Genomic DNA, 547,958 nt, shown 5'->3' on the forward strand with positions numbered 1-547,958 from the left:
CATTTTAACATTTTTAGATCTTTCTATATGTTTATAATATATAACTAAACTATTGTTGTATGTAAAGCAAATAAGGTTTTTAAAATGTTTAAGAAGCTTCATTTAAAATTAAATTAAAATGCAGAGACCCCCGAACCAGTGGCCAGGACCTGGGCAGTGTGAGTGCCACTGCAAAATCAGCTCATGTGTCGCCTTTGGCATGCGTGCCATAGGTTGCCTACCTCTGCGCTACACTAATACAAATAACCATCAAAATAAGCACAAGATACAGAGTATTGTACCTATTTCTTTTTTTTATTAACAATAGTAATACAAATCAGTTGGATTAGCATGATAATGAATACAAAATGACTAAAATACATTTCATGAACATTTAAAGAAATGTTTGTGCAACATCTGAGAGCAAAGCTTTTCTTGATCTACAGAAGAAAAGTAGAACTTACACTGTGTAGCACAACATACATAATTTAAAAAGGCAATTTCTTTTTAATCCTTCCTGTCATTAGTATCACTTCATTATGGTAAACATCTCTCTTGGGGCTCCAATAAAAAGGATAAGCTTTCCTTTTTCACCCCAAAATTAACTCCCACTATTTCTGTGCAGTCTGAAGTTTGCAGTGGAAGTGCTATTAGAATGGACCATAGGACTGAACCTTGATTTAAAAGCCCAACAAACTATGTAACAGAATCAAGTCCCATAAATCAATTGCTATTATTAAAAAACAAACAAACCACACCTCACTTTCCTCACTGCTTTAATGTGTGGGGTAATTTTAATACCCAAGGTTATTTTAATTTGATTCCATTCTAAAATGCATAGCAAACAGCTTTACAAGCTAGAACTGGAACTTGAATTGGGTGCCATTGAAGTCATTCCAACGTATAATGCCCAGTAAATATGTAGGTGTGCTTCTTCCCACAGATTCAAACAAACCCCATGTGAATTTATTCAGGGCGCTCTCATATGTTGGATTAACATATCTGATATGCATCCAACCACAGAACAAGTATGTAATGCATAACAGTGAAAGCTTCTCTCCATACTGTCTCATCAATGTATCTCAACCTGACCTGGAGAGATCCCTTCAAAGGATGAGAGGTCAGGTCAGTTTCCATACACTTAATTCTTGGCACCTTTCAGAGACAGGATCCAAGGGTGCTGGTGGGTTGCCTCGTGGATAACCATCTACACAGGCTAGAAATGAAACCTCTGACATGGTAGGCAGCCTTCAGAGTGTAACCATGTTCTCTAATGAAGTGGACTGTATTGGGACCATTAGCAAAGGAAAGAGATTGTGTATCCCCATTCCCATGCCATCGAGTTACCCCCCAATTTTAATATTTAAATCACATTTTCCAATAGCAGTATACTCAAGTTCTTCTGCCATTCTAGTCCTGCATGACTATCAGGCTCTCATCGATTTCATAAATACTTGTTCTATGCATCCATATTTTAAGAAGAGCAGATAATCACTGGAAAGCTCTGTCATTCTAAAATCTGATGGGAAAGTTTTTCTGTGATCCCAACCCTGCTAAAACCTAACCTTCAAAACCTGCAGGTGTACAGCCTTCAATTTACACAGGTAGGAGGATACACTTGTTTGCTTCCCTACCAAGTTCTCTTCACTTTCCACACTTGAATTATGATTGCCCATCTAGACTAGGAAGAGTTCAGAAATTAAAGTTTCCTTCAGCCCCTTCTTAAAGCCCCACGACAAGAAGCCATATTTCTTTCATCCATTACTACTGCAGTCTCAACAATCCCCTGTTGAGTCAATGTACCTCCAGCCAAGCAGAAAAGGAAATCACTTGAGACCACTCTGGTACTCCCTCTGCTTGCAGAGAACAGCTGAAGTGTAAGGCACTTCCAGAGACAAGGGGTTGAATGCATCACCTCCACGCAACTTCCAGGCCAGGGGTACAGTTTATTGCCTGGCTGGTATATTAAAATCAGACTAGTAATTCTTCACACAAGTATTTCTGAACAGAAATGTTGCTCACTTATGAAATTTTGTTTGAGTCAAGGTAGCTACCTTGTTCACAGCCACTGAACTGAGAAGAGACTTCCACGAAAGTTCTCTTTTCTGCATTTGTCATAACTGAAAGGTAAAACTGAAAAGCTGCCATATCAAGTTCTCAAGTGACTTTTTGATTTTGGAAGAGAGAACACATTGAAAGCTCTAACAGAATGTGCTCTCAAGCCTTCTGCCCCACTGATGCAAATGCTGTGATATTTAGGAAAAAAAAAGCGTTAATGAGTAGTGAGTAAAGAATATAAAACTGCTAAGCAACTTCCTCACAAGCAAGTCTAACTCAAAAGGACAAAATCATTTCTTACTACTGTTGAAAGTCACCTGGAGTGCCCTGTCCTCATTCTACATTAAGAATAAGTGCTACTCTCTCCCCAGTGAGTCTGATGGGGGATTACAACACACACAAGTATCCCTTGTGCAATAACAATTCATCTGTTTTGTTTTTAAAAGTCTCTCCTATCAAATCCTGCAAAATTTCTAAAAAAGATTCATGGGATCTTTGGGTATTAGCTCAACATACATACTCGTTTCTACATCAGTTCTAAGTGAGCTGCCTGTTTGAGACCCTTGCCGAGTGCACTCTGATTTGTGAACAACTTAAATTTCTTTTTAGTTAACTCTTACACTCCAGTAAACCTTGATTAGGCATATTTTATGCGCTTGTTTTTCTCTCAATGCTATTCAAGAAAACCAGAGGTCAGCATGATACATTCTTACAAGTTTAAGTGCAGCTAAGATTTTAAAGTGAGGTTAGGAAGAGATATTTGGACCAAAAATACATAGGTTAGTGAAACAGCTTACCAATACCAGTGTTTGCATCAATCTTTCTAAAACCCCAGTGAGAACAATTTATTCCAAGAATGAAGATTTATCTGCTATATTTTCAGTACAAACACAGAAACACTGTGCTTACCCATGAGAATTTCAAAGGGACTTGTATAGAGACACTATATACTGAAGTAAAATTGACTCTCCTATATCTATTTTTTCAGATCAAGAAATGCAAAGCGTGGACAGTCAATGAAAAAGTCAGACTATTAAAAATATGAGAAATGTAAGCATTAACACACTGAGTGACACTATAAAGAAATGTTATAAACATCTCACCCAACTGCATCCCTTTAGTTATGTAACATCTAACTGCACCCAGTGCTCTTGCACAGGGTTTAGATAAAAAACCCACCTTGTTTATAGATACTTTAAGAGCCAAATGGCTCCTACATTTTCATGTTTCTATGCTCTATAATCAAGCTAGCTTTGTAATGCCATTCTGACCCTTACTGTCCAGTTCTAACGGCTAACATTTTCAAACGTATGGCTAGAAAAAATGGTTGCCTAAAAATAAATATGAATTTAACCTGACAATAAAAAGGGATTACAGCAACCTTGATTTAATACATATTCTCCCACTCCGAGATGTCGCTTGACAAGAAATAAAATCAAGATGTGGAAGACAATGAATTAATGGGATAGGAAACTCAGAAGTCCATGCAGGACCTCAGCCTCCTAAGATCCACTGCATATTGAACTTTATTTTCCTTTTCAAATCTCTAAGTGGAATGCACTAGAGCAGCAATCTAGCACATTTGATAAGAATATGTTTTGGTAATCCTAGATATTAGTTATGTTCAGGCTTGGAAGAATTAGATTTTTATTGGTAAAATGTCACGACACAAGCACAAACAAATGAAAAAATATTTCCACTGATGATCATCAAAATTTACAGAGAAGCGGCCAAAGAAAAATGCTGCTTGAGAAATTATTAGAATGTGACATAAGGATATTTAATTTGTAAATTTTAACATGTGATGTTGATAATTTGTATCGTCTGGTTAAAAAACTAATTTTTTAATCTTAGTGTCACTAAACTAGTGCCTGACCCCATCCCCATAAATTCCAGCAACTGTGAAAATTTAAAATCAATAAAAATAAAAAAAAAAATGCTTATGAATAATTGATGTCAAAATTTTAAAAAAATCTGCCAAGCCTAGATACTTGATTAAATTTTGAATTAAGCCCTTCCTATCTCTGCACTGCTCCCACCCATTTAATGATTGAGCTAACAATACTAGTTTGTTTAAACACCCTTCACTATACTGCTCCTTTCTATATCTTATTCCTTTCTCATAGTAGCTGTATTTGAAGTCACAAAACAGATGACAAGTTGAAAAATGATTAGTTTTCAGATAATATATTAGTCTACTTTTCAAAAATTCAAAAATGAGTTTTTCTAGGATTCACTGGGAAACTGTACAAAATGTATTCCAGAAGCAGGGTAATTATAAAGGTTGATAATCTCTACTACAGCAACAAGATGGAAATACATATTTTTGGCAACGGTACTTGATTGACACCCTTAAGTTGAAAAAGGTATTTAAGTGAAATACATCTGACACAGAGACAAGAACTGCTAAATATTGATGTTTCCCATATATTTCCCCCATTTCTATTCGACTGTAGCTGATTGTTCAGGACTGTAACTTCAACTGCAGCTTTGACAGCAAAACTCAGCAAAAATGTTTCCATATTTTAGATAAATGTGCAGAAGAATAGTACAGTAAAAATTAACAGGAAATAACTATGACAGTTGCCTAACTTCATTTCAGCTTTGTTTCTGACATTTAGCAACTTACAGTTACTTGGCTAGTAAGTGTCAAGTTGCAAGGTAGCACAAAAGCCTCTCACTGGTTCCACTTGAATAGTTTTGTAATCAGTGGCCTACGTTCTCTCTCAAAAAGAAATAAGTTTATCTTAAACAAAATGGAAAGCAGAGATGCAGTAGTTTTCACATCTCCATGACATGAATACATGTATTACAATATAACAAAATAGACAATCTGCACTTTAAACAGTTAAGATAATGATTTTGAGGAAGGGGAGTAAGCAGATGAAATAGAAGCAACTGTATTAGTCTAGCCTCAATATAGAATACTACAAATTTTGGGTTTTTTTTTTAAATCAGTGCCAATTTGTTTCCTTTTTTAAAAAAATAAACAGTAATGCTTTAGGTCACTTCCCCACCCAAAAAATAATTGTATTGTTTTGTTTTTAAAATACATGAGAGGAAACAAGCCAATTGAGAATACAACTAACCAGTATTTAAATACTAAATATTGCATTACCAAACGAAGTCTGATTTCAGTCGGTAGGCTTGATTCATGAACACTGCATTGACTAATAATCAAACAGACACAGTTAATTTGCTTTTGAGTGACAACTTCCAAATCTTCAAAATGTTGGAATTCAGGTAGACTTCTAACAGTCTGAGAAAATATCAACTGTCACTTAGACTGTGAGAACTTCAAAAAGTCTTGCCAGATATTGGTTTGTCTATAATTATTATTAATACAAAAATGACAAAGTCAATGAGTACACAGAGACTGAAAAATGTGGTTGACCTTAAAAGACCACCAGAGATGTTTGGTGAGGCCAATACAGGTGTTTTTTGGGGAAGGAGGGGGAGATCAAATTTGAAAAGACATCAAGAAGCTACTACTTTGAAACTGACATGGGATTATTTCCTGCAATCAGACAAATAAAATGCTCAAAGAACCACATTTGCTGGTAGAATTCTAGCTTTGAAAGTTGCTGGCAAGGTGAGTCCATTTCAGTGTACAGGGGCTCACATTTCTCTTGACTAATGGTTCACAAATTAGATTTTTTCATTTTAAAAAGGCAAAGTGAATACAAATATCATAAGGGAGTCAATACAAACTTCCTTTCATGAATCCAGCCCTATATCCTTAGTAGTAAGTCTTACTCATTCCATCTGTAGGTATTTACAGGTCCTAAGGATCACAGTAAACAACATCTTTCTTTAAAACTTTTCTTGTTCTTGCCACTTTTCTTCCCATTCTTGTCTTTGTTTTCTGACATTTTCTTTGCTCTGATTTCCCTCATTAGATCAAAGAATACCTGGAAAGTTAAACATATGGGAGATTAAAACAACAGTTCTGCCAGCAAAACAAACTGTTATATTGATGAATAAACTAGAATATTTAGCAAACATAAATGTAACACAAGAACAAAGCACTTAATAAAATAAAAATGAATCATCTAAACAGATCCCAATGCTACAAATTCAACACCTGTGTTTATGCAGTACACGAATCAGGGGAAGGGAGACGGACTTACCTAGCTACTAAGTCATTCGGCAGCCTGTTTCAAAATGATAAAAGCCTTTTTTAATGAGTATCACTATTAATTGTAGCAAAGCAATATGCAGTGGCATGCAGGGTTTTTATAGGGATCTATGAGATTTATACTAGGAGAACGTTTACAATTAACTCATGAAAAATGAAACCAGGAGACAATAAAGGCCTTGGTGTAGCACCTTCAACACATTAATGAATTAATACAACTTCACCAGGAAATATTAACCTTATTTTATGGAAGGAAGAAGTTAAGTGCAGAGAATTTAAGTGAATAAACAAAGGTCACATGTCAAGTAGAATCCACTTCTCCCAACTCCTAAGCCTAAAACCCACATGGGATCCGGAAAAAAACATCCTTCCTCAACTAAAATCAGAGCACAGAAGGGAAAAAACAACAACATTTTAAAAGATTGCCAGGGTCAAACTTGTTTTTTTTCCCTCCACTGTGTACTAAAAATTCTAGATACGCAAGAATATACTTTTTAACAAAGTGTAATTTACTTAATTCCAATGTTTACATGGACAATAAAAATACCAGCTGAACTGTTAGACCAGTCATAGGCCAGCTTTTATCGCTTATAGCTAGGAAAATGGAATTCTCAGGATTATAGAAGTCTATTGATATAATCCTTAAGAGTTAAGATGTGTGTGATAGGCAGCTCTTGTACTTCCGAGAAGTAGATATTTTATTGGATTTAATAGACAAGGAAGAAAGTAATTGAGACATAGCAAAAACAAGGCCTTCAGATACTGCATCTGGAAAGCACAAGTACAAGATCTTCTCTAAAAGAAGAAGAAAATGCTTCACACTGCTCCGGACGAGGAGAGGTAAATAAGCCCTAGCGATTCCTAACCTGCACGTGTTGCCACTGACACATTTCAAAGATGTTCTTTATGTGGCAAATATAAAACTTTAGATTTAAGCCACTGCTGCTGCAGGAGTGCCCCTAATTTGAATGGATTTTGGAGGGAATAGATTTGGGTTGTCTGCACAGAGGTCATTTTCCATCTGGATAGAGAGTAGTAACAAGTAACATGGCCAACACATGCCTATTTTCAGACGATACAGATGCCGAAAGATACCAATAGCGTGTATGGAGAAAGTTAAGACTTAAAAATTAAGATCCAGGGTGAATTTACAGGGTAAGTACAGTGTGCTAGGCACTTTCCAAACACAGACGAGTCTCTGACCCAAACCGCTTAAAATCTGCGATATTAACTCTCTCATTTGACAGATTAGAAAACTGAAACACACAGGCCATGCTGCAAGTCAGAGCTGGTCTTAGAATCCAGATTTCTTGGCTTGCCTTCCCATGCTCTAACTGTGTTGCTGCCTTGATAACTAGACCATTGTTAAACCAAACTAGGAAGATATGGATTATTTTAGCTTGCGCATCAAGAAATCTGAAAACATTACCTAGTGAGTGCAGGGTCGCCGGAGGGCGAGGGGGAGAAAATGGGGCAATTTGCCCCAGGCCCTGCAGGGGCCCCCAGGAGTATATAATATTCTATAGTTTTGCAATTTTTTATGGAAGGGGCCCCCAAAATTGCTTTGTCCCAGGCTCCCTGAATTGTCTGGGAGAACCCTGAGCAAGTGTATATGTATTTGGATAGGAATGTTAATTTAGTCTAAAAAGCTATAGTACAGATGCTGCTAAAGTGAATATGCCTCATGATTTATATGGACTTTCTAACAGACTGAACAGGAAGCAGTTTACTGAACATAAAAGTTAAAACCAGCCCTCAGATACAATTAAGCTTCAAAACGTTCACCCCTAGAAAAGAGCCATAGAAGATTTGTTTTCAGACTGTAGATTGTAAGCAATTCAACTAAAATTCAAACACTATGTATCCACTAACTGTCCTTTATTATATTTGTTCAAACTTCTCTCAACATCGCAAGTCATCTTCTGTGGATGTGTAAGGGGGTGCATATTTTCATATTCTCCCCAGAAAAAGGAGGAGAATCCCAATATCCAAGACACTTCAGGAAGCACATATGTATGTTAACTTGCTACAAGGGTTTTCAGAAATTGAAAAGCAATTTCAATCCAAAAACACTACAAGTGACATCAAGCTGGAGAATACTGAGTCTTCGGAAAGGCAGGTATAGAGGGTGGGGGGAATCACATTATAGGATAGGTATGCAGTAAAAAAATGCATATCCGTTTTTCAGAAACAGAAGATAATCTCAATGATCAGAAAGCAAAGAACTGAGAGTTTGTCAGAGTTTGGGCAGATATTTAACAAAATATCAGCTGCACCACATGTGAACTGAGGAGACAAAAGAGAGAAGAACCAAATTTCAGAAGTGCTAGAATCATCCTCATTTTAATTGTTTTATGATGGGCTGAACTACAGTTAGTATATATCACTACTAAGCATTTCAAGCTATAATTTAAATCAAACCCTGCACTTCAGTGAATTCTCAGAGCTAATAAATCTACTATACTTCAAACCATCACCTGAAAGATTGCCATTATACAAAGACTCACACTTGTATATATAATAAAGTAAATTAATGGGATTTTCTTGACATGTTACATAGACGACAACAAAAACCAAATGTTTGCTTTAATTTGCAAGATATTCATTAACTGAAACATTCAAACCTTACAAGTGTAGACTATTGTAAGAGGAACAAAAACCCAACCATGAATTGTACTTGTTCCAGAAAGTAGTAAGTATTAGTCAGTCATTCTCAGTACTGAATGACAGATTCTACTGCAGTCAAGATTTAAGCTAGTTGCCTTACCTTATCTACATTTGCTCTAGTTTTGGCAGAAGTTTCTACATACTGCACACCCCACTCCTCTGCTTTACTTCTGGCTTCCTCTACAGGCACCTGCCTCCGCTCTTCCAGGTCAGATTTATTTCCCACCACAAGCAAAGGGATTTTGTCCTCTTCAGCCTTCACACGCAGAATCTGTTCCCTAATTCATCAGATATTAAAAACAGAACAGCTGAGTTAGCTTCCTGAAAGCATCAAAAATAAAACACTTGACACCAGGAATAAGCAAGCAGCCTTCACACTATGCCAAGGAGTATCGTATTGTACTTCTAAAAAGCCATTTCAGGATGGCCTCATGCCATCACTAATGGGTAAAGGATTCCAAATTTAGAGTGGTAACATTGCAAGCTCAGAGCCAATACTGCCCAATGAATATAGGAATGCAAGTTGTAAGTTACAGGAAATGGAGGTTACTTACTTGTAATTGGAATTTCTTTCAGATGTGTGATCCAAATGTGTATTCCATATGCAAGATGTGCATGTGGACTACATGACAGACTGGAAATTCTTGCAAGTATTGTCTGTTTGCCTGGGCCTGTGCCCTGGATCTCCTTGTGCTCAGTACCGAGGACGTAACGGGAGATGCAGACTGACTGCATCTACCGCAAATCCAGTCATGAGGCAAACCAGAGGGGAAGGTGGTCACGTAGTAGAATTCAGATACGGACCACACATCTCAAAAAATCTCCAGTTACAGCTAAGTAGCCTCCATTAGTACTTTGAGTTCTATTCCCGGTGTGCATTCCACATATGGGTGAATGTCAAGCAGTGATCAGATGGGGGCTGCGGATGGATGCAGGTGGTATTGATCTCTAACACTGCAATTTCAAAGGCTGTGCTGACAGAAGAGACTTGGACTAAAGCATAGTGCTTCATAAAAGTACAGATAGTGCTCCAGGTTGCCATCTTACAAGTGTCCAGCATAGGCACTTCCTGAAGAGATGCTACTGATGTTGCCAGTGCTCTAGCAGAATGGGCCCTCACCCCATTTGGGGGAGGGAAATACACTAATGGATAGCAAAGGAGGATTAAGCCAGGAATCCACTTAGAGAGCCCGAGCACATATCGTTTGTCCTCATGTTTGCTCTACTATAGCAACAAATAGTCTTTGCAGGTAGAATGGCAATGCTCATCTGACACTGACAGAGTGAAGTTTCCTCTTCTTGCTGGAGACAGAAGGCTCTGGAAGGAACCTGGAGTGAATAAGTGCAGGTAAGTGAATTGATTGGCTTATGTGGAACTTGGAAGATACCTTTGCAATGAATTTTGGGTGGAGTGAAGGGATACCTTCTCTTTATGAAATGTAGTGTATGATGAGTCTGCCACAAAGGCTTTTCCTTCACCCACCTTCCTGGCCAATGTAACAACAACCAGGAAGACGGTCTTCATGGACAAATGAAACATTGAACACATGATGAATGGTTCAAAAGGTGGCCCTGTAATGTTGAAAGTATGAGGATTAAGGTCTCACTGTGGCATTGGCTTTGCTACTAGTGGGAAGGTCCTAGTCAGACCACTTACAAAACTGGTTGTTACTGGGTGAACAACAGAACATCCATCTCTGAGAAGGTGAACACACTGATTGCTGCTAGGTGGACCTGTAGAGAGCTACTAGAAAGACCCGATGTTTTGAGAGTGAGGAAGTAAGTTTAAGGCAGCAGGAATACTTGCTGGTCCTGATAACTGAGGTGCCCTGGTAGAGAAATGCTTCAGTTTGACTAGGTAACATTTTCTGGTAGAACCTTTCCTGCTGTGATTAAAAATAGTTTGAATGGCCTCTGAACATGAATGCTCTAGGTCTGACACCCATCCAAATACCAAGGCATAAGGTGAAGTGAGTCCAGGCTGGGATGTCGGATCCTGCCAGTCTCCTGAATTAGCAATTCTGGGAAGGACTGAATGCCGACAGGTTGGTGGGTTGAAATTTGTAAGAGGGTCCAGAAACCAGAATTGCCTGGGCTAATTGGGTCAGATGAGAATGATTTGTGTTTTGTTGTGACAAATCTTCTATAAAATCTAGGGTAATAATGAGAATCATAGAATATTAGAGGGAAGGCCTCTCTCATGTGGCCTGTCCAGAACAGGAGAAGGGCATCGTGCCTGGAGTCCAGACCTTGAACTGCTCTGGTACAACGTACATTGAGCTTCTTGTTTTTCTGTGAGACAAATAGCTCCCAAGATGGTGTTCCCCACGGAGGAGAAAATGCTGCCTGGCACTGAATTATGTAAATCCCATTCATGATTGGTGAAAAAGTGTCCGAGCACCAGGTAGGTATGTTACAGTTATTTTGGATACACCAATTCCATAAATTGACCACCTCTAGGCACAGTGGGAGGAGCCTTGCCCCACCTTGTTTATTTATATAGAAGACAGTCATGTTATCTACATTATCTGAACATTAGAGAGAGACGGTGGGTGAGATCTCCTCCTCCATCCAGTAGTATCCTCTTCTGGGGTTAGAACGTTCCTCGGAAGAACTGAGTCTGAAAGTAAAGGAGATTGTGGGTCTGGGAAGATGATATCCCCTTGGGGTAGCATATGTCTCAGCCTGTCCCAGATTATTAGGGGTCCTGGTTACGCCAGATTCTGTGCCACAATAACTTAAGTTGTTGGCAGATCCTTATGGGGCCGAGCCAGTAGCATTAGAGAGAGTCCTTCCTGGAGCTTTTGGCTGTCAACAGTGGATGCTGATCCTTCTCCTTGGCAGAAATCCCGGTTGGCACTGGTGTCAGTATGGGGGCCGGAACTGTTGGAGCTTTGCTCCTACATGCTCTCTGCTTTTTTTTTTTTTTTTTTTTTTTTTTTTTGGGTGGTTGGGAGGCTTAGGTAGACCTAAGTCCTTGGGGCTTGTATGTGAAGACTCATCCAACTTGCATGGTGTCAGAGAGGGAAACCTTTTCTTGGAAGCAGACTTATAAGGGAATCAGTTTGTGTGTCTGAGAGCGTTCCTTACTCTCAAGAGAAGCCAGAGGTAACTGGTCTTTGTCTCCTCTGGCCTCTGCTCCAGAGCTCGTGCTCACAGTCACACTGCTAGAGGTTTGCGGCCAGTATACAGGAGGGACTCCCAGCTTTCTCCATGAGGTACTTTCTCATTCAGAACTCTCATCCCTCTTGGGCCTGGGGTGAGCAGGAGTGAGGACAGGAGATGCAGGGTTTAAATCCTGGGTTTCCAGGAAAAGTCCTTCTCCTGAAAGCAGGGACAGAGATGATCCCTGGGGAGGAGAAACTAAGCTAACTCTGCAGATGCTATAAAAACACTATGAAAAACTAAAACTATAAAATTATATTTACAGAGATGAAGACAATGCAGGGATAACTCCGGACACAGAGGATTTCAACTCAGCACATGCAGTGGCAAGAAGGAATTGGAGAGGCAGTCCGCCCGCACCTCATTATATACGCTTGGCAGCAAGCCCAACGAGATCAGGAGTGGACCAAAAGACACTATCTGCAAGAATTTCCAGGCTCAGTTGCATGATGCACGTGTACTAAGCATAGGAAGCAGCTCTTGGAAAAGGTTACATTTTGCTGTGTGTTGCTGAACACTGTATCTGTCACTTCATCTGACTCCAATAAAGGAGAGCTTTTATAGTGCAGTACAAATGGCTTTTGAAACAAAAAAGTCTTGTACAATATATTTATACTCATTTCATTGATAAATCGAAGGGCTCGTCCACACAGCAACTCAGTGCGCAGCAGACTAGAGCACTGTAGATTTACACCCCAGCTTGCTGTGCACTGTCTCTGTATAGACAAGTGCTAAACAAAAAAGTTTGGATAAATAAAAATACTATCACTACTACACAAATAGAATAAATTAAACTTTAAAAAAAACATTGTACATTTCTATAGCCCCTTCCACTGCAGGATCTCAGAAGGCTTTATAAATAGGTAAGTCTCCCTATAAATTGGGTAGTACCCTCATTTTACAGAAGGGAAAACAGATTGGGGGAAGTTCAAGGATTTGTGGAAGGTCACATTGTGACAAAGCAAAACCCTGCTCCCTGGCTCCAGCACCTGTGACCTAACCACACAGCTATCCCTTCCTTCACATGGATGTATCTTTGCTTCTACTAAAAGACAGACTAGAGCACTTTAAAGCCCAATGAAATATGTTTGGAAGGTTACAGTTTGATATCTGAAGGCATCTTTTACCACTACTTCAAGCTGATTTACTTTAAGAAAAACCTAACCTTTTTAATTAATAAAAAGAAGAGTTTAAGACAATAGCAAGCAGCATAATTTTCAAAAGTATGTGTAACATTCAGGAAACTAGTTAGTTACTCAATTTGCAGTCTCTTTATTCTTCTAAGAAATGAAGTGTATACTTCTTTTTAGCTCATTTTTCATATCATTTCCTTATGTGATGAAACAATATATAATAAAAATCTGCAAAAGTGTTTTTCATGCAATCAAATTAATACAATATCCAATCTATCAATCTAGGCAGAGAAACTAGTACAAGTAGCTGTTTGCAGTTTATTTCCCATTAATAGCTGATTGTATTTAACAGATGCTCCAATTAGGGTCACTTCAAGTGTACAATGTTATACAAAACTGAAAAATTATGCACTTGAACACAACCAGCTATTAGAATCACAAGATACTAATGGTTCGCTTTTGTGAGTCAAACAGGCAGGTAAAACAACAAAACAGCAAATATACATATTAACTATCAAAATCTGAATATTAGCAGGATTTCTAGCCTGACTTAAAATAGCTATGATAAACAATTGGATTACAGAAAATCTAATAATTGTTTAAGTGAATTTTGTCATGTCAGTGTTTTTCTATACAATTTGCAAAAACTCAAAAGATTAAAGAAGTCAAGCAGTTGTCAGGCTAAGATTTAAATTAGTGTTTTGTCCAGTGAGATGGGTAGGTAATCCATCTTTCCAATAGTGAAACGGGAAAACGCCCATATTTTCAAATTGAGGGAGTTACTAGAATCTTTCAGTTACCAGCCCAATTAAACACTACCATTACCTAAGTTCATAATTTGCCTGATCCGACTCCTATTGAAGGTCAACGGATCTCCCGATAACATTTGATAGAACATGTCTCTGGGTCTTGGCTCATCTCCAGCCCTGTTTTTTTTACGCTTAATCCTATCCCCAAGCCTCCACAATAAAACAGCCGTTTCTCTGGCTAAGGGGAAGACTGGATGCACCTCCTCCAAAAGCGCAGTCTTCAGTCAGATGGGGAGGTCTCTCTCTGTTGCACCTAAGCAGCTTGTCAAAATTTTACCTTTCCCCTAAGACAAGAAATGCACTGCCTGAATAATGTTCTCAAAGTGTTGGGTCGTGGAGCAAGTACAAGAAACAACTGGAAAGAGGTGCAACAGAAAAAACGGACCAATAGTCCTTCCTGACTCAGAGCTCATTAAAGAAAGGACCATAAGCAAATCTGAATGACAGCAACTCCACTTGGAGACTTCTCTGTAGTGGAATTCCAACAATGCTGAATGCTGTCTGGATAGATGAACCTTGTAAGTTCCCTCAAGGTATCCATCTCATTGCTGGGCACCTTTCTTCTAACTTGAAAAGCAGGAGGGTACAGGGGTTGCAGGTTCTCTTGATTATGGATTAATTCCAAGTTGAAAATCCATTTCTCTTTCCCCAGGAAGCACAAGGAGAAGGACAGATTAAACAATAAACAAACCCCAAGAGCCCCACTTTTATCATAGGTTGATGAGGCAGTCAAATTTTCAAAGTTTGTCATCAGAATGCACTAGAGTTTTACTACTAGCTAGATTCAGGGCTAGTGTTTTGGTTTATTTCTTTGTACTGGAATGTTGATGTAACAATTGCACACACAAAAAAATCACAGTAGGATAGCAAGGTTTGTGAGGGGCTATGTTTGAGTTTTTATTCAGATAAGCACTCCTGTTGACATAAAGCTTTCTACACCAGGGGTTAGGTCAGAGTAATTATGTCACTCAGGGGTATAGATTTTTGTTTACCCCTTGAGCAATGCAGTTACACCAGTATAAGTTTGTAGTGTAGACCTGACCTCAGAAAGCAGATTCAGTATTTTTGTAGTTCTCGAGTATTTCTGTTAAGAATCAAAGGGTCCTGTATCTTATTCCAAGTTATTGATACTTTGCTTATTGCATATATGTACACAATTCCCATTACAGATTGTTAACATTGTTATACACAAGGCTTTTTCATTGTATACAATATAAATATTGGGTTTCAGCTATCTTATTTGCTGCAGAAATACCACTTTGACCTGTAAGCAGTTATTTTTAAGTAACTATTTGAGAGAACCAAAAAATAAGATTCTATTCTCTTTCCTGACTCAGCAATCAGAGATATTGTCATTTCAAAATATCGGGTGTTAAGACTATAAATTGAAGATGTTCCATAAAAGTGAGAGAAGCTCTAGGGATGATATTCCAATGGAAGACAAAAGTCAGATCAATATCAAAATATACCACTGGCATTTTAAAAATGAGGTAAAAATACGAACACCTGAAGCATTTAAAGGATTATTTTTACCAATAAGAAAAAAAAATGAATCGACCAACTCACTAGTAAAAAGTTACCTAGGAGCACTGTCAAGGTTTCAGACTAAGACGCCTAAATTACTAGCTCCAAACTAGAAAACAGATTTTTTGTTTTCCTTCTCAGCTGGGAATATCCAAGTGTCACTCCAACTTCTGCAATGCTCAGAAGAAATAATGGGTCCACACACCTTAAAGAAATGCTGACATCAGGGTTTCTTATGCACAGACTAAAAGGTTTTGCCATACAAGACAAAATTATCTATGTTAAATAGGAATATTTTGGGATTTGCAGTTACTCTCAGATGATCTACACCAGTGCAGATGCTTGTGTTTCAGATAAAAAGATTGCTCATCTTAGTCGTCCATCTGCTCATTGAGAGGAAGACTTGGTGGGCCACTTTTGTTCATGAACATTAGCCAGCAACTTAGACCCAAATATTCCCATTCCTTCTTTCCAACCGAACCCAACCCACAATTAATCCACTAGGTCAAACATGCTTTACATTTCTCTAGTGCTTCCTCGGCCTCTAATCAATTCTTTATCCTATTTTGGAATCTGCTTGGGTTTTTCTTGGTCCTTAGCATATGAGGAACAGTCTCTAAAAGCCAAGCTTTGCCACTCCTTTTAAGTGAGCTCCTAGTGCTATGTAGGCATCCAAGCAACTAGGTCTACGCTCCTTTGCAGTTTCTGGGGACTGGACAGAAAGTGGGCAGGGCAACTTTCCATTCTACAATGAAAAACAGAGGATATCCTTGGGGTGATTTCTGGAAAGGTTCTTAAGAACAAACTTCATCTTTATGAAAATCATATAAAGCTCTCTCTCAGACTACCTTTAGCTCTTCAAGCCTTCTGATCAATCATTTTGTGATTAGACACAAATTCTGTAATAAAAAAATGCAACATAATCCTTTTCCTAGGCTCAGCTGGAACTGAAAGGGTGCAGCTCCAGCAGCAGGGGCTCTCAGCCTTGCAGCGAGAGATGGAAACACTTGCGAAGAGTAGGGAAGACATGCAAGGGGCAGAGGAAGAGCGAGGAGCAGCTGGGGAGGAGAATGGCTCTTCTCGCCAAAAGCAGCAGCAGGGGTGGGGGGGAAGGCAGCGGCGAAGGCAAATTCCATTTTTTTTCCCCCTCTTCCCTTTGGCAGCGCTCCAGTCTTTTTTTTCCTCTCTTTTTGCGCTTCCACAGCGCTCTGGCCGCTTTTGTTTTTTTTATTATTTGCGCGCTTGGGGCTGCCGGAGCCACCTCATGATCACGTTATATCTGAATTCGCGTTACTGCAGGGCGCGTTATATAGGGGTTTCCCTGTACTTCATAAACTTCGCATACAATTCAACAGGAATTAAGGTTCAACCGATCAAGACTTCTTAAATACCACCTCTCAAGGCATACATTGTTCAAAACATATCATAATCATATCACAGTGGTGAATATATTTTGAGGAACAGTATCTGTGTATGTACATTTTACAGGTCCGTGGATAAGAGGAACTTGCTTGAATTCACTGTTTGTTAACGGACTTGCAAGCAAGGGCAAGAAAACTTGCAAATAGACTAAGAGGGATGCATAGGATGTCAGTGACTTCAACACTGAAGGGTAAGAGTAACTGATTGTTCAAAAAGGGAGAGCCAGGTACCAAAACCCAGAGACGGTGGATAGGAAGGAGTTAGGAGGGCTATCATGGGTGCATTGGGGTGAGAGAGTTAGAGTCTGAAGGAGTGCTGTTCAAAGGAGGAATGGAAAGAAATGCTTGAAAGTGGCATGAGGAGTCCTTCCTCGGAATGATACTATGGTTGACCTCTTGCCTTGAATGGACAACTCAAGGGAAGCCCCTTCTTCAGAGCCTACAGCACTACAGTTTGTGGGAAAAGTGCCAGGCCCCACTGCATCTGAACAAGTCTACCCCAGCATGGGACCCAGCTCTGAATCTCTTGACAAAGCCACTGGCACTTCATGCATGCACAGACATGTGCAAAGACTACTAGGCCTGTTTTGCTTTCTTTTGGGCAGAGCGCCTTCAGGATACACCTGACATCAGAGGTAGCTGTACCTCTTTTGTAGTGTATGTATGTGGGGAATGGGGAAAAAGAGTGGCAAATAGAGATGGAACAATAAATGATCTGCTGGCTGTGAAAATTAACCCAAGTAACTGAACTAGTACAGAAGACTAAAGAAAAACATTTTCAAGCTACTTGGCAGGGGAAAATGGAGAATTACACAAACCAAAATTAAAGAATTGTGAAGAATTGCTTACTGTCCTAATATATAAACTGAACTTTAATAGGGAAAATGGGTTGGCTCAGATACAAGATTTCTGATGTCTTACACTCAATGTTCTGTTTGTTTATGCAAATCAGGAGCAGCAAGTTTACCTTTTCATCCTTTACCCATTACTGAGCTTCAAACAAACATTCCATATTCATGTTATCAAACCTACTCAGATCTATGTAAATACATGCAAAATATCAAAAAGCAGCTTGAGGAATCTTTTTCCCCCCCTCCATCCAACTACTGTGCTTACCTTAACTCTGCTGTTGCTGTAAAGGATTCGTATTCGGTTATTGAGAAGACAAGGAGAAACCCCTCCCCACTGCGGAAGTAGTTGTCTCGAATAGCTGCATAATCCTCCTGTCCCGCTGTATCCAAAATGTCTATCTGGAATTCATCCCCATCCAGAACTACTTTCTTTCTATAACTGTCAGCCTTCGTAGGTTCATAGTCTTCTACAAACTGAGGAACATAAGAAGCAGGGGGGAAAAGAATAAAATCAACAATACTCCTGACTTTTTCAGATGTGGCACTCCTCCCTTTGGATATTTGCTTCAGTGCATTCCTCTCCACTTTTAACGGCCGTTGTCAGCTGTATATATGCTCCCGAAGGGCCTTTTCATTTTAATCATTGTCAACTATTTAATGCCAGTTTTATGGCTTTAGTATTTTTAACTATGAGAGCGCGTGAGAGGACTTGTAATTTTATACCATTGAGCCAATTCAGAGTCTGCATGCCAACAGAATGTAGCCAACAGAAGAAGCCATAGCTACATGGTAACTGGTAAACTATGAGTTTACTCCAGAATAATCTCAGGGCTAGATGCTCAGCCAGTGTAAACTGATACAGCTCAAGAAGTTCTGACCTTCTCTCAGATGTAGACACTGGCACGGTTATAGTCTTTGTCACCTCATAGTTAGAATGCTGAAGTGCCGTCTGCATGGAGATACACCTTAAATCAATTCAGAAGCTGAAGCAGGTGCAGAACACAGCAGCTCAACTATGAAGTGATGCACATTGTTTTGAGTACGTACATCAGTGCTCTGTAATCTGCACTAAATGGCGAATGAATTCTAGGTGGGGTTTACGGTATTGGTTCCAACCTACACAAACATAAGCAACTCAGATACGCAGTGCCAGGCAACCATACTGTTCCAGGCACATCTTTGTACCAGCTGTGGTTGAGGTGCTCCAGCTGGGGTCCCTACATATAAAGAAAGAGGAAGAGTTGCCACCAGAATGTTTACTATGAGAGTAGCTTGATTCTGGAACTTACTCCCCTAATTTGGTACAAAATAGTCCACATCTGTTGATCTTTAGGACAGACTCCCAATACCATCCATTGAGATACCTCTTGGGGGTTTTTAGTGGGGTGTATTTTAGTGTGTGTTTTTTCTTTTAATGACTGTTATCACAGAGTTTCAGAGTGCCTAGAGTAGGGCATAGGCTATTTAAAACAAAACTATAGATTGCATTTTTCACATATTCACTGGAGTTGTGATCCTGCCTTTTAAACAGATGCACATGACTTCCCTGAGTACACTTGCAAAATTAGCTACAGAACTTAAACTGATTTACAAGACACCCATCTGCAACCTGAAAGCAGGCTTGAGCTCAGTATATTAGTACTAAAGAACTAGCATAAAGAGAGCCTGTAATCTTTTGTATTGTTTCTTCATCAACATCTGCCTCAAAAACAGGTAAGAAGAAGAATGCTTACTTCTACTTGAATCCTAACTTGTTTCAAAAAAACCTCACAGTTTAACTGCACCAACAACACTTGAGACAGTGTGGTGGACTGAAATGGCTGCTTCAATATCCTGCATTCCCTATTCAACGCACTCTTCGCACGTTGTCTTTAAAAGTTACGGAAACTGCATTTAATCCCTGGATAGACAGCATCAGACTTTCCTGATGTGCCAAACATCTTTAGAAGAATTTTACTCATTGCACAAGGAAAATCCAGCAGAATGACTGTCAATTATTCATGGAGCTTAACAAGAAATTTGTGCTAACTCTTCTTACCTCATCATACATGAACTGAAGTGTAAGTGCTGATTTGCCCACACCTCCACTGCCAACCATGATTACTTTGTGCAGGGCCATAGAACTCTGGTTCTTGTTCTTGTTGGCAGCCATCGTCTTGGTTATCTACAGTTGTCAAGTGCCAACAGCTAATTTAAGAGCTGCAGGAAAAAAGACAGAAGTAGTCACATAAATGAAGTATACAATCTTTAGTAAGTTTGTACATGGAATATAACAGCATCTTTGGTGTTACAGAGACAAAAACACTGCTAAACACTTCTAGCAATCAAAAAAAAGAAGTTATCACATTGGAAGCGTCTGCACATGGTATGGCTGAAGCAGTTTGCATGTTTTCTTACTACACTACATTTAATTTAGGATAACCCATTCCATTTATTATAAGCATACGTTTTAACTGTGTTGTCAGAAATAGGAACCAGTATTATAGGCCTGTTGATAACAAACAGACTCAAAGTCTGAAAAGAACAACTTTCAAGAAGTGGTGATAAAGTCTCAATTCAAAAGAATTTAATCCAAAAAATCCTAAAACCTAAAAACACAACCTTATCTTCTGGACAGGGACTACACATGAGAAATTTTCTGTGGAGAGGAGACTTCTGCCTCTTCCCCTTCCACCTAAAAGGTAGAAGAATGGTCAAGATCATGCTTATAATAAACTATAAAGATACTGTGACACTATTAACACCTTCCTAAAGTATTTCTTCTCAATATTTTGCTCTTTACAACCTATAATCTGACAGTAGTGCTATGCCTTAGAGCTCCTTAAAAATAACGGGATTACTTTTGCTGTTATTATCTACAGACAAATTAAAAGCAGCCAAAGATCAATAGCAAATCTTTGCAGACAAGACAGAAAAATACATTTAACTGAACATCTCTATTAGTTATGACATAACACTATTTGTTTTATGTAGTTCTGCCTTTGCTTTTTGATAATCTCTTTGCTTGTTTGATGTTGCAAGTGTAGTTCTTCATTCCCAGGTCTCTCTTGTAAACAACAAGGAGGAAGTGCTAATCACAATGTGTGTTCCTTTTCTGAAGTGGCTGGCTACAATAAACCAACAAATGTCCATACTTGAACGTGGAAAAAGTTACCCAGACACAAAACTACAAGCAAAGTAAGCACTGTGTGTAGTGCAAACTGGATGTTTAAGACTTTCACTTGTGACAGATGTTCTTTCAATTAATCCTATTCTATCACAGATTAGCCGGAGGAAGGGAAGAAACTAAGTCCCACTATCTCCTGACTCAGATGTGCCAGAAGGTTACCATGGGGCAAAGGTGGTGGTGGTTGGGGGGAGGGGAGAAGGGAGAGAGAGATAAGGTTTAGTGGTTCCATTTTCTTAAACAGGATGTAACCATCATCATCAGCTTCATGAAAATGCAGGGATCTGATGGCAGGCCCAACGACAGCGTACAGATACAGCTCAGAAAATCCTAGATATTTCTGGCATTGCCTGTCGGCCTGTGGAACTAAGCATCTCGTAAGTCTGCTGACAAAAATCACAGTTCTGATAGACTCCACTCTGAACCGTTTGGGAGACAGGAACATGCTGATTTAGAGTCCAGGATGAAGAAGTTGCTCCCAAACTAGGAACCAACAGGTTAATGGAATAAATATTTATATGGTCCAAAAGACATACAGTGCAATACAGGTATACAAGGACAACAGTGCCCTTATCATAAGGACTTTAAAATTAAGGGCTTGATCCTTGAAGTCAACGAAATCACTCACTTGAGTAGTGCTGCAAGGCCAAGCCCTAAGTGAAAAGACATAAGCAATGGCATACGATGGAAGGAAGGAAGGGAGAAAAAGAATATTAACAGAGAAGGTAGATTTCAATGAAAAGTAGCTTCACCAAAATGAGGCTGGTGTAGCCAACTTCATTCCAAGAAGTTTGGAAACACAGCTTTTGCGAGAAGTAGGACAAATCTCCAACCAGATAAAAGTCACTAACCAAACAATTTCAGACTGTAGTATAATGAGGTCCAAGAAGACCAGCATGCAGCAAAATAGCATGTAAAGGGACAGACTATCAAACTTTATGTTAATGCAATAGGAAATTGGGATTAATTGTTATATTTCAAGGCATTTTCATTGTTATAAAACACTCAGGGATGTTCTGCTATGTGATCAAATTACCGGACAGACTGAAGAACTCTAACCTTAGAATAAGGAGTAAGTTATTACACGCTATGAAGCCAACTGCCTTATGTTGTTTAAGAAACTAAAGATAAGTCTTGCTTTTAAATAAACAATTAGTTTGTATATCAGTTCCCTTATAAAACTGTACAACATGTAGTGTCTTGAAGATACTTCTAGATTCACTTTTAGAATGGGACAGCTGGTAGTAACTCCATACAGTGTATTCCACTAACACCCTATTCATTGTACTGTTATGGTTCTGTTTGGTACAACAGATATGAAGTCACTGGAAGAGAAGCCTGTTCCAGGAGAAACATCTCAGCTTCCATTCACCAGTACAAGACACCCTGCAACATCACCATTTTCCTTTCATAGTCTTTTACAGCAATATGTTCAAAACAGAACAGTATATCTTCACAAACAGCCAGTCCCCTGAACTTGTGGAAGGCCCAGGACTCAGCAAAGGCAGGACACAGGGGGAGAGAAGGTGTAGGCGAGCTAATGAAGGCACACTCACTGTCCCATCATGCTGTTATGGTCTCTCTCATACCCTATACCCAGGGCATTTTGGGACACAGTGAATTTACAGCTATTTGGAACCACCCACCATTGACTAACAGAAAAATCTGATGGAGGACACAGTATCTAACAGTGACTCAGCTCTGCATGACAATGTTGACGTTTCTTCAGGATGCTGAGGACTTAGAGTCACCTTTTTACCCCCTTGCCTCCAACGAAAGGAAGATCTGCTTGTGTTCCACTTGATGTCAGCTCTCTCACACCACCAGTCTGTTTGCTACCCAAAAGATCTCCTCTGTGCTCTGCCAGCCCTTACTTTGCCTTGCATGACAACAATAGGTGCACTTCAATCCCCGAGCTGCCTTGAAGCATTTCCCTGCAGTGTCAAGACCTTAACCATCGATCACTCTCAGAAATTACAAGGTAAGCTGTCCCCAAAGGAACAGTGCATACACCAGCTTATTTGAGCCTACTAAAGCTTAGTGCCAATATAACATTATAGCACTGAGATATATCTACAGTGAATACAATCATAAAATTATCATCAAAAGCTAAGATTTAAGAGGTCATGAATAAGGATAATGATAGGAACAAATTCTTACATATAAAACAAAAAAGTATGAAGTGCTTCCCAGATTCTAAACTTTAACATGCTAAAACCTTTGTGTAAAGTAGCTTCTCACCTAAAGCAGTCACCCAGAGTCTCCAGCCAACAAAGTTGGGATTCCTCTTACTGCATTCATGAAAGTGCTGTCCTTTTTGCTTCCTCGGTGAAGCACATAGAAGTGTTCTTTTCCCTCATTGTTTCCCCAGAGTTAGTTAATTTTGTCCCTAGGGTCAAGGGGCAGGGATAGCTCAGTGGTTTGAGCATTGGCCTGCTAAACCCAGGGTGGTGAGTTCAATCCTTGAGGGGGCCATTTAGGGATATAGGGCAAAAATCTGCCTGGAGATTGGTCCTGCTCTGAGTAGGGGGTTGGATTATATGACCACCTGAGGTCCCTTCCAAACCTGATATTCTATGAGATGACCCCTGTGGTTTATTCCCTGGGGTGCTGACCAGTGTTCTCTCAAATTCCCCCCCACATGTGTAATGAATTTTATGTGCACCAATATGAAGGTGAAGTGTGAGGGCTGGGGTACAAGGGGTGAGAGCTCTAGCTGGGGGTGGGGCCAGGACTGAGGGGTTCAGGGCTGGGGCAGAGATTTGGGGCGGGGCTCAGAGCTGGGGCTGCAGGCTCTGGGGTGGGGCCAGGGATGAGGGGTTTGGGATGCCAGAGGGGGCTCCTGTGGGAAGAAAGGACTCCCCCCAGCTCTCTCTCCCTGCAGCAGCACCTGGGGGTGGGGAAGGAAGAGAGAAAGAGGTGCCTCTCCCCATTGCAGCAGCTCTGGGGCTGGGGCCCCGGGAGAGGCACCCCTTCCCCTGGCCTGTCTAGGCTGGCGGAGGGGCAACCAGCCTGCAGCAGGTCCAGGCTGTGGCTGGGTTCAGGCTGCTCCCTTCCTGGCAGGTTCTGGCCGGACGGGTTCCCTGAGTGTCTGCGTGGTGCTAAATAGGCTGCTGCATGGCCACACAGCTTACAGGGAACTTAGGTGCTGATTTCATGCTGCCTTCATATGTTCATGCTGACATCATATGCAAATAGGCTTACAATCCTTATTTTACATGTCAACCAAGGCATACGGGTGAATATGCATCCTTTATCTGGTTAAAACCTCCGTATCAACTGTGCTTTGATTCAGACTTTAAAACATACTTTCCTATACACACATATATACACACACACCCACACACACACGCACTCACCCCTCCTTAAATGTTATCCGTACATACATCTCACAATGATTATGAGAATCAGTATGACAAGTTTTTATTAGAGCTCTCACGTGACCCTCTTTGGATAAATACTATGAAAGAAATGTATTGGGTGTAGTGAGTTTGTCACCTATCAGGAGTCACTGTTACCAAACAGTGAACCCTTTGCCAGCTGGCACTGAGGAATTCTTAGGGTCACAAATGCAAAGAAAATCTCTTGCACACCACATTTGTATGGCTTGTGTAGGGGAAAGAATTTATATTATGCAGTATACAGTGGTTTGTTTAGATGTTTTTACATATGCCTACATTAGATATGAGGAAGAAAGAAGCTAGTTGTACAATGTGTGAGAGAAAACAGGAAAGAATGGGCAGTAAACAATGGCCCTTATTTGAAAGTGTTCCAACAGAAGAAGTCTTAAAGAATTTCCTTTTGCCTAATTACAGGAGTTAATTAGGCTTTCAATAAATACTGAATACTAGAAAGGAAGGCAGCTTTTATAAAAAAATCCATATTTTTAATCAGAGTTTAACATACAGTCACGAATGTGAGAGACTGTTAAATGCCAGTGCACCTGTGCTATTTCTGCAGTAAGGTACCACACATTACATCCTTATAGGAGATATAAATTTTTTAAAGTTGCTCAGCACTAGAGAAGAGTCCTCCTCTGCACAAAACTAAAAATACAACCATGTGTAAGTATAAATGACATTTTAATACTTAATGAGTAAGAGAAGGGTTCATTAAAATGTTTGCTCAATTAACATGGCAATTTATGCTAAGAAAAGTGTCAAATAAGATTTTGGATTTCACATATTCTCAAGGCACGCTCCAATATCCAGTACATGCAGCTCTAAAACAGGGCAGTGTGAGCCAAGACGACGCATCATATTACAGCTTCACTGAGATGTACAACTAAATCCCTCCTATCCCTGCTTGCCCATCTCAAGCAAGTCACACAGGCTTTTAAGAAGTGTATTCCTATACTGTGCATGTAAACTGGGTGATTACAAGTGGCCAGTAAGATGAGTAACTGGTTATTTACAATCAACATATTTATTGCCACAGATGTTTGCACATTGCATACATCTGCCCACACAATTATGTGCATGTTACTTACGAAAGCCAATTATTAGGAGCCAGTGTATGTATGGCTCTTTATACCCAAATATGAATACTGGGTCCTTGCCCACAGGGCTTAGACCACCACAAAGATATACAAAAGTGGAAATACTGCTCTTTCTGCAGAAAACTGTACTCCCAAAGGTGGCAGCAAATGTCATTTGCTTTGCAATTTCCTCTTTTTTAATGCAATACATCATTTTGTTCCACCCTCAATAATGCTCCATCCCAAACAGCAGATTAATGTTGAAAGGCTTAGCAGAATTCAAACTGCCACAGATACTGTGACAGCACATGTGCAGAGTCAGTTAAAACAAGACTGCATAACACGCTGCAAGTTGTGCAACAGGAAGCTATCCTTTAGTGGACAGGAGACAGAAGGTTCTCTCCTCACCCCTCTTTAATTTGTCTGGGGCAATTTGTTTTGTTTCAAAATCTCTACTCACTTTATCATTTGGTTGAAGTGTTGGGGAATGTCAGCAGCCTCCCTCATGAGAAACATTTGTACTTACAGACAAGATCTTTGGATTGTTGTCTTAAAAACTTCTTTGACTCTAGGTTAAGGCCATAAGAATTAGAAAAAGCAGATTCTGAACTCCTTTCATAAAAAAAATTAAACCTCCAATTCTCTGTTTTAATAAAACATTTGCTAGAGTAGACAGCTTAAGAGACCTTTGCCTGAAGCAGTTTAACACATCGTCCAACCTGCATGGTTATCACAAAGTCTAGCATTAACCTCTTGTGCTATTAGTGTAATTTCTCCCCAATACTGTTAAGTTTCTAATCTAATAACATATAAACAGGTTTTGCTTTGTTAAAGAGTAAAAACAAACATACTAAAAGCATTTACTACAGTAACAGGGTTTCTGAATTGCTTACACTCCAAGATGACAACACCTTAGAAAAAAGATAAATGAAGTCATAGGAACCAAATCAGATATAGAGCACAAATGCAAGAGCCATTTCACGAAACAATATACACATGAGTGAAAAGCAGTGTTCTCTAAAACACATTCTGAAAAGCAATTAAATCAAACTCCCCTGGAAGAGGGGGAAATCAGCACAGCATCCTCAGGAAGCACTTGCATTGGTCCAGAACCTTGCAGTTTAAGTCATCTGCCAAGAAATTTGTCTTGCTAAGAGGGTAAAGAATGGTATTAAGGGCACTATTCTAAATGACTATTCCCACAAACCATCCTCTAGTGAGAACAAATCCTGTCACTCCTTGCTGGGTTGGATAGTACCTACCAGCCATGTTTTCCCATAAGCAAATGAAGGTTCTTTTAGTGCAGGGTTTCCCAACAGGGGTTGCAGCTTGTGTAGGGAAAGCCCCTGGCGGGCCGGGCCGGTGTGTTCACCTGCCCTGTTCGCAGGTCCGGCTGATCGCGGCTCTCACTGGCTGTGGATTGCTGCTCCGGGCTAACGGGAGCTGCTGGAAGCACTGCCTGTTTGAGAAACCCTACTTTAGTGACTGAGTAGAGGATTACTCTTATGGGTATACCTGTCCATTGATTTGGGGACAGCTAACTAAGTATATTGTGAAGTATGGACCACTAAATAAGTGAGTCTCTGATAGACCCAAAGGTACTTAAGAGAAACTTACGTTCACTGCAAGTACATTTCAGGTTGATCTCAGTTTACCTTTAACCCAATGCTCTGAAATACAGCAAACGACATGTAGAGCTTAAATTGCACGCAAAGAGAAAACCTCTTTGAATAACCAATTGTTAGGTAAGGAAAGACTAACCATCTGTGAGCAGAAGTAAATAGGCAGGTAAAAAAATTTTCTGTGATGATCTGAAGCTTTTCATTTGAAAACTCCGATTAAATTACAGTAGGTAGCACAAACAAGACTTTGCCCAGGAAAAGGACCCTGAGGGGCCTCTCCCACTTGCTTCCCTGCTCTGAAAATAAAAGAGCTGTTCAAACAAAAGACCACCAAAGGGAGTGCTGGTCCATAGGGGACATTATAGTCTCACATGAAATTTCTGGCTTGTCTATACTTCTGGCTGAATTGGCACTGCTGCAATGAATACAGTGGTGTCGATTTAGCGAGTCTGGTGAAGACAAGCTAAGTCGATGGCAGAACACTCTCCCGTCAAAATCTGTAGTCCACCTCCCCGAGAGGTGGAAGGTAAGTTGGCAGGAAAGCATCTTCCGTTGACGTAGCTCAGTGTAGACACCACTGTAAATCGACCTAAGTTATATTGACCTCAGATATGTAATTTTCGTAATTGAACTGGCATAACTTAGGTCACCTTACAGCTTTAGGCCTGGTCTACAGTGGGGGGGTGTCAACATAAGATATGCAACTTCAGCTATGGGAATAGCGTAGCTGAAGTTGACGTATCTTATTTTGACTTATCTCCTGTCCTCACAGCATGGGATCGACAGCCGTGGCTTCACCATCGACTCCGCTTCCGCTGCTCACCCTGGTGGAGTTCCGGATTCGACGGGAGTGCGTTCGGGGATTGATATATCACGTCTAGACGAGACGCGATATATATCGATCCCCAATAGATCGATCACTACCAGCCGATTTGGCGGGTAGTCTAGATGTACCCTTAGTGCAGAGCAGCCCATAGTGCTTGCTGCACAAGATCTACTGGATTCCATTACTGATCTTCTGAAAACTCTTGCCAGATCACTTTTTTCAATGTAAGTTAGCCTCCCAATGATTGCCTAGTTGGTTTAATATTCCAAGACTGCTCACAGAGTTTCCTAAACCCAACCCTAAGGAGTAAAACAAAAACAAAACAAAAAACCTACAAATCACAGAACTACCGTGACACTTGCAAACCATCCCTCTGGTCATAAATTACACTTCTTTCTGTACCCTTTGTCTTGTAAACTCTTCAGGGTAAGGCCTGTCTATTACTCATCTTTGTACAGAACCTAGCACAACAGGGCTCCACTCTAGGATGCCTCCTAAGAACTACTGTAATGTAAACAACAGCAGAAAGAAAAAATGAGGGCAGTGTCATAAACAGAGTATTAAGGGTTAATTTCTCTTATACCTGTAAAGGGTTACAAGCAGGAAACTGGACACATGACCAGAAGACCAATCACAAGACAAGATACTTTCAAATTCGGGTGGAGGGAAGTTTGGGTGTGAGTTCTTTGTTCTTCTCTAGGAGGGTCTGAGAGAGACCAGATATTACTACAGGCTCTCTAAGTCTCTTTTCAAGTAGTGAGTAAAAAACAGGCGGTTTAGGGTTTTTTTTAAATTGTTTTACTCTATTTGCAATTGTGGATCTGGCTGGTTAACTTTTATATGTGTAGTTGCTGGGAATATTTTGATTTGTATTGGTACTGGGGGGAAGTCTCTTTCTGGTATCTGTAAGCTATAGGACCCTGTATATTGACATCTTGACGTTACAGAGATAATTCTTTACTTTTTCCTTTCTTTTATTAAAAGATTTCTTTTTAGAGAACCTGATTGATTGTTTTTTGTCTGTTTCCCTTGTTTTATCCCAGGGGATTGGGATAACTCACCAGGACGGGTGGGGAGATGGGAGGGGAAGAGATAAAATCTCTCTCTGTTTTCCTTGAATCTGTTTGCCTCTTTGTGGAAGGGAAGGGAGATGCTTCTCTGTATGGTGATTTAAGAGGTTAGATCAGTATCTCAGGATAGCCCAGGGAGGGAAGTTCTGAGAGGGGGAAGGTGGGGGAATGGTTTATTTCTCCTTGTTTTAAGAACCCAAGGGGTCTGGGTTCTTGGGGTCCCCAGGGAAGGTTGGGGAGGTCAGAGTGCCCCAAAACACTATATTTTTGGGTGGTGGCAGCCTATCAGATCTAAGCTGGTAATTAAGCTTAGGGAAATTCATGCTAATATCTCATTTTCTGAACTCTAAGGTTCAGACCTGAGAAAGAATGCTATGACAGGCAGTTACAGGAGTAAGGCCTTTTACAACAGTTGTTAGAACACCAGATCCGCAGACTAGAGAACAAGTTTTTCCCCAAAATGATTAAATGACTTCAGAGTGGCTCTTGGATTGTGAGGCACAGCATTCAGTTCAGCTCCTACTGTATAGATCTGCAGAGACCTTTTTGTGAGAGCCTACATTTTGAGCCAGATTTTAACATGCATCATCCCTTTTAGTTCATCTTTACTGAAAGACTCACATACTGTTTCATAAACATTAAAAAACCTTCCAGAAATACAAAAGCTTCTCTTTTCACCAGAAGTGTTCACAATACAACTGCAAAATATTTTCTTCTCAAATACTTAGCAAAAAATAAGATGAGTACAAAAAAAGGATACTGCAAGCATCAACAACTGTTACAGTACTTGCCCTATGTTTTACTGGATAAGGAATTTACACCACAGACCATTTTAAATACTTTTATAGCCTCACTAAAATAAATCTTAGCTTTTGTTCATTTTAACTTTTCTTTTGTGACTTAAGTCCATATATTCATATAAATACACCAAAATAGTTTGAACAGACAAGAAAAAAATTAGAATTTTGCAAGTAGAACAAAAACTTGGGTAAAGCTCTAAAATTCTACTTTTAGCCTCTGAATGCAGTGGGAGAAACTGTCAAGGTTAATCTTGTTCTTGTTTTCTTGCTGTGCAACTAATACCCTTGAATGTTTCTTTTTGTTGCTACTCTGCAACTGAAAGCAGCTATTCTATGGTTTTTGGTTTTTTTAAAATGGGAATCCGGAATTGCATGGCCATTGACTGAACAGAAGTGCTTTGTTAAATCCTTCCAATACCTGCATCTCCTATTTGAAGATAGGATGTTTAACCCATTAGCTCCAAGAATAAAGATTTCATGACATCAAAAGCAAGTGCAGCAAGAAATCTTCACTTTCCACTACTAGAATGTTTCAGTGATCAGACCTTGGCAGCAATTATAATACTTAGGCCCTGTCTACACAGGCAAGTTTCTGTGCAGTAAAGCAGCTGTCTGTGCTGTAACTCCCGAGGTATACACACTGCCCAGCCACTCAGTGTGCAGAAACAGTGCAGTTGTAGTGTTTTAAAAAAAATAAACCCACCCCACCGAGAGGTGTACAGCTTTCTGCGCTGGGGCTACAGCGCTGAGGTGCCAGTGTAGACACCGGGGTCGATTACACCTCCGGGAGGTGTCCCACAATACCTGTTCTCACCTCTCTGGTCATTGGTGTGAATTCTGCTGCACTGCCCTCAGGTGAACAACCACCATTCCCACCCGATAAATTCCTTTGGAATTTTGAAAGTCCCCAAACTCTTTGGTGATGCGTGCAGTAGTCTCAGCGCATCTTTCCAGGTGGCCAGGCCTGCTCCACGCAACAGGCAATCCCCCGCTTGGAGCAATGTCGAGTTGCTAGACCTCATCAACACTTGGGGAGAGGAGACTGTCCAGTCCCAGCTGCGCTCCAACCGTAGGAATGATGATACCTACAGACAGATTTCATGAGGTATGCCAGAAAGGGGCCATAAGAACATGCCACAATGAAGTCATGGAGCAGCTCCTAAAGGTTATGGAGTGCCAAGCAGACATGCTCCAGGCTCTAGCTCTTCAAACGGAGCAGCTGCGCACTCGCCCTCCCCTACAGCCGCTGTCACAAAGCTCTTTCCCATGCTCCCTCCAGACACTATCTGGCTCCAGTCCCCCCTCAAAGTCCAGTGCTGCCGACTCCCACTACCCACTGCAATCAACACCCATCCCTCTCCAGTTTGGCCCTGCTGAAGTATAGTATCGGCTGCACTGTACTCCAAAGGAGAAGGTTGGATATGATCCCTGAACATACACAAATCTTTAGCCACCCTGAGACCCCACCTCCTCCTGAGACCTTCCCTTCCACCATCCCACTCAGTGCTTATGGGGTTGACTCTCTCCTCTGTGGTGGTGGTTGTTTTTTTTTAAGAAAAATAATAATTAAAGAATTGTGTTGCTTTGAAAGCAATCTTTATTCTATTAATTGAAAGCAAACAGAGCCCTGCACAGCAACAGATAATTCTGTTAAACCTTCATATTGCATCATCTGCACCAATCACAATCACCTCTGAGCATTAAAAGCACTGCACTCCCAAGCATAGCAACAAATATTAGTGGCTTTCAGCTTCAAATTGCTGCCTCAAAGCATCCCTGACCCTTAAGACCTCACGCTGCACCCCTCTAATAGCCCTGGTTCTCTGGCTGTTCAAACTCAGCCTCCAGGCGCTCAGTCTCTGCGGTCCAGCCCTGAGTGAAGCTTTCACCTTTCCCTTCACAAATATTATAGAGCGTACAGCACGCAGCTATAAGCATAGGAATACTGTCATCGGCCAGGTACAACTTCCCATACAGGCAGCGCCAGCAGGCTTTTAAACGGCCAAATGCACACTCCACAGTCATTCTGCACTTACTCAGCCTGTTGTTGAACCGCTTCTTGCTGCTGTCAAGTTGCCCCGTGTATGGCTTCATAAGCCTTGTCATTAAGGGGTACGCAGGGTCTCCCAGGATCACAATAGGCATTTCAACTTCCCCTATGGTGATCTTCTGGTCCGGGAAGAAAGACCCTGCTTGCAGCTTGGTGAACAGACCAGTGTTCCAAAAGATTCATGCATCATGCATCTTTCTGGACCAGCCTGCATTAATGTCTGTGAAATGCCCACAGTGATCCACAAGCACCTGGAGAACCATTGAGAAATACCCCTTGCGATTAATGTACTCGGTGGGTAGGTGGTCTGGTGTCAGAATTGGAATATGCATGCCATCTATCACCCCTCTGCAGTTACTGAAGCCCATTTGTGCAAAGCCATCTACGTCTCGCACGTTGCCCAGAGCCCTGGTCTTTCAGAGTAGGATGCAATTAATGGCCCTGATGACTTCCATCAACATGAGTCCAACGGTAGACTTTCCCCACTCTGAACTGGTTAGTGACCAATTGATAGCAGTCTGGAGTAACCAGCTTCCACAGTGCAATCGCTACACACTTTTCCAACGGCAGGGCAGCTCCCATCCTCGTATCCTTGCGCCACAGGGCTGGGGCAAGCTCATCACACAGTCCTATGAACGTGGCTTTCCTCATCTGAAAGTTCTGCAGCCACTGCTTGCCATCTCAGACGTGTATCACGATGTGATCCCACCACTCAGTGCTTATTTCCCAAGCCCAAAAGTGGCTACTCCAAGCAATCTCGTGTCGTAGCTACTACGCTTGGCGACATCAATGTCACACTCCTCTTGCCTTTGTAGTTTAAGGAATAACTCCACTGCCACTTGTGACGTGTTGGTCAGAGCAAGCAGCATACTGGTCAACAGTTCAGGATCCATTCCTGCAGCCCAAAGAGGCAGAGTGTGCAGTACACAAACGATTGAAAGATCACACCAAATGTGGACAGAAGCACAGGGATTGCTGGGATGTGAAGCAATGCATCATGGGGCACTGGGACAGGACCCAGGATGCCCCGCAACCCGCTCTGCCTTCCCACAACTCTTAGTGGCAGAAGAGAAAGAGGTGCTCTGTGGGATAGCTGCTAAGAGTGCACCGCTCCGAATACTGCTGCCAGTGCCCCAAGTGTGTACACGTTATTGCGCAGGCAGCTGACAGTGTGAACACACAACAGCCATTTCCCTTCAACACTCTCTGAGCAGCGCTGTAACTCCTGGTGCTGTAACTCTGCCAGCATAGACATGCCCTTAGTTACATTAGAGTAATCAGACTGTGTAGTACCTCCAGTTGGTGGGTCATTCATAGGTTAAGTATGCCAAAAGCTGTAACTCAATGCACACTCTTAATGAGACACACACAAGTCTTGACTTTGCATGAAGCACAAGCCCAAAGCTGAAATGCCTCTACCATACAGGAATTACCTATATGCCCTGCAATCAATGCACAGTGCATTCTAAAGCGGTTTTAGAACATGCCTGAAGAAGTTAACTTTACATGTTAGGCAGATATCTTTTGTACCATGAGACATTGTTTACAGCAGAAGGATAGAACATACAAACTGTCAGAAAGCTATAGTTTAGGATTTATGCTTTAATCAACTTAGTTCATTAAAGTAGATGCTGGTTCAAAAGGAATGATTATAAAAATGTCATTAAAGGAAAGTATCAGCACAGCCCAAGTTAAAGTATTCAATCTTTTTTTTAAAAAAAAAAAAAGAAAACAAAAGCTATGTACATTAATACTTCTAAAATATTTTATATAAGTTCATGGTCTTATCACTATAGTGGTCTCACTACGATCAAATGGGATTCTCTCTGTTCTATCTTGCTGTCCTGCAGACTCCATTTTATAGATATCTTTTTTTTAATTTATCCACATATATTCCATCAGTGATTTGGAATCTTAAGCAGATATACAGAAATTCAGTACTCCTTTAAGGGTGAACTCAATCTCCTGTGTCAGACTCTAGAACTAACATCTTTGTAAGACAGTCACCAACATGAATTCTGTTGTCTGACAGTTAGATGGCATCCAGTTTCTCTTTCCATAATATTGTTGATTATTATTGTTGAAACCAGCTAGGAATCCTTCAGAGACAGCCGCTATCAAAAGACTTCCCACTAACATCAATATATGTCCTGCTCAATGGCAAATATGCAAGCTAAGCCAATTATCCTCAGGGCCCTTGTCTCCATACCTATATTTTAACAGTATACAGTAGGAGATAGTAAGTTCCATTGCTTTTTATAGCCATATAGCAACTGTGACAGTCCCAGATGACTCATGGATTCCAAGATGCTGCTTTCCTTATATCTTATTCTACATCAGATTGTTATACTGGCAGCTCTCTCTTTGATAATTACGATACTTGAAAAAACTTATGAAAGAGTTCAGAAAGAGCTTCATTACATGGATACAACAGATAATCTTAATTAGCCAACATGGATCCTCAAATTTGGGTCATGAAAGAAAACTTCCTTTAAGTACAGGCATTAAAATGCTGGGACATGTAGGTAACATCTACCCTTGACACAGGGCCTGTTCCAGCTTTTTTTGCTGCCCCAAACAGCGAAGCCAAAAAAAAAAGTTACAGCCGTGAATGCCGGCACTTCGGTGGCAGCTCAACCGTGCCGCTTCATTCTTCAGCAGCAAGTCCTTTGCTCTGACAGGGACTGAGGGACCCACTGCCGAACTGCCATCGAAGACCCGGACCTGCCGCCACTTTCCATTGGCCACCCCAAGCACCTGCTTCATTCGCTGGTGCCTGGAGCCGGCCCTACTTTGACAGACTGAAAGTAAATTTTCTTTATCTAGTCAAGAAATTTACAACACAGTTAATGAATAGACTACACTGTTTTACTTTTTACCCAGCTCTTGAATTTTACTGGAACTATTCCATGATTGCATCCAAAATTAGATCAGTTATTTTACACTTTCTGCATTAAACTGGAGCATTAAAAAGCATGCACTATATATTCAGTCAGTGCATTTCCCCACCCTGAATGCAAAACAGATTTCTTTAGAAATCATGTGCTGAAATACAAATGACTAAATCTTTCTCTAAGCAGAGGTGCCATTAAAATTAAACAAAATATAGAACTGATAACAGCAGGCATTTACTTATGGAAACAGATTCATAAGCAATCAAAACACTAGAAAATCTTCCATTCCCTCTGTTATAATAGTTAATCATCCAAGACATCAAATAATAGATGTGACTAAGTTATGAGCAGCAGTTTCCGAGTATAATCTTGAAAGGAAATTACAACAACAGCCTATGAAAACTACAGTCATACAAAGTATCCAGAATAGATTTGATACAGGTCTGAAGGAGAGTTCCATATCTAAGCATCAATTCAGACTTTATTAGCATAGTCACCAGAGGTATTTTTAGGATCTGTTTGTCATCTCACACAGTCTTTAATATGAGCAATTCTAAGTCGCTGTTCTTTGATCTGCTTTCTTGGATCTGGAAGTGAATCTTTATGTTGTATGAATTATGTAACAGATGTACAAACATCCTTTTGTAATCTTCAAGAGTCACATCTGAGGAATGTCTGAATTCAATACTACTAAACTTTCATTTAGCTTCTCACTCACAGACGACAAAGTAATTTACAAAAGGAGGGCAAGTACAATTAGCCCCATTTTACAGATGGAGAAACTCGGTCCCCTGACCACCTCCCATAAGTTCTCCTTGCTGAAGTACTCTCTCTCCAGACTCGTCCTTTAGTGGAGGTGATAGAATTGACGTTGTACGAGTCCCTTTTGGAACAGCAATGAAGCCAGACTTCCAGCACCCGGTATTCCAGGTGATCTGCATAGGACCACGTGCTTGGAGGCTCTGCGCCTTGACATCAATTCCTGAACCCCCTTCCTCCTTACAGCTCTCTAGCATCTTAGCCATAATAGAGCCTTGTTACCACCAACTTCCCAAATTACAGATGTACATAGACTGGTGCTATGAGAATGTAATGTGTACTTCAAAGATGTGGTTTCAATCAAACGAGATTTTATAAAAACTCTTGGAATTTCACTTTAATAACCCTACATCTATAGGTGCACATCAGAGTAATTTGTTTTCATTAGCTTAAAAAGCCCTAAGAGTTGCGTGTTGGTGACTTCTAGATTTTCTATATGTATTCGTATTATAACATAAATTGAGTTGAGAATATAGTTGCAGATATTCAGTGGATTGTATATGTCTGTAAGAAGCACTGGGACATTGTCATTAACATGTTGACTAACGACAATTTACCAGGTCACTCCAAATTCAGTTACATTTTCCCCCACCCACACGGAAGTTACAAAACAAATTTTAATGACTGATATACTGCAATTACTCTTCCAAGTACAGTTAATTTATCACGGTCTCAGTAAACAGAGCTGCCATTAATTTACAAGTCAAGAATTGGTGATTAGTAGCCTTATCAACACTTGATAATGACCTGTTCTGTTCATTCCCTCCAGGGCACCTGGCACTGGCCACTATCGGAAGACAGGATACTGGGCTAGATGGACCTTTGGTCTGACCCAGTATGGCTGCTCTTATCACTTAAATAGAAATGAGAGACACCCTAGTTCTTGAAGTGTAACATTTCTGATTTGATATGTTGTACTGTGATTATTCAAGATTATATAGATAGATAGATATAGATAGATAGATAGTGAAAGCTACTAAAATTCAATGGGGGTCTTGATGCCTGCATTATTTTAGCATGCGAGGGTGCCTGGTATTGATCCCCATTTATTTAAATCTTATTTTAGTGAATGGATATTCAGAGAAGTTCAATAGCTATTAGCCAAGATAGTTAGGGACACAACCCCTAAACCTCCAACTGCCAGATGCTTCTACCTGACAACAGGGGATGGATCATTCCATAATTGCCCTGTTCTGTTCATTCCCTCTGAAGCATTTGGCTGCCAGAAGACATGATACTGAGCTAGACTGACAATCAGTCTGACCCAGTATCATAATTTTTAAGTTCTTAGACATATTCAGACAGACAAAAAATACTTAGACAAGTTAGAGGTCTTCAAGTCACCAGGGCCTAATGAAATACATCCTAGACTGATTGACTGATAAGGTATCTGAGCCATTAGCGATTATTTTTGAAAAGTCATGTATGGTGGGAGAGATTCCAGAGGCCTGGGAAAGGGCAAATACAGTGACCATCCATAAAAAGGGAAATAAGGACAACCTGGGAAACTACACACCAGTCAGCTTAACTTCATTACCAGGGAAGATAATGAAACAAATACTTCAGCAATCAATTTGCAAACACCTAAAAGATAAAGTGTAAGTAACAGTCAGCATAGATTTGTCAAGAACAAATCATGTCAAACCAACTTAACAGCTCTCTTTGACAAGGTAACAAGCCTTGTGAATAAGGGAGGGAAGCAGTAGATGTGGTATATCTTGATTTTAGTAAGGCTTTTGATGCTGTCTCGCATAACCCTCTCAAACAAACTAGGGAAATACAAACTAGATGGAGATACTATAAGAAGGATGTATACCTGATTGGAAAACCGTTCCCAGAAAATAGTTTTCAGCCATTCACAGTCAAGTTGGAAAGGCATATTGAGTGCAGTCCCATAGGGATCAGTTCTGGGTCCGGTTCTGTTCAAAGTCTATCTCAATTATTTAGATAATAGGATAGAGAATACACTTATAAAGTTTGAAGACAATACCAAGTTATGCTTGGAGGACAGGATAAAATTCAAAATGATCTGAACAAACTGGAGAAATGGTCTGAAAAAAAAAAACAAACAGGATGAAATTCAATATGGACAAATGCAAAGTACTCCACTTAGGAATGAACAATTAATTGCACACATACAAAATGGGAGATGATGACCTAGGAAGGAGTACTACAGGAAGGGATCTGGGGGTCATAGTGTATCACCAACTATATATGAGGCAACAGCATAACACTGTCAAACCCCCCACCACCACCATTCTGGGATGTATTAGCAGGAGTGTTGTAAGCAAGACACAAGTAGTAATTCTTCCACTCTACTCTGCGCTGAATCGGACTCAGCTGGAGTACTGTCTCCATTTCTGGGTGCCACATTTCAGGAAAGATGTGGACAAATTCCAGAAAGTTTAGAGAAGAGCAACAAACATGATTCAAGGTCGAAAAAAACAAGACCTAAGAGGGAAGACTGAAAAAAATTGGCTTTGTTTAGTATGGAGAAGAAAAGAAGGGGACCGGGGGTGGGGGGGAGGGAAGAGGCCAGGATAACACTTTTCAAGTACATAAAAGGTTGGTACAAGGAGGAGGGAGAAAAATTATACTCCTTAACCTCTGAGGATAGGATAAGAAGCAATGGGCTTAAATTGCAGCCAAGGCAGTTTAGGTTGGACATTAGGAAAAAAACCTTCCGGTCAGGATGGATAAGCACTGGAATACAGGAAGGTTGTGGAATCTCTATCACTGGACATTTTTAAGAGCAGGTTAGACAACACCTCTCAGGGATGGTCTAGATAATACTTAGTCCTGCCATGAGTGCAGGGGACTGGACTAGATGACATTTTGAGGTCCCTTCCAGTCTTACAATTCTATGATTCTAATGATAGTTTTGCAATTTTAACCTAATACCTGTAGAATAAGTCATTCACATAACTTCTCTCTCAATTCCATGATATTTATCAACATTAAATGACTTGAGCACGATTCACTCACTCTACTACTGATTGTGGGACTTGAGACAAATCACCGTCTCTACCTCAGTCACCCTATCTGTGAAACGGGGATAACAGAGGTGATGCAAGGTTAGTGATTATTTCAAAGGTCTTGAACCACAAATAGCACTGGTATTATGGGGCAAGATTCTCTAGTTCATTCTAGAAGTAAAAATGGGCCAGAAAGCAGACATATGTAATCTGCTAAGGATTCCTTTGGCATGGGGGAGATTTCTGCTGATGGTCCCAGCACACCAAGTTTCTACATCACCCTCCGCTTCTCACACACACACACACACACACACACACACACACACCCCAGACCTGGGTGCAGCACAAGGGACATTTTGGGGTGGTAGAAGCAGGCTACTGTCTAGGTATCCTCAACTGGCACAGTCCCCTGGGGACCACTGCCAGCTGCCACAGCTTACATTCACAAGTCTGCCCTAAGAATCACAGAGTGGGACCAAGCTCCCTGATGGGCCTACCTCATGCTCCACTGCGTCAAGCAGAAACTCAACGCAGCATCAAATGCTGGCTATCATCTTACTCTGCAGACATACTTGGATTTATTTTTCGTCCAACCAATGCAAAGGAAACACTTTCATGTAAATGTTCTAAACTAAAAAAACCTGAAACATTAAATATTAACCAAAATCTATGTTCACTCTGTCACATTATTTGGCTGCAATGTTTTTTAAGTTATCCGTTCAGAAGCATATTAAATGGAACACTGGGAACTGCTTTTAAACAGCTCAGGAACACTGTTAAACACCTACTCAGACCTACCTATTGCATGGAGCTTTTGTTATTTAAGTCCCACCATCCAGTGGTAATATGTATTCATGCTGTGTATTTCCAAGCTATTCCTTCCATATTACTTTCCAGGAGAACATGATCATGGAAAACTGAATGTTTCCACTTTTTAAAACACAGATTTTTGAAGTTAGAGTCCTATTACATCTGTCACTTCTGATATACATCTTCTTCAGATAATCAAGAAGGGTAAATTTAGTAAATTACCTAAAGCTAAATTGAACAAATGCATTTGAAATCTCATTTTTCTACCTTGGAATTTGCCCAACTTAACTGACTCCTATTTGTTTTATGGGAAGTAAAGTACACCGCTACCTCGATATAACACAAATTTGGATATAATGCCGTAAAGCAGTGCTCCGGGGGGGAGGGCAGGGCTGCACACTCTGGTGGATCAAAAGCAAGTTCAATATAACACGGTTTCACCTATAATGCGCTAAGATTTTTTGGCTCCCAAGGACAGTGTTATATTGAGGTAGAGGTGTATTAAGATTTCCAGTTTGAATATTGCTACAAAAGTATCAAGTTTACTTAGGGATAGTATCAGTGAAATATAAAATCACCAAATAATAATCTCCTGCTGCTAAATAAAACCAAGAGTGATTTAGAGTCATTATAGTTTCACAGTAAATGCAAATCATGGATTTAGGTGAGCACTCATTACATTGCATTAGTTAAATCCATATTTTGGGGTATGCACTCTTTTGGAAATGCTGCTGTTTTAAACCTCAAAGGCTCTGATACATTCTATATGAAAAAAAATCAATTTTTAACAGAGCTAAAGATCACTGGATTAACGTTTATGCACTAAAATTATAAAAAGTCATACACACTTTATTTGTATTAAATGCATTTTTGGAAGTGGGCTGGTGGTGTACTTGGGGTGCATGGAAAGTGGGAGGGAAGGGTTCTTTAAAAAGTAGCTGTAGGTAGTCTTCAAAGCTTTTATCTAAGTTTCTACGCAGAGCAATATTTTACATCAGTGCTAAGTTTTTGAAATCTAACATGCATGGTTATAATATTAAAACCCCCAAACTAATGCATCATGACCAACATTATTCTAATAAAGACACTTGGAACACAGGTGGCACTTCGGAGGTAAAAAAGTTTGGAACTGATATTCCTATAAAGTTTCACAGATTGTTACTCCCTGAATACTTCTACCTGCACAATACAATGGCTTTGTGACAGTAATCCAGTGAGATACAATATTAAACATCAAGGAAGACTATATACCTCAAGTAGAGATTTTACCATAAAATCAACAAGTGCATGACAACAATATCTTAATAGAAGTTACTTCATAAGTTCTCTATCCTTCCAAGTTAAATTATAAGGGCACATACCACTATGGTTTCCTTACACTAGATTTCTCATGTAACTAAGGTCAAAAAGTGGAACAACCAACTGAATCGGCTTTTAATGACCAGTGTTTTTTCTACTAGATACCAGAGTTGATTAAGCATTTGATCTCTACCTAAAAAGCCACAAGAGAAAGGTTCCCAAGATACTATGAGAAGGGCACAAAGATGAAGGGCAAAACTGCTCACTTTACTCACATGATTGTCCAAAGGTGATCAATGGGACTACTCGTGCAAGTAAAGTGAGCAGTATTAGGCCTAAATTGTGCTCCCATAAGCACGAGCCTTCTAGCTCCATGCTACTTAGCCCCCTAAAGCTTCCCACCTATCTGTACAGGCTCAAAAGTCGTATATTTTGTTAGAAAATCTAGTTTGGTTAAAAGGCAGTCTGAAACAAATAGGAGAGATCAGATGGAGCATAGTGCCTTAGAGTGGAAGAGAAAAACAAAGCAATGTCCCATCAATATTATGCTTTTGGAAGAGGCATTTCTGGTAATCCCATAAGGGTACATACTCAGCCAAAGTATTTGACTACGTAATAAACAAGAGAGTGAAGTTGCTGGGAGAATCAACCAACCATCAAAATGTCCTGTTGTTGGGGTAACTGGATAAGTGAGGAATTCTCATTAACTTAGAGTGGGCTCTTGCAGTAAGCTAAAAGCTGAACAGCAGCAAAATAGGACAGTGGGGAAGAGTCTCTTGCTGTAGCAGAAATACTCATAGGAAGCCAGTTTTAAAAGAGAGGGGGGGATGAACATATTTCCAAAGGGCTTCATTATAAAAATATTTGTTAAGAGATAACCTGAAAGCATCTTACCTATCTCCATCATCACAATGAAGTGACATTATTGAAATCTTGATTTCTTGTTAGTGTACATGGTCACATCAGACCACATTGTACACTGACATCCCAAGTAATGCCACTGCAGCCTGCACTTGACAGAGTTTTCCCTTAGTGTAGCAGATTCCACCTGCTTATACTTTCTAATTCCATCCCTGAAAATTTACCCCACTTTTCAATTTGGTCTGAAACAGCAGCAGATAAATAAATAAATAAAATAAAAAAACAAAACGGTCATTTTTATGATTCTTCACCAAAACCTCATATTTGGGGAGCAATGAAATCAATTCCTGCTTAGTCTCTATTCTTCCTTAAAATCTTGGGGAGGAAGCTCCTTCTTCAGATCACTGGAAGTGAGAGTTTAAAGTCACAGAAGTACACTGAATTACACTGTATTTTGATGAATAATCTGTTTTCAGACTGATGGGCTTACTCTGATTTACATCAGAGAGGCATTTAGCCCCATTTTTTTAACTTACCACCACCTTAGTGTCAATCATGTAGTCATGTTATTAGTGGAGACTGATGATATACTATGTGCTGTACATATGTGCATTTTGGAAGGTTACTGAAAGCCCAGCCTGGGACCTAAAATCTGCAATGAATCAATCCATTTTTTTTCCTCCCCAACCACCAAAGTATCTCATAACCCACTAACCTGAATCCTGAAAACTGTACTGGGACTGTGACCTCTATTATACAAGATAAAATCCTGGTTTACTGCAACACACACACGAGTGTGGAGTTTAAAGCAAGATTAAGATTAAATTGGTGTGGTTATATTGGATTGCTGCTATTCTCTAGTTACGTTTGGAAATCAGTTGTATTTTTAGTTAATATCAAAGGCACTTAAAGATTCCCTATCCATGTGCTCTTGACATTTAAATCCAAATAAAAAATACTCAACTCATTTAATACTAGAATTATTTCTGTCACTTATGTACTGTACTTCTATATAGTTTTGATTTTTGAGTTACTAGCTTTTATGGATCCAGGTTCAGATACAATGTTCTCAACCACACACTAGAGGAGATTTTTGGGGGTTGTTTTGGTAACATTCCCTAGCATAGACATTTCCCTTAGAGAGGGAGGAACTTTCCTGTGTTTAACATCAGTAGTTTTCAATTTAGTGCTTTTTATAAGCATTTCATTCACTGCCACTCCATCCCCCAAAAGCCCTTATATTCCATTTCTTTAACCCTGCAAAAGCCAAAGGCCTATAAGAGAAAAAGATATTTGAGGAGGATCACAAGTTTGACACAGAAACTGGTTTGATGAAAACTAGTTATTAGGCAATCATTTATTAGTTTCAAAAGCACCTCTATCTGACCTTTGTTAGTACAAGTCTAGCTCTGCCTTAGGCAGGTAGGACACAGAACCAGGGAAATCACAATGTGTTTCATCAAAACAAGCAATCTGAGAATCACTGAGTAACTCAGTAATACTGTTATATTTAAGGATCCAAAAAAGTTTTTTATTGAAACCCTAATATTTAGGAGATTACTATTCTGCAACATATGGTCCAAAATTCAGTAGAGTCAGCACAAGAACTGTCTGAAAATCTTTGATTCTTATGTTTTAAGCTACCATCCCAAATTTCCTTTAATTCAGATATGAGGTGGATTGGTTTCAGCACATTTACCAGTGGACACGTGTTCCCATTCAAAAGCCATCTCAACTGCCCGCCTTGTTCGCAGATTCATATATGCCAAGATCTGAATCGACATGGAACCTGAACTATGCTCTCACCCCTGGAAGCTGTTCTTACTGGTCAAGATTGAGGCACAATAACATTACAGTATTTAACGTTTAGTGCTCAAAAATGTTTACAGCCTTCTCTCTCTTAGCTCACAACACCCATATGAAATAGATGTTGTTATTCCCATTTAATAGTAGTGTAAGATCATATGCTTCACCAAATGCCACAGAGGACATTAGAACCAGGATTAGAATTCTATTCTCCGTCTGTTTTTTTCAGTTATTAGACCACTCTGTATCCTGTTTGCACAGCATCTCCTCTGCATTGTCTGGCTAGAGTGTAAGTCTCACAAAGAAGGGACAATTTTTATGCAGCATTTCACACAGCAATGAGACCACAGACTCTCAAACAAATGATTGCAGCATATTGCTTTCACTTGAAAGACTGGTCTCTTCACAAAGTCAAAGTACAATGTAGATAGCAGAATCAACATTTCAGACATGAAATGCCACTTAGATGTATATGTAAGTAGCCATCCATTGAGATATACCAGTTCATTACTGCCTTGCATAGAATTGAAGTGCCTGTAGCTGACTGTTCTTTTAAGCACCCAGTACAGTAACTCCACACTTAACGTTGTAGTTATGGTCCTGAAAAATGCAACAAAGTTTTAAACAAACAAGTTAATACTGGTACCCAGTGATGATGATTGTGAAGCTTCATTGAAGTAGAGTCAGAGGGTGGGCTATTTCCCTTACTGCTAAAGGATGAACTAGCAACTGGCTGAGCCCTCAAGGGTTAACTCTCTCACTCTGCAAGGCAGCAGGAAGGGAGGGAGATATGCACATTTCCCTCAAGTACACTGCCTTGTTAATTAGATCAGCTTGCTGAGATTCCATTCTTGCAACCGTGAGCATTTCATAGACTGTCAGGGTTGGAAGGGACCTCAGGAGGTCATCTAGTCCAACCCTCTGCTCAACACACGACTGATCCCCAACTAAATCCCCAAATGGCCCCCTCAAGGGTTGAACTCACAACCCTGAGTTAAGCAGGCCAATGCTCAAACCACTGAGCTATCCTGAGCCCTGCTCTATGGAAGATGGGGTAAGCTGGGTACAGGAGCAGGGGGGGACACCCTGACATTAGCCCCCCTCTTCCTTCCCTCCCCCCGGCACAGAAAGCAGGAGTCTCGGGGAGCAGCTCCAAGGCAGAGAGCAGGAGCAGCACATGGCAGTGGGTGGAGGGACACTGCTGAACTGCAGGCAGTTGCTGCACAAGGAACTTAGGGGAGCGAGGAGCTAATAGGGAGAGCTGACAGGGGGCTGATGGTCCACCCTGGTTCCAAGCACCCACCAGCTAGTTGCAAGGGGCTGCTCTTCCTTCAAGCAGTAGACAAAGCAGGTGGTTGCCAAACAACATTAGAAGGGAGCATTACACAACTTTAAACAAGCATATTACCTAATTCATCAGCAATGTAACAACGAAACAACGTTAACCAGGACAACTTTAAGTGAGGAGTTACTGTACACCTGAACTGATATTAAGTCTGACATATCAATTAGCAAATGAAATACACAAAAAAAGGTACTGTAAGGTCAAATTATGCTCCAAACTGGGATTTTGTAAAAATAATCTTTTACAAAAACCAAGACTAGTAGAAATGCAAATTTTTTATTCCCATAGAAAATATTTTAAGAAATTCCCCTGCTGTATGCAGGAAACAAACATGCTATTGTATGAGAAATTTAAGTCGATAAGATAATATTTAGAGGGAAAAGTGTGAAACTGACCTATTTTCATTGTAAAAGAAATGTAGAAAGTATTAGAAACTAATAACAAAGGGTAAATTAGATTTAATTAGTTTAAATAGTCCAAGGTATTATTTGTAATACAGGTAAGCAAATATTCAGTCAACTCTCATTAAATATTTAAAAACAATAAGAAGAGGCAAGCAACTGTCTTTACAGGAATTTATGTCATAAATGCCTTGTTTGTGCTAATGATTCCCTTTATGATCGTGATAGATGATCATGATTCAGGATTACAAATTGTTTACTTCAATGCTGTCCTTGACCAATCCAGCACAAATGAATAAAGTGGAAAGTAAATATTGTCTTCCTTATGCTATTATCATAAGGAACACAGATTTGGAATTGTTGCACTTCAGTCTTCTAACACCATTATTTAGGGCCGGTCCACACTAACACTGTAAATCGATCTAAGCTACGCTAGTTCTATAGTATGAGACAATATATTCATGTAATGTTTAAGAAAAGGTTTGTAAATGAGTTCCAATATAGTTCATGGATTAGGAACCCAATCTTACGTGGTTCCAGGGGCTTCTGTATAGATTATTTAGGTTAATCTTTCTATCCACCCAATGGGACTCAGTGCTCAGTCAAGAAGATACCATCAGAGAAGCTTAGTTTTGCAGTTCTCAATCTGTGGAATTTGTGTCTCCAGAGATAACGTGCTTGTTATTTAAAAACATTTTTGCTGTTAAAGAAATAAATATATAGAGGTGAGAAATAACAGACCTCAACCCTACTGTCCCTCTGCAAAGTCAATTCCTTACCCCTCTCTAAAAGTGCAAAGTTTCAAAAAGCTCAATGAATAGAAGATTGTTGGGGATGGAATAGATCTTGACAAGGAGAAGAAGTCTGGACACAAATGTGAGAAGGGAGGGACAGGCAGTAGAAACAAAAGTTAAACTGTTTGAGCACCATATTCCATAAGTCTTGAGGTCTTTCTGAGTGTAGCCTTCATTGATGTGAGATCTATCATTCCATTCTCTCACTAGAAGGAAAACCTTATAATGGCAGCAAGCCGTAAAAGAGAGCTATTTTGGGAATAAGAATTATTCAAGAAATATATGTTTGCTAATGATGTTTTAAAGAAAGTCACATCAATGAACTGGTGGAAGTCACTTAAGCACTTCAGACTGTTGAAGTAATACTCTCACTTTAACAGCAGTAGCTTCTTCTGCCAGTGTACAAAGAATATTTTCTTCTTTTGGACAAATTCATTCCAAACTGAGAAACTGTTTGGGACCTGAAAAAGCAGGAAAGCTTGTTTTTCTCTTCCAGATTATGAACAAACAGGAAAATGAATGTGAAGACGACTGAGTCAGCTGAATAATCCAGTATTTTAAGTTTTAAGCTGTTGAGGCTGACAGTGATTTTTAAAAAAAAATTTCATTTAACTATTTTAGTTAAAAACAATTTAATAAAAACAAACCTGATTTTAAAAAACTAGAATGTTTAACTAAATTCAACTATTCATATGCATGTTTTATTAAAATATTATAGGTTTGCTGTTGAAGAAAAAAATCCAGAATACCTAATGTTGTTATTTTAGTTAAATAAAACAATTTAAATGTCTGTCTGGTGATATTCTCCTCCTGATACAGCATGGGAAGAAAATCCTTCAAATGTTAATGATTAACCTGTTGAATTGGAGATAGTTCACCTCCCAGTAACTTCATAAATATCTGCTTCAATTACTAAACAATCATTCATTTTCTGATAAAGCTGTAAAAGTAATCTGAAAAGTTTTCAGAATAAATCACTTAAAATATACAGTGTGTACCTTCTAAAAATAAAACCATCTATTTCTGAGTTGTGAAGAATATGTATTAAGGTTATAACAACCAACAAAAATGCACTTTTATGTAGAACACCATGATTAAATCAAGTCTTTCTGACTAGTGATTTAAATAATTTAAATCATTAATCTGATTTAAATCAAATCCACTCTGGCTAGTTCAGTTACATAAATTACATAACTGAAGTCCATGTAACTTAGTGTGGCGTAGACACTGCTGTAAGTCAACTTATATTGACGGGAGACACTCTCCTGTCAACATAGCTTCTGCCACTCAGGGAAGTAGAGTATAGACATCAACAGGAGAGGACTCCCCCATCAATTTAGCATGTCTTCAGCAGACCCACTAAATCGACACCGCTGCATTGATCCCAGCAATGCAAATTTAGCCGGTAATGTAGACAGCCTCATTTATCAGCTAAGAAAGGTAGTCAATCCATCTACAGAAATATCTACAATTACAATCCAGTCTGCACCTCTTAGTCCCTCCTACAGCTTTAACTACCGATATATTGAAAATTTAAGAGAACATCAGACAGTGTGCTTTCTGAATACAGTCAATCTCCAAATTTTCAGAATACTAGTCACACAACTTCCCAAACTTCTGGTGAAGGGGAATAAATTAGGCCTTTCTCACAGTAGCAAATGCTTAAGGAGCAGGAAATATTAAATATTACCAAGGTTTTATTAAACAAAACCCCCACGTGACCTTTGTGCATATTTGCAGTAAGAATCTAAAATCTGGGCTTTAAATTAGAAAGATCGGGGATGGTCCTAAACACTTGTTGAATGTGTATGCCCCCCCTTCCACCACCCAAACATACATGACCCAAAAAGGAAGCAGGGCACAGATGTCAACTTTCCAAAGTTCCAGGGGGTGCTTGACCCCTGGTTCTGCCCCAGACCCTGTCCCTCCTCCACCCCTTCCTCCAATGCTCCATCCCCACCCACCTTTTACTGCCCCTGGTCGACCCAGCCCTGCCACTTCCCACCCAGTTCTGCCCCCTCCACCAAGTGCACTGCATCTTCACTCCTCCTCCAGCCTCCTGCACACTGCCAAACAGCTAATTGCAGTGGGTGGAAGGCACAAGAAAGGAGGGGGAGGTGCTGATCTGTAGGGCCTGCTGGTAGGTGGGAAGCAGGGTGACCAGATGTCCCGATTTTATAGGACAGTCCCACTATTTTCTTATATGGGCACCTATTACCCCCGACACCCTGTCCCAATTTTTCATACTTGCTGTCTGGTCACTCTAGTAGGAAGTGCTGTGGGGGCAGGTGGGAGGTGATAAGAGAGCTGGTGGTAGTTGCTCAGCACCCACCATTTTTTTCCCATGTGGGCAGCTCCAGCCCCAGAGCACCCACAGAATCGGTGCCTATTAAGCGGGGCTTGACTATATTTTAATTCTTGCAAGTGGCCCCTTCCCTTGGAAAAAAGGTAAAAATCTAGCCTAACCTCCCCCTTAAATTGCGTAATTTTGCTGGTTAGTTTGCCCCATATCTCACTCTCCCCTTTATAGTAACACTACATTTGGGCACTGCCTTTTCCTCTTTCAACATCTATACTCAAAGATTTCAGAGAGAAAGAAAGCATATTTACAAATCTGCAACAGGTAAAGAGAACCCAGCCATGTAAGACAAGATACTTCAGGGATGTCCAACTCAGGCAAGGACAATACCATCTCAAACTCCCACATCTTGCCCAGTTGCCCAACAAGTGTTTTCTCTTACCTACCCACAGTAGTTTGGGAAAAATAAAGACTTCTGCACACATCAGGGTGGGAGTGGCAGCCTAAAACACAATGCACAATTCCCAGGGGACTCAAATGAAGCAGCATCAGTCATTAAAGCGCCAAGTCGTATTCATAAACATGTGGCGGAAAGACAACCTCACCCCAAATTCTGAATTTCATACAGGCCCAAGGGACACAGGTTCTCTGAATTAAACTGAGGGTGCAATCTCCTATACATGCACAAAGGTCATCCCCACCTGAATTCCAGACAGGGTATGGCAGTGGTTTTCAAACTTTTGTACTGGTGACCCTTTTCACATAGCAAGCCTCTGAGTGTGACCTCACCCTTATAAATTAAAAACAAACACTTTTTTATATATATGTAACACCATCATAAATGCTGAAGGCAAAGCAGAGTTTGGGGTGGAGGCTGACTGCTCGCATCCCCCCCATGTAATCACCTCACGACCCCCTCGGGGGTCCCACCCCTGGGGTATGGTATCAAAGGGCCCCATTCCAAAGCACAGGGACAGCCACAAACACACATGCGGGGGGAGGAATTTGCAGCCAATGACTTCTCCAAAGGTGCCTGTGTTATACAGGAGAACAGAGCAGATGATCACAATGGTCCTGTCTGGCGCTGGACTCTATGAAACTGAATCTTCGGAAGCACACCCTTCCTTACAGCCCCCTTCAACTCCGGCTGGCTGGGCAGACTGTCCCGACGCTCTTTCCAGCCCGGCATGGGCCCGTACCCCAGAGCACAGCTGGGGCCCCTTCCCCCGGGCCGCTCTGCAGGCAGGGGAAGCCAGCCTCCCCCGAGGGGGAAGGGGGACCCCCACTTGCGGGCAGCCAATGAGAGGCGGTGGCGGGCTCAGGAACTCTATGTGAGAGGGAGCAAGAGATCCCCCCTCCCCACACACACAGGAGGGGGGGCCGGGGCCAGACCCGGCAAGGGGGGTCCCCCTAGCCCCCGCGGGGAGAAGCCGCTGGGTCCGGAGCTCCCAGCCCCTGGGGAGCGACAGGATCCCGGACCCCAGGGAAGCCCCGGCTCCCACGGGCGGGGGGCCAGTCCTGACCCGCCCCTTACCTGGGGCTGACACCCGGCTCCGTCCAGGCTCCGAGCGCCTCCCCTCCCTCGCATTGGGGTTCCGCGGCGCGCTCCCGCCGCGGGGCACTTCCGGCCGCGCGCAGCCCTCTCCCCTCTCAGCCGCTCCGCCCAGTGCGTGGAGGCGGGCCCGCTTCCGGGTCACGTGGCGCCCTCTGGTCAATCGCAATGCAGCTGCTGGAAAGGGCGGGGCCTGTGGGGGGCTCGGGAGAGCCGCGGAAGGAGACGGGAGGTAGGTGTGGGAGGGCTGCGCTGGGGTGGGGGAGGGGTGGTTTGTATAGGGAGGTGGCTGAGGGAGGGCGGGTGTTGGAATGAAGGGGCGGGGTGATATTAGGAGGGGTGGGATGGCCGTGGGGGAGGCTGGAGTTGGGATGGCAGGGGGAGGGGGAAGGTTGTTGCTGGGAGGGGGAGGGGGAGGGGGAGAGATGGTGCTGGGATAGGTAAGGGGGTGGTGGTGTTGGGATGACAGAGGTGGGGTGGAGGAGGCTGGTGTTGGGATGAAGGGGAGGAGTGGTGTTGGGATGACAGGAAGGCGAGGGCTGGTGTTGGGATGGCAGGGGGAGGGGGAAGGTTGTTGCTGGGATGGGGGGGAGGGGGAGAGATGGTGCTGGGATAGGTAAGGGGGTGGTGGTGTTGGGATGACAGAGGTGGGGTGGAGGAGGCTGGTGTTGGGATGACAGGAAGGCGAGGGCTGGTGTTGGGATGGCAGGGGGAGGGGAAAGGTTGTTGCTGGGATAGGTGGGGGGGTAGCTTTGGGATGACGGGTGGGATGGTGTTGGGAAGGTTGGGGTGGTGAGGAAGGGGTGAGGGAGACTGGTGTTGGAATGGCAGGGGGAGGGGGAAGGTTGTTGCTGGGCTAGGTGGGGGTGGGGGGAGGGATGGTGCTGGGGGAGGGGCTGACAGCAGGGGTGATGTGGTGTTGGGATAGTGGGGAAGGCTCCTGTTGGGATGGCAGGGGGAGTGGTAGTGCTAGGATAAGTGAGAGAGGGAGGGCTGGTGTTGGGAAGGGAAGGAGTTGGCAAGAAGAAGGAGGGGAAGGGAATTTTTGGATCCAGCATGCTGAAGATTAAAACCCAGAGATACTTTTTACTTCACCATTTGAGATATCAAGGAGTGCGACATGAACTCTCCCTCAGACTGTCCCAGTTAAAAGACACTCTACAACTAAGGAAGAAAAATGTGCGGGGTGGAGGAGCAGAGAAAGGTAGCAGCAATACCACTGCTTAGCATAGCAGCCAGCTGCCCATCAGGAATGGAGAGGGGGATCAAACACTCAATAAGCTATAAAGCTTTGTCTTGGGCCAATGCTGGATGATGCTGACACGCACCCTGAGTTTTTTTCTCTCTCTCTCACTCGTATTTATTGTAAGATGCCTATAAAATATATTTTATTTGAATTAGGGTAGTAAGAGGATAGGGATGGATGGGTGATGAGATGGGAGGAGATGGTTTTGTTGTGAGGGGACACAGTTGCTAAAGGTCCAAAGTTCTCTCTTTAGGAATCCCATCCTCACCTAATGAATCAGATAAGCAGCCAGAGAGCAGCTTGCAAAGTTTTTCAATGCACGCTGCAGCTGCCTGCATATTTAATCCCAAATTGCCACCTATGGAAATAATTTGCAGCATGTCACACTGGCTTAACCTCAGCATCACCTGCCTTGTGGAGACTTCAGGTGTGTCTGCATTCCAGCTGGGATCAAGTCTTCCAGCCTGGGTAGACTGGGACTAGCTGCTAAAAATAGTAGTGTGGACATTGCAGCTTAGGCTCTCAAACTCACCCGACCCCTGATATTGGAGTGCTGGTGACTAGCCCCACTCTCTATCAGAATTACAACATCCACACTGCTATTTTTACATGCTAGTGTGACCTTTAACAACATCTATCCTCTATTTATTGGACACTGGTGAAGGGGAAATCTAGACTTGTAAAGTAATCCAGGCATGTCAAAGCATATTGTTTGATATAATTATTTGAATCAGCATGCCCTGTGACCAGTATTATGTGCATGGTTACCATAGACATTATAGGGTGTGTTTTTGCCTCAGTACTTCAGGAAGGAATTTTACACATCAATTTAGAGGAGATTAAGTTCCTTTGTATTGTATCAGGGGGTAGCCATGTTAGTCTGGATCTGTAAAAGCAGTAGAGAGTCTTGTTTTACCTTATAGACTAACAGATATATTGGAGCATGAGCTTTCGTGGGTGAATACATGCATCCAACAAAGTGGGTATTCACCCACGAAAGCTCATGCTCTAATACGTCTGTTAGTCTATAAGGTGCCACAGGACTCTCTGCGTCCTTTGTATTATTATTTGCATTGTACCAACTGTATCCCAGATGCTTTACAGACAGTAAGAGGACAAATTCCCTGCCTCAGAGGGGTTAAAATCATAGATAACAGTCAAACAGATGGAGGTTTATTTATTTCCAACTGTTCTCTCTCATCATATGTTTAGATTGTGAGTTCCTTGTGGCAGGGACTGTATTTCTTATAGATGCTACACTATCTAGCATAATGGGAACCTGACTGGGCGCTTTTTGTGCTACAGCAATAATTATTAACAACAATATCCTGTGTGAGTGAGCAGTAAAAGTTTGTGGGGGGGTTTTTTTTGTTTGTTTTTTAAGGAAGAGTAAGATATATAGACAACTTGGAACAACAGCTACATTTTATAAGTGTAAATAAACTAAAATCTGGGGAGAATATCAACTGGCATGAAGGAACTTAGAAATCTTGGTGATGAACATGATAGGTAAGTTAGATTTGCTACTAGTGAAATGAGTTGACCAAAAGAAGTGAGTTTTAAGTAGAGATTTGAAGGAGAGATTGGGTAGCACATGGGTTCAGGGAGGATGTTCCAGGTAGAGGAGGCAGAATGAGAAGGGACATTATATTGAGCCTGATTCTCCACTGCCTTACTCTCCTCACCCAGTGTTGTCATTTACACTTGCGGAAAAAGGGCATGAAATTTCAGCACCCATGTGACTGGAGAATTCTGATTTGGCCATGTTTTACACCCCTTTGGCCAAGTGCAAATGACTACACAAGGAGACCGTAAGTGGACAATCAAGTCCATTGGCTTCAATGGGCGTGCCACCCGCTCATACTAGTTCTCAATTTGGGCCATTGTGTTTAATACAGAACTCCTTACATGCAGAGTTTAATGATAACGTTATATAGTGTTGAGAATTAATGCCCTTCTGTCTCATTCCAGTTTTTCTTCGCTAGCTGGGATCGTCTGGAATTATCCCTTATAGTGGAATACCAGCAATACTGAATACTGGTTGGGTGGATCAATGCTGCAAGGTCCCTCGGAAAACTTCCTTCCGTATTTCCATTTATTGCTGTTGCTGACATATCTTAAAAGCCATTATTAGTTTTTGGTTTGTGGAACTTGGGATTTTGTACAAATAGATCAGTTATGATACGAACAGCTCATATGACATTTTGAAGAGAGCATATTCATACCAAAGGCTTCCACCTAGAAAGTTTAGAAACAACTGTCCTTCCAACAGTTAAATTCTTGAGTGCCACAGAGAGGTATTGGGGTTTTCCTGATGTTCTTGGCTTGGATCTAAACTTCATTCTGAAGCTCCAGCTCAGATAAAAATCCCAGTGATATCTGTAGGAGTTTGCCAACATAAGGGCTTCAGGATTCATCCTCTCTTTGACTATGAACAAATTTTTGCCACTGTTTCCACTGAAGATTAAACAGGTTAGGAAGAATGAGTTTGTAATTGTCCTTGCCTTGAGTATCATCAGTGTAGTTGCCAGCTAAGCAGGAACTGCAAAACCTTTATAATTGAGGAAGTTTGATTTGCAGAGCCTAGTTGTAGTTTGTGGCACCGGAAGTTAGAAAACCAGAGCAAGATTCTTTCCTCTGCTGAGATCTGCTCTGTGCAAGGGACAGCAGGCTGTGGGAGTCCGTTGCAACTCCCTGATTCTCCACCTTGCACAACTCCAGCCCTAACCCTGGCATAGGGTAGAATGACCTAGGGGCTGCTCTGACCTATGCTAGCTGGCAACAATTCCTAAGGGACTACAGGACATCTGAGAAATGAAGGAACACAGCTAGCTGTGATCCGTCTACATTCGCAGGATGTCCTCTACACTGGAGTTGAGGTAGGGGTGTGGCTGTAGGAGTGTTGTCTATACGTGCAGAGAGTTTCCTTCCACTCACTGAGAGTATTCACAATTGGCCATGTGTGGTCAATGTTCTGCAGTACCTGAGTGGCACAAAGGGGTGGATCAGGGGAGAGAATCAGGCCCATAACTTTTTATTTATTTATTAGCAAAAGTCATAGCCTTGTTCTGATCCCACATCAGAACGCGGCTGTAAGTCAAGGAAGTTAAACTAGTATAGAACTGGTGAGACCAGAATGAAGTGGATTGATAAAGAATACATTTGGGATCCCATTTATTTTTTAGCAGAATCACTTTTCAGAATAGAACTGTGCTGCATGTGGCTATGAAACTTTGATGCCCTTTGTTTTCAGAGTATTAGACCTTATTTAAAAGCACACCTCCCATGTGCAGAGTTTGTCAGCCAGTTTATTCTCAGATACTGTGACGACGAGAGACACATACAGTGTGTTCACTCACACAAACTTTTGTTCTTTCTTACTTTGTTGTTCTTCTCAATGTAAAACAAACACAAAGATCTGTTTGGTCTTTGTGCACGGAGAAGCATAACAACAACCCCCCTGTAAAGATGATTTTGGACCTTTAAAAGGTTGGGACTGGCTCTGTCATGCTCTATGAACTTCAAGATTCAAAAAACCCAGGTGGAGTAAACTGAAATAGTGGCTACATGTGGGAAACAACTCATAGTATATGAAATATAACTGTTTTTGACCTCGTAGGAGTTAATGGCAGTTTGATTTCCTCAGCCATATCCTCTTTGCCACAGACAGCAGAAGTCATCATGGTGAAACAGACTTTCAATGGAAAATCATCCTGCAGCTTCAGCTAAAGCAGAGATTTGTGACAGGATAAAACCCCAAGGTAATTTTTAAGAGGAAGATTCTTAATGACCTCTCCCAGCTTGTGAGGCAAAGGATTTCACGTTCCAAGTGGTTTATGAGTCTTGCACCTGCAGGCCAGCATAGTAATCAGTAGCATGACAAATGTAGGGCTGGATCTTGCAACCTCACATGAGCTATCTTTACTCATACTTGCAGTCCCACTGAGCCTGATCCTAATCCCCTTAATCAGGGCCTGATTCTGATCCCATTGAAGCCAAATAGCTTAGCTATCGATTTCCATGAAAATGGGGCTTGCTTAGGAAAAACTCCTGTAGAAGGCAGGGAGAATTTTTCCTCAGTAACGGTGCAGCAGACAATATTGAGAATATGGCTTACTGAGTTAATTGGTACAACTCAGTTGAGTAAGGGATGTAGGATAGGGATTTGAACCAGTATGGAAAATGTTGCATGCTGGGAGAGGATCAAATCTCAATTGTCACTTATTCATAAGTCTCCACAATAAGGAACTAAAATTACATTGTCCAGATCACATTATTGATGTATGTATCAGTTAATAACATGAGTAACTGGATGTGATAGCAACCAGACATCTAATATGAGGTGATCAATATTTCAAAATGAAGCCTTGTCAATGCAAAATACATTAAGAAATCTCAAAGTATCTGTTTCTGTATATATAGTATTTAATTAAACTGATTTATTCTCTTACAAAGAGACCAGGTCAATATCCTCATCTAGAAATAAAAACCATAGCTTGTTATGCATTAAAAAGAGACCTGCATATTTGGCTCTAATGTCATTTCTCTTTTTAATGTTATAAACAGGTATTGCAAATATTGTGAGGCCTGGAAGCCTTTTATCCAATTAAACTGAGTAGGACTTTTCTCCAAGCACTGTATTTTGCACAAGATAGATTTTTGGATCTAAATTTAGTTAGTTACTCTCATTGTATTATTCACGTCTCATTATAATACTTCATAGAGTTACTCTGACAGTGCCTGAAAGCATATATGATGTATACAACTCTTTTAAAAGTCAAAAGAAAGCAAGGGGACGAGGTGGACGAGGCTGTCTTCAGGCAACTAACAAAAGTTACTAGATCACAGGCCCTAGTTCTCATGGGGGACTTCAATCACCCCGATATCTGCTGGGAGAACAATACAGCAGTGCACAGACAATCCAGGAAGTTTTTGGAAAGTGTAGAGGACAATTTCCTGGTGCAAGTGCTGGAGGAACCAGCTAGGGGCAGAGCACTTCTTGACCTGCTGCTCACAAACAGGGAATAGTAGGGGAAGCAAAAATTGATGGGAACCTTGGAGGCAGTGACCATGAGCTGATCGAGTTCAGAATCCTGACAGAAGGAAGAAAGGAGAGCAGCAAAATATGGACCCTGGACTTCAGAAAAGCAGACTTTGACTTTCTCAGGGAACTGATGGGCAGGATCCCCTGGGAGAACAACATGAGGGGGAAAGAAGTCCAGGATAGCTGGCCGTATTTTAAAGACTTCTTATTGAGGTTGCAGGAACAAACCATCTCAATGTGTAGAAAGAATAGTAAATATGGCAGGCGACCAGCTTGGCCTAACAGTGAAATCCTTGCTGATCATAAACACAAAAAAGAAGCTTACAAGAAGTGGAAGATTGGACAGATCACCAGAGAGGAGTATAAAAATATTGCTCGGGCATGCAAGAGTGAAATCAGGAGGGCCAAATCACACTTGGAGTTGCAGCTAGCAAGGGATGTTAAGAGTAACAAGAAGGGTTTCTACAGGCATGTTAGCAACAAGATGATGATCAAGGAAAGTGTGGGCCCCTTACTGAATAGGGGAGGCAACCTACTGACAGAGGATGTGGAAAAAGCTAATGGACTCAATGATTTTTTTTGCCTTTGTCTTCGCGAACATGGTCAGCTCCCAGACTATTGTACCGGGCAGCACAGTATAGGGAGAAGGTGACCAGCCCTCTGTGGAGAAAGAAGTGGTTCAGGACTATTCAGAAAAGTTGGATGAGCACAAGTCCATGGGGCCGGATGCACTGCATCCGAGGGTGCTAAAGGAGTTGGTGGATGTGATTGCAGAGCCATTGGCCATTATTTTTGAAAAGTCAAGGTGATCAGGGGAGGTCCTGGATGACTGGAAAAAGGCTAATGTAGTGCCCATTTTTTAAAAAGGGAAGGAGGAGGATCCGGGGAACTACAGGCCAGTCAGCCTCACCTCAGTCCCTGGAAAAATCATGGAGCAGGTCCTCAAGGAATCAGTTTTGAAGCACTTAGAGGAGAGGAACAGTCAGCATGGATTCACCAAGGGAAAGTCATGCCTGACTAACCTAATTGCCTTCTATGATGAGATAACTGGCTCTGTGGGTGAGGGGAAAAGCAGTGGATGTGTTATTTCTTGACTTAAGCAAAGCTTTTGATACAGTCTCCCACAGTATTCTTGCCAACAAGTTAAAGAAGTATCAGCTGGATGAATGGACTTTAAGGTGGATAGTAAGTTGGCTAGATCATGGGGCTCAACAGGTAGTGATCAATGGCGCCATATCTAGTTGGCAGCCAGTATCAAGCAGAGTGTCCCAAGGGTTGGTCCTGGGGCCGGTTTTGTTTAATATTTTCATTAATGATCTGGAGGATGGTGTTGATTGCACCCTCAGCAAGTTTGCAGATGACACTAAACTGGTAGGAGTGATAGATATGTGGCAGGTAGGGATAGGATACAGAGGGACCTAGACAAATTAGAGGATTGGGCCAAAAGAAATCTGATGAGGTTCAACAAGAACAAGTGCACTTAAGACGGAAGAATCCCATGCACTGCTACAGACTAGGGACCAAGTGGCTAGGCAGCAGTTCTGCAGAAAAGGACCTAAGGATTACAGTGGACGAGAAGCTGGATATGAGTCAACAGTTTGCCCTTATTGCCAAGTAGGCTAATGACATTTTGGGATGTGTAAGTAGGAGCATTGCCAGCAGATCGAGGGATGTGATGATTCCCCTGTATTTGGCATTAGTGAGGCCTCATCTGGAGCAGTGTGTCCAGTTTTGGGCCCCACACTACAAGAAGGATGTGGAAAAATTGGAAAGTCCAGCAGAGGGCAACAAAAATGATTAGGGGGCTGGAGCATATGATTTATGAGGAGAGGCTGAGGGAACTGGGGTTATTTAGTCTGCAGAAGAGAAGAATGAGGGGGGATTTGATAACTGCTTTCAACTCCCTGAAAGTGGGGGGGGCTCCAAAAAGGATGGATCTAGAGTGTTCTCAGTGGCAGCAGATTACAGAACAAGGAGTAATGGTCTCAAGTTGCAGTGGGACAGGTTGGTTTAGGTTGGATATTAAGAAAAAACTTTTTCACCAGGAGAGAGGTAACTGGAATGGGTTACCGGGGGGGGGGGAGTGGGGGTGGAATCTCCTTCCTTAAAGGTTTTTAAGGTCAGGCTTGACAAAGCCCTGGCTGGAATGATTTAGTTGGGGACTGGTCCTGCTTTGAGCAGGGGTTTGGACTAGATTACCTCCTGAGGTCCCTTCCAACCCTGATATTCTGTGATTCAGTAGCTTTCACTGCACCAGCAACAATACCACTCTGGACTATGATATTATTAAATCTCCTAGTCTAAGGGTTGGTCAATATTTGACTGGGGAAGCTCCCCTGAAAATCCAGATGCGGCAGGAAGTGATTGTGGTGATTAAGTAAATGATATGCTTTTCTCTTACGTCATTTCTGAATCATCGTCCCAACAAGATTTCAAGAAAGCACCATACTCCCAACTATGCAGCCTTTTGTATGAGTTGTGAATCCAAGTACCAGTAAGATGTAGTCCTTAAATATCCCATGGCACTTTTACCAAGGGTAAAAGCGTTAACTCATGTGTACTGAGCAAATTCCAGTTTATATAGTTATATTTTTCATACTTAAATTCCTCCTGTAAATTCGCTTTGGTATAGATTCTTCCCTTCATAAGCTTGTGTAATGTGTTGTGCACTGTTAATCAGCTGTTGCATTTCACCCCAGAGGTGACAGCCCTTCAGCAATGGGTAACGTTCCTTTCTGTAGTTTGTCCAATTAGTAAAGTTGATAAAGAGATCCAAGTAGCTGAAAGGTGCTACACAAATGTAGTATTATTATGACATGATTTCTGTTTATCTTAAATCATTCAGTTGTTCAAAGTAGTACTGGAGAAACAACCTGCATGATAATCTTCTGGGCTTCCGAACATCTTTACTACAGAGGGGACATTTACCAGTAATGCTGTTCAGTGTTCATTTACACAGTATTCTTCTATAGAAACAACATGTTTCTTGTGGTAGGGAAGCCAATATACCTACAGACAGTTCCTCATTTCCCTTTGACTAAAATGATTAAAAAGAATGATATACTTTAGGTTTGATAGTTAAGGAAAGTGATTTAAAAATGAATGTACTGTGTACCACAACAGTATTGTACAACAGCTGTTCTAGTGTCCCTATCTTCTCAATCAACTATAGCCTACAGTTACGGGCCTGTCAAAAGGAGTTGAAGTTAACTTTTCATTACAACCCTAACGACTAGAAGCTAATTATGTTAGTATAAATTACTAGTGCTCCTCCTGCTTATACAGGCCTTACTTGTCCTATTAATTAGCTCAGATAATGAATGAATACTTAAGTGCCTGTGGTTACAAAATATATATCTAAGTGACATCTCTTATTTCTGCTTTATTCCTCTGATGTATCTCCTGCAACTATATTGAGATACCATTAAAACTCAGGGATGATATTCCTTTAAAAAAGCATGGAATGGATTATTGAACTTCTGTGTCACAGTCCTCAGCCTCCATGTGGCATGGAAATAAAAAATAATTTGAGTACAGCAGGACACTCACTCACTCTCTCCAGTCCTGAAATGTAATGCTTTCCAGATTTCCATAATGGATTTTTTTTTTGCATAAACATAAAAATGTAAAGCACAAAAGCATAAAATTCTGCATTAAAATACTATTGAAGGAGGAACAATTAACAAGAGCCAGGGAATTCTCAGTAAGAACTTATTAAACCATAAATGATTCTTAGCCCAGGGCTAGCGCATAATGTTACACACAACGTACAATGTGATTGATTCTTAGGCACCAAAGAAGAAGTCAGGAACTTTCACTCTAGGTAATATGTCTGTATTTTGCATTGAATAGGGTTCTGTATTTGATTTAGTGAGGGCGGTAAGTTTTATTAGGAGACATTAATACCCAAGTTAATTAGAACAGAAATATGCTGACAAGTTGTTTCAAATTACACTTTAAATTGAAGTAGAGGTGCCTAAATTTTGCAATCCTGAGGACTGCTGATGGGGTTCACCTAACTTGTATACACTGTACTGTGTAGGACCAGTTCTTTAGCTGGTGTAATTCAGCATAGCACCGTTGACGTCAGTGGAGCTACATTGATTTACAGCAGCTGAGGATCTGGCTTTATATGTTAACAATTTTTTTCAAAAATAAATGCCAGTAATCCTAAATTTGTCTGATTTGTAGTATAACACATCTGGGCTTGCAGATCTTGTCCTTTCCCTGGAATTAACATTTTAGGACTGCCCAGCATCCCTTGGCCTCTTTGGCCATTCTTTGATCAAACCAAGTTTAAAGTCTTGATGGTAACCATGGGCCAGAATCCAATCTCCATTTTAGCCCATTGACATTATTCCAAATTTACCCTAGTATAACTAAGGCCAGAATCTGGCCCCATGTATCTGTACTGAAGACTGCCAACAAATTCCTTTAGGAGCTGCTGTCTGTTCACCTAAATGGAAAAAAACGTGTTCAAGACATGTCTGTACCTGTTAAGAGGTTTGAGAACTATGATTTTACTTTAATCGTGCAATCACCGTTGTACGACTTTGGGATCATGTTTATTTGGGTAGCTTTACACAAGCTTTTAGGGGACAATTAATCAAAATTTGACATTTCTGATTGTCAATAGCTCAAATCTATTCAGACCTGAAATTCATCCTCAAGCCACATTTTGTGAAGGACTATTCTAGAAACTTTGGCTTCATTTGTCTGATCAGACTATTAATACCAGAACACTAATGCATCTGAACTGTCACATATAGCTACATTCCTTTCATAACCCAAACAAGGGCTTTACCCTTTACATATGCCTCTCTAATAGTTTTAGTAGGATTAAAGCCAAGCATCTGAACACACATGACCTGTCTTTCTGCTGCCTTGCATCTTTTGTAGTCTTTTATATCTGCAGAAGTGGATGTGTAATGCTACCAGATCAAAATGATACCTTGTACTGGTGAAAATGACATAGAAAGTGCAAGACAGTGGGGAATTGGGGCCATAATGTATGCATGAAGCTCTACAGACTGATCCAAAGTTCATTAAAGTCAAGCCAGAAAATTCAAATGTAGCCCAGAAGTGGTTAATTAATGTGCAGCATCCAAACACGTCCGTATTAGTGAGAGTGCTAGATTTTCAGTCAGTTTTACTTGCAGTAATCTATATTTACACTTCATTCTAATGTGCTGGTATCTTCTGACAATCAAATTGGCATTACTTTTTTGATAAAAAAATGAGTGAAAGGGTACCTCTCTTCAAAAGTGGAATGATGGCCCAGGAAGGAGAATCTAGAGGTCTTCAACACTAGCTGATAATGCTGAACCCAGCACAGTAGTGACCAAAAATCATTACCAATAGGTGTTTGGTGGCACATAGCAAATGTTGGTCTCGGGCTGCTTCCCATTGGAAGCTTAGTGGGGATATGAATAGGGGCAGATATTCCAGGCATACTGGATGGCTCAGAAGTATGTACATAGTTCGGAATGGGCAAAAGAGGCAGATAGGTAGACCCATATTTTAAAAGATGGATGGATTTTTTCTTAGTGTACTAACTCATCAGGTTACTCCCTTGTAAGTTCAGAAAGGGTCTTTAAATAAAACAAGTCTGAGAGCTTATTGCTGAGTGGAGGCAGCTGTCACTTCCTTCCCCACAAGGTGTGTCCTCACATGCACTTTGGAAACCAAATTTTTGCCAATGTGGCATGAGACATGCAGGCAAATGCCAAATGGAGTAACCATGTCACATCCCTGCAAACCCATCTTTTTCACTTTTCTTTGCAGAGCTTAACCATGTACATCACCCCAGCTTGATGCAATCCCACCTTTTTAACTTTCTCTTTGCAAAGCCTAAGCAATGTGACCACCCGCTGTTGCAGCTCTCTTTTGATTAGCTTGTAAAGAATGCTTTGCTTGAATCAGCTGGGGATCCTCAGAGTCCTCCAGACAAAAGACTCAAGCAATGATTGGGATTGTGGTTTTCTTAAAACTTCTCAGGGGATTTTTTGGGGAGGTTTCAATTCAGCAGGCAATGGATATAAATTCAGTTGAATTTTTAAAAAATGAGTTTGTATTTTATTCATCTTTGGCTGATATTAGCAGAGATGGGCCTGATGTCCCAGTATGATCTTTCCTGTATTGTGGCGGGAAGCAGTGAAGACCCAGTGTTTTGGTTCTGCCCATTATAAAAATAGGGGACCATTTGCAAAATTCAAACTTACTTAAAGTTCAGGGCTGTTCAGATTTGGGAGTATGCCTCACGTTCATCTTTGATATTTAGTTGACGTTGAGTTGATATTTACAGTTCTTTCCAGAATGCTTTGTTCAGCAAGACGCCTAGTTCTTACTAACTTCTTCACTATATGGATAAATCACATTCAAGTTTTCCCACTCCGTGCTTTCAAGCATCATCTTGCTGCGACCTTCGTTTAAAAAAAAAAAAAAAGGCCAATACGCTACTTTGCATGAAAGTTAAAAATAAAAACAGGTAAATATAACATTTTGGAAGAAATAGAAAAACCTTAGGATTTGAAAACTGAAACATGGGGAAATTTTTGGCAATAGAAATAAAAAGTTTGAGCCTCTTGTCTATAGCTCAGACTGTTTTCTGCATCCTCAAAAATCATCTGTATAAATTAAAATATAAACATCGTTTTATAAATTCTTGAATCTGTGTTGGTCATGCATTCTTATTACAGTTCCAGCATATGTGTCCTGACACAACCTCAGTTATGCTACCGTGTTCTGGTTAAATGAGAATGAGATTGATTTCCTAGCTGTGGGAAACAAACTCTCCTCTACCTGCAGAGCTTTCCAAGTTGATTTAAAGCTGTCTGCATCCTCATGCGATTATTACACATGCAACAAGTTCACTGTACCTCATGATTGAACTGTTGATCCTTGACACAGCTATCACATGGCACAGGTGAACTTTCCTATAATTACTAAGTCTTGTTTCTCTGTAGCAAGTATAAATTAAAAGGAATTTGTCCTGTCAGTTCACAGAAGCTCCAAGTGTCAAAACAAGTAGATGTGATTGATGTGGTTTTGGCCTTAATTGCTGTACCTACAACCTACTGCATCAGTTTCACCGATTTCTTTCTTCTCCCTCCAGTAGAAAAATCCCCAAGCTGTAGAATAACCTCTTTCCTTCACCTCCTCACCTCACCTCCTCTTGCAAGAGCTGATAGCAAGATCGCCAAGCCAAGGCAGTTGTAATAAATCTTTGGCTGTAAAGACTTCAGTCATAAGCAGGCACCACATGGCCTCATGGGCATCAAGGTCACAAGTTGGGTATGGGGGTGGGCAGGGCAATAGACAGTGCAAGTTTTCTCTCCAAGGGACAGGCCCCTGACCACTTGTGCTAAAAATATGCCTCTGCTGGCTGCTGGGGTAATAGTTAGGTTTATTATTTACAGACCAGCCACTAGAGGGTGACACACATTTCATGCAGTATAGGGCCATGCAGTGCTCAAAGTGTGGGGTGGGAGGGAGAGAGGGAAGGGAAAGTGCTGCAAGGAGTCACAGACCCAGCAAAAAAACATTTACTGGGAGCCAGGTTGCCAAGGGGCACACTTAAACACTGTCTTACTGAAGCTGCTGCTCTCAGATTATGACAGGCCCTCACTTTTTTCAGACTGCTTTAAGCACTGGGACCATGCTGCACAGATACACCAACCTGAACATTACAGACAAATTTATATCTGTCCCTTCTTTTCTATCTACATAATCCCACCTCGCCTAGCAAAATTCCAGCAGCCACACTTGCTGCTCTTCCCCTGCAGATTTGGAGGGGTAGCTTCCCAGATCACTGTCATGCTCTGCAATAGCTGCTTCAGCTGATGTGAAAATGCATTCTCCCAGACCCATGAGGTGTTCCCAGCTGGACAGCAAGACATATGAGGTGGCACCAAATCTCTGGCTACTAGTATGCAATACAGACCAGTCCATCAGGGAAGTGGTTATTGGCTCGGTTCTGGTTCAAACCTAGCCCAGGACAGTAGTGGCTGGAAGTTGTTACCATAACAAAAACTACAAATGCAACTGACACCTTGGCAATCTCAGCAGAAGCAAAGTATTGAATGGGCTCTGGAAACTGAACAACGCTCTCTGCTCTCAGGTCAGAATTAAAGCATATTGGCATGGCATAGTGGGGGAAGTTTACACTGCTACTGCCTATTCTATGGATAAATATAGGCTTTCGATTTCCAAGCACTGCCAAAACTCAATATACTTCAAATTAACAAACAGAATGCAGCAGCTGTTTAACAGTGGGCAAAAACTCTCTACTGTACCTTTCTAGAAAAGGAAGTAAGGACTAACTTCTTCAGTTGAGGCATTTTGTGGAGGCAGGACAATAATTATGCAAGTTGGAATTTGCCCAGGACACCCTGGCTAACAACCCTGTACCTGTACTGTGGGATCTCTGATGAACATAAGTGGTCAAAACCTCAGTTTTGCATCTCCTCTGAATAGAGGAGCCATTCCCAGAAAAATTAGAATGAAGCATTGCACATCTTTTTGTAACAGCACTGCTTCCATTTTCTGGCAGGTGCTGCCCATGCGCCTACCTCAATGAGGAAGGTACATGCACTTTTTCCACAACTAATTCTAGCCTTGCCTTGCTGATTGATTAGCATGAGTGGAAAGGATGCCCACTCTTTCCTCTAGGGTAGCTATGAAGCAACAGGATGCACTCTCTTCCTTCCATGGTCTCAGTTTGCTGCCTCCACAACAACCCCTACCTTTGCTGGCAAGATATCCCAACCAAATTCCAGTGCAAGTAATTATACTCTGCCTGCCTGAAAATTTCCCTGCAGTTTCAGATGGATACAGTAGTCTTACAACTTCCCTCTCACAAGCTGTTGTGGAGTGCTATTAAACAACTGCCATGTTTCATCCCAGCAGTGGATGCATTTCAATTGTAGGAGAAGTGATCACCTTATAATTTTATTATGTTGATTATGATGGCACCTAAGCATGCTGGGCACCTATAATAGTTTATAAAGTGCTTTGGCACCTTTTGGCTTGGAAGGAGCTATGTTAATGTAAGATATTTTCTTAATTTTTATTACTAACACAGTGTGTGCTTACAATTTTTGTTGTTGTTGTTGTTTTTTTACCCCAGTTGTGATACAGGTACGTCTGGCCTCTATAGCTATGAACATTTTCTCCTACTGATTAAGAGAAAATGGAGTCTTCACCCAACCTTTTACAAACTCTAAACATTGCTATTAGGTGAAAAACATGCATGCTCCTTACGCATGACAGTTCTTAGCACCATACTGCAGGAGGCGGTATAGGGGCAGCGTAATCTAATAGATTGAACACCAGGCTAAAATCCTGCAGTATTCATCCTGGTTCTGACAGTAACTCACTCTTTGGCCTGACTCGGCATTCAATAACTCAGCTTCCCAATCTGTAAAATGAGGAAAGCGTTTACTTTTCTATTTCACAGGGTGTTGTCCTGATTATTTAACATTTGTACAGCACTTCTAAGATATAAAATGCTAAGTATTGTTACAATAGGCACATACATGTGGCAGAGAGGGCATTACTGTGCTCGCCATTAACATCTTCTCTGTATCGAGACTCACGGTCATGTTCTGCTCTGGATTTACACCTGTATAACCAAGAGCGGAATTTGCCAGCTGTTCCTGTAAGGCTCATTTGCATTAAGACAAGACAGGCCCTACTGGGTCAGACCAAAGATCTATCTAGCCCAATATCCTGTCTTCCAACAGTGGCCAGTGCCAGGTGTCCCAAAGGGAATGAACAGACCAGGTAATCATGAAGTGATCCGTTCATTCATTCCCAGCTTCTGGCAAACAGAGGCTAGGGAAACCATTCCTGCCTATCCTGGCTAATAGCTATTGATGAAACTGTCCTCAACTGTAAGGGAGCCTTTTTGTTTCCTGCTTCTTTTTTATTGATTTGCATCAAATCATTGCATCAAATCTAGGCACCAAGACCTGCATGGTGCCTAGAGGTGCAGAAAAATACACGGCCCTTCCCTGTGATGATTACAATAAAAAAATGAATAAATGCACAGCAAAAAGAACAGCGGATGCCAATGAGCAAGGGAATCCAGCCCAGGGAGTGTGCTTTTCTAAAGACCTGACTGAACATGCATTAGTAACTCATCATCTGTAACTGAACAGAGGTACGTTTTTTTTGTGTTTTTTTTTAAGAAGTAGATAGTAATGCCTGATGGAGGCATTTGAAGGAGGGATTTGAATGAAGACAGAAAGGTGTATTTGTTCAGAAAGACTTCTCTGTAAAGATTTACCCCAGATAAAATAACTTACAGTCTTTTACACCAAAAGTTACTTCCTGAGGAATGAGGGTATAAGAAATAAAGCAGCTTTTCCTATAGTATATTTTTATTATCATCAAAGAGTACTCTTAGACACAGTGCCTGGAGTGACATTAACAAACTCTGGCTGCAGTTTCATGACAGGATTACCTTCAGAAAATCCCCTGCCATTATCAGACACGCTGTCAAAACCAGAAGCATGTTCTTCGTCCAAAGAGGAAAAATGTAATTAGCTCCCATCCATCTAAGCAAGGAGATGAGCTTCATAACAGAGCTTTTGTAGCTTTCCACTGTGTGTTAACTGGCTGCCTGCATGGAAACTGAGCCAATGATGAATCCAGTAATTGTGCTTAAGCAGGAGTTTCAGGTGAAACTCCATCCATCTCAATCAATTAACAAAAGAGTTTCCCTGAAGATAAAGTAATTGTTTCAACTTGTATTTCTGTGACTATGTTCTGTTTGGTAATGTATACCTAAATCGTAATAAGATTTACACTGCTAGTTCAATTAATATTCTTCTCAACAACTCTTTTAATTTTTGGACTAGCTCAGGATGTGCAGTAATTTATACCTGATCCTGGTCCAAGTGGCATCAATTAGAGCTTTGCCATAAATTTCAATGGGAACAAGCTCTAGCCTTGCTCACCTCTCCCCACTGCTCTGCCTTTATTATCAACAATACACATGGCCCAAACCCATTGAAACTGATGAGATTATTCATAAAGTAAACGGTTTGCAGAATCAATCCATAGTCTGATCCTGCAGACCATGCATATGCAAGATTTCCATTTATTTTCATGGGAGTTATGTATTCATAATTACTGCAGGCGTGTGTGGAAAGCAGGTACATGCAAAAAGAAAGAAAAGGAAAAGGAAAGGAAGGAACATCTGTTGTCCTGAAAGTATGCTGCAGATTTTGTTTTCTCACTGAGTGATACTGAAGGGAACAGTAATTTTATTAACTAAAAGTCGAGGGTGGAATTTTCAAAAGCAGTCAGCATTGGCCTAATTACTGCAGATTCAGGGATCAGATTTAGGCCAATATTTGAAAATCCCATCCTAAATCACTACATAAAGGTTTTATTCGAACCTCAAACTTTATGCGATCCTCCCATCATCAGTGGGAAATCCACTGTTGGTAGAGGAGCTTACATGAGCCTAGCTTTGTAATGACAATGGGCAATTAAAAAAACGTTATTGACTCTTGCCCAGAATGGGTTAACACCCCTGGTCTACATGATGCTGGAGCGATTGGCCTCCAGTAAAACCCAAAGGAGGTCAGTCAGAACCATCTGAAGATTTGTAATGCAAACTTTCAATCTGGCAATTAAGTTTAATCTGTTATCTTATTCCTCAGTTATCAGAAGAAATCAAATTTGTTATTATGACTATATGCTAAAACATAGGCCAAGCAGCCAGAGTACAGAACTAGAAGCCAAGAACTAAATTCCAATCTTAGCACTGCTGATAATTTACACTGCGGGCATGTCTATAATTAAAATGCTACAGCTGCAGTATAGACACTCGCTATGCTGATGGGAGGGGTTCAAGTAGGTAAACCACCTCCCCGAGAAGTTCTTCCGTTGACTTCGCACTGTCTACACCAGGGGTTAGCGCGGCTTAACTACGTCATTCAGGAGTAGATTTTTCATGTCCCTGAGCGATGTAGATAGGTTGACCTAACTTTAGAGCATCAGAGGGGTAGCCGTGTTAGTCTGGATCTGTAAAAGCAGCAAAGAGTCCTGTGGCACCTTATAGACTAACAGATGTATTGGAGCATGAGCTTTCATGGGTGAATACCCACTTTGCTGGATGCATCCGATCTTGCATCCGACGAAGTGGGTATTCATCCATGAAAGCTCATGCTCCAATACGTCTGTTAGTCTATAAGGTGCCACAGAACTCTTTGTAACTTTTTAGAGTATAGTAGGCCTGTCACTTAACCTCTCAATTTATCCATCTATAGAAAGGGGATAATATTTTTTTACCTAATCCTCAGGGATCTTGTGAGGATTCACAAATTAATGGTTGTAGAGCACTATGGAGAAATAACTACTTAGTATTATTACTAATAGTAGGCTTGCCACCTTTCTAATTGCTGGTAACCGAAACCCTAAGGCCTGTGCCATCTCACCTCTTTCCCCAAGGCCCTGCCCCTGCTCCACCTCTTTCTTCGAGACCCCACCCCCATTGCACACACGCCTCCCCACATCCATTGCTGGATCATCTCAAGGAGCCTGCCTGCAGATAAGAGGTGGTCTCGGCTGAGCAGGAGCTGGTGCAGCTTAATAAACTGGCACCTCATATTACCCTGCAGTAACCTGACTTTTGGTTCGAGTGCCATTTAGGGTTGCCAGGTCCCCTTTCTGACCAGACCTTCCAGTTGAAAATTGGGCACCTGGCAACCCTAAAGGGCACCCACACACAGAAGCCAAAACCCAGACTGTCTCAGTAAAACCCAGACAGGTGGCAACCCTAACTAATAGGCATATCTCCAGGGAACTGCCATGGTTAAACACAAACAAATATATTAACATTACTAGTAGTGTTATTGGATGTATAGAATGTGTCTAGGTTTATTACTATGACAACCGTCTTTCCTTAAACATTCCTTGATACTGCCAGAATGTCTGCTACTTCAGAGATAAAGGTTAATTAACACATCCGCCCATTAAAGCAAGGTGCAAACACTGCTCTGTGGCCCAAAGCTAGTCTTCTAAACTGTCAGTGTTGAAACCCAGCCGTAGTTGAAAACAGAAGCTAGTCCTCAAGCAAAATAGTTTCCCTTGAAACTCATTTCTGCAACAAACACAAAAGGCTTTTCCCCAAGATTAATAGTTTCATCTTGTATTTGTCTAAGTGAGCCCAGTTTCTGGAAGAAACATTCCTATTGGTATTTGTATGTTGAAAGAGTCATAGATTCATAGACTCTAGGATTGGAAGAGACCTCGAGAGGTCATCGAGTCCAGTCCCCTGCCCTCACGGCAGGACCAAATACTGTCTAGACCATCCCTGATAGACATTTATCTAACCTACTCTTAAATATCTCCAGAGATGGAGATTCCACAACCTCCCTAGGCAATTTATTCCAGTGTTTAACTACCCTGACAGTTAGGAACTTTTTCCTAACGTCCAACCTAAATCTCCCTTGCTGCAGTTTAAGCCCATTGCTTCTTGTTCTATCATTAGAGGCTAAGGTGAACAAGTTTTCTCCCTCCTCCTGATAGCAGCAAAGAATCCTGCGGCACCTTATAGACTAACAGACCTTTTGGAGCATGATGCAGATTAACACGGCTACCTCTCTGATACTCCTGATGACACCCTTTTAGATACCTGAAAACTGCTATCATGTCCCTGCTCAGTCTTCTCTTTTCCAAACTAAATAAACCCAGTTCTTTCAGCCTTCCTTCATAGGTCATGTTCTCAAGACCTTTAATCATTCTTGTTGCTCTTCTCTGGATCCTCTCCAATTTCTCCACATCTTTCTTGAAATGCAGTGCCCAGAATTGGACACAATACTCCAATTGAGGCCTAACCAGTGCAGAGTAGAGCAGAAGAATGACTTCTCGTATCTTGTTTACAACACACCTGTTAATGCATCCCAGAATCACGTTTGCTTTTTTTGTAACTATCACACTGTTGACTCATATTTAGCCTGTGGTCCACTATGACCCCTAGATCTCTTTCTGCCATACTTCTTCCTAGACAGTCTCTTCCCATTCTGTATGTGTGAAAGTGATTGTTCCTTCCTAAGTGGAGCACTTTGCATTTGTCTTTATTGAACTTCATCCAGTTTACCTCAGACCATTTCTCCAGTTTGTCCAGATCATTTTGAATTTTGACCCTGTCCTCCAAAGCAGTTGCAATCCCTCCCAGTTTGGTATCGTCTGCAAACTTAATAAGCATACTTTCTATGCCAACATCTAAATCGTTGATGAAGATATTGAACAGAGCCGGTCCCAAAACAGACCCCTGCAGAACCCCACTTGTTATACCTTTCCAGCAGGATTGGGAGCAATTAATAACTACTCTCTGAGTATGGTTATCCAGCCAGTTATGCACTCACCTTATAGTAGCCTCATCTAAATTGTATTTGCCTAGTTTATTGATAAGGATATCATGCGAGACCATATCAAATGCCTTACTAAAGTCTAGGTATACCACATCCACCGCTTCTTCCTTATCCACAAGACTCGTTATCCTATCAAAGAAAACTATCAGATTGGTTTGACACGATTTGTTCTTTACAAATCCATGCTGGCTATTCCCTATCACCTTACCACCTTCCAAGTGTTTGCAAATGATTTCTTTAATTACTTGCTCCATTATCTTCCCTGGCACAGAAGTTAAACTAACTGGTCTGTAGTTTCCTGGGTTGTTTTTATTTCCCTTTTTATAGATGGGCACTATATTTGCCCTCTTCCAGTCTTCTGGAATCTCTCCCGTCTCCCATGACTTTCCAAAGATAATAGCTAGAGGCTCAGATACCTCCTCTATTAACTCCTTGAGTATTCTAGGATGCATGTCATCAGGCCCTGGTGACTTGCAGGCATCTCACTTTTCTAAGTGATTTTTAACTTGCTCTTTTTTTATTTTATCTTCTAAACCTACCCCCTTCCCATAAGCATTCACTAGGTTAGACATTCCTTCAGACTTCTTAGTGAAGACTGAAACAAAGAAGTCATTAAGCATCTCTGCCGTTTCCAAGTTTCCTTTTACTGTTTCTCCCTCCTCACTGAGCAGTGGGCCTACCCGGTCCTTGATCTTCCTCTTGCTTCTAATGTATTGATAAAAAGTCTTCTTGTTTCCCTTTATTCCCATAGCTAGTTTGAGCTCATTTTGTGCCTTTGCCTTTCCAATCTTGCCCCTGCATTCCTGTGTTGTTTGCCTGTATTCATCCTTTGTAATCTGACCTAGTTTCCATTTTGTATATGACTGCTTTTTATTTTGTAGGTCATGCAAGATCTCGTGGTTAAGCCAAGGTCGTCTTTTGCCACATTTTCTATCTTTCCTATCCATCAGAATAACTTGCTTTTGGGCCCTTAATAGTGTCCCTTTGAAAAACTGCCAACTCTCCTCAGGTGTTTTTCCCCTCAGTCTTGATTCCCATGGGACCTTACCTATCAGCTCTCTGAGCTTACCAAAATCCACCTTCCTGAAATCCATTGTCTCTATTTTGCTGTACTCCCTTCTACCCTTCCTTAGAATTGCAAACTCTATGATTTCATGATCACTTTCACCCAAGTGTCCTTCTACTTTCAAATTCTCAACGAGTTCCTCCCTATTTGTTAAAATCAAGTCTAGAATAGCTTCCCCCCGGCAGCTTTTTCAACCTTCTGAAATAAAAAGTTGTCTGCAATTGGATAGTCTGTGCCCTGCGGTGTTATTTTCCAAACATATATCTGGCTAGTTGAAGTCCCCCATCACCACCAAATCTTGGGCTTTGGATGATTTTGTTAGTTGTTTAAAAAAAGCCTCATCCACCTGGTTAGGTGGCCTGTAGTAGACTCCCTTGTTTTTTACCCCTTTTATCCTAACTAGAGACTCTCAACACTTCCGTCTCCTATGTCCATCTCCACCTCAGTCCAAGTGTGTACATTTTTGATATATAAGGCAACACCTCTTCCCTTTTTACCCTGTCTATCCTTCCTGAGCAAACAATACCCATCCACACCAACATTCCAATCGTGTATTATCCCACTAAGTTTCAGTGATGCCAACAATGTCATAGTTGTATTTATTTATTAGCACTTCCAGTTCTTCCTGCTTATTACCCATACTTCTCACATCTGTATATAGGCATCTAAGATACTTGTTTGATCTTGCCTCCCAGTTTTGCCCTGACCCTCTTTTCTCTGTGCCATTATAGCCCACGCTCCCTCGTTTCCGACCCATCTCCCAGGTCTTCATGTTCCCCACTTACCTGTGGGCTTTGCTTACCTGTCCCCGTCGAACCTAGTTTAAAGTCAAGATATTTTAAAATCTTTCCTTATTGTGCTGTGATTAGCACATGATGATGGAATGCTGGGGAGAAATTGTACCTTGCCTTCATTGCAAACACCACATTAGATAATTAATATAATTTAAGATAATGAGAATTCATTTTTCAACATCTGTTTGTTTACTTTGTGCCTTTCACTCAACTTGCACAATGAAAACAAACCAGTCGATTCACTTTAATTTATTCTCTGTTTCTTCTCAATTTCACTTTCTGTTTCTGAGGCACTAGCAACACAGTGTTGTATTTGCATTCTTAATTCTGCAGAGAGAGTTCAAGGACCCTTTCTTCAAGCCTTGAATGATGAATACTTTGGCTTACCTTCTCTAAGCAAAGATGTGACTGTACCTCAGTTTCTTGCTCACTCTCCAACAGGGGGAGAGGGATCTCTTGTCTATCCTTTTCCCAGCATGCACTGCTTCCATGTCTACAACTCCCATCACTTCTAGGAACTACTGTCCCCTGAATGCTTCCCTTCTGTGCTGAAACTATAACAAGACTGTTCAGGACCTATTTAAAAACATCAACTAGTAATGGGACAAGCTACATGAATATAGATTACTTGAGTTTTCATTGTACATTTTTAAAATAAATTTGAGGATTAAAGTGAAGTGACATGACGTCTTAGTCATAGAAGCTTGTAGGTTATCCACTCCCTAACTCTGTTCCCCAAAAGATGAGAATATCCATCAGTTCCACTGCTTCCAGGACAAAAATATGAGCCCCATCTCTTTGCCAGAGCTTTCTCCACCTAATAACAACACCCTTCCTGCTCATTCAGACTGTCCATGGGCAATTTTCTCAAATTCATTATTCAAAGATATTTGCTGAATAGTTTTGGTGAATATATTTCTATAGACTCTTCATGCATAGCTCTTTGTGAATATTCAGTTGTCAACATTCTAGCTGTTCTCATTAGTTTTTATCAGACATATCAGCCACATGTTATTTCCATTTCTGGATTAGATGAGTAACTCAGACCTGGGTTTCTGTCAGAATGCTCACATTTATGATTCCCAAGTTTGCTTTGCACAAATATTCTTAAGTGATTAAAATTTGCAGTTTCCACAAACATTCCTGCTGGTAAACTTGTTTGCTAGATTGCTGATAGCAACTGTACACACAGGGAACATAGTGAATATTAATGAATTTTTTTTAGTTATTTACTCAGCTTTATTTGCATCTGATCCAAATTCCACTAAAGTCAAAAGGAGTCTTTCCATTGAGTTCAATGGGCTTTGGATCAGGCCATTAAATATCATCTTCCCAGTAATGAGCATTGGACAATAGAGCCCATCATCTCCAAAAGACAGAACCTCTAACCACTATTAGATGCATGTCTCTGTAGTACTGCCTTGCGTACTGTCATCATTTGGCATCAGACCATTTTCTAGATTCTGATTCAACACTGAAGTCTGTGAAAAGACTCCCCTGGACTTTAATGGTAGCTCGATCAGACCCCTGGTGCAGTACATGAACCAATGATTTTCTCACCCAAAGGTGAGTGCTGTTGACTAAGCCATAATGATGCATGCAGAATATGCTCATTGTTAAAATTTGAAAGGCCGGGTAAAACCATTCAGGAAAAAAAGGGGTTAGATATGTTAACTCAAAGGAGGAGACGGAATGGGACATTAGCTTTCTGATGTAACTTCCCCTCACCAGAACTGAATGAACCACTTGAATGCTGCTTGGCTTTACCTAACCTCCTATACATGGGATAAAATACACCTCCGCTTCTGCATTATATTCATAATATGGTGAGTTCCTTTTGAATTGCCTACATACCATGGAATGCCGAATCTTAAAAGAACATCTCTGAATGCCTCCACCACACAGGATCTGAATTGCATTCAGTGGTGAAGCAGCTAAACTTCTAGTTTATTTTTCTGATTTACTTACAGTTAGTTTAGCAGGTTGTTTGCAAAGCCTTGCTCTGCCTGTGTGATGTTATATACACCTTTTGGGGGGGAAGTCAAGAGGTATTTTGGCTTGTATTGGTGTCCTGTAGGTTAACACAGCTGTTGTTGATAACAGCCTTGGTGCCATCTGCCTTGCACTGAATTCCACATCACAGGCACACCTCATGATACTCAGTGCTATGCAGGGCCATTGATTACACCAGTATAACTGAAAGCAGAGTCCTATACCTAGTAAGACATGTGCTTGGCACTTAATATTAATTGAGCAACCAAAGTATTCAAATTAGTTCTGATTCAGGCAAGCATGTTCAGTCTAACAGCTTCCACAGTCTCCGGGGCTTGGGAGCATGCCATGGTGACACTATTCCCTTCCTGCACCCCAACCTAAACATGTTTTTGGCCCATTTATTCTTCCTGCTATTAGACAACAAAGTGAAGTATGAAATCTCTTATTAGCAGTGTGATAGGAAAGTCTATGGATCACATGAACCCAGACAAATATGCGGAGTATGCTCAGTACATCTATAAAGCTTGTTGTGACTTGCTATAAGCCTGTACCTAGGCAGTATTAAGTTAAACATGTTTTCAAAGATTGTATCTCTTTGTGCACTGTTTTTATTCAGAGATGACAACACATAATACAGAATTGCACATCCAAGCAGGTACTTCTTAAAGATGCAATTATTCTCACGTGCCTAAGGCTACATTTTCATTTAGAGAGGAGAACATAGCCAGCAGCAAGATCTTTTAGGCACCAGGGGGCAATAACATTGTTATGCTCTATTTGTTAAAGTTATGTGCATTATTATGTGTAACTGCTGCAGAGCATGAAAAAGGGCATTGCCATGTTGTCAATAAAGAGACCAAAATGTGTTTTAAGTGTGTCCCTTGTTTTTCAGCAGAGATTTCTTTGAGAACAGTTATCTGGGGACGGTCAGTGCTACTATGAGCAAAATATGGCAAACTGATAAATAAAAATGACTTAACTGAGCAAACAAAAACAAAACACCAACCAACCATGTTGCTAAAATTTCTCCGTACTTAGGAGAAAATAAAATATAATAATCAAGCATGCAATTTCAAAACAATTGTTTTTGTCTTAGAGATCTGTCTTGAGCTATATAGGGGATAAGTGTGGTCTGTTGAGTAGAGCACAGGACAGGGAGATGAGACTGGATTCCAATTGCAGTTCTGGCACTTACTGTGATGTTGGGCAAATCTTAATTGTGCCTCAGTTTCCCCATGCCACTCTGTAAAATGGGGGATGGGGAAATGATACTGACCTACCTCACAAGTTCTTTGTGAGACTTAATTAATTAATGTTTATGACACACATATAGGTTCTTGGATGGAAGGCACTGCAGAAATTATTAAACACAGAGATGAACATGATATTATAGAGTCACACCAGCACGACATCTGTAAAGGAAAGTCAGCTCTCTCCAATCTATTAGACAATAAAATAGTGCACAACAGGAGAACTAGTCAACAAAGGCTCTCAGAAAAGACTATTTAAAAGAAACTTGGCAGTCATGGCTAGGCTATAGCAAATAGAGTAAGGATGAATGGTATAAGAAGGTAAAATGAGTTGTCCTCTCTAGTTATTCAGAAACAAGGTGATATCCAATGCAATTGAAAGGCATCAAGTTTAAATCTGGTAATATGAAATTGTTTTTATCAAAATCATAATCTTTGGAACTCAGTCACAAGATTACTGGCCTAGTGAACAGAGGAGAAACAGTAGATACCGAACACATCACCGGACACCGCCAATACCAAACCGAGTAACCGGGACAGTTGACCAGGGAAATAACCCACATCCTTCCCTGACGGACCAAGGGACACACCCCACCCATTTACCTATCCGCTCCACCAATACTGACTTGGACTCCTTATTCATTCAATGGGTGGCGTATCCGAGCCCTCTTATCCACTGACACTTTAAAAACCCTTGCACCCCAATCTGGGTCTATGCTGGTTATGTGATATGTATGTATCTTTTCATCCCTGCAAACGATATCTGTAACCCTCCATAACCCAAGCCTGACCCCAAATGTACAGTACCTTCTCCCTCAACCTATGTATATTTCATTTCAAACATTCACTTTAGTAACATTTTTAAATCTGTTCTTATCTCAATTTAGTAAGGCTTTTGACAGTCTCCACATGACATTTTCATAAACAAACTATGGAAATGCATTCTACATGAATTTACTAGAAGGTGGATGCACAGCTGGTTCAAAGACCATACTTAGACAGTTGTTATCAATGGTTTGGATCAAGAGGTGTCCCACAGATGTCAGTCCTGGGTCCGATACTAGTCAATATTTTCATTAATGCCTTGGATAATGGACTGGAGAGTATGCTTATAAAGTTTACAGATAACACCAAACTGGGAGGGGTTGCAAGCACTTTGGAGGACAGGATTAGACTTCATAAGGCCATGATAAATTAGACAATAGATCTGAATTCAGTAAGATGAAATTCAATAAAGATAAGATCCAAGTACTTAGGAAGGAAAAATCAAATCTACAACTAAAAAATGGGGAATAACTGGCTAGGTAGTAGTGCTGTTGAAAAGCATTTGGGGGTGAATCACAAAAATGTGATGTAGTTGCAAAAAAGGCTAAATATTCTGGGGTGTATTATCGGGAGTGTTGTATGTAAGACGTGGGAGGAAACTGTCCTGCTCTGCTCAGCACTGGTGAGGCCTCAGTAGCGTGTCCAATTCTGGGTGCCAAACTTTAGGAAAGATATGGACAAACTGGAGAGTGTCCAAAGAACAGCAACAAAAATTGTAAAAGGTTTAGAAAACCTGATTTATGAGGAAAGGCCAAAAAAAACTGGGCATAGTTACTCTTGAGAAAGGAAGATTGAGGGGGGACTTAAATATGTTAAGGGCTGTTATAAAGACAAGTGTGATCAATTGTTCTCCATGTCCACTGAAGGTAGGACAGGAAGTAATGGGCTTAATCTGCAGCAAGGCAGATTTAGGTTAGCTATTAGGAAAAGCTTTCTAACTATGAGGATAGTTAAATATTGGAATAGGTTACCAAGAAGGTTATGCAATCCCCATCATTGGAGGGTTTGAAGAACAGGTTGGACAAACACCTGTTAGGGATGGTCTAAGTTTACTTGGTCCTGCCTCAGTTTACGGGGCTGGAGATGACTTCTCAAGGTCCCTTCCCTCCTGCATTCTATGATAAAATATCACTGAGACTAAGAGCTTAGCAGGATTCAAAAAAGGGACTGAACATGAATATGGTAATGAGAATATCCACAGTTACATCAGATGAGCTAAAAGGGATAAAAATCCTCACGCGCCCAGGACATAAGTCAGCCAGTAACACATGGATATTAGAGAGAATGAACAATTTATTCCATACATTTTCCACTACAGGATTTCTTGCATTTTCCTCTGAAGCATCCGATACAGGATTCTGCACTAGATGGACCACTGATTTGATCTGGTACAACTACTCCTATATTCCTAAGTCTAGATCCAGCAGCACATAGGAAGACATTAGACAGACAGACACATGGAACTGGATGCACCTTGCTCCCACATCTTTACCAGCATGCTTTGTTTCATGCAGAGAAGTTTTTTTTTTTTCCTCCTGGGTTTCTTTCCACTGGTATCCTAGCTGCACTGGAAAAGTAGGTCTTTCTGAGTGAAGAACAAGCATGTAAGAGGTATCTCTCTCCTTCTGAATCTGAGTGGAACTATCAAAATGGAGGAGGAGCCAGAGAAATAACCACTTGCAATGGATGAGTGTCCAGCAGTCAGCTGCCTTTAACTTCCAAGACAATTCTAAACCCGTTACCTTCCAAATCTTCACTGGAAAACTCATAAGACAGATGAGATAACAGTAGACAAAGATGATCTTCTCTATTGGTCTCCTGCTCAGGCACCCCTATAAAACTGCTGATAAAACTGCAGTAAGCAGAGAAAAGGTGGATAAGCAGCACAACAGGAAGGTATTGGCGGCTGGGGCGGCTCCAGGCACCAGCACGCCAAGCACGTGCCTGGGGTGGCAAGCCACAGGGTGGCGCTCTGCTGGTCGCCGTGAGGGCGGCAGGCAGGTTGCCTTCGGCGGCATGCCTGCGGAGGGTCCGCTGGTCCCACAGCTTCGGCTGACCTCCCGCAGTCATACCGCCAAATCTGCAGGACTGGGGACCTCCCGCAGGCAAGCCGCCGAAGGCAGCCTGCCTGCCGTGCTTGGGGCAGCAAAATACCTAGAGCCTCCCCTGATCGGCGGATGCACTCAGGCACCACATAATGAAAGATGTGCAGCTCCTGCTAAACTCTGATAGGCTAAACTATGCCTATATTGTTAGCAAGTTATTGGTCCCTTCCTTTCATTCCCAGAAATCCCACCATGCTATCTGTAGGTCCAACTCAAAATGAAGTGCATGCATGTAAACCACAGTCAAAGCATGTTACTGGCTTCGTGTGTGTCTTATAGAAAGTGTAACTATTTTTTTGTTTTGACAGGAACACTTTGGAATCACACTGGCATTTGCTACTATAACAGCATGTCTTTTGCAAGCAGCTAGGCTGGGGGTTGCTTCATGAACTAGATATGGGGATTGATTTGAGTATTTTATATGGCAGTTATAAATTTTATACTGAATGTTGATATTTTACATTTTGTGAAGTGTATGAGTGACAAAATCTAAGGGTCAGATTCTGCCACTCTTATCGAGTAGTACCTTATTCTGCAAGCAGTCCCATTAAAGTCAGAATAAGGTAATACTCAATGTGAGTAAAGAGTGGCAGAATCTGGGGCTGTGTTTAAGAGGCTGTTAAAGTAAGTGAAATGTGAAATTGGACAGTATCCTTTTAAAATAAATCAGCTTTCTGTGTTAATGAATAACTTAGCTTGTATCTACAGAACCACATTGCAAAAGGCAAGCGGAAGATTTGTCTTCACTATAAAACTCCTTATACTGGAATTGGCTGCACATTGTACTTCTAAGATATTCTAGCATTACACAGACATCTAATACAAGAAGGTCCAGTCCTTGCACCACGAAGAATAGTACAACTCTTTACATTTAGATCTTCCTTTGCTCTAAATTACAGAGCTAGAAACAGATATAGATTAATGCAGAAGGAGCAATAACATTTGGTAGTTATGCTAAGGCGTATCAATGACTCACTCTAGATAAGTTTGCTCAGTCTGTGAGCTTAAGGGATGAACCGAGATTAGCAAAGGAAAATGGTCGTTTGATTCCCTTTATATTAAGTTTACTGCCATCTAGTACTGTGAAGCTCATTTAAGTCAAAGGAGATGCAGCAAAAGTAAGAGGTGCTCGTCATACAACATTATTGCAATGTCAAGTTTCCATTCACAGTCACATGTAAACAAAGTAGTAGTTTTTTCCCCATATCTCCGAAGTGAGTGCTACATTGCCTCATACAATGAATATGCCTCGGTTTCTCCCCTGCCACTGGCACCCACCAATGATCTAATTTCTGTACACTAGACAGCCCATCCGCTGCCCCTTTCACTCCAGCTATATCAGGAAATTCAGCTGTTCCTTGTTTGCTTCACTGATGGAAAGTGAAAGTGGGGTGTTGTCCTTTGGGTTTTATTAACTGTCCCAGGGTGCACACACAGGTTTCTTGATACTGCTTTCTGATTTAGAGAAATTGTTGGCTTAATTAGCTGATACTCACTGTGCTCAGAAGGGCTGTTAGTCTTCTAGCTGCTATTTCTTAGACAGCACGCATGAAGCAGGCAGTCAGTGGCAAAAGCAGCCCCACACAATCAGCTACAGTGTTCCAGGCCAGTTCACACAGTGACTGCGGCTGGACTCCTCCTAGTGCTTCACAGGGCAAGGAGAAAGGGGAAGGGCTCAGGATGTGATGTGATATACACCCGTTCTAAACACCAGGAAACAGAACTGAAATGTCAACTTTTCTGAGCCACGGGCTGGACAGTCTCTCTGGCCCTCCTCCCCCTCTCAATAAAAGTTACAATAAACAGACATGACTACTTATAAGACAATATTTAAGATATCAACAGCCCAGCAACATCATGGACTTGTTGCTAAGGTCTTTGTCCTTTCCTGCTTCCTTTGTTTGTTGCCTTCATTCATCATTTTATGAGGAGTAGGCCCTGATCTTGTGATCAGACCATGCAGGGAGATCCTTGTACTTGCACAGGGCTCCATTGACTCTGGCAGAGCTCATGCAGGCACAGAGTCCACTTGCATAGATCCAATAGCAGGACCAGGACCTTATCTTTTAAATTCTTCAGTGAAGAAACCATGGGTACAATTTTCAAAAGTACCTCAGTAACTGGGGAGGCTAAACCCCATTTTCAGAAGTGTCTTAGGTACTTGGGTTCCTAAATTTCATTGAAAGTTAATGTGCAAGTTCAGATCCACACTTTGTGCAGGTTCGGATCCAGCTCCAGACTTTGTGTCTCAAGATAATCTCTAACTGTAATCCCTTGTGAAAATAATCCAGGCCATGTCATTATAATCTGTTTCTCAGATTACCATTTATATTCTTTAAAATAGGAATGAGGATGTCTTTGGAGCAAAGCAGATGTTCTAAATTAACTGTTTCATTTTTCTCCCTCACATTGTCAGGATACCCCTTGTTTATAGAATTACATCAAATAGCAGTCAAGAAAAGGCAATATAATTTCATTACACAATCTTCACATAAAAATGTTTTCCATGCTGTTTGCTGTGGCCAACTATTGTGTCACTGCATTGCACATGCCTTCCAAATCTCCTTCCCAAGTTTACAATTCCCCATTTGCTGGACTTCCTCTCTAGCTGGTCTCCTGGCTTCAGCTCATTCAGGATTCACCATCGAGGCTGCTCACCGGGACTGGGCCTCCACAGCAAACAACACAGTAACTCCTATTTCCGTACTCTTGTATCAGCCTTCGGTCGCAATCTGTGTTGATTTTTAGAACCTGGCTTATGACTTTCAAGGCATTTCAGTAGCTGGGTCCTTGAGATATTTCAGATTTGTTAAAAAAAACCTCCACTCTGATCCGCACAGCAGTGTTGCTTTTTCAGTTCCAGTGTTTATACAAGTCTTTAGTTGCCAGTGTTCTTATTCTGCTTGTGCTCTTTGCCAGTGGACGTCACAGCCTTTCACTTTCAGGAACTAGTCTATGTTATTTAAGAAGAGAATAAAGAATAATAGTTTACAGCCGAATAGCAGCAGCTGGTAAAACGCTTATTTATCAAATGTTAAGATTCCCAAAGAAACCTCCCAAAAGAGCAAACAACCAACAGAATAAGTTGAAAAACACAAACATCTTGGTTTTAACGCTTTTATGGTCACATTTTGGGGCTTTTCTAATTGATTTCACTTCAGAATGGATGGTTAAACATCTCCAATTACTGTGGGGGCTTTGAGCTGTGGTGGCTGGTGGCATCTGAAATTGGGCAGACAAATCTGATGAAGTCAGGCCCTCCGATACTAGGGTGGTGAGTATGGTGTAGAAACCTAGATCAATAGACACACGCATCTCTTCATGGAGACTATGAAGTTTCCCCCCACAAAAAACACACACAAATTTTTGTTTCTCTTTCCTTCACCTTGATTTTTAATAGTACGGTGAAACCTCTACAAGAGATAACCCTATTAAGCAACCTCCTATCTTAAGAAGCTGCCCCAGAGTAGCTTCAAACAAACTGGACCCAATTCTGTTCTCAGTTACACACTGATTTGTCACCTCTGGGTGTTTGACCTGATTGACCCCAGTGTAAACATGATTATAATAAGACCTACAACGTAAAATTCTGCTCCACTTTTATTAAGCTACCTTTGTTATGCTACCAATTTCTGCTTGTCCCTGGCATGGATTCCTTGGGGGCTCTCATGCTCTTTTCTCTGTCAGAAAGGCCTCCTTCTCCTAAATGTTTGCAATTTTCTTTGATTCTCAAAGGCTCAGTCCCTTGAGCTCTGCCTATCCAGGGCCTCAATCTTAAGAGCTGGACCTTGCCTTAATTAGGAGCTAAGTTTCATTTAACCTTCTGACTCCTTCATTGTAAAGCGCTGAGGCACCGCATGGATTTGACGTATTGTGTTGTCATTTATATGGCACTACAGGTACGTGAGAAGCTGCTTCCTATGTAGTGATTCAAGAGTGTTTGAGGCCAGTTCATATAAAAAGAGCCTCCCTTTTCTGGATTCAGGGTGTCTTCTCTCATTATCAGACAGTGAACATTGATCTTGATACTCTGGGAAGTGATGGGTCTTAGGTGCTGGAGAAGGCCATGAGAGGGAACCACAGCTGCTGAGAATGGAAGAAAGGAGACTTTAGTGTTGTGGAGGGCAGCGGGAGAGAGCAATGGTGAGTAGGAGGTAGAGGGAAATGATCATGGGAGGGAGGAAGCCTTCATGGAGACAAGAAGGAAGGAGATTCTCAGGAGTTGGGGACAGACAGCGAGTGGCATCAGGAAATCACCTCGAGGCAACAGGACTATAATTAAAACATCCACTCCCCGCTCCCACTCACGCCCATCTCAGACATGCCCTCAGCCTGCTTCCATCAAATCCCCTCTTTGCCTTTACCACAGGGGTGGGGGAAGCAGTTGGTAAAAGAGTGTCAGGTATTCTTAGCTCCTAATTCTGTGGTCAGCTTGCCATCAATGGATATTCCCTTTACACAGGGGAAATTTCTCTGGTCCAAATCTGCAGCAGCTTTAAATTCACATTGTGCTGTCCTAAGTAATCAGTCATCTGGCCCTAAGTAGCCAGGGCCATGCAGAGCCCAAGCCTGGTATAGATTTCAGGAGTTCCTTAGCTCCTAACCCCGTGGTCAGTTATAAGACCATGTTGCCTTTCTGACTGTTAACTGTAAGGCCAACATCAACTAACTAACATGGTCACTGCTGCACTGGTTTTGCCAAAAGGCATTCCCCAAATCTCTTTAGTTGAAATAATTTGATTACTTCACAATTAAAACAAACCCAATCCGACTTCTTCCTGTACTGGTAACTCTGTAGTTTGACTGTTGTTCTGCCAGTCAGAAAGAGGATTTTGTAATTTCGGTGCACAGAGGGTAATGAAACCGCAAGTGAGAGGCCACAAAAGAAAAGCCTGTCTGGAAACTCCCTTCACTGTAATTTCCTTTTAATTTATTTATTTTTGGCACGGTGTTGTATCAAATCCATGGACACCTAAGATGTCCCCGTACCACACACCGTGGCCCCTCAGAACTCATGATGACCGCAATGAATACATATTTTACAGCCTCCTGCTCCAAAAGCACTTTTGCTAAAGGAGAATCTCCACTGACTTTTAACAGTATAGGCACTATGACATACAGCTGTTCAGTTCTGAATGTATCCAGTACTGTTAAAATAGTCCTTTCTCCCAACTTGCCTTGCTGAAACCCTAGACCACAACTCTTGTCATGCCCTCAGTGCTGAGAGGGAGGGTAGTTTCAACCACCATGTATTTTGGGGCACTAGTCTTGAGCCTCAGACAAAAGTTAACGGCCGAGGTTCACTCCCAGACAACCAACTACCATCGGAGACCATCCTGATACTGTGCCAGTAGATGAGGTGCACAGAGACTGTCTGGGCATTGAGAAGATATTAGCTAGCTCAGGAAAGAAGGAGGCAGAGAAAACGTAGGGTGGGCTGCTGCAGTGTTTGGCACACTCAGGGCAATTTAGTGCAAGCGAAGACAATATTCACCAAAAAACCCTCGGTATCTCAACTATCCCATTCCAAAGCACTCACTGATAATAATACTCTGTATATATATATAGTATCTGACTTCAGAGGAGCTTAAAGTGCTGCACACCAATCAGGAGCTAATGCTCACGCTACCCTGTGAGAGGCAGAGCAGGTCTTATTTAATTAAAGCATATATTGTAACCATGATCTTGAATGGGGCAGTGTATTGGCCATACCAGTACAAATCTGAAGTAGTTACATCTCACGGGCCAAGAATGAAAGGCTCTGACCACTCACACTGGTGGAGGATAGAAACAACACCACTGAAGTCAATGGAGTTACTCTGATATTACTGAGAAGAGAATCTCTCCCAAAGACATTAAATAACCAATAATCAAGCCAACCCGTTTATTCCCTCGGGAAAAGACTTTACAGGGATTTAATTCAAAAGGGATCAAACTCTCAGCACGTAAACAAGCAGGGTCAGGAAACTCCTTGCCGCTGCCAACAGGCAGCCTGACTCCCTTTTCCCTTCCAGCACTCTATCTGCATTCAGCAAGCTTCCTCTATGCATGCACACCTGACCTTTAGGAAATTTACAGCCAAACCCATCAGCATTTTCCAGGGCCCTGCTATGTAAAATGCTGAGTCACTGCTTCCATTTCGGAAATTCTTTCCCAGATTAGGAGCCACTTCCTCCCTGTTTGACATGAATGGATCAGGAAGGAAAAGATCACAGCTTAAAAAAAAACAAACAACAAAACCCAGACAAATGCTACTCCCCAATCACACTGGCTTTTCAGTAACACTGAACAAACTCAGGGCCTGATCCTGCAACTACATGTGTACAGTGGGATCCCTGTGCCTGTATGGAATCAGTAGGATTCCATATGGGTGCAAGGGCCTGCTTGAGGGATTCCTGTTATAGAATCAGGGCCTCAGTAGCCTACTACTCTGACCAAAATACTCAGGGAAAGATGATAAGCATTCTTTTGCCCCATTTTCCCCAGATTGTTCCTGAGAGATTGGGTTTGCCACCACACCTCATAGTACAAACAAGGGATTCTGCCCCTTCAACACTGCTGATCCCCCAGAGCTACAAGGACACCAGGAAACTGAGGACCAAAAAAACTAAGTGATTTGCACAAGGTCACACAAACAGTCTGGGCAGAGCTAAGAACTGAATCCAGATCGCCTGAGTCCCACTCCAGCACCTTAACCACACGACTATTTAATCTAATGTAGCCATGCTGTAGTATCTAGGCACCAGCACATGTACCTTTGGTGTATGAACTGCACTGGACAAATGAATGAGTTGTAGGTGTGTTAAAGGTGTAGAGGCTCCATAAGAAAAAAACAAACAACAACAACAAAAAAGAGTGAAATGCATGGCACTGCTGAAGCCTTGAGCATTACAGCAAGAAATTTCCACTGTCCCATTCCTAGAATACTTTGGAAATGTATAAATTCCTGGGATCCACATTTTGTAATTTTCAGTGCAAAATGGAACAACATCTGTAAAATGGGACCAAGGACCATCTGTTTTTTCCATTCCCAAAACACTGAGCTAAACCAGCCTTTTTCCTGCCAGCTCTGGCGCAGAGTTAAAGCAGTTCATCAACAGGTCATTCTGCTCTCTCCATTTGTCAGCTTCCCATGAAAAAGATGGCAAACAATAATAGTAAGAAGAAGTGGAGTGAAGCTGCTATGTAATGTAAATATATTTCCAAGGGAAACAAAACAGTTAACTATAGGCCAAAGAGTCTGAAAACTCATCTGAGCTGGCTTATTGAGCACTAGGAAGAATACTGTTGAGTGCAGGAAGACAGGAGATTTAGAGCCCAATGGTACTTCCTCTTACATCAGCAGGAATAAACAACCTGATCCAAAGCCCACTGAAGTCAGTGGAAAGACTCCCATTGGCTTTAGTGGGTTTTGGATTTGGCCTTAAATGGTGGGAGAACTAGCGCAGGGTAGGTGCCAGGGTATTAATCACTGTGTTTTCTAACCCTTCTCAGAGTAGGTCTAGAAGACACAGTGATTGGAGAGCCAGGGGCTGCTGGCGCATTGTGTACACTATTGCTCCCAAAAGTGCTACCACCTGGAACTCAACTGATGATAGCAATAATGGGAAATTGTAGCAGTGGAAGAAGGCCTAGAGTAGAAAAGGCTACAGATTAAGCATCAGTACTGGGAATACAAAGCAGGAACCCTGACTCAAAGTCTTCTACTTCAACTTGTAATTCATTTGCCCTCAGTTCCCCATCTGTACAATGAGGATACCACCACCTCCTTTATCTGCCTTATCTATTCAGCTTGTAAACTCTTCAGGGCAGTGAATGTCTCTGACTATGTGTATGTACAAGGCCTAGCACGAAGAGGCCTTAGCTGAAATCAAGGCCCCAAGACGCTACTGTAAAGAAGTAATAAAAACGAGTTCACTACCAGTTATTCAGGTGGTGGTGGAAACAGCGTAAAGAGCTGTAAGAGCCCCTTGATGAACTGGATGAGAGGAGAACTCCCCTGGCAGAGTCACTGGGTAAGTCAGCTGCAGATTGCCCTATAAGCCTCCCAACCCTGTAAGCCCCAATGTAAGGGGTGGGACTGCAGGAATCTAAGGGGAGTGTTTGGAGCAGGGTCCTAGCTTCCAATGCTTACGCCATTCTAAGTAAATCTAAGATGCAGAGCTATTCATATGCAGTCCACGCAAATCTCCCAGAGCTGCTCTAAATTATGTAGGGGCCATTCTGATCCCCAAAGCAGCCCAGAATCAGGAGGGCACCGAAGCTGGCTTTAAGGGGCTACAAGTTCTGTTCTGTGCTTCTATAAGCATGCAGCACTTACAGACATTAAATAATCAAGCACCATAGAACTCATGAGGTTTGCAAATATTATCAAACCTATACTCATTCTACAAATAGATACGCGGAGGAACAGAAAAATGGCAGTAAATCAGAGATATCCAGGAACAGAACCCAAACTCTTGGATCAGCACAGCCGACTTCTCCTGAGATTTACCATACTTTCTGCTACTGGTAGGCAGAAAGATCACGAAAACAACTTCTCACACAGTGCTTGGGCTCTTCAACTCGGAAGTAAAGAAACAGCCATAAAATGGAAAAAAAAAAACCAAGTTTTTTTTCAGTGAGTGTGGTGAAGGAGTCCCTGTACTGATTCAGCCATCCGTGATCTTCAGGCTGCCCTATGGACTGGTTAGCAGAGGAGGGCAGCCATGCTCATAAGATTGAAAGGAATTCCACCACCCTGTCCACCACCACCATAAGAAAAGGAAAAGAATCATAACATGGCGTAATGTTACTTCCCTGTTCTTCAAATATATCTACAGAACATCTCTTCCATATCCCATACTGATACTGTACACATGCAGGTGTGTTAATCAGAATAGGTTCACATGAACAAAAAATTGTTATATACATGATTCTATTTTTCACCCTACTAGAGATCAAAGCTGGTCAAAGATTTTTGAATTAAAAGTTTCATCTGAAATTCACCTCTTATTTGAAAATGAAATCTTTGTGGAAAAAATACCCACACATTTTGGGTGAAAAACATCATGCCAACTTTTCAATTTCTTAATCAAAAACATTATCAAAAATTTTCATTGGTAAATGTAAAACTTCATTAATGTTTTCCATAAAAAATTCAAATAATGATTTAAAAAAAGAAAGATGAGTCTGTTTTAAACACTTCTCATGAAAAACAACTTCAAAAATAGGATTCTTTTGTTGTTATGAAAATAGTTTCTTGCTTTTCAACCAGCCGTAGAAAAGATTTTTTTTTTTGTAATAGAATGCTGTATGTAATTGATTTCATAGCGCCAGTGGTCTAAAGGGTAAATAATTGTGATTACCTAAAAAAATGTTTGCGAGTTCCAGCCCCATCTTGGTGAAATTATTAGATTCATTGTAAGGATTAGTATTTATCACCATGGATGGAGTTGGGACTGGATGTTCTCTGTCTTTTGCACCTATTCCTATGACTGTTGTGTATATTTAAGGTGCACATATTATGTTTCTATAAACATTATTGACAAAAAAATCCAAAATATTGCTTTCCATCATCTGGTTCAAATTCTGCTCTTAGTATACTGGTGTAAATCTAAAATAACATCACTGCCTTTGATTAAATTACTTCAAATTTATGATGTATACAAAAGATGAAGTTGGTCTTTTGTCTTTAAAGGAACTCTATATTTACAGCCAAATAAAATCACATGCAATTGTATACTCTATAGCACAACAGTGCCATCCAGTGGCTATTCCAAAATGTGGATTACAGAAATCGTCCCAAGGGAAGTTATCAGTAGCAAAGATTGCTCTTTAAAGCTGGCAGTCAGAATTAATCTGGGCATCTACTGCCTGGGTCAAGATGATCATCTTGGGCAAAGGTAACTGTTTTTAGTCATTTTTCCATAATGAAGTGGCTTAGACACAAAATGTAAATTTTCCATTTGTTTAAAAATAACTATGAAGATTAGAAATGGGTGAAGCAAAAGGCTCAGAGTTTGGATTCAGTGGAATTGTTATCCTGATGTATAAATGCTGTTCTGAGAATAATCTGAATTTATTTGGTCTGCAAAACTGGACAGGAAGTCCCACGAGAACAAGCCTGGGTATGAGATTCCTGATCTTTCTGCTTCTAGTGCTGGCCAGAAAACAAATGCGAAGAAACATTTATCTGAAAATGTGAGAACCTCAAAAAAGTCAGTGCAAATTCCCCTTTAAATAGCTGACATTTCAGAGGGCAAGAGAAAACATAATGTTTCTCTTAACTACCCGTCCTTCCCTGTTAAAGTTATTGCCCTACATTTTAAAAATGAAGGAGCTCCATTACTGCAGGTGCACATTTTTCTTCTGTACTTGCGCATAAATCCTAAATTGTGACAAAGAATGGCACTCTGCACTCATTTACATGCCCAACTACTCGATTTGCAAACTTTTATTAAGTACCATCACAGGGTACAACAGAGGGCCATTGGTTCCAGTTCCTCCCTGTTGGAACTCCATTTGAGACAACAGAGTTCCTCCATCAATGTGAATTTGGTCTGTTAAAGTAAGTTTGCCCAGCTTCCAACAATTCTGGTAATAGCCACTCATTTGACGTGGGAAGGTAATGAGCCACTTAAATTTTTCTCTCCAGTCTGTAATGCTTCCCTTTGTAGTTATTGGCATCTCATGCAGTACAGCTGCATTAAAATGATTCATGGATTTGTTTGGCCTGATTGCACACTGATTAAATCATTTTGTGCAGTGTTCCTATTAGTGTTCCACATTCATCTTAGTTTGAACTGGAATTCAATTACCTGCGGTTCTGAGGTCAGAGCTGCAGATAATCCTTGTAGGGCAGAGAGACCAAAAGCTTCTGCAGAGGACTCTCTCAGTAGCTAGAAAAAGCTGGTGAAAGTGGAGTCTTACATCTCTGTAAAACCTATTTTATTTTCTGCACTGGATAATAATTCAGTTTGGAACCCCGCAGACAAGGCTCCCACCAGCTTCAAAATGATGGCATTTTTGCCAGAATTCAGTGGGAACAGGATCATAGTCTGAGAGAGGAATTTAGCTGGTTGTGTTTGAGCACTTGTATGTTTCTCATGACTGGCAGGGCCCCAGATTTCTCAGCATCACATTTTACTCTGTTCTAGAGGATGCCGAATTATGCACCAAATTACACTAAAATTGTTTGATCGTATTTTAACTAGAGTTAGTTCCAAACTAAATTCTCATATCCAAACCTCTCTAAAATGCTGGGAGGGTTAAAAAAAATACATTCTCCATGGAAGAACAAGTATTTTGAACACTGAAAATTGGTTTAGTTTCTCTGGACTAAAATTAATACAATCTGACCTAAGCATGATAGCATAGTATAATCAATTTGATTTACTGCACAGTATGATCAATAGGTTAGCTCTTTGTACGTTTCCTGGGACTCTGTGCGCCTATTACAGTAAAAAACAAAACAAAACTTCTTTTAAATCAATGCAGACATTACTAATGGGAGGCTCAGACTCAAGCTATGCTCATGCAAACTGCAGTGAAACCCATGATTTTTTCAAAACTTCAGAAAAATCACATTTAGTCTCAAGCTTAAAAAAGTAAAATCTATTACACTAATTCCCAAGACAACTTGATGTTTGATCAGAAGAATTGAAACTAACTACATTACATCTGTCTAAGAAAGCCCCAGTCCTGCAAATCCTTACTCAGGTGAATATCCCTCGTCTAGATGAGTTTATTAGACTAAGCCCTTAAATAGAGGACCAAACTGATGCCCTATGTGACATCTCTTCTGAAATGCAGATATTCTGTTGCAGCTGAGAGACTGCAGTGGCTCGCAGTGGAGACAGGGTTAATGTTTTTTTCAGAAGGAGCTTTGGAGCACAGATTGGTGATAGAGAAAACCAAGCTGCTCTGCCTGAAATTTTACTTGGTGATTATGATCTTCTAAACCCAGCTAATGCTTAATGTTTAGAAATAAAAATAAAATCTTGCTGCATAGAGGCCCAACTTTGAGGGTAAGAAACACAGAATCTGTACAGAAGCAGGAAATAGTCCTGCGGCCCCTTATAGACTAACAGACGTTTTGGAGCATGAGCTTTCGTGGGTGAATACCCACTTCGTCGGATGCAACGGACGAAGTGGGTATTCACCCACGAAAGCTCATGCTCCAAAATGTCTGTTAGTCTATAAGGTGCCACAGGATTCTTTGCTGCTTTTACAGATCCAGACTAACACGGCTACCCCTCTGATACTTGAATCTTTACAGAGTCCACAAAAAGGCCTGTCAGTCAGTAATGCATCAGTTCAGGACACTTGGCTCAGCCCATACAGAATAGCAGAGGTGCTCAACTCCCACAGTGACGTGGTACGTAGCTGGACCGATTTAACAGTCACCTTCTGTTTCTAGTGAGGGCAATGTAGCATCCCATCAAGATGATTGTAACTATCATTTAGTCTTATTTAAATAAAGTGTTTAAGGAATGGTAAAAATAAATACTGATTAATCAATAGCAAGAAAAGCCTAGTTATCATACAGCAAATGGCTCACCCAAGGTCATTCAGCAGGCCAGTGGCAGAGCCTGGACAGGTCTCTTGAGTCTCAGTTCAGTCCAGTCCTCTATCCACTGGGGCCATGTAGTGTCCCCTCACATGCATGGTCATATTGCTAATACCTTCTGAGGCGGCTTCTGCTTTAGCATCTTGCCTAAAGGACTGCTGCTGCCACTAAAGTCAGTGGGCGTTTGGCCAGAGTTAGGAGTCCTCCATGAATGATGAGTTGAGGGCTTCCCTCATGTTATCAAATGGCCTCAGAATTCCCTCTGTGTGAGGAATGGTTTGTTGTTTTGAACCAATAGCAGGAAGCCAGGCAGAGGGTCAGGTGAAGGTTCTGGGGTGACATTCTAGAGTGAAACAGAGAGAGAGACACACAGATGGTAGGTTTAGCAGTAACATTGCTACACCCTCTTGGCCCGCTACCCTTCATGTTTTGATCTGCAACCCACAAGATGGCCATAAAAAGTCACCTCATATTCTACAGTTCCTTTCAGATATGTCAGTTCCTGTAGTGCATGGTGAGGAGTAGGAAGATTTTTCCAGCCCTTTTGTGTGCTGTAGACTAGAACATGTCAAGAACCACCAGTCTAGAGTGTGGGGCATGACAAAGGACATGCCGGTTTGTCTGCATAGGTGAGGACCAACAGAACTGGACTTAGCTCATGTGTGTTTTATTGAACAATTTAAATGAACAGAAGGGAGGGTGCTAGGGTGCGTAGTTAGTGGCTAGATCTCAGCCTGGGGTCATGACCAGCGGATTGAGACCATTCTCCTTTTCTTTATAGCTAAACAGGAAGGGGGTTCCTAAACTTTTTAACATAAGGTCACAGTAAAGAAAAGCTTGAAAATCACCTGAGATAGTCATAGTCTTTGCTGGGATGGGGAAGGAAATAGCTGAAGCAGGCAGGCAGGTTTGCAAACCCTATTTTCCTTAGCTGTCAGACCAGTATCATAAAATGCTTTCCAAATTGCCTTGTGCGGGAGTGACAATAACGGAGACACACAATGAAGCAAAACTACTGTAACCTATTAGAAGGGAGGTAAGTCAATTTACTTACCAATTCTGTGCTACAGAGTTCTTCTCTCTGACTTCAAGCATTTGCACAGACCGAGAATTTCTATCCTTGCAAGAGATTACAAGGATTTTTTGTAGGCTCCTTTCCAAATACTAGAAGTGGAAATTATAATAGGATTCATTTTCTCTCTCTTCCTAGGAATCCTGTATCAGTCTTTACCATAAGACAGTTACCCATTCACAAGTAGTAATTTCAAATTTCTTTTACGAATAACATGCCAAAGATCAACCGCTACATCACAGCAGTTACAATGTACCCTAGTTAGACTAACATCACTAACTAAAGATTTGTTATTTTTCCTTTAAAATAAAGGATATAACACAGGCCCCAAACCCTTAATATAACACCATACAAAATCAACATCGGGATTGGCATTTCTGACAATCAGAGAGATTCTGCTTTCACATAGTCGCACACTGGGTATTATACTGACAATTAAATAAAACATTTAGCTGTTCTGCATAATCAGTTGTTTCGGCAGCCACATAATTAAGGATGTATGCAACTTCAAAGTAGAAAAAAAAACCTTTACACTGACTGTAGCTGTTATGCTCACACACAGTCTCTGGTTCAGTCATGTGGTACACCTCCCAAAGACATTTGGCCTCTAGTCTGTAATTGCTTCTTTATGGTGTTTTCTCTGTCTCAGTTCCACCGAATTCTGTAAAATTACAGGAAACTGCTGCGATCCAACCCACACATCAGTCTGGATTACCCGTGGCAGCTATGTCTTCTCCCGGTAGGAATGGGCTAGATGTGTCTGGTGCTTTACTAGTCATGGCACCAGGGCCGGTGTTTCCATTTAGGCGACCTAGGAGGTCGCCCAGGGCACCAGGATTTGGGGGGGTGGCATTTTGCCATCCTTGGCGGCAATTCGGTGGCGGGGGGGGGGGGGTCCTTTCGTGCTCCGGGTCTTCGGCGGCAATTCTGCGGCAGGTTCTTCACTCGCTCCAGGACCCGTCGCTGAAGTGCCCCGAAGACTGGGAGCACAGAAGGACACCCCTCCCCCCCGCCTCAGAATTGCCGCCAATGACCAGGAGCGCGGAAGAACCCCTGCCTAGGGCGCCAAAAGCCCTGGCGCCGCTCCTGCATGGCACAGGGCCATACCTTGCAGCTCAACCACAGCTATAGTCACACAAAGGTAATTGCCCTACTTACTTGATTCTAAGCATACTACTTGGAGTAACCAGAACAGGGTAGCAGCCTTTTAGGCAAGTAGCAAACTTCCTTATCCCTTAACTACAATCCACAGCTATATAAAAAAATACTTATTTTCCTTCTTGGGACTAAAGACGGTACAGACACCTTAACATATAACTGCTGCAGACCAATGATGTCCAACTAATTTGTAAAATTACAGATTGAGATTCACTTCTCAAATCAGTCTGGATTACCCCTGGCAGCTCCTATCTTCTCCATGCAAACTGGGATTGATCTGACCAGTGCTCAGTCTGGCTGCCGGTTTTGTACCCCTGACAGAACGCTACTGATTGCCCAGGAGCTTCCAGCTTCTGACTAGGTGGTGGGGAGTTACACGTATACCTGCAGGAATGTCTGCCCTTAATAAAGCCTTCTACATCAGCTTCAAAACTAGGGTTGCCAACTTTCTAACTGCAGAAAACCAAACATCCTTGCCCCACTGCCTGCCCCCCAGGCCCCGCCCACTCACTCCACCCCCCCTTCGTCCATCGCTCGCTCTCCCTCACCTTCGCTCATTTTCACCAGGCTAGGGTATGGGGTGGGGGTGAGAGCTCCGGGATGGGGCTGGGGGACTCCAGGTTGGGGCCGAGGGGTTCAGAGTGTGGGAGGGGGCTCCGGGCTGAACTGTGGGAGGGGGTATGGGCTCTGGGCTGGGGCCAGAAATAAGGGGTTTGGAGTGTGGGATTGGGCTCCAGGCTGAGGCCGTGTGTTGGGATGTGGGAGGAGGGGAGGGAGGTGAGAAATGCGGGGGGGGGGGAGCTCTTATGTGGGGCTGGGGATGAGGCATTAAGGGTGCAGAAGGGGGCTCCGGAGTGTGGATGGGGGTGCAGGCTCTGGGAGGGAGTTTGGGTGGAGGAGGGGATGTGGGCTCCAGGAGGGAGTTTGGGTGCAGGAGGGGGATCAGGGCTGCGATTGGGGGTTAGGGTGCGTGGTGCGATGTCTAGGCAGCGCTTACCTCAGGCGGCTTCCGGAAGTGGTGGCATATCCCTCTGGCGGCTGCTAAGCAGAGCTGCGGCCAAACAGCTCTACACCCCACCCTCGCAGCTCCCACTGGCTGCAGTTCTCAGCCAATGGGAGCTGCGGAGCCAGGGGCAGCACGTGGAGTCCCCTGGCTGCCCCTGCACCTAGGAGCTACAGGAAGCCTGCCTTGGCCTTGATGTGCCACCAACTAGACTTTTAGAGGCCAGGTCCCTTTTTGACTAGACATTCTGGTTGAAAACCAGTAGGATGACCAGACAGCAAATGTGAAAAATCGGGACGAGGGTAGGGGGTAATAGGAGCCTCTATAAGAAAAAGACCCCAAAATCAGGACTGTCCCTATAAAATCGGGACACCTGGCACCCCTATTCCAAATAGCTATTGAGCATGGTTCCCCACTTTCTCTACTGTGCTGACATAGCAACTCCTTTTTTTTTGCAGTCACTCAACGCTCTATACCAGTGGTTCTCAGCCAGTGTTACACATACCCCAGGGAGTATGCAGAGGTCTCCTAGGGAGTACATTGACTCATCTAGATATTTGCCTGGTTTTACAATGGGCTACATAAAAAGTACTAGCAAAGACAGTACAAACTAAAAATTCATATGGACAATGACTTGTTTATACTGCTCTATATACCATACACTGAAATGTAAGTCCAATATTTATATTCCAATGGATTTATTTTATAATTATATGATAAAAATGAAAAAGTAAGCAATTTTTCAAAAATAGTGTGCTGTGACACTTCTGTATTTTTGTCTGATTTTGTAAGCAAGCAGTTTTTAAGTGAGGTGAAACTTGGGGGTACACAAGACAAATCACACTCCTGAAAGTGGTACAGTAGTCTGAAAAGGTGGAGAGCCACTGCTCTGTACTGCCACCTTTTCTGAGAGCAGGTAGAAACAGCAGCTGTAATTGCAGCAAGTAAGGTTTTTGGCTGACCACTAGGAAATAAAAAAAAAGAAATTGGGGTTATACTGTCATAAGTCAAAGCAGCGAGCAGAGGTGTGAGACTAGTAGAGCCCTGCAAATCTGCAGAGATCTGTTTTATATCTGCGGACCATGCCTGTGGATCAGCTGTGGATACAAATTTTGAATCTGCGCAGCGCTGTAGTGATTGGAAATATTGTTCTAGCATTTTATTAATCAGACTGATTATTACATCACTGCAGGCACAATTACAGCTGCTCTGTTGGGTTTCTCATTCTAGCATTTAATTATTGATTACAAGATTATGGAATGCACCATTACAGCCCCTCTATTGGCTCCACTGTTTGATTATCAACGATGATAAATTTACTGCACACCTTACCGCCATACTACTGGCTTATTGTTCCAGCATCTGATTATGAATGATGATTTTCACTTTATCGCATGCACTATTACAGCTGCTCTGAGGTTTATCATTCTAGCAGCATTTGACTATTAATGATTATAACACAATTGCATGCACTATTACAGCTGCTATTGGGTTCATTGTTCCAACGTTTGATTATTAATGATGAGTTTGACATTATTGCACACACTATTACAGAAGCTGTCAGGGTTATCATTTTACCAGTTGATTATTAATGATTGTAACATTACAGCATGCACCTTAAAGCCACACCATTGGGCTTATCAGTTCAGGGTTGAATTATTATTGACAATGATAAGGTTACTGCATTGCACTATTGCAGCCACACTATCAGGGCTGTATTTTCCAGCATTTGTTTGCTAGCGAGGATTAAAATGTTAACAGCTGTACTAGTATATCGCTGTAGATTTATTAATTCATCCCTACTTATTACACCCTGCACTGGTTACATTCATTATAGCATATGCCTTGCAAACCTCTCCGGCATGCGCTACCACGTTCACTTCCATCCCCGATAGGTAGGAGGGCCCCTGCCTGCCCCATGTGCCTAGTTGCTCACCTGAGGTGAGCCGTGCTCCGGCCAGGTGTGCGCCTTCCACCTGCAGGCACACGCCGCCTGCCCTGCAGTTCCCACACTCACGGCTGCGTCGGGTTTACCCTTCCCCAGAGGGGAGCTGATGCCCAGAGTCTGATGGGAAGCGAGGGGGCCCCAGGGCTGGGGTGCACGTTGTCCCATGGCGAGTGTTCCAGAGCTGTTATGCAGGGGTGGGGACCGTCCCGTGTGTGAGGGTGCGTGCGCGGGGTGGGGGCTGTTCCCGGCTGTTAGTTGAGGCTGCTGTCTCACCCCACTGCTGTCTGTTTGGGGGAGCTTTGATCCCCCCCTTTCCCACAGCTGTGGGTGAGGGAGGGGCCTCTGTCCCTCCCTCTCCTTCTTCCCCCCACTGGGTAGGTTGGGGAGGGGGCTTTGCCTCCTTCCACCCCCGTTCTGTGGTGTGTGCTCTGCTCCTAACCTGCTCCCCGCCCCAGTGTTTCTGTGAAGGGGGCTCAGTCCCTGGCCATCTCTGCCCCCTGCCCCCCCAGTGTGTCTGTTCAGAGTGGGCTCTGTCCCAGCCTCTCAGTGGATGTGTAGATTTGAGGGGGCATTTTCTCTCTGTCTAGTCCCTCCAGTGTATTTTTTTATGGGCACTGTGTGAGGTGGGTAGAGACTGAGGCTCCAGTTTGTGTGCAGTGGAAAGCTCCACCACCTGTGTGTAACCCCTTTGGGGTTGAGAGAGCATGGCCCTTTAAATCTTTGTCCTGGGGGGGGGAGGAGGAAGTGCAGGGGGGAGGGGGAAGAGCGACAGGGTGTGCGTCTGGAGCTCCAGGCAGAAGGGCTGCAGCCAGCGGGAGCGAAGCTGCCCAGAGTCTGCGAGGGACAAAGCAGCGACGCACGGGGACAGCCCAGGACAGGAGCAGCACTGGGGACAGACCGGAGCTGGACCCAGTAGCACGGCTGCCCAGAGCTGCATGGGGCTGTGAGTACTGGAGCTTGTGGCCTTGCACTGGGGATAAGGAGGGAGGCTGTAGCTAGTTAAGTGGGGAGGGGGTCTCTCTGTGGGGCTTTGCAGACAGCGGCAGAAGAGGGCCCCGGAGGGGTTTGCTGAGGGAAAGTTCACTAGCGCCGAAGACGACCAGGAACACCCAAGACTCACCACCGGACTGGAACTTTGCCCAGGACTCCTGAACTCTGAGTGCAGACGCACTGCTCAGTGTCTGCCCTTCCAGACTGTGCTACCACTGGGCCTGTGGGGCCCTGCGTTGCATGCAAGTCTGTTTTACCGCTCTCCCTGTCTTTCCCGTTGTTATTTTTCTCCATTCATCCCTCTGTGAATAAATATTTCCCTTTCCTATAGTCACTGTACTATTCCAGTATGTGTTCACTCAGGGGGGTTTGGAACAGATGTCCCTAGGGTGGAAGGGATTTTTCCTGCTGCATTCCTGCACGCGCCTTCTCTTGGCCAGAGCTGTCTGCAGAGCAGAGTCCATCTTGGCCAAAAGTTACACATGTCTGTGGGCACTGGAATCTTTGACTTTGGGGGATGGGGTTGGATCCCCTGCTTTGAGGATGTGTTTTGGGAGAGAGCCAGTTTGTGCTATGGGGGTGTTGCCGACTGTCATAAACAGATAGCTAAGGGTTAACGTCTCTGTCACCTGGAAAGAAGTAATCTGAAACACCTGACCAGAGGACCAATCAGGAAACAGGACTTTTTCAAATCTGGGTGGAGGGAAGTTTGTGTCTGAGTCCTTTGTTCTGGTCTTCTGTCTGATTTTAAACTAGACTATTCTATAAAAATATTAAACACAACAATTCTGGCCACAAGACAAACACTACAAGACAGAACATAGAACACAGAACATAATTCCTATTGTGCCAGTAAATGCATGGTATGTTGAATGCTGTTCAGCTGGCATCAGTTTTCTCTGGTTATCTGAAAGACAAAAAAACAGAGGTCTGCCCCTTCTGGGCAGATAATCATCGCTTAAAATATACAAATACCCTTGTTGACTTCAGGCAAAACAGAGGAATTACCCCATATTTTCTTGTATTTGTTTCATAGGCAGCCCAGGTTTTCAATGACATAACACTGTATACATTCTTCAGCTAATTCAACTAAATTGTTCATAGCCAAACCAAATGATTGCAATCCAATAACTTCTTTGCCTGAATTTATTTACAAACATTTCACAGACACCAAGAACTTTCTTCTTTAGCATTTTTACAAAGTTCAACTGCTGTTCCCTCCAACAACTACAGTTAACTTCTCACTCTCCCTTAAATCACTTGCTATCTCCCAATAGCCACTTTTATCAACCTAACTCACCATTCCAAGTCAGTCCTGGGTATTTGAAATCCCCATGCTTACACTTACTGACTCCTTCCTTCCACTACACCCTTAAAGTTTTCCAATCTCTCTGTTGCCTGCCCGCCTGGGCCCGATCCTGCTTTTCTTGCTGAACCATCCCTTCCATGGGCACCAACTTGTTCCACTACCAGTTTAGCTAGGAGGGTGGGCTTCTCAACTAGTCCCCACCCCTCCTGGTCTCTTCCCTTAAACATTTTTACTCACAAGACTACCCGAGTCCTCCCTCGTGAGGCTTGTCACCTGGACAAAAACACATGGCCCATTGGGCAAAGGCCATTTACTTAACATATAATCCAACCCCCTTTAGAGGGTTTACCCAGAGACCCATCCATCTGTCTGCTGACACTTAAACAGAAAAGAGAATTACACAGAGAGCAGAGGAAATTGTAGTCTAAGCCAGGTTTTTCCACTTCTATACACTGACCGCTACAGGGGACGGGACAGAAGGATCTCAATTCGACCTCAGAGCTTCCTCGCACGCATGGCTTCCACTCCGAGGAATTACGAAAAAGAGGTTCAGTTCTGCCCACGCTTCTAACGCCCAAATGAACAGAGCAGAAAAACAACAGTAACCGGTTAAACAGAACAGAACCAGAACCAGATAGCGTTTCCTTATCCTATTAGGGCTCACTTTTACTCATGCAGTTCTCAACATATAACACCAACAGTACCAAGCAAAGCAAACATAAAATAACAAGGGTAAAACAAATAGATGGTGTAAATTCTGCAGGGCTCCCCCCTTCTTAATTGCTCACCAAACTGTGACAAATTTTTGTTACCAGTCTATCCCTCATGTCAGGTGATCAGGCTGACACTACAGGATCATTGGGGGAAGATAAAGAAAACACACCATATAACTGAATTTTTAAAGCTCCATTAATAAAATAATAAAACAACAGAGTGTTGGGAACGCTCCCACATCACTCAGGAAAACATTAATGCCCCAAGCCCCTTTCATACACACGTACGTCCAGACTGGCCTCTTCTGTGTATAATGTTCAGAGAAGGGGGAGAGGTGGACGGGAGATTATCCTGTATACAGCTTGTCCAGAATTTCCAACATGCTTCCGCTCTTGGGAGGGCTGTTCTTTTACATCCTGGAATCTCCTGCAGCGTCTTTCAGAAATTCCAGTCCAGGTCGGCTGCCTGTGGCTTCTTTGGTGTCACCAAGCCACACCGGCTCCGGGGTCACAAAGGCACACTGTTGTCTCTTACTGGACAGTTAAGCTTTGCAAATGTAATCTCAGTTCTGTAATTTATATTGCCTTTGGTTCGCCTCTGTCAATTTTCCTTTTTCCACAGCCAGCTGGGGCCGAAAGCAGTTTTTCTTTGTACTTAGCATAGTCTGTGTTGATTCTTGACTTTGAATGCAGAGCAACTTTCTTTTTATCCCTGGTCCAAGCCGAATTTCAAATTAACCTGTTCCTTTCCTCAATAGACAAATTTGCTCACTCTGTGTCAGGGCTTTTTGGTGATTAAACACTCCTCTTAGATGTATTTGCAAGTGTGATTTAGTGGAACCAAATCTCTGTAGGGACTGTCAATTCTAAATAGGTGGGGGTTTTTTTAAGGGTAATACTTCCTAATCCCCCTTGCAAACCAATGTTCATAGTGTCATCCTCTCTCATGCAAAGAACCCAACAGCAATATTTGCATGAATAAGACTATTCACTGGAGAAAGGGCTTGCAGCACAAGTTCTCTCATGAGATTCACCAAAAGCTGTCATGTATATATACACTTCTAAACCGTGCCACTAGTATAACATCTGGCTGCCCAATGTGAAAAAACACACAAACAATACCATTTGCAATGGGAGTTCTGAGTGGAAAGGCTTCAGGATTGCATGCATAAGATGTTGAACATTATTTAAAAAATAACAAGTATGAAAAACAAACATGTTGGGATGAGAAATTGCTACAATTCTAAAGCTTTTGATTCTCTTAAAATCTGAAACTTTTCTGAAGAGCATATTAAAACCAGGAAAATTAATCAGATCGGTGCTGGGAAATCAGATTGTATAGTTCAATTAATTAATACTTTATTACAGGAAACCTGAGCTTCTGATCTGCTTGAGAAATCATGTTCTAGTAAATATACAAATCGCTATTTAATGATCATGTAATATGCATTTCCTGAAATTATTTATTTCCTCCTGTATTTCCTGAAATTGTTTCTTAATTTTTCTATTATGAAATACCAATGGGGCACCATTAATCCAAAAGTGTATTCTGTGCTATGGTCAACACTTTGTATTATTGCCTTCTAGGGAGAAAGCTCCTCTTCCCACACTCCAAGCTGTCTAACTCGCAGTTAGATTGTGGGGTAGGTATTGAGAATGAAGAGGCAAAAGGGCTCTAAAAAAAGCAGACATTTTTTGTTCTTTACTCCTGCTTTGGAAACAGTCATTTGGAAAGACTCTGAATTTATTTTTTTACTTAGGTAAAAAAGGGTGCACTTCCTTTTGGAGAGATTTTATGCAGATTTGCATGTGCATTCTGTGCATGGTTAACCTGTTGCCAACTGCAAGTATGTCTGGTTTTGGGTTTTTGTTTTTTTTTTTACTTGAATAATCTTCTGCTATTTAGAGATGGGAGAGTATCAGAAGTAAGTTGTATAGGTCTCTCTTTCCTTCTTTCAAATAATAACCAACATTTAGCTCAGCAGGTTTTGTTATCCAGATTTATTTAGGAGGAGAAGTGAGCATTTACACAAAGGTAAAACGGAGATCAGTATTTAATCCTGGGAACAATAACTGTTGCTCAGCAATGTTTCCACTATAGCCATTAATTTCAGAACTATAGCAGTTTTCCTTTGGAAGCAGCACTCAAAATGGAGATTATTAAGCACTCGTGATGGGCACAGTGCAAAGGCACACTTGCAGACAATGCATGCCCAAGAAGTTTACAGTTTAAAATGCAGACACTGATAAGGTAGTACTCACTGGGAGACCCAGAAGAGAAGGTGGTTAGAGCATTACATATATTTTCTAATCAAACTTTCTTTTCCTTCTTACACTCTTCCTTAAAAATCATGGGACGGAGAGCTCAGTTAACTGCTTGTGGGCCTGTCATCAGAGTCCTCAGAAATTATTTGAATTAGGAGATTAAGGGACCCTGATGCACTGAGACTGCAAGGTCATTTAGCAGCGGTGCCCCCAACCTTACTACGTGACAGGTCCACATAATCGTAAGCACAACCTTGTTTGGATCAAACAGATTCTACATATTTTAGTAAGATTTGAAGTCACCTGTACTGATTTATATTTTAAGTTCAACCTGTCTAAATATATACAAAACAGGCTGTTTCTATGTACAGTGTTGTCTATTTAAAAAACAAAGAAATCAGTGAATAAAATGTGTACCAGGATGACAGAAATCAGGAATAAACCAGTAAAGAACAAATTACAGTCTCCCTAATCACAAACAAAGAGTGCACTTTCTGAGTTAGTGAGCAGTCCAAAGTGGTTTCTCAGCAACCAGTTTGTTGAAGTTTGGCTCAAAGTCAGACACACTCACCTGAAGTACAGCATGCAGGTGGTAGTCTGTTAGGAGGTACCGCAGCTTAGACTTATTCTGCTTCATAACTGAGGAAAATTTGTTCGCAGATGTATGTGCTGCCAAAAATTGTACACATTCATCTAGCAAACTTGTGTAGCTTTTGAAAATTATCATTGGGCAACAGTGAGGAAAACTCCACCAGTTTCTTTTTGTGAAACATGTCTTTTAAATAGAAGTTAAATTGCAGTTCAGTCAATTTCATTTGCAGAGAGACAAGGACATTATCCACGTTAGGAACAAAACAGTTTTCAAACAGACGGATGTCACTTGCATATGATTTGAATTTGGAAAATCTGACCTCAAAATTCTCATCTGAGAGGTCTAGTAATTTTACCATTTGGGCACGTGGAACCGGAACACTAACCTTTTTCATCTTGAGTTCTTCATAAGAAGGAACGTTGAGATAGTGTCCCCTCTCTGAGGGTTTGTCACACGAGTTTCAGTTTTGCTTGAAAGTCTTTCACATCCGAGTACAACTGGGAAACAAGCCTTTCTTTACTTGCAACTTCAAATCTGAGATTGGTCAAATGGCATGTTAAATCTGTTAGAATTGCCAAATCTTACAACCACATTGGATCTGAGTCTTGAGGTACATTTTTAGACTTTTCATTCATGAACATATTGATTTAATTCAGCAAGGCAAAGAAATGTTTGAGCTCATTTCCATGACTAACCCAACATACCTCATTATATTGAATCAGTTTCCTTCAGGAATGCTTGAAAAGAGTGGTGAGTCAACCCATGTGCCCTGATCAAGTTTACAGTGGCCACCACAGTTTTCATTACATTTTCCAAGTTTAGAACTTTGCCTCACAGAGCAGGTTGGTGATTAATACCATGCAACACCACTGGCCTTTCAGCATTGCACAAATCAATCTCTTTATGCACCAGCCCAGTCAGTCCAGTCTTGTGGCCTACATGTTGATTCTAAGACAGACCAAGTTCCCTAATAGTGTTGGCAAATCTCCAAAACAAGTCTTCACCTGTAGTTTTTCCATGAAGAGTCTGGAACGCTGCAAGCTCCTCAGTGATTTGAAATGCCTCGTCTATTTCATGAATGAAAATTTAGCAGCTAAGCACTGTCAGTGATGTCATTGCTTTCATGCAAAGCCACTGAAAACATTTTTCAAAAATCGCAGAGCTGTTCTTTTAAATCTGCACCAATACCATCTTCAAGTAATGATCTGGTGAGATGGACTTACTGCTTCCATACGTTTCCTTTTGTCAGGACACATTTCCTCCATGACCACAGACACTTCTTTATGAACTCCGTCAGAAAAAGATTTACACTTAGTAAATAAGCAACACAGTAGCTTGCCTGCACTGCTGCTGCATTTTCTTCTTAGCATTTGCTGTAAACTTCCAACTTCTTTTTTTCCCAAAGATGCGATCTTTGCATTTTGGTGTGCACCTTTGTATTCATTATACTTTTCCTGTGTTTCATGTTGTAGTGTCTCTTGATGTTATATTCCTTCCATACTGCAGCTGTTTCTTTCTTTACAAATCAGACCTACTGATTTGTCTTGATGGGGCACAAAAAAGAATTAATCGGTTCACTTACCTTGAAAAACACAACATTCAATGTCCATGTTCTGTTTTTTGTTGGAGGCATTTTTGCATCCACCCATCAAATGTATTGTATCTGGGACAGGCTATCGCTAATCTGCTCATTTCCAAAGGCGTCCTCCTGAATTTTTATAGCAACAATCACTAAGGAAGTATTGGTCTGGTTAGCCTAACTCTGAGCTGCGAACAGAGTTATTATTTACAGGTTTGCGCTTATATGAAATGTGACAACACTTTTTTTTAATTAAACCCATTCTTTATCACATTTTCTGATACTTCCTTGTGTAAACTACAATGATGTAAACATGACAACAAAACGCTAATGAATTGACTGTTAGTATACTGTATTGAAGCAAGCTGCGGGCCTTATGAAATGCTCTGGCGGGCTGTGTACGGCCCGCAGGCTGTTGGTTGGGCACCCCTGAAATAGTGCACAAGAAACAAAATTGTAGAAGGCATGAATTCAGTTCAGCCCCCGTTTTCCATTTTTAGCCTTACTTTATTGACCATGTAGGTACTGGGATGTCTTCCTGTCTGAATGTTTGCACTAACATATGGAACAAATGTAGGTCTCATATAGCATTTTTCATCAGTAGATCTCAACACAATTTGCAAAATAGGTAAGTATAACTGTCCCAATTTTAAAGACACGTGAACTGATGCATAGAGAGGCAAAGGGACTTGCCCAAGGTTACCCAAAAGCCAGTAGCCAAGCCAGGAATAGAACTCAGGTCTCCTGAACGCCAATTCAGTGCTTTAGCCAGTAGGCCACATTACACCATAAAACATTAGGAACTCCAAACAAGCATCCAGTTGGTTAGTCCTTCAAAGTGAAACCTGATGGTCTTGCTAGAAAGAAAAGACACACTCATTCTTAAGCAGCGTCCTTAAACTTTGTGTTCGAGGAGTGTTTAAAAATGTTAATAAGGAAATTAAATTGCAATGTAGCTATACAATTCAGCGTACTTTGTCTAAAACAGACTAGCACATTCTAATAACCAGCTATCAAAATTGCATTTACAGTAGTGGTGAGTTTAGTCCCCTGGACTGCAGAGGGGTTCTTTAATGGGCAGCACTATGCTCACTAGTATAGTAGTTCAGGGCCCTACACTACACTACACTGCTAGTTTTTGTTGCAAATAGATTATTAAAAAAATCAATACGTAGGCAATAATCTGAGCATGAGCTATTGTCATCTCCAGAGTCCTGGTAATGCCTTATGCTGTACTGCATAGCTTCACTTTGTGCACCATACTTGTTACAAACTGTATCCTGAACTTTTTTTACATGTGAAGGTATGGAGAGAGATCAGTAACAGCAGAGGAAGAGAGAGATTGACATATAGGCAAAGGAGGAAAACCTTTTTTTTAATTTGAAATGTAAGGCAAGATGGATGGTTGATGTGAGTTGAAGAGATATAGGAAGGTGGTAACAGGAGCTGCAGAGAAGGAAGCTATTGCGCTAAGAGTGAAAAGATTGTATGAAGGGGCAAAGAAGAAGGTAGTGCTTAATGAGTAGAGGGAAGGAGCAGAACGAAGTAAAGATAAATAAGGGCCACGAGGTTTCCTGGAATAAATCCATGGAGGTTTTTTAAAACCAGGACAGACATTTTTAATGGGTTTGGGAAATGAATAGGGGACCCAATGTTTGAAAAAGTCTAATTGTAATGTTCCATGTGTGAGACGCTCTCTGAACGAGGGAGGCTGGCAGACAGTGATTAAATACTCAGAACTCTGCTAAACAAGAGCTTGGGTTCCAACATGGCAGTGAAATCTAAGATATTCTGTAGCATTTCAGAGGCGAAAACAAACAGGGTAGGTTGATTATAGGAGGTTGTAAGAACGAACAAAGGATTAAGCAAGTGGATCATTCCTGTCCGCTATTACTCAGCCAACGTGTTTACGAACATAGAAAGCCAGTCTTATAGGATCCTTCTGTGATCAGGATTTTCTTGTGTATTAAAGAGTTCACTAATCCTTGAACCTACTGCAGCATCAGTTTTCCTTTATTAACAGCGTAGGAACAAATGGCAACTTAACAGAGGTCCAAGTTTGTAGTTTCTGTGTCATTGTATGGCCCGCATCCTGTAATCAGAGTTATGGGAGCAGACCTGTGTGCCTGTGCAGAGCCTCATTGACTTAAGTATGGCTAAATATGGTTTTAAATCCTGAACTTCAGGTACCTATGTTATACTATGTGGATGAGCATGATAGAAATACCTAAATGTAGGTCTGAGAAACTGGCCCTTTAGAATCTAATCACTGTGCTTGCAAAGTGCCATCTTGGCCAGAGGAAGCTCAGTTGATCTTCTGCAGCAATCAAATCCTGTTCTGGAAAGCGGCTTCTAATAAAAAAAATTGTGTGTAACAATGTGTTGCTACTTGCATTGTGTCCTTGTGACCTCACCTGCATGGATGAAACTTCCTGTCTATATATGATAATAGTTGAACAGAAAGCTGATATTAAGAGAAGATACCTTGCTTCCCTGACACAAAGTATTTTTTTTGGAACAGATCCTCACAAGCCTCATTCCACTTCAAAAGATGGCTCATCCCAAGTTTAGGAGAGAAATAAATCTAAAGAAGAAATTCTTGCAATTTGCGGTAATTTGGATAAATACATTGACAGCTTTATCACTGCTCTGATTGAAAGAGGAATTTAATATGGTTTGTCCTTTGGGAAAATATTTTTTTAAATGGCAAACTTACCTGTTATTTTCACTTTGCTTGTTATGGGATTTTCCTGAAGCCTCTAGTAGAATTGTAGCTAATAACACATGAGCCTGTTTGATTATGTTGCCTGTGAAGCAATACTGAATGCCTCTGTTAGTTCTGCAAACAGAAAGATATAAAGAATAAGTCCTATTGCTAAAATGATCTTGAATGATACTACTACAGCTGTATAGTTTGAGTGAGGCTCAAAAACTTACTGAGCAGGTTTGAAAAACTTACTAAGCATCTATTAGCTAGAGCAGTGTTTCTGTGGCCATCAAGGGCTTTTTTTGTAGCCACGTTCTGCTGAGCAGTGATTGGGGGGGGGGACGGGACAAATCAGTGGCCCCTCCCCTGGGGCTGCCAGCAGGGGTTGGGCCCTGCTCCCCTTTGGAGACAAACAGCAGAGGAGCAGGCAGCCAGTGAGTTTCCCACTTTCCAGGGGCAGCAGGGTCAGGCTTCAGCCCTGGAGTGATGAGTGGCAGGCTCCACTGCATGGCAGTGGGCTCTGTCCCCGAGTTCACCACTCCTCCCCATCACCCCTGGCCCCCGCTGCCTCCTCCAGCCTTGGGCTGTGGCCGCCCAGCAGCAGGCTTTGGCTTTGACCCTGGGCTCACTGCCTCTTCCCCCGCATTGCCTCTAGCCCAGCTGGCTAAGCAAATCTACTGTGCAAATCTGATATTTGTATGCTGGTTAATACCACTTTTCACAGCAGAGTTAGTAGCTAGCTAGGAGGCTGTGAAAAGTTATATTAATAGACAAGTATCACTTTCCACAGCAGCAGACTTACTAGCTAGCAAGTGTAAAAAAAGCAAAAGAAACCACAACAAAAAAGAGAAGACTGCGCAAAGCACCTTATTTGTGCTGCTATTCTGTTTAGGTCCAGTAAAGAATAGAGACATCTTTGCATTATTTTTACTACTGAGTCTGCAAGAAACATTACAGAAATGAATTGCAATGATTTGGACCTGTATACGTGCATATCTATTTGTTTTTCCTAAAGTTAATTAAATATTTTAGGAAAAATTGTCAGAGCGGCCACCAGCAAAAGTTGCTAGCTGGACTTTCAGGCCATCAACATTTTTTTTGCAATAGCCCCATAGCTAGAGAACTAAATCACTGAGCTAGAAGTAGATGTGCAATTCCAGTACCTGCTTTTCCTACTGTTTGCTGCCATGCATAAGACTGATGGGTTTAGTGACAGTTTCACTACTGGACACAGAGTTATGAATACACCTCTACCTCAATACAACACTGTCCTTGGGAGCCAAAAAATCTTATTGCGTTATAGGTGAAACCGCGTTATATCGAACTTGCTTTGATCCACCAGAGTGGGCAGCCCCGCCCCTTAGGAGCACTGCTTTACTGCGTTATATCCAAATTCGTGTTATATTGGGTCACGTTATATAGGGGTAGAGGTGCAGTTCCATTGAAAGTTTCCACTCTTGTTAATTTCATTTTGCTGCCACTTAGTAAAGCTGTGAGCAGCAACAGAGGCAATGGAGCTTTCTGGCTACAGACTCAGATGATGTAATTGCTTTATATGCAAACCACATTCAGATTTAAATTGCCCCTCTGCTCTATTAGGATGCCAAAGGGCTTCATATATTGTACCTGGGAATAGCCTCTCTCACCACTAAGGTGCAGGACCTGTTTCACAGCACACAGTAACAGCATACACTAATAGTGGACAGTAAGTGAAGTATAGCCACAGTCCCTTAAGACTCTAAGGAGGATGTGAGATTAGCAGCATGTACTATTAATAAGAGCTGTCCTTTAGCAAAACACTACTGTTTTTCTACTTTTTTTTTTAAACCTTGCCAGGATAATTTTCAGGAGCAGAAGTGGTCAGAAATATGGCTAGTATCTTCCTGTCTACAGGATAGTACAGAATACCCGTGTCCACAGAAGCAGTAGTATAACACAAGGTTATTTATAGCATCACAACACACATTCAGTTCCTCAAAGTGTGAAGTGATAAATCCAAGAATATCCACAACATAACAGTAGTTGAAAGTCCAAAAATTATCCACATAAATGAGCTTCACCAGGCCCCTGCCTACTTTTGCCATGGATTCTGCTGTCTTTATCTCTCAACCAAGCAGACATCTCCTCCCTACAACACTATCAAGGAGAAGAATCTATATTTTAAGGGTAGGGTGACCAGATGTCCCGATTTTATAGGACAGTCCCGATTTTTGGGTCTTTTTCTTATATAGGCTCCTATTACCCTCCCCCCGTCCCGATTTTTCACATTTGCTGTCTGGTCATGCTATTTAAGGGCCCTTGACTCCTCCTCTTTCTCAACACGCTTTGCCCTGGAGAGTGACAGTCAGACCTTTTCTTCTTCCTCTGGTAACAGTGGGTGTCCTTCCTTTTTTGCTCTAGGAGCAGGTCCACTAGCATCATGTCCTGAGATCAAGAGGTTAAAACTTTCCAGAATCTGCTTTCTATTCCTTTGCTTCATCCTTAAACTGAACCATTCTAGTCTTCTAGCACTGAAGAAGACAGGTAGCTCTGACCGCATTTTCTCAGATGTCCAACCTTGGCACCATTAACAAAACATAGACTGGGAGAACTAGCATCTTATTAACCACTGACTTACTCCTTCCAAAGATTTTTCTTTTTCTGTAGTGGCAGCTCGCCTCTTCCATAATCCTTTACTTTCCACTTAGATTTAACGTAAACGTAAGGGCAAACTTTTGCATATGAGCGGGGGTTTTCTTTGTTTTTGGATTGGCATGTTTATCTTGGCAAACGAAGGGTTTCAGACCCATTCATCTAGTTAGCTTAAGGATATTTCCAGATCTTCAGTCACTGAAGAGAGTGATAACACATCCTCTTTTTTGCTTTGTAAGTATTCTAGTCAAAGCAGATGCCCTAAGAGTAGATTTCATTTAGTCCTGCAGCAGGTCAGATGGTTCCCTAGAGCACTAGCTATTTAGTATGCCTGCACACCTCTGACTACTGACTGATATTTTCAAATGTGCTTTGCCTGCTAGTCTGTAATCTGTAACCTTAGATTTCCACCTTGCCACTTTCTCAATTCTTGTCATTCTGGACTCTGGCCAACACCAAGAGTGTTGAAAAAGGCACAGTCAGTTTCACAATGGTGTGTCTTTTAAAACTGAACGGCTGCCACTATTAAAATTATCTGTGCTATCATAAAATAAGCAGCCTTAAGCATTAGCCATGCCCCAACAAGAAAAGGGTTAAAGCTTAAAAAAAAAAGGTAGATGAATGCTGTTGCTGTTGCTGTCTTTGCACTGAATACAGTGACATCTTGTGGCAAATTAGGTTAAAAGGATTATTTTGTTTTCACCAGGTCTACCTTGACTCCAGATGCCTTTGAATGTGGCAGTCTAAATTCAGTCTGGGTTACTTCTTGTGCGCCACTTTCATCTCTATATTTTATCCTTCCAATTTGGTATCAGACACAGATTACAAGAGGATGTAAAACAGACCTACCCACAGTCCCTGTGGTTTTATTTCTGTAACCTTTCCCAGACTAAGCCCATTGTCTGTTATTGCCCTTTATTTGCAATCTTCCAACCACTTTTCAATTCACAGAAGTCTTAAATTCAAACAGTGGTTTTAAAACTTTTTTTCTGGGGACCCAGTTGAAGAAAATTGTTGATGTCTGCAACCCAGTGGAGCTGGGGCATAGGGGTTTGGGGTGCGGGAGGGGGCTGTGGACTGGGGCAGAAGATTGGGGTGTGGGCTGCGAGGTGGGGCTGGGAATGAGGGATTCAGGGCGTGGGAGGGGGCTCTGGGCTGGGGCACGGGGTTGAGGTGTGGGAGGGGGTCAGGGCTCTGGGCTGGGGCTGAGAATGAGGGTTTGGGGTACAGGAAGGGGCTCTGGGTTTGGGGGGACTCAGGACTGGGGCAGGGGATTGAGGCTCAGACTTACTTCTGGTGGATCCCAGTCAGCGGCGCAGCCAGGGTGCTAAGGCAGGCTTCCTGCCTCTCCTGGCACCACAGACCGCACTATGCCCTAGAAGCAGCCAGCAGCAGGTCTGGCTCCTAGGCTGAAGCGTGCAAGCAGCTCTGGGTGTCTCTCACTCACAGGTACGCACCCCCCCAGCTCCCATTGGCCGGTTCCCAGCCAATGGGAATGCGGAGCCGGTGCTCAGGGCAGGGGCAACACGCAGAGCCCTGTAGCCCCCCTGCCTGGAAGCTGGACCCGCTGCTGGCTGCTTCCGAGGCGCAGTGTGGTGTTGGAACAGGTAGGCACTAGCCTGCCTTAGCTAGGCAGCACCACCTATGGGACTTTTAATATCCCAGTCAGCAGTGCTGACCAGAGCCGCTGAGGTCCCTGGGTGCTGAGAAAGGGGACCCAGTGCCTTACATGCCACGATCCAATACTGCGTCGCAGCCCGAACTTTGAAAAACACTGGGTTAGGAAAGGAAGATTTTGTGAGTCAATATATCAAATGCTTTACTGAAGTCCAAATGTATTATAATCAGTGTATTACCCCCTGTCATAAACAGATAGTTCAGGGTTAGCAGAACAGGAGTACTTCATGTCTCTTTTGACTGTAAAGGGTTAACAAGTGCAGTGAGCCTGGCTGTCACCTGACCAGAGGACCAATCAGGGGACAGGATACTTTCAAATCTTGAGGGAGGGAAGTTTTTGTGTGTGCTGTTAGTGTTTGGTTGTTGTTCACTCTAGGGGCTCAGAGGGACCAGATGTGAACCAGGTTTCTCTCCAATCTCTCCTATACAGGCTCTTATAAGTTCAGAATAGTGAGTACTAGGTAGATAAGGCGAGTTAGGCTTATGTTTGTTTTCTTTATTTGCAAACGTATGTTTGACTGGGAGGAGTTCAAATGTGTATTTGGCTGGAAGGATTTTAATTTGTACTTGTACACTCAGGCTGGGAGGGTATTCCCAGTGTCTATAGCTGAAAGACCCTGTAACATATTCCATTTTAAATTTACAAAGATAATTTTTACTGTTTTTTCTCTCTTTAATTAAAAGTTTCTTGTTTAAGAACCTGATTGTTTTTTTATTCTGGTGTGAGAGCCCAGGGGACGGGGTCTGGATTCACCAGGGAATTGGTGGGGAGAAAGGAGGGAAGGGGGAGAGAGAGGCTAATTTCTCTCTGTGTTAGGATTACTGTCTCTCTCAGGGAGAGTCTGGGAGGGGGAGAGAGGAGGGGGAAGGTGAGTTTTCCTCTCTGTTTTAAGATTCAAGGAGTTTGAATCACAGTGATCTTCCAGGGTAACCCAGGGAGGGGAAGCCTGGGAGAGGCAACGGTGAGGGAAAGGTTTACTTTCCTTGTGTTAAGATCCAGAGGGTCTGGGTCTTGGGGGTCCCCTGGCAAGGTTTTGGGGGGACCAGAGTGTACCAGGCACTGGAATTCCTGGTTGGTGGCAGTGCTGCAAGTACGAAGCTGGTAATTGAGCTTAGAGGAATTCATGCTGGTACCCCATCTCTTGGACGCTAAGGTTCAGAGTGGGGAATTATACCATGATACCCCTAATTGATCAAAGAAGTGGTGTTGCTGTGGAGTTCATTGACTGACATAATTTAAACAGTGTAAGTTTTGATGGGACAGGAAGAAATCAGGAACATTTTGTATCATAGGGCTGCATCAAAGTTCTGACACTATTTTAAATCCTCACTCTCATTCACAGACCCTACCAAGATGAGATTGGGTCCCTGACTTTTTGGGGGCCTCTCCCTAGTACTGCTGCCCTTTATAGAAGACAATGGATTTGGCAAGAACCCAGATGTAGGGATGAAAAGGAACACTGCAAAGTACCTATGGAAACCTGTACCACAGAGCAAGCCTCTTCCATGCGATCGGTTCAAACATGCTTGCAGCATCTGCAGAGGGTTTGTTTATCTTTACGGGGGTCGATGCAACAGCAGCCTAAGTGACTTCTGGCGGTACAATATAGGTAAGCCTGTCCCTCCACTGTATGCTTTGATGCAGAGTCACACATGGATCCTTGTGAAATCGGAGCGACTCCATGGCATAAGAAGTCTCTAGGCCACCGGCTCCCAAAGTTTAATGGTTCACCTGCTACCTTCTTAAATTGTAAAGTGAATAGATGGAATATCAAGTTCACATTCCACAGTTTAGGAATGGCAGGATTTGCCATATTGATTCATCGAAGCTGGTGTTCTGCTTCTTGCAAGTGGCAACGCTGAATGGTTGTGACGTAGGTGAAAAGCCCATAGTGCACCTAGATAATTATGCAATGGGGTGCGCATATGTTGCTGTTGTCATGACACACCGAAGCATAGGATTTGTTTTCCCTTCGTTATTTTAAGTCAAAAATAATGCTTTCCTTATAATACTCTGCTTCAAGTTACATATATTAAAATGCAGATAATGACTGCAACATTTTAGTACAGTAACAGAAATAGCTGGATATTGTAAGGCTGAATTATCAAATTTGCACCTTCCATTACAAAGAAATTAAAACAAACACTTTTTTTGTGAAATTCATTTAACACCCCAGTTTTGTGCTCCCCATTCTCGCCCAGATAGTATCAGTTAACTAGCATGAATCCCAGTGTTATGCTGACATGGATGCTTGTGGGATATCAAGGCTTTGGTGTACAATATATAAAAAACAGTAACAATTTTAATTCTGTTCAAACCAAGAGAGAGATACAATTGTTTGCCAAATAGAAAAGTACAAACCTATTTTGTGGGAGGAACTAATTCAACCTTCCATGCTAATAGGAAAAAAAATGGAGAATAAACAATTCAGTTAAAGTTGTTTACATTTTCACCTTCCCACACCAGTCAAGGGGAAAACTGTGTTTGATCCCAATATCAACTGTGTCTAATTTTGGAAGTGCGGGCAGAACCAAAGATGCCTCCTTCAAAGCATCTCATTTTCACTCTGCTGACTTCCATGTGGTTTGTGTGTATCCAGTTTGGCTCTCCTTTTGTTTCCTAGCAAGCAACGAATGGGAACAACTGGATTGTTCAAAAGATGGCCCAGAAGAACTGGAAGAACATTCAATGGTGGCTTATCAGGTGAGTTTAGATTAGTCCTGCTCCTAATAGATGTTTTTCTTTGGTGCTTGGCACAAACTGTTGAGGAGTGTTGCTATGCCCTGTGAAATAGTTGTCACCTTTCCCCCAAGATGTGGCTGCATTTCAGCGGTGATATCTGTATGTCGTTTGTAAAATGTTTTGAGGAAGGTGATAAATAAGAATTACTATATTATCACTGGATGATTTTTTTGCTACCCTTATACAGCACTCAAATAATAAAAAAATTGCTTAGTGGCACTCCTGTTCATTGGTTAAGACTGGCTGTGCATTTTGGGGTACTTTATTTGGTGATGGGGGCTTTGTCCTTTTAAAATTATTTTTAGATTTTTGTACTGCACTTGGCCGCCTCTGGATGATACACTAATATCATTGTGCTTGCAGGACATCCTCTATATTTTCGGTGGGATGGTGGATTCTGCTTTTATGCAGGCGAAGATCCCTCTCTGGATTTATGACATTGGTATGGAACAAGATAACCAGTTTTCTTCCAAGAGGCAGCAAAACAGGCTTGTTCAAATACACAGTAATTCCACAGAGGGTAATAAATAGTAAGGGTCTAGTTGTGTCCTCTGATATACATGTATGTACACATGCTCACATTTCCCTTTGGCTTCATTGGGAGTTTTATACACAAAACCACAGAGAGAATTTGTCTTAAAAATTAGGCTGTGAAACTGCCAAACAATCAATTTTTCTTTCCATTGGGAAATATTTTGTAGCAACATTTCTGTACTCGAGGTTCTCAGCATTTTCATCAGACTCCTTACTTTTAGAGTTTTATAAGTTGATCTTTAAGAAATTCTTTAGCAGTGAAATAGCAGGCTTAGAGATGAGGAGATTTTTTTTCTAAATTATGTCCAATGGTGAAGAAAACTCACAAATGTTTATCTGTTATGGGAGGAAAATAGTAACGTATTTTGCACTCTGAGGAACACATAGAAAGGCTGGCACTAGGGACTTGTCTTCACTACAGGGGTAAGTTGACCTAAGTTTTGCAACTCCAGCTAAGTGAATAACGTAGCTGGAGTTGATGTAGCTTAGGTCAACTTATGGTGGTGTCTACACCGCACTGTGTCGACGGGAGATGCTCTTCCGTCAACTTACTTACGTTTCTCATTCCGGTGGAGTACTGGAGTCGACGGGAGAATGACCTGCGGTCTATTTAGCGGGTATTCACTAGACCTGCTAAATCAACCTCCAGTGCATTGATCGCAACAGCATTGATCCCTGGTAAGTGTAGACATGCCCTAAAATGATCAAATAAGGTAGAAAACGACTTGAGATGAAGGGAAAATTGAAAACAGCATTTCTTAAAATTTTTCCTGACCGTCTTTAAAGATCAAATTTTTGTTTGTTTTATCACTGATTTAGCTCTAATAAAGGCAATGGGTCATTAATATTATATCCAATAATATTTTATATATTTCCCTTGGGAAATATTACAGTATTTAATTTTACATGCTGTTAAATAGTTTACTATTAATATTTCAATGTAACATTACATAAGCATATTATAATATATATTATATTATATATGTTAGTCTATAAGGTGCCACAGGATTCTTTGCTGCTTTTACAAATCCAGACTAACACGGCTACCTCTCTGATATGTATTATATATAGTTTCCCATGAAGTGCAGCATGGTACAGGCGAAAACTGGGAGTGAAGCCTCCTTGCTATTATTCTCTCCTGATTTCACTATGTGATCTTAGGCAAGTTCTTGCTTACCTCTGCCTCAGTTTCCCATCTGTAAAGTAGAAATACTCACTCACTTGGCTGAATTAATCAATGTTGAGATCCTCGGATGAAAACTCCTATCGAAGTGGAAAGCATCACATGAAATAGGCTTCCCTGAGTCATAGTACTAAATTGTCCATCAGTAAAAATTGGACTCTATAGAGTACTAGTTAAAGATTGACCTTTTTTTTAGAATTCCCCTTATTAAAAATATTCACTACCAAGATCTCAAGGAAAATGGAACTTTTGCGCATTTAGGTCTGGGCTACACTAGCGGGGGGTGGGGCGTGTTCGAACTAAGATACACAACTTCAGCTACGCGTTGAAGTATCTTAGTTCGACTTACCTGGCCGTCTTCACAGCGGCGAGTCAACTGCCCCGACAACTCTGCTTACTCCTGCTGAAGTGCAGTATGGGCATCAATTCAGGGATTGATTTATCGTGTCCAGACAAGACGCAATCAATTGATCCCCGATACATTGAACACTACTCACCCATCCGGCAGAAAGTATAGACATACCCTAAGACTACATTACAATGTTACAAAAGAAGAGCATTCCCCAGCAGAAAACTCAGACTTTTTATGTATAACATACAGAATTGCCAATGGTGATATTTACATTGACAAACCTTGGTGTAGGAAGTAGGGTGACCAGACAGCAAATGAGAAAAATCAGGACAGGGGGTGGGAAGTAATAGGAGCCTATATAAAAAAAAGACCCAAAATTGGGACTGTCTCTATAAAATCGGGGCATCTGGTCAGTAGTAGGAAGTATATAATACAGTCTAATATTTTCTTAGCTCAGAAAATGAAAAGACAACTAAGAGAAAGGCAATTACAATATGCCCTTTGGTAGCTCACGATATTGCTATGTTAGTGTTTCCTCCTTGCTATATGGTAAATATACCAGGATGCCACTTTTTAAATTGCTATTCAGATTTTTTTTTACGCAACAGTGTCCTCTTGTGGTCTTAGATATAAACTACACTTCGTTAAAACAATCTTTTTAGATTCAGCGAGATGGAGTGAGTGCCGGCACACAGCAGTGGAGATTGAGGTAAGGGGAGCTAGGGAATGGGTGAATCAAATGCATGTTGATTGCTTTAAAATGTGTTCCCCAAAACAGTTCCAGTCTAGACTCTTCAGGGATATGTTGCTGTAAAGTACACTGCTTTCTTTCCCTGCAATTTCAATAGCTGAGGTTTCCCCCGTCTGAAAAACCTGGATACTACCTACCTTTGCGAAACACTTTGATCCTAGGATGTAAATGCTGAATGTTATTACCTCTACTGTTCTTTTAACACTCAATCAAGAGGGCCAATATTAAGCCTGGGTTGCCACTTTACAAGAGGCTTATTCTCTTAAAACTAGGATTGTTTAAAAATATTGACGATATTCATAAACCTCCAAGTTTGATGTGTGCTGTTTTCACAAAAATCTGGCAATTTTTTCATTTCTTCACTCTAAATTAGAGACTTCTTTGGAAAAAAGTGAATCAGTACACACAAACAAAAAACCCACTCCTGTTTTTGAATGAAAACCTCAAAATGTAAACATTGACTTTTTGTTCAGCTATGGGATCAGTTTTCACATCAGCACATCTGAAGATTTGAATTTTCATGTTTTAGTGCAAAAATTAATATTTCATAAAATTCCGACCATGGAATCACTCAAATCAAAATTGCTAAGATTTTCACCCAGATATCACTAGATTTTCTTTTCTTAAATTGGGGGCAGAAAGTGGTGCTGAGATAAACCTACATAAATCCAGGATGTCTATGGCAAAGTTTGTTAAAGTGATTTTTCATTTCATTACTAAAATGTTTTCAGAGCATTGCTCCAGCTAACAGAAAGGGCCACAGCGCAGTAGTGTACAATTCCAGCATGTACATCTATGGGGGATACTTCGACATCAAAGGGATTTCACAAGAGTTTTGGGCTTTACATTTTGGTAAGTTAAAACTTCTCTTAAGATCTGATCCAATGCCCAGTGAAGTTAATGGAGAGCCTCCATCATGACTTCAGTGGGATGTGGATCGGCCTCTTAAGAAACCCCTTATCAGCAGGGATTGTATAGAAACCTGTGTAAATCCTCAGATTTTGCTGTGGCGGGCAGAATTTAATCTTTCATTTTAATAATTTTTTTCCCCTCACATTCTGATTGCAGAGAAAACCCATTTTAGGCTGGAATTAATGCTAGCAGGGCACCATAGTTCTGAAGGAGTCTGCCTGTTCTGCACTAGTCCTTTGGCTGAGGTCTCCAACACAATTTCAGAGAGTCCACTGTACAGAGATCAGCTGATAGCTTTTGCTGTCTGCTGTCATATTTTTCAAGTTTTCAAACAGGACTACTAAAAACCTTAAACCTCAGCTACAATGGTGACCTTCCCTGATTCCACGATTCAGTGGTCACTCTCCACTATAACTGCACTCATTCAAACTTCTCATGTAGACTGGGTAAGTTGCAAGTTGCATTCATCTTATCCCTGTTTCAGTGGCTTTGTGTGTCTACATTAGGGGTTTGTAGAGGTGCAGCAATACCAATGGCTTGTTACTGGTGTTAATATCCAGGGCAAGGCCTCAATGCTTGTTAGAAGTGAATCCATCTTTTGAAGGCCTTATCTACATCCCTATAAACATCCACTCTGTAAACAGAATTCAATTCCTGAATTAGAACCCTACTTTTAATCTGCCACTCTTCTCTGTAAATTGGTGCTGTTGCAACTGGCTTTTCAACTGGAGTCGTAAACTGCAAAGAAAGACAGCTATTCTCAATCTTGTGTCTCAAAGCTGTTCAACAGACAGGGTCTGCTCTGACAAAGTGTGTTCTACTGCAGAATTTTAAGCATCTCTAATTGCTCAGACTCAGTATAAAATACCACAGGGACCAAAATCCTGCATTGGCAGGGGATGGTTTCCATCTGCACATTTCATCACCAGCGTCTATTATCCTGGTTTGCAAACCAGAAAATCCCAGGCTCAGAGTGACTGAAAGCATGTGTCATCTAATGGCTGTTCAATGGCTTGTTCGGAATCAGTTGGTGTATCTGCATCATCCTGTGTTCCTCCAACCCATTGCCAGCAGAGGCACTAATGAGTAAGTGTGCATGACGACTGACATACCCTCTCATCCCTGGAAAGCAAAGCAGTCTTTCCAGGTCAGAGTTGAAGCGCAGGGCAGGGCAGGGCAGTGTTAGGAAGCCTGCAGTACCTGCTCTGTAAATAAATGCCTCCAGCGTTGCCCATCTGGAACTTTCATTAACACTTACACTTCAGAATAGGTTTTGGGTTTTTTTAACCACCATACTTTAGATTTAATATATTACCATGGCATCTCATGCCGGATTAACTTTAGGGAATGGAGAGGAAATGAAACCATCCTCACAGCTACATGTTGCTTTGTTCTTTAAATACGGTTGTTCTCAGTTATCAAGCATTCTTGATATCTCTGTAATGTTACCTTCTACTTTCAGATACAGGAGAGTGGTCAAAGGTATCTCCACTGTCTTGTGATGCTGGTCCAGGACCCCGGCATGGTCACACTGCTGTGGTTTACGGCACGGGCATGTACCTGTTCGGAGGACTGATGGGGCTGAGTGAACAGAGGGACCTATGGAAGTGGGACTTTACAAGCTGCAAGTGGTCGACTATCAGAACAAGGTAAACCTCATTCATTGTCATAGTAAATAAATTAGCGAGAGAAGAGTGAGGCCCCACCCATGGCACTGTATCCAGGCAAACGGCGCTTAAAGTAGAGGAAGTATTTGAATCTTTGAAAATGAGACAGAGGACTACGGAATAGAACACCTGGAACAATTGTTCACCCTTGTAACACACAAGAAGATCTTTGCAATTTCTATGATTTCTTAGGGATTTAAGCTAACTGCGTTGGATCAGGTTTCACTGTTCCTTGGATTTGAGTTTGAGACAGAGGGAAATAGAGCAAGGATGGAAAAGGTGTGGCTTCTGGTTGCCCTTATCTTTAATAGGAAGAGGCAGGCTGCAGAGACTACTGGGCCCAGGATGAGATCTTGGGATTTTAATCTAAGTAAAAACTGTCCAGATTGAGGGGGAGCATTGCATCCTGGGACCTCTTGTCTCTGTGGATCACCCTTCCATATCAAAAGATGAAAGTGGCTGCAGTCTGCTGCATTTTATATCAGGAAAATATCCTGGATCTTTGGGCAAGTTGCCAAGGCAGCTCTGAGCTGGACAAAGTTTTGATGCCCCAGGGCAGGCAGAAGTGTTCTGACCATCTCCTTTTCCAACTGAAATAATGAATATTCTTCTTGTTTTTATAAGCACTAAACGTTGCCTGTCCTTGTGTTTAGCCAAGGTCCTCCAAAAGTGGTGGGACACTCTTCTGTGGTCTTTCAAGACTCCATGCTGACTTTTGGCGGAGGGATTTCAAACTCTAGGCCTAACAACAGCCTGTGGAAGTACCATTTCAGTTCCCAGATATGGGAAAAACTGGCTAGTACAACAGAGGTAATTCTTTCTTCTAAAAGGTATCACCGCATCCTGGGAATTGGTGTTGGTTTCCAACTGATGCCAGGTTTCTCTGGGGCATCCCCCATCAATCACTGGTGTCCAAAAGGGAAAGAGCCTCAAAAGTTGGTGGCGGTCTCAAAGCAGAATGCCCATTTTCATGGCTACTTTCGCCAGCAGCCAGTACACCAACCATTCAGCAACGATGGTGGCAACGAGATAGAAATGAAGACCTTTAGCCAGCCTCTGGAGCCATTGGGCTTTTGCTCATTCCAAACCTCTTCAGAGGCAGAACTGTGTGCAGACAAAGCACAGAGCATATTTTCCAAAAATGAGCATTTCTCCCACCTCATCGCTTCCCAAGAACAAGCTCTCACTGCTGCTGAAGTTACAAAAAACAGGAGAGGAACTGACTGTCAGCCTGAGAGACCTACGAGCATGGCAGTTACCAACCATCCTGATATGCTGCTCCTGATTGGGGGCAAGCCCCTGTCCAGTCTCTGTGAAATCTCACTCTGGCAAATGGAGCTGAACAGCATTTAAATGACACATACATAAGAGAAACATTCCCACCTGCTTCTCAGCAGAGCTAACCAGGAAGTATTATATCCAGTGGCCTGCTTCAAATTTTGGGTGAAAAACAGTCTTCCTAATAACTGACCTGAACTTCTTTTTACACAATCTCGGTTCATGCTCTTGGTTTTGTGCGGTGGAGAGATTCCTACCCAGATCCTTGTGGGAGCCTCTTTTAACCCAAAATTACAGTAGATCCTTGCAACCCTCTCCCTAAGAACAACCGATTGAGCTCCTGATTCCACCCTTCTCTATAGTTGCCTTGTCTTCTGGTCACTTTCTAAGTCTTTTTCAAGTTGGTGGCCAATCCTGTGTACAGTCATGGAACCCTTTAGGTTAGAAGGGTCCTCTGAGTGGGACCTTCTAGGCCTTACAAGCACTATTTGTAGAATACAATGTGCCAATTCTGCCTTGACTTACACCAAGGCAACCCCATCAACATCATCGTAAATGGGTCAAAAGTTGGTCCTCTTGATAAATTAAGATTATGGTATTGGCTAATGCACAATTTTGAACACTATTTGGATGTATTTAAACATGCTACCGCCACAATATATTTGATTCATTTAGGGGACAGATTGCAGATGGCAAACACAGGTCAGCGTAGACAACTGTCCAAGAGTCAGACTGGAACAAAGGAAGAACATATTGTGAATGCAGTGTTATGCTGGAAGCTGTATTAATGGCTACCATCAGCAGGTCTGTGATCTGTAAACAATCACAGACCAGGTTTAAGCTCATGCATGTTACTTTCAGGCTAAATGGAAGGAGGAATTAGATCCTTCTTTACGTAGTGATAGCTAGAAGCAATAGGAGAATAGTGCATAGGACACTGGGCCATATGGTAAAGTCTGAGCAGGTCTGAGGGTTTCCCTAAGGGGCCCTCTTGCAAACACAGTGTCTAGAGATTATTTGGCAAGCTTTGTATGTGTTCAAAAGGAAAGTGAGGAGAGCCCAGAGAGGGAGAAGTGACAGAGCATGCTGCAGAGGAAGACTTGGGAATTGTTAATAAAGGAACTGCCTGTTTATTTCTACTGTGTTCAGGGAAACAGGACTTTGTGTTCAGTCTCTGTAATGAAACAAGATTGCATCAAAAAATATTCCTGACTCATATTACCAATTTATCTTTCTAACTGAAACAAACCTCAAGGTCCTGAATATGAGCTAATTGTCTGGGCCAAGTGGGCAGCAGTATTATGCTATCTAAATGGAAGATTTTGGGGTTTTGGATATAGAGACAGACCAGCATACAGCAGCCATAAAATGAGCAAATGAGGTCTTGAGTTGTATTAACATAGGGACTGACGATAACACCAAAGGAATTATATTGTTAGGCCCTGGTGGTACTTAGACCCCAGTTGAATACTTAGTGATGTACTGATCACCATGCTGCAGGAAGCATAGGTGGCCATGGAGAAGCTATAACATAGTGCTGCAAGATAGATCCTAGGACATGATCAAAACCTTGGACATTTTTTCTGGAAAAAGAGAGAGCTTTTAACTGAGCTTTTTGGTTCAACTAAACGGAGTGAGAAACTTCATGCTGACAGAGCTCAAAAATTGGGGCCAGAGTCAAGGGGAAATGCTACTTCCTTTCTAATTTCTGCTTTAATCCTTCAGCTCTGTCATTTTTAAAAAACTGTTTTCACATGCCTTAAAATAGCAAAGTGCATATCACACATTTCCCTTCTATAGCGAATGCAGAGAAAAAAAAAAAAAGCATCTCCATAGAATTCACTAGTGGCTCTCCTGCAAATGCTGGGAAAAGTTGAAAGGTAAAAGTACTGAATGTACATGCACAAGCTACTGCAATTTTTTTTGCTAGATGCTGCCATCTCATGGCCTGATCCTGAGGAGTTTAGAGCACCCTCAATTACCACCGAAGAATATTCAGCACTTTTCAGGAGATTCAGTACCTGGCAAGTTCAGCTATTTTTTCTCAGTTTCATGACGTTTTTAATAATGTATTTTTATGACCCGAAACGTGTACCTTGTAATGAAGGCCAAATGTAGCATAAATGAATGAGGTTCAGATATATGGCAAAAGTGTTTGGGCCCTCCTTTTATTTAGGATTTATTTTAGTATGTTTTAAAAAATCCCCCTCCATCTAGTTTCATTAATCAGATGTATCACTTTTTAAAATAGCGTCACAAAACTTCTGCCTTTATTATATCATGTATTTGTCAGCCTAGCCCACAGAACTATTTGATATTTCCATATAAATTAACTACGGAGTTATTTAACTTAATGGTTAATCTTTAGCTTCTCTTATTACTGCAGTCAAACTTTTAATGATACTGGCAGCAGTGTTATTTTAATACCGGCTACTTAATCCAAATACTGGTTTAAGGAGGATAATACGTTGAGAAACCATGGAATTATTTCAGATTGCTGTGAAGGCAGCTGAGGTGTACATTAATTCCTACATCTGGAAAAGGAACAGTTCTAACTACACCATCAGAGTACAGGAGAACCTCAGTGTTACAAACACCTCGGGAATGGAAGTTGTTTGTAACTCTGAACAAAACGTTATGGCTGTTCTTTCAAAAGTTTACAACTGAACAATGACTTAATACAACTTTGAAACTTTACTATGCAGAAGACAAATGCTGCTTTCCCTTTATTTTTTTAGTAGTTTATGTTTAACAGAATACTGTACCTGCTTTTCGTCTGCTGTTGCCTGAGTATGTTCTTTCCAACCGAGGCATGGGGTTGAAAGGTCTGCTCGTAATTGAAGTTCTACTGTACTAAGCCTGCATTACTTTTCTACAAAGGGGTTTCTAGTCTCAATCACGGACTTATTTTTACACATTATAAATATCAAACAAGGAATTTACCTCTTTTGACACAGACAGGCATGTTTCCAACCACTGATTAGACAGTGGAGGTTCCAGGAGCCTCTAGGATTGCCTAGACCCACAAAACAGTCTCAAATCTTCAGTAGAAATGTATATATGTGCTATCTTTTGGGCTGGTGTGAAGTGACTGGTTACAGTGCAGGCTCTGACTGAACGCAGCTCCCTAACAATTCGGCTCAGTGACATCAGAGTTAAGCATAGGCAGAGCACATCAGATGCATGTTTTTCCCTGGCTTACTGATGGGTCTGTTTTTATGTCAGCCAGAGTGAGCTGTATGGCCCCAATTGACTTTTATCTTCTCTAGGATTGTTTGGGGAGAGAAAGGGTATGTAGCTGCAAAGGGCAGCTGTAGATCACCCCTAGATGCCAGCAGAGACTTTTCATTCGCTGTCTGACTTACTTCTAAGTCTTTAAAAACAAATCTGATTTGATACTGGAATGGAGGTTTTGAAATTCAAAGAGATCAGCCTTGTGTGTGTCAGTCACTTATAGACAGGAGCTCTCCTCTGCCTTTTTGCCATGAATGTTTGTATTCCTAGCCTGCTGCCATAGCAAGCTGCCAACAGCTTGAACTGAGCCCTCAGTAAGCAATATTTGCTTTCAGCACTGCATTACTATCAACTGGAGCAGCTTCCATTTCAGTGCTTTAGTAACAGTTACTGTAGTTAATGGCTGCGGTAATGTTTTCCAGAAACCCTGAATAGCATCACCCTTCCCCTTGCTTGGTACCTAGTAAGATTTTTAATGAAAATGTTTATTTCTAAAAGGAGGGGAAAAGTTAGCCAACTTGAACAAAATGCTCCATAACCTCGTTACAGCTGCTCACCCTATCTATATATGCCTTGGCAAGGATTCAGGAATTGTTATTAGTTTAACCCTGGCCCAAGTTAGTAATCACCAAAAGTCATTACCATCTGGTGGCACTGCAGTGGTCTGTGTGAAATAATCAGTGGATTAGCTCCAGTTAGTAGCTATCACCACCATTAGCATCTTTGTTGGCAAGTTGGGTGAAGGGACTCATTCCTCTACTAGGGCTGCTCACTTAAGCACAGGGAGCAGGCCAGCATGGCAGAAGCTTGCACTGCTGCCATCTGTCCTGTACCTCTTCACTGCCTAAACATACTATTTTCCAATGCTTGAAACATTTCATAAGCAGTACATTCACTTCATAAAGTGAAAGGGTATAACCAGGCTATTTGTATTAACCTGTTCTGGAACTGCAAATGTATTGTTACAGCTTGAAAAGTGAGACTAGACTATTTTAAAGTCTAGTATATTTATAGAATTAAGATACAAGAACAAATCTGATCTTATTGATTTAATAACTTTTTTTTAAGACACAGTAAATCTACATTAGGTCAGAATATTCTGATTCTTTGTTTACCATTGGCTACTCCTGAGCAACAGAAGAAACTGTAAAAGCGGCAAAGATGCATCCGACGAAGTGGATGTTCACCCACGGAAGCTCATGCTCCAATACGTCTGTTAGTCTATAAGGTGCTACAGGATTCTTTGCCGCTTTTACAGATCCAGACTAACACGGCTACCCCTCTGATAGAAGAAACTGTGTTTATCAATATCGAGGGCAGGGCAGTTAGCTGCAAAATGGATGTTTTATTGTGAATGATGAGGCAAAAGTAAATTTACTTTTTCTAATTCAATAAAAGAATGTTAAGTCAACCTGTTTCATGATTTTGTTATAAACTTTAGAAGCAGGTTTGAAAAATATAGTTGAGTTAGAGGACGTGGAAACTTTGCAGCCTTTGCTAGAGCTCTTCACTTCCTTCTGATTTAACTCACTCTTCCCTTTCATTACATGGCTAAAGGACAATTTTGACCTGCTCAGCTCTCACATTTTTCCAGTAAGGGGTAAGCAGGAGCGCCTTCTTGGGAGTCATGTTCTTAAATGGATATAGCTGTGAAAGGGGGAGAGAGCACGAGTAAAAAATCATCCCATTTATTTTGACACTTTCCTGAATTTAATTAGCAATAATTGGCCTATGTTTGTTTCTACAAACAGGTCTTTCAGCTCCCCAAGTCTCAACCCCTCCCTTTTTTTTTTTTTTTTGGATGTCTCCAATTCTTTACTTGGGCTATAAAAATAGATACATTATAAACCGCCAACTAAGCTATACGTTTAGGGACTGTAATGGGGTGTCTAACCCACACAAGACTGGAAGGGGTTAAGATGGCCAAGTGGGCTAATTAATTCCACAGGCTGCACCTGGAGGAGCAGCCAGGGAGCTGAGAATTGTTTGGGAGCAGACTCAGTAGGACAGAAACAGGAGGGGCTTGTATAAAGCCCAGGAGCTAGCAATAGAAAGGGGCAGCAGGGAGGTAGGCTGCAGTCACTCCCTGGGAAGAGGGAGCAGGGAGGCTGGCGAACCCAGAAAGGTAGGAGAGGCTCAGGGGGAAAGCAGCAAAGCATGGCCCTGCAGCAAAGCATGGCTGCTGACGGAAGGGCCCCTGAGCTGGAACCTGGAACAGAGGCAAGCCCAGGTTCCCCTACCAGCCACTGGGCATGTGGCATTGACAGGCAGAAGACAATGGACTGCCTGATACACTGTGGAAAGACTTTGGGTAACACCCTCCCTCCCCCCGGAAATGGAAACCACACAGTGACCTGGCTGGAGGGATGAGTCACGAAGAGGAGGGTCCGCAGGGCTAGAGGATGCCAGGAGGGACACTGCCTGAGGAGGGCACAACACCTGAGTTAATCTCCAGTGCGATCTGGAGGAAGCACCACCAGCGGTGAGTGCATCCTGTGACAGAGGTTTCAAACGTGTTCAAGCTCCCATTTACACACATAAATAGCCAGTTTTCCACAAGTGTTCTGCCAATAGCCCCCATTAAAAAATCTGGCACTTAATACTCTGAGTTATCTACATGTTTTAATATATCTTACTTACATTGCATTTTAGTCACAAACGGTCACAGACAAGTCTGTGATAGGGGTCAGAGTCTTAACCTATTTAGCCGAGTATGGGTTAAAAGTCTTTCCATGAACAGAGTCTCTCCAGCAACACTATTTCAAGCAAGAGGCTGCCAGCAAACCTTAACTTTTGGGGAGAAACATGTGGCTTGTATTGGCTGGGGCTAAAGCTTTATTATAGATGACACACGAACTATAACACAGATAGTGTGTTTACCGGTCACATCGTTTACCTGCAAAAAGCTCTTTTGCTTTGGTTTCACTGGGGGAGTCTTTTGACCTCCGATAGTTAATTTCCTACACTGACTCTTGGCTAGCCTGCCCTGCTAAAGTCACGTTAGCTGCCGTACAATTTTGTGGAAGTGACGCTGGAAGGAAAGATGACGCTGGGAGACCGTTTTGCACAGATGTGGTATATTTAAGAGAAAACTACAATAAAAACAATTCATAATTGATTCTGAGTGGACTACAAATCACAGTTCTTGTTCCCATGTACAGACTCAACACGAAGCTCAGTGCAATGCCTCTCATACAGTTGATACATTGGCTGTAGTCGTGAAGCAGGAGGGTGAACTTTATAAAAACCAAACAAATAAATTATACGCTGAGCTACTGTCAAGCTTTACATATAAAACGTAAAAATACAGTAGCTAGTGTGATGTTTAACAAAACTGCCTCGCTAAAAAATATTCTTACATACTTTGAAATAAGTTTGTCCAGTTAAGTGTAATTAGTTGTGTGTGTGGGAGGAAACCAGAGAAGTGAAGTGCTCAGCCAGAAAGTAAAATGGCTGGGAACATCACATTAGACTCCTGTCTTCCTCCCGCATTGTGCAATACCCGCTCCCTACCGCGAACAGTTCCATGGGGCTTCAGCACTTGAGCTGAAGGGGAGCATCCTGATGCCCAGTGTCAAATGCTAATACCAAGTGCTCCAGATCACAGGTCTCAAATGCAGACTCTTCAAACTGCCTGGATTTCGCTCTCTAATCATAAAAACCTAGTGTGCTTATAAAAGTCATTTAATTTTAATGCATTGGAGTAGGGGACCTGCACTATTTCTAAAGTCCTATGAAAGATTCAGGTAAAATGAGGACTGCTCTGGGCCAGAAAAAACTCCCAGAGCTTAGCAGACCATAATGTATCTCCCAGCTTTTCCCATTTTCAACTGGCTGTTCTGTTATAGGAATTTTTAAACATGCCTCTGATGAGTCTTCTTGTGCAACCCATGCTCTCTGCTACTCTGTGTTAAACTGGGTTACATTTGTATCATTAAAAGGCCATTAAAGACAAGGATTTTTTAAATAAAAATGTACTGTTGTCCAGCTATTTGTGAAAAGTCTTGGATGTGACAGAGTGTAGGGCTAACAGAGTTTGCTGCTAATCCAAGAAGTTCTGATAAGACATCTCACATGACAAGGTGCTGGGCTGATAGTTGGTCAAGAGACACAGCTGCTAGATGAATGCCCTAATATAGGAGGTGTGCTTTCTAGCAGCGCATGTTTAGTACTTGACAACATAGCCCCATGCTGCTTGTGAAGGGGAAGGATGATTGCGTAGTACAGCATCTCCTGCAAGAGGCAGGAATGTGCTGAAGACAAAAAGTGAGGTGTGGGGCAGGGGAGAGATTGGGAAACAAAACAAGACTGAAAAGAAGAGGTTTGTGGAAAGAAATCCAAATTTGAACTGAGCTATTATCCAGAGTTTCTTTCCTAGAGCAGCAAGTTTTTCCTTCCCAGAGTTATTTGTTCAGAAAACAGTCCAAACTAAAGTCCTACTGTGCTACCCAGGCTAATGCTCAGATTTGAAGAAATTCTTATTTACGTATGTACTTCAACTGGCTAATGTATAAGTACTGCTTTAAACTGCCTGTCTTATTAGCAGAGCCATATTCCTTTAGTTAAAGTGGTAAAGAGGCCTGTGGTTTTGGTCTCCAAGATCCTGCACGCTAATTCTGATGCCCCATGTATATGGCATAAGTGAACATATGATGTAAGTAGCTATGGAATTTATTACATAAACATTTCAATGGAAATTATTACTCACGGAGTTTAGACTCTCCAGCCTGCTGCTGTTAGGCTCATCGGATGAGATCGATGCTGGAGCTTTAAGAGCCATCACTTCCATGAGATTAATAAGGTAAATTAGTTTCTATTTACATTTCCATAACCAAGGTGGTCACGTGGTCCAGCCACCCTTCTGCAATGTGTTTACAATAGTCACATTTTAATTCCAGACATAAGAAAGTATTTTACTAATCCCTGTTTGATATCTAGAAACTAAACACCAACACAGTAAAAGAGGAAGAGGCAAAATGCAACATTAAATTACTATAAACTGGAATAAGCATCAGTAAAGTAGGGTGATAGTTTCGTAATTCAAATGGAGATTAACTCCTTTGTTCTGGGAGCTGAGTTTTTCCCCTCTTTGAATGCCACATATTGGGTGGTACAAATTGCCTATTTCTCACTCTTTTCAAATTTTAAAAGGGCTGTTTTGCTGTATTTTGTAACTGTTCAATGTCATCAAATGTCCCAACAACAAATTCAAAACCTGGATGACAGAATTTTATAGATGAAGCACTCAAATTAAAATAACTAAATGCCAGTGGGCAACATTTTACAGGTCAGCTGGGCCTTCTACACAGTCAGTAAATAACAGGAAATGATAAGAAATGCCCCCTTCCGAGTGGACGAAAGGCAGTAATTGATACTCTATAGGTGTCACGGTTCCTGTATTTTTCTTTGTATTGGTAAATATGGGTCCTCTGTAATATACAATATGGATTCAGCAGCCAATCAGGCTACTGCACTTACATCTGCCATTTTGTAAGTAACATTTTAGTAAAACAAAATTATAAGCGTCAGATCATCATTGGAACAGAATAGGATTTACAGGTTACAATTTTCCAGAGTGACTGACAATTGTGGGTGCCCAACTGGATATTTAAAAGGCCCTAATTTTCAGACAGTGGGACGCACTCACCCTCTGCAAATTAGTGGTAAACTCCTTGCCCCCCTTTAAGTCATTAAGAGTTTGCCATTGACGTCAATGGGGCCAAGGTTTCATCCCAAATATCTGAAGCTGGGCACCAAAGATCCAGACATCTAAAATCACTAGTTACTTTGGAAAAATCCTGGCCATAGTTCTAAGGGATTAAAAAGATCACACTAATTAATTCAGCATTAACTATTTAGATTTTAGGGGCACAATATTTTCATCACCATGCATAATTTATTGGACACAGATGATCACTGAGAAGAGGACTGGGGAGGGACTGCACATACTATGCTTAATTATTTTATTTTGTTAAGAGGCTCCTGTGGCCAGTGCACGGTTCACCTCAACCTGCTGTATCGACTAACAAACTTGTTTTAAATTAAAATTCTACTGTCTTCGGTCTGTTGACAAAACCAACAAATCTCTCTGGCAGGTGATGCTGCTGAGCAAACAGGTTAACAGGAAGTGCCAAGTTTCTCCATCATAGTAATGGCTTTGTTCCTGCACCTATAGCTTCCCATTCCTGAAGCAACCTTTTTGGGCAAACGTACTAACCCAGACTAAGGTATGAGCCAGGACGCCATATCCATCCTAACCTGCAACAAAGCTTGGACGTGACGAGTAAACAATCCAGACCTCTACTACAGTGGATACAGCTGAATGGGGAGTGAGCAGAACCACCACATCTGGCCTATAACAGAAGTTCACTTTGAGGATGAGAAGTGCTGGAGTCAGTGAGGACTTGGGCTGCTCAGTTTCTCTCACAGTGCATAGAGAGTGTGGGAGAACCTGTGGTACCAGTCACAAATCCCTACCACTGGTTCCTGTAGCAGTGCCTGGGAACCACTATCCACACACAGTCACGGGCCAGTCTACCAAGCCCCACTGCTACTTATGTTTTCTATTCTTCCCTATGTAAGGCTTTGTTTATTTTATTTTGGGGGGGGCTGGTGTGGGGGGAGAAGGGACTGAAGAGTGACAGTTGGCTATGTACGATAAGCCATTCCTTCCTTAACATCACTCTCAATAAGCATCTTGCCCCTGACAGACCCAGCCACATTCAGCAGCAGCAAACTCTGTTATGCTGAGGAAAAAAACAGCCCAAAACTAACCCATTCTCTCTCATCACCACAGTGGTTCAGTCCAGTTTTTATTTTCCACATTTAGAAATGTGCAGATTTTAAGCGAGCAGGAGTGAAAATGGGCAAAAGTTTAAGAATGTTCTTTAAAAGTGTTTCTGCCAACATGAACTAACTGCATGTAAATATTTATAAAATACAGCACTATGCAGAGACCAGTTTCTGGCCCCAGTCACAAACACAGAAACTACCTCCCTTGCTATTTCGACCAGGCATTTCTGTTAGGACACAGTCATGATAAAGGACATCAAATTATTGTCCAACTGGGCTTCCATTTTTCTCCTTCCTTTGACCTTTTGTTAAAGTTTTCAATAGCACTCACCACCATCGTATCTAAAGGCTCATCGGTGTGGTTTCTGCTGGGGACCCTATTGCCTGCAGCCCTAATGGTCTCTTCAAGCTGGCCTACTGTCTGTATCCAATCCTCCTTAGTACGTGGTAGCGAACATGTTTGCCATTAGTACAGGAAGGTCAGCACTCTGCAGTGTGTAGTCTGATCACCACTCTTGCACAAATGCTCCTACCTTCCACCTACCCAAATGGGTGAATTGCCATTAGGAGACATTTGACCCTTGATCCTTGATCCTCTTTCTGTCCCCAGCTGACCTCTTTCCACTCTCAGTCCCACCTGATATTGAAGTTTGGAACTGAATGCATGTGGGATATTAACTGTTCTGTTTGTACACTTGTGCCATTAACCAGCTAGTCTTGTGTTCTTAAACAACAGAAGCTGGAAACACCCACAGAACCAAGATCAACAGTGAAAAGTCCCTCCTAGCCCTAAAAAAAATAACAACCGAGACTAGCCTTTGGCAAGTCCCTGTGTTCACGCCCTTCATCCTTAGGTCTTGCTTTCACATCCAAACTAGGATGCATCTCTATGGCTTAAAACACATCTAAACATGTTTGTTAAGTCGTCTAGGAAATGAAGATGTCTGGGACAAAATGTGAGACCTCTCTACCTTTCTCTAGGAATGCTAAGATGTTTGGCAGAAGAATTCTTCCTTTCTCTGCTTATGAAGAGCAGCTTAAATCCAGTTACTGGGGTAAATGGGCACCCATGGGCTGGATTTTCATTTCTTTCCCTGTGCTGTAAAGAGAAGGTGCAAAAGACTACAAAGAGGGTTAAGGCCAAGAAGGCTTGTCCATGTTGGTACAAAGGAAAACAGAGAAGGGACATTCACACAGAAAAGAATGGCCTTGATTGTATAAAATTACCATTAATCGCTATTAGTCATCATTTATATTCATAACCAGCTGCTGGCCTAGAAGTTCTTCTAATTTCTCCCAGTGTCAAGTTATGAAGCTCTGGCCCACAACTTTTCACAAAGTGAGTGGGCTGATATCAGAGCGAACACTTTCCATCTATGAAGCAGTAAAGGTAAAGAGACTAAGTCAAATAGGGATGAAACTCTCCTAGATTTAGTTATTCATGCCCAGAACTAGTTCCAGCGTGTGCTTCATCTCTCATGCATCCTTGGAGCTTTACATCCTAGTTTATATTATAGTTCTAGCTGAACTGCAACAAAGATGAAAATTTCCCTCCAGATTCTCAGCAAAGCAGCTGGTCGTTTGTGGCCACATTCAGCAAGAGCTTAATCCCAGGTAGGTCCTTCCAAAGGGCTCCTTGAAGATGCTAGAAGGTTTGAGTTTTCAGCAGATTGGAAGCACTGAAGCTCCCTCCTCTCAGAGTTCAGTGGTGAGTAAACATTTCGGTTTTATCGCAGGCTCCTCCGTGACGGGGCTAAAGAGAGGAAAGCAAAGCAAAGACTCTGTAAATATGCTCTTCAATAGAACCAGATGCTGGGAGAAGTGCAAAACGCTACTACTGGGGCAAAGACCATGAGTTTAGCTGTGCTCCAACAACCCTATGGAAAGCTGGCACTGACTGGAGGGTAAGTTCAGCAGTTCAGTCTCCATAACTTCTCCTCTGAGATTCCAACAAACTTCAATAAGGGCCTATGTTTGGGGTGTAGATACCTGCCCATTAGGGATTGTGTTATTTCTGAGAGCAGGCAATGTCGGACATAGTTCTCTTTCAAGGAGAAGTGAACAATGAATGTTAGCAGCTTCTGTGGTAATGCAGCAAACCTCTAAGATCCAGATTTGTGTTGGCTGTTTTCAGTGGTTGTGTTCCCTTTGTGTTATAACTGAGAGAAGGAACATACCTTCCTATTTTCTCTAAAAGGGACCAGCTGCAGAAGGACAAGTTGGAATGGATTTTGCCTTGTGCGTCAGCAACAACACTGCCAGCTGAGACCTGGTTGCAGAATCTTTATTGGTAGTAAAAGTACAAAACAGAAGAAAAACCCACTGAGCTGAAATTCACAGTGGGACTGCCATGCTGAAAGTCACAGAAAGCCCTGCTACTCCAGGTACCCAACTGGCATGTGATCCATGGGGGAGAAGTGTCACCTACCAATGGCTCCTGTTGTCTGCCTTCCAGCTAGTAGCACCCTCCCTGGCATCAGAGGAGTTAACCATGTCAAGGAGAGAAACATACTCATTGTTTTTGGTGTTGGAGGTTTGGTGGCCTTGTTTGCATAGCAATACTGAAATCCTTGCTCTCAGAAACTGAAATCTGACCCACGTGTTGAGGCCAGTTATGAGGTTTTCTTTCTCCCCAGGATTTTTGCCTACAGTGATGTTTCCATTTCGGGAGTGTGAATAGAAACCTTTATAAATGAATGGCCTGAGAGATAGAGGGAAGGATTTTCTGCTGGGTATCTGTAACAGTACTGCTCCCTGTAATAACTGCCATCTGTGCTTGACAGACATTTTATGTACAGTTCCTCTTTTGGGGTCTGTTAGTAGTTGCCTGATTTTTATATTTTGGGCAATAATAATTATAGCTATTACATCACCTAAAGGTGTCAGAAGAATGAAGTAATGCTAAGTTTGCTTGGACACTTAACTCTCATCATGAACCCATAACTCAGGTACAGATGTGGTTATTTCTCTGCATCAACCCCTCTCCCACCCCATTCCTGAGCCAATGAATGTGTAATAGCATTCTGTTAGTGAATGCAAGCATTTCTGATTTGGATGTTCCTATGAGTGCTGTTAAAACCTCAAAGACCCCTCAAGCAATTAGCTTATTTCAATAATAATACACAATACTTAGTCCTTGTATTGAGTTTTACATCTATAGATCTCAAAGTGCTTAGAGATAAAGTCTGATTCTTAAAATGCCACAAACTGTTAATGTGGAGATCAAAGAGAGAGACAGATGTAGATTCAAAATCATGTAAAGAGGAAATCTTGTTACATTCTGAAACTAATTAATCTACATCACTCGTAGGATTCCATACACAGGTTCATGTGAACCTGCATCGCAAGGGAGAGAGGTCTGTAAATCTCATAACAAACGTACATAACACAGAAGCTGCACCTGTCTGTGTATGGGTGCAGGGGTACATCCGCCCAGAACAGCTGACAGAATTGGGGCCCAGATTATTTCTTCCTTTAAATTGGACATGATATGTCCAACACTGAATCTGTTAGGTCCTTTCATGTTGAAGGGGTCTCTGATCAGTGCTCTAAGCAAACTTTTTTGTTCGTTAATTCTGTCCTTTTCCTCCATAGAGGGAAAAAAAACATGTTATATTGTTAATTTGGAGTCAAAGGAGTATTCTTTGGCTTAAAAAAATAAACACATTTCCTGCTATAATCAGAGTTACTTCTGATCAGAGGAAAATGTTCACTTCATTACAAAACAGTTTCAAGAGTGGGTGGGTCGACATTATCAGGAGTGGTATGCCGAAATAGAAATTATTTTTTTTAAAGATCAAAAGCGTGGGGCTTTTACAACTTTGATGATACTCAGCACATTTTATTGGCTTGCAAAGTGAATTGGGGAAAAAAATGAAGGCAAGGGCTGGAGATTGTATAAACTCAGTTGAAGAATTTCTGGCAACAGTTCTGACCAAATATCTAATTATGAGATTTATATTTGTCATCATTTACAACATGCTTTTAAATCTGAAATGAACCAAACTGTATCATAGAATCTCTATGGATAGTAATTCAATGCTCAAATAATAAAAATCTAGCAGTAGGGCTATATTACCGACCACCTGACCAGGATGGTGATAATGACTGTGAAATGCTCAGGGAGATTAGAGAGGCTATTAAAAAAAACCTTCAATAATAATGGGGGATTTCCAACTATCCCCATATTGACTGGGTACATGTCACCTCAGGATGGGATGCAGAGAGAAAGTTTCTTGACATCTTAAATGACTGCTTCTTGGAGTACTAGTCCTGGAACCTACAAGAGGAGAGGCAATTCTTGATTTAGTCCTAAGTGGAGCACAGGATCAGGTCCAAGAGGTGAATATAGCTGGACGTCTTGGTAATAGTGACCATAATATAATTAAATTTAACATCCCAGTGGCGGGGAAAACACCACAGTGGCCCAACACTGTAGCATTTAATTTCAGAAAGGGGAACTATACAAAAATGAGGATAGTTACACAGAAGTTAAAAGTTACAGTGCCAAAAGTGAAATCCCAGAAAGCTGCATGGAAACTGTTTAAAGACACCATAGCAGAGGCTCAACTTAAATGTCTACCCCAAATTTAAAAAACATAGGAAGAGAACCAAAAAAGAGCCACCGTGGCTAACAACGAAGTAAAAGAAGCAGTGAGAGGCAAAAAGGCATCATTTAAAAAGTGGAAGTTAAATCTTAGTGAGGAAAATAGAAAGGAGCATAAACTCGGCAAATGAAGTGTAAAAATATAATTAGGAAAGCCAAAAGAAAATTTGAAGAACAGCTAGCCAAAGACTCAAAAAGTAATAGCAATTTTTTTTTTAAAGTATATCAGAAGCAGGAAGCCTGCTAAAGAACCAGGGGGGGCCAATGGATAATCGAGGTGCTAAAGGACAATAGTGGAGAAACTAAATGAATTATTTGCATCGATCTTCACAGTTGAGGATGTGAGTGAGATTCCCAAACTTGAGCCATTCTTTTTAGCTGACAAATCTGAGGAGATTGAGGTGTCATTAGAGGAGGTTTTGGAACAAACTGATAAACTAAACAGTAGTAAGTCGCCAGGACGAGATGGTATTCACCCAAGAGTTCTGAAGGAACTCAAAAGTGAAATCGCAGGACTATTAACTGTAGTCTGTAACCTATCATTTAAATCAGCTTCTGTTCCAAATTACTGGAGGATAGATAATATAATGCCAATTTTTAAAAAGGGCTCCAGAGGTGACCCCAGCAATTACAGGCCAGTAAGCCTGACTCCAGTACCAGGCAAACTGGTTGAAACAACAGTAAAGAACAAAATTGTCAGACACATAGATGAACATAATTTGTTGGGGAATTGTCAAAATGGTTTTTGTAAAGGGAAATCATACCTCACCAATCTACTAGAATTCTTTGAGGGGGTCAATAAGCATGTGGACAAGGGGGAATCCAGTGGATATAGTGTATTTAGATTTTCAGAAAACCTTTGACAAGGTTCCTCACCAAGGCTCTTAAGCAAAGTAAGCAGTTATGGGAAAACATAATCCCAACTATACATATACGATGGGGTCTAAATTAGCTGTTACCACTCAAGAAAGAGATCTTGGAGTCACTGTGGATAGTTCTCGGAAAACATCCACTCAATGTGCAGCGGCAGTCAAAAAAGCAAACAATGTTGGGAATCATTAAGAAAGAGATAGATAGTAAGACAGAAAATATCATATTGCCACCATATAAATCTGTGGTATGCCCACACCTTGAATACTGGTGCAGATGCAGTTGCTCCATCTCAAAAAAGATATATTAGACTTGGAAAAGGTTCAGAAAAGGGCAACAAAAAATGATTAGGGGTATGGAACGGCTGCTGTATGAGGAGACATTAATAAGACTGGGACTCTTTAGCTTGGAAAAGAGACGACTAAGGGACAATATGATAGATATCTATAAAATCATGACTGGTGTTGAGAAAGTAAATAAGGAAGTGTTTACTCTTCCCATAAACAGAAGAACTAGGGGTACCAAATGAAACTAATAGGCAAGTTTAAAACAAACAAAAGGAAGTATTTTTTTATACAACATACACTCAACCTGTGGAACTCCTTGCTAGAGGATATTGTGAAGGCCAAGACTAACAGGGTTCAAAAAAGAACTAGATAATTCATGGAGGATAGGTCCATGCATGGCTATTTGTCAGGACAGGCAGGGATGGTGTCCCTAGCCTCTGTTTGCCAGAAGCTGGGAATGGGCGATGGGATGGATCACTTGATGATGATCTGTTCTGTTCATTCCCTCTGGGGCACCTTGCATTGGCCACTGTCAGAAGACAGGATACTGAGCTAGATGGATCTTTGGTCTGACCCAGTATGGCTGTTCTTATGCTTATTTGGTATTTCATCTCTTTTTCAATGTGGGATCAGTTTCAAAGGTTGTACTTGTAAATGATGATGTGCCTGTTTCTCGATGTCTTAAGTTTTTAAACCTGCTGGATATTGTTTTATATTGCTCCAGTGGGGTGTGGAAGAGATTTCCAGAAATTCACTTGTTTCCTTTTCTTTTTCATACACAGCTGACTAAATTGCTTTGTTATTGGCAGACTTTATGGGGACAGATTTACCTCTGAACTCTACAGCTGCATTTGTATTGTTCATTGTACTTCCTTTTCATTGTCTGTTAACATCTTTTTTTTTTTAATAAAAAAGCTGTGTTTTTTATACAGTGCTTTTCATCACTTGCTCTATCTACTGATATACAAACTGTACAATTACTTAAACACTGCAAATGAAACCACTGTACCCCCACAGTACACGGAAGCTTAGGCAAGGAAGCGAAGCATACTACACTCAACTGCAGGAATGGACAGAATGTAACCACTCAGGCTGGAATTTGGGCAGGACACCATTCTTCCCAACCGTCACCCAGTGCATCAGATAGCTGGGAAAGAGCCCTTACCTTGCAAGGATTTCAGCTGACTGCTGTGATGATAGAGATCCAGCTGGAAGCGACAATGCTTCAGCGCTGCCTTTCACTGCCTTTAGAGCTAAAACAACATCATTCCCCAAAGGCCCATTGGAAATCTGCCCACTCTGAATTAGGGAGAATGAAACAGAAAACTGGGGTCAAAAGCACTGTTGAGAGGGGACAAGTACATTTGTCAGTAGGTTGGAAGTCACAATGTCAGAGGAAACTAACATGCTCCTAGAGGATGGGAAGGGGTGTCAACCAAATGGAAATCATTAAAGAAACTTTACAGAAAATAACTCAAACAGAAGACTGTGAATATGAAATTTATCTTCTTAAACAGAAATAATCCCACATCTGAGCATTACTAGTCATGGCCAGAAGACGTTTCAAATGTGTTATTCAAGTTGTCACCCTAATGAAACTGTTTCTTGCCGGTTTCATTGCTATTGGGATCCAGGCACAATACTGTCGTATATGGCTTTCGAACAGCAAAGAGGAATGATTACATCTAAAAATCCACTGGCACAGATTTTTTTTAAAAATCCCATAAAAATAGCTACCTGAATAAAATGTAACACAAAACTAAACTATTTTTGAGAACATCCCATTAAATCTCCACTCTGAATTATAAATAAATAAGAATGATTGAACTACTCACTGGCACGATCCACCTGGGTGTAATTGTGGGCTGGGAAGACACCTGCCAAAGGAAAACAAAGATGATGGAAAAGTTTCAATGAAATGCAAAATGCTTTAGAAACATTATTTCCTCAAAACAATTTGACTCAAAAGTTAATTTGTTGCTAGCAGCACTATCACATTATTTATATCTTGTCAGCCTGCACCATTGCTAAGGTCCCATCCAACACTATGGCTTTGAATCAAGTTGCTTGTAACAGTGACTGACTTTAAACATGATTTGTGTCTGAACATCACATAGCTAATAACTGATTAGTACAGTGGTCAGCTGACTGGGTTTTAGCACATAGCTGTCTTCCAGTAACCATTTTTTGGGAGTTTTTTGCAGTGTGTATCGGACCCCTTTTCTGCAACTGGTTTGTCAGGTCCTCTCCCCCCCCTCCCCAGCTCTCTGTGCAGTAAAGACACTCCAGAGCATACTGTCATCAGTGCTGCTTTGGGTGCATGCCTTCCAAGTACTCCCTATCCCCGCTGACGTGCTTGGGGCAGCTGTCCAGATTTTTCCAGAATGCACCCATAAGCCGTGTGGTATTCGTGGGGAGGGCAGAAAACTGCTCCACACTAAACTATGATACTTGTAACCAATTCAGGTGACCTCACTTCTGGTTCAGAGCCATAATGTGGTGAGCACCCATATAGTGCCCCAACAAATCAGAGTGGTAATCTAAGGCACATGTGGATTATCAAACCAGCAACCATGCTATTACTGCATATCAGACACAAATCCGATGGACAGATACCAAATGACAGACATCTAGAAATAGATTACATTTCCTTTTATAAATAGTCAATAGTTAAATCAAATCTGTATGCATGAAGGAGGCTCCCTTTAAGCAACTGGTTTTTAAACATAGTTACCTGAGGAATGGTTTCTGTAAAGTCAATTAGATTCTCCGTCAGCGATGTTAACAAAACATCAAGATCATCTGGACTGCTCTGTAAAATAAATCAGTTATTAATTAAATCCCCATTAGTCTGCAGATGGAGTATTTTAGTGGTTTCTTGATTTCTGAGTGTCCTCATCAATTTACTGTTCCATTGCCAGGCCTGGTCTTTGTTAATCTTTTAAACAAAAGCGAGTATTATCAGATCTTTATTATCAAGCCCTTCTGTTCTCATCTCCCCAGCCTAGGCTTTGTGCTAGAAGATTTTACACCAACATTGCTCTGTAGGAGTAAAATCATTCACTACACATATGGATGATACAATTGTTTAAGTGGAGTCTCTGGATTGAAGATCTAAACTTGGGAAAAGTGGATATAGCTGTGCACTGGAATCAGCAGCATAAAATCGGTTAGAGGTGCAGCAGCTAAGAAGCCTTCTCTTTTGGGGATCCAGAATCATACACGGAACCCTTTAGCCTAGTGAAATATCACAGGAGTTCCACATTACTGTCATTTAATTGTCTGGAGATGGACACAGAGATGCTGACCATGTCACATGCACATAAAACATCTATATTTGTGCTCACTGGTGCCCCCATGGAGAACACACTATCTTTGAATCAGAATCAAAATCTAAGCAACACAATAAAAACTTCAGGATCAAACCCTGCCCCTGCTATTGACTTCAGTGGGAACTGCACCCGTGCAGTCAAGTGGCAGAATTTCATTCTTAGAATCTGTTCCTGAGACATCAAAACTGTGGGATAAAGCAGATTCATCCACACGCTAGTTCAGAAAATCCTATGCTCTAGGTTGCCATCCTGGAGCATTTGTTGGACAGACAACACAAAGGGACATACCCCAGAGTGGGGTTTAAAATGGGGTCATATGATATTTGCATACAGCAGAAATCATGACTTGGTTAATGTGTGGCTATAACAAGTACGCTGCTGTAAAGTTTATTATGTGCACAGAGCTATTCCTCTTGTATTAAAATGACAGTGTCAGTGTCTCAGTGTGAAATGAAGAGCCTTGCACACAAACAGGTGGTGTGTACCTTTAAAACAGCAGTCTCCTCTGCTGGAGCCAGAATAGCTGGAACCAGTGATTCTTCAGGGCCAGAGGCGGCATTATCCTCTCCTAACACATTACTGAAAGAAGAAAACATTCTCACCACACTGCAGAGGCCGTGTGAAATAACCAGGGCTGCTTTTATGACAGCTTAGCCTAGAAACACAACAACAAATCAATATAGGGCAAGAAGGAGATTCATGCTTATGAAGAAGAAAGATGCTGATGTGATTGCCAAGTACCTGTAGCCCTCTCAGCACCTGCCACTGCACTGTACTGCAGACATCCCAGGCAGTGAACAATGTCAACATCTTCATCCCAGAGAGGATTTTTTACAGCACTTGTCTCAAACTTGTGTATGGAGAAGTAGTAGTTACTCACCTTGTGCAGTAACGATAGTTCTTCAAGGTGTCCCCTCCCCATGGGTGTTCCACTGTAGGTGTGTTTGTGTTCCTGTGCTGCTGATCGGAGAATTTTGGTAGCAGGGTCCTGTCCCTATCTTGTGCTCTGCACAACGCTAACCAGTGTTAACGCAGGTAAACCCTCCTCAGTTCCTTCTCTACCACAGAGTTTATGATGAGAACTCCAAAGCAGAGGAAAGGAGGGTGGGTTGTGGAGCACCCATAAGGGGACACACCTCAAAGAACCATTGGTACTGCACCAGGGGAGTAACTTCCTCTTCTTCTTCAAGTATGTCCCTATGAGTGCTCCACTGTCGGTGACTCCTGAGCAGCATCCTCTACAAGTGACTGGGGCCTCCAAGTCGAGTCTGTTATGGAGGAAAGTACTGGGGTGCCCAGTCTGGCGTCTGCAGCGGAGTCCCCCAGGATGGCATAGTGTTCTGAAAAGGTATGTGCAGATGCCCAGGTAGCTGCTCTGCAGATTTCTGATATAGAGATACCCTTGAAGAATGCGAGAGGTGAGGGATTCTATGTTGCAAAGTGCATAAGGATTATGGATGGAGGCGCTAAATTACAAATCCGATAACAGAGTTTGATACAGTTTGAGACCCATTTGGAGAGTCTTTGAGCTGAAATCGCTGTGCCTTTAGACCTATCCCCAGTGGGGAGGAAGAGCCTAGGAGATTTTCTAAAAACTTTTGTCCTGTCCAAACAGAAGGCCAAGGCTCTCCCTTAGATGTAGAGGGTTGCGATGAGGATTCTCAATGTGTGAAGTCTTGGCACTGGTCTGAGGGTGGTTGGAGGGCCGCTTCCATTAGAAGAAGCTTAAGTCTCGGCTCTCTATCTTTTCTAGATTTAGGTTTCAACTGCTGGCATAAACCATGCTTCTGGGGAATGTGGTTTTCTCCCAGACGGTGGACACACAAAGAATGTCCATCAGTCACTTGGATAGATTCTTTGCAGCTGAGACACTTCTTGAAGCGTGATGAACCGGGCATATGTCCAGAGGCATCCTCACATGCGGGGGGGAAGAATTGAGGAGAGGTTGAACAAAAACAAAATTTTAAGATTAAAAAAATAAATAAAAGACCAAAAGAACGTAAAGGAAACTCTAAGAAGTACTGTACTTAAAGTATGGAAAACGATTAGCAAGCCTGTAGAAGTTAATCTGTTAATGGACAGCCAGAGCGCTGCCTCTAGCCAGGAACAGTTCAGAAGGAATGGAGGAGGGTTTGCCCATGCAATGCTGGTTAGCCTTGTGGCAGAGCACAAGGGAAGGAACAACACATGTGCGGGCCGAATGGACACCGCTACGAAAATTCTCCAATCAGCCGCACAGGGATGCGAGCACACCTACAGTGGAGCATCCATAGGGGCACGACTTGAAGAAGAATTGGAACTTTCATGGCTCCCTCCTTCTCACCTGTGCTCCCTGCATCTTTAGGGGCAAAGCTGGAGAATGCCAGGTATTTCAGATTTCTCAGAGAGAGCATGGCAATCTCAGAAAGAGCCAGAAGATTCCCCTTCTGCTCTGTAATGCGTGTATGCTCACACTCAGGCCAAGCCTATATGCAGAAATTGTACAACTTTAACTAAAGGCATACCATTAAACTCATTTAGTTAAACTGGTTCAGCTGTGTGTGTGGACACTCTTACATTGGTTTAGTCAGAGCTTACACTTGTTTAGTTTGCGCATATACTTGAAACCAAGGTAAAAGTGCCCATAACACAAAGTGGCATCAGTTTAACATCACATCTTTCATTTAACCTGTGTAATTTCTGTATGTATACAAGTCCTCTGCATTCTCCAGTGTTTTTTAATATATTCATTAATTACAGCAGAACCCAGAGTTACGAACACCAGAGTTATGAAATGACTGGTCAACCACACATTTCATTTGGAACTCGAAGTAGGCAATCAGACAGCAGCAGAGACAAAGGAGGAAAAAGCAAATACAGTACATTACTGTGTTAAACAAACTACAAAAAAATAAATAAAGGGAATGTTTAAATAAACATTTGACAAGGCAAGGAAACTGTTTCTGTGCTTGTTTCATTTAAATGAAGATGGTTAAAAGCAGTATTTTTATCAGCACAGAAAAGTTTCAAAGCTGTATGAAGTCAATGTTCAGTTGTAAACTTTTGGAAGAATCACCATAACATTTTGTTCAGAGTTATGAAAAACTGAACTCTGAGGTTCTACTGATCTGGAAATGGGGGTTGGCTGTGAGGTAGAAAAATCTGCAGATGGCTAACCTAGATAACTGTGTCAAGTCTAGAGAAGACTGTCAGAAACTTCAGAAACTTCAGGCAAATGGGCAACTCTGATGGCAAATGAAGCCCGATGTTGATAAACGCGAACTAATTCACATTAAAAGGGACAAGATTATATACTTTTACTCCTTACAGGGTTCTAAATTAACTGTATCAACTCAGGAAAGAGACTTTGATATCACTCTGAACAACTCAATGAAGACCTCAGCCTATGATGATAAAAAAAAGCAAGCGAGGTCAGGATGCACAACTAGTAGCATGGAGAATAAGGAAAATATTATAATACAATTATATAAATCAATTCCATCTCAAATTATATGGCCTTATTTAGATTACAGTGTGAAGTACTGGTCACCCCATCTCACAAAGGGTACTGCAGAATTAGAGGGTTCACAGAAGCGGCCACGAGAATGATCAAGGACACGGATAGACACTCTTATGAGGGAGAGTGAAAAGACAGATTGTTTACCTTACAAAGGACCAAATAAAAGGGGATGTGATAAAACAAAGAATAGTCTAGAAGACGGATCAGAAACTTCAGTTCTCACTGTTTCACAACACAAAAGAACAACAGGAGTTAATGAAACGGAAAGACAACAAATTCCAAAATGATAAAAGGCAATACTTTTTCGCACCACATGTAATGATTATGGAACTTAATGCCACAGGATGCCACTGAGGTAAAGAATTTAGTAGGGTTCAAAGAGGGATTGGACATTTATGTGGACAACAAGAATTCCCAGAGTTGTTACAGCTAATGCTAAGAAAAATTTTAGAACGGATATAACCCATGCGCCTACAGAGTTTCAGCCAGTCTCAAACTAAGGGATCAGGATGCGACCTTCATAGGGGGATATTAGCCTATATCTACCGACTGTGGGGTTCTTCCACCTTTCTCTGAAAAATCTGGTGCTGGCCACTAACAGAGACAGGATATTGGGCTAGACGAACCATGTGTCTGATCCAGCCTAGCAATTAATGTGTTCCTACTTAACAGGAGTTATTTGTACAAAGAGAATGCAGACAAATTTATTTAAGTATAGGAACGAAGACAACAAATCATCCCTTGTTCTCTATGGAAATCTCACGATTATCTGCCTCTCTCTTTCCGATGTGTGATGCTGCTGACCTCACTTCAGCCAGCTGCCAAAACACTCATCAACTCTTCATGTTTATATTTGAAACAGCTGGAAAAACCCCTTAGAAATGAAGACACTACAAGCAGTAAATCACAAAAAATCCTCACTTCTACCGGGGAATAGATTAAGCAAATGAGGAACCACATGGATACACATTTCCCACCACAAACACATGTGTAATTATAGTATTTAGTCTATGCACAAGGAAAGTCTAGCATCAAGGTCAGCAGCTCAAGAAATAATGTTACAAACTACTGAAAATCTTCATTAACACACTGATTTCCATGGAGGTTGTAGAGATGTGACTAGAATGAAGCTGGTGTACTAATGTGTCTCAGCATATCAACAGAATCATTTAAAAAAAGGACACTAGGGCCCAAATGCTGATCTTGGTTACACCCCTATTTTGAGAGCTGGATGCAGATCCATCTAAGTGGGGAAGAAACACTTACACATATCACTAAAAGCTAATGCACCTTTTCCATGATTTATGCTGCTTACTATTTTGCATTCCACTCAGCCAGGATAGTTAAACTAGTGATTACTTAGCACAGGTGATGCTCTCTAGGCACTGGAGGACCAACGACTGTCAGAGTTTAACTTAAGTCTACTGGAAGAAAAAGGTTATGTGGTTTAGGCACTGGACCGGGAATTTGTGTTCTCATCCCACTCATTTACAGACATCCTGTCTGATCATGAGTAGGACACTCACTCTCTCTCTCTCTGAGCCTAGGTACCTCATCTATAAAATGGGAATAATACTTCCTTGGCTTCACAGGTGGGTTGTGAGGATAAATTAATTTGACTGAGTGGCTCACATGCTACAGAGCCGAGTGCCAGAGAAAGGCCTGCAAATAAAACCAGTAATGACCATTTTTAGCCCTTTTCATCCATAGATCTCTAAGTACTTTTTTATGGCGGGTAAGCATTAATCCCCATTTTACAGATGGGAACATTGAGGCATGATTCCTTCAAAGCCATTCAGTGAGTCACTGTCAGAGCAGGAATAGAATCCAGGCCTCCTAACTCCAGGGCTGGTGCTCGTTCCTAGCTTGCTTAATTTCACTCTCTTTCCCAATCAGTTCTCAGGCACTGCTTTTGTGTTTAGATACATATGGGGATGTTTACTCTAAAAATACCCTGCTCTCACTGCAATCTAAAAAACCTCAAACACACTTGTATTTCCTATTCTCTTTTGGTATGTTTTTGACTGCACTTCCTTGATCAAATTCCTTTTAGCTATTTATTTGATTTTAAAAATTTTAACAGGCAAATTACACAAGCATAAAAGAGAATATTAAGAACAACAATTTCTGCATATCCCTGCTGCATCATTCTGCTCTGTTGCCATTTATTTTCATGCACTCTGAAGACCATAGTGAGTGTGTGATAAAGAAAAGTCAGCAGATGAAGCCAGCCTAGCTTTTCTCCTCCTCCCCCCATTGGTGAAGAAGTGTTCATCCTGCTAGCTAACAGCTGTTTCTCATCTTTCCCAGGGTAATTGCTGAGCTGTTTCCTTATCCCAGTAACATTCCTTCCCAGAGCACTTACGGAAGGAAGGCATTTGAGGCAGGGATTTCTTTCAGCACTTCTCTTGATTCCTGAAATAGTGGGTTGGTTGCCAGGAGGCTGGTCTGTGCTTTCCCTGAGATCAGGATGACACTGCAAAAAGGAACAGGTACAACTCCTCATTGCCGGTTCTTTATCCATCCTCAGGAGAAAGACATTTTCTTCCCTGCTAAACCAACCTCTTTTCAGTTACTTGCCTATGCAAATGTTTTGGGGCCTGCCACATGATTCTCTCAGATAACTTGTCACCAAGTTATTGCTTTAACCTCTATGTACCTAGTCAAATCCAGCCAGCCCCAGCAATGACTTGTGTGAAATGAGTTGTCAGTGCTAGTTTTTTGCACACACGTGTTCGCTTTATATAAACTCCATTGTAAGTGATCCCATTGCTGGCACTCTAAGCAGTGTGGCCAAAAAGTAAGCAATGGAGACTAAATTACCCTCTGTACCCTAGGACAGAGCTGAAATACTCTAGTGGGGCAATGTTCTGTGTAGCAGGATATGACTTCAGTGCCTCAAACTGCCCAGGTAGCAACTTTCACCATGCTAAATTACCTAAAAAAAGGTAATGCCATTAATGGGTTAAGGAAAAAAAGATGGAAAGCTCAGATTGAGTATCTGAATTATCTTGTACATAACAAACAACACTTAGCAAGTACACTGCATAGTGATGTTTTGCTTTGAAGTGCTTTACACATATTAAAGAATTAAACCTTATAAGATGCTAAATTAACAGATGTGGAAACTTAAATTGTCCTCTTTTCATAGGTGGACCTCAATCACTTGTTCTAAATCACTGGTAAGAATCATTATCAGGAGTATGCCTCCAGCACCCCAGACTCCCAGTTCTGTGCTCAGGTCACGTGAGCATGCTGCTTCTTTCCTCCAGCCTATGCAGTACCTGGCAGTGGCATCGTGAATACTGGCTTTCTTGTTGTCCAACATGCTATCCTCTCTCGTGATCTAAAAGGAAATGAACACGAAAATAAGTTTCCAAAATTTAACTCCATCTTTGTGTCACTTTAGACACTCATGGAAAAGTCTGAAGTTTCCCTTCCCAACGGGAGAGTGAGCCATGTGTCTGCTATTCAAACAAAGCACAGTCAATTATTTTTTTCTTATGAAAACCTCAGTGCTAATGTAAAACAATCCAGCCAGGTCCTCCAAGGAACAATTAACACTTCTTAATACATCTGCTAGCAGTGCAAGCACCAAACTTATTTAGATCCTTATCTCTGTTGAAAGGAAAAGCTGGAATATGCTGAGAGGGACCCCATTAAGGGCCAAGGCCGGCAGAGTGGTCAGTGTATCTCCCTCTGAAGGTCAGAGGGCAGTTCCACTCTGCCACTGTTTCACCCCCTAGTTACACAGAGCCTTCATACCTAAAGACTAGTCCCATACAGCAGCCTCTCCAGGACAGAAGAGTATCAAGAGAGTCAAACTCAAGCAGAGGGTTAATTGAGGCTTCTTGATGGTGTACCATCTAGCCAGTCCTAAGGGGAACACCTGAGAATGGCATAATCTTTCTGAGCAAAGTATGTACCTTGTGCACTGCCTCTGCCTGGGCCTTCAGGATGTTGCTCTTTATGTCTGCAGGAAGACGCTCTGATGTTGTTACTGGGCTCTCAATTGTGTTATTGAGACATTTATCTGTCAACTTCACCACCTCATCCTAGAAATGGAAAATGTTCATTAGGAGCATCCCCTCCATGAGAAAACCTGGGCTGGGCTGAGTCCAAAAACATCAACACCCAACGTTAAACAGCAAGGCTTCAGTGTGTAAAAAAAATCAGAAAAGGCAAATATTCAAACAACAGAGAAACAATTTCTGACGTGGTTTTGAAACGTGATTGTAAAGTAGTAGTTAAAGGGTTAACTAGCAGGGATCTGATCCTACACAGCACAGGGGTTGAGGGTTGCATTTAAAGCCAGGCAAGATGCAGTATGCAAAAGGCGGACAGCATGGGAGACTGATCCTGTAATAATGAGCATACTGCTGCAAGGCCACATAGTTACACCTCCTGACTAATAACAGCAGTGAGACTTCGGGGGAGCACTGAGTGAAGTTCTTCATTACCATGTTGAGAAACATGTTTCAGCCCATGTCTCCTTAGTCATTTGTTAGCCCCACCCAGCTCTTCTCCACCTTGCATAAGTGAATAAGGGAGTAGGTGCACAATGGGAGTGTTAGACTCACCCACTGCTCAGTGCAGAGGATTGTGCCTGGTGCTTAACCTTACTTGTATTATGTGCAGCGTCTGTTTGCCTTGTGGAGCAGAGCCCTTGTGCACAATACTGGACAATACACAAGGACATGCAGGATCAAGGCCTTGGTGCTTACAAAATACTCTCAATATGAAATGTGCTAACCATTCTAAAGCCTATCATGAGAAAAATGATGTGTTTTACTAATAGCATCTTGGCACAGATCTGTTTCTACAACCCTGTGCACATAATGCTTTGTACAAATATAAAGGCTTTTGAAAACCAGGAGCTAAGAATTAACATGAGCAATGCACAACTTTCCACATTATGTCACTCTGGTGAGTGGAACCATATGGAATTACTCACCTAGCAACTGGATGGGGTTTTTAATTCAGTTTTAAATCCTATTAATGTAAATAAGGTACCTACCATCTTAAATCAATTTATCCTAAGTAGGCAGCTGAACATTTGCTCCCAAATGCAGCTTCAAGAGATTTTTTTCCTTAGACTCCAGTAGTATATTAGACTAACCAGACAGACAGACAAGGCTATCACAATACTTTTCTCACTAAATTACTTCAGAAGTAAAGTACTAGTCAGACACACACTGAGATCAGTCAAAATCTACAATATCTATTCTACAACAGTTTTTTTGATTATATGTACTATTTTTCTTAATTGCAAAGTGTTAATCAAGTTTTCAATCTGCTAACTGCTATTTGATTAGTGACAGATGCTAATCAACTGAGTGGAAACTAAACCTTATGACCCTTCTCTTCAGGATGCGACTCAGCGGGGGAAGTTCCAGAGCCCTATGTTCCTCATCATATATTTAGTCACTTGATAAGCAAGACTGATTCTTCGTTAGGCAAATCTTCTCCCCCTACAGTGCTCAACATATTGCCAAAATACTGCAGGCCTTAAACACAGGAGAAATCCCACTGAAGCCAGAGGAGCTGTTGGTGTGCATAGAAAGAGCAGTATTTTAGCTTATCAGCTTGTATGCAGATAGCATTTTTTTTTAAACTATGCATGCTCATCACCAAAGACAACAAGAGAAGGGTAACCTCTTCACTGCTGACTGACATCCCTCCTTCACTCTTAGCCTTGTCAATTAACTGGAATTACAAACGAAGATTTTCAGTGAGAGCTGCTGGATGTTCAGTTCTTTTGAGAATCAGACCACTTATTTAGGTGTCCAAGTATGGATTTATAAGCCTTACTTTAGGCACACAGATTTAAAAATATTGGCCTAAGTCAGCAATCCCCAAAGGCAAAAGTTGGTCCAACCTTACAGGGCTACTGTCAATGTAAAATAGGGTGTTTTTAATTGTTGCCAATAATTATGGGCAAAAGAAATTTTTTTTTTGGGGGGGGGGGAGACACATTCACACTAAATATATGAAATGCTATTAAAATATTTAGTGGATAGTTTATAACTTTATGGAATAGTTTAACAAAACCAAGCTTTTATATTGTAACAAATCATTAACCTTCCCCATTAATTCTCCCCATATCCTTGAGATCTATCCTTCTCTCCTCAGTCTCTCTCTCTATATCTTCCCTACTGCCCACTCTTGCTGAGTGCTAAGTGGAGGGCCAAAGGGAAAAAAAGTTAAAATATTCAGATATTTGCAGCATCTTTACATAATTTTCCAGCCCTAGTTAGACTGTTTTGTGGATACAATGGTCAATATTTGCCAGAAGCAGCAAGTAAAATAATCACATATATGGTCGTCGTACTGATTCCTTCACTGCTTTGATTTCAACAGAATAAAGTCTCTAATAAATGTCATTCCAACCTTATTGCTATGGAATATCCTTACAAATTAATCCAACCACACTGGGTTTCAGAATTAACATCACACTCAAAAGAACAGGAGACATTTCTGATCTCTCTGAGCTAACAATTAAGGGCCAAATTTTCTAAAGTGCATATCATCCACAAATGGGGCGAGAAGTTCTAACATGCTCAGCATCCAGCAGCTCCTATTGTTTTTAGTGGGAGCTGCCTCATGTTCAGCACTCATAATGCTTAAATCAGAGTTGAGCTCTTTTCAAAATCTGACCCCAAGTATGTCTGCAGACTCACTACATCTTCTCTGCACTGGTTCACATTTAAAAGGTTATTGCTGCAACCAGATTGTTTTATAAACGAAAGATTTACATTCTGCAGGAAACATTGGAATTACAAAAAATCTAGAGACTCTCAATCGGTATTATAGTATGGAATTTCTACAATTCATTTTCCAGTGGTGCTACAATAACTTTGATTATTAAAACTAAATATATATATATATAAACACATATTATTTACTTTTCACTATTCTGTGGTTTATTTTTGTTGCAGTTTCCTCAGTATGGACAGTGAATCTAGCCCAGTCACTTTCGGGTTCTCATGCAGTAGCATGTGTTTAGGTTCCCAACATTGTTGGGGAAATATTTAAATGAAAACTTGTTGTTGATTTTCTTTTAATGCCACGAAACTATTTCTATTCAGATTAACAGACATCTCCCTGCACCAGTTTTATTCTGTGTTTAACGAAATGGTGGGGGATAAGTATTTGGCACATGACACTTAATTTGGGTAGTTGGCAAAGACACCTAACTCTGCAGGTTTGTAAATATCCCAGGTCCATGGCAGTTCTCATTGTTCCTGCCTACTGGAATACGCTTAGACTAACTGTTTGTTCATTAGTGGGTATCTGTTCTATAAATTGTATCTATAATACATCAAATTACATCTGAAGACTATACAAACACTGCAGTGTAATGACAGAGGGGGTGATCTTCAAAGGCACAAATTAGAATTAGGAAACTAAATCCCATTGACTCTGAATGAGAGCTTGGCACTTATTTGCTTTTGGTACCTTTGAAAAAATCTCCCAGAGTCTGGTACGTCCACACTGTCAAATAACTTTTCCACTTTTTTTTATGATAGTTTAAGTAGCACAAGACTAAGAAACCCCAAAAAACCACCTCGGGAATAAACACATTACTCAGGAACTAGGGCTAGGTTTCACTATTCATTTCATTCTAGAAGCTGATGAAAGTGTATTGAAGAACTAATTGCTCTCCTTTGTTAGGCTCCTGAGATTTGTCCAATGTGCTAGTCAAAAGCTTGGGAATGACAGTTATGTGCTTCCATTCAAACAAAGTTTGGCAGCGAGCAGCTATGAAACTCCAGCAACTGGCTTGGAAGAATAAAGCCATTCATTCCACATTTGCAAATTTTTATTCCAGATAGATTCTGCCCTTTCTAAGGGGACCGATTGAGAAGTAGATATTTCCCTACCAAAGAACCAATCAAGAGTGGATGTAAATCTGGAATTGTCTAGAGATGATACTCAGAGACAAGCTCTGATCTTTAGAAGAGAACGTTCAAGTTTTTCAGCTAACAGCTGATGAACAATTCACTGGCATTTGGTGAAGTACCTTTGCTCACTGGTACAAGACACTGCTTTGCTTTCACAAGCAGAGAACTACTGACCCATTCTGTTGACAATGCAATTTGTCATGCTTCTTACAATCTCTTGCCTGCTACATTCCAGCAAGCTAAAACAAAACTGGAGATATTTTACATATTATTACAAAGATAAAATGACACAGCATGCTGAAATCAGCAAGCAAAAAACACAGAAAGAGAAATAGCTGGGATAATGAAAGAATAAAAAATAAAGTTAGCTTTAAGATTTTAGTTTAATTATTTCTCTTTATAGTAATACACTGTGGCAGTTTATAACTAGTCTGACAGGAACAGGTACCGCAACTCTTTATCACATGAGCAGAGTAGATGATAACAATGGGACTGCTTGCAGGATCAGGTCCATTATTTGTACATATGCATTTTGTAATACATTTTATGTATTAGAGATACACAGGATTTTTTGAAATAGCTTTCAAAAACAGTAGGTTTAAAACCAAGAGGGGGCAAGTCCCAAACTGGTTTTAACTATTGTTCTTAGGTCACCATTTTGGGAATCATTTCATGAGAAACATTTGATCTATGAGCTGTGACCCTCTAAGTGACCTTGCAATTTCTGTCCAGCTCAAAATTGACCACCTCAAACAATCTCTAGCTCTTTTTGTTTTTAACCATCATTCTCAAATTACCACTTGCTTAGAGTCAGCATAGCTTGAAAAGCTTTAGCCAAACAACTTTCTCCTTTTCTACTAGAGGAAAAATACTGATTCAAATAGAGTTTACATCCTACAATTTCACAATGATCAGTTTTAGAAGGTCATCCGCAGGTCCTTACTGATAGGAGTCTTTGCTTACAAAACTAAGTAGTCGTAGTATAATTCATCCTTAATTATCTAGACCTCAGGTGTGCAAAACTCCATTATCTAAACAGCAATATATTGCCCAGTAACTATTAAACTGAAAATTATTTTGATTATCCAGAACTTCCATTATCCAAAGTTATTCAGTGTCCTCTGTGACATATGCATAATCAGGGCTGTACGGTACAGGCATCTGTTTGTTAGACTAACTCATCATATGAGTCTCAGTGTGTTTAGTTTACCATAGCCACAATTTAACACTATGAACAGAGGGTTTCATTCTATTCTCTCTTGATTTAATCTACGGAATTGTTTCCCTCTTTGTTTAAAGCCAACAGGGAGATGAACAAATCACGATATTCTGAAATAAATTGTGTTCATTTGCCTTTGTTTACATTCGGCATAATAAGATCCACAGCTACCCACTAATCTTCTTAGAGATTTGGTAATCTTTGTAATGCAGTCGCCAAACAGAAAGGTACCCAAGGCATCCCAGTTGTCAGCCCTTAAAGGAGACATATGAACACAATACTCGGTAGCTATGAGCATACAGAAGCAACAGACGTTTCTCAAAAATGGGAAGAAACGTAGAAATGGGCTCAGCAGTCACGCAATTCAACCTACACATGTACTTCTCTAAATCTTTTAACAGATTCTGAGCCAACTTAACTGAAAGAGAAAACCCCACGGACTTCAATGGGAGGTAGATCAAACCTTTAGCCCTCCTGGGCTAATTCTGTGGTGTAGTGTGTGTTGTTTTGCCTTCTCTTCCTATTCAAAATACAGCGAGTATCTTGGGTTTGTAACACAAGGGGGAGAAGGCTGAGTTGCTTTTAATCAGATTGCTTTGTAGGAGCATCTGAAGGGAAAACTAACCCAAATTCTTGGGAAATCCCAATGGGCCTGTGGGACTGTTATGGGCAAAGGATGTCACCAGACATGTCACATTTTATTCTAGGTGATCTGTCTGTTTATAAATACTTTTTATTAGGCTAATGCTTTACACACCATGGCCCCATGCCCTGCCCCCCATAGCACCTTTTCTCATATTTGCTCTGAGGGCATTATTGATATTAATGAATTAAGATGCACAACTCTCCTGTAAAGAAAATAAGCACAGTGAAACCTGCACTAAATATCCATTCAAAGGACTGATAAATATACGTTATTTAACAGAAGTGATCTCCCATCAAAGATCAAGTTATTGTTCCCACATAATAAAAAAATAATATTTTGCTAATGGTGAACATGAGGTGCAGGGAGTGAAATCCTGACCCTACTGAAATCAATATGAGTTTTTTCAAGGAATTTAAGTAACTCTTGTTATAGTGTATGCTTTGTTGTGTATTGGATTGAGAAGTATAATGGAAACAATAAAATAGACTAAAAGGTAAAAAAAAACTAACTCTCTCCCTCCACTCAGTCCTTGTATGAAATTGAGAAGTGGACTAGATTGTGCACAATTTGCATACACAGTTAGGTGTCTAGGCACTTTTGATAATCCCACTAGGCATCTATCTACATATTTAGGCATTTACAAAACCTTTGCAAATCTAGTCCTTAGCTAATTTCCAGCAGAAATTATTCACTTATCTTGCAAAACAGTCTATAAAACAAAGTATATGCATTTGATTTTCTTGTGTCTCCATCACTTACAGACATTTTCAAACAAGTGGGACACATTAACCAGAAAGCAAAAGGGTTCTCAAAACCATCACAACACACTCAGCAACTTTCAGGAATGCAACCTGAGTACCTGTTTATTGATATTGATGTTTATGCTGGAGCAGGGCGCTGGCACTGGGCTGGGTTCCGTCTCCAGATGTTTCAGTTTCAACGTGTCTTCGAATGCTGAAAAAGATGGCAGAGACAACCCAAGGCCCTGTTAGTGCAGCTATGGGGTTATCTGGCATTTTACCTTTACCCCTGCTGACCGCAAATTATCAGAAGATCAAGCTATCTGGGCCAGTATGAAATAAAGCTACCTGTTTACACTTGAACAATTTAACTTCCATGGACTGGTCTGTATGCGCTGAATCGAAAAGAGAGGGAGTCTCGTACTAGCACAAAGTTCAGTGCAAGTGTGGGAAGGTAAGTGAATCTGTGTCTCAAGAATTATTTGCAAGTACAAAAGTAGCGCCTCAGAAGAGAGAGTTTATTTATACCATTTATGGGTTATCTCACATGTTCTGTAAAGAACCATTATACTTTCTCTTAGTTCTGCACTCATACATACTTGATTTGAGAAATAAATTGCTCCCAGCCAAAACCACTGACTCTCAAGCTCAGCAGATCCAGGTTCAAACTCCCTTCTCAGCCAGACTTCCTGTGAAACCTTGGACAAGTCATTTAATCTGTTTGTGCCTCAGTTCCCTATCTGTAAAACAGGCATAACAGCACTTCTCTACCTCACAGGGGTTTTGTGATGATAAATACATTGAAAATGTGAGGCACTGAGACACTAAGGTAATGGGAGCTATTTAAGTACCTAAGGAAGACAGATACACCAGTAGGAATACCATGATTCTAGTAATGACATCTTGGATCACGTACGATCAGGATTATAAATCCTGATGCAATCAGCACACAATATGGTTGGAAATGCAGGGTGTGGTAAACATACCAGTAGTATTTTTGCTGTGTCTGAATCTTGAAATGTATTTTTTACTGGAATCATCAATATAGCTATACAGCATGTTCTATCTACCAAGACCTTTCGCCACTATTGTCAGTGATACTTAAATTTTTGTTTCTGAACTACAGTACAATATTGCTGTGTACTATTAAAACAGTCCCTATATTATATTCAGGAGGTGGCTGTATTTCAGTGCTGAGCAAAGTGATCCCTATATATGTAGTTTGTCATATCTGCAGTCTCTTTTGGGATTTTGGAGGAAATGTTCTCAGTCATCGCAATAATTCCATCAGTGTCTCTGTATGGGATGATAATGGCAATAATTCAGGAAGTTTCCTTACCAGCAGGATCTATTTTTTCAGCAGCTGTCTCCTTTGTGCCAGGAGGAACAAAGCTAAGATCTGCCTCTTCTGGAACTCCTGCTGTCAAACTAGCAACAGGCTCATCAATGCAAGTCTCCAGCAACTCCTTGCTGTCTAGCAAATCAACAATCAGAGGCATGCTGCAAAAGTAGGAAGATGGACAGAGATAGGTAGAATCATTTCAGAAAAGTGACAACACAAGGCAAGGATTTAAAATATGCAACCTCAGGTAAAAAAAAGCAGGTCACTTTCCTTTGCTTGTTTTCAAGCACCCATGCGCATTCTTTAAAAATTGTTTCAGATAAGTTTACCCTGGCTTTCAAGGGAATTTAAAATCTAGAAGGTAGATACCTTGAAGAACGAGCTTCAAAACTCAGGACAGGTCCATATATTATCTTCACTTCTTCTGCTATATGAAAAATCAGTTCATAGTAGAGGAAAAATTCTCTGTGGAGCGTGATCATCAGCACAGCATGACCATACTGGAAGCAAAAAGTGTCTTCAATCTCACTGAAGTCTTTTATATGGAGTTTGCATGCAAACATAGCAAAAGAGAATGGCTGCGCTGTGCAACACTTTTACTTCTTATAATACTCAAACAGCTAATCCAAATCCTTCCCAGCTATGAGGAAGTTGAAACCTGAATCAAGATCTGGATCCAAGCTTTGAAAAGCAGATCTATCCATTGTTGTAAAAGTGGACAAGCAACTATGTAAATTTAGCTTTGGTCAAATCCTTCAGTACTTTTTAATCAAAATTTAAAACTAAGATGGAATGTATCCCTTTGCAAAAAAAAACCTTCCCCCTTTTTAATATTATTTACAAAGAGTTATAGAGCTGCATGGCACTTTACAGAACAAAGATGGGTTCCCCTCCCCAGAAGAGCTCAGAATCTAAGTTAAGGCCAGAACAACACAGGGAGAGGATGAGGAAAGGGTAAGACAAGGGCAAAGGCAGTAAGACTACTCTCTATGTCCAAGGATCTAAAGGCGCTCTGGTTGGACTCTCAGCACCCTGCAAGGTAGATATTATTTATTCTCATTTTGCAGATGGGTAAGGAGATCAGAGCCTGATTTTCAAAGACAGGCATGTACAATTGTGTGTTCCTAATCTGTGTGTGGAAGGACCACATCTGCTCATGGAAATCAAATCTGCACTCACGTGGCCAGTTAGATGCATAGTGGTTGCCATAAAAGAGTAAATATTTGCAACAGATACCACACCTTGGGATCCGAGGAACCTCAGATTGCCTTATGCTTTTAATTGGAAATAACGGTGGCATCTCAGATGCCAGATGTAACATCCGGTCTTTGTCTTCGTCTTTGATTCCCATCCATTAACTCTAAAGTGATGACGGGGCCAAATTAAGTCTATCCATCCCTTTTGATCTTTTGCCAGTTTCAGTTCCATTCATCTTTAAACCTTTTTTTTCTATGCCATTCTTCAATTACATTCAAAGAATCCTTGGTCTTCCTCTATTTCTAGTTCCTTGCACTCTGGTATGTATCACCAAGTATAGTATCATCTCTGGGTCCACTCTTGACACACTTCCAAACAATTGCAGTAATCTTTCTTGAATCTTTGGTAAGTGTTAAGTTGCCCTAGCCATTTCCTAACTCTCAGGTGTCCCCTGAGCCAGTTCATTTCTGCTGTCAAACTTTTTCATTCCTTGCCTTTCCTCACATTCCAGCATTCCAACTCACACATTAGTAGTGGCATGACAGTTGTCTCATATACACTAATTTTTGTTTTTCTCAATGTCTTTATTCTTCCCGAGCTTTCTGAATTTTTCCAATGGAATAGCAGCTACTCTGACTCCTCCTCTTATGTCATCTTCACCATTTTCATTCTTCGATACTAGCCCTCCAAAGTACAAACGTTTTTTCCACTTGTTCTTGTCGTCTCAGAGTTTGATCTTTACCTCCTTCTCTTGTCTTCCAAAGGCCACGTTTTTGTCTTCCCCATGCTGATCTTCAAGCTAAATTTTCTACTTTCCTGGTCTACCTCGTCATCATTCTCTGTAAATCCTTCTTGGTCAATATCATCTATGAATCTCAGATTATGCATGGTCTTACCCCATAACGTCACTCCTCCCATTTCCATCTTAGTGCTACAGCCATTATTGGTTCTAGTACCAAGCCAAACAAATCTGGTAATAGTGTGCATCCTTGTCTCACTCCTACAGTTGTCCTGACCACTCCCTCAGTTTTCTACTCCCATTGTACTCACTGACTTACAGTAGATGTTTTCTATCACCTTAATCAATTTTTCAGGAACACCATTCTGACACTGCACTCCATATGCTTTATAAAAACGTTTTATATGTAACTGGAATATGCTTTATGCAAAAGGTCTCCTGTAAGGTATCATTACAAAGCTTACAATTGAGTGTGTTCATCCTGTTTGTATGAATGTATCATTCTTGTATCTGAAACTAGGAATATGAGGTATAACTCTGAGGTCCTATTCTAATTATGCAAAGTGTGGGCAATTATGTGTGGTTTAGAATCTTGATGGCTCCCACTGACTAGGGCAACTGACAGTAAATGGCTCTGTTTACCTGCAAGCCTCCACTGTATACGTGCAGGCCAGCCCTGGAAGAATGGACGGGGTCTCACAGGACGTGTGGACATATCACATGATACTGGAATCCATCTTAAACCTGGTGCTTTTCCATTTAGAAGGAGGGGTGGGAACCCAGAGCGAGACAAATGATTCCTGGCTTGAACCAAAGCTATAAAAGGGGGTGGAACAGAACAAAGGACACTTCTAGTCATGAGCAAACCCCTAGTTTCCACCTAAGATGTCTGCTGGAACTGATGAGGACTGTACCAGGGAAAGGACTGGGCCCAGACTTGGAAGGAGTCCAGTCTGTGAAAGCAGCTTATGGGAACAGCTCTGAGGGTGAAATATTATCTGTAATCAGTTTTCTAACGTATTGGGCTTAGACTTGTGTTTTGTTTTGTTTGGTGACTTACTTTGTGCTGTTTGTCATTACTTGGAACTATTTAAATCCTACTTTTTATATTTAATAAAGTCACTTTCGTTTATTGATAAATCCTGAGTAAGTTGATTAATACCTAGGGGAGCAAACAGCTGTGCATCTCTAGCAGTGTTATAGAGGGCGGACAATTTAGGAGTATACCCTGTATAAGCTTTATACAGAGTAAAACAGATTTATTTGGGGTTTGGATCCCATTGGGAACTGGGTATCTGAGTGCTGGAGACAGGTGACCTGCTGTGCAGTTTTTGGTTAAAGACTACAGCTTTGGGGGCGTATTTCAGACCCTGGGGTTGTGCTGCAGCAGGCTAGCATGTCTGACTCAACAAGCCAGGGTTCTGGAGTCGCAAGCTGGCAGGGGAAACGGGCTCAGAGGTAATCTCAGCATATCAAGTGACATTCCCAAGGGGGTCTCTGTGACCGAACCTGTCACAATCATACATTATCATAGCATTTGGCAGGAAGGATTATAGCAAGTTATCAAGAGCCTGATGGTTTAGTTCTCATATCATGCGATAAAACCCAGGTCAAATTTCTCTTCACATATTCTTCTGCTTATTTACACTGTTTGCTTCTCCAGTTGTTCCTAGGTCTCTTTGCTTTCCATTTTATTTCTATTGAACTCAGCTTTTTCATCCTCCTTTTTATTATCCTTCAGCTTCCTACACGTGCTGCTTGACAGGAGCACTTCATCTGTTACCACCTTGATTTTTTTGTTTTGACTTTGTTGCCCAACACAATTTCAGTCACTCATATAATCCCATTTTTTAAACACTTCTCCACATCTCTTCAGTGTTCATTTCTTTTTTCATGATGTTTTTCCACATGGCTTCTTTTTAGTCTTTTCTGGTATCTGCTCTTTCAACTTTTCCACATCACAGATCTTAGTTCTTTGGCACTACTTCAACTGCTTTCAGCCACAGCAGTAACTCATGGTCTTCTCCGATATCAGCCGCAACTGATCTCCACAACAACACACTTGATTTCTATCTGCAGTTCTCAGATACAAAATCTCTTTGTTTGCCCATCAGGTGATATCCATGTCTACTTCCTCTTTGGCTTAGTGTGTTATCACCAGGTTATTACTTAGGATACTAAATTTCTGCCTCTCTCCTTTTTCATGTTCTCCACCTAGTCCAAATCTGCAGATTACTCCAGTTTAGGAAATCTAATCTGATCATAATGTCACATTAAAGTCTCCTATCGCCAATAACATGTCCTATCCAGGAGTATTGGTTGTAGCGTTCCGTATTCCTCGTTGCCTGTTAAATGTACTGATAGCAATGTATGCCACAAAATATACAAAGTTTGTAATGTAACTAAAAGAACGTTAGCGAGAACCTTGGCTTTTGAAATGTCCTGATCCTGTTTGATTTCTCAACAGTCACACCAAAAGGATGGCCATCCCCTTTAAAGCAAATCTGGTTCAATTATCAGACCCAACTAGGATGGGTTCAGATCCCTATAAAGGGCTGAGAGCTCAAATGAGAGGAGGTGCAGGAAGGAGATGGGTTCCAGCAGTAGTCTCTGAAGCAGGGGGATTGAAGGAAGGTCCTTCTTTTAGCACTGAAGGGGAAAAGCCCAAGGGAGTTATAGCCCAAAGTGGGCAAAGGGACTGTTTTTGGTTTTGGACTTTTTCGTTTTAGGAATTGAACTATGCTCAGAAAGAGACATGAGCATGGCAGTTAATCCTTCCTGGGATGCTCAGGAGATACAACCTGACTGAATAAACTGAGAACATAGCTAGCCTGAAGCCAGACCAGGTAGGTAGCACTGTTGCACACTGCAAAACACTAGCATTAATGCAACTTACCAAAATGATTAACTAAACTCAAACATTCTGAGGCCAGGCTTATGCCAGAGCTGCAGCTGCTGCTGGGAAGTAACTGGGAACTGACAGTGCACTTATAGCAGGAGTGGAGAAAAAGATGGGACTGGGTTCCCTACCTCCTCTGGACCCAGCACATAGGCCAGGCTGGGGTGCTGAGCCCAGCAGCCCATTTCTCTCTTCTCCCTGAAGTGGCACCAGATGAGGATGGAGTTCTCTTAATTTTTTATGAAGGGGGGTGGGGAAGTGTATGAGAGTACACTAGGCAAGACTTCCCCTAATAACTGAACCCTACCCCACAAGCAATCCGTTCATAGGCTCCTTCCGATTAACAACAGCTAAGACTCAGCTCTTCATTACCCCACTGGAAAAACAGCTCTCTTGATGCCAGCTGATGTAGTTAGTTCTGTAATGCAAGAGGAAGCTGGCTGTGCTGTGGTACTCAAGTTCAAACCGTGATGATGTGAGAGGGGTGGGTTGTTAGAGTTGTATACAACAGAATGTTTGGTTTTTTAACATTTTCCCTTTAAGAAATCATGGGAAATAACATGCAAAAATGTTAAAAGAACATTATTTAGATTGCACAGTCAAGCACTTGAAAGTCAAGAACTGCCAGATTTGCTGTGGCTTAATTCAGCCCTCTTGGGGGTCCTGCCTATGCACTGAAAGAGATGCTGTGGAAAAACTATTATGTCAATGCGCAATTACCAACTGGATCATAATGCATATGCACAAGTGAGCCAAATTTAGGTTGCACACACAACCTTAATTCTGACATTGCTTAGCTTCGGTGTGCTTGACTTCACAACTTAAATAATGTTCTTTTAATGTCATTTTTGTATATAATGCAATAAGAGATTGAGTATCTTCTTTACTTCTTTCATTTTGGGTTATTAGAAGTTGGCCTGCAAAAGGAAGGAGGAGAAAGTAGGTTTGTGACCTTTTTAAAGTTTCTACAAAGAAATGGAAAGCGTTTAGAAAAACTTAGAAGGCCATTCTTAGCATTCCTAGATTTCTAAAGTGAAAGCAGAAAAAGTGCTTGGAAACATGTAGTTTCAAATGTGGATTGTAAGCTCTCTGTTATTTAACAGGTAGGGTCACACAATCGTTAAGACTTCTTTTTCACCCATGTGTTTGTAGAGGGACTGACAAAATCTGAACTTTTCTGGAGGCAACTCCCAAGCTGTTTTAACATTACGAAACATTAATTATTTCCAATACTGACTGCTGAACGTTTGCACTTCCCATTGCAGTCAATGACAAACATTGCACTTGCCAGACTGAATCAGACCTGCACGACTGTCTGAGCCCTTTATCCAGTCTGACAACGGACAGCACCAGATGATTCAGAAGAAGGTGGAAGAAACTCTGCAGCAGGTTATAAATGTCTGATTGTTTGTCCCCCATGAGATTCTCCTCTTACTCCCTCATAGCGAGGCTGGCTTAAACTGATGTCTGAGGTTTCTTCTCTCATCCAAACCATCTTTTGTTTTAGCATTTATTGTAACAATTCTGGATATTCTTGCAGCAGATTCTCAGCCCCTTCGAAAAAATCAGGCTATGTGTTACCACCATTTAAAGTGGCCAATATGACCACTAATGGTCTTCAGTTCTCAGTCTGCTAGCTTGAGTCCTCAATCTTCTGTCACTTACCCTCATGGAAATCAGGAGTAACTCCACTGAATTGCACCAGTGTAAATACAGTGACAGAGGAGCATTAGATCCTTAGGAAGAAAGTGAGATTCAAACCCAGCTGGCAATAATATGTAACATATACAGTGCCAAAAATAAATTTATTTCCAGGCTAGTCCATTCCAGGATAACTGTTAGTCTGAGTTGACTTTTCACAATTGAATGAGCTGAGCTGTCCTTCCTCACCAAGGTTTATCTAATGAATATGCCAAGCAAACTTTAATGATAGAGCTGCGGTAACACAATAGCCACCCAATGTGCATTATACCCCAGCCCACTAGAAGAGGTAGCTAATTTCTTCATTCCACCGAGTGCCTCTCTGCCATCTGGATTTCAGTCAGTATCTGCAGTAAACTAAACCACCACCATGTTTATCTTGGAGCTAAACACAGGCTCTTGTATAATATATAGAATAAGCATAAAGCCATTATGAACTTTTTAATAAAATAAGTATTTATCATTATGAAAAATATCCAAAAATACTTAAAAAAAAAAAAAAAGTGGGATGTTTTGCCATGCCATTCCATTCCATACACACAAAAACACTCTCCCCCCTTCTCTCCAGTGAGTTCTCTCTCTCTCTCACTCATGGAATATTTAGCTGGTAGGTAGACTGCTGTACCTGCTTGGTACAATAGATTTCATTTTTAAGTTCTTCTAGCACTTCTGAAATACAAAAACTAACATAGAAAAGTAGTACTATTTGTGTTAGTAAGAAAACTTTTGTCTGAACGTACTATCCACTACCACTAAAAGCCTGCACAAATAAAACTAACTAAAAGGAGTCTGAAGCTACTCTAGACACCTCTGCTCACCTTATGGATCATTTATACACAGCGATCCTATCCTTTTTTAATACAATGGTAAATGGAAACTTAAATTTCATAAGTAATCTGATTTTATCTCCCCTTCTACACTGCTGCCAAAATATCTATAGAGAAATTTCAATTATGCCCTGACTACACCTACTCTGTTAGCACCTTCCATGTGCAAAACACTTTAAAGGCAAAATTTCCTTTTCAAACAGATTAAATTTGCAATTAGCAATTTGAAAAATATTCACAGAACAATATCGATCAAACACGTTCAGCAACACGGACACTTTCTACTCTTAAAGCTGAATGGTGGAGAATTTTTAAACAACCTTTTTACCCATTTTTCCATTTGGTTTTGGACAGGAGATAGAAAGCATTACTGTTCTTAAAAGACCTAACTTGAGAGAGTTCCCCTACAAGAATTGTAGCCTTTGACCCAACAGTCATCTCCATGAATCATTCGGTAGAATGGGTGGCCTTCAGGCAGCCTGCTCCATCCCATCTGGAGCACAGCAGCAGGGACCGGACAAAAGCACAGAGGAAACAGTGTCACAGCTTTGCATTTTGATACATGTTTTAGAGAAGTTACAGTTTAGCCTGGAAAAAGATTAAGTTTGATGGTCAGTAACACTTATTTGAAGCCTGGGACCAGTCTGTCAGTTCTTAAATACCTGAGTGGTTTCTGACTCTGGATAGAGTCAATGAGACCACGTGCATGAGGAAAGGGGCCAGTATCAGGTCCTCATGGCTGCAAGTCACACAATTCTATTACTGTTTTCAGGTTTGGTGGAGGTGGAGAAACACGTTTAATAATACATATTGTTTCTGTAAACCCAGATGAGTTTGGGTTACACTCCACAGATTTTCTGGAAATATTCACACACCCTTGAAGCTAAAATCATTATCTGAAAAGGTCTAGTGCAGGGGTGGGCAAACTATGGCCGGCGGGACTGTCCTGCCCGGCCCTCGAGCTCCTGGCCTGGGAGGCTTGCCCCCAACCCCTCTCCTGCTGTTCCCCCTCACCCACAGCCTCAGTTTGCTCGCTCTGCTGCTGGTGCAATGCTCTGGGATACCAGGCTGTGAGTTCCTGGGGCAGCACAGCTGCAGAGCCCAGCCTGACTCGGCCTCTGTGCTGAGTGGTGGCAGCAGCGGTGTGGCTGTAGCACTGCCAGCCACTGGTGCTCTAGGCAGCGCAGTAAGGGAGCAGGGAGCCAATGGGGTGGGAGGGAGGTTGGAGAGGGGGCAGGGGAGTTCGGGGTGGTGGTCAGGGTGCAGGGTGTGGATGGTGATCCAGGAGGAAACAGGGGGTTGAATGGGTGCAGGGGTTCCGCTGGCGGAGGTTGGATGGGGCGGCAGGGGTTCCAGAGGCAGTAAGGAGACAGGGAGTGGGGGTGTGTGGATGGGGCAGGGGTCCCAGAGGGGCAGTCAGGGAATAGGGGGATTGGACAAGGCAGATGTCCCGGGGAGGGGGGCAGATAGGAGGTGGGGGCCGGGCCACGACCCCCTCCCCTAACCGGCCCTCCATACAATTTATAAAGCCCAATGCGGCCCTCAGGCCAAAAAGTTTGCCCACTCCTGGTCTAGTGTGAATTCTGAGACTCCAAACTGCAGAATCATCTGGCCATAAAACCAACAAAGTTAGAGCAGGCTCAAGATTCTCACTAAGCCAGTGAACTGGGTTATTGGTTCAGATGTCAGTAAGTGACTTTTTAAGAAGTGTATTTCCTAATTGCAAGACCACAAACAATAGAAGGTCCATTGCAATTTTTAAGGGGGAAAATGTCCTTTTTCGGCAGAATGGAGAACAATGAGGCATCTATAGACCTTGTAGTTTGGCAAACTCCCTTTAGCCCATGTATGGCATGACATTCAGAGCCCATAGATCCTATTCCTAAATCAGGTGAGAGGGACCATGTAGCAGACTTGTGGGTAGAGACAATGGCCAAAAAAGGGAAGAAAATCTGTGATCCAACGTGATAGTAAATTGTATTGATGACTACGAATGAGGAGCAAGTTTACATGTATAGCGCTGCAGCATGTAATAAGGACATAACCTACACCACCAGGAGAGCTTCTCCCATTGGCATAGGTACTCCACTTCCCCAAGGGGCAGTAGCTCTGTTGACAGGAGCAGCACTCCCATTGACACATTGCTGTCTACATCAAGATTTCAGTCGGTACAACTGTATCTCTCAGGGCTGTGGATTTTTCACACCTCTGAGTGACTCGGTTATACCAACGTAAGTCTGTGTGTAGACCAACCCTAAGATCTTTCTCTCACTCTCTCTCCCTCACATACGTGCACATTTCTTACTTCAGACTGTTCAAAATGTTTCCATTTATGAGGTAAACTTACCCTGACAATTACAGAGACTACAATGGTATTTTCCCAGAGTTAGACCATTTTCCAAACTATTGCTTCATACCAATTATTTTAGTTACAATAACCAAAATACTACAGAGCTAAAAAACTCATGGCAAACTGTTTTCTGGAGTAGCAGTAATAGTGTTTATTCAAACTGGGGTGGAGTGTTGCCAGGAGGACACTGACAACAGGAATAGGATCAAGCCTATGGTTCAGTGTATTAGGAACTGAGCTATTCTTAAGTGTAAATATAGATATGGACTGAGCTGTTCCACTAATAGAAAAAAAGTCTTAAAACCTTTCCTACAGTGAAAACCGGGGAAGAAACATGGTTTTCCTATACAAGCAGTTAAGACATCCTTCAAAAATATACTCTCCCTGCCCGCCCCCAATTCAACTCTGTACCTTTTCCGGGGCTCTGATTAGCGTTTATTTTTTTAAAATAAAATAATTTCATTTAATTTCCAAGAAACATGCTTTTTAAAACAAACAATTATGGTGCAAGAGGAAGGGCAGTTATACATAATGATGGTCCTCTGATTTAGTTCAATTCCTGAAATCACACTTAATACCACAGGTGCAATACCCAACTTTGTTACAGACGCAAATTCCTGCAGGGGTCCGCAGAGTTACAACCAGCTAAAATCCTTTAATCGTTAAGAAAAATCTTAACACAATTAAAAAGATACATACTCTTTTCAGTACAAGAATACTTGGGGTAACAGACTAGTAGTGTATATGCTAATTTTTCTTTAAAAGATTCAATACAACAGCACCATATGAAGGGGCCTTGGCACAAAGTCTGGGTTTTCCTAATCAGCTCTGTGTCCATTGTCCTTATCTTAGAGACAACTCAGAAAAGGTAACATTCCAGACTGTATTACAGAACAGCCTCAAGCTCCAAAAAGGCCAATGTCTCATAGATCGGTCATGGTAGTTTGGACAGCATAACCAATGGCATCACTATGAATTCCTGCATTCTTCACATTGCGGTCATGGACAAAATCAGTGTAGTGTCTATCCGCAGACTGGGTCGAGGGCGGGGCCCATGCGTTCCATACACTTCCACCACGTTGACGGCAGTCAGCAGCATCAAAGGGCCTGGATCATTGGGGATTGGGAGGGGGCACAGTTAGTAATTAGCAACGGAAAGGGAAGCAGGTGGAAGACGGTAGGAGGTGAGAGGAAAGGAGGGAAGAATGATGTGAAAAAAAGAGTAATAAGGAAGAACTAAATTGCTGAATGTCAAACAGCTAATAAAGGAAGTGTGCAAGGATATACACAGAATAAAATAGCTGTAATGTCAAATTAACCCTTCATTGCTGCTGCCAGATTGTATATGTAGTTCTGCAAAAGTTTCAAAATGGAAAATTAAGGCATCCCATGTATGTAACGCTTGTAACTTACAATGTGCTTTTCATCTATAGATTCCAAAGCATTTTACAAAGCTAAGTGTTATCCCCATTTCACAGATGAGAAAACAGGCAAAGACATGAAGGAATATACTTCCCTGACAGAGTGCTTTACATGTTTAGCAGCATTAAAGGATTTGAATGACATGTCTCAATGCACAGTGGAAACAAGCTACTACATGCAACAGCAAGGTTCAAAGCTACCAAAGAAGGCAGGTTCTCAAGGCAAATGAAAAGAGGGGAAAAGAAGGAAAGAGGACATCATAAAAACAAGCATTATAGTCAAACAAGGGATCACTACAGCACATCTCTCACATTTCATTAGCAGAATTCACTAAAGAACTAGACTTTACTGAAGAACCTGATCATAGCTGTACTCGATTACCTTGAATATGAGAATATGACTGGAGGTGGATTATTTTAGGAAAAGGCCAAACATAGTAATACAAAAGTGACTATACATAACCAGTGCAAATGCATTCCACACTGGGAATAAAGTCCTCAAGGGGTTAGGAAGACTAACAGGATACTGTACGATTCATGTATAAAGCACTGTCCTGACATTAATATATTTATGCAAGTGCCAAGTAATTCTTATGTGGTAAGCAATAAGGCCTTGGGATAATTAACTTGCTCCACTGAAACAGACACCTGCATAATTTGATTTTAGAATTTTTAAGCGTTTTCTTATAAGAAGGCTCAAGATGGAAAAAAATGAACCAACATGTAGCGACTACTCCAGCCTTTTCTCTATCCGACTTGGAATCCTGCATTAGAATGGTTTGTGTGAGCCTGAAGTACACTTCTGTAAGACATGCTCACAAAAAACCCAAGCTCTCTCTCTAAGCTATTCAAGGGATCAAATTCCTAAAATATCCTCCTTTAAACAGGTTAATTTTAGAGTCAGTCATTTAGTTTAACCATAAACAAGTCAGTGGATCATCAGATACAGCTACAAAGTGTTCCTATTTCATCAGTTCTCATGCCCCAGTAAGTTCAGTTTAATACTTTTAACCACACCAATACAATTGAGCAGGCAGGACATTAGCTAAAAGATCACATTAACCAGGGAAGCAGAAAAGACATGCAGGATTCACAACAGGGGTAAATGATTAGACAGTCCTCCTTTAGAAAGGAGAGAAGATTTGCATGACGTTCACCCACAGGTGCTCAGAATTTTTTTCTTTGCAATTCATATTGTGAAGAAATGGCATATGAGGTCCAAAAGTTAAAACAGCCATCAAATGGTTTGTTTGTAAATTATTCTCTAATTTTCATAATTTAAGAAACCAAATTAAAAGCTGCTCACAGTAGGAGGTAGTAAGACCTCTGCGTGCTTCCTGACACGGAAATAGACTTGCTAACCTGCTATTGCTTCCTCCCCTATTTTATCCCAGAAGCAACTCTTTTAGTCCAGCACAAAATCAGAAAGATGCTGTTTGTGTTTGGGGACCTCCAGTTTTGCAGCTAATACCTCACGTTGTTTGTTCGTTACATTTTGATTTGTATGGCCAAAATGGTGCAGAAACCTCTTCTGTACAGAGGAATTTAAACAATGGAGCAGAGGATTTCAAAATCAGAGAACAAAAAGACTGAAAATCCTTCTTATGAGCTGGCTTATTTTTGATGACACCTGCAGCATTCCAGTTTTAAATTAAAGGAAGGGCTGTAATGTAGCCAGCAAAGAACAATACCCAGAAATTGATAGGTTAGATCCTTAACCCTAATCCCTTCACCACAACCACTGCTATAAAAAAATAACCTGAAATATTTCAGTGTTTTCAGCTATCCATGGACATTATCTTTCAAAAAGGAGGACTGTTTTTCTGTGACAGAAGCCAAAGCCAATTCATGCGGAAATAGGCCAATTAAAGGCAGAGGGCAGTTTAGGAAAAAACCCATTAGCTGCAACAAGACACTAAGATATCAACGCATGTAAGTCACAGCCCTTCAAATAGACACATACGTTCCGGCAATGCATCCACCTAACCCCATTTCCAGCCTGTGAAACTTGAATGCAGCACACGTAGTTGACAACACAGCTCCAAACTGTTCTTTATTTCCCCATTTTAAGGCTAGATTTATCCCTTACCACACCGGGCAGAACAGCTGCTAGCAAACCATGTTAAAACCACATTACCAGAAATAAAACTGGCTCCATGAGTTACTACTCTCTCTCTCTCTCTCTCTATGTTTTATAAACACAGAGAAAGTTTTATTTCCTTCTGAGTGAACATATTAAAACTGTGTCAAGAAAGAATGGATGTTTTCTGGGGTATGTTACATTAGGTAACACAGATAATTTTATATTCAGCCACCCTCTTCTACAGACAAACTTCCTTCTGCAGCTGAATCTAGCAAAGAAGCCTAGATTTCCTGATAAGGTCTGTCAGCAGCACAGGTTCAGGCTCTTAATCCTAACCTAGGCACACTGGGATCAAAACTGCCATAGATGAGCCTGTAAATTCTATCAGCTTCTGGACAGAAGTAATGGAACTTTAAAGTAGAACAGAAACCTTACTACTGCTACATAACAATATTGCTACCACCATAGAACACCTATGTAGAGCTGTTTGGAGCTGGAGTCAAATGTTCTGAACAAAGACGTTATCAGATTCTAGCAAGCACCTTGCAGTTAGACTGAGTAAATACAAAACAAAATCATACTGAGAAGGCTGAAAGAATAAAGATACAACCACCTTTCACCCACCACCACCACCAGGGAAGGAATCGACCGATCAACGAGATCACCACAGACAACCCAGAGATTTCAGATACTAGGCAAATCAAGGGCAAAAGAAAAAGAGAAAGCACCATTTCATCAAATGTTTTGCAGCAGAATTACAATGCAGCAAATACAGAGCAGAATTACTCTCCCTCTTTAAATCCAAGATCGAGTATATTTAAAAAAAACACTTAATATGTAATTAGTTAGATTTGTATAATGCATTTCTTTACACCATTACTGTCAGGTATTAACCATATTTACATAGTTTTGTCTTTAAGAGACATACAAGCAAAAGAGAATCAGATTCTAGCCAAATGGAGGACCTTGTCTTTTGAGGATTGAAATTGCATAGGATAAGAGCTTTAAATCCACTGTATCCCCATCGCAGCTGTTCCTCAAAGCCTAACAAATCAGAGTTCCACTTCTGAGATTATTGCATCCCCATTTGAAGTCACAACCCATGCTACAGCATACAATGGGTTAAAAGGATAAGAGCTACTCCCTCAATCTCACCCAAATGTTGGAGTGCCAAGAGCAGACACTTTAATTAAATGAAATCAAGCTCTTATCCTTCAACCATTTCAGTTTCCGCAAACAAACTCCTCCTCTCTTTGCACTGTACAGTCAGTTTACCCATTGCATAAGATTTCTGGGAGCCATCCAGAAAGAACTTGATCTATGATTGGCACGTTTTCCCCAGGATCTAACAGGACAAATCTGCTCCTGGGCTGCATGCCTCCAGGCACTGGGTTACAGAGACTAGGGCTTGGCTACACTGGAGAGTTGCAGCGCTGGTAATGGGGTTACAGCCCTGCAACTCACTCTGTGTCCACACTTGCAAAGCATGGCCAGCGCTGCAACTCCCTGCTTGCAGCGCTGGCTGTACACCTGGTCTGCTTGGGGAGTAGCTATTCCAGCACTGGTGATGCAGCGCTGGTCATCAAGTGTGGCCACCAAAAGTGCTGTTATTGGCCTCCAGGGTATTAGGAGGTATCCCAGAATTCCTGTCCACAACAAACCGGAAGAATGGCTGAACTCCAATCTCCCCATAGCTACTTAGCTAAAAAACAAATACAGCTGCGCTTTGCTCCAGCGAGCGAGCGAGCAGAGGCAGGGGAATTGCTTTGGAATGTTCACAGCTGTTTGCTTGAGGAGAGAGGGGAGGGGCTGCTGAGCAGCTGCTTATGTGGTCTAAAGGCTATTTAGGAGTGCATAATTTGCATTTAGTGAATAAGAGACAAGTGGGGGAAAGGTCAAAACTTTTAAAATGATTGAAGGTAGGCACTGTGTATCTTCCAGTCCTTAGAACTTGCAAGGCAGGGAGCTGAGAACAGTGTCAGCTCCAAAAATCCAATCTCTCTGTCTCCCCCACACTCCCTGTCACACTCCACCCCCCCCTCTTGAAAAGCACGTTGCAGCCACTTGAACGCTGGGATAGCTGCCCACAGTGCACCACTCCCAACAGCGCTGCAAATGCTTCAAATGTGGCCACACTGCAGCGCTGGTAGCTGTCAGTGTGGCCACACTGCAGCGCTTTCCCTACACAGCTGTACGAACACAGCTGTAACTCCCAGCGCTGCACATCTCCAAGTGTAGCCATACCCTCTGTTGGCTGTAGAAGATGGAACAACTCCCATCAGAGCTAGAAAATGCTGCAGCAGATTCCTCCATAGGAATAGCAGCAAAGACTCCCTCAGAAGCTGAGCAGGTTGCCTCTGCAGCACTCCCAGCCTGGTCTCAAAGCACTGATCCAGCTTTATCACCACTAACCTGACTCAATTTATTCTCCTCAAAAAGACAATACAAGTAGTTTAACAGCAGATTAACTATAAAAAGAAAGGCATTTGGACTGTACATAAGCAAATGACCTTTCCCTTTCAATCAAAGAAAAACTAGCAAGGGTCTGGAGAACGCACCATTTCGTGTCTTGCTGGCTGGCTCCAGGGCTCCTAGGAAGGTTTTCTATTTCCACTAAGACTGGGCCAGATGGAACTGTCATTATGACAGGCAGGGTCGGCTTTGCGGTCCAGCTCTTGGGAAACAAAACAAAAATAAGCAAGTCATCTTAACCACTTTACTGCATGACAATGACACATGGAAAAACACAACTCTTACTCCTGCCCAAACATGAGTCCTGACAAGATTTCTCCCATAGATACGTCCCCTCATTGGAGATGAATGTCCCACTTTTCAAGTGCTGGTAACAGTACCAGGGTCATACTGCATACAGCTCTGCTCTTGGATTTGCAGGTAACAGCTGCAGCGCCCTTTTTCATTCATGGTTTGACCTGGATGCAGCCTGTTCTCCTCTGTGACTAGCTCTGCAACAGTGATCTACAACTTTGTAACCTAAAAGCTAGATTACTGCAATTCATCTACCCCTGAATAGCATCCGGAAGCATCAACTGGTGCTGAATAAAGCAGCTCACCTTTCAAGTAGAGTAAGTGGTTATGAATACAGAGCACCAGCACATCTGTTTGCTTCCAGATGAGGCTGAAGGGATTATACTTTTAATGGCCTAGAAGGACACCACTAGGGGGGTGATATATCTGTGGTCCTCTGCTCTGTTGCACTTACTGTCTGCCCCTTTATTTGACATACTCCAGAATGGGTAGCGGGGCATTCTCATCGAATAGTCCATGCCTTTGTAACCTGACCCCTCTGGTGTATCATTCTAATAACTCTGGAGGGAGGTGGTTATGTTTTGGTAATGGTTGTTTTCAGTGACACAAAGCACCTACCATGCACAGACGCTGAGGGGATGAATGCATCAAAACTTTTCTTAAAAACACACAAAAAAATTGGTTTTTGCCAGTAATTTAGCCTTGATGTAGCAGAAGTATGCCCCTTTAAAAATACCAGAGCAGTAGCCCAGAACACTAGTAAGAGATAAAAGAAAGACTGCCGGCAGGCTCTGCCCTTCTCTTGTATATGCAGTTTAACATACAGAGCATTAGTACAATTTTGCAGGTTATTATAGTACTCAAAGATCACATATAGCTAAACAATTTATGCATCATTTAATATGTTTACTTGTTGGAGGAGGTGGGGAGTCTCCCTCTCCAGCTAGTTAGCTAAAATCCTCCATGCCAAGTTAACCATTGATCCGACTTGTCACTTAGTAGCTGAAATAAAAGTCTAGTTTAATGTGTAACTCTAGAATTGACAGTCAGAGTCCAAGGAAGCCACTGCGTTTAAAAAGGTTAGCATAAGGTCCCAACTCCTGAAACCTGTGAAGACCAATGAAGCTTTAGTGTTTAGGGGAACAGTCTCAGAAATGAATGACTTAGAGGTTGCCTTACTTGTTGTGATCCATTGTTCTGATGTAAGACATTGTTCGGAATGCTGAAAAGCAAGAAAAATTTAAATCAGAATCTTTCAGGGATCAAGATATGTGTTTATAAATTTTGTGGGGGACCAAAAACAGATAGGTTTCAAGTTGAATGCCAATTTACCAGAGGTCTTTCTACCCCTATTTAATCTAAAAATCACTATCCAAATGATGTTAAAAACCTTACGCTTGTGGTCAGCAACCTCATTCCAATGAGAGCAGGGCCAGCAGACTCCCAGTTTGTTAAGGCTGGAGTTTCACTATATCCTGTCTCACCTTTTTCCCTTCCCATTGCATGATGTCTAGCTGGATTATGGACAAGAAATCTTGAGGCGAGGACAACACTGAGGACAACACTAAGGCATGCCTTTAACACTTTTTGCATATACAGAGCCAGATTTTGTGAGACTGATGGCAAAAGTTCCTTCCCTATTCATTACTGTTTTACGCTCATTGTATAATTAACTTTGGACAAAAATGGCTGAGATTACATAACCGCTATTATCTGAAGTCTCATGAAGTTACTGAGAAGAAAGGTTCTAAAGCAACCGTTCACACTGTATATTACGAGGCTACTCTCCTCAGAAGCCCAGAGTATTGCTAGCCCTAGTCAGATACTTAAAAATAATGAGTCAGGCCACCAAAAAATTCATGAGTTAAAAATACTCATTTGGGATTCTTTTTATTTGTCTTCGAATATCTGAGTCTGTAGAGTGCACACATTTCACATTTTTAAGGTCTTCTCCACAATAAGGGATAGAGCTTTTTATATTTAAATGAAAGCTGAGATTCGCGTGTATTCACATGACTCCAAGAGCTGGGGCTATAAGAAAAAAATATCCTGGGAGATGGTAACACTTATTCCAATCCATTTAGAAGTGGAAATCCAAATGTGTTCCCCTCCTGCCTTCTTCACTAGATGGATGGCAGCTGTAATAAAGGGTGTAGGGGAGGGGATGCAGAAGGAATTCAGGGTTCAGTCTCAGACAGGTTCCTTACATGCTGGGCATGGGGCAGAAAGACATGGAAGAGAAAAACACCACCACAACACACAGTCATGCCATTGTGGATCTTAACCAAAAATGATAAGACTTGGTCTAAAAAAGCTTCTTTTCCAATCTCTCATTTAAAAAAAGAGTTTCGACCAGATTCTATTAATTAAATTAATGCCCCAGTTGCTTCTGGTCTGGGACAGTTGGTATCATTTGCACAGAGTAACCATCCTGTCAGTCAACCTGCTGAGTAAACTGGTTTCAATATTTTTGAAGTCCTTTTACTCAGATAGCCTTTTAGGTATAACACCAACCAAGATCATACAAGCTGCACTCTGGCTGTTCTCTTACCAGGCTCTCTGCACTGAGGGGGAAGTGCTGAGTGGCATTACAAGCACAAAATTCTGCACCTTTAAAAAAAATACTGAGGAATGCTTGTATAATCAACACATTCCTCACCAATGAGTTAATACAAAAGAAAGGAACAACATGCATCTTTCATGATGCATTTTAATTAGTGATGCTTGAGTGTGCAGTTTCAGAAACAGCACTGATTGCTCTGGGGGTGAATGTGCCATGACACAACACCAAGATGAGTATCAGGGAAACTAAAGCCTTCAGCACAGGCAGGCGGGGAAATTGTATTGAGCTCCTCTTCCTGCACCCAGGCTGGTTTGAACATGAGACGCAAGTAAAATGGCATATGAACAAAGTGTGAAGAGCAATTATTAGCAGTAATAAACAAGCTACACATCTACCACCCCATCAGAGGATTTCAAAGCACTTTACAGACTTTAATTAAGCTTTCGAACACCCAACATCACCAGGAGGTAGGTCAGTATTAACCTCATTTTACAGATGGGGACAAATGATGCACAGAACAGTGAAGAGACTTGCCCAGAACCATACTAAGGGACAGAACCCAGAGGCTCAGCCCCTTAACCAAATATTACTACAACCCTCTATCTATGAAGACAGAGTAAAAGCAACCTTGTTCTGTGGAATCTATCAGCTTCTTTGTCACTTCAGTTTTGAAGTATGGCTACACTTACCCCCCCTTTCTGTGACTTCATATCTACCCACTCACTTCCTTCAATCTGGTCCTCAATTGCTATTACTCTGAGTATCCTGAACAGAAAAGGGATCTCACTCTCTCACTAGCAGTGGCCTATCTGTGTAGGGGCGTGGTTCTCAACCTTTCCTAACTATTGTACTCCTTTCAGGAGTCTGAAGCCCAAGCCACAATGCTTGGGGCACAAGCATCTAACTTAGCTTCATGGGGCCCCCTGTGGCATGGGGCCCGGGGCAGTTGCCCTACTTACCACCCCCTAATGCCAGCCCGGCACTTGTGACCTCCCCCCCAAAGCTCATCCAGCAACTCCCAGATTGAGAAACACTGATCTAGATAAGTTGATGTACCCCCTGGAAGACATCTGCATACCCCCAGGGTACATGTACCGCTGGTTGAGAACCACTGGTGTAGGGCTCATCCTTCACACCATTCAAGTCTCACCTCAACAAAATCTTCCTCCCTACTGTAACCTACAGTTTACTCAAAACACTGCCTATCCTTTCTCCAACACAAATTCACCTTAAACACTCTTCCCACTCTCCCAATCTTATCTCTACCCTGTTTTCTTTCAGCTTCCCTGCCACAGCATGCATTTGCACTTTTACTGCTTTTAAATTTCATCTGCCTCTACCCACACAAATTGCCAGATCAAATATCCCTCAGCATCAGTGAATACTGAATGGCGGAGAACAAAAAACAGCCCACAACAAAACAACATACTGATGATTTTATGTAATACTTCAACAGGGGATTTTCAATCTGCTTTCTTTGGTGCCAGTTAATGGGTGGCAATTAGACAGGCCAGGGAAGTGACAGCATTCACCTTGGTTTCTCTTCTCTGCTCTATCACCCAGTCCCCACTGCTAGCGCCACCCAATGAGCTGGATTCACAGGGAGTTACTAAATGAAAACCCTACTAAAGAGGAAGGGAGAACATCCAGGAACAGGAAGAAACAAATCAAAGAAAAATGAGGCCATTGCAGCTACTCTGAAACATTAAATTCAATGAGCTAAACAAACCTAATTCCCCCTTGAGTCACGGAGGAAGAGCCAATAGCTTGTTATAATAATCTAGTCAGCCTCGAAAGGAATACAATTTTGGCTCTGGAAACAGATGAAGCCCCTATGGAATGTCATTATACAGGAGGCATTGTGGGAGAAGAATGACCTGCCAGCCTCACTCTGGCAAACATCCAGGCCTATGAACCATGGGCAGTGGAGTGCAAGTACACTTGGGTGTTTGAGTGGGTTAGCTTGTATTTATAAGCACGTGTGACCTTAAGAACCCCAGTATTCACGCTCTACACACTAGTGTACTCATCTTTGTACAAAATATGCCTTGTGAGGTATCTGAAAACTAATAACTCACTGATCATTTACAGTCTTGCATAATGTATGTACACAGTTTGTATTAAGAATTATGGCTGCATGCTGGAATTATGACTAAAGAGTATTTAAACTGGGCATATCAGAGGGAGCTGGTAAACAGGTCTCCCTTAGACAAAGGAATGAGTATTTGATTCTCTGACCAGCCCAATCCTCAGGCAAAGACAATGAAGGTCCATTTATTACATATTAGGTAAACAAAGCTATCAAGCTAACAAATTGGGGAGAAAGAGTATGGCGCTTCCTTCACCACTAGACTCCATGTCAGCTTCCTCACAGCTTGACTAAACTTGATTTTGAGCATAACCCTCAGAGAAATCCATTTCAAAGACTTATTGGTGTACAAACATGGGGTGGCGGGCGTGCTGAACCTCAACTGATTGTATACAATATTACAGTATTATAAAAGAGTATAGAGTGAGGTCTTCTCTGGAATCTAATTACACACTGGTAATTAATATTATTGTGAAATGTATGTATTATAATAATACAAGGAAATATAGATACTTAATGAGATTATGCTTTACTGTCTGGCCAGACAGGAGGAAAGGCAGCTATTCACCTATCTCCTACATAAATTCAGCATAGTGGAAACAAAAAAGTGGAAACCCTACTTACATATAGGGAGGTGGAAAGTCCACAGGAAAGGAAAAACAGCATAAAGCCGTCCTGCCTCTTGAAACAAAGTAGATATAAGCAGACAGAAGCCATCTTTGGCATTCATAACTAGACAGACAAAATGGAGAAGAGCTCTTACAAGCTGAGAAGGATGGGTCCTTCAACCAAGGGTTGAGAGAGAGATTGAAGTCTCTGCAAACTGAATCAAGGTGAGAAACCATCATGAACAAAGCCTACACCTTGGCTTTCCTTGTGACTCTTTCTGGCTGACAGAGAGCAACATACAGGCCCTCAATGGGAGGGCCTTCTATGCTAGGTCTTGGAGATGCAAGGGAGAGAGGTGAGAACCAGCTGAGTCCAAGGCTTACACCTTTGGTGTACATTTCACAACTCCTTTGGGGAGGCATTGCGGGGGCTGCCTCAATTGCATTTGGAATATGACTACAAGTTACCAGAATCTGAGGGCTGAAAAAGGGAGCGCTGTTCCTTGTGGATGTGAACATTTATGTGAAAAAAGCATAGATACTACAGTGGTATGAGCTTTAGAGATGCACATTACTACTACAATGATAATACAATCCTGGAAGACCTCTTTCAAAAAGGAAGAGGAGGAATGTGAAATAATTAAATGAGTTCATTTCTAAGGTGTAGAAAGTGAATTGGGAACTGAAGAACCTCTCTTACTATTTGTATGCAGTAGTACTTAGGAGTCTCAGACATTGAATAGGGCTCCACTGGACTAGGTGCTGTACAAATGCAAAAGAAAATTACAGCCTCACTCCTAAAATGTTGGGCACTCTCCCTACTGATTATTATTACAGGTCAAAGCACAAGTGTAAAAATGAAGAGAATAATTTTAGTGGAAGTGTCTAGTTCCACAGTATTTCTCCCCACTCCTGAATTCCACAAGCTCTGTATTTCAATCACATCATTGTAGTAGAGAGACGTCAGCAAGATGAAATCCTCTTATTCCTGCCTGCTTGACTCTCTCATAGGGCGCAACAGGAAAATGCTGCTATCCTCCTCACCAACACTTGAAAGCAAGTGTGGACTGGAGTTAGTCATAAACCCACTACCCCAGAATTCAAAGGTATTTTTGCCTGCTAGGACGAATGCTTGGCAATATCCTTCAATGAGACAGCATCACCTAAACCCAGTAGCTCTCCACTGAAAAATAGGAAGGACCTACCCAAACTGAAAAAGCAACTTTCACTGTGGCCTCTGTTATTCAGGAGGTTAGGCTAGATTATCAAATGGTCCATTCTGGTCTTAAAAGCTAAATGAACAGTGCTCCTTTAGAGACCCTATAACCTGCCTCCATATACACATAAGACTAAATACAGACTGAACAGAAAGGAAATTAAGTAGCAAAATGTCTCCTACCTTGTTTCTTCAAGTTTAGCAACATTTGCTGCAAAAAATTTCAGACAAGATTGATTACAAATTTAATTTGCATTCATTCTGTTAGTTAGTATTTATATAGCACCATAAATATCCATGACACTTAAAAATAAGATCTCTTCACCAAAGAACTTACAGCCTAAATTAAAGATACACAGGAAAAGACTAGAGTAACGACAGATAAGGAGCTGCAAAACAAATACATACGAAGCATGATGAACACATTTTTAAACTGGAGATTAGGATTTCTGAAGGGATCTGAAAGCAGACATGAAGGTCATTCCAGGCAAAAGCAAGAGTGAGAGAAGGAGACAAAGGGAATATCAAGGCAAGAAAATCTGGCAGCATGTAGATCACAAGGTGGGACAACGGCTGAGATGCAAGCAGGGAAAGAGTTGTTCAGGGTCTTCAAAGGAGGGGAATTTTAGCTGATACAGAAAGTACAGTCAGACCGCAAAGGGATTCAGTGAGGGATCATGCTCATATATTGGTCAATTCTTTCCTTATTAGACCAATTATTTTTCTATATAAACATCTTACAGTAGTCACAGATGACTTAGCTGTTAGGTAACCTCACAAAACGTCAAAGATAACTTGAAGTCATCCACTTTGTTAAGCACACTGTGTCGCAAATATGTCCCAAGAGCAATGACTCAAAGGAAAGATGGATCTCCAAGATGAGGAGAAACGTCCACACAAGAACTCCCGCCTAGGAATCAGCATAAGATGTTACTCTGTCACTCTCACTGTGGCCCGTGCTGCACACGATGTGTGGTCACACACTACCTTTCATCTGTAGTGTTCTCCTTGAATATCGCTTGCTGGGCCTCCTTTCAAAGGATGCTGATCTTCTAGCTTTGTTGGTCTTGGTTGTCTGGTACTCTGTTTTCCCACTAAAAGTGCAAGTTAAGGTACACAATGGTGGGACAAAGCACTTGTTTACAAAGGCAGAATATAGGCATAACTGGGACAAAATACCTTGTCTGGCTTACTTGTAGGTGTTTGCTTTATGGCTCAGCAATCCCAACTTGCAGGGATTTACACTTTTATGGCGCCTTTCATCAAAAGGACTCAAGAACTTTGCCAACATTTTAGTCTCATCCACTGCTGAGGGAGGTATTATCCTCATTTGCAGAAGGGGAAACTTAAGCAATAATTCCTCAAAGGTTAGATTCTTCAAAATACACATTTTGTATTTTAAACAGGCAATCACGGTAACTATGTGCTCATTTTGGAAAAATCAGAGCCCAAGAGACTCAGCCGGTGTCATATAAGAAGACTATAATAGAGCAAGAAATTAGAACTTTGATGCTCCGACTCCCAATCCTATGGTGTTTTCTCAAGACTGGGTCTTCTTACTTAAAGAGGAACCTGAGGACTCATGGGCTTGTGATACAGAGCCTCCATCTCCAGCTCCTTTGCTCAGCAGACAGACAAGGACTGGTGAGCAGCCGAACCACCTGTATGCTCCAGCAAGGTAGCACGTGGTGAGTTTGTATTGTCGCTGCTTGTACTTCACCTGCTAGGTGAATGTAAGTCATTTCGTGCTCTGGAGCTAACAAGCCGTTTTCAACATGCCCTACATTCACTTCCTTAATAGCCCTATTACATTTTCTAGCGGTTCTGCCCAAACTGCAGATTACGCTTTCCAGAGGTGAGCAAGTAAATTACCTACTTCTATTTGACAATGTCTTAAAGTGACCCTCAGACCCTTTACAAATGGTGACAATGTCTATGTTTATTATATTTTTCAATTAACACATCACACTTATCATAATGCGTATGCAGATAGACTTCACATGATCAATAAAGCGAAACAACAGGTTACTTGACCCAGGGCCCAATAAAGAAAACTTTAAAAAAAATCCCAAACAGAGGAAACTAAACCTGCCTCCCCTAGCAAATCCACCCCATAGGTAAAAGACCATGTAAAGTGTGCTCTTTGGGACAAAGACAAGGCCTCGTTATATGCTTACGCAGTGTCTGAAACAGCGAGGCCCAGATCTCAGCTGGGCTTTCTGGGCACTGCTGCCACACAAATAATATGAATTCCAGAGTCAAAAGCCTTGCTCTGCCATCAAATGCGTAAGTCTACAGTGTGTCAGTTAAATGCACCACAAGGGACACGAAGTGGACTCTCAACCAGAACCAAAATCGCAAGGCTTCATGAATCAAAACCAACCACTTGAACTGTACCTGGAAGTAAATGGAAGCCAGGGTAGTCTACAGAGCACAGGTATAATATACTGTATGTAAGGAACAGGACAACCTGTTGACTTTGGGAAACTGCCCCTACTACATTTTACTACACAGATCAGAAAAAGCCTAAGTTTAGTTAGCAAATCTGGAAAGGGTTGTTTATTAAAGATTGTGCAATATTTTAGCCAGTTTAACAGCCTAATTTAAATACTTTATCTAAATGCAGTTTGTGACATTCAATCTTCTGTACACTATGGACACTGGATACCATTTTCCTCATTTGTGCATTACCCAAGGGACTGGAAATGGGGAGAGAAGAGACACAGTGAATGAGAAATGACTCTGACCTGTATCTGAACCGTGATCCCAGCCGAATGAAGCTTGATCGGCTTGAGCCTTTTTGGACGGGTCCCCTGAGGCGGAAGAAAGCATGATGTTCCACTGCACACTTCCACAAGTGTTTGCAGGCTTTGGGGTGATCCAGCCTAAACACAAAAGTGTGCTCCTGCTCCTTCCCCTTAAAGCACACAAAACACACCATGAATTCAAATAGCCTCGAATGAGTCAGAGTTCCCCACAATTTAATGAATGCTCAATAAAATTTATATTCATCTGTGGTGAAAAATCTCCCCCACTTCATCTCTGCCTGAGAATAGATGGATGAAATACTCCAAATACAAGTGCAATTGCTAGAGAGAATATTCAGTATTTTTAGCTCTAGAAAACACTGGATTTGGCCATTTCTTTTTCATGTAATAAATTAACGATTAAATATACTTGTTAGTGCCAGGACAGCTCTGGGATAGGAGCAACTCATCAGGGCATCACCAACATCAGCTAAGATTTGCTTTTGACGAGTTAGCAAATAGCACTGTAACTAAACAATGAATTCACTATACATGAGGCATCTTAAAAGGGTCACTGTCCAACCTGGCCTGCTCAAAACATATACAGATTAGAGTATGTGGTTGTGAGGCAGTGACATTGAAACTGTTCATTTAAATGTAAGTTAGCAACTTTGCACTCAAAAGAGATCCTACAATAAACTGATTTGTATGTAAGATAGATGAAAAATGTTACACAGGGATAGGAGACCCACAGCATGGCTGCACCTAGTCTAGGTCATGACTTGGGCTCATGGGGCTTGGCCTGCAGGGCTAAAAATCACTATATAGACATTTGGGCTCAAGTTGGAGCCCAAGCTCTAGGACCCTCCATCCTTACAGGATCCGAGAGCTCGGGCCTAAGCCTGAACGTGTACACAGCAATTTTTAGCCCTGCAAGCCTGAGTCAGCTGACCCAGGCCAGCCATGGATTTTTTATCCTTGTGTGAACATACCCTAGGAGGCCAAGGTCAGAACAATTTGTGGACTGATGGGAATATTACAACATAAAGATACTTCTCTCTGTGGCTGAATTCCTGGTTCTTGTTCCAAATCAGATCCACCTCCACGTGTTACCAATCCTTGCTTTTTTATAATCTGCTCAACTCAGAGCAATTTCTCCTCCTGGGGGCATTTCTGGCATATGTTTAAAGAATGAGTGCCAACTGCATGGCATTTACACTACCTACCTCTATTAGCTTTCTTACACAACACACCAAAGTACACTTGCTCTTTCCAGATTCTCTGGCCCATACTAGTTAAACAAGGCATTGCTCTTTCAAAAGCTGAGAATACAAAGCAAATCAGACACACTGCTAAATTTCTTTTACATGTAAAATCACTGTCCCCAAGAAGTCACAACTAAAAACACTCCAATACTGCCATGTTACTCCTGCAAACTTAAGTGTGAAATGAGAGCAGGAGTAACTAACTAGAGACCATGAATCTTAGTTACACATCAGCTAAAAAGAGCTAACAGCAAATTTTAACTACCTGCTCATCGTCTTCAACAACAACTAATGTTAATTTGTTCTTCTTGAAGTCCAGTCTGGTTATCTTTGGCCTGTCAGATGAAGAAGAAAAGAAATCTGTAAACACATCTTTGTTGGTCCATTCAGAAGAGTCATATTCACTGTTCTCCTCTAGAACACATCCATTTTCAAAACTGATATAAACAGACTGAGATCCTACAATAAACGTCCCTGTGAGGTGTGTATTAGCTGGTGTTTTAAGACTGTCATTAAGATGTTATGAACTGAAGAGATTTCAAAAACTATAGCAACTTTTAAAAAGATGAAGCTTCTACAGGGAGTCTTAAAATGCATTTTTAGCTCACATCAGTACAGTCTATTGTTTCTGGGCAGGGAGATGATAATTAAGGCAAACTGTGTTTTATAAAATTACATTGGGTTCAGTCAAACAAACTTGCCTGACCACTCTCCTGCCCATACCCAGCCAGCACGGGAATAAGCATGAGAAATAAGGACCAGAAACCAGGGAAAATAACTTTGGACCCTTAAGTCTTGCTTAAGCCTAGACCCAAATCTGAAAGTGGGTTCCCCATCTTTCTGCCTGCTTTTCAACCATATGCAACTGTACAAATCCTATGGAACTGCTCCAAATACCTTCAACAAACTGGTGTTACCCCAACAAAAGCCTGCAGAATGGAACTGCTGGTGTTGGTAAGCATTTTCACACTCTTCACCACACTATATGGTTATGTGTTTTTATCTAGGCCTGAACACATTTCAGTGGTACGTGTAGGGCAGAAAGGGGTCACTTCCAAAAAAGGCAGAAACCACCTCAAAGGATTCCAATACCCACACCTCTTCCCAAAAAAGAAAACATTTGGCCAAGATGCCAGCTTGACTGGTTGAATGCTTTCCCCTCTCTCCCACATATCCAGTACTGATTTAAAAATTTTATTAAAGTTAACGTTTAAAATTATATACAATGAATCCAGTAAAGCAGCATGACAACCTGGGAAGGCATACTTGATATTATTAGCGATGCTGTACGGGCTTCATTGTGTATGTATTTAGCATTGACATACGGGAGAGAGATGAAAGCACCCAAAACCCACTCACATATTTGTCAAGGACACTAACCAAAGAAGATAATGTTTTGGAAACTGAAAGAAAACATAATTTTGAGCTATGGAGTATTTTGCAGATTACTAATATTGATTAATGGTGTCAGACACTGTGATGTTCAAGGATTCTTGGCTAGTGTAAAAGAGTTAGGCTTTTTACAATGCAGTTTTAAGTCTTTCAATTAGCCATCTCACCAGAAAAACAGACCAATCTTGGTGTCACCTTCAAAGACCAGAACTCCCGTCGGGGTCAGTCCAAGGCTGTAATCATTGCCGTCCCTCGCCTAAATATCACAGACCAAAACAGGTTGTGTTGAGTTCCACGTGTAGGATCCCATGTATGCATAAATCATTCCAATGGGCAATGTATCCCTTCCTTCATTGTTAAGGTTAAATACTATTTGTTATTTTATTACAACACCACTCTCTAAAAAGCCTCCTACATAGCTTATTCTACTCCACAACTCTTTAGAGATCAAGATAAAGAGGGAAGGAGAAGGTTTCTTTATATGCTTATGGGCTAAAGACCCTCCTTGTGTTATTCTCTACCCTTCTTCCTTTACAATCTATTTAGTCTCTCTACAGACAATTGTGAATTAAATCTCAGTCCAATTTTAATTTCATTTACTATGATTTTCATAGGTTTCAGCCTTACTGAAATCTGCAGCACCTATTACATATTTAAAACACAATATACACATATAAATTAAAATTACAGCCTCCAGAAGCACACAGAAATTAGTTCATGCCAAGTGACTGCGCATAACCAGCTTAAGTGCTATACAGTTTAGAAAAGCACCATATTATTACCTTAATCTCATTTGTTTTCCTATATGGCACTTTTAGCTTTGCACAACACTTGGAACATTTGGTCTACAAGAATAACCATTTCCAATGAAGTCATCACCCTTACCTTGACTATGTGCATGTCCACCCCATACATTTCCAGCCACTTAGCTTTGTTCAAATAGTTAGTTTCAGCTTGGGCTGGTGTTTGCCCCCTGAAATAAATTTGTTTAAAGTTAAGCAGAATCCTGTAAAATTACGAGCAATGAAAAGAAAAACTAGCAGGGAGGGAGAAAGAGGGGAAAAAAGGGGGAAAAACTGATGTTTGTGGGTCTGCAAAAAGCAAACATTGCTGGCTCTCTCTCAAAGTTTACTTGAGCACCAAGGCCACCTTTGCAAATTTTAATCTGAAACGCTGATTGTTTCAAAAAGCAAAGCATTAGAAAAATTCATGATTTCACTGAAATTATGGAATTTTATCATTCATGGACAGGAGTAGAATTTCACCCTGCGCTGAAGAGGAAGTAGTAAAAACATCGGTTTTCATGTTATGTTCTCAACTAAGAACTGCCAGATTTGGTTTCTTATGTTCTATGATGGAATCACATTTAGATTACATCTGGGTGAAAGACGACATAGAAATGTCAGCATCATCCCCGTTGCATCATTTGCATATGCTTTACCCATGGAAGAGTCAGAAAGTTAATTTGGCAAGCATGGACCAGGAGCTACAGTACCTGTATTCCTTCCACTTCTCAAAAATGGCCAGTTCCATCTCTTCGGTTTGAGTGGGCATAAACCTGAACTCAGACACCAGGTCAGGAACATGTTCAGCAGGATCATAATCTCCAAGTTCAGCTACAAAGAAAGAACTCAGTCAAGTGACATTCCATTCAAGATAAATTCTAGCTCAAAGGCAGTAACAAGAAGTAACATGAACTCAAGTAGCAAAGAATCCTGTGGCACCTTATAGACTAACATACGTTTTGGAGCATGAGCTTTCGTGGTGCCACAGGATTCTTTGCTGCTTTTACAGATCCAGACTAACACGGCTACCCTCTGATACATGAACTCAAGTGTCTACCATGATTTGTTTATTTTGTTAAGTGTTCGAGACTCAAAACTTCTCCCACTCCTTATCCCCCATATTTATTATATAAATGGTTACCAAGCAATATTTCAGTAAAAATTGTTGACTTAACCAAAAAAAAAAGAAAAAATGTAAAACTTTCAAGAAAACGGACCCATTTTGAATCCAGTAGAAAGGAGTTTCAACCAGCTATGACTACAGATCTCTCTGTAAAAAAAAAAAAACAGCTTAAGAGGTGCAAAGGCAAGAGTAAGGGAGAGAAACTTTACATTTTTACATCAGTGTAAGCACACTAATGTCACAATGGCTGCGCAACATCAGAGAACTGGCTCCTTTTTCCACATGTGCTAACACTTAAAGGCCAACCTTTCCCAAAAATAGTTGCCTAAAAAAGAGTGCTTATATCTGTAATTAGAAACCTAAATTAGCCCCTCTGAAAATGAGACCATGCTAAGCATTCACCACCTCCCATGACTTCAAGGGAGTACTTGGTGCTTCACTCACCTCTGAGAATCAAGATCCTAATTTTGGGCCCTCAAGTTCTGGTCAAAAGTGCAAGCAAGAAACTGACCTGCTTGAAAAGTGCAAGATTTTTGGGCAAAAATAAAGGGCAAAACTTTTTGAAAAAAAAAAAAATGGAAAAGCCAATTACATATATAAAATATCTGAAAGGTGCAAAAATTGAATTAATTAAATATTTTGTTGTATTTACTACACAAAAATATTTCTCGGAGTTCTGAACACAATACCTTAAAATAGCCTTTTCATACACTTAAAAAAAAATACTTTGACACAGAGGAAGTCTGTAGATCTACAGTAATTTACTCCCACTATGCCACCTGCCTCTGTTGAAAGGAATGTTGTCAAAGCCTGCTTAGGTTCCAGCTGATTTAAATAAAATCTGCTCAGCTTGCAACCAGACAGTAAGATTAAAGCAGAGCTAGAGAACTCGCTGTGGAATTAAGAACAGATCTGAAAGTAGAAAGGAAATGCAAATATTTAAGAATAGGGTATACGACCTATTAAGTTCACCCTGTGTTTCTAAACACATGATCTACTGCACTATTAGATCAAAGGCATTTATCAATGCCAGCATCTCTCAGAATGGGATGCATTCAAACTGTTTAATCTAAAGGGAAAATCAACAGGTTTCTCTGCAATGCACTCCCTACCTTAACTATTGGCTCTGATTACCTCTACCAGGGGTTCTCAAACTTCATTGCACCACAACTCCCTTCTGACAACAAAAATTACTACATGACCCCAGGAGGGGAGAGATCGAATCCTGAGCACGCCCGATTCTCACTACTCTGGGTGGGGAGCCAAAGCCCAAGGGCTTCATCCCCGGGCAGGGGGCCTGCAACCTGAGCCCCGCCGCCCAGGGCTGAAGCCGAAGCCTGAGCCCTGGGTGGTGAGGCTCGGGCTTCAGCTTTGGCCCCAGGCTCCAGCCAGTCTAATGCCAGCCCTGGTGACTCCATTAAAACAGGATCGTAACCCACATTTTGAGAACCGCTGATCTACACTGTAGATTCTACAGCACGATTCATATGTAGGCTGAGCAGATGTTTTATAAAATACCAAGAAGAATAAAACATTTCAGTGATTGACTTAGTCTTGTTTATGAATCACAGCAAGAAGAAGCATGATGCCAAATAGGTTTTTATAAGGTATATGGAGCATACAGAGCAGGACGTTTTCCCAGAGCGGTGTATGGTACATTAAACACAGATCACGTAACTGAAAAGAATTTCCCTGAACAATTCCCTTTGCCCCAACAAAACAAACAAAAACTACAGCCTTCCATTTCCATGTGGACCCCATCCTTCCTAGAACTGTCAACTCAACTGCAAGTGGAAGGAAGCAGACAGTGGCCTGGTCCACAATGAAGTTGCACCAATGTAGCGAGGCTGGTGTGAGCTAAACCCACATGATCCAAGTATAAACCAACATGGAGTGTCCATACAGAAAACTGAATTGCTTTAACTAGACTGGTGCAACATCACAGCATTAGTTAAACCAGTACAATGTGTGTGTAAACCACACCACTGTTCGGAACCATTGTAGTTTGGTGTGTGATTCCATCAGACCAAGGATGGAACCTCAGGAAGTGACTGCACGGAGACACCAGAGGGACAGCCCTGTTCCTGCACAAGGGCAGTTCAAGCAGAGTGCACTGTGAACTGCTAGTCTGAAAGTGAACACTCTTACAAGCCTGAGGAAAGAATGTTTTAGCGGAAAATGAAAACTAACATGTACAGTTCACATTGCATTCTGCAAAGTGTTTGGTGCCAATTACATTTTAGCCAAGGAAATGGTTTCTTCAGAAGTTCCTTGCACCCTTCCCTGATGTGGCAAAGCATTTTGCAATATATGCTGACAAATTAACAGCAAGGAAAGTAGGATTTTCCACTTTAGGATTACCGAGCCCTGGACAAGGTGTTTATCCTTGCACCACAGTGGCAGAGAGAGGAGGGAGCAAGACTACAAGGAAGAGTCTACACAGTCATTTCCCCCAACCCACTCACCTTGTAAGGTATAAGCCGCCAACTGGACTGCTGTGTCAAATGGGCATTCCAACCTGCCACAGGAAAAATGGCTCATTAGATAAACTTTTGCGTGACTGTGTTTGCAAAGAGGAGACAACACTCAGGATTTGAGAGCTGAGATGTGGTTCCAGTGAAAGTCGGATCTTTGGTAAATTGATGCTCAAGATAAGCACTATAATATCCAGGCTACTCTAATTTGACTCTGAGCCAGCACCCCAAGAATACACACTTGCATACACATAGACGGTATCAAGAGAAAAATATATTCTCATCAAACTGAATGCTGGGTTTCCTAGTTTTCTTAAGAAACTGTGTTGTTAAATCTCATGTTAAAAACACATTGTAATTGCTTCAGAGACTCAATGCAGCACACATACTATACTCCTGGGAGAACTGTGTGTCACTGTGCATGAGCAGAATTCACGTCCCCCTGCAGATTTCTTTGCTTCCCCGCAGAAAAATGACTTCTGATGGGAAAGCAAAAGGAAGTTGCAAGAGTGGTCATGTGCCCCCTCCCCGGCAGCAGAGGCAGGTTGGCTCGGATGCCCGGAGAAGCTGGTAGAGATGTCTATCACCAATGAAGGGGTGGAGGCGGGGCAGTCATGCAAGTGAGAGAGACAGAGACAGACAGTCCCTCTTGCTCACTACTGCAGCACACTATTGGAGGGGCAGGGCGTCAAGGTGTTTCTGAGGAGGTAGGCATGGGCAGGCTCCGTCCCCTAAGGCAGAGCAGAATGTAGCGGCATGCCTGCTTAGTGAATTGTTTCCATTGTCTTTGTGAATTCCCCCAGGAGTATAAAACAGATGTAAACATTTTAAGGGTTCTTCACATTGCCAGAGGGGTGTAAAGGACAGTATGGCTTTATAAATACTTATGGTGCTTTCGTGATTAGAACTGGTCTACATTTTTGGACTGAAAAAATTTCCTTTCAAAATGTGCTCCATGAACTGTTTGCTACTGACCTTTCTGGAGATTGTCAGCAGCCAATATAAATTGTGAGTTTGATTCCCAGCCCTCACTTGCTCTTCAGTTGCTTATGAAGAAACACTGAGCATATGGTTGCATATATTTCTTGACTAATAACTAGACACAAAGTGTCAAATCTAGCTACATTACTATTTAGCAAGGGGGTTGGGGATTTCGTCCATTACTCCCCACTCCCATTCTCCATTCATTGTATTGTAGTTTAAATAAATACAGAAATAATTGAAATCTGAGTGATTATATTACATTTTTTGACAAAATGCGCAGAATTTTTATTTTTTTGGCACAGAATTCCCCCAGAAGTAATACTAACGGTACTTACTTTCCACTGAGAATATCCTGTTTTAGCTGAAGAACAAATAAATACCTATGAAGGTAAAAGAAAGGACAAAATTGTCAATTAGAGCTAGAAGTTCTAATGCCAGTCAGCCAGCAGGTGGAAAGAAGAAGCTAGAACCTGACATTTAAGAACTCAGAACAGTGCAACTTAGATTTAAGATGCTGCACACTCATCTTTCAAGGTCTCTCAGTCTGGACTCGTGTAGACTGAGCCCAGAGCAAATGAAGAAAAATGCAAACAATGACTTATAAGAGTTCGGATCAAGGACCTAAAGGAGCAAGAGGAAGATGCTGCAGGATGAGTCCCGCTCGTTTCTCTCGCTTGCCCCACCAGGACTCAGTAATGCACCATGTGACGGTCAGCACCACCATTCATTCAAAAGTCTAAAATTTCTCTCAAAAGTGCCTTTGCCTAGATCCCATCCTGAAAACTGGCCACAGGAGAGTGGAACTGGAAGGAAGTAAAGTGTTGGGTTATTACCTTGCTCTCCATAGCAAGGACCTGCAGAAAATCTTGGCTTACAGACTGCTCTTCCTTTGAATTGGGAAGAAAGCCGGGGGGAAGAGACTAGTGCACCTTGCAGTGAAAAAACAGCACTACCCTTTTATTCTTCTTCTGGTGGGGATGCCCCAAGAAGAAGCTACATGAAAGAAATGTCACTTACCCTACAATAACTGCGGTTCTTCTAGATCAGAGGTCGGCAACCTTTCAGAAGTGGTGTGCCAAGTCTTCATTTATTCACTCTAATTTAAGGTTTCGTGTGCCAGTAATACATTTTAACATTTATAGAAGGTCTCTTTCTATAAGTCTATAATATATAACTAACCTATTATTGTATGTAAAGTAAATAAGGTTTTTCAAATGTTTAAGAAGCTTCATTTAAAATTAAATTAAAATGCAGAGTCCCCCAGACTGGTGGCCAGGACCCGGGCAGTGTGAGTGCCACTGAAAATCAGTTTGAGTGCCGTCTTTGGCACGCGTGCCATAGGTTGCCTACCCCTGTTCTAGATACTGTAGTCAGTGTGGATCCCACTGTAGGTGTACATATGCCTCATGTGTAAAAGACTGGAGAGATATTGTTAAAATAGCAGCATCTGTCTGAACTGTGCATGTGCCCCTCTCAGGGTGAACTTGGGGTGTAGTTTTAACACCACCATGTCCCTATGGAAGGATGTGTGAGGTAGTTCAGCCATAAGGGGTTGGAGCTCACTGACTCAGAGCTGAAGTGATGTCCATAAAAAAAGACCACTTTGATGTTAAGGTGGTGTAGTGAACACTCCAACAATGGTTCAAAGGGAGAGTCTGTGAATTGAGGTCTCATGTGGAAGTGAGGTCTCTAACCAGAGGGTAAGCATGAAGGAGGTCACTGAGGAATTCTGATACTGTCAGATTTGAGAAGACTGAGTACGACTGTACTGGACTGTGATACTCCGATATTCCTGCCAGGTGAATTTAGAGAGAGTGTTAAATGCTAATCCAAACTGTTTCTGGTGCAGCATGTAGACAAGGATCATCAGTCTTAGGGCCTCCCTGGGGTGATCTGGTTTTGGGCTGCCCATATAGAAAAGCTTTCCATTTGGAGGAGCAAATCTTCCGAGTAGGAGGCTTTCTGCTTTGTATGAGAATCTCCTGAGCCTGTAGGGAGCAGTCTGTCAGTTGTGCACCACCAGTCAACATCCAAAACATCAGTGTAACGACTGCAGATCTGGGTGCAGAATCTCACTGTTGTTCTGAGATATTACGTGCAAGCAGGTCAGAAAGTATATGGGGGGAAGAGGGGCACAAGGACATCAGCAGTATGTCCAACAGCCAAACTGTCTTGGCCAGCATGGGGCTACCGACATAATTATAGCCTTGACCTGTCTGATCTGGACCATTGGGTCCCATTCCTAAAAGAGAGAGAGAGAGAGAGAGAGAGACCATGACATGTGCACACGAGGCCAGAGATTGTGGCTGGCATCTGTCCAGACTCATGGGGGTTTAGAAGCACACAGATCCAGTACATGCGTTCAACTACAGAAGCCTGGTGTGTGTCCACCAATGAGTCCACTAGGTCTGTGACAGCAAGGAAGGATGTCACCCTGCCCCATATTAAAAAGCCATATTTGGCCAGTAAGGACTGGTAGTTAGCCACCCACAGCTGTGTGCAGCAAAGTACAACTTTTTCCCAAATAAGTTGAGCCTTTTGGGGTCCTTTGGGTAACTCTTACTGGACTTCAATTTTCTTGTACCGCAACTAAGGAGCCTGGGAGAGGAGAGCCTAGAAACACTCAAACCCCACAGGAGGTACTTAGTACCACTTTGTTACTCATTTCACAGTGTCTGCCACAGAGACTTTTGCAGGGCCAAGCAGTCCCTCTTTTATAGGGAAGGCAATACTAGCTGAACCAGAGGCAGACAAGGTATCAAAAAGCTTGCAGGTTTTCTCCAACATGACTGACATCTTGAACTCCAAAGTCTTGATCTCCAAAGTCTCTACAATCATAAAAAGGAACTTCTGGAATGCTTTTTAAGTCATCTGGTACTGGTACTGCTACTGAAAATACTGCTTCATTGGGTGACAAGTTTGACTAGTCCTTTGACAATACACGGCATTGGTACTGCTGTGTCCCTGGATACGGCTCTTTCTGGTACTCTGGCCAAGGATGCTGATGAGAACATCCTCTTCCTCTTTTTCAAGAGAAGTGGAGATGAGCTTCTCAATGCCTGAGATGACAGGCCCTGGGCACCCCAATAGGACAATGGTGGTATGCCATAGAAGTACGGCTGGCTTGTTGGCTATTGGCCAATCCAGAGCTCTTCCTAATGAGCTGGTGGATGCTGAGCCCTGTAGGGTACGCTGGCAGAACTATTGCAGTGTTGACCAGTGACCTCAGAAAAGAAGGCTCTCTACTGGAAGATAGAGGGTATGTATGCCCCAGTGATGGTGAAGACCCGGCCTCCTCCAGGGGCAGCACCAAAGAGTACGGTGCTCTCAATACTGGAGTCCGTACTGGTGCAAATCAGTGTCTTGGTACTGACAATGGTCTTGCTTCTCCTCTCAGCTCATCCTCCTCAGTCTGTTGATGCTGATGGATGCATCACCGGAATTGGGGTCACTGCTGGAGGAATCTGCCAAATGATAGGGTGCTCCTTCTCCTCAACCCTAGATGCCATGTAGGGCTTGGTGAATTTATCTCCAGAGGCTTTATGGCATCTGCCCTTCTGGGAAAATACTGAGCTTTGTCTAGAGTCTCTGCCTCAGTGTTTGGAGTGACACTTCTGTGTACAAGACTGACACCGGAGGTGTTGGTGCTGGGTCATTCCTTGGTGCTGTCTTCTCTGCACCAATCTTAGGCATTGCTCATATGCTGGATGGGGCAGCAGATGAAACTGGTTTGTCTGCCAGCAGAATTCTCAGAACTTGCCTTCTTTGAGTCTGATGAGATCTTAATGAATTGTTCCAGAAGATGGAACTTTAGCCTCACTTCTTATGACTTACATGCTCGGTCTGCTTTTCGTTCTCCACCAGAACATCTGCTCAGTATATGAAATTCCCCCGAACAGAAGAGTCACCAGCTGTGCTTATCTTTCTGGGTAATTAGTTCATTGCAGAATAGACAGGGCTTAAAGCTCACAGGTTTTGAGTTCACTATGCTAAGTATCTCTGTTCAGCAAGCTCTGACTGGCAGAGTTCAGTTCAGACAGATGGAGACGGCTCATGGTGGCAGATACAGAAGATCAGAAGTAATTCTGAAGATTGTTTCAAAGATTTGTACACATTTAGCCTGAGCTGAGAACTAGCAGGTTCAACAGTTTTCTGACTAGCAGGTCAGTGCTGCTCCCATGGGAAGAGGAAACTGAGGGAGCCTTGTAGTCACCCTGTCCTTTATGTCCTGGTATAGAAGCACAAAGCAGCACAAGGTACATGAGCTGCCCCAAATGCTGCTATTAAAAAAAGCTCTAGCCTCACATGCAAGAGGAAAAACATTCATTTAAACTGAGATCCACACAGACATTTACTTGAGCTAACAGTGCATCATTGCCTTGCATATGAGTAACAGAGGATCTGCAATGCTTACAATCAACAGGAACAGGAGAACACGAGTAAGATCTGACCACTCCTGCCAAGACAGTTTCTCCACTAATATGACTGACCCTCTCTGCAGAAGTAGAATCGCCTTCCACAAATAATCTGTTGTCCAAACATGGTAAGTTTTGCTCTTTTTCTGAAGAGCAGCAGGGAAAAGCAATGACTGTTCTGATATATATTTAGAAAGCAATCTTGTGGTGTCCAGATATATGTGTAGGTTAGTCCCAGATGAAAAGCAGGACTACCCAGGGATTTCAACAAGCTCTTTTCTGATTGAAACTCAGGTTTATCCATTACTTAAATCCTGCATGTGTACTACTGTGGACTCACATCTTAATATGATGGCGAAATAATCATCTTCACTTTGGTGAAATAATCAACTTCACTTTGCTTATGCTTTGTATAGATCCTGCAGATGACGGGGCCTAACTGAGTTCACTTATACCAGACAGAAATCCCCCATTACAAATGCATTTTAATGTTTTTCTGTCAAAAAATATAGCTAGATATCACATACCTTTAAATTAATCACAACTGATAAGAGACTGAAGACAGGACTGGGACAAAACATAAGCTGCTCACTATCCCACTGGCTCAGAACCTATGGCCATCCTATTAGCAGAGCTTATTAAATAAGTCAAATAAAACAAAACAAAAAACCCAACAACGTCCCATGTCAAATAATGTATCCAAAGAATCTATTCATAGAACTGCAGGCTTGGAAGAGATCCCAAGGGGTCATCTATTTTAGAGGTTCTCAAACTAAAACTAAGGAGAGTGCTCCTTTAGATTATCAGGGGGGGGTGAAGACCTGACGGGCCGTGCTGATGGGTCAGATCAGAGGTGGCACTGTGCAGGCAGTTCTGGCTGCGAGGACCAGGCTCCCTCTGCCTGTCTTACTCCCCCACTTCTGCAGCTGCAGCAGCCACCAATCAGTAGTTACCAATCTCTGCAAGTAGGGAGTGGAAGGATGCACCTCAGAAATACTGAACCACAGTACAGCCACACAGATCCGCCTCCTGATTTGGCCCTTCAGAGTGGCCCAGGGCACAGAGCCCAATCTGATTCGCCTACTGGACAAAGCCTGTACAGGGAAGTGGAAGGGGCCGCACTGAAGGTGGCTCTAGCTGGCAAGGGGGCCAATACTCCAGGGTTGCAGTCTTCCACTCCCCTCCAGACCCTTCAGCACAGCCCCATTCACTTCTCCCTCCACAGTTCCCTTTCTCCTGCTAACATATCCCAGAATGATATTTGCATTTTTCACAATAGCGCTGCATTGTTGACTTATATTAAGTAGGCATCCTCTGCTAACAGAAACAGCATATGCCCTACAATTGTGGAGATCACACTCAATTTACCTTGTTAACTCTTCACGGAGATTGTTAGGCTCAGAGGAGTAAAATTTTACACGAAGATGTAGACAGTATGGTGGACCAACTGCAAAGTAAATGAATTGAAGAAATTGATAACAACAGGTCTATTACCTGGGGAAGGTCCAAATTTGTTACAGAATAGAAGCATACACAGCAAGAGTCTGCCTATCAATCGTTTTGACCCAGCACAAGGTGTTCAAGAAAAGAATTCCCTTGTGACATAATTTAAAAAACAAACCAACAAAAACAAACCACACTAACAGACAGAGTAAATAGTTTGTTTTACATATTACAAGTCAACCCAAGCATCTTAAGCCATTAAATTGATTTGCCTTGCCAAGACCAGACAAATCTAGGTTAATCCCAATATTTAAGCACGCTATCCATCACTTAGAAAGCCATGGATTTTGGCTCTGCATTCAGCCAAATTCTTAGAAACTCTGCTGGCCTATGTAAAACATTTGCAGAGCTCTGGGGAGTACCTGCTGTTGACAGGGTATGCCACCATATTCCATAGACTTTTAGACCCATTTTGGTGGGATTTAACAGTCCCTCTGTGGGAGCATCATCTTTCTAGAAGGCAGAGAGTTAATCCAGACAAAGACTGGATTAACGGTTCTTTGAAGCTGAAGAGCTTTAGATGGATGTGTGTATTGAAACTAGAATCCTTTTCTTTGACATCCCTTCCAAGATTTACATTTTATTAAAGTAGCATGCAAGACTCTAAAGACTGTACAGTTGGCAGCGAAGCTGCTGAACGTCAGCCGAAATTGATATACTAACATATCCAAAATTATCAGCCTGTGCTTCACTGAATCTATCCAATAAGCTGTTACCAAACTTTATGTCATATGTGGTGATCTGACAGGCAGACCACACACGGATTAGGGCATTCTACAACCCACCAAGCAGAGGGGGCTGTGAGACAGTTTTTCATTTAGCAAGGACAACGCTCTACATCTACTGAAGAAACTGCAAGGCTATGATGCTAAATAAATCATTTCATAGTTAATGAACCTCCAGCATTAAGGAAAATATATTGAATTAAGTAACAGGACCCATGGAGTGTTTTTAAGTCTCCAGTAGGCATGTGCCAAGATTTTGTCACCACATCATCCCTTTCACAACACTGCCTGTTCCTGGCAGGGTGACTTCTAGTGTAGCAGATACACTAGACTACACGTCCCCACAATGTATATTGCTACTTGACTAGCCGAAAAAAGAAATTTAAAAGGACACTTACTTTTAACTTGTTTTTTTATGCTCTTTGTGTTGTCCAACCAATGCTGAAAGACACAGAATCCTTGAGTTGAAATTGTTTTATCATAAGGTAAGGAGAAATCTTTACAAAAAGAAACACAGATGTAAAAGAAGTCAAAGGTTAGCAATACATTAGGAAGGAGTGTCTTAAAATGGCAAGCAGTCCCACTAAAACAAAGCCTAATCTGAATCCTTTATGGCTAACGCCAGTCTGCTTATCAAAGCATTTTATTCTAAATGACGTTGGTTAAGACATACAAAAAGCGTGTCACAGAGCAGACTCTTTAAGGGGATGAGTGAGCACAGAAGCACCACATCATAGTGCATTAGAATAGATCATTTTCACTTGAAATAAACTCAAGGCACAGAATGAGTTTCAAGTGATTACAGCAGACAGCATCCATGCAGCAATACAACATGTAAAAATCAGTCCTCAACAGATCATTTATCTGTCTGGAGTACTGATACACAAACAAGCCATATTAATGACACCACATTCTTCTAGGAGAACAAACAGAACAAATCAATTCCTGCATGAGCACAGACAGTGTGAGATAAATTCACTTCGCATTAAATGAGGATTTCAATGTCTGATACCTGCCTCAGTTTCTACACTTTGGGGAAGGGAAAAATAATGAAAGAATTAATTTTTCTCCCTCACAAACATTTCCTCTAGGCATACATGGTTAGACAAAGCCTTGGTGTTATTTGTCAATTAACATACATGGGGCCTTTTCCTTAGGAGGAAATTCTGGTTTTATTGAAAAAAAATACTTAAAACAAATAACTGAAAAATGCTGAAAATGAGATAGTAAAGTCTTAGTGGTGGAAAAAAATGGGAGTAGAAAATACCACATCATTTCAATAATGTTAGTTATAAGCTAGATACCAGTGAATTCTCAGAAGAAAAAATTATGACTTATGTTGGCACATTAGACCATATAGGAGAAAAAACTGCACACCCACACGTAAGAAAGAAGCCTGGGCACAGGCACACGTGCAGCGCGCCCAGAAGGAATTGTGCAGCTATACTCCTGGTACTGCAGAGGTTGTACAATGGGCCAATGACAGAGCTGGGCCCAATGCATGATGACAACACAGACCCATGTCAAAGGGGCATGATCTGTCCAAAATGTGTGACATGGGCAGGTAACAGATGTTGCATTATCTGAGATGAGAATTACACTGACCGAACAGCTGAAACAAGGTACCATATACACCATGTTTTGGCTGGAATATGATGCTGAAAGAGGCATCTTAGTCAGCTGATCTCTGATGTCTCCTTGCTACCAATACAGTTGAGGGTCATAAATCAGCAGTGCTCCTCTGGTAAAACTATAGGTCATGCTGCTCACACAGGGGCCTGGTGATTCAGATACTTCACAGAAGGTAAGATGGGGATGGGAGGAGAGGAGGGCCATTTTCAGACTGCAGGACTGTGTGCACATCTGTTTAATCTCCAATCTGTTTTCTTTCATCTCCTCCACATTCCAGTGGTAGGCAGTTAAGAGGCCGGAGACAGGCACTGATAGCACTTTACTTGACTCAGCTCCTAACACCAACGCCTCCAGGAGTTAAGCTTGAATGGTAAGGGGGGGAGGGGACCATGGGAGAAGGGGAAACAGAACTGCTTTTACCATAGGAAACCTTGGAGGGACTTTAAAAAAAAAAAAAAAGAGAGAGAGAGAAGGCTACATTTATTCCAAGTGATTCAGATGGAATGCAAATGGGGCTGACAAAAAAGTTTACATTTTGATGAGAGAGTTTATTCTACCTGCTCTAGTACCTTTATCCAAATCGAACAGCCATGGAGAAGAATGAATCACTAATGAACAATGAAAACTGCATACTGAACAAACAAAAAAGCGCTAAAAGTTATTCTTAAAACAATTTTGAGTTGATCGCTTCAGAATGGGAGACCAAATAAATAGGAACAGCAGCTTTTTAAACAAAGTGGTAAGACAATCTTGTTTGACAAGAAGTAATAGCTCTTCTCCTGCGATGTGGAATTAACTGCTCTGTAATTTAGACAATGCTACGCAAGTCGCGTTCAGTACTAAGAACTACCATAGCTGAAGTATTTGCTAGAGTATAACAAAAACAGTATATTACACAATGCCTTAAGCTTATGTAGCATTTGACTCCATAATGCTCTCTCTACATTACAGTAAGGTTATAAGTTTGCCACAGTTTAAAGTTCACCACTTCCTTCTTGTTACAGACTATGTTTTCTACATTATTAAAGGATAAGCTAATTAGCCTAACAAGTCTCATGTCATCTTTATTTTCCCACACCTCTAGGCTGGGTTCTACTGTTTGACATTGAATCGATGTAAAGCTACAGTACATGAATTCGACAGTAGCCTTCCCACTGACCACAACGAGCTTTGGCTCAGCCCTGTATGCTCTAAAAACAGGCACAAACGCTCCTTTTTGCCAGCTTCTGTCTTTGTAGCACAAAAAATATTCCTAGCCACCAGACTAAAAATGAATGCAGAGGTCAGGTGAGCAAGATAAGATATTCTTTCACTTCATATGGGATTGCAAATTTTTATTCGAAGAAAATAGGTCAGTGTTGGATCTCAAATTGCAAAATCTTAGCAAGAGTGGTTAGTAATTTTCCTTGCCAGTTCCCCTCCTAATTCTGATGCATTTATTTGTAGAGAAGACAGAGATCCGGGGCAGCAACAGAGAGATTAAAAAAATAAGAGAAAAGGGACATTCTTACCATTTTATTTATTCTTCATTTGTTAAAACGGACCTGTTAACAGTTTAGACTGGGTACTAATTTTATTTTATTTGTAGTTAAGCAGATTCTCATGTGTGTATATAACTGCTTATTACACACACCCACACACTTTACTATATTACGTACCCTCCTCATCTCAGACAAAAAGGAAGGGGAGGGTTTGTTGTTTGTTTTTAAAGATATCCTTTTTTTGGTACAACTGGCCAGTGAAGCAATTTTTAGTCTCGGCCTAGGACAACAAAAATGGCTAGCCACCTCTGAAATACAGGATTATTCTGTGGTTCAGGCATTAGGCTAGGGGGGTCTCACAAGAACATTTTTGGTGGCCTCATAGTGCAGCCACCAATTATTGCTGGAGGCTGCTTTGACAATTTTTCCTAAAATACTCAATTAACTTTAGGAAAAACAAAGAAGTATGCACAGATACATGTTCAAATTGTAATTTATTTATGTAGGTTTTTTCGCAGACTCAGTAATAAAAATCTACAGTTTTCTCTGTTCTTTACTGGATCTAAACAGAATAGAAATAAATAATGTGTTTTCCATGTTCTTGTCCCTTCTTCTTGTTTCTTTTGCTCTTTTTTGGTTGCTTATTTTTTTTAAGACTTGCTAGCTAGCAAGTCTGTTTCTGTGAAAAGTGATATTTGTATTTTGTTAGTATCACTTTTCACAGCAGCAGACTGCTAACTAGTAGGGAGGCTGTGAAAAGTGATATTAACAAACATGCAAATATCACTTTTCACAACAGACTTACTCAGCCCTGGCAAGCTGGGACAAAGCCCTGGAAGAGGAGGTGGGTAGGGAGGCCGCTAGGGGCCAGGGGTGATGAATCCAGGGACCAGAGCCCTGCAGATACGGACTGGGGCCAGAGGACACAGTGGGGGCCAGGGGCAATATGAGGGAGGGGGTGAGCTTGGGGCCATCAGTCACTGCCGCACGGCTAGGGGCCGGAGCTGGATCATATGGCTCCACAACTGGAGTCCGAAACCCTGTGGCTGCAGGGATCAGAGCCCACTGCCTCACGGCTACAGCCCAGGGCCAGAGGAGGCAGCAGCAGGCGGGGGAGAGGGTAAGCCTGAGGCTAGGGCCGGGGTCAGGGCTCAAAGCCCGTAGCCAGGGGATGGAGTCTGCCGCCTGCCAGCGCAGGTCGGAAGCCCAAGCCCCATCACCTGCCTGCTCCTTCAGCGTCTGTGGCTTCAGAGAGAGACAGGGCCTAACTCCTGCTGGGAGCCCCTGAGGAGGGGCCACTGCTCCCCTCCCCCACACCTCCACCCCCCACATTGCCACCCAGAAGGCTGCAGCTGCATGAAAAGCCACTGGTGGCCACATTTGAGAAATGCTGCACTAGACTGTGACTCAGGAGGTCTGAATTCAATTCCTGACTCTGCCACAGACTTCCTGCAGGACATTAGGCAAGTTTACTTGATCTCTATTTCAGTTCCCCACCTGTAGAACAGATTTATTTGCTCCATTTTGAATGAAAAGCTGACATCGGAATAGGCAGACAGTTCTTCAGAAATATTAAATTGTTTGCTTCTTGCCATTTGGCCCTAGTCTTTTCAAAATGAGATGCTTACTACAGTATTTAAAAACCTTACAATAAACAAGGGTCTAAATGAAACATGTTAAACAGTGCGTGTAAATGCACACGACAGTTATAAAAAGGAAACAAACCAAACAATTGCCTGCAGGTAGCATGTTACCCTGTCTAGATGAATACTCACCAGGAATCACCTGGATTGGAAATACTAACCCGCCCAGGGGACCTAACCTATCAGCTATTTTTGGGGTAGGAAAGATTATTCCTCACAATCCCATCACCTGAGGAGGAGTCAGTGTTACCACACACTGGGATGGTGGGCAGGAAAAACAGTCACACAGCGTGGCTTAATAAGTGGAGTTGAATAAACTCTGAGCTCTAATAAAAGCTGCTGGCACATGGAAACTCTCCATAGGGAAGACGATAGCATGGAAATCAGTTAGACTGTTTCTATGCCCTAATGCACAATGGATGCTATTTTGGTGAAAAGAACATAGAAGTGTGATGGAGCCGTTTATGAGCAAACTGAAGTGCAACAATCTCAAGGGGCTAGATTTGTATTGCAGGTGTAGCAATACCGCACACAAAGTCATGTACAGGGCTTGTAAATTCATAAAAGCAGTTTCAATAGTCTGTCATATCAGGATAGTAACCATCTAAATGCTCCGTAGCATATGGATAAATAGCAGCAACAGGTGCAGATAAGGAGAGGGAAGAAGAGAACATTTTCTTTAAAGTGCACAAATAGTGAAAGGGATCTCAGTATTTTTGCTGGAGTGTACTTTATCTAGTAAACTTGCCAGAGGGCCTACATCTCTCTTTGGTAGTACATGTCTGTACCCACCCTCCTCTTTAACTACTTTTCCACCAAGGTGACCTCAGGTGCTGAAAATTAATTCTCATCACTAGCCCTCCGGCAATCTTCCAAATGCTGACAAGTCACCAGCAGGCAGGCAGATAGATCCTGCTCCAGGCATCTCCAGGGTGGAAGGAGAACCCATGACTTTTCTCCCGCAGAGCAAGATGTCCTCTGTAATCCAAGAGATCAAGCGCCATACTCACTGCTGGTGTAAATGAGTGCCATGCAGAGAACTTGAGTGGAATTGCACCTACTCATGTCATCTGTGAAATTGCCCTTAAGTATATCATGTTCAAGGTCTGATTATTTTCCTAAAGGAAACCGCTCTCTGCAAAACAAGTTAAGTGTGAAGACAGATCCATGGAGACTGCTTTATGTAGGATACCACCAAGATATGCAGGGATTTGGGAACAGCTCATCTAGAATCTAGAGAGGCCAGCCAGCCTGTTTGGTTGCCTTGTCTGCCAGGGGAGGAAACAAGGAGAACTTCATGTTTTAACAGCAAGTCGACTAACATGCTATTTTAAGGTAAATAGTTCATGTTTGCCTCTAAAAATTTCAACTTTTGACAAATATTTCAGAAGTCATTGGACTAGTGTCAGTACCTTTATCTTACAGACAGAACTAGAGCAGTTCAGCTACTTAGATCACCAGCAGCTGTCTTTCCTACTCTGCTGACTTCGGTGTGTTACTTCTGAAATAAATCTGAAGTAATTTTGAAATGCATGGACAACCTGGTCAGCTATATCAAAGAGACATGTGATAGACACTCAAAGCAATTCGAAAATCTAGATACAGAGCCACTTATCTGAGAAGGGCACCTTTTCCCTCCTGTAACAGGAAGGGTCAGTCCTGGGTCAGGTTAAAGTGTTACAGTACTGAGATCTGGATCGATTCCCTACCTAGCTCCTCCTGAAACATAATAGCTATTTATTTAAAAAACACTGAAGTCTCAGTACAAAGTGTCACTTTTCCCTCCAGAGAAGGAGAAAAATGAAACCAAAATGGAGAAAGCAAGGCTAGCTAAGTAGCCAGTCCAAAAGTCACATAGCCTGGTTCTCACTAGGGGCCTGATCTTCAGAACAGTGGAGCACCCATAACTCCAACTGCAGTCAGCAAGAATTGTGGGGTGCTCAGCACTTCTGACAAATGCTTTAATAGTCCCTTTCTGTGGTTTCAAAAGCAAAAGGTTGTCTTTTTTTTTTAAAAAACACACTTGTGTGAATCATTGCTCAAATCTCTCAAAAGATTTAAATAGCAAAGCACCTGACTACTGTAGTCACCTCTCCCATTACCTCCAACTAAGGCAAGAGGTGTTCTGAGTGGAAGTTGCAGGATTGGTCATTAATATAGCATTAAAGAAATCAGCTGTCTGCCTTTCTGCCCTTAACCTGACAGTGGATGTTGACAGGATGCTCACTGCAGACAAGAATGCCCATGGCACCATGCACTGGCAGAGAAGGCCTCTCCCTGCATCACTGCTTATAGAAGAAAGACCAGGCAAACCAAATCCCAGCTAGTTCCATTCTGCAATCATTCGTAACTAACATTACAGGACAAAAGTGCTGTGGTATCAAAGTCCTTCTGCAACAACTGTCCTGACTTTAAAACCAGAAAGGAGACACAGGAATGGGTCAGAAAAGTGAAGGACAAGAATATGTAAGGGACTGTGGTGGCCAACACGGGCTTGATAAAACTTTGGTATGCTCTACAGTTTTTGCATCCAAGATAATTTAAACCACAAACATTTGCTTTTTGGTAGTCAGTTGGTCTGTCATGTTAAGGTTTAAACGTAATGACTGTCGCTAGAAAAAAACAAGGCTCTGTTACTCACTGCCACTTGTGCGGAATCCATGAACCTGAGTCCAAAGTAGTCATTTTCAACGAGGTCCAGATGATACATGATCTGTTCAAACAGATGTTGGCCTTTGGCTTTTTTCTGAAATTGCAAAATGAATTAGCATGTAACAGTAGATTTGTTACTGCAGTTGCCTTTTCAAGGCTACGAATACACAAACTGAGTATGCCAAAAAAATGTTTCTAAACACAAAGTTGGCAACTGCCTCATCTATAATTGTAGAGTTGCTGGCATTTGCGGTGCACCAAGTAAATGAAAATACTTAATGATCTGTAATTTATCAAATGTAGATTTTAAACCGATTTTTATAAGTAGCCAGTGCCAAATGCCAACGATTGGAGGTACTTAGCACCGAACTCTACAGCTCACTGTCCCCCTACTACATGCCCAATGAGGTCACTTTATGCCATGAAATTGGAAACATGGTTGGCATCTGGCACTGCCTAATACACCAGGTAGATTTAAAGGAAAGGTATAGAAATAACCACTATTTGAAATCCAGACATAATTCTTCATCTTTGAAGCAGATAGGAGCGGGAAAAAACAACAACATATGAAGACTATACTCTAGGATAGCTCAAATCCTTCCAAATGACTAAAGCAAAGCAAATCAAGCAACATTTCTCTAACACACAAGGCACTCTCATCAACAAGTGATTTCATAACGCTAACATACATAGGGGAGAGATGCATTGCTTCTACACAGAAATGTGTACCATTCACTCCTTTAATTTATTAATCTGGTGAGCCACTCCATCCTATTTATTTTTTTAAAAACCTATTTTCTTATTTTACCTGCATACACAAAAACCAATGGCAAAAATACCAAAAGCCAGTTTTTATTTAAAGAAACAGTTAAGAATGCTAGGGGACACTAGTGAAAAGTACTTATATCACATATCATTTATAAAACCCACACGCTTAAAATGTAATTTTTCATATAAATAAAAATGACTATATATATATATATATATATATATATATATATATATATATATATATATATATATATATATATAAAATCATAGAATAGCAACCTTATCTCGAATTCCAAATAAATACTATGTTTCTTGTGATAAATACAAAGTGTGAACATAAAACATTTGAAAATCCAACATTAAAAATGAGAAAGCAGCAAAGAATCCTGTGGCACCTTATAGACTAACAGACGTTTTGGAGCATGAGCTTTCGTGGGTGAATACCCACTTCGTCAGATGCATGTAGTGGAAATATCCAGGGGCAGGTAAATATATGCAAGCAAGAAGCAAGCTAGAGATAACGAGGTTAGTTCAATCAGGGAGGATGAGGCCATGTTCTAGCAGTTGAGGTGTGAAAACCAAGGGAGGAGAAACTGGTCCTGTAGTTGGCAAGCCATTCACAGTCTGTGTTAAATCCTGAGTTGATGGTGTCAAATTTGCAGAGGAACTGAAGCTCAGCAGTTCCTCTTTGAAGTCTGGTCCTGAAGTTTTTTTTGCTGCAGTATGGCCACCTTAAGATCTGCTATTGTGTGGCCAGGGAGGCTGAAGTGTTCTCCTACAGGTTTTTGTATATTGCCATTCCTAATATCTGATTTGTGTCCATTTATCCTTTTCTGTAGCGACTATCCAGTTTGGCCGATGTATATTGCAGAGGGGCATTGCATTAAAAATGTGGTGTATCGTGTCAACTGATCAGCTTCAAACAAGACAAATTTGCATATACATAAAAATGCTACACACTTTTTCTATTCAATTCCTTTAACAACACTATTCTCGAGGAAGCACTTTATCAAAACTTGTATTCTCTACTGCTTAATCTTTAACAGGTATTTCTCAGTCTCCTGTAAGAGAAAATATTTAGATACAACATCAAGATAATAAAAATCCATTAAGAAAATCTATGGGTAAGAGTTAAGATTGTTATGTTGTGATGAAGATATATTATTTTTATCCAGTAGAAAGAAATGCATTTATGTTTATTAGTCAGGCAGTGTACATTTTTGATGTCCTTAACTATTTATTTCCTTGCTTGTAAGTGGCTGGGTTTTGTAAACAACTGATGTGATTGTCAATACACTGTTGTCACTCAGCAACTTTAACACTTATGAGTTGAGTAAAACCCAAACTTTTGTACCATACTGTATGCCAACTCACTAGTAGCTCACCACCAGGTTGAGATAGTCTGTGTCACAGAATTCTTAGCTATGTTTGTTGGGAAAAGTATACAAACTAATTGAACACAGATCTAAAAGCCAGTCTAATGATTTCTGCTACAAATTTGCTTTGTTTATAAAGTATAATTTTTATTCTCAGAAGCTCCTCCATCTCTGCTTCAACCACTAAATCCCATACTAAAAAGAGCAAGCAAACTTACCATCACCCTATAGTACTCTGATCTTTAAATACTTTGCATATAAATAAAATGTAACCTGGGTTAAACCTCTCTTACAATATGATTCAAACTTACATTTTATAGTGAAAGCTCTAAATCAAATGACGAAAGCCTAAACCAGTGGTCCCCAAACTTTTCAGGGTCACACTCTCCCTTACCCCGTCTGCGCCCTCCCCTGGGCCTGAAGTGGGGCTGCGGCTCCCAGGGGTGGGGGTACACAGACAGGGGTAAGGGGCCAGAGGCTGGGGCCATAGCTGGGGGCGGGACTGGGGATGGGCTCAGGAGCCAGGGCAGCAGTAGAGCTAGGTGTGAAGTGGAGCTGGGTGGCGCTCCCCCACCACCCTACCAAATGTTGCTCAGGCCCCCCCAGGGGGCATGCCACTCACGTTGGTGACCTCTAGCCTAGACACTGATTTCAGGCTGTCATGCCTTTCCGTCACTCCCTTATTACTAATTATCAGGAGGACCTGGAAGAGCAAGTGGTCTCACATATATGCACAGCAATAATCAAGTGTAAGAGGAGGCACTGGGGACAATGCATCAGCCTCTTCTCTTAATTTCAGTTAATAGATTCATTATTACCAAAAAATGTATTAAACATTGACAAAAAAAAAAACACCTCTCCAAACAACTTTGTTACAACTCTTGAACCAACAGAAGCTCATCTGTTTATTTAAAATAATTTCTTCCACTTTTAAGACACTTGAGCCAAGGTCCTCTTTCATCCAAAACACATTGAGCTATTAATAATTTATCTTAACACGCGGATGTTTCCTGCAGCTTAAACAATAGGAAAGACAGGCTGATCAAAATTAAATAAATTCAGGTTTTGGGAAAGGTGAAGTTACAAAAGGCATCAGCTCACACTAAGGACCTGGTGCCTGGTCTAAAGCCAAGAGAAAGCCTCCACAACAACTACATTTTAGATTTTACTTTTATTAAAATATGTCTCTATATAAATATTTTATAAACAGCTATTCAAGCTATGTTTCAAGCTTTAAAACGCTAATAGCTGAACGAACAGGTAATGAGAGCCCTTTACCTCCATCTAGGATGGCAGTTTGACTCTGGCTCAGGTTGTAAAAGCTTTTATTGTCCAAAAACCACTCAGTGACACCTGAAATTCATGGATGTTGATTTCCCAGTGGATGGATGTTCACATCACAAGTGGTACCTATCTTGGCGGTCTAAGCAGAAGGACAAAGACCAAACGGACACAGAGACTGAACTCCGTGGGAGGCCGTCCCTCCAGAATGGGATTTAAGGCATTGGTGGGAAAGCCTGCATTACTGCCTGTACAGTGCTTCTGACTTAGCTATACGCCCTGTCAATCCAGCATCCCTCATGCACAGTTTTATGTACACAACTTATACCAAACAATAAACGTAAAAATACCCATCTGGTGCAAGTTAAACAAATGTTAATGTTTTAGCTGAAAACTCCATGGCTGGGAGCCACACGTACATTCCCAAAGGTTTGTTAAACAGGTCTCCTACTGTCTATGTTTAAGTAATGGAAGCCAGTGGATGAACCATACTCTACAATAAGTTACTTTTTATGGGTTCACATAAATTTACTTGTGTTCAATAAAACTGCCATTCCCAGCATGCTCCAAAGAAATAGCAAAGATACATTTCTATTGCATTTCCATTCAAGAGACTATAAAGTAACAACTCGGCTGAGAAACACTCAATTTTATTTAAGTGGTATTTTGATTTCACTTTTATCTTGTGTGTTTTGGCAGAGCTGGGATTACCTCAAACAATAAGTAGTTAAGCGCTTCAAAGTTGCTTAATGATTTCCAATAAAGTATTAACTACCTCACCCACAAACAGACCTAAATTTGTGACTCGTTCTCCCTTCAGGGGTCAAATTAAGCTCATCATGTATATTTAATTGCTTGAAATCCCAACGCTTGATTAATGTAGATTATTAAAGTAGACAGGAGATAATAGAGAAAAAAAAACCTCTAAGAGCAGAAGCAGCAAAGAGTCCTGTGGCACCTTATAGACTAACAGATGTTTTGGAGCATGAGCTTTCGTGGGTGAATACCCACTTCATCAGATGTATGTCTGATGAAGTGGGTATTCACCCACGAAAGCTCATGCTCCAAAACGTCTGTTAGTCTATAAGGTGCCAAAGGACTCTTTGCTGCTTTTGCAGATCCAGACTAACATGGCTACCCCTCTGATACTCTAACAGCAGGAAAGTCAGTGAGTGGGCTGGGTTGTTTAAATAAGTCTTTAAATAGCGCAGGGCAACATTTGAAATTTACCAAAATAGCTATTTCAGAATACTGCCTTGTGTGCACATGCTTGTTTCGGAATAGGAGTGCCTTTTACTTTTTTAGGTTAATCCACACAGAGGTTTATGCCAACATAATTATTTCAGTAAAAGCAGCAAATAGTCCTGTGGCACCTTATAGACTAACAGACATATTGTAGCATGAGCTTTCGTGGGTGAACACGTCACACGCATCTGACGAAGTGGGTATTCACCCACGAAAGCTCATGCTACAATACGTCTGTTAGTCTATAAGGTGCCACAGGACTATTTGCTGCTTTCACAGATCCAGACTAACACGGTTACTCCTCTGATACTTGGTAGTGGTGAAGGGTATCCTTATGGATCATCAGCCATGTTCACATGTGTCAGATTTGTACTTACAGTATAAGCCAGCACCTGCTCAATTTTAGAAAATGGGAGTGCTTCACCACCTGCATCCTTCCAAAAAACAGTTGTTCCCAGTAATCCAGATCATCAGTTGGTGTAAGACAGCTGTAATGGAGTTATACTAACTTACATCACCTGAGGATATGACCCTTACACTGTAAGAACAAGTGCATTTTCACAGGCTGGGCAGCTCACACTTCTACTATTCTACACTGCCGCCACTCCCCCGCCCCCCAGTGAACACCACCAAATAAAGATTTTTTTTTAAACCCACACCCATTTTACTACCCAAGGAAGTTATCTAGAGGTAATTTCTTTCCTGAACTCTCACCCCTTTTGGAGAGAAAGTATTTTCTATGCCTGAAAAACACAATATCTCCACCCCATCTCCATTACATCACTACTAAACTCGCTCTTCCCCAAACCAGCCCCCTATTGCAGTCACAATACTTCTAGGAGAAATGAACTGCAGAAGATTCCTTTCAGAGTATCAGAGGTCAATTAAGAAAAAAACGGTCCCTTTTGCATTTACCAAACACTCTGCCCTAACCTGCCTATCTCTTGTCCTTTAAATTGTAAACTCTTTGGGGGCAGGGATTATCATATATTTCTACCACACTTGTCCTCTAGGCAAGGGGTTCTCAACTTCTTTCTGAGCCCCCCCCCTCCCCCCCCCCGGCCAACATGCTATAAAAACTCCACAGCCCAGCTGTGCCACAACAACTCTTTCTGCATACTCAGTACATTAAAAGCCAGGGCTGGCATTACGGGGTAGCAAGCAGGACAACTGCCTGGAACCCCACACCACAGGGGGCTCATAAAGCTAAGTTGCTCAAACTTCAGCCCAAGGCGGTAGGGCTTGGGCTTCAGCAGATGGAAGAATTCTATTTTTTAACCCATTTGTGGATCTTTCAGGAGTTTGTTTGGATAGAAGCAGACAAGAGTCACATCATGTTTGCAGTAATGAAAACCTTTATTTGATTCAACTGGAAAGTTGTGTCACTGACAATATTACCTGCTATCCTTTTATGTCATATGATTTAGGACTGCCTATTCAGTTTCAGTGCTCCATCGGTAAAGACGTACTTTGAGGTCTTGAGAATTAGGGGCCACATCCTTGAATTAAGAGAGCCAAATTTTCAGGACTGCCACTTGTGGTCATGAAATGTGTTTTTGCAAATGCATATTCATTTGCTCAAAATACCCTTTTTGTAGGCTGAGAGCATGTGATGAAAATTTAAAATCTGGCTTTTAATATTTATGGAAACATTCAAACAGGAAAGGAAGGAGACTGATGAGAAAGTTACTCACCTTGCAGTAACCGAGGTTCTTAGAGATGTGTCCCCCTGTGGGTGCTCCATTGATCGGACATCTTCTGTAGCAGTGCCTGGTCAGGACGCAGGTGCTCCGCTGCTGTCTCAGGGCAATAGAGTCTGCCTGAGCGCGTGCGTCCCGCACCCCTCCGAGTTCCTTCTCTACTGTAGAGTTGTCTGATTAGTACTCCAAAGCAGAGGGGAGGGGGATGGATAGTGGAACACCCACAGGGACACATATCTCTAAGAACCTCAGTTACTGCAAGGCGAGTAACTTTCTCTTCAAGTGCTGTCCCTGTGCGTGCTCCACTTCAGGTGAACATGAAGCAGTACCCACTATGCTTGGTGGGATTTTGGAGTTGCATGAGGGACAATGGTAGACAGTACCATATGGCCGACTATGGTGTCTGCCATGGCATCCCATGTGATAGCATAAGATTTGGCAAATGTGTGGTCAGATGTCCAAGTGGCCGCCTTGCATATATCTGTAATAGGCACGTTGTGGAGGAAGGCAATGGATGTTGACACTGCTCTAGTAGAATGAGTCCTAACATTCTCTGGTGGTTGAACATTCTGGGTCTGATAGCAGGATCTGATGCTATCCGAAATCCACTTGGAGAGTTTTGCTTAGAGAGAGCCTCACCCTTTGATCTCTCGGTAGTAGAAACAAATAGCCTAGGGGATTTACAAAATGATTTAATTCTGTCAATTTACATGCCAGATATGCTAAACATTCATATGCCTTTCATGCTTCGGCTACCATTCCAGAGGACATGCCTCCATGCTGATGATGGGTTCGGCTCGATAACGATCCAAACCAGCGTGTACCTACACATGTTCATTTTCATCATCATCTGAGCCAGCAGAAGGTTGATTTTCTTTTTTGGTGGTTCAGGTTCTGTAGTTTCTGCATTGGAGTGTTGCTCTTTTAGGACTTCTGAAAGCATGCTTCACACCTCATCCCTGTCAGATTTTGGAAGGCACTTCATATTCTTAAGCCTTAGGTTGAATGCTCTAGCTATCTTTAGAAATCTCACACTGGTACCTTCTTTGCATTTCGTGAAATCTGCAGTGAAAGTGTTCGTAAAACGAACAACATGTGTTGAGTCATCATCCAAGACTGCAACAACATGAAATATATGGCAGAATGCGGGTAAAACAGATCAGGAGACATACAATTGTCCCCCAAGGAGTTGAGTCTCAAATATAACTAATGCATTATTTTTTTAACAAGTGTCATCAGCATGGAAGCATGTCCTCTGGAATGGTGGCCAAAGCATGAAGGGGCATACGAATGTTTAGCATATCTGGCATGTAAATACCTTGCAATGCCGGCTACAAAAGTGCCATGTGAACGCCTGGTCTCACTTTCAGGTGACACTGTGAATAAGAAGCGGGCAGCATTATTTCCCATGAATGTAAACTAACTTGTTTCTCTTAGCGACTGGCTGAACAAGAAGTAGGACTGAGTGGACTTCTAGGCTCTAAAGTTCTACATTGTTTTGGTTTTGAATGCAGTTATGTAACAAAAAAAAAATCCACATTTGTAAATTGCACTTTCAGGATAGAGAGATTGCATTATGGTACGTGTATGAGGTGAACTGAAAAATACTATTTCTTTTGTTCGTCATTTTTACATTTTTGATTTGTAATCAAAATAATATAAAGTGAGCACTGTACACTTTGTATTGTGTTGTAACTGAAATCAATATACCTGAAAATGTTGAAAAACATCAAAAATATTTAATACATTTCAACCGGCATTTTATTAACAGTGCAATTAAAATCATGACTGTGATTAATTTTTAAATTGTGATTAGTTTTTGGAGTTAACCACGTGAGTTAACTTTGATTAATCAACAGCCCTAATTTTAACACATTCTTGAACAGTTAATTATCAGGAAAAATCCATGTGCTTTAAGACAGGACATATGGAGCAACCATTCTCAGCATCCACCTTTTAGCCTCAGAACAACTCCCCCAGAAGTCAACAGCTCTCATGATCTAGCCATATGTTAAGAGAGCCGCAGTGAGCCACAGCTTCTCAATACTGGGCTGGTCAAACTCAAACAAGCCAACACTGACATAGCTATAAACTAAAGAGAGGTGAGTGGCAGCAGTCACCACTGTCAGTCCTGCTGGCAAAACAGCACTCACAAATGATCTTCAGCTCTTTAGGCTGCCCTGTATTTTTAAAAAGACATCACACACAATCAAATATATTATTTAAGATTCTTTATGCAAGCTTATCAGAGAAGTCAGCATTCGGATTTTTAAGGATGTGAACTTTCAATAGTATGGTACATGCCAACAGTTATCTGTCTACATATATATCAAGTAGAAAGCTGCTGAATGAAAAGGTCGTAGAATTTCAGAAACCATCCTCATTTCCCTGATCATCATTCCCATTAGCTGAGTTACACCAAGGGGTTTAACTTCTCCCTCAATGTACATGCACAGGACTGAAAAGGAAATAAGAATCACCCCAAATGCTGCTAAGCATCTTTCCATCTAAGCTAGACTTACCTCAATATGCCACTACACACTAGCACAGTGAAAAACATTTAATATTTACAGCACAATGATACCTCTATAAACATGTTAACTGACAGCACTGACTAACCACTACATTATCCTTTCAGCACCTATTTATAATCCAAGGCTAATAGATCTGGGTTGGTTGCTATGACAAACAGGCATATCTTTATCCAGCTCATAGAAAATAAAGAACTCAATCTGACTGATGCAAGTCAATAGTGTTTAAAAAGCAGCTGTCTCTCTCTCATACCGGTAAGTCCACACTGACATCAGTTCCATCCAGCAACGATACTCGACAAGTGATGATGGATTTTGCATCTCCAGCCGCAGGGATGTGGGTTGCAGCTCTTTGGGCCTCTCTTAACCGCTCCTTCTCCACATGCTTGCGCATTGACCGACGCCCCAGAGTTCGTCGAAAGAAACGTAACATCTTTGCTATGGAGCCCCAAGACAAAGAAAGGACAGATGTTAACATTTCAAGAACGTGAAAGAACCTAAGACAGCAATTAATGAAGCCTGCGATTTTCCAGAGGGCCTAAGGGAATTAGAGACTCAAAGTCATGAATTGTTTAGGGACCTGAATGCTTAACTCCTTTCAGCTCCTTAAAAAATCCCAACTATAAGCCTTAGTGAAACACTGAATGGGATTCAGGGATTGGTTCCCAGCACCATATTAAGACAACTCAGGTGCTTAAAGTAACATATTTTAGGAAGATTCAATGACTCCTTACTCAGATCTCACACAGTTAACAGTGAGCTTATACCCATGGCAACCAAACTCCTCCATGTCCCTAAATTAGTTAGTTATGCTTTCTCCCAGGCTACTTTCCTGATTGATATGCTCCCCTTTTCATATGGAACAAGTTACAAACAGTTCTTCATAATACTCTTTGGATTTTGCACAAAATCCAATTTATAAACAAATCAAACGATTTTTACACATTTACTCCCTTTCAGTCACAGAAAAGCTGATTTAGGTGGATGAGTGCCTGTGTCTTTTGAGCTGGCAAACCTACCCAGGCTGCAAGTTCCTATCTAAACTACAAATACAATCCCATCAGGGACTCTGGTCACAACAGTCCCCTAAGTTAGTTCCAAGCTTGGGCCTCCATCCTGTAGGCTGATCTGCATAGATGGAAGCCTGTACCTTAGCACAGGCCCGCTAACTTCAATTATGCTCTATGAAGGGATTCAGTAGTTTGGAACCAGGGAACCTAAAAGCTGATCCAGTTTGTAGTATGATCTGGACCTTAAACACACGAAAGGTGTAAGCTGGTTATTAAACACAGATAATAGCCAGTCTACATTACAAAGTGAAAACATGTTTGTAACCACTTCATGTGATGCCTCCTCTGCAGCCAGGTTCCATAGTATTTGTAATGCACAGGAGGCCCAGAACTCTGCTATTGGGAAGGTTGGTCACACCAAGCGAGTGGTTTAAACTGTGCTATGACAAGCACCAGGAAATTTGTGCCTTGCATGAATCACACTTGAGTCAAAACAAGCTGGTTCCCTGTAAGTTTCAACCTTAATCACAACACAAAAGGAAAAAACACCACATGTATCTTCCGTCTTCTGTCTGGACTTGCCTGCCACACGCTCTCACAGTGCCAATCAGAAATTCCTGTAAGGTTAACTAAGACCGATAGCAAGAGACTTAAAAACAAAAAATTACAAATATGACTTCCGTCATAAACCCACAATAATATCCACTCCCATTCATAATATAATCTAGGAACATCTGCTACCATCCGTAACGTCTGTTTTTCTGAAACCAGTAGACTAGAAGGAGGAGGCCTATGTATCATTTAATTAAAATGAAAAATATATGGTTTAAAGAGACAGAGTCAGAAAACCTAACTAAGAAGCCATACAGAAAAGGGCAAGCTGAACATCAATTCATTTCCGCCTCCTGCCCCAGCCCTGTCTCCTCTTTGTCTCCCCCACCCCAAAAAAACAGTCGCAGAATTTGCAGATACCACTGCAGTTTAGTATTTAAACAGCACTGTGGGAAACCACATGCTGTTCACAGACACATCCAACAGGTTGCTTGCAAGGAGCTGCTGAGCAGCTCAGGCTTCCCCTTGCCCTCCTCCACAATACTCATGCTTGGCAAATCCGCCCAGAAAAGAGCAACTGATGAGGAAGATACACACAAAACAAAAAGCAGCGCACAAAACTATTTTGTCTCACAATCTGGACTATTCCAGTAATTGTTAGCTTTAACAGATTCCTGTGTACGGTAGCTGCCTACAAAAGATAGCTCTGTTGCTTAGAAAACAAATACATATAGCTTCTTACCCTATCTGGCGCCCATGAAAATACCATTCAAGCACCTTTAAATAACACCTGAACCTCTTAAAACTAAAGAATGAATAATCACGAATAACACATGCAATAAAACTACAAAAAAGCATGTGGCCAGCCTGGATTTTCAGAGGAGAAAGTTGATGCACTTATGCCCCTTATACAGCAGAGTCACAGACACTTCTAGGTCCACCCAAGAGTTTCAATACACACACACACACACACACACACACAAAAACCCAGGGCAGCGGGCTCTGAGCCTGGGTCCTGCTTAGCTGTGGGGCTAGAAACTGCAACGTAGCCATGGGGCCCTGAGCTGGGTCCGGGGCACCAGCCTGAACCCAAACATCTGCGCTGCTATTTCCAGCCCCGCAGCATGAGCCAGGAGCTCCCAGACTCGCTGGCACAGGAGATGTTGGGGTTTTTGGCTGTGTAGACACCTAGTGTCGCACCCCGGTGCAGACGGGATTGTTACCTACCCCCTTGGCTACACAATGAAGCGAGCGCCCGAGGGGGGTGAGCCAAGAGGTCTTGACCGCCCAGACCAGGGTGAACCGTATCTTCTATGGGGCCGAGCGGTTCTGAGCCGCCTTCGTGCTCCCCCCGCGCCTCCGGTGCAGTCAGGCGGGTAGGGCCAGGCTGAGCGGCCCGGACCCAACCAGCCGAGACCGGGGCAGACCCGCTTCCCTTCTTCCCGGGCCGGGCCGGGCCGGGAGGGGAACATCTGTCTCGGCCCCTTTGGGGGGGGGGGGTCCTTCGCGCAGCGACCAGGGCACAACTCGCGCGGGGTGGGAGTGCCCACGAGGCTGGAGTCCCCGTACAACGGGGGGGGGGGCTCGCCCCAACACTACACCACGCGGGGGTTGCCCTGACAGGCGCCCCCCCTCAGCCTGCCCGGGCCGGTGGGGACCCCCGGCAGCTCCCCTCCCCGCTCACCTGCTGCCCGCTCCGGAGCGGAGGCGGCCCCGGCGGCTCAGGATCGCAGGGCGGAGACTGGGATGGTTTCAGGGGCGGGCCCAGAACCGGCCCGCAGGCCAAAAATGGCCGCTCGGCAACGGGAGGGCTCTGCTCTGCCCCGCCCCGCCCCGCCTCGCCTCCCCTTAAAGGTACTGTGCCGCCCGCCCGAGGGCGTCCGTTCCCCTTAAAGGGGCAGTGCCGCCCGCCAGAGAGCCGGTACGGCGCCACCTCCCCTTAAAGGGGCAGTGCCGCCCGCTAGAGCGCCTCCACAGGGCCACCTCTCCTTAAAGGTACTGTGCCGCCCGGCCGAGGGCGTCCGTTCCCCTTAAAGGGGCAGTGCCGCCCGCCAGCGAGCCTACACGGCGCCACCTCCCCTTAAAGGGGCAGTGCCGCCCGCCAGCGAGCCTGCACGGCGCCATCTCCCTTTAAAGGGGCAGTGCCACTCGCTAGAGCGCCTCCACAGGGCCACCTCCCCTTAAAGGGGCAGTGCCGCCCGCTAGAGCGCCTCCACAGGGCCACCTCCCCTTAAAGGGGCAGTGCCGCCCGGCCGAGGGCGTCCGTTCCCCTTAAAGGGGCAGTGCCGCCCGCCAGCGAGCCTACACGGCGCCACCTCCCCTTAAAGGGGCAGTGCCGCCCGCCAGCGAGCCTGCACGGCGCCATCTCCCTTTAAAGGGGCAGTGCCACTCGCTAGAGCGCCTCCACAGGGCCACCTCCCCTTAAAGGGGCAGTGCCGCCCGCCCGAGGGCGTCCGTTCCCCTTAAAGGGGCTGTGCCACCCGCCAGCGAGCCTACACGGCGCCGCCTCCCCTTAAAGGGGCAGTGCCACCCGCCAGCGAGCCTGCACGACGCCACCTCCCCTTAAAGGGGCAGTGCCAGCCGCTAGCGAGCCTACACGGTGGTTCTGGTGCTCTCCGAGCAGGACAGTGGCACTAGCCCGAGTCACCACAGAGAAGCAGGAGCAGTTCCAGTAGGGCTGGGGAGGGAGACTGTGGAAGCAGAGGAAACTCCCCTTTAAGTGAAAGACCCCTCCCCGTTGGGCCACGCTCCACGCTTGCAACCAAAGTCTGAGAGCTGAAGGTGCTCCCCCTACTTTAGACTCCTGTTAACTCTGAAGCCTACTTAGGACACTTTTACAGCTGACATGTCACGGAAGCTCCCCAGTGCACCTCCCACATCTCTCGCCACCCCTCCAGCCCCACCCTGGTGGCAATGATAGTGAAACTCACCACTGTTCCCACCCCTCTGACTAGCAAAGACACAGGAGCAGCCTGAACAAAGTTCTCTAGGCTGAGTTAAACCGTGATTACAGGAGTGACAGTATGCAGCACTGCCAGCCCCAGCCATTCAAAAACTATGAGTCACGCTCCAATAACCATGAGATTTAAAAAAAAAGAAAAAAGGAAAGAATGTTTTAACTTACCTTCTGCTTCTTGAGTCTTTAAGATTCACTCCGGTCACATGTTCAAGCTTTTTCCTCCTCTACCCTGAGGTTTAGACACTTCATTTTATTTTCTTTAAACTAAGCTGAGATTCTCACATATTTGTCTCTCATAGAAGATAGCAACACTGACAGGGGGATGGGTGCAGCACATCTTCCCTTCTCCCCTTATCTAGGTAAGCAGTCCTCCCTCCTCCTCTGCTGCCCTCATGACAGCACCCCCTCCAGTTCAAACGACTTTAAACACTGGCTGACCATTTTAGGAAAGATTTACAGTGACCCACCTTTAAGGATAAGATTATATCACGGAAGTCATAGATTCTGTGAATTTCAGTGACCTCCGTGACATTTTCTGCTTCAGCAGATTTCGGGGAGCACTCAGAGCTGTCAGCCACCATGGGCAACCGGGGGTGGGGGGAACCTAGAGCTCTGAGCCACTATGGGCGGCAAGGGGACCCCAGGGCTCCAAGCCACCATGGGAGGACTGCAGAGCTCTGAGCTGCCTCAGCAGTGGGTGCTGAACTCCCTCCTCTCTTCTCTCCCCTGCCCCCAGACTTCAGTCATCATGCCATGGGCTTCCGTGAATTTTCATTTATTGCCTGTGACCTGTCTGTGACTTTCACTAAAAATAGCCATGACAAAATCTTAATCTTACCTATGTAGAATGCAGCAAAGTGTAGGAAAATACCCTTCCCATCCCACCTGACCCCTCTACTTTCCTCTCATTAAAGGAGTGATGCCATTTGTGGAGGATAATCAGCACCCAAAAGAGCAACATTCCTCACATCAGAGGAAGAGGGGCCTCTGTTCTCCCTTAAGAACCCAATATCACTAAAGGTCATGGTGTACAATGGGCCACAGGCCCTAATAAAAGGCTGCTGACTATAAGCAGGGAGTTCAGAGTATGAACAATTCTGAGCTGATTGATTTATAAGTGCAGTGTCAGTCATATGTTGGCTATGGACAGATTTACTGATAAAAAAGGTCTGTCCTGAGTCCGGTACTATTTTCATTAATGACTTGGATAATGGAGTAGAGAGTATGCTTATAACATTGGTGGATGACATGAAACTAGGACGGGCTGCAAGTGCTTTGGAGGCCAGAATTATAATTTAAAATGACCCTAATAAATTGGAGAATTGGTCTGAAATCAGTAAAAATGAAATTCAACAAAGACAAGTGCAAAATACTGCACTTATAGACTCATAGACTCTAGAACTGGAAGGGACCTCGAGAGGTCATCGAGTCCAGTCCCCTGCCCTTATGGCAGGACCAAATACTGTCTAGACCATCCCTAATAGACATTTATCTAACCTACTCTAAAATATCTCCAGAGATGGAGATTCCACAACTTCCCTAGGCAATCTATTCCAGTGTTTAACTACCCTGACAGTTAGGAACTTTTTCCTAATGTCCAACCTAAATCTCCCTTGCTGCAGTTTAAGCCCATTGCTTCTTGTTCTATCATTGGAGGCTAAGGTGAACAAGTTTTCTCCCTCCTCCTGATGACACCCTTTTAGATACCTGAAAACTGCTATCATGTCCCCTCTCAGTCTTCTCTTTTCCAAACTAAACAAACCCAATTCCTTCAGCCTTCCTTCATAGGTCATGTTCTCAAGACCTTTAATCATTCTTGTTGCTCTTCTCTGGACCCTCTCCAATTTCTCCACATCTTTCTTGAAATGCGGTGCCCAGAACTGGACACAATACTCCAGTTGAGGCCTAACCAGCGCAGAGTAAAGCGGAAGAATGACTTCTCGTGTCTTGTTTACAACACACCTGTTAATGCATCCCAGAATCATGTTTGCTTTTTTTGCAACAGTATCACACTGTTGACTCATATTAAGCTTGTGGTCTACTATGACCCCTAGATCTCTTTCTGCCATACTCCTTCCTAGACAGTCTCTTCCCATTCTGTATGTGTGAAACTGATTGTTCCTTCCTAGGTGGAGCACTTTGCATTTATCTTTATTGACCCTTAGGTAGGAAAAAATCCAATGCACAAATACAAAATGAGAATAACTGGCTAGGCACCACTACTGCAAAAAGCATCTGGACCACAAATTAAATATGAGAGAACACAGTAATGCGGTTTCAAAAAAGCTAATATTCTGGGATGGATTAACAGGAATGCCATGTGTAGGACATGGGAGGATACTGGTGAGGCTGGAGAACTGTGTCCAGTTTTGGGCACTACGCTTTAGGAAAGAAGTATGACAAGTAATCAGCTTAATCTGCAGCAAGGGGGATTTAAAATAGATATTAGGAAACAATGTCTAACTATGAGATAGTTAATTAAGTTCTGGCGTATGTTTCCAAGGGAGGCTATGGAATCCCCATCATTGGAGGTTTTTAGAGGTTCTCAAACTTCATTGCACCGTGACCCCCTCTGACAACAAAAATTACTACATGACCCCAGGATGGGGGAACAGAAGGTATATTCTCCATTTATGCTCTACATAAGGACACAAACATTCTAATTGTTAGCCAACATATTATGCATATGCATCAGTATGTATTACACACACATTATGTAACGCATGAATGTTGGGTAATCCTGCTAATTGTATACTGTGAACTGGGAACCAGAAAGTACTTAGAATAAAATCCCTTTCCTCTGTACTCACTGGAAGACACCATGGGAAGTCGATCTAAGTACGTCAACTTCAGCTACTGAAGTTATTTAACTTAGATCGATCACCCACCCGAGTGTAGACCAGGCCTCTGTCTGTGTATAACAAAAGAGAACTTTTAATAAAAGGGAAAAGGAACCAAGCATTAGTTTGGGACAAGACCAAAACCACATTCAAAAGCATGTAACCATAAGCAAAATCCAGACCACACAGTGCCCTGTGCCTCAGTTTCCCACCTTGTGGTAGGAAGGTCCAATGAACAAATGTCCCTTTAACACATCACTCCATAAAATGAGAAAAAAATTCACAGTAAGCACGAACAGGCAGGAAACTGTAGAATGGCAGACACCAAATGCTCCATCTGAAGCATCAGGTAGTTAAAAAGGAACTGAGTAGCAGCATAGAATCATAGAATATCAGGGTTGGAAGGGACCTCAGGTGATCATCTAGTCTAATCCCCTGCTCAAAACAAGACCAACACCAACTAAATCTCCAAATGGTCCCCTCAAGGATTGAACTCACAACCTTGGGTTTAGCAGGCCAGTGCTTGAACCACTGAGCTATCCCCTCCCTATATGCCCTCATATGGGAGCACAAATTGCTGCTCTGCGCAGGCATGGACTGATGGATACTGCTTTATAGTCTTCATCAAAAGTTCACAGGCACTGCACATCCTTCAGTGGAGCATTCATAGGGACATACACGCAATGAAGAACAGGAGAATTCTAACCCGAGAGCCATTTAGGTACCACGCCTTGAGCCGGAGAGTGTTCAGGCTGAGGTGACAAATGTTTCCCGAGTCCTGAAGGAGGAGGCTGGGAGTCAGCAAGAGATTGTTGGCCTGCCAGAAGGAGAGGCAAGGCAAATATGGAAATCACACCTGTCTCAGCGAGGTTTGCGCAATCAAGATTATCGTAGTTTTGTCCCATCTGATTTGGTTGAGGATTAGTTGCATTGGAGAGAAGGCATACAGGAGACACTTTATCCAGGAAAGGAAAAAAGGCATCCCCAAGGGAATGGTGCCTGAGGTATCCCTTAAGCAGAATTTTGCACATTTCTCATGGCAGCGGTGGCCAAAATGTTTATGTACAGAAAACCCCGAGTAAGGAATATCTATGTGCCTGTGGATGTGCTGAGATCCCAGCTCATGATCCTGAGTGAATTGTCTGTGGAGAGCGTCAGTTACGGTGTTTTGAAGACCAGGCAAGTAAACCGTTCAGATTCAGAGTTCAAAGCAGAAGGGGCCACCAGATCACCTAGTCTGATCTCCTGTAGATCACAGGCCACCATCACCACACAGTAGTCATCTGCTAAACCCATCTGAAATTGAACCAAAGTATTTCAGTCCCCAAGGAAACTAGATTTTTATGTGCCACAGAGAATAGGAGGCCTCTGCAATGGTAGGGAAATGATTAAACAATATATATCCAGATATACCTTGACAAGTGACCAATACCCATATGCTGCTGAGGAAGGCAAAAAAAAACCCTAAAAAACAAGTTCACTGCCAATCAGACCCCACATTATGACGATCAGTTAGATCTTGAGCATGTAAACAAGAACCAGCCAGCCAAGCACCTGAGAGAGAGAATACTTGGTGCCTTGTCACAGCCCTGGCCCATCCCATCTAATGTCCCATGTCCTGTTGTGGCCATCCCCCATGTGTCAGAGAAAGGACATTAAAAACAAAAACAAAACCACAATACACTGGCAGGAGGGAAAATCGTTTCCTGACTCCTGCCAGTGGCAAGCTGAAACTCTGAAGCATAAGCTTTTAGGACTGTAAGACATAAACCAGAAGTGGGCACAAGGGTGGCTGAGGCCTGCCTGCTACCATCACAAACAATCCAGTCATACAGCCTTCTTCTAATTTCCAACCTGAATTTGTTCATGGCCAGTTTATATCCATTTGTTCTTGCACCAACATTGTCCTTCAGCTGAAATAGCTCATCATCCTTCCTGATGTATTTATAGACAGCAATCATACCCCTTCTCAGTTTTTTTTTGTTTTTGCTACTAAACAAACGTAGTTCTTCCAGTCTCCTAAGAAAGGCCCTCCATTCCCCGATCACCCTAGTAGCTCTTCTTTGCACCTTTTCCAGTTTAAATTAATCTTTTTTTAAACATGGGTGACCTGAATTGAACATAGTATTCCAAATTAGGTTTTACCAGTGCCTTATAGTGGCAATAATACTTCTTTATCTCTAAGGGAAATGCATCACCTGATACATCCTAGAATCACATCTGTCTTTTACTCGGACAAATCACATTGGTGGCTCATAATCATCTTGTGATCAACCTACACACCCAAGTCTCTCTCCTCTGTCACTTCCAACTGATGAATCCCCAGTTTGTAGCAGAAATTCTTAAGATTAGACTCTGGGAAATTATCCATTTCCCCTGATTAGAGCGCATTAAGCTCTTAAGTTTTTCTTGCACCTCAGATATGGCAATTTCCATGTCTAGGCATTTATTTCCATCACCCCTTTTGCTTTCATGCACATGTTCCATATGATCATCCTGAGTGAACACTGAGGCAAAGTATTCATTTAGTTTTTGGGCCATACCTAGATTATCTTTAATTTTCTTCCCATCCACACTACACAGTGGCCCAACCTCATCCTTCTTTATTTTCTCTTTATCTCTCTTTTAAAAACTCTTATTTATTTCAATTTCCTTGGCAAGAGCTAATTCAGCTCGACTTTTTAGCAATTCTCTCTTTATTCCTATATTTTCTAACCTCCACAAGGTAGCTTTCTTTGTGATCAATCCCTTTTTCCATTTCCTATACTATTCACTCAGCTGGACCTGGAGCCTTTCCCTACAAGTTTTTCCTCTTGCTTGGGATGTAAACTTCAGATAGTTTTTGTGTAGTCGATTTAAAGAAATTGCAAGCGTCTTCCACATTTAAGTCTTTGTGCTCTTCAGTACAGCTGACTTCTTTAACCAATTCCCTTAATTTCCCCAAGCCTGCCCTTTTGAAATACAAAACCGTAGTTGAGGACCTGGCTTTGAATATCCTTCCACTTAATTTAATCAGTCAGTCCAAGGTAATTTTCTACAATTATCTATTCTGTGATGTCCTTACTACTTACCAAAACCTAGTCTAAAATTGCATCACCTCTTGTTGATTCAGTGATAATCTGCTGTGGTGGGCTTCTCAGCAGTTCCATACATCACCTGACTGTCTTTCAGCTGAGGAAATGGGATCTCATTCCCCCTTGTCGATTTATGTAGTACGTAGCAGGCGCTATTGTCATCCGTTATACAGACTGCCTGACATATCATGGGAAGGAAGTGCTGGCAAACTTATCTTACAGCTCTGAGCTCCAGAATGTTGATATGAAGGGCAGAATCCTGGCAGACCATCTGCCCTGGATAAGTGTAATACTGTAAATAGGCTCCCCACCTTAGGAGGGATGCGTGCAAAACTATTGTGACAGTGGGAGGGAGGGGTTGAAGAGAACTCCTAAGCACACCTTGTCTAGATTCTTTCACAAGTTGAGGGAAACAGGTACATGGGGATAAGAGCAACTTGTTCAGAGTGTCTCTGTTGGGGGCATAACCTCTCTCTGAGCCAGTTTTGGGAACAAAGCAGTAGTAAGTGGGTGTATAGTGTGAGAAAGGTACACATTGCCACATGCTTGAGAAGTAAATAAGTAAATACTCTGAGGGCAGTAGAGAGTCCAAAAGGGAGGATTTGATACTGGTATGTGGTCCTGACTTACAACAAAGCATAGGAATATCTTGTGACGGGTATACTGTGACATCAAAGCATATGCCTTGAAGGTGAAGTAGTCCTCTGGATCCAGGGATGGAATGATAGCTACGATGTTACCATCTTGAACCTCTGCACCCTGACAAAGGTATTCAGCACTTTGAAATCTAGTATTGGCCTCCATTCACCCTTGTTTTTTGGGAACCAGAAAGTACTTGGAATAAAATCCCTTTCCTCTGTACTCACTGGGGACTGATTTCACATCTCCTATGTGGATGAGGGAGAAAACTTCTCATCTCTGGAGAGGTTTGTGAGATGGATCCCTGAAAAGGGATGGGGGAATATGGAGTGAAAATGGATGGAATAGCCCAATGTTATAACCTCAAAGATCATCTGTCAGAGATAATCTGTTCCTATGTGTTGCAGAAATGGGAGAGATGATCCCCGAAAGGTGGAGGGAGGATGGGGAAGGATGGCGCAGCATCAGATCCAGGTCATGGGGGTGCTTGAGGCCCTCAACTTAGGCATCAACATGAATGCTTTGTAGATGATGTCTGCTATGTCAAATCCAGGGGCAATGGTTGCAATAGTTTGCTCTCTGCATTCTGAATTTCTTTTTAAGTGACTCCAATACCTCTGGTACCTGGGAAACTGAGCTGATCAGGATTTATGAGCCTGCTGAGACTGACTAAACCTTCTCTTGTTTGCAGGTCTATCTATGCCTAGTGGTCACCCTGGAATCCGTCAGAGAATGCAGGGACTCATTTGTGGACTTATTGAATAATTTAAGCCCACCAAAGGGGAGGTGCTCTGTGGTGTTTTGGATTTCAGCAGAATGCTGCAACCATGAGATTTAATGCATGACCACAGCTGTGGAGATGGAGTCTCAACTACATTGAAAGAAGCTTGTAAGTCTGTCCTCGCTAGAAGCTGTCCCTCTGCAATGAGGGCACAAAATTGCTCCCTATGCTTTTGAGGGAGATGTTAAATAAATTAACATTTGAACAGTTAATGCAGTTGTCCTTTTGCAAGAATCGCCTGGTGAACAGCAATTCTGAATTGCAAGGTGGCAGGTGAGTAACTTTTATGTCCAAAGAGATCAAGGGACCAAAAGTCCTTATCAAACTGTGTAATCTTGGAATGGTATTGCCTGTTGCATTCGTTTACTGAATCCATGACCAAGGAGTTAGGGGTTGGATGGGAAAATAAAAATTCTGAGTCCTTAGCCAGAACATACTTTTTATCTGCTCTCTTGGCTTTTGGGGGAGGGGGAACAGTGGCAGGAGTCTGCCAAATTGTCTTGGCAGATTCTAACACCACCTCATTTAGAGAAAGGGCCACCTGTGCTGAAGATGGTTCATGAAGAACCATCAAGAACTTACGCAGAGTCTCCTGGACTTCTTCTAACAGTTTTTGAAGAGTGTCTGCTGCCCTTTTCATCAACTTCTGAAATTAGACATAATCTAACAGTAGAAAGAAGGGACATAATCACTTCATTCAGAGGATGATGAAATATTCATCTGAGGAGAAGCCTTGTTTCTTGCTCCTCTTGCAATGGAAACAGCTGTGGGGGAACAGAGGGGATCTGGGAGTGCTGTCCATGGCATTCCCTGAGAGCACTAGGTACTGTGGAAAACTGTTGGCAGTATACAGCCCAAGGGTACCAATATGGCCAGTGGGAGGATGTTCATAAGGAAGTGGAGGAGGAATTAAGGATTGGTCATACCAAGGAGGTTGCTGAGGACAGGGCTGCACAAGCCTTGAAGTAACCATTGATGGTGCAGGTTCAGGAGATTTTGATCTAGAGAAGGATTGCAAGTGCCACACTTCAATGGGATGTGAGGAGAGGTGGTTGTTGCTGACCAAGAAGACCAGAGATCAGGAGATGCAGTTCTTGAATCCTGGGATCTTAGACATACTAATCACCTCATACGGAGGTACAAGGCGGCTTCCCCCCTGCCCCCCGACTCTTAAAAACTACACTTAACTGTAAAAAACCATCTAAAAACTGTTTATAAATAATTACAGTTAGACACAGAAGAAGCTATGCTAGCGCTGTGGACACTGAAGTTCCATCTCAGACCATAGGTGGTAGAAAAGAAATGGAGAGGTGGTTGGTCTACACTGCCCAGTATGCCTTTGATCTGGAGCATGAGGAGGAGAGAGGTGCAGGAACAGGCCAACGGACACTGCTAGCAAGAATCTTCTGGTCTTAGGTGCATGGAACACATGTGCACCCACAATGGAATATACATAGGAACCATCACCCAAAACAAAGTTCTTCTGTTGAGCTGTCTTCATGTCTGTTGCTAGAAAAGTGTATAATGTTGCAAAGCAATCTCTGATGAGACACAGTGTCTTGTTAATACCAATTAGAATAGGTTTTTGGGCATGTCTCTCTGGAGACAGGGAGCTAGAGACTAGGACAGAAGGGTCCTTCAGGTGGTAACCCGAGGAACAAAGCAAGCACAGGAGGAAGCTTAGATTGAGGTTTGTATTTTGTTATTTAAGCAATGAAGAAAATTCCAGAAAAGGAATGCGTTCTGGATGCTAATTTAGTTTATCCTTTCTGTACTGAGTGTAAGGGATGTCTGCCTGCTCACAGTATACTATCAGGAAATACATGCACATTTTGAAAACTTGTACTGGAGGAAAAGGGTAAACAATACATTTAGAAACTAATCAACTTCACTTTTCTTTGCAGTTCGAAGATCATAAGTGCAAAGCAGTTGATGCATCATCTTTGCAAAAACACAATGCTTTCAGCTCACTTACTAGTGGACAGGTGTACACACCACACAACTGCGACTGTATTTGCACCCACTGGTATGCCATCTCTCACAGAAGACAAAGATTGAAGCATTATGGACAATGACCTTCTACCACCAGGCCCCATTCAGTTGCTCCCAAGACTGAACGCCTTTCCATCTAATCCCTCTCACAATGTCCATTCTCCATCACCACTGACAATGCTACTGTTCTTATCTTCCAGTCTTGTAACATCAGTGACATCTAAATTCTCTTCTTCCCATATCCAGCCTCTTGCTACCTCATGACACTTATCACTCTCACATATAACTAAAATCTGCTTTCCTCACTATATTCAGTGCTCAAACCCTTTGTCCATGAGTTCAACTGCAATTACTCTTCCTCCTATCCAGCCTTCTCACTCATCTCTCCCTAGTCGTTTAAACAAAATATTGCCATTTAAAATTATCTCTTGCCACACCCCACTTCACCGAATGCCTTCAGCAGTGTTTCTTTTACTACATCAGATACAACTTCAACTTCCCTACATCCATCTCAATGTGCTATAGCGCTGTTCTCATTTTTCCCTAGTCCATTCTCCTGCTCAGAAGACTCATCGGAGTCCTTTCCTGTTATAGATTCTTTCATCTTTTTCACTTGCTCTTGGCTTTGCACCTTCATTCGTATCGACCAATTTGACTGGAACATTCTCCTACTTTTTGTCCACTTCATCACAAACTTCTATCAGGAATGGCCATTCTCCCCATCAATAATCTCTACACGCACCCAAATTTTGTCTATCAGGCTGTAAGCTCAATAGAGCACTGACTGTTTTATTCTGAAAAACACAATCTTTTATACAAATGTATATAAAGGATTAATAATGGCAGAGGTGTGGTTCTCTCTAGTGTAAAGCTGAGGTACACTGTCAGGAAAACATGGAAGAAACTTGTGCCTTCACAGCTAATATCCTACTTGTTCTATAGACAGAAAACTTCACTCGTTAATTTAGCATCTTTTACTAGCATTCAGTTCACACACACAAACCCCCTCACCTACAGTAAAGCAGAACTGTAGTTATAGTAATACCGTATAATGTTAAAAACCACAGAGTTTATGCAGGAATGGCATGACAAAACCATGTGTACAGCAGATAAAAAAATCTCCCAAAAATTAAACTTTAAATTACTAAAGCACATCTTTATTTTGCAATTAAACAATTAAACTATATATTTTTCAAGTTTGTACCTAAACAACCATTTGCCAATTGAAATTAAATATATCCACAAAATATGTATAACAGCATTTATTTCACATAATAGAATGAATTTGTTCTTAAGACTAAAACAAGACTTCTTAAATGTTAACTAGCATATTTATCTTGGGAGCTGCTGGTATTCTGTAGAATGTTAGTGTATCATATTAATGGCAAGAACTTTTATTTTACCAGAATGAGGACACATAATGCTCTTTAAAGTATACAGTAGCTGCAGTGACAAAAGCTGAATTTCTTTTCATATTGTCCAGTGTTGACCAAATTCAAGTTTATTATTCAACTGAACGACCTAGACGATGTGTTTTCTGAATAGGTTTATCTGATGAGCAACTGTACAAATTCATAGGCAAAAATCTACTTATGGGAAGAGCATATTTTAATATTAACAGAAAGATTTTAATAGAATTGGGCTAAACAGCAATGGAGCTATTCAACCTTGGAGGATGATCTACTTACACATTCATAGTCAATCGTTGAGCAGTATGAAACCCAACTGAAATCTGACATATGCAAAGCTGCAGCAGAAAATGCAAACGTATTATCCATAAGTGACTTGCAAATAAATACTGCCACCAATGATTGTGCATATGATCCAGACAAGATTTTCCCACTTTGTATTTTCACATCTAGTATAGCACCTGTTACAGAAAAACAAGCAAGAATAGTTTTGCCAAATTCACTAGTTAAAACTAGATCACTGATAAGCGAACTACCTGAAATAAAGTTACATCTACATAACAGGAAATTAAAGTCTAGTTTCTCTTATTTGTTAAGATGATGTTATGGATTGTTACTGCAGAGCCCTAATATACTGAGATCATTGCACTGGGCTAGTTTTGGATATATTCTAATTAATAAACAGAGAACAAAACAGCTTAATGTAAACTGTGTTAATCCCTTCACTCATGTTTCAAGACTCTGCCTAGGAGTAACGGGGTTACAACTTTTTAAAAAAACTTACTATTGTGCATTATCTACTTATCTTTAGTTATCAAAACTCAAAATAAGTTATAACACAAGTACAAAAATGAATTACCTGATTTTCAGGTTATTTACTTAATGTTAAAATAATGCTAAGCAGAAATACTTACAGTAAACATAGCTAGCTGAGAGAGAACACAGAGATGAATTCAAGAGTACCCTGCAGTTTATATTTGCACCTTGTTTTTAGTACCAGACTTTAAATTATTATAACACAGTAGAACGGATATTAAAAATTGTCAAGACTTGTTATTCGATAGTGTCAGGGACACATAAGTAAGCTAAAACTGGTTAGAAAACTGTAAAGCATTTGTACCAGGGTGCCATCCAAATCAACTCTGTACAGAAATCAGTTAAGCATCTCTCTCCAAGCCCATTACAATTTATTTTGTCCAATAGTTAAGTCAGTAGTAAAAGCATGTGATAAAGTGCTATTTGAAATTTAAGAAACTTAGGAAAAAAGGACCTTAAAATATTAAAACTTGCTAAATATGAAATAATGCAACAAACAAAAGTTGTCAGCCAAGGTCTGTGAAGCAAGAACTAACACTGAGGAATACACAGAAGATGTATTTTGGTTATTTTGTGTTCTTTCAACATCTAGCCCAAAAAAGCAAATAACCAGAACATTTGATTTTAAGGTGATGAAGCATCAACATATGCACAAATAATGTTTTAAAAGAACGCAATGATTCATTCCTCTCTAATTTCTCTCAACTCAGATCACGAGTGAAATTCACCAACCTGCAAAGGGTCAGCTTAAGGCCTATGCACCCATTAAATCTTTATGTTGGAAAAGTCCTCTGAAGTGGTGCATGCATCTGTGCCAGCTCTGCGTAGGGGTGAATTTGACATGTTTTATCTAACTAGCCACCTCTCCTCTGCTGTCTGATAACCCAACAATTTCAGCCTTGGCTTGTAACCTTAGTGTGACAATAGGTAGGATAAAATAAGTTTACTAAAACAAATAAATCATTTTCCTCTCCTAGCACCTTCCCTATCACCATTAATATACTTTTCTTTGCAATTTCAATAAATGAAATGAGATGTTCCTTTACACAGTGGATATGTTTACTGAATTTTGGCATTGGACCCCAGCAATGATCTATAGCAGGGGTCGGCAACCTTTCAAAAGTGGTGTGCCGAGTTTTCATTTATTCACTCTGATTTAAAGTTTTGCGTGCCAGTAATACATTTTAACGGTTTTAGAAGGTCTCTTTCTGTAAGTCTATAATATATAACTAAACTATTGTTGTATGTAAAGTAAATAAGGTTTTTAAAATGTCTAAGAAGCTTCATTTAAAATTAAATTAAAATGCAGAGCCCCCCTGGACCGATGGCCAGGACCCTGCAGTGTGTCACTGAAAATCAGCTCAAGTGCCGCCTTTGGCATGCGTGCCACAGGTTGCCTACCCTGATCTACAGCACTGTGCAATGGAAAAAAAATAAAAACACTCCTCTACTGTTTAAAAAGGTTATTTTAAAAGAATGGTTTTAAGTGTTTAAAAGGAAAGTTGGGTACAGGAATTAGCAAGCCACAGATAAGCCGACATTGCTGTTCTGATGCCGTATAATGCATAGCAAATCAGAGATCTGGAATTTGTGATGCATGTGAGATGATGTTTGGTCACCGGCGACTTTAGGGGATAAAATTCCTGTCACTTATACAAAGTTTTGCGTAAACCAAATTTGAATGTGAGACCAGAATCCTCCCCAGACCAAGGCATGGGGCACCTGCAGAGCAGGTCTGCCGGCTCTCCTACAACTCATGGGCTGGATTTCCTACTTTCTACCTGGAAGTTTGTGGATGTTGGATCTATACAGTTTGCTGACCTACAGCCCACGCCCTTGCAATTTCCCTTCACCACAGAACACCTCCCATGCCTCATACATACGGTAATAGCTGGAATAGCATGCAATTCTGCTCCACCGCATGCAGGGGGCTGCGGCTTCTTCATGCACGACTATTTTCTGTCTCCCTGCATGTTGGAACTGCAGCAGTTCAGCTGCATTTTGGTCTTCCTTTGGGTTCTGCAAAGTTATCTGCTGACTTTCCATGGGAAGGTGCCAGTTGCATGGTTCCACAGCAGATCTTCTCTTGGTCTCTGTAACTGCTTTTTGAATGTTTTGATGATAGAGGATGGCAGAATGACTAAGAGGCTATCCTAAAGAAATGCTGTTGCAGAAGGAGACAAGTAAATTACAGTAATTTCAAACTGTAATTTGTGGAAACTGGGAAGAAACATGACCCAGTGCTAACTATAGTTGGCTGAATAATCAAGACTTTTGTTACTAGTGACTGGGGTAGAATATTTTGGAATAAAGAGCATAAAAGCAGTTAAGCTTTATTGCTTAAGAATATTGTATTATTTGAACACCAAATACCTCCAAATGCAGTATAACTGAGTGCTGATAAAACACATTTAGGTGGCTTACCTAAAGTTACTTCTCAGAATGATTGGCTGACATCTGTGTATGTTTCATAAAAAGTTACCTGTATATTACTTCATACTTAGCAAAGAACAAAAAATCATGCTCCTTCCCTCCAAATACTCGAAAAATTCAAGAGCCCCAAATTTCTGCATTTAAAAGAAAACCCTTCAGCAAAGATACTTAAAAATAATAAATGGCAGCTGCAGTTTTCAATCATGAAGCCAAAAAGAAACAAAAAAAAATCTGTAACATTATACATTGGCACAAACTGTCATAATATTGCTGTTATTTACAACAAAAACCACTTAATTTAAAAAAAAAGCATTAATATCATGGAAGTGTTACAATTTTTTTTTTACATTTTTTTCCTTTTCTTCCCCTTCCACCCCAACTTTTATTTTAAACAAATGGTATGAAAATAATAATCCATAAAACCCCACAGTCATAACACTAAACACGCATAGGTCATTATGTCTGAAAGATACATTCATGTTTTGTACAGCATGAAACACAGTTTTTTTTCTTTTGAGGCTAATACAGATCTTCATAACCCAAAGTAAAATATTTAGCAGTTTTGACTTTTTTCAGCCATAGAAAAATATTTTTAAGGCCATTTATACCACAATAGGTAGAAACATTATTTTTTTTTAACTAATGCTTTATGGTACAAATAAAGCTTTGGTGCATTTCAATGCTGCTCAACAAAGTCTTCATTATCACCATATATGTCATGCCTTTAGGGAAGCTTAAAAAAACCTAACACTTGTCTATAAACTTATGTCGCTAATTTCAGCTACTATACTGATACTTTAGTTTTTTTTTTCCACTGCAGCTGATTACAGTAAATCAGTTCAAGTCAATGGAGATGAAGACTTCTAAGAACTCTTATGTTCTTGTCTCTATCTGAAATCAATACAAAAGGACTGTAAATAATATCCTCCACTCAGTTGTGGTATAAATGGATTTTGCAAACTCAAACTGCTTTGGCAACCTTACATAAGAATATTTAAATATGTAAAATATCAGTAGTATACAATGTTGCTATAAATTCACTATTCCTCCTTTTTCTCAGTAAGAGTATGAAAAAGGGCAATGCCATTATTTTCACTTACAACTTGGTTATGAACATAAAATATCTTAATATAATAGATGTATATTTTAAAAATTAATTTTTTAGACATTAAGTGCTTAGTTAAATTAGTAGGGCTGTCGATTAAATGCAGTTAACTCACGCGATTTACTAAAAAAAATTAACTGATTAAAAAAATTAAATGTGATTAATTGCACTGTTAAATGATAGAATAATACATTTAAATTGGCAAATATTTTTGGATTTTTTCTACATTTTCAAATATATTGATTTCTATTACAACACAGAAGACAAAATGTATAGTGCTCAGTTTATATTATTTTTATTACAAATATTTGCCCTGTAAAAATGATAAAAGAAATACCATTTTTAATTCCCCTCATACAAGTATTGTAGTGCAATCTCTTTACTGTGAAAGTGTAACTTACAAATGTAATTTTTTTGTTACATAACTACACTTAAAACCAAAACAATGTAAAATTCTAGAGCCTAGAAGTCCACTCAGTCCTACTTCTTGTTCAGCCAATTGCTAAGACAAACAAGTTTGTTTACAAGAGATACCGCTGACTGCTTCTTATATGCGTCACCTGAATGTGAGCACAGATGTTGGCATGGCACTTTTATAGCCGAAGTTGCAAGGTATTTACATGCCAGATATGCTAAACATTCATATGCCCCTTCATGCTTCGGCCACCATTCTAGAGAACATGCTTCCATGCTGATGATACTTGTTAAAAAAAAGTGTGTGACTGAACTGCTTGGGGGAGAATTGTTTGTCTCCTGTTCTGTTTTACCCACATTCTGCCATGTATTTCATGTCATAGCAATCTTGGATGATGACCCAGCACATGTTCGTTTTAAGAACACACAAAGAAGGTACCAATGTGAGATTTCTAAGGATAGATACAGAATTCAACCCAAGATTTAAGCAGCTGAAGCGCATTCCAAAATCTGAGAGGGATGAGGTGTGGAGAATGCTTTCAGCTATCTTACAAGAGCAATACTCAGATGCAGAAACTATCCAAACCTGAACCATCAAAAAAGAAAATCAACTTTCTGCTGGTGGCATCTGAATCAGATGATGAAAATGAACATGCATCAGTCTGCTCTGCTTTGGATCGTTATCGAGCAGAACCTGTCAACATGAACACATCTTCTGGCTGAAGCATGAAGGGACATATGAATCTTTAGCGCATCTGGCACATAAATATCTTGCGATGCCGGGTACAACAGTGCCATATGGAAGCCTGTTCTCACTTTCAGGTGACATTGTAAACAAGACATGGGCACCATTACCTCCTGCAAATTGTAACCGAACTTGTTTGTCTGAGCAATTGGCTGAAGTAGGACTGAGTGGACTTGTAGGTTCTAAAAAGTTTTACATTGTTTTGTTTTTGAACGCAGTTATGTTTTGTACATAATTCTACATTTGTAAGTTCAACTTTCATTATAAAGAGATTGCAGTATGATACTTATATTAGGTTGTAATAAAAAATAAATATAAAATGAGCACTGTACACTTTGTAGTCTGTGTTGTAATTGAAATAATTATATTTGAAAATGTACAAAACATCCAATAATATTTAAATAAATGGTATTCTGTTAGTGTTTAAGAGTGCAATTAGTTGTGCAATTAATTTTTTAATCGCTTGACAGCCCTATAAATTAGCCTTCGAGCTAGCCAATATTATGGCTCAAAGTGCTGTCACGTGGAAGTCAAAGCTTGAAAACTTTCCAAAGTACTACAGTACAGGGTAACAATTTTGTTGCAGACAGTTTAAAACAAAACTAAGATTAAAGCCAGTTTATTATTATTTTTATCTCTCTCTAAACCAGAGAAAAAGTATTTCTTTTAGATGGCCATCAAAATAGGAACAGCTACTTTTAGCTTGATATCCAAAGGTGTTTTACCATTTATGCTCAGTAGGTGTGAGATAATATCCTGTGATCTTTCACGTTCTATTGACTAGAAACGGACTACCAAGGAGAGATGGATTTTTTCAACACTTCCATGTAAAACGTCTTTATATCGTCATCCCAGGTGTCAAAATAAAAACCATAACCCTAATCTCTTTTTGTTACATGAGTGATGTAAAAGTAAAGTCTCTGAAACTGCACCAAAGGGCTCCAATCCTACAAGGTGCTGAGTGCCTCCTGAGGTACTGAGCACCTAGCAGGATTACACCAACTATGGCAGATATAGATGTCAATCCTACAGACTAGAGAATATAAGCTGAAGTGAGATGGTTCTTGGCAGCCCATTCTGATTAATAAAGCCTCAATCTAAATTTGAGTAAAATTACTACCTTTCCCTATCAATTTCTCTAGGAAGCAAGCCACGTTGTCAGCTACCTGGCGGTAGCAGTCAGCTTACACTGAACTTTTAAATAAGATTCATCAGTTCATGGAGGGATAATATTGAATTGAATGTCAACTCTAGAAATATACATAGCAGAATTTCTTTTGTAAATAAGGGCTACAGCCCATCTAATATTAATTATGTTCTTCTTATTTCTAAAAAATATTTAAAACTCTATATCTCTTCTATTTGGCATCATGGTTCTTGATGTTTACAAATTCATAAACCAGGACTTCAACTGACCTGAATTTACTTTCACTTTTTCTTAAGTATTTTATAACTGTCATCTCTTCTAAATGTCCATAGAAGAGAGTATATTATATAGAAGAATTTTACAATATTTAAACTTTCTCAGTCTAGAACTTTCTCTCTTTTAATTCTACACTTTATATAGCTTATTAACAAAACCGAACGGATAATAATTTTCAGGAAATCAATAAAACAACAAACCTTTTAAATATTGGCATGTAAAGTTAGGTTTCTGAAGGGCAGTCAAAAAAAGTGACTGAACCCCTACTTACTGTATTTCAAGCTCGATACCTTGCTTATCAGTTGGTTTCTCCCAAACTGGAAAAAATATTGAGAAGGGACAAAATATACATATGCTCACAATGAGCTCAGATACTGTATCAAACAGGCAGACAAACTACTCATTACAAATATGCTAATGACTTAAATAAGAAACAACACACACAAAATGGAACAATTTAATTTTATACAAGGATAACAGAAAAAATGACAGGGGTCATTAAGAGAGTAAAATAAAGTTTTGGGACAATTTGACAGTGTTTTATTCCTTACTTTAATAATAATAATGATAATAATAATTAAAAAGTTCAGTACGAACATGGCTTGAAATCAACGGCTGAAGACTTAGAAAAATAATTGATTAGCAGATAATGGAAAGGAATTAATCACACTTGATGGTAAGTTTAACCTTAAATATCAGTGGTATTAAAAAGTTATAATCTAATTAAATGAGAGAGATTTTTGCAATGGAAGGGTAAAACAAGTTCTAACAACCTACTGGCTTTTTATTATCAACTACTAATAAGTTACCAATTGGAAGGAATGTGTCAGATTTTCCATATAATTTCACAGCAGCAAACAATGCTCACACATTAAGTAGGTGTGATTTGCTACCCACAGTAGCATGCAGGTATTTTTATAAGGAAAAAGGGAATGGTATTCTGTGACCCCTTGCAGTACCATATTCAAAGCACCAAGGGCCATGTATTAAAATATAAACCTATTAAAATAAATATGACAGAATAATACCTTCCTCATAGGGTCATATGAGTGCCTTTTCATTAGACATACTTGCTAAGTCTCAAGGCACTTAAGGGGTTAAGACGCAATGCATGCAATAGTTTCCATTATGTAATGTTAAGTCACATGATTTGGAATTCACCAGTGTTATGACACAGAAATAAATTGTGCCATCAGTTCAAAGAAATGTTGTTTATATTTTACAAGGTGCTGGTAAGTGGACATTATGCAGCTACTGCTGGGTTAACACAGATTCCAGCTTTCCTCTAACAACCAGCTGGTCTCTAATAGGGGTGAAGAGCAAAGTGTGCTGCATCAGTAGGCAGTGTCTATCTAATATTGGCAATATTGCTGATGTTTTTAAAAACAAAAGTGAGGATCTGTACACCTTAAATAAATCTAGCACAGGAAGAGACCATGGCTTAGTGTATATTTTTGTTTTGTTTTTAAAAGACACAGTTGTATATCAGAGTCAAATAATTCCAAGCCTTGTTTGTAGCAATTCGACCGGAAGGGGAGTATATGGCACTACAATGAGATATCATAAGTTACCTTGAACACACTCAGTTCATTCAATTTATGGTTTGTTCGGAGCAAAGCATGAAAATAATAAAGTTTTCAAACACATGTAAGTAATAGAGTTTTAGAGATTGATTTTTGTTTCAACATAAAGTGCAACAGTGCTGAAGTTTTCAAAGTCCTTTGTCAATTCTTCATTGTTCTCCGACACCATTTCCTGCAATCAGAGTTATGGCACAATGAATGCTGCCAGTTTATTACAGAGGACAGGATACTTCAATATGGATCCTAGCCCTTTTGCTCTTATTTATGCAGTGATGTCTTTAAAGGTTTAACAAATCCTTCTTCATACACCTTCAAAATAGCTTCACAAACAAATCTGTATTGACTCTGAAAAGAAAGTTGATTAAGTTAATTGAAAAAGAAATATAACTTATATGATTAAGTTAGAGATAGAAAAGGTCTCTTAGGTCACCCATCCTATCTTGAAAGGGCAGAATTGTGCCTCATCAAAAGCAGCAATTTGGTAATTGTACCTTTATTGAGGAGTAGGGACTTACTCCAACCCCATGGATTAATAGTCTCAGGTTTTTCTACCTCTAACAGGTTAAGAAATAGTGTACCAGAACTACCTTGCCTTTTCCTCTTTCCATTAATTTTGACATATTAGTTGCTCATATCTCACAAACTTCTAGAATGAGAAACCAGTGCTTTATGTCATCAAAAGCTTGAATCCTGGCTTCTTAATTTCTAAAGCATTCTATTTTCAACTCCAGCAGTTCTTGAGATATGAGTTACTAAAACCATGTCTCAACTAAAAAAAAGCAAAAGAATACCTTAGAGTGGACCATAAAATACAGCCACTATCTTGCAAAGTGCCACAGATATAAATGATTGCTGTATAACGATATATACCACTGGAAAGGTAGTATTTCTACCTTTCCAATGGCTTAAATCAGTTTTATATAGCCCTGTTTAATGAACAGATGATAGATCTTAAACAAATACATGTCACATGGATTTAGAATTTTATTTATTGTATCATTACATGTGTATCAGCATAGAAATATTTACATAAATTAGTATAAATATTTTTCTGTTTGAAGATTTCTCTAGAAAATTGACTCTTCTCAGTTCTTTCCATTTATGACATGGGAAGCATAAACATGGCATAGTGCCACCTTGTGGAAAGTGCATGTATCAATCCAGAAATGGAAAGGCAGGAGGAAGTCGTTTAAAGCAGTGGTCCCTAACCTTTTTTGTGGCCAGTAGCACATTCATGTTTTCAGAAGAGTGTGGTGGGCACCAACAACTACTCACTTACGGGGCCGGCTCCAGGCACCAGTGGAGCAAGCACATCTTTGGGGCAGCACATACTATGGGGCAGAATTCCGTCCGTTCTGCAGAGTCAGAGCGTTTTTTGTTTTGGTTTGGTTTTGGTTTTTCTTGGTGCCAGTTCTCGGCAGTGCGGAGAGAAGTCGGAGAGAAGCCGGGAGGACAAAGAACACTGGCACCCGCCGCCTGCAGCCCTAGAGTACTCTGTCCCCAGCTGGCGCGGGTCCCTGGCTTCTCTCCCCTGCTGGGCACTAGGTGGGCCCCGTGCCTGCTGGGGACAGAGAACACCGGCACCCGGAGCCTGCAGCCCTGGAGTTCTCGGTCTGCGGCAGGTGCGGGGCCACGGCTTCTCTCCGGCTTAAGATGCAGCCCCGCACCTGCCAGGGACCGAGAACACCAGCGCTCACAGTCTGCAGCCCCAGAGAAGCTGGAGAGAAGCCGCAGCCTCATGCCTGCCAGGGACCGAGAACACAGGCGCCCGCAGCCCCAGAGTTCTCTGTCCCTGGCCGGCAGGGGCCCGTGGCCTCTCTCTGGCTTAAGCTGCGGCCCTGTGCCTGCCAGGGACCGAGAACATTGGCACCCGCAGTCTGTAGCCCGGGAGAAGCCAGAGAGAAGCTGCAGTCCAGCCCCTGCCAGGGACTGAGAACACCGGCGCCCGCAGCCTGCAGCCCCGGAGTTCTCTGTCCCCGGCAGGTGCGGGTCTGTGGCTTCTCTCACCTGCTGGGCACTAGGCGGGCGCGCATAAATGCCCCGGTGGGTGCTATGGCGCCCGCAGACACCACGTTGGGGACCACTGGTCTAAAGAGACATGATAACATGCAGAGTTTAGGCAGTCCCTGAGTAATACACTGAATCTGGTTTAGTCTGTTACATTGGTGATGTAATAGTTAAAGAGAAGGATTTCACTGAAATTTTGCCTTATGTCTATTAAGCTCAACTATGAACTGCTGTCAGATGGAACTTATGTCTGACTCCAAGACAAATGAAAGTTCTTAAACAGATTCTAAATCTATTCCCAAACAAAAATTACCTTAAAATAGAATTAAAAATAGAGAATACAAATCAGCAATGTAATAAAGTACATTACAGGGATGTTGCAATTATCCCGAAACCAAGCATTATAAACCTAGGAAAACTCCAAACATGCTAAGAAAAACATGTGGAAACACACAGTTAAGGCACCCAAAGAACTCTTATGACAGGTGTCCTCTCCTGATCCTATGAAGTATTTTATAATCCCAGATTAGATTGAACTGATTTTTAAAGACACAATAGATTTCTTCTGTGTGTTCCTCTCTATTGTGTCACTACAGGGCAGAGTTAAAGTTACTTTTTGTATTGCCAGAGCAGGATTACACAGCTGGATTGTATCATCCAGCTTCCCCATAATTCATCTCCTCCAAATTCCTTCCGCTTCTTGGAACTCTTTCCATTTCCCTTCACACATACTCCAGTACCTTGCTCCTTCCTGTCACCCTCCCTTTCCACATCTCTAGTTTCACGTTCCTACTCTCTCCATTCATTAGGCAGATCTGGCGCAAAGGATAGCTTTTGAAAAGAAATATTTAGAATTAATAGTGTTTTTTGCCAGTTATTTTCATTATTAAAAAAGTATGTCTGTCAGCAGAAGTTGCTGCAGAGAAATTCATGAAAAATCACTGAGATATCTTACTGTTCTCAGTGGACCAAGACCATAGCAACTCTCAGTTAAGCTGCCCTCTTTCAAAATATCCAGCACCTCTTACTGTCTTCAGTGAGAGTGAAACCACTGAGTAACATGAGATTACTTTTCTACAATGTACAGTAGTAAGTATGATACTTACAGGTGTTTGGATCATCATGGCCCTTTGATCTCTCATTGTTCTCACAATATCTAATGGATAAACAGGCTGATTGCACTCAATAAGACACATAGCTGTTTCCATAGTGATAAGAACCCCTGTCCGTCCAATCCCAGCACTGGAAAAGAAAAATGTGTCATATCATTAAGCACCTTCAAACTCTCTTTTTTTAAAAAAATGATATACTCCTAAAATGTAAAAAACATTTTAACATTAAAATCTTCAGTATCTAAATATACCCAATAGAAATCTATGATTAGTACAACTGAGGGTTACTGATGACATTCTACTATAAGAGCAGTGTTTGTACATAACATTGGAAGCTTTCTGTCCTTCCTGGATATAAAAACTCAGTGGGAAATTTTCAAAGCATTGGATGGATCTCTTACCCTTCTGAGTAAGTTTGCATTTTTCTACCTCTGCACATTTCTTTGTCCTCCTAGAATATAAAACCTGAAGAATTTCACAATATTTTGCTGCAGTATAACCAAGCAATTTATTTTTAGGGGTTTCCAAACTCCCAACTGCTGGAGAGCTCTTCGGCTCACCACGGGAGCTGAAAAGCCCTACACTGAATAGCATTCAATATCATTTTGCTGTGAACAAAAAGACTGTTCCGTAACTGGTGCTCTTCGAGATGTGCTGCTCATATCCATTCCACATTAGGTGCGTATGCTCGCCACATGCACCGGTGCTGGAAGTTTCCCCCCCAGCAGTATCCATAGTGGAGCAGCTCTAGCACCCTCTGGAGTGGTGCTTGCATGGTGCTGTAGCAGGGGAGCTGCCAGCTCCCTCCACCCTCAGTTCCTTCTTGCTGGAAACTCTGACAGTGTTGAAGGAGGGCGGGTCATGGACTGGACATGAGCAATACATCTTGAAGAACACTAGTTACGGAACAGGTAACTGTCTTTTCTTCTTCGAGTGACTGCCCATATCCATTCCATGTTAGATGACTCCAAGCAGTTCCTGTGGAGGCAGGAAGGCATTCATGGCTGTGCAGATTGTAATACAGCTCTGCCGAACCCAGCATCATCTCTGGCCTGCTGAGTGATGGCATAATGAGACGTGAACGTGTGGACTGAGGATCATATCGCTGCTCTACAGATGTCCTGGATCCGGATGTGCGCCAGGAAGGCTGCCGAAGACTCCTGTGCTCTAGTCAAATGAGCCCTGACGATCAGCAGTGGCGGGACCTTTTGTAGTTCATAACAGGTCTTTATGCAAGAGGTGATCCAGGTGGAAATCCTATGTGAAGAAACTGGAAGTCCCTTCATCCTATCCATTGTAGCAATGAAGAACTGCATCGATTTACGGAAAGGCTTGGTATGCTCCAAATAAAAAGGCCTTCCAGACGTCCAGTGTAAACGCCTCTCCTCAACAGTCTTGTGAGGCTTGGGACAGATCACTTGCAGGAATACGTCCTGGCTCATGTGGAAGGAAGATACCACCTTCGGCAGGAAGGACGGGTGGGGTCACAGCTGGACCTTGTCCTTATAAATACTGTGTAAGGCGGTTCTGCGGTCAAGGCCTTAATCTCTGAGACTCCTCTCGCAGAAATCACTGCCACCAGGAAAAGTGACTTTCCAGGACAAGTAGGAAAGGGAGCAGGAGCCTAGCGGCTTGAAAGGCGGGCCAGTGATCTTGGAGAGGACCATGTTAAGGTCTCACTTAGGGACAGAGGCCCGTATCTCCGGGTAAAGCCTCTAGAGGCCCCTCAGGAACCTGACAATCATGTCATGAGAAAAGACTGTCTGACCTTGGATTGGCTGGTGGAACACGGAGATGGCTGCAAGGTGTACTCTGAGGGAAGAATGCACCAGACCCTGGTTCCTGAGCTGCAGTAAGTAGTCCAAGATAGACTGCACTGAAGAATGTGAGAGAGAAATGCCATGCTCTGACACCCAGTGGGAAAACCTCATCCACTTGGCCAGGAAAGTTAGTCTCGTGGATCGCTTCTTACTTCCCAGGAGGACCTTCTGGATCTCTTTCAAGTAGGTACGCGCCTCCAGATTCAACCATGGAGCATCCAACCCGAGATGTGTAGAGACTCGAGATTGGGGTGCAGGAGCTGACCGTGATCCTGTGACAGCATGTCCAGATGGTAGAGAAGGGGCAAGGGAGGGGCCACCGCCATGTTTACGAGTGTGCGGAACCAGCGCTGGTGAGGCTATGTGGGGCAATTACTCATAGACTCATAGACTCTAGGACTGGAAGGGACCTCGAAAGGTCATCGAGTCCAGTCCCCTACCCTCATGGTAGGACCAAATACTGTCTAGACCATCCCTAATAGACATTTATCTAACCTACTCTTAAATATCTCCAGAGATGGAGATTCCACAACTTCCCTAGGCAATCTATTCCAGTGTTTAACTACCCTGACAATTAGGAACTTTTTCCTAATGTCCAACCTAAATCTCCCTTGCTGTAGTTTAAGCCCATTGCTTCTTGTTCTACCATTGGAGGCTAAGGTGAACAAGTTTTCTCCCTCCTCCTGATGACACCCTTTTAGATACCTGAAAACTGCTATCATGTCCCCTCTCAGTCTTCTCTTTTCCAAACTAAACAAACCCAATTCCTTCAGCCTTCTTTCATAGGTCATGTTCTCAAGACCTTTAATCATTCTTGTTGCTCTTCTCTGGACCCTCTCCAATTTCTCCCCATCTTTCTTGAAATGCAGTGCCCAGAACTGGACACAATACTCCAGTTGAGGCCTAACCAGCACAGAGTAAAGTGGAAGAATGACTTCTCGTGTCTTGTTTACAACACACCTGTTAATGTATCCCAGAATCACATTTGCTTTTTTTGCAACAGTATCACACTGTTGACTCATATTAAGCTTGTGGTCCACTATGACCCCTAGATCTCTTTCTGCCATACTCCTTCCTAGACAGTCTCCTCCCATTCTGTATGTGTGAAACTGATTGTTCCTTCCTAAGTGGAGCACTTTGCATTTATCTTTATTGAACTTCATCCTGTTTACCTCAGACCATTTCTCCAATTTGTCCAGATCGTTTTGAATTTTGAACCTGTCCTCCAAGGTAGTTGCAATCCCTCCCAGTTCGGTATCGTCCACAAACTTAATAAGCGTACTTTCTATGCCAACATCTAAATTGTTGATGAAGATATTGAACAGAACCGGTCCCAAAACAGACCCCTGCGGAACCCCACTTGCTATACCTTTCCAGCAGGATTGGGAGCCATTAACAATTACTCTCTGAGTACGGTTCTCCAGCCAGTTATGCACCCACCTTATAGTAGCCCCATCTAAATTGTACTTTCCTAGTTTATCTATAAGAATATCATGTGAGACCGTATCAAATGCCTTACTAAAGTCTAGGTATATCACATTCACCGCTTCTCCCTTATCCACAAGGCTCGTTATCCTATCAAAGAACGCTATCAGATTAGTTTGACAGGATTTGTTCTTTACAAATCCATGCTGGCTATTCTCTATCACCTTACCACCTTCCAACTGTTTGCAGATTATTTCTTTAATTATCTGCTCCATTATCTTCCCTGGCACAGAAGTTAAACTAACTGGTCTGTAGTTTCCTGGGTTGTTTTTATGTCCCTTTTTATAGATGGGCACTATATTTGCCCCCTTCCAGTCTTCTAGAATCTCCCCCGTCTCCCATGATTTCCCAAAGATAATGGCTAGAGGCTCAGATACCGCCTCTATTAACTCCTTGAGTATTCTAGGATGCATTTCATCAGGCCCTGGTGACTTGCAGGCATCTAACTTTTCTAAGTGATTTTTTACTTGCTCTTTTTTTATTTTATCTTCTAAACCTACCCTCTTCCCGTAAGCATTCACTATATTAGACATTCCTTCAGACTTCTCAGTGAAGACCGAAACAAAGAAGTCATTTAGCATCTCTGCCATTTCCAAGTCTCCCGTTACTGTTTCCCCCTCCTCACTGAGCAGTGGGCCTACCCTGTCCTTGGTCTTCCTCTTGCTTCTAATGTATTGATAAAAAGTCTTCTTGTTTCCCTTTATTCCCACAGCTAGTTTGAGCTCATTTTGTGTCTTTGCCTTTCTAATCTTGCCTCTGCATTCCTGTGCTATTTGCCTATATTCGTCCTTTGTAATCTGACCTAGTTTCCATTTTTTATATGACGCCTTTTTATTTTGTAGGTCACGCAAGATCTCGTGGTTAAGCCAAGGTGGTCTTTTGCCACATCTTCTATCTTTCCTAAACATTGGAATAGCTTGCTTTTGGGCCCTTAATAGCGTCCCTTTGAAAAACTGCCAACTCTCCTCAGTTGTTTTTCCCCTCAGTCTTGATTCCCATGGGACCTTACCTATCAGCTCTCTGAGCTTACCAAAATCTGCCTTCCTGAAATCCATTGTCTCTATTTTGCTGTACTCCCTTCTACCCTTCCTTAGAATTGCAAACTCTATTATTTCATGATCACTTTCACCCAAGCTTCCTTCTACTTTCAAATTCTCAACGAGTTCCTCCCTACTTGTTAAAATCAAATCTAGAACAGCTTCCCCTCTGGTAGCTTTTTCAACTTTCTGAAATAAAAAGTTGTCTGCAATGCAGTCCAGGAACTTATTGGATAGTCTGTGCCTCGCGGTGTTGTTTTCCCAACATATATCTGTAGTAGACTCCCAGCACGACATCACCCGTGTTTTTTTACCCCTTTTAGCCTAACCCAGAGACTCTAAACACTCCCATCTCCTATGTCCATCTCTACCTCAGTCCAAGTGTGTACATTTTTAATATATAAGGCAACACCTCCTCCCTTTTTCCCCTGTCTATCCTTCCTGAGCAAACTATACCCATCCACACCAACATTCCAGTCGTGTGTATTATCCCACCAAGTTTCAGTAATGCCAACAATGTCATAGTTGTATTTATTTATTAGCACTTCCAGTTCTTCCTGCTTATTACCCATACTTCTTGCATTTGTATATAGGCATCTAAGATACTGGTTTGATCTTGCCTCCCAGCTTTGCCCTGACCCTCCTTTCTTTCTGCCATTATAGCCCATGCTCCCTCCTGTTTCCAACCCATCTCCCAAGTCTTGTTCCCCACTTACCTGTGGGCTTTGCTCACCTGTCCCTGTCGAACCTAGTTTAAAGCCCTCCTTACTAGGTTAGCCAGTCTGTGCGCAAATAAGGCCTTTCCCCTCCTCGAAAGGTGAACACCATCTGTGCCTAGCAGTCCTTCCTCGAATAGCATCCCGTGGTCGAGGAAGCCAAAGCCCTCCTGGCGACACCATCTTCGCAGCCAGGCATTCACCTCCACGATGCATCTGTCTCTGCCCGGGCCCCTACCTTCGACAGGAAGAATCGAAGAGAATACCACCTGCTCCTTAACCCGTACTCCCAGAGCCCTGTAGTCACTCTTGATCTGCTCAGTGTCACACCTCACAGTATCATTTGTGCCCACATGGATGAGTAGCATGGGGTAGTATTCAGAAGGCCGGATAATCCTCGACAATGCCTCTGTAACATCTCGAATACGGGCCCCTGGCAGGCAGCATACCTCCCGGGATGATAAACTGTGCCTTGTCCCTCTTGATCTTTACTAGGACCCGGATGACCAGAGGGTAAGTGTACATCAGACCCTCGGCCATGACAGGAGGAAGGCATCGGAGGGGGAGTCCTTGCTCAGGCCCTGCTGGGAACAAAACCGATGGCACTTTCTATTTTGCCTGATGGTAAACAGATCTACTTGGGGAGTTCCCCAGCTCTGGAGGATCATGCAGGCCACCTCTGGGTGGAGTGACCACTCGTAGTGAGAGGAGAAGTCCCTGCTGAGGTGATCTGCTAGGGCATTCTTGATGCCTGGGAGGTGACCAGATTCCAGATGGATGCTGTGGCTGATGCAGAAGTCCCAGAGATGGAGAGCCTCTTGGCAGAGAGCCAACAAGCATGCTCCTAGTTGCCTGTTGATGTAGAACATTAAGCCCATATTGTCCATCAGGACTCTCACCACTTTGCCCGACATGTGCGGCAGGAAGACCCTGCAGGCCAGCTGGACCACTCTGAGTTCCTTGACATTTATGTACAACACTGCCTCCTCTGGGGTCCACTTTCCCTGGATCCAGAGATGTCTGAGGTGTGCCCCCCCAACCGAGGTCTGAAGCGTCCAACACTAGCTCAACAGATGGAGCGGTACTGTCGAATGAGATTCCTTCCAGGACTTTCTTGAGATCAGTCCCCCACTGCAATGAGGTGAGAACTGCCAGGGGAATGGTGATAGTCTTCTCCACGTGGTCCCTGGATTGGGAATAGGTCAACGCCAGCCATTGCTGCAGGGGCCATATGCGGACCACCTGGCATGGCAGACCACATGTGTGCAAGCTGCCATGTGTCCAGGCACAGGCACACCCTAGCCAATTTCAGGAGAAATGCGGACACTTCCGCGATGAGGTCTGTCAGGTCCTGAAACTTGTCTAATGGCTGAAATGCTCTCGCCTGGGTTGAGCTGAGCACGGCCCCGATGAATTCTATCCTTTGAACTGGAACAAACATGGACTTTTTGTGGTTGACCAGTAGTCCCAGGGAGCGGCACGTGGCTTGTAGTACAGCGACGTCGGATTGGACCTGAGCCTTGGAACTGCCTTTGACCAGCCAGTCGTTGAGGTACAGGTAAATCTGGATATGCCTAAGCCTGAGGTAGGCCGCAACTATCGACATGCACTTGGTAAACACCCTTGGTGCTGTACCAGGCCAAATGGAAGGACTGCAAACTGATAGTGAGCCGAACCCACCGTAAAACGGAAAAAGCATCTGCGCCCTGGGAAGATCGCAATGTGAAAATATGCATCTTTCAGATCAAGGGCAGCATACCAGTCTCCCAGACCAAGGAGGGGATAATGGAGGCAAGTAACTATGTGAAACTTTAGTTCTTTAGGTATCTGTTGAGGTCTCGCAGGTCCAGTATGGGACGCAGACCACCCTTGGCCTTTGAGATCAGAAAATACCAGGAATAGAAACTCTTGTTCTGCTAAGGAGGCAGGACTTTCTCCACTGCCCCCAGCTGTAAGAACCCCTGAACATCCTGCTCAAGAAGACTCTTGAGAGAAGAGTCCCTGAAGATGGACGGGGAGGGGTGTGTGTGGAAATAAACTGGAGGGTGTAACCGTGTGCCACCATACTGAGGACTCAGCAGTTTGCAGTTATTGCTGACCATGCTGGGAGGAAAAAGAAAAGGCGAATGCAAAAAATTGGGAAAATTGGATCCAGGGAATAGACTGGTAGGTCGCACTAGGGCATGCCCTCAAAATGACTTTTTAGCTCCTTGCTTGCAGCGGTTCGAGCCTGACTGGGCAGAGAGTAGGGGCAGGTGGCTTGCGTGCTGTCTATAGCCCTTGGGTTTTTTGTGCAGTGGGTCCTACTGGGGCTGGCTTTCTTGCCCCTGGTAGTTTCAGTTTGAAACGCTTATGTGCCAGGCCCGGAACGTAGAGCCCAAAGGTGGTTCAGGAGTCCTTCAGCCCATGTAATTTGTTGTCCATCTGCTTCGCAAACAGGGCATGGCCATCGAAAGGGAGGTCTTGAATCGACTGCTGACCCTCGGAGGACAACCCAGAGAGAAGCAGCCAGGATGCCTGCTGCATGGAAATGGCGGACACCAGGATGCATGTGGCAGAGTCTGCCACCTCTTGAAGGTCCACCCTGTCAGCAGCCATGCCCTTGTCGAGGATCGCCTGGAAATCTTTACAAAAACCTTCTGGGAGGGCATTCTTGAAGTTGGCTATGGTTTGCCACATATTAAAGTCATAGCGGCCAAGAAGGGCCTGGTAATTGGCCACACTCAGCTGTAAGCTAGACGAGGAATAAATTTTCCATCTGAACAAGTGCAGTCTCTTGGAAACTTTATTTTTGCGGGTAGCTCTGGGTTGCCCCTGGTGTTCCCTGTGGTTAACTGCCTCAACCACCAGGGAATTTGGAGCAGGATGGGAATAAAGGTATTCGTGCATATGCTCTGCTCATTTGGAAATGGGGAACAAAAAGGAGGGGGTTTGCCACAAGGTACTGGATATCTTCTATAGCCCTTCGTGAAGGGAAGAGGCACCCTAGCAGGGGCTGTGAAGGAGAGGATGTTGAACAGGAAGTATGCTTGCTCCTCCAACTCCTCCACCTGCAGGCAAAGGTTGGACATGACCCTCTTCAGCAGCTCCTGGTGTGCCTTAGCGTCATCTGAGGAACTGGGTGAGGGGGCTCTGTGATGGCCTTGTCTGGTGATGACGAGGAGGAGGCTGGTACCACAGGGCCAGCCACTGGGCAGGTTTTGGTACCAATGGTACACACAGCACTGAGAGTCTGCGAGGCTGTTCCGCTGATGTGGAGCCTTGCTGCATACCGGAGCCATATCTGGAGCAATTGCTACCCGGTGACCAGGATCCACTGGAGCAGCAACTCTGTGCTTGGCGATAATCATGGTCAAGCCTAGAGGAGGACTGGTCCGAGTGGGACATGCACCTCTGCGAGGACCTTGGGGATGGAAGACTGGCAATCCATGCCTAGTGCTTCGAGACCAGTACCGGGATGAGGAGCAGGACCTGAGGTATAATAGGCCAGGCACTGGTGGGGGATCTCCCCAATATGGTGACACCCATCTCTGGGATTGTTGGCGGGGCCTGCGACTCCAGTCTTCTGATCGTTCCCGGGATCTGTAACGGTGTTCTGCAACACGAAGGGCTGGTTCTGAGGTTCCTGCTGGGGAGCACATGCCTCCATGGGTCTGTGCCAGGTAACCGGCAAGGTCCTCCTCAAGTCCCGCAACCAGTGCCTAGGGTCTGGTGACCGTAGAGGGCTCCGATGCGTATGCCTCCCTAACTCCGAGGCGTGACGGCTTCAAGCAGGTGAACGGTGGCAGGACGTCCCCCACGATGGGGAATGGTGCCGTTGGGGTAAAGGCAGATGAAAGGTTCCAACGCCATGAGGTCTGGGAACCGATGAGGCCGATGTGGGCAGCACTGGGAGCATCAGGATCTCCTGCACAGCCTGGAGTGCTTCAGGCATGTATGGCACCTGAAGCTGACAAAGGTCCATCCCTGTGTCCAGGCCTTCAGACAAGGAACGGGGTGGGCTGCATCGCCTGACATGCGCTGAGGCCCAACATCCCGATGGGGGAGATGAGCTGCCTGGTGTGAGTCTTAGCTCACACCCAGCCTTGTCCTTCCCCTTGCGTGGAGTAGGAGACCGTCCCCTACCGGCTTTTTTCGACTTCTTGGTTGGGGCCATGGACAGGGATTGGTGCCGGCTCGTCGAAATGGCTTGCCATGGTGCTGTGTGCCAAGTTGGACCTCTGCTCTGGGACCAGAGTGAGCGCCGATTCCATCAGGAGTGCTATGAGTCTAATCTCGCAGTCTCTCTTAGTCCTAGGTTTAAAGGACTTGCAGATACGACACATCACTTATGTGCCCTTCATCAAGGCACCTGAGACAGCTACTACGCAGATCGCTCACGGGCATGGGCTGTTTGCAGTGATCGCAGGGCTTAAAGCATGGGGACAGGGCATTCCCTGGCCCATGGCTAAGTCCCAGACAAGACTAACAAAACTAACTACTGCTAAGGGCTAACTAACTCAACTACTAACTATGTACAAGAACTCTAGTTCGTATGAACGAAGCCTAAGCAATACTAGTAAAAGCAGCGAATGTTCTGTGCACCATCACTGGGGTCAAGAAGGAACTGAGCGTGGGGGGAGCCAGCGGTGTCCCTTATACTGTGCCATGAGGGCACACTCCAGTTCCCTTCAAATTTTTTTTTTAAAGGTGCTTCAGCCTAATGAGCTCCCTCTTTCTTCACCGTGGCAAACGGTTCATTTCAGAATCATCAGGCAGTGAGGGGGTGCTTCAGTTCACGATACCCCATTAGAAGCTTTTTACTGAATGACTCTTGTCCCATCTTCCACATTAGGGCAACACCAACCCCAATTAGCTTGACTGCTGTATGTGGTAACTGAACAGGTGCATTCTATGACTAACCCTGTGAAGTTGGCCAGCTTAGGTAACTGAATTATGCTGAAATTAACACCATCCGGCTGTTTCTATGGACAAATAACTTGGAATAGAGAGAAGCTGCCACTGCTGGACAGACAGCAGTCTCTTTAGAGGCCAGCAGCTGCACAGGACACATTTCGGCTGGTCAGAGCAGATGTCTAAAAATCCACGACTACACTGTGTAGTATTTTTTTTAGACAACCACTAAGGACTTATTTAATGACATGGTCACATAGCAGGGCATCAGAAGTGAATTCCCAGCTGAGATTATAATGCATAGTGCTGAAGAACTATGCATTGAAGATGAAGAGCTAGATTCTGTGTTCCACTTTATGCTGCTCAGATGGCATAAAATGCCCCTATAGTTGTTAGAACTGGCTCCCAGGGCAGTTGGATGGCATGCTAGCCTTGGCTTGTAAAAAAATAAATAGGAAATGTACTAACCAAAAGTTGGTGAAAAAATGTTAAACTTTAAATAAAATAGTCTCCAATTAGGAATCTATGCTTCAGAAGGTAAGCATAAGCAGGATCCTGCTTCTGTACACCAAAAAGGCTCTAAGGATTTGTCTACATAAAAAACTCGCCTAATCTCAACACCTTTTAATAAAAGGTAAACTACAACATGAAGGTTCCCAAGTGGCAAAATAGTGAGAAGTCTTACAGAAAGGATATTTATTCAAAATTAAAAACAAAAAAGGCTTGCTTTTAATTTCTTTATGTGTATGTACACACTCTTCTGGAGTTAGGAAACCTCAGAGAACACCTAAAACTGAGGCAATTTACTCTTGAGCATGGTAAACATGTTGTTTTAAATCAAAATGTTTCATATTAAGAGAAATTAAAATAAAATACACACTTGGTACTGTCGGGAAACCAGTGTTTTCCATTTGTCAATATGACTGGGAACCTGTATTTGCGTCATTATATGTACCTTAAATGATACAGTTTGAAGGTGTTTCAGGCTAAAGTGAAAATGTCTGCTTTTAAACAAGTTGAATCTTATAAGTACACATTAATAAAGAAACTGTAACTTATCTTGATCAGTTTTATTTTTAATACAATTTAGAATTTAAATATTCTACAAAACTTTAATATGTTCCTTTATAATTCTGTCCAGAAGGTGGCATCAAAGGTTACCATATAATGTAGTGGTTTGAATAGAACTTTATCATTAGGGGCAAATACAATATTGTATGAAAAACTGCTCAACAAAAAGAAGCTAAGAATATACTCAGGATTCCTATGGATAATGCTCCAAATATCAAGATATATATGCACTGTACCAAGATTTAGTGTATCCTTCAATAGAAAGAATAACATTATTTTAAAAAATTAGAAAAAATGTATCCAACCCTAAAACAGAATGATTAGTCCTTATAATTCAGATTAGCACCCATTTTCAATTCCCATACGTTAAGCTGTTTGATGATAAAGCAGAGAAAGAGGAAGTTATTCACCTTGTGCAGTAATGATGGTTTTTCGAGAGGCGTCCCCCTGTGGATGCTCCACTGTAGGTATGCTTGCGTCCCTGCGCTGCTGATCGGAGAACTTTGGAGGCAGTGTCTGTTCGGCCCGCACACGCACTGTCCCCTCTTCATATTCTGCCATGAGCTAACCACCATTGCCCGGGTGAACCCCCATCAGTTCCTTCTCTACCGCAGAGTTCCTGACAAGAATTCTGAAGTAGAGGGAAGAAGAGTGGGTCATGGAGCATCCATAGTGACACACATCTCAAAGAACCAGTTACTGCACAAGGTGACTAACTTCCTTTTCTTCTTCAAGTAGTGTCCCTATGGATGTTCCACTGTAAGTGACTCCCAAGCAGTATCCCTAATGGGAGGAGGCTGGGGCTTCAGAGTTGAGTCTGCTATGAATGATAATACTGCGGAGCCAAAGATAGTGCCGGAAGCAGAGTCCCCCAGTAATCACATAGTGTTCTGAAAAGGTATGCACAGATGTCCAGACTGCTTCCCTGCAGATTTCCAAGACAGGGACATTCTTGAGGAACGTGACAGAGGAGGAAATCAACCTTGTGGAGTGTGGTCGGAGAATAACCTTGTTCTGAAAGAACTGTATTAGGGCAGTGTGCCATCAGTGCTGCTATCTCCCCAGTTCTCCTCGCTAAGGTGATCGCCACCAGGAATGCTGTCTTCATAAACAGGTATGTGAGCAAACGAGTGGCAATGAGTTCAAAGGCAGTCTAGTTAGGTGAAGATTCCTGTCTTCTGGGTGAATCTTGATGCAAGTCTCCAGGTGGTTGCACAGCTGCCTCCATTAGAAGGTGTGTGTGGCCATGGCTACACTGGCGCTTTACAGCGCTGCAACTTTCTCACTCAGGGGTGTGAAAAAAACACCCCCCTGAGCGCTGCAAGATACAGCGCTGTAAAGCGCCAGTGTAAACAGTGCTGCAGCTAAACCCCCAGCCTGGCTCCCAGCGCTGCAAGCTAAACCCCATGAGGAGGTGAAGTATGTGCAGTGCTGGGAGAGCTCTCTCCCAGCGCTGGCGCTGCGACTACACTCACACTTCAAAGTGCTGACACGGCAGCGCTCCCACGGCAGCGCTTTGAAGTTTCAAGTGTAGCCATACCCTTAGTCTCAGCTCTCTGCCCTTTCGAGACCACAGCTTCAGCTGTTGACAAAAAACACACTTCTGGGGAAAATGGCTTTCCCTGAGGCAATGGACACAATAGGAATGTCCGTCCATTAGGGGATGACCTGTTTACAGGAGAGGCACCTCTTAAACCCCAGTGAACCAGGCATACCCCACATAGGGATAGTTCCCAGAAAAGGGGAATTAGTAAATAAAGTTGGGGGGGGTTCGTGGTGGTTTTTTTTTTTTTTTTTAAGGAAAAAATGAAACTCTAAACTCACAAAAGAAAGATTAAGTTAGAACAATAGGGTTAACAATCTGATGAACGGACAGCTAATAGCTTTGTCTCTAGCCAGGGGTGGTTGAGAAGGAACTGAGAAGGGTTCTCCCCTGCAAAGCTGGTTAGCCTTGTGGCAGAGTACGAGGAGGGGACAACATATGTGCAGGCCAAATGGACACTGCTACCAAAATTCTCCAATCAGCAGTGCAGGGCTGCAGGAGCACCTACAGTGGAGCACCCATAGGGACACTACTCGAGGAAGCAACAGTTATTTACTGGGAAGTCACTGATTTACAAAGAACATAAATGCTGACAATTTCTCTCTCTACAGTTCTCCCTTAGCAGCAATTAGTGTTCAGATATACAGATTTTTAAATGGCTGATATTAACTCTTTTTGGTCTGTCTAGGCCACACATTAATAGTTTTGTGGCATAAGTACTGTATTCCAAGAGAGTTGGACATCAGTTTAAAAAAATATAACTCAATGTAGTTTCATATACAACAGGTTTACAAAGTTTTCCTGCCAATTTTTGTGGCTTTACAATCACTTGTGTCTATTATTGCAAGGAAGGGAAGATTCACTCTAATGGATCTGCAGTTTTTTCTATTTTTCTGGGATCAAACTGGAGAGAAAAAAAGGTGGTGGTATTCTTCCATGCTCTTCCGAGAAAGTAAGTGCCAGGCACGTGAGTCGCCAAAAAGAGAAATCACCACAGTAGACTTGGCAGATATTCAAAAGATGTGCATCACATGACATCCCTAGAATCCTTGAGCTTCAGTCCCCTGGGTATGGGTGCTTCTTGACTGAGGAAGAAATGTGATAGTATCTCTAAAATGCCACCCACCTGAGTTTCCCTCATGATACATCACACACAGTAAATTGTGCAAGGTCTGTGACCCTCCCTCTCTTTGTTTACATGAAGCACGAAATAGCTATCAGTGCTGTCATTAAAGTTTTCACCATTGGGCAGCTGAATTAACACCTCCCTGAGATGAATGAGGCACTTGACACCTCCCAGAGGTATTATTCTAGGCTCTCTGCAAACTAATGCCATGTCTACACTAGCACATATGTTGGCAAAACTTTTGTTGCTCAGAGGTGTGAAAAAAACACTCCCCTGAGTGACATAAGTTTTGCCGGCACAAGTGCTCATGTGCACAGTGCTATGTCGGCCGCAGAGCTACTGCTGCTCATCGAGCTGATTTTATTACATCGACAGGAGAGCTCTCTCCCATTGGCATAACGCAGCTACACAAGCGCTCCTGTAGCAGCACAGCTGTATCAGTACAGCTCTTTGGCTGTAAGCTTGTAAATATAGACATGGCCTGTCTCTGCATCAGTAATTCCTGGTTCACACTTTTGAGGTTTTCTTTGGAATCACATACTTTAGCTAGAAATATACTTTAAAAACACAACAAAAACAAAGAAAACCTTTAAAGTTAAGATTCTGGAGAAAAAGAGAGGTGTTGGTATTCTGCACTGCCACAGTGTCCAAGCTTTGCCTTGGGCAGAAGAAAATGTATTTCCCTCCCATTCCTGTGTGAAAGATCCAGACAAAACCAGGAGAAATTGACAATACACAAGAGGCTGTCAAATGCACAAAGTAAACATATTGGGGAAAAAACCAACAATTTTTGCTCTAATCTTTTCCAGTGCAGTGGGGTGGTCACTCACTCCTGCCTTAAAAGGCTTAAAACAGCCCGGGGAGAGGGCTGTGGCAAGGAAGGAAAAGTGGGGCTGATTGTGGAAAGCAGCCTCAGCTGGGGGCCATGCCCCAATCAGGCCAAGGCCGGCTTAATGAGGGCCCAGCTGGCCCTTTAAGAGGGCTGAGGCCAGAGACAGACTCTCTCTAGCTTTTAGAGGGAGGGACCTGGCTGCAGGGAGTAGAGAGATGGTACCTGGAGTGGAGCAGAGCTGGGGGAAGGCCCAGGGAGCTGGGGAGCTCCAGCCTGGAAACCCCACAGGCTGCGACCTAGTGGAAGGCCAATTAGGTACTGGGGTTGCAGGGGGCAGCCCATGGGAAGGCAGAGGCAGCAGGTCCAAACCCCCCTTGCCTATGATGAGTGGCTTTTACACTGCAGTCTGCCCCAGTGAGCAGGGGCTAGATGGTGACTAGCAGTAGCTCACGACTGAGGCAAGGTGGGGATAGAGGGTTGGGGGGTCTCCTGGGGGAGGAGACCCTGAGACTGCGGGGATATTGCCAGGGGACAGCACACAAAAGACAAGGGGGCCAGCGGCAGGGAACACCAGCCTGAAGAGGGCACTCTAGAGGCTAGACACACGAGTTTCCTGAGATGACCAGCAGGAGGCGCCGCAGCGGTGAGTAGCACACCACAACATCCAGTTATAATAATCTTAGGTCTTACGTGTAAAAACAATAGATACAAAAATTAAGTTCACGGTGTCTCTTTAGCCTCTGTTTCTTCATCTATAAAATGGTATACTACTTGACAGGTTAGATTGTAAGGGTTGCTGTTTGTACCGTATTTTGAAGATGAAAGGGCCAAAGTCTATTCATATATGTATGCCTGCAATTCTCAAAGAAGTCAGTGGGTGATGTGCATGTTGATTTGAAGACAAAATTTGGCATTAAGTATTATTCCTGTCTTCTACTTACATTAAGTGCTGTGGAGATTCTGTGTTAAATGGATTCTAAATGTGAATGATGAAATGTTAAGAACAGCACATTAATAGTCTATGTAAATCTGAAATACAGCTTAAAGAAAACATGAATACAGGTGTTTTCATTCATGTCAAAGTACACAAATGTTAAGTATTTGAATCTGGTAAATATGGATACACAAATATTCAGTACTGGAGAGAAGACAGACTTTGGTGAAAAAGTGATTTATGTCACTACTGTACAAGCTAGAGAGAGAGATCGATCTTGCCCTTATGGATATAAGATTTATCCAGCTCTTTTTGAATTTTGCAGTTCACAGGCACTGTATGTATAGCAGTTTCCTAAATGGGAAGTGGTTTCTTCTCCCTCTAGAATTACCATGATCATTACTATCCACAGGCATTTTACCTATATGAAACAAGACAGTGCATTTGATTCTGAAAATTGCTCACTCAAGCGTGATGCTAATAGCAAAAGGTATAGAGAATTATGGATAACTGTTCAATTCAAATTTTAAATCCCCTTGTCTCTTTACTTTAACAGGAACTCAATGAAATTTATAATTGAATTTAATCAGAAATGGTGAACAATAAAAGACTAAATAAAATAGAGAAGAAAGCATGTGATGAGAAGAGGCATTCAGTCAGACTATTTATGAAAGCTAGAAAAAACAAATACCTGCAATGAACAACAACAGGTTCTTCTCTGCCAGCCCTCTTTTTTCGTACAAGACACACAAAATCCAGGAAGTCACTGGAATCATCAGGAACCCCATGATCAGGCCATGCTACATACTGGATCTGGGTGAGCTGACGAGTTTCATTTTTCTAATCAGGAATACAAAACTTGTTCAAATGTAATTCAGACTTCATAATTAAAAAAAACAGCAATAATCAACTATACTCGCATAATTACCTCTCATTTAGACATCTCAAAGCACTTTATGAATATTAATTATTTGTCAACACATATTTTAGAATCGTATTTTTCCTTATAAACAATAATAAAAGGCACAAATATGTCTTTATAAGCCATTCAGAGTAAATCTCTAGAACAGGCAAGCTATTACTTTGGCTTTTCTGCTAAAGTCTGTTTTACTGTTATCTAATCTTTTCAATCCACTCTGTCTGTTGGTGGAGCTCTCTGGGGCAGAAACAGTCTTGCTTTGTTATACACAGTGCCTAGTACAATTGGACCTTGATTCTGACTAGTGCTCCTAGGTATTACCATAATATAAACATAATGCATTAGAAATGGGCTGGAATAATTTCTAAAATTCACTACCAAAGTGCATTGTAAAATAAGCAACCAGGTGCAATTTGGACAAAAATACCATATACCAATTCAACAAAGCAGCAAAGAGATATGACTAATAATGCATAAGAAAGAGAAGATCGCTATTTTAAAGTGTAGTTCTACTCTGAAAAGCAATTTTCTAAAAATAGCACTATGGGTTCCATGTTTGCTGCACCTAAATGGCAGATCACATTTTCTCAACTTTAAAGTGAAAAGATTTTTTCCCTCTAGCCACCAGTACCAAACACAGCCAGGCATCTTAAAATCAAGCTATGCCTTTTCTGCCTCACACATCATTAGCAATACATAAGAACATAAAAGCCATACTGGGTCAGACCAAAGATCCATCCAGCTCAGTATCTGTGTTCTGACAGTGGCCAATGCCAGGTGCCAGAGAGGGAATGAACAGGCAATCATCAAGTGGTCCATCCCCTATCGCCCATTCCCAGCTTCTGGCAAACAGAGGCTAGTGACATCATCCCTGCTCATCCTGGCTAATAGCCATGGATGGACCTATCCTCCATGAATTTATCTAGTTCTTTTTTGAATCCTGTTATTGTCTTGGCCTTCACAACATCCCCTGGCAATGAGTTTCACAGACTGACTGTGTGTTGTGTGAAAAAATACTTCCTTTTGTTTGTTTTAAAACTGCTGCCTATCAATTTCATTTGGTAAACCCTATTCTTGTGTTAAGGAAGTGTTATTTACTCCTCATATTTACTTTCTCCACACCAGTCATAATTTTACAGACTTCAATCATATCCCCCCATAGTCATCTCTTTTCCAAGCTGAAAAGTTCTAGTCTTATTCTCTCCTCATACAGAAGTTGTTCTATACTCCTAATAAAATATTCTGCAACAGAAACTTAGTTAACAATTATTTTGATGTATGCCAGAAGAGAATCCAGCTCTCACATTCTCAGTTGTGCTGGCACTGCAGGAATAATAAGAGTAAACGATAGTCAAAAACTTGCCCTTGTCTATAAAAGAAGCACATCTAACTGAATACACCCACCGATCAAACTTGTTGAATAAGAAGATATTATTTTTGTGCTCTCTTTTCTAACCATAACCACAACAGAACACACAACAGGTAGCCTAAAATAATAATAATTTCTAATTTAAAAAAATCAGGGAATTGGGGGATTAAAGAATATGCAAAATAAACATGACCTGAGGAGGCTGCAGAAAGTAGGGCCAGAGGTATGTGGTGGCAGTTCTGTATGCATGAGAGAAAACTTAAGTAGCGGGGAGTCTAGGAAAAGCAAAAAGGGAAGGAAAGGGGCTATGCAAGCAGATGGGTGAGGGAAATGGAAAGAGAGGGACCAGCAGGTGACGAGACCCTGAGTGCCATGGCCATAAATATCTACAGCTATATGTGGTGTACACTGAGGTGTGTGCTAGAGTGCTGGAATGTAGAAAGACTGACCAGACAGTGGAACAGGAGAAGCAGCTGTGTAGTAGGAAAATTTCAGCCTTCTGAAATACTAGGTACCTCTTGGTGCACTAATTAAGTGCTCAGTCAGGATTACAGAGTTACATTTAATTTATAATAAACATAAATAGCTAGTTAAGTAAAGTACTATAAAACATACAGTAACCAAGATTTCTTCCACCGTGTATCAGCCTCAGCACATCTTTATTTTCTACCCTGACTTATTTGGTTTACTGAAGGCCTTCTCCACCCAACCACATCCACATGCCTGCTAGACCAAAGTAATACTAAAAAAATTCCCAGATTTCTCCTGTTTTTAGAGGATCACTGACTAGGCTTCATAAATCCTAAAATTTTGGAAGATACTCCTATATTACACCTTCAAATTCATGTAAACTCTTGTCCATCGGATTCTCAAAATTGAAAGAGAAAAATACAGCTGTCTCCTTTTTTTGCAAAATTACACCATAACAGCCATTTGACTAGCAGTCTCCATTAATTATGATGTAATTTCTCTCAGGAGAATCTCATTCTTCCTGATGCTATTCTGTGACTTATTATTCACTTATATATAAAACATACTGTACAATATCTGAGATGCAATAGAACACTGGGAGAATAGGCCTATTCTGTGAGAAATTTTACACATAAAATGACTGTTTTGGATAATTCAGCTGCAGTAAACAGTGAGAACTTCCCAACTGATCTTTACTGCAAAAGTGTACAATATCAGAAAGTTTCAGTTAGCTGGGGAGTCATATCATTCGATGTTTTAAAGATGATCATCTGCGCTCTGAATTGCACCTGGAAATGCAAAAGCAACCAGTGCAGAGCTCTTATCCTACTTAAGGGGCGAAAAAATGGTAATCTAATTATTGTGCCAATCTGTGGTAACTGTCAAAATTACAAAAAGTATATTTTTGGACTAAGTTCAGAAGAACTGTAACTGTTTCACCTCAAACAGAGCCACTGTCTTTCAAAATATCGATCCTCTCTCATTTTCTAAGTTACTAGGAATTGGTTCTACCTGCAAATCCTTTTTCTTCAAGATAATACATGAAGGATACTTACCCATAACCACAGTTTTTTTTAGATGGAACCTGCATATTCCCAACATTTAGAATTGTCCCCATAAATTTTGCCACATATATCAGAAATCCAGGTTTTCGTTTAAAAATATGAAGCTTAAAGACATTGTTTTAGGAATACTATCCTCCTAATGTGGTTTGTTACCCTATTAAGAAATGTTTACTGAAAACTGTCCTCAGAGACACAAAATGTGTTTCTAGGCAGCAACAATGAAAAGTTTCTAATTTCTATTCTAATCTAATGATGTTTGGAAAAGATCAAGGGAATATATTAAAATAAATCTCTAATAATTTCTTATTTAATTATTGTCATGGCTTTAGCTTTAGGATTATCTTGGACCAAAAAGCTCTTAGATAATTAACACTCATCCCATATGACTAATATATTGCACTGTACAAGAACATTAGAAGAACAAGATTAAATTTGTGTTCAATTCCCTGAAAAGATACCACTAAAACTTTTTTGTGAACAAAAGGTATGTATTCATAAAAAAAAAATAATTCACACAAAATAAGATCTTTCAAACTGAGACTCATTTTCTATGAGATTTTAAAATTATCAATTAATTGGATATAGTCAAAAGTCTACATGTGGACATGCTATAAAACTGGAAAGAATGTCCGCAGTTAGGTAATTCCACTTTGAGGATTCCACAGAATTTGACTAATAACTATATTATAGTTTTACCTCAAGGTTAGTCACTGTCATCTCTCTGAAGACATAAGCAGGATTTCCTTCCTCTGAATGGCAGGTAATCTTGAAATTTCCATATGATGAGCTTCCTGTAGGCTCTGGCCAGTACTGATGGCACTTAACCTAAGGTCAAGAGGTTTTCAAAGATGACAGTCTTTAGATTCATAGACCGTTATTTTTCCTCCTTTCTAGATTCGGCAAGTTCCCTTCTGAGCATTTTGTAATTACTCTTGACTTACTTACTGAACATACAGCAGGGGTTTATAATTGAAAACGAGCTATTAACTGCATAACAAATAAAAAATTTCAAACTAGTGTAATTGATATTAGTCCTGAGCAGATGAATACAATTAACCAGTTTCAACTGTTTTTGTTCATATGACATAATCAAAGGATCAAATTTTGACTCTGCAAATGCATGTAACTCCATGAAAGTTCCGTATGAACAGCTAAGGGCAAAATATGGTTTCAATTAGCAGGCACCAAACTTTTCCTCGGATCTATCTGTGTGAATATTATATAACTACACAGCCTGCAGGCACTTAAATACTTGATTTTCATACATAAAGTCAGGTAACATCATGTAGAAGTCCTGCTTCTCTTCTCAACTTTGTTTCCTTCACACAGGCCCCAACTCTAGAGTTCAGTGTAATTGAATAGTGATGCCTTTAACTTTTGATATTACTTCTTTTTAAATATTCCCTTTTGACACCACAGTGATAGGTCCCTCCTTAGATCCACTGCTAACTTCTAAAATCCTAAAATAATCGTTCCTTAATGCAGATTTACATGAAAAAGAAAACATGTTGCTATAATGTGAAAGGAGGAGGTGGCCAGTAAGCAGTGACTAAGATTGCTTCATGGTGGGACAAAACTAAGGTGCATTAGGTGGTGGGTTTACCAAAATCTTTACGGTTAAATGAGAACTTTAAAGACGACCAACTTTATGACAAACTGCTTAAATGCCCAAATATAAATAGGGGTCATTTCAGTTCATGCATATTTTTTATCTTTCTAATCCAGCCGGCAGGGTCTGTAAAAGCAGTCATATCTGCAGACTTTCTGCTCCCCTGAGACATTCTGGCATGCAGTGGGATAATGACTTCATTAGCTCCTTGATCAGCATTAGAGCAGGGAGCATGCCGATAGGTAAGACAAATGAAGTCCTTTTATTTCAATATTTAGCAGTTCTAAAAGAATTCTATAAATATTAGTATTAAAAAACCTTAGAGAACTGCTATTGTGGGTCTGTTCTGAGATCCGCAAAGAAAATTAAAGTAAATTAAAAGGGCACTTGAACTGAAATTCCCTCTAATTGTGTTCCTTTGGGAGCACACAGCATCATATAGTAAAACTGAGTCACTGAAAAATAGTTTAAAAACATTTAAAACACACACCTATAATTATTTTTATGGTGTTTAACAGTGCTGTGCTGGCAGACAATACACGGTTATTTTAACAAGAATGCGCGCACACACAGCTGAACTGAAGTCTGAATTAATGTGACTATCCTCAACACAGACCAGTTTTGCTGGCCAGGATGGTAGACATCTATTGTAAAACCCACCAAATAAAACTCAGAATTATGATGAAATTTCAGGATATTGTAATCAGCCAATTATGCTTATGTGTTTCAAGTTCTCCAGTTGCTACTGAATGTTACAAATAGTATGCCAGCTGTTTTATGAAATACACCAGGTATGTGCTAATATTTGAATGGTACTTCAGTGGACAGAGGCAACACAATGGGCAAAATTATTAAGGAGACAATATCAACCAGAGTTTCAGGTGTAGCTGAAATTAGGTGATGCCATTATGGCAACATACACGTAATTATTTAGAATTACTTTCTTATTTATAATTTGTATATATGCAGCTAGCAACATGTAACATAACAGCTTTTTCTATTAAAAGCATATATAAAAATGGGGTTAAGAACTAACATGACTAACTACTCAAAAACAAATCTTTTTAAATAAAAGATTGCACGTACAGTAGTCAATCTGCAAACACTAATAATCTTTCATTTGATTAAGCAAATACCCAGAGGCAGTACTCCACTGCGCGGAGATACAGCTTGAAAGTAATAGAATTATAAAACTGGAAGGGACCTCAAGAAGTCATCTAGTCCAGTCCCTGGCACTCATGGCAGGAAAAAGTATTATATAGACCATCCTTGACAGGTGTTTGTCTAACCTACTCTTAAAAATCTCCAATGATGGAGATTCCACAGTCTCCTTAGGCAATTTATTCCAGTGCTTAACCACCTTGACAGCTAGGAAATTTTTCCTAATGTCCAACCTAAACCTCCCTTGCTGCAATTTAAATGCCTTACTTCTTGTCCTGTCCTCAGAGGTTAAGAACAACAATTCTTCTTCCTCTTCCTTGTAACCACCTTTTATGGACTTGAAAACTGTTATGTCCCCTCTCAGTCTTCTCTTTTCCAGACTAAAAAAACTCATTTTTTCAATCTTCCCTCATAGGTCATGCTTTTTAGACCTTTAATCATTTTTATTGCTCTTCTCTGGACTTTCTCCAATTTGTCCACATCTTTCTTGAAATGTGGTGCCCACAACTGGACACAATACTCCAGCTGAGGCCTAATCAGTGTGGAGTAGAGCGGAAGATTTACTTCTCATGTCTTGCTTACAACACTCCTGCTAATACATCCCAGAATGATATTCGCTTTTTTTGCAACTGTGTTATACTGTTGACTCATATTTGACTTGTGATCCACTATGACACCCAGATCCCCTTCTGTAGTACTCCTTCCGAGGCAGTCATTTCCCATTTTGAATGTGTGCAACTGATTGTTCCTTCCTAAATGGAGTATTTTGCATTTGCCCTTACTGAATTTCATCCTATTTACTTCAGACCATTTCTCCAGTTTGTCCAGGTGATTTTGAATTTTATCCTAACCTCCAAAGCACTTGCAATCCTTCACAGCTTGGTATCATATGCAAATTTTATAACTGTGTTCTCTATGCCATTACCTAAATCATTGATGAAGTTACTGAACAGAACCGGACCCGGAACTGATCCCTGCAGGACCCCACTTGTTATGCCCTTCCAGCATGATTGTGAACCACTGATAACCACTCTCTGGGAATGGTTTTCCAATCGCTTATGCACCAACCTTATAGTAGCTCCATCTAGGCTGTATTTCCCTAGTTTGTTTCTGAGAAGGTCATGTGAGAACATCAAAAGCTTTACTAAAGTCAAGATATACCACATCTGCTGCTCCATCCCATCCACAAGGCTTATTACCCTGTCAAAGAAAGCTATCAGGTTGGTTTCACACAATTTGTTCTTGACAAATCCATTCTGACTGTTACTTATCACCTTATTTATCTTCTAGATGTTTGCAAACTGATTGCTTAATTATTTGCTCCATTATCTTTCCAGGTACAGAAGTTAAGATGACTGGTCTATAATTCTTCGGGTTGTTCTTATTTCCCTTTTTATAGATCAGCACTATATTCGCCCTTTTCCAGTCTTCTGGAATCTCTCCCATCTTCCATGTCTTTTCAAAGATAAAGGGATAATGGTGGATTTAAGATTCTCCAAAGAACTCCATAGTATAATTGGCGATTGTTGTGATGTCGTGACATTGCAAGACAAATTTATGACATTGCAAAGCAAATAATACAACACTGGTCCAAGGCCTCCTTACAGGATTAAATCATCCCTGTCCAGAAACTTTAATCTAGAAAAAATGACTTTTTTGAGTTGACATAGCTCAGGGGAAAAAAACCACACTCGAAGCAGGTAACTTTGTTTACTACTTCACTGTAAAAACAGTTAGATTAAGTCTTTAAAAACTCATTTATGAAACATGAGAATCAAGATTTATATATGTTTCAATTTTAGTATATGTGCTGACGAAGCAAGTACTACACTAAATGTTAAGACTAGTTGAATAATCCTGAAAGAAAGGGTTTAAAACTGAAACACAGGAGAGCCTTAACTGTATCAATACCTGTGAGCACTCCCATAAAAAAGAAATTCATAATGGCCCTGTTATAACCTAGTCGTTTATGGCCGATTCCAAAAGGGATTTTTAAAATAATATGTGATTAGATTTCAAGTCAGAACTTTGACTTACTCTGCCTCTTTCAACTTGAGTGGTCAACATTACAACCATAGATGAACCTTGTTCCCAAGTCATCTGCCAAAAATCAGGACAAGTGTTCGGTAATGGGCCTTGACAAGCAATGTACTGGTTTATTATGCTGGAAGAAGAGATTTCCATCTAAAAGAAAACAAATTAACAATTATTTTAGTTGTTAAACAACATTAATTTATGCACCACAAATTTAGACTTTGCTAGATAATTTAACTTAGATTTACAAAAAATATAGGAAGAATGAATCAATAATATCAATACTATTAAAATGTTTATCACCAGACCACAGATAAAAGAGCTCACAATACAAAAGAAACTCGTCAAGGCTGAAAAAAAAAAATCTTATTTAAAACCATTAAGAAATCCAAATCTCTTTCATTTAATTAATGGACAGACTTTAGTAGCCAAATACCTGAGCTGTCAAGACCACAGGTCATAATGAAGGCATACGAAAAAACGTGACAGTTCAGTGTCAAAATAATTTTTGTAGACGTATACACATTACATCCACTGTTTACAATATATGATAATTAAAATACTAATCCTGGAATCAAATATCTTTCTTTTCTATTCCTGAAGTGAAAAGTTAGCTGTACTTTGTTATTACTGGCTACAAGACAAAGACCTACTAGGCTAAATTTTGCTACTCTTGAACACTGAAACAACAATGTGCATTGGGTTACTTTGCGCCAATTTTAACTCTAGATAGTTACTTTCTCCCAACAATGACACCATCTGAAATAAAATTCAGGTTCTTGTTGCTGCACATAAAAATCTCTCAATTTGATTGAGAGTTAGTAGGAAATTATCAACCACTGTCTTTTAGATAAACAAACCTACTAACATGTAAGCCAACTGATGAAAATACTTCCCATCCACTCTAATCTATATTAGATTTGAGAAACATTTTCAAAAAGAGTGAATTATCTTATTTTTACATTTTCTGCTGAAAAGCTGCAGTAGCAACTTATAAATCAATTGTTCTTCTCCAGAATACTGCCACAATGTACTTACAGTATGAATGACATGAAATTCAACTCACATTTATATAATTTGCATTGATGTAGTCATCATTACTCTTCAAAATGACCCGTGTAGCATCATCTGAAAAAATATTTAAAGAACATGTTATTTCTCTACCAAGTACAAATAAAGACAGTATTTCAACTTAAAACCATTTACATACACATACACACACTTACAAGGCGAAATGTCTCTGTATCTATTTTTGGAAATATTTTGAGGTAATTTGGCACAAGACATTGTCATTCCAGGCTTCTTCCTATACAGTTGCTAAAAGAGAATAAAGATGGTCAGATAGTAACAGACACAACATAGGACCTGCTAGCTTTAAATTTACTACAGACATTTAAAAAGCATATAAAACAAACATGAAAACATTTTCTATTCACAAGCACGATGCAATATTAATTTTGTTCTTTTACAAGATCATTCAAGCAGCTGGACTACGAGCTCACAAGGCATAGGCTGAGAAACTGAATCATAAACCGTTGTAGCAGGCATGCATCTGGACAATGGTCAATACTATTGGTTACTGTGGGAACAGCAGACACAGTCCACTGGATCTTAACACAGTGTTTTGGGCTGGCAGATACATACTGTGAGTAGACCTTACTGGCTATACTACTGCTACACCCCAAGCCTGCCACCATCATCCTCCTGCACTCCTACACAGTGCTGCAATAAATCTTAGTCTCCCAGTAAATGGGGTGTGTGTGTGCACAGGGATTCCCTCTGTAGGAGTTCTGCTGTATTCCGGTACATAGGCACCTATGTGGAGAGCCCGTGAGTTGCTGCCCCTAACTAAACCAGCACGCTTCTCAATTCAAAGAAATATAGCGAAGAGCCTCACAGTGCATGGGATATTACATGGATAACAATATATACTTCCTGAAGACTCAGGGTAAAATGAAAAACACATTAATACAAATTCCGATTGGACGATTAACAAGTGTATATCTCATCATAGATTTGGATGGCACATTACAGGGAGAATCAACAGTCCCTGCCATGATGATCTTACAATTTAAGCTAGGCAATGTGACATAATTGTTTATTTTCATGAAGTATGCATAATGCTACTTCTATTCTTTATTCTTAATTTTCTTTTCATGTATTTATGTTTATTCATGTCTATTTTATTTAGTTTGCATCAAAATACAAATCATTGTAAGAGAAACTTTGGAAGATATGTTCTTTATTTCTCTTTAGCTAATGTATTTCAATCAGAACATAAACATGGAAACAGGATTTTTCTTTTTTTCATTTGGCTCCTGCTTTTTAATCCTTACTTGGTTATATTCCTCATTTCCAGTGTCACATCTGAGATATAACTATAACAAAAATAGATAGCAAGACAATCTATTTTTATGACTGCTTACATTATAATGATCATTACTTTAAAATATTAAGGAGTTTTTTCCTCCACATCACTTTAATGCTTCACATATAGTCTAAGAGGCACAAGTTGATAAGCTATAATATTGTGTGAGAAACTCCTGTTCAGTTATTTTTGAACCACAGTTTATTTACACCTAATACTCTGCTAACACTGAACTGCATGAACCACATCCATCCATCAGCATAATTATTTTAATATATTTTATTATTTCACTGTACCATGCCCTCATTCACTGTTGAGGTTAGGCAGGTACAATTCCTCCAAAGTCAATGGGGTGACACTCATTTACTCCAGGGGTAAGTTTAGCCTCCGTAGAACAAGATAGTTCTAATTCTGCCTCTATTTATGACTGAACAAGAAGCAAAAGAGCTGAAAAGTGAGCTTGGATATAATCACAATGGCATCAAAAGCTATTTTATTTAAGTTCCTGCATGAAATTAAAAGAAAAGATGAAATCATTACTGTATATCATGCAAAACATTAATATGATTTGAAATGGAAAATTATTTCCTCAAAGCATTAGTTTGAATAGTTCTACATAAAATGAGTGATCTAAGTCAACCAATTTTCAGTAATCTTAGTTTTAATTCAATAGGCTTAATAAGGCATTGCTTTAGTCTTCATTTTCAGTTTAAAAGAACACGAGATTGGTAAACCAAACATCTGGTTTACCTTCTTTCCTTTTTAGAACTATTTGCAAAATGCATGCATTTTTTGTATCACTTAGTACAAAATGAATGCTTATTTTTTAAAAACAAGAACTGGTAATCTATATGATAGCCAAATGAGCAATCCCATGATAACTAATCATTATATAAGCATATGATGGAGGAAAGACTTTGGCAAGGAAACAGATTTCAAGCTTCCAGGGAATTACTATAGATACCAAGTAGTAAAAAATTTCAACAGCTATGAAAAGTGCTCTATATAATTTATTGAGCACAAAGCTGTCCTAAAGAAATTCCAATCCAATTTAAACACAGTCCATAGAACAGGATCAGGTCTATAAAATATATACCAGATTGACATTAAAAGGGGTATCTCCATTTGTCTAGTTACTTTAGTAATGTAACAGATTATCTAGTCCTGCAGCCATATTACCTAATTTCAGAAACTAACCTAGGGTGAGCTGTGTCTGTATTTTGATAGGATACCACCAAAGAATACCTGGGTGTTGAAAAAGTGGCTGTGTTGATTCAGAAGATGGTATTCTTCTCTGAGAGACAGCAATGAGCCAATGTACAAGCATGGTATTAAGGGGAACTGCACTACTCTCTTCAAAATAAATAATAAAAATCAACTACGTATAAAAAAATTCTATTGCATTTTCTTAAAACTAGGGTTGTATTTCCCAGTACTTTGTCCTAATACTTAGATTTCATCTAAAATCTTCCCTGCGATTTAAATTGTTTATGGTATTCTTCACTTCCTGTCTTAATTTAGGTTGTCATCCAGAAGGGATGACACTGGGACTTGGGTAAAGCTTCCTACACCCTTTAGGTATTCGTGGATATGAAAGATGTTACATAAGCATAAGATCATTATAATTGCAAAAACTTGGGAGTTCCAGTTTTAAATGGCTTTACAGTGTATTGAAAACACTTAGATTTTACTAGACAGCTAACGTTTATTCTATGGTAACTATTTTAACCTGTAGTGTTTTAACACAGAAGTTAATTGATGTTTGGCTGTTCTTTCTTTACAGTAGATGAGTCAATTGCCTTGCTGACAGATTCTAAACTCAGTCTAATATCATTCAAATTTGTTCTGTTGAAGCTAATTATTACCCAGAAAGAGACTGGCATGTGCATACAATTACAGGTGGTACATTACTTACATCAAACTGCGCCAGAACAGTTCCAGTGATAAGCCCCTCTGCTAGCTGAATCATAGATTCCCGCAGAGCATTATCATCCTGATGGACACCATCCAGGGGGGATTTCTCAGGGATGTACTGGAAGTCAGGCTCACTCTCCAGCTTCTCTTCCACCACATCATAGACAGCTACAATAAATAAAGGTAGGAAGGTTGAGGGAGGCTCTAACCTAGCATGTTCTTTGGCTGTAACAGTGAATGCTCATCTTTTAAATAAGAAAAATGGCAATTTAGTATTGCTTCTACAGGAAAATCTGTGGTAGAGTACCATTAAGAGTCAGACTTTAATCCATAGCAACAAAAAATTCAGTGTTGAAACCATTATGCTCCACCCTAAAACTACATTGTTATTTACTTTATTGTCGAGTAAGAAATGGATTTTCACATAATCAATACTGCTAAAATCCTGCTCCCTAGCCCTAGTCATATCTTGCCTTGTTTACTGTAACTTTCTCCTCTTTGGCCTCCCCAATTTCCACATCACATCCCTCAAGTCACTGTAGTATCTGTTTATCTTTTTTGTTTTGCGTTTTACTTTGCAGGGAATTAATTAGGCTAAAACTGGCAGACCACTGGCTAGAATGACATTCGTAGGCCCCACTATAATTCTGTGAACACTCTGTGTAAAAGTACTGCCTGTAAACAAATATGTATTCAAATATACACAGTGAAGTACATACTATAGCTAGCACACAAGCATATGAAAAGTTTGCCCATAAAGTAGAACACTGTAAAAACATGAATGAGGAAATTATGGCTACTTTTTAATTCTGCATTTTAAGGCTTTTAATTTCAACCAAAACTATAAACAACACACAAAGGGGTATTGACTTGGTAAATCCATAAACCAATTTAGCAGAATTTAATTTTATATGACTATGACACAGGAAGAAAATATACAAAAACAATGAAATGGTTTAAATACATAGAATGGGAAGTAACATGGTTAAATAAAAAGAAGCCAGAATCATGTGTCAATTGGTTGAGGTAATCTAGTGGAGTGATTTCAACTACTCCAATTATTTCTCAGTATATTTTTCTGCTACATGGCTCTTTATTGTGATTGGATAGTGGAGCAGAATTTAACACCCAGCAGCTGACTGTTGACAACATTCCAACAATATAAATGCCATGAACATACTGTATAAGCTTGGTTTTTTTAAGCATTTTCTTTTATTAAGATGCCTCCAGTAAAAATGTTACCAATAATTCTCAATTGCTTTGAAGATATATTTTAAGTCCTTGAATACTATCATATCTATGCGACAATTTCCAATGACACCCAAACTTACCATTTTGGGATGGACTATCCTCCATACTACAATCAATTTGTACAGTCATCTGGCCAATTTGTACCTAATATGATTCAGGAATAAAATTTATGTCGAGCCCTCTTGCTAAGAATACCCAATTATTTTTCATATCCCTATTTTGGGTATTTAAAATTTGTTTTGAACACTTACTGTTATAGGTATGAATGCTTGCAGTACAAGGTAGTTCTCTGTATTTGTATATGACTGAAATGCTGCCTTCTTGTTGTAATCTTATGTACTTTTTCTAAGGGGGAGCACCTTTTTGTAAAGAGTATTAGCATCCTTAACCCAGGACACAACGTGAAGGCTAGGGAGAAGGAGAGGGAAGATTTGTTGTTACACAGAAATCACTCACCATTGGGTCGTACTAGGAGCACAAGTTCCCCTGAGTGCCTCTCACAGCTCTCTTTAATAAACATGACAACTTGATCATGGGTATGTTCCGCTATATCCCTGCCATTTATCAATACAACCTGGTCCCCTTCATTCAAACGAGGGACACAGAGGTCAGCCTGCAACATGAAACAAATTAATTTTACAAACACAGAGCACTCTAAAAACAAAGCTTTTGTATTTTGTTTCTGTAAAATAGCAACATAAGAAACAGCATAATTGTTGAGGAATGTGGATTCTGCCAGACTCATTTATATAATTGCCACACTGGATCAAATGATATATAAAGCGTTAACACAACACAGTAGACAGTGCCATTCATATGAACACTTCAGTTCACAACCAGGAGGAGTCTGTCATTTCAACATGCCTTTCTGATGCTGTTACTCCCTGCTCCTTGTATGTATGCTGAAGTTGAATGCTTGGATAAGATCTCCAGTGTTTGAATTATATTCTGCATTAACACTGGGGATGCAGGACAAGCTCAGGAATCTCAGAAAGAACAGCAGCAGCATGGCAAAACCTTGACCAATTCAATTTCACAAATCTAAGAGCAGCAAGCTTCTAATATCACATTCAAGGCAACAAAAAGAAGATGGGGGCAGGAGGGCGGCAAAGGAAATGCACCAAATCCAGGTAATCTGGGCAAAAAGAACCAGCAAGCGAAAATACTATTTGTTACAATTTAACCATGGTTGCCAAGAGGAAAGGGCAGTGCATTCCCCATTTATCATCACCACAGCATTGCTAGATGTTTAATCCATTCATTCAAAATTAACTGCAATAGAAACAAACCAATTTGTTATATAGAAAATAAATTAGGAAAAAAAATAATTAACTGGGATGAGAACAATCTAATATAAGATGTCAACATATACATTTTAATGATTTTATTTAGATCAAAGCTACTATGTTGTTTTAATGTAAGCAAATGTGTGTCTTATTCTATTAATTTCTGACAGGTGCACAACATAGAGCTGGCATCACAAAGGCTGAATACCAGGTCATTATTTCTGGCAATCAACTGCCACAATATTGTGCCTAGTTTGAAGACACTAATGGTGCTCACTGAACACCAGAATCACCACCACAGAATCAGACCGGGTTCAATCTAAATCTTGACATTACTCACAACTGCATGTGTCAGTAAAAACAAAAGTGATTTGCAATTTTTACAGCATAAAAGTTTGTCTCAACAAAATTTGTGACAAAATCCCACTAATGTTTAAACTAAAAATGTATGCTAAATAACAATGTTTTCAGGGTGAGTGGGGCATTATATATCAAGAGTCAAGAAACAGCTATTATAACTTATTGTAACCATTTGCAGTGATGAAACTTCATTGTATTGAGAAAATATTCATTTTTATTATTAAAGCATGCACCACACTCATCTGTGAACTTTAACTTGAAAGAAAGAAACAAACAAACTTACAGATAGCAATGTAAGCAGTTTACTTTTATTTAATGCAGGAATTTGTAGAAGAGCATGTAAGTGATACTGGGGAGACTATATTCTGTCTGCAGTTTATTTTCATTCCACTGACCTCCTTTAACTAGCAAAGAAGTATTTTTAACATTATGTTTTAAATATATTTAGTCTCAACATTTAATTGACCAATAATTTCATTTAATATATGAGGCAGTTACATGTGACAAGCTGTCAACAAGGTATGGGGACTACTACCCTAAAAGTAATATGTTAGAGCAATTTTATTCCTAGCAAAGTGTGGCCAGAACATTTTCCCTCAGGGAAAAAGAAAACACAAAGGACTTACAATAATTATGATCACATTCATCTAATTAGAGAAACAAGGTGGGTGAGGTAATATCTTTTATTGGACCAATTTCTGCTGGTGAAAGAGAGATGAGCTTCTCTCTCTCAGCAAAAGAAGTTGGCCCAATAAAAGATATTACACCTACCCATCTTGTCTCTCTAATATCCTGAGACCTACATGGCTAGAACAACACTGCACACATCTAATTAAACACCACCACTTCCAAGTTTTTCTGACAACTTACTGGTGTTCCTGGAGCTACCCTGGACACTATTACAGGCATCTTCTGGTCATATCCTCCCTTTAAAAACAAGTCAACAAGTCACAAATCATGAGTGTCTCTGAACAATCTTTAAAAATATGAATAGACATCCATTTTTCATTACCTTTACATTGAAGCCAAATCTTCCATTTTCATCTGGTTTCATTCTGATCAAAACAAGATTGTCATGGGGAACACCACCATTGGGCTAAACAAAAAGGAAGTATATAACATTACATATAATTTGTTTTCAGCTAATGCAGGCTTTAAATACCACAGCTGTTCCAAATGTCCTCATCAAATGTCCAATAATTGCTATTGGGCCCTGAAAAAGCAGCAGTAACCATGCAAATTGTTTCTCTCACCCCAGTTTGATGTGGGGGATCATGCACTCTGAGTTGCTGTGCACAGCTAATCTGTAAATGTGTTCTCCTGGAAGCGAGCTGGCAAAATACGGAACTACCCAAATCATAAATTGACTAATAAAATTACAAGTCATAAATATAACAGTTACTGCAGGATCAAGTGGATAGGTTACAAATTTGCTGTAACTGAAAATGTATTGTTATATAGCTTGGGCAGGTCACATAACCTGTGTGTCTTAGTTTGCACTGGCTACAACTTGGGTTTAATATGGGGCGAGTTTTGCAGGGAGCTCATGGCCCTACAACTCACCTCTACAGGAACAGTTTGAAATACTAATGTGAGGTTTACTACTCATGCTCCAGGGCTATGTGGAGAGGAATATGAATTGCCCTATCCTGACAGAGCTCGGTGATTATAATCCCCCTGTCACCCTCCCACATCATTTATTTGATTGAGGCAACATCACAAGTCCTCTCCCTCCACCCCACAAACTCCTATCAGGAAATTCCCATCCACTGCTCCTCACACCTCTTCCCACATACAAACACAATTATACATATTTCCTATGCCTCATTCAGCTCTTTCAGAACAGCACTGACGCTGGTGGCATGGCACAGCCATCTGTGGAAGCTACAGACCTGAATCTTGTGCCTTTCAATAAGGTGCCATTTCAATGGCTTTGAATTTGCTTGAACTAGCTACTCATACTTATCCTACCTCACAGGGATGAGAGGTGGATTAGTCATTGTTTTGCACAACACTTAGAGGAAGATGTAAAGTGTTAAATATTAAACAGTGATACTTCAAGTTAAAGGGACTGGTATTCAACTTTTTAAAAACGCACCTGCTTCTCACCACATTGGATTATTTGAATCCTGAAAAGTTAAACTTGCAAAAGAACTCTGCAGTGTGTGGTTGTAGGGGCTGGAAAGAAGTATAAGTTTGCCTGGAGGATCCAGTTTGATGAACTCGAACCTTCAAAAGAAACATCCTCCTCACAAACCAGCTACTCTATCACTGACACGACTACACAGTAGAAAGCCCTTGATTCCAGAAAATACTTATAGTGTTGGAAAGAGGAAGGTTTGGGATAAGAAACAGTGCAAATTAGGCTAACTATGCTTTGTGTAACTGCAAGCCCTGCAAATGTAACTTGAACTTTGAGAGTTAAACTCAGTTTTTTCCCTCTCCCATGACATTCAGATTTAAGGGTTCAGCACACTCAATTAGACCTTCAATTACACCTGTGCAGTCTCATTGCCTTTACTGGGTATGCACAGATTACCTCATTGGAGCTTAAGAAACATTATGTTCATAGAATACAGTGCAGCTTATTCTCCCACAACTGCATTTTCTTTGCTGGGCTAATGGGAGTAAAAAACAGTTGAAAGATATTTTTGTCACATGACTCAACTAAACATGACAGAATACACACCAGGAACAGATCTGGTAAGAAGGTGTTATTTTTACAAAGACAAGGCAGATATCTTTTATGGTCCAACTTCTGTTCGTGAGAGAGACAAGCTTTTGAGCTTACATACAGCTCTTTTTCAGGTCAGCTCTAGCCTGAACCGAGAAGTCTATGCAGCAATGAAACAGCGGTAGAGCCCGAGCCCAAGTCGGCTGCCAAGAGCCAACAGCGGGTTTTTCTTTGTTATTAAGACATACTCTAATATCCTGGGACCGAGATGGCTACAAGAACATGGCATACAACCGTGGAAGATATTTCTACAGTCATATTTCAGAGCAGAACTACATTTTAACACAACTTAGGTTAGCATAAATATAGAAACAAATGGCTAGAAGTTTTATTTCATGATTTAATTTAAATGAAATAAATGCAGGGTTGTCAACTCTCACAATTTTATTGTGAGTACACAATATCTGGTGTTTTACTTAAAGCTCCAACTCAAGAAACATGCTTCCATTTATAAAAATATTTTTCTAGCCCTCAAAGTTGCAGATACAATTTTGAAAATGTGACCTAAATGAACCCCTCAAACGCTCAAAATCCAGAAAGAAAATAACCCAAATTTATTCTTTTTTAAATATTAATTTTGGGGGTTCTGACTCTTTTTGAAAGTGTGAGATTGCCAATACTTTTTATGTAGTATTTACATATCTGCCTTCTTTTAAACCTATGGACAAATTCACTGCCAAAATGAGAAGTTGGTTAGAAACATCTGCAAATACAGGAAAACTAAGGAAGTGTCACAGGGATAAAGGATGCCCCTAAAATGTCTTTGTATGCCATTCCAATAATGTAGCATGGTGAAACTGACACAGGAATATTGAAAAAATGGAAAGATTAGTTGGGGGGGGAAGTGAACAGATCTGACAGGTGAGATATTGTGTGTGTGTGTGTGTGTGTGTGTGTGTGTGTGTGTGTGTGTGTGTGTGTGTGTGTGTGTGTGTGTGTGTGTGTGTGTGTGTGTGTGTGTGTGTGTGTGTGTGTGTGAGAGAGAGAGAGAGAGAGAGAGAAAGAGAGAGAGAGAGAAATTGCTGCAATATAATGCATGCATAAAAAATGTATCAGTAGTTATTTCTACAAAAGCAGAACAATCATCCAGAGGAAAAACAAGATCAACAAACTTGACCCATCAGCTTACTGTGGATTTTTCAGGCGATGCGGGAACATCAAACGTTTCATTAATATGGTTATCCAGTTCTTGCTGGGAGTGTGAATAATGAATTTGGTTCCAACTGTTCTTTTTAGATTGTTTGGGTGGTAGTGCAGGAGGTTGTCCATCTACAGGAGTCTCTTGGGATCTAGATACAAAAATAAAATGGAGGAGCAAGAAAATTTTATTTGAAAATTCTTAGGACTCCAAGTAAACTGAACAAGGGGCTAAAAGTTGAGAGTTACAAAAAATCTGACATTTTTGTTTTCGGAAGGGATTGATTTTGTGGATACGATTTCTACAGCATATATACATGCAAATATATACGTTGTGTACAGTGTATTTTTAAAAAAGAATCATGAACATTCAAAGATTGATTAAGCTAGAGTATTCTTGTTCAGTGTATTGTTTCTTTTAAACAGTTTACCTACTCTTTTAATCCACTTGATCAGTATGTTGGAGATTGCTTTATAAATCTCATATATACTGTGACAAAGTTCCTCCTCTACCTTGGTGGGTCCTGCGCTTATTGGCAGATTTGCTCACCTCAGTGATCTTCCCCACAGTCTCGGTCAACTCCTCCTGTGTCTGATCAGGAGTTGGGAGGTTTGGGGGGAACCCAGGCCAGCCCTCTACTCCGGGTTCCGGCCCAGGGCCCTCTGGATTGCAGCTGTCTATAGTGCCTCCTGTAACAGCTGCATGGCAGCTACAACTCCCTGGGCTACTTCCCCATAGCCTCCTCCAAACACCTTCTTTTATCCTCACAACAGCACCTTCCTCCTGGCGTCTGATAATGCTTGTACTCCTTAGTCCTCCAGCAGCACAGCCTCTCACTCTCAGCTCCTTGCACCTTTTGTTCCCAGCTCCCCACACACACTTCCTCTCCTCTGGCTCCCCCCCGCCTGACTGGAGTGAGCTCCTTTTTAAACCCAAGTGCCCTGATTAGCCTGCCTTGATTAGCTGCAGGTGTTCTAATCAGCCTGTCTGCCTTAATTGGTTCTAGCAGGTTCCTGATTACTCTAGTCCAGCCCCTGCTCTGGGCACTCACGGAACAGAAAACTACTCATCCAGTGACCAGTATATTTGCCTTCTACCAGACGCCTGGGTCTGTCACAATATCTAGTAATCTATTTCTAAAACAAATATACATCATTTTATATTTTTCCCAAGGAGAAAAGCAATTAATTTACATCTTAGACTGCCTGTAAATTAAACTTTAAAAATAAAGCTAAATTCAGTTTTGAACAAATCAGCACAATTAAGAATCTGACAATACTCATGTTTTGTACTTTTAACAGCAAGATGATTTAAAATCCAAGCCCACATGAAAAAACTTCAAACACTTTGTACGTTAGCTTCTTAAAACCACATTTGATTTGCAAGTACTAAACATATGATTGTGCATGCAGTTCTCAATTTCCCACTGTCTAATTTGCAATTGAGTGCATATTATTCAGCAGCACATTTTCAAATATTACCTTGCATACAAAATTTAACCTAAGAGAAAATATGTAGAGTCAATTTTTTTTAAATGCATTTTTACCGGATTGATCTTCAACAATACTGCCAAAAATGAGAGTCGCTCCATCAAAAGTTCACATTTCTAGACTAACGTGCACACTTGTTAGGTCTGAGACTGTGGTGCTGTAGCTTTAATAACAGCATACCAGTTTATGCCGTGTATTTATCTATTATAGTTGGCACTCCCTTGACCACTTCTTATGGCATAAGAATTTAAGTACATAATTTTCTCATGACAAATGCTGGACTCGTCTTTCATTTTAAGGCTTTATACTTATAAATGAAGTGGAAGATTTTCAGAGGCACAAAGGAGCAGTCAGGTGCTTAGCTCTCTTTGACTTTGAAAATCAGTCCCTAAATACTAACAATCCACAAACTGCATTAAAATCCATTTTTATTAAGCACCTACCTACTTATTATGACGCAGATGGAGCACTACAATAAAGCTAGGGCCTAATCCTGAAAACATTTAGGCACATAAATAACTTTACCCTTGGGAGTATTTGCACTCAATTGGCCTGATCACATATGAGCCTTATTTTGCTAACAGCTAATTATGAGACCTCATAATACTTCAACTCAATTTGCTGCAAATATCTTGGACAACCACAGGTGAAACTCAATATTGTATAATTTATTTCACTGTAATTAAAGCAAAACACAGTTCACAAGACTCTAGTCATTAGGTAAAAAGGAAAAATATGGTCGTTATTATCCAAGTAACATTAAATAAAGGAACATATTATGTATTTTCTGATAAATAAATTATTTAAGCCACGAAAAGAAGTCTTTGCACATGACAGTGGAATGAGAAAAGGAGTATTTCACTTAGAAAATTATATAGCTTTCCCCCTGAAGTTTTGACGAAATATAATTAAGGCCCTTTGTACTAGGTATTGACTAATTCCCCCCCTGCCGCCAATTCCCAGGTTTTTGAAAAAGATAGTTTGGGGGGTTTACTGATTTTTCACACAAATTTTGGCTTTTTCAGGACCCAGGAATTTTTCAAAGGCAAGCAGATAGGCTGTGTTGAAAGGCTGGTGGGGGAGTCAGTACTCACGGGTTGCAGCCTTCCTTTCTTCTCCAGACCCTGGCCCTTCAGCATGGCCTCATTTGTTCCCTCTGTGAAGGTGGGGACTGAGATGGGCAGGGAGTCAAGTACTGGCAGATGAGATAGCCTAACTGCTGCAGCGACAAGGCTGCAGGGGGTAAAAGACTGCATCCTTTGAATACGGCGCATTCATGGACAGAGCCCCCTTCTGACCCTGGTCCTTCAGAATACACCTGGATGAGGCTGTGCTGAAGGGCTGGAGTCTGGAGAGAGGACTGTGTCCATCAGGGGAAGCAGATGGAGTTCTGTGCTGATGGTCACGGCTGCCTGGACCAGGCTCCTTGACCCCCTAGCTCCCTGTGACACAGACCTCATGGCAAAAGGTTCTTTTTTTTTGCAAACTTGCCCTCAGTCACTAGGGGATAATATATCTCAGTGATGGCCCATTCAAACAGAAGGGAGTTCTCACCCTGTCCTGTTTAGCCACTGGTGTAATACCAGGTTCAATGGTCTAGCCTTGCTCCATCCCAGCCCTGGTACCTAGCCAGGGAGTCTCCGGTACGTCAAATACTGAGAGTTCTCTAGAGTGTGTGAATTCCTGCAGTACTGACTGAACTGGTGTCTAAGATTGTCAGTGGGTCAGCATGGAGGGGATCAGGGATCTGGGCTGTACCGAGTGCTCAGAGGCTGGATGGCTTGCTAATGACGGTGCTGATGGTACTACTAATACTGGTAGCATCTTCTTAGCAGTGGTGCAGTCTTGTCTTTGCCTTTTTCTGTCAGTACCATTGCTTTGGCGCCTTTGCCCATCTGGTCTTTAGGCCCATCAATGATACCTGCTGCTTCAGTACCACAGCTCACGGTGCCCTTGTGAGCTATGGGTACCGTGTTTATACTGTCCAAGTACCGAACACGCTGGTGATCTTTTTTGGCTAGCTTGGGGCTCACTCTGGGGACCCACAGTTCTGTTTTTTGAAGCCTTACGCAAGGGGTCTTCGGCTGTTTCCTGTGAACCATAGCTCCAAGATGTCAAAGGCTATTGGGAAGATTCACGCAGTCTGGGTGACTCCTGGCACAGGTCCGGGGAGAGCTGTCACCATGAGGAGGAGATTTTGTCTCAGTTCTCTCTCCTTCCGAGATCTGGGCTTGAGTTGTTGGCAAAGACCACACTTTTGAGGAATCTGGCTTTCCCTGAGGCAATGGCTACAGGGGGAATGTTTATCCACTACAGGGATGGCCTCCTTGCATGAGAGGAACTTCTTAAAGCCCAGTAAATCAGGCTTACTCTGTGCTGGGGCAACCCCAGACAAACGGGAAAATAAAGTGGGTTGGGTTTTTTTGGTAGGAAAGAGAAAATAAAGAAAGCTCTACAACAAAAAGAAAAACGATTAATTAACTACTGAAATGCTGAAAGTGAAATAATTATCCAATGAATGGACAGCTAATAGCCCTGTCTCTAGCCAGAGGCAGCTGAGAAGGAACTGAGACGGGCTCACCTGTGCAACATTGAGGGGAGTAGGGGAAACAGTGCATGTGTGGGCCAAACAGACACTGCCATCTAAGTTCTCTGATCTGCAGTGCAGGGATGCAAGTGCACCTGCAGTGGAGCACTCATAGGGACACTACTCAAAAGAACCATTTCTTTCCATCCAACTCTCGTTTCTAGTCAAATCTATTCTTTCTTAAATAAACCTCCTTTGTCATTTATAATAAGATTTCACACGTGCTGTATGGTTTACAGGAGGAGAGGTTTAAGGTAAAACTAGTAAACTGAGGCACACTGGCTCCTTTGGGGGTAGAAGATCTGGGACTTCTCTGAGGAGCCTCTTTCAGTGACTGGATATCACAGGGGAATGGTTCAAATGGAACAGGGACAGGGGTGCACTTGCAAGGTAAAGACAGGGTTTGCACAGCCCAGAGGCAGTGGCACCAAAAACAGGGGGTGAGGGTACAGCCCTCCCACTTTTTGAAAGTGGATGGGCCTGTCCTGTCCACTATTTGCCGGGGCAGACCTCCTTCCTCTCCACTTTCTCCTGAGTCCCCCCCGTCACGGTCAGCATGGAGCCTGATCAAGGAGCCTGGTCAGTTGTGGGAGCCATGCAGACCCTCCACCTCCCCACAGTGTGGGGGAAACCGAGAGCAGCCCCCGGCCCGAGTCCTGCCCAGCCCAGGGAAGGTGGAGGGTCCACGACTCCGCAGCAGCTCACCACAGCTGCCCGCGTGACTCTCCTCAACCTGGCTCCAGCTGGGTTGTGGAGCCTTGGAGCCACAGCCTAGCCATGGTAAGAGCTGTGTGGGCTGATGTGGGGAGCCACGGACCCTCCACCTGCCCTGAGTAGGGGACCTGGGGGGTGGGGACACAGGTCCAGTTTGGCCTTTGAGGGAAGAGGGAGCAGAGGTGGGCCCTTTGGGGAGGGGCCTCAGGGGAAGAGGGGGCAGGTAAGGTTTGGGAAGGTTCCCACACCCTTGCTCATAGAAGAGTGCTTGAGTGGCTAAAAGGCTAGTGGTGTTAGGGAACTCTCTCACACCAGAGGCAGGGAGCAACAAGGTGATTCACAGTCCTGGGTAAGCCAAGAACTGTTGACTTTAGCAGTTGGCCCTACGGCATAGAGCCCCATCTACTTCCTCTGCCAGACAGAGCCTGTGCAGGGGAAGCAAATGGGGCTACATTGAATAGCTGAGATTGGAAGGGGGCTGTCTTGCAGGGGAATCAATAGTCATACGGTGTAGTCTCTTTTGCTGCCTTTCTGACCCCAGCCCTTCAGCAGTGTTCGCTTCCTTTCCATTAGGGGGAGGGGAGAAAGAATGAGAAGGACAGGGAGCTGGGTCCCAGGAGACCAGACTGCTTAACCACAGCAGGGAGGAGAAATATTCCTCAACTGCCACATGGTGAATTTCCCTTCACGCTCCACGAGTTCTTGGTTTTTACTGATTTTCTCCCATTTTTAAAATTTTTAAATAAAACCCAATAAATTGCTGGAAAATTAAATAAGAAAACCAAACAAAAACAAACCAACAAAAAAGAAAATGAAAGGCCTTAAATATAATAAATAAGACTCTTTTTTAAAAGTATAAACAAAAAATTAGAAACTTCAAACTGAAGTCATGTTGACACCCATCTTGGCAGACTTATTATTTCTACATTTAAATGGATCTTTTTATCTACCAATTTGACAGATATTTATGCTTAACTTCCAAATTTTATCAAATTAAAATTTTTGTACCCGCAGAATCGTTGCAAAAACCCTCATACTATTTCTTCAAACTGTAATGACAGTAGAAGCTAAGATTCGTAAGAATAGGAAATAAAACCATACTGAATAAGCACATTTCCTAATAGTAATTTCCACAAAGAACTTGATAACTTGTTCTGTCATTTATCGGAAGCGGCAACATATGTTTTATTTTTCCCTCTGCAAAGTTCCAACAGCAACAATGGAAACCGTCTTTCACCAGTTTTTGTAGAGAGAGAAACTGATTACTAACATTTACTAACGAATTTTCAAGGCAGTTATCAATTATTTAGGCACTGGCCCATTATTAGTACTTAGAGCTTTTAACTGTCTGCTTATTTATTTAGTGAAGAGTCTGGCTGGCATAGTTTACTCATCTTTTTAAAGTGATGGACAAGAAGATATGTTTTCTTGTAAATGTTAACTTCTGAAAGTTAGCAATTTTAAGAAGTTTAAAAAACACAAATAATTCCAAAAACAAAGCAAAAAGATGATCTTTTTGGCCACCAGTCTGCATATGAGAGTTAATGAAAACTGAGAATTTTCTATAGAAAATATAAACTAATAGCAAACATCTGAAAAAAGATACTTAAATTAGCACTTTAGTAGTAACAGTGCAAAGAGCTGTAATTTTTAGCATAATGAATTGTGAGAATTAACAATCCAGCCTGGGGCAAAAACTTTATTGCTTTATATCTGCTCAGTCAGCTCTGAATTTCTTTATGAATGCTTAGACAATGACAGCGAAAGCAGCCTATTTTGCAGTCAAAGCAGCTCTCTGTGTTACCACATTCAGCAATTTGCATAATAAAAAAAACAAAACAAAAACCCCACACTGACAAACTGCATGTATTTGATATAAATATTCAGTCTGCCTTTTAATATACCAACAGAAATAGTTTCCTAGTTGTAGCATAAATTTATGAAAATAAACACCGGTCATGTATTACTAAACAGTAGTAAGTCACCAGGACCAGATGGTATTCATCCGAGAGTTCTGAAGGAACTCAAATGTGAAATCACAGGACTACTAACTGTAGTCTGTAACCTATCATTTAAATCAGCTTCTGTACCACATGACTGGAGGATAGCTAAAATGACAACAATTTTTAAAAAGGGCTCCAGAGGTGACCCCAGCAATTACAGGCCGATAAGCCTGACTTCAGTACCGGGCAAACTGGCTGAAACGATAGTAAAGAACAAAATTGTCAGACACGTAGATGAACATAATTTGATGGGGAATAGTCAACATAGTTTTTGTAAAAGGAAATCATGCACCACCAATCTACTAGAATTCTCTGAAGGGGTCAACAAGCATGTGGACCAAGGGGATCCAGTGGATATAGTGTATTTAGATTTTCAGAGAGCCTCTGACAAGGTCCCTTACCAAAGGTACTTAAGCAAAGCAAGCAGTCATGGGATAAGAGGAATGGTTCCTTCATGGATTGGTAACTGGTTAAAAGAACAAGAGTAGGAATAAATGGTCAGTTTTCAGAATGGAGAGAGGTAAAGAGTAGTGACCCCCTGGGGTCTGTGCTGGGCCCAGTCCTATTTAACATATTCATAAATGATCTGGAAGAAGGGGTAAACAGTGAGGTGGCAAAATTTGCAGATGATACAAAATTACTCAAGATAGCTAAGTCCCAGGCAGATTGCAAAGAGCTACAAAATGATCTCTCAAAACAGAGTGACCGGGCAACAAAATGGCAGATGAAATTCAATGTCGATAAATGCAAAGTAACACACATTAGAGAACATAATCCCAACTATACATATAAAATGACGGGGTCTAAATTAGCTGTTACCACTCAAGAAAGAGATCTTGGAGTTACTGTGGATAGTTCTCTGAAAACATCCACTCAATGTGCAGCGGCAGTCAAAAAAAATCTAACAGAAAGTTGGGAACCATTAGGAAAGGGACAGATAACAATACAGCAAATATCATCTTGCCTCTATATAAAATCCATGGTATGCCAACATCTTGAATACTTTGTGCGGAAGTGGTCGCCTCATCTAAAAAAAGATATACTGGAATTGGAAAAGGACAACAAAAATGATTAGGGGTATGGAATGGCTGCAGTATGAGGAGAGATTAATAAAACAGGGACTTCTCAGCTTGGAAAAGAGAGGCCTAAGGGGGGGATATGAATGAAATCTATAAAATCATGATTGGTGTGGAAAAAGTATTATTTATTCAGTCTCATAACACAAGAACTAGGGGGTCACCAAATGAAATTAATAGGTAGCAGGTTTAAAACCAACAAAAGAAAGTATTTTTTCACACAATGCACAGTTAGTTTGTGGAACTCTTTGCCAGCGGATGTTGTGAAGACCAAGACTTTAACAGGGTTCAAGAAAGAACTAGATAAATTCATCGAGGATAGGTCCATCGATGGCTATTAGCCAGGATGGGCAGGGATGATGTCCCTAGCCTCAAACAAAAATTAATGTAGGAGGTATTTTAATTATCTCATGAAATTACAATCAGAAACATCACAACGTACTGTGAAATAGCAAGAGGAATATGAGAACAAACAGCAATATTTAATATTTGCTATGATCTCAATAAATGTCAGTTATTCAGAGGGCTACAGTATGAACACATTTCTACACCTTTCTACAAGAGATACTTTCCTCTATCTGCTGTTGAGGATCACATGTCAACAGGGAAAGTTGCCAGAATGTTAAATGCAGGATTTTAAAGTTTATTATCCAGATTCCAGGAAACACCTGTAATTTGTGCTGATAGCCCAGTTGTGTCTGCAATAAAATAAGCTAGGTCAAAGCTTCACTGACCCTAAATACTAGAGGAATCAGGATATACTTTAGTCTCTAGCTTTGGAACTAGATTTAAATTTTATTTAAAAACTTTTCAGCACATACATGCACTGAGATGCTTCTTATTTACAGACCTTTCAGTCCTAGTAGAAGAGTCAACCTAAATGAGTTCAGTGATCTCAATATCTGTTATTGCAAATATTTCATCATAAAAGTAATGAGAACAATTCAGCAAACCCACTAGTTTTGTTTGTTTAAAACAGCACAATAAAGACTAAACTTTTCTGGCAGTGGAAAGTGTACTCTGCAAATTAAAATGAACTGAATCTGTAAGTAATGCAAGGCATCTCCTCTAGAATATTGCAGATATAAACAAGCTTAATGATCCAAGAATCCTGAGAGGCATAGCTCTCTTAGTTCCCTAACTTTAAACTCTCACAGTTTACAGTCCAAAGAGCTTTTTATTTTAAACATAAAAAGCTCATTTGTATTATATAAATTTAATGCATAAAAGTGCTCTGCCACGTTACCCAGACTTTAAATTGATGCTAAGTAGTTTAAAGCTAACTTTCTGTCCACAGATTTTTTTTTATGATGATCTCTATCCTTTTATCATCAAATCCTGAATCTGCAACATTTTGACACTTCAAAGACACAAGGAGGTAAAATTTTCAAAAGCACATAAATGACTCAGGAGCCTAGGTTCTATTTTTAAGTGACATATGTTACTCATGTGACAAACTACATGTTTTAAAATGGGACTTATGCCTGGTCTACACTACAACTTGTGTCAGCAAAACTTACGTCACTCAGGGGTACGAAAAAAACACCCTCCTGAGTAACATAAGGTTTGCCAGCATAATTTGTAGTGTGCACATTGCCATGTCACCAGGAGAGCTCATGGAGGTGGTTTTATTATGTTGATTGGAGAGCTCTCTCCCGTTGGCATAAAGTGGCTACGTAAACTCGCTAGTGTAGACATAGCCTTAGATACCTAAGTCACTGTGTTGTAGACTACGTCCCAATTTTGCACATCCAAATCAGACAAAATTCAGTCTTTGTCTAGTCGTAGCTTTTCTGCTTCTCTCACACACACCTTTACACTTTCTTCCATGCCACATTTTATGCAAGGAACCTCAATGCCTGAACCGATCTGCAAAGCCACTACCCTTTCCTAGAAGGCTTTTCAAGACTCACTTGTGGTGACCCTTACAAGAAATCAGCTATTTAATAAATAGAGTAAGGGGTAGTTTGAGAAAGCTGATAAACACATTACCACCAAGCCAAATATATAGAGCAAATATGTATATTTATATAAAAAGTTGTTTATATTACACTGTGGCACTCTCACCCACTTTTTGTATGCTGCTCTTCATCTTACATTATAAACTCTTTGGAGAAGGAACCACATCTCTCTCTGTACAGAACCTACCATAATGGAGCCCTAATATGCCACTACCATAATATGAATATCACACAGCAACAACAGACATAAAAATGTCTCTGTTTGAAGTCAGACACCTTTGAAGTCAGGTTCTGGCAGGATTAAAAATTGTAGTTTTATATTATTAGGAAGAAGAGATTGCCAACACTTATTCTAACATTGTAAAGGTAAGATACATCAGCTATTAAAGTTATTAGAATTTTGTGTCTTATAAATGCTTTATTAGGTCATTATAAGAAGTGTTTTACATTTATTACTTTTAATTTCTCCCCCCAAAACAGTCCTGAACAGCTGGTTTGCTAGTAAATTACAGGCAGAGAGATGCAACAGAAAGTTCACATACAATTTCTTAAGCACTCTCTAAAAATAAAAAAAATCCTAAATCAGATTTTCTATGACACCTAAGGCATATATAAAATACATGATGGTGTTGAAAAAATGTTTTATGGGTTTTCCCTGGAGATAATCTGCACAATTTGCTTGTTTACTGACCCATCCTAAAATTATGACAATTATTTTATACCACATCAAGAGTTCAATTTATCTACAAAGAAATAGATTTGGTGGTGATATGAGAGAGAAATAGCATTTATTATGCACCTTCTACCATTTTATTTGCACTCTGGCCATTAATCCAGATCTATCAAAATTTCTAACATTTGAAACCTATGAACAATTTCAAACAATCACTTCTTTGTTTTAAAATAAACATGTAAATTTTTCCTATTTTACCACAAATACAGAATCCCCCACAAAAAATGGCCTTTGTCTGGGCCCCAGCATGAATGATAACTAGCTCTGCTCAGTGATAGGTAATCTGTGACCACGAAAAACTAGAAACATGTGCCTTATTACTTTCAATTCTCTGGTGTGTAATGTATTAGTTTCCTTCTTCATCTGAGCTCTGTATAATTGGACTCATAGTAAAGTTGAGATTTAGGCACATATAATGAAAATTGTACCAATATTTAAAAAAAAATCAATAAAAAGATTTATAGTATTTTAAAAAAATCTTTTAAATATGTGACACACAGAGAATACAGCTTTTGACTCCTGAAAATAATGCAACATTTCCAAACCCGTGCCACTAAAACCTTTACATCAGACCACAAAATCAGGCACTCTCTTTCCTTCTTGCAAAAAAAAAAAATCTTGCATACACACAGACATCGATACTCGCATAACTCCACCAAACCTATCTATAGGCACTGAATAAAATTAAGACATAAGTAAAATCCTACACCATTGTAATGCCTAAATTATGGGTATTTAATCTGGCAACTATCTTATTACCAGAGCTATATTAATGCCCTCTAAAAATAGTTATATATAAATTAATGTTTTTTGGACCTAGGCTTTACTGCTAAAGATTAAAGGGAACTAAATAAACTCTCCAAGATAGAGATTCTCTCTATCAGGGCCTCAGTGTGCTATAGTAATAATATATTAATGGCTGAACTCACGGTGACGATTCCAGAATTATGCTATTAGCTTGGGTGGAGGATGGAGATCTGTGATTTGCAAAAACTTCACTTGGTGAGGTGTGAACTATGTGGTCCACTAAATGTCCAACTGAACATGGTCGTAAACGGGCTCCCTCTTGAGTAAATGCAGAATTGCGACTAAATAGGAAAAGAATAATTGAGCAATTAGAAAATCCTCCAGGACTGATGCTTTTAATTTGCATTGTCTTAAAACTATAAGTGTACAATTAAAAAAAAAAATTACTTTCCTTCTAAATGTAAGCATATATTCATATACATAATTTTATTGAAGAATTGTAAACAGTGAATTATAATTCCATTAATTCATTTTCACTCATTCAGTTAATTTTTCCATTATTTCAAATTCTCAAAACCTTTTTATTATTTCAAAAAACACTCAAATGATAACCAAATCAGAGATATTATGAAGAATGGCTTATTGATCACTTTGTAAAATGAGTAAAAAAACCCCTCTCTTGCCATAAATACTGAAGATCATGAAATACTTTAAAGAAAGGAGTTCTGCTTATACTAGTATGACTCAGTGGATAGACTGGCAGTCAAGAGGACCAGAGGTGAAATCCTGGCTCTATTGAAGTCAATGGCAGAACTCTAATTAACTTAAACAGGGCCAGGATTTCAGACTTGGATTCTATTCCAAACACAGTCACCAACCTTACTGTGTGACCCCATGACAATCACACTTCAACTTCCTGCCTCAGTTGTCTCATCTGAAAAATGGGTCTTTTAACACTTACCTTCATTTTAAATGCCTTGAGATTTATGGGCGAAAAGTGCTTTATAGAATCTAAGCATTATTATTAAACCAATATTTTAAATGTAAAATGTTTCAGATATTAGCATAACACTCTTTGGAATAACTTCTAAAGACAAGAGACATTCAATGAGAAATCACCATTTATGCAATACTGAATTGGATAGCTCTCATTCAGCATCACTTTCAGCAGACCAAAAGAACTGCTTTCCTATTTCATGAAAAAAAAAATCAAGAATGCTTTTCATTCATCATAAACAGAAAACAAGAAAGCTTCATGATGTTTGAAAAGTAAATTTTGCAGGTAACAAAAGAAATGCAGAGCAACAGGGAAATTAACTCACTAGCATTTTTTTTACAGCCTAGACCTAGAAAACATGTTAACCAGAGGAACTGGATTATAGATCCAAAAAGTTAAATTCTAAAATGATTCCTGAATAAAATAATTATACAGCTGAAGGTTTTATTAATGTCATCTCTTCAAGCCATATTTATCATTTCACATGCTCTGTTAACACTGACAGATATATTCGATATATTGCAATTATAATCCAGCTGTAGCTGTCATGCAAGGAAACGTCCGGGGAAATGCCTCAAACTATTACCGTATTTAGTGCCAAATGTTACACTTTTTTATAGGTTGGATGCTTTTGAGATGCATCTAGAATTATTATATACCAAAGAATGTCAGGAAAAATAAAATTTAGAACATTGAATTCCACATAAAGGGATGCTAAGAGCTAATCTGTAGAAACTCCCTTGTGAAACAAACAGCTTTATTTTGGTAATGAACTAATGTTTTGTTACAGCACAGGGATAACTGACAAATAAGAGGTGAACAGGCAACGATGACTGCAGAGAGGATACGCCACTCTACTTACTGATTTGGGGTTCCAGGTGGAGATCGTGACGGTAGGCTCTGTGTTTCTAACCTGTCATCAGACAATGAATTCCTACTCACTACCTCCCAGTCCATCCCACTCATCAATTTCCGTGCCAAGGGTTTACTTGGGGATCTAGAAGAATGAAGTAAATAACTGATTTGAAATTGTCAGATAATTGCAAAATTACGCAGATTACACAACAACATTTTGGAAGTTCTCTCATAAAAATCGGAAGACCATGGGAGGTAGAAAGATAAAGACAGATAGTGGCAGATTTAGAGTTAGTGGGGCCCTGTGCACAGTTCATTTTCAGGGTCCCCCTGGGACAAAGCCAAGACAAAGAAAGCCAGACCCCTGTCCACTCCAGGCACGGGTCTAGACCTAGGTGTGGGCCTCAGGGTGTCAGCCGGGACCATAGGTGCGGGTACTAAAGATGCGGGCAGGACTGCCGACAGAATTGCTGGCTCCAGGCCCCCGGAAGGGACTGGACTCAGGGCTAGCCTCCATCAGCCAGACTTTCAGCGCTGTTCGGGCTGCGCTGTCCGGGGCTTCGGCAGCGATTTAAAGGACCCAGGGCTCCAGCCCACTGTTGGTGTTCTGCCCAGCTGGTGTTCTGCCCGCTTCTCCGGGCTGACCAGCAGGGCGGCAGTGGAGCCCACAGATCCTGGGCGTGGGGCAGCAGCCGAGACTCCGAGCGGCAGCGCACAAGTGGAGCTGCCATGGGACTGGAGAAGGAGACAGAAGACATCAAGATCTTCATGGTTGAGGACAGCTTCAGGTGCCCCGGTGGCCCCGCTCTCGCCAGCCCAGAGGAGCAGGCAGAAACCCACATGGGCGGAACACTTATCTGAAGGGGGGGGGGGGACAGCTCCACCAGTGGCCACCTGAGTGCCCCACTGCCTCCAAGCGCTGATCTCTGCTTGTCTCCCCGGGCCGCTGTGTCCTTGCAAAGCAGGTGGTTGCGATCCCCCTTGGCCTCTGCACTGCAGCCCCTGTGGCCAGGCACCTCCCTGTTTCCCCAGGAGCCCGGATGGTTCTGTGCTCCTAACAATATGTTTTAATGTAAGTGGCACAGGGCAGCAGCCGGGACCCAGGGCAGTAACAGAGCCTGCAGAGTCCTGGGCACCAGCCGGGACCCCGGGCAGCAGCACAGCCCGTAGAGCTCTGGTTGCCAGCCGGGACCCAGGGCGGCAGCAGAGCCTGCAGAGCCCTGCGTGCCAACCAGGAGCCCAGGGGGCAATGGAGCCTGCAGAGCCCAGGGTGCCAGCCGGGACCCTGGGTGGCAACGGATCCTGCAGAGCCCTGGGCGCAGTGCGGCAGCCGGGACCCAGGGCAGCAGCAGAGCTCGCAGAGCCCTGGATGTGGGGCGGCAGGGGAGCCCGCAAAGTCCGGGGCAGCAGCCAGGCCCCTGGGCAGCAGTGGAGCCCCGCATAAAATGAGATGATGCTGCAGCATCCCCCGCACCGCTAGTTCCCATGCCTATGTTTTGGGGCCCCCTGTCACTGGGGGCCCCGTGCCACGGCACGGTATGTTTGAGTGTAAATCCGCTCCTGAAGATAAGATAAAATTTCATGAGGAAAATATAAGCACTTTCAATATGAATTCATCGTGCTGTATTTCCTGTTTTTACTATAAGAGAATCTAACTTTCCCTGCATAATATAATAATTACAACTGACATTATTTAACATTTCTGTTATTTAAGTTAATAAAACAATTTGGATGACATACTAACTGGTATTAATAGGATTTGCTGGATGCTTTCTATAGAACTAAATAAGGTATTAAAATTTGATCTAGATGTAATTAACACTAACACACCTTGCTTTCAAGCTAGTGCAGTAAAAAGTCTTCAAAAATGAGCTTGGCATAAAAGTTAACATTAAGAGAAATGCTATTTTTGTCCAAAATGAACATGAACTTAATTATGATGCTCTGAAAAAAGCTATAGAAAACTAATAGATAGTAATTACAAAAACAGAGTGAGATTTTACAAACTAAAAACAAAGAAGTTATATCAAATTTTGGATTAGAAGAATTTGAAGCTGCATTTGCAGCTAAGAATTTGAACATTTACCACACAGAGTTACAAGGATTCATTTTCACATTCATTAGTGTGCTTAAATCTATCATTTTAAAAAGGAGACAGTGCATTCTAGTACTTCATGACATCAATAATTCTTTTATCCTTTCAAAACAATATTGCTCTAAACCACCTAATTTGCAGACACTAAACTCTGAAAACCTTCCTCAGCACTTTATAGGCTGCAACAGATTAATACAACTTTCTCTAAGATAAGAAAGCTCATGCTTTTTTTTATCTGAAAACAATATCACTCAAAAAAAAACTCACCTTATTTACTGTACTCAGGTTCTGATCTCTTAAACTACTACTCTCTGCTACCATCATAGACAACTGAAGTGTTTATCAGCGAAGTTTAGATTCAAATATTTTATTTTAATAACAGTTCTAACCTCAGAGTCCCACCCACTTATGCTTGCTGTCTCCGTTTCCTGTTCTTTGGGGAAATTTCGAAGAAAAAGTTACCACACTGCAGCATGAGCTTTTCGATGCTGTGGCTTTTTGGTTTCTGACCTGAGTGCTAATTTTCAATACCTCTATGTCTAACTTCATGCAATCTCTCCTGGATAACTTTTTTAGGTATAATCTGAAATATTTTAGCTATTGATTTAAGTCTTCTTCTGCATCACTTTAATTACTGACATTCAAAATAACTTCTAATGCTGGGAAGAGGTAGACCACCAAACCATTCTAAATGCTTGTATGGCCTTTGAAAGTTCAGTAGAATCCTGAATCTGGATGCCTCTGTGGATGTGTTTTCATCTCCATTATAAGGAATAGCCATTTGTAGTGAGGCAGAGTGGCCTCCCTTTGGACTTAAGAAGGACCACTAACCTTCCCCTGGTGGGTGGAGCCAGACCTGCCCCGACCCCCACCAGAAGTACCAGGGTGGGACAGGAAGTATAAAGAGAGGGCCCTGAAGCTCAGTTGGGCAGGAGCCACGGAAGGGAGACAGACCTCTCCAGTCTGCTGCTGACCCTGGGGAGGAGTTGCTGGGACTGCTGTCTAAAGATTGCTCTGCCCCACCCAAGGGGGCGAGAGCATCAGATTGTTACTGCTTGTTCGCCTCTGCTAGGCAGTTACAGAGCTATAGACTTCTTACAGCTCAGGTCCAGCAGCGATGCCTGAGCCAGAGTGCTGTTGCCTAATACAGCAAGGTGGAATGGCCTCCCTCTCCATTTGAGAGTGAGGGACCACTACACCATTTAACACAGTTCACTAACCTTAAGATTTAATCCTGCTGTCCAGTCAGTCTGCAGAATCAGAGATGTTACTAAACAGATCCATGGAGTTGGGAGGAGGCACTATTTGAACAGGGATAAGGACTGATTTTTTACCTGCCCAGCCAAACACAGGGGCAGTTGTGGAGAAACCCAGCATGGTAGCACACCATTTAGGAAAATTATGAATTACTAGCCAGGAATATGAAATTCATTATATATAACTTCTGAGGAGAGGTGTTGATTTCATACCAACTCTCCAAATAGTGAAAGTCTTTTTGAATTCTAATCCTGTCCTTCAAGGTGCTAGTCACTACTCCTCCATTGTGGTGTCATCTGCAAATTTTATATGTGGATTCTATACTCCATTACCCAAGTCATTAGTGAAAATACTGAATAGTACTAGACTCAGGACTGACCCCTATAGGACTACACTAGATACATCCTCACAGTTCGACAGCAATCTATTGATAGCTATTCTGAGTACAGTTTTTCAACCGCTTATGCACCCATATTATAGTAATTTCATCAAAATCACATTTCCCTGCTTTGCTTATGAAAATGTCATATGGTACTGTATCTACTGCTTCCCTCCATCCAATATCGCCAGCAGTCCTGTTAAAGACGGAAATTAGGTTGTTTGGCATGATTTGTTCTTGATAAATCCATGTTGGCTATTACTTATTACCCATATCCTCTAGGTGCTTACATATTGATTAATACTTTAGATATTAAATACTGTATATTCCATTGCAAATAGCCTATTACATCATCCTATAGCAATCCTTCCCAATGTTCTTGGTTTCATAACACAGAACATGAATATCTACAACCCAAATCTGCTTAATGAGGACCAACTGTAACATCGACAGAAATGCTAAACGCCACCATTTAAAAAAACAGATCTATACAAAACAACAACTATGTCTACTGAGGCAGAAAATTCAGAAGCGCAGGTTCCGGGAACAAAATCCGCATAATACCAGGGAAAGTCAGAGAGCAAGAATTAGCCTCTATATTAATCTGAAGGGACTAATGTGAACTCAGCATTATAGTTTGTAATTTAAATGCACAATAGGTAAGAGAAATTGTACTTCAACCCCTTGTACATATGTAGTATATTTTACAAACATCTGACATTTCATATTGCTTTTCTTTCTGAGGAATCCCAATGAACCTTACAAATTAATATGCAAACCACACATAGAACGCTTCATTCACCATACAAAAGCAGTTAAATGTCTGATGCCTGTATCCCAGAGTTATCAGTTAAGAGCAACAGTCCCATGAAATGGCTTAGAATAGATGTGAGGAAGAATGCTGCATTCAAATGAAACTGCAGGAGGAATTTTAGGTTAACCACACAACCCATGAAGTTGGAATTTGGCCAGGACACCTGAATTAAACACATCTACTCTTATGAATAGATACTCAGCAGATTGTTGGAGTAACCATAATCTTCGCTTTACATCTTAACAAGAAGATAGGTTCCCAAGCCACAGTGCTCACTGCACCATGGGGCATTAGTTCAGCAGCAGGGTGGAAAAAAGTCAACGATTTAAAAAAACCATAAATAAATAAATAATCAGATTTTTTTTTATTTAAATCGAATTTTTTTGATAAAATGCTTTTTGAGGAAAAAACCTACCTAAAGATCGTTTTAATTAAGATCCATTATAGCTCAAAGATATGTCATCATGGAATAAAGATTATGAATTCTAATTCTATAGTATGAGACAATATATTCACGTAATGTTTAAGAAAAGGTTTGTAAATGAGTTCCAACAGTTCATGGATTAGGGACTCATTCTTACGAGATTCCAGGGGCTTCTGTATATATTATTTAGGTTAATCTTTCTATCTACCCAATGGGACTTAATGCTCAGTCTAGAAGATACCATCAGAGATGTTTAGTTTCGCAGTTCTCAAACTGTGGATTTCTGTCTCCAGAGATAACATGCTTGTTAACAGCAAAAATGTTTTTATATATATATATATATACACATAGAGAGAGAGAGAGAGAGAGTGTGTGTGTGAGAGAGAGAGAGAGAGAGAAATAACAGACCTCAACCCTTCTGTCCCCTCCATTAATTTGTGTACACAGCGTCAATCCCTTATCCTTCTCTAAAACTGTAAAGTTTCAAAAGTTCAATGAATAGGAGATTGTTGGGAGTGGAATAGATCTGGACAAGGAGAAGAAGTCTGGAGATAAATGTGAGAAGGGAGGGATAAGCAGTAGAAACAAAAGTGAAACTGTTTGACTAGCATATGGGGTGCTAAAGGAGTTAGCGGATGTGATTGCAGAGCCATTGGTCATTACCTTGAAAACTCACGGCGATCAGGGGAGGTCCCGGATGACTGGAAAAAGGCTACCGTAGTGTCCATCTTTAAAAAAAGGGAAGTAGGGGGATCTGTCCTTTAAATCGGCTTCTGTACTCATTGACTGGAAGATAGTTAATGTAATGCCAATATTTTAAAAGAGTTCTAGAGGTGATCCTGGCAATTACAGACCAGTAAGTCTAACGTCAATACCAGGCAAATTAGTTGAAACAATCGTAAAGAATCAAATTGTCAGACACATAGAAGAATATAAATTGGTGGGCAAAAGTCAACATGATTTCTGTAAAGGGAAGTTGTGTCTTACTAATCTATTAGAGTTCTTTGAAGGGGTCAACAAACATGTGGACAAGGGAGATTCAGTGGACATAGTGTACTTAGATTTCCAGAAAGCCTTTGAAAAGGTCCCTCACCAAAGGCTCTTATGTAAATTAGTTGCCATGGGATAAGAGGGAAGGTTCTTTCATGGATTGAGAACTGGTTAAAAGACAGAGAACAAAGGGTAGGAATTAATAGTAAATTCTCAGAATGGAGAGGGCTAACAAGTGGCGTCCCCCAAGGGTCAATCCTCTGACCAATCCTATTCAACTTATTCATAAATGATCTGGAGAAAGGGGTAAAAAAACGATGTGGCAAAGTTTGCAAACGATACTAAACTGCTCAAGATAGTTAAGATCAAAGCAGACTGTGAAGAACTTCAAAAAGATCTCCCAAAACTAAGTGATTGGGCAACAAAATGGCAAATGAAATTCAGTGTGGATAAATGTAAAGTAATGCACAATGGAAAAAATAACCCCAACTACACATACAATATGATGGGGGCTAATTTAGCTACAACGAATCACTTAAAAGATCTTGGAGTCATCATGTATAGTTCTCTGAAGACGTCCACACAGTGTGCAGCGGCGGTCAAAAAAAGCAAACAAGATGTTAGGAATCATTAAAAAGGGGACAGAAAATAAGATGGAGAGTATCTTATTGCCCTTATATAAATCCATGGTACGCCCACATCTTGAATACTGCGTACAGATGTGGTCTCATCTCAGAAAAATTATACTGGCATTAGAAAAGGTTCAGAGAAGAGCAACTAAAATAATTAGGGGTTTGGCACGGGTCCCATATGAGGAGAGGTTAAAGAGGCTAGGACTTCTCAACATGGAAAAGAGGACACTAAGGGGGGATATGATAGAAGTATATAAAATCATGAGTGATGTAGAGAAAGTAAATAAGGAAAAGTTATTTACTTGTTCCCATAAAAAGAACTAGGGGCCACCAAAAGAAATTAATGGGCAGCAGGTTTAAAACAAATAAAAGGAAGTTCTTCACACAGTGCACAATCAAATTGTGGAACTCCTTGCTTGAGGAGGTTGTGAAGGCTAGGACTTAACAGCGTTTAAAAGAGAACTGGATAAATCCATGGAGGTTAAGTTCGTTAATGAATATTAGCCAGGATGGGTAAGGAAGGTGGAGATGGATGGCAGAAGAGAGATCACTTGATCATTGCCTATTGAGTTCACTCCCTCTGGGGCACCTGGCTCTGCTGGTAGACAGGATACTGGGCTAGATGGATCTTTGGTCTGATCCAGTACAGCGATTCTTATGTTCTTAAATCATCCCAGCCAGGGCTTTGTCAAGCTTGACCTTAAAAACCTCTAAGAAAGGAGATTCCACCACCTCCCTAGGTAACCCATTCCAGTGCTTCACCATCCTCCTAGTGAAAAAGTTTTTCCTAATATGCAACCTAAACCTCTCCCACTGCAACTTGAGACCATTACTCATTGTTCTGTCATCTGGTACCACTGAGAACAGTCTAGATCCATCCTCTTTGGAACCCCCTCTCAGGTAGTTGAAAGCAGCTATCAAATCGCTCCTCATTATTCTCTTCTGCAGACTAAACAATCCCAGTTCCCTTCCTAGACAAAGCCCTGGCTGGGATGATTTAGTTGGGGATTGGTCCTGCTTTGAGTAGGGCTTTGGACTAGATGCCCTCCTGAGGTCCCTTCCAACCCTGATATTCTATGATTCTAACATAAGGTTGCAGTGCTCATTTGATGCACCTCCTAGTCAAAGACTTCAGTGTTCCAGAAATAAAGGCTAATGTAGTTGAAATTGCAAAATATTTCCGTAACAACCACTTTGCAGCAGCTGCTCTGTCATAAACAGATAGCTAAGGGTTAATGTCTTTCTCACCTGCAAAGGTTAACAAACAGTGACCTGCAACACCTGACCAGAGGACCAATCAGGAGACAAGATACTTTCAAATCTGGGTGAAGGGATGCCTTTGTTGTAGTTTTTGGGTTTTGCTTTGTTCTCTCTAGGCTCTGAGAGTGACCACACATACCTACAGGCTCTCCAATCTTCTGTTCCAATTTTGTAAGTACAAAAGTAGAAAGACAGTTTAGTCTTTTTAATTGTTTTTCTGTATTTGCAACTGTGTATCTGGCTGGTAGTTTTACTGTGTATTTGGGTGAAAGTATTCTAAATTGTATTTCTGCTGGAGAGAGCTTTCCTTCTATTGTCTATAAGCTGAAAGACCCTGTAACTTTTTACCATCTAAATTGCAGAGATAGACCTTTAATTTTTTCTTTCTTTTTATTAAAAGTTTTGCTTTTAAGACCTATCTGATTTCCCCCCTTGTTGAGGCTCAAGGGAATTGAGTCTGTACTTAACAGGGAACGAGAAGGGAGGGGGAGAAAAAGGTGGGGGAACCCTGATTTCCCTGTGTTGTGATTCAAAAAGTTTGAATCACGGTGATCTGCTAGTGTACCCAGGGCAGGAAAGATCTGGGAGGAAGAAAGGAGAAGGGGGAATCCCTTTGTTTAGATTCACAGAGCTTGAATCTGTATATTTCTCCAGGAGCCCAGGGAGGGAACACCTGAAGGGGAGGAGGGGGAAGGGAAATGGTTTATTCCCCTTTGTTGTGAGACTCAAGGAATTTGGGTCTTGGGACCCCCAGGAAGGTTTTGGGGGAGACCAGAGTCTATCAGGCGCTCTACTCTAAGTCCTGATTGGTGGCAGCAGTACAGGATCTAAGCTGGTAATTAAGCTTAGGGGAATTCATGCTAGTACCCATATTTTGGACGCTATGGTCCAGATTTGGGAATTATATTATGACATGCTCAACATGCTATCTCTCCTACAAGATGCATGAGGGAACTCGGTAGCGGATTCTTTTGAGCACTATATCAAGAACCGGCCTGATGACAACTTGTGAACAAAATCATGAAAAAATAGATGGCACTGTCACAGTCAAAGTTCTCAACAATGGGCTTAAGAGAAATACAGTAACTCCTCACTTACCGTCCTCCCGCTTAACGCTGTTTAGAAGTTGCGTCGCTGCTCCAGTAGGGAACATACTCGTCTGAAGTTGTGCAATGCTCCCTTATAACGTCGTTTGGCTGACTTTACAAGGAAGTATTGCATAAGTTCCTCTTCTCCGCCTCCTCCCCCTCCCTTCCTCCCTTCTCCCAGCACTTACCCCGCCACCAAATAGCTGTTTGGTGGCGCTTAGGACTTTCTGGGAGGGAGGGAGGGAGAGAGAGGGGGAAAGCGCTGCTTCTTTCCGGCCACCGGCTGCGCGGCTGCCCCTGCTCCTCCTGAGTCCTCTAGCCTGTGCTCGCAGGGCCCTGGGGCCCTTTAGCCCAGGGCCCTGCAGCCTCTAAAGCCCAAGTATTCCGAGTGGCCCTACCTGCGGGGCAGGGGGAGGGGGAGGGAGAGGGCGCGAGCTCCCAGAATAGCGGCCATGGGGACGATGCCGCACTGCGCAGAGCCACCTGCACACCCCCTGCACCAAACAGGAGCTGCCCCAGGTAAGTGCTCTGCACCTCCTGCCTGCCCCAGCCCTAAGCCTCCTCCCACATCCCCACGCTGAGAGCCCTCCCGCACCTTAACTCCCTCCCAGACCCTGCACCCCCACCCTGAGTGCCCTCCTGCACCCTAACTCCCTCCCAAACCTTGCACTCACAAAAGCTTATGCTCCAATACTTCTGTTAGTCTATAAGGTGCCACAGGACTCTGAGACTTTTACAGAATACAAAATGTACAGTGCTCATTTTATATTAATTTTACATTACAATCTAATACAAGTACTGTAGTGCAATCTCTTTATAATACAAATGTAGAATTATGTACAAAATATAACTGCAATCAAAAATAAAACAATATAAAACTTTAGAAACTACAAGTCCACTCAGTCCTACTGCAGCCAATCGCTCAAACAAGTTTGGTTACAATTTGCATGAGATAATACTGCCCACGTCTTGTTTACAATGTCACCTGAAAGTGAGAACAGGCTTCTGCATGACACTGTTGTAGCCTAGTAAAGACCTGTCAAATTGACTGTAGATCGCTCTCCAGTCGACCCCTGTACTCTACCCCCAACGAGAAGAGTAAGATAAGTCAAGACGACGGGAGATTTTCTCCCGTCGACCCCCCGTAGTGTAGATCCTGCAGTAACTCAAGCTAAGGTATGTCGACTCCAGCTACGTGAGTTGCGTAGCATAGGTCGACTTACCATAGTAGTGTAGACATAGCCTTAGAAATCTCACATTGGTACCTTCTTCGCGTTTTGTCAAATCTGCTGTGAAAGTATTCTTAAAACGAACATGTGCTGGATCATCATCCGACATTGCTATGATATGAAATATATGGCAGAATGTGGATAAATCAGAACAGGAGACATACAAATCTTCATATTGTCTCATTAAAACATTTTATTTCCAAGACATGGACAACCACCAGTTTAGCCATTTGACACATACATTGTTTTCCATTTCCCTACACTTTGTCTCAGATTGTAAACTCTTCAGGGCAGGAGCAATGCTTCCTTTTGTTGATAAAGTGCTTAGCATATTGTGGATACAATGGAATCCAGCAGAACAATAATAATTAGAATTAAAATACCAGAGAACAGTTTCTACAGTCAGCCAATTATGATATAATGAATCACTTCTACAGGCATTCTCAAGAGAATTAACAGCAAAATTACGGTAGTAGAGGTTATAGTGAAGCACACGTTTATAAAAATCTGGGCAATTAGGGCAAATATTTTAAAGGGAATTACAATTTTAGAATATTATCATTGAATGAACATACCCATAAACTTGTAAGCATTCAACAGAATGAAGATAAAATTCTTCTTGTAGAAAATTTTATTATTATTTGTACTCAGGGCCCCCACTGTGCTAGGTACTGTACAGAACGGAAGACAGTCCCCACCCTGAAGAGTTTGCAATCTTTTCTTTGCAAACACATAAAAAGGAAGACACCACAGTATCCTTTTTTCAGTTATATGATTTCTTACCGATTCTGCCCACCTCAGATAAAAAGATAAACTCCAGTATTCAAATTATAACTCCCTGGGATGGGTTAAACTCCACCAAAAGAGCAGCTTGCAAGAGATAAAGCTTGCATGTCCATTATTTAAAAAAATCCCCCAAAATAACAAAAAACAAAGAAAAGTAGTTTATCATATCATCTCTATCCAAATATACTGGTATTAGGAGGAAGCTTATTGAAGTGCACTAGTATGTGTCAAAATTACCACAAAGTAACCTACTAAAAAGCCTAAGTTGAAAGAAGTATTAATTACCATATAATTAAATTCCATACAAACAAATGTAAATAGCTTACCTGGCAAAGACCCTGTCTTTGTTTGCTTTTTCTTTACCATACTGCACAGACTGGACCTCTGTCCTCCCACTGAAAGAAAATTACAACATTGGAAATGTAAAAGAAACTTCTCTACTTAATAAATACAGGCAAGCTGTGCCTCCTCAGCTTAAACGCTAAATTACACTCTCAGTTATATCCAAACCATCCCACTGACTTCAGTGGGTTTTAACTAAGCGGAATTTGGATTTACATATTCAAACCCAAGTCTCTTCTTTCACCTTAAAATCTGTTTTGTAACACAGAGAGATTTAGTAATATTTATTCCATCTACAGAATAAAGCTCTATCTCCTTTTCCATTTTAATGCAGCCAGAGCAAGCAACCCACATCACATACTTTCACCCTTTGGAGCTACTTTACACTGTGAATCCTCCCTGCCACAAACACTACTAAAACAAAGAGCATGCTCTCTGAATTGCTCCCTACTTCCTTTAAGGAGCCAGTTTTGTTCACTCTTGAACTTCAGGTGCACACATGGCAGGACTCTGAGGCAGGTAATTCTGTAGTTAGCAAAATAGATAATATAGCCCCCTACTCACCACTCTAGAACAGGAAGAACTGCAACTAACTACTAATAAATAGAGAAATTCAGGTAGTAAAATTAGTTCTATTAATGATCAAAACAAGACATCTTGCGAGTTTAAAAAAAAATACCACAACAAAACAGAAAAACATTACTTCATGAGTCAGGTAACTGTTTGACACTTGTAAATGCTACTAAATCGGCCTTTTAAAAGCCTATGCCTATAAAAGAACAGGAAGTTAGTTACTTGCCACTGTTAGCATTTTTGTCAAAGGTATCTGGTGACAACAGATCATCAACTTGTGAATCATATTCCTATTATGAATATGGGTCAAATTTTTGCATAGCTTAAAGGTCTTAACTATTGTTCTGCTTCATCATTAGAGGAGTACATCTGCCTCAGTTACCCAATGGACAGTAACTTCCCTGCCTCTATTCCTTAAAAACAATTAAACAAAATAATAACACAGAACTCTGTGTTCAAAGCACCCCCTCCTCGTGCAGACTTCAATGCCCCTCCCTGCATAGCCCCTCGTATGGTTATATAAGGGCTACACCGTCCCAACCTCCTACTCACCACCTGCAGCTAGAGTTGGAGCTCTTAGCATGATCTTTCCTTCTACTTGTCTTCACAGCTTTTTGTGACTTTCTTTGTATATAATTTTAGTTTGTACCATTAGTTAGCAGTTAGGTAGTTTCTTCCAGTGGGATGCCCTTGTGACGGGTTCGGTCACAGAGACCCCCTTGGGACTGTCACTTGACGTTGCTGGAATTACCTCTGAGCCCGTTTTCCCTGCCAGCTTCGGACTCCAGAATCCTGCCTTGTTGAGCCAGACATGCTAGCCTGCTGCAACACAGACCTGGGTCTGGTCCATGCCCCTACACCTGCAGACTTTAACCAAAAACTGCTCAGCAGATCACCTGTCTCCAGCACCCAGACACCCAGTTTCCAATGGGATCCAAACCCCAAATAAATCCGTTTTACTCTGTATAAAGCTTATATAAGGTAAACTTATAAATTGTCCGCCCTCTATAACACTGATAGACTTGCACAGTTGTTTGCTCCCCTAGGTATTAATCACTTACTCTGGGTTTAGTAATAAACAAAAGTGAATTTATTGTAGGATTTAAGTGGTTTCAAGTAATAACAGACAGAACAAAATAAGTTACCAAGCAAAATAAAGCAAACCACACAAGTTTAAGCCTAATACATTAAGAAACTGAATACAAGTAAACCTCACCCACAGAGATGTTCCAATAAGCTTCCAATAACCTAGTCTGGGCCCAATCCTTTCCCCTGGTACGATTCTTTTTAGTTCCAGCAGACATCTTAGGTGGAAAGCAGGGGTGTTCTCATGACTGCAGTCCCCTTTGTTCTGCTCCACCTCCTTTAATAGCTTTTGCACAAGGCAGGAATCTTTTCTCTCTCTGGGTCCCCACGATCTCCTTCTAAATGGCAAGGTACCAGATTTTGGATGGATTCCAGTATCCTGTGACATGCTCACATGTCCTGTGAGACCCCAGCCTTCATTCTTCCAGGGCTGGCCTGCACACACCCAGGAAGGTTCGCAAGTAAACAGAGCTATTTACAACTAATTGTCCTAGTCAATGGGCCCTAAACCATTCTAAAGATTCTAAACCATCATTAATGGCCCACACTTTGCAAGCTCAGAGTAATACTTCATATTCCTAGTTTCAGATACAAGAATGATACATTCTTACAAATAGGATGAACACACTCAGTAGATTATAAACTTTGTAATGATACCTTACAAGAGACCTTTTGCACAGAGCATATTCCAGTTACATTATAGTCACACTCATAAACATATTTCCATAAAACATTATTGAGTGCAAAGTCACAGCCCTCATCGAAGTTTAATCATTGCCCTTCTTCTAGGGCAGCTCTCCGCCAAAATGATTCCCACACTACATGCTTACTGCATCTCAGGGAAGGGCACATAAAAAAGGTGCTCTAGTTTTAAGTCCTTTAAAAAGAGGGCACAGGAGGCAAGATACTTACGATAAAAGCAGCACCTTCTCGAGCAGGCAATGAGACCTGCCTCGGCATTTGAGCACTGCTGTGGACTGTCAGGCCCTGCAAAGTGTGCCTGAGCCAGTACAGACAGGTACTTCTCGAATGAGCTAAGATTACTTGCTCAGAAGGAAGACAGACTGCTTCCCTTCGTCAGGCTCCCTGAGAAAAAGAACCTACAAAACAGGCTGAAGCTGTTCCAGAAGTCAGAGAGACCCGTTTTCTCTGTCTAAGAGAAGGGCTGACTAGCACCAGTAGTCTCCTCATATGTGGGTTATAATGGGGCCATCAGCATGCTCTCTGGTACCGAGGTGAGATGAGGAGGAATCCGTACCATTGACTCCAGTACCTTTCACAGTGGCACTGTCAGTTTCCACTCTGACTGCATATCAGGAAGCAGATTTGCTGTGCCTGCCTGTCCCTGACTCGGTGCTTATTCCGGACCATTTGACTACAGCGACATCATCCTCAGAAAATCCCGGATTGCTGTCACACTTATTCCAATACTGTCATCTATATTGCAGTTATTGTAGAATTATCACTCAGCATCAAGGGCATCCACTTGGATGGAATCTAAGTGCTGGTGCTGACTACGATAAAGTCTACATCTGCTGGCCCATGAGCACCTTCGTTTTCAGTAACTAGGCCTCTTCTTTCGAGGCCCAGTATGAGTTTGAGGCTGGTACCAACATTAAAGGATTGTTCCTTAGGTACTGATTGCACCGTGGGGTTGGGCCATGGATGACACTGGATGCTTGGTGGCCCCATTAGGAGTGTCCCCATTGCCACCATTAAGCTTTTTGGAGAGATCCTCACAGTCAAGCTCAGAGGCATCTCCCTCCCCTTCTCCATCTCACAAGTTATTGAGACACAGCAGGAATCATAGTGGGTACTAGGATTGGTAACTTTCCAACAGTAGACACTAGCACCCTGGACTACTTCTGATTGGCTGCCAATTCCTCTTCCTTATCCACAATGGCCTCAGTGGAATCCCTGGGAAGTCCCTCATTTGGCAAAGTCCCAGTTCTCTGCTCACTCTAGGACGAGATCACCCGTACCTCCAGCAGACTCCCTGCATGAACTACCAGTCCTGCAGCCACCAATAGAGGGGGCTCACTCTGTGTTAGAGCAGCTTGAACCTTTACGGCAGTCAGATGTCATTCATCAAGGGATTCCATTTGTCCCAACTGCATCTTCCTTCTTTTCACCAGATGACGCAGCAGTACTTGAGTACTCATCTCCAGTACCAGAGGATTTCAGATTATATCAGGATCTGCTCAGATGCATGGCATCGGTCTAAAGTATTCAGGCCAAGTTTGTGCAGTAAACCTCCAAAAATTGGTGGAGATCCTCCAACATTCTGTTCCTGGGAGAGTTGCTCTCACTACAAATTAAGCACTACTATAGCACCTAAATCCCTAGGAAATAAATCTTCATTAACACCCACTGACAAAAGACACTATGTGCCACTGAAGGGCTTCAAATTTATTTTCTGTCATCTAGCTCCACATTTCCTTGTTGTGATAGCAGCAAATGAGAGACAGTGAGACAGGGAAAATATAAATCTATGCCTAAGGAAACAGTCCAAAAGGCTAGATTTAATGCAGAGGAAGATCTACTCAACTTCCTCTTTACAATGTGTATTGCAAACCAGCAAGTTGTATTATCGAAATACGATTTTGTGAACTGGGACACTATGTTTAAATCTGTGGAAAAGTTACCAGAATTCTTCAGGGAGGAATTCAAAGTCTTTGTTATAGAAGGCAGTTTAGTGGTAAAGACATCCTTACAGTCAGCCCTGGATACAGTGGATGCTTTCTCCAGACTCATGGGCTCAGTTGTAAGGATGTGAAGAATCTCATGGTTTTGTAACCATGCATAGCTCCTGAGATCCAACAAAGCACAGAAGACTTGCTGTTTGATGGTCATCTCCTATTCTCAGAGACAACTGATGAAACACTACATTATTTCAAGGACTTCTGGGCCCCACTATGCTCATTGGGGATGTAGACTCAGGCTGCAAAGATACACCATTTTGGGAATCAACAGCAGCAGTATTCTCAGTGACATTTCTGTCAGTCTTCCTACTTTGTGAGGCACAAGATTTCCCCAGAAAGAGGAACAAATCACAGAGGAAGAAATCTTTTATGTCTGATTTTAGCCAAATGGCTCTACTCGTCCATCTTTGGCTAGACAGTTAGCTTGACTGGTGTTTCAAGAGCAGCATCTCAATTGTCACTGTCCTTTCAACAGCTCAGCTATTTGAGACAGGCTATCTTGCTTCTGCAGTACTTGCAAGACAATAACTACAGACAGTACTTTTGGGATCATATCTGAGGAACAATGACTCATTTTCACAGACAATACCATTACAATATATTGCATGAAAAAGCAGGGAGGTGGCTACTCTAATAAAGTTCTGGCACCTCTGAATTGAGGAATATATTGTTTCCACAGTGGCTCACTTTCCAGGCTCTCAGAACACCTAGCTGATCACTTCAGCAGGTCTTTTTTGAACACTCACAGGTGGTTCCAAAAGAATGGTATGCTTAAGTCCAGTTTCTGGCCGTGGGGCATCCATTCATTCCATAGACTTGTTTGCAACAAAGGACAACAGATAATGTCATCAATTCTGTTCTGAAGCAGGACTCTATTAAAGGGACTTCTACAAACTGCAAAGAGGTGCTTCCTCCTGGCCACTCTTGGAATTAGTCTTTCAGCCTGGCAACCTCATCTCACGGTTCCTTGTCCTGTTGTCCCGCTCTTTGACCCCTTTCTTGCTCCTCAGGAGCTGCCACGCCTTGCCTTGACTTAGTGCTCTGGCCAAGTCACAAGAATCTTCCCCTTCTGGGTACTATCACAGTCTTCCACACTGTCTCATGCAGTCCTTAACTCTACTGCCCTCTCTCAGTAGCTACAACAAATAGACCTGGACAGCCTTCAAGTTCACTGCCCTGATTGTGCCACTCATTCAGTGGCTGTAGGGGAACCCAGGCCCACCCTCTACTCTGGATTCCAGTCCAGGGGCCCAATCTCCAGCAGCCAAGGTCTGTACTAGCTCAAACTTTCGTGTCACATCCTGGACTACTTCTTATCTTGCCTATCCCAGGCTCTCATTCTTCACCCTTCTAGCTAAATCCCTATCTCCCAGTCCTGCCAGACAAACCCTTCCTCTTGGGTCCAAACACTTTTCTTCCTAGTCCCATGAAGAGCGACTGCAGCCCTCCTCCTCTTAGCCCCCTTTCTGATACCAGCCCCCTGGTTTTATTGAAGCCCCTCCTGTTACTGCACAGGTGAGCTTCCCTTAATTAGGGCTCTCCTCATCCTAAATATCCACCAGCTTGCAGCCTACTACGTTAATTGGCCCATCTGGCCTAGATTAACCCTTTCAAGGCAAGCATGGACAGCACATCCCATCACAGTCTCTTACCGATACCATCCATCTGAACTGGGAAGGGAACTGGATGTATGCCTTCCCCCAATCCCTCTGCTATTACTTTTGGAAAGTACATCAGGAGCAGAAAGCCTATTAAAAACCTGTGGGGCCACTGGATGATCAAGATGACAAAGCAGCACTCCAGAACGATAAGGTTATTATGGTGAAACTAAATGACTTCTTTGCATCTGTCTTCATGGTTGAGGATGTAAGGGAAATTATAGAAATTCCACAACCTCCCTAGGCAATTTATTCCAGTGCTTAACCAGTCCCTGACCGTTAGGAAGTTTTTCCTAATGTCCAACCTAAACCACCTAATCGCAATTTAAGTCCATTGCTTCTTATCCTATTCTCAGAAGTGGAGGAGAAATGTTTTTCTCCCTCCTCCTTGTAACAACCTTTTATGTACTTGAAAACTGTTGTCCCTTCTTCTCAGTCTTCTCTTCTCAAGACTAAAACTCGTTTTTTCAATCTTCCCTCATAGGTCATGTTTTCTAGACCTTCAATTATTTTTGTTGCTCTTTTCTGGACCTTCTCCAATTTGTCCACATCTTTCCTGAAATGCGGCGCCCAGAACTGGACACAATACCGGACACTGAGGTCTAATCAGTGCGGAGTAGAGTGGAAGAATTACTTATTGTGTCTTCGTATAACATTCCTCCTTACACAGCTCAGAATTATGTTTTCTTTTTTTTCTTGCAACAGTGTTACACTGTTGACTCGTATTTAGCGTGTAATCCACTCTGATCCCTAAATCCCTTACTACAGTACTCCCTCCCAGGCAGTTATTTCTCATTTTGTATGTATGCAACTGATTCTGCATTTGTCCTTATTGAAATTCATCCTATTTACTTTAGACCATTTCTCCAGTTTGTCCAGATCATTTTGAATTTTAATGCTATCCTCCAAAGCACTGGCAACACCTCCCAGTTTGGTATCATCCGCAAACTTTATAAGTCTACTCTCTATGCCTTTATTTAAATCACTGAAGACACTGAACAGAACCAGACCCAGAACTGATCCCTGTGAGATCCCACTCAATATGACCTTCCTGCTTGACTGTGAACCATTGATAATTACTTTCATGGGAATAGTTTTCCAATCAGATATGCACCCACCTTATAGTAGCTCCATCTAGGTTGCATTTTCCTAGTTTGTTTGAGAAGGTCATGCAAAACAGTATCAAAAGCCTTAATAAAGTCAAGATATATCACATCTACCACTTCCCCGCTATTCACAAGGCTTGTTTCCCTGTCAAAGAAAGCTATTAGGTTGGTTTGACAGAATTTGTTCTTGACAAATCCATGCTGACTGTTACTTATCACCTTATTATCTTCTAGGTGTTTGAAATTGATTGTTTAATTACTTGCTCCATTATCTCTCCAGGTACTGAAGTTAAGCTGACTGGTCTGTAATTCCCCAGTTTATCCTTATTTCCTTTTTTATATCTGGGCACTATATTTGCCCTTTTTCAGTCCTCAGGAATCTCTCTAGACTTCCATGACTTTTCAAAGATGATGGCTAATGGCTCAGGTATCTCTTCAGTCAGCTCCTTGAGTATTCTAGGATTATTCATCAGGCCCTGGTGACATGAAGACATCTAACTTGTCCAAGTAATTTTTAACTTGTTCTTTCCCTGTTTTACCCTCAGATCCTACTTTATTTTCACTGGCATTCACTATGTTTAACATTGAATCGCTACTAACTTTTTTGGCGAAAACTGAAACAAAAAAGTCATAAAACACTTCTGTCATTTCCACATTTTCAGTTATTGGTTTTTCCCCTCACATTGAGTAACAGGCCTAAGCCTGAAATGTAGGGCTGAAAGGGACCTTGATATCACCCAGTTCAGTTCCCTGTGATGTGGCACAACCAAGTAAATCTAGATCATCCCTGACAGGTGTTTGTCTAATCTGTTTTTAAAAACTTCCAATGATGGGGATTCCATAACCTCCTTTGGAAGCCTACTCCAGAGCTTAACTACCCTTATAATTAGAAAGTTTTTTGTAACATATAACCTAAATCTCCCTTTCTGCAGATCAAGCCCATTACTTCTTGTCCTAACTTCACACCCCAGAATGGTATCAGTCATTATCACAGTCAACAATTACTTACCAGTACCGGAACTTTGAACCCAAAGTAAAATAATGTGCAAAAAAGTTCTTCTGAGGCGGCAGTGGTCTGTCCAATCGGAAGAATGTGTGATGCTCAACACAAGCTTTCCACAAATTCTTACATGCTCGGTAATTCACCATATTGAATCCCAGTAACATTTCTCTAGATTCATGCTAAAAAAGAAAAGTATAATTTGATTTTAGAAAAATTACAATGCTTCTCTATGATGTTTAAGAAATGTATTTAAGATTATTATTGTTCATTATAACACTTATATTTTCCAAAACAGTACAAAGCATTCTATTTCAGAGTATGTTTGAAGTGCCAATCTAATGACCCCCAAGTTTACACATTTTAAAGCCCTTCTATGAATAACTCTTACACATCACACGATCCATTGCCTACAGCCAAGCTCTAAGATATAACTGTATTTGCTCCAATCCCTCAGACAGAGATAAACACCTACAAGATCTCTATCAAGCATTCTTAATACTACAATACCCACTTGCTGAAGTGAAAAAAGAGATTGACAGAGCCAGAAGAGTACCCAGAAGCCACATATTTCAGGACAGACCCAACAAAGAAAATAACAAAACACCACTAGCCATCACCTACAGTCCCCAACTAAAACATCTCCAGCGCATCATCAAAGATCTACAACCTATCCTTAAAAATGATCCCTCACTGTCATAAACAGATAGCTAAGGGTTAATCTTCTTTTACCTGTAAAGGGTTAACACAGGGAACCAAATACCTGACTAGAGGACCAGTCAGGAAACAAGACTTTTTTCAAATCTGGGTGGAGGGAAGTTTTGGGTGTGAGTCCTTTGTTCTTTGTCTTGTGTCTGTGCCCTCTCGGCTCTGAGAGTGATTTTTCTATCTCCAGGCTTTCTAATCTTCTGTTTCCAAGTTGTAAGTACAAGGATAGTAAGACAATAGGTTTATATTGGTTTTTTTGCATTTACATGTGTGTTGTTGCTGGAATGTTTTAAATTGTATTCTTTTTGGATAAGGCTGTTTATTCATTTTTTTCCTTTAAGCTTGCCAGCCTGTATATTGTCACCTTAATACAGAGCCTATTTTTAATGTCTTTTTCTTTCTTTTTATATAAAGTTTTCTTTTTAAGATCTGTTGGAGTTTTTCTTTAGTGGGGACTCCAGGGAATTGAGTCTGCAGCTCACCAGGGAATTGGTGGGAGGAGGAAGTCAAGGGGAAAATCTCTTTGTGTTAGATTTACTAAGCCTGACTTTGCATACCCTCTGGGTGAGGGGGAAGAGAGATTAGATCTCTTGGTACTTGTGTTTCCAGGACTGGAAGCAGGGAATCTCTCAGGATCATCCAGGGAGGGGAGCCTGGGAGGAAGTAACACGGAAACAAGGGGAGGGGGTTATTTCCCTTTGTTGTAAGACTCAAGGCATCTGAGTCTGGGAGTCCCCCAGGGAAGGTTTTGGGGAGACCACAGTGAGCTAGGCACTGTATAATTCCTAGCTGGTGGCAGCAATACCAGGTCCAAGCTGGTAACTAAGCTTGGAGGTTTTCATGCTAACACCCATATTTTGGACGATAAGGTCCAGATCTGGGAAGAAATGTTATGACACTCACTCTCACAGATCTTGGGAGACGGGCCAGTCCTCGCTTATAGACAGCGTCCCAGCCTGAAGCAAATACTCATCAGCAACTACACACCATACAACATAAACACTACTCAGGAACCTATCCTTGCAACAAAGCCCGATGTCAGCTCTGTCCACATATCTATTCAAGTGACACCATCCTAGGACCTAACCACATCAGCCACGCCATCAGGGGTCGTTCACCTGCACATCTACCAACGTGATATATGCCATCATATGCCAGCAATGCCCCTGTGCCATGTACACTTGCCAAACCGGACAGTCTCTACACAAAAGAATAAATGGATACAAATCTGACATCAGGAATCATAACATTCAAAAACCAGTGGGAGAACACTTCAACCTCTCTAACTACTCAGTGACAGACTTGAAGGTGGCAATTTTGCAACAAAAAAACTTCAAAAACAGACTCCAAAGAGAGACTGCTAAACTCGAATTAATATGCAAATTAGATACAATTAACACAGGCCTAAACAGAGACTGGGAATGGTTGGGTCATTACACTAATTGAATCAATTTCCCTATGTTAAGTTCTCCTCACACCTTCTATGGGTCATCTTAATTATCACTTCAAAAGTTTTTTTTCTCCTGCTGATGATAGTTTATCTCAATTGATTAGACTCTTCCTGTTGGTACGCATACTTCCACCTTTTCATGTTCTCTGTATGTACAAATATCTCCTGCCTGTGTGTTCCATTCTATGCATCCAAAGAAGTGAGCTGTAGCTCACGAAAGCTCATGCTGAAATAAATTTGTTAGTCTCTAAGGTGCCACAAGTACTCCTGTTCTTTTTGCGGATACAGACTAACACGGATGCTACTCTGAAATCTAACAGTGTGTGTGTTTTAAGTTAATTAATGACACTGCTCTCAGTTCAGCAACAGGTCTCCCTAGGTGTCTAGTGAGCCTGAAGGAATTATCAGCTGAGGAGAGGAGGATGCTGCCAATAGACCATCTCCCAGCTATTATGCTCGGGTGCTGTGACAGAGAAAAAAAAATCCCCAAAACCTTGCCTCCCTGCTCCAAGACTCCAACAAGAGTGAGGAAAAAAGTAAGCCTTAGCCCTAATGGTTCAGAGGAGGAGAGGAAGTCGGCTGGCAAGCATGCACACATGAGAGTTAAAGGATGGGAAGACGGTACAGCCATTGTTGATAAACTCAAGGACAGCTGAGATATTCAACTCTGAGTAATTAATACCTTTTTGTGCTTACTAATAGGAAGAGCAGAGCAAAGGTAGCAGGTGCTGGAAAAGGTTGGCAATTGAAGGAGTTGGTTACTAGCCATGGAAGTTAACAAGATATAACCAATGCTAACTTGGCTCTCTCTCAAGCAGAAGGTTGGGTTAAGTACATTTCACCTGCCTTTGTTTACTAGTTGCAGCATCCTCCTTCAAAGACACTTGCTGGCTAGTTCCCTCTCCAAGCCACCGAGACTCATCCCTCCTTTAACCTTCTTGGAATATTGGAACAGTTTCATCATGCAGAGGGAAATTAGTGTATGGGACAAAACAAACAAGGGACCTAACAGTATGCAGTACTCACTGAAGTCTCACATATGGAGAGCTTGCACAATTGGGCCCAAGGGCTGAAATTTTCAGAAGAAGCTAGAGGAAAGAAACCATTCCATAGTATGAACTAACTGCGTAAGTGGACAGAGTTTGTAGAGTACAGCTATATCAGTGGTCACCAACAACTCTCACAGTAAGATCCTACAGTACACCTATTCCCTCTCTATCTCTACAGCCCTATTTTCCTTCTCTAATAAGCACCGCCCATGTCATCTCCCATACTTGGAATATCTTCTTTAATAATGTACATTACATACACCTCCCCACCTTCTCAATCTACTTAATTATTCCGCATTCAGTGGTCCACTGATTTCCTTTAAAGAATAAACAAGAACCATATCAAGACAGTCCTAATATGACATGTTAATTGTACTGTATTACCTTATTCTTGGTATTAATATGAGGTTACTTACCTGGACCTAACTGGAGGTTCTTCGAGATGTGTGGTCCCTGTCTGTATTCCACAAAGGGTTATGTGCACGTGCCATGTACCCGGAGCCTGAGCTTTTCAAAGCAGTATTGCTCGGCAGTGTACACGAGCCCTTGTACTGCTTTGCAGTTTCACCCAAGGCGATAAAGAGTGGGGCGGCCCGGCCATGTCTCCATTTCCTTCTCCACTGCAGACCTACCATAGCCACAACAGACAGGAAAGAGTGTGGGACTGAAATACAGATCGGGACCACACATCTTGAAGAACCTCATTACAAGTAACCAGCCTCCTTCTCTTCTTCAAGTGACGGTCCCTATTGTATTCCACAGAGGGTGACTGACAAGCAGTATCTTGAGAGGCAGAGGGTGCGAGGAAGATGGCTGAACCGTAGAATGGGGGACCACTGTGCCGAATGAAGTATACATTGCAGAATCATGTACCAGAGCACAGTGAGAGGAAAAGGTGTGTTCTGAACTCCATGTGGCCACCTTACATATGCCCACAAGGGGCACGTTGTGTAACACAGCTGTTGATGCTTGCACTCTCGTGGAATGGGCTTATATCTCATCTGGTGGGGAGATCCCTGACAAGTGACGGCAGCGCATAATGCACCCTGAGACCCACTTACAGATTGTCTGGGTGGAAATGGCCTGTCCTTTAATTCTCTCCACTATGGTAACAAATAGTTTGGGTGACTTCCGGATCGGCTTTCTGGATAAAAGGCCAGGGACCTACGCACATTGAGGGAATGAAGCTGCCATTCCTCATTCAAGGCATGTGATTTTGGAAAGAAGGTAGGTGGATGTATGGGTTAGTTGAGGTGGAATTGTGAAACTACCTTTGGCAGAAACTTGGGATGCAGTCATAGTGACATCCTGTCCTTATGGAACATGGTAAAAAGGGGGGGGGGTTCCATCATGGCTCCCAGCTCACCAACCATTCTTGCTGAGGTAATGGCAACAAGGAAAGCGACCTTAATGGAGAGGCCAGAGAGTGCAGGCGGCCAAGGGATGGATAAAAATCGACTGATCTGCCACAGAAGGATGGAAAGCACTAATGGTGGCTGCATGCACTCTGAAAGAGCTGAGAGCAAGTCCCAAGCCATTCACATGGAGGAGATATGGGATTCCCACAGATTCAGGGGCAAGACCTTGCTGTTGGGCCCAGCAGGTGAAGCGTAGCCATTTGGCCTGATAGGATATCCCCATGGAGTCCTTTTGGCTACTGGAGAGGATGTCTTGCACTGCTAATCAGCATTCTCATGCTAACAGTGGTGTTCATCCAAACACCATGCTGTCAGGTGTAGCATCCATGGATCTAGATGCCTGAGTCTGCTGTTGTGTTGTGTCAGCAGTTCCGGAAATGTCTGGTGTGGGAGTTGAGGTTGTTTTGAGATGCGGATAAGAGGAGGGAATCAGAATTGGTGAGGCCAGAATGGAGTGATCAGAATGGACATCGCTCTCTCCCACTCGAGTTTGTAGAGGACACAGGATAGTGGAGGGGGGGGGGGAAGGAGGCGTAGTTTGTCCAATGTTACCAATCAACAACCAGAGTGTCACCCAGTGAGTGGGCACTGAGATCCAGAACTACAGTCCCGCCAAGGAGAAGACCTTTCAACTCATGAGGTCCAATCTCCTACCCTCTCTGTCTGCTGGGGTGGACCATGGGTGTTGTTTGGTCTGCTCTGACAAAGCTTCTTCCAAAGAGTTACGTGAAAGGTGTGAAAATAAAAATTCTGACCCTTTGTGAGGGTGGTGGGGACACCGTACCTTTTCTCAGCCTCCTCTGGGGTCGGTGCAATCATGGCCAGGGTATGCTACATCGTGCGTACCAGTTGAAGAATGGCACCATTGCTTGGTACGGCCACCCTTGCCAATGCCAATATGTGCAGAATGTCTAGTAACTGGCACTGACTATTCTGCACCTCTTCCAGTGGCATCTCAAGAACATTGGTAATTCTCCATAGGAGTTCTTGAAACTGACAACAGTCAGCTAGTGGGGAGGAAAGTGTTGATGACACAGCGGCATCAGGAGACCACAAAGGGAATCTCTCTGGATCCACTGGCACTGTCTGAGCCGGGCTGATCTGTGCATTGTCTAACCCCATTTCCGAATATCTATCGGATGAAGGGTTGGATAGTGAAACGGGGAAGTTCTCCCAAGCTGAATTAGACTGTTCCTAAGGTGAATATTTGGGCCTCGAGCTCCAACACAGCCAGCTCAGTTGATCCTGCTGTTGTCGTAATTGTGCCCAAAGAGCCAGATACCAGCTTCTTGGGTACGGCAAAGGAGGAAACTGCAATGGAGCCTCGGAACCCTCAGGCAGTTGTGTTTCCAGAACAGAGGCGGCAGATTGCGCCAAATGTTCTGGTCTTCGCAGTTTTGAGTGAATGGCGGTGCTGATGGAGCCATCAGAACAGAATGCATTAGAGAGGTATGGCCAGCAGGAGGCAGATGTAATGCAAGAGATGGAGCCCTCTGCAGAGGTGAGTGCACCAGAACACGTGGAGACCACACTCCTTCCAAGGCTAACAGTTCGTGAGGCCAGGAGCACTTCTGATTTTTCCCCAGAGCCAATGGTATCCTGTTTACTGACAGGACCAGAACTGGTAAAGGGGCGTGGTCTCAGGATTGAAAATTTACAGGACGCTGATGGAGCGGAGCCAGGCGGGATACAGCATCAGGGGATCTGGTGAGCAGTGTGGCCTCTTATCACTCTTGTGCGCCTTGGAGCGTGTAGCTCCTCGGTGGCTTGAACTCATGGATGATGTAGTGTCCCTCTTGGATTGAGATGAAGACTTACTGATATGCTTATGTGCATGGTGCCATGGCTCATGGCTAGGCCCCAACATGGGGTCTGTAGCTTTGGTAGCAGCAGATCCAGACAGAGGCTCCACAGTACCACTCTTGGATTGCTCAGATCAACGTATGGGGGATTCTGTGGCCAGGATCCGACTTCAGGACCACAGCTACCTCCATGAGCTGTTTTTTGAGGCGGAGAGATTGGCCTTCCCATGTACAGGAGAAGGAGGAGCAGATACTGCACCTGGAAGCAATGTGGACTTTCCCCAAAGAGTACAAACAGCATTGCTGTTTGTCACTGATAGAAAATGAGCAAGAGCAGGAAGCACAGACTTTGAATCCCGGTGTCTTTGATATAATCCAGTACCCAGATCCAGGAGCTTGGGAAGAAGTGGGGGTGAAAGAGGGATTTGTCTGACGAGAAAAACAGCCAGAGCGGCATCCAAGGTCCTTATTTATAAAAACTGCTAGGAATTACTAAAGTACAATGAAAAACAATAAAATCCTAACTACAAACAAAAATAGGAACTGTTTTTGCAAAATATTTTGAAAATGCATCACTAAGAACAAAAAGTCAGCAGATGCTCTGACTCAGACCACCCAGCGGTGAGAAGGAACTGAAGAAACAACCACAAGGCAATACAAGGACGTATGCACGGACCACCAAGCAATTCTACTTGGAAAAGCTCTGGCTCTGGATGCATGGCATACGTGTAAATTCTTTGGGACATGGACAAGGTCATTACTCATGGAGTTCAGTATCACGCAGTCCTATGGCGTTGCATTACAGATGTCAAATAACCATAATCAGCAAAAAACTTACACTTTATAGAAAACTTCAATAACTTTTCAGACATATTTAAAAAAAGTTAGAAGTCTCTAAAAGTAGCACTATTTATATATTATGCTGCCTGGAATTATATAAGATGTCGTCATCAATTTTCCATTTAAATTTAAGGGGGACAAAACCAGTCTATGTTAATAAAGTCAGACAAATATAAATAAAAAACAGCATATTTAACTAAAAGTTTACATAAAAACTCAAAAACCTTCAAATAAATATCAAGCATTATGTTTAACTTCAATTTAACTTGATTTCTACTCAAACCAAAATTAAAACTAAGACGATATGTTATTTTCTTACTGATTTAAGAGCAGATGATTTTAGCCAGTCTACATATACAGAATTTAAAATCTTCTAATATTTAAGATAACTCAATCAAAACAAACTACAACCAGAAGTGTTTTAAAACAGACTAACTGCCCTTTGGATAATTACTGAATTATGTAGAAAGTTGGTAGAACTGAATGTTTTATTATAGGTAAAGACACAGAATCAACATAACAGGGAAAGGCTAATGCAGTCTTTTCTTTATGGGAAAACTTCACTGCTGTTATTTTTCAGACTACCAAATTTTAAGACGAGTACTCACCAAGTCTTTCCTAAGTTGAATAAAAAACTGTTTGCACTTAAAAGAAATTTTTACAATCTTCAACCTAAATGAAAAATGAAATAAAATCAGAATATTTATACACGTTTAGTATAATTAAATCACATTAAAACAATTGTGGTACATTTATTAAAAAGTATATTTTCTACAGAGAACTAATTTAATTCATATGAAATTTCAGTTGGCCGGAAATAGCTAAAAAGACTAATGGATATATTAGTAGTTTGTATGATTTAAAGTTTTGTAAACAAAGGCACTCTTCCGATGTACATTTCATTGGTATACTGGTAATTTTTTGAATAATTGTTCCACGTACATATCTTTTAGTATTACTGTAAATCCTTAATAAATTCTCTATTTTTTTTAAGAGCTTCTGTTACTTACTGAGAAATCACCATCTCTGCAGGGGTCGTATCTTATCTATTAGAAACACATTACTATAATATTGAAGCAATAACTAAATTTATGTGAAACTCCTGGGATTAATGTGTCACTTAAAAGAAAGTTAGAGGCTAGTGACAGCAATGCAGGATGCGGAAATATACCAGGGATAAAATCAGCCTCAGGCAGTAGCAATAGAGAAAAGAAACTAATTCTAACCTAAAATAGGGTATATCTAATAGTCATGAATAAGGTGCAATTCATTTTGTAAAATTAAGTCTAGTTTTTAAAATGTAAAATATTCTTAGAACAGAATATTTCAATATACTTTTTTAAAAAGCCCCCTTGTACAGTAATAATTGAAGATCATTTACTAATTCCTGTACTCTATCCATGCCAGAGCAGCTTTCTGAAATAATGGCAACATCTGAAAGTTGGAGTTCTCATTACAATACAGCCTGCTGTGTTCTTCTACTTTAGACTACTTTAAGAGATTTTCTGCTGTTCTGTTAAAGCAACTTCCTGTGACCTATGGAATGAAGTCTGCTTCCTTGTTGCTGAAGAAGTCCCTTTATCTAGTAAAGTCAATTATAGCACAGGAACCGAAGGTCAAGTGTATTCTTTGACAAGTGCTGCCATCTTGTTCTATGCGAGTTGCTCATTCTGATAAAATGCTATGGTCAGTTATATAACGACAATATCTTATATAATTCCAGGCAGCTATGGTCAGAACTAAATCAATGGCTATTATAAGAATAAATACAAAAATAGTCAGTTTATGCAGTTATGTTAAGTGAAGTTTCTTCAATGTGCTCTCATAGTAACCCACTGATGTCCTGTCATCATTTCAGTAAGAGTCCCCTTCCCACTAGGTCTATGAAAAAGCCCATACCACAGGTGTAAGAAAGACAAAGAGTAAGGGACTGGGAAATCTAAGTGTTTGCTGTCCTTCTGAACAAGAACTTTTCCACAAAACCAAGCAAGGAAGCACTATCACTGGGTAAACAAACCTGTATGAAGTGGACTTATTAACTAGAATGCATACCGTATTTTGTTAAATCAAAATTACATGGGGTATAATGACAACTTTCAACTTCTGTAATTTGAAGAAGATGGCAATGATCTAATACAGGGGTGGGCAAACTAAAGCCCTTCAGCTCCCGTTGGGGAGCAAGGGCTGGGGCTTGCCCCACTCCGGCGCTCCAGCTGGAAAGCAGGGTTGGGGGCCATGCCACATGGCTCTCGAAAACAGCGGCATGGCCCCCCTCCAGCTCCTATGCACTCCAATGATCCCCTCGGGCACTCCAATAGGAGCTGCAGAGGCGAAGCCTGCGGATGGGGCAGCATGCAGGGGTGGTGCCTGTGGATGGGGCAGCATGCAGAGCTGCCTGACCACGCCTCCACGTAGGAGCCGGAGAAGGGACATGCTGCTACTTCCAGGAGCCACTCGAGGTAAGCGCTGCCCAGAGCCTGAACCCCTGAGCCTCTCCCCATGCCCCACCACCTGCCCCAGCACTGATCCCCCTCCCGCCCTCCAAACCCCTCGATCCCAGCCTGGCGCACCCTCCTGCACCCCAAGCCCCACCCCAGAACCAACACCCCCAGCTGGAGCCCTCACCCCCACACCCCACTTCCCCCACCCTAGCCCGAAGACCACTCCCACACCCTGAACTTTTATTTCTGGCTGCACCCCAGGGCCTGCACCTCCAATCAGAGCCCTCACCCCCTCCTGCACCCCAACCCCAATTTTGTGAGCATTCATGGCCCACCATACAATTTCTATTCCCAGATGTGGCCCTTGGGCCAAAATGTTTGCCCACCCCTGATCTAATGGGTGCCAGGCTGTACTCCTCTGGGTGCTTCTGAAAATACTTGCCATCCCGCACAATTTGCTCCATTGAAAAGACAATAAAATTTACTCCTGAGAAGATTTTTTTTTAAAATGAGGTTCGAAGATAAGCCGTGTCTGTCAGGGACGATGGAGCAATATTCAAAAATGAAGTGAAAAGCACCAGGATCAGGAAATCATCCCAATTCTCCCTTTAATTTGGTGACAGAATCTTGACCAGTAGCTTAAAGTCACCTTGAACCTTCACCAGCATGTCAGCTATGGAACTGTTTCTCTGATTACACTTGCCAAGTTCTGCTTCACCTCTTTCTCCAGCTTTGTGATATAACTGAGGTCAAAGGAAAATGACCACCACCCATTTACTCTTAAGTAATAAAATAAATTGCTAATAAAGTTACTGAGGTGCAAAACTAGCTTTATAAACTTAGGATAAAGTCCATGGCAAGTAACTGGCTAGCAAGTGCACAAAGCATTACAAACATAATCAAGTGTATTCAGACTTTGCCATGTATGCATTTTTTGATCTCTAAGCATATTCAACATAAAAAAAAATTAAGCCCATCACAACCTTCCCTACTCCTTCACCCCAGGAAAAATCTCTGAAAACAAGATAATCAAATCCAGACACTGGTGAACAAAGTGAGGGGAAATCTCACTCCATCACTGACCACAGCCTGGAATCATCATGTTATTAACCACACAAAACAGTTCCGCTGACTATGACTTTGCTGATGGTAGATGTGAAAAACTTTTCTGCATCCTTCTGTCACAGGCATGGCATAAAATTTCAAAATCTCATTATGCAGCAACTGACAGAACTCAGATTAGGAGACTATCTGATATCTAGCCTTTTGCTTCATCAGTTGCAAGTCAACTAAATACAATGGGAACTCGACAGGAAGGCGCCAAGGAAGGATCATTGACAAAGTGGTCCATTAGCCAGATAATCATTTCTTTAGCCTGCAACACATGCGCGCGTGCACACGCACACACACACACCCCTTCCTTACCTCTAATCCTAGCCTCAAAATCAAGATACAGAGTGTGACCAACTATAACCTATAGAATTCATCCTCCAAGTGCATATTCAATTTACTCAAAATTTAGAACAAATTAAGAGACTTCAAATGATACTGCAGAAAACAAGCCACAGGCACTCAGATAATACTATGACTTGCAGGTGAGGAGACACAAACAGATCAGGTCTGCATCAACTCAAGGAGGTTCTTTTTGGTGTAGCAAGATCATCTGTACACATATGCAGATCTCCTCACAATACTGATGAATCCTAAAATTCACACATAAAGTGGATATGCTGTATCAGTTCTAATTTTAGAAGACCCCCTGAACTGTGAATAATATACAATCAGTAGTGCCACACCATTTTTATAGCCTTATGATACATACTATACAGTACTTGCTCACTAAAGAGGCCCAATTATGTACCTCAGCCACTCAAAATACCTGCATTAGTTACAAAATGATTCCAGCAACTCCCAGAAAAATGAACTACAAACACTGGGATTAGTAACCAGTTTACAACTACCAAACATAAAACAGCTAATATGACTTATTTGAATTATTCCTTTTATTTGGAATCTTCAAATTGAAGTAAATAATTTCTTCTGTGGTGTACATAATCTAAGTCTGCACTGCAGTGACTCCTACAAAATTAAGTACTGCAACAGCTTTAAGTAGCAACAAGCATCAATTGTTGCAATCAGAACATCTTCCCACAATATGCACATTAAAAAAGATACAGCTATGTTACACTTAAAGAGAAGTTCTATTCTGAAAAATGAATACAAGAAGCATTATGAAGTTCTAGTTTATTTTGCTGCAATATTTCTATATAAAGTGTGCTAAGTTAACATGTGAAGAGATTTTATTTTTGGTAAGTGCCATCTTCTGCAAAGTCAACTTGGGCTCTAAAGTCAAATTGATATTTTCTTTTTTGTGCAACATCACCAGTAGTAATTTGAAGGCCAAATTCTGCAGTCAGTTATACCTGTACAATACTCACTGCCTTCAAATTATGCCTTCAGTGATACCTATGCATTCCCATTGCCTTCAGTAAAATTGTACAGACATGATTGGAACTTGGTAAAAAATTCTGTTAATGATTTATTTTTACAGCACACAGAACATGCGAGACCACTGGGCAAAACCAGAAAAAGGGTCCATAATCAAAGATTACAATCTACATTTTAGAGTGACAACTGGTGAGACTAATTAGCTAAAAGGGAAGAAAGATAAAGTAGATCATGGTTTACACTAAGAATACATTTACTCAGTTTAAATAAGTAAACCACTTAATAGTTCAAGTATTTTTTCCATGCATTTGTGTGCCTATTATCTCACTTTTTATAGCACTAACTATAAGGTGACATTACAGAACAGAAACGCTAGGAAGTATGTGAATGAGTATAGTGGCTTCGTGAACGGTTTGGAAGGGCATTTAATGCAAATATGGTGTTATAGAAGAAAGAGTAACAGAGGAAACAAAGGTTTCAGAGTAGCAGCCATGTTAGTCTGTATCCGCAAAAAGAACAGGAGTACTTGTGGAACCTTAGAGACTAACAAATTTATTTGAGCATAAGCTTTCGTGGGCTGCACCCACTTCTTCAGATGCATGGAATGGAACATATATTGAGGAGATATATATACACATACAGAGAGCATGAAAAGGTGGGAGGAAACAAAGGTGGTATCAGCACTGGTATCACTGAAAGAGCAGAGGAATTAGAAGGAAACAAGAAAGGCAACAGGACTAGAGACAAACCTTCCTTTCCCCACTACATCTTCTCTTGATCACCCTGGAAAATACCAGCCTGCTACCTGTCACTCAGACCCATAACCTCAACCTCATTTTCATTTGGACTTCCTTATAGGTCCTCACCTCCAGGCAGTATCTAAATCTTTCAGATTTTCACATAAGGTCTCTAAGATACAGCCTTTATACATTCCCACAACTAAGACTTGTCCAAGCTCTCCTCATCTCACATCTCAGTTTCTGCAATATCCCCCTCTCTCACTTAGACAAATGCTAATTTCTCTGCTCATATCTGTTTAGTATTTTAGACAAATTAGAAAGCAAAATCAAACTAAACAAGTCTGGATCAGAAATCTTCAGGATGCAAATGATATGAAGTAGGATTCACAGCAATCTGTGGCTTCAAAGAGAAACATGTACCTTAATTATCACTTTCATTGTACATACGCAATAATTTACTGGCTAGGCAAGGAGACAGGGACTGGGTATAGGAAGGGGGAGAGATTGGGATTTGGAAAGCAAGCCTGGAAGGGATACTGGGACTGGCTAGCCAAGGAGAGTGGGACTGGGATGAGATGTTTGAGCAGTGGAAACAGAGACTGGGCAGATAAAGAGAATGGGTCTGGGACAAGGATCCAGGGTTGGGAAAGAGACAAGAACGAGCCAGAAGCAGCTTGGAGGGAACTGGTAAGAAGAGTGTGGGCCTACTAAAGCACATTCCCCCTCCAGAGCTTGGAATGGAATCCAAAATTCCTGAGTCTGACCATTCTTCTGCTTTCAGTAAATAACTGTGAAAACCACTAGCAAAGTGTCCCATCCTCTTTTAGTGCTAGTCCACACAGAGGATGACAACCTACTACTGCTCTCAGTTACTCCATTAGCTCAAGAGGCAGAGACGTCTGTGTAGTCAATCTAGAGGCTCAGACTCAGTTGTATCATAATGCATACACATAAGGGAGCTGAATTAAGTTTGTATAGGCAACCTTAGTTATGTTATTTCCTAACTTTTGAGTGCCTGACTTCGTATACTTATTCTTTAAACCTAGTTTTGTGTGTGTTATTATATCCTACGCTTCAAATCTGAGCACTAATCCAGTTTTTCTTCAGTAGTGATGGCTGGCTATTCTTAAAAGTGGTATGCACAACTGAATCAGGAAGCAATTGGTAGGCATCACAGAAAAGGTCCATCAGTATGGAAAGGGGAGGTGTTTGGATGGCAGGGGGCGGGGAAGACATTAGAAATCACAAAGGTGACTGTTAGATGAACAAAAGTTGTAGAAAAGCCATAAGAGAAACTATTGCAGCAGAAAAGTGATTAGCATCCGTGACAATCTCACATGACAATCTCTGTTAACTTTGAAAAATATTGTTCAATCATCTATCCAAACATAAAAGAAAAAAATTTAATTTGCCCCATTCTCCTAGTGCAATCGTACAATCATAGGACTGGAAAGGACCTCGAGAGGTCATCTAGTCCAGTCCCCTGCATTCAAGGCAGGACTAAGTATTATCTAGACCACCCCGACAGGTGTCTGTGGCCTGGTCTACACTACGCGTTTAAATCGATTTAACCCTGCACCCATCCACACAACGAGGCCCTTTATATCGATATAAAGGGCTCTTTAAACCGGTTTCTGTACTCCTCCCCGACAAGACGAGTAGCGCTGAAATCGGTATTACCATATCGGATTAGGGTTAGTGTGGCCGCAAATCGACGGTATTGGCCTCCGGGCGGTATCCCACAGTGCACCATTGTGACCGCTCTGGACCGCAATCCGAACTCGGATCCACTGGCCGGGTAAACAGGAAAAGCCTTGAGAACTTTTGAATTTCATTTCCTGTTTGCCCGGCGTGGAGCTCTGATCAGCACGGGTGGCGATGCAGTCCCAAATCCAAAAAGAGCTCCAGCATGGGCCGTACGGGAGATACTAGATCTGATCGCTGTATGGGGAGAAAAATCTGCTCTATCAGAGCTCCGTTACAGAAGACGAAATGAGAAAACATTTGAAAAAATCTCCAGGCTATGATAGACAGAGGCCACAGCACAGTGGTGTGTGACAAGCGTAATGGAAAGCCAACGAATCAAATGGATGCTCATGGAGGGAGGGAGGGGGTACTGAGGACTCCAGCTATCCCACAGTCCCCGCAGTCTCCAGAAAGTATTTGCATTCTTGGCTGAGCTCCCAATGCCTGCAGGGTCAAACATATTGTCTGGGGTGTTTCAGGGTATATGTTGTCCATTTACCCCCCATCCCCCTCCCTGTGAAAGAAAAGGGAAAAAAATTGTTTCTTGACGTTTTTATATGTCACCCAATGTCTACTGCATGCTGCTGGTAGACGTGGTGCTGCGGCAATGAATAGCAGCATCCTCTCCTCTCCCCTCCCCGGTGGCAGACGGTACAATATGACTGCTATCCATCGTCATCATTAGCCTGTGAGTGCTCCTGGCTGGCCTCAGGTGAGGTCGGCTGGGGGCGCCTGAGTAAAAATAGGAATGACTCCCAGTCATTCCTGGTAGATGGTACAGAATGGCTGGTAACCGTCCTCATCATAGCAACTGGGGGCTGAGTTCCATCAACCCCCCTCCCCCTTCATGTCTAAAGAAAAGACTCTGTACTGCCTGGACTATCATAGCAGTGGGATGCTGGACTCCTCTCCCCCTCACCATTTAATGTCCTGCCTGGACTATCAGGGCAGCTGGAGGCTGCCTCCCCCTCATTTTATCTCACTAAAAAGTCAGTGTTTCTTATTCCTGCATTCTTTGGGCTTGGCTACACTCAAAACTCCAAAGTGCTGCCACGGGAGCGCTCCCGCAGCAGCGCTTTGAAGTGCGAATGTGGTTGCAGCGCCAGTGCTGGGAGAGAGCTCTACCAGTGCTGCAGGTATTCCACCTCTCCGTGGGGATTAGCTTGCAGCGCTGGGAGCCGCGCTCGGGCACTGTTTACACTGGCGCTTTGCAGCGCTGTAACTTGCTGCGCTCAGGGGTGTGTTTCTTCACACCCCTGAGCAAGAAAGTTGCAGTGCTGTAAAGCGCCAGTGTAACCAAGGCCTTTATTACTTCATCACACAAATGGGGGACACTGCCACGGTAGCCCAGAAAGGCTGAGGGAAAAGGAAATCAACGGGTGGAGTTGTTGCAGGGGCACCCCCCGTGAATGGCATGCAGCTCATCATTTCTGCGGGATCTGACACGGACCGGCTGTGATCTCTGGTTCTCTAGTACACTTGCCCCATATTCTAGGAAGGACTGACTCTATTTTTAGATACAACATAAAGGAGGGAATGACCAGACCGACCTCAGTGAAGGTCAGCCAGGAGCACCCATGACAGCAGCAGACGGTACAGAACGACTGATAACTGTCATCTCATTGCCAATTTACAATGGCACAGCAGACGGTACAGAACGACTGGTAACCGTCTCTGCTACCTTGCAAAGGCAAATGAATGCTGCTGTGTAGCACTGCAGTACCGCCTCTGTCAGCGGCATCCAGTACACATACAGTGATAGTGACAAAAAGCAAAACGGGCTCCATGGTTGCCATGCTTTGGCGTCTGCCAGGGCAATCCAGGGAAAAAGGGCGCAAAATGATTGTCTGCCATTGCTTTCACGGAGGAAGGAATGAGTGACGACATTTACCCAGAATCACCCGTGACACTGTTTTTGCACCATCACGCACTGGGATCTCAACTCGGAATTCCAATGGGCAGGGGAGACTGCGGGAACTATGGGATAGCTACGGGATAGCTACCCACAGTGTAACGCTCCAGAAATCGACGCTAACCTCGGTACATGGACGCACACCGCCGAATTAATGTGCTTAGTGTGGCCGTGTGCGCTCGACTTTATACAATCTGTTTTACAAAACCGATTTATGTAAAATTGGAATAAGCCCGTAATGTAGACATAACCTGTGTAATCTGCTCTTAAAAATCTCCATTGATGGAGATTACACAACCTCTCTAGGCAATTTATTCCAGTGCTTAACCATCCTGACAGTTAGGAAGTTTTTCCTAATGTCCAGCCTAAATCTCTCTTGCTGCTATTAAGCCTATTGCTTCTTGTCCTATCCTCAGAAGTTAAGAACAATTTTTCTCCTTCCTCCTTGTAACAGCCTTTTATGTACTTGAAAACTGTTATCATGTCCCCTCTCAGTCTTCTCTTTCCCAGACTAAACAAACTCAATTTTTTCAATCTTCCCTCATAGTCATGTTTTCTAAACCTTTAATCATTTTTATTGCTCTTCTCTGGACTTTCTCCAATCCATCCACTTTTTTTCTGAAATGTGGTGCCCAGAACTGGACACAATGCTCCAGTTGAGGCCTAATCAGTGCTATGTAGAGTGGAAGAATTACTTCTCGTGTCTTCCTTGCAACACTCCTGCTAACACATCCAAAATGATTTTTGCTTTCTTTGAAATAGTGTTACACTGTTGACTCATATTTAGCTTGCAGTGCACTATGATTCCCAAATCCCTTTCTGCAGTACTTCTTCCTAGGTACTCATTTCCCATTTTGTATGTGTGCAACTAATTGTTCCTCCCTAAGGGGAGTACTTTGCATTTGTCCTTATTGAGTTTCATCCTATTTACTTCAGATCATTTTTCCAGTTTGTCCAAATCATTTTGAACTACAGTATAATCCTGTCCTCCAAAGCACTTAGCACTACTCCCAGCTTGGTATCATCCACAAATTTTGCCAGTGTATTCTCTACACCATTATCTAAATAATTGATGAAGATATTGAACAGAACTGGATTCAGACTGATTCCTGCAGAACCCCACTAATTATGTCTTTCCAGCATGACTGTCAACCACTGATAACTACCCTTTGGGAATGGGATTTGTTTATTAATAAATACTAAAGAAAAAATGTGTGTCATAGGACTTTGTTTACTACTGACTCCAGAAGAAGGATGTTACTTACTGAATCAACACCACCAAAAGTTTTCCTTAAAAAGTAATTTCTTTCACAAGAAAATAAGAAGTCTCCCACCCTGAACATGTTAGGCCTACAGAGCTAAAACACCACTCTCTTGGGCCTGGTCTACACTACGACTTTAGGTCAAATTTAGCAGTGTTACCTCTATTTAACCCGGGACCCATCCACACAACAAAGGCCTTTTTTCCAACTTAAAGGGCTCTTTAAATTGATTTCTTTACTGTACCTCCGACGAGGGGATTAGCGCTGAAATCGGCCTTGCCGGGTCGAATCTGGGATAGCGTGGACACAATTCGACGGTATTGGCCTCCGGGAGCTATCCCAGAGTGCTCCATTGGGACCGCTCTGGACAGTGCTCTCAACTCAGATGCACTGACCAGGTAGACAGAAAAAGGCCCATGAACTTTTGAATTTCATTTCCTGTTTGGCCAGCATATTTGCAGAGCTCATGCAGAACTCATCAGCATGATACGCATATTGCCGGGGCACATTGCCTGGCCCGTACTTTGTGAGAAGTTTATGACCACGTCCCTCTTGTAATTGCGCTGCCATCACCTCCTCGCCTGATTCTGCGCAAAACAATTGTCTGCCATTGCTCTGACGGAGGGAGGGGTGACTGACGACATGGCTTACAGGGAATTAAAATCAACAAAAGGGGTGGTTTTGCATCAAGGAGAAACACAAGCAACTGTCACACAAAATGGCCCCCTCAAGGATTGAATTCAAAAGCCTGGGTTTAGCAGGCCATTGATTTCACAAAACAAATAGGGTCAATTTCTTGTTTTGATACATCTATCTTTTACATTTAGGCTGGCAGCAGACGGTGCAGTACGACTGCAAGCCATCATCATCTCCTGGGTGCTTGGCAGAAGATGCTGCATTACAATTGCTAGCCATCATCATCTCCTGGCTGCTTGCCAGAAGACGGTGCAGTAGGACTGCTAGTCATTGTCATCTCCTGGGTGCTCAGCAGAAGATGGGAATGACCCGGCTGAGTCACTCCCATGTCTGCCCAGGCGACCGACCGATCTCACCGAGGTCAGCTAAAAGAGCACCCAGGAATATAATGACAATGGCTACCAATCGTAATGCACTGTCTACTGCCAAAAGGCAATGAGCTGCTGCTGTGTAGCAATGCAGTCCCACGTCTGCCAGCACCTAGGAGACGTATGGGGATGGTGAGCTGAGCGAATGAGAGTATGGCATCTGCTAAGGTAACCCAGGAAAAAAGGCGTGAAATGATTGTCTGCCATTGATTTCACGGAGGGAGGAAAGGAGAGGGGGGCCTGATGACATGTACCCAGAACCACCCGCGACACTGTTTTTGCCCCATTTAGGCATTGGGATCTCAACCTAGAATTCCAATGGGCAGCGGAGACTGCGGGAACTGTGGGATAGCACAAAAAACAGTCATGATCATTTATTATTGATCAAGATTGTAGTTCTAAGTTCTAGTACAAATATTTACACTAAGAATCCAACACAGTCATAATGTTTCTCAGAGAGAAAAGTAACTTTTTAATTTCCATGACACTGACCCAGGCTACAAAATCTTATTGAACTCTACATAAGTTTCCAAATTCCTGCAGGAAAACTGTGATGAAACAATGTTATGCACTACAAACATTTAACAGTATAGCCTAAAAAGTTTTTAGAAGGAAAGTCCTCATTCATAAAAACATCCAAACGCTGTATCCAGTGCACAGTATATGAAGTCACTCACTATACCTGAGGTACAAATATTGAATAATTTTAGGTTGTTTTATCAACACAAAGCTGCTTGTATTAATTTGAAGAACATATTTTGAAATAATAAACAGAAAAGCATTTGTTGAAAAGTTTTCCTTACCACAGAAAGGTGTTAATTCGTACCCTGTTCTTATAAATTAGTATTCCTCCTGACATCACTCCAATCATAATTTCATTGTTACTTTGATCCTTTAAAAGAGAACAAAACAATAGATTCAAAACAAAACAATTACTATATTGTAGAAACCCATATATATTCTATATACGATCATCCACATCCCCTCTCTCTCTCTCGCGCACGCGCACACACACACCCCAAAATCATATCTTAATTAACCTATTGGGGCAAGTTTTTAATGCAATGAACATTTAATGGCACAGTTCCTATTTACCTGAGCTGAAAAGTTACCCCCTCCTTTTTTTTTTTTTTTTAACCTTCACTATTAGGAAGTACTCTCCTCACAAATACAATTTATATCTTTCCTTTTCCACCTCACCCTCTATTCTCACTGCTAAATCTCTGTTTCATGCCCTATTCACTTACCTAGACTACAGTAACTGTCTCCCTCACTCTAATCTATATGCACTCTAGTAAACGCGATGACAAGTGACTGAAATTATCTTCTTTGCATGTCACTCCAATCCTATGAACCACTACCTCAACTTCCTTCCTCATTCAACATGGGGTTCCAACTTACCACTTGCAAGACTTTACATAGCACCATCCCTGTTTATATCATAGCCTTTGCCTCTTCCTCCTCCCACAATTCCAATTTTTTTTAAATTGTAATAATCACAAACTAAAGAGTGTTCAAATGCTACAATGATAAGTAATAATTAGTGGAAATAATGTCTAAAAACAAAAATCCAAGCTATGGCAGGCTCTAAAGGGAAAGTGCACATTCCTGCAGTTTGCCTCATAGTCCCACTATCCTTTTTAGATTATGACACTTTTAATATTGATTTAGTAATTTATACTGAGGTAATCCACTCTCTGGAAGAATGCATCTTTTTTCATTTTTACACAGATACTCCTATTCTTGTCTTCTAATAGAATTATCTGCTTAAATAGCCTTATAACAGAAGGTAACTTATTGGAAGTAGTTGTAGTCATGAAAATTACCTTGAAGAAATATATTACACAATGTATCCAAACACAGATGACTATGAATCACAGGCTCAGTAAACTGACTTGGCAGCAATCCAACAGCAAACTCAACTAACAATCTATACTCCTATGTGAAAGCAAGTTGCAATTTCTGTACTTAGGACATGTCTACACTACAATCGCTACAGTGGCACGTATGTAGTGGTGCAGCTATGCGGATATAGCATAGATACTTACTAAAGAGACAAAAATGCTTTTTCAATTGCTATAGTAAATCTACCTCCTTGAAAAGCAGCAGCTAGGTCAAACAAAGAATTCTTACATCATCCTAGCTGCATCTACTGTGAGGGTTAGGTCGACCTATGTCACACATGGCATAAAATTGTTTACATCCCTGAGTGACATAGCTAGGTCAACCTAAGTTTTAAGTTTGGAGGTAGGAGATCTTAGCACAAATAAGACTTTTGTTATTTCAAACCATACTTTGCTAAAAACGTTTCTGCACTCTAGTCATAGCAGGTCCTTCAATTTGATTCTATCAAATGCCTTCTATATCCCAATATGTATATAAGCAAGGATTGGGTACATCCATGTAATGTAAAAGTTGTAAATAGTTGAAATCCTGTTTAGCAAGTTTCTTTATGTAGAATTAAGATCAGAAATCAGAACACATGACTTGTTTTTAATAGAAGAATCCATGCTGTTTGAAGATTACAGTTTTAAGTAAAATGTAAATCTGTGTTGGTGGGGCTTCAAGAAACAGATGGGAAATTGTTCCTGTGAATGACCTATTTACAAATGATGCATTTTAATATATTGACAAGAACTGAGATAATGAACTCTTACATACACACTTCAATATTGGCCATAATCTGCATTGTCCATTTAAAAAGTGTATTATTGCCCTGGTTGCAATGATGTAACCTTCACAATATTAAATTATACAAAGGTTTATGGAACTTGCAACTTAAGTGAGATAGTAAACATGAGCACTACTCATTCAGATTAACAGGCTATTAACAGAAGCCAAATTAAAACTTCAGAGGCCAAAACTTCCCTGAATGCCAAAGAGACCTTCAACAAGCACATTTATCCAGTACAGTTGCAAATAACTGGCACAGCTTGATGTTCACCTTACTTAACCTCAGACTGAGCATTACGTTTGTGTAACTTTAAGCATGAGTAGTCCCACTGAAGTCAAATAAGGGCTATTCAAATTGCTTAAAGTTAGGCCCATGACTGAGTACCCTGCTGGATTAGGGCCTTGAACATTATACTCAAATTATACTCAACTGTTCCTCAAAATATCATGAATCTACTTTTATATTACGGTATGAATTCATTCAAACTTACTCTTGCATAGTGCAATTCAACTCCATAGAGTTCTAAGGTACGTGCTGTATTGAGATAATTGAACTCAGCTTCTGCAGGAGACAAGCCTCTATAATGACAAAGATGGGTTAAATACGAAGCAGCCCAAAAGTACATAAAATATCCAGATCTCTTAGTCAGCTCAAGCAGATTAAAAAAATTCATTACTTTAACCTCATTTTTTCTGATAAACCAACGCCCCCTAGACTCCATCATATACACTGATTGTCACGCAGTAACTTTGCTAGCTAGTGATTCAAGCACTGTCCTCACAGATATTTGTTAATTAGTTGATTGGTCTCCACATGCGTACACACATAATTCCGCCAGTTCTGCCTCCACACAATAAAAGTGCCATTATATGAAGTCTGCAACACATACTCTGCACATATATATGTTTATGTCAAATGGCACAGTGAAAGGTATCTTAAAAGGTCTGAAAACCTTTGAGTTAGCAGTGAAGTCTCTAGAAACTGCTCTTGCAATTAGTACTACATTTTGAATTGAAATAACTTCTCTGCAGGGTCCACCCTAGATTTTAATATTTGTACAATAACCAATTTCGAATTGTTTGTTTTTCCTTACTCCCCCAACCTTTTTTATTTGCTATATGGTTGACTGAAACTGAGCAGTGTAGTCAGTCACTAATTGGCAATTTTGGTAGCTGCTAAAGTCACCAGTATCCCCTATCTGTAATAAATAAATGTGTTAGTGGAGTACAACCTCTGTTAAACATTTTAGTGCCGATTTCCTAACATACTAATTAACTCTTTTTAACTGAAGCTTATCAACTGTATATTATTACACAAACTAGGACATTTACTTTCAATGATTTTTTTGTTTCATATCCTTTTGGCTCTGTAGCAGAAAGTCATACAACTGCATATAACTGATAAAATCTGATGAATGCAAAACTGCTGTATCTACTTCTGAGAGAGATAAGGAAATGAGGTAACAACTCTTGTTGGACCAACTTCTATTGGTGGAAGTTAAAGGTTTCAAGCTTTGAAGAGCTCTTTCTGGTCCGGGGAAGGTAACTAGAATATTTGAGATAACTACAAGTTGGGACAAACTATTAAGCATAAGGGGTTAACGTATGCTGTAAGACGCCACTTAAAATGAAGGGGTCGATTAAGGGTTAGCAGGCCGTGAGATGTATTAAAAATTGTTGTAATGAGCCATAAAACTAATCTCTCTGTTGAGTATGTGTTTTTTAGTGTCTAGCAGAATTATGAATTTAACTTCCCAAGCTTGCCTTTTGAATGTTTCCATTGAGGACGAGTACTGAAAGGGCTGATATGGAGTGGTCATTTTGTGAAAAGTGTTTACCCATGGTGATAGGGTGTTTTTGGTTTTTTATCATTTTACTGTGAGAGTTCATTCAAGAGCATAAGGATTGTCTGCTTTCACCAACATTGCTGTTGTTGGGATATTTAACACACCGGATGAGGTACATCACACAGTGATGGGCACGTGCAAGACCCATGAATCTTGAAAGGTGTGTTGTGGGGGAAAATGATCATCACAGCCGTGGAGATATGTCTGCAGCTTTTGCATCTGTTATTCTGTTGGCGGGTGCTGTGGGGATCTTGCTTCCGATAAGCTTAACTAGGCTGGAGGGTTCGTTGTAGACCAGAATAGGGGGTTCGGAAAAGATTTCTTTCAGGATGCAGACAAATATGAGTTGTAATTGTTTGATGATATCCTATATGGGTTCCAGTGTTGGATGGTAAATGATAACTAGGGGTGTGCAGTCAGTGTGGTATTTATTTCTGCGTTGAAGCAGATCCTCCCATAGTATTTGAATGGCCTATTACATGATGTGATCTACTTCTCTGGTGGAGTGTCCTTGTTTAGCGAAGGCGGTTTTAAGTGTGTTTAGCTGTGTATCCCAGACTTTGTCTTCAGAGCAAATTCTGTAGTATCTGAGCGCCTCGCCACAGATAACAGATTCCTTTGCATGTCTGAGAAGACTGCTGGATCTGTGGAGTTTGTAAGAGTGGTGATCTGTAGGTTTCTTGTAGAGAGCTGTTTGGAAGTTGACTGTAGTATCCAGGAAGTTGATGTTGGTGTGGGAGTGTTCTAGAGAGAGTTTGATGGGTGGTGGCTGTTAAAGTTGTGGGGGAAATCTATCAAGGAATTTAGGTCATCTGTCTAGAGGTTGAAAATATCATTGATGTATCTCAGGCATATCACTGGTTTTGTGGTGCATTTTCCCTGAAATTCTTCCTTGCGATGGCCCATGAAGAGGCTGGCATACTGGGGAGCCACCTAGTACCCATGGTTTGGACAAAGTGTTTGTTAAATGTGATGGCAGTGATGCTATCATGGTGACGGACGTTGGTGCGTAGGAAGGGGACATCTGTGGTGGCAAGGATGGCATTATGAGAGAGGCCCTTAATATTGTGGAGTTTTTGGAGGAAGTTGGCAGTGTCTTGGAGGAAGCTGGCCTTTTGCATGGCCAATGGTTCGAGGATGGTTTCTATGAGTCCTGATATTTCTTCCGTGAAAGTGTCATGGCCAGATATGATGGGTCTGTCTGGGTTCCCTTTTTTGTGCATTTTGGGAATCATGTAGACAGTTACTGGGGTGGGAGAGCAGGGGCTGATGAGGTTGTAGAGTTTTTCTTGGAGTTGCCTGGGGAAGGAGTTGATGGTATCTTTAAATTCCTGTGTGAATTGTGATATGGGGCCTTTTTTGAGATTTTTATGCTAGGTGGTGTCAGAGTCATTTGTTAGCCTCATTGATGTAGTCATCATGATTAACGACTATGATGGTGCCTCCTTTGTCTACTGGTTTGTTCACTATTTGATGGTTGGATTTCAGGGACTGTACAGCAATCCTCTGGATGGTACAGAGATTGTGTGGATATAATATTTGTTGAGGAGTTCAGTCAATTTTTCTCCAAAAGTAATCAATGTAATGATCAAATACACTTCTACCCCTATATAACGCTGTCCAAGGGAGCCAAAAAATCTTACCGCATTATACGTGAAACCGCATTATATTGAACTTGCTTTGATCCCCTGGAGTGTGCAGCCCTGCCCCTCCCGGAGCACTGCTTCACCACATTATATTCAAATTCGTGTTATATAGGGTCACGTTATATCAGGGTAGAGGTGTATGTGGTTTCTTCTGCTGTGTGTGTCTGTGTGCAGTCAGATGATTACTTTTTCTTATGATTGTCAACGGAAGTGTGGTAGTTGTGGGTGTTGTCTTTGTTGTGAAAGAATTCCTTTAGGAAGAGTTGTCAAAAAGAATTCTTCTCATTTTCCACATGTTAGTACGGTATCAGGTTCTGTGGTGGAGCAGAAATTCAGTCACTTGGACAGTACAGATATTACCGTATAGATTAGAAGTAGTCTTGATAGATTGATGATTGGGGTGTTGTTTAATGTCCACGTGATAGGTAATGGTATCATGGTTTCTCCCAGAGGTTGTGTTGTCAGTTGTGAAGTTGTTATAGTTGGTTCCACTCTTTGTTTTTGTGTTGTTGGCTGTCGTCAGAGTTTGTTTCCTGGGGTTTCCTGATTTTTTTCTTCCAGTGCATGGGAGCATGTGATGATTTCTTGTTTGAAGTGGTCCCTTCCGGAATATGTAAAGTTCAGGAGATGGTTTCTCAGTTTTTCTGCAGCATCTTCTGGTGAATCCTCTTGAAATTTTGTTTTGTTTGTTGAATCTGCTCAGGAAGTGAATGTTGCTGTTCAGTCTGGCTTCCTCCTTCTCTATGTTGTGAAGGTTCTATTTTAAATGGCAAAATTTGATATCTTCCATAGTTATTTGCAGTGTTATTGTAGCCATCTTGGTCCCAGGATATAAGCGAGACAAGATAGTTGAGATAGTATCTTTTATTGGACCAACTTCAGTTGGTGGAGGTACAAGCTTTTGAAGTTCACAGAGCTCCTCTTTAATATACTTCTAAAGACACACACACACACACTCTCTTCTACAGTAATTCCCTGTTGCTGGTAAAGGCAACGTACACAGAAACCTTATGCAGGCAGATTATGAATGACTGAAGACTTTTCTTAAAGAAACCAAAATTTCCTATAAAAATTCACATACTACTATAGAAATGAAGTCTCATATATATCCTTTCTTCAAATTAATTTAAAGATTAGCACACTCATTCTGAATCTTCCCTCTTCTCCAAACTGTAGCAATACTTTATATAAAGACATATAAAAATACTGCAGTGTAAAAATTCATCTGTTAAGTTTATTCAGGCAATATTTCTACAAAGGCACAGCATCTGTAGACAGTGATATTACAAAATAAGAATAATTTTTTCTGTAAATTCTTACATATGCTGATGATGTAATTTTGCTATTTCTTTTTCAAAGTCTTGAGGCTGGCTAGGGATGAAAGAGTAGTCTGAGAGGTAGCCTGGAAAGTTTTCTGAATGGTTGTAGTCTCCCAATTCGGCTAAGAGAAAGATTATTACTTGTTTAGTGCAAACAACATATTCAGCATTGTACAATACCCGAAGTTTAACACAGTCCTGGCCCCAAACACCTTATGATCTAGAACAGACAAAGAAGACAGAAGTTTCAATTCACCTTGTTTCTTTAACATGAGTTATAAGCTCAACTGGTATCACAGAAGTTTTTAAAAAGGACTTGAATGACAAAAAGGTGCTGGCTTGGCAAAATGTTTTATGAAATGTTCATGTTACAATGTACTTAACTTACTTACCACCTATATAATGATTAATCCTAAATAAACAGAATTTTGTTGCTCACAGATATTTCTGTAATCAAATACTGTTTGTGTGGGTCCATGTTTTCATTTCATTATGAGGACCGCTTCCCTCCACCCCCATTGGCCCAGAGCGGCGAACTGCGGTCAGTGGGAGCCCTGATCAGCTGAACCAGCAGACGCAGTAGGAAACAAACCGCCCCGACTCGCCAGGGGGCTTACTCTTGTGGGCCGTGTGCCAAAGGTTGCTGATCCCTGCATTAAACAATGTTTTTACACCCCTGAATAAAAACTGAGTAACTCCCCACTTAACACTCTCTCGCTTAACGTTGTTTCATTACAGAATGTGCTCGTTTAAAGTTGTGCAATGCTCCCCTATAATGTCGTTTGGCCACCTGCTTTGTCCACGGCTGGCAGCCCCCCTATCAGCTCCCCTAAACCCCTTCCCAGAGCTTCTCGGCAGACCCTGCACATCAGCACCTTCCTCCTGCATCCCCCACTTCCTGCCTGTGGCAATCAGCTGTCTTGCAGCATTCAGGAGGCTGGAGGGAGGAGCGAGGATGCAGTGCCCAGCCTCCCCGCTCCCTTCCCTGCCTGCAGCAATCAGCTGGTTTGCATCATTCAAGAGGTTTGGGGAGGAGGAGCGTCCACGCTCCTCCTCCCCCCCAGCCTCCTGAATGCTGCAAGACAGCTGATTGCCGTGGGCAGGAGACAGGGGAAGCAGGGAGAAGGTGCTGGTACATGGGGACCGCCAGCAGGCGGGAGGCATGGGGTGGGGGTGTGTGAGGGAGCTGATAGGGGGGCTGCCAGCCTGTTTAATACTTGTATTAAATTGCTTGTTTAAAATGTATATAATGCCTTTTGTCTGGCAAAAACAAGTTTCCCTGGAACCTAACCCCCCTCTCCCCCATTTACATTAATTCTTATGGGGAAATTGGATTCGCTTAACATGGTTTCACTTTTAAGTCACATTTTTCAGGAACATAACTACAATGTTAATCGCAGAGTTACTGTACATATTTTCTATTTTTTTTTAAATTCTTTTCACTTGACTTATTTCATTGTCATGATTTATATGGTACGATCTTTTCTAAGGCATGTATTTTAATAATTTTGACAGCATTCTTGTACTATATATTTTATTTCAACCAGAAGCCCAGCCTTTTTTAAGAGCAACTCATATGAGAAGGCATTTAAGTACAAAGCTAAGTTGGCTGGACACATAATTGGGCCAAATATTCCTGCAAGTTTCATTACTAATCTAAGCTATATACTGTGTGTGTCATAATATAGGCTTAGCTTTGTACTTTTCACAAACACTTTAATGGAACGTTTGCTGGACAAGGAGTACTGCAAAAAATACCACATATAAGTATCTAAAATAGCAGAAAAGCACAAGGGTCAGAATTAAGGTAACTTTAAAATCTCAATTGTTGTCATATCCTGATTTTCAAATACTTAAATACGCATTGTGATAGTTTTCCATATAATTGCCCAGGTTTTATAAAAGAAAGAGAAAAAAAGGAAGGACCTAAAACTTCATTATCCAAGACTTGACAGCTCTGCTATCTTGTTTAAAATGGGCAACTGTGTTTATAAGTCATGTAAACTGGAACTATTCGGCTAGACACTACCAGAACTCCCAGTTCCACACACTTTTGGATGTTCACACTAAGAAGTATCTAAATCTAAAAACAGCTTTAGTCTCATTATTGAGGAAGTAACCTATTACATTTTAGAGTATATAGAGATTTACAAAAAGCATTACTATATCTTTAGACATTAGTATAAAGAGGAAATGGAAAGTTGGGAGCTTACTAGTAAAACAATTTCATGACCACTTCAGTGAAAAATACCATGAAATGCATGAAAGGTTTACCTTTCCTCATTGATGGAAAAATACCACTGTTTTTGTACAGATTTAGGTACATCTCATCACATAAATCCATTTGTGCATGCTTATTACTATTCATTAACTTATGGTAACTTAGCTGATCATTGGAAAACCAGAAAAATAGAAGGCATAATTTGAAATAATCTATGTACTCATACTTACTTAGTAATTATACTTACATTGAACAGCATAGGAAGCCAAAAGAGCAGCAGTATTATAAGGACAGGGCAATCTATAATTTGAAAAAAAAAGGAATACACCTGGTGTGAATTACGATCAGTTTGAAAATCTTCTAATTCATTTATTTACCAACACAGCTATGAACAGTAAAGCACAAGTTTTTCACAGACGTTTTTATTATAAGTATTTCCATTTAAGTACTCTAAAAGAAACTATTATATCAGTTCTTCAGCAAATATTATATAGCTCATAATCTTTATATAAAATTATTCATTGTTAAAAATTAAATAATGTATCTTTTAATTTCTGAAAACTGGTCATATATTATATATATTGGTCAGCATAATAAAAGAGGCTTACCTTCCAGTAAGAATGTCTTGTTTAATTTGCAAAAAATACTGGTACCTTAAAAAAAACAAAAATACTACAATGGGTTAAAGAAATGTGATTGAATTTTTAGACAGAACTGTCTTCCTAAATTTAACATAAAGCTGAAATATTTGATATCACTTTTGGGTCTATTGCGTTAGAAACATTTAACCAGATATAATTATTTCTTAAGCTTTCAGAGGTAGATTTTAGTGTGAGATGGCAATCAAAGTTACCCATATACCCATAAATTTAAATTATCTACTTCTGTAGAACATCCAATTTTACGTTACATTTCATGAAGACATCACAGTTAATATTCAAATTTCACCCAAAGGTAGAAACAATGGAAAAGAGAGGAAATGGCTACCTTGTGAAAAATAAAATAGAGAAAGCAAAACTATCCAACTTTAGTGCCACACAAAGCTGTGTTCAGGCACCTAAATAAAAGTTGCTTACTGTTCAGAAGTAGTAAAGCATTTATAAGTCTCATATGATTGTACAGATTTAGGCTTTTACTTTTAGGTACCCAAGTTTGAAGATTTTTTTTCCCTGACTTAGCTCATATTACAAATATATAAAAATTGTTTTATTTTTGTTCCAGGTATACAGAAGTAGAAATTAGTTTAGCACCTGAGGATATCTGACATCAATGTATTGTTTCAATTTAATATCAGGGTTGAGTGGTTTGTCTTCCTCCCTCAATCTAGAAAAATTATGAATGCAAAATCTTATTGCATTATGCTAAAGTCTTTCTGCAACTTTGCCTACCTTCCATAATTTTTTGTTCTATAAACGGCATATTTCAGTATTTTCTTATTTTATTTTAAATGACTTTTAAATGAGAACAGCTTATTTAAAATAGCTCATCTGCTCCTCCCACTGTTTACCCTTAAGGTGGGAAATAAGCAGCAAAATGAGCAGATGAAACATTCAAAATAGGGAGACTGTTTTCAATCAAGTACATTCAGTGACAGAAAACAGATGACAGCAAATTACTCACTTATTGCAGTTATTTTATAACAAAAATTAAGGCAACCTTTATTATATTTAAGTGTATTTCTTTGAGTCTATTATTTGCTACAAGTATATGCTACAGTTCACATTTTCAAATGCAACTACTGATTTTTGGGTACCTCCATTTTTTGGGTGCCCAAACTGGGACAACTTAAAGGCCCCTTGTTTCCAGAAAGTGCTGAAAAACTCAGCTACTGAAAACCAGGGCCCTCTAAATTGTATGAAGTTGGGCACTCAAAAATGAAGGCACACAAAATGAATAGTCACATTTGAAAATGTAGGCTTCCCTGAAAATGGAAAGAGACTCTGGCAGGATGAGATTGAACATGTACCCATAATTTACCCAAAAGTTATATAGATACTAAGTTTCCTCCAACCCCTCATTAAGGTTTAGAGGATTTTAAGGAAGTGAACATTTAAATCTAAATTAGAAAGGTGGCAAAGCACACACACTACAAATGAGAACCACCCCCACAACAGGGGGTATAGCGACAACAGGTGATTGCTTTCTTGTACGTAACACTGCTTTGAGACATCCCAGGTCCTGGTACTGAGCCTATCGCGTATTTTCTTCTTGCACATCTGCTTTGACAGTTGTAACACAAGCATTCATACAACTCAGGCCTTGGGACAGTAAATTAAAAGAAAATAATTGCTTGTGTAGCTGTTTATATTATCAGAAGCACTGTTTGTACTAAAATATTTAACAGATTAATATTTACTGTCATGACAGAACTCAAAACATTTAGAATTAATTTATTGCATTAAAAATTAAGAAGATTTGTACCGATTCTTTCATTTTCTTACAAATTGGTATGTGAACAACAACTGCCTCATAATAGTTATGTAAGGGTTCCTGACACGGACTTTTAAAGTAGGTTAACAATAGTGAAGAACCCCACGAGCATTTTTACAAATGTGCTTGCATATACAGAGGAACCAACCGATCCATAAGTGAAATGCAGTTACCTCTGGGGTGCAATGTGGCAGCTATTCAGGGGAAGAAACACCGCATTTTGTACCCAGGAGTAGAAACAGGGTGCATGTAAAGTGACCAGAATGGAATTCTGTGAATCGGCACTTATCGAGGACATTGGGCCTAACAAACCCCTAATGCCCACAAAAAGTATTCTAGGATCTTCATTTGATCACACATAATAGTAAGTTCAGGATGACATGTAAAACTGAAAGTATAAAAACACTGAAGGGTGTTCTCAGTCCCTGGCAGGCATGGGGCCATGGTTTAAGCCGGAGAGAAGCCGTGGCCCCGTGCCTGCCGGGGACAGAGAATTCCAGGGCTGCAGGCTTCATTCTACGTTAAAGTAAAAATAATAAATATATTTGGATCAGCAGTTCAACAATGTTTTACTTTTTTAAAATAAATAAGATGAAAACTGTTTATGGTATTTATTTTGTAAAAACTCCTTAATTTTTCTTACAGGTAGATAAATAAGAGCAAATTCACATGGTAAGGTGAAAGAGTAATTGCAGAATAATTTAATGTAATACCTTTTACATGTAAAATTACCCTTTTTATCTTAGCGATTCATATATTATGTAATATTAAATATGATGTTTTTCATATTATTTAATGTACAAATACAAAATAAGCCTTGAAAAATTGCTGGCGCCCGCCACACTCTTCTGAAAACATGAATGTGCTACTGGCCACGAAAAGGTTGGGGACCACTGACTTAAAGCATGTAAACCTCTTCTACTTTGTTGAACAAAATGGAAAATAAATAGAAATTAAAGCAACTTTAGCAATGTAGGTCTAAAAGAGCTTGCACAATGCAGTCACATCTTAAATAGTAAGAACAATGAAGATGGAGCAATGTTAAATTAAAACAACCTTAATAAATGTTAAATATGTTAGCAATCTTAATACATGTTAAAAATAGATTGTTTGCTAGCAAGAGTTTATTTAAATTGATGGAGGATGAACAGGCAGCCAAAAGTATGCCCCCTTTGTTGCCCACGTCTGTTGATCCCATGAACATTAACAGCAATTTTAGGACGTTTTCGTCTGCCTTTATGCCAAGTTATACACAGCCAGAAAGATTGGAAAGATAGCATCTACCGAATTATTGATTAGCAACAGTCAATGCTGGTAAGAAAATGGCCATCAATGTCTGAAAAATATATTTTATGACATATTATCATATATTTTATCTAAGTTTTGAAAAGAAAAAAAATTGCCTATTCTAACAACAGATATGGGACAAGTTAGGCTCTTTGGGAACCTAAATAAAAAATGGCCTTCCTGGTTTTTTTCAGAGGTTTTTTCAATTGCTGCTCTTTCATCTACAAATCCCACTTAAGTCACCTTCTGTTGTAAATGCTCAGCAATTCGAAAAAAAATCAGACTGCATATACTTGGGTGCCTAAAAATGGAGGAGGCATCTACATTTACATACCTTGGTTTGAAAATTTTGGGCACCCCTCTTAAGGACACAGGACATTCACAACTTTTTAATCTGGTACCAATTGAGCACTCCCTTTATACAGTTTAGGCCCAGATTAGTACAGTACAATAAAGATAAATGCAAAGTGCTCCACTTAGGAAGGAACAATCAGTTTCACACATACAGAATGGGAAGAGACTGTCTAGGAAGGAGTATGGCAGAAAGAGATCTAGGGGTCATAGTGGACCACAAGCTTAATATGAGTCAACAGTGTGATACTGTTGCAAAAAAAGCAAACATGATTCTGGGATGCATTAACAGGTGTGTTGTAAACAAGACACGAGAAGTCATTCTTCCGCTTTACTCTGCGCTGGTTAGGCCTCAACTGGAGTATTGTGTCCAGTTCTGGGCACCGCATTTCAAGAAAGATGTGGAGAAATTGGAGAGGGTCCAGAGAAGAGCAACAAGAATGATTAAAGGTCTTGAGAACATGACCTATGAAGGAAGGCTGAAGGAATTGGGTTTATTTAGTTTGGAAAAGAGAAGACTGAGAGGGGACCTGATATCAGTTTTCAGGTATCTAAAAGGGTGTCATCAGGAGGAGGGAGAAAACTTGTTCACCTTAGCCTGCAATGATAGAACAAGAAGCAATGGGCTTAAACTGCAGCAAGGGAGATTTAGGTTGGACATTAGGAAAAAGTTCCTAACTGTCAGGGTAGTTAAACACTGGAATAGATTGCCTAGGGAAGTTGTGGAATCTCCATCGCTGGAGATATTTAAGAGTAGGTTAGATAAATGTCTATTAGGGATGGTCTAGACAGTATTTGGTCCTGCCATGAGGGCAGGGGACTGGACTCGATGACCTCTCGAGGTCCCTTCCAGTCCTAGAGTCTATGAGTCTATGAGCTATTCAGGCATTGCTGCACTCAACACTGTAAAACCTAACTGATTTAAGATCTTAAACCTCATTTTCAAAAAGTATTTTTTTACAGTTGCCTAAATCCCTTTTGAAAATGAGATTTAGGCTCCTAATTTAGTTAGGTACTGCAACACTGTTTGCAGAAATGCCTAAATACCTGTAAAACTCTGAGCCTTAGGCACATTACTACACAATAGGTACACTGAAATTACTGTATTTGTGCCAGCTAAGATTGCTGCTGTATCACCATATGTCGCCATGTTATACTAATACAAGTGAAGTTGAAGACTGATTGATATGCATGGCTGAAAAAAGTTAGTAAGGAACTACTATACAAAAGGAATAATGAGTCAGCATAATTTCAGAAATATTATGATGTTTTCAAACATAAGAGACAAATATGAGTTAAAATTAAATTTGTACCCATTGATGAGTAGGAGAAAGAAAAAGTTTTCCTTTTTTCTTCTCTTCCCTTTCTTTTCCTATGTCTACCTGAACAATATTTTCTCTGTGAGATTATTTCATATGTACACTAGATTTCTACACTATGTATTCAAGGCTTCATTTTAAAGGTTTTTGTGTAGTTTGTGTGCTTACAGCATGTGAATTTTAGTTATCAGCTATGGAAAATCCTAAACACACTACAAAAAACATGAATAAATCAGGCTTTTAAGAAACAATTCCAATAAGTAATATCTTCAAAAAAATAATAATGCTAGAAGAATGTTGCAACGGTAAACTTCCTAAACCTACCTTGTATATTCTTCTTGGAGCTTGTTAGGGTCACTTACAAAAAATTTGACTCTAAAGTTCAAACTGTAAGGAGATCCTCCTAGAATTAACAAAAGCATTTCTAATTAATCAGGTTACTTTAAAATCCTTATTCAATAAAAATCATATTTGAAATAGACCAAATAAATATATTTACTCACTTTTTAATTGTTTCCTGATTGGTTTGTTTGGATCCAGCCACCTCTGGGGGAAAAAGAGATAAACTATATACATTTTAAAAAAAAAAAAAGAAAACAACACATTTTTCACAAATTAATCTGATATGATCATACTAAGAAACAATTTTTTTCTTGTTACTTAATTTTTGAGCTTCTTATGCAGAATTGGCCTTTAGGCATGCAAAGCCCAGTGAGTAATTTTCTGAGAAACCACAGGTTATCACAAACATACCCAATTACTCCCTCTGGCATCTGTCTCTATGTACCTTATGGAGCTAAGGCTACTCCCAGCTCCCTTCACAGGTGGCTGCCTGCAGCTGAGCTAGCCTCTTAGCTGAGCACCTAGTTACAAGGGTTAGAATTTAACAATGTGAGAACACTACTGGACTGAGCAGGGACTGACAACAAGAGATGACAACATTCTAATTCTGGCTCTGAATTACTTAATCTTTCTGGTTTTTTTCCACCATCTGTAAGATGCCTACTTCACAGGGGTGCTGTGACAATTAGTTAACATTTGTAAAACACTACATGTAAAACTCTCTAAATACACAAAAACCCTTCCAATGGCTGTGAACTAATAGTCCCAGAACCCAAGTTTACTGAGAAGATTGCTGGATGAAATACTTTGAGACATTGGCAACTGAACACAAACAGCTAGGCTCCATTTCTCTTGCTGCAAGGAACTAGGGTACCCCAAAAAGCAACTTTACTTCATTCAAAAGTAAGCCGTGCAATAGTATCCTAGAAAAATCTAAATGAGAAAACAATTACTTACCCTACTACAAATTAATATTGGTTTTTCAAAAGGTGTGTCCATACATATTCCATTACTGGTGTGCATGCATGCCATGCACGAGATCAGATTCTTTTTATCAGCAAAATCTATTGGGGCTGCATCTGCACTCTACGTGCAGGGAGAATAAACAGCAGAGTGGGCCCAACTGTCCCTCAGTTTCTTTGTCAAGACAGAATCCAGGTGTTACAGGACTCCATGGCAGCAGGGAGGAAGAGAAGATCATAGAATACACACGGACAACACATCTCAAAGAATCCCATTTACTGGAGGGTAAAGTACCTATTCTTTCTCCTTCAAGTGATTGTTCAAATGTATTGCACTTCAGGTGACTCACAAGCAGTGACCTCGTAGGAAGGAGGATTGGTGCTTGCTGTCTATTTCAGTAACGATTGGAGTACTGTTCTGCCAAAGTGCGTGTCTGACACTGATGCCTCTACCAGTGAATTATACTGTATAAAATGTGAACTGATCCCCTCATAGCTTCTCAGAGAATCAACAGGTTGTCTCTGCTCCGATGGAGTGGGTTCTAAACTACATGAGTGAATCTAATCTAGCTAATTCATAGTATGATTTAATACAATTAGAGACCCATTTAAATTATCTCTGGGTAGATACTGCCTGATCCTTCGTTCTAGCTGCAAATGCTATAATTATCCTAGAGGAACTTCTGAATGGTTTTGTTTTGCTCAGCAAAATGACAGAGCCTTAACTACATCAAAAGTAACAAGGATTCTGGTGGCACCTAAAAGACTAACAGATTTATTTGGGCATAAGATTTTGTGAGTAAAACACCACTTCTTCAGATGCGTGGAGTGAAAATTATAAATGCAGGCATTATATAATGATACATGAAGGGACGGGAGTTACCTCACAAGTGGAGAACCAGTGTTGACAGAGCCAGTTCGATCAGGGTGGATGTAGTCCACCCCCAATAATAGAGGAGGAGGTGTCAATTCCAGGAGAGGCAAAGCTGCTTTTGTAATGAGCCACCCACTCCCAGTTCCTATTCAAGCCCAAATTAATTGTGCTAAATTTGCAAATGAATTTTAGTTCTGCTGTTTCTCTTTGAAGTCTGTTTCTGAAGTTTTTTTGGTCAAGTATAGCTACTTTTAAAGCTGTTATAGAATATCCAGGAAGACTGAAGTGTTCTCCTACTGGCTTTTGTATGTTACTATTCCTCATGTCCGATTTGTGTCCATTTATTCTTTTACGTAGGGACTGTCCGGTTTGGCCAATGTACCTGGCAGAGGGGCATTGCTGGCACATGATGGCATATACAACATCAGTAGACATGCAGGTGAATGAGCCTCTGATGGTGTGGCTGATATGGCTGGGTCCTCTGATGGTGTTGCTATAGTAGACATGGGGACAGAGTAGGCAACGAGGTTTGCTACAGGGATTGGTTCCTGGGTCAGTGTTTCTGTGATGTGGTATGTAGTTGCTGGTGAGTATTTGCTTCAGGCTGGGGGGCTGTCTGTAAGCGAGGACTGACCTGCCTCCCAAGGTCTGTGAGAGCGAGGGATTGTTTTCCAGGATAGGTTGTAGATCACTGATAACGTGCTGGGCAGTTTCTAGCTGGTGGCTGTACATGATGGCCACTCTGATTCTGTTATTTTCCTTGTTGGGCCTGTCCTGTAGTAGGTGATTTCTGGGTACCCGTCTTGCTCTATCAACTACATCAAAAATATACAGTTTGGCTTCCCCCTGGTTCAGTTTGGAAAAGGAAATGGCAGATGAATCACCTGAGTTAAATGGAAGCCTGAAACAATCTTTGGTAAAAATGCAGGTTTAGGCCTAAGGGTCACCTTATCCTTATGGAAAGCGATGTAAGGTAGACCAGCCATAAGTGCCTGAATGTCGCTATCCTTTCCAGTTGATGACTGTGCTCCTCCCTGTCTGCTAACACCATTGTGCTATCTGTCATCACCTGGTCTGCTAGTCCACTCAGTACGGAGAGAAATATTGTGCAGGCTAATCAAACAGTTCAGAGCTGCAGTATACTGTATGAAGGTAATTCTCTTGAGAAGCCCATGAGACTTGGGTTTGAAGGTAGTAAGGTGAGCTCTTCAGCTGAGCACAGAAGCATCTATTAGCAGTGCCTTGGTGACAAATGGAGAAAACAGTCCATGTTTGCAAACCTGCACAGAGTCCTTCTACCAGTTTAACTATTAGAGGACTTCTCAGGGGATCAGTACGCCCATGTTCATGTGATATGTGTTTGGTAGTCTGGCATGCTATGTGATGTAAATACAGGAAACAATGTGATCAAGAGAACTGAGGCAAGCTCTTACTGACATTTGAGGGTGAGCATGCAGGTGGTTGATGAGACCTACAATGGTGCTGAATCTGTTTTATGGCAGATAAGCTCTTGCGGAATCTAACACTACTCCTACGAACTCTATCCTTTGGGTTGGCACTAAAATTGACTTTTTTCTGTTGCTTCCGAGACCTAGCTTAGTGTAAAGTTGTAGGATCATATGAAATTGAGTCATTTATTTGTTGCACTGATCTCCCTCAAATGAGGGAATCATTGTGGTGCGAGTCTACCTATACCCTTTGCTTTCTCAGGTGAGCCATCATGACTGCCAAGCACTTGGTGACTACTTTTGGTGCTGCTGAAAGACCAAAGGGCAGAACTCGGTACTAACTGCGGTAATTTCCCACTTGGAATCGCAGGTATTTTCTGTGTGCAGGGTAGACTGACATGTGAAAGTATGTGTCCTGTAGGTTAACAGCATGAACCAGTTTTGGGGATCTAAAGATGGGATTAGAGAGGTTAGGGATTTGAATTTTAAGTGGCAGATTAAGGTGTTGAGACAGCTCAAATCCAGAATAGGGCAGCATACTCCTTCTTTAGGATTAGAAAATGTAAGTAAAATCCCTTCTCTCTGAACCCTAGAGGCACATCTATTGCTCCAAGATTTAGATGTAAACTCATTTTTAATAATCTCTCATGAGTGGTCCCTAAAGAGGGCTGGGTGTTAGGAAGGTTCCGAAATTGAATGGAACACCCACATTCTGATGATTTCTAAGATCCTGAGGTGATGTGATCCCAAGTCTCCAGAAAGTAAAAAAGGAAACTGCCAAAAGAAGGGGAGGGAAAGGGAGATAAAGTAAATAGATCCTCTAAATGCTCCAAGTGGCTCTTGACTAACATGTCAGATTTGCTACTTTAAGACGGACACAGCGTGACTATGCAGAGGCTTTCCTCCACTGAAATCTCTACTTTTTCCTGGTGGTTCAGAGGATCGTTGTTCACTATAGTAATAAGCGGAGCAGCTCCGTCTAGAATAACTCAACAGTCTGGCTGTTTCCTTCCTGGGACTGCTATATAAATCTCCAGAGACTGAAGAATACCATATGACTCAGGAAGTGCACAGCTTCCTTTGTCTTGATATTAAAGGAGTTCTCAAGAGCTGTCTGGACCTCTTTGGTAGTTTTCTCTGCTGTTTGAGGGAAATTTTTCAATAAAAAGATATTTTGTCCCAACTTATGTCATATTTCACTAAGAGGGCCTAACAATTAGCACTACACATTTGTAAATTTGAGGAAGAGTAGTTCTTCCTACCACGTAAATCTAATGGCCAATCTTCCAGGCATTACCATATACAAAATGTCAAGTAGTCTGACTGATTTTTCTTGCACAATTTCAACTGGAATCTCAAAGGTATCCACCATTGTCATAACATTTCTTCCCAGATCTGGACCTTAGCGTCCAAAATATGGGTATTAGCATGAATTCCCCTAAGCTTAATTACCAGCTTAGATCTGATAGCGCTGACACCAATCAGGAATTTTTAGGGCCTGATACCCTCTGGTCCCCCCAAAACCTTCTCTGGGGGACCCCCAGACTCAGATGCCTTGAGTCCTATAACAAAGGAAAATAACCCCCTCCCCTTGTTTCCTGGTTACTTCCTCCCAGGCTCCCCTCCCTGGATGACCCTAGGAGATTCCCTGCTTCCAGTCCTGGAAACACAAGTACCGAGAGAGCTAATCTCTCTTCCCCCTCACCCAGAGGGTATGCAAAGTCAGGCTTAGTAAATCTAACACAAAGAGATTTTCCCCTTGACTTCTTCCTCCCACCAATTCCCTGGTGAGCTGCAGACTCAATTCCCTGGAGTCCCCACTAAAGAAAAACTCCAACAGGTCTTAAAAAGAAAGCTTTATATAAAAAGAAAGAAAAAGACATTAAAAATATTCTCTGTATAAGATGACAATGTACAGGGTCAATTGCTTAAAGGAAAAAAATGAATAAACAGCCTTATCCAAAAAGAATACAATTCAAAACACTCCAGCAACTACACACATGTAAATACAAAAGAAAACAATATAAACCTATTGTCTTACTATCTTTGTACTTACAACTTGGAAACAGAAGATTAGAAAGGCAGGAGATAGAAAAATCACTCTCAGAGCCGAGAGGGCACAGACACAAGACAAAGAACAAAGAACTCACACCCAAAATTTCCCTCCACCCAGATTTGAAAAAGTCTGGTTTCCTGATTGGTCCTCTGGTCAGGTGTTTCAGGTTCCCTGTGTTAACCCTTTTACAGGTAAAAGAACATTAACCCTTAGCTATCTGTTTATGACAACCATTCAGCACAGCAGTTCTTGAAAAGTCTTATAATAGTCAGGTCAGGTAGACATAGCAGCCATTGCCACTTCATCAGGCAAAAAGGTGGAAATGTCTGTTGGAATTATCTGTTCCTCAATCTAAGGGTGTTCTCTCTCTTTTTTTTTCTCTCATCTTGCTGAACAGTGTGCCTCTTCAGCCTGCATGATTTTGCAGAGGAGAGAGATGTCACTTTTCAGGGGGCAGTAGAGGTTGGTTTCCAAGCTGGTGGCATGCCCCAGGACTGCCAGTCAGGTAAAGGGGGGTAGTGCAAAAAGTAAACTAATAACATAAATGCTAAAAGTAATTATAACTGAATATTCTACAAATATATACAGTAAGTAATACTGGTAAAATGTTTATTTTATTCTAGTTCTGACATGCCCCTTTTATGGTATGTAATTATCTCCTCAAAGCCCAGAAGATTTTAGATGTTAAAAAACACTAACCTTTTAATCACATGCTCACTGAATAACTCTGAGGCTCCCTCTAAGCTCTGCAGGGCTGCTTCTTAATCACAGCTGCCCCCATTACTACACCATTGTATTCAATCAGCATAACACACACAACATCAGAACACTAGAGGGAGTTTGGATATGAGAGTCAGGAAGAAAGGAGAAAATGGGAAATAAGATAGCCACAGCTGTTGCAATTTTTTGAGTTCATCTGAATAAAGAATTGTATTGACTTTTACTGTTCTTTTATTTAAGTCAAAAGACAGATTCTAGCTCTCCCACACCCACATTTATTTCCCTGTTATGCCAATGTTTTTCTCCCTGTCAACCTCATTCCTTAAGGAAAGAGTCTGGAATGAAGAGGTTAAATATGATTATTACCTTGACAGTATCCCTATCAGAACAGCCTACAAGTGACATAACCCTGGATGAAAACCCCAATTAAAAACATCTAAAATGTGCTGAACAGCTTTATTTGGTTATAAACATTGAGTTCTACTGTTTAGCCACAGACTGCTAGGAAGAAGAGGAAAATAAAGTTTAGAAAAATCAGTAAACATCATTGAAAGTATTAGTTTCCTTCTGTAGTCTCACATTCCAGGGAGAAAAGTATCACAGAGGTAGTCTTCTCTAAAAAAACAAGTCAAGGAACATTATTGTAGCAACTGAGGGACGTCAGTCTCTTAGATACACAATAGATATTCAGTAAAACAGATGAAAGAGAAGGCTGGAGCGGGGGCCACAAAAGCCATTATTCCTCTTATTTAAAGTATTGTTTTCCTTTGTGAAACTATGGAAGTCCAATTCTTTCTATCCTAAGGAACAAAGAGCATTCAGTGTCCACTGAAAGCAAAGGGGGTAGATTACTGACTGTATGTGAAACATTCAATAATTGCTTTCTAGGTCACTGATTTCTATTGTTCATCCCATGCATCCATGTTGAGAACAACAATGCTAGCTTGTCACAAAAGAGGGTGGAATCTAAGTCTGGACACAATAAACTTGACATGCTCATAACCTCAGAACAGAAAAAATAAGCAGGAACCAGTAATATTACAAGTATCAGAGGGGTAGCCGTGTTAGTCTGGATCTGTAAAAGCAGCAAAGAATCCTGTGGCACCTTATAGACTAACAGACGTTTTGGAGCATGAGCTTTCGTGGGTGAATCCCACTTCCTCAGATGCATTACAAGCAGTAATATTACAAGCAGTAAAGTCTAGTCTTAAAACCAGTAAATATGTAATGGGATAAAATGAGAACCTTTTCAAGAAATAGAGAGTACAGTCATAAAATATAAAAAAATACTTCAGAATTGTTTATATAACATGTAGAACACATATTTTGCAAAATGTATTTTCTATAAAAAGATGGCTACTTTAATGTGGGTGAATCTCTCATTTAAGAAACAGTTTATAGTGAAAATTTATTATTTATTATTTTTAACATTCTACACAGCAATGGCTATCTCAACCTTTCCAGACTACTGTACCCCTTTCAGTCTGATTTGTCTTGCATATCCCCAAGTTTCACCTCACTTAAAAACTACCTGCTTACAAAATCAGACATAAAAATACAAGTGTCACAGCATACTATTACTGAAAAATTGCTTACTTTCTCATTTTTACCATATAGTTATAAATCAATTTCAATATAAATACTGTACTTACATTTCAGTGTATTGTGTATACAGAGCAATAGAAACAAGTCATTTTATGAAATTTTAGTTTGCACTGACTTCATTAGTGCTTTTTATGTAGCCTGTTAAACTAAGCTAATATCTAGATGTGTTGATGGTGTACCGCCTGGAAGACCTCTGCGTACGCCTAGGAGCATGTGTACTCCTGGTTGAGAACCACTGCTATATGGTACCTTACCACTCTTAGAAAAGAAGACTTACACTCTGCTAAATTCAAATTAGCACCACAGGACAGTTAAGAACAAGCATCTATCTTGTCTTTATAGGCTGCCTTGGTAATATATAGAAAATCCTTCCAGAAAAGAAAAAAATTAATGCAAGTGATCTTTAAACCAAGGGTGCCAATCACATTCTAGACTTTTTCATATTAAGATTATGATGTGCTGTTACCTAAAACATACTAACACACACATTTCTAAAATCCACTGTAAACAAGTCAGACAATTGCCATCAAGAGTTGCCAAAATGGGTCAAGTGCTTTGTCTATAATACATTTGAAATACTATTAGTTATCACAGGTGTTCTCAACCTCTCTCTTTCTGAGGCCCTGCCAACATGCTATAAAAACTCCATGGCCCAGCTGTGCCACAATAACTGGTTTTCTGCATATAAAAGCCATGGCCAGCATTAGAGGATAGCAAGCAGGGCAGTTGCCCAGGGCTCCACGCCACAAGCAGCCTCGCAAAGCTAAGCTGCCCAGGCTTCAGCTTCAGCCCAAGGTGGCTGGGCTCGGCGCCCCGGACTTCAGCACTATGCGATGGGTCTTCAGCTTTTTGCCCTTGTCCCCAGTAAGCCTGATGCTGGCCCGCCTTGGGGCCCCCCTTGAAACCTGCTCACAGCCCCCCCGTGTGGCCCAGACCCCTGGTTGAGAACGACTGAGTTAGCACACACTAACATGCTTACATCACACCTCTGAATCCTTCATTAGATAAGACCTCAGTGGTAAGGGCTGAACAACCTGTTCAGTTACAGTTCATGTGCTGGGAATAAAAAGTTCATCGACAAGAGGCAAATTTAGCACTTCGTGTGATTTTAGTTTGTGCCTAGCTAAGTTAAATACTGCATTTAATTATGTATTATTTGTTTTATAGTAGCATTTAGAGGCCCCAACCAAGATCAGTTAAAGACAATTATTTTTTCTCTTTAGAATAAAGGTATGTATGAAACCTTTCCTTCCTCTCATCAACTTACCCTTCTGTGCATTCCACCCTGAGCAATCATCTCAATTTTCCACCTTTTTTGAGACTTTTCCGTATCTGCTGTTTCATTTTGTATATTAATGCCAGCCCTCCTTCCCACTCTCCCACAATATTTAGGAATTTCATACCCCTGGGGGGTCTCTCCCTTGCCCACATTTCCCTTTGCAGAGTCTCTCCTCTTCTCCTTCTCTTTGGGAGTTTCTCCCCCTGCTTCATGTTTCATCTGAGGGGGTCAGAGAAGCAGCTGATTCCATGAATCCTGTAAACTCAGCAGCAGTGGCAATAGCAGCAGATGTGAAGGATGGAGGCTGAAAAGAAGCCTCATCTTCGCTCTGGTGCTGCATGGCTCAGTGACAGTACGGAGTGGAGTATGGACTCCACTCTTGTATAGCTTTGGCAATGCTGGCAAGGGCAAAGGGTGTGTGAGGCTGTCAAAGAGCCTCATCTGAGTCTCATCTGTGCAATATTGCAGTGCTGCCGGCTGTACAGAGGGAGGAGAGGAAGAAGGAGGTGTTCAGTACCTGTGACCTGTCAGGTATAATATTCCTCCCAATCCTGGCTCTCTCTCAGATGCTCTGATGTGGGCTGGATAACTTTTGTAAACCACAGAGGGAGTTGCTAGACAGAAGAAAAGGTTGGAACGGGCCTGCAGGCCACGTTTGACATCCCTGCCTTAAACTGTCCCAATTAACTCGAAATTACACTGTCAAAGTTTTAGTCATATTGTACGTTACTTTGTGCCTGTAGTGCCTTCCACATGGTACAGTATCATGAAGTGCCTTCTAGGTGATTGCAAACAGTTAACTACAATGAAAATTCTTGCACAAACATTCTAACCATAACAGAACAGCAATAATAAAAGAGAGAACTGAAAGTTATCATTAGATCCATCAATTAGTATATTTCTAACTTTGATTTTGATGTACCTAAGGTTGGAACTCACTGCCAGTTAAGGCATGTAAACTACGATTATAAACACTCATGCTCAGAAAAGTATTTTATTCATTGTTTTAGAGCAGGGGTCAGCAACCTTTCAGTAGTGGTGTGCCGAGTCTTCATTTAAACACTCTAATTTAAGGCTTCGCGTGCCGGTAATACATTTTAACGTTTTTTAGAAGGTCTCTCTATAAGTCTATACTATATAACCAAACTACTGTTATATGTAAAGTAAACAAGGTTTTCAAAATGTTTCAGAAGCTTTATTTAAAATTTAAATTAAAATGCAGATCTTATCAGTTTAGTGTGATCCTTGCCCTTGCTTTTGCTTGCTGAGTTTTCCAATGTCTGGAGCGTATTTGGATACTTTAAGTTGCACACAGGCTTCTGAGTGATCACTTGTTAACCGGCTCCGAGAGGGACAGAGGACAGATTTCATGTGTGAAAATACCTGTTCACACAGGTATGTGGATCCAAATGCTGAAAGCACTGCAAACACAATTTTCTTCGAACAGTTAAATTTCACTGGCAGAGGTGTCCAGCAGGTCAGAATAGAGGCCCCATGATCTCTTTCGGTGGCTTCAAACGCGCTCCGCAGATCCACAAACTTTGATGTCCACAGTTCTGAGCTTTTTAACTGAATGAGTTGCATTTCGAAATCTTCAACACCCATCCACTGAAACACAGACAAATCCAAGTCACTTTCATTGAACCTTTCAGGTTTAATTAGAAAAGAAAGCATTGGGCCAAATTGCTGGAAATCTTTGTCTGATTCCAGTTCTTGCATGTACTTTCCAATCTCATCGACACTGGCAGTGCAACGTGTCAATAGCTCCTTTATGAGTTGGAAATAGCGGAAAGTAGAAGTTTGAATATCCCTGGAAAAAACTGCTAGTTTCACAACAAATGCTTTCCAGGCTTCATAAAGATCCAGAACTGTTTGCCCTGCACCCTGGAGACAGAGGTTGAGTTCGTTTAGGTGAGTGGTGATATCAGTTAGAAACATGAGCTCACACAGCCAGTTGTGATCATCCAGTTCGGGGTAGTTTTGTTCTTTTTCCAACAAAAAGGCCTTGATTGCATCAAAACAGTTTACAAAGTGCACCAAAACCTTGCCACGACTTAGCCACTGAACGTTGCTGTGAAGTGGGATGTCGTTATAAGCACTGTCCATCTCTTCTAGCAGTGCTTGAAATTGTCTGTGAGTCAAAGCAGATCGAGCAACAAGGAAATTCACAATTCGCACTACTGTATTCATCACATTATTAAGTACTGAATTAGAAATTTTAGCACACAGGTTTTCTTGATGGATGATACAGTGAAATTTGACTGTCAGATGGCCAATTTGATCTTCAAGCAACTTTACAAATCCCTTCTGTTTTCCGACCACGGCAGGAACACCATCTGTTGTCACACAAAATATTTTTCTGATATCAACTCCCCTCGTTCTTTAAAATGGTTTACAAAACTTTCCAGTATATCTTCCCCCTTTGTTGTGCCATGCAGGGGTTTTAGGCAACAAAGTTCCTCTTGGATTTCATCGGAAGCACAGTATCTTGCAACAACTGCCAAACATGGATTGTCGTTTATATCCACACTCTCATCAACTGCAACACTAAACACTGCTGTGTCTTTCAATGCAGTAGTCTGCTTTTCCTTAATGTTTTCTGCCATTTCACTTATGTGTCTCTCAACTGCTCTGGCAGAGATGGGGAGTTCTTTTATTCTAGATATGATTATATCTTTATTTGACAAATCATTGAACAAAATCTCCCAACTGCGGAGAAAAACTTTTTATATATTCCCCATCTGTAAACGGCTTTCCGTTTTTTGCAATGCACTGTGCAATCTTGTAACTTCCTTCTGTAGCTTGATTTTTACTTACACTTAAGCTTTTAAAAACACTACTTTGCTTCTCATAGGCTGCTACTGCCTTTTTGATTGATTCAGTCTTGTCTGCTTCATCAAGAAAAGTTTTCTCCTGCTTCGTTTCAAAATGTCGAACACTTGACATGCGACAAAAAACACTTTCATAACAGACAGCACAAATAGCATGGTCCTTCTTTTCAATAAACCGAAATGCGTCTATCCAAGCAGACTGAAATGATCGGACATTTAGCTTCACTTTCTTAGGAGCTGCCATTTTGTCAAATGTTCCCTTCAACTTTCAGTGGGGAAAAAAATGGCGATAGAAGGCAGGCACAAGGTCAAACGCAGTGTGGTCTGAAATAAGCAATTTTAAGATGGAGGTGCTGAGCTGCACCCCCTCTTCCCTTGTGTGCAACCCTCACTGTCCCAGGCTGGGAACAGTGGGCCACAGCAGTGATGCTGCAGAACAGTGATCCAAGGCCAGGAGAAGAGCCCAGGGTGGCCTGCAGGGACTCCAGGCCAGAAAGCAGGCTGAGCAGGGCTGGAGAACTAGACCGGGCTGGCAGGAGGTCAGCAACTGGAACCCCTGATTGGCAGCTGAGGTGAGTGAGCTGGCCCCGCAGGGCCGCAGGCCTGGACCCTGTCTGGAAGAGCGCCTGAGCAAGGTAAGTGGGACTGCGGTGGGGGGACCCCAGCTGGCAAGGGGCCAGCAGTGGGAATCCCAGAGCAGCTGCAGGCTGAGCGGCAAAGCCTGCCATGGCTCTGGGGTTTCAGCCGCGGGCTCCTGCCAGCTGGGATCTCAGCCCCCTGCCAGCCTGGGGTTCCTTCCCCCAGGCTGGCAGTAGATGCTGAGTGGGGCTGCCGCAGGGGGGACCCCGGCTGGCAAGGAGCCAGCAGCGGGATTCCCAGAGCGGCTGCAGGCTGAGCGGCTCAGCCCGCTGCCGTTCTGGGGTTTCAGCCACGGGCTCCTGCCAGCTAGTGTCTCTTCCCCCAGGCCAGTGGGTGCTGAGTGAGACTGGCAGAGGGTCCCCACCTGGCAGGAGCCGGCAGCAGAAAGCGCCAGAGCGGCGGCAGGCTGAGCCGCTCAGCCCGCCCCGCGTGCCATTAAAAATTGGCTTGCGTGCCAAAGGTTGCCGACCCCTGTTTTAGAGCAATAAACTGACTCTCCTTGCTATATATTGGACTACACTCAACATATAATGGATTTAGAGATGCATACAGTTGTGGACTAGAATAAAAAAATGACCTTATATGTGTACACAATCTAAAAATCAATTTTTTTAACTGATAGCCAAATAATATGGAAACTACCTTGTACCCCAGCTAAGACAATCATGCAATTCAGTAGATAATGATTTAACAAAAAAGAGTCACATACTCATTTCAGTTTTCACTTGATGACTATAAGCATTAACACTTTCACTCCAAACCTCTAACTACTCAATCTTTCTGCAGGTTTTTGACAAAGTCAGCCATAAATGCTGCTGACCCACTTATACGACATAGCTAGAGAAGATGGTAGAGTACTACAATGACTTCTATCATTACTCTTTACCAGGACCCAGAGTGTGATGATAGCAACTGGTCCTCCTCTTAGAAGTTTCTCACCTGTGGAGGCCCACATGGATCTATTCTGTCCTTCCACCTCAAACATCTACATGAGACCACTTGGAGAATTTCAGAGGTGCCACAAACTCTGCTTTCATCAGTATGCTGATAATGCCCAGATGTACATTTTGTTATCCAGGCACAACAATCGACATCATATATATGTCACAATGCCTACAAGTCATCACCTGAATGAACACCTAACTCAAACCCAACCCAAATAAGACTGAAGTGATCCCAGTTGGAGCAAGAGAATACTCTGAAGGACTTACTGGAATATTACCATCCCATTCCATTGGAGAGTGTCTCCACCCTTTTGGCAAAGCAGCTTGAAGCCTTAGGATCCTGTTTAAGTCTTCACTAAACTTGGACAACTGAAATTCTTCTTCCACTGCCCAAATGAGCACCACATTTAAGCTCAAGTATAATATTAAGGCAGGGTCAGATTAAAGAACTTTTGGGCCTTGTGCGCTATAGAAATTGGGACCATCCCCACCTTCCTTAAACTAGACAGCGAATGTGATCATTGTAATTAAAGGCCACAAATCCATTAAAACCTTTTGAGCAATGGAGAGAAAGGCTATTCTACACAGCAGAAACTCTCCTCCCTGGCAGCACTGCATAAGAAGATTATTAAAGCTTCACAGTTCAAGATGGAGTCAACTTTTTCTAAGTCCCAGACCAAGAGCAGACAGCACAGGAGTGCCATCAGTGTCTTCTGCATTTATGTTATGGCTAGAACTTTTAGTAATGACATTATCTACCTACTCAGTTTGCATTTCACCTGTCTTTTTTATTTTTTAAAACTTTTCCTGTTTTTAATGCCTTCAGACCACTCCATTTAATTACTGCATTTAATTAACTTGCACACATTTCACCACATAATGGCCATTTGATTAGTTCACGCCACACCTCATTGCTGCCAGCTGATTTAACTGTGCCTGCATGGCATCACCACACTACCTGCCTTTTCCTTTCCCACATCCTCATCTCACCCCCACTCTTCTCTGTCACTGCATCTCTCTAACTCTATGAAGTCATGTATTCTACTATGCCTTCCTGTACAAAATTATCTTACTATTGTTCCTATGTAGGTGTCGCAAATCATTTATTAAAAAAACTAAAATGCCACTCTTAAATTTAACAGTGATCAAATTTGTATTAAAAAATGATAAATGAACAATATGCACATAGAGCAAATGAAGCAATCACATTATGTTTATTTAAACTCTCATCATAACCCTACCATTTATTATCATTCAGAATGAACTCAAACTGTTAATTGAACTCAGATTAAAAATACTCAGGGGCAAAGAAAAGAGCCCCTATGCATGTTTATTGTGCTATATACATAACAAATTATAAGTTGAAATCTGAAAACTTTCTGATTTATTCCACTTTAATTGTTTTGCACACCCAGTCCTTATTCTATAAAAAAGCATCAGGGTCAGTTGTGGCCTCAAATAGGCCTATGTTTAACAGGAAAAAAGTGAGAGGAGTTTTCAGGAGCTCAGCTGCTTCCATACAGGAGTTTCTTCTCAGATATAGCAAAAGGGGCAGGACACCCAGGGAAGACAGGCTAACTGTAAAGAATAAACCTCTTCTGACATTAAGGGCGCCATTTTCTCCTATATCTATCTTCTCCTATATTCCCCCAACTGGCCTGCTTTCTTTGCAAGATACCCAAGCCCTGAACTTTCTATGCTGTCTTAGAGTTTGTCTAGAATAAAGTCTGTGGTCCCATTTTAACCTGAGTTAGTCACAAAACTAGTTTAGGCATAACCTCAATAGGCCTCTCAAACAATCTTAAAAAAAAAAAAAAAAGGCTGACCCCAATTCTCACATTTTGAAATACAGAGATGGGAGGGGAAAATAAGTACAACCATAATTTAATTGTTTGGGAGAAAACAGTTTTCCAGTATGAGAGATACCAGGTGAAAACTTGCACCCACACAATAACCCGTGAGACAGCTTTATCTAAACAACAGAATAGAGACAGTCCTTTTTGAAGCATATCAAAGAAGATTTATGCCATATTTCAGATTTGTTTTAAAAAAATTGAGTCTACTGAATATACCAACTGTCATGGACATAATAATTAGATGAGAACTCCAAAAAAATTAATCAAATTTTCTGAATACTGAAACAAAATCCCTAAACTCTAACAACATGCAAAAAAACCAGTTTAGAAAACAGATGCAACTTACTGGGTTATCAGTGGAATCGTCAGCCAGCTGTAAACCAAAGTAATCCCTCTCTGTCAAATCGAGATGTTTGAACACTATATCCAACAAAACTTGTCCCTGATGGTTTTTCTGGAAGGAGAAAAGGTCATATTGTTTAAAATCAAAGCGATCTTTAAACGGACAGACTGCTTCATGCATGCACACCTATAGCTTATTTAGGTGTGTTCATAAAATTTACATCCCAAAATCCACAAAATTTCTCCCAACACAATATAATTTTTAAATGAGATACTTCTCTCATTGCCACAAACAGATGTTATTTCTCCTCAATTAAAAATGGCTACATAGGCATTTCTTGTTGCCCTCAGAAACAGAAAGTACAGTAGCTATGCAATTATTCCATAAAGCTATTCATTTACCAAGAAATTTGATAAACAGCAAAACGATTTTAAAAAGTGATAAAATAAGGAAATAAATTAAATTGGTATTTTTAGGACATGATAGAATTCAGATAACTCTTTTCAGAACATTCCAGTATCATTCTTCAATCCTAATAAATTAATCTAATATTTCATTTGCAAATCACTCTCTAGATCTAAATCAATTACTGAAATTTTTTTTCAGAGTTACACTGCATGGATATTTAAACAGCTGTATGAATTTTTGCTTGATGGTGAATATCCTTAAAGAAGTCTTCGGAGACAATTTTCACTCTAAAAGAACCTATTGAATAGAGTACAGACTAAGGACTAAAATTTTTAATTATGGCCAGTGACTGAACATTACGTTCTTTACAAAGCCTCACTTTTCCTGTGAGAAGATATACAAAACATTGGTAGAGTCTAAAAACTGCAACATTCTATATTACCAAACAATACTGGTTACTAAATGAAGTTATTCAAAGAGTGATCCATTATGACAAGCCTCAGCAAACAAGTTGTTATCCTGTACTGAGTTAAATTTAAATAAGCACTCTTCCAAGGAAAGTTGTGAACCAGTACCCCATAAATCCTTAGAGATAATTAACATTAATCAGGACAAAATGTTAGAAAAAAATTCAAGGAAAAACTCTATATTAGGAGAAGGCATTCGAGATGATTGGTTAGATAACAGTACCTGTGTTTTCCATTATTCCAGTACCAAGCAAACTCCACACACCCTTTTAAATGCTGAAACTTTATCAAATGAGAAAAAAACTACATTAAACTAACAAATAAAATCCTTTCTATCTTTAATACCAGATGGCTGCTGCTCTACTCCCAGTACACTACAATAATTCCTTCAAATACTTGCAAATGTAAATGCTTGGCTTGAAATCAGTAAATAAAGGGAGAATAAGGGATTATCTACACTGGCACTTTACAGCACTGCAACTTTCTTGCTCGGGGGTATGAAAAACACCCCCCGAGCGTAGCAAGTTTCAGCACTGTAAAGTTTTTGCCCGGAGCTGGAGCGGAGCTCCAAAGCCCTGCAGTGTTAGACTAGCCCAAACAGTCTAAAAACAGGAAAAATCTTCAAAAAATGTTTTTCTACCCTTCTATGCCTATACTAGCAGTACTTTATACAGTGGTACAGGGATATGGTATACTGTATCAGCACAATGTTCCTAGCGTGGACACAGCTACATCAGCAAAGCTGCACTTGTTATCAGAATACTAAAGCCATCCCCATTCCATGAGTGAAACAAGCTATGCCAGTAAAAGCGCAGTTTTGAAGATAGCTGCATCTACTCTACAGATTTCTGTCAACACAGCTATGTTCGTCAGGGATCACACTTCTTTGCCTCCTTGACTGACAGAACTATGCCAGTAGAAGTTTGTAATGTAGACACAGGGAGAGGAAGAGACACAGGAAAAAGAGGAATACATTCATGAGTTTGTTCAGATTTGAAAAAGATTATTTTATCAGAACTCAACTTCTTGTTATTTAGTGGTAACAAACCAACATTTCTCAAGTGACTATGTACTGAAGTTAAATAGCTTCTTAACTATAGTATCCCTTTCACTACAGCAATTTTCTGAAATCAAAAAAGAAAAGAAATATTCAAGACCTAAACGTGCTTCAGAACTAGATACTTTGGTTCTAATTAAAAGGAAGCCAGATATCTAGAAAAAGGCATTAGCACTGTTTAACCATTCAAAATCACCACAACAAGAGTTGAAAAAAGTGCAAGGAAAGTAAGATTCGTAAAGCTGACCATCTGACAGGAATAGCCTAAAAATATAAATGCCAGAAAACAAGTTACTAAAAGCATTTTCAATTTAGGCCCAAAATTTTATTTAATGTAGAAGTTGGAACGTATGTTAAAAATCCAACATTGTAGTAAAGAAATTTTTAGAACAGCTTTTTACTTGGAGGCCTAGCATTCTAAGTTTCCTAAAGAACAGACTATTAAGCAGCTGGAAAGTCAGTTAAATTTTGTTTCCTCAGCTACCAAAACCTATGCCTAAAAGTGTTCTGACTAGGGAGCCATAACTATGGCTCCATATATTAAGGTTCCTGTTGCAGAAGCCCTATTTTTTTGAAGCTCCCCTATAATTTTGTGTAGGAAAATTAATTTCATGTCATAATTGCCAGGTTTACTCTGAAAACAAAGTTTTTTCTGAAAAAAAATGGAAACTGGTCTTTTGTAAAATATTAAGAAATCAGTAGGCACATGTAGTTAAACAGTCAATTAAAAATAATTCTTAACACAAAGCATTAAAAATGTCACATACACAAGCAAGAGACAATAGATATTAACTCACTGTATATACATGGCAATTATGCCACATATTCCTATCTCTGTATACTATTGCTATTTGATAGGACAGTAAGAAAGGGGGAGGGAAGGACAAGACAGAAAGTACATAAATATAGCACTGTAAATACTGATGTAGCTACAGTATTATTTATGTACCAGAAACGATCAAATCTTGTAAAAGTTTCCAGGAGAAAAAAAGTCATCCAAGTTACTGTTTCCTGAGATGGCTTTATAGCATCAATAATTCAGCTACACAGATTTTTACTGAAATCCAATACACTAAGATTTTATTTTGGAGCAAACAGCTAATGAAGATGTCAGTCTGACATTTTACCAAATCCTAACCTAATTTTCAAATTACATCTTAATTAAGACCCTACTTGAATCATGGGATGATTGTCAAAAAATTGTGGCTCAGTTGTGGGCAAGTCATGGAAAATAATGGAAAAGTAATAATGGACCTTATTATTTGCAATAAATAAGGTCCATTATTACTTTTCCATGCTTTTCCACTGTCAGCAGCCCAGGGTTGAGCGCAGCAACCTGGAGCTGAACATGGGGGCTCCTGCTGTGGGTAGCTTGGTGCTGAGAGCAGGAGCCTGGAGCTAAGAACAGGAGCTCTCGCTGTCAGCAGCTTGGGGCTGAGAGTGGGGGCTCCCGCTACTGGCAACCCCGAGCTGAGACCAGTCGCTCCTGCCGGGGCAGCTTGGGCTCCCACTGTCAAAACTGCAGTGGAAACCTAATATTGTGGAATCCACAATTTCCTCAATATCACAAATTAAAGAAGGCCTTAATCTTAGTATTTTAATGCTCTTCACATATTTCTCAAGACAGCTGTAGAGCCAATTTAGCAACTGTCACAAAATTCATATTTTTAGAGCCAATAATAGCAACTGTCACAAAAAGTAGTTAATAATTTATGCTTCCTAAAGCTGCCAAGTTAACTTCTGCTGTTTGACTGAATATATAGTTCTTTTGCAACTTATGCGCATTTAACATGCGCAATTTCAACTTTACGCGTCGGGCCGGAGTGGGGGGCATGGCCTCAAGATTTAAAGGTCCTGGGGCACCAGCTGTGGCTGGAAGTCCCAGGGCCTTTAAATCACCCAGGGGACTCTCAGCTGCAGAGGTGGCTGGTAGCCCCTGTGGCGAACTAAAGGGCCCAAGGCTCCAGCCACCGTGGAGCTCCGGGACCTTTAAATGCCAGGCCCAGCCCGGCTGCCAAAGCTGTGGGCAGGATTTAAAGGGCCCCTCCGGGCTCCCCACCGCGGTGGGAAAAGCCCGGTGGAGCCCTTCAAACCCTGCCTGCAGCTCCGGCGGCCAGGCCGGGGGATTTAAAAGGCGGTGGGGAGCCCGGGGGAGCCCTTTAAATGCTCCCCCCAGCCTGGCCGCTGGAGCTGCAGGCGGGGTTTAAAGAGCTTGGGGATATAATTCAACTATACACGATTTTTGCTTTACGCGATAACCACAGAACTGAACTCCCGCCTAAGATAAGACTTACCTGTATATTCTGTAAATGGATTTGGTAATAGGCAGAATGTAAACCAAAGAGTTGATATTGTTCTTTGACACAGAGGAAGCTCAAAAATTAATTTTGTGAGCATAGCATCTACACAATGAATATTAAAAGTTCAGAACTTGTTCGTTAGGTTCAAATTATTAGTACAGAGTGTTGTGTTGTTTCAATGTCAGGTGCTATGTAATGAACAGAGGAAGGATTTTGACTGTATGCACTCGAACGTAGAATAGTAGGAGTAAAACATAGGGTTTTTCTGTATTAGGGACAGTAAATTAACATAATAAATAGTGGAAAAGTTGTAATATGAAGCAGTTGGAACTTTTGGGCATCAATTACTGTGAACACAATGCCTTGAACTTAGTAAGAGAGAAAGATAACTATCCGGCAGAAACAGAACTCCATTTAACCAGGTCTTAAACATTGTGGATAGTAATCTTGAAGTTTGCCAGTCCCAGATGAAGCTGAAGATTTTTCAGTAGAAGGTCTGAACTGTAATTTTCAATAGTATCACACTCAATGGTTACATTATACATGGAGCAAAATTCATTTTTTAGGATTCTGATGTGATCCCAGCCACTCATAGCTACAGATTCCCAAGATACAAGGTCTGTAGAATTATTATTATTTTAAACTGACTGACATTGATGGAAGGGAATTTGTCAGAAACAAGTTGCATCCCTATGTATGCAATTTGTATTGAATTTTAATATATTTGAAAATGGGAAGTAGTACAATATTGTATTTTATTTTATACTCTGAACCCTCAGCAATGGTGACAGACCTTCAACACTTGAACCACAAGAGTAATTATATCAGCAGGTGGCAGGAGAAGGCTGTTATTCCAGAGAACAGATGTGCCACTGGGTATACATGGGAGAAGAGCCCTGCCTGGTCTGGCCTGCCTTCTGTTTCTCGCTCTCTTCTGTCCTGGGAACTGGGGAAAGCTCCTGCCCCATGTGATGACCTTGGCGTGTAGAGAGCCACTGAAGCAGTGTGTTAGTTTCAAAGGGGTGCATGGGGGAGTCCAGCCTGCTACATCTGTTCCAGTACTTTTCATACATTCTCAATACAGCATGGTGCTTCTGCTGTGGAGGCAGCGTCAGCTCTTCCTTAGAATGCTTGAGATTAATTATTCTTTTGGCATCCCACCAAAATTTTCCTGAGAAACACCAGGGAGATAGCAATTTTAATCGTTTCTACCTCAGCAAAAGCTCAACAGAATGTCATGGATCAAAGGAAGTCACTTCTGTAGCCTGAGGCTGTTACCACTACAGAATACCAGAGGCCTGCGGCAAATAGTTTCACATTTTATTTTCCAATAAGTTTTTTGCTTGTTAGTTCATTCATTCTGAATGTATGTTGTAGGAGATGTATGGGGAATACTAGGGAGGGCTAAGGCCTCTGTTGGAGGAATACGTCGTGTTCCTTAGTGAATAGCTCATCTGCTCTAGTCTTCACCTACACCCAGCTCTCACCTACGGCACCAAGTAGCTGTTTGCATACGACAGCAGCCACACACTGGTAAACCAATTAGACAAGTGGGCTAAACCAGGTGAGGGCTAAACCTTGGTGAGATAGGGAAACGGCCCTTCTCCAGCATGCAAAGACTGTGCTGGTGGACAGGACGGAGGAAATCAATTTGAGATTCACCTGCCATGAAGGCGGTTCAGCAGTGTGCTGTGGGGCACGGAGAGCATGACAAGGCACTGAAGATGTTTTAGTCACCCACTGCAGCTAAGGAAGTCCCCAACCGTAATAATTCTTCATGTGGCTGGAATCTCGCTTCTGCAGAGGAGAAAGCGGGACTGCCCCTGTGCAACAGCTTTCTCACTCAAAAATTTCCCGCACAGGTTCTCTCGCAACTCTCATCCCATAAACATCATTTTCTCAAATTTCATCATCATTAACATTATATCATTAATCCAAGTCCTGCAGCAATGGGGGCATGGCGAAGTGATAGGTGGAGATGACCACTGGCAGTTGTAACCACAACCCTGTACATAGGCGGCCTTGGGACTAGTGGCCATTGGGGCAGCGGAGAAGTTCAGCAGCAGCCTAGTGACTGAGTAGCCCTTTTAAGGGTAGCACTGCTCATCCTTTTTAAGGAAAGGGGCTAGGAAAGGGGCTAGAAAAGGTGCCCTAAACATTGCCTGCCCTATAACATCTGGCCAGACTACCACGACTGCCAGATCATCCTACAGCCGTCAAAAAACAATAAAGACTAAGAAAAATCATTGTAGGAGCATAGAATCATAGAATACTAGGGTTGTAAGAGACCTCAGGAGGTCATCTAGTCCAACTCCCTTCTCAAAGCAGGACCAATTCCCAACTAAATCATCCAGCAGCATGGAATGTCCGCACCCTTATTAATGGAGGCGATGCACAAAGGCCTGTGAGAAGAACAGCTCTTGTTTCCAGAGAACTTGCCCGCTAAGATATTGATACTGCAGCACTGAGTGAGACTAGACTTCTTCTTGTCCTGTGTCCTCAGCCATGCCACAATGGACTTGCATTCACTACTGACTCAAAGGCTCCCTCTTTGGTCTTCAAAGACTCAATGCCAAGACCAACACACTGGAGAGACTTCTTGTCGAGGAACTTTTTGCAGATGACTGTACCTTGATGGGTCATAGATATGATGACCTTCAAGTCATCGTTGATAGATTATCTGAAGCATCAGTCTCAGGAAGACAGAGGTCTTGTACCTACTAGGATCTCATTCTAATGCCTCAGTGCCAGCCATCTTCATCCAAGACAGCTAAAAAATGTGGATCAATTCAAGTATTTGGTCAGTACCTCTCAAGTAACGGTTCCCTTGATAAGGAAATTTCCTCCAGAATTAGTAAAGTCAGCCAGGCCCTTGGCTGACTCTGAACAAAACCAACACAACATTTGCCTCTCCACCAAATTGAAGATCTATAGTGCAATATTCTAACCTCTCTCCTGTATGGATCTGAGATGTGGACTCTTTATAGACTTCACATTAAACAGCTTGAGCAATTTCACATGCACTGCGTCCGCTCAATAATGAGCATTCACTGGCAGGACAGAGTGACCAATATTAGGTCCCTGAAAGAGCAAACACAACCAGTATTTAGGAAATGTTACTGAGAGCACAACTTGAGTGGTCCAGACATGTCATCAGAATGGAAGATCACAATCTCCCAAAACAGATCTTCTATGGGGAGCTGAGACAGGGGAAAAGAAACAAGAGTCGTCCATATAAGCGCTTCAAAGATAACCTGATTGGGCTGGCATCAATCCCAAAGAACTTAAGCAAATGGCTCTGAATAGGACTCACTGGTGATCTCAGACAAGATCAGCATGTAACAGGTTTGAGCAGGATCAACAAATTCATCTCGAGGCTGCACGTGAACGGCGCTACAGAACTGCATCATCAAATATCATAAATACAGACTTCCCACGCCCTCAGTGCAGTCAACACTGTTCTGACATCGGAGCCATATGCGTAGCCATAGATGAGGACTGCGACAATATTGGCATCATCATCAGTGATGGACTACCAAAAACAATGTATGTTAATACAGTGGAGGGTTATTGAAAGTAGTGTAAATTGGAGCTTTCAAGTGGTGAAGTCTAAAAGATCATCTTAAAGAACAAATACTGAAATCAAGCCAGGTGCCTCTTAAAACAGTTGTATATTTTGCCGTAACTAGGTTTCTCAGAAAAGTCATGAAATAAGCTACATATTGGGGTGGAGTTAACATTGTCTTTATAGAGAAGTCCTGTGAACAGGATGTTTAAAGGTATGTGCAAGTGAAATGAATGTCAACTCTGAATACAACATGAAGACTTAACAGCTTTGCACAGATTTCTGAACTGAACTGGCATGCCTCTCATAGATATTCTCACTAAAAAGAAATACTCTAGTAATTCTGAAGAAAAAACTGAAACTCAGTTTTCTTAAAATTACAAGCATTCATTCTCAGGATTATCTCCTCCTCCTTAATTTTGCCTTCATCCAGGGGTTAAATGTTCCCTTCGTACATATCTCGCTTTTCACCCATGCCATAGTGAGATCAGACTCTTAAGTAGACGTGTTCCTAGTCTGAAAGATATTGGAGAAGTAGAGTGAGGGCATCTTTCCCTCGTCAAGGGAAAAACGTATTCCCTTCTTCTCTTTGAAGGCTCAGCTTGCTTTTCTTTAAGCCTAAAACTGCTAAACCTAACATATACAGGGACCTGAGTGAACGAGAAAGTTGAACCAGTTTGATTTAAATCATTTTTAAACCAATATAAACAGATGCAACCGATGTAAACACTTATTTTGGCACAAGGGTGGTTTACATTGGTTTAATTTACACAGATTCTTAACTGATTTAAGATAAGCTGAAGTGTCCACACAGCCTTTTGTACCAGTTTAACTAGATAAGTTAAAATAAAATCATGCATTCATTACACTGTGCAACTTTTGTGTGTGTGTGTATAAGCCCACATACATGTGTAAATACATAGATCTATTTAAAAAAATATTATGTGGAATGACATCAAAATACTCAGTAGTTCTGACTACTACTGCTTCCTGGGCAGAGGTGTACCCATTGGATGGGTTATTTAATATTCTCATTTCAAAACCGCACACGAGACCATGAGGACTGGGGCCTTGATATTCTAGGTGCTATACAACAAATGCAAAAGATATAATACAATCTTGTTCCAAAGAACTTGGTAAGAATGATCAAATCTATTGTTCTCCCCTAATTGATGCTCTAACTGTACTGTAAACTCAACGTTTCACTTGCCATTCCTCACACATATTTCTTTGCCTCTCTCTCCCTCCTTCTCCCCTTGCAAATTTGTTCCTGATTTTCCCTTTCTACAACTCATGCCTTCCTTCTGCACTGACTCCACTGACAAATGGATTATCATTATACTGAGCAACAGCAGCAATTGAAGTGCACAAACATATGAACTAAATTAGTTTAAAAGCCTCCTTGCTCAACTACTGACATACCTTGGGTCCCTAAATAACTTTAACCTCCGTCTCTACAATGAGCATACAATCATCTCACAAACTTTTTCACAGATTGATTCCAAGGACAGAACGGCCATTTGTGATGATCTATTCTGACACCTCCTGTATAGTATAGGCCATAAAAATTCCCCAAAATAATTCTACAGCATACCTTTTAGAAAAAATATCCAATTTTGATTTAAAAATCATCAGTGATGGAGAATCCACCATGAGCCTTCATACATTTTTCCAATGGTTAATTTCTCTCACTGTTAAAAATTTACACCTCATTTCCAGTACTAATTTGTCTGTCTGTTTTTATTATAGAGTGCTCTGAGGTATCAGCTGAAAGACACTATAGAAGTGTAAAGTACTTTTAAGCAATAAATTGTGGTTAAATCATGATTTTTACTTCTGCCTGCCTGGTAAATTCTGTTCCTTTTATTGTTGGTTACTCCACTGATACTCCCAACTCCCCCATTGTTTATCTGTTTCATCCACTTGTATCCTGCTTGATATGTAAACTGTGAGCGCTTTGGGGAGGAACAGTCTTCTTTACATTATCAGTGCAGCAGAATAGGGCCCTAATCCTTGATTGAGGATCCTGAATGCTATCATAATTAAAGCCTTGTCCTAGATTATTCATATTATTGTATATACTTCTGTAATATGTCTCTTTTTGTGGACTGAAGATTGTATATTAAACAGAAGAGTTATTGCTTTCTCCAATAAGGACACAAGAAACATGACCTGCCAGATTTATTCCATAATGACCCTTTATGTAAGGGTATGTCTACACTATGGGATTATTCCGATTTTACAGAAAACGATTTTTGGAAAGATTGTATAAAGTCAAGTTCACGCGGCCACACTAAGCACATTAATTCGGAGGTGTGCGTCCATGTACTGAGGCTAACGTCGACTTTCGGAGCGTTGCACTGTAGGTAGCTATCCCATAGTTCCCGCAGTCTCCCCTGTCCATTCGAATTCTGGGTTAAGATCCCAGTGCCTGATGGGGCCAAAAATTTGTCGTGGGTGGTTATGGGTAAATGTCGTCAGTCAATCCTTCCTCTGTGAAAGCAATGGCAGACAATCATTTCGCACCCTTTTCCCTGGATTGCCTGGGCAGACGCTATAGCATGGCAACCATGGAGCCAGTTCAGCCTTTTTTCATTGTCACCGTATGTCTACTGGATGCTGCTGAGAGACGCGGTACTGCAGTGCTACATAGCAGCATCCCCTTGCCTTCTGCAAGTTACCAAAGACAGTTACTAGACCTACTGTACTGTCTGCTGCTCTGTAAGTTGACAAAGACGGTTACCAGTCATACTATACCGTTTGCTGCTGTCATGAGTGTTCCTGGCCGGCCTCGGTGAGATCGGTCGGGGGCACCTGGACAAAAATGGGAATGACTCCCCAGATCATTCTCTTCTTTAAGTTTTGTCTAATGGAGAGTCAGTCCTGCCTAGAATATCAGGCAAGCCTACTAAAGAACCAGAGAGGCAAATGGCAGCTCCGGGTCAGAGCCCCACACATCCCACAGAAATGATGAGCTGCATACCATTCTAGGGGGTGCCCCTACAACAACCCCTCCCATTGCTTCCCTCCTCCCTCCTGGGCTACCGTGGCAGTTATCCCTCCATTTGTGTGATGAAGTAATAAAGAATGCATGAACAAGAAACAACACTGACTTTATTGCCTCTGCAAGCAGAGCTCAAAGGGGGGAGGCGAGGGCGGCTGGCTTACAGCGAAGTAGAGTGAACCACCATTCTGCACGTGCTAGGATAGAAGCACAGATAGGACTGAATCTCCATTTGTGTGTGGGCCTTTGGTTGATACTGGTAAAATACAAAATGTCCCAGGATATGTATGTTGGGGGACAGTTCTAAACGGCAGCTTAATTTTTTTTATTTGCAGCAAAATGTAGAGGTCTAAGTATCTGATTGTGAGCCCTGGTAGCACGGAGTAGGCTGGGGCAGGCGCGACCGCGCGGTGCTGCTGAATGGGAAAGCAGCCTGAGGCAGAAGCCTCCAGCTGCCATGATATTCCAGGCAGGACTGAATCTCCATTAGACAAAACTTAAAGAAGAGAATGACCTGGAGTCATTCCCATTTTTGTCCAGGCACACACAGCCAACCTCACCAAGGCCAGCCAGGAGCACTCACAAGATGATGATGACTGATACCAGTCCTACTATATTGTCTGCCATCCGTAAGGCAAGGCAAGGCAAGGGGATGCTGCTGGGTAGTGCTGCAGCACTGCATCTGCCAGCAGCATCCAGTAGTCATACGGTGAAACTGAAAAAAGGCGAGAAACCATTTTTTTTCCCTTTGCTTTCACAGGGAGAGGGGGGAGGGGAGGCTGACGACATATACCCTGAACTACCTGCGACAATGTTTTTAACCTTTCAGGCTTTGGGAGCTCAGCCCAGAATTCAAATGGTTTTTGGAGAGTGCGGAAACTGTGGGATACCTACAGTCGTCAGTCGCCCCTCCCTCTGTGAGCCCCTCCCTCTGTCCATTTGATTATTTGGCTTTCTGGTACGCTTATCTCAGCTCCTTAAGTTTCATGCAGCACTGTGCTGAGTCCCTGTTGTGGCCTCTGTCCATCATGGCCTTGGAGATTTTTTTCAAATGTTTTGGCATTTCGTTTTTTGGAACAGAGTTCTGATAGAACAGATTCATCTCCCCATACAGAGATCAGATTCAGTATCTCCCGTACACTCCATGCTGGAGCTCTTTTTTGATTTTGGGACTACATGGTCACCTGTGCTGATCAGCGCTCCACGCTAGGCAAACAGGAAGCAAAATTCAAAAGTTTGCAGGGCTTTTCCTGTCTGCCTGGCCAGTGCATCCGAGTTCAGACTGCTGTCCAGAGTGGTCACAATGGGGCACTGTGGGATAGCTCCCGGAGGCCAATACCATCAAACTGCGGCCACACTAACCCTCATTCGAAATGGCAATGCCGATTTCAGCGCTACTCCCCTTGTCGGGGAGGAGTACAGAAATCGATTTTAAGAGCCCTTTATATCGAAGTAAAGGGCTTCGTCGTGTGGACGAGTGCAGGGTTAATTTAATTTAATGCTGCTAAATTTGAGATAAACTCGTAGTGTAAACCAGTTAAGGGGGGTTTATTATTCAGAATTAGGTAAAAACTTTGCATTTTATTATATCCTTGAATGTCTGCACTTGCTTCTTCTCTTCTTGTGCCACACTGCACTCAATCTTTACTGCTAAATAAATCTTCCCCCACAACTATAAGTATCTCTTTCCTCCATCTCCTCCCACTTCGCTCCCAAGTTTTTTTTTTAGGCCTAGTCTACATTTAAAATTTTGCTCAACTATATCACTCGCAGATGTGAAAAATTCACACTCGAGCACCAGGACTATGCTGATCTAACCTTCTGTGTAGACACAGCTAGGCTGATGGAGGAATGCTTCTGTCAACCTAGCTACTGCTGCTTGGGGAGGTGGGTTACTCATAACAATGGAAAAACCATTTCCGCACTGTAGGAAGCGTCTACCACACAGATCTCCAGTGCCGTAACTACGCCACTGTAATGCCTGTAGCGTAGACAAGCCCTGAGCCACTCCCTTGAACTCATTCCCATATTCTCAACTTTTTTCCTTCTTTCACACCATCCTGTACTATTTGCCTTCCAAATAGTTTATGTAAAGCTCCCTCCCTCTCCACTTACTTAGTAAAAGAAATTCTAAAGACCAACAAGTCCATAAAGCACTACAACTATAGTTGCCACATAGTATTTTTCTGCATTGGGTCTGTATTTTATGGTTTGTAAAGTACATTCTTGAACAGTTAGATCATGTCCTCTGAAGAGTATCAGAGGGGTAGCCGTGTTAGTCTGGATCTGTAAAAGCAGCAAAGAATCCTGTGGCACCTTATAGACTAACAGACGTTTTGAAGCATGAGCTTTCGTGGGTGAATACCCACTTCCTCAGATGCATGCATGCATCTGAGGAAGTGGGTATTCACCCACGAAAGCTCATGCTCCAAAACGTCTGTTAGTCTATAAGGTGCCACAGGATTCTTTGCTGCTTTTACGTCCTCTGAAGAGTTCTTAGTTTGTTTTCAACAACTCCCCTGTGGTAACACAGTATTAACACTTTCACACTATATAATTAACAGTGCAATACATCTCTTTTGATAACTTATTTAAAAATAGTCAGCCTAATGATCACTACATTTAGATCCAAAAAGCATTAACTGCCCAAATCACCACCACATAAGGACAGACTAAGTTCTTTTAGGCATATTACAAGCAAGATCGGTAGGTAATGTTGTAATTAGATCTAGTTGGCACTCCCACAAACTTTGACATCCAATATACCTGCAGCCAAGTGGTGCTCAAAAAACTGAAATCTTATTTTTGAGGGGAAAAAGAAAACAATCATTTCCCATTTCATCCTTACAGAATATTTCACCAATAAATATAAAAGGTAGGCCTATAGCAAATAGCTTCTGATTCATCTGATTACCACAAGCAGCAATCACTAAAAGTCAAACTCCACTGCAATAAATTGCATTTATTTTCATAGGTGTACATAGGCTCTATTGCAGTCACCAGGATTCTTTGCTTTCAGTGTCAGAAATTTTGCTGTAATAGATTTACTGTCAGAGCGCAAACAAATATATTAAGCTCTGCAGGACACAAAAGGCCTGATTCCATATTCTCACTTCTAACACTTCATTTATAATGTTATAAAAATGAATAAGTATTATTCCATAATTAACAAACTCACAACATACCATGCAACACATCCTCATTTATGTATTTTATTGTCATTGCAAACATCATCCATATTTTAATATGGGACCATTTCCAGTTGGTAGCTTGAAAGGATGCTGTCAGCCTTAAAATATTTAAAAAAATTATTTAACTGTTACTAAACTCTTGACATGTAAAATTAATATTTTTATATCTAATGTCTTCTATTGCACTGTTTTGCAACACTAGTGAAAATGGTGATGGATTTACTAATTCCTAGAATATTTTCTGTTTCGCATGCATCTCTGATAGCTATATTATGCTCTCCTTGAAGAAATGGTATATGAAAGACTACAATAGATACTATGCATTCATAGATATGACTAACTGCATTCTGTATTTTTGTCATTGCTAGATTATCAGAAGTCTACAAGTTCATTTAATACATATTTAGACTTACACTACATTAACCCAGCTTCCTTACTTCAGAACCATCAAGTCCTGACCAACTTTTTACCTCCACACCAGCAAGTGATCCAGTGCAGACCACCACCTCCACTCTGTTTATTCCAATAAGTGGAGTCTCAGCTGTCCATCATGACCAGATTCATTAGATGACTGATGATTTTATATATCCTATCCCCACATCCTAGGTGTGACACTGCACCCCATATTCTTCACAGTGATATTATATGATATATGATAAGATTATGGCATAATGATTGTGCATTTTATGCAAGACTGGCCATGTGAGATGTCATTGAAAAGGTAATGATTTGCTGAATATGATTATACTATTTGTATGCATGTATCATTTTTGTTTCTCAAGTTATGAATATTGACTATGTATTTATTTCAAATGCAGTTTCACCTGGGTAATGCCCACTAGATAAGATGTTTTCAGTCTAGACAGCAGGTGGAGAAGGACCTGTCCAGGGCAATGGGCCATTAGGAAAAAAACAATAGGCCTTAGAAGCTTATCTCCCACCTGGGGAACCTTCCTGAGAACGCTACAGGCAGACGAGCAATGGCTGCTATGACTGTAAGAACATGCAATGAGACCACATGCCTCTAGACTCCATCTTTGGATGTCAGCATTTTTCCCACAAGCTTTGGGAATGAAGGGTCCCCGCCATATGCAAAAGCTATCTAAGATAGGGAGTGACAATATCTGGGGTCTTCATTCCCCACCCGAGAAGACCTGAGGAACAAAGACTGAACTGGGGGATGTACTGGACCCAAGTTAAAGGGATTTTTAGCCTTTAAATGAAACACAAACATTCCAAACTGCAAAGCAAGTGCAGCTTGCCCCTTAAGAATCTCCAGCCTGTCTGTATCATCTCTTAGGATGAGAATCTGCTATTCATATCCAATCTATTTAGTATATTAAGTTTAATTTATGTTTTTTATTTGCTAGATAATCTGCTTTGATCTGTTTGCTATCACTTAAAATCTATCTTTCATAGTTAATAAACTTGTTTTTGCTTTATCTAAACCAGTGTGTGGGAATCATAACTTGGGGCAAAAGCAGTTGCTTATTCCTCTACACATTGAGGGAGGGGGCAAATTTTATGAGTTTACGCTATATAGTTCCCTGTGCAATGCAAGATGGTATAATTTTGGTTTATACTACAGAGGCGCTGACAGCAGCCTTCCTATGTAGGGGCTGGTCAGAGAGGCTGCTTGTAACTGCAGCTGTGTGTGCTCCTACCTGTATGTATGCTGGTGTAAGTGCAGGCTGGAGGGCTTTGCAGCTTGTCATAGCAGTACTGTGTGAGAGGGAGCCCAGGCTGGTGGGTCGGGAGCTCAGTGGTACCCCAGTTCCAGGTGGCACCTCGAGGGAAACCCTTCACACTGGGTAATACATATTTTTCTTGTGTTGCTCCTGTGTTTTATATTCCCTGACCACAAAATACATTAAAGGGAAATAAGTTTAAAATTACATCAGTTACTTAAGGTTAAAATACATTACAGGGATAACAGCCCAAGCATTATAAATCAAGGAAATTCAGAGCTGAGGTTATACTGAAAAAACCAAACATACTACAAGAAGGAATGCACAGTTAAGGCATCCACACAACCTAAATTTTGCCATGTAGAAACATTATGCAATCCACCATACAATTATGATTAAGACATTTAGTGTTTCTGGTCTCAGACCAGATTAAACAGATTTTAAACTTATTTTATATTTTTTCCCTTGCAGCATCACTATGGCAAAGTTAAGGATGTTTGGATGCCTTTCTTGTGAATTTCTTATCTTAACATGTTTAGATTTCTTTTAAGTGTAAACTTAACTCTTGTATTTGCTGGATGTATAATGCTTAGTTTGAGGATGATTAGAATATCCCTGTAACTTTTTTCATCCCAAATTACTGATGTCTACCCTTAACTGTAATTCCACTTTAATAGGGTTTTTTTCTGGGAATTCTCATAGATTTCTTAAAAATTATTCGAAGTGTCCTAAGCAAACCCTGAACAAGCAACCAAAGAGAATGCTACCATGAGATATTGTTAAATGAATTGGAGATATGTAATATAAATTTTTCCATTTGAATTTTTAAAGGCAGATTCACTAGTACACCAAAGCAGTGCATAGCAATCACTGCAAAATGGTGAATGTGCCCCTCAATCTGCAAATGACTTATTGGTTTAGAGGACTGCATTACTGAAGGTAGTCAAGGAAAGCTCGCGTCCCACATTACTGAGAACAGCAATATGTGAAGAGGACCAGAGAGAGTTAAACCCCAGAAAGTGATTTAAAGGATCTGTCTGCACTCCCGTGTCACCTCCCCTGGCACTACTGCCCTAGTACTGTAGCCTCAGTGCATGGCAGAGGCAAGTCAGCAATGCCATGGGAAGACTTTGGAAATAATGATGCCCAAACTAGTATGCAGCCATGGAATCTTTAAAGAGGAGTGACAGCCAAGTCAAGTAACCTACCAATGAGAACTCTTCATATCACCGAGACATTACAACCAATAAAATCACTGCATGTAAATTAGCTTTGAGAAACACTACCGACTGGTTGAGTTTCCTCTGCTGTAACCACAGCATGCCTCATTTAAGACTGTCTGTGGCCTATACAGTCATAACAATTAGATGCAACAATCACTAAAAATCTAATTACAACCTAATTACTTCAAATACAGACAATACACAATATTTTAATTAATTTTAAACCATATGGAAAGTTTGGAGTCTTTGTGTTATTCTGTTGCTAAGATCAGATGGGACAAAGAAAAGACAGAACAGATAAGATTCTAAAATTTCTTAAATGATCCACTTTAATTTTAATGTATGAAGTAACTAACAGATTTACTTGTAAATTCCCAGAAAATTAATTATGTTCTCAGAGAGTAAGTGCTGTAAGACTGGGGACAATATGCTGTGAAGTAAAATCCGTGCTATAAGTACAAAGTGGTGTCAGCCTTAACTATGGTGTCACAACCAGCGCCTTCATAATAGACACTAAGTATATCCAATGAGAACCTGCAAGTAGCATTTCCACAAAACACCAGATGCAGATTTAAACAGCCTATGCTAGCACTCACAATAAGGGTTTGTTTCACGTTGTATTCTGCACCTTGGAGAGACCAATGCTGCATACCAGCATTCTATAAGCAGACTTCAGTAGCCAGAAAGGATGCAATTCAGCACTCAATTAAGATTACAATTCAGGTTTATGCCACACTAACTTTTGCTTGCTTTCCTAGTGATTCTCACTTATCTTATATGGAATTTCATTTATTACATACACAACTCAGACTATGCTATCTTCAGACATGTTTACTTACAACTGAGCATGTTATCAATTTTATTATTTATTTTGTTAATATAATGAAACTTTCATTTTACAAGTTTTTGAAAATCCTTTGAATACTGTATTACTAAAAAAAATTAATCTGAAAAGTCAATGAACATAGAATGTAATAAACAATAAAAACCACATCCACATGTTTTGAATTGATTAGGCTTGGAGCCAGTTAAGTGGATCATGTAATTCAATGTCACATAGTAATGTAAACAATAATGAGGCTGAAGACTTAACATAATCAAGAGGAAATATGGTGTACAAAGTAGCACAATATGAAAATTTATCTGTACTACCTAAAAGTTTCCTTTCTTCAATTAATAAGGTCCACAGTGCTATTGCAATGGGTACTTCGCTTCAGCCTGCTTAGAGCTTGGAAGCAGAACCAGACTTGTCAGTTACTGGCAGGCAGGGAATATCTCACCTCCTGAAGTTCCCTCCATTAGAGATAATTTCTACAGTGAGAATAATTCAAAATTCAATTCCAATTTTCTAAAATATAAGCTGTGTAATACACTTTGAGAAAAAAAATATAACAATTTCTTCAACTGCAGAGCATGGTAAATTCCACATAACACCAACAAATCCAAATCTACTGATATCAATACCTGTCTCTATTCTGGATGATCCATTTGTCTCCAAGGTGGACCAGATCTGCAGATCTTATTACTTGAAAAGGGGAAATTTTAGGTTGGCACAGAAATGTTGGCATTTGCAGCTGTGATAATAGTGTCAATGTAGAAGTGAGTAGAATCCCAATTTTCACTCTGCTGGCATACCCTTCCTCCAGAAAACTCTGTATGATGGAAACATCATTGGTTTCTGGGGTGGAAGAATGTTCTGCTTGTCCTTCACTCAAAAAGAAAAAGCTTCAACCAGAATTTTTTGGGCCAATCCAGTAGTTGGGGGCAAGGTGGAATCTGATACCACCCACAGCCAGCCACTGATGATGTGTCATGTGTGTCAGCAGGTCTATATGGGGAAATCAGAGTGATGCACATTAGTGCATTTTACAAATCACACCCTTCTATTGTGTTCTGCTGGCACCATGTAGACAAGCCCTGACATTTTGGGGTTACTGGATGACCTGAATTGAAGGGACAAAGAGAGCTACAGATCAGGATTTTGGTTTATTGGCAAAGTTGCATAAAGAAACTTGTCAGCGCTATGTACGGACTCTGACCCTAATAGATACAATTTGGTCACAGAGGTCACAGATTACATGACTTTAACAGATCTTTGTGACTTCTTCGACTCCGGCTGTCAGCCCCAGGCAGCGGCGCTCTGGTTTTGGCTTCAGCCCCACCATGACCATACCCTGATTTTGTCCTTTTTTTCCCCACATAAATGTTCCATTAATTTTACCATGATAAAATTGGAACCTTAGTGATTACTAATAATTATTTCCTGTCATTCAAAGAGGGAAATACCAGTGTTAAGTGAAAACTCAGTTTGTCCTGGAGGGCATATTTCCTCTGTCTTCCATTCTTGGCAGCTTTCATTTGTTTCTACATTACATTGAACTTTTACAACCCTTTTTGCTATGTAATAACAGCAGAGATGATGTTGGTGATTTATTTTTCTTGCAGAAGTTTACAATAAGATGCATTTTGTTCAGAAATGCCATCCCAATAATGTTAAACTGCAATACAAACATATTTATTTTAATCTTTTAAAAATCTCTATGCATAAAAGAGGCTGCGAAAAGACTGGAAATGTTTTATTGCTACTTGGTTTCTGAAAGAAGAGAGAAAAATTCAGTTTTTATTCTGTACTTTAAATGAAATAATCACACTCAGTTACCTGATTCTCTCTCTTATATCCCAAATAACTTCCCAATTGATAAGTTGAACAGCTACTCATATTTTTTAAATTAAAATTTCTCTGCTTACAACTTCCTAAAAATGTCATTCCAACAGAAAAAATAGTCAAACACATCTACGATTCACCAGAGTGAAGCTCCTTCTCAACTCCACCTTTATCCCCCACTTGAAGTCCTGCTCCCAATCAGCCATCAAGCTGTTCATTTACCTAACCCTCTGAAATCTTCAGTCTTTTCTAGTCTTGATTAATCATAATAATCATGCCACCAACAAATTTTTGCCACATTGTTCCAGGGCCGCCCAGAGGATTCAGGGGGCCTGGAGCAAAGCAGGGGAGATGCGGTGCTTGTACTCACCCGGTGGCGGTCCGGGTCTTCGGCTGCATTTCGACGGCAGGGGTCCTTCAGTCAGTCTTCAGCAGCACTGAAGAGCTCCTGCTGCCAAAATGCCGCTGAAGACCCGGACCGCTGCGGGGCCAGAGGGGGCCTGGGGCAAATCGCTGATAAATCACTGATAAATATAAACTGAACATCTGTCCTTACAAGAAAGAGGCATTGTACTGTTCACCTTTTGCCATGTTGAGAATATTTTTTTCTTTTAGCAAGTTTCTAACCCATGACAGTATGTTAACTTTCATTCCATGACAACTTTAGTGTTCCTGAATAGTTTTTTGTAAGGGTCTTTGCCAAATGTTTTTTGAACGTTCAAATACCGTAAATAAATATATGTATGAGTACAAGAATGCACAATTTCATTTTATCTATAAGTAATTACAGCTTGGTAGAGTTCATTAGATTTTCTCAATTCAACCCAGTTTTTTACAGAAAACTGCCTTCCAAATATTTTCACACTGACTCCATTAGTATATTCATAATTATTTTGCAAGTATCATTGATCAGCTAACTGGCAATTGGCTTCCTGGTTCTTCTGTCCTACCCTTCTTCAAGATCTGTATTATGTATGTCTTTTTAAGAAAAGATAACAATACTGGGAACTAAACAGAATATAATCTGAGAAAAGCAGAGGAGAAAGAGATATGGTGATATTCAGAAAAATCTGTAAATTCAATAGTAAATACGATTACATTAACTTATCTAAACATATTAAACATAGTCAAGAGAGTAGATAGCATTACAAATGATACATGTGTTTAAAATGCAAACACTTGACAAACAATTAGAGCCTGTTCCTGCTTCCATTCAACTCACTATTAAAACTACCACTGGCTTCATCATGCAGTATAGGGGCCCTAAAGAGAAACTGGATCAGATAGCAGAAGATTATGCTCCTAACACTCAATTCTCAAACACAAGTGTTCGTATTGTATTTATAGAGGATACCAAAACTGATGAGGTACACAAGATGGCTAATTATGTGCAAGCATGTTTGTTCAAATTAGTCTCTAGCTTTATTAAGGTGTTTTGTTTTGTTTTTTATTTAACACTTTCCAAGTCTTGTTTGCAGGTCAAACTTATGACACAGCTCAGTGAAGAAAAGCAAGTACTTGGTACATACAAATTAAAGCAGGTACACAGTGAAGCCGTTACTAAATTAAATAATACATATAACTGTACTTACATGAACTCTGAAATCTTGTACAGTGTTATCCAGGAGAAGAATATTGCAGACCACCTCTGTATGTTGTCTGTCTCGTGCCAGCTCAGACGCTCGTACATTGTAGGTTCTGCCAGCAGGCAATCGGAAACGTGCGGTCATTACTATCCACACAAGCTCTTTGGAAAAAGATAAAAATGAAAGAAGAAATCCTGTAACTGATATAACTTTAAGAAAGCAAAAGTGCATGACTTAGAAGAAACCTGATTTCATAAGGAAGCCATTCCGTTGAAAAACAGACTTAACACATTTCCTGTTTCTTTATAAAATGAAAATTAGTAATAAAACCCTGGTATCTAATAATGAAGTATAATATTGCTGCAGTCTTTTTTCAAATCTGAAATGGAGATTAATTACGTGTACAGTAATTGGAGTTCTTTGAGATGTTTTGTCCATATGAATATTCCAGTCTAGATGCAAATGTGCCCCACATGCCAGAGATTACAGACTTTTTGCTCACATTGTCTATCTGGTCTATACATGATCATCCTTGTGCCTGTTATCAAAGGTATAAAGAGTGGAGCAGGATCAATTACCACTCCAGTTCCTTCTATATCATGGTTTCCATGATATTACAGAGGGACTCTGAAGCAGAAAGGAAAGGGGGCAAGTCATGGAATACACATTTGAATGACATCTCAAAGAACTTCAGTTACTTTACAGCAGTGGTCCCCAAACTTGTGAGGGTTGCACACCCCTCCTACTTCACCCACCAAAGCCAGGACCAGGAGTGGGGCCACAACTCCAAGAGGGGGAAAGAGGAGATGCAGGCAGGCATGAGGGGGCCAAGGCTGAGGCCTCACCTGAGCGTGGGTCTGGGGCCAGAGCCACAGCAAGGGGCTGAGGCTGGGGGCCCGTGGCCTGATGCAGTTTCACTTCAGTCCCCAGCCTCAAGTGTGGAGCTGCACCGACGCTGGGGATGGAGTCAGGTGCAGGGCTGGGAGCCAGGGCCATGGACCAGGGCCATGGCTGGGAGGTGCTCCCTTTCCTCTGTGCCCCCCTAGGGGGGCGTACCCCACAGTTTGGCAATCTCTGCCCTACAGCTAAGTAACCTTCCCTTCTTTCTTCTTCAAATATTTGTCCATAAGTGTATTCCACTCTAGGTGACTTCCAAGCAGTGATCTAAATATCTACCACAGACTGAAAGACTGCCCTACCAAAAGAGGCATTGGCTGTAAAAGTTGCTACCAACTCAATGTCTGGAGAAGGTATTAGGGAACCCCATGTGGCAGCTTTACAGATATTACTAATGCGGACATTCCTGAGGGAAACCACCAAGATCGCCCAGGTCCTGGTTGAATTAAGCCTAATATTAGCTGGTGAAACTACCTTTGTCAAACATAACATAGCTTAATGTATCCCAAAACCCACTTTGATAACCTTTGGGTGGAAATAGGAGTACTCCTCATCTTCAAAATAAGGAAGAGTCTCAGAGAAGACCAAAAGAGTTTCAGTCTCTGAACATAAAAGGCAAGAACCCTTTGAATATCCAGGGTATGTAATGTAGCTTCATCCTGATTTGAATGTCGTTTAGGAAAAAATACTGGCAAATGAATACCTATGCAAATGAAACTCCGATCAACCTTGGGTATAAACTTTGGGTGAGGTCTGAGGGATACCTTGTCAATGTAGAAGCCCATGTAAGGGAGAGTTTGCAATGAGATCTCTTTTCTTTCCCACCCTTTCAGCTGATGTGGTCAAAATAAATAAGGGTGGTCTTGATAGACAAGTGAAAGAAAGAACATGAAGCCCAGGGTTCAAATAGGGCCTCTGTAAGAGCTGTCAAAACCAATCTCCCTCTTCTTCCTGGGTGAAAGGAAATACCTGGAATAGAAACCTCTCTCTCTTTAAAGGTGGAAGCACCTCTTTATTACTTAAGAGATGAGAAGCCTCTCATAAGAGGGGTCCCTGTAAAGAGACAGAGAAGGTGCGTGTGTGGGGAGGAGGAAACAGGTGTAATATGGAACTGGACTGTACAATCAGATGTTATGAACTCTAAGACCCATTTGTCCATTATGTTGTTCCATGAACCCTGAAATAGGGCAAGGTGGTTTCCAAATGGCAGGGAAGAAGGAGAAGGCAGATCCAGAAGAAAGGTTGGTTTGCAGCTCTCGACCAGCATCTCAAAAGGAATGTTTACTAGTTGTGGCTGGCTGTGAAGAAAAAGCAGGAGCAGACGACCACCTCTTCTGAAACCTTGGCTGCTTCTTGCAGAGTTCAGTAGACCTCTAACAGTAGAAACCAGGTGGCATAGCCTTTTGTCTAGGGAAAGGCTGAGGTTTATACTATTTCCTGTTCATTGCAGGATAGTATGTGCCGAGGGACAAAAGAGCTGCACGGAATCCTTGAGATCAGTCTTCCAACTGAAATGATTTGGTCCTTCAAATGGAAGAACCTCCATTGTGGCTTGGACCTCTCTTGGGATTCCCAGCAATTGAAGCCACAATGATGCATCACTACAGATGCTGGATTTGAACACATTGGTTATTTTAAACTGCTGGTTTGAAAAACAATAATTTTTTCAGACAAAGTCTAAATGTTTCACTTCCCTTTCTCATGGGACCACGCTGGAATGCTTAGTCCATTCATTTGCAGCCACCTCCACAACAGAGCCAGACCCCAGCTAGGAGTATAGATATTACACCCATTTGGATGGCACATAATATTCCATGCCTTTTGTCTTAGAATTTGCATCAATGGAAGCTGGAGTCTTCCAGACTGTTTTCACAGGCTTGAAAAGTCCTCGCTAATGGGCAGAACAACTCACTCTGACAGAGTCTCGTGTAAAATGACTAAAAGTTTGTCAGGGGCCATCTGAATTTCCTCCAGAGGAATTTAGAGTGCATCAGCTACCCTTTTCATGAGGTCCTGAAAGCTCCTATAGTCAGTGTGGCATGATGATGCTGAAGGGTTTACTGTCTCATCCAGAGAAAAAGAGATGATTAGTGGTGCCTGCATGTCCTCCTCTGTGGGATGTTCTTCCTCCTCTGAGAGAAATTTGATGAGTTTGCACTGGAGGATCCTGAGGCTGGGTGAACTGTTGTCTGAATCAGTCTCTCAGTGTGATGATGTATGAAGGTAGTGTGCTCAAGTATGCTTACTGGGCACAGTACCTTCATACATAAATGTACACTTCCTGACAATAAAGGGGACTCAGGTTCATATATGGTTAAGCATTTGAAGAAATGTGGGATCTGTATTCAAAACTGTAATTCAAAACTCACTCTGTAATCTCTCCTTTATTTAACATGCATGTATATTTTGACCAAAGCTCTTCTTATATTTAATGCAAATAATATACTTACCAAAAGGTTAGATGAAGTCAGACTTTTAAGAGTTACACCAAGTGTCACTGGAAAACTGCAATACCAAATCTTTCAGATAACCAACTGTGAGGTTGATGGTGGTCACAGAAGAACTTTTCAACTTACACAATATGCTTTAGGACTATGTTAGGGTTATTAATTTCTCAAGGAGGTTTAAATCATTTGCTGAACACCAATATGTCAGAAATTTAGGATAATATTGGCACAACTTGGACCATTCCCCACCTCAGGATGGACAGCGGTCTGCTGTGAGTGGACCCAACTACTGGATCCTATGTGCTCCTGAACCAACTGGGACTGGGAAGAGCTAGATACCTGTTGCTAGCTCAGAGTCTTTGAGGCACACTCCTAGATGCAGATGTCATTCCTGCAACCCTTCCTTGGAACATGTGGCTCTTCATTCCAGACTTCTTATACCCTGGAACCAGCAACTGAGCCCTCTTGAGTCCCCAGTTGTTTATAAACAATCCCTTTGAGTTTCTCACTGGGTGTTCTGAGCTTCTTAATTAACCAAGTCAGGAACAATGTGACAGGCAAACCAAGATTACAAGGAATTTCTTAGCCATGAGAACTTTACTAAACAGCCCTAGAAAGTTACAGATCTTTGGAAGACTACCGAAGTCCTAAACAACCTCATGGGTGTGTGTGACACTCTGTACCCCATGTTCACCACTTATATGGTTATGATGTATTTTGTACAAAGTATGCCTTGTGAGGTATTATTTGAAAACTCAATCTACTCAACATCACTGTCCTGTTAAAATGTGCATATCAACATTGTATATGGAGCTATGAGATTTTACTATATGCTTGTTACTGAAATATGCTGTAGTTCTGGGTAATGCCCTCAGACCATTTTCTCAAAGACAAAGGCACACTGTCACGCCAGCCAGGTGTTAAAAGGCCATTACCTGGCACTGAAGATTCACCACCAGAGGAGTTGTAAACCAGAAATTTGCAATTCACCTGAAGGACAGTTGGTAGCTCACCTATACTATGGAACTGCTGATCCGATGACCCAACAAAGATTTTTCCAGTACAAAGGGTCAGAGTATAAGGGGAGGGAAAAATGCCTCTAGACCCCTCTCCTCCCACCTTTACTTATGGTAGCAAGAACGCTTGAAAGACAAAAGGTAGCATCATTGACCTGGGGGAGAGTGGTCCTAGTCTGGAGGTTTTTCCAGCCAGTACAGTCTGCTGAAGCTTTTGCGTGAGAGAAACCTTTTTTGCTTTTAAGTTTATTAGCCTTAGTAAAGTTTAGGAATTCGCTTGCATGTTTTTCTTTTATTTTCTTTTGTAACCAAGTTTGACTTTTATGCCTTAACATTTGTAAATCGCTTAAAATCTATCTTTCTCTAGTTAATACATTTGTTTTGTTGTTTTATCTAAACCCAGTGTGTTTGATTGAAGTGTTTGGGACATCTCTATTCAAGTCAACAAGACTGGTGCATATTCATTACTGATTATTGGAATGACAGGCTATTTGTGAGCTTTCACTGTTTAGAAGAGCCCTGGACAGTGCAAGATACATATTTCTGGGGTTCAGGCTGGGGATATGCAGGCGTCGCCCTGTATCTATTCATGAATGGCTGGGAAAGCATTCATGTAAACATCTGGGAGTGATTTTATATGTTAGTGGCTGTGCATGAGCAGGCCAAAAGTGGCTGTTCTGACAGTAAAGCAGTGTAAAAGGCATCTCATGCTAGAGAGTTAGGGGACACTGCAGTTCAACAGTCCAGGTTGTACCCTGAAGAATGTCACAATGTAATCTCACCTCTCTTGTGAATCTGAGGTCAGGTTTGCATTCAAGCACAGCAGACCCTTTCCTCCCTTCTCTTCCTGTCCGCCTGAGTCTTCTGACATGTGGCAATGGTCAGCCCTCTGCTTTGCAGAAAGCATTCCCCCTTAAATATAATCTCTGATCTCTTTGGGTTCTGTGCTGAGCTGGGGAAATTCTACACTCCAACTCTCCCCTCTACCTGCCATACCATCTGCACTTCTGAGTTGAGTTAATTGTTCTTATGGATGGACCTGTAGTACAGACACAATCAGAGTTGCAAACTCTAGATTGCTCTGTTCCAGCTTCTCAGACAGTCATTCAGATAGGTGTCAAGCCCATATAAGTAAATGACTAATCCACAATGTGCAATTTTATTTTCATATATTGAATCAATAGCACCATGTTGGAACTTTCAAATATGCTATATTCATATAAATGTTCCAGAGCACCAATCGCTCAAAAAAATTAAAAAAGCCAAAAGTCACTGGATTGATTTTATTTCTAAAAACATCTCTATTTTTCAAACATGTGATTACTTCTGAGGTGTTAATATTTATTGTTAAGAAAGTTTAGCAATGGGTGTTAGTTTTCCAACTCTGTAGTACAAAACAGAACCCCAGAAGAGAAAGCTAGAGAGTGTATATCAGAACATATATACAGTACTACTGTAATATTTACTTTATAGTTCCAACTTAACCCATCTCTATCTTCAATTTTTGGCTAAAAAGTTCTAAAGCTACTTCATCACTGTCTTTTTTCCACACTCAGAATTAGCAGACAGTACTGAAAGGAAACCCTAGCTGCATCAGGAACACTTCTTTCTAATTACATGTCAATACTCAGCAACCTGAACTGATGCATGATGACAGGAAAACACAAACTCAAGAAAAAAAAAAAACCTGAAAGAAATTTAACTGTAATATTTTCCCTACACAGCTCTGCAATGTAGCAGTTTTAAAATGCCAGAAGCTAATTTCCTCACACCCACACACCCAGATCACAACATCTGACCAATTACAAAGACAGCTGGGGGCAAAGACTATCAAACTGAAGATAGAATAGTTTACGTGGTAATTTTTCCTTGCTGGCGCAGTTTACAGGTAATACAAAAAGTAGCTGAGGAGTCACTTCATTAACATCGCCTCTTTGCCACCAATTTTAAGCATATTTCCTATGTTTTATAATTATTCACTTACAGGATGTATCTGTTCAACCCTCCCACATCCAGGACACTAAAGTGAACATCCTTAGTACACTGTGAAAAAGTTTTACCTCTCACAAAAATAAATGTATCCAGCTATTTGAAATGACTCCAATTATTTGGATCAAATTCATTTTAAACACATTGTTTCAATCTAGTTCTTAATGAATGACTGTGCATGTCATACCACGACTGGAAACCTTATAAAAACCTTACACTTCTATAGCACTTTCCATCTTTAAATAAATGTAAACATGGTGCAAGAAAGAAGTCAAAGATAACAGGTCTAGATGACCAAATACAGCAGTACTATCAAAATGTCAAAAAAGGGATATGTGAGGGAAAGGAAGGGAGGCCTTATTACATTCATTACTATTTTTAAAGTATCATTTTGTCACTACATAAGAACTTTTCTTAAATGAAGCAAATCTGAATAGTATCTTGTAAACTTGAGATATAGAGCATAACCTGTGTTGTTCACTAGATAGTGTTGCCAACCCGTGATATTTGGAGATTTTTTTAAATTTCTCATCATCTAGAGATTATTAGAAGCAAACTCCAAATTTTGCCCTTTTACAACAGAGCCGACATCTCCAATTACTTTCAATTGGACTAAAGCCACAGGCTGGTAGTTCCAGGGAAATGGCAGCATTACTGACAGCTGTAACTTTGACCTTAGCAAAATTCATTGCTGCCTTCCATTCTTACCAATGGGACCACAGGCAGGCTGACCCCATTGAAGATGGCTGCCCCACATGGTGTCAGGAAGCATATCTGCAAAGTGCAACTCCTCTGGAGTAACCTACACACATTTCGCTCTTCTGTGACTCTCATTCACCCCAGTCTCCCTTTATTCTTATCACAGTCAGCTCCTGTTCCATCCCACCTGGCCCTCTTTCCATATCTCTCTTTTTTTTTCCCTCTCAACACAGCCTGAGCATAAACTGGGGGAGCACTGAGAGTGCCCTGCTCTCAGTTCTGGTGCCTTATTATATAGGCTCCCCTAGCATCCAGTAGAAGCAATTGCAGGAAGAGTCCTGCTCAGTACTGGCAGTCCTGGGCTGGAGCACACTCAATGTACTCTGAATTTTTGGAAAATTTAGCTAACTCTACCAAGCATGTGCAAATAGCAATTTCCAGAAGCTTATGAACGCTGCCACATTTGGACAGATTTTTCACAGTGAAAGAATGAGGCATCTCTCTGACCCAAATGTGACCCCTCCTGTCAAATTTCAAGTCAAAGTACAGAGATGCTAGAACTTCTCAATGAAACAGATGTAAGAACTTAACATCAGCAAAGCAACTCTTTTTTCCTAACCTCGTTCTTGGAAATGGCTGGGCATTTTTGCTGAAATTTCCCATAAAACTTCAACATGAGGCAGACTTTCAACATGAGAAGTTTAGCATTAACAGTTACATTTGGCAAAGTTATATGCAACAGGGAAAAAACCTTACAATGAAAAGTATTAGTCAACCTTAACTATAGGCACTGCTGCCAGCTCCGCCTATAATGATTATCCTTTATTGCTCTATCCTCTATTTGGCTTCAGCTGAATATCATTCCCTATTATTTTGCCAAATACTGCAGTACTGTAGGTATTCTAGTAATGCCTGGAAGGCCAACTAAGACTGGGGTTACATTGTTATAGGCCCTATACAAACACAGCAAGAGACATTCTTTATCCAAAGTAGCTTAGAGACAGTTACAAATTCAGTAAATTACTAGGACCAAATTCTATCTTTAGATACTCCCATATGTATCAATGGGTGATGCATGTAAACATTTTGTTTTGTGCTGTGTCAGGGTCGGGTGCAGCCTTACCACCAAGTCTATGTCCCAGCGGACAGGGGTGGACTGCAGGGTGATCCCCCATCTCTGTGCAGCTAGTGGCCTGTGCTCCCCACTGCCATGCTGGAGCCTCCACCACAATTGCCCTTCTAATGTACTGTCTGTAACAACTTCAACTCTAGTCTAACAACTATACAGTCACGTGATGAGTACTACTAAGCCATGGCACTCACTAAGGCACAAAACTGGCAAAGCAGTAGTTTCAAAGGGGATATTCAGGCGCTAAACTTTAGGCACATATTTTAAGTGCTATGCTAGATCATAGCCTAACTTCACACCAAAAGATGTGCTGCCCTTTTGGGTATGTCTACACAGCAAAGAAAAATTTACAGCTGGCTATGCCAGCCAAATTCCAGCTCGCGGGGCTTGGGCTATTCCATTGCTGTGCAGACTTCTGGACTGGGGCTGCAACCCAGGCTCTGGGACCCTGCTGGATGAAAGGGACCCAGGGCTCCAGCTCTAATCTGAGCCCAGAAGTCTGTACAACAACGAAACAGCCCCACAGCCTGAGCCCAACAAGCCTGAATCAGCTGGCACGGGCCACCCACAGGTTTTTCTTTACTATGCAGACATACCCTTAAAGCAGTGGTGGGCAACCTGTGGGCCACGAGACAATTTGTTTACATTGCCTGTCCACAGGCACCGCCACCTGCAGCTCCCAGTGGCCACGGTTCACTGTTCCCGGCCAATGGGAGCTGTGGGAAGCGGTGGCCAGCACATCCCTGCAGCCCGTGCCACTTCCTGCGGTTCCCATTGGCCAGGAACAGCGAACTACGGCCACTGGGAGCTGCAGGTGGCCATGTCTGCAGACGGTCAATGTAAACATACTGTCTTGCAGCCCGCCACAGGACTACCCTGACAGACCACAGGCCGCCCACCACTGGCTTAACGTCTTCTGTGCTTGACATACATGGAAATATTAGTATTGCCACCTGCTCTGTGGAGCCACAGAGATACGCTAATTGGCCTAGTAAGGAATCTATTTGTCAAAAACCATTTCCTGAATCTTATTGTCTGCATTGTTACAGACATACTTGCAGAAAGGTATTTTGAAATATATTACCAAAGTAACTGAAAATGACATGATATGCAGAATTTTAAAATATTGTGCACAGAATTTTAATTTTTTTGGTGCAGAATTCCCGCAGAAGTAACCATTATACAAGGCACTGGTGAGACCTCATCTGGAATACTGTATGGAATTCTGGTCTACCATGTTAAGAAAGATGAAGTCAAACTGGAATAGGTGCAGAGGACGACTACTAGGATGATCAGAGGAATGGAAAACCTACCTTATGAGAGGAGGCTCGAGCATAACGTGTTTAGCCTAACTAACCAAATGAAGGCTGAGGGGATATATGACTGTTCTCTATAAACACATCAGGGATTAACATCAGGGAGGGCCAGGAGTTATTTGAGTTAAATGCCAATGTTGACACCAGAATAATTGGATATAAACTGGCCCTCACCAAGTTTAGGCTTGAAATTAGATAAAGGTTTCTAACCATCAGAGGAATGAAGTTCTGAAACAGGCTTCCAAGGAGCGAAGGAGGGAGGAAGGAGAGAGAATTAACTGGTTTCAAGACTGAGCTTGATTAATTAATGGAGGGAATGGTATGATGAGACTGCCTACAAGAGCATGTAGCTCACCTGCCACTGGTAATAGCAAATATACCCAATGACCAGTAACAAGACACAAGATGGGGAGGACTCTTAGTTACTACAGACAATTCTTTGCCAGGGGTCTTGCCGAAATGCTCAGGGTCCAACTGACCACCATATCTGGGATTGGGAAGGAATTATCCTCCAGATCAGATAGGCAGAGATGGTGGGGAGGGGGCTCCTCTGCAGCATGGAGCATAGGTTCCTTGCTGGTTTAAACTAGAGTAAACAGTGGATTCTTTGTAACTTGAAGACTTTAAATCATTATTTGAGGACTTTAGTATACCAGCCAGAGGTTATGCGTCTATTACAAGAGAGGGTACAGCAAGGTTCTGTGGCTTGCAGTGTGCAGGTGGTCAGACTAGATGACCATGGTGGTCCCTTCTAGCCTTGGGAGTCTATAAGTTAGAGTATCAGGTAATAAAACCAAAGTGAAATCCTTCAGTTATCCTGCTTATCAAAGGAAAAACTAAAACAATCACTTCCTTCCCATGCCCTCCCTTTGCACTGTGTCAAGGAATAACTACATCAACCTCCCTTCATCCATCCTATCCCTAAAAACAGGGTTCTTTCTGCACTGCAGTACAAAATAAACAAACAAAAAACCCTCCTCATGGTCACAAGAGCTCAGACCTCAATACGCAAAAGGAAAATGATTATGTACTTCAACTAGTTAGGGTAAAACAGGAAACTGTTTAGTACCTAAAACAAAGCAAGGTAACAACTGTCTTTCAAGGACAATGAGAAACTGGTTATAGTAACACTCACAATTTTTCCAGAAGTCTAATGATAAGATTAATTTTAAAAAAGGAAACATTTTAGAAACTATGCAGCTAGGGGAAAACTAACCTGGGTTGGCTATTAACACTATCAGCATCTTCAGATCAACACTGTTAGAAGCCGTAGGATCCTAAAGCCCAGGAGGATCTGCCAAAATTGGCAGCTTTAGCCCTAGCCATGGCATCTGTGGTATGAAGCCTGTAAAGCTAATACAACTAACTGAAAGCAGTCTGAATTGGAGAGAGAAACGGGCAAAATTAAGAAAAAGCTTTTATTATACTCGTAGCCAAGTTCAAGTTTAAATTTGGCTGGTAGTAGAATGGAAGTATTAGGAGAAGGGAGAGAAAGATGGTTGTTTGTGTTCTGTTCAGAGCAGCTAAAGCCCAAGCCACATTAACTTCAAAGGATTTACACAGAGCAGATGCCATTTCTAGGGCTGAAGTTGAAGGTTTCAGTAAAGACACTAAGGGGTAGATTCTCAAAGTGATACACACAAGGATTTACCCATGAAAATTTCACTGTCTTTCAAGCAAGTTAAGTGGCTAAATCCTCATCCACAACTTTGAAAATTTAAAGTAAGTCATCAAAGGTCAGCCCTAAGGAATTAAGGCCTCCAATGCTGGTAAAGTCATTTTTAAGCAAATTAAAATGAACACAAATTATCCTCCCCCATCCCCCACCCAACAACTTATATATTTTTTAAAATGCCAGTTAAAAAAAATAACCACTTTTTAAAAATAAAACCAGACATCTCCACCAGGAGAGCTAACAGATGATAGGGTACACAACCAGTGAAAGATACCACTATTACTCAGGGTGTGGTTCTTTGCTAGCAATATAAGAGGCCAAAGCGAGAGTATTTCCAATAGCTATGGGGTGCTGATCTCAACAGCTACACATGCTGTCACTGGTTATTCTCTTTATTATTAAATTACACTAGATCTATTTATATTGCTAGCTTTGTACATATCTAATTTGTGAGTATGCTAATTTTATGAATTGCTAAACTGCAAACATATCTACTTGAACTGAATAAAAATAATTAACTGTACAGATATTTCACACATACCAAGATTATTTTAAACTTATTTCCTGTTAATCTCTATTTGTTCTCTTGTACGCTGAACTGATATTTGCAAAAGACATTCATTTTGTGAACAAGTACTGAAAGAAAAAACTTTTTTTCTTACATTAATTACCAGGGTTTTACACAGAAAAATCATTTTTAAAACCTACAGGAGTTATTCTGTAATACTGAATGTAAATGCTTTCTTCTTAGAGACTGAAATACACTCATCATATTTTAAAAGTCTCAGCAACATTAAATTAGCAGAAACAATGAGCAACGATTAATACAGTGAGAAAAGCCACAACGTTTTCTAACATGCTAACATAAACCCTCCAACATAAACAACTAAAAACACAAATGAACATGTGGCAATGGTTTGAAAAATTCTCTTTAAAAATAAAATGTAAGATATCAAGAGAAGTCTCTTGGCCATAATGGTAACAGACACTAATATACAAACATAGGGAAAAAAACTAAAATCTGTGACTTAAATTGGAAGAATGGGAAAACATATATTACCATTAAAATAAAAAAAATATGTATGCCATACTATCTAAAGTGAACTAAATTCAAAATATGCAGAAAACTACATTTCGTATACTATGCATAGCTCTTCATTTCAGACTGTTCTGCTGCTTATCACCAAATATGCAGTAGGTGATCAGGTTTTCTTGTCCTAATACAAACAATAAACAGGATTTAAAGACAATCAGGTAGATTTTCAATTCTTTTAACTGTCAAAATATGAATTATTATCTCCGTTACTAAAACTGTCATATTGAGTGGAATCATCTGAGCCACATTTTTCAGTTTTGAAATGAAAGTTTCTGAATTTTCATTAGCAGACCTGGATAACCAAGAATAATCCAGAGCTGAACACAAATGACACACCGTGCAAAAATTCAACTTGCATACTTGTTGTTTTTTCTTAAACTTACTTTTGTTTAGCAGTTTTATTTTAGTGTGAAAGAACACTCTCTGCAAATGACTTCCAGGTGTTGATGTTCAGCAAGAGAAAGACACAAATGGATGTGTCCCTTAATCACCTGGACTCAGTTACATTCAGTAGCAAGTTCAGTGTTTGTTGAAGAAAGAAAGAAACATGATAGCGCTGTTAAATTCTACAATTAAAAATAAAAAATAAAAATGAGGGTTAGAAGTGAAACCAACTAAAATAAAAGGTATTGTAAAGAATGATCAAATACCATATGAAAGGTTAATAAGTGCTCAGACACTAACAAGCTACAGGCTACTGTACTATCATACCCATAAATTTCTTCATAGATTCATAGAGTCTAAGGCTAGAAGAGACCATTAGATCATCTAGTCTGACCTCCTGTGTAACATGGGCCCTTATATTTCACCTAGATATCCCTGTACTGAGCTCAATAACTGTGTATAGCTAACACATATCTTCCAGGACAGCATCCATGTCTTGATCTGAAGACATCAAGAGATGGGAATCCACCTCTTCCCAGAGTAGGTTGTTCCAACCGTTAATCACTCCCTCTGTTTAAAAATCCAAGATTTATTTCCCATTTGAATTTTGTCTTGTTTCAGATGCCAGACAATGCTTCTTGTTAGGTCTTTTTCAGGTAAATTAAAGAGCCTTTTAGTATCTAATATTTTCACCCTGTGAAGTTAACTATACAGTAATCAAGTCACCTCTCAATCTTCTTTTTGATAAAGAAATTGAATCCTTTAAGTATCTCACAGTAAGGCATTTTTCTCCAGCCCTTGAATAATTTCTGTCATTATTCTGGGTGCAAGTTGTCAGGGACCAACTGATTTAAAAACGTTTCTCCTTAGTATATATTGTTTAACATTCTCCTAATGGACTGGAAAATGTTTAATCATCCTGCTTCTTTTCTCCAAGTACAGAACATAAATATTTGTTGAATACTTCTACTTTTCCTTCATGCTCATTAACAATTTTATCAGCTCTATTTAGGAATGGGATTATGCCACTGTTAAAATTCTTCTGTTCCTAATACTCTTAAACTCATCATCCTTAGCCCCGCCAGCCATGGATTTTTCCCTGATGCCTTTAGCTCTTCTTATCAATTTTCTATAGGTCACAGCAATCAATATAAATTAGGAATGATTTACTTTTCCCTTTTCCTATTTGTTATACAGCAGATCCTCGCTAGAACGCACGTCTTTATAGCGTGAATTTGGTCATAGTGCAGGACCGCGTGTGGATCCCAAATTTAATTACCTTCATTGGAATCCATGGTAACACAGTCCCCGCTACAATGTCGGACCGCGCATGGATCCAAAACCCCGCATTCTAGTGGGGGTCAGGTGTATATCGCTTTTTTCATTTCTAATTGCTGCCTTCACTTTGCCACTGAACTAAAAAGGGCTTTTAGCCAAAGCTGTACTTTGCCTTGAATTGAATTGCTTTTTGGCCATCTAACGAACTGTTCTTGAACTACCAATTTTCATTCACATTTTTCTTGAAGTTTTTCCTCCCAATCAATTTAGCTCATAATTTTCCTCAGCTGTGTGTGTGTGTGTGTGTGTGTGTGTGTGTGAGAGAGAGAGAAAGAGAGAGAGTGAGAGAGTGTGTGTGTGTTATTGCGGGTTGGGACTGTTCTCTATCCCTATTAAATATAACCAGGTCATGATCACTGGTCCCTAAGCAACCACAAACTTCCAGTGATTAAATTCAGACTTATCAGTCATGATTAGATCCAAAATGGAGTCACCTCATGTTGGGTGCAATACCATGTGTGTTAGAAAATATTAATTTTTAGAAACTCTAATAATGTTTTACTATCTGGCTGACTGGTCTCTGTCTGAGGGGTTAGAGCAGATGCGGTTGTACCTCACTGCTTGGCTGTAGACAATGGATCGTGTGATGTGTCCAGGATGGAAGCTGGAGGCATGAAGGTAGGCATAACGGTCGGTAGGTTTTCGGTATAGGGTGGTCTTAATGTGACCATCACTTATTTGCACCGTGGTGTCTAGGAAGTGGACCTCCCGTGTAGATTGGTCCAGGCTGAGGTTGATGGTGGGGTGGAAGCTGTTGAAATCGTGGTGGAATTTTTCCAGAGTCTCCTTCCCGTGGGTCCAGATGATGAAGATGTCATCAATGTAGCGTAGGTAGAGATGTGTTGCTCATATCCATTCCAATTAGGTGTGCGCGTGCCGCGTGCATGTTCGTCGGAGACTTTTTACCCTAGCCACACTTGGTGGGCCGGCAGGTCGCCCCCTGGAGTGGCGCCGGTATGGCGCCTGATATATACCCCTGCCGGCCCATCTGCTCCTCAGTTCCTTCTTGCCGGCTACTCTGACAGTGGGGAAGGAGGGCGGGTGTGGAATGGATATGAGCAACACATCTCGAAGAACAACAGTTACAAAGGTGAGTACCGTCTTTTCTTCTTCGAGTGCTTGCTCATATCCATTCCAATTAAGCGATTCCCAAGCCTTACCTAGGCGGTGGGGTCGGAGCGAGACGTTGTGGAACGTAAGACCGCTGAGCCAAAGGCGGCATCGTCTCTAGACTGTTGGACCAATGCGTAGTGCGATGCAATCGTATGGATGGAAGACCATGTGGCTGCACGGCAGACGTCCTGTATGGGAACATGGGCCAGGAACGCGGCAGATGAGGCTTGAGCCCGGGTAGAATGGGCAGTGAGATGGCCCGACTGAGTATGAGCTAAGTCATAGCAAGCCCGAATACACGATGTAACCCAAGATGCAATATGCTGTGAGGAGATTGCCATGCCCTTCATACGTTCCGCCACCGCCACAAATAGCTGAGGTGAGCGTCGGAAGGGCTTGGTCCTCTCGATGTAGAAGGCAAGAGCTCTTCGGACATCCAGGGTATGGAGCTGTTGCTCTCGTCGCGATGAATGCAGTTTTGGACAAAAGACTGGCAGGAAGATGTCCTGAAAGTGGAGACGACCTTAGGGAGGAATGCCGGGTGCAGTCGCAGCTGTACCTTGTCCTTATGGAACACAGTATATGGAGGATCCGCAATCAGTGCATGAAGCTCCGAGACTCGTCTAGCCGAGGTGATAGCGACCAGGAAAGCCACCTTCCAGGACAGGTACAGCAGTAAGCATGTGGCCAAGGGCTCGAAAGGGGGCCCCATGAGCCTGGTTAAGACAAGGTTCAGGTCCCAGGTAGGGGTAGGCCATCTGACCTGTGGATATAGTCGCTCCAAGCCCTTGAGGAATCTTGAAACTATAGGGTGAGAAAAAATTGAACTGCCAGCTTCACTTGGATGGAAGGTGGATATAGCCGCCAGATGTACTCGTAGAGAGGAGATCGCCAATCCCTGCTGTTTGAGAGACCACACGTAGTCCAGGATAGTGGGGACTAATGCAGAATGCGGAAAATGGCCGTGCTGGTTACACCAGTGGCAGAAGCGCTTCCATTTTGCGAGGTAGGTCGAGCGCGTGGAGGGCTTCCTGCTACCCAGCAACACCTGCTGTACTGAGGCGGAACAGCGCAACTCCGACTGGTTTAACCAGACAGGAGCCATGCAGTCAGATGAAGGGACTGCAGGTCCGGATGGTGCATCCTGCCGAAGTCTTGTGTGATCAGGTCCAGCCAAAGCAGCAGGGGAATTGGGTCTGCCAGGGACAGGTCGAGCAGCATGGTGTACCAGGGCTGCCTCGGCGAAGCCGGAGCGATCAGGATGAGGCAAGCTCTGTCCCTTCGGAGTTTGAGCAGGACTCAGTGGACAAGAGGGAAGGGTGGAAAGGTGTAACAGAGGCGGCCCGTCCACGGGATCAGGAACACGTCCGACAGGGAGCCCGGGGAGCGACCCTGTAGAGAGCAGAACACCAGGCATTTCCTGTTCATTCTGGATGCAAACAGGTCTATGTGGGGAAATCCCCACCTCCGGAAAATCGAATGGAGAACGTCCGGACGGATGGACCATTCGTGGGATAGGAAGGATCTGCTCAGGTGATCCGCGAGGGTGTTCCATACCCCCGGGAGAAAGGAGGCCACTAGATGCATGGAGTGGGATATACAAAAGTCCCACAAACATATTGCTTCCTGACACAGAGGGGAGGACCGGGTCCTGCCCTGCTTGTTGATATAATACATGGCCGTTGTGTTGTCCGTGAACACCGCAACACAACGGCCGTGTAGATGGTGCTGAAACGCTTGGCATGCCAGTCGGACCGCTCTCAGCTCTCGCAAATTGATGTGGAGCGTCAGTTCCCGTGGTGACCAGAGGCCTTGGGTGTGCAGGAGCCCTAGGTGGGCACCCAGCCCAGCAAGGACGCGTCCGTTGTTTGTAGGGACACAGAGGGCTGGTGAGGATGAAACGGCAGGTCCGCACACACTCGGGATGACGTCTTCCACCAGTTGAGGGAGCCTAGAACATCCGGCGGAATCGTCAGGATTGTGTCTATGGCGTCCCTGCCTGGCCGATAGACCGCCGCGAGCCAGGTTTGCAGAGGGCGCATGCGCAGTCTTGCATGCCTCGTGACGAAGGTGCATGCAGCCATGTGCCCCAGGAAAGCAAAGCAAGTACGAGCAGAAGTGGTTGGAAAGCTTTGCAGACTTTCGACAAGGGAGACTATGGCTTGAAACCGGTGCAGGGGTAAACTGGCTGTTGCAAGGCTGAAGTCCAGCATTGCCCCGATAAATTCTATCCCCTGGGTAGGCACCAGAGTGGACTTGTCCAAGCTGATGATCAAGCCTAGACTCACAAACAGCTCCCTGATGATGGCGACATGGCCGAGCACCTGCGCCTCCGAAGTCCCTCGGATAAGCCAGTCGTTGAGGTAAGGGAAGACGTGTATTCGATGACGGTGCAGGGAAGCAGCGACAACTGCCATACACTTGGTGAAGACCCGAGGGGCCGAGGAAAGACCAAAGGGAAGGACAGTAAACTGGTAGTGACTCTGATTTACCACAAAGCGCAGATACCTCCTGTGCGGGGGATAAATTGCAATGTGGAAATATGCGTCCTTCGTGTCGAGAGCGGCGTACCAATCTCCGGGATCCAGGGAAGGAATGATGGTTCCTAAGGATACCATGCGGAACTTGAACTTTTTGATGAACTTGTTCAGTCCTCGCAGGTCCAGGATGGGCCGGAGGCCCCCTTTTGACTTGGAGATTAAGAAATACCGGAAATAAAATCCCTTGCCCCTTAACTCCTCTGGCACCTCCCCTATAGCTCTGATCAAGAGGAGTTTGCAAACCTCCTGGATGATAAGTTGCTCATGAGAGGGGTCCCTGAAGAGGGACGAGGAGGAGGGGTGGAGGAGAGAAATAAACTGAAGACGGTATCCAAGCTCCACCATGCGTAGGACCCAACGATCCGAGGTCAGCTGGGACCACGCCGGGAGGAAAGGGGAGAGGCGGTTGTAAAAATGAAGAGGATCCAGGGAGGGAACTGGTACACTGCTCTCGGGAGCACCCTCAAAAGTTTGCTTTAGGTCCCTGCGGTGGTTTGGTGGGACCAGAATTGTTGCCCCCTTGAGGTCCAGACTGACGTCTGCAGGTCGTGCGGCCTTGTCGCCGGGCAAGATCCTGTCTTGGTCGAGGCGGGGGGTAAGGGCGCTGAGGTTGTGAGCGGAAGGACCGTCTCTGAGTCTGGGGTGTATGCATTCCCAGTGAACGCATGATAACCCGGTTGTCCTTCAGACTCTGTAGTCTGTGATCTGTCTTTTGTGAGAATAGACCTTGCCCGTCGAATGGCAAGTCTTGGATGGTATATTGTAGCTCAGGCGGTAGGCCGGATGCTTGTAACCAAGATATGGGACGCATGGCTATGCCAGATGCGAGCGTTCTGGCTGCCAAATCGGCGGCATCTAAGGAGGCTTGCAGTGTGGTTCTGGCAACCCTCTTCCCCTCCTCTAGGAGGGCTGAAAACTCCTGACGTGAGTCCTGGGGAACCAACTCGGTAAACTTGCTGACAGCTTCCCAGGTGTTGTAGCTGTATCGGCTTAAGAGGGCCTGTTGGTTTGCCACACGGAGCTGAAGGCCTCCCGCAGAGTAGATTTTTCCGGCCCAGCAAATCCATGCGTCTGGCCTCTCAAGATTTTGGCGCGGGAGCTTGCTGGCCGTGGCACTCCAGTTCGTTGACTGATTGTACCACCAACGAGCAGGGGACGGGGTGCACATAGAGGTACTCATACCCCTTGGACGGCACCATGTACTTTTGTTCCACTCCCCTGGCTGTGGGTGGGATGGAGGCCGGGGACTGCCAGATGGTGTCTGCCTTGGTTTGGATCGATTTGATGAAGGGGAGGGCCACCCTGGTCGGTGCTTCCGCGGATAATATGCTAACCACCGGGTCCTCCACTTCAGGAACTTCCTCTACAGGAAGATTTATATTCTGAGCAACACGGCGCAGAAGTTCCTGATGCACTCGGAGACCAATTGGCGGGGGCCCCGATGATGATGTGCCCGCTACCGCCTCATCTGGGGAAGAGGAAGATGATAATCCAGGGATGAGTGGTTCTTGCACTGAAGCCTCATCCTGGGGGACCTCCGTTTCTGGAACGTCATGCTGCGCAAAGGGATGCGCAGGGTCTTCCTCCGTACCAGAGGGGGGAGACCGGCTGACTGTGGCCTCTGGTGCACGGTGCTCCGAGTGGTTGGAGCGTGCTGGGCCCATAGGCCCGCCCTGGGCTTGGTGATAGGCCCAAGGCGTCCAAAAGGACCATTGAGGTGGTCCATGGTCCGGGTGGGCCTGTGCATCTGAACCCCCGTAGGAGGCGCTGTCTGCGTGTGAGGAGGTGGACGGGTGACGCGATGGCCACGGAGGAGCTGATGTTGACTGGGCCAGGTCTCTGCGTCCATAGAGCTTGTCTCTACACGGCACCGGTGAGCGATACCGGGAACCGTGACGGTAACTGGAGCGGGACCGGGACCTGCTACCAGCGCAGTGCCGGGAGGTCAACTGGTGCCTTATATCATCGTGCCGGGATCGGCTGCAGTAAGTACGTCGGTGCCACGATTTAGACGGGTGCCGAGAGTACCACGACGGCGACCAGGATCTCGAGCGGTGCCGCGAGTACGATCGGTGCCGTGGAGAACGGTACCAGGACTGCGAGCGGCGCCGGGATCTTGAATGATGACAAGGCCGAGAGTGATCTCGGGATCTGGAGCGGGACCGATGGTGTTCAGTGGTGCCCGGTGAACGTGGTCGCACCATGGTGGCCTTGCCCAGCGACTGAATAACCCGCACCGGCGGTGCCAGGGGTTGAGGCAATTCGGGCTCTGTCAGAGAAATAAGGTCGCGCGCTGCGGAGATCTCCGGCGTGGAGGGTGCGACGAGCTCAACCACAGCGCGTGCTGGGGAGCTGGTAGGCACCGGATTCAATGGCTCTTGTGAAGCTGGAATCGACGGTGCGGAGACAAGCGGTGCCGCGGCAGATGACGGTGCCAGGCGGTCCGTCTTGAAAGTATGCTCCGACTGCGGCGTAGCTGTAGTTGCCGCAGGAGCCTTGTGCTTCTTGCTCCTCGGGGAGAGGGAGCGGTGCCGGCTGGAGTGCTGGGCCGGTGAAGGGTGGGGGAGTGGAGCCTTTATCGGTGCCGGGCGGTCCGCTGCGGAAGAGACGCTTGATCCCGGTGCCGGAGTCGGTGCCGAGGATGGAGGAGTCAAAGCTGCCTCCATCAAAAGCTGTTTTAGGCAAATGTCCCGTTCCCTCTTTGTCCGGGGCTTGAAAGCCTTGCAGATCCGGCACTTGTCCGCAAGGTGGGATTTTCCTAGGCACTTCAGACAGGAATCGTGCGGATCTCCTGTGGGCATCGGCCGATGACAGGGCGCACAAGGCTTGAAACCCGGTGAACTGGGCATGGGCCCCGGTACCGGGGGAGGAGAAGGGGCGAGCCCCTGATCCTCTTTAACTATATACACAACTATAAAAACTAACTTTAAATACTAACTAGAACTACAGTAAAAGAATTATATACACAATACTATACAAGAGAGTGAATCGCTAGGGAGGTGGAGAACAGCTAAGCCGTGCTCCACTGTTCCAACAACCGACACGGGCGGTAAGAAGGAATTGAGGAGTGGATGGGCCGGCAGAGGTATATATCAGGCGCTATACCGGCGCCACTCCAGGGGGCGACCTGCCGGCCCACTGAGTGTTGCTAGGGTAAAAAGTCTCCGACGAACATGCACACGGCACGCGCACACATAATTGGAATGGATATGAGCAAGCACTCGAAGAAGAAGCCTGATTTTCAACACTCATCTTGAAATTTTGCACACTATATTTTAACCCAGCTTTTCTTTTTTTATTCTGGGAAGTCTGGATTAAAAAAAATGAGAAAAGGAGAACAAATAGTTTGTACATGTACCCGAAGTCCTCCTCCCCCTTTTTTTCTTTTTTGGGTGGGGGTGAGTGTTTGGCCTAGAAACTCCAAATTTACTTCTTGGCTTTGCTGAGAAGATCCTTTTGATATTTTGACAGAGGTGAACAGTGGAAAAATTATAAAGATTATAGAGAGAAGCTTTGTAATACAAGTTCCATACTAAGGTACAGAGGAAAGGTATCAGCTACATCAGTGGTTCTCAATCAGGGGTACGTATATCCAAGAGGTGTTCCAGCGGGGTACTCAACTCATCTAGATCAGAGTTACTCACCCTGGGAGTTGCAGCTCCCAGGAGGGTCACAGCATGGGTTTAGGAGGATACAGAGTGCAGGGCCTGCATTAGGGGGTGGCAAGCAGGGCAACTGCCTAAGGCCCCCACACCATAGGGGGCCCTGCAAAGCTAAACTACATGCTACAACCCTGATACCTGGGGCTCAGGCTTCAGACAAGGCTCACAAATTAAAAACAAGCTTAAGTATCACACTGAAATGTAAGTTTATATTCCAATCAATTTCTTCTATAATTATATAGTAAAAATTGAGAAAGTAAGCAATTTATTAGTGTGCTGTGACATTTTTATGTCCGATTTTATAAAGTAGTTTTTAAGTGTGATGAGACTTGGGATACACAAGACAAATGAGACCACTGAGCTAAATGTCATTACTGCATGGATACAGATAGAAAGCACAGGAAGGCTGAGGGAGGGGCTGAGGAAGTGTTTACCCTCTCCAAGACTAGCCCAGGCATCAAGGAGGAACTGGAACCAATTTGCTGTACTGCTTAAAAGAAATTAAGTTATTCGAGTCTTGCTTGTCTTACACTTCTCTCATGTTTCTTGAAGTCTGGAGGTGATGAGGAGGCAATACAAGATTAGGGAGGGTGAGGGTTTGGGGGAGTGAGACGTCAAGGGGCCCTTAAGTGAGGAGGGGAGTGGGTTTTGGAAGTGTGTATCAGCAAAGCCCTTCTTTGATAGGCTTCATTGTACAGTCCTTGTTAGTTCCAGCAGACCTCTTAGGTGGTAGGCAGGAGTTTTATCATGACTGGCAGACCCTTGGTCCTGCTCCCCCAGGTTTATAGCTTTGGCACAAGGCAGGAATCTTTTGTCTCTCTGGGTCCTCAACCCTCCTTCTAAATGGAAAAGTAACCAATTTAAGATGGATTTCATTATCAGTGAAGATGGTTACATGTCACTGTAAGACCCCTAGTCTCCATTCTTCCTGGGTTGGCCCACACATACACAAGCGATGGTCTCATAAACACCACCCTATACCGGAAACCTACTGACTGCTATACTTACCTACATGCCACCAGTTTCCATCCAGGACACACCACACGATCCACTGTCTACAGCCAAGCTCTAAGATACAACCGCATTTGCTCCCATCCCTCAGACAGAGATAAACACCTACAAGATCTCTATCAAGCATTCTTAAAACTACAATACCCACCTGCTGAAGTGAAAAAACAGATTGACAGAGCCAGAAGAGTACCCAGAAGCCACATACTACAGGACAGGCCCAACAAAGAAAATAACAGAATGCCACTAGCCATCACCTACAGTTCCCAACTAAAACCTCTCCAGCGCATCATCAAAGATCTACAACCTATCCTTAAAGATGATCCCTCACTCTCACAGATCTTGGGAGACAGGCCAGTCCTCGCTTATAGACAGCCTCCCAACCTGAAGCAAATACTCACCAGCAACCGCACACCATACAACATAAACACTAACCCAGGAACCTATCCTTGCAACAAAGCCCGATGCCAGCTCTGTCCACATATTTATTCAAGTGACACCATCCTAGGACTTAATCACATCAGTCACGCCATCAGGGGCTCGTTCACCTGCACATCTACCAACGTGATATATGCCATGTGCCAGCAATGCCCCTCTGCCATATACATTGGCCAAACCAGACAATCTCTATGCAAAAGAATAAAAGGACACAAATCTGACATCAGGAGTCATAACATTCAAAAACCAGTGGGAGAACACTTCAACCTCTCTAACCACTCAGTGACAGACTTGAAGATGGCAATTTTGTAACAAAAAAAATTCAAAAACAGACTCCAAAGAGAGACTGCTAAACTCGAATTAATATGCAAATTAGACACAATTAACTTAGGTTTGAACAGAGACTGGGAATGGTTGGGTCATTACACTAATTGAATCTATTTTCCAGGTTAAGTTCTCCTCACATCTTCTATGGGTCATCTCGATTATCACTTGAAAGGTTTTTTTCTCTCCTGCTGATGACAGCTCATCTCAATTGATCGGCCTCTTACAGTTGGCATGGCTACTTCCACCTTTTCATGTTTTCTGTATGTATAAATATCTTCTGTGTGTTACATTCTATGCATCCGAAGAAGTGGGCTGGAGCCCACGAAAGCTTATGCTCAAATAAATTTGTTAGTCTCTATGGTGCCACAAGTACTCCTGTTCTTTTTGCACATACACAGGAAGGCTTCCAGGTAAATAAAACCATTTACAACCAATTGCCCTAGTCAATGGAAGCCATCAAGATCCTAAACCACCATTAATGGGCCCACACTTTGCATAATTACAATAGGACCTCAGAGTTATACTTCATATCTCTAGCTTCAGATACAAAAATGATACATGCATACAAATAGGAGGAATATATTCAGTAGGTTATAACCTTTGTTATGATACCTTACAAAAGACCTTTTGTATAAAGCATATTCCAGTTACATCATATTCACACTCATATGCATATTTACATAAAGCATATGGAATGCAAGGCCACACTCTCTGGGTATGTCTACACAGCAATGAAAAACCCATGACTGGCCCGTTCCAGCCGACTTGGGATTGTGGGTCTCCGACTGCAGGATTGTTTCATTGCTGTGTAGACTTCCAACCTCAGGCTGGAGCTCAAGCTCTGGAACACTCCCACCTCACAGGGTGTTAGAGGAAGTCTACACAGCAATGAAACAGGCCCACAGGCCAGTAATAGGTTTTTCTTTGCTGTGTAGACATATCCTCAGAACAGGACTCCACTTTAGCAACTTATCTACCACAGGGAGAGTGGGGGGAGGCAGAGACAGAAAAAAAAAAAAAGATAGAAGAGCCAGCAATGCTAAAATTAACATTGGACAATATGTATGCACTCCATAACAGCAAATTTCTACCAGAGAATTTCATTCTAAAGATTAATTAAATAAAAGATTAGAAACTCTCAAGACAGTTGCAAGCAATTAAAATATTCACTGTTAGTTACTAGCATAAGCACGGCTTTTTTCCCAACCTATAATTACATACAGTCTTTTTTTATAATTAGAGGTACAAGACATATGTAGCTTATTAAAACCATGCAACTTCTCTCAGGCTTTTCACAAAATTCATGGATTTTGAAAATTACAAAGAAGGTATAAATAATGCACTTCAGTGTGTTGGAAACCCAAGCACAATCTTCATATTATAGGAAGACTTACAGATATGAAAGTGCTCCATAAGACAGACTGAAAATTGTACTTGCAAGAGATTACACTGAAAAAGAAACTGTCTCCCCATTAAAACCTGCATCTTTGCTACCATTTAGACAGGCAATAGACATTTACAGTGCTGATAGTTACATTATTACTTCACAAAAGATGCTGTTATTCTACTGCTACAATAGATTAAATCAAGAACTTTCACCAGATCCAGTGCGATATTCTTCGAGACGTAGTGCTCATGTCTATTCCATTGTAGGCATGTGCGTTTGCCACATGCACTGGTGCCGGAACTTTTTACCTCAGTGGTATCCATAGGGGACTGGCTCTGGCGCCCTCTGGAATGGCATGCATGTGCCACAGTATAAGAGATGCTGCCAGCTGCCCCCCACCCTAGGTTCCTTCTTGCCGGAAAGTCCAACAGGGGGGAAGGAGGGCGGGTCATGGAATGGACGTGATCAACACATCTCAAAGAACACCAGTTATGAAAAAGGTAGCTGTCTTTTCTTCTTTGAGAGCTTCCTCATATCTATTCCATTATAGGTGACTAACAAGCAGTGCCATCGGAGGTGGGTACGAGTTCATGCACATGTCGACTGCAACACAGCTCTGCCAAATCCAGCATCATCTCTGGCTTGCTGGGTGATGATGTCATGCATCGTGAACGTGCGTATCGAAAACCACACCTGATGAAGTGGGTTCTAGCCCAAGAAAGCTTATGCCCAAATAAATTTGTTATTCTCTAAGATGCCACAAGGACTCCTCGTTGTTTTTGCTGATACAGACTAACAAGGCAACCACTCTGAAACCTGAAAGCCACATCACGTTCCTGCAGATGCCCTGGATAGGAACATGTGCCAGGAAGGCCGCCGAGGACATTTGAGCCATGAGCATGCTCCCCTTTGGCTGCTGACATAGAACATTGAGGCCGTATTGTTCGTCATATACCTGTACTACTCGACTGGAGAAGTGTGTAAGAAAGACCCCACATACCAGGCGGATGGCCTTGAACTCTCTGACGTTTTTATGCAGTGCAAGTTCCTCTGGAGACCATGTCCCAAGTCCACAGCATACCAAGCTGTGCTCCCCAACCGAGGTCTGAGGCATCATATATCAGGAAGAGCTGTACCAGGGGAAAGAATTGTGCCCAAGTCTGGAAGGTGTCCAGTCTGAGGAAAAAATTTACTGAAGCATCTATGAGGGTGAGATTATCTGTATTCAGTTTGATTAGACATAGATTTGTGTGTTTTATTTTATTTTGCTTGGTGACTTACTTTGTTCTGTCTGTTACTACTTGGAACCACTTAAATCCTACTTTCTGTGTCTAATAAAATCACTTTTTACTTATTAATTAACTCAGAGTATGTATTAATACCTGGGGGAGCAAACAACTGTGCATCTCTCTCTATCAGTGTTATAGAGGGCGAACAATTTATGAGTTTCCCCTGCACAAGCTTTATACAGGGTAAAACGGATTTATTGGGGTTTAGAACCCATTGGGGATTGGGCATCTGAGTGCTAAAGAAAGCACACTTCTGTGAGCTGTTTTCAGGTAAACTTGCAGCTCTGGGGCAGATAATTCAGACGAGAGTGTCTGGCTCAGCAAGACAAAGTGCTGGAGTCCTGAGCTGGCAGGAAAAACAGGAGCAGAGGAAGTCTTGGCACACAGGGGGTTTCTGTGCTCCAACCCGTCCAAGGTGTTCACAAGGCACTGTTGTAGCTGGCATTGCAAGACATTTACTTGTTAGATGCGCTAAAGATTCATATGTCCCTTCATGCTTCAACCACCATTCCAAAGGACATGCATCCATGTTAATGAGGGATTCTGCTCAATAGCAATCCAAAGCAATGCAGACTGACACATGTTTACTTTCATCATCTGAGTCAGATGCCATCAGCAGAAGATTGATTTTCTTTTTTTGGTGGTTTGGGTTCTGTAGTTTGCACATCGGAATGTTGCTCTTTTAAGACTTCTGAAAGCATGTTCCATACCTCATCCATCTCAGGGTATGTCTACACTACGGGATTATTCCGATTTTACATAAACCGGTTTTGTAAAACAGATTGTATAAAGTCGAGTGCACGCAGCCACACTAAGCACATTAATTCAGCGGTGTACATCCTGTACCAAGGCAAGCATCGATTTCTGGAACATTGCACTGTGGGTAGCTATCCCGTAGCTATCCCATAGTTACCGCAGTCTCCCCTGCCCATTGGAATTCTGGGTTGAGATCCCAATGTATGATGGTGCAAAAACAGTGTTGCGGGTGATTCTGGGTAAATGTCGTCACTCATTCCTTCCTCCATGAAAGCAATGGCAGATAATCATTTCGTGCCCTGTTTGCCTGGATTGCCCTGGCAGACACCATAGCATGGCAACCATGGAGCCCATTTTGCCTTTTGTCACTGTCACCGTATGTGTACTGGATGCCGCTGACAGAGGCGGTAATGCAGTGCTACACAGCAGCATTCATTTGCCATTGCAAGGTAACAGAGATGGTTACCAGTCATTCTGTACCGTCTGCTGTGCCACTGTAAATTGGCAATGAGATGACGGTAATCAGTCATTCTGTATCATCTGCTGCTGTCATGGGTGCTCCTGGCTGGCCTTAGCTGAGGTCGGCCAGGGGCGCAAAAACAAAAATGGGAATGACTCCCCGTATCAATCCCTCCTTTATGGTTTATCTAAAAATAGAGTCAGTCCTTCCTAGAATATGGGGCAAGGGTACAAGAGAACCAGTATATCAGAGAACCAGAGAGCACAGCCGCTCTCTGTCAGATCCCGCAGAAATGATGAGCTGCATGCCATTCACAGGGGGGTTGCCCCTGCAACAACCCCACCTGTTGATTCCCTTCTCCTCCAACCTTTCTGGGCTACCGTGGCAGTGTCCCCCATTTGTGTGATGAAGTAATAAAGAATGCAGGAATAAGAAACACTGACTTTTTAGTGAGATAAAATGAGGGGGAGGCAGCCTCCAGCTGCTATGATAGTCCAGAAAGGACATTAAAGGGTGGATGCCGCTATGATAGTCCAGGCAGTACAGAATCTTTTCTTTAGACATGAAAGGGGGGTGCTGATGGAACTCAGCCCCCAGTTGCTATGATGAGGACGGTTACCAGCCATTCTGTACCATCTACCAGGAATGACCATAAGTCATTCCTATTTTTACTCAGGCGCTCCCAGCCGACCTCACCTGAGGCCAGCCAGGAGCACTCACGGGCTGACGATGATGATGGATAGCAGTTATATTGTACTGTCTGCCACCAAGGAGGGGAGGGGAAAGGATGCTGCTATTCATTGCCGCAGCACCATGTCTACCAGCAGCATGCAGTAGACATAGGGTGACATTGAAAAAAGTCAAGAAATGATTTTTTTCCCTTTTCTTTCACGGGGGGAGAAAGGGGGTAAACTGACGACATATACCCTGAAACACCCCGGACAATGTGTTTGACCCTACAGGCATTGGGAGCTCAGCCAAGAATGCAAATGCTTTTCGGAGACTGCAGGGACTGTGGGATAGCTGGAGTCCTCAGTACCCTCTCCCTCCCTCCATGAGCGTCCATTTGATTCATTGGCTTTCTGTTATGCTTGTCACACACCACTGTGCTGTGGCCTCTGTCTATCATAGCCTGGAGATTTTTTCAAATGTTTTCTCATTTCGTCTTCTGTAATGGAGCTGTGATAGAACAGATTTGTCTCCCCATACAGCGATCAGATCCAGTATCTCCCGTACGGCCCATGCTGGAGCTCTTTTTGGATTTGGGACTGCATCGCCACCCGTGCTGATCAGAGCTCCACGCTGGGCAAACAGGAAATGAAATTCAAAAGTTTGCAGGGCTTTTCCTGTTTACCTGGCCAGTACATTCGAGTTCAGATTGCTGTCCAGAGCAGTCACAATGGTGCACTGTGGGATACCGCCCGGAGGCCAATACTGTCGATTTGCGGCCACACTGACCTAATCCGATATAGTAATACCGATTTCAGTGCTACTCCTCTTGTCGGGGAGAAGTACAGAAACTGGTTTAAAGAGCCCTTTATATCGATATAAAGGGCCTTGTTGTGTGGACGGGGTGCAGCGTTAAATCGGTTTAACGCTGCTAAAATTGGTTTAAACGTGTAGTGTAGACCAGGCCTCAGATGGAAAGCACTTCAAGAGTCTTAAACCTTGGGTCGAGGGCTGTAGCTATTTTTAGCAATCTCACATTGGTACCTTCTTTGTGTTTTGTAAAATCTGCAGTGAAAGTGTTCTTAAAACAAACAACACGCATTGAGTCATCATCCAAGACTGTAATAACATGAAATATATAGCAGAATGCAGGTAAAAGAGCAGAAGACATACAATTATCCCTCAAGAAGGTCAGTCACAAATTTAATTAACGCTTTTTTTTTTAAACGAGTCTCATCAGCATGGAAGCATGTCCTCTGTAATTGTGGCCAGAGCATGAAGGGCCATATGAATGTGTAGCATATCTGGCATGTAAATACCTTGCAGCTCCTGCTAAAAAAGTGCCATGTAAATGCCTGTTCTCACCTTCGAGTGTCATAGTAAATAAGAACCAGTCAGCAGTATTTCCCGTAAATGTAAACAAACTTGTTTGTGTTAACAATTGGCTGAACAAGAAGTAGGATTTCTAGGCTCTAAAGCTTTATATTGTTTTGTTTTTGAGTGCAGTTACGTAACAAAAAAAACCTACATTTGTAAGTTACACTTTCACCACAAAAAGACTGCACTACAGTACTTGTATAAGATGAATTGAAAAATACTATTTCTCGTTTATCACTTTTTCAGTGCAAATATTCATAATAAAAATAATATAAAGTGAGCACTGAACACTTTGTATTCTGTGCTGTAATTGAAATCAATGTATTTGAAAATGTAGAAAAATATCAAAAATATTTAGTAAATTTCAATTGGCATTCTATTGTTTAACAGTACAATTAAAACTGAGATTAATTGCGATTAATACTTTAAATCACAGTTACTTTTAATTTAATTGTGTGAGTTAACTGCAATTAATCAGTAACCCTAATATTAAGACAAATCTGAAAATATACTAAATACAAATTCTTGCCTTCAGGCACAAACCATCTTCTCTTGCTCCTACATCTAAATAGAAATATACTATAAAATCGAAGGTTAATACTGTAGAGTTAATTTCTGCTTTAACTTACAAGTTTATAACACATCCACAAACATTCTATTTAGGCTTCACAAACTCAATTAAGAAAAACATGTCACCCAACAGGACTGCATTCATCCCTTCATTAATTTCACTTTCTAAGATTTTTATCTTCAGTAGAAAATCACTAGCAATTCTGCCTTATTACAAAATTATAGAGTGCTACATAAAACTCAAATACAGAAAGGTTCATTTTGACCTCTGAAGATAGAGAGTGAGACAGTAGAGAGCTAGGGGCCACAGAAATAAATGGCCAATCATCACAGACTATATGGCTTACCAACTCAGCATATAGTGCCTTCATCTCAAGTGGGACTACCTTAACAGCAACTCTGCTGATCTCAGCTGTTTAGGCAGGTTACAAGAAATGGGATGGTTTTTGATATAACTAAGTTTTGGCCCATTAAGGCCTTGAAAAATCAGCACAACATTTTTTGAAACAGATCTACAAGTGGATAGAAAGACAGTGTACAATATACCAACATAAGGTACACTCAGCAGCATGCGTTACCTGACCAGTGGACTAGTACACCTCTATCCTGATATAACACTGTCCTCGGGAGCCAAAAAATCTTACTGTGTTATAGGTGAAACCGTGTTATATTGAACTTGCTTTGATCTGCTGGAGTGCGCAGCCCCACCCCCGCACCGCTGCGTTACCACGTTATATCCGAATTCATGTTATACTGCGTTGCGTTATATCAGGGTAGAGGTGTAGATGTTAAATTAGCTGGTTTGTGTGTCATTTTAACAAAGAGTTACAGGTACAACATATTCTAATAGCCCAGCAGGATGAAGGACAAAAGACACAGAACACTATGTCTGAGTGTACATCAAGCAAGAAAGGGCACTATTCTAAATAGTAACTTTCTGATCATTGCTGCTATTCTGGTATCTAGGGACAGTAATGCGTCCAGACAATTTAGAAACTGCATATTAACTTAAAAATCAGAGAGCAGTGGCTTTCAAAGGAAGATGAAGTCAGAGCTTCTGACAGTTCCTCAAAGTACTTCTTTTATCCTATCATGATTTCTGTCTTATACAGACTGAACTTGAACCAGCTGCTTTTTATCGAGGTACTTAATTTATTTAGGCATTCAGACAGTTAAATTATGGTAACATCTGCATTACAGTCGAAAGTTAACATACTGTTGCCACTGCAACCTTAGGCATCTCAAAATTTCACTACATGTTCAACATTTGTGGGAAAAAGGATAAATATATAGGGAAGGATATGTATGTGGTAGCATGCATGTATGCAGTAGCATAAAATCCCTCCTTGGCAGCAGTACTGGATTGCCTTACCTGTAAGGGCTTACCCAGTTCAGATAACCTAGTTCGCACCTGACCAGAAGGACCAATGAGGAAAGAAGATACTTTCAAATCTAGGGAGGGAAGGATTTGTTTGTTGTTCTCTCTCCGGATGGAGGGAGAAGCCAAGCAGTCCAATATCTCCTGAAAATATATCTGGAATAGAATAATCCATCTAAAACCACAGAAATTGTAAGTAGGACAAGGAAATGCATTAGGTTATCTTTTGTTTGGCTTGTGAATTTTCCTGCAACTGTGCAGCTGAGCCCATAGGGGAATCCTCTGTGTTTTAAATCTTTTTATTACCCTGTAAAGTTACCTTCCATCCTGATTTTGCAGGTGTGATTCTTCTTTTTTTTTTTTTATAAAGTTCTTTTAAGAATCTGATTGATTTCAGTGTCCTGAAGACAAAGGATCTGGTCTGTGCTCGCACTGCTAAGCCAACTGGTTGGTATATTATTCTCAAGACTCTCCAGGAAAGGGGGTTAAGGGGTTTGGAGGGATAGGGTTTCCAAGTGACCCCTCTCTGAATTTTTGTATAAATCATTTGGTGGTGGCAGCAACACCGTCCAAGGACAAGGAAAGGAATTTGTGCCTTGGGGAAGTTTTAACCTAAGCTGGTAGAATATAAGCTTACGGGGTCTTTCATGCAGGTCCTCACATCTGCACCAAGTTCAGGGGGAGGGGGAACCCTGACAGCACTACAGGTGTAAATGAGGAAGGGCGAGGTGCACTGAGATTTTCTTAGTAAAAAGATCTTTGGCCTCCCACTATGCCATTAGCAGAGGCTGAATCTTCAGTTCATGACTTCTTAGTAGTTGCCTTGGTGCCAAGTTTGTCACAGACAAAGAAACAATAAATGGCATCAAAACAAGATGAAATGCCTTCTACATCTATGGCTTTGTTGAGGGAACTCATTTCCACGGAAAGATGAAGTCACTAAACTAATCATGTCATTCCCATACTCTTGAGGTTCATGGAATTCATGCACATCTAGAGCCTAAGTATGATGGTGATGGGTACAAGAGTAACAAAGATTTATTTATTTTTCTATTTTCTTATAACTTTGCTGTACTGTGTGTTTGATTTTATGGTATATTTCTAATTATGATGACATGGAAGTAAGAACAGATGGTTAGTGGTTGAAGGAAAAGATTGTGTTGAACTGTAACTTCCTTATTTTCTGACTCTTTGCAGTTAGTGCTCTATTCAGTCTTCCTTGGTGCCAAAGAATAGGAAATAAAATATCCAGTATTCCAGAAACTCTCATTTGGAGAAAACACTCACACATGAGCACAAGTCAATGGCTCAGATTCTCCACAGCTTACTTTATTAAAAACAATTGTTTATAAAATGACAATCAAAATAAATCTTCAAACTTAAAGGCTCAACAACAGATTCTCTTACATACTAAGAATTATTCAAACACTTGCCCTATCTATTAATGTCATCCATAAATCTATCAAAAGCAAATTAATGTCTTATACCATGCCCTAAAACTGACCAACTTCTGTGTCTGGTGGACCACAGGAGGCAACATCCCCCAAGATCATGAGCCATATACTGAAAATCCCTTCTCTCAGGCCCAGGAAATCTAATTCAAGAACATACGGGTAAGTGACCCAACAAGTACCCAGATACTATGGTGATGGTTGCCTGTAACAGTTGTCATGTCCCATCATGCCTGAGTTTGTGCCACATAAGATGCCACACAACTGTTTCAACTAGTCTCTCCCCTTATGGGGTCTAGTATATTGGTATGGTTAAACAAAAACAATTCCCCCTTCACCCTTGGATCTGGGCTTCCCAGGTCTTTTCTAGCCTTTTGCCTGGAATTTATAATCACCCTTTTATCAGAGATTCTCACTAGGATCTTGCTTCTGGGCTCATACTGCAGGCTACTTAGGCACAGGGAGCTCTGCCAGTCTCCAACTCTGGATCCTTGGCCGCTACACTGCTCCCCAGGCAACTATCCTTCTGTCAATTTCTGTGGAGAACCTCATTCCAGGTCTTTCCCAGTCCTGAGTTTCTCCTAGACTGAACCAATAATCCTGCTTTAAATCCCAAATAACTGACATTTTCCTCAGTCACATGCCCTTTTCCTTCATTTGCTTCATCTGGAGACTATCCATGCAAAACTCAGCCTTACGGGGTTATGCCCTTCTCAAAGTTGTGTTGAGACAGCATTTGAGCTTGCAGGAGCAGTACCTTGTTACGTGCCAATACAAAAACCTAAAATGTTAATGTCCAAAATGGATGATTTGGGCAACAGTTGATCTCACACATAGCTAGGTCCCATACCAATTACGACCTTATAAACTCATCAACACCCTGAATTGCTCTCTGAAGCATTTACGTAATCAGTATAGACCACAGGTGTCAATCACATGGCAGCTCACCTATGTGAGAGAAACCCTTGCATTCTGCACTAATTGAAGATGGGTGCTTTCCAAGGGAAACCCCAAGTAGAGTGCAGTTATCTAACAATGAGGTTACATTTTCCTGGTTCAGTGTGGAAAGTTCAAAAGGTGAATTATATGAGGGGTTCTCAACCTTTTTCTTACTGAGCCCTCACACCGCCCCACCCCCACCTGCTATAAAAACTCTATAGCCAACTGGTTTTCTGCATATAAAAGCTACGGCTGGCATTAAAGGGATAGGAAGCAGGACAATTGCCCAGGGCCCCATGCCACAGGAGGCACCACAAAGCTAAGTTGCTGAGGCTTCAGCCCTGGGCGGTAGGTTTCAGGGTCCTGCAATATTCCTTGCAGTCCAGCGTGGCAGAACTTTCGCTACGGCCCTGGGCAGAAAGCCACTCTAATGCCAACCATGCTTGGCAGACACCGTGAAACCTGCCTACGGCTCCTTGGGGGTCCCAGACTCTGGGCTGAGAACCACTGAATTATATAACTTAATGCCTGTGTGAATGGGACAGTAAATGAATATATCACATGGAACAATGATTGTAGATATGCATCTAATAGGATGCCACACTGACTGATAGTACTGGTCTTCTGTAATATCTCTATTAATGATCTGAAAGAGGAAGTAAGCAGCAGTATCATATGCAAATACAACAAGAAGGAGGTGCTGAGAACATCATTGAGGACAGAGAAATACAAAGTGACATTGGAAATATAGTCATGAAATATAAGAAGAATCAATCTGGAAAATTACAAACAACATCTGAGGATTAATCCCAAATATAGACATTCAGTGGGAGGGAGAGACTTGGGAACAACTGCAGTCTGTCCAGCATAGGTGGAGCTGGTAACAATGTTTGCAATTAAGGGTGCCTTCCACCTTGCATTATAAATTCATAGAAGAATCATAGAAGATTAGGATTGGAAGAGACCTCAGGAGGTCAGCTAGTCCACCCCTCTGCTCAAAGGATCCATCCCGATGTGCAAAAAGAATAGCAAATATCGCAGGCGACTAGCTTGGCTTAACAGTGAACTCTTCGGTGAGCTTCAACACAAAAAGGAAGCTTACACGAAGTGGAAACTTGGACTGATGGAGGAGGAGTATAAAAATATTGCTCGCACACAGGGGTGTAATCCTGCAAAAATGGTTCAGGCATTTCTGAGAACCGGATTAGGGAAGAATAGACAGCTTTACCAATATTATTTCTCCCCTCGCCCACAAAATATTTCTTTGCAAGGATTTGATGCCTCAATGTTTTGGAGCAGGAAATCCACCCATATTTCGCCATATTATAAGACACTGAAAAATGCTATCTGTACATCCTCAGTAGAGCCTGTGAGAGTCGCTGCTCAAAATCACTGAAAATTTCATTTACAACAAGGAAGTTCTCAGCCCCATGGAGCTTTGGCATGGTTCAGGACAATAACAAGCATAGCAGCAGCAGAATAGCTTTTCATCTAGTAAAAGAAGCACTGGGTTGAGAATCAAAAAAACATTAGCTCTAGTCTCAGCTCTTTCACTAACTGGTATTAATTCTGTGCACTATTATTGAAAAAAAGCCTCATTCCCGCACCTTAAGAGACAGATAAGCACCGTTACCACCATTTTACAGATGTGATAAAAGACTTTGAACAAGGTCACTTCTTGGAGAGCTAAGGACAGAACACAAGTTTCTAACAAGATGCACTCCAATCTTGTCTAGTCAGCCACACTGCCTTTCAGAGTGAATGTGTCAAATCTATGTGCTGTCTGCAACCACTAGACCACACTTGACTTCCAGTATTAAAACCCGGAAATCCTAATTCTTAACTGTCTTCTGCTGTCAAGCAAAAAGTTGTATAAATCACTGGCAACATGTACTGTAACATCCTTGAGGTAGCTAGTCCATGTAAAAAACAACAACTTACTATTGCTTCCAGCTACTTCTTTATCTCAAGTGTAGGGTTCTCTGCTGTGGATACAAAAGCCCTGGTTTCAACTCCTGCTGAATCTCATTCAGTTTGCTTTTTAAAATCTTATTTCTGTGAGACGGTTCCATGAATCCTTTAAGATTACTGCCACAGAAATAAAGTTTTTCTTCCTTGTTCACTTTGCTCTTTGGATACACTTTGTGTATAGTCAATTTCAGTATTTCTCCTGTATAGTTATTTTCCATTTATGCAGATAGCAAGAGAGAAGAAACTATTTTGGGAGTGGGAGCGTGGGGGAAGAGAATAGGTAAAAAGATTGTACAACCACAATAACTGGCACGGGGACTCGTGTATGCATAAGTGCCTAAAACTCCCTTTTTGAAACTGAATAAATTTAAAGTTGATGGCATACTTTTAGAGCTGGAATGACAGATTTAGCATGAAACATTAAAAATAAATATGGATAGTTTGGCTAATGTGGGACCAAAAAAGGGAAATATGGTAACTTTATACATATATATATTTGAAGTGTGTAAACACTAAGGAACACGGGCATCTTAGGTAGTACATTTATGTACCTAGGAATTATGAAATTTCAAAGCAGAAAATTTAGGAAGAAAAGAATATTTTAAGTCACAAAGACCAGATGATATTCACCCAAGAGTTCTGAAGGAACTCAAATGTGAAATTGCAGAACTACTAATTGTGGTACCTAACCAATTATTTAAATCAGCTTCTGTACCAGCTGACTGGAGGATAGCTAATGTGATGCCAATTTTTTTAAAAGGCTCCTGAGGTGATCCCGGCAATTACAGGCTGGTAAGCCTACCTTCAATTATTTGAAATTATAGTAAAGAACAGAATTATCAAATACACAGATGAACACGATTTCTTGGGGTGAAGAGTCAACATGTTTTTTGTAAAGGGAAATTATGCCTCACCAATCTACTAGAATTCTTTGAGGGGGTCAACAAGCATGTGGACAAGGGGGAATCCAGGGGATATAGTGTATTTAGATTTTCAGAAAGCCTTTGACAAGGTCCCTCACCAAAGGCTCTTAAAGCAAAGTAAGTTGTCATGGGATCAGTGGGAAAAGTCCTCTCATGGATCAGTAACTGGTTAAAAGATAGGAAACAAAAGGTAGGAATAAATGGTCAGTTTTTAGAATGGAGAGAGGTAAACAGTGGTGCCCCCCAGGGGTCTGTACTGGGACCAGTACTGTTCAACATAAATCATCTGGAAAAGGGGGTAAACAGTGAGGTGGCAAAATTTGCAGATGATACAAAATTACTCACGATAGTTAAGTCCCAGACTCCAAAGACTTACAAAAGGATCTCACAAACTGGGTGACTGGGCAACAATTTGGAAGATGCAATTCAATGTTGATAAATGCAAAGTAATGCACGCCGGAAAACATAATCCCAACTATACATATAAAATGATGGAGTCTAAATTAGCTATTACCACTCAAGAAAGATCTTGGAGTCATTGTGGATAGCTCTCTGAAAACATCCACCCAATATGCAGCAGCAGTCAAAAAAGTGAATAGAATGTCGGGAATCATTAGGAAAGGGATAAGAAAACAGAAAATATATTGTGCCATATAAATCCATGGTATGCCCACATCTTGAACACTCCATACAGAACTGGTCACCCTATCTCTAAAAAGACATATTGTCATTGGAAAAGGTACAGAAAAGAGCAACAAAAGTGATTGGGGTATGGAACAGCTTCTATACAGGAGAGATTAATACAACTGGAACTTTTCAGCTTGGAAAAGAGATGACTAACGGGGATATGATAGAGGTCTATAAAATCATGACTGGTGTGGAGGAAGTAAATAAGGAAGTGTTATTTATTTATTTTCTAATACCACAAGAACTAGGGGTCACCACATTAAATTAATAGGCAGCAGGTTTAAAACAAACAAAAGAAAGTATTTCTTCACACAACGCACAGTCAACCTGTGGAATGCTTTGCCAGAGGATGTTGTGAAGGCCAAGACTATAACAGGCTTCAAAAAAGAGATAGATAAATTCATGGAGGATAGGTCCATCAATGGCTATTAGACTGGATGGGCTGGGATGCACAACCATGCTCTGAAACGTTCCTAGTCTCTATTTGCCAAAAGCTGTGAATGGGCAACACAGGAAGGATCAATTAATGATTACATGTTCTATTCACTCCCTCTGAAGCACCTGGCATTGGCTACTGTTGGAAGAAAGGCACTGAGCTAGATAGACCACTGGTCTGACCCAGTATGGCCATTCTTATGTTCTCATTAACAAACAGAATAGTAAATTAACAAGAGTATCACCAAGCTGACCATGAGATCTTTTAAGACTGTGGAAAAATCTTCCAAAGAAAGTACAATACTAAAAGATCTACAACTTGAGGTATTTAAAATGAAAAAAAAAACCAAAAAAACACAGACTAAAATACTTTTAGAAAAATCCTGCATTGGAAGGAGGCTGGAATAGATCTTTTCTGTCTTTCCAGTCTAGGACAGATTCTAATGAAAAGAATCCAAGTGTTTAAAATGGCATCTCTTTTCTTTAGCCATAATAAACTTTGTTTCATCTGAAAATCTTGGTATTTGGTCATGCACTATAATTCAATCAATATGTTGTCAGATAGCCTTTCTTGAAAATGGTAAGGAGTGGCTGAAATGAGAGTGGAAAACAAGAAATTCACTCTGGGGAGTGCACTATGATTTTCCTCTCCCAAACCTCAGATGTGGTCTGATAACTCCCAAATGGCAGCTCCACTTCACTGTACTTTCCCCAAGCAGTGAAAATATTTCTGAGAGAACATTCTTGATTACATAGCACACACGCTCATCATTAAAGGTTGTTAGTTTACTTTATTGATGAATGGGTACACACCTTGTCATCTTTAAAGCCATATACCACACAGCCCATTTGTAGCCAAGTACACTTGTATTTCCCATTAAACACTGCTCTTAAAATTGATCACCAGGTTACTGCAGCACAATACAAAGAGTTTCCTTGGACAAGAGTCCAAGTGTTCCACCTCTCTAGTTCTTCCAGTAGAATGCAGAATATGAGGATCTAATTCAGGTTTCAGCAGAAGAAAGTTTTATACAACTTTTCTTACCTGCTTTAGGCCAGGTCTTCATTATAAACTTATATCTATAACTATATCGCTATGGAGTCTGAAAAATCCACACCACTGAATGCAGTTATTCTGACCTAAGCCCTGGTATAGAGCATGCTACATCTATGGTAGGGCTTCTCCCATCGACACAACTACTGCTTCTTGCAGAGGTAGATTAACTACCCCAACAGGAGAAGCTCTCCTGTCGGCATAGGAGCATCTTCACTGAAGTGCTAGTGGCACAGCTGAGCCGCCGCAGCGTTTTAAGTGTAGACCTGCCCTTAGCAGCAATTTGAAGGGCTTAACAGTTTTTTGCAAAAACCTTAAGAGGACACCGTGAAAAGTCATTACAGAAGATTTTATTGTACTATACTATAGATCCCTAAACAAGCCTCTTTTTTTCTTAACCTAAATCTGCATGACTCATTCTCCTGACCACGACAGAATTACAGAAATGTAGGGCTGGCAGGGAACTTCAGAGGTCATCTAATCCAGCCTCCTGCACTGAGGCAGGACCAAGTCTACCTAGATCATTTGTGACAGATGTTTATCTAACCTGTTCTTAAAAGCCTTTAATGACGAGGATTTCACAACCTCCCTTGGAAATCTATTCCAGTGCTTAACTATCCTTATAGTTAGAAAGTTTTCCCCCTAATACCTTACCTAGATCTCCCTTGCTGCAGATTAATCCAATTCATGGAGAACAATTTATAACATCACCTTTATAACAGCCCTTAACATATGCCAATATATGATATGCCAACAGAATCTGTCAGAATTTTAAGTGTTATCTTTGCAATTCATGTAAAATTAAAAACTTATGCTAAACTCAAAAAAATGCTCAATAATTCCATTAATTAGGCTCTAAGTGTCACATAATACATAAATGGCTGCCTTTTTTTTCCCTCTAAAAGAAGAAGGGAGGAAGACTAGGCTCTGAATTCTTACCGGCACTGTATGGTTAGCTGAAGATGTCCTCTCAATATGTCATCACAGAATGATACATGCTGGGATTTCAACTAAGTGTCAAAACTTTTTTTTAAAACTATTACTGTGCTACTTCTTTAGTCTGGACAAGGTGGAGGTCACCAGAGAGGGAGAAAACATAGCCCCCATTCCCAAAGGAGTATTCCATCCACAGCTGGCTTAGAGAGAAAAGAACCAGCTATACTACTGCTAGACCAGTGGTTGCCAAACTTTTTTTATTAAGTCAACCCACCCACTCTATTTTGTCTTTTTTTTTTATGACCCACTATTACATATATGTTCTCTCTGCCTCAGCCCTGCAACCCTAATACAGGCACAATGCAGAGGGAAGGCCTGAGAGGAAGGGGTTGGAAAATCACCCCACCATGGCAGCTCCTGTTCTGTGGGACTGGCTTCCCACTCCAGGTGTTATGGGAGACTCCCCCTCCGACAGCTGAGCCAAATTTGAGTGGCATTGCGACCTGGAGCATGGGGTTGCAGCATCAACTGAGGTGGCCAGGACAAATTTAAGTGTTGCTTTGCCCCTGGTCGCATCACCAGAGCAGGGAGCCAGGTTTAATACTGTAGAATGGGAGTGGCTGCTGCCAGGTGGGCTTGCTTTCCAGTCCTCCCTCTGCCCCAGACCTCCACCCACAGTGAGCTAGTGCATGTTTGCCCAGGCCAGGGCCCAGTGATTGGTTAATCCAATCTGGATCTTGCATTCCATCTAGCATCTCCTTGCGACCCACTGATGGGTCAAGACCCACCATTTGGGAAACACTGCGCTAGACCCCTGGTCATCCTCTTCTTTGGTTTTGTCTTCTCCCAGCTGTTCACCACAATAATCTTAAAGACCTCTTCTTTTCACCTTCAGTTTCCCTCCACCACTGCAGACAATTGCATTGTACTATTTCTGTACATACCACTTTCACAACATTGCAAATAGAAGCAGAGTGAAAAAACTCATGAGTACTGCATGGAGACTTTCATCAGTTTTGACAGCATAAGAGTGAAAGTGGTACATGAAGAAAGCACAGTCATGAGCATATGGTGAAAGATTCTCTTGTTCAACAATTTTTATAACTGGTACAGGTGGAAATGAGATGGCACAGAAGCATGATGTGAAGGCATGGTATACATGTGATCTTGCATCAAATTTAGACAGGGTGGGATGGGACGGCGAGAGAATAAAGATACAGTGCACCACAGAAGCCAATTGCTAGAAATATTCTGAGTCACAGACAAAATAAACCAAAATAACAGCTTATTTTTCTTATCAGTATTAAACAGTACTCTAATAGTGGCCCTTATAACCAAAGAAAAAGGGTGCTTCTGATGATTACTTATTTTTAATCAGGTTTTAACTCAAACTAAACAAAACATTCACTTAATATATTTACCCATACCAGCTATCAAAAGTAATTTAAGCTCTCCATTAGACTTGGTCTACCACACCCATTGGTTTAAAATACCGTCCTACTTTACTTCTCACCTGCTCTGTTCATATCACAGGACTTCAAGCAAACAGGTTTCTAGAAGAAAGTGCCATCATACAAAACATCACCTGCCTAATGGGATGGTGGCATGAACAGCTTCAAAAGTACAAGCTTAACTTTGACTTTTGTTTTGAAAGTCCTCCAGTTCAGTATATTTAGCTTACTGTACTGACTTACTTTTTGAAAAAACACTTATATGCAAATTTATTTTTTAATTAATTAAGCATATGAATGATACACAGACCAGTGTTCCCTCTAATTTTTCCCACTCACGTGAGGAATGAATTTTGTTTATGTCCACCAATAGGGAGGTGATGTGTCACACATCACCTCCCTATTGGCGCATATAATATTGATGTGGTGGGGGTGGGGAGGAGGGGTTCGGAATGTGGGAGGGGGCTCAAGGCTGGGGCAGAGGGTTGGGGTGCAGACTCTGGGGTGGGGCCAGGGATGAGGGGCTCCAGGCTGTGGCAGAGGGTTGCGGTGCAGAGGTGTAAGGGCTCCGGCTGGGGGTGCAGGCTCTGGGATGGAGCAGAGAATTGGGATGGGGGGGTAAGGGCTCTGGGGTATGGAGTGCAGGAGGGGGCTCCAGGCCTACGACTGGGAGAGAGGACTTCCCCCAGCTCTCTCTCCACAGCACCATCTGGGCAGTGGGGGAGAGGCGCCTCTCCCCATCAGGGCAGCTCTAAAGCTGGAGTTGCAAGATAGGCACCCCTTCCCTTCCCCAGCCTCAAGAGGTCTGGGCCAGGGGTGAGCTGCACCAGCCGTGCCTGGGCCCAATCCGGCCGCAGCTAGGTAAGGGCTGCTCTGGCTGTGCCACCCCGGCCAGTCCTGGCGCCCTGGCTGCAGCAAAGTTGGGGCGCCCCAGCTGTGGTAGATGAGGGCTAGGGGGCGGGGGGGCTCTCCTCCCCTGACGGGTTGCCTGAGTGCCTACGCAACACTAAACAGGCAGCTGCACAGGGAACTTAGAAACAGACCCTCGGAATTACAGAATTATTCAGTAAAACTGTGTTCATACTCTAAGTAGATATTGGTTCTCTGATAATTTAATTAACATATTTCCAAGACAACCCACCAACACTGACAGAATCTAACAACAGGCTGTCCAAACCTTGATTAGGACTTTTGGGCACAGCTGTAATTTAAGCCAGTGGTTGTCAACCTTTCCAAACTACTGTACTCCTTTCAGGAATCTGATTTGTCTTGCATACCCTCAGGTTTCACCTCACTTAAAAACGACTTGCAAAATCAGACATAAGAATACAAAAGAATCACAGCACACTATTACTGAAAAATTGCTTACTTTCTCATTTTTACCATATACAGTAAAAGCTGTTTTATCTGGCACTTCATCAACCAGAAAGCTCTATAAACCGGCATTTCTGATATTCATTGGAAGTCTGGTTGGTGTGAGGCTGACAGGTGGTTGGGGCGTGGGACGGGGTGCAGCGCGTGGACTCTAGGAGGGAGTTTGGGTGCAGGAGGGGACCCGGGGTAGGGGTATGGGAGAGGATGTGAGGTGCCAGATCCAGGGGGAGCTCACCTCAGGCGGCTCCATGCAAGCGGCGACCTACCCCAGCTGCTCCTAGGCAGAGGCACGGCAGGCAGCTCCGCATGCTACCTCACCCACAGGCGCCACCCCCCCAGCTGCACAGCCAGCACTCGAGGCAGAGGCAGCGTAAGCAAACCTCATGCCGTACCTCTGCCTAGGAGCAACCGGGACAGGTTGCCACTTGCGGGGAGTTCTCCCCGGATCTGGCACCCTGAATCCGCTCTTGTGCCCCAACCCTCTGCTCCCAGCCAGCTCCCACACCCAAACTCCCTCCCAGAGCCCATGCCCTGCACCCCCTCCTACACCCCAACCCTGCACCTTCTTCCACACCCAAACTCCCTCCCTTTTAGTTAACTGGCATTTTTCACTTATCGGCACCCCCCATTCTCCCAACATGCCAGATAAAACAGTTTTTACTGTAATTATAAAATAAATCAACTGGAATATAAATATTGTACTTACGTTTCAGTGTAGAGTATATCGAGCAGTGTAAAGTCATTGTCTACATGAAATCTTAGTTTGTACTGACTTCACTGGTGCTTTTTATTAAGCCAGTTGTCAAACTAGGCAAATAATATCTAGATGAGTTGATGGAACCCCTCTACATTGAGAATGATTGATTTAAGCAACAAAAATAATCAGTGGCTAAAATATAGCTTTTCAAAAAGTAAATAATCAGTGTACTTAATCTTTAACACTCCTCAAGCTTTTGTTTTTAGTCCCAGCACGACAATTCCAGACACACAGGCATGGAAGTCAATGAGACTCTAAGCAGGCACAGTTGTTAACCATGATCATTCACTTGTAGCAAGTGCTCACAATAAATAATGACCCAGTATTTCCAGAATAGCAGCAAAGGGTCCTGTGGCACCTTATAGACTAATAGACGTTTTGGAGCATGAGCTTTCATGGGTGAATACCCACTTCAGCTCATGCTCCAAAATGTCTGTTAGTCTATAAGGTGCCACAGGACTCTTTGCTGCTTTTACAGATCCAGACTAACACGGCTACCCCTCTGATACTATTTCCAGAATGAACATTAAGGTCCTAAATCAGAGGTGGGCAAACTACAGCCCATGGGCCACATCTGGCCCGCAGGACTCTCCTGCGTGGCCCCCTAAGGCTAGCCCTCTCCCGCAACCTCAGCTCACTGTGCTGCCGGCTGAATGCTCTGGGCAGCGGGGCTACAAGCTCTTGCCAGGCAGTGCAGCTGCAGAATCGCAGCCTGACCTGGTGCTCTGAGGTGCGCAGCGGCGTGGCTGGCTCCAGCCGGGCGGTGCGGATGCTTGTCCTGGTGCTCTGGGCAGCACGGCTGTAGCACCACCAGCCACCGGTGCTCCAGGCAGTGCGGTAAGGGGCAGTGAGCAGGGAGGGTTGGAAATAGGGCAGGGGAGTTTGGGGTGGTGGTCAGGGAGCAGGGGTGTGGATAGGGGTCAGGGTGGTCAGAGGGCGAGGAACAGGGGGGTTGAATGGGGCAGGGGAGGCAGTCAGGAAGGAAGGGGATTGGATGGGGCGGCAGGGGGCAGTCAGGGGCAGGGGTGGTCAGGGAGAAGGGGTGGTTGGATGGGGCAGGGACACCGGGGGGTGGGGGGCAGTCAGGAATGAGAGGAGGGTTTGGATGGAGGGCAGGTGGGGCTGGGGGTAGTCAGGGGACAGGGAGGGGTGGATGGGACAGGAGTCCAGGGGGGGCTGTCAGGGAGCGAGAAGTGTGGGGGAGTCGGATAGAGGGCAGGGGCTGGGCCACGCCTGGCTCTTTGGGGAGGCACAGCCTCACCTAACAAGCCCTCCATATAATTTTGGAAACTGGATGTGGCCCTCAGGCCAAAAAGTTTGCCCGCCTCTGCCCTAAATGCTGCAACGTTACTTCTATGTAGGTGGAACCCTCGCCTGCACAGAGGTCATTGCAGAATCAGAACAAAAATACAGTACTTGTGGAGGCGTACACTTGCCATATATTTAACACCACCATGCTTATTAAAGCGACATTTGAACAGTTAATAAATAATGCCTCTATCCCAGCTCATTCACTGAAAACAGCAATTAACACATTACAGTACTTTTAACATGCTAGGGTTTTGTTTTCATTTATTTTTGTTTTACAAATACAGCCTCTAACAATAATAAACTATAAACTTGTTACAGAAGGGCAGTTCATATTAACTTTAGTGTGGCAACATTTTAAGTACACTCAACCCTGAAAGTATTTTTAGCAAGGGTGTTCAATCAATACTGTCTTTACAGTCAGCTTAAATTAGGAATCAGAAGGTTAACACAACTTTAAAGCAATGAATATATTTTGTGGAGCTAGCTAACTGGTAAAAGAAATGAGATTTATTCTGGTATCTAAATTCATTATGAACCTAAATCACAAACAAACCAGAATCTAAGCACACATGGAATGAGACACGAGAAAGCAAAACACCAGCACATTTATGCTTTTGAAGAAGCTTCACGGAGATTTCAATTTCTGCAACAGCTTTAGCAGGCTAAATAGATGACAAAAGAATAGAAACAAATCCTGAAAAAAATACAATGAACCTGGAAAATTAAAGATTGTAAAGAGATAACCTATTTTGTTATGCCTTTTTAAACGTTCAAGTTAAATCTTTAAAATTGATCTTCAAAATCACATCTTCCTATGTAAACAAAGTTGCACTTCTGAGATTATAAACCACAAACATTCCTGAAACTGGGTGCGTATATTTATATGTGTCCGCCCTCTCCAAGGACTGACCTATTGGTTTGATGGTGAAGCCTAACAAATTTGAGATGTATGCTACAAAAAAAAACAAAAACAAACAGAGACTGGAAAAAATAACTTTTGAGGTCAATGAAGCAAGAAATAGTGTCAAAAATAAGGTACTCTCAAAATGTTTAGGCAGCAAACTGGAAAAGCTTTGACACAATGCAAATATCTTACAAGAAAATTGTTTTATAAAATTTAATTTAAATTACATTCATGTATCATTACAACACATTTAAGGTGTAATGAGCTCACAAACCTCCAGCTGCATGTGGGCACATCAGCAACTCCTTGCAGTACAAAGCATTTCTTTACCAATATCAATACAGTAGTCAAAAATACACATGCAACAAACCCTCACTACCATCCATACCAGAGTTTAGTTTAAGCAGAGAAATACCCCAAATGACAAAACACACACATGCAATAAACCCTCACTACCATTCATACTAGAGTTTAATTTAAGCAGGAGATATACCCGAAATGACAAAATGCATGTGTTACTGTGGCTTAGCCATCAATGTCTACCTTAAAAGCATCCACTACCGAATTTTTAAAATGCACTAAAATCATCGGGGATACAAGCATTTTGATATTGCTTTGAGGTGTGCATTTTGTTTTAGGCTCTTTAAATAATCTATTACTCATACTATGGGAACAATGGCACAAAAATTGATCACACATATATTTACATTTGCTTAAGCAACTGGAACATCGGATGTAAACCAGCAGCTAGCTAGTTTTAATAAAAGCCTTGTTTCGGAAAAAAAAGCGGTATTCTTCCTTTTCCAGATGGCAGTTCAATGAGTTCATGAGTTACCCATCACCAGGTACAGTAAACGCCTCCCTTGCATATAAGATGTGCGCGATTATACAAGCTTTCTGGTTGAGGGAGACACTAAAAAAACATACTGCAGGAATGAAAAGACTGCACTCAAACCTATTTTTCCTGTCCGAAGAAACCCACGGACACTCACCCATGCACCTAGGAATCATGACAATCTTACACTTCCACATTAAATCCATTCCAAATGTAAGAATGCCTTGTTTCAGAAATGTGATGAGTTTCCTATACTGCTGGATCCCTGGAAAACATACGCCCCAACCAGCCTCACCCCCTGCCCCTTCTTCAGAAGGGTGTTTTGAACCCATGGTGTGTTTGGTGGCTTTTTTCCAGCCTTCTTCCGAAATCTTTTGGGCAGGTGGGGGCGGGGGGGTTGAACGCGGAACCACCCACCCTGGCGGGGGCTCTCAGGAGAGCTGCTTCCCATTAACAGCCCCGTATATGGGATGTTAACGGGGGCTGCAGAGGGTGGGCTAGGGAAGGAAAACGCCTGGCCCCTTCTACACCCTGCACTAGCGCCGCCGCCGGCGCGGCCACAGCCGCCGTTGCCGGAGCCCTGCGCACCACGCGCCGCAGGACGGGGCTTCTCTCACCTTCACATAACAGCCGCGTCCTTCCGGATAGGGCGAGAGGAGAGACCCGCGGGCTCGGCTCGGCTGGCCGCTGCCTCCCCGCGACCCCCCTCGCGCACACAGGCGCGCTCGTTGCCTTCAGTTCCCCCGCAGCAGCCGCCGCACGGGCAGCAGCAGCAGCCGCCCCGCTCCCAGCCGCTGCGGCGAGGACCACATCGTACTGCGGCGACTGGGCCGAGGAGGGCCGGAGAGAAGGCGGCGGACACCCCCCCCCCTTCGGACACTCCTCTGCCCCCCGCCTACAAGCGCTGGGGGGCGGCACTAGTATAGGGGACCCCACGGGCAGGGGCACAGGACCCCCGTACACTCGGAGGGGGGTGAACCGGAGGAGAGGGCGGAGGCAGCAGGCGTGCAAGCAGGCTCTCTGCCGATGTGAGTGTAGCGCTGCCTGGAGAAGGGGGGAACCGCAGCCTCTTTGCCTCAGGGCCTCCCTCCCTCCTCACACAGGCAGCATAGCAACCAACATGGCGGCTGCGCAGTCACCCAGCGAAGCAGGGGGGAGATCTCGCGAGAACTGAAAGTGAAGCGAGAGGGAGCCCCTGGCCCGCTCGTACGCATCCCGCCCACTCACCGTTGTCTGCTAAGGGATTGGTTGGCAGGGCGAAAGATCCCGACAAACTAGGCTGGAACGGGAACACTCCAAATCTTTGATTGGCTGAGTTAGTGCTCAATCAAGCACAGTCTGACTGTGACGTTGAAAAGAACTGGCTCCCTGAGCTGTCAGTCAGAATAAGACCTCGCCTCTTGCTTCAGAGCTTTGAAGCTTCAATGGAGCAAGTTGAGAGTGATGTCTGTGTCAGGGAGCTGGGTGCCACCTAGTGGCAGGTACATTTACAGCGAACTTCGGTTTTACAACTTGCCCATGCTTTGAGAGGGTACTTTACTTTTTGAGACTAGGGCACTTCCACCTTAATTGAACTGGCCTTGTTACCACTAACGCCCCACTTGATAAGGCAACCCCATATTTTCATGAGCTGTGGCATATATACCCGCTTACTGTATTTTTCACTCCATGCATCTGATGAAGTGGGTTTTAGCCCATGGGAAAGCTTATGCCCAAATAAATTTGTTAGTTTCTAAGGTGCTACAAGGACTCTTGGTTGTTTTTGCTGATACAGACTAACACGGCTGCAACTCTAACACCAGTAAATAAAGTCTGACAATAATTTACACAAATTAATTCTATCATCATAACCTTACATTTGTGTGACTTTTCGACACATTGTAAAGTACTTTGTAACTGATTAGAATGTGTTATTGTACTTCATTATTTACATTACCACAATACCCCAAGATCCCATAAAAGATTGGAACCCTATTATTCAAGGCACTGCATTCCGCCCCCCCCCCATGAAACACTATATAACCTCCCTCTGTCCCAATTTAAGAACATCTTTATGCTGCTTTTCCTGGTGAGGGTTGCAGCAGCAGCATGGCGAGTAGGGATGACCAGACCTCCTTTTCCTTCTCAACAGGTTCCAGCTCCTCCTGGGGGACTCCCCAGTGTTCCCAGGCCAGGCAGGAGATCTAATCCCTCCAGTGTTTCCTGCGTCGGCCTCAGGGCTTACACCCATTGGCACATACCCTGTAAAGTTCCAATGGAAGCCTCCTTAGGGCATCCTTATCAGGTGCCTGAACCACATCAACTGGCTCTCCGCCATCCAGAGGAGTAGCAGCTCTACTACAAGGCCTCCCAAATAGCCAAACTCCTCGCCCTATCTCAAAGAGTAAGCTCACCCCCCGCAAGGTGAAGGTGAGGGTTGGATGTGATGCCAGAATGGCAGCAGGAGGGATGGACCATAACAAACTGGCCTCCACAATGGAAAAATTTAAGAACTTGATTCTGCAAGCACATATGCACTTAACTTTCAGTATGTGAGTAGTCTCACTTAGTTCAATAAGAACACTTGTGCATGAAATTAACTCTGTGTAGAAGTGTTTGCAGCATTGGCACCTAAACAAAACAGAACAGATGAATGTAACAAAAACAGTAAAAGCACATGGGATATGAGTGTAAGTGTCATGCAGTTACACTGAGTTGTATGCAATCTTACTCTATGATTTCAAATAATTTTTGAAATGTTTTGGTTTTGTTTCAGGGGGACGTGGGTTAATTTTAATTTTTGTTGAACCATAACCAATTCCCTAACATTCATCACCACCATCCAATCAAAAAGTTACCCTCCCCAATGGGCTCTTTACCAAGTATTAAGCTGCTATATCTTAGTATATGAGATAACATTCTACATAGAGTATCTTCACAGCTATATCAGGGACTGGCACTCTTCCTTTACATGAGCCCACCTCCCTCTTCCTACATGAGCCCACCTTCCTTTACATGAGCCCACCTCTGCCCCACATGGAACTGGGAAGATTTCAGCACCTGGAGAATTCACTTGCTTTCTGTGATGTTCTTCTGGGAGCAAAGGTGGATTGTTTGTGAGGTTGGGAGATTGACTTTTTAAAGTTTTGGCTATGAGAAAGGGCAACTGAGGTAATGGGCAGTCCCCAGAGGCACCCTCATAGACCCTGTCAGCAGAGATTTCAAAGTTCATGTTCTGTAACTTATCAATGGACTTTGTTACTAAAAACAAAAATTCAATTAGCAATTCTGTATCTTAAACTCTAATTTTAATAATTGAAATTACAAGTCATCAGATAAGGTTACAAAGTTTCAAATCAAGCTGCATAGTCTTGCAATGAACCATGTCATGTGCGCCTATCAAACACCCCAGCTTAACACAAGCTTCAGGAACAGATTAGCTCAAAGTCCTGTAACCAAATCAGGACACAACATAGTCTATTCTGTATTAATTTCTAGCTTTCTGAGCATTTCCTTAGTTCCCTTTAGAGACATATTCTGTTTAGGAACTTCCAGTTCCTGAATTCTGCACTTTTGCAGCTACTCTCAGCCTCAAACTCTCGGCACTAGTTATCCTCTGTATACTGATGAAGGAATATTCAATTGCATTTGTATAAAGTCCTCTTTCCCAGATCATAATGAATTTCTTCACCCTGAAATTGCACAGAATGCTTTTTAGTCCAGTTACATGTACAGTATTCAAGCTTCAAAGTTTGTTTTTTAAATTGCTATGTCAATCTTTATTCTGTGTCTCAGTGTGCCAAGCATGATGTCAGTGCTTAACAAAGATTATAAAATTACTATTTTAGACCAGGGGTCGGCAACCTTTCAGAAGTGGGGTGCCGAGTCTTCATTTATTCACTTTAATTTAAGGTTTTGCGTGCCAGTAATACATGTTAACGTTTTTAGAAGGTCTCTTTCTATAAGTCTATAATATATAACTAAACTACTGTTGTATGTAAAGTAAATAAGGCTTTTAAAATGTTTAAGAAACTTCATTTAAAATTAAATTAAAATGCAGAGCCCTCCGGACTGGTGGCCAGGACCCGAGCAGTGTGAGTGCCACTGAAAATCAGCTCGTGTGCTACCTTCGACACCCATGCCATAGGTTGCCTACCCCTGTTTTAGACAGAGTGATGGAGAACTCACATCCAAATCATCTGATATTACTATATTATTACTTTTGTGACAGAAGTTGTAAGCTACTGTAATGGGGTCAGCACCCACTTCTCACAAGCACCCACTCTGGTTGGGTGTGTCCTAGGGTGACCAGACAGGAAATGTGAAAAATTGGGTTGGGGGTAATAGGCACCTATATAAGACAAAGCCCCAGAAAATCAAGACTGTCCCTATAAAGTCAGGCTATTTGGTCACCCTAGTGTGTCCAGTCCCTGCAACCAGCCAGGAACTCCCTCAGTTGTCTCCCAGTCCCTGCCAGCAATTTATCTTAGGCTCAATCCTAGTAGCCAGCCAGGAGCCTCTTACTCCCCCTGGTCCCAGCCAGCAGACTATCTTTGGCCCTGCTCATTGTCCAGCTCCAACCAGCAACTAACTACTGCTGTGTTCTGTAGCTCCTTTATAGAGCCCTCCTGGCCCCTGACTGGCCATTCCAGCAGCACCTCTGATTGGTTGCTTCCTCACAACCACTCTAGGCTACTTAGAGGACTTCTCCACTGCTCCTTTTCTGGGATTGATGTGGCAAAACTCTGAGGCCTCAAGCAGAGGGCCTTTATGCCTAGTCCAACCCCATCACAGCTACCATAAAAGATACACTTTTGCTAACCCCAAAGCAAAATGACTCTGCTGTGTTACCTAGAGACATTAGATATCTCAATGTAGCTTTGTTACAATATTATTATTATTTGTATTATTATTTACATAGGGCTTGATCCAAAGCCCACTGAAGTAAATAGAAAAATGCCCACTAAGTTCACTATTTTGGTTGAGGCCCATATTGCCAACAGAATTCTAGGTGTTTTATAGATAAATATAAACACAAGGCTTCAGCTTCTGACCCATAGAATTTACAATCTAAAAATAAACAAAACAGTTAAATGGCAAGATATTTTGGCTATACCCATTCACCTGATATGAAATGTGGACGTCATCATAAACAGTAAGGATCTGAAGATGCTTGGGCTACGGGTAGTCATTTGCTGAGCTGCTTCTTTGCTAAATTATGTATTAATGTGAGATGTTGGACCAAAATTACAGTTTTGAGATATTATTGCTTTGTCTAACATCTGCAATTTCAGCTGCAAAGACTATTCAGTATGGCCACGGCAGCCCTTTTTATGCTGACGAGCGATCCAGTCATTATTCTTATATGATTATGAAGTATACAGATCTATAATCCACTACACCAATATTCTCAGTCTGTTGGTTCATGGAAAGCTGGCAGGTCGTATGTTGTGGGCTCCTCATCCTTGTTTTCAGCTGCTAAACTGCATTTAATGTCAGTTTAAAAAATACATTATATATTTTTCTAACAATTCTCTCTCATGTAGGGAATTTGTGTAATTGCCACAGAGATGTTATGTGAATGGAAAGAGAAGTGTTGGGAAAGCCGATAAAAGAATCACTCTATTAAAATCTGAGAATACTTGAACGGAAACCTTAATAATTACCGTAGATAAAGGAGAAAGAAGACTTTTGTCCCAGGTAGGCAGGTCACTTAGTCTGAGTCAAAAGGTTGTATAGAAGTGCTAAGCATGTTAGTCCTATAAGCAAGAAGAGAAAAGGTGTGGAGGAAACCAGAGGAAATAAGAGATTCTTTTTACTGGACTAGGTTAAAATAAAATGAGTGTGTTTTCAAGAATGACATCTCTTCATGAGGCCATGGAAAAGAGAGCAGGATGGAGCCATAGATGATAAGCTAAAGGTGTTAATTCAGAAAACTCCAAAATAAAATAGATCAAGGAAGAACTGTGTATAATAAGAAGTTTAAAACCAAGGTACATAGAGTGCATGGGAGTTTCTGTCCTGTCAGCTTTACCATGAATAGAGCCTCTGTAAATCAAAATAAGAACAAAGTGAAAGGGTACAGAGGATTCCTCTGATCAGCCTCATTTTAAAGTTAGTGGGAAAAATTCAGCGTGCTTGGCTTCAAAGGGGTTTAAGTGTGGGCAGAATTTGTCACAGTGATTGTTGATTTTTTGTTTTTATTTTTTGGAGACTGAGGGAAGCTACCAGCAGTGCACTAGGAAATCAATGTCTTTCTTGAGCCTCTCTGGTTTAGAAGTAAAAACAACTAGCTCAGTTTGAATGTAAATATCTGTGCTGCACAAAGTGAGGAAGATACAAACCAAAGAGGGTTATGTGTTTAGTTAAGGATCATTACCATAAAAGTCTGGTTAACACTCCTATAGCCTATGAATAATATTCCTATCTAATGTGAATAAATCTTTTGCTTCAGTGTTTGTCTCTTACCAACATTCAGTATCTACCATAAGGCTCACCTTTTCAAGTAGAATGACATTTAGTAATAAAGGACTATAAAAATTAAGTTGCAGATATATATCCGTATTTATTTATTTTTATTATTATAGATACCAGAAACAAAACATGTTGATTCATGTAGTATTGTGATCCATGTAGTATTATATGAAAATTGCCTCCAGCTTGCTTAACCCTGCTTCAGTAGCATGGCTTTTTAATTCACCAAGATCCTGTGTTGCTGCTTGCCTGCATTAGGTGGGCAAAGCCCCCTTCTCCAAACTTATTTCAGGGGCTTAATTTTCAAAGCAGTGAGTGGAGATTTAGCTGCACAGTTTCCATTGCAGTTACTGAGAATCATGAAACTGTATATCTCAATGCGCTGCCTGGAAAATGTATGTATCGTTAACCATTTCCCAGAACCTAACTGTCATAGGTCAGGGCAACTGCACTGTATTGCTCCTCATGGTTCACCAAGGGCACCCACCCTAGGCTTCTGGCTCCTTGGCTGTCATCCGTCTTGGGTGGAGACCTGTGTCTTTCTCCTTCCTGCACTGCTTATACTGTGGTATCCCCAGCAAGCCAGACTGCCTAAACAGGCCAGCATCTCCAGTATGCTTTCTCTTTGGAGGGTTTGCACAGCTATAACTACCAGCAGTCCCTAGTTACCACACAACTCTTTATAAGGAAACACATTTATTTTTAAGGTGAAAGCATTACAAAGAAAATATATTAAAAACAGTAAAAGAACCTACATGCATGCTAAGAAACTTATCAGAGGTCACCCCAATGCTAGTGAGGGGCTCTGGAAGGTGTCAGTCCTTGCAACCCTTTCCTAAGGATTGAGGCATCCCCAGGGACAAAAGGTCCTATCCATTTGCTGGATCAGAAATAAGGCCATGAGTCAGTTGCAACTCAGGCTATTTATCCAAAAGTCCTTTCTTTGTCTGTTGGTCGCTGGAGAATCCAGTCTGAACTAGCATATCGGAGCATCTCCAGGTAGTGGTACTTCTCTGGAGCTGTTACAACCTCTGTGAATTTGCCTAATTATGCCCACTGTTCTTAGTTTCTAGAGGAGCCACTGTCATCTTCCTCAGTGGAATTACATGCAATCCCTGTCCCACCATGGTCATAAACTTAATACAGTAAGATCTCCCAAAGACATTGCAGGAAATTGCCGTATCTGTCACATTAATCTCACAGGTTTTGTCTAAATCTAGAAATATACAAAAGACCCTCTTTGACTTAATAGATTTATTTGCATGTGTTTGTGTCAATAACTATATTATTTATGCAAGGCCTGCCATGCAAGTGGTTATCATATAAATTAGTGAATGAAAAAAAACAATTGTGAATGAGATTTTAAATGTCTCATTGAAACATCTTGGAAGCTCCTACATTGCCTACCTAGAAAGATAATGGAGCAAATAATCAATTAATTTGTAAGCACCTAAAAGGTAATAAGGTGATAAGTCCATTCCATGCATCTGAATACGTGAAGGTTTTTACCCACGAAAGCTTATGCCCAAATGAATCTGTTAGTTTTTAAGGTGCCACCAGACTCCTTGTTGTTTTTGTGGATTCAGACTAACATGGCTACCCTCTGATACTTGAAGGTGATAAGTAACACTCAACGTGAATTTGTCAAGATCAAATGTCAATTCAATCTAATATCCTTCTTTGACAGGACAACAAGCCTTGCGGATAGCAAGGAAGCAGTAGATGTGATACATCTCAACTTTAATAAGGTTTACATGACTACTCATAAACAAAATAGGGCAATATAGACAAACCTACTATAAGGTGGATTTACAACTGGTCTGGAAACTGTACTCAGCAAGTAGTTATCAGTGGTTCACAGTCAAGCTGGAAGGCATATCAAGTGGGTTCCCACAGGGACCTGTCCTAGGTTTGGCTTTATTCAATAGCTTCACAAATGATTTGGATAAAGGCATGGAGAATACATTTCTAAAGTTTGTGGATGATAGCAACCTGCGAGGGGTTGTAAGCGCTTTGGAGGATAGGATTAAAATTCAAAATAATCTTGACAAACTGTAGAAATAGTCTGAAATAAATAGGATTAAATTCAATAAGGACAAATGCAAACTACTACACTTAGGAGGGAATAATCAGTTGCACAACTATAAAATGTGAAATGACGGTCTAGGAAGGAGTACTGCAGAAAAGGATCTGTGGGTTATAGAAGATCACAAATGAAATATAAGTCATCAGTGTAATACTGTTGCAAACAAAGTGAATATCATTCTGGGATGTATTAGCAGGAGTGTTGTAAGCAAGACAAGAGAAGTAATTTTTTCCACTTTACTCAGCATTGATAAGGCCTGAACTGGAGTACTCTGTCTAGTTCTGGGTGCCAAACTTCAGGAAAGATGTGCACAAATTAGAGAAGGTCCAGACAAGAACAACAAAAATGATTAAAGGTCCAAAATCATGACTTTATGAGGAAATGGTGAAAAAATTGGGTTTGTTTAGTCTGGAGAAGAGAAAACTGACGGGGGACATGATAACAGTCTTCAAGAATGTAAAAGATTGTTATGAAGAGGTGGGTGATAAATTGTTCTCCTCATCCACTGAGGACAGGACAAGAAGTCATGAGCTTAAATTGCAGCAAGGTAGAGGGCTTAAACTGCAGCAAGTTTAGACATTGGGAAAAACTTGCTAACTGTAAGGTTAGATAAGCACTACAACAAATATCCTAGGGAAGTTGTGGAATCTCTGTCATTGGAGGTTTGTAAGAACAGGTTAGACAAACACCTGTCTGGGACGGTCTGGAAAATATTTAGTTCTGCCTCAGTGCAGGGGACTCGACTAGATAACCTATCAAGGTCCCTTCATTTAGTCCTACATTTCTATAATTCTATATGCTTAAATCTCATTGAAATCAATAGGATGCAAGCACATGCTTTAGTGCTAAATATAAATGGACATAAGTATGTGCTTAAGGTTAAGCACACATGTAAATGCTTTGTTGTAACAGGGCCCATATGCTGCCCCTGCAGGGGGATGGACTTCGTGATCTAATGGCTCTTTTCCATCTACTCTTATAGACTCATAGACTCTAGGACTGGAAGGGACCTCAAGAGGTCATCGAGTCCAGTCCCCTGCCCTCATGGCAGGACCAAATACTATCTAGACCATCCCTAATAGACATTTATCTAACCTACTCTTAAATATCTCCAGAGATGGAGATTCCACAACTTCCCTAGGCAACCTATTCCAGTGTTTAACTACCCTGACAGTTAGGAACTTTTTCCTAATGTCCAACCTAAATCTCCCTTGCTGCAGTTTAAGCCCATTGCTTCTTGTTCTATCATTGGAGGCTAAGGTGAACAAGTTTTCTCCCTCCTCCTGATGACACCCTTTTAGATACCTGAAAACTGCTATCATGTCCCCTCTCAGTCTTCTTTTTTCCAAACTAAACAAACCCAATTCCTTCAGCCTTCCTTCATAGGTCATGTTCTCAAGACCTTTAATCATTCTTGCTGCTCTTCTCTGGACCCTCTCCAATTTCTCCACATTTTTCTTGAAATGCGGTGCCCAGAACTGGACACAATACTCCAGTTGAGGCCTAACCAGCACAGAGTAAAGCAGAAGAATGACTTCTCATGTCTTGTTTACAACACATCTGTTAAAGCATCCCAGAATCATGTTCGCTTTTTTTGCAACGGTATCACACTGTTGACTCATATTAAGCTTGTGGTCTACTATGACCCCTAGATCTCTTTCTGCCATACTCCTTCCTAGACAGTCTCTTCCCATTCTGTATGTGTGAAACTGATTGTTCCTTCCTAAGTGGAGCACTTTGCATTTATCTTTATTGAACTTCATCCTGTTTACCTCAGACCATTTCTCCAATTTGTCCAGATCATTTTGAATTTTGACCCTGTCCTCCAAAGCAGTTGCAATCCCTCCCAGTTTGGTATCATCCACAAACTTAATAAGCGCACTTTCTATGCCAACATCTAAATTGTTGATGAAGATATTGAACAGAGCCGGTCCCAAAACAGACCCCTGCGGAACCCCACTTGTTATACCTTTCCAGCAGGATTGGGAGCCATTAATAACTACTCTCTGAGTAAGATCTTCTATGATCTTCCTATGGATCAAAAATGTGATAAAAATTTAAAAACCTCCATCCATTACACACTGTGTCCTATTCCTTACATAACAATAGTAAAACACTGTCATTTTGTACATACAGAATTTTTAAGCAAAGATCTTAATATGCTTTACAAATGTAAGCTATTCTCATCATCCCCATTTTTCTTTATGGGTAAACTGAGGCACAAATAGCTAGTCAATATCCACTATCTCAATCATTGAGCTTTTTTCATGCGCAAATTGTAGCTGGAAATCTCATGAAGATATTGCTGTCCTGTGGGATATTTGTTACTTTGTATTTCTGGCTGCAACAGAAAAACTGAGAATAACTTCTCTCACTATTTCAGCCATTCTGCTTCCAATGACAACCAGAACCTGTTGGGGAAAAAATGAGAAATCCCAAAAAAGTCAACTAAAATATTTTGAACCTTAAAGAAAGAGCTTCAGATTGAGTTTTGGGTCAAAAACCATAATGTTCCTATTTTAGCTAAACTGCTTTCATAAATTCATATATTTTAAGACCAGAAGGGACTATTGTGATAATCTAGTCTGACCTGCATACAACAGGCCAAAGAACCTCACCCAGTAATTTGTACATCAAGCCCATAACTTTGGTTTGGGCTTCAGTAAATCCTTTAGAAAGACATCCAGTCTTTCCCTTGTCTAGTTCCTGCATTAAGCAGTGCAGCTAGGAATCACCATTGGAGGTGTCTGATTGTTGCTGCTTATTTGCCACAAAATTTGTTGAATTTTGGTAAGAGAAGAAAGAATTTAATTTAAAAAAATAGTCCTGAGAGGCCCAATTTTCAAGGCGTTAGTTTTATTCTGCTTTTGATATGTTGCTATTGCCACTCGCAGACACCAAAAGAGCATCTTGAAATTAATAACAGATGAAGATTCCATATTCTTTGTTGTTGTTTTTTAAAATGCATATAGCCAAAAAAACCTTTTACACTACATACATCAATGGTGAATGGCTAAATTCCAGGAATTACTTTGGAAAATAAGAAGTAGATGTTGTGTTAAATGTTCTCATTATAAGGTAATAATTATATACCAATAACTCTTGTAAGGTTTATATGGTATATGCACTGGTAGCTATATTCTATGATCCCTTTGTTCTTTGTACTACACCTTTACATTTATAAGAACTCTGCCTGCGAGCAGAGACAGTGGCTACGTTGTTCTCAAAGCGGCTGCAGCTCGTGTACATGAGAACCACACACTGTGCTCTCTTATGCAGACTTGACTTTTGTTGTTTCCCCAATCTGAAATTAAACCATTCAGAATGGTGATTGATTTTCATATCATGCAAATAAATTTGTGCAGTTACCTATTACACTTTGGTTTCAAGTCAAAAATTGAGAAGCCTGATCAAAACACCAAATGTATAAAATAAAAGATGAGACAGGAAAAAAGTGGCTCTCCTCCCATATTGTTGTTTGGGATTTTAAAAATTTGTAGTTCTTGGCTTCTTTGGCCCCTCTGCAGGCATTTTATACAAGTTTGCACAGAAGCCAATACTCATTCATTTGAAACATAGAGAAGAGACCAGATGTCACCTCCCACCAGCTCTGCAGTTTCACAGCTGAGGTTTTGTGGTCTACATTGTTTGCCAACAGCTAGCACTAACTGAAAGCTTCCCCCGCCCCCACCAGCAAAACACACTGAGAAATGTAACTCCACTCGTAGGATTTTTTTTCTCTGTTGCATTTTTATGTATCTCCCAGAAATAAACTGACTTTTGTAAGACAATAACTATAGGGGGAAAAAAACCCTGTTAGTTTAGTGACTGGTAGCTTGGTTTTACAGTGTATTTAATTATCTTGTATGTATAGTACCAAATCCAGCCAAAGCTGACTTTTACGGAGAAAAAGACAAAAACCTGCACAGCAGCAACTTAGCTAAACAAAACATGTTTGCAAACTATTTCCTGAACCGCCTACATTTGGGTTTCACCACAAGGTAATTAAAATCAGCAAGAGAGATTTTGACCAGTTAAATTCTTCCAGGAACAGTACAAATTGTTCTAAATTTTCATTTCATAGAATGACTTATTTAATTTTTAGGGTTTTTACTTTACATCCAGTAAAATTTCCTAGAACAGACATATTATAAAGAAATGGACCAGCTCAGAAGAAATTAAGGTGTCAGGATTTACAGCATATTCAGTCCTCTGCATTTTATTGCTGAGTGAAAATGATGTTAACAACCACAGGCTGCAAAAACAGTTGTTTGTTTTTAGTTTACAAATATATATTCTAAAAATTTAGTACTAGTGAAAGGTATCAGGCAACTTTTGTGGAACGGCTAAGGCCTCGGTACAGAAACAGCAATGGTCACCATCTCACAAGAGGCAGAGACACAGAAACCAATAAAAGAGTCAGTCTATTTCAGGGGTAGGCAACCTATGGCACACGTGCCAAAGGCGGCATGCGAGCTGATTTTCAGTGGCACTCACACTGCCCGGGTCTGGCCACCAGTCGGGGCGGAGGGGGGGAGTGCTCTGCATTGTAATTTAATTTTACATGAAGCTTCTTAAACGTTTTAAAAACATTATTTACTTTACATACAATAGTTTAGTTATATATTATAGACCTATAGAAAGAGACCTTCTAAAAATGTTAAAATATATTACTGGAACATGAAACCTTAAATTAGAATGAATAAATGAAGATGCGGCACACCACTTCTGAAAGGTTGCTGACCCCTGCTCTATTTGACATCTGTGCTATGGGTCAAACCCTAACAGAAGACTCCACCACACGAACAACAACAGCCTCTCCCTTAGATGGGGAAGCCAGAAGCCAATGAAAGGTGACAGATAGCCCTGGAGACTGAAGTCCATTCTTTCTTCACAGAATAGATACAAGATGAGTTTCCTTACATTGCCCTGCCAACTGGTATTTCAGCATGACCATGGAGGGATCATCCATCAAGGTCAGAGGGTCGTTCACTTTCCAGGGTCAAATGGTAGTTCACTCTCCAAAGTCATTCAATTCTTCACCTCTCTTGTGATGCCAGCAACAAGAATGCCCATTTAGTGCCAATTCTAGTGGAGTATTTTTCTGATGTGGACACATATCATCTTGTAACCAGAGTGCAGTGTTTCCAGTTCCCATTTTTTTATTACACATCTCATGATATGTCATCATTTTTAAAGACCCAGTTTCTAATCTGGAATTATTTTATTATATGACAATCTTAGCTTTCATTTTCTTAAAAAAGGTATTTTCTAATCCTCATGGCTCCAGAGAAAAGCTTGAAAATGTGATCTCTAAATGGTCAAAAACCAGGGGGGAAATAAAAATGCTATTCATTTGTTTATTTTAAATCTCAGAGTCTTTAAACCAATCTCATGATCTTTAGGCTCCTGGCTCCTGTTTTTTTTTAATTCTTGGCATTGACAATAATGAGACCACTAAACTATCTTTGGGCTAATTAAGAATATGCATAAACAAATTCCCCTCTAGATAAGTAGGCAAACAACTAGAGCTTTGCTACTGTAGTCACTTGTGTTCTGCAAAATGAAAAGGTGAAGTACCTGTATCACCACTGTACTTTCATCACACTGATGTAGTGTAGTTACGTGGTGATGTTTGCTGCCATTTCCTAAGTACTTAAAATGTAGAGAAGTTTATCATTATTCCTGACGGCTTATATTGCGGAATCATTAACCGGAGCCCACAGATAGTTGCTAGCTGACAACTAGATAGGAAAACCATTTAAACAAGTAAATTACAATGGGCTGGATTGTGATGAACTATGTATCCTCTCAGGGAAGTAAGAATCCCTGACTTTACACTCCTGCATTACACTCCTGGTTACTTGGATGTTGGGTCTCGGGGCACAGAAGTAAGTGTGTGTTATACTGCTCAGGGCAGGTGGGCACAGAGTGAGTAGGGAGGAATAAGGAATGAATAGCCTCTTGGCTCTGCCCCCACCAATGAGTCAGACAATTCACTTAGTCAATCTGGGCAGCGCTGTAATTTGCAAAACACAAATCCCCCTTGAACAAGGGAGAAGAAGGGAGGGAACTGTGCCTCAGAGGATTGTCACTGAGACACAGCACTTTCCAGTGCTACTCCTGGAATGATGCCTCGTATGCATGATCCTTGCTGAGCATGGTACCTAAAGGCACATTCTAGTCTTATGGGCATGATGGGATTCGGGGACTGTGCTTTTCCAGTTCGGACACTGAAAAACAGCAGAGATATTATGTATTAAAAACCACCCAGTTAGGGTCAAAGAAAATAATGTTTGCAAAAAATCATTGTATACTTTAAATTACTTCATTAGTTTCTTAATTATTAAAAATGAATCGAGTTCCTCTTGCATTTTTGCTACAGACTTTATCCTTTAATTTATGTCCAATAAATATTAATGCTGTTCAGAAAAAAAAGAAGAGAGAGATGTTATAAAATATGACTTTAAATTTGGACTTTGAAATTTGTCCCTGGCTTTATGGACAATTTGTAGCTTTAGAGTAAGTGCACTGATTACTACATTTTTTTTAGGACTTGCTGGGACGTGATAGGACTCAAAAATACGTATTTTAATTCTGGATTAAAGCCACAAGGTGTGCAGTAAAAGCCCACTCATGCATTTATTGCACACCCAAAACTTCCATTAACGGCTGTGGGAGGTTTGGATGGGCAAGGAAGTCAAGATTAGTCCCTAGCCAAACACATACTGAGTCAACGCCTGTCTAGGTATTTCCAGTGCACCCATCTCTGCATTAACACTGATATTAAAGGGTTTGAACAGGGTAGAAGTTGGGCAGAATTTGTCCCACTGCAGATCAGTAGCCCTGCTTCTGCATATAGAATGAAACCAGTATTCAGCAGAACAGGGATGGAAAGCAAAGCTGACTTTAAGCCAAGATGGAAACACTTGTGAAAGCTGCGGGAGAGAGATCAGAATTAAACCGAGGGGGAGAGGAATTTTCAAGGGACAATTTGCCTCAAGCGTATGTGTATGCATCAGACTTCGAGTCACACTTGAGCTGGATCTTGGCCAGATTTATCATCCTACTCTTCCAGGATTACAAGCACCTCATTGTACACAGCTAACTGCAGCCACTACGGAGTAACCCTCTTGAGTTTTTGCTGAAAGATTTAGGGAAGTGACTATTCTGCACACTGTAGCATTTCATGTTCTCATCTCTATAATATGTAATAATAAAGGCACCCATCTATGTTTTATTTGTGCTCCTAGTGGTTTTGTTTTGTGATTTACCCTCTCTCCACAAGATGCTACACTGAGACCATCACACATTTATTGAGCCAAATAACGTTTGAAAAGTTATAGCAAAATAAAGTGTCTAAAATGAATAACGATTATAAACTTGATTTCTTTATATCACTGTATAGTGAGGATCTGATCTTGATATCTCTCATACTGATGTAACTCCACTGTCTTCATCAGTTACCTCTGATTTACAGTGGAGTGAATGAGAGAAAAACCAGGCCCTTACATTTCATACTATTGATATTGCTCAGATAGAGTGATATTTTATAATCACCCAAACATATGAAATAGTTTATTGAGAACATTTTGCACTATCTGAAACTTACAGAACAGAATATTTCTCAGTAGAATGGGCTACTCATTAATATTTCCTGTACATTTCATGTTATGAAGCAAATCATGCATGACTAACTGGAGAAGCTGTACATTAAATGATACAGTCCATGAAGCTTAGAATGCATGGTTACCATTAAAATAATATTACAGTCCAACATTATTTTCTCTGATGTTGTGTAAGCCTTTGACACTCTCAGTTTGGGAAGTGCTATACAGCACAGCCCTCAGGGCATCTGCTAGAGCTTTTTAGCTTGTAAATATTTTGCATTGCGCAATATGCTATAGCAAAACAGAGTAGGATCATATTACCTCTCAGCTAATGCAGGGTAGGCCAAACATTTCTGCACGTGCTTGCTTGTATGACAAGCTTATACGATAAATAAATTAGGCCTGCTTTGGAGTCCTTACTGAGGCAAAACAAACCAAAATCCAGTGGTGATTTTGCCCGAGTAAAGTCTTCAGAGTCCTTTCTCATGCCACGTTCATAGAGGTCCCCTGTTTCTTATGCACAATCTGTCACTTGTAATGCTACATGGAAGTGTAGTCCACATGCAGTATATTACCGCATATTTTTAATGTCTTAAGAAACAACAACAAATATAATTTGGTGAAATTTAAATGTATCTTGGTTAAAGTATAATATCCTTGATGTGCCTCCTCTTCTGCCCATGTGGACACAATTTAGGACACAAGCTTGAATAGAAAGCAATGTTCTGTTAAAGTTAAATGGAGCATTAGATGAGTGAAAAGTCATCAGTTTACTGCTTAGGGTCCTCATCCTCAGCTGGTGTAAATTGGTCCAGCTTTATTGATTTCTGTGGAACTACGATTTACACCAGCTGTGGATCTGGCCCAAGAAGTTAATAAATTGTCATGGGCCGTGACTTCCTACTGACCAATCTCACTAATGTCCATCCTCACCTTAGCTTGGCAAAAACTTGGGTCGAAGCACTGGGGAAAAAATCCTTTCTTTCCATCTAGTAGCTGTGCTAAAGTTCAGCCAGCTTTGCTAGTGATGAGCTACTGCATTGCCCTGAGCCATGGCCTTTCTCAACACAGTGTTTCAGGACACAGTGTTCATTTTGGCAGAAAGCCACGGACAACCGGCACAGGAGAGTTTTGCAGGGTCAGTAGAAAAAGCAGCAGGCTCAGAACTACTGGCAGCTTGATTTAAAAAGAAAGTTCAGCTAAATATTTCATGGTTGATTATACATTCAAAAGATAGTTTTTTAAAATAATCCAGTCTCCAATGTATTTATTTTGGTCAGTAACCTCTTTACATGCAAAACCAAGAAAAAAACCAGTGAATTCAAGTGTGTCACAATTCTCTGTGCAGCCTAACAAAAAGGAATGTTTCAAATGGAATTTGCTTCATTATGGTCCTTGAAAATCAGGAAACTGCTATTTGTAGGGGATGAGATGCCTCAGTGGAATTGTAAATGGCATACAGAGTCTTTAATCTCTAGCTGACTTGTTCAGCTTCATCCCAGATCAATACTGACTGAAAGATAGTATGATCTGATGGCTGTTCAGTGGCCTATGTAAATGAGTTTGGGGATTTAGTCTTGTTCCCAGTCAGGGGCGGCTCTAGGCTTTTTGCCGTCCCAAGCACGGCAGGCAGGCTGCCTCCGGCGGTTTGCCTGCAGAGGGTCTGCTGATCCCGCGGCTTCGGCAGACCTCCCACAGGCATGCCTGCAGGAGGTCCCCCGAAGCCGCAGGACCAGCAGAGCCTCTGCAGGCAAGCAGCTGAAGGCACCCTGCCTGCCGCCCTCATGGCACCGGCAGAGCACCCCCCGCGGCTTGCTGCCCCAAGTACGCGCTTGGCGTGCTGGGGCCTGGAGCCGCCCCTGTTCCCAGTGGACAGGGCTCCACTTCACACAAAAACACGACTAAAACTGGCACTAATTGGCACCTTTTTTGGCAGTCTCAGCATAAGGTTGCCAGGAGTCTGTTTTTTGACCAGAACACCCAGTTGAAAAGGGACACTGGCAGCTCTGGTGATAAGACTGCTACTTATTAATCCAAACTCTGAGTGGGGTTTGGTGGATGGGTGAGGTGGTGCGGCCAAGAGACCTTCTCACTGATGGATGAAAAGGAAGTTAGATGGACTTCTACCAAAGTTATGGGAGAGGAGCATATCTATACTGGCATATTTATTCTGTTGCTGTCTTTTCCAAAGTTTGACCGTGTTCCCTTTTCCCTAATAGATATTCTTGTTTATACACAGCCTCAAAATGCCTGTAAGTAGGGGAATTCTGCCATAAAGGGCACTCACAGAGGGCCTATTTAGTTTTCCCAGGTTTCTGGGTGGAGGAGCTCAAGCTGTTTTAGTTATTTGTTAAGAGGGATCCTGGATATTTTGCTGCATTAACTCCATGCAGCGCTGGTGCAACCATTTAGGCGGACTAGGCGGTTGCCTAGGGCGCCAAGATTTGGGGGCGTGAAAAAGCAGCGCCCTCAGATTTTTTTTAAGTGGTTGAGCGGCCCGCTGCTGCTGGGATGGAGAGGGAGTCTGAGCTGCTGGTGCCAGCGGCAGCCTGCAGCCCAGGGGTCCCCTGGGTCAGCGCGCTGCCAAGACAGCTGGCAGCCCAGGGGGTCTCCGGGTCAGCGCGCCGCCAAGACAGCCGACAGCCCAGGGGGTCTCTGGGTCAGCGCACTGCCGCTGGCAGCCCAGGGTTTCCTCTGGGTCAGCACGCTGGCAGCTGGCAGCCCAGGGGTTCCCCTAGGTCAGCACGCCGGCAGCCGGCAGTCCAGGGGTTCCCCTGAGTCAGCACGCCAGCAGCCGGCAGTCCAGGGTTTCCCCTGAGTCAGCACGCTGGCAGCCGGCAGTCCAGGGGTTCCCCTGAGTCAGCACGCCGGCAGCCGGCAGTCCAGGGGTTCCTCTGGGTCAGCGCATCACTGCTCACAGCTGGCAGCCCAGGGGGTCCCCTGGGTCAGCGCACTGCCGCCGGCAGCCCAGGAGTTCACCTGGGTCAGCGCGCCGGCAGCCGGCAGACCAGGGGTTCCCTTGGGTCAGCGTGTCGCTGCTGGCAGCTGGCAGCCCAGGGGTTTCCCTGGGTCAGCGCGCCGGCAGCCGGCAGACTAGGGGTTCCCCTGGGTCAGCGTGTCACTGCTGGCAGCTGGCAGCCCAGGGGTTTCCCTGGGTCAGCGCACCGGCAGCTGGCGGCCCACGGGTTCCCCTGGGTCAGTGCGTCACTGCCCACAGCCGGCAGCCCAGGGGGTCCCCTTGGCCAGCGCGCGGCTGCCCGCAGCCCAGGAGTTTACCTGGGTCAGCGCACCGGCATCCGGCAGACCTGGGGTTCCCCTGGGTCAGCGTGTCGCTGCTGGCAGCCAGCAGCCCAGGGGTTCCCCTGGGTCAGTGCGCGGCAGCCAGCAGCCCAGGGGTTCCACTGCGCAGTCGCTGCTTCACTTCTCCTGCCTCCCAGGCTTGTGGCACCAATCAGCTGTTTGGCGCCGCAAGCCTGGGAGGAGAATTAGATCAGGGCAGCGTGCTCCGGGAGGACGTGGAGCAGAGGTGAGCTGGGGTGGGGAGGTACCACAGGACTCCTCGGGCCAGGGGGTGGGAAGCTGCCGCGGGCTGCAGGAAGCTGCCACGGGGGTGGGGGGCACACTTCAGGGCAGGGGGGTCGCAAAGTGGAAGTTTCACCTAGGGCACGAAACTTCCTTGCACCGGCCCTGACTCCATGGCAGAAAGGTTCCAAAGCAATACATTCACAGCCGCCTCTGCCTCCTCCTCCTCCTCCTCCTCCTCAACAACAAAAGAAAGCATTACCAGTTGTAAACATTAGAAAAGTGGCTTCCTGGACTTGAAAAGAATATCCATGTGATCAACTTCATATGGGTTACTGAAAGAGAGAAGTGGTCCTTTTTCAGCGTGATTTCTTTAGCTCTTTCTAGAATGTCATGAGTTTTTTAGCATTAGCTAATTTTCTTGCAGGACAAACTTGCATGTGATAATCACATGGTATCATAACTATATATCATCATGTTGCAGTGGAGCAGTGGAGTGTAGCATTGCTTTGTGATGACTTTTTTGTTGGCACCTAAAGATATTTCAAGCCTCTTTAGCAACCGTCAGATCATGATTTCTGGATGTCTAGTTGTCCATTCAAAGTAAAGATAATCCCAGAAAAATCTGGATGAGCGACATCCCTATTAGATAATGGGTATGGGGAAAAGAGGCGTCATCTAGACCCCACAAAGCTTTATACTGTGAAATAAAATCTGAGCAATTTCTTCCTATTTTTATTTTATGTACAGTATGTTACAGGAAAATTACACACATTTTTCTGTGGCAAAAATCTCACAATCTCCCTTTACTTTGCCCAGACTTCCCGCCTCACCATTCCTATTGTATCCTTCTCCTATTCCTCTCTTCACAACTTCTTTCATGCCACCCCTGTGCTTGCAACTGTCCTTCTGGCAGGACTTTCAGCCTGAACATTGTTTCTAGATTAATCAGAGCTTGGTTATCCGTCAGTATCCACCAGATTCTAGATATATGGATCTGGATGCTGCTCTCTGATTCCTTTCCTCCTTCCTTCTGAAGCTCCTTCCAACTGTCCACCCAAATCTCTGAAAAAATTTCCATCCTGTTCTTTCCCTCTGTCATAAACAGATAGCTAAGGGTTAATGTCTCTTTCACCTGAAGCACCTGACCAGAGGACCAATCAGGAAACCGGATTTTTTCAACTCTGGGTGGAGGGAAGTTTGTGTCTGGGTCTTTGTTTTCTGTCTGCCTGCTTTCTCTAAGCTTTGGATAAGTTTCTGCTTTCTAATCTTCTGTTTCTAAGTGTAAGGACAAAAAGATCAGATAGTAAGTTATATGGTTTCTTTTCTTTGGTATTTGCATGAATATAAGTGCTGAAGTGCTTTGATTTGTATTCTTTTTGAATAAGGCTGTTTATTCAATATTCTTTTAAGCAATCGACCCTGTATTTTGCACCTTAATACAGAGAGACCATTTGTATGTATTTTTTCTTTCTTTTTATATAAAGTTTTCTTTTTGAGACCTGTTGGAGTTTTCTTTTCTGGGAAATTTCAGGGAAATTGAGTCTGTACTCACCAGGGAATTGGTGAGAGGAAGAAATCAGGGGGAGATCTGTGTGTGTTGGATTTGCTAGCCTAATTTTGCATTCCCTCTGGGTGAAGAGGAAAATGCTTTTGTTTCCAGGACTGGGAACGGAGAGGGGGAGTCACTCTGTTTGGATTCACAGAGCTTGTGTCTGTGTATCTCTCCAGGAGCACCTGGAAGGGGGAAGGGAAAAAGGATTATTTCCCTTTGTTGTGAGACTCAAGGGATTTGGGTCTTGGTGTCCCCAGGGAAGGTTTTTCAGGGGGACCAGAGTGCCCCAAAACACTCTAATTTTTTGGGTGGTGGCAGCAAGTACCAGGTCCAAGCTGGTAACTAAGCTTGGAGGTTTTCATGCTAACCCCCATAGTTTGGACGCTAAGGTCCAAATCTGGGACTAGAGTTATGACACCCTCTCATGCACTGCAGCACCCTTGAGGAATTCCTCAGATCCTCAGCGTCCTTTGTTTCATGCTTCCACTGGCCGCAATTCCTTCCCCTGTCCCTTCCTCAACCCTGACGTTCCTATTTGTCTCCTCCTACTGCAACCTACGGAAGAGATCTTAGGCATCATGGTAGGCAGCTGAGAAAGACACAGAGACTGGGAAAAGAAAAAAGAGTCTGTGATGGTGGCTGGAGGCTGCATGGGGAAGACAGGCCATATGTAAAAGGTTATCACCACACAGCAGCAGCCATTTTACTAAATATCTGGACTTAGTTTGCATTTTGAAATCTTATTTGCATGAAGATGAATCCAGCAATACGAGCAGCTTTGTGTATAAATCAATCATGGTTGGGAATCTGTCATATATACTTAACTAGAAGCAGGAGTTATGGTAGGTCTCACACCAGAGCGCTCATTCTCAAGACTTTCAGCTAAATGCTGCAGACTCAGAAAGTTTGAATAGATTCTGGATTCGCATAACAAGAGCAGGCTTCCAGATACTGGCAGTTACGGGTTCTGGGAGCACATTCGCAGATTTGACATACCCAGATACCAGCTTTCTTGTGAACTGCTTTATTTTTGTTTTTTAATGTGAAAGAAATAAAGAAAGTTTCATCCTTAACACTCTCAAACAGAATCTCAGTAAATCAGTAGCAGGACTGGACAAAATGATCCAAAGAAAACCAGAAGGAACAAAGAAAGGTTCATTTCCTAGTTCTGGCTCTTACTGGAGCAGTATATCAGGTTATGCTGTCAATGGATAAAATTACTCTTACTTCATTTCCAGCTCCTGTACAACAGTTAACCTCCTTTCCCTGCATATTTCCCATGTTCAGGGAGCTGAGGCAGGTGGAATTGGCTTCAAGGCTTGACAACAACTATTGCCCATTTCCCTATTTCAAATCTAGTTCCTGCGTGTCAAGAATGATTACTTTCTACATCCTTGAAAAACTCTGCTAGCTTGTAAAAGCTTTGCTGCCAAATTCAGCATTTCTTTTTGAGATGTTTTTTCCCCAAGCACACATGCGCCCTCTGCTGGAATCAGTGAAAAACAGATGTTCTGAATATGAGCCGTAGAAAAATGGAGTCTGGTCCAAGGCAACTATTATCATCTGTGTCTCCTGCTGCAGTGGCAAGCACAATACAAACAAATCTCTCCCTTGTCCCCACAGCAAGCTGATCATTAGGTCAATATGAAAAGCACTGTAGTGTAGATATGTTTCTCTTAGGCTATGGCTACATTAGAGAGCTTACCATAGCGCAGTTGCACCAATGCACCTGTGCCTAAACTCTCTTGTGTAGCTGCTCTAAGCCAACGGGTGAGAGCTCTCCTATCAGCTTAATTCATTCACCCCAGTGAGCAGCAGTAGCTATTGCTGTCCACACCGGTGCTTAGGTCGGTGCAAATTATGTCATTCAGGAGGGTGCCTCATTTGCACCCTTGAGTGACATACGTTATACCAACATAAGTGGTAGTGCAGACCTAGCCTTAAGGTACGTCCACACTACCCGTTGGATCGGCGGGTAGCGATCAATCTATCGGGGACTGATATATCACATCTCATCTAGATGCGATATATTGATCCCTGAACGTGCTCCCCGTTGACTCCGGAACTCCACCAGGACGAGAGGCGGAAGCGGAGAAGATGGGGGGAGCCGCGGCTGTTGATCCCGCGCTGTAAGGATGGGAGGTAAGTCGAAATAAAATACATGACTTCAGCTACGCTATTCTCATAGCTGAAATTGCGTATCTTACATCAAACCCCTCCCCCCCCCCGGCTCCAGTGCAGACCAGGCCTTAGTAAGCATGCCATTTATGATACAGTATAAATCAAGACCTTGGGTAGCAAAATGTTGGGAAGTAGTAGATGTCAATTTCCTCCATCACATGCTGCATGGTCTACAGGTGGAGTGGAACCCAGCTTCTCTCGGTGTCCTGTGGCCAGGCAAATCTGTTACTCAGAAAGCAGAGCAGTCGCTGTAGCAGGATGACTGAACTGCTGTTGCTAATACGCAGCTGTTCCTTTGTTTTCTCTCTGCCATCAAGTCATCGTTGATAATGCCAGTTGGCAGTAATAGCATGGGGAGGGATATCAGTTCCTTACATGATTGCAACACATCAGTGGTTCTGAATGTGCAGCATGAATATGGGATTTTGCATCTACAGTAACATGAACCAGAAGCTGATTAAGGCTTGGGATACGTACATGAACCAGAGCAACAGGAAAAGTCTTGGAATTCTGTGCAAAACATAGCTGGCAGTGGTGCATTGCTCTGACAATGCAGATGTCCCAGTAACTTTACAGTTATGCAGAAGTATTAAATTGGCATGAGGCTGGTTGTGGTCAGGGAGGAGAATAAGTGTTAAGATTTAAAAAGACAGTCCTACGAAGATCTACGCTATTCTCTCAGAACTAAAATGGTTTCCCCAGTTTTAGTGTCTCAGGCAGTAGGACGCTGGGAAAGAGCAGTCAGCCTTGTAATAAAGAGTATTATAGATTTTCAGATTCATCTAGTGCATGATCATTAATAATTCATGCATGAGGTCTAACAAAAGTAATAGAAAAATCAATAAAAGAATCAAGCCTTGAATGAGAAATACAGTAGCCATTTCATGGTACCTTTAGGTACCCTTTTTTACAGTGAGATTTATCAGGTGTTTGGATTAGCCAAGTAAAGAGTTAATAGGCCCTAGAGTAGTCTAAACATGATTACAGATTAAAAATAGCTTTAATAATTAAATTAGGCCCTATCTGTAGAAAGTGATGTGAGTAATTCTGCCACAAAGTGCTTTTCTCTTAATAAAGAATGGCCTTTCTCAGGTCAAGAATAAATGCTCATGATTCAACACTCTCATCTTGCCCATGTAAACTGAGGATGTCTCATAACTCCCTTCTTAGGAGAAAATGCTCAAAGGGCAGAGAAAGGTAAAAATGAAAGAGTCCCAATGTCCAGGGGCCTTTAGTTGAATAACAGCTCCGTCATGCATTGAAGTAAATGCATTTACTCAAAAACATGGTATCAGATTTAAATTCACATGTTCAGACAATCTCATATTGAAGTTCAATGCACAACTTTGCTGTGAACACTTCCTGTTTATACCACTGTGTGGATTACTATGCAGATTACCCCAGACCCTGGAACTCCTTGAGCACACAGGAATAGATGGCTACTGTGTATGTTTCTCCTCCTCTCTCCCTACAGCAGATGATAGGGGGGTGTTGGGGAATGGACAGAGACTTGGTTCTACCCCTCCACATGCCACCCACAACAGCTGTGCCAGCATGGGGAGTGTAATAATTTTCTGCAGGAACAGGCCAACAGCAAAGGGTTGCAACCTGGAGCAAGGGTAAACAGGATGGAGAAAGGTGTCTCTGAGGCAAAGCCATAGGAAAGTTTGAGTGGTGAGGTAGGGCCTAGAATAAGAATGCTTTAGTCCTAGAGGGAAATCAAAAAGGCAGGAATGTTGTGTGTGGACATGGCCCTCTATAGCCCCTCCATGCTTGAATGGGATGCTTTAAATTGATTTTGACAATATCAAGGTGTAATAGAAAGAGAGAGCCTGAGATATGAAGCCCTGTATCAGAGGCCCAACATGAGGCCTGGACTAAAGTAGAGGTCAAGCCAAGTATTCTGCACAGGAGAGTGAGGGTGCCCTGGGGAGATATTTGTGTAACTAAGCCCATTGTACTGTACAAGACCAAATATACTTTGGGTCCTCAAAAAAATAAAGGGAGGCCAAAGATGGATAGTGACGAAAAGGTTTACTCTAAGCCAAAGTAAAGAACTGAGGGTTGAATATGGGCCTAAGAATGGGGCTGTTCTGTTTTTTGCAGGCTCAGACTTTTGACTATGGCTAAGAGTGCATAGCACAGCTCGGGAAGGATAATGCATAAATGGCCTTTGTACTCTCCCACTCTGTGCTGGGTCTGGTCCCAGATTGCCCTAAGTAAAGCTGCTGTTAATACTGCTAAGGGGACTATGCAAGTTGGGTGTATGGGAATCCTGTCCACCCGTTCTTTCCTTAGCCAAATCCCCTCTGCCTCCATCACAGATGATCCTCCCAAGGTTGACTATTTCTCGTTTTGGAGCTGTTTGGTATTTGCAGTGCACCCCCAGCAGAAGATTTGGGCCCTAGAGTTCAATCTTATGAACTGCAGTCATGACTGGCCATTCATATTTAGCTCAGATTTAAGAAAGGCTACAATTTACAAAATTGACAAGCTGGTATGACTCATTTACAGACACATTTGTTTCAGTCGACATCATTTATGGTATATAGGGCTATGGTGCACCTCCCAGTGCACCAGGAACTTCTTCAGATTATATCTCCTGCACCAGGAGTGGGTCATCTGCAAGCTGCCCAAATGTGACTGTATCATAAAAGCTACATGCTTCCATGATTGCTTTGTGCAAACATAATTAATTATTTGCTTTGTCCGCCTATCTGGTATAAAATAATAGCAGATAAGCTAAACAAAACTCATTTGCCTTATCTCCAGCATCCACTGTAAAATCACATAATCTTGTTCCTAGGAAGACAGTAGGAATGAAGTAAGTCCTAACCCATATTTTCTTTCTAAATAGATCTGCTTCTTAAATGCTTTCCTGGAGGTTTACCATGATAGATTATGCTGGAATTGGGGAGACGGGTGAAGGTTACCAATAGCTTTATACAGAATGAAATAAGGATGATGATTTAAAAAAAAGAATCAGGCCTATTTCTGATGCTTCTATTCCAAATGAAAGAAAACAAGTCTGTGTGGTTAGGTATGTCTGCTACTTGAAGGGTATATGCATTGCTGCAGTTCAAAACGTTCTTTAATACTGAACCTCAACTCTTTAACCAATCTTCATTTTGATTTTCTATTGTTTTGCAAACAACCAAACTTCTGTACCACTGTCAAGGACAACTTAATTAGTAACCACACAAGGAGAGACTCCATTCCCGTTTCCTATTCTGTTTGTTGATTTGCACTGCCTTCCTAAATATCTATGACATTTGAGCAGAAGGAGTGACACTGGAGAGAGATTTTTGCTGATGTGGAGTTTCTAGATTGTTTTGTGAAATATGTCTGAATCTTTACACCTTGTCATACTTTATCACTGGATACACTAATCTGTATTTTTTGTCATTTGGGGTGCCAATTCATTCAGTGTCTAATGAGTTTTTATAGCAAAATACTAATAATTCTAAACATAAGTTTTGCAACACAGGGCCACCCAGAGGGGGCGGCAAGTGGGGCAATTTGCCCCAGGCCCCCATGAGAGTTTTTCAGGGCCCCTGGAGCTGGGTCCTTCACTTGCTCTGAGGGCCCCGGAAAACTCTCGCAGAGCCCGGGCCCCTGGAGCTTCTTTCGCTACGGGTCTTCGGTGGCAATTTGGCGGCGGGGTCCCTCCGCCGCAAAAGACCCCAGACTCTCTCAATCCTCTGGGTGGCCCTGCTGTTACGTGCAGAAAAAATAGATTTAAGGAAAAATTCATCCTTGGCATAATTCCACTGAACTCAATTATCCAAGACTTCAGTTTATTATACTACTCATTGTCATATTTAGGCAAATGTGAATTAAGTAAGAACAGGTTAGACAAACACCTGTCAGGGATGGTGTCGATATACTTAGTCCTGCCTCAGTGCAGGGGGCTGGATTAGACAGCATCTCAGAGTCTCCTTCAGCCCTACGTTTCTATGATTCTATTAATTAGATCCCCTGCAGCTCCTATGGCCTGATTTACAGAAGTGCTGAGTACCCGCTGCTCTCATTGACGTCATCTGGACTTATGGATGCTCAGCACTTCTGAAAGTAAGGCCTTGATAGTATTCTGCATGACAAAGGACAGAAATATCTAATAGCAATTCATTCTACCATAACTTAAAGAGATGAATAATTTACACTGTCATGCACACACATTACTAAAATAGGTCAAATAATTCATTGCAAATCTGGGTGATTTTTTAATCAAATACTTCTTATGAATAAATGTTTTCTTTATTCAGTGCCTCTGTAGATGGTTGAATAATAATATGCCGCTAATACTTCATGCAAGTAGTGGCATTTCCCCCATTGAATAATTATTTCCAAATCAATTTCTTAATTGTTCATTATTACTGATTCATTGACCTGGATCACGAGTCGGCAACCTCTGGCATGCGGCTCGCCAGGATAAGCACCCTGGCAGGCCGGGTAAGTTTGTTTACCTGCCATGTCTGCAGGTTTGGCTGATCACGGTCCCACTGGCCATGGTTCGCTGCTCCAGACCAATGGGGGTGGCACATCCCATGCCGCTTCCCCGGGTTCCTTACCCTTTCAGCTGCTCTGATAAATTAACATTTTTGTTAGGGGCTGGTGGAAATTTTAATGAAGCCTTTTATAGGGACTAAATGCTATCTAGGACTCTGAAATAATCTTAACATGGCCCATAGAGGGCAATCCTTCATTCTGGATTTGTCATTCCACAAGTTGAACTGCTCCTTATTACTGTCCAGGCTTCATGAGCCATGGGAGCAATGGGCAGGCTGGGGTAGGTGCGACCATGCAGTGCTGCCGGCTGGGCGAGTAGCCTGAGGCAGAAGCCTCCAGCTCACATGATATTCCAGGCAGGACTGAATCTCCATGAGATGAAATTTAAAGAAGAGAATGGCCTGGAGTCACTCCCATTCAGTGCTCTAAAAGGAGGACAGCCATGTCTGTCCAGGCACCCCTGATCGACCTCACCAAGGTCTGCCAGCTGAGCGGGGCTGAGCGGGAGCCCAGCAGGTAGGAGCTGGCGGACAGAGCCCCAGACTGGCAGCCGTCCGCTGGCCCTGCTCAGTCCCCTGCCTTCCTGGGGTTCTGATCATCCGGGCAGGCAGCGAGCTGAGCAGGTCCAGCGGATGGGACCCTGGAAAAAAGGTGCGAAACGATTGTCTGCCGTTACTTTCATGGAATGGGGGGGGAGGGGGAGCCTGACGACATGTACCCAAAACCACCCGCGACAAAGTTTTTGCCCCATCAGGCATTGGGAGCTTAACCCAGAATTCCAATGGGCAACAGAGACTGCGGGAACTGTGGGATAGCTACCCACAGTGCACCTCTCTGTAAGTCGATGCTAGCCGTGGTAGTGAGGACACACTCCGCCGACTTAATGTACTTAGTGTGGACATACGCAATAGACTGTATAAAATCGAATTCTAAAAAATCGACTTCTATAAAATTGACCTAATTTTGTAGTGTAGACATACAGGGTTGGAGTCTAAAGGTAAACCACTCCAAACAAGTGTGTCTCTATGCTTACATGAAAGATTTGCAGGATTTTTCCCAAAGCAGAGAACACAATGAGGGAAGAGAAAACAGAGGGAAGAAGTAGGGAAAATAGAGAAAAAGGGTTATATATATATATAACACCATGAGTTGGCTTAGTAGATCTGTATACATTGGTGGGGATATTTTTTTTGTTCTGTTCACTGCTATTGTGATTTGGTTTCTCATCTTTGCTTACTATCTTTTTTCTTCTTTTAATTCTTACCATTTCCAGCATTCAGTTTTTAATTATTTTCAGTCCTTGCCTGTTTAACGCTTGCCTACTTTCTACTTTTTTGTAACAACTCAGAGGGCTTTAGGTGCCAATCCCGTGAAGGGATAACACCCCCCGACTGGTGGCCAGGACCTGGACAGTGTGAGTGCCATAGGTTGCCTACCCCTGTGCTAGTACTTGGTAGAATAAAATATTTCAAAAAAGAGAGTATGGCAGAAAATGAACATTTATGGTGCTGGGGGCATTGTGTTCACGCTGTTAGGATATATTAATCCTTATAACCTTATTCTAATTTTTTCTTTTTAGATTTCAAAGATGAAACTTTACCTAGCCCTGGGCTTGTGTGTTCTTGTCACCTTTACTGAAGCAGAAAAAGCAAAACAAGCTTTAATAAGGGACCAGCTCCTCTCAAAAATTGCCAACAAGCACATGTTGGCAGGCCAGGAAAACAGTCTGTTAAATATACCAAAAAACCAAGTTTGTGAAGGTAACGCCCTTCTCCCTCCCCCAGATAAAACAATCCAAGAAAAGCAGAGTCATAAAAGATGGGGCTAGGTCTAGGAGTTACACAAAGGGAATGGAGTCAGGATGCTCAGGTTCTATTTCCACTTTGTCAGTGACTTAACCTGTCTGTGCCTAAGCATCACATGCTAGGCCAGAGTTAAACCAACCATCTTCTGATACATAGCCAATCAGGCACTTTATGCACTGGGCAGCAGTTTAATCATGCACCGTATCAGTAAAAAACCTATCATTTGCAGCTACTTTTAAGAGAGAAATCTCATGCATCAAAGAGGGAAAGATAGAGAGAACATGGTAAAAGTGCCTTTTTAAGCTTGAATTCAGTTCCTAATGCCAGATGTTAAGGAGGGAAGGGATAAATGTGAATTAGGAACCTCACTGAAGGTTAGCTAGTTAATGGATACAGTGCTAGAAGACATTGCTCAAGAATATGTAGCATTGCTCCTGGGTTTTGTAGAATCAATTAAACTTGCTATTGTGTACAGCAAATATCTTCTTGTGTGCAGTTCTAATCAGGCATTACCTTAGGACATGCAGTAGAGCTTCTGGTTGCTTGTGTATTGCTAAAAGGAGGAACAAACCAGTAATGGAGCAGGAATAAAAGAGTAAGGCCTATGGAAGGGAAGTCACATAAAAATGCATCCCTCTGTAATGTGCATTTGGGGAGCAATTCAGGAACCCACATATGAGGAGGTTATATGTAATCTTGCTGGAGATGGGATGAGGTAGCGGGGAAATTATTCACCACCTCTCTCTCCCCCACATATGGGGCAGTTTGCAGGATTCAAGTGCAAGCCTTCTGCAGCGCATAACATTCAAGCCTATGGGCTGGAGTGCTGGCTGCTACCCCTCTCTACCCCCTAAGTGGAGGATCCCATCAACTCTATTTGTTTAAGCATGAATTTGATTGCATCTTCTCACTCTACCCTCAAAATTCCACTTTATCTTGGCCTATTCAAAGCGGCATAGAGCCCATTTCACCAGAGTTCTGAGGAGAAAGATGAGGCCTTTAATCCTGCATAGGTGCTCTGTATAAGATGGGCCACTGCAGGGCTTCAGTGACATAGATCTTCTATACTCCCTTTACGACGAGCTTCATCCTACCGTGGTGTTATCCAAAGACTGGACTTTCGTACGCATCACTCCCACCCATCTAATCTTTTGCTTTCTGGTTGGCGCGATGTGGGAGACCACTCTGAAAGGAAGATGATAGAATGAATACATGTACCAGTGATCATTCATCTATAGGAAGAACAGGGTGTATGTACATTCCCGTGCATCACTGTAACAATTGCTATTGATTTTATGTGAGTCACATAACAGATGCATTCAAAATATCCCAGTTCCCTGCATTCGTCTCTGCTTTCACACTCCAGGGCAGGGGTCGGCAACCTTTCAGCAGTGGTGTGCTGAGTCTTCATTTATTCACTCACTCTAATTTAAGGTTTCACGTTCCAGTAATACATTTTAACATTTTTAGAAGGTCTCTTTCTATAAGTCTATAATATACAACTAAACTATTGTTGTATGTAAAGTAAATAATGTTTTTAAAATGTTTAAGAAACTTAATTTAAAATTAAATTAAAATGCAGAGCTCCCGGACCGGTGGCCAGGACCCGGGCACTGAGTGCCACTGAAAATCAGCTCACATGCCGCCTTTGGCACACGTGCCATAGGTTGCCTACACCGGCTCCAGGATTTCATACTATGTGGAATGCTCCACATTTTGGTTGAACATATTAGCTAGTAATCCATGGGAGTTAGGACAACACACTTTTGAAAATCCCAGCAGGTACCCACCCACATATGTAGGTGTCTAAATACATTAGAAAATCTGTCCTTATGTGTCTGACCCCAAGCCCACTGAACTAAACAGAAGTCTTTCCACTGACCTCAATAGCTTTTGGATCAGGCCCCATCCTCTTTCAAACTCAGAAACTGGCTCAGATCCCATAAAGGGAGTTAGGCACCTCGACACCAGATTAAGGTGCCTAAGTCCCAGTTTTAGGCACCATTGCAATCCTTAAACCCCCCAATTTAGCTGTCACCTAACCTTCTAGGCGCCTAAACTCAATTGGTGCCTATATTTTTACTGTAAAAGTGCTGATGGCACCTATATTTATTGATTTAAGTTCTTAGGAGCCTATGTTCTATGGACTTTCAATAACACTTAGGCTCATAATTCACTTTGGCATTTTTGAAAATTTTACCTCTAGACTAGTATGTGTCAAATGGGAAATGACTCTAATGACTCTTTAAGAAGGTTCAGTTGACGCCAGTGACATGGTCTCTGCCAAAAATAAGAGGGATTTCTAGTCCAGAAACTGTGGGGGGAAAGTAGATGAAGATCATAACTCCTGGCCGTTCTTAGTCTCCTCCTTGGTAGAGAGACCAACAACAGGTCCTACCCTGTCCCAGGATGCAATCCACTTAACAGGCTTTGTTTTGTTTTTGTCCAAAATATTTGGCAAGAGATTGCAGGGCATCTTATCAATGTGGCAGAAGACAAAGCGGACTATATATTGTCCATCAACAAAACTCCTCCTGGATAGTGGTCTACTATGAAATGGAGTAAGATGGAGGGGGCTGGACAGTCCTGCAGAGAAATACAGTCAGTCAAAAAACATCCTGGGACCACTCATGGACTGCTTATAAGAAAGGCTTTGGTAATCTGGAGGGCAACCACTGGCTTGGCAATAAATGTATCTCTCTCTAAAGAAGGCACAATGCCTTCGCTGTAAGATTTGTCATTATCAATGTTGACAGCGAAAAAATGTATGCCAATTACCATAGCTTTACCATGGTTAATGAGGGAAATGGTTATGCCTGGAGGTTGGGGGACCATTCAGGTGATGCAGGAGATGCTCTGACCATTATGTATGAGTCAGGCATTCATGATAACATGAACTTCTCCACTTTGGACAAGGATCAAGATAGCAGGGTCTCTAATAATTGTGCCCTAAACTATGTGGGAGGCTGGTAGTGTGACAACTGTGATAATGGCATTTACTGGAAGGGTTTGTGTACTGAATATAAGCCACGCAAGTCAGTTTATATAATGATTAGATCAAATGGGAAAAACTGTAACAGACATTAAATTTTAATTACTTGTTCCTCATCAGCTAGCAGCCCTTTCTGCTTATATTAGCTCAACTCCGAGGCCAATCAAACCAACCACCAATATGCAATCTGTATATTTCAAGGTCTAATTTTATCATTCAGAATGTTGTTAACCACAGGGTTAAATATTTTGGGTCAGATATAAATTTAGTGCAAATCAATGTAGCTCCATTGATTTCAATGCCAATTTATACCAGCTGAGGTTCTAGTCCATTAACTTGTAAAATAACATGATTTATGTTCCAACGGGAAAAACAGGTGGCAATGTTGTTGTAAGTGCTGTGCTTTAATGGAAATAAACATTATTGATGATTTATAGGAACCTGAAATAAATGTGCAAAAGATACATAGTGAGATGAATATTGTTTTCTTTTCAAATAAATCATTCCCCATTTATGCTGGAGTAGATATGAGCTGTGGCATCAAGTCTTGTAGCTCTTTATCACTCTACACCTGTCATTTTGGTTTATTAGCTCTGAAAATTCTGCAAATATTAAATTAATATCCAGTACTGGTGGGGAACTCTGATCTTACAAAGATCTTTTCCTCATGCCAATGTGTTATTCTCAGTATACTGTGTGATCAGAGAGAATACTTCAAAACCATGTCTGCAATGGAGATAAGCTTTCAGGAGAAGCATGTGTCTCTGCAGAATACAAAAGAAAAAGAGCATTGCATGCAAGACATCCATCTGACCTGTCTACTGCACCTGATCATATCTCCAACTCCTACCCTATAGTGATCATTGCAAATGGAGACCCAGATCCTCAGCTGGTGTAAACTGGTGCAGCTCCAAAGTCAGTGGAGCTAAGCTAGTTTATACCAGCTGAGAATCTGGCCCAGAAAGAGAAAACTCACATATAGATAGGATATGCTAGGGCCAAAACAGCATGCCTTCCCAAAAGAAAATTATGACACTCTAATCTGCTAAAATTCTCAGATTGGATCAACAAAATAGTGGGTGAAAGAGAACTGGGTATCAGAGACCTGATTGACATAATTTAACTGGACTTTCAAAACAGTTCCCTGAAAAGGGTTATTTTAGGAAACTAATTAGTCACTGGGCAACTGAAATAATACATTAGAAACTGGCTAGAAAACTAAGATTAGGAATAATTGTTTCAATTTTCAAGCAAGGAAGGAGTTGACCGGGATGTGCCCTAGTGTTCCATATTAAGACTGGCCTGTTTTAATACATTTGTTAAGAAACCGGAAAAGACAATGAGTAATGAGGTAGAGATGTGCAGTGAGCTCCTCCTTGGGAATTCTTGGAGAATCTCTTTTCCCCTGTTCTTTTAATCTACTTTTTTCCACTGAGTCTATCGCTGTGGTATCAGAGCATCTTCTGAAAGTTATGCTGCAGAACCCAAGGAATCAGTTGTTAATCACCCAACCCTTAAGAATATATCTAATGACTGAAGACAGTTGTTCTTTACTGGGGACAGCCATTGTTTTTTCTGTTTGAATAGCAAAAACAAACACACCCATAAAACATTCCCCTCACAGTTTAGGGTATTTCATTGTACACAGAAGTTTATGAATTTACAGGCACATGTCAATAGGGGTCACTGATTCAGGGTCCCACTTAAGTCCATGGGGAGTATGAATACTTCACACCTCTCAAAAGCAGATCCAAAGCGTGTCTAATTGGCAACGCCCAACGTCAGTGGCAATTTTTGAACATTTTGGCCAGGGACTTTGACATTTAATCATTGATCTGTTGAATGCAAAGCTCTACGGAACCTCTTTAAGAAAAAAAGATAAAAACAGAGCAGCACCAAGACCAGTGAAACTGAAGCAAAGCACTAAAAAGTTGATTTTCCAGAGGTGCTGTGTACCCAGAATCTCAACTGAAGTAAAATAGAATTGTGGGTACTCAGCACTTCTGAAAACCAGATTGTACATGCACAAGCCTCTTGAGCTCTTATTAATCTCAGACACCGGGTCATTGTACTCTTAAAATTTAAGACACAAACGTTCACTGCAATGGGCAGGGATTTTATCACAGCCAAATCTCAAGGTATCATTCTGAATAAACATATCCTCAGTGTATCGCCACATTCAAAAGCTGCATCACATCTTTGCCTTTCAGATAAGAATTTCAAGAGGCAGCTGAGGTGCAGTTTGGAACATTCATGCTTCAGAAGAGTGCATCTTGTGTCCTCTACTTCCCCATATAACGTTTTCTGCCCAGTGAGCACTGATTTGGATCTGGGTCACGAAACAGCAAGTACATATGGCAACTGAACTGTTCATTCTAAATTTGGCAAAGTGTTAGGATTTCTTCACCTACTGTGCAAAGAAAAAAGCCCTAGTCTCCATAAGAAACTGCAGGAAAGTGCACATATTTGGTATATCTAACCTAAATGCCTCACTCCAAGATATTCTTTGAAAAATCATTTAAAAGAAACTCCAGTCGGTAGCAGGCAGTTCCACAAATGTTTCCCCAGTTTTGGTCACTGAATTATACTTGTAACTGGTAGGCAAAGGATTATGGGTCAATTTTTATATCTTTGGCTGCTGTAAATTGCTGTAGCTCCACTGAAATAACCGAAACACTGTTGATTTACACCAGCTGGGTCAACAGAACGACACGGATTACACTAGCTGAGGATCTAGCCTGGAGCCTTCATTCTCTTTGAATATTTTTTTATTTTATTATTTTTTTAAATCCGAGTGTGCACAATAGACGATTGCATAAAAAAACCTCAGAATATTAAGAGGACAAATTAATGGTCTATTCACTTTTAAATCATAAGATTTGATTAAGCTGTAAATTAGAGATAATTTTTTAAAAACTGCAATACTGGGGTCAAATTGTGCCACTCTTAAGGTTTGGATGGGAATAGGTCTAGATCAATGCTACCAGAGAAAGAATACTGAGAGCATGTATTCTGGCTGCCCCAAGAATAACCTTATGAGCAGATTATTTCTGCCAGGGCTAAGAGTAATGTGCATAGCAGAGGAATAAGGACATAGACTAGTGGGATAATCACTTCCACTCTGCACACCAGCCTCTAACAACAGCTTTTTTATGTATACTCTCAGTCCACAGTCAGAATTTGGCCTGATGTAATGTCACATTTTGGCAATTTTCTCTGATGTACCAGTTCAAGCTCCCTCCCCTAAATGCATTTGCAGAAAAGTCAGCACAAGTTGCAACTAACTTGATTTTTTTTTTAAAAAGCATTTTTGTGATTCAAGGGAGTCAGGCTTAGTTTTGTTGGAATGTCGTGATGCCCCTCACAATGCCATACTAGGACCAAAGCTCAGAAGTTCACAGACAGAAGGCAAAAAGCTTAGTGTTGACATCTAATAAAAATCCTGAGGTTAATGCGGTGAACCCTGACGCAGTTACAAAGAGTGATATATATCAGGAAAACAGATGTAACACACAAGCCAAGCAGCCCCACTGCAGACTTCAAAGGGAGAGAGGCTGATAACCTGCAAAAGCAATAGCTATACTATTTGTACCAAAGTAATATGTTGTCATCACTGCTGAGGATCTGTCTCCCAGGAGGAACAGAAGACATTCAAACAAGACCAAGGAGGACACTGGTTCTGTTTGACAACATTCAGTAAGCTAGAGATAGTGTTCATGTATTTACAGAACAAACACATGCCCACCCCATCACGGACAGTGACAAAACACAATCAGACACCAGGTGGCAGATTCACCAGAGTGCAGAAGGAAGTGTTTCGAGAACAGCTAGTGGCTATGAGAAAGCTCTCCCGCTCGGGTCAGTGATAGCCGTTATTGAGAGATGTCCAATAATGGACAGAATAATCCTGTAGGGAGATTCAGGTCATCTGCCTTGACCTCCCTCCTAGGTCTCTGTTTTACTAATTGGCTCCATTAGTTTGTGTAGTTACTTTGATTTAATACTATATTTTATCTGCATTTGATTTTAAAAAAATTAGAAGATATATTAGTAGTTAATAACCCTTTAAGATGAATGGAACAGTTCACGCCTCTCAGAATTATCGTTTCAGGCTTATAACCAAATCAGGCAGAAATAACTGCACTGATTACATTCAGATCACATTTTCAAGATTTTATTCACAACTGTGATGTTTAGTAACCATTTTCCCCCCAATAAAAGCTTAGATTTTGTTGCCATAATATGATTTTGTGACCCAGGGCCCTAGCACGTGTCCATAGTACCTGTTTAATCTAGTCCTAACTACCGTGTTCCACATATGAGCTGCAAAGTAAAATTTAGCACACATATGGGCAGACAAGATACATTGGATAACACAGAAATAACATTTTAACCTTGAAATTTACATCTATATAGTAACAGTAGTTGGAACTTTTGTCCACCCCTGCAAAGACTCTTTTTCCCAGCTATATTTGGGGAAAAATAGCCCATCAGTGCTTCGCTTGGGGTAGCCAAAACAAACATTCAAGATTTTTCCTCAGAAACCGGTCTGGCCTAAGCCTGACTTTTCAAGAGATAATCTGTTTTTGGACTCTCAGCACAAAGTCAAAGAGGTGAGAAAACCAAGTTCTGTGGCAATAATTCTGAGTTAAGGAAATAAAAAAATCAGCTAGTTTTAAATGTAGTCTGTGACACTGGTAACATGTCCATGACACCCCAGAAAGAATTACAGAAATCCTAGTGCTAGTTGCGTGTCTGATGTATACCAGAAGCCAGGGCAACCTCATCTTGACATGCATCCCTGAGAGAAACATTGGTCCTCAGAAGGGAGCGTTTTCTGTCAGCTTCCATGCCAAATCACCTTTTATCAAGCTTCCCTCTGCAAGCACATCTGCTTCCAAAGACAAGTTATTATTTGTCAAAAGGAAAACAAGACAAGGGAAGAGCGGGAAGGGGGAAGCTTTCAGAGAAGCTAGCTAGGTTCAAGTTTTAAATCTGCTGCCTATTCATTTAATTGGGTGACCCCTGGTCCTTTTGTAATGAAAAGGGGTAAATAGCACTTCTTTATTCACTTTCTCCACACCATTCTTGGTTTTACAGACCTCTATCATATCCCCCCTTAGTCATCTCTTTTCTAAGCAGCACAATCTCAGACCGATGAGCCATCAGCATTTTTTGTGGGGGTCTGAGTAGTTTATTGATCTGCTTTAACAATCACTTAAAATAGTTTTCAAACTAAGGGTGCTAGTTCCATCATATGGAGATGTACTCAGGGAATCAGAAGTTAGTGAGTGAAAAGACAAAAATCATCTTCACTAGCACTCTATCCAGTCTAATGTAGATTGTTCCCTACTGTACATTTTCTAGTGTGCTATCCAATCTCCTTCTAACAGGTTTCAAGCAATGGGACTACCACTATTTCCCTGGGAAATTTATTTCACAGATCAAATTCCAGTTCAGATTTATTTCATGTATTTTCTAGCCTAAATTTACGTCCTCTGAATTTCATTCCAATACTCCTAAATACAAAAGAATGGGGAGGGAAAAAAAACCAAAATAAATATTTTGTGAAAAATTTCTTTAATTCCTCGCTCCTCCATTTGAAGTTCGAAGAAGCCAGCTAGTTCTATTGATAGATATAGTCCCTTGGGTCACGCTAAAGATCTCTCCATGCTTGGACTTTATGCCTTTCAAATACTTGATGACAGTTATTTTCCCTTCTCAATCATCATACAGGCAACCTATATCCATTTGTTTCTTTTAATCTTGCTTCAGAAATAATTTCCTCTAGCTCTTCAAAGCCTTTTGATGCTCTTCCCCTCTAATTTGTTTAGATCTTTCTAATACTGAGATGCTCTCAGATGAAGGCAGGAAAACTGAAGTTAAATGAAGTTACAGTAGGGATGAATTTGGTGGATTGTTTGTCCAATATACATTATAATGAAATTCAACAACATAGCAAGATCTAGAGAAGTGGAGCAGCAGTTGTAAAATGAATAGTCACTGTCATGTTTTGGGTGCAATCTAGGCCAGTGAGAAGTTGTGTCACCACATGCCCCATAACCCTGGCTGCCTTAAATGCTTTGCTGCAGTGGCTCACAGACTGGATACTAACAGCCAGCAGACAGGCATGAAGTTCCCTGGATGCTGAGCAGCCCTGGTTCAGAGCTCTGACCCAGCATCCTGCCTAAACAACAATAGGCCCACCCTTGTATTCACCATCTTTAGTTACTACTTGCAGGCTGACCCCAACATACCCCTAGTACTAAATTTCCCTAAAACTGCCTGCCTTGTAACATCCAGCCCTCCCCTGGAACATTCAGAGGAGTAAAAAGGTCCATTGGTCCTTTACAGAGACAAAAGCACCATAACTTCTTGTTTTAACTGGAGATAATAATCACTTAAAGTCAAACACAGCATGGGGTTGATTTATAATAAAAATAAAACAATTTTTTTTAATCAAAGAGAGAGACGTTTTAAGTGAGTTCAAGTATAAAGGATAAGGACAAAATGGTTACAAGCAAATAAAATTAAATATGCTTCCTAGTGGCCAAGACTTAACAAGCTACAGCTTTGGTTCAAGGTACCTTTCTTACCAATCCTCTTGCTTTCCAGCCATAGCTGCCTTTACCTCAGTCAGGACCTTCCATAGTAGCACAAAGAGCTGGTTCCCCTTGTCTTTCTAAGTGAAAGTTCTTAGACTAAGCAGGTTTCTCACATATATTCAGTTCCGAGAGACTTCAACCCTCTTGGCTGAAGGACTCATCTTAGTTTGCAAGAGCTCTGGCCTGTTGTGTCTGTCCAGTGATGAATGTTAAGATGGATTCTTCTCTCTCCTTTTATCTTCCCAAACTTACTGTTTTATCCTCAGACGCAGGATGACCTCATGCTTTTCTTCCCTTCCTGCGGACTTTCCACCTCTCTGCTGATTTATATGTAAACAGGGCTTCTATTGTTTTTGATCACCCTTTGCTTCATTTCATTGGTAGATAACTGCCTTTCCTCTTGTCTTGGAGAAAACCTGTTTCTCCCTTTGTTTGGTCATAGACTTTAAAGCAGAATATCAGTGAGTGTCTATGTTTCCTCTAGAGTTAATACATATATTTTACAATAATATCACCAGTGTCTCATTACTTTTCATAAAAGACCTTAATAGATATACTTTTATAATACAGTATACAATCAGTTGATTCAATTACTTATAATTTGAGTATCAGACTCCCTGTCTTTATAGTCCAGTAAACCATTCTCAGATAAAATTCCTTTTCTCAATCTGGGAAGAGATGCCATGCAGGTTGGTGAAGACTTCATGCTAGTTCCTTCCTTGCTGGTGACAACTGAGTCATTATCTCTTCCCCTGTTAGCTTGATGGCTTTGTTTACCTTTTATGTAAATGAACCTTTATTGTCTCTACCTGATGACCAGGTTGGTTAGGCATTCCATTGTCTAGGGCAGACTGGGCTTACGCATTACTTGCCAAACACATTTTAAGACCATAATTCTATCAAATATCCATAACTCTTTGTACCCACCTCATACATACATCATGCAAGAATATTAAAGCTCAGTGAGTTATTAGTTTTCCAATGATATATTACATGCCATCTTTTGGGTATATATCATGACAGTGTGTTAGTGAGTACATGAGGCCTGACAAGAATAGCTGACAAATAGCAATGAACCACCAATGGACCTTTGTCACAATCATATTTTCATGCTAATCTCTATGAAACAGCTACTAAAATACTTACTTGAAGCATCATCTGATTTCCTGGTTTTGATCCAGCCTCCTTTCCAGTATCATGAAAAACAATTACTTTACCATTTTGTGTTTACTAAATGCAATCTTTGATGATGATGAATTTGAGAACCTTGTTATCTCCCCTTTATGAGGCATAGTTATCCTCTGTTAGCCCAATAAACTATGCTGTAACAAGAAAGTAAATAATGTTGACAAATTGAGCATCTGTGAAGGTACTTTTTTTCAGATTTACAAATATGTACATTGAAGTTAATCAGTGACCGGCTTAGTCATCATGACCTTAATCTCTTAGCATAAAACATAAATCAGAAACCTGACATTCTATTTTCTCCTTCTGAATTTAGCCTCAAAGCACTGTATGTTTATTAAGAGGACAGTTGTAGTAGAAGCATGGAAGCCATTTCCAAATAATGCATGTATTTGGGGCCTTTTCCAGGTTTCCCAAAAATGTCTTTCTGTAATATCCTGCTAGCTGCATTTGCAGTTCTTTTTCTGAGCTGCACACCCAATTCAGCATTAGAGAAGAATAAAGACGTTTGGAAGAAACATATGGTAAAGGATATTGATGCAATTCACAACTTGGATGATGTTATATACAGGAGAGGTAAGAACAGCCTTTGTCTTTCCAGCCATTTAATATATTTTAAGGCCAAAATGGAACATTATGAGCATCTAGTTGGACCTCCTGCAGTAACACAGGCCATAGAATTTCACCCAGTAATTCCTGCTGTGGCAGAAATTGTTCTTCCCTATGATGTAAGTGAACAGTATCGATCTCAACAGCAATCAAACACAACCAAACTAGAGCATACCTTTGAGAAAGGCAATTGATCTTGACTTAAAATCTCCATGTGATGATAAATTTACCACTTCCTTTGGTAAGATGCTTCAATAGTTAACTACCCTTGGGGTTGAAAAGTTGTCTCTTATTTCCAATTTGAGTTTTTCAATCAATGGATCTTGTTAGAATTCAGAATTTCTGGGGGTGGGGGGGTCAAGACGTGAATGAACAGAACTTTCCACATTTGCTTGACAGAATGTAAAACAAAAAACCTCTGGGACCACTGCCTTTTATTTTCCTGTGGCAACTTCCAATCATTGTAGGCATATAATGAATGCCTAAACATTAAGAATTTATGTTTGCTGCCTCAGATGAACATAATTCTCAACCATTATTAATGAGAAACTATAAAACATACTTTATGTTTTATGCTCAAATTACATGGAGCTTCCAAAACCCATAAATACATCTGTCTATTGGTATCTATGGAGAATTATATAACATACTTTTATAATATAGCCAATGAGAGGGGATGGCACACATTTAATTTAAGAAGAGCTCTTATAAGGAAAAATCTGTCTACAGAATAACTCTTCTCCTGCTCTGTTTTAAAAAATATTTGTACATGCCCCTACTCTAGCTAGGAAATAAAGAAGGGTTTTAAAAATTGGCATCATTATTTACAATGCAGCTTGATCTTTATTTTCTATCTCCTTTAAGAAACTGAACCAGGATTTCAATTTATAGTAATTCATTTCTTGTTTAAAAATGAATACAGCTTCAGAGTAGCATAATGTATAGGGCTTTATCATACACTCATATCCATTAACTCTCTCTCTATATATTCACAGTGAAACAATTTACTAGCTTTCACCTTTGGAAACACGGGTTTGAGTCTGAGATCACAAATTAGGGCCCTGGTGCCTATCTGATGTAATTGGGTTTAGCTTCACTGAGTTTAGTGGCAATCCAATTTTGCAAAATTCCATCTGTCCAATTGCCTAAGACGGGAGGGATGAATTATTTAATTTATTTATTTTGACAGGCAAATTTGAGGGCATCAGCAGCGAGTGGGAGGGTCAACCATTATTTAGGAGAGCCTGCAGAGAGGCTCATGAGGTCCTATTCTGATCGCTATCATACTGGTATAAACTATGAGTAATCCCACTGTAGAGTACAGAGATGCACTGGTGTAAAAATGGCAGAAGTGAGGCAGACTCCAACCAGTTAGCTGAAGCAGAAAAGAAGACAAAACAATGTGTGACAGAACAAGGAGGGGAACCTTTGTCTGGGGAGCAGGTTGTGGAGGAGACCTGGCCACGGAGTCTTTGTGTTGGGGGGAATAATATATAATTGATCTGGGCTGGTGGGCTCATTGGTCTGGGCCAATAAATGTTATGACAGTTTTGAAAGGTCAGCCTAATCCCTAGTGGGAATTTGTCCTCATGACAAAGACACCACCGGGTTGGTATAGTTAACTGTAACTATGCAGTGAGTGCAAAGACTAGAATAGCAAGCCATGAAGGAAAATATCCCAGAAATTAGATGCAAGTTCTAAAAACCTATTGCTATTCTGGAACAGTGTGCAGTTATGTAAGTATATGAACTTAAATATTTCCAATGAATAATAATAAAGGGATGAGCGATTATTCCATTTGGTTCTACATAACTTTTTTTTCTTGATATTTAAATCCTCACTGCTGCAACAGTCTCTTGAAAGAATATTTTGCCAACAGTGAATATAAAATTTCCTTGAACAAGAAACCTGTGATGTGCTCATCCTAAAGCACTGTGAAAAGTGAGACAAAAATAGTAAAAGAGAAAATGGGCTTTTGCTTCTTTTCAGCAAATGGGAAACTAATGTAGAACTCTCCTCCCCCTCTAAAATACCCCAAATGCAAAGGTATAAGAAGCTCATAAACAGTTTGATGGAACAGGCAGCGTAACCAGCTTGGAAGTCAGGCTCCAGATAATAACTTAGTGATAATGTATTGGGATAAATTCTGTTCCCATTTACTTTATACGCTGGAGAGATTGTGCCAGCTGCAATCCCACCTCCAGCGCTCCCTTGGATGGCCTGGCTTTATACCAGCCTCTAACAAAGGTTTCTGCCTTACTAGGACAACGTGAGTATTTATACTGCCCCACAGCATCCAAGTGCCTTTAGCATACAAAATGCCCTAGGTATCAATTAACTCTTTTTGAACAATATTCATTAGTCTGGCAGGTGAAGTAATATCTCCTTAGTGAGTATAAAACCAGCGAGAAAACCCTGAAATCTTCAGTCAATAGAAATATTCCCATTGCCTTCGGGCTTGATTATGGTGGCAGCCTCTTAATGGCCACTAGGGGCCAATGACTCCAATCACACAGCAGGCACCAAAATATAGCAAACAGCACTGGAGACAAGAACAGCAGCACAATAATATCCTCAACAGACTTGGTTAAAATATACTTTTTTTGTGGGAAATTTTGAAACATTTTCATTTTCCCTGCAAATTTCCCAAAATTATTTTTGCTTTTCCAACCAAAAAAACTAAATCCAATTCTTCAGCTTTCAAAAATCCCAAACTGAAATATTTTATCAAAAACATTGAATAATTTTAACTTCAACCCCTTCCGCTCCTTCCCACCAGAAAATTTTGACCAAAATAAATATTTTTCCAGTTGGTCAAAGAGACATTTTTCATTGCAAAATGATTTAAACCAAAACAACCTTCAACCAGCTCTAATCTACTGAAAATAAGCCCTGATGTATCATTGCCACCATTCATTAAAAACAAACATTTACAATCAAGAAGACACAATCTGCTGAGCAAAGTTTAAGAACCTTGTTTGAATGAGATACAGTGGATAGCAAGATGAGCCGGTAGGCAGAGTTGCACAGGAAAAAGAAATGCAAAGGAACTGAGAATGAAGAAACAACATTCCCACTGGAAAATTATTCTAGCAGATGACAGAAATAAGAGTTGACAGGAACCAGCAGGTCTGCACTTACTTTACTACGCTGAGTTATCAAAGTGTTTTAGATATTAAACTTTGCACTTAAAAAAAAAGATTTTGTATGCTTTCCAAGACAACTGCATGTATTTCACTTGATGGCTTGAGAGGTTGTATAGTTTCACAGTAGCTCCTCCAATTACCTCTGTATCCGGAGGTGTAATCTGACAGCAATATTCTTCACTGTGAATCATAAAGAGAAGCACAATACTGTATTACTTAGCACTTACTACGGTCGGATCCAAAGTCCATTGATTTTTTGGGGGCGACAGAAAACTGAGTTTCAATTAAATGAAATATTTCAGGAAGAGCATCTGCCTTCAGCAGCAAGTACATTTTTGGGGGGGTCAAAAAACTGATCAATTGTGATTTGGAAATGTTGCCACGGTGCCTCATGCTCCCCTTGTCCTCTATGGGCCAGGCTCCCTGGCTGGATTACATCTCCTCTGATTCATCATAGACATGTGCCTGCCATATGCACCGCCTCCCCTAGCCAAAAAGACAGTGGTGTTCCACAGGAGAGGTGATCTGACCAGGAAGCATGGCCAATAACAGGAGCACAAAGCAACTGGATTACAACTCCCATGAAGTCCGGCAGCAGCATTGTGAATCAAAATATTTTGGATTTCAATTTTTCACCAAAACCTCAAAGATTTCTGCAGAAACCCTCCTCCCATTCTCTGACCAGCTTTAATTATTATTCCCACTTAATAGGTTTGGGACAGAGACTGAGGCACACAGAAAGGCTGTGGCAGAGCTGGGATGTGCATGTGTACTTGTAATGAAAAATATCGATAAAGAATTATTTACTAGTCACTGTTCAGCTTTCTTTTAGGATTTGTCAAACAAGTTACAGCTTAATTCCTTTACAATAATTTTATTGCTTGTGTGTGTGTTCATAACAACCTCATTTCTGTAACAATCAAATTCAGCCTCTTAATCCCTCCTCTCTCTCACTCCCCAGAACCATCTCTTCTGGGATCCTAATTATTTCTTCCTTCCTAGGTTAACATGCATCTACTTAGTAGTACTTCGTTTCTTCCAGCTATACACATCTCCTGCTGGGATGAATGTAAATCAGCGAACACTTGCCAGGTGCATTGGGCTGCTTGCAACTTTATTATATTTTATCTGAAAATGAGTATTTGTGCCACATGCAGCACAAAGCTTTAAAAGGCAAGACCTCACCCATGTGGCCTGCTCAGAAGTCCCACTGGAATCAGGGTGGATAAAAATCAATGATTTAAAAAAAAAAAAAAGATTTTTTTAAATTTAAATTGGATTTTTTTTAAATAAAATCCTTGAGGAAAACACTTATCTAAAGATAGTTTTAATTAAGATATCTTTGAGCTATAATTATCTCATCATTGAATAGGGATTATAAATTCTAATTCTATAGTAAGAGACAATATATTCATGTAATGTTTAAGAAAAGCTTTGTAAATGAGTTCCAATAGTTCATGGATTAGGGATCCAATCTTATGGAGTTCTACAGGCTTCTGTATATATTGTTTAGGTTAATCTTTCTAGCTACCCCATGAGACTCAGTGCTCAGTCTAGAAGATACCATCAGAGAGGCTTAGTTTTGCAGTTCTCAAACTGTGGATTTGTCTCTCCAGAGGTAACATGCTTGTTAACAGCAAAAATGTTTTTAAATAAATAAATAATATATAGAGGTGAGAAATAACATACCTCAACTCTATTGTCCCTCTGCAAATTTGTGTACACAGAGTCACTCTCTTACTTCTCTCTAGAAGTGCAAGTTTCAAAAAGTTCAATTAATAGAAGATTGTTGGGGGTGGAACAGATCTGGACAAGGACAAGAAGTCTGGATATAAATATGAGAAGTGAGCGGCATATGCTTGTTTTGTTAAAATATTATGTGTTTGCTGCTGAAGAAAGAAGTCCAGAACACTTAATGCTGTTGTTTTAGTTAAATAAAACAATATAAATGTCTGTCTGGTGATGTTCTCCTCCTAATACAGCATGGCAAGAAAATCCTCCAACTATTAATGATTAACCTGTTGAATTGGAGATAGTTCACCTCCCAATGACTTCATAAATACCTCTCAATGTTTCAATTACTTTTGGTAAATGAAATAACCAAACAATCATTCATTTTCTGATATAGCTGTAAAACGAATCTGAAAAGTTTTCAAAATAAATCACTGTTTAAAAATGTATAGTGTGTACCTTCTAAAAATGAAACCTACATCTATCTCTGTGAAGAATCTGTATTAATGTTATAACAACCAACAAGTATGCACTTTTATGTAGAAAATCATGATTAAATCGAGTCTTCCTGACTAGTGATTTAAATCAATTTGATTTTAAATCAAATCCACCGACTAGAATTCAGTATGGATCAATTTCACAATATACCCCACATTTTTGTCTGTATGACTGCGGTTTAATAGGGATGGCTGTTCCATGTACTGGGGATGCCTTCAGTTGATTCAGCTGTGCTCAGGCCTACTGTACAGCAGGTTTTAATTTGAAATGGTTTCTGTAAGTTTTCTCCTTTAATTAAAGGGGTCCATCCCACAGCTGAGAGTCAGGCAGGAAGTATTGTTTTGATTCACCCCAATTTAATTTGCTCCTTCTATGCCAACCACACATGCTGTCTGTTTTGATGGGCATCTCACAGCTGCTATTGCTACAGGCAGTGGGCAAGCGGCAAATTCCTCTTAATGGAGAAAGGGGCATTCCTATTAAATCTAATAGATATTACAGATATCTCTAGCTTGCTTGCTAGCACACATATATATACCTGCCCCTGGATATTTCCATTACATGCATCTGAGGAAGTGGGTATTCACCCACGAAAGCTCATGCTCCAAAACGTCTGTTAGTCTATAAGGTGCCACAGGATTCTTTGCTGCTTTTACAGATCCAGACTAACACGGCTACCCTCTGATACTTGGCACCAGGATAGGAGATCTATACTTATGGCTGCCATCTCCAAACCTCAGTTTTCTTTTCCGAGAAGCCAACAGGGAAGCTCTATTAGCTTAGCTGCTGTAAGCAGAGCCATATGAATTTTTTTTCCGCAGCAAAAAGTAAATTAACAGAGAGATGCATTTTTTGGATCTGCAAATTCAAGCCAAATTTGGTGAACTGTTTTGATAGAACTGTTGTGATAGAGTCACAATGGTTTGTTATCACCATTTCAAAACAAAACCTTTTGACTTTTCTTTTTGAAATGATTTTGTTTAGAAAATTGGCTACATAAAAAAAGCAAACACACCCCAAAATGACACAGAACAACTATATGTTGTGGCACTATGCACCATATTCTTCCTAGAGATATTATGATATTAATATGGCATAATTAAGATGTGTTCTACGCAAGATTAGTCATGTGAGGTATCATTGGAAAGGTTATGATTTACTGAATATGATTATCTTATTTGTAGGCATTTATCATTTCTGTATCAAAGTTAGGAATATTGACTATGTAACAATTACAAGTGGGTTTACACCTGGGGAATGCCCACCAGACAGAATGTGATCAAACTGGATGGGCCATTAGGGAGAACAATAGGACTTTGAAGATGCTAATATCTCACCTTCCTGACAAGCTTCCTGGGATGCTGCTTTGACACTGCAGAGTCATGTGATCATGTCACCTGGTACTGGACTCCATCTTGGACAACCAGTATTTTTCCACTAATAGCGGGTGGGAATCAAACTGGAAAATAAAAGGATTCCCACCATATGTAAATCCGATTTAAGGCAGGGGAGTGAGTTAATCAGGGGTCATTCTTCACTGATGACTCCTGGAAACATCTAGGAAACATCTAAGAAACAAAGGGGGGAGGGGAGAAGAGCTGAGCCCAGGCTGGAAAAAGGTGTCTGCCCTGTAAAAGAAATGCCTACAACAACATTTAGGGTGAGCAATTACTACTGGTAACCAGTTTCTTTAATGTAGTAAGCTTAGTTTGCGTGTTTGTTTTATTTGTTCAGTAACCTGCTTTGATCTATTTGCTATCCCTTACAATCACTTAAAATCTATCTTTGGTAGTTAATAAACTTATTTTTTCCCTTTAAACCAGTTTGTGGAATTCATAACAGGGGGACAAAAAGCTGTGCAGATCTCCCTCCACACTGAGGGAGGGAGCAAATTTCATGAACTTATGCTGTACAGTTTTCTGTGCAGCGCAAGACTATACATATTTTGGGTTTACTCTCCAGAGGGGGAGTGCACTAAGTGCTGGGCAGTCCCCTAGCTGTTTTCCCAGGCAGAACTGATTTTAGTGTCTGTGTCTTTCTGCAGCTGGGTGTGTCCCTACCTGTGTTTGTGCTGGAGGAGGCTTGAGGGCCTGGCTCAGGAGGGCAGTGCAAGGGAGCCCCGACTGGTGGAACCGGAAGGCTCAGTGGTATCTCAGTACATCAGATGGCACCCTGGAGTGGGGGGTAACCTGTCACATGTATGCTTTTTCATTTGTAAGAAAAACCCAGTTTGTTTAAAAATGAATCAAAACTTTTCAAACCAAACCAAAAAATAAACCAAAAAAAAAATTCACTCAGCTTTAGTTATCATTGAACATCATTTTTCTGTCTAAACAGAGTAATCCCATTTTGTTTAGTACTTACATAGAATAGCTAACTAGGAATGAATTTAAATTCCATCACTTCTCCATCATGCTCATTGCCCTAGAATGACTCATCTTCATCTTCCTTAATTCTCCAGAAGAAATGCTATCCAGCCTTGAGACTTGTCTACACTTGCATTTTAGAGAGCTCTAACTTGCTAGCTCAGGGGAGGGAAAAATCACAACCCCTCAGCGCAGCAAGTTTGAGCGCTTGAAAGCTCTGGTGTGAACAGGCTCTGAGCGCTAGGAGCTATTCTCCTCGTGGAGGTGGATTACCAGGAGTGCTGGGAGTGCTCCCGCAGCACCACTTTGAAGTTTCTAGTGTAGATGCAGCCTTACTGGTTTTCGATCATCTCTCAAGCTTATTAGTGATCCAAAATAGTATCTTAAATTAAGTGACTGTTGAACATTTTAAAATCTCTGCTTTTATACTAAGTGGTGGCAAAATTTAAAAACCTATTTTAGTGATTTTATTGTCCATTTCCTTTAATGCTATTTAGACTTCACCCTTTAATGATATTTTTATTCAGGCCGGAAAATGACTCGGAATTCGTATGAATGGCCTCTTCTTTCATTAGAGTTGTTCTGTAGGCTCTAATATCTTAGGTTTTGCTCTTTTTTAAAATTTGCCTTCCCATCTTCATTTTTCCCAACCATCCATTTAAATTAAACCCCTGGTTATTTTCTCTAACATTGTACAAGAGTCCAGGAACTCATTTCCTTATGCCTGCATTATAAATATTTACAGAAAAGCAGCTTATTTTTAATCCAATTCCCCATAAACCATAACATTTTAACTCTAGATCTAGTGCAGATTTCATTATGCTAACCACAAACTCTGATTTTCTGAAGTCCCCAACGTCAGTGTCTGAAGATGCTTCTATTTTTATCATCCAGCTCCCACTGGTATGGAAGGTCAGGACTCATATAGCTATTTCCATACTCAAGACTGGGAATCTTGTCTTTGTCATACACACTAGTTGGCCGAGTTCTGTAATCACTCTGTGGAGCTTCTGTTGACTTCCACACACGGCTCCTACATTCAAGATAGGTAATTATTCCCTGCAGAAACAGCCATGCTAACAAAGACCATTCCAAAAACCAAACCTCTCCAAAGCTCAGGGGAATTTAAATTAGCCGTTTTGGTTTGAGCTCTATCTTTGTTTTATATGGGCAGCTCAGTAACAAGAATGATGCTCAGATGCCATAGGGATGGATGCCAGTGTAAGAACTGAGGTAGAGATACACAGATAGAGGAGGACAACTGCTGCTACTTCTGCAAGAAGCTGCTCCTTGGAAAGCCAGATCATGTACTGTTAAAAAAATAATTACACTTACTGAACTCTACATGCCAAAGCAGGTTACCTGAACAGCTGATGAGAGAAAAATGAAGCATTTAAAGGCCCTTGAAGTTTCTAAAGAGACCCGTTGCATTGCAGTTATAGAGTAAGCAGCTGGAACACACACTACTACCACTGGGGCTTTATAGTTACATAAGAGCAGTGCCTGCAGGCACTTAAGACAAGACTGTGCTAAGCCAGGGTAGCAGGCAGGCAGCTTTCTTTAATTTTTTTTAATTGCTCTATTTGCTGACTTGCAATTAATCTGAAGGCAGGTCTCCATTCCCCCGGCGCACTCACTATTTAGTATGGAGTAATTGTGTAACACCAAACAAACAAAAAGTGGCCTAGTGCGTTTTGTGGATTCTGGTGGAGTTACACCAGTGAAGAATCTGACATAATGGGCTAAATTCTGAGTTATATTCCAAATCTAGGTCTCCCCACTTTACAGGCAATGCACTTCAGTCTTGACCTTTACTATTTCTGTTTATGTTAGCTTTAAGCTTATTCTGAGAAGAGACAAAGCAATTTAGCTTTGAGTTTTAGAATCAGCCAATCTACAACTTCTTTTATTCCTCAGCTTTCCCTTGACAGCCACAACACTGAGCTCACCTGGTCAGAAGCCTGGATAACTGACAAATATGGCTTTGGCGACCTAGAGGGAGATCACTGGCTTGGCAATATGTTTATCAACCTCATCACCAAGCAAAAATGGTACAAAGTCCGTATAAATTCAGTTGATGCCCAGGGCAGGCACAAACATGCAGAATACGACAGCTTTGTCATGAGAGACGAGGAAGATTTTTACCAGCTGAAGTTAGGGACGTACGAGGATAAGGCAGGAGATTCTCTTAGCTCATCCAGAACCAAGAACATGCATGATAACATGAGATTTTCAGCTAAGGATACTTATAATTACAGGACGAGTTTGGAAAATTGTGCAGATGTTAGTGGAGGAGGGCAGGTGGTACGATTCCTATTATGATGTCCAGCTGAACCCCACCGGTGGCCTTCACTGGCAGACCTTCTGCGACAGCGACTGTAGAAAATCAAGCATGCTACTGAAGCCCATTCATATGTATTGCAACAGGGTTTAGAACACACTCCCATCCTGGTACACTGTAATCTGATGATCTGATGCAAAGTTTAATAGAAAAATAAAAATGCAGACTAGTGCTACCTTATGTTCTGTGAGCTACAGGTTTCTCCGCTTTCCTTACGGAAAGGGTGTCTGATTTTGATTCTCCTGCTAATAAAAATGTCTTTATAGCATGGTCAACCTCTCTGATCACATTCAACTGTCAGTAAGGAGCAAGCAACAGTGCAAATGGTACCAAACCCAATACAATTATTTTTCATCTAGCACACATGCTGTGCAGTGTCTTTTACCCAAAGTCAAATATTTCTAAGTCAAGTTACTTGATATTAAGGGAAAATTCCAGCAATTTGTCATCAAAATCCCCCCCCCCCCACGCCCAAAATAAACACACACACAAAATCTCTCTGACATACAAGTTACTGATGAAGTATGATTCCTTTGGCTGGGCTCACAGCCCGTGGTGGCTATGGGTACAGACAATTTAGGAAAGCATGAACTCCACTGCTTGGTGTAGTCTCCACTAATGGAGAGTGGGTGTAAAATGCTACATCATCAGAATGGTGGCATTTCACACTGACTTTGTGCTGGGAAAAACGACTACATGTGGTCCAGGGCAACAGAGAATCAGGTCCACTCTTTCTCTTACATTAAAAGGGTTCTTGGAGTGCTGCTGTTTTTAGGGAAGTTTGAATCTGTTTTGAAAGAGCCGCTCACCTGCCAACAAACGTGCTTAGCTTTGCTTTTACTCTCCTTTGAGCTATATTTGTTTTTCTTTAATAATTATAAAATCTAGCTCTTATATAAAGTGCTTTTCACCAGCCAATCTCAAAGCACTTTAGGAAGGTCAATGTCATCTTCACTTTACAGAGGGTGAAACTGAGGCACACACAGAGGTGAAATGACTTACCCAAGGTCACCCAGCAGCAGAGACAGGAATAGAACCCAAAGCTCCAGAGTCCCAGTCCCATGCTGTAGCCACTACGGTCACACTTTATAGACAGAAGCTTTAAAGAATACAATATGTTTCCTAAATACCCTGTATTCCTCAAAACCTGTCCCCCTTCCTTTAGACTAATTTTTGTCCAAATGCCACGTTCCCTGCCCAAATCCTCCAGTTTCACCCAGTATATACTTATAGCTCTCCCCAGCCTTGCTTTTCCACCAAACATTTGACGACTCACCCAACCTCACAACACTGGTGTTAGCCTCGCTCACTCAGCTCTTCCTACCAGCCTCCCCCAATTACACTTCAGATGCAAAGCAACATAATGAAAATTAATTATTTCCATAAAGATTCCAACTCACTTAAAACAAAACGGTAAAAACCCTACTCAAAGCACCTTGCTTCTCCCATGCAAATTAATGGGGAGAGCAAGTTTTTTCCTGTCTTAATTTATCAATAGGCAGCAAGATGGCAGCTCCCACATTCTGAGTAAGTTGAAAATGGAAGAGTTAATGACTCTCTTGACTTTTAGCCACAGCTCTGAATTGGGGATAAGGAGAAGCTGCCCCACACCAGCTGGACCACTCGGAGACACTGTCCCTTACAGCATAAGCGGCAAAAAAAAAAAAAAAAAAAAATGTAATTCACGAGCAGAATGAGAGCAACTTACACTGTGTTGTCTAGTCCAGGGGTAGGCAACCTGTGGCATGCGAGCTGATTTTCAGTGGCACTCACACTGCCTGGGTCCTGGCCACCAGTCCGGGGGGCTCTGCATTTTAAATTTAATTTTAAATGAAGCTTCTTAAACATTTAAAAAACCTTATTTACTTTACATACAACAATAGTTTAGTTATATATTATATACTTACAGAAAGAGACCTTCTGAAAATGTTAAAATGTATTACTGGCATGTGAAACCTTAAATTAAAGTGACTAAATGAAGACTCAGCACACCACTTCTGAAAGGCTGTCAACCCCTGGTCTAGTCTATTTTAAATGTCTTGGGTGTGATAGAGCTCCCACCATTCCTTTAAGATGTACCATATGAGGGGTAGAGAATACGTATAATATATATATATATATATATATATATATATATATATATATATATATATATATACACATACATACATACATACATACACACACACACACACACACTTACCCCTCTTTAAATTAATGCCACAAAAATTCTCTTTATCTTTTGCATTCTTTAGAAATTATTTCAAAACTATAGGTGAGTAAAGTGGCAGCATTTCCAGATCAGTGTCTGAGAAGTAACACTCCCTGAGTGGGCTTTAGTGTTTAAGATGAATGTAGGACAGAGGACTTTTGAAATAGGTCTTTAATTTTTTAAGAGATATGCGTCCAGTGAATGAAAAATTAAACACTATCTCCAGACTATATGCAAAAATAAAAAACAGCGCACAAATGAAGTTGCGGGGGAGGGGAGAGGAAGGCAGTACAGTGGCGTTCCAAGAGAATACATAATTCACAAGTTTAAAATCCAATCACTCCCTTCCTATGCCTGGGGCACTCTTAAAATATTAATGATCAAGTCTCTTCTGGAAGTGTATGGAGCGTGCTTTAATCTGAACCAGTACCTAGGGAAAAGATTACCACTAGGGGCATAAATTTTCTCTCCTTGTTTGCCCAAAAGCATGCGGAGAGTCCTGTTGCGGGACAGGATTTTGTCGTAGAATTCCACCCCACCTCTGGCGTAGTCTTTGGAAATAGTGGCCGCCCTTCTGTCCGACCTGTAGTCTAGTGCGTGGCTCACGGCATCATAAGCAAGAAAGTAGCCGACAAGTCCGATTGCTGCAATGGTGATGTTATAAATGCCTCGAAACACCCTGGGGCCAGAATACAAGCCCAGAAGCTGCTTTATAGCCACCCCAGACAGGCAGGTGCCAGCTAAGCAAGCAGGAGGCACAGCTGCATAAACTACAGGGCTATTGCTTTGCAAGTACACAATCTCTCTGGCAATGGCAAACTTCTGAGCCTCTGGTGAAAACATCAAGGCTTCCTTCAAAGCTAGCCCTTGTTTACTCTCCCAATCTACTTCTCTGCCATTTATCACGACGACACGGTTGACAATTCCTCGTCTGTCTGCCGCTGTGCTATTGAAATTGGCAGGGATGCCTACCAGAGAGCCCGCTGGCAGCCACGGGATCCCAGCACTCACTGGGTGGAAGCCAAAAGCTGCAAAGGGTTGGTAACAATTCACAGACTTCACGCCAACATCTTCCAGAACATCATGGAAGAGGCTGTGTAGTTCCTCCGAGAGCTCAGCTGGTTTCCCCTTAGACCAGCACTGATACCACAGTTTGAACGTCTGCTCGGGAAAGACGTGATAGGAAAGGTTAGCCCCAAACAGTCCTGCGCAGGAAACTGCCAACAAGCCAGTTCTGTGCTTCTCTACCAACGCAGCTGCCTTCCACAGGAACGGAACTGCCATAGCCAACTTCCAACCTGTTCATAACAACATACAAACAGGGAATTAAAAGATGCACATATGGGTCCCCTTTCATTTTAAGATTATTTTAAACAAGCAGAGTCTGATATCCAGGAAATCACACCAGTCTATTTATACACAAAGGTATAAATACAAGAATAAGTACAGTACAACCCTACTACAACAAAGAAAATGCTGCATCCTTTTGCTATACAGAGATTTATCTCATGCTCTCGTGCTTCAGAATGCGAACTGGTTGATACAGAGGACCAGAAGGAATCACTCTCTTTCTCCTCCATTAAATCAGTTCATTGTAATAAGGGTAACATATCAGTATTATGGTAAAGTCCTCACATCCATCTACTAACATATTCTGAACATAATACCCTGTTTTACCCAGTACCACATATCTGCCCCTTGCCAGAACAGTTTTCTGTAACTCAGATGACTTCTGTTCCATCAGTCACATAGTTTAGATATTAATGGCAGAGGGATCATTGTGATCATCTAGTCTGATTCTCCTGTATAACACATGCTCTTAAATTTCACCGAATTACCCTGTATCAAGTGCAATAAATTATGTTTGGCTTAAGCATATCTTCCAGAAAGGCATCCAGTCTTGGTCTGAAGACATCAAGCACTGGAGAATCCACCAGTTCCCTTGGTCATCACAGTTAAAAATGCGCGCACTATTTCTAATTTGAGTTTGTTTGGCTTCAGTTTCTAGCCACTGGTTCTTGTTATGCCTTTCTCCACTAGATTAAAGAACCCTTTAATACCTGGTATTTTCTCCCCTTGAAGGTACTTAAAACACTGTAATCAAGTCACCTTTCAATCTTCTTTTTGATAAATTGAACATATTGAGCTCTTTAAGACTCTCACTGCAAGGCATTTTCTCCAGCCTTCAAATCATTTTATGTGGTTCTTCTCTGCATCCTCTTCAACTTGTCAACATTCTTTAAAAAAATATGGCCACCAGCAGTGTATGCAATAGTGAGATTGATTCTGGACCAGTGCCATATACAGGGGTAAAATTGTCTCCATACTCCTACTCGCAGCTCTCCCACTTCTATATCCAAGGCCTGCATTAGCCCTTTTCCCCCATGGCATCGGACTGAAAACTCACATTGATTTGCTCGTCCATTATGACCCCTAAATCCTTTTCAGAGTTGCTGCTTTCCAGTATACAACTTCCCATTCTGTAGGCATGGCCAGCTTTCCTTGTTCCCAGATATTTAAATTTATTTTATTTAGCTGTATAAAAAACACATTTTGTTTGAACGGTCCCAGCGTACCTAGTGATTCAGATGGGTCTGTATAACTGCCCTGTTCTCATCATTTTTACCATTCCTCCCATCTATGTCATCTGCACATTTTATCAGCAGCAATTTTATATTTACTTTCAGATCATTGATGAAAATGATGAATAACTCAGTGCCTAGTACTTATCCTTGAGTGACTCAAGAAACACACCAATTCAGCTATGATTCCCCACTAGCGATCATTTTTTCATTTAATGTGTAAAAAACCAGCATGATACAATATCAATAGTCATAATGTTGTGTGGTACTAAGTCAAATACCTCATTAAAGTCTAAGAACATTAATGTGCGCAGTTGCGTTTATCAACCAAATGTGTAATCTCCACAAAGAATGAGATCAGGTTTGTTTGACAATGCCTATTTTCCATAAAAGCATATTGACTGGTGTTAATTGTCTTAACACACTTCATGTTAGATAGTGCCTTCCGTCAAAGAACAAGACAGTTAAAATTTCATCAAGACTTGCTGACGAAGAAGAAATATTTTCAAGCAAAGTTGCAGTTTCTAAATTTGAGTGAAAGGCTGAATATTATTCTGTTTTCAACAACTGAAAACCAAGGCATTTTTTGCTTTTTTTAAACAGAGCCCAAAAAAATTAAAAATAAAAATAAAAATCAGTTTATTTGAAAATAAAATACATTATTGAACAGTTCTACATCTGAGGAGTCCAAAGCTGATACTTCTAACAATAATTAAACCTAACGATGTAGGGAAGGATTATTATCTTCTCGTTTACAGATGGAGGAAACTAAGACAAAGGAAAAGGGAATTATTTGCCCAAATACCTGTAAAGGGGGACTAATCACCACTAGAGGGGGCACAGAGTGCCACTGTGAGTAGATTACACTAGTATTGCTGAAAGCTCTCTTGACTCGGAGTCGTTTGTTTGCTGATAGCATTACTCTCCTTATTCTCCCAGGAAAAAAAACGAACAAAGAAGGATTCTTCCAAAAAAAAATCAAATGGCCCTTTAAAGAGCTCTTTCTGAAATAATTACCTTTTTAAAAAAGAAGCACACAAAAGGTAAACTAGTCTTGGCCAGGGTAGGACTTGGAACAGAAGTAGTTTCCAAGCAGGAAACTCTTCTCCGACTCTCTAAAGAGAAAGATGAAGGGATGGGAAAATTTTAACCTGACAAATCCTTTAGTTCAAGATTTTCTGCTTCTCTGAGCACAGATAGTGGCATCAGTGATACCTATGGCTCCAGCCCTGCAAGTTTTTAGGCACAGAACAGCCCTATGCTCACGTGGAAGCCCAGCGACTGTGGCATCTGCCCCCATAGGTCCTAGAATCACATCATTTTAGTAGGAGACATATAAAGATATAGAAGGGGAAATCGGCGTGTCTCATTGATGGTGAACGAGAATTGGAGGCCTAATTCCCCTCTGTGCCTTTGAAAATCTCCTCCCTTAGCGATCAGCAGCAACAATGAGTATTAAACAGAAAAACCTAAAAGTGATCAAATTAATTGGATCTCTTTATAGTCTTACATTTCTCTTTCCTCCTCCTAGGACCTTCTTTCAGACTGTACATTTTCTGATGCAAGGACTGTCTTGATAAATGCCTTGTACAGCAGTGAGATCATAGCAGGTACTTAATAAATAACAATAATGCCTGTCTTGGCACAGAAATTAAGGCAGAACTATGGTATTGTATTTAGCTATCATCTTACAGTCTACTCTTATGTTCTGTTAATGATTTGAGATGCTGAGTCCCCCATCCCCCACCCATCCCCCCAAAAAGACGTTTAAGTTCATCAAAGAAGATTAGGTTAAAGAGCACAATTTTCAGGATCAGGCCCTAACATATTGGAAAAAAGCCTCTTGATATTCTAGCCGAGTTGTACATTTCAGTTACACTTCAGTGACATTGCTAATGATAAACCTGAAAAACCTCTTCGGCATTAGTGACTCTGGCATATTCACAAAGCTAATGTGTCATTGAAAATGTCACTTCATTTAAAGTGAAGCAGCCAGCACTTCAAAGGGAGATGATAATGTGACAAATGCCACTTTGAACCAGATGGGGAATTGAACCAGTGACCTTCTGAGCTAAAAGTACACACCTTTACAGCATCAGACAAAGAGGCAGGTCCTCAACAGGCGCTCAGTAAAAGATTCGTATGCTCAGAGGTACAGGAAACACGCTCTCAGCAGCACAAAACAACAGGCCTGCAAATAGTTTTCTTAAAAGCAATTATCTAGTTGTGGGGTTGGCTTAGCAGGAACCAAGGTTTCAGAAAGGTTAAAAGTAAAAAAAAAAAAAAAAAAAAGTGAAAAACCAAAATAATCATAGAAGAAAAACCAAATAATACCTTGTGCGAGATTTTGAAGAATTCTGCATAGATGATGCACATTTCAACATTGTCATTCATAGTTTCTACTATTTTCCCTCTTCAAGTCATAATCCTCAATTTGAAAAATCATAACTTCCATAGCAGATAAGGCTTCAATCTTACAACTGACCTCTGCCGGCACAGTGCTCGGAAGCCATGTGAGATGGCCCTTATGTCCATGCTGAGCTCATTACAAGTTTGGAACCTAGCTGCTCTACCACATATATACACAGTGTGGGGAATAAGCAGCGTAACCAGGGGAATTTGGAATAATCATCCTGGGTTTTTTTTCATAAAAACCTTTAGTAATAAAAACAAAGGACTGTTTCTCAATAGCTTTTTCAAGTGCCACTCAATCTTTAGACCAGATCCTCAGCTGCTGTAAACCAGGTTTGCAAACCAGCTAAAGACATGGTGGTTTAAGTGTATGATCGATATTTTTATTCATAATCTTATACAACATACTTACAAAGAAGGCAACTGAAAACTAAGACTAAAGGATGGTTTTTAATGGCACAAATTTTGGATTTTCTTATTTATTTGATCAGTCCCCATAGTTTACAACACTGGGCCCTAACGTAAGGTGCAATGCTTTGTTTCTATCATGGGGCCTCATCCTGCCTGCAGTCCCTAACTCAAGCAAGGAGATCTATTGACGTCCATGAGGACTAGTAGCAGAGAACTGCAAGATCACGGCTCTGTATTTCCGTTGTATTATCTCTCTGTTAAAATTACTTCTGAATAGAGGGCAGGCTGGGCAAAAGATATATTAAGGAGCTAGTGACCAGAGTTCGGGGGGCGTTGGGTGGTCAGGGGACGGGGAACTGGGGGGTTGCACAAGTGTGGGAGTTCCGAGGGGCCTGTCAGGGGGCAGGGGTGTGGATAGGGGTCAGGAGATGGGGAACATGGGGGGTTGGATAGGTGTGGGGTCCCGGGGTGCCTGTCAGGGAGTGGAGGTGTGGATAGGGGGCAGGGCAGTCAGGGGACTGGGAGCAGGGGGGCTGGATAGGGAGTGGGATCCCAGGAGGGGGTGGTTAGGGGACAAAAGCAGGGGAGACTGGATAGATCAGGAGTTCTGACGGGGGGAGCAGCCAGGGAGCAGGAAGTGGAGGGGGTGCATAGGGGGCAGGGGCCAGGCTGTTTGGGGAGGCACAGTCTTCCCTACCTGGCCCTCCATACAGTTTTGCAACCCCAATGTGGCCCTCGGGTCAAAAAGTTTGCCCACCCCTGCAATAAGAGACGTTCTTTTACTTAAAACAAATGCACCCAATTCTCCAATTCACACCTGAACGAAGTGGGGATCAAACACTGCCACCATTCTAATTTGGCAAGGCTTCCATTCCTTTCCACAGGTGGAAGTAGTGCTGCTAACCCCAAGTGTTCAAACACCATGAGTCAGTGTCATGTTTTTACGGGACCTGGTTTAAAAGTTATGAAGTTTTAAGAACAAAGAGGAGTCCCGCTGGCACCTTAAGGACTAACAGATTTATTTGGGCATAAGCTTTCGTGGGTAAAAAAAACCCACTTCTTCATAGAATCATAGATCATTAGGGTTGGAAGGGACCTCAAGAGATCATCTAGTCCAACCCCCCTGCTCAAAGCAGGACCAATCCCCAAATGGCCCCCTCAAGGACTGAACTCACAATCCTGGGTTTAGCAGGCCAATGCTCAAACCAGATGCATCAGAAGTTTTAAGAAAAGTCTTTTCATTAGCCTGCTTTTCCTAGCCTAAAGGATTAATGATTTCAATCTTTTCTCTATAATCTTGACACTTCGAAACAATTTTTTAAACATGAAAGTAGAAACTCTGATCTAATCACATAGCTCTGGGACCTGAACTTTAAGAAAAACACCAAATAGCATGATAATGGCATCACTGTGTACATGACAACACAAAGTGAAAGTCAGCTGGGAATCAGGCCCTTAAAAGTCTCTTACTGCCCTTTGAGTAAAACTCCCTTATAAACCCTTGTAACTGATTTCAGTGGAGTTACACCGGCATAAGAAATTGATGCAGCCATTCAGAATCGGGTTTCAGTCTTACTCTCATTGAAGTCCCTGAGAGTTTTATTGGTCACTTCAGTGAAAGCAGGAAATGGGCCTAAAAGGAGAGGCAGGAGGAGCTTCATACCTTATCTCATGGAACTGAAAGGGACCTTGAAAGGTCCTGGAGTCCAATCCCCTGCGTTCACACCAGGACCAAGTACTATCCCTGACAGATTTTTGCTCCGGATCCCCAAATGCCCCCGCCACAACCCTGGGTTTAGCAGGTCAGTGCTCAAACATGATTTCTGTGAAAGGGGGAAGAAAAAACAATCCCAGAGGATTTCACACGAATCCTGACAGCTGGGGGTACACAGCTCAGTTCTTCTCCCCCTCACCTGCATGTCACCCGGGAGTGACCTCCAGGGAAATGCCTGGAGAACCAGGCTGAGAAAACCAAGCCCCCATGCTCAAAACCTCGTCTTCACTCGGCACAGCGCGGCGCAGGCAGCGCCCTCGGCTCGGCTCGCCCTGGCCCCTGCAGCCTGCCCGCCCCCAGGCCCGGCGAAGGAGGGCACCCGGGTCACCCGCCCCGCTCCTCACCTGCCCTTCCAGGCGGCAGCGGCTGCGCGTGGGGAAAGGGCTTGCCGTAAAGCACCGGGCTGCCGCGAAAGCTAAGCACGGCTGCAAAGCAGCGGGGGGAGTGGCAGGCGACTGCGGTCGTCATAGCAACGCAGGCAGAGTGTAATCTTTGCGTGTTGCATGCCTGAGGCTGTTTGACCTCTTTGGGGGGCACTTGGGCTTTGACTGTTTAAAGCTCAAATTGAAAAATCAGCTACGCTGGGAAGTATGGACCATGTGTTACACTTCTGCAGCTGCAGAGCATTGCATTTGCTCTGTGTTAACCCTTCACTATCATCCAGGGCCATAGAATTTGCATCCGGGGCTGGCTATCAAAGACCTCCAAGTTTGGGAGTGTTCGTCTCTGGGATTTTAGACACACAGCTTTGAAAGTGCTGGCTTGTGTTTACTTACATTAGCATCCTCAGGTTAAATTGATGGCTGAGGCAGTGTGCTCACTACCCGCACTTTCTTTTCAAGCTCATAAAGATCACATTGGTTCTCAACCTTTCCAGACTACTGTACCTCTTTTAGGAGTCAGATTTGTCTTGCATACCCCGCGTTTCACCTGACTTAGAACCTGTTTGCTTACAAAATCAGACATAAAACTACAAGTGTCATAGCACACTATTACTGAAAAATTGCTTATGTTCTCATTTTTGCCACATAATTATAAAATGAATTAATCGGAAATAAATATTGTACTTACTTGTCAGTACATAATATACAGAGTAGTATAAACAAGTCATTGTCTTTATGAAATTTTAGTTTGTTCTGACTTTGCTAGTGTTTTTTATGTGGCCTGTTATAAAACTAGGCAAATATCAAGATGAGTCAATGCACCCCCAGGAAGACAGCTGCGTACCCCTGTTGAGACCTGCTGTTATAGAAACGAAGTGAGTGAGGTAATATCTCCAGCTATGCTGCATACAGTATTGGTAAATTATTGCATTAACAAATAATGTGAATTATTATTCAAACTTGGAGATAGGTTTTCATCAAAACAAGAAAAATGGCTTTTCAACCAAAACGAATAGTTTGCAGAAAGCTTTGTGTGGTATTTTAGCTGAAAATTTCAACATTTTTCAATAAGAAACTGAAAGACAATTTGGTTTTAAAATAGCAAAAAAGTGTTTTTCCCCTTCCTTTTTGGTGGAGTTGGGTGGGGCAGGAGAATGAAGGAGGAAGAGGAAAAGGAAAGAAAAGAGGTGGGAGATTCTGAAAATTTCTGTTTTCCAAAAAACAAAATTTTGTGTTTTGGTTTTTATTTTATTGGGATTTTTTTAAAATCTACCTAAAAATAAATGAAAATGAAAATATTTTGTTTAATTGTAAAAGTTTATTTGTGGAAAATATAGAGCATTTTTCAACCGGACCTATTCAGACTTTTCTTTTTGCAGGTCAGAAGTTCTGTGTTTCACTTGCAATAATTTAGGCTCCCTAAGTGAAATCCTGGCTCTATCGAGAAAAAAAATTAATGGCAAAATTCCTATTGAGTTTGATGGGACCAGAATTTCTCCCTCTGATTTTCTGTGCATACTGCCAAGACAAAAAGAAAGGCCTGATTTATCTCACACAAAGCTTCTCCAAACAGGCTAACACAACTCTTTCCCCCAAATATGCTGGCATCTCAAGGTTTCTGTTAAACCATTGACACATGTATGGTTCGATACTACCATACCTCTGAGGAAGAAGAAACAGAAACAGCTGTTGAATTGCTCATTGGTGCCAACTGGAAAAGTTGCCTGTTCACATATGCGCTGGACAGCTGTGCAAACTATATCCAGTACAGATGCAACGAGCAAGCAGTTATTTAAGCAGTGTGTGTGTGTGGGGGGGGCTCTGAAATTGATGCATTCTGGGAAGAAGAATCCCTCTGAACAGCTCCTTTCTCCTAAGTCACAAAGAAGAGCAAACAGGCTTGTTAGGAGGAGGTTAAATTTAAGTAAATAAATAAAGAATAGACTACTGTCAGCACAAAATAATCCCAAAAATGTGATGAGAGTAGCACACGTTAATAAGGGATATGTTTCCACAATGTTGGCAGAAATGAATATCTCATTACCACTGAAAGCAGGACCTCTCATATTGCAACCTAGAATTGGCCCTGGGTTTGCTGATATGAGTAATAGAAAAATGTTGATAAGTCCCTGTCCTGAGGATCCAACAACTGATGGGCCAGATCCTTTAACCCTTACTCATGTGATTAAGGCCTTAATTGCATGAGCATCAAACTGAAGCCATGGACACCCCACACCTTCCTTGGGGACGTGCCTGCAATCCGTATAGCCACAACTTTTACAGGTTATGCAATGAAAAGAGAACTTCACATCTTGGAAGTACTCTAGCTATTTTGTCTTCCAGGAGGCCACACATTTGTTACAGTAGATTAGGCTCAGGAAAAAAAAAAGTACTTTATTCCGACTCCAATTAGGAGCAAGTGAATTTCAATAGGTTCATTCCACCCATATGCATTTCAATGCAGCAACTCCAAATGCTTTCCTGCAAAAGGATCTATATAGGTTCTTATATGCCCTTCATCACCTTAGTATCTTATTAAGAATTCATTAAATGATGTGACTAACATCTGTTGTGTGTGGTCATTCTCTCTCCCATCCTCTCCCCAGAGGGAGATTAGCATGTGCAGTGTGTAGAAGGTTATTTTATTGTTTGTTTTTTAAGTAATGGCTTGCACTTGGAAAGGAAGGTGGTGAGGTTTGCGATGGCTCTTAGGTCCTGCGGGAGTTCATTCCAAACTCTGGGATCAACACCTCCAGAAACTCTGGCACAGTACCGGCGCTAGGGGTTTTAGCGCCCTAGGCGCACGGCAATTTTGCCGCCCCGCGTGCTGGTCCCGAGGCTCCAGTGGAGCTGCCACAAAGATCTAGGCACATAGATCACTTTTTAAATTAACCTGCTAGGTGGTGCTATAGGACATGCTGTAAGCTATTCATTAGATTAGAAATTACATTTTCAGTTTGATCTTTCACAGATTTCTAGACAACCTATTCCCCCATCCCCAAATCTATAATTTTCTGGACAAATCCTTGCTGATTGATACTATGTATCAGTTGAAATGTTGGTTCTTGTTAAAGAGTGAGCTGTAAACGTGTTTGACCTTTTGGTCATTGACTTCAGTTTCTGTTGAAGAGTTTGTTCCCTTATGTTGCTTCTTTGACTATATGATTACCCGGGTAAGGATGGTTAGGTCAGTGATTCTTTATGAGTTTGAAGCTGATCCATGACAACAATCCATAAGATTCCAAGTCTGATTCTTGGCTCTGTTCTATGAGATTCATCCATGGAGCTGGCCTGAACCTTGAAACCAAACTTTAGTGGTGGTGTAGGGAGGGAAATTACACAATCCAGACATAAAACCATATTGGAATTGTGTGTTTCAGGCACACCTCTACTTAATGTGGCACTTGTATATTTCAACAGAGTCATGGGGTTATTGTACAATATATTGTGTGAACCATTGGTAGGAGAACAGGAGTAGTAGCAAGAAAAGGAAAGGAGATTATTGGGCCCGGGTCTACACTAAAATGTATGTTGGTATCACTATGTTGCTCTTTGGTGTGGAAAATCCACCCCCCGAGCAACATAGTTATATGACCTAACTCCCAGTTTAGACAGTGCAACATCAATGGGAGGGCTTCTTCCATTGACTTAGCTACCGCCTCTTGGGGAGGAGGAGTACCTACGCTGATGGGAGAAGCTCTCCCGCTGGTGTAGGTAGCATCTTCATTAAGCGCTACATGGGTGCAGCTGCAGTGCTGTAAGTGTAGATAAGTGCAAACTCTCTGGAGCAATTACTACCCTGTATTTGTACAGTGCCTAGCACAATTGGGACCTGTTTCTGACTGGTCCCTAGGCACTACTGTAATAAACATAATTAATAATAAAAAAGAGGACATAGAGGAGAGGGAAAGACACAGCGAAAGCCTGGAATAGATAAGAGGAGAAAGAAAGCAAGAAAGCGCCACTACTGAAATAGAGAGCAATCCTACAGCCACCAGGGGATATACGACTTAGACTTCAGAAGTCATGATTTTAGGACAGGATTTCTCCAGTAAAGAGAATGTCTGAAGGACAGAGAGGGAGAAAAGCCTGAGTGATGACACAGGGGTCTTCAGAGCACAGAAGAGGCTTTGGTTTGAAGAGACAAGGCTCTGGAAGAGTAATGGTGTCCTACAGACAGCAGAGAGGGAATATCTGAGGAGGATCCAGCCAAGGAGGCTACGACTGAGTCAGACTCTCGTTTTCACCACACAGGAAGGCACAGTCACTGGTTCAGAGTGATCCAGGCAGCTGGAACACTTTTTTTTATCCTAGTGCTTCAGTAGCTCATAGCATTTACAGTTAACAAGAGGGGATGGGTGGTGAGCATGTGGAGGACCATTGTATGGAACATAAACAAAATACAAAATGATAGCTGATATGCTTGGACAGTACATAGATTAAGGTGATGCAAAATGAGGAATAATTTTGAATGGATTTATTGGCAGGCAATGCACCGAACACTAACATGATATCAGATGAGTTAGAGGAGAGAGTGCTGGCAGTTTTCAAAAGACCAGTCGGGAGAAGGTCTATTTTCACATCTTAAACTCTTGTCCTATTTATTCTACATGAGGGGAAGAAAGGCTAAGCACTGACTAGCTTTCCCAGTCTTGCCAGTCTCCATGGGATCATGCATCCTAATGCAGCAGTGATAGGGTGTGGAGGGGCTTGAAAGGAGGAGTGCAAAGTTATAGGCCCGTTAGGTCCCAGCAACCCCAGTAGATAAGGGGGAAGAAACCCACCCATATTGGGTTTCAAAGCCCTGCCTGTTCCACCCTGCACTAGGATGATATGGTGGCAATTCCTGATGGACCCTATCTGAGTACCTAAGTGACCCTCATCACTGTAGCATCTGAGACCTTGGATTAGGAAAAAAGGTGCATTTTAACCAGTGTTAACTAACCCTGTAACGGGATGTGCTTCGTCAGGAGCTGACTCTGCACCCTGTCACTCAAATCCCCACCAGTATACATAAAACTGGGACCTGACTGAAAGACAGGCAGTTGGCACAGGGTGCCAATTAACTGAGTAGAGAGACAGTTGAGGGGCTAATTGGGTGAACATAACTCTCCATCCCTTACTGGGACTATGTATGCAGACAGGGGGTTAGTGCTAAGGAACTAAGGAGCCTGAAAGAAGGTAGGATTAGCCAGGGCTGGCAGCTGCTCCTAATACTGTACCCTTCCCTAGGAACAAATGGGGAAAGCTATTGACTGCAAATAGTATGTAAATAGCATTCCAGGCTTGGCCTGCGGAAAGAATATAAAGCAAGCAACATGGACCACGGTAGTTAAGAGCACCTGGAGTTGTAATGGTCAGTCGTTGAGATTAGAAAAGACTTCCAGGGAACCACCTCATGATAAACCTGTAGAAAATGTATACAAAGCAGTTGTGGTTTTAACCCACATTAGCTGGTTGAGGTAAACCCCAAAGTCCCCTTTACACTAGGATTTTACTATGGGTTAATTAACAGGTTTAAAGTACCTCTGTTCCCCAGTAAAGACTTGGCCTGAATACCAAATCCTCTGCCAATCTCATACTGGTACTTGAGCCTCTATTTCCTGAGTGAAAACCCAGCTGCGGTATCCTATGGGAAAAAGATTCCTGTCCCCTAAATGGGTGTTTCCGACCTGGAGAAATGATCTGCCCCATATTGTTTGTCATAGCTTCGGTGCACATGCAGCTTTACAGCTACATAAGAAGACAACTCCCTTGTTTGAAGAGTTTAGACAAACATAATAAAGGATGAGCATTGTTAGGATATAGATATCTGCAAAGGCCTATACTTCAAGAATTTAGGTGTATTTTTATCACTTAGCTAGTTATAGAGGTATAAAAGAAAGGATCAAAATCACTGTCTGCCAGTGTAAGGGCCTTTTCTTACTGTGACAGTCTGAGACCCTGTTCTTAGGCTAAGGCCTTTGGCTAAGTAGCAGAGGCAGTGATAAGCTGGGAAGTGAATGGTCACATCCTCACATTCCAAACTAGTCACACTGAAAAAAGGTGCTATTGGGCTGTTAGGAATACAATCCTGTCCTGATAACGCCTATCACCTCCAGAGAAAGGGAAGAGCCTAGAAGATGTAAAAGGAAACTAACTTAGTTTGATAGCATCCTGTCTGGCAAGAACTCACTTATTAATAGCTGAGGTGTAAAATCCTCATTTCTGTGTTGTTCTATCACTGTAGTATCCACTTTCCTATTGTTTGTATAATCTGATTCTGTGATTGTTTTTGTCTGCTGTATAATTAATTTTGTTGGGCGTAAACCAATTAAGGTGGTGCGATATAATTGGTTAGATAATCACATTACAATATGTTAGGATTGGTTAGTTAAATTGCAGTAAAATGATTGGTTAAGGTATAGCTAAGCAGAACTAAATTTTACTAAAGAGTCTAAAGTACTAAAGTACTCCTGTTCTTTTTACAGATGCAGACTAAGGCCATGTCTACATCTAAAATTTTGCAGCGCTGGTTGTTACAGCTGTATTAGTACAGCTGTATAGGGCCAGCGCTGCAGAGTGGCCACACTTACAGCAACCAGCGCTGCAAGTGGTGTTAGATGTGGCCACACTGCAGCGCTGTTGGGCGGCTTCAAGGGGGGTTCCGGGAACGCGAGAGCAAACGGGGGAAGGAGACCAGCTTCGCCGCGGTTTCTTCTCGCGTTCCCGGAGCCACCCTGCAAACCGCAGGGAAGGAGACCTGCTTGCTCGGGGTTCCGGGAACGAGAGAGCAAACCGGGAAAGGAGACCAGCTTCGCCGCGGTTTGCTCTCGCGTTCCCGGAGCCACCCTGCAAACCGCAGGGAAGGAGACCTGCTTGCTCGGGGTTCCGGGAACGCGAGAGCAAACCGCGGCGAAGCTGGTCTCCTTTCCCGGTTTGCTCTCTCGTTCCCAGAACCCCGAACAAGCAGGTCTCCTTCCCTGCGGTTTGCAGGGGGGTTCGGGAACGCGAGAGCAAACCGGGAAAGGAGACCAGCTTCGCCGCGGTTTGCTCTCCCGTTCCCCGAGCAAGCAGGTCTCCTTCCCTGCGGTTTGCAGGGGGTTCGGGAACGCGAGAGCAAACCGCGGCAAAGCTGGTCTCCTTTCCCGGTTTGCTCTCTCGTTCCCCGAACCGCAGAGCAAGCGGTTCTCCTTACCTGCTTGCTCGGGGTTCCGGGAACGAGAGAGCAAACCGGGAAAGGAGATCAGCTTGATTACCAGAGGCTTCCTCCTTCCACGGAGGTCAAGAAAAGCGCTGGTAAGTGTTTACATTGGATTACCAGCGCTGGATCACCAGCGCTGGATCCTCTACACCCGAGACAAAACGGGAGTACGGCCAGCGCTGCAAACAGGGAGTTGCAGCGCTGGTGATGCCCTGCAGATGTGTACACCTTCAAAGTTGCAGCGCTGTAACTCCCTCACCAGCGCTGCAACTTTCTGATGTAGATAAGCCCTAACTCAGCTGCTACTCTGAAACCTAAATAGTCTGCAGTCAATCAAAAAGTAAGGGGGGGAAATGGGAACAGGGAATGAAGGTGGGGAATTAAAATCATGTTTTGCTAAGGGTGGGAATGGGAACAGGGACACAGGCAAGGCTCTGTGGTGTCAGAGCTGGAACACTGAGGAAGGAAACTGGAATCATGCTTGCTGGAAGTTCATCTCAATAAACATTGAATTGTTTGCACCTTTGGACTTCGGGTATTGTTGCTCTCTGTTTATGCGAGAAAGACCAGGTAAGTGAGTGGGTAAAGGAATAAGCCCCCTAACAACAGTAAACAAGAGGGGTGTGGGAGTGGGGCTGGGCTTACATTTGATCTCACATCAAACCTTCAAATTCCTGTGCTCCAAAAATTGGTCAAAATGAAGTTACTCATCTCTAGTGTGTCATTACAATTTGTAGTTATGCAGGCTAAATTAATCAAACCTCAGCTTCAGGATCTAAATTAATTGCACAGATGGGCTTGTTGTAATAACCAGGCCTACACATTTACTCTAATAGTAAGCTCAACTGGTGAAAAGTGAGCAAAGTTTCATGAATTGTCACAATTATCTGTTATGTCTTGACCCAGGCCCTGAGTGGTATATAACTGATACTACTCAGGGCCTAGGTCAAGAGTCTGACCAGTAGACAAGAGCTGCAGAAAATTGGAAATCAAGGAACCAAAACTGGTATATTGGAAATTAGGCTTAATTGGGGGACAAAATAATGAGACTGGGCTATTTTGCTCATCGTTCACTTTTTGGGGTCCTTAGAAAGAGACTTTGAGGGAGATCAGCAGGAGAGGGTTTTTTTTACCATCACTGGGGGCTGTCGTGGAAGGATTGTTGCTGTGACACTAGACTTTGATATTCCAGTAGGAACATTTGGCCATCATCGCTGTCCCAGCACAGACCCCAACCTCATACCTACAAAATCCTGCTCTGTCTTCCCTTCCCTCATATGCTCCTATCTTCTCCCTGTCCTGTCTACCTCTCTCTTGGCTTTTCACTGGATTCTGAAATCAACTGCACTGTACAGCACTAGCATGGTGAGATGAGATGGCCCATCCAGCTCACACCGAGAAGGACTCGTGAAGGAAAGGGACCTGACCATACCAACCACATGATATAGTCACAGAGAGGCAAGCCAGTGCCCAGAGCAAGAGCTGTCATGACCGACCTACCAGGCCAAAGCATCCCATGCCACTCTGTATCCTGAGAACATCTCTTCTCTCCCTTCTGTGTCTGTCTGTTTTGTAGAAGGCAGGAAAGTCACTATCATTCTCTATTCAGAAATTAACTCTCTCCCCCACCACGCACCGTTTGACTGAATAAGAGACTTTAGCCAATATTCAGTGTTTCCAGTAAGGACGTTGATAGGTTTTGATTAAGTTTGTTTTGCATAAACAACCAATTTCAAATGTTCTTTACCTTGTTTTCTTGTTTTCCTTTTGTATGTTTCAGTTAATACATTTCTAACCTTTGGTCTGAGTTTTGTAACGTGTTTGCCATGGTATTAACAAGCTGATGTCTCTGTATATCAAATCCCAGACCTTGTCTTACACTGTTTAATGTTGGACAATGACTGGGTTATGTTAACATCTTTAGCCCATATGTTACATCTAAATTAGTACAACAGGCCCAGATGAGATTTTCTCCCCTCAATGTACAGCACGACTATCGGTTTGTGGCCTATATACCTTGTGCTTTAGAAAGTGATAAAAATCCCATAATGCACTTGGCCAGCTGTACAATTCTGCAGTACATGAGAAACTCCTTTCTGATCCCAGCTGGTCATGCTCTTATACTAAATGCAGAACTATCCCTCCACCGGTCTTGGCCAAGACTTGAACAGAACCCAAGCAGGGTCCCTGTGGTGACCAACAGGGAATAAGAAGAACATGAAGATGATTAAACTCTTACCATTCCACTTTAGCTAGTACAGCTCCAGATTGTGGGCCTAGTCTGACAATTTGCTAAGCTTTCTTAATACTTATCAGCTTCACTGGGAGTTGAAAGTCCTGGGTTGCCCTCAGAATCAGGCCTTCTCTAGCAATGATTAAAATTACCAGTGATTAAGTTCTTTTTCTTATACAGGATTATTGATTTAAAAAAAATAGGTGTGTTTATATCACACAGAGCAACATCCTGCCACTGGGACAAACATGGTAATCAAAAATGGATTCAGTATCTTATCTGGGACTTCTTAGCCGGTGCATATTGGGCAGATTTACTGCACCATGGGAATGAGGACAACAGCATATTGTCTGCCATGAATATAGCCTTTATTTCAAGAGCTGCAGCTCCACAATTAAATAGTTCTGGTGAAAGGAAGCTAGCTCTAGTAAATTAAAATGCCATGCATCACCATATCAGAGTGAATTTGTATCATTTCCCTTCAGGATGAGAGATAGTCCAGTTTGTATGAGAAAGGCGGGTCTTGATTACAAGCAGTGTGGTAATAATTAGCAGATTTACTCTTAAAAATCAATAGCAGTTACTCTTGCAGACATCCTTACCCTAAGAATAATGGAGCAGCTGTTTGAATGCAAGCAGAAACCCCAGTGCTGCTTCATTGAGGAAGTCAGCTAAAAGGAGACGAGCCTGGATGGAGTCATTGTAATACCCTTGCCAAAAGAGGTCTAATTTAACCATTCTGAGCCTTCTACAACACACGTTTTTCGGGTGAAGTTTTCCCCATCTTCTTTGCAGCCATGGAAGGTCCTGGGCACAGTCAGAGCCACTGCAGCACGTCTGAGCCGGGAAACAGCACCTGCACAGTAACTGGAGTCAGTGAGTCCTGACCTCTGTCATGGGACAGGTGTGTGAGACTTTTGTAATCCTGACCCAGATGCATAACTTGTGCCAGGCAATAAGGCTCAGTCTCTTACCAGCCCTACTGGTTGTCACAGCTTTATTTCACTTAAACTTCTCTTCGGTTAAGGACATGAATTATGAAATCTCACAGCACACTTGTATTATCCTCATCCTTAATTGCTACACCATGATTTACATGGCCAAGGCCACACAGCAGGTCAATAGTAGAGACGTTAGTAGCTGGAAGTGTTGTCTCTAGTCCCCTGTTCTCATATATACAATGTAATGATACAAGCACAAACATTTTGTGTGTGTACAGCTGCAATGCAGGAAGTGACTTGGGGGAGAAAGAGCAGGTAAGTGAACTCTAAATACCCTTGAACATTGGCGATATAAGTGCAGCCCCTTTCCTCGGAGTGCTCTTGCCAGACTACAGATTGGCTTGCTGGTATCTGGTGCGTGTCTGTGCTCAAGGTAAGCCAGAATGTGAGTCAGGATCTGCACAACTTTAACTGCCATTTACTTCCCAGTGAAACATACACAAATCATAAGAGAAATACTTTACTGACTCACTGAGCTTTTCACACATGCAGGCTTATGTCTGGAGGCAAACCTCTTAGCAGGAGCCCGTAGAAGGAATAAAATTATGTAATCTAGGTTAGACCACAATGCAGATAAGGTACCATAGCAGTTTATTAAACCTAGAATGTACTGTCTGATAGGGTGACACATGAATTATAGTCTCCATAAGAAGTCCTTCTCTTCACAACATCACTGATAAACAGGATTGGGAATACATGGGTAAAGACTGCCTCTCCCTTCAGAAGAAGCTCCACAGAAAGCGGCTGATGCACATCCAAATTGACACTAACTCTTGGCAATGAAGATGGCTCAGCGTTTCACAGTGGGGAAGAAGCACACGTCTGCAGTTTTGGGCCTTGCTTGAGGTCTCGCCCTCTTGACTCTGCCCTGTTTTATCTGCATTGAACCCATTCAATATTTTTTTTCTCTTTTTAACAAGATCTGGGGTTCAGTCTGGCCATTCGCAGCCCCTGACTGCAGTGAGAAGAACACAGCAGCCCACGCCTCCGTGCTGTGATAGTGGATGCTGGTGCTATGAGAAAGCTCAGAGGCAAACGACGCTATGTGGCTATTTCTGCTGTGGCCCCACTCTGTTCACCCTGGATCCAGGGTCTCTGGCTGCTACACTCATCACTGTGCCCTGATCCCGCATTCCTTGTGTAGTCACGGCTCCCACGGCAGTTAGTTGGAGCTGTAAGTGCACAGGGAAGGCTGAATAAAACCTTTGCTTATATTTCTCCATTGTCTTCTTTTTTCAGTAGGAAAATGAGTGAAGTTTACAGGCAACACATTGGAATGACATCAAGTAAGATAGTTAGCCCTAGAAGACAGAAGAACAGGCTGAATTTATTTCTCCTAAAATTTTAGCTCAGGTTGTTGGAGCCACAGAAATTTGGTTATTAGCAACACTCTCATTAGGAAAGAATCCTGTGGCACCTTATAGACTAACAGACGTTTTGGAGCATGAGCTTTCGTGGGTGAATACCCACTTCGTCAGATGGATGTGACGTATTCACCCACAAAAGCTCATGCTCTAAAATGTCTGTTAGTCTATAAGGTACCACAAGATTCTTTGCTGCTTTTACAGATCCAGACTAACACGGCTAACTCTGATACTTGACTCTCATCAGAATATGTGTGTGTCTGATCAGAGAGGTTGGTAGTGCCTGGTGCTCTGGCACCAGGGCCAGCTCCAGGCCCCAGCACGCCAAGCGCGTGCTTGGGGCAGCATGCCGCAGGAGGCGCTGTGCCGGTTGCCAGGAGGGCGGCAGGCAGCTCCGGTGGAGCATCCGCAGGCACATCTGCGGGAGGTCCACCAGAGCCGTGGGACCAGCGGACCCTCCACAGCCACGTCTGAGGGAGATCCACCGGAGCTGCGGGACCGGCGAGCGGCAGAACGCCCCTTGCGGTGTGCCGCCATGCTTGGGGCGGCAAAATGGCTAGAGCTGGCCCTGTCTGGCACATAGAGGTTGTGTGGGTCAGATAACATTACAAAAGGTGAGGTTATGTCTATATTTAAAATGCTTCAGCAGCACTGCTGTATTGCATCAGTGTAGACACTTACTACAGCGACAGAAGGGGCTCTCCTGTGGCTATAGATAATCCGCCTCCCTGAGAGGCAGTAGCTAGTTCAATGGAAGAATTTGACCATCTACCTAGCGCTGTCTGCACTGCGAGTAAGACCAGCTTAACTACATCTTTCAGAGGTGTGGATTTTTCACACCTTGGAGAGACATAGCTATGTCAATGTAACTTTTCAGTGTAGACCAGCCCTAAGACTTCTGAAAGACCTATTCATGAAGATTTCCATTTGTGATAAATGAAGGGGGGGGGTAGCTCCCTTTTATGGACATGCAGCCAGTCAGTAGCTATAAAATCCCTCTTCGTAGCTGTTTTCTAATTGCTCTACCTGTAAAGGGTTAAAAAAAATCTCACTGCTAAAGGAAGTGAGTGGGCACCTGGCCAAAAGATCCAATGGAAAGGCTAGAACTTTTTAAAATTGGGGGGAAAAATACTTCCTTTTTGTCTCTCTGTTGTTGTTCTCCCAGGGAGAGGCAGACAGGGAAACAGCTATGCTTTAAGAAGCTTGGGCCAGGTATGAAAAAATCATCAGTATTATATCTAGAAACTACTTATTTAAACCTCAGATATGTAAGTAGATCAGGAAATATCTAGGAAGACACAATTAGGTTTATCCCTTTTATTTCATTATGGCTTGTGGATTTCTCTATTCTAACCCGAGGTGCTTTTGTTTTGCTTGTAACCTTTAAGCTGGACCTCAAGAAAGCTATTCTTGGTGCTTAATCCTTGCAGTTGCTCTTTTAAAATCTAACAATAGCCTGAGTTCCCAGTTGTATTTTCTTTCTTTTTTTTAATTAATAAAATTTATCTTTTTTAAGAACTGAATTGGATTTTTGTGTCTTAAGAGGTTTGTGCACATGTTGTTTAATTAGCTGGTGGCAACAGCTGATTTTTTTTCTCTCAGCTCTTCCCTGGAGGAGGAGGGGGATGAAAGGGCTTGAGGGTACCCAAATTCCCAAGTGCACCTTCCTGGGCTCTCAAAGGGGTTCTGCACTTGGGGGTGGAAGCATCTACTACTCTAAGGTCAGAGAAAAGCTGTAACCTTGAGAGTTTAATACAAGCCTGGAGTGGCCAGTATTATTTTTCAGAATCCTTGTGGGCCCCCACCTTCTGCACTCAAATGTAATACTCTTTTTTAACCCTTATTGGCCCAAACTCTGTTGATTGGATCAGACCCATCGTAGTTAATGGGAGGACTCCCATTGACTTAAGTGGACGTTTGGATTGAGCCCAATGAGCATGTGATGAACGTACAAAGAATCTATAGTACCTAGCATTAGCCTGTGAACCAAAGTCCACTTACATTGGCAGGTGACCTTTAATGTACAGTCTCTGCATACATTAGTGTCAAAAGATTTGTCTATATATAACCTGTGTCTCAATTTATATATGTACATATTGAGTTGTGGAGAATTAATAACTCAGGCTCTTTAAGGAAAGGGTTTCTGACTACTTCTGTTAAATATTTAAGTTACAAAATGGGATATAAACTAGAGAGGTAACTATTAAAATAGTGCATTTACTAGCTAGAATTTTTGTAATATTTGATGCTAGTTTACAGATTATACTGATATTCAAGGGCCAGAGTCTACAGATTTCTACAGAAACTATTGTTGATGTCAATGTTTTTCCAATGGGAAAATGATAGGACATGTCTGTCCGTTCCAGGATGCAATCCAGACTAGTGAGGGACTGTGTTACCACTTGCCCCACCAACTGGGGTGCCTCACAATGCTTTGCTATTGTAGCTGCCAACCAGGGCTGCTCACAAACAGCCAAACAGCATGCAAGTCACACGCTAAGTACCCGTGTATAGCTTCAACCCTGGTCCAGCAATTCTGACCCCAGTGGCCTGTCAGCCTTACAACTTGCAGGGTTACCTCAACACACTCCCAGTCCTGAATTTACTCAAAATGTGTTCTGCTCTGTCCGGCCCTCCCCTGGACAGTTCAGATATTATGGGTCTGTTGCCCCTATAAAGGGGTGCTTTCAGTCACAATGGCCCATGAAAATCTCTGCTAACTATTCACAATGCCTCAAAACCAGGAGGAATTTAGGTTGGAGTTCCTTATTTGCACTTCGTGAAGTAATAGGCCTACAAACCACTCGAATAACATTTTATGTTAAACACAGATGCTTTGTTTGAATATTAATTGGACTCAATAACCAACTGCACACTCCAGTTCCAGCAGAAATGTCATTGGTCACCTAGTGAAGGTGCCGCTGGACTCCTTGTTGTTTTAGTGAAGATGTTCTTCCAATACTGCCTAGCTGTCTTTCTGCTTGCAATGCAGGAGATGTTACCTTGCAGATTCTAAAATTGGCACTGTATTGCAGTGAGTAATTGCCAAAACTCAGAGCTACTGCCCTCTCACAAACAGATTTGTGTCTTTCCTTGACTTAACCTATATTGCTGTAAACTCTAGATCTTCCTGGTTTCGCCCAAGATTTCTCTCCTAGGGATCTACTAGCAAGTCTGCCTTTGCCACGAATCATAACAAGTGGGTTTTTGGGACACACAGCTCAATTCTCTTCTCATTTTTTACACCAGAATAATAATTCTTATTTCAACGGAGTTACTTCTAATTCACACCAGAATCAAATCCACAAATTGTGTCACACACCATCTGTAACATGCTCTTTACCATGACATAGGAGTTTCCCTCTGGAAAACAGTGAATTGACAAAATTCAAACATTTTGTGAGAATTTACCTATTTTGATGAAAAAATCTCAGTGTGCGTTGTTTCAACTTTATTGTATTAACTTTTATATCAAATACATTGATATGTTTTGACTAATATAATAAAGTTGAGAAAAAGCATTTTATTACAACTGTTTTAATATTTGTGAAATTAATTTTTTTTGCAAATGTTGCTTTATGGGAAATTTAAACTTTTGGTTCCAGTTCAGGATGAAAGTAAATTTTGAGATGGTGGAATTTCCCATGGAACAGAAATCCTGAGTTTTGACTCGCTCTGCTACATAGAGTGGAGTGCCTGGCAGATAGAGACTGTGTGCATAAGATAATATTACAAAAGCTAAGACTTCTCAAAGATCTAGCCATGAAGATGTCTGCTGTACATTGTGATCCTTGTTCTTAGCCCTTACTAAGCTGAACCCCAGTGAATGACTATGTGAGCTTTCTTAGCAAGCCAATTCCTGCTGATTTCCTGTATGCATCTGTGCACCCAAGTCTATTTACATGGATTGATGCACTCTACTTGCAGCCTGGGTTTTCACTTCCCCGTTTCATAATCATTACTATGTACATGCTGTATAGCCAAAATATCATATAGGATTACTCTGGAAGGTCCTTCCTTGTCTTCTTCCCCATCATTTCTCCCACCTTCTGTTAAATCACTCCTTAAAAAAATACGTACTGGAGAACACTAAAGAGTTAGCCATCCTGTGATCTGTTCTCCACTAGGGTAAGATGCAGCCCTTCTTATGGCTGTAGTGAGCAGATTTTACCAAGTTATGACAGTCAGTGTCCAGATTCTGCCCTATATGATGTGAGTGACCTCTAACTCTTTAGGTTGCTTCATTATTAAGGTCATAATTTCAGAGGGGGTAAGACGGCAAAAGCAAACCTGTACCACAGCTGACCTCTCTGTGCCCCAGATCACATCTATGGCACTTGAATGAAGCAAGTGGCAGTGAGAGAAGTTTCCACTTAATCTTTTCACTTCCCTTTGGGGCTTTGCCAGAAGAGCAGAAAGAAATGTAATCTGAAGCATTGGCTTTGTTTTCCTGTCTCTCTTCTTCCCTCCTAAACAGACATTTAGTCACCAGCAAATTTTTCCCTCTTATCTTTCCCATCATGAACAATCATTTAGCTTTCGAAGTCCAAACACCTCCGTCTCTCACTCTCTGTCCAGTGTATTTGGTGTGTGTTAAGAATCATTTCTACAGCGTGACTGGCAGCAGATTAGAGCCCTTTTACACAAAACTCAAGACCTTTCCAATTAACTGTTTGATGTTGTTACAGCAAGAAAAATCCAATACCAGCCCTGAGTCCAATACCCCATTCTGACAATAGCTACCGCTGGGGCAGCACAGCCCTGAAGTGCCTCCTACTAACACAGAACATGCCTAAAAGGTTTACCCTAGTAATTTAATTTCCATTCATCCTCTGCTGTTAGCTGTTACTTTCCTCTAATTATATTATTTCACAGTGCCAGGCTTTCTGAGGTGAAGTGTCAATGACTGACTCCTCCCGGGCAAGTCACACCCCCTTGCCTCCACTTCATCTCTTCATTCCTCAGAACACTCAAATAGAGGCTTTTACAAATCCAGCAGCAGCCCTCCTCAGGAGCTTGTTGATTAACTTAAAGTTAAAACAAAAAAGCACACAACAAAGTCTTCCCTTGAGCCTTCAGCTGGGCACAGACCCAAGCTTCTCTGGTGTCTCAGGTCTTCCCTATTTTGGCAAGCTACTCCTATCCCAATCCTTCCTAGCTGGAGCAACAGGCTCCTTCAAGGCAGGCCCTTACTCACTCTCTGCACAATTTTCTGAGCTTCCCCCTCCCTCTGCAGCTTCCTGCTGTCCACTTTAGGGCAGTCTGCTCGTCCACACCTAGCTGATTCTAATGAAACCCCACACCTCATCCCAGGGGAGGTAGGCAGGGCTAATTGTATGGGGCTGGTTACCTCATCACATGCAGACTGCATGAGAGGTGCTATCGAAAGTAAAGTTGTGTATTACACATAAACCTACACAAATTAATAGCTCTGCATAAAATTTTTGGGGAAAAACACCCGACTGCCAAACACTGGAGCAAATAAACACTTTGAATGTAAGGTGTTAAGTTTGTTACTGTAGGAGCCCACAAAGGTAATTGACTGTAACAAAAAACATACTGAAATGGAAGAAAGGATGTTTCCATTTTTCAGGGAGTACATACTGCAGCTCTAACCAATTGCATTCCTGGCATAGTCTTGCTCTAGCACACACAATGAATCTCAGAACGAATTTGTTATGTGGTTTGCTGCATTCAGTTCATTTTTAGAGTGAATTTAGTGTTGGTGAATAGCACTGGATGGATGACCTGGGAGACCAAATCTTCCTTATCCACAGCTGCATGGCAGGGTCAGCCTCTCTACCCTGCCCAGCCAATGTGCATGTGTTGATCTGGAGGGACTCTTTTCCCAATGGACAGAGGGTGCTTGGATTCTGTCCTTGGCTTCTCTGCTAACTGTGGGTACCTTTAGGATCAAGTTGTGATGGTAGCTTGAGCTATGTACACTAGGAATCAGACTGGCAGAAGCATAGACTTTGTGATTTGCTGGGGGGGGGGGTGCTTGAGCCCTGCTCTGCTCCAGGCCCCGCCCCCACCCCATCCCTTTCCCCAAGCCCCACTCCTGCCCCACCTCTTCTGGCCCCTACCCCGCTCCCACCCCGCCTCTTCCCATCCCCGTTCCACCCTCTCCTGTGAGCATGCCCTACCCCCCTCCTTTCCCTCCCCCCAACGCCTCCTGCACATCGCTGAACAGTTGATCATGGTGGGCAGGAGGCAGTGGGGGGAAGGGGAGGAGCTGATTGGTGGGGCACCCCAGTAGGCAAGAGGCACTGCGGGAGGAAGGGAAGGAGCTGATCGGCAGCGCCTGTACAGGCTAGGATCAAATGATTAGAGGTGAAGGAATTAAGCCAAAGTCTACTGAAGTCTGTAGACTTTGGCTTAATTTGCTTCCTCAGCTCTCGTCCACTCACGCCCCTTCTCTACCTAAGCTACATTGATGACATCTTCATCATCTGGACCCATGGGAAGGAGACTCTGGAAAAATTCCACCACGATTTCAACAGCTTCCACCCCACCATCAACCTCAGCCTGGACAATCTACACGGGAGGTCCACTTTCTAGACACCACGGTGCAAATAAGTGATGGTCACATTACCACCATCCTATACCGAAAACCTACCGACCGCTATGCCTACCTTTATGCCTCCAGCTTCCATCCCAGGCACATCACATGATCCATTGTCTACAGCCACGCACTGAGGTACAACCGCATCTGCTCTAACCCCTCAGACTGAGACCAACACCTACAAAATCTCCACCAAGCATTCTCAAAACTACAATACCCACACGAGGAAGTAAGGAAACAGATCAACAGAGCCAGACGTGTACCCAGAAGCCTCCTACTGCAAGACAAACCCAAGAAAGAAACCAACAGGACTCCACTGCCCATCACATACAATCCCCAGCTAAAACCCCTCCAACACATCATCAGGGATCTACTACCCATCCTGGACAATGATCCCACACTTTCACAGGCCTTGGGTGGCAGGCCAATCCTTGCCCATAGACAACCTGCCAACCTGAAACATATTCTCACCAGTAACTGCACACCGCACTATAGTAACTCTAGCTCAGGAACAAATCCATGCAACAAACCTCGATGCCAACTCTGCCCACACATCTATACCAGCAATACCATCACAGGACCTAACCAGATCAGCCACACCATCACCGATTCATTCACCTGCACGTCCACCAATGTAATATATGCCATCACATGCCAGCAATGCCCCTCTGCTATGTACCTCGGCCAAATTGGACAGTTTCTATGGAAAAGGATAAATGGACACAAATCAGATATTGTGGAATGGCAATATACAAAAACCTGTAGGAGAACACTTCAACCTCCCTGGCCACACAATAGCAGATCTTAAGGTGGCCACACTGCAGCAAAAAACTTCAGGACCAGACTTCAAAGAGAAACTGCTGAGCTTCAGTTCATGTGCAAATTTGACACCATCAGCTCAGGATTAAACAAAGACTGTGAATGGCTTGCCAACTACAGAATCAGTTTCTCCTCCCTTGGTTTTCACACCTCAGCTGCTAGAACAAGGCCTCATCCTCCCTGATTGAACTAACCTCGTTATCTCTAGCTTGCTTCTTGCTTGCATATATATACCTGCCCCTGGAAATTTCCACTACATGCATCCGACGAAGTGGGTATTCACCCACAAAAGCTCATGCTCCAAAACGTCTGTTAGTCTATAAGGTGCCACAGGACTCTTTGCTGCTTTTACAGATCCAGATTAACACGGCTACCCCTCTGATACTTGAAGTCTGTAGAGTCTTTCTATTGACTTCAATGGGCTTTGGATCAGGTGTACAGAGAATAAAGCTCTAACAATTAGAATTTAAATGGCAATACCTCAGATTCCACCTAATATTTAATTTTGCATAGTCAGAGGCCACTATCATGATTATTTAGCTGTTAGATTGCTGTCGGTGCTCTTATGTGATGAGAGCTAAAGGACACTCCCTGCAAAGCTGTAGAGAAAGTATGTATTGGACTTAATGAACTTCATATCAGAACCTTATTAAAGGATTAGTGCTGGACAAACATTGCACAGATCTAATCTCATGTCCAAGTCTTTACTGGGAGTTCAGCAACAGTCCAACGGTGTCTCAGCTGCAGATGACACAAATAAGGTCAGGTCAGGGCTTCTGCTCCTCCTTTAGCCCCTTGGGGAATTCAGACTCTTAGGGTAATGTCAGAGGAGTGGGGTGGTCAGCTTTCACTGTTATCTGAAAGTTGGCCATATAAATAGCTTCCTCTTTTTTTAAGAATTGCTGGGCCTTAGTTCTCCTCTCACCCTGTTTTGCACCATTCATTTCTTCACAGTATGCTGGGTGCCTTATAGAACGTACAGGCAGACATACTAATAGCCCAGAGGAGCTTACAATCTAATGGTAGACATGAGACAATGAGAGAGAGCTACAAACTGCAGATGGAGATGTAAGTGTAACCTACTCACCTCCTGGTGACCCATCTAGTGGCACTGAGACCACTTAGAGAGAACTATAAAATGAGTCTGCTCTACAACCTTTGCTAAGAGGCCACTGTTTTTTAGCTCATGGGGTAGAGGCTTATGCATTTAGCTCCAGAAGCCCGAGGTGCAATCCTGCCTGCTGATGTCTGTTGGTGTTACATAAGCACTTAGGAATGGGAGGGTTACAAAACTAGGGTCACCTGATTACTTATTGTTGCTTAGTTGTTATGAAACACGTTTGAAAATATGTACCCAATTCCCTCTGTCATCCTCCCCTGCTGTGCTAAAATCCCCTTCCAGGGCAGAGTGCCCTATTAACCGAATTTTTTCCCTTCTCCGTGCACCCACTTTGCCTTACCACCTAGTGCCCTCCAAGCCAATCTCACTCTTCATGACATCCTCCCAGTATCCCACATCTCCCTCTCTCAGCCCCTCTCTTTCCTCAGCACCAGGCTGCTAGCCTGCCACCTCGCACCTGATGTTAGAGGTTCTCAGGGCCCTGGGTGGTTTCCATTCCCTTCCAAAGCTGCTTGTCAATCTGACCAGGCCAGAGCAAGGGGCAGCATAAGTGAAAGAAGAACCAAGCCTATCCATTCATTACAGAAAAATCTGTAATGGTTAGAATGTATTTGTTTCTTTGCTATGAAGCCTGTCCTTAGCCGGAATTTAAGGGCATCACACATACCCACCAGCAGGGCCTGCATCATATGCAATTTTTCTATGCCACACTCTGCTGCCTTATGAGTCAGGCTATAAGGACAAAAGGGAAGATGCTTCAGGACTGAGTGATCTGCTGGTTTAAAAAGGTTTGGTCATGTAACAGCAAGCCAGATATCACACCAGTGCACATGGTAAAGCAGTGGGACAAATCCTCAGCTGGCATAAGTCAGGAGAGGTCCATTGAAGTCAACGGAACCATGCTGGTTTATACCCGGTGAGGTTCTGGCCTAGTCTTAATAATTTGTAAGCAATTTATGCATGTTGAGTGGGGAGAGAATGCCACATGTTTGCCTCCTCTACTCCTCTCCTGGTTTTTAAAGCCTGTAGGTGATGTGTTGCTATGTTCATTTAAGGGCTGTGACGAGCAAGAGAAAGTGGGAGAGGTTAAAGTCATTCTGTGTGGCAATGTAATGTTTCCTATTATTATTAGCATTACAGTACTGCCCCAGACCCCAACCAAGATCAGGGTATCATTGTGCTAGGGGCTTTACAGACATTGTGTAAAAGACAGTCCCTGCCCCAGAGTCCAAATGGACAAGCTAGACAAAGGAAGTATTATAATCCTCCTGTAATGGATGGAAAACAGAGTAGAATGATTACATGATTTGCTCAAGTGTAGGCATGGTCATAAGGAACTTGACACAAGTAACTCACCTCATTTCTTAATGGGCATGACGGGAAAGTAAACGGATCGGTAGGCTAGAGACAGGAGGTCTGTACTAGCTGAGATAAGGGGGAACAACCTGGTACTATTTACAACACACAAGATAACCCTGAAATATAAGGTGAGGTAAAGAGTAGGTCGTGCATGCATAGCATGTGGACAGAGTATGCTGTATAGGGATTGATTCCTGCAGAATAACCAAGCCAATCCGGACATTTGTGTTGAAATGTATAGTTAAGAATGCATGTGTTATTAGTGTTGGTAAAAATCTATATAAACGTTTTGCTGTGTAACTTTGGAGGTGTGGTACATCCTATACCGACCCTAGATGTTTGAATCTGATCAACTCATTGCATCTCTGATGTATGCCAAATAAAGGATCCTGAGTGACAAAACAGGAGTCAAACTGAATTCTTGGAGAACTGAGTGGAAGAGGAAATGCCAATGCAGTGGTGCCATGACTTGGATTCCATTTGGAAGGGTTCAAATTTCAGGTAGTTTCCAGAGCACTGGAGGAGTGGGTTAGATCTAAAAGAGATCCCTATGGATTCCTCCAGGAAGTGATAGGGGAGACTAGGACTGGGTAGAAAATGAACTCCACCAAACAACATTAAAAAGAAATGCAAGAAAAGAAAACAAAACCATCATATTAAGTGAATTATAGTATAGAATTTTCTCATAAAGAGAATTTCAGTAACATCAGGGGAATAGATGGAAATACTTTGGATACGTATGTAAAAGAATGCTTGGCAAAACACAGCACAGGTGTGTTGAACACCACTGAAAATTTAAAGAATAAGATTTCTGGGTGACCATGGAGAGAACAGTGATTGCAGCTAAAGAATGAATGCAAAAAAGCACAGGAAAAAGCTCAGAGCCGCTGAGAGAAATCAGCTGAGAAAAGTGTCACTTTGGGAGAGATGTAAGCGATTTAGGGAAATAAAATGAGGTGTTAAATGGGAGCATTTATGCAGATATGAAAAAGTTTACAGAATGCTGATGAGATTAAGCAGGCTAGTGTGGTACAGGTACTGGACAGAACATTAAATCAGAAGGGAAAAGAGAATTCTTGATTTGATAATAAAACCCGTTAATGGCAGTACAACTCAGTGCCGTCTCGTCAAGTGGAACATTTTGGGCCAAGAGATCCACACATTTCTCAAACTACAGTCTATAGCATTCCATGCTCTCTATACCCAGTGACCCCATTCGATGATACACAAATCACACCGATTGGACAAAAAAAAAATGGTCAGGGATAGTCTAGGCTTACTTGGTTCCGACTCAGCAAAGAGGGCTGTACTTTTTGACCTCTCGAGGTCCCTTCCAGGCCTACATTTCTATAGTTCTATAATTAGGGAGATCAGACGTTCTCATATGATCAGGGCCGTCCTGACATTAGCGACTTTGTCTCATATATGCAACTATACTTCCCTTTTCCCCCCGAGAAAGGTGTCCCAATTTCTCACACTTGCTGTCTGGTTACCCTGTCTATGAATCACTGAAAGTGGCTAAGCAGATTGATAATGAAATCTGAAATGAGAAAAAATATTCACGCATCATTTATTTCACACAGTCTAAATGATCCATGCCGGAGGCACGTATCTACTGCCTTTCTACAGTAGACAGACTGTAGAAAACGATTGAGAGGAATAATGCTATCCACTTTTATAGCATCTTTCATTTGCAGTGATGACAGCAGAACAAAAATGTAGGCAAAGAGGCTTGAATCAGTCGGAATTCCCTAGACACATTAAGGGTCAAATCCTGGACAATAAAATGCATCCTGGGAGGCTAGGCTGAAGACCTTGGTACTGTTTAGAGAAGAGAAGAAATCCACCATACCAGGCTTTCCTAGACACCACAGGTTACAATGGTTATTGATCTTTACAATGAAACACGAGTAGCTTATATGGGGAAACGCCTGGGCCTCACACAGTCCTACTGTATGCAGGAGACCCTCTCCATGATGACAACAATAGGGTTGTCTCTCATCTGAATTAAGCTCTACAACTTCCCGTACTAATGTCTCACAATTGCTGCTCATGTGGTGCAGTTCAAGCAAGGGAACTCAACGGACTCAGTGAAAAGAGAAGCCTGAAAACTGACACATTCAAAAAGGGCACATCCCGACCTGCTTTCTTGCCCTCTCCAGTCTTCTGTATGTTAAAACGTACGTATTACAAGACCTAGATAATGTGTATGTGTCACTACTGCCCCTTGTTGGCTAAGATTAAAACTGCTCAGCTGTATCATAGGCCTTATACTTAGAACATTTTTGCCTGGTGGTTGACAGCAGGAAAATGGGCCAGGTTTGGTATATCTAGAGTCTCTACTGAGAAATAACCAAATTGGCTCCATCCACATCCAGAAACCTGGAAAATTAAATGCACCTTCCCTGGGTCCCTTAACAGGCAGAACTTCCCCATCTGCAGGAACTCCAAAACTGCACACAAACGAGGAAATCTGGATTAGGAGAAAGGGAACAATCATGAACTTGGGAAGCTCAGTAACACAATAGATACACAAATAAAGAGTCAAAAACTGCCCTTCACTGCCCTGCCAGTGCCTTCAGCAGTAATTTGTATAACACTCTTGTGTTTGTTTGATAGTCTTTGGCTGCACCACCTCAGCCATACACCAAGCTCCACTCACGGTTGAAATCAGCAAGCAGTATCCAAGAGTCTCTTTGCCAGTATGTTTCCAGTCCCAAGGGAGATGCTTGCCTGGACATGCCACTACTTGGCTTAATTAAGGTGCTAGGTATTCAGGGCCTCACTGGAATCTACTCAGGTCTGCTGCTATCCTCTGCATTATCTCTTGCCATGCAATTCACCCAGGAGAACTACCAGGAGTACTTAGGATACTATGAATAAAGTCCTGGCTGCTTACAAAAGAGCTCTGTATTATAAGAGAAGAGCTTTTCATCTCCCTGACTGCTCACTACTGCCCCAAATCCAAGTTCCGGCATGGTTATGGTGACCTCCCAAGTGTCACTGTGGGTAGGCAATGTATGTAAATGAAGCTTTCAGGCAGCATTTTCCCCTTTTCACCAATAGAGGGAGTAGAGAGAGTTCCACTCTGGAGCTTCTGGCCATAGCTTACATCCTGCTAACAGGAACTTTTCTTTAGGTCAGATGGTAGGAGCATGTGCTTTTCACTAAGGCCTGGTCTACAGTGTGTGTGTGTGTGTGTGTGTGTATAAGATAAGCAACTTCAGCTATGAGAATAGCGTAGCTGAACTCGACATATCTTATTTCGACTTACCTCCTGTCCTCATGGCGCAGGATCGATGGCTGTGGCTCTCTTGTTGATACCACTTCCGCCTCTTGCCCTGGTGGAGTTCCGGAGTCGATGGGGAGAGCATTCGCGGATCGATTTATCACGTCTAGATTGATTGTTACCAGCCGATCTGGTGGGTAGCATGGACATACCCTAAGAGGAGGCTATTCCAGCTATCACCATGTAATTTCAAATAGTCACAGTCTAAGACATAGCAATCATGAAGTCCTGGAAAGCCGCAGCTTGTTACGTTATTTGAATTTTTTTCTAAAAAACCAGTTGTTTTTATGCAACAAAGTCTATATAGTTAAGCTACATACAGATTCTAGAGTTTATCAGATCAGAACACCTCAATCGGAGTTACTCAGAGTGTGCTCTTCTAGTTTACTGGCTCTGGCATCCTAAGCCTCGGTTTCACACCAACCACGCTATGAATGTTTTACCATGAAAAGAGATTTTCCCCACTCCCTCCTTCACTGAAAGATCTAGGAAGCTTAAACTGGTTTTAATTCAACAGATTCTTGTGAATGCCAAGTCCAAAGACTTGTTTATTTTAACAAGAACAACAACAATAAAACGAAAATCCTGTACAAAGGAAACTGAGAAGAAACAGCAAACAGTTAGAACATACGGGGTTTGCCCTCTCACCAGTGAAATAACATAGACATTTTAATAATTAAAGGCGTTTCATCATGTTTATGGAGGGAAATTAAAGTTTATTGCTTCTGACAGCTCTGTAAAGGGATAGGACCCAGCCAGAGTTACTGAAGATTGTGGCAGGGAAAGAAAACAGAATGATGGTTTATAAAAACAAAAAGGAACAAATCCTGAAGATCTTAGATAATATTTATAGTCTGTCAGTGCCGGGTTGGCTAAGAAAGGAGTGAGTCAGGGCAGGAGGCCTCATTGTGTAAACAAACACTTGAGAATGTGCATGATTTTCCTAAAGACAGATATTTCAGAGGGGAGTCTCAAGACTTGGCTCAATTCAGGGTAGATTGGGCCATCCAGACTCATGTTGGAGAGCAGCAGTTCCCAAACTTTTTGCCTGCATGACACCATTTTCAGATGTATTGCTTCCTATGGCCCCCAACAGCACAGAGGATGCCATTTTGTAGAGCAAAATGGCATCCTCCTCACAGTGTGACCTGGCATGTACCATATGTGTGTGGCCATGCTTCATGGAGGATGACGTTTTGTAGAGCAAAATGGTGTTCTCTGCACACTTGGGACCATGACCCCATCCGCTGACAGTGCTACATGGAACCGCTGTCTTAGACCTCGATCCTGTTCCATTTAAGTTAGTGGGATTGTTTCCATTGACTTGAATGGCAGCACGATAAAGTTTTTACTCTGCAGCTAGACCCCTTGAAGAACGTGGGAGTAGGAGTGGAATAAGTTATTGATCAGAGCAAGTAAGTGTAACATGATCTGCCCCTAAAGTAACAAGTTATATTACTTGTTTCCTTCTTCAGAAAAGAAGAAAAGAGACCTGAATTAAAAGCAAGGAGTTAAATTTTGCCCTCATTTACACTGGTCTCAATCTGGATTAATTCCATTGACTTCAGCAGAATAACCCACATTTTCAGCCATGTAAGTGAAAGAAGAATGTGACCCAAGGTATTTAGAACCAAGTGATTTTAACCATGACAACGATTATAGGCTGAATTCAATACAAAAGGGAGAGATTAGTCTTTCTTTGGATACTTCAGACACTAGTCTTGATTGATTCGCTGCTAAAGCCATGATATAATCGCTCTGCTGAGTGGGTTTTGTAAATTAAAATGGAAAACTAAGGAGTAACGGAAGAGATCAGCTATGATCAGCTACAGACAGGACCGGCGCTAAGGGTTTGAGCGCCCTAGGCGGACGGCAATTTTGCCTCCCCGCGCACTGGTCCCGCGGCTCCGGTGGAGCTGCCGCAGTCGTGCCTGCGGGAGGTCCACCGGAGCTGTGTGAGGAGCCGACCGTCTGCAGGCACGACTGCGGCAGCTCCACTGGAGCCGCCTGCCACCTCCTCCGGCAAAACAGTGCCCACCAATTATTCTGGTGCCCTAGGCGATTGCCTAGGCTGCCTAAATGGTAGCGCCGGCCCTGGCTACAGATTGCCATTTTGCATTTGAAATGATTTAAAGGGTTGACCAGTGGATGACTGCAGAGTCTGATATTTGAGAAGAGAATTTAAAAGTCATAATGCCTCTACTGGTAGCAGCATGGCCATATAGCTACAATGTGCTCTTGCAAATTGCTTAATGGGAGTGACACATGTACACATGGATATCTAGGCCCAAACAGACCACACAAGGAGGAAGCAGCAATTAAAATCAGTAGAGCAGGTTGAAAACAAGGAAATATTGGTCATGAAAAGTGTAAAACCTTCCTTCTCCCCATTTCAAAATTTCAGAATTCCAGCACTTTTCAACCAGCTCTATAAATCAGTTTTAGTCAAAGTTAAAGAAATTTAATCACACCACATATGAATAGTCAATAAGAAGTGGATAGCAGATCCCTGCTAATTTACTGAGTGATCCACTGTGGTTTACTTAAATTAGTAGGGGGTCTATGTCTGTTTCCATTGGTGTCCTTGTATTCCCACCACCACCATTATGGGCTTGTCTACATCGGCAATTGACCAAAGCAGAGATCATAGAACAGCTCCCAGTGTGGACACACTATTCTGGAATAAAAATCTCTTTATTCCAGAAGAATCAGTGCATTTACAAAGTAGCAGACAAGCCCTAACTTGGATGGGAGCAGGATCAGCCATGATGTGACATATAACAGCCAAATTAAGGACAATGCATCACAACATTTACCCCTTTAACTATGTCATTTTAGGTTTCATTGCCTTTAATAGTTCTGCATAGTATATTAACAGAAGTGGTGCACCATGTTTAGCCAAGAGTAATGAAACCCTAACAACAGGAGGCTCCCCAGGACATCAGACTGGTATGAAGTCTTTGCTGAGAAATAGAATATGGTGATGAAGTTGTACTGACAGTTACTGGGTTTGTGATGCAGTTTAGGCAAGTGAAATTCTGCCTTGATCGTGCTAACGCAAAGGCAAATTACCAAACAGAGAGAAATCATACATCAAGTGTCAAATTTTGACATGTGTGGGCCTCAAGCATGCCTTTAAAAATGCAGATGCTTTCATAGTCCCTGCAAATGCACATGAGTGGATGTTTAAGTGCTTATTTGCATATGCACCCACCTGATGTGAATGTGTCAGTGTGGCTTATTTCGTTGCAGTGGATGTGCATACAGTTTAGAGGCATTATTTAGATGTTTATTGTTCAGAGCATGGACCTAAGCATAGCATTAGGGTAGTGTTTACTGCTTTCTGGTATGCCAGGGATCTAAACATATGGCGGGGGCTGAGAAGCAGGGGGTGTATTAGCTAGCTTGGGAACTTTATATAGCCCCCTATTACTGGAGTATCTGAGCACCTCAGAACCTTTAATGCATTTAAGTTCACAACCTCCTTGTGAGGCAGGGCAGTGCTATTTATCCAGGGCCAGCTCCAAGCACCAGCGCAGGAAGCAGATGCTTGGGGCGGCCAACAGAAAGGGGCAGCACGTATGGCTCTTCGGCAGCAATTCAGTGGCGCGTCCCTCAGTCCTTCTTGGAGGGAAGGATCTGCCACTGAATTGCCACCGGTGAATGAAGCAGCGGCAGTGGAGCTGCCACTGAAGTGCCACTGATCACAGCTTTTTTTTCCTTTTTTGCTGCTTGGGGTGGCAAAAACGCTGGAGCCGAGCCTGTATTTATCCCCATTATACAGATGTGGAAATAAGATCCTCATAGGTATTTAGGCTTCCAGCTTCCATTGAAATCAAGGCAAATCCATTGCCTGCGGTCAGTCACAAAGGAAGGCTGTGACAACAAGGAATTGAATCCAGGTCTCTCAAGTACCATGTGTTCACCTGAAGTGCTTTATCATTCTTCTTCTGTGTAGGGTGGGCGGGAGAACAGGAGTAGGAAGAGGACTAGTTACACTGTTACTTTTCTTTTTTTGCTGTGCTGCTACTAGGTTACCAGAAGGCAAAATTAACCCTCGATTGTAGATATGTAGAGAACATGATAAGTTTTTATCAGCATACTACCAGATGGTGAAAGAATGAGCGACTTACATGTTATTTCAAAAGAGTTCCAGTGAAGTCTTGATAGCATTCTACTCCCACCAAAAATTCTATAGAAGGCCCCTGGTATTTAGCTAGTTACTTATATGGCTCTGATTACCTGAGCTCCTTTCCAGAAAGGCTAGTAGAAAAATGTTTGAGAGCAATTGGGGAATCTTTTAATAGTATTGCTTTTTTGTGTCCCTCTGCCTGGTACCTTACTTACCCCGGGCTAACTCCTACCCTTTGTTATGTTAGTTAAATCGCCTTTGAGATCAGTGGAGGAGCTCTGGCTTTACAACAGGATTCAGAGGTCAGAATTTGGCCAGTAGACCGCTCTTTGTGGGAGAGAAAAGTAACTAATATTTTTAGAAACTGCTAAAAATTGGGTAAAATAGCTTTTCTGTACATGATATGACAGGACAAGAGGCAATGGGTTCAAACTACAGCACAGCAGATTTAAATTAAAGCACAGGAAAAACTTCCTAACTGTAAGACCAGTAGGACAATGGAACAGACTGCCCGGGTCCTGGTCACCGGTCCAGGGGGCTCTGCATTTTAATTTAATTTTAAATGAAGCTTCTTAAACATTTTTAAAACCTTACGTACTTTACATACAACAATAGTTTAGTTATTTATTATAGACTTATATAAAGAGACCTTCTAAAAACATTCAAATGTACGACTGGCACACAAAACCTTAAAATAGAGTGAATAAATGAAGATTCGGCACACCACTTCTGAAAAGTTGCCGACCTCTGGTTTAGATACAACAAAGCCTGCATCCTGGCAGGGGGTTAGACTAGCTGACTCTTGTGGTCCCGTCTAGCCCTATGATGCAATGACAATATAGTGGCTTTAAAAACCTAATATCTCAGGATCGTCTAAAGCCTGAGTCTGCACCTGACCCTGACACAACACAAAGCCTGGGTCTGCCCCAGAAACACCCCCGGGCCCTGCCTCTCTGGGTCAGGTGCACCAGGTGTGGGGCAGGCAGGCTCAGCAAGGCAGGATCCAAGCATGGAGGGGCTCAGTGTGGGGGGGGTCCAGGTGTGGGGTCAGAGAATTCTGTGTGGCACAATCTGGATGCAGGTAGCTCCGTAGGCGGGGGGTGTCTAGGTGTGGGAGGAATCTGGATGCAGAGGGGGTTCCAAGTGCAGGGGTAATGGGACTCTGCAGGGGCAAAGGGACTCTGCAGGGGCTTCCAGGTGAAAGTAGTTGGGGATCAGGAGAGGGGTCTGGGTGCTGGGGGAATGGGACCTGGTGGGATGGGGGTCTGTGTGCAGCTAGTTGGGGGGTCTGTGGCATGGGTTCTGGATATGGGGGTTCAGGGTGGTGCAGGTGGGTGGGGCTCATCAGGGTGGGGGTTTGAATGCCAGAAGCTCAGTGGGGGGTGATCTGGGTGGGTTTGGTGGCAGGATGGGTCTGAGTGCAGGCAGTCTCCAGATGCAGGGGTTGAGGTTCAAAGGGGTGGAGTTCAGGTATGGAGGGCTAGGGGGATTCTGGATGTACCAGGTGAGGCTTGGCAGGGGTGTCTGGGTCTGGGAGGTCCAGATGCATGGGGGTTGGGTGAATGAGGGAGCAGATCCCTGTACAGTGATTCCCCCTCCCCCAACAGCTGAGGTGTGATGGGAACAGGAAACAGGGAGGATGCTGAGTTTCCTGTAGCTGGGGGAGGTTTCTACGGGGTGGGTCAGACACAGCCCCAGCCACTCCTTGCAGGGGAAGAGGAAGTCTCATCCTCCCCTGCTTCCAGCCCAGCTGGGCTTAGCAGCTGATCCTGGCTCAGGGTAGGAGTCACTGGCTGGGATGTCCCCAGTTCTGCAGTGAGTCACTTCTCCATTGGCTGCTCTGGGTGCCTGAAACGATATACCTGCGCAGCTAGGGAGTGGTGTGTGACTGCTCTTGCAGCTTCCTTGTCAGAAAGTCATTTTTCTGCAGGGGAAGCAAAGAATTCTAAGGGGGACATGAATTCTGTGCATGCGTAGTGACACAGAATTCCCTCAGGAGTAATTAAGAGGTCAGATATGGAGTGATTGCTTTGTAAAAAGGGTTCACCCAAGGATGAAGTGGTGGTTTGGGATTTTATCATTTTTCTGTGTGAGTGCAGTCAAGAGGCTAGTGAATGTCTCCTTTCACCCACATAGTTGCTATTGGGTCATTTAGTGCACTGGATGGGTATACTACATGTTATGATAGGCATGTGTAGGACTCCTGGATTTTGAAAGGTGTGTGGAGAGGGGTATCATCATAGCAGTGGAGATATGTCTGTAGACTTTGCATCCATTGTTCTGACGGGTCTGGGGCCACTTTGAGCTGGTGTGTCCTGAGCTGGGTGGAGCTTGCTTCTGATGATGAGTTTTGGGGGACTTTCTGAAGGGCAGAAAACAGGATTTGGGAGATATTTCTTTCAGTATGTGGGTTGTAATTGTTTAATGATACCCCATAGTATTTGTTTGGCAAGAGATATAGGACATCCTGGCATTTGCTGGGTGAAAGTGATTGATGCCGACCCAGCCTGGATTAATGAAGGGCAGCAACTCAGCAAGTAGGAGTAGGAGTGAGATTTGCTGTGAGCATTACAGGCCGTTCAGTATAATGCTGCCCTGGAAATTAAAGCAGGAAATAAATAAAAGTACTGGAAAGCGAGAGCAAGGAGAAGACAAAGGCTGCAGCAACAAGGACGTGCTAAGAAGTCAGCTATGTGGATAGCTGTTGTTAGCAACTTATGCTGAGCCTTAATTAATAGCAACATTATTCTACTGAATAAGAGCCGAGCAGCCCTGAGGGATGTTCACACTTGCTTGCAGGGGTGGGTTTTGCTTCTCCAGTCTCCCCTCTGCAACAGCCATTTCTGTGTTCCCATGAAAACTAGAGATGTCCTTTTAGTCTAGATTAGAAATACAGTGTGCTCCTCTCTATTAGGTAGCATCCATACTGTACTGAGTGCTTTAAAAAGCAGCAGCTGATTCCCCACAGCTTTGCACCTCCTCCAGTAATTTACACATTGGCAAAGTGGGTGAGAGTGGAATGGCAGTTGCTTTAATTGTGCTACCAGGATGGCATGGGAGTGTTTTACAGCACACTCACTTTACACAAATGTGGCTGCACAAGGGAGACAGCAGTGGAAAATCAGGGACAGAGTTCCTGCTCTAAAGCACTTGCTTTCTTCTCTTTTAATTACAAACAGCATCCATTTGAACAATAGCTGCTCCCCAAAGCCTTCGGCTCTGTGTGTGCATTAATCCACAGCTGGAATCTCTTGTGGAGATTATGAAAATGCAGTCCAGGAAAAGAAACAGTCCTAGTGAGATTATCAACGGGTGCCATAGGAATGGGTGTGCGTTGAAGAGTGAGAACAGGGTAAGAAAGATTAAATGACTATGTCATTATCTTAATGGCATTGAAGGGTAAAACCACACCATGAGATTTCAGTCTTAGCTGATGCTCTTCTCCTGAAAGCAAGATTGTGTCCCTCTGCCTCCATAACAATATTTTCCTCCCCCTACTCAGGAAATTTGGTTCTAGGCTAATACACTGCTCATTAAAGGGATTTTTAATAAACCTTGGCAAGGCTAGTGACAAAGGCCCAGATCCTCAGAGTTATTTACATTCCTGTCTGTCTTTGAAATCAGTGAAAGTCAGGAACCTAAATACCTTTGAGGCTCTGAGCCAGGATTTTCATTCACCTGTGCAGAATGATTTTATGTGTCTTCAATTTTGCTTTTCTCTCTCTGGTTTTAGCAAATGCCTGTTTTTTTTTGCCTAGAAAAACACATTGAGTTTCAAGTGTTGAATTTCAGTGCCACGTATGCATGGAGCAGGCTGTGGTCTGTCTATGTTTATACTGCCTGAGTGCTTATCATGGGCCTGGACATAGAGGGCTGAGCAGCTGGACAGAGAGTTCACAGGCGGGTAGCACTGAACACAATGCACAAGATGCCTGGAATCAGCAAATGACTGTCTCTCCCTGCATGAGGCAAGCCAACCCTCACTCACATGTCTGAGCCTAACAAGGCACAGCTGCACTGGAGTGACTCCTAGAAGCAAACCCAGCTGGGGATCTGCAACCTCCTGCTGGGATTTGGCTAAACCCCTCTACTGCTTGTGGCTCAGAAGAGCTCAGCTGGAGGCCTCTGCTCAGATACAAGAGGGCAGTGGGACCTCTGCAGGAGGCACTGAATGACCTGTACACCCTATCGCAGGACTCATTACTGAACATGGACGCTGAGTAACCTTAGCAAAGGAAACAGAGCAATGCCATGTAAGCAGCATTTGATCTAACGGATCAGGCCACTGTCTTGAGAGATAGCTAGCTAATCTCAGGCAGGAGCTAGACCATACTTCAGAGGAAGGCACGAACTATTCATAATGCACTGGAAACTGTGCAGTGTTGTATCAAAGGACCCCCCCCCCATTCTTTCCTAGCTTATGGTGTTCAGTTTGCATCCTGAACCATACAGTTTGGACTCCTTTATCTTAAGGATTACTATAAACTCTTAATAGTACAGACTTCCAGCTCAAAATCTCATGGTGAATGGCTTAGTAGTCTCATTTTACAGATGGAGAAACTGAAGCACAGAGCTATGTAACAACTCACCTGAGTTCACATAGGGAGGTGGTGGTAAAATCAGATATAGCATGAAGGTCTCCCAACTACCCGTTCCCTTCTTTAACCACTATACTATGCTGCCTCTTTGCAGGCAATCATCAGATAAAGAAAATACCTGTTAAAGCTCCGCTTTCAGCTGTGCATCAGTTCTCAGTGGCATGTGCTAAAGAAAGGCTTTTCTGTTTTGTATATTTCATTGGAGCTGCTCCACTTATAAAATGGAGCAATGACTTGGGGCATTTAGGCAAGAAGGTGGGACTATAAATTAGGGATGAGCTCAGCCAAACCTTGCACCTGTGGTCCCCATCTCTGCTTTAGCTTGTTTGTTTTCCTCTATTTGCATTCCCCTTTTAGCCACACTTCACTTTACTGATGCAGGCATCAAAAGAGAGATTCAACTTGCAGCAAGTTTTGGAAGTAGTTCAAACCCGCCATCTGTCAGCTCCCAGCCGGCCACAGAGCTGCTCTGAAATCTCACATACACCACATTACCGCGCAGCACCACGGGTGTAAATGGAGGTAGAATGCAAAATGTGGAAAGAGGGTGTGCAGGGCTTGAGACTAAAGCTACCCTCCCTCCACCCAGAGATGAGAGGCGGGTCCACAGCTGGTGCAAACTCTCTTGCTGAAGTGAGAAACCACACCATGCAGCCTCATTCACACAGTGAGATCGTTCGTTCTCCACATCTTACTACTTTCGAGTGATGATTTAATTTAGCTGATTGTTCTCTTAGAACAGAGGGGGGCATGCTGTAGTTTATGCAGAGTTACCAGCTTGAGGCTGTAATAACCCAGCACGCTGTGGGAAAGGGTATTGGTGATGCAGAAGATGCATTGTTCCCTTGTAGTCAATACTGACTCAGTGCCCCAGTATGGTAACTGGGGATAGGTATTGTGCTAGAGGAGGATTGGCATTTTTTTGGGAAGATTTGAACTAGAATTGGACCCATCCCCCCCATCAAACCACTATTTCCCATGGTAATTTCCTTAAGTCCTTAAAGGGAATTCATTTCTGCCGTACACCTGTGAGCACTGCTGTGCCTATGTTTCACTGGCCTGAATGTTCACAGCCAGCACATTGCCAAGGTGAGCACGTGTGGATTTGCAGTAACCAAGTTTTAGATATGCACACATGACTATTTGTATTGGAAGTACTGGTGCACTCACCCAATCTGGAAACTGAAAAAAATACATGTGACTTCTCACAAGTCAGAACCAACCAACACAGCTCAAACATCAGACACCCTTAAAAAGCTCTCAGCAATAAATGCATGGAGTAAAGAAAGACTTTTGAAATAGTTATTTACAAGGCAGATGCATTTTTTTCAGTGAGCTTTACCCAGTACTCACATCCTGATCCCTGGTGCTCCTTAAAGATCTCATGAACTTTATTGAAAAGGGAAGTGATTTTCACACAAGTTTTGGCCAAATGCCAACTTCAATTATTACATTCCACCTACTTACTTTTCTCACTGCTGTCTTGGCGGCAGTATTCTCTTCTTCCTGCCCTATATTCAGCACACAGCATCATATTTGACACTTTATACTGCAGTGGTGAAGTAAGATATAGAAAAGGCTAGACTGTGTTCAGCCTAGCAGAATTTTGCTAAGACATCCAACCTGCAAAGAACTCCTGTAGCAATTCAAAGAGGGGAGAATCTTAAAAGAATTATGGGCCTTCTGTTGACCATCTCCGTGGATAAGCTGAGGATATTATCAGGCAAAGATATTTGGCACAAACTTTTTCAAACCTGGGAACTTGAATTAGGCTTCTATCGATATTCTAAGTACAGGTTGTGACAGACATGGCAATTTCTGGCAATATCTTTGGGAGATCTTATTGATGAAGTTTAAATAGCTTTGAAATCCATTGTTTTATAAAGGCAAAGTTTATGTACTATTGTGGGATTGTATGACACTTTTCTTGAAGGGAGCCATGGCCAAGGTAAACCCTGGGAAGGGTCTGAGCTTCAAAGGACTACTTTAAACAATGTGTCAGCCAAGAAGGCACTTTCTGGATGAACATAGTTGTGGGTTTCCTAGGAAATACCTCCTCCAGACCCAAGCTTTTGAAACCATGCCCTTAAGAGGAAACTACTGTCTGGCTGATTATGTCTTTGCAGTCTCTGCAGATCAAAGATCTAGGCTGTATAAAGCAGTGACTCTCAGATTCCTGAGTGTTCTTGTTCCAAGCAAAAGATTTCATGCACTTGTAACCACAGAAAAACTCCTTAGGGGGGTTGAAGGACTTATTACCCATCAGAGCCCATGTTGGAACTGAGGGTGATCTCTGGTAAGCCTTTTAGCAGGCATTTAGGTTCTTTTATTGTTTTTCATATGTTTTATTTTTAAGGTGAAAGCATTATAGACAAATGTGCTTGCTTAGAAGGTGCCATGTGATAATTTAGAACTATGGGCAATAACTCTGTTTATAGCCTCTGGAGAGAAAGCAAAGCAGGCCTGCTTAGGCAGTCTGACTTGTTGAGAACCTCGGGGTAGGCAAGGGAAAGCCTGGGAAAACCCAGGCAGGAGGGAGACAGATGCAGGTCTCTGGCCAACAGTGGTAATGGCTGGGAGTTGGAAGCCTAAAAGCAGGTTTTGTTGCAGGACCAGAGAGATGGATACTGGTACCGTTGTCCTGAACTGTGATACAAGTGTCCTGTTTTCAAAGGTGCTGATCACATACTGATCCCGATGCTTCATGTCAGACAATGACTAGGCGGCACATGGAGAGCCTCTGGATAAAGTATTTCATTTTATTTTTAAAGACTTGGTTGGAGTGAAGCTTCAATAGTGTAGAGATGTGCAGGGAAAGTGAAGACAAAAATATTCTGAATAGATCCAACGAAAGACTATTCATGTTTAATTGGGTTATTTGTAGCGTGTTTTGGAACTAGATTAGTTTACTTAGGGGCATGGTCCTTCCACTGAAGTCAATGGCAGCAGGGTGACCTGCCCCCAAAGGGTTACCCTTTGATCATGCTCACTTCATTTACTGCAGAAGAAACGATTAGCATATGCTCACTGTGGCTTGCTGTGCTGAAACAATCCATCTGAACCCTGATGGCATAGACCCATTTAGGCAGTTATGGAGCTTAACCCACTTCTGCTGCCGTAAAACTCTTCAAGCTGCGTCTGTCTGTTCACAACAGGAGTCTGTTTTAAGTGTGCAGGCACTTTATGGTAGAGAAAAATTGGGCTTTTGTAAACTTTAATTGGAGTAATGCATTCTTTTAAGAACCAGCAGGGGAACAAAAAAAGAGTGGGCAACCACTTTTGCTCCTAAGATTGGCAGACTGGCAGCCTCTGAAACAGGAGAGGTCTTTGTTTAGCTCCATCACTGGCACAGTGCAGACAGCTGACACGTCAGTTTCTCCCACACTACCAAGCTAATAATATCCATCCTAATCTGGAAGAATTGCTGTACTCAATCTAACAAGGAAAGTCAGAACAGAGACTCATCAGCAAGCAAGACCCTTGAATCAATGCAACCAACGGGCCAGACAGCATGCCAACCAGCTGGCATACACCTTGGAAATCTAATGGAGCTTACATATACTACACATTCCTTCCTCCATATCAGGTAAAATAATGTTGGAAGAGATCTCTGACATCATCTCCCTCCTGCAGAAATGCAGCCCGTGACACTGCTTCCCATATGTTTCATAGTAATAAGGTTATGATTGTGTCATAATCATAATGTATTTTATGCAAGAGAGATCATGTGAGGTATCATTGGAAAGGTTATGATTTACTGAATATGATTATCCTATTTGTATGTATGTATCACTTCTGCATCTAAAGTTAGGAATATTGACTATACAGCTGTACTACAAATTGTTTGCACCAGGGGAACACCCAGGAGATAGAATGCTGGCTATCTGGGAACAAGTCAATGGACCATTAGGGAAAACAATAGGTCTTAGAAGATGCTAATCTCCCACCTTCCGTAGAAGCTTTCCTGGGATGCTACAAACAGCCTCTGCTTCATGACTGCATTGCCACTGCAGGATCATGTGATCCAGTCCAGTGATGGTACTGGACTCCATAATAGAATACCAGTATTTTTCCACTGAGGGGGTGGGGGGACCACACTGGAAAACAAAGGATTCCCACCATATGTAAAACCTATTTAAGGCAGGAGAGTCACATAATCAGGGTCATTCTCTGCAGAATCCCTGCCCAGAATGAATGTTGTGAACATCTAAGAAACAAAGACAAAGGGGGTGGGGGTGGGGAGAAGGACTGAGTCCAGGCTGGAAAAGGGGTCTGGCCTGTGAAAGAAATGCCTGGAGTTTTGAGCTGCAAGCAAGAGCAGCTTGTCTTCAAGAAACTTTGCAATCTGCCTAAAACAACATTTAGGATGAGAAATTATTACTTGCGACCAGTTTCTTTAGTACAGTGATTCTCAAGCGTTTGTAGTGGTGACCCCTTGCACATAGCAAGCCTCTGAGTGCAACCCCCCCTTATAAATTAAAAACGTTTAAAATATATTTAACACCATTATAAATGCTGGAGGCAAAGCAGGCTTTGGGGTGGAAGATGACAGCTCGCGACCCCCCCGCATAATAACCTCATGACCCCCTGAGCGGTCCCGACCCCCAATTTGAGAACTCCTGCTTTAGTATCTTAAGTTTGTATTGAATTTTTGTTTTATTTGCTGGGTAATCTTCTTTGATCTGTTTGCTAACCCTTATAATTACTCAAAATCTATCTTTTTTAGTCAATAAACTTTTTTCTTTTCTAAATCCAGTTTGTGGAATTCATAGCTGGGAGAGGGGCAAAAAGCTATGCATATCTTCCTCCACTTTGAGGGCAGAGGCAAATTTCAATAAGCTTATGCAGTACAGTTCTCTGTGCAGCACAAGACAATGCAATTTTGGGTTTACACTCCACAGGGGGTGTGCACTTGAGTGCTGGGCAGTTCCCTAGCTGAAGCCTTCCCAGGCAGAGTTGATTTCAGTGCCTGTGTCTTTCTGCAGCTGGGTGTGTCCCTACGTGTGTTTGTGCTGGAGGAGGCTTGAGAGGGCCTGGCTGGTGGAATATTGACAGTAGTACCCAGTACATCAGGTGGCACCCCGGAGGGGGGTTAACCTGTCACAGTGGGACAGCACTGAGGGTGCCCTTTCTGCAGCCTACTCTTTAGAGTGGGTTAAGTATCTGCTTCTAAAGTTCAACTATAATTCAACCCTTGCTAGTTCTTACCCTGCCCTGTCCCATCCCTCCAGAGTGGGATGCAAGGAGCAGTGACTATGTGTGGCTGGCCAGGAAGAAGAGTGGTAAAATCCTGAATGACAGGGACAGCATTTTTGACACGCCTTAATATTCAGAAGAAAAGGCCTGGGAGATGCTGAACTGAATTAATCACAGACAAACAGAATGTTATTGGGGTGTGGGCAGGGCTGGCGCTTTCATTTAGGCGGCCTAGGCAATCGCCTAGGGCCCCAGGATTATTGGTGGGCGGCGTTTTGCCGGAGAGGGCGGCAGGCGGCTCCAGTGGAGCTGCCGCAGTCGTGGCTGCGGATGGTCGGCTGCTTGCGTGGCTCCGGTGGACCTCCCGCAGGCACGACTGCGGCAGCTCCACCGGAGCCGCGGGACCAGCGCGCGGGGTGGCGAAATTGCCGTGCGCCTAGGGTGCTAAAACTCCTAGCGCCAGTCCTGGGTGTGGGGGAAGAGGGAGCAGATTTAGTTAGTAGGGAGCAGATCTTACCCTTGAAGTTTAAGAAATGGGCAGGCCTTGACTGGAATCCTGCATGTAGGGCTTGAGCATCAGAAGTGCAGGGAACCAGCAATGCTCATTGACTGCAGCTGTGTGGGCTCAATGCTTCTTAACATCAGGCCCACATTCTAGCTATCCCATGTAGGAGAAAATACCTGGAGTCTCTTCTTTTACACTGAAATCTGATCACTCAGAGGCCGTGCCACTGTACCGATGGATGCAGGTCCCAGGTGTCCTGTAGACAATTGGAAGTTACATCTCACTGCCCCAGGAGCATAGAGAGTCAGAATAACCACAAGCAGCACAAGGATGGGCTAGGGAGACTAGGGGCAGAGGAGGATAAACATGTATTGTTTTACACACCCCTGTTTAATGCCTTTAAAATCATCTCTATTAAATCTGAGAGTTTGCAATGAGGGTGTAGAAAGGTGCTCGGAGGGGAGACTTTTGAGAGAGAATGAAGCTGTCTGGTGAATGGAATCAGAGAGGGTATCCTAGGAATAGGGCATGATGCCACTGCCAAGTAGCTGTTTGGTGGCTAGGGGAGGGGCTTGGGGGGGAGAGTGGAGGCCTCAGGGAAGGGACAGAGTGGAGGTGGGAGAAGATGGAACAAGGGCAAGGCCTCAGGCAGGGGGCATAGGAGGGGCAGGAAGAGGCAGAGTGAAGATAGGGCTTGGGGGGGGGGGGGAAGGGGCAGAATGGGGGCAGGGCTGTGGAGCGGAGCACCTCCAGGAAAAGTTGGCACCTGTGAAACTTACAGTTTTGTTTCTTTATTATTAAAAGGAAGGCAGTGTTGTCTAGTGGATCATGCATTGGCCTATGACTCAGGATATGTGGGTTCTGTGACCAGCTTTGCCACTGTGCAGAGAACTGGGTGACCTTGGGCAGACACTTTAATGGCCCAAATGCCTCAGTTTCTCCACTTGTAAAATGGGGATAAGGACACTTGCTGCCTTCGTAGAGCACTTTGTGATCGATGGATGAAAAGTACTGTATAAGAGCTAGGCAATTAACAGTTTCCACAGTGTTGCTTTCTATGGCAGCTTTGAATGTCTCTGCTACTGCCTCCTTTCTCAGCCACTGGGTCTTTAAGCTTATTTCAAGCATATCTGACCTATCGCTTGACCTCTGAAAAAATTCTTTGTGCTTTCAGACAATATCTTACATTCCTTCACAGTCTCTGGCTCTCTTAAATAACAACAACAACATTAATTAATTCACAAACTACATTACTGAAGATTACAGATAACATCTCTGGATGTCTACAGGAACAACAGTTTCCACCAGTAGCTTATTATTAGTAAGCTGCCGAGCCCTAGCACCTCTGTGCAAAGCGTGAGGTGCCGAGAAAGGGGGTTGCATACGTGGCTCAGAGCGGATGTCAGGACTGTGAGGAGAGAAAGAGCCTCCCTCCTCCACCCCAGACCAGACCTGCTCACAGCCTGTGGTCCAAGCATGCGGGGAGCAGAGCTGGGGCCTGAGCCAACATGTTTTGCTCACAGCTTCTCTCAGCCACATTCAGATTGCAAGTTAAACAAGCAAACAAAGTGAGCAAGGCTCATTTCAGGAAGTGAGCAGGTTGGTTGCCTGGGGCTTTGTTAGACTTTGGCCTAGGTCTGCTCTTAAACCTGCCTGGCCTTAGTTTCGTATTAAGTAGGAAGGGGAAGAGGTTGCCCCTTTTAGTCACCCTCTCCAGCCAGCCTCTGCCACTCATCAGTCCAAGTGTGTGCAGTATTCTCCCTTCTCAGTGGACAATTCCTCTTCGCTGTTCCTGTTTCAGGCTGTTCACCCATTCCCTGCCGATCGGGCTGCTGGGTTACAGCACACACCACTACAAGACCCCAGAGCACCCCACTGTGGGAGCCAGAGAGGGACCTCATGAGTGACCCCAGTGCACTGTCACCAACATCGTGAGTTTTGGTGTCACTCTTGTTTGATGTCTAGGTCTCAGGCCTTGCTGATCATGACAATTGCCCAATACCACAGCATCTGAACATACTGGCATCTCCCAACACTCCTGTGAGCCCGAGAGCTCCCTTTTACAGATGGGGAAACTGAGGTACAGGGTGGTTGAGGGACTTCAAAAGCCCATCCCAGAGATTCTAATGCCTGGCTCGAGTTCTGTGCTTGCTTTAAGCATAAATCTCTCTCTCTCTCTCTGCAGAGATTTTTTTAAATCCTCCTCCCACCAGTAACTTGCCCCCCTTTCTTCCCTCCAAGACACTGCAGATGGATTTCTGAACCTTAGCCCATCATTCACAACAGCAGTAAATTTGGGACAATGTATAGTATCAGCTGTGCAGGCCTCATTTATAAAGCTAGAGTTATGGCTTCACTCAGATCTGCAGATAGGTTTTAGTGTGATTAATGCCCAAGTGGCTGGAGCCCGTATATAAGAATTACCTGTTGTTGCAGACGCCCCCTTATTTTAGAGCCTTGTCTCTCTTCTGAAAGCAGAGACCACTTAATCACAACTCTCTATACTAAGAATAAAACCTTCTGATTTACCTATATCCCTGTTCTCAGCTTGATCAGCTTTTGTGATGGTAGGACTAACCCTATGAATTATTCTGCAGTATATGTAGCATTGCAACTCTGTATTTAAAATGGTTCTTCAGTGAGTCTTGGTAAAATTATTTTCTCTGCAACTGTTTTAAAGGATCCTAGAGATCTGTTGAGTCATCTAGGCTCAGATTTTTAAAAGGTATTTAGCTTCTACCACTATCCTTGGAAGACTAATTCACAATCTAATAGAACCTGGGTAACATTTTCAAAAGTACCTCAGTAACTTAGGATCCTAAGTCCCATTTTTAAAAGGTATTTAGGGCCATATTTTAAAAGATGCAGATGGGCACTTTGTGGGATTTTCAGAAGAGCCTAGGTACCTAACTCCCTTTGATTTCAAAAGGACTTGGGTACTTAAATACCTTTTAAAAATCTGGCCTTTTGTGTGGCTTTTGGGCCTTAGACTCATAAGTCACTTAGATGCTGTAAGCCGGTCATGTTGGGGCTCGTCCCTCTCAGGCACGGCGGGGAGCCAGGGTGCCTCCTTACGCACTGAAGTCCGGGTAGGCTTAGCCCCTTGGCAGGTGTTGAGCGGGGTACAAGGTCTGTAAACAAGGTAGAGCCCCGGGCCTCTAGCCGGGGTCGGGGCTCTCAAAGTAGATAAGCCCCAGCCGTTGGACAGGGCGGGCAGTAATAGTCCAGGCTCAGGCCTCTAGCAGGGGCTGAGCAAACACAGTATCAGCCTGGGCCCTTGGTTCGGGCAGGGCACCAAACACAAGTCTAATTAGCTCTGGCCCTTTGGGTCAGGGCAAAGCAGTGGCAAAGTCAACGGGGACCAGCCCTTGGTTCGGGCAGGGCACCAAACACAAGTCTATTTAGCTCTGGCCCTTTGGGTCAGGGCAGCGCAGTGGCAAAGTCAACGGGGCCCAGCCCGTGGTTCAGGCAGGGCACCAAACACAAGTCTAATTCGCTCTGGCCCTTTGGGTCAAGGCAGAGCAGTGGCAATAGGTGGGAAGAGGGGGAGTCTGCCACCCAGTTACGGGTGGCAGGGGGAATGCAGGCCCTCCCACTCCACTGCGTTCCAGCCCGGGGCCCTAGCAGCAGTCAAGACCCGCTGCGGTCAGTGGGGATCCTGGCCGCAACCCACTGGCATGGGTTCGGGCTCTTCAGGAGCCAAACCAGAGTCGGCTACCCCCGGTCCACTTCCAACCTCCCCCTCTCTGGGTACCTGGTTCTTGCCAGTGTCGTCTGGTGGGTCCCAGACCATGGGCTCTTCCAGGTACCGGTCGTGGGGAAGCTCAGGCCACTCCTCGGGGTATCGGGCACACGGCAGGTCAGGCCGTGTCTGAGGCAAGTCCGGCCAGCGCTCCTATGGATAGTGGGCGCGAGGCAGGTCCGGGCAGCGCTCCTCCGGGTAGTGGGCATGGGGTGGGGCAGGGTGGGTCCGGCCCGGCGGGAGCCCGGGCACCAGCGTCTGTCCTCTCTGGCAGCCTGCACCCAACTGAGCGCTGGGGCCGGGCTTTTATACTTCCTGTCCCGCGCCTTGACTTCCAGGGGGCGGGGACAGGCTGTGCTGACTCCGCCCACTGAGGCACCTGCTCTGGTTCGTCCCTCTCAGGCGTGGTGGGTAGCCAGGGTGCCTCCTTACAGATGCCTTTAAAAATTTTGCCCCTAATGGTTAGGAATTTTTTCAATGCTTGAGTGTATATACTAACTGCTACAACATCATTAGGATTATCTGACTTTTGTGAACTCCAGTGAGAGGTTCCTTTATTTTTCACATGGGGAAAACCACATAAATGCAATGGTAAGGTTGCACAGTTAAGTACTTGAAAGTCTGGAAATGTGAAAGTTAAGGCTGAACGTATAACCTTAACTGTGCCCTAAGGCAGATGAAGTCAATGGAGTTACACCAGTTTAAAACAAGAATCAGGCCCTCATTGTTTACTTCATCCTTATTTAGGCACCCTGTCACCAGATTCCTTCCCCAGGACACCAGTTAGGTCCTGAGCTAGGCCTCTGCTCTGCAGTGTCTATGTAGTTCACATGCCAGTCCCATCATAAGAAGCTCAGCCTGCCAGCTAAGCCCCAGTCTGCCCCTTCCAGGGTTGTCAACTGGCAAGAAAAGAAATTAACACAAATGAATTGTCCCACAGGTGGGCTAAAGCTCTCTTCATTCAAAGGGCTTCTGTTAAGCTGTGGCCCTAACTAAGCTCACAACCTAATATAGAGAAATAGACTCCAGATCAGCATCAGGCACTCCCTTCTTTCAGGGAGGGACTGTCAGGCAGCAGTCATCCAAGGCATTTTTGCCTTCAGTCCACCCTCGCTCTAGAAGCCAAGGACTCTCCTCTTTGGTCTGCCACCAGTTGTGTTGTGTTTTCCTCTTTAACCTCCTCCCTCACAGGTCTGACATCCCTTACAGGTATGGCTGGGCAGGGATGAGTGAGCCCACAATAGATCATTAACTGGTGTTGCCCAGCGTGGGGATTGTACACCCCATCACACAAACTCATATTGAAGACAGCAGAAGGAAGCTAGATACAATGGGCCTGATTTCCCACTGTCTGGCCCATTGTGTAGTTATATACACTTGTAGGGGGAGAGAGAGTATAGGGCCCAGATCCTGGAAGGTAGGAGCCTAAATACCGTTGACCATCAGATCAGAACGCTAGCATTTTACACCTGCTTTTCACAGGTGTAATGGAGTGACAAGGGGTGAGGTGGAAGATCTTACTGTGGCCTTGCAGGCTGTGCCTTTAAGGGCTGAGCTTCCCAGACTGAGAATATGGGCAGGACACTGTGAAGCTCTTGTTATGATCAGCCAGTTGGAACCAGACACAGAATAAAGCAGTTCTCTAGCAAGCACATTCAATACTGTGTGATCAGTGAACGTACTTATATTTAGACCTTGCTCCTTCCAGTTAGCTCTCATAGGCAGACCCTGTACCCACACAGAAGCACAGTGTTTTCAGTGTGGCTTTGTGTGGCTGCAGGGATCTGGTAGGAAGGAGCTAGTTGTGGGATCGGGACCTAAATCTTTATTGAGGCCCGCTCCTTTTGACAGTGCTATCTGAGTGTTTTACAACATTACAAAGAGGCAACAGATCATCTTGACCTAGATTCTTAGCAGCTTTGTTAAGGCAAAGCAGGATTTTTTAAGCAAAGCAAAAGCACTAGTCTCAAATGAGGGCTATACCCAGGCCAAGTTTCAGTTGCCAGCTGTTCTTACTGCCTCCCCATTCAAAAAAGTGTGGAAAGAATTTTTTTAATTTGGAAAATTAGTTTCTTCTCTATCTTCTGTTGCTCAAAAAACAACTGATGGGATTATAAAAAAGATCCACTTTAAAAGCTATAATCTCCCAACACTATACGGGAGCATCACCCAAGTCTTTCTATTATAGCTCCCTGTTTTCACATGCACGTACTTTAAAAACAAAAATGCAGCCCCCAGCGATAGATGTCTTGGAAAGGGAGAAGGGGGAGTATGTGTGTCTGTGTCAGAGAGAGAGAGAGAGAGAAAACAAGAGATTCCAATGCAAAGAGTTTTGTAGCCTTTTAGGGAGGCCTAGAAACATGTATGGTCCTACCCAATGACCTTATATTTGTTTAATTGGAAGAGCCTACATGCTAAAGCTGATGAGATTTGGTGGAAGAGTACAGCTGCCCTGGCTTAGAGGCAGGTGTGTATGTTGAATGGGGATAGGGTGGGGGTCTATAGGAAATGCAAAGCAGAGAAATAAATATACTAAATATATAGAACCTGATTCTCAGGTACTTGGTCTTTGTGCATGGAGCAGGGACAGAAGGGGTAGGTCTTAAGGTGGCTTTGTGAGGTCTCTCTTCTGGGGCTGTGCAGGGGCCACCAATGTAAATTAGAGCAGCCTCTGGGCTGCTGTAACTTATGCTTTGCTTCCCATGTCCTCTTATGGAACTCCATGCACTCCAGCCATGCCGCTGACACATCTCAATCCCTCTCCACATCAGATACCAGGATCAGGACCAGGATAGTGTCCTTATGCCATTTCTACGCCAGATAGGGCCTCTCCCCAAGGGGCATTCTGATGGGTTTTCACCCACTTTAAGGCCCTTTTATGCGGCCTTGAAAGGACCTTATTGTAACTGAGAATCAGCCCCATGTAGTGAAAGAGAAAGCAGTGATGCTATCATAGGAAGAGGATAAAACCTGTCATATTATTTAATGCTTTGGATAGTATAGCCAGTAACGTAGGTTGTTCAGGGCTTTTAGGATGCTGAACTTCTGATTTAAAGACAATAGGTGCAGCTTGCCTTCTGGGTGGGCTAATCTCCACTGCTGCTCTATTGGTGAACTCCTACTTCAAGCTTTACAAGCGTTTCCTCAAATAATTGAGTTACTGGGCTTACCGTATATAACTAGGGCCTGAAATACATGATAACAACCAGCTGCCAAGTCAAATGTTCTAATGATGATAGAGCCAGTCGTTCAAAATTTCATGCGTAAACCTTGATTGTGAGCTTGACTTACCCATCACGTCACCAAAAGTTCCATGCCTATCTTCTGCATGTAACATTCATTAATATGCAGCTACTATGTCATTAGCATGACAAACCCCGGGACATTTTAGCCTTGGAAGAAATGGATTTTGAAAAACCAAACATTATCATCACAGTTTTTAAATTAAGCAATGAGGATGATCAGGAATTCTAACCAGCCAGACACCAAATGGAAACTTTATAGTCAAATTAATAGCAAATGACATGCATTATTAATGGTGGTTGTAGAAATGCTGACGATGGGTGCCATCTGAACAATGCCACATTTCAAAACCCATCATTCTTATGTGATTTCAAAAGCATCTGCTGAAGAGAGAGGTCCAGTGAAGAAGGAATTAATTTGAAAATAAACATACATACAGGGCTGTCCTTAGCCATAGGCAGGGCAGGCTTTCGCCTAGGGCACCACTAGGTTTGGGGGCACTGCTCTGCCGGGAGCCCGGACAGACGGGAAGCAGTGGAGAATGTAAGAGCAGGGCTGCTGGGTCCTAGAGAGAGCCGAATGAAGCACAGTCTGAGAGAGGGGATTGGCTGCTGGGGTCTCTGGGAAGGGGTGGGGGAAGGATCTCACCTGTGAGTGTGACTGTTTCCCCCGGCATGAGGTGAGGCAGGCTTGGTGGCTCTTGCAGTATCCTTTGTTGTCCCCCATAACATCCATTCTTCTCTCCCCTGCCCCACAAAGCATCCCCCCCTTTTCTCCCTCCCCCCTCCACGGACCATTCCTCTCTCCCCCCTCCCTTCTCTCAGGGCTGGGTTGCGTGGGAGGGGAGGCTGGCTGGCTGCCTGCCTGCTGAGGAATGACAGTGAAAGTAACTCACAGTGAAAGTAACTCCTCGCAGGCAGCCAGGATTGGAATGGTCACACACGGCTGGGCTGGGGATAGCCAGATAGCATGTGTGAAAAATCAGGACAGGGGTTGGGGTAGGGTGAGCAGATGTCCCACTTTTATAAGGACAGTCCCAATTTTTGGATCTTTTCTTATATAGGCTCCTATTCCCCCCAGCCCCACTTCCCGTCCTGATTTTTCATACTTGCTGTCTGGTCACCCTAGGTGGGGGTAATTGGTGCCTATATAAGACAAAGCCCCAAATATCGGGACTGGCCCTATAAAATCAGGACATCTGGATCTGGTCACCCTAGCTGGGGAGCGCGTCTCTCCCCCGGGCTGCCAGTGATCCATCTCATCGCGGGGGAGCTGCACAGGGCAGGATGAGCTGCTGTGGCTCCATGGGTGCCCCGTCCCTGAGATCAGATGCTGTGCTAACTTCACCATGGTCCGTTGGGCTGGCGGTGGTGCCCATTGACATGTGATCAGACCTGAGGGTTTGCTGCTGCTGTTGCCACTCTGCACTCCAAGAGGTGGATTTTGGGGTCCTGCAGTTTTCCACCTCTCCCCTCCTCTACTGCAGCTGTTGGACCAGCAGCCTGAGGGGTGAGCCAAGCATGAAAGCAGTACTGTGTTGCCATTTAAATTGTAATTTAACAAATATGTTCACTAAAAATGCTTGCTAACAATCCTGAATTCAATTTCAATATTTTTTAAAAAATCAATATCTTAGTCAAAAACGGAAAATTAAGTTGTTGACAATTATTTGTGACAAGTTTGGTATGGAGAAGGGAGTGGGTCAGTTTTCATCAGAGAAACAAAAAATGTTGACTGACTTTCCTATAGCCCTGTTACTGCTAAATAGAGCCCTCCAATAACTGTAATATGCTCATCTCCTTACTAGTGTATAGGGCAGGGATCGGCAACCTATGGCACACATGCCAAAGGTGGCACGAGAGCTGATTTTTGATGGTACGCAGCGGTGGGCTGAGCGGCTCAGCCTGCCGCTGCTCTGGGGTTCTGGCTGCTGCCCCATTGCCACCCGGGGTCCCAGCCGCCAGCCCTACTCAGCACCCGCTGCTGGCCTGGGGACCCCCAAGGAACCCCAGGCTGGCAGCAGGCTGAGCAGGCCGGCAGCTGATACCCTGGCTGAGCCACTCAACCCGCTGTTGGCCTGGGGTTCCATTCACACAGCTGGCAACGGTCTGAGCAGGACTAAATTTAACAAAATAGGAAAACAAGAGCAACTAATGACAAAGTGCAAGAACCTAGAGCAGTGGACCCCAGCCTTTTTCATCTGGCGGTCACCAGACAAAGGACTGTGGCGGCGGATGAGCATCCGCTGAAATGCCGCCGAAATTCGGTGGCATTTTGGCGGCGACGCCTCTGGATGCTGCTGCTTGTCAGCGGCAAGCAGCGTCATCCAGAGGTGTCGCCGCCGAAATGCCGCCGAAATTCAGCAGCATTTCGGTGGATGCTTGTCCACCGACCAGTATGCAGGTGCACTGAGAGGCCCCTGCAAGCGCCATGGCACCCACGGGCACCGCATTGGGGACCCCTGACCTAGAGAGCCTCCTGAAGCACGGCGATCGTTTTGATTTAAATGGACTTGAACTGTACGAAGAATTGAGTACACTGTCATCAATGTTGCCACATTCAAAATCAATGATGGACATTGTACAGTTTATTCATACCCGCAAACCTGTTGACATATATCCTAATGTGTACATTGCCACTCGTATTCTACTGACAATTCCTGTAACAGTAGCATCAGGAGAATGGAGTTTCTCAAAACTAAAGCTCATTTAAAAACTCTCTCTGCTCTACAAGGAGTCAGGAACACTTGACTGGTCTTGCTATTCTTGCAATCAAACAAGACAGCACTTTGTCTTTGTCACACGATGACATTATTACTGATTTTGCAGCCAAAAAAGCCAGAAAGATTGCTTTTAATTAAAAACAAATTCTTGTTTCAATATAAATTTCCAATAAAATGTTGACAAATTAAAAAAATTATATTATTTGCATCATTCTGTCAAATCAGACTTTTTTCTATAGTGCTGCTTCTTTAGTGCTAGTCCATCAGCATTACAGTGTGCTTAATAAAGTTAAACTGGTTTTAATAACATGCATGTGGCAAGTTTTCCAGTAGTGTAAGCTTATGTTTCTGTTTCTAAGAGCAAGTCAGGCACAGGGGCACCAGTTTAATAATCCTGCCTAGGGCACCAGAAATCCTAGGGATGGCCCTGCATACATAGCGAGTGGTCAATATCCTTTGAAAAACAATAGAGCAAACAAGAGCTTTGAATATTGCTGATTGCCTCCTGCATTCAAATGGTGGCATAATTCTCCACAGGCTTGTCTACGTGCTGGTTGTACCAGTTTCACTTAAGGTGATTTTAAACCAATTCAGTTAAGCTGGTGCAAAAGGCTGTGTGTGGATACACTGATTTCACCTTAAACCAGGCTTATTACGGTTCAGTTCAACCTGATTAGGAAGAGGTTTAAGTTAAACCAAAATAAGGCTCTTTTAAACCAAAATAAGAGTGCACATACCACAAGCTGTGTTGGTTTAACAAAACCTGTGCAAGTCCTTGGGGAGACAATGCGTCACGTTTTTAAAGACGCAAATCTGCACATTTGACTCACACGTGCCTCTCCCACTGGGTATGTGCAACTCGTAATATGTGTGCATAAAGTAGGGACTGTGAGAGAAAATCCAGAACTGTTCCCATGAATCAAGAGTTTTGTACACATGGGCTGGACATATGCCAAGAACATGCTCTCTCTCACTTATGTGGCTAGTCCACAAAGAGGCTAAAGTCCGGAGCCTCGACGGTATTTAGGTGAAATCAGTGGGAATTAGGTCCTGAAAACCTTTGAGAATCTGGCCCTGAAGGCCCACTACTGCTAACAGATAAGGGAATTACTTCTCACTTCAAATGGAATATATCTTCCTTTTGTGTAGTATGCCAGCCTTGTCAGTAACCATGGATAAGGATCACAGCAATATTATGCAAAATTATACCTTTCAAATTCTACCCTCACATTAGGCCTCTTGCTAGGACATATCAATCAAATGGCAACTTTCACTGAGGGAGCCTTATGCACCAAAGACAGTTATGAGAATAGTGGCTGACATTATGATATTTTGAAATGTGTTCATTTTTGGAATATATCTAAATAGGCAGGTATAGATACAGCAAGCACCCTTAATCTTCACCTGTTTGAAAGAATCCACCCATTTTATAGATATTCCCCCTGTATTAAAATGGGAAATCCCATTAGAACTGGCAGAACCATTCCAGCCATTTTAACTTTTTAAAGTGTGCTCACTTCTCTTGTTTTGGCTAGTGAGCTGTTATATGAGTATGTAGCTAATCCTTGCAGGTTTCATTTAAGGGCACTGTTGTAGGTGGCAGCTCATTAAAAAGCTCTGGGGAACTAGTATAAGGTTTTTATTTTAAAAGCTATAAGCTTAGGGACACACACAATGTTCTCTTGCAACCAAGATTAGTGACAGCTGGTTGCTATGCAGCAGCCATTCTCTGTTGTAAATCATCTTCAATGTGATGTCATTATAATTGATAACACATTTCCCAAATGACATTGTAGCTGATTGGCGTAGGATAGTATATTAATGAGTTAATTTATGGTTAAGGAAAGAGGGTGGGGGAAGAGAGAGAGATCTGGCTGCTGCTCCCTGTGTACAAGTTGGTTTTCCTTTCTGAACAAAGAACAGTACCTCATGTGAATCACTGGTGTGGTAAAGCCACAAAGTTGACGGCTGTCCAGATTCAAGTTTTTGCTGCAGTCCATTATAAAGACAGGGGCCACTTGCAAAAGTCAGATCAAGATAGGAGTTCAAATTTTGGTTGTTCAGAGCGGGGAGGTTTAATCTGGGCCCATCAATAGGAATCTCTTTTATGCAGCTTTATTCCATGTGGAACATAGGGTCTTCACCACCGGCTTCCATCTTTGCTGGTCTCCTTCTGCAGTCTTAGCTTTCAGTTTTGCTTCTCTTGTGTGTTTCCACCTTGTCCATGGTCTAAGCTTGTCACCTCTTAGTCTAGGGGGGGTTCCAGTCCAATGCCTGTTATGTTATTCGGGCCTTTCTTCCACGTAGGTTTAGCCATCTTCATTTTCATTCTGTAATTCCTTGTTCTATCAGTTTCTGTTTCCTCCTCCTCCAGAGGTCTTAGTTTGTGATTTTTTTTTCTGGCCATTTGATATTGGAAAATCTCCCAACCCCCAGCCCTAAGCCTCCCACCCAAACTCCTGTTGCTGCTTGGGAAGTGGGGTGGTGGCCTGAGACTGCCCCAGCAGCAGATGGTGTGGCTAGTCCAGGGGCCCCCCCAAGCTGCTCAGACGGCACCTGGGCCAGCCACATCAGTCGCTGCAGAAGTCACAGAGGTCACGGAAAGTCATGGAATCCATGACCTCAGTGACAAACTCGCAGCCTTACTCATGAGTGCCCTAAAAGGATCATTATTCTCCATACCATTGACATAGGATTTTCTATCATCATGTCAGACATGAGCTTCTCATTCCCATGAAAAATGGCCTCTCGCACAAGGCACTTGCATGCCAGTCACCGTGGGGTTTCCAATTAGACAGAATTGCCGAATTCTAACACTCCTCGCACTGCTGTTTCAGGCCTTCAGCTGAAAGATGGAAAAAAAAATGGCTTCAGTGTTAAACTTTACATTGTGTATTCACCACCCAGTGTGTGTGTGTGTGAACTCCTTTCAATTGCCAATCTTGCTGAGCCATTATAAAACCCATACATACAATAAGACCAGATCCAAAGCCTGTTGAAGTCAACGGTAACCCTCCCTTTGACCCCAATCAGCTTTGTATAAGGCCCTCAGTACAGCACAGCTTTATTTTGCAGAAAGTTTTTCATGCAAACACGGTTCCCAAATACTTTAGTGTCAAATAACGTTTAAAATGAAATTTGCAGATGATTTAAGACGTTTAAAAGCGAGCTGCAAAGTTGATGAGATAGAAAAACAAAGACAGGTGAAGGCTTTCATTTCAACCGTGAAGGAACAGCTGGTAACAGCTGAGTGGAGTGCATGGGTAGGAGAGAGGGTGGGAAAAGCAGTTACCTATGTGTTCAAAAGAAAAATAATCTTTCCTAGTGACAAGCTGTCGTGTGCAGCGTGATTCTTGTACTTGTCATCTCAGACTGTATATGTGCAAGGTGGTGTAATATGTTAGCCTCCAGCATTCCTGCACCGGCTGACAAAGGTTGCTTACAGCATGTACCTCAGTCCTCTGCAAATGAAAAGATCACCATTAAAAAGAAAAAAAAATGCGACCACAGTTATCAGTGACCGACCAGTATAACTCACTACTGCAGGACATTATTGTTGTAATTTCTTATTTCTATATTGTTAGCACCTGGGCACCCCAGTCAAGGGCTAAAATCCCGTTATGTTAGTGACGGTACAAACACAGAACAAAGAGATGGCCCTCGAAGCACACAGTTTGGTAAGATTCAAAAGCGTAGACAAATAGGAATAGCATTTTCATTCAAAATAGGTACATTCACATATACAAATTTGATTAATTCACATGTATAAGGATATACATTTATCACCCGCTGAAGCCAGGAATAAATACTCACCTATGTTTGTTACTGTGCATCAGCTAGATCAGTGGTGGGCAACCTGCAGGCAGCCCTTCAGGGTAATCTGATTGCAGGCCGCTGCTTCCCACAGCTCCCATTGGCCAGGAACAGAGAACCGCAGCCACTGGGAGCTGCGGGGGGCCGTGCTTGTGGACAGTCAACATCAGCAAAATGTCTCACGGCCCACAATCAAATTACCCTGATGGGCTGCCCACCACTGAGCTAGATACTTTATAAGGTTATTATGCCTTACTCTAAATTGCCGAATATAGGTCATTGCTGGATGGGAAGAGCATAGTTATGATGGACTTTTGAGTTCTTCCTAGTATTGCGTGTCCTTTTCAGTAAATATATGAGCTGGTCCAAAAAAAAATCATCAGTACTATTATTGACTGGAAAAGTGGGTCACTGATTACAGGAAAATTTTTGTGGAAAGTGTTTTCTTTCATCAGAAGTTTTTGATTTTTTTTTGGTCAGAAAACCCAGCCCTCCCAAACTGAATATTTTCTGCCAAAACTCAGTTCATTTTGTTTTTTTTATTGGCAGTTTTTGTTCAAAAGTATTGAGTTTGTGTGTTTTGGCTTTTTGATTAAAAGTTAATTTTCCTCAGGGAAAAATTTTCTTTTCTGTCCAGCTCTAGTGAATAAACAAAGTAGTAGTTAGGAGTAACTAAGTGCAAGAATACAGCACCCTAGAACAGACAATGCAAGTCAGGAGAGACTGAGGCTTCCTTTGAAAGGAGCCGTGAAAGCATCTGTTCTGCTGAGGCGCATAAGGTTCACAGTGGCAAGAAACGTTAATGATACCATTATCATTCAGGCAATTATTACATGCTGGCATGATCTAACACCAGCGCAGCCATTATTTGCCATGGAAATGGATTACTGTAACATACACTGTCAGAAGATCATTTCGGAGACTGCAATTTACTAGTGTCCCCAGCAGTGCCACTGAAGGTTGCATTTAACCTCAAGCCACTAGCATGTGGAATCGCATAAAAAGCACTCATGGGCACATTTGTTCTTTAAAAAAAAAATGTGCACTCTGCTGGAAAGTCCCTCAGTGTGCATGATAACGTATGTCCTTGTGCATAATTTCAAAGAGTGCAGAGTAGGATTAATTCTTATGAGGCTTCTAACATCCTATTAAGTCAGATCTGAGCCTGTGAACTCTAGAGGTGTTTAAGTTGTGCATTATGGATTATGTTTTTAATGACATAGCCTAAGCCTTTTAAGCATAAACGAGTGTACATTTAACTGTTTGTGTGTGTATGATGGTTTTATGAAGGTAGAGCAGTGGTCCCCAAACTTTTGAGGGTTGCACCACCTCTCTCTCCAATCTGGGAACCCCTGCCTTCCAGCCCCACCTGGGGCTGGGAGTGGGGCCTCAGCTCTGGGATGGGTGGGGGGATGTGGACGGGGTAAGGGGGCCAAGGCTGGGGCCGCAGCTGGGGGTGGTGCTGAGAATGGAGCAGAGGCCAGTGACAGAGGCTGGGGCGGGACCAGGAGTGGAGCTGCGCTGAGGATGGGGATGGGGCCAGGCATGGGGGCTGGGAGCCCAGGATGTAGCTGGTGGTGCTCCTTCCACGTCCCCCCCGCGGGCCGGGGGCTGGCCCAGGTGCTGCCCCACCCCCTGAATGTTCTTCCATGCCCCCCTAAGAGGGCGCACCCCACAGTTTGAGGCCTCAGCGACAGAGGATAAGTTATCTCCCCCATAACTTTGCTGTAGCCGTCCAAGCACTTGAGTGTAGTGTTATAAAGCCTCTCATTGGGCAGCTCTTAAAGTAATGTAAGGCTGCATGCGAAAGATCCTCTTGTTCCCAGAGCCTGAGAGAGGCTGATATGCGAGCCAGGGTCTCTATGGCAAGAAATCCAGGCTGCATCAGGTCACACACAACAGCTCAGATGCAGAGTGTAAGTTCCACTGCTGCCCTGCCACAATCCAGGGGGATACATTTCATTAGTGTGGGAGGCTGTTCAGAGAGGAGCAAGGCTATTCGGGTCACCAATGCATGTTTGGTGCCTCACAAAAAGAATTCATTCTGGAATCTGATTTAATTAACAGAATGCACCAGCTCTTAATGACACTCCATCTGGATATCTGCTAAAAACACAGTAGCTACAGTTTTAGGTTAGCACATAACTGAATAGAACACTGATTTGAGCTTGACCTTTACAATACATCTTACTTAGGGTTCTCCTACCAGCATCTGATTCAATCAAGCATGGGCCATCCCTACACTAGAGTAACTTAACGTCTGATCCAAAGTCAGTAAGTTCCCGCTGACAGCACTGGGTTTTGCATCAGGCCCCTGAAGAAAAAAAAAAAATCTGTACTCTCTCTCTTCAGAGGCATCATTCATTATCTGTACTTGATCTAACCTGTATGTCTTGATAGAAGGGAACCTGGTATTACTTGGAGCCTTACGAGGATGGGTGGTGTTTGGTCAGAACTTCCTTTTCATCTGTATGTGAATGGTCATTATAAACTATTGGTTTTGCCTTTCACTTTTTTGCATTCTACTTCCCTTTTTATTTCTGCATAATTCTCTGTTTTAACACTCATCTCTGTTTGTTTGTGCCCCCTCATAAATTATACATTAAAACAAACATTTTCCAATCAGCCACGCTGTAGATTCGGGTCAGAATGGGAATATTCGGCATTTTGAAAAGCTGCTTTATGCTGCTCTCCTTGAGTATAAATCTATAGAACCTGCAAAGCTTTAGGTTACTAATGAAGATCGGGACCTAAAAAACTGAACATTTTTTGATTCAAACAACAAAAAAAACCCAGACAATTCCATGCAAGTTTCAAATCAACTGAAGCTTGTTTAGTTTATGTACATTTTTTTTTCTTGGTAGAAGATAGTTGCCATTTGGTCAGTCATCTTCAACCATGACCCTGGCTATGAACTCACTCAGGTATCAAGGGAGCTTAAAGAGCCCTTCCACTCCCCTGCACTTCCTGCTGGCATAATGGGTTGCGCTGTGGATGGCTGGGAGGGTGTGACAGCAGCCACTGCTGGGCTCTTCCTCCCCTCCTGTGCAAGGGCAGTTAGGCAATGGGAAGATCCAGGGCTGGACTAGACCTGCACCCATGATTCTCTACTGCTGCAGGCACCAGAGAGGCTATGACTGTGACAAGCACAGCTTAGAGCAGTCCTAAGGCTGCTCTAGCTTGCACTTTGGCTTCCAGCAGCAGCAGCAGCAAAATCAGGAAGATACTCATAGCCCCCTCCCCGTCCTTGCACCAATGCTATAGCTGGCACAGGGGTAAATCTGGTACAGGCAGAGATGCACTTTGAGTGGCAAAGAAAGAGTAAAAATTATGTAAGTGCTGGATTCTGAAAATCCTTTGTCCCCAACCCTGAAAGTCTTGCTGAAGTTTATAGGAGTTTTGTCTTGCAGGCACAGGCCATATTTTAGCCTATTTGATCATTTGTGTGTGTTACCCTAGGACAACATAGCCCAAAGATGTGTTGTAATTTAAAAAAAGAATGTTATTCTCTTCGGAATAAGCCCCTTAGAAACTGAAAACAAACCCAGCTGTTTTGTCTTCCAAACTGTTTAGCCTGCGCGGAGGGGTGCATGCTAATTTGTTATTCTAGGATGCTCCTCAGGGCTGGGAATTCTGAGGCTGATATTTTTGAAATGGAAGTAGTACGGTTGAAACATTTGTTTTGGGAGACAAAACAAACAAAAGATTCTATCAGCTTTACACCCCCCCCCCCCAAATGGATCAGATTTTGGGTCTTCCAAGCTAATGTCCCTTGAAATGTTTATTTTATATCCCCACAAGGTATTGAATGGCTGACAAATGAACAAGCAAAGAAAGGTACAGAGCAAAAGAAAAAAAAATCAACTGTAAAACTAAGAAATACGCAACTTCTAGGAACAGGTGTACTGCCAAATGTTTACTGTATTTACAGGAGGACGAACAGACCTGAGATAGCTGGTCTCTATCCTGGCTCTCGGTGACTTGCTGAGTGAGTTTAACCAAGTCATTAAACTGAAATTTTCAAACACATGTCTGCTTATTTTGGGTGCCCACCTTGAGATACTCAGGCATAATTTTCAGGGGGGCTGCTGAGGGCACACAGTCCCATTGCCTTCAACTGGTTTTGTCTGGAGCGTTTTGAATGGCCGGCCTTAAACCTTTCTGTGCCTCATTTCATTTCCCCAGTCTAGGAAATAAGGCTTTCAACACTTATCCAGCTTCACAGGGGAGTTGTAAGGATTGGTTGGCAAATGCTTTGAGATCCTTGGATTGAAGACCATCAATGCAAACTATTATCAAAAGCTTGGAAAATTTCCCAAACACCAATTGGTCACAGGACTAAAGATTACAAGCCTGGGTGAAAAAAAATACCTGTGCTGCTAAGCCTCCAAAGCCACAACCCACTTTGGGGCCTCCCTATTGTCAGTCAAGTCTCTAAACCATAGAATCATAGGTCATCTAGTCCGACCCCCTGCTCAAAGCAGGACCAATCCCCAACTAAACCAACCCAGCCAGGCCTTTGTTAAGCTGGGCCTTAAAAACCTCTAAGAAAGGAGATTCCACCACGTCCCTAGGTAACCCATTCCAGTGCTTCACCACCCTCCTAGTGAAATAGTGTTTCCTAATATCCAACCTAGACCTCCCCCGCTGCAACTTGAGACCATTATACCTTGTGTTATTTACAAGATGTGGTGGCGGATGACAGATCATCTTTACAACTCATAGGCTTTTGTTAGGTCTTCCTTCATTTCCTGGCTTCATTCCATTTAGCCTCCCCCACCCCCACCATTCCCCAGCAAAGCATAATATATATCTTTCCCTGCCTTGGTTTCAGGGTTCATTTTCTCTTTGTCCCCTCTCTTCCTCCTCCCCCTTAGCACTGTCTCCCTACTTTGTGTTCTCAATTTCTCCCTTTGTCGGGGGTAGGCTGGGAGCCCCGGGCTGGCAGTATGGCTAATGATGATACTCTGGGGCTTAAATGCCTATTAGCAAGCGTTCAAAAGGGGCTGCTTTGCCTAGTGGTAATATCAGGGGAAGAATTGCTTAGTGGTGAGAGTAGGGGAAACTGGGCCTGCCCTACTCCACTGGGTTCCAACCCAGGGCCCTTCAAAAACAAGATCCCCTGACACAGGGTTCAGGTCCCAACACTCCCAAGTGCGTTCCCTGGGGCTCCTCCTACCCTCGTCCCAATCCCTTCTGCAGCTTCTCCAGGTTGGCTGTGGGCTCCCTCTCACGCCCCTTCTGCCTCTTCTCTGGCAGCTCCTCTGCTGGAAAGAGCAAGTCGTTCTCTTCAGTTCCTGCAGTTGGCTGGTAGGAGACTCAGCCCGGGTGGCTTGGAGTCCCAGCTGCTTCCCGCAGACTGAGCTGAGCTGCTTCCTTATGAAGGCTCCCTCTACTAGGAGCACGCCCAGCAGGGATGATGGGGTGTGGCCTCATGGGCCAAAAATTGCTCTTAACCCTTGCTTTACCAGTGCGGGGTTGATGGACCCCCTCACATCCTTACATTTCCTATCTTCGTCCCCAACATCTCTCTCTTTCCCCATAACACACTTCTCTTCTCTGATTGATCCCATTTCCCTCTCTTCTCCCCTCCACCTACCCAACAACCTCCTCAGAAACAGGCTGGCAGACACTGGGCTTGGAGCTCTTACCAGACATCTGTGAATCAGAGCACAAGATCTAATGTGGAAAATGGTAGACCCCACCCGACACAGCAGTGGCAAATGTGGGAATAAAACCCTGTAGGACGGTCAATACAAAAACTGGTTTAAGCTCTTATAAGGTTGCGAAACCAACATTCCCAGGAGCAGAAAGCTCACAGAAAAGGGAAGTTCAGGGCCTAACTCACACCATTGTGCTTTGTTCACCTGCCACAATGGTGAAAGCAGGGATGGGTGGATCAGCCTTCACTTTGAATTTCCTGCTTTTTGTTGGTTTGCATCTCAAGCACTGTTATTCAAACCACAGACTTCACAAAGAAGTGCACAGACAGGAACGCGCTGCACCCGACGCACATGCCAAAACTTTTCAGTGGGTTCCTAGCTAAGCATCAGCTGTACTAGAGCAGTGAGCTTTGCTTTTGGCATTCCTAGGCAGGCTGATTGAAGTCAATCAGGAGCTGCAATGGCTGCAGATTAATGTTCTCTGTGTCCAGCATTGGCCCAAGAAGCGGCTTTTAACTGGAGTGGGTTTACTGAGGCTGTATTTGAAGAAGAGGTGGACCAAAACCAGAACCAGGGAACCATCCCTCGAGTTTAAGCTTTGAGGTCTGGAGGGAGTAGGCTCCAAACTAGCTTTTGGTTTGGTTTTGCAGGGACAAAATCCCCACTAACAAAAGTCTCCTCCTGCTTTTGCCATCATTTCTTATTGAAATATACAAAGCAAAACCAGAAGCGTTTTATTTGAACCCTTCCTCTTCCTCCTCCCCCACCCCAGAGGTGGGGGTTCACACAGGCTGTTTGACCTGATGAATTCAGGGTAGGCAGTGCCTGCCCAGCTTTCAGTGGTCTGTACTAGCCTCAGAGTGGAAGCAAGGATGGGATCGGAAGGCACTCAACCCAGAGGAAGCAGAGTCAAATCAGCCCCTCTATAGCTCCATCATAGCAACAAGAATTTGCAAAACTAAAAACTAACTTGGTTTCCTTGTCTCTGCATGTCAATTCTGGACACTGTCACCACCTAAGGCGTCAACAGTCTAGTACAGGGGTGGGGCAACTTTTGGTCTATGGGCCACATTGGTTTTGTAAATTCTATGGAGAGTGGTTAGGGGAGGTGGTTGTGGCCCAGCCCCCACCTCCTACTTACCTCCCCCACCCAAGACTCCTGCCCCATCCAACCCCCCTGTTCCCAGATGGCTCCTCTAGGACACCGGCCCACCCAAAGCCCCCGCTCCCTGTCTCCTGAATGCCCTGGGCCTCCCACTACTGCTCCATCCAACCCCTCCTCTCATTCCTGATGCGCTCCCCCCGGGACCCCTGCCCCATCCAACCACACCTTCTCCCTGTCCACTGACTGCCCCGTCGCCCCATCCAATCCTCCCTCCTTCCTGACTGCCCCCTCCAGTACACCCTGCCCCCATTCAACCCCCCGTTCCCTGTTCTCTGACCGCCCCAATCCTATCCAAACCCCCCCCCCCAACCACCACCCTGAACTCCCCTGCCCTCTATTCAACCCCCCCCTACTCCCTGCCCCCCTTACGGTGCTGCCTGGAGCACTGGTAGCTGGCAGCACTACAGCAGTGCCACCTGGCTGGAGCTGGGCCAGGCCACTGCCACCACGCAGCACAAAGACCAGGTCAGGACAGGCTCTGCAGCTGTGCTGCCACAGCAGGAGCTCACAGCCCCACTGCCCAGAGCATTGCGCTGGCAGCAGAGCGAGTGAGCTGAGGCTGTGGGGGAAGTGCTGGAGCTAGCCTCCTGGGCCAGGAGCTTGAGGGGCTGGGCAGGACAGTCCTGCAGGCTGGATGTGGCCAGTGGGACGTAGTTTTCCCACCTCTGGTTTAGTATAACTCCCTGTGACTACGTGAACAAAGGAATCACTATCGCGTTCATCCAGCTCAAAGCTATTTCATAGCACTGTTGATGGGTGAGCCTAATCCACTGGTGAGCATGTGTTACATGTCTCCCCCTATGCTTGATCCATGAAGGACAGGAGTCTGTTACAGCACCAGCTGGAGAGCCTTGGTTCTTTAGCTCAAACCACAGCGGTTCAGACTTTAGCTCTGCAAGTCCCCAGTTCAATTCCTCGTGGGGTGATTTAGATGATGGCTGTCACATCGGTTCTGGGACCACAGGGCCAGGAGGTGCATGTGTATTCACTGCATTTTTTGCAAGCAAGGGTTTTGTAGAGCCAGGGGATGAATGTAGTCTCCAGATTCAACGACTGCACTGTGCTAGGGAAGCGGGGGCTCGGGGGGGGGGGGGTTGGAGAGAGCCCTGTGGGGTTACTATGCTCCCTGTGGGAAATGGGGGAGGCTCAGCCCTGGATGCACCTGTGGGCTAAACCTAGTCCCACCTCCAGCTTTGTTGCTGGTTGGAGCAGTATCCTCAACCCCACTCCTCCTCTGGGCTCTTGGCCTGACAGGTCACCTCACATCTGGCAGCAATGGGAGGATTCTGGGCCTTGCTGGGGCAGGCAAGTTACTCTCTCTGCACTATTGATAGTGGGTGTCAAACCTGAGTGGCATGGAGACTATTTGCTAGGTTGCAACCTGACCCACTACAGGGCAAAAACCTGAGTGGCATCACATGTTCAGTGGGTGCAATTCAACCCCTGCTAAAGCTTCCTCTGCGTAGAGCTCTCCTTGTGATCCACCGCTCCACCCTGAATATGCACAGGAGTGGTGAAAAGCAAAATAATCCATAAATTGTACCCAGGAAAGTCTAACAAGTTTAGACAAGAGGAAGACTATAGGAACCCTGTTCTTCATAGTCTGATTGCTTAGCCATGCAGCATGGAGATCATTCAGTCTCCAAGCAACTGAGCACTGTTTGCCATGACCCAAAAATCCACCTGTGCTTGAAGTCAATAGCATTCCACAGGATGCAAGGAAGGCAAAAGTCAGACCAACAGCTCTGCAACATTTTCAAGGAACTGATTAAGCACAGAGTGGGCAACATAAAATATCATCTTTGGATATTTCTTTCCACCATAAGAGGCTAGTCACATTATGTGTGTCTACAACACACTCAGTGCCTACGCCTGTTTACAAAACGCAAGTACAACTGTAGGTTTAATTATTCAGCCAGAATGAATGATGACAGATTAAAGAACAGAGCACATTCTGCAGTGGACTTGTGTTAAATAAGAACAGGTGATCCATACTAGCTCACTTTTAATTTCCCATATAGCCCTGTCTTTGCCATTGTCATTCTAACTTTCCCATCTAGAGGTGTGAATGCTGTACATCCAGCTGTACCCAAACTGTCATGCAGTATAACCACGGTTTGCTTTGAAATGGATATTATTCCTCTGTGGTCATGCTTGCAATGGAAAGGGGTTTGTAACTGACTCACCTTCCACAGTACCTGGTGATCCTGTTTTTCTGGTCAGTGGACACAACTCAGGGGATGCAGCCTGAGGGGTTATTATAAATCTGCTGCTCACATGAATAGAGGAAACAAATCCAAAGTGGCTACATTAGAGATGGAGGCAGAGAAGAGATTCATTTTAATTAGGCTTCCTCCTCCCACTGTGACTTGCCTTCTCTTCTTCGAATGCATGTGGAACAGAAATAAATAATATCTGGTTCTTATATAGCACTTTTCATCTGGAGCTCTCAAACTGCTTTACAAAGGAGTTCACTACCATTATCCCCATTTACCAGGGCATTGGGATGGGGGTGGGGGGAAGCTGAGGCACAGAGAGGAAATGACTAGAGCCCTGCAAACATGCAGCTATCCGCTTTATAGCCACAGACCATGTTTGGGGATCACGGATCAGATGCGGATACAAATTTTGTAACCAAGAGGGCTCTAGAAGGGACTCTCTCAAGGGCACCCAGCATATAACGGAGGTGTCCTAACTGCCCCCTCCCCACCCTGACATGCTGCCTCCTGTGCATATGTAGCGGCCCCATCCCTTGTGAGTTTGTTTACTAGGACTGGTTGCACAGGTTTTTTTGCTGCAATTTTTTGGGATGAAATATGTTCTTCTTTTTGGACTACACAGAAGTTTTTAAAGGAGGTTTCTGGTTTTGTCAATTTTTTTTCCTGAAAACAAACCTCCAAAATAGGCTCTCTCTAGTTGTCATTAAACGGAAAAATTCTGCATTAAACAAAAAACCACGAACAAAACTTTTCCCCCCCATGGGAAATAAACTACAAGACCCTGACCAGCTCTAGTATTTATAGTGGTGTTAACCAGGAGTGGTGATCTATTGATGTCAAAGGAGTTAAATTGGTGCAAGGTGAGAAGCAGAAACATGGAGCGATAGCGTGATTTTGAGGGCATTTTATCTATTTTTTCTCACAACTTTTCAGAGAGGAAAAAACTACTTCATCCATATCAGGAACCCAGGCCCAGATCTTCAAAGCATTTAGGGACCTAACTCCCACTGAAATCATTTTCCATGGGAGTTAAGCACCTTAATACTTTTGAGGCTCTGGCCCAAGTTCTTACAGTATCCCCACTTAAGCAGCAGCACAATGCTATGAGGCTGTTAGCATCTCCATGCGTTTCAGTGAATGTTACGACCCTGGTCTTGCCAAGGAATCTGTGTGGGCCTAGCCCTTTGCAGACATGAGGCCTGGGGGGTGTGGGAGTACATTGCTCACACAGTTTTTCTTTTAGTTCAAAATTGCTCATGTGAATTGTGTACTTTAAAAGTTGCCCGATCAGAATATGGTGCACTCTGTCCCCAGGGCAGGGACATGGCAGCACAAGCAGTGAGGGTGAAAGCTTCTACTACGCCGTCTTAGCAACATGCCTAAACCTGGACCTAGACTGGCCACTTCTAACATTGAGATAGCAGCTCATCTCATTATAACAACAGACCTGAGCTGCATCTGAAGTGATGAACAAAACACATTACCTCCTCTCTGAGCAACCCAGTGCCTTGAAAAACAACCACTTCACAATTCACAGCTTATCAGTAAGGTTTAAGATTGTCATGGTTATTTTTAGTAAAAGTCAGGGACAGGGCGTGGGCAACAAACAAACATTCATGGAAGCCTGTGACCTATCCCTGACTTTTACTAAAATAACTGTGACAAAATGGGACTGAGGGGAAGATGAGAGCCCAAGCCCTGCTGTAGGAGGGGAAAGAGGTGGGAGCTTTCACTGTGACTGACAACTCTGGGTTTCCACTGCAGTGTCTTGGAGCTCCGGGTCCTCTCACCAACCGTGTTGACTGAGAGCTGCGGGGGCCCCTGCCAGCTCCAGCCCTGCTTGCCCAGGGCTGAAGCGGAAAGTGTCACAGATTCTGTGATGGCGAGACCTCTGTGATATAATCTTATCCTTACTTATTAGGCCTTGTCTACGCTGGTGCCAATGTATAGGGTATGTGTAGCTACATGTGGCAGTAAAAGGCTCCGTCAGCCAGGAGGCAATGGGGAAAGGCTCCCACTGCCTCCCTTCTACCAGAGACTTCCCCCACTGCTGGAGCCTTTTCCTGTAGCAGAGAAGGATTCCAGCAGTGATGAGGCAATGGGACACACTACACTGCTAAAAACAGCAGTGGAGACAGGGAGGCTCTGCTTGGGCGTGCAGAGAGCCGGGTAGGGTACCTATCTTAAGGTTTTGGAGTATCTTTACTCACCTAACCAGTGCCCTACCGTCTACACTGCTATTTATACCACTGAAAGGGTGTGTGCTGTGTATATACTGTACAAATTGCCATAAATTTGGATATAGCCTTAGACATGCGACTACTACTGGGAATCACTTTCATTTAGAAATAATTTGATTAACATCGTTTGTGCTGTGTCCTTCTTCCCCATTTTTTACTACTCTTGTACTTTAAATTAGGAGTTCATCTGTTCTGGCTTATTTTCCACCTTACAATCTTCCATGACATTAGTTGTTTGCTGAAGAAATGATTAGGACATTTCAAAAATTACTGGACTATAATTTCACGTATACAATGAACACTGGCACCAGATGTGATTTAAGATTCAGAGATCTTCCGGGAAGTATTGGATTAAAATAAAATCAATAAATTCCCCTAGAAACATTACATAAAAACCAGATTATTTCTAAACAGGATGGTCCTAAGGGTGGCAGATATGGAACTCTTTGTAGAAGGGACCTCATGGGATCAGATGTTAATATAAATTTGATTTTAAAACTACCTGGTAAAATCACAGTAGAAAGGGATTCCACCAGGGATGCAACAGAGTCAACCCTAGTCTTTCTACACTTTAGAGTCATCATGGACTGTGGACTGGG

General features: G+C 42.1%; 5 protein-coding genes and 1 long non-coding RNA gene across 25 annotated transcripts; 2 read left to right on the plus strand and 4 right to left on the minus strand.

The window, feature by feature from the left end:
- Positions 1–273: 273 nt before the first annotated feature.
- Positions 274–79,988, minus strand: RALB (RAS like proto-oncogene B). 3 transcript variants are annotated; one of them, XM_030579662.1, is made up of 6 exons: positions 49,594–49,715; positions 19,784–19,944; positions 18,011–18,219; positions 8,943–9,120; positions 6,168–6,191; positions 5,865–5,948 (listed from the first exon to the last, which is right to left on the minus strand). In XM_030579662.1, exons 2-5 carry the CDS (start codon positions 19,895–19,897, stop codon positions 6,180–6,182), a joined length of 513 nt encoding a protein of 170 aa, XP_030435522.1. In that variant the 5' UTR covers positions 19,898–19,944; positions 49,594–49,715; the 3' UTR covers positions 5,865–5,948; positions 6,168–6,179. The 3 variants fall into 3 exon arrangements, with proteins under 3 accessions (XP_030435520.1, XP_030435519.1, XP_030435522.1); XM_030579660.1 differs by lacking the exons at positions 6,168–6,191; positions 49,594–49,715 and adding an exon at positions 79,820–79,988 and having other exon boundaries at positions 274–5,948; XM_030579659.1 differs by lacking the exon at positions 6,168–6,191 and having other exon boundaries at positions 274–5,948.
- LOC115659485 lies at positions 49,818–55,756 on the plus strand. The gene is made up of 3 exons (XR_004002565.1): positions 49,818–49,843; positions 52,242–52,366; positions 52,829–55,756. It is a non-coding gene; the product is annotated as an uncharacterized LOC115659485 (long non-coding RNA).
- Positions 79,989–95,825: 15,837 nt separating the features above from the next.
- LOC115660003 (tip elongation aberrant protein 3-like) lies at positions 95,826–122,600 on the plus strand. Of its 3 annotated transcripts, none has more exons than XM_030580891.1 (8): positions 95,826–96,997; positions 111,861–112,127; positions 113,142–113,221; positions 113,624–113,702; positions 115,992–116,038; positions 116,812–116,932; positions 118,455–118,641; positions 121,868–122,600. In XM_030580891.1, exons 2-8 carry the CDS (start codon positions 111,965–111,967, stop codon positions 121,887–121,889), a joined length of 699 nt encoding a protein of 232 aa, XP_030436751.1. In that variant the 5' UTR covers positions 95,826–96,997; positions 111,861–111,964; the 3' UTR covers positions 121,890–122,600. The 3 variants fall into 3 exon arrangements, with proteins under 3 accessions (XP_030436751.1, XP_030436749.1, XP_030436750.1); XM_030580889.1 differs by having other exon boundaries at positions 95,828–96,997; positions 119,313–122,600; XM_030580890.1 differs by lacking the exons at positions 95,826–96,997; positions 113,624–113,702 and having other exon boundaries at positions 112,040–112,127; positions 119,313–122,600.
- A 3,631-nt stretch (positions 122,601–126,231) lies between these two features.
- EPB41L5 (erythrocyte membrane protein band 4.1 like 5) lies at positions 126,232–215,380 on the minus strand. 8 transcript variants are annotated; one of them, XM_030580883.1, is made up of 26 exons: positions 215,279–215,380; positions 210,846–211,030; positions 201,678–201,782; positions 194,679–194,721; positions 193,421–193,499; positions 187,973–188,017; positions 186,645–186,697; positions 183,767–183,887; positions 183,157–183,244; positions 182,439–182,527; positions 181,145–181,214; positions 179,615–179,784; positions 177,855–177,961; positions 177,051–177,078; positions 171,571–171,613; positions 170,184–170,299; positions 154,406–154,566; positions 153,186–153,280; positions 146,484–146,612; positions 145,842–145,903; positions 144,923–145,033; positions 139,544–139,637; positions 138,461–138,538; positions 137,562–137,603; positions 136,892–137,025; positions 126,232–131,716 (listed from the first exon to the last, which is right to left on the minus strand). In XM_030580883.1, exons 2-26 carry the CDS (start codon positions 211,023–211,025, stop codon positions 131,659–131,661), a joined length of 2,301 nt encoding a protein of 766 aa, XP_030436743.1. In that variant the 5' UTR covers positions 211,026–211,030; positions 215,279–215,380; the 3' UTR covers positions 126,232–131,658. The 8 variants fall into 8 exon arrangements, 7 of the variants coding, with proteins under 7 accessions (XP_030436743.1, XP_030436742.1, XP_030436744.1 ...); XM_030580882.1 differs by lacking the exon at positions 215,279–215,380 and adding an exon at positions 213,839–213,983; XM_030580884.1 differs by lacking the exon at positions 215,279–215,380 and adding an exon at positions 213,383–213,631 and having other exon boundaries at positions 210,846–211,032.
- Positions 215,381–233,232: 17,852 nt separating this feature from the next.
- On the minus strand, positions 233,233–423,307 carry PTPN4 (protein tyrosine phosphatase non-receptor type 4). Of its 8 annotated transcripts, XM_030579716.1 has the most exons (28): positions 422,837–422,851; positions 388,879–389,061; positions 376,238–376,392; positions 355,081–355,188; positions 339,682–339,724; positions 339,503–339,602; positions 334,400–334,444; positions 334,039–334,091; positions 331,572–331,692; positions 327,250–327,337; positions 324,889–324,977; positions 313,081–313,144; positions 305,215–305,387; positions 297,065–297,133; positions 285,792–285,926; positions 284,115–284,273; positions 272,613–272,772; positions 269,762–269,845; positions 269,620–269,676; positions 267,560–267,716; positions 265,854–266,020; positions 262,797–262,887; positions 262,637–262,698; positions 261,574–261,720; positions 257,463–257,591; positions 253,635–253,783; positions 237,481–237,616; positions 233,233–234,712 (listed from the first exon to the last, which is right to left on the minus strand). In XM_030579716.1, the coding sequence occupies exons 3-28, from the start codon at positions 376,373–376,375 to the stop codon at positions 234,626–234,628; spliced, it is 2,811 nt and encodes a 936-aa protein (XP_030435576.1). In that variant the 5' UTR covers positions 376,376–376,392; positions 388,879–389,061; positions 422,837–422,851; the 3' UTR covers positions 233,233–234,625. The 8 variants fall into 8 exon arrangements, with proteins under 8 accessions (XP_030435576.1, XP_030435578.1, XP_030435577.1 ...); XM_030579718.1 differs by lacking the exon at positions 388,879–389,061 and having other exon boundaries at positions 339,503–339,581; positions 422,837–423,307; XM_030579717.1 differs by lacking the exon at positions 388,879–389,061 and having other exon boundaries at positions 422,837–423,307.
- Positions 423,308–475,759: 52,452 nt separating this feature from the next.
- On the minus strand, positions 475,760–483,209 carry TMEM177 (transmembrane protein 177). Of its 2 annotated transcripts, none has more exons than XM_030580133.1 (2): positions 483,150–483,209; positions 475,760–476,924 (listed from the first exon to the last, which is right to left on the minus strand). In XM_030580133.1, the coding sequence occupies exon 2, from the start codon at positions 476,908–476,910 to the stop codon at positions 475,975–475,977; it is 936 nt and encodes a 311-aa protein (XP_030435993.1). In that variant the 5' UTR covers positions 476,911–476,924; positions 483,150–483,209; the 3' UTR covers positions 475,760–475,974. The 2 variants fall into 2 exon arrangements, with proteins under 2 accessions (XP_030435993.1, XP_030435994.1); XM_030580134.1 differs by lacking the exon at positions 483,150–483,209 and adding an exon at positions 482,945–483,089.
- Between the last annotated feature and the right edge of the window lie 64,749 nt (positions 483,210–547,958).

This window comes from Gopherus evgoodei, chromosome 11 (genome assembly GCF_007399415.2).
Source record: "Gopherus evgoodei ecotype Sinaloan lineage chromosome 11, rGopEvg1_v1.p, whole genome shotgun sequence".
NCBI lineage: Eukaryota > Metazoa > Chordata > Testudines > Testudinidae > Gopherus > Gopherus evgoodei.

Bases quoted from the DNA above. Each gene is read 5' to 3' on its own strand.
- RALB (XM_030579660.1), bottom strand. From the start codon at position 19,897: ATGGCTGCCAACAAGAACAAGAACCAGAGTTCTATGGCCCTGCACAAA. The intron at 9,121-18,010 runs GTAAGCACAGTA...CTGATGAATTAG, and splicing joins ACAGCAACAGCAGAGTTAAG to GGAACAGATTCTGCGTGTGA. The intron at 5,949-8,942 runs GTAAGGCAACTA...TTAACTTTCCAG, and splicing joins CTAGAGCAAATGTAGATAAG to GTATTCTTTGATCTAATGAG.
- LOC115660003 (XM_030580889.1), top strand. From the start codon at position 111,965: ATGAAAAGGAACACTGCAAAGTACCTATGGAAACCTGTACCACAGAGC. The intron at 113,703-115,991 runs GTATGGAACAAG...CAATCTTTTTAG, and splicing joins TCTCTGGATTTATGACATTG to ATTCAGCGAGATGGAGTGAG. The intron at 116,039-116,811 runs GTAAGGGGAGCT...AAATGTTTTCAG, and splicing joins ACACAGCAGTGGAGATTGAG to AGCATTGCTCCAGCTAACAG.
- TMEM177 (XM_030580133.1), bottom strand. From the start codon at position 476,910: ATGGCAGTTCCGTTCCTGTGGAAGGCAGCTGCGTTGGTAGAGAAGCAC.
- EPB41L5 (XM_030580883.1), bottom strand. From the start codon at position 211,025: ATGTTACGTTTCTTTCGACGAACTCTGGGGCGTCGGTCAATGCGCAAG. The intron at 177,962-179,614 runs GTCAGAGTCATT...TTGCACTTTTAG, and splicing joins GGATCACGGTTCAGATACAG to TGGGAAAACAGAGTACCAGA. The intron at 145,034-145,841 runs GTACTGCATAGG...TCCTTTTTGCAG, and splicing joins ATTCACGATGCCACTGCCAG to TGTCATCCTGATCTCAGGGA.
- PTPN4 (XM_030579717.1), bottom strand. From the start codon at position 376,375: ATGACCGCACGTTTCCGATTGCCTGCTGGCAGAACCTACAATGTACGA. The intron at 262,699-262,796 runs GTAAGTGTGTGT...ATATTTTTTCAG, and splicing joins ATACAGAGACATTTCGCCTT to ATGATGCTACACGGGTCATT. The intron at 261,721-262,636 runs GTGAGTTGAATT...GTTTTCTTTTAG, and splicing joins TCAATGCAAATTATATAAAT to ATGGAAATCTCTTCTTCCAG.